General features: G+C 38.8%; 5 protein-coding genes and 1 non-coding gene across 20 annotated transcripts; 1 reads left to right on the top strand and 5 right to left on the bottom strand.

Moving 5' to 3' along the window:
* Positions 1 to 261: 261 nt before the first annotated feature.
* On the bottom strand, positions 262 to 5,970 carry TCF24 (transcription factor 24). The gene is made up of 3 exons (XM_049853766.1): positions 5,718 to 5,970; positions 4,694 to 5,085; positions 262 to 628 (listed from the first exon to the last, which is right to left on the bottom strand). The coding sequence occupies exons 2-3, from the start codon at positions 5,060 to 5,062 to the stop codon at positions 515 to 517; spliced, it is 483 nt and encodes a 160-aa protein (XP_049709723.1). The 5' UTR covers positions 5,063 to 5,085; positions 5,718 to 5,970; the 3' UTR covers positions 262 to 514.
* Positions 5,971 to 7,423: 1,453 nt separating this feature from the next.
* On the bottom strand, positions 7,424 to 84,789 carry PPP1R42 (protein phosphatase 1 regulatory subunit 42). Of its 8 annotated transcripts, XR_007513253.1 has the most exons (12): positions 84,343 to 84,779; positions 83,047 to 83,156; positions 73,548 to 73,665; positions 72,512 to 72,728; positions 70,446 to 70,612; positions 68,194 to 68,332; positions 64,751 to 64,867; positions 32,786 to 32,903; positions 23,366 to 23,497; positions 16,901 to 17,016; positions 16,414 to 16,541; positions 7,424 to 7,681 (listed from the first exon to the last, which is right to left on the bottom strand). XR_007513253.1 is itself a non-coding variant. In XM_049853765.1 (11 exons), the coding sequence occupies exons 4-11, from the start codon at positions 72,638 to 72,640 to the stop codon at positions 7,576 to 7,578; spliced, it is 1,071 nt and encodes a 356-aa protein (XP_049709722.1). In that variant the 5' UTR covers positions 72,641 to 72,728; positions 73,548 to 73,665; positions 83,047 to 83,156; positions 84,343 to 84,779; the 3' UTR covers positions 7,424 to 7,575. The 8 variants fall into 8 exon arrangements, 5 of the variants coding, with proteins under 5 accessions (XP_049709722.1, XP_049709718.1, XP_049709719.1 ...); XR_007513252.1 differs by having other exon boundaries at positions 16,414 to 17,016; XR_007513254.1 differs by lacking the exon at positions 16,414 to 16,541.
* LOC126059099 (U6 spliceosomal RNA) lies at positions 12,333 to 12,436 on the bottom strand. The gene has a single exon (XR_007513363.1). It is a non-coding gene; the product is annotated as a U6 spliceosomal RNA (small nuclear RNA).
* An 18,731-nt stretch (positions 84,790 to 103,520) lies between the features above and the next one.
* COPS5 (COP9 signalosome subunit 5) lies at positions 103,521 to 124,269 on the bottom strand. Its single transcript, XM_049853760.1, has 8 exons — positions 123,845 to 124,269; positions 120,857 to 121,091; positions 119,911 to 120,039; positions 118,955 to 119,020; positions 116,763 to 116,848; positions 109,186 to 109,297; positions 105,543 to 105,691; positions 103,521 to 103,755 (listed from the first exon to the last, which is right to left on the bottom strand). Exons 1-8 carry the CDS (start codon positions 123,985 to 123,987, stop codon positions 103,671 to 103,673), a joined length of 1,005 nt encoding a protein of 334 aa, XP_049709717.1. The 5' UTR covers positions 123,988 to 124,269; the 3' UTR covers positions 103,521 to 103,670.
* A 3,266-nt stretch (positions 124,270 to 127,535) lies between these two features.
* CSPP1 (centrosome and spindle pole associated protein 1) lies at positions 127,536 to 255,948 on the top strand. Of its 8 annotated transcripts, none has more exons than XM_049853519.1 (31): positions 127,536 to 127,750; positions 138,090 to 138,212; positions 139,985 to 140,084; positions 155,115 to 155,218; positions 155,981 to 156,004; positions 163,110 to 163,190; positions 164,567 to 164,662; positions 165,360 to 165,799; positions 173,003 to 173,101; positions 174,149 to 174,231; positions 180,256 to 180,349; positions 181,419 to 181,476; positions 183,519 to 183,721; positions 185,852 to 185,973; positions 186,347 to 186,425; positions 196,804 to 196,933; positions 199,019 to 199,166; positions 204,927 to 205,079; positions 208,140 to 208,252; positions 211,029 to 211,178; positions 212,019 to 212,165; positions 215,645 to 215,749; positions 217,712 to 217,778; positions 218,397 to 218,514; positions 225,933 to 226,072; positions 229,918 to 230,058; positions 238,723 to 238,769; positions 242,409 to 242,472; positions 249,897 to 250,006; positions 253,075 to 253,213; positions 255,093 to 255,947. In XM_049853519.1, the coding sequence occupies exons 2-31, from the start codon at positions 138,114 to 138,116 to the stop codon at positions 255,302 to 255,304; spliced, it is 3,666 nt and encodes a 1,221-aa protein (XP_049709476.1). In that variant the 5' UTR covers positions 127,536 to 127,750; positions 138,090 to 138,113; the 3' UTR covers positions 255,305 to 255,947. The 8 variants fall into 8 exon arrangements, with proteins under 8 accessions (XP_049709476.1, XP_049709479.1, XP_049709481.1 ...); XM_049853520.1 differs by lacking the exon at positions 127,536 to 127,750 and adding an exon at positions 127,896 to 127,967 and having other exon boundaries at positions 255,093 to 255,948; XM_049853522.1 differs by lacking the exon at positions 163,110 to 163,190 and having other exon boundaries at positions 255,093 to 255,948.
* Positions 255,949 to 257,051: 1,103 nt separating this feature from the next.
* On the bottom strand, positions 257,052 to 427,361 carry ARFGEF1 (ADP ribosylation factor guanine nucleotide exchange factor 1). Its single transcript, XM_049853515.1, has 39 exons — positions 427,033 to 427,361; positions 376,028 to 376,058; positions 375,188 to 375,344; positions 373,904 to 374,050; positions 370,555 to 370,734; positions 353,884 to 354,160; positions 350,547 to 350,657; positions 330,876 to 331,051; positions 329,789 to 329,922; positions 323,269 to 323,503; positions 320,536 to 320,635; positions 320,281 to 320,420; positions 320,069 to 320,177; positions 319,153 to 319,354; positions 315,281 to 315,392; positions 314,753 to 314,958; positions 314,395 to 314,479; positions 310,455 to 310,626; positions 309,427 to 309,578; positions 303,409 to 303,537; positions 302,352 to 302,510; positions 300,938 to 301,088; positions 296,202 to 296,292; positions 290,920 to 290,960; positions 290,546 to 290,715; positions 289,817 to 289,968; positions 289,513 to 289,685; positions 288,458 to 288,618; positions 287,006 to 287,136; positions 283,965 to 284,094; positions 282,884 to 283,019; positions 282,665 to 282,803; positions 281,002 to 281,074; positions 277,377 to 277,509; positions 264,304 to 264,443; positions 262,653 to 262,821; positions 261,055 to 261,193; positions 259,920 to 260,037; positions 257,052 to 258,465 (listed from the first exon to the last, which is right to left on the bottom strand). The coding sequence occupies exons 1-39, from the start codon at positions 427,154 to 427,156 to the stop codon at positions 258,301 to 258,303; spliced, it is 5,550 nt and encodes a 1,849-aa protein (XP_049709472.1). The 5' UTR covers positions 427,157 to 427,361; the 3' UTR covers positions 257,052 to 258,300.
* Between the last annotated feature and the right edge of the window lie 110,680 nt (positions 427,362 to 538,041).

The raw sequence follows: 538,041 nt of genomic DNA, 5'->3' as shown, positions 1-538,041 counted from the left end.
TCTTTTCACACATATTCAGCTAAAACTGAATAAATGATATCATGCCTTCCAAATGAAATATCTTCTTGGAGCAACTATAAACACAGACTCTTTCACAAATACGGAAACTGGTGTATTACAAACACACCTTTTTATTTATTTTTTTTGACTAAGGAAGACTGTACTGATAGATATCAGCTTTTCAGCTTGTAACAGATACACTACAGAAAATCTATGAATTCTTTGGATACATATATAATTCTAAGCTTTTGTGTATCTCTTTTTTTCCCAATAGTTTATTTTGCTATATATAGTGGTGACTACTTCTCATATTGGATAAGCTATGCGTTTTATGTAAGACTGAATATTTCATTCCACAATTATTTAGACTGGACAGACAAATCTGAACATCCAACTATGCATTCACATATAAACTTTGAGAAATGATGTTATGTCTGATATAATAAATATAGAATTACTTCATTACTATGTAAAAACAATCACCACCATTCCTACCAGCCCCCACCAGGAGAGTCTAAGGCTGTGAGTCAGTTGAAGTATCGCCATGACTTGCTTTTTCTCCAGAGACAGAATGCTTCAGAAACTGACCAGTAGCACCAATGTATAATCTTGATCGCATGGGCCATTTCTGAAAAAGAAAATTGAAATGAGAATGCAGAAGTTAGTATCTCGGACATATATTCCAAACACCCCAATGCAAATGCAGTGAACAATATTACATAGTTAGTAACAATTATGAAGTCTAAAGTACATTAAAAATGTTTATTAATGCTAACAATAAAAGTAAAAATGTATCCAGACTTTGATTATAACAGTATTCATGTAGGAAATCATGGAAAAGGAATATTATTGAAGCGTAAAAATGTACCCACCCATGATGTTTTTATTTCAAACTAACCATAAAACAAAATTAACCCTAAAACTAGATTCCTGAATGTAAAGATATTTTTAAAAGTTATTTCTTCTTCTCTGGGTGGACTTGAACCCCTACCTTTTAGATTACCAGAGTATGCATTAACTGTTCACATTACCCAGAGTCTCCATACATAGTTAGTATTACGTGTCTACACTTATCAAAGAACCACAACGTAAAGTAGATAATTCAACCATCTAGGTGTTTTATTAGAGCCCTGCTGGTGCACTGGTTAAGAGAGACGGCCGCTAACCAAAAGGTCAGCAGTTCAAATCTACCAAACGCTCCTTGGAAATGCTATGGGGGCACTTCTGCTGTGTCCTATAGGGTTGTTATGAGATGTTTTATTAGCTAAGAGCAAATATCTGGATAGCTGCAAAGATCAGAGTGTTGGGTGTTATACAGACAGGATACTCAGAGTAAATATCAAAATGTATTGGCATAATGCAGCTCTAACCTTTTGCTCATCATCACATTTGTATTTCTGATCATGACTTTTCTAAGTTCACCTTTATGATGGACAACCTCTCAAATAATTTATTGCCAGACAGGCATAATGATGAGAAAACATACCACATAAGTAGTACTTTCAACCCTGCCCTGTTTTCATGAGCATAAAAAACTCATGCTCAAATCTCCAGTGTAATTTGAGGAACTCAATGTGGATTAAATACATCTAAAAACAAATAAAAGCAAAATATTACTGAATGCTCCCTGGGTGATTTGGATATGTGCCACTCTAAATCACACAACCGTGTGTGGAAACAAACGAAGGCTTCTCTTCCTTATATCCTTGGTAAAACGTAAGTAATGAAGCAAACCTAACCTAAAAATGTGTATGTGGATTTTTGTTTCTTTTTTCATGGATTGAATCAAAAAATAAAAGTGTCTTTTTAAAGAACTTTGTGTCTTTGGATTTTCAAAAAAGCTTGTAATGATTTTATTCTGCTAAATTTAATATAGACACATTGTTTAAAGAGTTAGAAATTAAGATATAAATAAAGTATGGGCTAGGTTGCATGCCAGCACGATGCTGGAAAAAAACAGTTGACTGATTTACATTTCACTTTTCAATGATTTGTTTTAGCATTGTGTAGATTAACACAATCCTGAGCTCTACTCTCCCTAATAAGGTATACTTAAAACCATGTACATTCAGTAAGCTACAAAATCTAGTAAAGTCATACAATTAACCAGAACTGAACCTGAAACTGAAGACTTTAAAAATGCACTCTGTTTTAGGAGTTAAATGACCCAAAAGTAACAAAACCCTATGATTAATTTAAAAATTACCTGTATTATCAATAATCACTCTCAAGGGATGAAGCAATTAATAAAGTCACCTGTGCTTTTCCCCCACTATAAGAATCTGAAATATACTTCTGTTTTCTCGGAAAATCACTGCCTTTGGGCCACTGGTGCTGATAGGAGTCAGTTGTATCCCAAAGGGATAAAAACCCCTGTTTAGTCTATGCCCCAAGATCCTAGTCTCTTAAACCTTCCAGTTTCATCTGAGATACTCTTAACATAAATCCCCCACAATGCTAACATAGTAACAATGATGACAATGAGAACTGATGGTTCAAAAGGGTGGCCTTGAGATATTTGTTAAAAGACCTTTGATCATCAGAGTAAGACTGTAGTAACAGTATGCTGTAAGGCAGAAAAATAAAGCCATTTTAAAACACTTTTTACTAAGGGTTACAATAGTTTATAATGGACCTTCAGTTGGTCAAAAACATCAAAACTCAAAATATTTTTATTCCGTTTGCATTAATGAAATGTAAACATTTCATTAAACATTTTGAGAGTGTCTATAATATAATAATGAGTTACAGACCATTTCAATTATGTGTATATAATATCTCTTTCCTCTGAACCACCACAGCACATGGTTACTGCTCTTTGAAGGCACATAGAACATTCTGCTTTATAGTTACTATTATTTGTACTTTTGTCTCAGCCTTTACTATATTTTCATTTAGGGCAGGGACTAAGTCTTCCTCGTGATTACAGTCCCTCTCTTACCGCAGTGCTTTGCATAGCACACAGTAGGCACTCAGTAAATGTTTGATTTTTTAAAACATCTTAGTTACTTGTCCAAACACCATCAATCTCGTTTTTAAGAGGTAACCTTTGGCCTTGTATCATTATCTCTAGAGTTGTCTTCTAAAACCAAAGTAACTGATTCAGAGGACAAGAGATTTTTTTTCTCAAAATAGTTAACAAAAAAAAAAAATAGTTAGAACCACAAAAATGTGAATCAAGGACATGATGTGGTACATGAATCCAGTACAAAAAAACTCCTCGTGGTTACATGAAAATGATTCTCTAACATCACTCATTCAAAAAGCACTGCAAGAAACCAAGGTAAATAAAAACTTGATTTCTCATTCTGCTTAAAAATCTCCCATAAAGTGACATTTAAAAGATGTCTTTTGTATTAAAATCTACCTAACGTTAAAATAAACTTTTTTAGAGTATGTGAAAAATGTCAAGTCCAAAGAAATATAACATTAATGGTATATTTGAATAGCAATCTAATGTACACTATAGTACAAGAGCCCTTAATTAATGACGGACTTTTCAACTGAGATGATGTAATAAAGTTTGTGAAAGGCATAAGATCTACCATCATTGTAAAATAAAGGATAGTTCAAATTTTTATATGTAATATTTAAAATGGTTTGAGTCTATTATCATCTTAGTTATACTTACAAAGTACATTATGTTAAAGCTCACTGCAGAAGTGTGACCAGTTAATATTAAAGGGTGTAGTTTACTGTATTTGAATAATAATTATTCAATAACTTATTGACTCTAATATTATACTTAAGGCTTAGTTTTATGTGTGTGCATATACATGTGGCAAAATCGTTCAGAAGAGTGAGACCAAAAATTTGAAAATTTAGGTTTAGAGAATTATAGGGAAAATGATGCCTTTTGAACAGAAAGCTAGATCAATGTAGAGTTTAAAAGAAATTTCCTAGGAGAAAAAAATGACAGTCTAAATACTGCAATAGAGGTAATGAATTTTAATAATTTGCAGCATATTAAATGAAAACCCTGGCCATTCTACCAATAAGTAATGTAAACAAATTATACAAAATGGATTCTCCTGTATGATTTTGCACATCACAAAGTCTGAAAACAATATTTGATCAATTCACCCAACATACTTCCCATTCTATTATCAAAATTACATGAAGGAACCCATTATAGTTTTTATTGGTAGTTGTTCAGTCTATGATATTTAGTCTTTATTTAAACATACTGAAATTTTACTTCATGGGAATGCAGAACGATCTCATTTTGTTCTTACCAGTTGTACTAAAAAATTGTCAACAGTGGTTTCCTATGATTACTTACAGGCAGATCGTTTTATCACCCCATTTATTTCGTGAACCTGAAAAACCTTTCAAACATATGGTAAGAACCATGTTAGAAATGTTAGTCAAAAACATTTTTAGAAATTTCAAAAGTTATGACTATAACTGATATTAAAAAATTATTAGGACTTGCAACCAAGCACCTACCAGGCTAGTCCTGAAAAACTTGTCATTCTGGAAGACATATCCTGCAGGCTGCTGATAAAGGGGCGTGAGAGACCCCTACCCAAGCTACCCCGGGTTTAAACTCCTCAGCCACTACCTGCGCACGGCTAAGGAGCTGCCTGTTGCAGTGTGGACCACTCACCGAGGGGCCGAGGTCAGATCGGTGGCAGACAGGATGGGTCTCGGTGCCCTGTTCCCTGCCCCGCAGTGCTCCCTGAGCGCCTACCTTGACCGGGTGCAGGTAGCCGTCGCCGCTAAGGGCGCCCAGCCCGGGGTCCACGGGCGTCTCGGCATCGTCCTGCAGGCTCCGGGTGAGGTGCGCGATGTAGGTGGTGGCCAGCAGCAGCACGTCCAGCTTGGACAGCTTGGTGTCGGGCGGCACCGACGGCAGCGTGCGCTGCAGCTCCAGGAAGGCGTGCCTCAGGGTCTGCACTCGGCTGCGCTCCCGCGCCGCGTTCGCCGCCGCCGGCCGCCCGCCCCCCGGACGCGCGCCGACGCCAGACCCAGTCCCGCCCGGGCTCGAGTCGCCTGCGGCGGCAGCGGCGGCCGGCGGTGTAGGTTCGGCGCGGGCGTTGAAGGGGCCGTCCCCATCCATGGCGGCTTCCCGCGCCGCGCGCGCTGCAAAGGACAGAGGGCGCGGTGAGGCGGGACGCCGGCCGGGCAGACACGGCGACGGCTGAGACCCTTTCACTCTCCCTGCGCGCGGAATCCCCGCCGCCATCCGTGGCTCAGGGAGCGTCTTTCCGAGGCAACTTGGGTGAGTTTTGCCTCCCGGAGTTTGGGGAGAGTTCAGGGGCCCGGGAGTTCCGGGCTCCTTAGAAGGGTCGGGAGAGGCGAGGTAGTGGCTTTCCACTTTTCACGGACAAATTTGCTAAAGCGCTCTTTCTACTGGGAAAACTGTCGGAAACACAGCTCCGGGTCGGCGCTTGCTCGGCTTCGGAAATATCCGAAAGATGGTGCGGTTCGTCCCGCGGAGCGCGGCGGGGCGGCCGGGAGCGGCCCGGGGTGACTTGGGACAGCCCTGACCTCGCCACAGCCCACGGTGCCCGCCGTCCTCGCGCCCCTCGCTCCAGAGAGCGGCGCCTGCTTTGCGCGCGAGGCCTGGGTCCCAGGGTCGGCAGGAGGTTGGGGGAATCTCTCCGGAAAGAGTGGGGCTCCACCTCGGACTAGGGCACCCACTACTCCTCCGGGCGGGGGCCGCGCGGCGCCGCGGGGGCCGGGCCGGGGCGGTGGCTCTGCCGGGCGCTTACCTCTCCTGGAGCGGCCGTGCGGGGCTCGGTTCCGTTGCGCGAGCGGGCCAGGGGCGTCGGGCCGGGTTTGCGTGGCCAGGGCCGCACCGCTCACTCCATCCTCGTCTAGCCGAAGTCGGAGGCCGCTCTAGCCGGCTGGCTGCGCCTTTTATGCTGGCGCTTCGCGGCTGGGCTTGTTTGCGGCGGCCTCCACGTCGCGCCACGACCGCTGGAGGGGCTGAGGTCCGCGCCCACCTGAGGGGCCACGCAGGGGCTGCGGCCTCACGGAGCCGCCCCTCAGCGGAGAGGGAGTCATTAATCAAACAGCCTGGCGGGGCGGGGCGTCTGAAAGGCCCCTCCTGAGCCCCCCCACCCGTGAGGTGGAGTCGGTTTGGGTCTTAGCGACCCGGGTTGCCCAGGCCGTAATCTTTATGGAAGCCGACTGCCACATCTTTCTCCCCCAGAGCAGCTGGGGGGTTCCAACCAACCACCTTTCGGTCGGCAGCCGAGCGCTTAACCACTGCGCCACCCACCCCATATCCCTCGTATCCCCCATTCTTGGGGAGGCGGAATGCCCAGGGCGCCCTCCGTGTTGGGGCGCCGGTTGCGGAGCCGGGAATGGGGTCTGGACTCGAGGCCGCGAGCCATCTCGCCGCCACCCTCTTCTTCGGGACTCCGACTGGGGCCCAGTCTCATCTCAGGCCCCTCCTAGCGCTGGCCGAGCTGAGGCGGGAACGCTGCAGTTTTGTTAAGCATGACTTTTCTGTGAGGAAACGTCGATGTGGCAAATCGTTGAGCTAACCTTTGAAGTCTACCACCGGGCAGATGTTTCAAGTTGTCCTGATTACTTACAACAGTAGCCCCTCTACCTCAGTACTCGGGGGCCACATTAGACAACCGCGCAGGGATAAAGTGCACTTGTCTATGCTACTTTCGGGAGCTCCTGAAACAGGAGTGAACCGCCCTGGGGTCGGGGGCGCTGCTTCCCGGTGCGCTGGCCTTGCAGACCTCGAGCCTCCCGCCCCTACGCTGTCTCCGCAGGGCCACCGCTTTTTTGGCTTCATTGTTCAGACCTGAGTCTTTCCTGTTGGCGGGAAACTTGTCTGAGGCGTTTTGCTTGTGAGCCCACGGGAAGAGCGGCGTTCACGTACCGGGTGGAGGAAGCCAATCCATGGCGCCTTTGCAAAACGGGCAGAGCGCCCCGAGGCAGGTCCAGAGCCTGCCGGCCGGCTCCAACCAAATACAGCTTAGTCCACTTATTTCCCCATCGCATTCATAGGGGACGCACAATATTTTCTAGCGACTTGACTATAACTAGTACGTACTCGAAACAATGCCTACAATTCGAAATGCAGGGCGTTTATTATCTTCTTTGGGGTCAAAACGGAATATTAAAATTAAAATGCCATTAATGAAACTGCTTGTGTATATGCGACATAGTCTCATGCTTTCCAATAGATTTTTCAATGAGAAACGCCAAGCAGTAGATAGTAATCATGGCACTTGTTACTTTGGATGTACCGGTCCACATATTAGTGAATCAGAACAGTCTTCAGGTTTTCATTCTCAATTCCCATCCAATAGCTAATTACAAGAAAGGAGCACACCATAATTTCATTGGCTCAAAAAGTGTTGCTTTCCTTTTGTGAAAGAGAAAACATCTTTATTTGCCAAATAGGTTGTATGTAATGAGGAATAATGCAGATAAATCCTTGAATTCACACGTGGAAAGCAATGTTTCAGATAATATAAAAAAGCAAAATCAAACGAAGTTTTTCTTATATGAGATTCTATAAAACTACAAACCCACAAAAGATGTTGTTGTGTAGTACTACTCTGAAGTTAAAAATGAAACATTTCAGATCACTTTAGGCTGAATTTACTCATTTTCCATAAATGAATTTTCTATTGATTTTTGGAGAAGGTGAGGTTCATGTACATCACTTTTTGTCAGCAAGCTTTGAGATTCCTTCAAAGAGAGATTCCTGTGTTAACAGAGAAAAAACAGTTAAATTTCAAATGTGAACGTTACCCCCAAAAGGTAGCTAACATATAGAATCTGGAATACAGTAACTTTAGTAAAGTCTAGTGATTCGTCACCAAACTCCATGAATCTTTTCAGGCTTTAAACGAAACCACATCTTAAAGATTTTCTCCCTAGAGCAGGAAGGGAATGCAGAGAATCCTGAAGAAGCAAATAAGAACACTGGGGAGAAGGTGGCTCAGGACTATGCCATTGAGTCGATTCCCACTCATAGTGACCTTATAGGACAGAGGAGAGCTGCCCCATAGGGTTTCCAAGGCTGTAATCATTTAGGGAAGCAGACTGCCACATCTTCCTCCCGAGTGGCTGGTGGGTTGGAACCGCCAACCGTTTGGTTGGCAGCTGAGCGCTTTAACCGCTGTACAACCTGGACTCCATATGAAGCGCCTAAAACAACCTGTTGCCATGGAGTCGATCCCAACTCATATGAGAGTATAACTGCCCCATAGGGTCTCCAAGGAGTGCCTGGTGGATTTGAAATGCCATCCTTCTGGCTGGCAGCTGAGCTCTTAACCACTGCACCACCAAGGCTCCATGAGATACCTATGGCTTCTTAAATTTTATGCACCTGGCACCTCACTTGCCTCACTCTAGCCCAACCTGCTAGCATCTCTTGTTACTGCAGGAGGGGAGGAGGGGCACCGATGCTTTTCACTGTTAACAGCCAATAGTAAGTTATGAAAGGTAACAAGACCAACCACTTCCTGGCAGTCCCTTGTCCTATCTGCTGCATCTCCTAAGGCTCTGATGGCATGGTGCTGCTATTTGCTATTCACAATATAAAAATCTTAACATTTCTAACATTACATAAACAATCAGTAACAGCTATCGTTTATTTAGCATTTTATATGTAAAAGTATTTAGAAAACACTGAAGTGGTCTTATTATTATGACCTGCTTGCTACAGCTGCTAACCAAAAGGTTGGCAGTTCAAATCTACCAGGCGCTCCTTGGAAACCCTATGGGGCAGTTCTGCTGTCTCCTGTAGTGTTTCTATGAGTTGGAATTGACTCCATGTCAATGGGTTTTTCGTTTGGGGTATATAAGAGTTAGGAGCCCTGGTGGTACAGTGATTAAGAGCTTGGCTGCAAACCAAAAGATCAGCAGTTCAAATCCACCAGCCCCTCCTTGGAAACTCTATGGGGCAGTCCTACTCTGTCCTATAGGTTGCTATGAGTTGGAATCGACTTGATGGCAACAGATTTAATGCTGTACAGGTATTTTCTCATTTAGTCTATGAGGGTTTTATATTTTACAGTTTGGAAAATAAAACTCAGAGGGATTAAGTAACTTCCTCAAGGTCACATTGCTAATAAGTGGCAGAGACAGGATTCAAGCCAGGCAGATTGACTGTAAAGCATGTGCTCTTTATTCTATTTGTAGAGAGTTTTATAATTTGCAACACATTTTTGTATTATCTCAATTAAGAGCATACTTTACATAGCTTGATTCCCTGTTAACAATCCAAATAGTGTTCTCATAGAATATCATTCTTAGGAATTCTTAATTGTTCCAGAAAGTACATGGCTTTAGAACACTATAGATTTTATTTCACCGTGTGTGAAGTAGATCTTAAAATTATACTGGTGTGTTTTTTCTAAAGATGTCAAATTGTTTGTAATCTTAACTCATTAAGATTGTCTTTATATGTAAAATAATCATACTTATCAGTGAACAAAATATATTGCTTTGTGATATATGTGTGTGTATCAAACAATAGGTGTTTGATGTTTTTTTTACTCTTCAACTATTTTTCTTTTTTATTCAGGTATAATTTACACACAAAAAACCCACCCTTTATGGTTCTGCAGCTTTGACAAACATGTAGTCATGTAACCACTACCACTACAATAAAGATGCAGAAAATTTCTGTCACTCCCCCAAATTTCCTCATGCTGACCCTGAGTGGTCAACCCTCTCACACCCCAGTTCCTGGCAACTACTGATGTGTTTTGTCTCTATAGATTTTCCTTTACCAGAATATCATGTAATATAGAATTATACAGTGTGTACCCTTTTGAGTCTGGCTTATTTCACATAGCAAAATGCTTTTGAGATCCTTCCTTGTTATTACAAGTATTTCTAGTTCATTTCTTTTTATTGCTGAGGAGTATTCCATTGTATGAATGGGCCACAGTTTATCCATTCCACAGTGAAGAGACATTTGGGCTGTTTCCGGTTTTTGGTAATTATAAATAGGCCACTATAAACATTCAGGTACGGGGTTTTGAATGAGTATAGGTTTTATTTAATTTAGGAATACTAGGAGTGGGATTGATGGACATGGTAAGTATATGTTTAACTTTTTAAGACATTGTCAAAGTATTTTCCAGAGTGACTGTACTATGAGAGTTCTAGCTGCTCCATATGCCTGCTAGTATTATCAAGCACTGTGATTTTTTTTAAAAATTTTATCTATCCTAATAAAGATAAAAAATTTTTTTTAAATTGAACTGATATTTTTAAGTCAGATGATTTCACAATCTAGATAGCCCACTTGCCAGCTATTCTGATTTCTGAAGTGTAGCATATTCACCTGGCCACACTGGTCTGCAACCCAGTAGTTGCCTTTAATTGGGCATTTCCTCTCCAGTTCACTTTAGTCCCCACTTGGCCTGTTTCCGTCACTTGCTCAACCTACCTATTCCCAAGGGTGTTTGAATCTGAGACCGCTGGCAGCGTAGCTGAGAACAGGGCTTTTGGAGTCAATGACATGGTACAAGTCCCAGCTCTGCTTCCTGGTAACTGTTTGGCCTTGGACCCCTCTGACGGCACCTCTGCAAGCCTCTTTGCCCTCTATAGAATGGGGACCCCTCTGACGGCACCTCTGCAAGCCTCTTTGCCCTCTATAGAATGGGGACCCCTCTGACGGCACCTCTGCAAGCCTCTTTGCCCTCTATAGAATGGGGACCCCTCTGACGGCACCTCTGCAAGCCTCTTTGCCCTCTATAGAATGCGGACCCTTCTGACGGCACCTCTGCAAGCCTCTTTGCCGTCTATAGAATGGGGACCCCTCTGACAGCAACTCTGCAAGCCCTTGTATAAAATGGGGACCACTCTGCCCCCTGCAAGCTTCTTTTCACCTCTATAAATGGGGGCCCCTCTGACTGCTACTCTGCAAGCTTTTTTTCCCTCTACATGGGGAGTTGCTCTCTGACTGCTCCTCTGCAAGCTTCTTTTCCCCTCTATAAATGGGGACCCCTCTGACTGCTCCTCTGCAAGCTTCTTTTCCCCTCTATAAAATGGGGACCCCTCTGACTGCACCTCTGCAAGCTTCTTTTCCCCTCTATTACATGGGGAGTTGCTCTCTGACTGCTCCTCTGCAAGCTTCTTTTCCCCTCTATAAAACGGGGAGCTCTCTGACTGCTCCTCTGTAAGCCTCTTTGTCCCTTCTGTAATATTCTTACTTCAAAGGGTTTGACTATTTTACATTTTGTTTGGGTAGTGAAAATTTAGCTTTCAAAATATAGACATATTCTTAAATTGGAAACAGCTAATACGGCTCTTTTGAGTTAGGTCTTATATAACTTTTTTAACTATATTTTTGTTGTTAAGAATATACACTGCAGAACATCTACATGTATAATTCAGTGACAGTGATTACATTCTTTGAGTTGTACAACCATTCTCACCTTCCTTTTTTGAGTTGTTTCTCTCCGCATTTACATGAACTCACTGCCCACTAAGTTTCCTATCTAATCTTTCCAGTTGCTCTTGTCAATCTGATCCCATATAGATAAATCTTAAAAAAGCACAATGCTCAAGGCAAACATACTTTACTAGTTAAGCTAAACTATTGTTTGGTTTTAAGAAGACTTCAAGGGATATTTTGGTTTAAGGTTTAAAGATAATTTCAGGGCAATAGTGTCAGGGATTCATCCAGCTTCTAGGGCTCCAGAAAGCCTGGATTCCGTAGAATTTGAAATTCTATTCTGAATTTTCTCACTTTTAAGGATTCTTCTATGGAATCTTTAACCAAAACGTTCAGTAATGGTAGTCGTGCACCATCCAGATCTTCTGGTCTCATGGAAAAGGAGCAATTGTTCGTGGAGGCAATTAGCCACATATTCCTTATCCTCCTCCTATTCCTGGCTCTCCTTCCTCTGTTGCTCCAGGTGAAGAGACCAGCTGTTGTGCCTTGGATGGCTGCTTGCAAGCTTTTACACTATACAATGAACTAGGAGGTAGAACAGAAGCACTAAACACTTTGGGCCAATGAACTGGGATGTCCCATGAAACCATGACCCTAAACCTCCAAACCAAGGAACCAAATTCCATGAGGCATTTGGTTGTACATAAGCAGCCTCAGCAGCTACTCTTTTTTTTTTTTTTTATCATTGTAAATATATCTATCACACACCTTCTTACCCACTCAACTTTTTACAGGTGTGTAACTTACCTATAGCAATTACATTAATTGGATGTGCGACCTTAAAAAAATCTGTTGCCATCGAATCAATTCAGACTCATAGCAACCCTAAAGGACAGAGTAGAAATGCCCCGTAGGGTTTCCAAGGAGCGGCTGGTTGATTCAAACTGCCGACCTTTCGGTTAGCAGCCGAGCTCTTAACCACTGCGCCACCAGAGTTCCAAAAAATATGGAACGCTTCACAAATTTGTGTGTCATCCTTGTGCAGGGGGTATGCTAATCTTCTCTGTATCGTTCCAATTTTAGTGTATGTGCTGCCCTTAACGAGTGTGATTTTTCCATCGCCATAAACCACAACTCAGTAGGTCTGACGTAACGCTTGTTCACAGAGTAAGCCATTGACAGAGTTGAGACTAGAAGTCACAAAAACTCGTAGTATCTTTTAACTTTAAAAATGCTTTATATTGCTTTCTACTACTGCTTTTTTTTTTGTGGGGGAGGTCTTAATTTCAAAAGGGTTGAAAACTGCAAATAAAAATCTCAACAGTCTATCTATATTACTGATACATACAATTTTATTTTGCATGTAAAATTAAATATACCAGGATTAGGTTTAATGAAGGAAAATTAAAGGGATTTCAGGATTTATGAGTGAGGTTATATAAGGTCATCCTGAAGTTGTGGGACTAACAATATTATCTGAGTTTTTGGAATTCTTCTTGAAGTACATAGGATATTTGCTATTTTTACAACTGTTAAACATAACCTTGACAGCAGCAAAGGTAAGTTATTTTTACTGTTAAAATGCCTTCTTTAATTCAAAGAAACTTAATGATTCCATGTTCTAACAACAAAAACAAAAACATCTGCCATCATGTCAGTTCCAACTCATGACGACCCCATGCGCGTCACAGTAGGACTGGGCTCCATAGTTTTCAATGACTGGTGTTTCTTAAGGAGCTTGCCAGGACTTTCTTCTGAGGTACCTCTGAGTGGAGTTCAAACCTCCAGCCTTTTAGTTAGCAGCCACGCACACTAACCATATGCGCCACCCAGGGACTCCATTTTAACAAAAGGTGTTTTAGAAATAGCTAAATAGTGTACAGTGAACATTCCCTGTGAATTATGGGTTTCAGAGATTCACGTCCCATAAGGGTATCTGAAACTAGGGCATTCTAACCCAGCTAGAACGTTATTATTTTTCTATTAACAAAAGAGATGGATCAACTTGATTAGCATTGCTTGGGCTTGAAAGATAATTAAATAATCAAGTAAGAATTTGCTTTTTTCATTGTACAGTGGTGTACAGTATTCTCAATGGATCTTGTATGTAATATATGAATGTATTTAATGCCTATTTTTAAATTACTAAGGCTCATGCACCTCCTAGCATGTTTAAAAGAGAGGAAACATCTGTCAGAAGTATTTACTGTGACAAACACAGAAAAAAGCAATAACGTGTACCTTTTTTTGTTTGTTTAATACCACATATGATTTTTAATTAAACAGTGAAGGCATTTGTTCAGAATCAGTGCTTAAATAAAAAATACTTTCGACCTAATCTTTAATTAAAGTGTACATTGATAGTATCAAGTTCAGTTTGAGGGTCAAAAACAACGTCAATGAGTCTGACTTTTTCCTCCCTGAAGGGAAAGCAGGCTTGTGTAAATATACATGAGCACAGACTGCACGCATTTATAAAGGAGGTGGAAAATATCCCCCTGTCTTTGGACAGATGTTGCTTCACAGTTCCCAGTGTGTAGAGCCCGAAAGCAGTGTAGGGCACATACTTCTAGCATTTGGGAAGATGTACTCTGAGCTACTTTCCACCTCTGAGCAGGCACACCGTGTAGACTGCAGGGGACATCCCTGCTAGCTGCAGTTCATGCCTGTGACGTAATTAAGGAAGGAGCTGCTTTAATCCAGTTTCTGGAAACTTAAAATCTATTGTGTTTCAGCTGGGTATTTTGCTTTTAGCACTTGGTGTACCTTCCAACTTTATTCTCGTTATCTCTCAGCTTTATGTTAAATTAGTAAAATATTAGCAATGGTACACCTTAAAAATCTTTATCAAGATTATAATGTATTTGGCCACTTTTAATTAAAGAGAGGTAAAACTCATGTTCCCCTCTAATAGATTTAACTCTTGAGATACCAAAACAATATTTTAACATACCTGTAGTGAAAATGTTACCTGAAGAAATGAAAACATTTAAAAGACAATATTTATGTAATTTTTTTTTCAGAGGATAAAACTGAAAACTCAGGATTAAGCATAACTGAGTTCACTGACAGAACATTCTGTATGTTTTTACATGAACTCCCCTATCTTGTTGGCTTCGTTTAGGGTGATCTGTCTTGTAGTACATAGAATTTTTTTTTTTTTTTTTTTTTTGCTTTTAAGGGAATATATGCTTTATTAACAAGAATAGCATAGTATCATATACATGTAAGTAGATGCGTTTAGCTCTGAATTTAGTGTTCCTAGTTAGGAAAATTAGGGCAGAGTGATTGATTTGCTGTTTCAGCAGCTCAGTCTTAGTGACTGGAGCTTTGCTCGGGGCTATAGAATATACGGTATGTAGCACAGCTCAAAACTGATCAAAATCAATTGTGTGGCAATGTATAGAATTCTGTGTACATTTTTATTGTTTTCTTTTCCACCTTGATGATATATTAGCAAGACCTTTCAAAGAGACAAAACTCAAGAACTCCGTTGTGGAGCTGACACCAGTTGTGTTCATCTTTAAGAAGTTTTCGGGATGCTGTGGACAAGCTGGCTACGGGTTTGACAATGGACATAAGCAAAAAAGCAAGTTTTCACACAAGCCCCGCTTTATTGTGCCTGGTGGGGAGACAGGACCCAAACCAGGACTCCCTATGCATCCTTTCTCCTTTCCCCTAGTAAAGCATTTTCCAGATTCACAGAACCCTCTTTCCCCTAAGCCTCCATCCCAGCAAGCCTGAGCCATTCTGCAGGGAAAGGGGTTAAAAAGAGCAGCAGTGTTGTTCACGGGGCTTCTTCAGATGGGCGCCGTCCTTGACTGGGCCCTGCAAAGAGGGTCAACCCATCTGACCTCCAGCAGGCAGTTCTGGGAAAAGGAAGCTATTCCAAGTATATCCAGTGGCTCTGATTACTTTCTCAATGAAATATGTTATTGCCCTTCATCATATTGTAATGATTAGTATGGTATGACTGGAAAGATCGATAGAGCAATCATTGTATTGACTATCAATGAGAAAATAAATTGAATGAAAAATTTATAGAATGTATTAGGATCTGGTTTATAATTCCCACAGTATTATCACACTATACAGTACTCTCTTATCACATTTGATCCCAACTAGCTTGTTGCAAAGGAGCCTGGTGGTACAGTGGTTGGAGCACTCAGCCACCAACCAAACAGTTGGTAGTTTGAACCCACCAGCCACTCCTGGGGTGAAAGATGTGGCAGTCTGCTTCCGTAAAAGATTACATACAGCCTTGGAAACCCTATGGGGCAGTTCTACTCTGTCCTGTAGAGTCTCTGTGAGGCAGGAATTGACTTGATGGCAACAGCTTAGTTAGCTTATTACAAGATCTTTGAGATCAGGGCTGTCTTATTTGACTTTTTATTTTCCATGTTGCCTGGCATATAGCCGGTGCGTAATGTTTTTATAAAGAGCCTTTGGATGGGGCAAATGGTGAAGTGCTTGGCTGCTAACTGAAAAGCTGGAGGTTTGAACCCACTCAGAGTTGTCTTGGAAGAAAGACCTGGAGATGAGCTTCTGAAAAGTCACAGCCTTGAATACGCTATAGAGTACAGTTCTACTTTGCAACACACGGTGTCGCCATGAGTTGGGATTGACTTGACAACAATTGGTTTATTTTGGGTTTTAATGTTTTATAGGTAAATCAAGTTATTTTCTGGTATGGTTTGTCTTTTAATCTTGAGTAATATCATCCTTCAAAATCAAAAGGCAATTTTCTTCTCATTAGGTGGTTTAGAACTGATTCATATGGAACTATATTATTTATCTACTCAAAGTTTAGGATGTTGTTATTAATTGCCGTCCAATTGGTTCTGACTCATGGCAACCCCTTGTGTGTAGAGTAGAACTGCTCCACAGGGTTTTTAAAAGTGTGACCTTTCAGAACCAGATGGCCACGCTTGTCTTCTGAGGCACCTCTGGGTGGATTCGAACTGCCAACCTTTTGGCTAGCTTAGGGTAGTGATTCTTGAAACTTTTTGGATGATAAATCCCTTTGAGAATCTAATGAAAATATGGATCTCTTTCAGGGATACCAAGTTAAGAATCCTTACCTTGGAGAAGAGGTGAGAATGTCTCTCTTTGTGGTCCACCAGGCTTCCCCTCCTATCTGTCCCCAGATGTACTTGCTGCAGTAGTCCACCCATCAGCTGGGGCATCAGCTGGGGCATCAGCTGGGCCTCTTAGGCAAAGACCACCGGACTTTCAGAACTTTTATTCATTGTCTGCTGCTAAGCTCCTTTGCTATGCTCCCTGATTACCCAGACATCTTTACCTGCTGCTCGTGGGATTTTCCATAGTCACCTCCCCTACCTCAGTGGGCTTATCTCGTCTGACCCTTCCCACTGCAACTCTATGACTGCTCAAACCAACCCACAATGCAGCTCCGTCCTTTTTTTTTTTTCCTGGCTTGGTCAAGAAGAAATGATAACAGAGGACTTGGAGGCAGATCAGATACTGGGCCTCTTCCCCTTGTTGATAGTGAGGGTGTCTCCTCTCTCCAAAAAGAGATAAAATGCATGAATAATTGAAAGAACTTACCCCATCTCTTCAGTAACTTTGGTCTTTGTATCTTCTTGGGATGTTTCTGGAGAAGCATTTCCATTTGGAAAGGATCTTTGTATTTCAGAGAAAAAGACTAATTTTGGCTTACCCACCTGTGGGTAGTAAACAGGAACTATGTGATGCATTGTTTCAAAGTTACCTGTAGCATACAAAGAATTAAGAGCATTCTGCTTTGAAACTAATAACTAAATTGTGAAAATGGCATATCATAGTACTAGAATATCTAAAATATATTTTATGAAATGAATTAAATAACAGCTAAGTAAATCTTCAGTAAAACCAATGCTGAAATTATAATCTAAGGTAAATATCAAACTTTTATACCTAAAAACCTATATAGGAAAGTTTGTGGCCACATCTCACAAACAAAATGGGTATGCCAACACTGATGTAAATAACTGCCCTGGCACTTTGCTGTTCTGAGTTCATTTATTTTTTCAAAGTGTTTAATTTAGGAGGCAGATTAATCATCTATAGTTTATGAAGTATGCTCTTACTTTTATTTTGGCACTTAACTTTCCATATCATTTACCTGTTTACAGATCCTCCTCCCTTTCCAGCAGTGATCCTTTTGAGCAGGCTTTATTCACCTCTAATCCCCAGAGCCTAGCACAGACTTGGGCACATCCACGGTGCAATAAATGTTTATCAAATGACTGTTGCCATAAAAGCACTAAAAAAGTTAAATGCTAAGAGATACGCATTTATCGTGAATTTTATTTAAATGTTTGATTATGTTTCCAAATTTTAGTTATATAGTTACATGGCTACATTTAAGACAAGATTTTTTTTGTAAGATCCTTGATGTCAGAAGTCACAATCCCCATGCTTTTACCGTAATCCCCACTATGGAGCTCCAAACCAACAAGGCTATCAAAAACATGTAAAAAGTTTGCAAGTGTAAAACATTACTATCTTGCTAAGAATTCCTGTATTTGGTTGTACAGAGGTGTCTTTAAAATGTTCATTTTAGTGTTTTGAAAGACCTGAAAGGTATATTGTAGATTTTAAAAACAGATAATATATCGCTAGATTTTAATTCATGCTTTCCTTTTCAGTTAAAGCAGTAATAAGAGCCTTGGCATAAAGATCATATAGTATGTTATTGGCCACCTATGGATAGAGTTTTTGAGCATTACATATATGTATCAGGAATGGCACTAGTTGTAAGCCTGAGAGGCCCTGATCTGTAACTTTTGTTGGATGGAAATGGCAAATGTAGTCAGGTAGTACCCACAGCTGTCCAAAGGAGAATAAATAGTGTCTTAGTTATCAAGTGCTGCTGTAACAGAAATACCACAAGTGGGTGACTTTAACAAACAGAAACTTATTTTCTCAGTTTAGGAGGCTAGAAGTCTGAATTCAGGGCTTTCTCTGTCTGTCAGCTCTGAGGGAAGGTGTTTTCCATTTCTGGTTCCTCGTTCCTTGGAGATCTCCTTGTGGGCTGGCATCTATCTTCCCTGTCTCTGCTTGCTTCATCTGTCTGCTTCTTTTATGTTTTGTTAGAGATTGACTCAAAGAGACATCCTACACTAATCCTGCCTCATTAACATAACAAAGACCATCCTTTCCCAAATGGGCTTATAATAACAGACATGTTTGTTGTTGTTAGGTGCTGTCCAGTTGGTTCCGACTCATAGCGACCCTATGTACAACAGAACGAAACATAGTTCTGTGCCATTTTCACAGTCGTTGCTGTTTGAGCCCATTATTGCAGCCACTGTGTCAATCCACCTTGTTAGGGGTCTTCTTCTTTTTCGCTGACCCTCTACTCTACCAAGCATGATGTCCTTCTCCAGGGACTGGTCCCTCCTGATAACATGTCCAAAGTACATGAGATGAAGTCTTGCCATCCTTGCTTCCAAGGAGCACTCTGGCTGTCCTTCTTCCACAACAGACTTGCTTATTCAACAGGCATAAAGGTTAGGATTTACAACACATACATATATATATTTTAAATTTATTTATTGTGCTTTAGGTGAAAGTTTACAAATCTAGTCAGTCTCTCAAACAAAAAGCCACACTCACCCTGCCGTACACTCCTAGCTGCTCTCCCCTTAATGAGACAGCGCATTCCTCTTCTCTACCCTGTATTCCCTGTGTCCTTCCAACTAGCTCCTGTTCCCCTCTTCCTTCTTATCTCGCCACCAGACAGGAGTCGCCCACATAGCCTCATGTGTCTACTTGAGCCATGAAGTTCACTCCTCACCCACATCATTGTCTATCTTACAGTCCAGGCCAATCCCTGACTGTAGAGTTGGTTTTGGGAATGGTTCCAATTTTGGGCTATCAAAGGGTCTGGGGACCATAACCATCAGGGTCCCTCCGGTCTCAGTCAGACCATTAAGTCTGGTCTTTTTACTAGAATTTAAGATCTGCATCCCACTGTTCTCCTGCTCCATCAGGGATTCTCTGTTGTGTTCCCTGCCAGGGCAGTGATCAGTGGTAGCCGGGCACCATGTAGTTCTTTTGGTCTCAGGCCGATGGAGTCTCTGGTTTATGTGTCCCTCTCTGTCTCTTGGGCTCATATTTACCTTGTGTCTTTGGTGTTCTTCTTTCTTCTTTGCTCCGGGTGGGTTGAGACCAATTTATGCATCTTAGATGGCCACTTGCTAGCATTTAAGACACCAGACACCTCTCACCAAAGTGAAATGCAGAATATTTTCTTAATACATTTTGTTATGCCAGTTGACCTAGATGTCCCCTGAAACCATGGTCCCCAGACCCCTGTCCCTGCTACTCTGGACTTCAAATTGTTTGGCACAACACATATTTTTGAGGGATACAATTCAGTCCATAACAACCAGGTATTTCTGAGAAAAGCTCAGATAATTTTCTGCTGCAGCTAGTCAATCTTCAATTTAAATTTTATTTTAATTAACTCATCTTAGGTTACAGATGGCATAGAACCAGGCAGTGCTTCATTCTGTCATACACAGGGTCGCTATGAGTCGGAACCAACTCGACAGCACCTAACAACAACAACCTTAGAGTTCATCTTTCATTATACAGCGAAACCTGTGAGAGTGAGAGCCAGAACTTGACTGGACTGCCTTGTTTTTCCAGGTCTCGCAAGTTTTCTTCCTTTGACAGGGTGCAGTCTTACCACTTTTCTATCGCTCGTTTTAGTGGAAAATGTTTGAGTTTTCCTTCTCTGACAGGTTTCTGCCTTACACAGCTTCCAGCTTTCTCAGGTTTTACTTTAATAATTTATGTCATCTTTTACATTTGAGTTGTTGTTGCTAGGTGCCATCAAGCCAGCTCCAACTCATAACAATCTTATGTATAACAGAACAAAATGTTACCTGGTCCCGTGCCATCTTCACAATCATTGCTGTTTGAGCCCATTGTTGCAGCCACTGTGTCGTCCGTGTTGTTGAGGGTCTTCCTCTGTTTCGCTGACCCTCTACTTTCCCAAGCGTGATGTCCTTCTCCAGGGACTGATCCCTGCTGATAACATGTCCGAAGTACATGATTATCCTCCCTTCTAAGGAACATTCTGGCTGTACTTCTTCAAAGACAGATTTGTTCATTCTTTTGGCAGTCCATGGTATATTCAGTATTCTTCGACAATACCACAGTTTGAATGAGTCAATTCTTCTTCAGTCTTCCTTTCTCATTGTCCAGCTTTCATATGCATATGAGGCAAGTGAAAATACCATGGCTTAGGTTAGGTGCACCTTAGTCATCCAAGTGACATCTTTGCTTTTTAACACTTTAAAAAGGTCTTTTGTGGCAGATTTGCCCAATGCAATATGTTTGATTTCTTGACTGCTGCTTCCATGGGCATTGATTTTTGATCTAAGAAGAATGAAATCCTTGACCACTTCAATCTTTTCTCCATTATCATGATGTTGTTCACGGGTCCTGTCCTAAAGAGTTTAATTTTCTTTATGTTGAGGTGTAATCTGTACTGAAGGCTCTAGTCTTTTACCTTCATCAGTAAGCGCTTCAAGTCCTTTTCACTTTGGGCAAGCAAATTTGTGTGACAGGCATATCTCAGGTTGTTAACGAGTCTTCCTCCAATACTGATGCCTCTTTCTTCTTCATATAGCCCATGATTATTTGCTCAGCATGCAGATTGAGTAAGTGAGGTGAAAGACTACAACTCTGTTGCATTCCTTTTAAAATTTCAATGTTCTTTCATAATGTATTATCCTATATTTTTCTCCCTAGGTCTTTTTTATTTACAAAAAATATTTATTTACATATCATAGTTTTACACATCTGTAGAGTTTCCTACATTCTTACCAAACTGAAGTGGATTTCTGAGTAAAGCAGACTTTATTGTCCTTATTTTAAAAAAAAAACCGGTTACTGTCACGTGGATTCTGACTCATGTCAGTGTAGAACCGTGCTCTGCAGGGTTTTCAATGGCTGATTTTTCAGAAATAGGCCTTTCTTCCAAGGCACTTCTGGGTGGACTCACAACGACCACCTTTCTGCTTGCAGCCAAGTCCTTCAAAAGTTTGTACCATGTCCTTATATTCCAGCATAATTCAGTTAGTTTAAAGTGGTGACTAGAGGTCAAAGCTGTAGCTTTGTGACCTTATACAAGTTACTTCATCTTTTCAAACTCAGCTTTCTCATAAAAAATGGATATAATAATTATGCCCCTTCCTAAACAGGCTGAAAGGATTAAATGCAATAATGTGTATAAATATCTGAAATATTCGTCACAGGAAATGCTAGCTTTCATTTCTTCCTTCACCCCCTCCTCTTTGCCTCCTAGACCCAAGTGCTCTCTGTTTTAAGTGACTGACTAGTGTAATAGCAACTACAATAAGGTGTGGCATGACACTTCTGTATGTGATATTCTTCATGGCTTTAAAGATCGTTTGAATCTTGAATTGGGGGTCAAACTATATTATAAAGAGATTAATAAATATTTAATTAAGAAAATGAAATGACAGTGTACTTTTAAAAATTGTAAACTGTAAGGCACAAGTTATAATTATTATTTTGTTGAACTGCATTTATGAAGTTAAAAATTAATTAATTAATTAATTACTGTCCCTGAATTAGGAAGAATATTTGAAAGCTCTTTGAGATGAAGGAAGCTATGTTACTTTTAGACTAGGCCCAAGTTTCCATGCGAATTGGTGTCAAATTCTCCAAGTACTCCAATATTAATAAGGTGCTTTGTCATCTTTAAGGAGCCTTGGTGGCATAGTGGTTAAGTGCTTGGCTGCTAACTGTAAAGTCAGCGGTTTGAACCCACCAGCCGCTCCGTGGAAGAAAGATGTGGCAGTCTGGTTCTGTAAAAATTTACGGCCTTGGAAACCCTATGAGGCAGCTCTATTCTGTCCTACGGGGTCTCCACGAGTCGGAATTGACTCAATAGCAGTGGGCTTTGGGTTTGGTTGGCATCTTTGGTGTAATACTGAAAATATTTAAAATACTGGAATCCTTTCCCTAGGTTGGGTTCTGCCATCCAAAGCCAGGGATAAACAGAGGAGGAGAAACTCTTCCTATCTATTTTATAAGTTTCAGACCTGAATTGATGTTGCCAACACAGCATCATGCATGGATACATTGCCAGGTAGGGAAGTCTCATTCTACTAAATGATTTTACATAGCTCACGTTCCATGGACACGAGGTGGCAAAATCATCAGAGTTCCAGGCCTTTCCATCTCTGCTCCTCCTCACCTCAGCCTCCTTGTCTTGGAGTGACCCAGCTTCTGGGCTCTGCTGTGCCTATAAAAAGCTGCACTACACTGTTCTAGTTTCCCTTTCCCTATTCCCTTTACCTAACCCCATTCAGACACTATCATGGAAGGGAGGAAGGGGCTCATTCCCGTGTTGTAGACAACAGAATCTCTGAAAGGTCAATTCCAGGATGCTCGTCAGTGTGATAATTATTACACATCACTCTTAGCTACATTGAGTTGCATTAATAGGCCAGGGAGGTTGGTGAGGCCTTTGTGATATAACCGCAGATATATTGTAATCAGAGTGTTCTGATGTCTGGGTGTGTATAAGGGGACAGGCCACAGAATGCTTGGATGTGGGTGTGGTACATTTTCACTTTTATCCTGATGAAAGATGTGACTTTAGTACTGTTTCTAAACACTAGTATGTGACTTAGGTTTCACAGTTTGCACTACTAATATTGTATACTTTAGCCAGATATACAATTAACATTTCCCCCCTTTCTCACAGCTCTATGCTTAAGATACATGTCTGACAGAGTCATACCCAACATGAATGAAACAAGGCTTTCGTTGATCATGATGGCCATTTTCATATATAAATGTCAGGTAAAATATCAGAGAAGTTATATTTATAGACGATTATGTAAATAAGTAAAAAAGCAAAACAAAAACTTAAGAAAACTAAATAAAAACTCCTTATTTCTCGGCATTTTTGTTGTTGTTGTTGGGGAGAATGTTCCCTCGTCCTAGCAGAAATGGTCAGCTAATGAGTGCCAGCGTGCTTACTTATGTATGAGTTGCTTGCATCCTCACTTTTAGTGTTCCTTTTCTTGCTGATTTTTTTGGCATCTTTGGATGCTTTCCAGTTCATTAGGAATTGTCTTTCCATTTTTTTAATTTCTCTTCCATCAAGAAATTCTAGAGAAAAACACATATTAAAAAATATAAATAAATGTATAGATAAAAATATTCATTTTTGTTTTAGGGCACCATACAGTGAAATAAATTTCTTTTCTAAATGTCTTATTTACACAACTAATGGATTTCTGTTGAGGTTTTATTGATTTTTTTAGACATCTCTTTTTTTCTGATTTCAAAAAGGATAGTGTTTATAATAAGCAACTGAAACATGGTTTTTTAAAAAAACATAAAAAGTGAAAGCCTCTGTAATTACTATCCACACCCCTCCTTCCTGTCCCTGCCAAAGATAATCACCGAAAACAATTCAGTATATGGGCCTCTTATAGGGTCATATGAAAGTTATATTGTTATTTAAAAAACAAAAACTTATCCTACTCAGCAGAAATGAAATCATATAATCTATTAATTTGAATAATACTGTGATTATTTTTCTTAGGAAAAAAGAAAATATAGTTTATGTTAAGACGAATAAGAAGTTTTATATGTGTAACATGGTATTTTTAAAGCACATACAGCATTATTAATACACATTATATCCTAGGACATAAGACACAACAGAAGCAACACAGATAGCAAGCCTGCTGGTTCTGTGAAGTAAGATTTCAGCTGTGTCCACATTTTGCTCCTTTAAAAAAGTTTTAAAAATTGAGCTTTTTAAATTAGACAAATAATTTTTCTATGTTACAAGACATTTGGAAAATACAAAAAGAAAAATTAAAATTGCCTGTGTTCCACCAACCAGAAGTAATCACTGAAAACCAGTGATAACACTTTGGTATACTTCTGTTTTCTATGTGTGTGTATATGTACGGTTTTCTCCATTATCTGAAAGCAGAGCAGTCCTATGAAACTTGTTGTAAGCGAAAATGACATAAAGTGAAGAAGCAATTACTGTTAATCTATATGGGAAAAAATTTTGAGCATTCCCAGACCCAAAAAATAACGTACCAAATCATACCAAATAATACGTTAAACCCTTAGGAGCTCTCTTAGGCTTTTCTGCTACCTTGGGACACATCTTGCACAAAGTAAATCGAGATAAAGCACAGATGCTCACAGACACAGTCCAAAGCTATAGTGGCTTGATGCTGAAATGCTGAGTGTAGTTCCTCGGGGAAGGAGCTTGGTGCTGCCACTATCACTGCTTGGGATGCCCTGTACCTCTTTAACGGCTTGGTGCAAAACAAACGCTGAACGCTATTCCTGCTTTTCACCTTTTTTTCGTAAAAGTGAAAATCCTCTTTGGATTTCTTTCAGTTAGTGAAAACAGGTATTAATGTAGGTCGTTCATAAAAGCAAAGTGCTGTAAAGTAAACTTTCAAAAAGCGGAGGATACCTGTGTATATGTGTGTATTATAAAATTGGAACTCTCTATTTATACAGTTTTACAGTCTACTTTTTAATACTGTAATGTGAATATTTCACCTTGTCTTACCTTGAACATAATTTCTAATGGTTGACAGTGTTCCATTACATATAGATATACCCTAAAGTATTTAACTATTCCCTTCTTATACTGCATTTTTGTTCTTTTTAATCACATGATACAGATGGCCGTCATTTAATAAAAAGACTAGCAAAGTTTGCAGTATAGCAATTTTTTAATAAATATTTTGTCTCATCAGCCATGTACTGTCTTCCCCTGGATCCCAGAATATAAAAAAAAGATGTAGTAAAATTTATTAGATCATAGTCTTGCGGGGAAAATGACAATATTCTGATAAAATACTGGTTGTAATACTGAAAGTATTAACATCACCACTTAAATAAGAGCCATAATATTGTGTTATACCCAAGGTACAAAATAAAATGAGGAAGCCCAAAATATAAACTAGAATTATAAACTCTATAATTGTCTCCATATCTTGTCTTTTTTTAGCTGAATAATAGCACTCTCCAAAGTGCAATTTAAGATATTGGGTAAATGTTTTATTATCATCAGACATCTTAGTACTTACAAGTTTACATTAAAGGTAATTCTTTTATGCCCAATTTTCCCAGCCACTTGTATTTATTGGTGTCTTTCTAAATACCTTTGTATTAATAATTGTATAATTTGTTAGTATGACTTAGGATGGGATTTCGGAATTGGTACATATATTTTTAAACACCTTTTATAAAGAAATTAAAATCCAAGTCTTTTACCAAGGTCCTGTCTTCCTCATGTAAATCTCTCAGAGAGAACTGAGAAATAACCTAGAGACCTGTGCCTCAGTTAACATGATTCCATCTAATTTTTAGCAACTGACCTTATTTGAGGTTATTAAAGCATTGAACCTGGCCTGATGTAGAAGTAGTTCAGGAGGGAAAGCCTGGGAATGGACACAAGATCAGAGACTCATGAAATGTATCTTGTTGCTCTCAACACAAAACTTGGTTCCACTCATGCTCAGTAAACCAAATATGTAGATTGTCATTCTAGCTGGTGAAGGCTGGGTGATGTATAAAACATAAAATGACTGCCAAACATCCACATAGTCCTTCTTACTGGAACACATCAAGCCAGGCTCTCAATTAACTTTGTTTTTTTTTTGGTTTTACGTTTAAGGAAAAGTAGGAAATGAGAATAAGACAAGCTAAAATCAAATAGAAATGGTTATAGGTGTATAAAAAACAAACAAACAACCCGCTTCTGTTCTGACTCATGACAACCCATTGTTACAAAGCAGAACTGCACCATAGGGTTTTTTTGGCTGTAATTTTTTTTTTAAATAATTTTTATTGTGCTTTAAGTGGAAGTTTACAAATCAAGTCAGGTCTCTCACACAAAAACCCATATACACCTTGCTAAAAAAAAAACACACTCCTAATTACTCTCCCCCTAATGAGAGAGCCTGCTCTCTCCCTCCACTCTCTCTTTTCGTGTCCATTTCGCGAGCTTCTAACCCCCTCCACCCTCTCATCTCCCCTCCAGGCAGGAGATGCCAACATAGTCTCAAGTGTCCACCTGATCCAAGAAGCTCACTCCTCACCAGCATCCCTCTCCAACCCATTGTCCAGTCCAATCCATGTCTGAAGTGTTGGCTTCGGGAATGGTTCCTGTCCTGGGCCAACAGAAGGTCTGGGGGCCATGACCACCGGGGTCCTTCTAGTCTTAGTCAGACCATTAAGTGTGGTCTTATGAGAATTTGGGGTCTGCATCCCACTGCTCTCCTGCTCCCTCAGGGGCTCTCTGTTGTGTTCTCTGTCAGGGCAGTCATTGGTTGTAGCTGGGCACCATCTAGTTCTTCTGGTCTCAGGATGATGTAGTTGGTGGTTCACGAGGCCCTTTCTGTGTCTTGGGCTCGTAATCGTCTTGTGTCCTTGGTGTTCTTCATTCTCCTTTGATCCAGGTGGGTTGAGACCAATTGATGCATCTTAGATGGCTGCTTGCTAGCGTTTAAGACCCCAGATGCCACTCTTCAAAGTGGGATGCAGAATATTTTCTTAATAGATTTTATTATGCCAATTGACTTGGATGTCCCCTGAAACCATGGCCCCCAGACCCCTGCCCGTGCTATGCTGGCCTTCGAAGCATTCAGTTTATTCAGGAAACTTCTTTGCTTTTGGTTTAGTCCAATTGTGCTGACCTCCCCTGTATTGTGTGCTGTCTTTCCCTTCATCTAAAGTAGTTCTTATCTACTATCTAGTTAGTTAATTGCCCTTCCCATCTTCCCTCCCTCGCCCCTCTTGTAACCACAAAAGAATGTTTTCTTCTCAGTTTAAACTATTTCTCAAGTTCTTATAATAGTGGTCTTATACAATATTTGTCCTTTTGCAACTGACTAATTTCACTCAGCATAATGCCTTCCAGGTTCTTCCATGTTAGGAAATATTTCACAGATTCCTCACTGTTCTTTATTGATGCGTTGTATTCCATTGTGTGAATATACCATAATTTATTTATTCATTCATCTGTTGATGGGCACCTTGGTTGCCTCCATCTTTTTGCTATTGTAAACAGTGCTGCAATAAACATGGGTGTGCATATATCTGTTTGTGTAAAGGCTCTTATTTCTCTAGGATGTATTCCAAGGAATGGGATTGCTGGATCATATGGTAGTTCTATTTCTAGCTTTTTAAGGAAGTGCCAAATCAATTTCCAAAGTGGTTGTACCATTTGACGTTTCCACCAGCAGTGTAGAAGTGTTCCAATCTCTCCACAGCCTCTCCGACATTTATTATTTTGTGTTTTTTGGATTAATGCCAGCCTTGTTGGAATGAGATGAAATCTCACTGTAGTTTTGATCTGCATTTCTCTAATGGCTAATGATCGTGGACATTTCCTCACGTATCTGTTAGCTACCTGAATGTCTTCTTTAGTGAAGTGTCTATTCATATCTTTTGCCCATTTTTTAATTGGGTTATTTGTCTTTTTGCAGTTGAGTTTTTGCAGTATTATGTAGATTTTAGAGATCAGGCCCTGATCAGAAATGTCATAGCTAAAAACTTTTTCCCAGTCTGTAGGTAGTCTTTGTACTCTTTTGGTGAAGTCTTTGGATGAGCATAGGTGTTTGATTTTTAGGAGCTCCCAGTTATCTAGTTTTTCTTCTGCATTCTTAATAATGTTTTGTATACTGTTTATGCCATGTGTTAGGGCTCCTAACGTTGTCCCTATTTTTTCTTCCATGACCTTTATCGTTTTAGATTTTCTATTTAGGTCTTTGATCCATTTTGAGTTAGTTTTTGTGCATGGAGTGAGGTATGGGCCTTGTTTCATTTTTTTGCAGGTGGATACCCAGTTATGCCAGCACCATTTGTTAAAAAGACTGTCTTTTCCCCATTTAACAGTTTTGGGACCTTTGTGAAATATCTATGTGGATGCATTTATGTCTGGATTCTCAGTTCTGTTCCATTGGTCCGTGTATCTGTTGTTGTACCAGTACCAGGCTGTTTTGACTACTGTGGCAGTATTAATAGGTTCTAAAATCAGGTAAAGTAAGGCCTCCCACTTTGTTCTTCTTTTTCAATAATGCCTTATTTATCCGGGGCCTCTTTCCCTTCCATATGAAATTGGTGATTTGTTTCTCCATCTTGTTAAAGAATGTCCTTGGGATTTGGATCAGAATTGCATTAAATGTATAGATTGCTTTTGGTAGAACAGACATTTTTATAATATTAAGTCTTCCTATCCACGAGCAAGGTATGTTCTTCCACTTATGTAAGTCTCTTGGTTTCTTGCAGAAGTGTACTGTAGTTTTCTTTGTATAAGTCTTTTACATCTCTGGTAAGATTTATTCCTAAGTATTTTATCTTCTTGGGGGCTATTGTAAATGACATTGATTTGGCGATTTCCTCTTCAATGTTCTCTTTGTTGGTGTAGAGGAATCCAGCTGATTTTTGTATGTTTCTCTTGTATCCCGATACTTGGCTGTAATTTTTAAGGAGGCAGATCACCAGGCTTTTCTTCCAGCTTATACAGAAAAAAGACTGGAAGTGTTAACAGCAGATTTATGATGACATTATAGGTTTTATTTATTTTCTTTTTTATATTTTCCACATTGTCTATAAAAAAAAAATACATGACCGCGCTCCCTATGTACTCACTGTTCTCTACTGTTGTCCAGGGGTGAGCAGGGACTGGCCTTCCAATATATATTTTGAAAAAATGCCTTGGATTATTCTGATATGCCCTCCCCCTCCCCCAGAGAATTTCTGCACTGGCATTATGATTTAAGTGATTTTTCAATACATTAGTTTTTATACCCGAATACAGGATGCCATAGAATTGGTATATAAGAAACCATCTCACTGGTCTCTCTGATGCTGGATAACCTGGTACCTATTGAAGTGCTTTTGCCCATTTTCCTGAGCATACTGCATGTTCAGGAATGTTATTATTTTTAAGGGTTTCATTAAGGGACTCCTCATTCTGCTTCCCTTTCATATGAGAGGGAATTCTGGATGTTCTTAGGTGTCAAGCAATGTGTCTTAGTTATCCAGTGCTGTTAGAAATACCACAAGTGGATGGCTTTAACAAACAAATTTATTTTCTCATAGTTTAGGGGGCTAGATGTCCAAATTCAGGGCACTGGCTCTAGCGCAAGAATTTTTCTCTGTGTTGGCTCTGGAGGAAGGTCATTGTCTCTTTTGAGTCTCTGATCCTGGGTGATCTTCATGTGGCTTGTCATCTCTCTTCCCCCATCTTTCCTGGTGCAAAAAAAAAAAAAAAAATCCTGGTAGCTTGTGTTTAATCTGTTTTTATATCTCAAAAGAGATTGATTCAAGATACACCCTACACTAATCCTACCTCATTAACATAACAAAGACAGTGCACTACCAAATGGGATTATAACTACAGGCATAGAGGTTAGGATTTACAACACATATTTTGGGGGAACATAATTCATTCCGTAACATTCTACCCTTTGGCCCTCCAAAATTTATGTCCTTACCACATGCAAAACACAGTCACCCCATCACATCATCCCAAAAGTCTTACATCAACCTCTAGTCCAAAATATCATCTTCTGAATCATCTAAATCAAATATAAGTGAGACTGTAGGTGTATTCCAACCTGGGGCAAAATTCCTCTTCATCTGTGAACCTGTGAAATCTAGACTGCAAGTTATCTGTTTCCAAAGTATAATGATAGAACAGGCACAAGGTGGGCATTTTCATTATAAAGGGGAGGAATTGGAGGGAAAGAAGGGATAACAAGCGCCAAGCCGGTCTAAAACCCAGCAGAACAACTTACATTAGCTCTCAAGCATTGAAAATAATCCTCTGTTCTCTGAGACCATCTGGGCAATAGCCCCATTTCCAGATTCTGGGTATTGGCCACACCCTATGGATTCTGGGAGGGAAGCCCTTCCCTTAGCCCTGGGCTTCAGATCCACCTTGTAGGCCTACTGGGATGGCAACTCTGCTCCCTTGGCTTTGGGCGGCCCCATTCTCCTAGTCCATCTGAGTGGCAGTCTCACCCCCTTGGCCCTTGCAGGCCCCATTTTTCTGCCCCTTGAGCATGGCAGCCCACCCCATCAGCTTTGGGTGGTGGCCCCATCTCCCTGGCACACCTTAATGGCAGACCCTCATTCCAGTACTCAGCTGGTGAAGGAAGATCTGACTCTTTGAAACCTAGGAGGCTAGGGGTCCACGCTTTGAGATCCAGAAGACCATGGCCCCACCCTATGAAACTAGAAGGCCTGCTTCTCATGCTCCTTCCAACAGTTCTGCTGATCTCTGAGCTGCTCCAGGAAATGTGGTTTCTTTTCTTGAAGGGCCACAGATGCAGCTCCGTTGGTCTTCTTCCCGCTGGTAGAATTCCAAAAGGCAGACAGTGTCCTCCCCTTTTGTTTTATCCCTGTCCCCTTCAGTCTAAGCTTATAGGTTTTCTGCCTGGTTAGATCCATCAGTCACAGGCTTAATCTCTTTAACAAAAGATTATGTAGCCACATCCTTGGTGGAAATTTTTCTAAATCATTAAGTTGTGTTTTCATTTTGCACAGTTCATCTTTAAGTCCATCTCTTTCCTCTCATATTTTACTATAAGCAGCAAGGAGAAACCACACGGCTCCTTTAAGATCTTGCTTATAAATCTCCTCAGGTAAATATCTAAGTTCATCACTTACAAGTTCTACCTTCCACCAAATATTTGAACAGAACTCAGACAAGTTCTTTGCCACTACATAAAAAGCATCACCCTTTGTCTTATTCATCTGATGCTGCTATATTAGAAATACCACAAGTGGATGGCTTTAACAGAGAGAAATTTGTTTTCTCACAGTCTAGGAGGCTAGAAGTCTAAATTCAGGGTGCCAGCTCCAGGGGAAGGTTTTCTCTCTCTGTTGGCTCTGGGGAAAGGTCCGCGTCATCAGTCTTCCCTGCTGGAGGAGTTTCTCAGTGCAAAGACCCTGGGTCCAAGGGACGCACTATTCTCCTGGCTCTTGTTTCTTGGTGGTATGAGGTCCCCCTGGCTCTCTGCTGGCTTCTCTCTTTTATATCTCAAAAGAGACTGACTTAAGACACAACCTAATCTTGTAGATTGAGTCCTGCCTCATTAATATAACTGCCACTAATCTGCCTCATTAACATCATAGAGGGAGGATTTACAACACATAGGAAAATCACATCAGATGACAAAATAGTGGACAATCACACAATACTGGGAATCATGGCCTAGCCAAGTTGATACATATTTTTGGGGGACACAATTCAATCCATGACACCCTTCTTCCATTGTCCAACCACAGGTTCATCATTTTCTTTTAAAGTCTCACCAGAAGCACATTTAATTTCCACATTTCCAGCAACATTCTGTTGCTGGCATCATATGTATTCTCTAAGACAATACTTTATCGCTTTCCTCACTTCCTTCTGAGCCCTCACCAGAATTGCCTTTGATGTCCATAATTCTACCAACATTCCCTTCGAGCAAATCTAGGCTTTTACTATTAGGTACCTTAAAAGGTACCGGAAAACTCTTCCAGCCTCTACCTATTGCCCAATTCCAAAACTGCTTCCATAGGTATCTGTTAGGTCAGCACCCCACCCTTCCAGTACAAAACTCTGTCGTAGTTATCTAGTGCTGGTGTAATAGAAACACTACAGGTGGATCGCTTTAACAAACATTTATTTCCTCACAGTTTAGGAGGCTAGATGTCCAAATTCAGGGCGCTGGCTCCTGGGGAAGAATTTTTCTCTGTGTTGGCTCTGGAGGAAGGTCCTTTTCTCTTCTGAGTTTCTGTTCCTGGATGATCTTTATGGGGCTTGGCATCTCTCTTCCCCTTATCTCTGCTTGCTAAATTTCATTTAATCTCTTTTATATCTCAAAAGAGATTGAACTCAGGATACACCCTACACTAATCCTGCCTCAATAACATAACAAAGACAACCCATTCCCAAATGGCATTAATAACTATAGGCATAGAAATTAGGATTTACAACACATTTTTGGGGGGGGGGGACATAATTCAATCCATAACATCATGAAAAACTCGATCAATTTTAGCTACATGACCAAGAGCTAAGGAGTCTCTTGGAATCTTCAAAGGATTTGTACCAATGAAAGTTTGGAAAAATGTCAGCAAGTTCTACACATTTATAACTAGTGATTTTTAGTGGTAACAGCCACAATTTTCTTTTGAAAGACTATTTGGTGCTTTAACTATTTCTGAAAAGTGGCCTTTTTTATGCTTTATTTCTCAATTTTAACTTTTATTCAAAATATCAAATTTAAAGTTGACCATTTTTATAGAGGCAGATATCATATTAATAATTTCTGGAGGCTAGCTGATAAATTAATCAAAAAGTCAATCAGGCTGCTTTCTCTAAGAGAATGATAGTAATATAATGTAAATGTGTACCCAGTGATTTGGACACCAAGATCAGTCTGTCCCTGTATTTTGGCTTGAGACAAACAGGATTTCCATTTAGATCCATTTTCCACAGCTTCATCAACTTGCTCAGTAAAAATTCCAAATCCTATAATTACAGAAGAAAAAACAAGATATAAGTACTTCATAATTATCAGTATTTCTAGCATGCCAGTTAACTGTATTTAAGTGTTATTACTGCTTTTCATTGAGTTGTACCTCAGCATCAGGTACTTAGAAGGTACGCAATAATTTTTTTTTACATAAAATGGTTTAAACTGCAGATTTTCCAGTTGCCATGGAGTCGACTCTGACTCACCTGATCTCGTGTGTCAGAGTAGAACTGCGTTCCATACAGTTTTCAATGGCTGGTTTTTCAGAAGTCACCAGGCCTTTCTTCCGAGGTGCCTCTGGGTGGACTTGAACCTCCAACCTTTTGGTTAGCAGGTGAGTTAACCATTTGCACCACTCAGGGACTATACTGATAATTGTTGTATGCCGTCCAATTGATTCCAACTCATAGCGATCTTATATGATAGCTTAGAGCCACCCCATAGGGTTTCCTAGGCTCTACTCTTTACGGAAACAGATTGCCAAGTCTTTCTTCTTCAGAGTGGATGGTGGGTTCGAACCGCCAGCCTTTTGATTAGCAGCCCAGCGCTTAACCATCACAACACCAGGGGTCCTAATATAGATAATAGTAATAAATTAAAAAGAAAACCCAAACCCATTGCTGTTGGGTTGATTCTGACTCATAGCGACCCTATAGGACAGAGTAGAACTGCCCCATAGGGTTTCCAAGGCTGTAATCTTTATGGAAGCAGACTGCCCCATCTTTTTCCCGTGGGCTTTTACCACCTTCCTTTTAATTAGCAGATAAGTACTTGACCACTGTGCCACCAGGGTTTCTGTACTGATAATAAAAAAAAATTTTTTTTTTTTTTTGGGGGGGACTAAAGATGAGGTAAAAAGTGAGGTCCTGAGCTGGCAGCAACAAAATTGTCTTCTGTCACACTTCCTTAAATGGACCCAACCTGTAACTCAGGAGACACTTCTGCCCCCCAACCGCCCTCTACCCCCCACGCCCCACTCTGTAGAGGATGCCCTGTTCTCAGTGGAGCTTCTGGAAATTCACAGATGAAGGATATTAAGGAGGAGTAAGTGGCCCACTGGCCTTGCAAATAGTATATACTGTTGCTTTTTATTTTACACAGAATGCATATTCATTTTTAAAATCTATAAGAAATATATCAAAGGGAAAATAGAAGAAAGGAGAAGAAAAATCACTAATGCTTATCACTCAAAGGTTACTATTAATATGTTGTTACATATCCTTTTACTCTTCTTTTTTGAGCATCATCATACTGTGAGTACAATTTCTTTTTGTTCTATCATAAAGGTGCATGATTTCATGGAATAGTTAGTCATTCCAGAATCTAAAATCCCAGAGAACGTGAGGAAAACAGATAAATGGCACTGAAGAACCAGCTCTCTGTCTGCCCTCTTACCTCCCCTTTTCCCAGTTTGGGCTTCTCTTTCCCATCTGATGTCACCATTTCTCTTCCCTATTCCTTGTCTTTCTGTTGTTCTTTTCTTTGCTTTCTCTCCTTCCTCTTTCCACCTTCCTTCCCTAATTCGTGTTTTAACTACTGTTAAATGGGAAGTGAAATATACTTCACGTCTTTTTTTATATTTGTAAAAAAAAAAAGTTAAAAAAAAAATAAAACCAAGTAGATTTAATCTGTAAGGAAGTACTAAAAAAAGCCACAAGAAAAAATGTTTTTCTCCTCTGTAGCCTTCAGCTGATTCTCTGGCACAGTGGCATGGCCGTTAACCAAAGGTTGGCAGTTCAAATCTACCCGCTGCTCCTTGGAAACCCTGTGTGGCAGTTCTACTTTGTCCTGTAGGGTTGCTATGAGTCGGAGTCTACTCGATATACAGTACTCGGGTACGCTATAGGCAAAACAAAAAATAAAGAGTGAAAACTCCCTTCACTAAGGCAAAAGCATTCTTTTAAAGCACATGTTTTGCTGCTGATAAACTAAGTCTTGTGGCGAGCTCTGTGGTTTTCAGAGCACTGTTCTCCATGTGATCTTGTATATTTCTGCTGCTCTGGAAAATGGAGGCAAGGATTGTAAACTTAATGAAGATTCCAGAGGATGGCACCAGGCAAACATCTATCATTCTTCCATTCGTTTTCCACAAGTCAAATTTTAGATCAAAATTATCACGGAAACTGTCAAACTGGTGTATGTTTTGCTGTGTATATTCTCAAGAACAACAAGAACATCAAAATAAAATTTAGAAAGAAAAGATTATCATGGGATAAAGGGGGAAATTAGGAAATACGTATTATAGATAAATTCGTACGTGTTCTTAATTGCAAAACTGAAAGCCAATTGACTGTACCTAATCTGGTATTTTTATTCCCCAGATTGTTTCCTCACCTTCAAAGCTTGATATCCTTTCAGCCTTATATATCTATTTAACCTATCTGTGCCCCCATCTTATTCTTTGCTCTAGACACGTTTATTACTTAGATATTTCATTTTTTGAAAAATTTTCTGATAGGATTGCATTAGAAAACCATCTTTTACTATGAAGCTTTGACAGTGGCTCCCTTCTGCACATTAAAAATCTCCGCAAAACTGTCATGAACACCGAGGTCACAAAATCGGAACCCCAGCCGTGCATGTGCATCCACCTGATGGAACTCTACCTCTGGGGGGATAGTTTCAAGGACAGCTGGGTGTCTAGGACCCCCTGCAGGGCACCTGATAGGTCCCTTTGCCTTCCTGAGACCAAACTCTTGCTCCGTAAAGTGGTCAAAGTATTTTCATTTTTGCCTACCCCGTTGTTCAGCAAAATGCTTATTGAATCACAAGTATGTTCGGGGCTCTGGGAGATCTGAGGAAACAATTTAAGTGAAAATGTAAGGAATTATTTTAAAAACTACAGGCAACCCAAAGTTCCTGGTACTGCCCGCTGCTTACTGTGGGCCCCTGGGCCAGTCACTTAAGCTTTCTGAGTCTCCCTGTCCTCATTTACAAAGTGAGGATAATTAGGGTTGGATGCCTTGGTGTAGAAAATGCCTGGAACAAAGCAGATAAGTAACAAATGTATTCTCTGCCTCTTTGCCTACCCTGCCACCACTTAGCTAACTCCCCTTCTCTTAATTTTGGTTAATAAAGAACAAATATTTTTGTAAATAGGAAGAATAAGCTTCTGACCCACTGAAAAACAAGTAGTTGACTTCTTACAAGAAAACTCTCTTCAAAATTACAAACTTCAGCCCTCATCCCTGGGCCTTGGATCATGCCTTCTTCTTAGCATTTGTGCAACGGTGGTTAACACAGGCATGCTTATTTATGTGAGAATTCCACTGTATTTTTTCTTACTCTAAAAACATTTAAGGAAGGGATCGTGTATTACATTCTTGAACCGTACTGGATGCAATGCTTGTCAATAATAACAATAAGAGAACTCTAAAGTTACATAGATAAAGAGTCCTGTAGAGTTCTGTTAATTGTTCCTCACTTGATAAATGACCCTCAGCATACTCCCTCCAGTGTATGTTTATTTAAGACTAAAGTAATCCTGTGCTGAAATACGATTACCCTTTGGATACGCTCTGGTTGTTCATTGCTTTCCTGTCTTTAATAAAATGCTTTCACTTCCCTGCCCTTCAATAAGTTACACTAAAGGGACCAGACACTTTTCTGGAGAGTCTCTGTTTGATAAATGATCATGTCACGCTATCACTTGGAGGAGTGCTGCAGAATACTGAGGAGCCGATGCGCCTTCCCACGCAGGGCTGGTGCCCAGGTGCCTTCGCAGGCGTCTGCTGCACTGGCAGTGCCTTCTCCGCAATTAATGATGGCCGCTGATGGACCTGTATTTGACCCGCATGCTCCAATCTTTATTGGAAACGTCTGGCCCAACTGTCCTAACTACATCTAAAGACAGCCATTTGTCATCCCCCTGACTGCCTGTCATCATCTGCCTGGGAAAATCTATAATTTTTGGCTTGTTCCTGACTAAACTGTGGAGTGAATAAATTTATCTCTGGGACACTCTGCTTGTCACGGTCAATACTGAGCAGAGGCTGAATAAATTAGAAACTCGGGAAACATGACAGGCCATAGTGCTTTGTTCATTTGTGTCTTAGAGGCAAGCCCATCAAGTGTTTGATTCCACCGTTCATTCTGAAAATGCTATATACCTCATGATAAATGGTCATCAAAAAACCAATGAAGCAAATCACTAATAAATCTGACTATGAGATGAACTTTTCAGATCACTTTATTGATTTCCCAAACTTTGCAGACATCGAAACTATAGGTAGTGACTTAAAAATTGTTTTTTGTTCTTTCAAGTTTTAATACATTTTTTGCATCTCTATTTATTTGACTTAATAGTGTCAGCAAGTTATTAAGGTTGCCTCAGTGAAGTTCATGGCTCAAATTAGTACGCTTATTGAGTTACCTGCAAAAATGCAGAAGTTTTCTTGTAAATGGTTATTAGATTATTCAGCATTTTAATATATTTGTTGATATGTACTTGTTTAAAGAACTTACAGGAAAAAAAAATACAAAGAAATATTAACCAAAGGTAAATGTCATTTAAAGTAGAGCCCTATGAGTTAAAGAAAGGAATTTCTAAACCATGGAGTATTTGATGGCCTAAAACCTCTCTTTCTCCTTCCCATTGGTTGACCTCAACATAAATTTTATTGAGAAGTGGGTCATCTTCTTCAAAGATTTCTCAGTTATCAGCCTCAGGTCTCACACTTCCTCTTCCATTCTTCTTTCCCATCTTTTTGAACAAAGGAAGAGTCCCATCTCTTTTCCCAGGTTAATCGGTTCTCTTGACCTTCCCCTCTCCATCAGGCCTTTTCCCCTTAGGATCTTCTGTCTGTTACATTTCCAATCTCTTACTGTCCTCTAGCTTTCATCCTCTCTCTTACCTACCATTGCCAAACTCCTTGAAACAGTAGTCCATACCAGTGTTCCTCAAACTTGAATGTGCCTGGGAATCACCTAGGGACCTGTTTAAACGCAGATTCTGATTTGTTAGATCCAGGAAAGAAGCTGAGATTCTGCATTTCTGATGCCAACGCTACTGGTCTAAGGACCACATTTGGAGTTAAAACGCTCTAGGCCACAACCTCACTTCCTTAACCATTGCGCAGTCCTGCAGCCTGGCGCTACTGAAGACAGTGCTCACCGTATTACTGACCCCACATTGCCTAACGTGGACTTTCTCAGCCTCATCTTCTTTGAAGCATCTGATCCTTGTGACCACTTCCTTCATGACTTTGTGATTCTACACTCTTCCACGTTCCATGGATCCTTCGTGAGTCTCTGACCCCACAAGGAACAAACCTCTGACCACAAACATCGCAATTTATGAACAGGCTGTTTTCTAAAAGTTGCTTTTGAGAACTTAGGACACACCTCATAAAAACAATGTTATACCTGGAAGACTGTTGCTTGGGTCAGCCCATAAAAACCTATTAATGAGAAAAAGTCTAAAGACTAGCTGTCAGTGTCAGTACTATAAAAACCTTCCCATAGTGCATCGCCATGTTTCTAGAGTGCTTGAGCCCCCTTTGAGTCACAGGAGCAGCCATCCTCTGTGCCAGACGCTCAGGACTCAATTTATTTGCTTCCTTTTCTATAATCTGCAATCTACTATAATCTACTCCTTTGTTGCCCCTTCCTTGGACCACAGCAGAATGTTAAATTGTGTCACAGCTAGAAAAATTTTTCCTCCTGTAACCCACCACCTTCTCCATTTCTATTTAGACCCTCTGCAGAAAAGGAGAGGCCATGTTGATGATACTAGTAAAGCTTCTATTACACCAAGGAAGGGAGAGTCATCTGTATGCCCAAGGAACAACCAGATTTTGTGTTAGGACACCTTGAGCACTTCATCATATATTCTCTTCTTGCTCTATGCTCCTCTCTCTATGCAATCTTATCCAGGATGGAAGTTACAGTGATCACTTACCTATATGCTGAAGACTTCCATATTTACCTCTCCTCTGAGCTTTGGCCTCATACATCCAATTGTCTACTTGGTATTTCCTCTGGAACATTTCAAAGGCACCTCAGACTATACATGACCAACACGCATGATCTTCTCTCGCTTCCTCAAACCCTACTCCTGAGCTCTCTATTTCCCATTGTGCCTGGGAATCATTCCTAATATTTCTCTCTCCCTCACTCCCTGTATCTGAGTCACCATTATGCCCTGTCCACTTGACTTCCTGAACATCTCTCCAGTCTATCTATTCTTTTCATTTTCACCCTTGTAGTATTCAAGTTGTCACTCTCTCTCACTTCCAAACTAGGCTGGTGTCTTTCAGTCTGTTCTCTACACTGTAGCCACACTGATCTTTTAAAAATGCTGATCTCTAATTACTTCACCTCTGGCTTAAACACCATCAGTGGCTCCCATTGTTTTTGGACAAAATTCTTTACTGTGACCTATGAGGCCTGGCATCAGTTTGCACCATGCTCCACCTTCACTCCCTCCCATTCCAATCCTTCATATTTGTCATGTTCTCTCCTGCCCCAGGGCCTTTGCACATGCTATTCTCTTTGCCTGGTTAAGTTCTTTTCGTCTCTCAGAACTCAGCTCAGCAGTTTCTTCCTCTGGAAAGCCTTCACTGACCTCTTTAACTAGGGAAAGTCCTCCTGTTACAGAATTCTCAGAGCAACATACTTCTCCTTTGTAGTACTTGCCACAGGTGCAATTTTACATTTGTTTTTGGGTGATTATGTGTTTAATGTCTCTCTTCCCCTTAATGCTGAAAACTCCATGAAGCCAGGGATCATATCAGTTTTGTGTTCACTATTGTCTCCCCCAATGTCTAGCAAATGCTGCCACATAGTAGGTGTGCTAAATGGATAAGAAGAAATGAATGAATGCATGAATGAAGGAACAAATGAACAGGAGAGAGCCAGAGGGTCCAAGGTTAGGAAAGATGGGAATTATAAAGGGGAAATAAGATGGAACTATTTTGAAGATTTTGCTGATTAAACAAACAAAACAAAAAGCCAAACCCTTTGCTATCGAGTTGATTCTGACTCAAAGCAACTCTATAGGACAGAGTAGAACTGCCCCACAGGGCTTCCAAGGAGTGGCTGGTGGATTCGAACTGCTGATTTTTGGGTTAGCAGCCTGAAATCTTAACGACTGCGCCATCAGAGCTCCTTTCACTGATTAATGGGAGCAAAAATATGGAAAGACGGAGGAAAGACATGATTTGCCTTCTCTTTTCATCTTTCTGTATGGTCTTACATTGAACTCCTTTGGACTGGGGAATAGCAGAAATGGGGGCAGGGCTGAGGAGTGTTGGGGGAAGGAGTCCTTGGCAGCTGTGGACCTGTAGAGGTGAAGAGAGAAAGGGAATGAAATCCCAAGCTGTAGGAAGGACCAAACGTGTTCCAGCAGCCACTTGGCTACTCGGCTTCTTACAGGCCCATATCCTGTGCCTCTACCTCAATGCAGCCACTCTCCGGTGGCTCTAGGACCCTCAGTGAGCGAGAAGGTGGACATCATTTGCGGATGCCTGTTTTTCCCAGTGACTCCATTCTCTTCTTCCTTTTCTATTCCTTCTGCAGAGCTCAAGGATTTGTCACCTGGTTGTACTTTTCCTTGCTATATGTATTTCTTTAAATTGTCGTGAAATATCTTTCTCTTCTTCATTGCTCAAACCAGAATCTTGATTGGGAGATTGAAAGTTACTTAACCATCCTTAAAAAAAAAAAAAAAAAGCTACCATATTTTTACGCAAATAACACGTGTCTTCTATATTTGTTTGCCATCCATGCCCTCCCCTCACAGGTATTTTTATAAGCAACACTTGGTCAGTTTTTTTTACATGTTGCTGTAAAAGAAAATACCATAGCGAGCTTATGAAAATACCAGGCAGGGGGAGGGCACGGTTGGCAAACAGATTTGCCTAAAAATACGGTAGTTGCTACTGAGTCAACTATGTCTCATGGTGACCGAGACACCCTGCTGACCTCGTGTGTGTCAGAGGAGAGCTGTGCTCCACAGGGTTTCCAATGGCTGATTTTTTGGAACTAGATCACCAGGCCTTTCTTCTGACACACCTTTGGGTGGACTTGAACTGCCACCCTTTCAGTTAGCAGCCTAGTATGTTAACCATTTGTACCACCCAGGGACTCCTTTAACCACCCTAGGACCCATTATATTTTCATTTTTTTCTTAAATCAGGTTCTTAAAAATGAATCTTCTGTGGAAAAAATATGTGAATTCAGTTCTATGGGCTAGGACTACAGGAAGACAAATTGTTGTAAATATATGCAAATCACTAACATATTTTAGTTTATAACACTTCACAAAAATCCATGTATAGCATTGATTGACAGGACTTTCAAGTGCTCGAAAATCCATTGCAATATTTATAATATTTAATACAATGAATGTGAAAAGGCCATTTTTAATACACATCTGAATAATGATTTTAAATTTTGAATTAATTTTAGAGACAGTGATAAATTATCAGGAAAAGTGATCATTTTTAAAACTGTACTTTCCTTGTATGGTTGCTAGCAAGAAAACATCACTATGTAAGAACTACACTCAATTATTTCATGTGTTTTCTGTGGGCGTGTTTGAAGAACCTACCAGTGTCCATGTAAAAGCAGCTGCTCTAAGTGCTAAAACCCCCCAAGTAAATATAGGGGTCTCATTCAAATTCTCTAATGATGGCCACTCCTTTTTCTCCATGGCCCAAAGCTGTCTGTTGTTGACTCTTAGGATGGATGTCAGCAACCTTATGTATGGCATGTTGAGATTTCTCCCTCGTGGCACAGGGCTTGATGTCAGTAGCTTCTGGGCAACTTTAATGAGCATAAAGAATAGGGAAAAACTAAAGCCAAAAAATAGAGACACTGACCCCAAGAAAATACGGAGGAACAAGAGGGTTAGTATTCTGATGCTGGACTTGAACATGTCCTTTAACTAAGTGGTCAGTGGACCACAAAAGCCCATTTCAAGTGTACCCTGGGCAATGTTTGTGTTCACAGCTCCCCTGAAGCTGTGTCTAGGCATTTTTATGCGCTGGTGTCGTCTGGCTGGAAGTAAAAGAGCTTGAGATTTCATCCTACTCCCTGGATATCATCTCTCTGTGGAGGTGTTACAGATTGAATAGTGTCCCCCCAAAATGTGTGTCAACGTGGCTAGGCCATGATTCCCAGTATTGTGTGACTGTCCTCCATTTTGTCATCTGCTGTGATTTTCCTGTGTGTTATAAATCCTACCTCTGTGATGTTAATGAGGCAGGATTAGAGGCAGTTATATTAATGAGGCATGACTCAATGTATAAGATTAGGTTGTATCTTGGGTCAATCTCTTTTGACGTGTAAAAGAGAGAAAGGAGCAGAGAGACGGGGGACCTCATACCACCAAGAAAGCAGAGCGTATCCTTTGGATCTGGGGGTTCCCGCACTGGGAAGCTCCTATACCAGGGGGAGATGGATGGCAAGGACCCAGGACCGACAGAGAAAGCCTTCCCCTAGAGTGGCACCCTGAATTTGGACTTCTAGCCTCTTGAACTGTGAGAGAATAAACTTCTCTTTGTTAAAGACATCAACTTGTGGTATTTCTGTTATGGCAGCACTAGATGGCTAAGACAGGAGGGAAAAGCAACTTCTGGCATATCCCAGCTCCTTGAACTTGTGCAGTGGTTTACATCTCCTGCTTAGGTGGTCAAATGTCTTTTATTTTCTTATTTATTCGTTCTATAAAGATTTCCACCACTCACTGGTCAGTTTATCGTACTGTGGTGGCTTGCATGTTGCTATGATGCTGAAGCTATGCCACGGATATTTCAAATACAACTAGCATCACCCATAGTGTACAGGTTTCAGCGGAGCCTCTAGACTAAGGCTAGGAAGAAAGGCCTGGTGATCTACATCCAGAAATTAGCCAGTGAAAACACTACAGATCACGACAGAATATTGTCTGATATACTGCTGGGTGATGAGCCCTCTAGGTTGGAAGGCACTAAAAATATACAGCAGCTGCAACAGTGAACTCAAGCGCACCAACGATCATGAAGATAGTGCAGGCAGGATTGGACACGTTTGGATCTGTTGTACATGGAATCATTAGTTGGAATTGACTCAATGGCAGCTAACAACAACAACAAACATTTAGTGGGTGCCTTTTATTATGTGCCAGGCACTGGGCTGGGCTCCGGGAATGCTGAAGTCAATAAATCAAAATACTTTGCTCTCAGGGGCTCTGTCTCATGCGGTATGTTAACATACAAGATAACAGTTATGTTAACCAGATGTTCCTTACCGCCTTCTTACGTCTGATTTTTCTTTTTATCAAAGTAATGCAATCAATAGTTAAAAATTCATAATTTCATGTTATGTGAATTTGACCTTAATTATTTAAAAAAAAAACTCAATAACAGCATTCATAACCAAATTTAAAGAGTACCTAGGGCTTATGGGAAACCCTGGTGGTGTAGTGGTTAAGTGCTACAGCTGCTAACCAAAGGGCTGGCGGTTCGAAACTGCCAGGCGCTCCTTGGAAACTCTATAGGGCAGTTCTACTCTGTCCTATAGAGTCGCTATGAGTCAGAATCGACTCGATGGCACTGGGGTTAGGGCTTATAACAGAACCACTTTGAACTTCATCAGCTATTTCTATACAACTTTACGTCCACATTTCTAAATAACAACTGTTCTTTCTTGATTTTTCAATCTTAGATATTTTATCTACTGAATTCCTGCTATGGAAGATGATGATTTAATTCTTTTAAATACTACCCCCACTTCCAATACAGTTCCATTCCCTATCCTGTCAATATGTTTACACTAAAATGTTGGTTAAATTAATATTTAGTTATTACATTATTAAGATTGATGTTGTTAGGTGCTATTGAGTCAATTCCAACTCATAGCGAATCCATGCAACAGAGTAGAACTGGTTACTTAAATGTTATTCACAGCTAAGCCAGATAGCGTACTGTGATTGCTTCTTACTTTCTCTAGAGTTAAAAACTGCTAGATTATTTATTTGGTTAGTTTTCTGTGTACTTAACTTGACGGCAGCTAACAACAACATCACCAATTTAGCCTACTACAACCTGGCTAGTTTGCCCTCTAGCCTGCTGTACAGCATGTCCTAAGACTTCCCTTCACCTTCATTCTGGGAATTACTTTTGCCTTTCCCTATTTCCAATATCCCTTGTCTTGCCTTTTACTGGTTTATGCTCCTGCTTGGGTGGAACACATCTTCCAAGAGCTGCCTGAGAAAGAGCATGAGTGATGTAAATTTTCAGAGAACTGGTCTTTTTAAAAATGTTTTACACTTCATAATTGATTGAAAAATTGATCATATAATTCTAGATTGAGAATAATTTTCCCTCAAATTTTTTTTCAAATAATTTTTATTGTGCTTTAAGTGCAAGTTTACAAATCAAGTCAGTCTGTCACATATAAGCTTATATACACCTTACTCCATACTCCCACTTACTCTCCCCCTAATGAGTCAGCCCACTCCTTCCTTCCAGTCTCTCCTTTCGTGATGATTTTGCCAGTTTTTTTTTGAACCCTCTCTACCCTCCTATCTCCCCTCCAGACAGGAGATGTCAATACAGTCTCAAGTGTCCACCTGATACAAGTAGCTCACTCTTCGTCAGCATCTCTCTCCAACCCATTGTCCAGTCCCTTCCATGTCTGATGAGTTGTCTTCGGGAATGGTTCCTGTCCCGGGCCAACAGAAGGTTTGGGGACCATGACCGCCGGGATTCCTCTAGTCTCAGTCAGACCATTAAGTCTGGTCTTTTTATGAGAATTTGGGGTCTGCATCCCACTGTTCGCCTACTCCCTCAGGGGTTCTCTGTTGTGCTCCCTGTCAGGGCAGTCATCGGTTGTGGCCGGGCACCAACTAGTTCTTCTCGTCTCAGGATGATGTAAGTCTCTGGTTCATGTGGCCCTTTCTGTTTCTTGGGCTCATAGTTATCATGTGACCTTGGTGTTCTTCATTCTCCTTTGATCCAGGTGGGTTGAGACCAGTTGATGCATCTTAGATGGCTGCTTGTTAGCATTTAAGACCCCAGACGCCACATTTCAAAGTGGGATGCAGAATGTTTTCATAATAGAATTGTTTTGCCAATTGACTTAGAAGTCCCCTTAAGCCATAGTCCCCAAACCCCCGCCCTTGCTCCGCTGACCTTTGAAGCGTTCAGTTTATCCCAGAAACTTCTTTGCTTTTGGTCCAGTCCAGTTGAGCTGACCTTCCGTGTATTTGGTATTGTCCTTGCCTTCACCTAAAGTAGTTCTTATCTACTAACTAATCTGTAAATAGCCCTCTTCCACCCTCCCTCCCCCGCCTCGTAACCACAAAAGCATGTGTTCTTCGCAGTTTATGCTATTTCTCAAGATCTTATAATAGTGGTCTTATACAATATTTGTCCTTTTGCCTCTGACTCATTTCACTCAGCATAATGCCTTCCAGGTTCCTCCATGTTATGAAATGTTTGACAGATTCGTCACTGTTCTTTATCGATGCGTAGTATTCCATTGTGTGAATCTACCATAATTTATTTAACCATTCATCCGTTAATGGATACCTTGGTTGCTTCCAGCTTTTTGCTATTGTAAACAGAGCTGCAATAAACATGGGTGTGCATATATCTGTTCGTGTAAAGGCTCTTATTTCTCTAGGGTATATTCCGAGGAGTGGGATTTCTGGGTTGTAGGGTAGTTCTAGTTCTAGCTTTTTAAGAAAACACCAGATAGATTTTCAAAGTGGTTGTACCATTTTACATTCCCACCAGCAGTGTATAAGAGTTCCAATCTCTCCACAGCCTCTCCAACATTTATTATTTTGTGTTTTTTGGGTTAATGCCAGCCTTGTTGGAGTGAGATGGAATCTCATCGTAGTTTTAATTTGCATTTCCCTAATGGCTAATGATCGAGAGCATTTTCTCATGTATCTGTTAGCTGCCTGAATATCTTTTTTAGTGAAGTGTGTATTCATATCCTTGGCCCACGTTTTGATTGGGTTGTTTGTCTTTTTGTGGTTGAGTTTTAACAGAATCATATAGATTTTAGAGATCAGGCGCTGGTTGGAGATGTCATAGCTGAAAATTCTTTCCCAATCTGTAGGTGGTATTTTTACTCTTTTGGTGAAGTCTTTAGATGAGCATAGGTGTTTGATTTTTAGGAGCCCTCAGTTACCTGGTTTCTCTTCATCATTTTTGGTAATGTTTTGTATTCTGTTCATGCCTTGTATTAGGGCTGCTAAGGTTGTCCCTATTTTTTCTTCCATGATCTTTATCGTTTTAGTCTTTATGTTTAGGTCTTTGATCCACTTGGAGTTAGTTTTTGTGCATGGTGTGAGGTATGAGTCCTGTTTCATTTTTTTGCAAATGGATATCCCGTTATGCCAGCACCATTTGTTAAAAAGACTATCTTTTCCCCAATTAACTGACACTGGTCCTTTGTCAAATATCAGCTGCTCATATGTGGATGGATTTATATCTGGGTTCTCAATTCTGTTCCATTGGTCTGTATGCCTGTTGTTGTACCAGTACCAGGCTGTTATGACTACTGTGGCTGTATAATATGTTCTAAAATCAGGTAGAGTGAGGCCTCCCATTTTTTTCTTCTTTTTCAGTAATGCTTTACTTATCCGGAGCTTCTTTCCCTTCCATGTGAAGTTGGTGATTTGTTTCTCCATCACATTAAAAAATGTCATTGGAATTTGGATCAGAAGTGCATTGTATGTATAGATGGCTTTTGGTAGAATAGACATTTTTACTATGTTAAGTCTTCCTATCCACAAGCAAGGTATGTTTTTCCACTTATGTAGGTCCTTTTTAGTTTCTTGCACTAGGACTTTGTAGTTTTCTTTGTATAGGTCTTTTACATCTTTGGTAAGATTTATTCCTAAGTATTCTTCTTGGGGGCTACTGTGAATGGTATTGATTTGGTTATTTCCTCTTCGATGTTCTTTTTGTTGATGTAGAGGAATCCAAGTGATTTTTGTATGTTTATCTTATAACCTGAGACTCTGCCAAACTCTTCTATTAGTTTCAGTAGTTTTCTGGAGGATTCCTTAGGGTTTTCTGTGTATAAGATCATGTCATCTGCAAATAGAGATAATTTTACTTCCTCCTTGCCAATCCTGACGCCCTTTATTTCTTTGTCTAGCCTAATTGCTCTGGCTAGGACCTCTAGCACAATGTTGAATAAGAGCGGTGATAAAGGGCATCCTTGTCTGGTTCCCGTTCTCAAGGGAAATGCTTTCAGGCTCTCTCCATTTAGAGTGATGTTGGTTGTTGTCTTTGTATAGATGCCCTGTATTATGCTGAGGAATTTTCCTTCAATTCCTATTTTGGTAAGAGTTTTGATCATAAATGGGTGTTGGACTTTGTCAAATGCCTTATCTGCATCAATTGATAAGATCATGTGGTTTTTGTCTTTTGTTTTATTTATATGGTGGATTACATTAATGGTTTTTCTAATATTAAACCAGCCTTGCATACCTGGTCTAAATCCCACTTGGTCGTGGTGGATTATTTTTTTGATATGTTGTTGAATTCTACTGGCTAGAATTTTGTTGAGGATTTTTACATCTATGTTCATGAGGGATATAGGTCTGTAATTTTCTTTTTTTGTGGTGTCTTTACCTGGTTTTGGTATCAGGGATATGGTGGCTTCATAGAATGAGTTAGGTAGCATTCCGTCATTTTCTATGCTTTGAAATACCTTTAGTAGTAGTGGTGTTAACTCTTCTCTGAAAGTTGGTAGGACTGTGTAGTAAAGCCGTCCGGGCCAAGGCTTTTTTTTTTGTTGCAAGTTTTTTGATTACCTTTTCAATCTCTTTTTTTGTTATGGGTCTATTTAGTTGTTCTACTTCTGATTACGTTAGTTTAGGTAGGTAGTATTTTTCTAGGAATTCGTCCATTTCTTCTAGGTTTGCAAATTTGTTATAGTACAATTTTTTGAAATAATCTGATGTGTTTCTTTTTATTTCAGTTGAGTCTGTTATGATGTGGCCCATCTCATTTCTTATTTGGGTTATTTGTTCCCTTTCCTGTATTTCTTTAGTCAGTCTGGCCAATGGTTTATCAATTTTGTTAATTTTTCAAAGAACCAGCTTTTGGCTTTGTTAATTCTTTGAATTGTTTTCCTGTTCTCTAATTCATTTAGTTCAGCTCTAATTTTTATTATTTGTTTTCTTCTGGCGCCTGATAGATTCTTTTGTTGCTCACTTCCTATTTGTTCAAGTTGTAGGGACAGTTCTCTGATTTTGGCTTTTTCTTCTTTATGTATTTGTGCATTTATCGATATAAATTGGCCTCTGAGCACTGCTTTTGCTGTGTCCCAGAGGTTTTGATACGAAGTGTTTTCATTCTCATTGCATTCTTTGAATTTCTTTATTCCCTCCTTAATGTCTTCTGTAACCCAGTCTTTTTTCAGCAGGGTATTGTTCAGTTCCCAAGTATTTGGTTTCTTTTCCTAATTTTTCTGTTATTGATTTCCACTTTTGTGGCTTTGTGGTCTGAGAAGATGCTTCGTAATATTTCTATGTTTTGGATCCTGCAAAGGTTTGTTTTATGACCTAATATGTGGTCTATTCTAGAGAATGTTCCATGTGCACTAGAAAAAAAAGTATAATTTGCAGCTGTTGGGTGGAGTGTTCTGTATAAGTCTATGAGGTCAAGTTGGTTGATTATAGCAATTAGGTCTTCTGTGTCTCTATTGAGCTTCTTACTGGAAGTCCTGTCCTTCTCTGAAAGTGGTGTGTTGAAGTCTCCTACTATAATTGTGGAGGTGTCTAGCTCACTTTTCAGTTCTGTTAAAGTTTGTTTTATGCATCTTGCAGCCCTGTCATTGGGTGCATAAATATTTAATATGGTTATATCTTCCTGGTCTATTGTCCCTTTTATCATTATGTAGTGTCCTTCTTTATCCTTTGTGGTGGATTTAACTTTAAAGTCTATTTTGTCAGAAATTAACATTGCTACTCCTGCTCTTTTTTGCTTGTTGTTTGCTTGATATATTTTTTTCCATCCTTTCAGTTTTAGTTTATTTGTATCTCTAAGTCTAAAGTGTGTCTCTTGTAGGCAGGATATAGACGGATCGTGTTTCTTTATCCCATCTGAGACTCTCTGTCTTTTTATTGGTGCATTTAGTCCATTTACATTCAGCTTAATTATAGATAAGTATGTGTTTAGTGCTGTCATTTTGATGCCTTTTTATGTGTGTTGTTGACAATTTCATTTTTCCACTTACTTTTTTGTGCTGAGACATTTTTCTTTGTAAATTGTGTGTTCCTCATTTTCATAGTAGTTGACTTTATGTTTGCTGAATCGTTATGTTTTTCTTGGTTTTTATTTTGAGTTATGGAGTTGTTATACCTCTTTGTGGTTACCTTAATATTTACCCCTATTTTTCTAAGTAAAAACCTAACTTGTATCGTTCTATATCGCCTTGTATCACTCTCCATCTGGCAGTTCAATGCCTCCTGTATTTAGTCCCTCTTTTTGATTATTGTGATCTTTTACATATTGACTTCAATGATTCCCTGTTTTGAGCGTTTTTTTCTTTTTAAAATTAATCTGTTTTTGTGATTTCCCTATTTGAGTTGATATCAGGATGTTCTGTTTTGTGACCTTGTGTTGTGCTGGTACCTGATATTATTGGTTTTCTGACCAATTTCCTGTAGTATTCTTGTAGCTTTGGTTTGGTTTTTGCAAATTCTCTAAGGTTGTGTTTATCTGTAAATGTTTAATTTTGCCTTCATATTTGAGAGAGAGTTTTGCTGGATATATGATCCTTGGCTGGCAGTTTTTCTCCTTCAGTGCTCTATATATGTCATCCCATTGCCTTCTTGACTGCATGGTTTCTGCTGAGTAGTCTGAACTTATTGATTCTCCTTTGTAGGAGACCTTTCTTTGATCCCTGGCTACTTTTAAAATTTTCTCTTTATCTTTGGTTTTGGCAAGTTTGATGATAATATGTCTTGTTGATTTTCTTTTTGGATCAATCTTATATGGGGTTCGATGAGCATCTTCGATAGATATCCTTTCGTCTTTCATGATGTCAGGGAAGTTTTCTGCCAGCAGATCTTCAACTATTCTCTCTGTGTTTCTGTTATCCCTCCCTGTTCTGGGACTCCAATCACACGCAAGTTATTCTTCTTGATAGAGTCCCACATGATTCTTAGGGTTTCTTCATTTTTTTAAATTCTTTTATCTGATTTTTTTTCAGCTATATTGGTGTCAATTCCCTTGTTGTCCAGATCCCCCACCTTGTCTTCCAATTGCTCGAGTCTGCTCCTCTGACTTCCTATTGAGTTGTCTAATTCTGTAATTTTTCTGTTAATCTTTTGGATTTATGAATGCTGTCTCTATGGATTCTTGCAGCTTATTAGTTTTTCCACCATATTTTTGAATAATCTTTTTGATTTCTTCAACTGCTTTGTCAGTGTGTTCCTTGGCTTTTTCTGTAGATTGCCTTATTTCATTTCTGAGGTCATCCCTGATGTCTTGAAGCATTCTGTAAATTTGTTTTTTTATATTCTGCATCTGGCAATTCCAGGATTGTATCTTCATTTGGGAAAGATTTTGATTCTTTAGTTTGGGGAGTTGTAGAAGCAATCATGGTCTGCTTCTTTATGTGGTTTGATATTGACTGCTGTCTCCGAGCCATCTCTAAGATATTGTAGTGATTTTTTCTATATTTGCTCACTGAGTCTTATCTTGTTTTGTTTTCTTTCAATATATGTAGATGGGCTACTAGATTGTGCTGTCTTGATTGTTGTAGCCCTTGAGTCACTTATGTCCTATTACCAGCTGGTTTGGGCTGTTGCCAGATATATAAGCCTAAGAGTCCATTCACTATTCTTGAGTAGAATCTGATTTTGGGTCACCAAGTGTGTGGTGCAGACTGTCACCTATCCACCTAGAGAAGTAGTGGTGATAGTTGTGTGCACCAGATTCTAGTAGCAGCAGTGGTTCACACTCCGGGGGTGGGGCGCAGGATGCTTACAAGCTTCCCCCAAGTGCCAGTGAGGTAAGTGTGTCTCTATTCCTAAAGCACTTTGTTGGGTGGGCTCCACAGCTGTATCTTAGGCCCCCAATGCAAGTACCTCTACAGATTGGTAGGTGTCACCCTCCTTAGACCCCTAAGGCAGGAGGCTAGGTGGTCTGGGAGGAGCTTCAGCCCTCAGTTCCCTGTTGTGGGTTAGTGAGGGCTCTGTTGAATACGCAGAGATATCAGACCTGGGAAACTTGTCTTTCCTACTGGATATATGATCCTTGGCTGGCAGTTTTTCTGCTTCAGTGCTCTATATATGTCATCCCATTGCCTTCTGTAATTGCTAAAACAATTACAGTCAGATCCCTATCAGAATTGCTTTTGCATTATAATAGCCACCTTGTTCCCTGTAGGGATGAAAGCCCAAGACTGGGGATCACATATGTTTGGCTGGAGCTGGTTCTGTATTTTTAGTCCAATTAGGGAAGGATTTTTGGTCCCTGGGTTTTTTGTAGCTGCTTCTCTCAGGCCAGGAGAATGGGTTAGGAAAAGACCAAAAAAAAAAAAGAAAAGAAAAACCGCAGCGCACTTCACTCTCGGGCTCAGGAAATTCCAATGTTAATGAAGCCACCTGGGAAGGGGAGGGGAGGGTTCAGATAAATAGGAGAGAGTAGCACCCCGGAATATAGACAAAGTTACTTATCTTGTTTGGTGATGATTGTTTTATCTGAGATTCCTGAGGGTTGTGCAGCCTGTGTGCGTTGGCTGGGTCAAGATTGCCCCTGAGGGTCAGGCTCACGTCCCGTGCTTGTACTGTCTCAGAAGCCGTGGTCAGTTCCTCCGCTCCCAGTCCAAAGCCCAGTGGCAAATTTCCCCGGCTGGGACGCCGCACTCCAGGCTCCAAAACCAATCGCTGCTTCCCGGTGACTTCTCCTGTCAGCTGCATTGCTGCGCGGCCTGTGTGCACTGGCTGGGCTTCCCCTGAGGTCACTTCTGGGGGCTAGGGCTGCGTCCCGTGTTTGCACTGTCTCAGGATGCCGTGCTCAGCTCCCCTGCGCCCAGTCCAAAGCCCGGTGCCAAGGTTTTCTAACTGGGACGCTGGCTCCAGGCTCTGAAAACAGTTGCTGGTTCCCCGTGGTTGTTCGTTCTCAGTCTCTGTCACTCAGGTCAACTCTTTAGATCTGTGTTTGATGGCCAGGGTTCATAGATTGTCATGTATGTGATCGATTCACTTATTTTTCCGAGTCTTTGTTGCAAGAGGGATCCGAGGTAGCTTCTACCTAGTCAGCCATCTTGGCCCCCTTCCCTCAAATTTTTTTGTTTTTTTAATAACTTTTATTAAGCTTCAAGTGAACGTTTACAAATCCAATCAGTCTGTCACATATAAGTTTACATACATCTCACTCCCTACTCCCACTTGCTCTCCCCCTCTTGAGTCAGCCCTTTCAGTCTCTCCTTTCTTGACAATTTTGCCGGCTTCCCTCTCTCTCTATCCTCCCATCCCCCCTCCAGACAAGAGTTGCCAACACAATCTCAAGTGTCCACCTGATATAATTAGCTCACTCTTCATCAGCGTCTTTCTCCCACCCGCTGACCAGTCCCTTTCATGTCTGATGAGTTGTCTTCGGGGATGGTTCCTGTCCTGTGCCAACAGAAGGTCTGGGGAGCATGGCCACCGGAATTCCTCTAGTCTCAGTCAGACCATTAAGTTTGGTCTTTTTATGAGAATTTGGGGTCTGTATCCCACTGATCTCCTGCTCCCTCAGGGGTCCTCTGCTGTGCTCCCTGTCAGGGCAGTCATCGATTGTGGCCAGGCACCAACTAGTTCTTCTGGTCTCAGGATGATGTAAGTCTCTGGTTCATGTGGCCCTTTCTGTCTCTTGGGCTCTTAGTTGTTGTGTGGCCTTGGTGTTCTTCATTTTCCTTTGCTCCAGGGGGGTTGAGACCAATTGATGCATCTTAGATGGCCGCTTGTTAGCATTTAAGACCCCAGACGCCACATTTCAAAGTGGGATGCAGAATGATTTCATAATAGAATTATTTTGCCAATTGACTTAGAAGTCTCCGCAAACCATGTTCCCCAGACCCCCGCGCTTGCTCCGCTGACCTTTGAAGCATTCATTTTATCCCGGAAACTTCTTTGCTTTTGGTCCAGTCCAATTGAGCTGACCTTCCATGTATTGAGTGTTGTCTTTCCCTTCACCTAAAGCAGTTCTTATCTACTAATTAATCAATAAAAAACCCTCTCCCTCCCTCCCTCCCTCCCCGCCTCGTAACCACAAAAGTATGTGTTCTTCTCAGGTTTACTATTTCTCAAGATCTTATAATAGTGGTCTTATACAATATTTGTCCTTTTGCCTCTGACTAATTTCGCTCAGCATAATGCCTTCCAGGTTCCTCCATGTTATGAAATGTTTCAGAGATTCGTCACTGTTCTTTATCAATGCGTAGTATTCCATTGTGTGAATATACCACAATTTATTTACCCATTCATCCATTGATGGACACCTTGGTTGCTTCCAACTTTTTGCTATTGTAAACAGCTGCAATAAACATGGGTGTGCATATATCTGTTTGTATGAAGGCTCTTGTATCTCTAGGGTATATTCCCAGGAGTGGGATTTCTGGGTTGTATGGTAGTTCTATTTCTAACTGTTTAAGATAACGCCAGATGGATTTCCAAAGTGGTTGTACCATTTTACATTCCCACCAGCAGTGTATGAGAGTTCCAATCTCTCCGCAGCCTCTCCAACATTTATTATTTTGTGTTTTTTGGATTAATGCCAGTCTTGCTGGTGTGAGATGGAATCTTCATCGTAGATTTAATTTGCATTTCTCTAATGGCTAATGATGGAGAGCATTTTCTCATGTATCTGTTGGCTGCCTGAATATCTTCTTTAGTGAAATGTGTGTTCATATCCTTTGCCCACTTCTTGATTGGGTTGTTTGTCTTTTTGTGGTTGAGTTTTGACAGAATCATGTAGATTTTAGAGATCAGGCGCTGGTCGGAGATGTCATAGCTAAAATTCTTTCCCAATCTGTAGGTGGTCTTTTTACTCTTTTGGAGAAGTCTTTAGATGAGCATAGGTGTTTGATTTTTAGGAGCTCCCAGTTATCGGGTTTCTCTTCATCATTTTTGGTAATGTTTTGTATTCTGTTTATACCTTGTATTAGGGCTCCTAGGGTTGTCCCTATTTTTTCTTCCATGATCTTTATCGTTTTAGTCTTTATGTTTAGGTCTTTGATCCACTTGGAGTTAGTTTTTGTGCATGGTGTGAGGTATGGGTCCTGTTTCATTCGTTTGCAAATGGATATCCAGTTATGCCAGCACCATTTGTTAAAAAGGCTATCTTTTCCCCAATTAATTGACACTGGTCTTTTGTCAAATATCAGCTGCTCATACGTGGATGGATCTATGTCTGGGGTCTCAATTCTGTTCCATTGGTCTATGTGCCTGTTGTTGTACCAGTACCAGGCTGTTTTGACTACTGTGGCTGTATAATAGGTTCTGAAGTCAGGTAAAGTGAGGCCTCCCACTTTCTTCTTCTTTTTCAGTAGTGCTTTGCTTATCCGGGGCTTCTTTCCCTTCCATATGAAATTGGTGATTTGTTTCTCTATCCCCTTAAAATATGACATTGGAATTTGGATCGGAAGTGCATTAAATGTATAGATGGCTTTTGGTAGAATAGACATGTTTACTATGTTAAGTCTTCCTATCCATGACAAGGTATGTTTTTCCACTTAAGTATGTCCTTTTGAATTTCTTATAGTAGAGCTTTGTAGTTTTCTTTGTATAGGTCTTTTACATCCTTGGTAAGATTTATTCCTAAGTATCTTATCTTCTTGGGGGCTACTGTGAATGGTATTGATTTGGTTATTTCCTCTTCGATGTTCTTTTTGTTGATGTAGAGGAATCCAAGTGATTTTTGTATGTTTATCTTATAACCTGAGACTCTGCCAAACTCTTCTATTAGTTTCAGTAGTTTTCTGGAGGATTCCTTAGGGTTTTCTGTGTATAAGATCATGTCATCTGCAAATAGAGATAATTTTACTTCCTCCTTGCCAATCCTGACGCCCTTTATTTCTTTGTCTAGCCTAATTGCTCTGGCTAGGACCTCTAGCACAATGTTGAATAAGAGCGGTGATAAAGGGCATCCTTGTCTGGTTCCCGTTCTCAAGGGAAATGCTTTCAGGCTCTCTCCATTTAGAGTGATGTTGGCTGTTGTCTTTGCATAGATGCCCTGTATTATGCTGAGGAATTTTCCTTCAATTCCTATTTTGGTAAGAGTTTTGATCATAAATGGGTGTTGGACTTTGTCAAATGCCTTATCTGCATCAATTGATAAGATCATGTGGTTTTTGTCTTTTGTTTTATTTATGTGATGGATTACATTAATGGTTTTTCTGATATTAAACCAGCCTTGCATACCTGGTATAAATCCCACTTGATCAGGGTGAATTATTTTTTTGATGTGTTGTTGGATTCTATTGGCTAGAATTTTGTTGAGGATTTTTGCATCTATGTTCATGAGGGATATAGGTGTATAATTTTCTTTTTTTGTAGTATCTTTACCTGGTTTTGGTATCAGGGAGATGGTGGCTTCATAGAATGAGTTGGGTAGTATTCCGTCATTTTCTATGCTTTGGAATACCTTCAGAAGTAGTGGTGTTAACTCTTCTCTGAAAGTTTGGTAGAACTCTGCAGTGAAGCCGTCCGGGCCAGGACTTTTTTTTGTTGGGAGTTTTTTGATTACCGTTTCAATCTCTTTTTTTGTTATGGGTCTATTTAGTTGTTCTACTTCTGAATGTGGTAGTGTTTTTCCAGGAGTTCATCCATTTCTTCTAGGTTTTCAAATTTGTTAGAGTACAATTTTTCATAATAATCTGAAATGATTCTTTTAATTTCATTTGGTTCTGTTGTGATGTGGTCCTTCTCGTTTTTTATTCGGGTTATTTGTTTCCTTTCCTGTATTTCTTTAGTCAGTCTAGCCAATGGTTTATCAATTTTGTTAATTTTTTCAAAGAACCAGCTTTTGGCTTTGTTAATTCTTTCAATTGTTTTTCTGTTCTCTACTCATTTAGTTCAGCTCTAATTTTTATTATTTGTTTTCTTCTGTTGCTCCCTTTCTATTTGTTCAAGTTGTAGGGCCAGTTCTCTGCTTTTGGCTCTTTCTTCTTTTTGTATGTGTGCATTTATCGATATAAATTGGCCTCTGAGCACTGCTTTTGCTGTGTCCCAGAGGTTTTGATAGGATGTATTTTCATTCTTGTTGCTTTCTATGAATTTCCTTATTCCCTCCTTGATGTCTTCTATAACTCAGTCTTTTTTCAGGAGGGTATTGTTCATTTTCCAAGTATTTGATTTCTTTTCCCTAGTTTTTCTGTTATTGACCTCTAGTTTTATTGCCTTGTGGTCTGAGAAGATGCTTTGTAATATTTCGATGTTTTGGACTCTGCAAAGGTTTGTTTTATGACCTAATATGTGGTCTATTCTAGAGAATGTTCCATGTGCGCTAGAAAAAAAAGTATATTTTGCAGCAGTTGGGTGGAGAGTTCTGTATAAGTCAATGAGGTCAAGTTGGTTGATTGTTGTAATTAGATCTTCCGTGTCTCTATTGAGCTTCTTACTGGATGTCCTGTCCTCCGAAAGTGGTGTGTTGAAGTCTCCTACTATAATTGTGAAGGTATCCATCTCACTTTCCAATTCTGTTAAAATTTGATTTATGTATCTTGCAGCCCTGTCATTGGGTGCATAAATATTTAATATGGTTATGTCTTCCTGATCAATTGTCCCTTTTGTCATTATATAGTGTCCTTCTTTATCCTTTGTGGTGGATTTAAGTCTAAAGTCTATTTTGTCAGAAATTAATATTGCTACTCCTCTTCTTTTTTGCTTATTGTTTGCTTGATATACTTTTTTCCATCCTTTGAGTTTTAGTTTGTTTGTGTCTCTAAGTCTAAGGTGTGTCTCTTGTAGGCAGCATATAGATGGATCGTGTTTCTTTATCCAGTCCGTGACTCTCTGTCTCTTTATTGGTGCATTTAGTCCATTTACATTCAGGGTAATTATAGATAAATAAGTTTTTAGTGCTGTCATTTTGATGCCTTTTTATGTGTGTTGTTGACAATTTCATTTTTCCACATACTTTTTTGTGCTGAGGCGTTTTTCTTAGTAAATTGTGAGATCCTCATTTTCATAGTGTTTGACCTTATGTTAGTTGAGTCGTTACGTTTTTCTTGGCTTTTATCTTGAGTTATAGAGTTGTTATACCTTTTTGTGGTTACCTTATTATTTACCCCTATTTTTCTAAGTAAAAACCTAACTTGTATTGTTCTATATCGCCTTGTATCACTCTCCATATGGCAGTTCAATGCCTCCTGTATTTAGTCCCTCTTTTTGATTATTGTGATCTTTTACCTATTGACTTCCATGATTCCCTGTTATGTGTATTTTTTTTTTTTATTAATCTTAATTTGTTTTTGTGATTTCTCTATTTGAGTTGATATCAGGACGTTCTGTTTTGTGACCTTGTGTTGTGCTGGTATCTGATATTATTGGTTCTCTGACCAAACAATATCCTTTAGTATTTCTTGTAGCTTTGGTTTGGTTTTTGCAAATTCTCTAAACTTGTGTTTATCTGTAAATATCTTAATTTTGCCTTCATATTTCAGAGAGAGTTTTGCTGGATATATGATCCTTGGCTGGCAGTTTTTCTCCTTCAGTGTTCTGTATATGTCGTCCCATTCCTTTCTTGCCTGCATGGTTTCTGCTGAGTAGTCTGAACTTATTCTTATTGATTCTCCCTTGAAGGAAACCTTTCTTTTCTCCCTGGCTGCTTTTAAGATTTTCTGTTTATCTTTGGTTTTGGCGAGTTTGATGATAATATGTCTTGGTGTTTTCCTTTTTGGATCAATCTTAAATGGGGTTCGATGAGCATCTTGGATAGATATCCTTTCGTCTTTCATGATGTCAGGGAAGTTTTGTGTCAGGAGTTCTTCAACTATTTTCTCTGTGTTTTCTGTCCCCCCTCCCTGTTCTGGGACTCCAGTCACCCGCAGGTTATCCTTCTTGATAGAGTCCCACATAATTCTTAGGGTTTCTTCATTTTTTTAAATTCTTTTATCTGATTTTTTTTCAGCAATGTTGGTGTTGATTCCCTGGTCCTCCAGATGTCCCAGTCTGCATTCTAATTGCTCGAGTCTGCTCCTCTGACTTCCTAGTGCGTTGTCTAATTCTGTTATTTTATTGTTAATCTTTTGGATTTCTACATGTTGTCTCTCTATGGATTCTTGCAACTTATTAATTTTTCCACTATGTTCTTGAATAATCTTTTTGAGTTCTTCAACAGTTTTATCGGTGTGTTCCTTGGCTTTTTCTGCAGTTATCCTAATTTCATTTGTGATATCATTAAGCATTCTGTAAATTAGTTTTTCATATTCTGTATCTGATAATTCCAAGATTGTATCTTCATTTGGGAAAGATTTTGATTCTTTTGTTTGGGGGGTTTGAGAAGCTGTCATGGTCTGCTTCTTTATGTGGTTTGATATGGATTGTTGTCTCCGAGCCATCACTGGGAAACTAGTTTTTCCAGAAAATCCGCTAAAAAAAAAAATGCAGTCAGACCCCTATCAGAGTTCTCCCTCTGGCTCAGGCTATTCGGATGTTAATGAAGCCGCCTGGGGAGGGTGGGGGAGGGAACAGAGAGATAGGAGAGTAGCACCTCAGAATATAGCCAGAGTTGCTTGTCTTGCTTGGAATGACTATTATATCTGAGATTCCCGCGGGCACGTCGCCTATGTGTGCTGGCTGTGTGGAGATTGCCCCCGGGGGGTCTGGCCCGCTGGAGTCACGGTCAGATCCTCCGCTTCCAGTCCCACGCCGAGCATCAAGGCTCCCCTACTGGGACGGTGCACTCTCGACTCCAAAATCAGTCGCTGCCTCCCCGGGGACTTCTCGTCCCTCCAGCCGCGTGGCCGTGCCGCCCCCGCGAACCAGGTGGGCCCCCTCCCGGGGTTAGTTCAGATGGGTGGAGCAGCTCCCCGTGCTTGTGCCGTGACCGAGTGTCCCGGCTGGGACGCTGTTCTCCCCGCTCCAATACCAGTCGCTGCCTCCCGGGGACATCTCCTACTGGCTGCGTCCCACGCCGCCCGCGAGACCCGGCTGGGCCCCTTCCCGGGGTTAGTTCAGGGCGGTGGAGCAGCTCTCCGTGTTTATGCCGTACCTGCGTCCAGTCCAAATCCCGGCGAGACAGTTCCCCGGCTGGGACGCTGCTCTTCCTGCTCCAAGACCAGTCACTGCCTCCCAGGGACTTCTCCTACCGGCTGCGTCCCACGCCGCTGGCGGAACCGGCTGGTCTCCCTCCCAGGGTTAGTTCAGGGGGGTGGAGCAGCTCTCTGTGCTTGTGCCGTACCTGACTGGTACGCTGGCTCCAGGCTCTGGAAACAATCGCTGCTTCCCCGTATTAGTTCTTTCTCTGTCTCTAAATCTGTGTTTGTTGTTCAGGGTTCGTAGATTGTTACGTATGTGATCGATTCACTTGTTTTTCCGTGTCTTTGTTGTAAGAGGGATCCGAGGTAGCGTCTGCCTAGTCCGCCATCTTGGCTCCGCCCCTTCCCTCAAATTTTTGAAGGCATTATTCTACTGTCTTCCAGATTGAAGAGTCTGATGACTCTGATTACATTTTGATTCCCTATCCTTTGTATTATGATCTCTTTTTCTCTGTAGGAGCCCTTAGGATATTCTCTTTGTACTTGGTGTTCTAAAATTTTTAAGGATAGACCTTCGTGTGGGTCATTTTTCATCCAGTGTGCTTGGTACTTGGGAGACCATTTCAATCTGGAAACTTGTCCTTCAGTTCTGAAAATTTTTCTCATATTATTTTAAAATCATCTTTTTTGAGGTATAATTGACACATAAGGAAATACAGCCATTTAAATGACCAAACATATACATTCATGTCACAACCACCATAATCAAGATATGGAATATTTCCATAATTCCAAAAGATTCACCCACGCTCCTTTCCAGTCAGTCTCTCCGCATCCCCTGGACCAGGCAACCATTGATCTGCTATCTATTAACATATGCATTCAGTTTTACTTTCTAAGAGTTTCATACAAATGGAATCATATAGTATGTACATTTTTGTGTCTGAGTTATTTCACTCAGCATAATGTTTTTGAAGTTGTCCAAGTTTTTGTGTGCATCAGTAGTTTGTTCCTTTTTATTGCTGAGTAGTATTCCACTATATGGATTATCACAGTTTACTTAGCCATTCTCCAGTTGCGGGAAACTTGATTGGTTCCCAAATTACAGATAAAGCCACCATATACATTTGTGTGCAGGTTTTTGTATGAACATACATTTTCATTTCACTTGGGTAGATACGTAGGGCTGAAATGGCTGTGTCATATGGTGAGTGCATGTTAAGTTCACAAGAAACTGTCAAACTGTTTTCCAAAGAGGTTGTATTATTTCACATTTCCCTCAGCAATGGATGGAAGTTCCAGTTCCTCCACATCCTCATCAACAATAGTTATTGTCAGTCTCTTTAATTCTAACCATTCTAGTGGGTGCGTAATGGTATCACGTTTGGTTTTATTTGCATTTCCCTGATGAATAATGAGCATCTTTTCCTGTGCTTATTGACCATTCATATGTTCTCTGTAAAGTCTCTGTTGAAATCGTTTGCCCATTTTTAAATGGGGTTGTTTGTCTTATTATAGATTTGTAAAAGTTCTTTATATATTCTGAATACAAATTGCTTTTCAGATACATGTATTGCTAGTATTTTTTCTCTGTCTCTGGCTTACCTTTTTATTTTCTTTTGTTGCACTTTAGATGAAGGTTTACAGAACTAGTTTCTCATTAAACAGTACACATGTTGGTTTATGACATTGGTTAATGACCCCACAACATGTCAACACTCTCCCTTCTCAACTTTGGGTCCCCTATTACCAGCTTTCCTGTTTCCTCCTGCCTTCTAGTCCCTGTCCCAGGGCTGGTGTGCCCCCTTAGTCTTGTTTTATGGGCCTGTCCAATTTTTGACTGAAGGGTGAACCTCAGGAGTGACCTCATTACTGAGCTGAAAGGGTGTCTGGGGGCCATACTCTCAGGGTCCAGTCTCTATCAGGCCGGCAAGTCTGGTATTTCTTTTTGAGTTGGAATTTGGTTCTACATTTTTTCTCCAGCTCTGTCCAGGACCCTCTATTGTGATCCCTATCAGAGCAGTCAGTGGTGGTAGCTGGGCACCATCTAGTTGTACCAGACTCAGTCTGGTGGAGGCTGTAGTAGATGTGGTCCATTAGTCCTTTACTAATCTTTCCCTTTTATCTTTAGTTTTCTTCATTCTTCCTTGCTCCCAAAGGGGTGAGTCCAGTGGAGTATCCTAGATAGCTGCTCACAGGCTTTTAAGACCCCAGATGCTACTCACCACAGTAGAATGTAGAACATTTTCTTTATAAACTATGTTATGTCTGGCTTTTCATTAATGATATCTTTCAAAGAGCAAAAGTTTTAAATTTTGATGAAGTACAGTTTATCAAATTTTTATAGATCATGCTTTTTGTGTTCTTTTAAAGAAAACTTTTCCAATCTGTTCTTTTTCCTAAAAGTTTTATATTTTAGCATTTAAATTTACACATAACACATTTTGAGTAATTTTTTGTGTATGAGGTGAAGGATCAAGGTTTGCTTTTTTAATTTAGATATCCAGTTGTTCTACCACCATGTTTTGAAAGGCTGTCCTTTCCTCATTGAATTATCTTAGAACTTTTGTCAAAAATCAATTGACCATATATGTATGTAAAGTTACAATAATCAAGAAATGAACAACACTGTTTTGATTATTGTAACTTTAAAGTTGTAAAATCAGGTAGGGTAATTTCTCCAACTTTATTCTTCTTTATCAATATTTTTTGGGTATTCTAGGCCATTTGTATTCCCATATAAATTTTAGAATCACCTTGTCAGTTAAAAAATTCTGCTGGGATTTTGATTGGGATTGTGTTGAATTTATAGCTCAATTTGGAGGGAATAAACACCTAACAATATAGAGTCCTTTGATCCATGAACATGGTATAGCTCTCCATTTCTTTAGGTCTTTTTTAATTTCTTTCAACAATTTTGTAGTTTTTCACTGTACAGCTCTTGCACATATTTTCTTAAAATTATCTATTAAGTATTTCATGTTTCTTGATGAAATTGTAAACAGTATTTTTAAAAATCTCATTTTCCAGCTGTTCATTTGCTAGTGTGAGAATACAATTGATCCTTGTCCTCGGGACTCTACCACAATGAACCAGCCTGTTTTTGTTTCTTGGACACTCCAAGCTCCCTTCAGCCTCTGAACTTTTGTATCTGCTGTTCCTCTTGCCTGGCATGTTCTTTACCTAGCTCTTTTCACAGCTTGCTTCTTTCTTGTCCTTCAGATCTCAGTGTAAATGCCATCTTTTCACAGCCCTTTTTTGATAACCTGATCTAAAATATTCACTGACCCTTCTACATTATGTCATTCTATTTATTTCCTTCACAACACTTTTCATAATGTTCCTTATTTATTTTCTGACCTTTTCCTCTCCTTTCCCACTGTAATATAAGTTCCTTGAGGGCAGAAGTCCTGTCTGTCTTATTTATTGTGGCATCCCCAATGCCTACAACTTGTATCTTCAAGGGCCTAGAACAGTTCCTGGCACACAGAATATAATAAATGTACTTATTATATTTTTTAATAGACTAACTTGATGGGGAGGTGTCAAGAAATGCTTCTCAAAGGAGGTGACACCAAGTTCAGTCTTAAAAAATGAAGAAGATTTGGTTATTTAGGCATCAATTCCTAGACTGAATAATCAGCAGTAATCAGGGTTATTTATCCTAGTTGTCTATATACCTGGTTAGGTATTTATAATGGTTATGCAGCACTACAGTGACCTAAGAAGTTATCACTGTAGACAAAATAGCTTGATCTTAAAATCACAGAGAAAAAACTTCCTTTGGGATCATTAGGAGGCTAGCAGTTTTGTCCTGCTATCAAACTCCCTTTTTCTGTTCAAAGTATAATGAAAAAAGATATTCAAAGTAATAGCAGTAAACTGAAATAAATCTTGGTAGTTATAATAATTAACAACTAACCAAATTTTTCAAGATATATTCATATATTCACCACTCATTACTGAATATCTGTTTTCCAAATATATTGCTTAGAAGCTAGGCTCACAAAAACACTTAGGAAAAATACTTATCTTACACTTGGATAATTGATCGAAACTGATTCCAATTTGGGAGACGGGAAATCTTCACCATTCTCTCCCCAGGGAATGTACACTTATGTGCTTGGCTACTCCATTCCCAGGTCCTAGGCGTTCTCTACTCAGAGCAAAGACCTATACTCCAGGCTTTGTCATTTTGAAGAGGATCACATATACAGTATTTCTGATACAAGACCCTCTATTCTATCACAAAATCATATCGTGGTTACAAATACTACAAAATTTCAGGACAATTAAATATTCTGATATTGAATACATAATGTACAGTGATAAAAATCTAGAACACTCTAAAAATTTAAATATGTTTGAATTGAGAATTTATCTCTTGAACTCCTTACATGCTTCATGTTGTAAGTTGAAACAACTAATCGACTTGAGCTTTCTTATGGTTTTTATTTTAAACATATGCCTTGTTTGTTTAATTGCATTTTGAATATTTTGAGGAATTCATCATACTAGAATATGTATACCAAAAAAACCAAAACCAAACCCGTTGCTGTTGAGTCAACTCTGACTGATAGCAACTCTATAAGACAGAGTGTAACTGCCTCATAGGGTTTCCAAAGAGTGGCTGGTAGATTTGAACTGTCGACCTTTAGGGTTAGCAGCCAAACTCTTAACCATTGTGCCACTAGGGCTCCGGAATATGTATATATTTATTTAATTATATTAATAAATATAATTTATATTTACTTATTTGTATAATTATCTATTGCTTACAGCAGTCATAGGTCTGAATTTGGAAAGAAGGCCAGGGATAGCATTTTTTTAGGATCAGTGGAAGATTGTCTGGAAGTACTTCTGAAAACAAGAGCTCTGTTTATGGGGAAAGGGAGCCCATTTTTCCTCCCCTATCCCCCACCTAAAGAAATTATAGCACAGTCCATCCCATTGCTAAACCAGAAACTACAAGACCATGGCAAGATTCAGCTCACAGATGACTGTCTCCAGGAAGCCTTCCTTATCTCCAGCTGAGTTAGGGCTATCACCAATCCTAAAAACCAAACCCGTTGCTGTCGAGTTATAGCACTTAAGAAAACAGAATCACATTGTAGCCTCATTACTTGTTGACTGTGGGTTCCTTGAGGCCAAGGACTATCTTTCCCTCCTCTGTTCTATATCACATAGTATAATACCTGACAAATATATAGGTATCCAGTGCATATTTGAATGCATAAATAATTGAATGAATATGGCGTGATATAATATAGGTAGTGAAAATTAGGATAAGTTCAAGATCCAGAGTACTTCTCAAATAGTAGCAGCCAGGAGAGAGTTCAGTGCTAGTCACAGTTATTAGAAACTCATTCATTGGGAGATAAGAGTTAAGGGGCAAGAAATTTAATCTCTAGAGAAAATGTTTGATGCAAAAATCATACAGAAAGGAAAAAAGCATGTGTTTCCTCTCAGAGGAACTTTTTTCTGTTGATGAGGAATGGATGCATTGGGGTATGGAGGAGAAAGCCAGGCAAGAGGGCGAAATACTCAAATAAATATACTCAGAAGTGGAGATTCGTAAGGTAGTTACAGAACAAATCCAGAGTAGTTTTTAAGGTGATACATTTTATAGATACTTTAAAACATAAGTTTATATCCATGAAAATTTTATGTAAATATTATAAAATTAATTTTTTTACAGTACCTTCACATGCAAAAGTTGGTTGTCAACTGCTATGAGCTGATTAAGATTCTCCAGCATTTCTAAGTCTCTTATGTCATCAATATTATTATTGCTGATATTCAATATAGAGAGGGATTTCTGTAAGAAAAATAACTAAATTAGCATATTAAAGTGTCTTTTTAAATATTTTTTTTTTAATAGAACTAAACTCATTGCAGTCAAGTTGATTTAGACCCATGGTGACCCTATGTGCATTGTTATCGTTGTTGTTAGGTGCCGTTGAGTTGGTCCAACTCATAGCGACCCTGTGTACAGCAGAGTGAAACACTGCCTGATCCTGTACCATCCTCACAAATTGTTGTTATGTTTGAGTCCATTGTTGCAGTGACTGTGTCAATCCATCTCACTGAGGGTCTCCCTTTTTTTCGCTGACCTTCTACCTTACCACACATGGTGTCCTTCTCCAGGGACTGGTCCTTCCTCATAACATGTCCAAAGTGCATGAGACAAAATCTCGCCATCCTCGCTTCCAAGGAGCACTCTGTACTTCTTCCAGGACAGACCTGTTCATTCTTCTAGCAGTCCATGGGATATTTAGTAGTCTTCAACAACACCATTATTCAAAGGCATCAGTTCTTCAATCTTCCTTATTCATTGTCTGCTTTCCCATGCACAGGAGGCAACTGAAAATGTCTTGGCTTGGATCATGTACACCTTAGTCTTCAAAGTGATATCTTTGCTTTTCAACCCTTTAAAGAGGTATTTTGCAGCATATTTGCCCAATGTAATATGTCGTTTAGTTTCTTGACTGCTGCTACCATTGGCATTGATTGCTAATCCAAGTAAAATGAAATCCTTGACAACTTCAATATTTTCTCTGTGTGTCATGATGTTGCTTACTGGTCCAGGTATTAGGATTTTTGTTTTCTTTATGTTGAGGTGTAATTCATACTGAAGGCTGTGGTCTTTGATCTTCATCAGTAAGTACTTCAAGTTCTCTTCATTTTCAGCAAGCAAGGTTGTATCATCCGCATATTGCAGGTTGTTAATGAGTCTTCCTCCAATCCTGATGCCAAGTTCTTCTTCATATAGTCGAGGTTCTCAGAGTGTTTGCTCAGCATACACATTTAATAAGTATGGTGAATGAATACAACCCTGATGTACACCTTTTCTGGTATTAAACCAGATGGTATCCCCTTGTTCTGTTTGAATGACTGCCTCTTTGTTTATGTACAAGCTCCGCATGTGCATAATTAAGTGTTCTACAATTCCCATTCTTTGCAATGTTATCTATAATTTGTTATGATCCACACAGTTCCTGACAAATTGATTCTGACTCATGGTATCCCCCTGTGTGTCAGAGTAGAAGTGTGCTCCATAGGGTTTTCAGTGGCTGATTTTTTGGAAGCAGATTGCCAGGCCTTTCTTCCAAGGTGCCTCTGGGCATACTTGGACTTCCAACCTTTTGGTTAGCAGCTGAGTGCTTTTAGTGCTTGCACCACCTACGGCATTTATTTCTACTGCCCCCAAATTGAAGCCAGCCTATCTGTTGTGCACTGAATTACTTAATATGGCCATTTTACCCATGCATGCTCTTGTACCTCCCATACAGTGATTGGGTGGGACTAAGCAGATAAGGTGCTTGTGGCCCACCAAGGGGATTGAACAGCATTACTCATAATGCAAATAAGGTGCATGGAACCCCTGTGCGGGTGAGAACCCTAACAAGGGGATTGGTTAGTTTTGCCATCCTGCTAGGCTTAAAAAGAGAGCCAATCCCAGAGTGAGGAGTGGACCTCACTACCATCAAGAAAGAAGAGCCAGGAGTGGAGCATATCTTTTGGACCCAGGGTCCCTGCTTTGAGACCCTCCTAGACCCAGGAGACAGAGAGAGAGAGCTGTAACACCAGAGATGGCACAAGATGAGGAGAAGCAGTGGCAGAGAAATGGTAGCAGCAGAACCAGAAGCCTGGCTCGAGACAGTGTGGTGGACTTTCTAGCCCATGGACTGAAGTGGTTACAGTGGGCATGCCAACCCATGGAGTGAGAGAGCTGAGGGCCTTCAGGCAGGAAGTTTGCTGGCAGAGTGGGGTGGCCTCTGGGTGCTTACCCCTGGAGCTGAGGAGGTTTCTAACACCTGCCTGAGTAGGGCAGAGGCCAGGCCTGAATAGGACCAAGGGTCCAGGGACAGAAGAGGAGGCCTGTCCTGGGGGTCCAAGAGGACCCTGTCCTCAGGGGCCTGAGAGGAGCCTGTCTTCAGGGGGATGAGAGGAGCCCTGCATTACTAAGAGTAGCTGAGAAGGCTGTCCTGCACTGAAGAAGGGAGACTTTGCCTACATGCTTCCGGATCCTGATCCCAAGTTGTAGTCTGTTGATCTTGATCCCAAGTTGTAACCTGTTACTTCCCTAATAAACCCCATAATCATATTGTCTGTGAGTTCTGTGTGGCCATTGCAATGAATTATCAAACCCAGCAAAAACGTAGAGTGCCATGAGAGGGATGGCTGGTGTCAGAACTGGTAAAAAGGTTGGAGGGTGGAGGTATGTTTGACCTCCACCTCATAGGAATCAGTGCTGGGCTGATGTTGATCTTGATTCTCTCTCCTGCCTCTTGTGAAGTTAGTCAAGGTCAAATGCTGCTGCACCATTTTTACAATATCCCAACAAATCCCCTATCTTGAGGATTAGCAAGTACCTCAGTGGTACCCTCTAACTTCTCAAGTCATTGTGGGACCTCTGTATGAGGTGACTGGTTGTCAGATGACACAGTTACTTATGTCACTCTTGAACCCAGTGCTCTCAGACCTACGTGGTTCTGATGAGGCAGAGTCCTTTGTAGCATAACCTACAATCCAATCAGAATCCAGGAAGAAAGTGTCTTATTATATTAATGGCTCTCTGTTATTGTGTGCCCTTGAGTCATAGCAACCCAATCTGACAGAGTAGAACTGCCCCATAGGGTTTTCTAGGCTGTGATCTTTATGGAAGCAGATCATCAGGCCTTTCTTCCCTCGGGGTGGCTGGTAGGTTTGAATTGCTCACCTTTAGGTTAGCAGCCAAGCGCTTAACCATTTTGCCATCAGGGCTCCTTTGATGGCTGTCTAGGTGGTTTAAAAGTCATCAGATAATTGGGCGCTCCTCTTTCCTTAGGCTTTTCCCTACAATTTTAAATTGATAACCATCAAGGCCCAAATTGTGAATGAATTAACATCTGTATTAGAACTTCATAGTTTATGTAACCTTTTCACATCCTTCATTTGATCCTTCAGTTATCCCGACTTTATAGATGCTGAGTCTCTGAAAAATTATGTGGGAAAAGTTAGCTTTATCCCTTAAATAAATTCTCATCTGGCCATATACACATGCAGAGTATTTATAATGTCCAAATACACTTCACCATTTTCCTTTTCCATTATAGCATGTTATCACTATATTCCTTGTCAAAATACTTAAATGGTCCTTACTGCCAGAGAATAGAGAGTCCTTGGATCAAACAGAAGTTTTTCTCCTAGTGGAAGCCTCTGACTCTCAACATGAAGCTCTCTTAGTTCTTCTAATCCTTCTAAACCTTCTATGACAGCAATGTAATTGCCACCCAGATACCTGCAAAACAAAGACGTAATTCTAAATAAACATTTTTGAGGACGTAAACATGATAAAAACGTAATGATAAAAGCCATTGTGCTATGCTAAATTTATACATGCAGAATGTTGTTTAACTGAATTCATGAGAAGTTCATCTAAATGACCAATTTATTCTTACACGCTATTTAATCTAAGAAACAAGTTTTAAATTTTTTTTTTAAGTAAGAGAATTGAAATGGTCCTTATTAAACTCCGTATTGCTGTTAGGTGCCGTTGAGTCGGTTCCCACTCGTAGCGACCCTGTGCACAACAGAACGAAACACTGCCCGGTCCTGCGGCATCCTTATAATCCTTGTTATCCTTGTTATGCTTGAGCTCATTGTTGCAGCCACTGTGTCTGTCCATCTCGTTAAGGGTCTTCCTCTTTTCCACTGACCCTGTACTTTACCAAGCATGATGTCCTTCTCCAGGGACTGATCCCTCCTGACAACACGTCCAAAGTATGTAAGACGCAGTCTCGCCATCCTTGCTTCTAAGGAGCATTCTGGTTGTACTTCGTCCAAGACAGATTTGTTCGTTCTTTTGGCAGTCCATGGTATATTCAATATTCTTCGCCAACACCACAATTCAAAGGCGTCAGTTCTTCTTATAGTCCTCCTTATTCATTGTCCAGTTTTCACATGCATATGATGTGATTGAAAACACCATGGCCTGAGTCAGGCGCACCTTAGTCTTCAGGGTGACATCTTTGCTTTTCAACACTTTAGAGAAGTCCTTTGCAGTGGATTTGCCCAATGCAATGCACCTTTTGATTTCTTGACTGCTGGTTCCATGGGTTTTGATTCTGAATCCAAGTAAAATGAAATCCTTGACAACTTCAGTCTTTTCTCCATTTATCACAATGTGGCTTATTGGTCCAGTTGTGAGGATTTTTTAAACTCTGTATCAAACCAGAAAACCAAACCCATTGCTTTTGAGTCAATTCCTACTCATAGTGACCCTGTTGGACAGAATAGAACTGCCCCATAGGGTTTCCAAGGAGTGCCTGGTGGACTCAACCTACTGACCTTTTGGTTAGCAGCTGAACTCTTAACCCCTGTGCCACCAAGGTTTCCATAAGTCTTTTTCAGTGATTCCCAAATGCTGGGATGCATAAGAATCACCTGGGTTGTAGGTTTAAAAATGCATATTTCCGAACTTAACCCACAGAGATTCCAACTTGCAGGTCAAGGTTGGAATGTAGTAATCTGCATTTTGAATAAGCTTTGCCAACCCTACTCTCATCTCCCCATTCTGAGGCCTTTGACCTACTTTTTTAAAGAAGCACTGATAGTTCTTCCAATTTGGGGAAATTGGATCCAGCAGTTTTCATTGTCTAGTAACAATCATTAAAAACAAAAACAAAAAACCCATTGCTGTCGAGTCAATTCTGACTCACGGTGACCCTATAGGACAGAGTAGAACTGCCCCATAGGATTTCCAAGGTTGTAATCTTTATGGAAGCAGACTGTCATATCTCTCCAGTGGGGTAGCTGGTGGGTTCGAACTGCTGATCTTTCACTGCAGCATCAGGGCTCCTCAATAGGGAGTAAATGCCTTTTAAAATAAAATCTACATCAACATTATTACCTCTACAACCCTGTCCTTTGAGACATTACCTCCTGAAAGGCACAGAACTCATCTAGGTTCCACAGGACTTTTTCACCAGGTGAGCCTAAGTGAGAATATTTTATGTGTCCTTGAAGGGTCACTCTGAGTTGGAATCAATTCCACAGCAACGGGTTCGTGGGTTTTTTTATGAGTAGAAATTAACTCAACAGCACCTAACAATTACAACAACAAGCCCTTAAGACAACTCACCTACCAGCAAAAGAAAGTTATCAGGCTTAATAAAACTATTGAGTACTAAGTGTGAAACAATTTATTTTGTACTGGTAATAGTTTTTAATAGTACAAGAGAATAAATAAAAACTGAGGACTGTCCCACAAAACCCATGTGAGAATCAGACTCTATTTTATACTCAGTTTATGTTTGGAACTTAATGCACATAATAGAAATGCTTGTGTGCATAAAATATAAGTACTGTAATGACGGCAAACATTTACATCACTTAAAAATAAAAGCACTTACAGTTTTTCCAGTTTCTTTAATGATCTGAGGTTCTCTAAACATGAAATACAGTTGTTTTGTAGGTACAGATGAGTCAGATTTGTGGCAAAATTCAAGTTAGTGATTTGACTAATCCGGTTATCATATAAATATAAAACGCTAAGATTTTTGCAAAGAGAGAGATCTTCCTAAAAGGAAAACAGAAACAAGTCACATTTAATTTCCCCCGAAAACGTTTGTTTTTAAGAAAGTTTTTCACTTGATCATTCTGCAGATATATAAAAGAACAGCATTTCTCTGTACTTAGCACAGTCAAAACAAAACTATAGAATGATAACAAAATAGCTCTAAGACTTTGTGTTATGTAATTATACTTAAAAAATGTATTTGTTAAAAATGATTTTCGCAGTGCAAACTATTCTCCTTAGAAGCAATCAGGGTCTTCTGGAAGTTGTAGCATTTAGCAAATTATTGCTCCAGTGTTATGAATCTAGGCTTAATCTTTCTGTAGAATTGGAAAAAACTGTCTTGGTTTATAATACTGAAAAATTGGAAGTCATCTAAATGTTCAAGAATAATGGATTGACAAAGAAACTATGATATTGCTATAGAAGGGAATACCACACTACCATTAAATATTTAGTTTCTTTAGTAATATCTTATGGACTCCATAATACATAATTACGTGGAAACAGTACACTATGACCCACTATTGTAAAATTATGTGCAAACATGCCTTGAAAAAAGACTGGAAGGACATCACTTAAATTTTAATAACGATTATCTCTGCATGGTAGGATTACAGGTTAATTTCTTTTTATTTGTTTTATACAAATGCACACCACTTACTTTTAAAGTAAGAAAATAAAGGCATTTTAAAAAGGCTGTCACTTCTAGTGTGGTGGTAGAGTAAGCCTAGAGTAGTAGGCAGGAGGTAGAGTGGAGTGCTGCTCAGAAATACTCAGCCTTCATTAAGCTAACATGATCTTTTAAAATACAGTCACAGCTTGGGAAATTTAAGTTTACAAGTTTTTCGTTCTTTGATGTGAATTACTTTAGCCAGTTTGCTTTCTTCCTAGCAAACGTCATCCACACTGAAGGAGGACTGATTAACTGAGGCATTAAATGGGGCTCTTGGCATAAAGAAGTCTATTTGGTATGATGAGGTGGAGAGCTCTGAATAACAAGACAGACACTAGAGTTTGGGCATCTGGATTCACAGGGAGAAGGATCACCAGGAAATTGAGGAGGTACATAGAATGGCAGTTGGGTAGGCTGTCTGCAAAAACCAAACATTCTGTAATGGTCAATTTTACCTGGTGCTTTGGTGTTACATTCATTCATTGAATAAGTATCTATTCAGCTCTTAACATGAGTCAGGCACTGTATTGGATGGGGGATTTAGAGTGACATGAATGAAACAGGCATGATACCTGCTCTCAAGCAGCCTACAGTCATCCCTGTTTCCAAGAAAATTTCTCTCATTGATAGACTTTAAATTTTAACGTAGTCACTGGATACAAGTACGAAGGGTTATTGCAGCCTTTAAAATTTTCCAAATTAAAGCCAAGGATTAGTTTAGCACTGAGAAAACATAGTTTCGGAGTATATCCAAATAATCGGATATAGCTAATCCATATAATATGTATGTATATAACCAGTTAAATTATGTGTGAAAAAGCTATCACTGTTAAACTTTGAAATATAGTACTCACATAGATTAATTCTTAACATTTTGATATGTAAAAAATACATTCATATTCCAAGGTTTTGGAATAATACAAAAGTAATTATCTTTGAAATTATTTTACAAAGTATAATTTCAAATTTAGTATTTTAGGGGAACAGTAATGTATATTTTTAACATAGATATTTAAAAATTTCAATGGTATATTTTCTAGACTAAATTTTAATAATAGTTTAATATCACAAAAAGGAAATTAAAATGAAAATACAAATCCAAACTTACTAGTTAAAATGTAGCTATAAGTAAAATCAAAATGTAGTTAATAAGGTATGCCTTCACATCAATTTCTAAATTTTACATTGCTAATTATATGAAAATGGGAGATATTTAGAATTCTTACAATTGCATCTATATTTTTATCTGAAAAATTTATATGAGTTATTTTCTTCAGGTACTGTGAAATAGTTTCTTCTTTTCGGGGCTTAAAATTGCTGGTTTTGGCAATTAGATCCACGGTCAGTCGAACCATGATTCTCCTATAAATCAAAACCTCAGCAATGGATCTGTTCTGACACCATGTCAAGAAGCGGGTTTAGGTATGGTTTATCCCCAACTTTCTAGAAATTAAAGAAAAAAAGGAGTATTATGATATCACATAGTAATTTAGGAAAAATTATTTTGACTTTTAAATTTTCTTATATAAAACTACTTATAACTAGTTTACAGACTTTTTAGGAACATTTAAATATTGTCATGGATTGAACTGTGTCCCCCAGAAATATGTATCAATTTGGTTAGGCCATGATTCCCAGTATTGTGTGGTCATCCTCCATTTTGTGATTGATGTAATTGTGCTATGTGTTGTAAATCCTAATCTCTGCATGTGTTCCATGAGGCATTATTAGATTGTGTTAAAGAGGATTAGGGTGGGATGTAACACCCTTAGGACACATTCCTGATCTGAAGTAAAAGAAGTTTCCCTGGGGTGTGGTCTGCATCACCTTTCAAGAGATAAAAGGAAAGGGAAGTGAGCAGAGAGTGGGGGACCTCATGCCACCAAGAAAGCCATGCTGAGAGCAGAATATCCTTTAGACCCAAAGTTCCTGTGCAGAGAAGCTCCTAGACCAGGGGAAGATTGATGACAAGGACCTTCCTCCAGAACCAACAGAGGAAGCCCTCCGCTAAAGCTTCTGCCCTGAATTTGGACTTGTAGCCTACTAGACTGTGAGAGAATAAACTTCTGTTTGTTAAAGCCATCCACTTGTGGTATTTCTGTTATGGCAGCACTAGATGACTAAGGTTTTTTCTAAGTCTATAGACTTAACATCCTTTATAAAAAGATTTAAAAACACCAAAATTAATTAATTTACACAACTTATTCCCTTTATTTTTTACAATTCTTTTTTTTTAATTGTGGTGAAAACCCATTCACTTACTTTTTAAATGTTTTCCTCTCCCTGGGTAGTATTGAGCTGTTATTGTAGGACATCTTTTAAAAGAATTATCCTTCTGTAAGTCGAAAAATTCCTCAAGGAATATTGTTCACTGTTCTCACTGCATAGGTAAAGAAACGAAGGCCCAGAGATTTGTCTCAAACCATTCAGCTAGTGGCACTTGAGAATAGAACCAGGCTTCCTGGCTCCTCTTTCCATAATATCCATGGTGACCATATTTCCTAAACCCCAGAGTCAGAACACAGTGTGAAGACCCTGAGTATATATATAGGGCAGTGGTATAAACTATTTGAAAATGGAGGTGGCCTAGAAATTTTGTGATATATAGTTACCACAATTATTAATCCACAAAGAGGCAACATTACATAGTATTTCTCAGTCCAGACTGCCTCAGTTCAAATTTTGGTTCTACCAATACTTATGAGGCAATTGTAGGCATGTTACCTCAGTTTCTTATAAAATAAGGATAATATTGGTACCTACTTTCCAAGGGATATTGTGAGGATTATACAAGATAATTATGTCTAGAGCATTCTGCACTGGTACATAGCCAAAGTATGACCTTGAGTATATCCTACCTAAATTTAGAGACCATCTCTAGATATGAAGAACTGAACGTTAATGAACGAAGATCAGACAAGTTGTGGAATGACATCAAAGACCTCATTCATAAGAAAGCAAGAAGTCATTATAAAGATAGGAAAGAAAAGACCAAAATGGATGTCAGAAGAGACTCTGAAGCTTGCTCTTGAATGTCAAGTAGCTAAAGCTAATGGAAGAAATGAAATAAAAAAGCTGAACAGAAGATTTCACAGGGTGACTCAAGAAGAAAAAGTAAAGTATTATAATGATATGTGCAGAGACCTGGAGTTAGGAAACCAAAAGGGAAGAACATGCTCAGCACTTCTAAAGCTGAAAGAACTGAAGAAAAATTCAAGTCTCCAGCTGCAATATTGAAGGATTCCATGGGCAAAATATTGAATGATGCAGGAGGCATCCAAAGAAGATGGAAGAAATACAAAGAGTAACGGTACCAAAGAGAATTGGTCAATGTTCAAACATTTCAGGAGGTAGCATATGATCAAGAACCAATGGTACTGAAGAAAGAAGTCCAAGCTGCACTGAAGACTTCAGTGAAAAACAAGGCTCCAGGAATTGATGGAACACCAACTGAGGTGTTTCAACAAATGGATGCAGCGCTGGAAGTGCTCACTTGTCTATGCCAAGAAATTTGAAAGACAGTTATCTGACCAGCCAGCTGTAAGAGATCCATATTTATGCCTATTCCAAAGAAAGGCAATCCAACAGAAATTATTGAACAATATCATTAATATCATACACAAGTAAAATTTTGCTGAAGATCATTTCAAAAGCGGTTGCAGCAGTACATTGACAGGGAACTGGCAGTAATTCAAGCCAGATTCAGAAGAAGATGTGGAATGAGGGGTATATCATTGCTGATGTCAGATGGATACTGGCTGAATGCAGGGAATACCAGAAAGATGTTTACCTGTGTTTTACTGATTATGCAAAGGCAATCAGCTATGTGGATCATAACAAATTATGGATAACATTGCAAAGAATGTGAATTCCAGAACACTTAATTGTGCTCATGAGGAACCTTTACATAGATCAAGAGGCAGTTGTTCGGAGAGAACAAGGAGATACTGTGTAGTTTAAAATCAGGAAAGGTATGAGTCAAGGTTGTGTCCTTTCATCATACTTATTCTATCTGTTGCTGAGCAAATAATCCGAGAACCTGGACTATATGAAGAAGAATGGGGTATCAGGATTGGAGGAAGACTCATTAACAACTTGCATTATGCAGATGACACAGCCTTGCTTGTTCAAAGTGAAGAGGACTTGAAGCACTTACTGATGAAGATCAAAGATAACAGCCTGCAGTATGGATTACACCTCAACATAAAGAAAACAAAAATCCTCAGAACTGGACCAGTAAGCAACATCATGGTAAACAGAGAAAATATTGACGTTGTAAAGGATTTCATTTTACTTGGATCCACAATCAATGCCCATGAAAGCAGCAGTCAAGAAATCAAATGCATTGCATTGGGCAAATCTGCTGCAAAAGACTTCTTTAAGTGTTAAAAAGCAAAGCTGTCACTTTAAGGACTAAGGTGTGCCTGATCCAAGCCATGGTATTTTCAGTCACCTCATAATGCATGTGAGAGCTGGACAATGAGTAAGGAAGACAGAAGAAGAGTTGACACCTTTGAATTATGGTGTCGGTGAAAAATATTGAATATACCACAGACTGTCAGAAGAATGAACAAATTTGTCTTGGAAGAAGTACAGCCAGAAGGCTCCTTAGAAGCAAGGATGAGGAGACTTTTTCTCTTGTATTTTGGACATGTTATCAGGAGGGACCAGTCCCTGGAGAAAGACATCATGCTTCGTAAAGTGAGCAAAAGAGAGGAAGATCCTTGAGGAGATGGATTGACACAGTGGCTGCAATAGTGGGTTCCAGCATAGCAGCAATTGTGGGGGTGACGCAAGACCAGGCAGTGCTTCATTCTGTTGTACATAGGGTTGCTATGAGTTGGAACTGACTTGAAGGCACCTAACAATAATGACAACAACATTCCTGACTCTCCTTCTTCCTCTGTTGTTCCTGGTAAAGAGAGACAAATTGTGCCTTGGATGGCTTGCAAGCTTGCAAGATTTTAAGACCCCAGACACTATGAAAAGAACTAGAAGGTAGAACAGAAGCATTATACACGTTATTAGGGCAATTAATTGGGATGTCTCATGAAACCATGACCCTAAACCTCCAAACCAAGGAACCTAATCCCATGAGGTGTTTTGTTGTAAACAGTCTCAGCAGCTACTGTTTTTTTTTTGTCATTGTTGTAAATATATCTATCACACAACTGATGCCAATTCAACTTATTGACAGCAATTATATCAATTGGCTGTGTAACCCTACCCTTAATCAGTGTGATTTTTCCATCACTGTTAACCCTCCCTTTCCTCCTACCTTCTGCCCTTTTAAAAAAAAAAAAAATTTTTTTTTTCTGCCCTTGGTAACCGTTAATAAACTTTAATCTCTGTACATGTACCTTTTCTTATCTTTTTATATAAGTGAGATCATACAATATTTGTCCTTTTGTGACTGACTTGTTTTACTCAGCATAATGTCTTCAAACTCCATCCATACCATAGCATGTATCAAGACTTCGTTTCTTCTACTGGCTGAGTACTATTCCATTGTATATATGTACCACATTTTGTTTATCTATTCATCTGTTAATGGACATTTAGGTTGTTTCTACTTTTTGGCTATTGTGAATAGTGCTGCAGTGAACATTGGTGTACAAGTCTGTTTGAGTCTCCGCTTTCTAGTCTTTTGGGTATATACCTAGGAGTGGAATTGTGAGGTCATATGGTAATTCTATTTTTAGTTTTTTGAGGACCCACCACCAGAAGCCTTATTTTTTAAACGTAGTCAGATGTATCAATTTTTCTGTTCATGTTTTGTTCTTTTTGTGGCTATCTTAGTAACTCCTTGCCTACTCTAATTTCAATAGAAAGACAAATTTTCTTCTAAAAGTGTTAAAATTTTGTTTTGCACATTTTGGTCTTTAATCTGTTTAGAATTGATTAATATGTAATTAGTGAGATAGGATTGTTTACGGAGAGCCAATTAGCTCAGCACCATATGCATGGTTCTTTTCCATTTATTTATGAACCCATTCCTAGGTCTACACACTGTCTTAATTACTATAGCTTAATAATGTGTTTCCACCTTGGTTATTCTTGGTCCTTAACTATTTTATATAAATTTTAAAATCAATTTATGTTCCATGGAAAATCTTGTTAGAATTTTGTTAGAAATTCCATTGATTTGATAAAGAATTTGTGAAACACTGACATCTCTCTAACATTGAGCCTTCTCTTCCATGAACATGGTACATCTCTTCACTATGGGAGTGCTTCCTTTATATATATATATATATATATATGTGTGTGTGTGTGTGTGTATATAACATAATTATAACCTTATGTATATTTTATATATATAAAGTATTATTGTGGTAAAATATATAACACAAAATTTGCTATTTTTAAGTGTACAATTTAGTGACATTAATTACATTCATCATGTTGTACAACCGTCACCACTGTCTATTTCCAAAAGTTTTTCATCATCCCAGACAGGAACTCAATATCCCTTCAGCAATAACTCTCTGTTCTTCCTTGCTCTGCCCCCTGGTAGCCACTAATAAGCTTTGATCTCTATGCATTTGCCTATTCTAATATTTTATATGTATGAGATCATATTTGTCCTTTTGTGTCTGGCTTATCTCACTTAGCAGAATGTTTTCAAAGTAATTACCGATAAAGAAGGATTACTTCTGCCATTTTACTATTTGTTTTCTGTGTGCCCTATACCTTTTTTGTCCCGCATTTCCTCCAATACTGCCTACCTTTGTGTTCAGTTGATTTTTTGTTTTTTTGTAGTGAACCATCGTGATTCCCTTGTTTCCTTCTGTGTATATTTTTAAGATGCATGTGTGTGTCTGTGTCTGTGTCTGTGTGTGGTTATCATGGTAATCATGTAATTACCAAACCAAGATGAGCACCTTGCTTCAGTCCTTCAGGTAGCCCCTAGACTGGTTAGAACAGACACATAAAATAATTTACAATAATTTGCAAATAAAGTCTGCTCTGCTCCCTCTAGATCCATGCCCCCTCTCTGCAAGTGCAGGCTGCCTTTAATGTGGCTGTGCCAAGGTGGGGAGAGAGTGGGTGCAGGTGAGTAGCAAACCAAAGCTTTCCTACCAATTATATGTTGCCTTTTTCTTGACTCTGTTCACTTAGTTGCTGTAACCCTTTGACTGTTTTCCAGAGTTCTGACAAAGTTGGTTCTGTAAGTTTCTACCTTTGTTTTTTTTTTTGGTGTTTTTGTGGGAGGACAAGAGCTTGCAGCTGCTTACGCCACCATCTTGCTCCAAACTTCTCTCAATAGCTCTATAATTTTCTTCATTAAGGCCATGAATAAGTTTTTTTTTCATAGTTATTCTTGAGGATCAGATACTTTTGTTGATATTGCAAATATATCCTTTTAGAAATTAATTTTTCTGTTTGTAGCTAATATATAGAAATGTATTTAAAAATATTGATCTTATATCCAGTAACTTGCTAATGACTTATTAATTCTAATAACTTGCAGTTTCTTGGATTTTCTGTGTAGACAATCATAGCATATAGAAATGACACTTAATTACTTTCCAATTCTTATACACCTTTTTTTTTTCTTCTTTTAATTGTATTACTGCACTAGCTAGGACCTTAGTACAAAGTTGAAGAAGTAATGAGAGCTATACACTTGTCTTATTGCTGGTTTCAAAGGGAATGCTTGCAACATTTCACTACTGGATCTCTGCAGTGAATTTTTTTTTTTTTAATTAGATAGTCATTCTCAGGCTAAGAAAGTTCTTTTCTAGTCCTAGTTTGTAAAATATATATATTTTTTGTAATAAATGGGTGTTTACTGTTATGATGTGCTTTTTTGTGCATTAGAACATGTGGTAAAACACATTAATAGATTTTTGAGTGCTAAAATTTTTACATTCCAGGGATAAACCAAGTGTAATCAGGATCTCATTGCTGTGAAGTCAATTCCGACTCATGACAACACCATGTGTTACAAAGTAGAACTGCTCCATAGGGTGTTCTTGGCTATAATCTTTATGGAAGCAGATCACCAGGCCTTTCTTCCATAGCACTGCTGGGTCAGTTCAAACTACTAACCTTTAAGTTAGTAGCTGAGAGCAAACCACTTGTGCCACCCAAGGACCTTTTAGTCAGGATAGCATATATATAAATGAATTAAGTTTCTAATATATACATATATAATTGTACTTTAGATGATTTACAGAACTAACTTCTCATTAAACAGTACACATATTGTTTATGACATTGGTTAACAACCCATGACATGTCAACACTCTCCCTTCTTGACCTTGGGTTTCCTAATGCCCAGTTTTCCTGTCCTCTTCTGCCTTCTAATTCTTGCCCCTGGACTGGTGTGCCCATTTAGTCTCATTTTGTTTTATGGGCCTGTCTAATCTTTGGCTGGAGGGTGAACCTCAGGAGTGACTTCAGTACTGAGCTAAGAGGGTGTCAGGGGGCCATACTCTTGGGATTTCTCCAGTCTGTCAGGCCAGTAAGTCTGGTCTTTTTTTGTGAGTTAGAATTTTGTTCCACATTTTTCTCTAGGTCTCTCTGGGACCCTCTATTGTGATCCCTGTCAGAGCAGTCAGTGGAGGTAGCTGGGCACCATCTGGTTGTACTGGACTCAGTCTGATGGAGGCAGTGGTAATTTTGATCCATTAGTCCCTTGAACTAAGCTTTTCCTTTGTCTTTCCTTCCTCCTGAAGGGATGAGACCAATGGAATATCTTAGATGGCCGCTCACAGGCTTTTAAGACCCCAGAAGTTTCTAATATTTTATTTAGGATTTTTGTACCTAGTTTAGGAGAGAGATTGACCACTGATTTTCTTTCTTATACCATCTGGGCTTGGTTTGGTATCCAGGTTATATTCACCTCATAAAATCAGCTGGGGAATTTTCTGCTTTTTCTGCCTTGAATGTATGGTTGAACTCTCCTGCAGAACCACCTAGACCTGATATGTTCTTTTTTCAGAAGGAAGTAGTTTCAGGAGATAAATGTTAAACTACTGTTTTGGTTTATTTAATAACTATAGGTCCATGCAGATTTTCTATTTCATCTAGAATCAGGGGAAATTTATTTTTGGGAAGCTATTTTTTTTTTCAATAGGAAATTAACTTTTCTAAGTTTTGTTGGCATAGAGTTCTTCTATTATATAACATTCTTATTTTTCCAGTTTCTCTGCTGCTCTTCCCCTTTTCATTTCTAATATAGCTTATGTTGTATTTCTTTTATTTTCTTGATTAACTTGTCAGTTTTATATTGAATAAGCTTGTCTGTTTTATTAGTACATTCAAAGAGAACCAGTTTCAGCCTTGTTGGTCGTCTTATTTTATATTTGATTCGATTTCACTAATTTCTGTTTTTTTCTTTTTAAAATTTCATTCCTCCTAACTTTTAGTTTGTTCTTTTTCTAAAGTCTAAATGTAGATGTTTGCCTCGTTACTTTCTAGTCTTTCTCCTTTTCTAATACAAATATTTGAGGTTATAATCCTCTAAGTACTACTTTAGCTGATTCTGCAAGATGTGATATTTTCACTATAGATCAGTTATTATTTTCTAATATCCATTTGTGACGTTTTTGGCCCATATTTTAAAATTTTAGTACTTTTCCTGGAAATTCCAAATATTTTTATTATGCTGATAGGTGAAAACGCATATATACTTACTCTCATGGAACATCTCCACCAGTTGGCACCATGAAATTCACGTTTTGCATCCTAGTGAGGTAAATAGCATCTGGGGTCTTAAAAGCTTGCAAGCATCCATCTAAGATACAAATATTGGTCTCTACTCATTTTTTTTTTTCTTTTACTCATTAGGAGCAAGAGAGAAAGAAGAAAACCAAGTCTCAGAGAAGAAACTAGTCTACAGGGCTAATGGCCTACATGAGCCACAGTCTCATCTGCCTTCAGAAGAACTAGATGGTGCCCGGCTACCACTACTGACCCTTCTGATCAGGGCCACAATAGATGGGCAAGGATAGAACAGGAGAAAAATGTGGAACTGAAATAAAATTCTGAAAAAGTCCAGACTTACTGGACCAGTTGAGACTGGAGGACTCCCTGAGACTATTGCCCTGAGGTACTCTTTAAACTTTGAACTGAAATTATTCCAAGGTCACCTTTTAGCAAAATAACATATTGGCACACAAAATAAAGGATATTACCTGTGAGTATGGGGCTCCATTAAAAAACCAACTATATGAGACCAAAAGGTCAACAGTTATTCCAAAGCAAAGATGAGAAGACAAGGGGGGGCAGGGAAACTAAAACAAACAAACAAACAAAAAACCCATTGCTGTCAAGTTGATTCCGACTGATAGAGACCCTATAGGACAGAGTAGAACTGCCCCATAGAATTTCCAAGGAGCACCTGGTGGATTCAAACTGCCAACCCTTTGCAGTTAACCACTGCACCACCGGAGTTTCCAGTACTGGAAACAGAACAGCCAGAACACAGCTAAAGAGAATGTTGACAGACTGTGAAGACTGTAAGTACTGTCACTGAGCAACTTGTGTAGAAACTGTCAAATGGGAACCTGATTTGGTGTGTAAACTTTCACTAAAAGCACAACGAAATATTTAAAAAAAAAAAGTTATACAGTGATTTCCAAAGTGCTGTTTTGTTGAGGCATAATTTGACACTAATCATAAACTATACTGTATCAATATTTCTTAAACTGGGGTCTTCAGAACTAATCAAGGTGGTCCTCAAGTTCCCTCAGAAACGTTAAAAATTTTGTATTTTTAGAGTCTGAAGCATATTTTACTTTATTAGTACAAGTCAGTGAGCTTGTGCTGGATTTGGTTAATGTGTTTACCATGCCTGCACTTGCCTGGCTTTCTGGCTGCAGTGGCCTTAGCAATGGATTGGCTGTTCAGTCATTGGTGGAACCAGGTGGCTGCTGCCTCCCCTGATGCTACAGACTAAGGTTTCTGGGGCATTTGAGCTCCCCACACATGCAGCTCACCTCTCTCCTCCCTCCCCATGGCCTCACTCTTGCAGCTCAGGCAGAAGACTTTGCTGCACAGGTGTCCATGCATGAGCAACCCTGTACTATGAGGGAAGTGATGCCCTAAGGAGGTAACTGACCAAAGGAAAACAGGGACCACAAATGATTTATTCTCCCTTCTTTACCTCACTGACTTTTTGGAGACAGTAATTTCAAAAGGCTTCTCTAAAATATGCTGTGGCCTTCCGGGTTACATACTGTCTTAGGCTGGGTTCTCTAGAGAAGCAAAGCCAGTGAATCGTATATGCATATAAATATATGTTTGTCTGTGTGTCTGTGTGTATGTGTGTGTGTGTATATATATATATATATATGTATGTATGTATGTATAACCAAAACCCATTGCCATCAAATTGATTCTGACTCATAGCTACTATAGGATAGAGTATAATAGCCCCATAGGGTTTCCAAGGAGTAGCTGGTGGATTTGAACTGCCGACCTTTTAGTTAGCACCGAAACCCTTAATCACTGTGCCACCAGAGCTCCATAAACCAACCAAAAACCCACTGCTGTCGAGTTGATTCTGACTCATGACAACCCTATAGGACAGAGTAGAACTGCTCCATCGGGTTTCCAAGGAGCCAACCTTTTGGTTAGCAGCTGAGCTCTTAAACACTGAGCCACCAGGGCTCCATATGTATCTATCTATAGATAGATAGATAGATATGTGTATATATATAGATACATGTATATGTCTGTATATATACATACATATGTGTGTGTGTATATATATATGCAAAAATAGATTTATATCAATGAAATGGCTCACATGGTTGTAGAGGCTGGAAAGTGGGTCAGGCATCAGGCTAGGGGCTTCTCCTGACTCACGTAACTGCAGGGGCTGACGAATCCAAGATTGGCAGCCTCGATGGCAGGCTGCTGGCTCAAATTCCAATAACCAGAGTTCAGATGATGACAAGCCGGATGTGGGATCCAGAACAGAGCAAAAGCCAGAGAGTTTTGCCAGGAATTCCAACATATGTTGGATGTAGGCCCTATCCCCAAGGAAACCCCCTTTCAACTGACTGGCTGCTCACAGCAGATCTCATCATGGAGGAAATTAGATTATATCACATCTCATCATAGAAGTGATTACATTATTACATAATTACCAAACTACATCATAACTGCCAAACCACTGAGAATCATGGCCCAGCCAAGATGACATACAACCTTAACCATCATACATACTCTATTTCTCTCCCTCCACCCTATCTCATTCCCTTTTCCCTCTCCTGCTTCCTTTTGGGATCGCAACCCAAAAAGTGTTAACATGTGCGTTTTTACTTCAGGCTCTGTTTTCTAACCTGGGATAAAACATAAATTTTGGATCATCCGAATACTCATGAATGATCACACTATAAATGAATCCTGTCTCTAGCTTTCAGTGTACAGATTTGTGTTTGTAGGAAAAAAAATTGAAGTATCTCAGATAATGAGAAAGGGAAAGAGGCAGACTTAACATGTAAATGATATATTTATTAAATCAAGGGACCTCATCTGCAAGCTATAGGAAAGTTTTTCAGGCGCTTGAGTATAGAGCGGGAGAGAATTTAATCAACCCACTACACACAGCAATAGGGAATTGCTAAATAAAAGAACCTGCATTAAGCAGTCTAATCCATGAAAGGATTTTGTTTCATCAAAACACCAGTCATCTTGTTATAATAATATTAATTTAAACTTTTTTGGTGTTGTAGTTTTAGAGAAACTATAAACTCCAGGAGTTTAAACCGAACCTAATTTAGATATGGTTACGTTTTAAAATCTTGTAATGTCAACACTTGGGAGGGGAGGTCCTTGATTTTCTTTTCAAAGAGTTTCGTTCTTTCTTAAAGTTTGAGAAACTGCTTTTCCGTCATTTTTTCCCACTAGATCTCTCTCTCATCTCCGGGCTCCGCTTGCCAGAACATCGCTATCTCCCTAGATCGGTCAGTGGGAATAGTTTATAGAGCTGCTTTTACACGCACGCTGGAGTCCATTTTAACGGACCCCTTGGCTTTTATCTTTTGGAGATCCCTCAGGCTAGCTGTGGTGATTAAAGTTTCCCGAATTAATTTTCTACCTTCATTTCCCCTTAGAGAGCTTCCAGGCGCTCTAAACGCCTCCTCTCTTAAATCCCGGCTCCCGCCAGGCTTTCCTCCTTTCTAACTCAGCTCCGCGTCCTCCGACCCAGCTCACCACTCCTTCGGCTCAGCGGTCTCCCCTACACCATGTCTCCCTTCTCTAGAGCTGTTTCCCAACCTTGCCTGATCTTAGCCATTTGTTAAAAATGCACATTTCCAGACTGTCCTCCTGGAAATTCTTTTTTTATGTCTAGAGGTAAGGTCCAGGCATCTGCATTTTAACAACTGACTCAGGAAAAGTCTTACTACCAGGCAAGTTTGAGAATCATGGCTCTAGGGTGTCCTCGGCCTCCACGCTTCTTCCCTGAGGGCGCCTCACCACTCACAGGACTAGTCGGGTCAGTAGCTCAGGTCTGGGAAGTTTCGCCAGTGCCTAGATCCTCGGCGGCTAGGGTGCGGTTGCCAGGCAACCAGACGCTGCCTCCAGGGCTCACGAGAAATCTCGCGATGTTTCGGGAAGCATTACCCCGCCCCCCGCCCCTCCCCCCACCTACCCCTCCCCCTGCGCTTTCGCAGCCAGCGAGGCACTTTTGTGACGCGGCGGCCAGGGGCTCGTAGGGTGCACGTAGGCAGGCTCCGAGTGGAGGCCGTTAGCTTGAAGACGCCTTAAGGCGTTGGTCGCTTTGCGTGGACCAAGCTGTGGCCAGAACAATATTTAACAGGCCACTGTTTTCTCCTACTGCATTAACCTGTCAAAGTTTTGGCCTTTTTCAGTGCTCAACAACCACCTTTTCCCAAAAGCACACCAGGAAAGGAATAGCCGGAATCAAAGTACAGCCCGTACTACGCCCTTTCCTCGGATAAAATCCAAACTCCTTGGGGTGACATTCAAAGCTTTTCATCATGACCAACCTCACTGCTTGCCACTTGCCCTCTACACGTCTGTGTTTCAGTCTCCTGGCACTTTGCTCAGTATGCCACGTTTGTTTTTAAATTTTCCCTCCCCTCAAGATAGCAATAGCACACACTTTTTACAATTCTTATTTTCCGTTTTAATATTCCATATCCCAGCTCAGAGCATCCTTTCTGAAGCCTTCCACTGGCCCCCAGTTTGTTAAGTAATGCTGCTTCCTGCCCCCAACCAACTGCTTCTAGTAAGTTATTTAGCATAGCGCCTAACACACTGCTACACACTTGTGTACCACAAATATCTGTCATACAATGGTAAATTCTTTGAGAACAAGGATTACGTCTTTTACTTCTCAGGTCCTTACCAAAGTGCTTTTGTGACATAAATATAATTTATTAATGAAGGAGTGCAGAAGAATAGTACAAGGAACTGACATAGTGGAAACACTCGGGCTCATTAGAGGCAAGAGTGGAGTGAGCAGTCTGGACAAAGGGACAATAAAAGCTGGAGAACAGTGAGCTGTGATCCTGTGGGGAAATGTCATTGCCTTTTCTTGAGCAAACAAGGGTCAGAGAAGATTGTTAAAGTTACAAGACAGCTTAGAGCCCACGTACACAGCCTAACTTCCCATTTTGCAAATAAGGAAATTCCCAGGCCGGGAGAGGAAAACGACATGCTCGAGGTCACACCCTGGTGGCAGAGAGGGAACTTATCCTAGGCTCAGTTTTCCTTTCCATAATATCTCCCTGAATTTGATGACGAGAGTAGTCTAGAAAGGTAGGTGGGGAAATGGGAGAAAGATTAACCCTAACCCTATTCAGGAGATTGTTGCTAAAGTCCAGTCGTGAGACAATCTTTGCCTGGATTGGGTGAAGGCAAAGAATGTGGAAAGAAATAAAATGGAAATGAGATATCTTGCATGATAAGTTAAGAGAAACATTGAATAAAGGGCATGAGAGTTCAAAGATATTTCCCAGGTGTTAGGATAAAGGACCACCACCTGTCTGCCAGGTTGTTGTACTGTGGTGGCTTGCATGTTGCTGTGATGCTGGAAGCTATGCTACTGGTACCCATGGTGGCTAGGTTTCAGCTGAAATTCCAGACTAAGATAGACTAGGAAGAAGGACCTGGTGGTCTACTTCTGAAAAATTGGCCAGTGAAAACCTTATGAATAGCAGCAGAACATTGTCTGATACAGTGCTGGAAGATGAGCCACTCAGGTTGGAAGGCACTCAAAATATGACTGGAGAAGAGCCGCCTCCTCAAAGTAGAGTTGACCTTAATGATGTGGATGGAGTCAAGCTTTCAGGACCTTCATTTACTGATGTGGCACAACTCAAAATGAGAAGAAACAGCTATAAACATCCACTAATAATCAGAACATGGAATGTACAAAGTATGAATCTAAGAAAATTAGAAGTTGTCAAAAATGAAATGGAATGCATAAAAATTGATATCCTAGGCATTAGTGAGCTGAAATGGACTAAAACAAAAACAAACCAAACCCATTTCTGTCGAGTTGATTCCAACTCATAGTGACCCTATGGGGCAGAGTATAACTGCCCCATAGGGTTTCCAAGGATTTGGTGGATTTGAGCTGCCAGCCTTTTGGTTAGCAACCTAAGCTCTTAATCACTGCACCACCAGGGCTCCAAAATGGACTGGTATTGGCCATTTTGAATCAGACAATCATATGATCTATTATGCCAGGAATGACAAATTGAAGAGGAGTGGTGTTGCATTCGTTGTCAAAAAAAAATGTCAATATCTAGCTTGATGTACAGCGCTGTCCGTGATAGGCTAATATCCATACGTCCACAAGGAAGACCAGTTAAGATGACCATTATTCAAATTTACACACCAATCACTAATGCCAAAGATAAAGAAACTGAAGATTTTTACCAACTTTTGTGGTCTGAACTTGATTAAACATGCAAATTAGGATACATTGGTAATTCATGGTGATTGGAATGCAAAAGCTGGAAACAAAGAAGATGGATCAGTAGCTGAAAAAGTGGCTTTGGTGGTAGAAAGAACTCTGGAGATCACGTGATAGAATTTTGCGAGACCAACGACTTACTCATTGCAAATACCATTTTCAACAACATAAATGACAGCTATATATGTAGACATGGCTGAATGGAATATAAAGAAATCAAATCTACTACATCTATGGAAAGAGATGATGTAGAAGCATAATATCATCAGTCAGAACAAGGCTGGGGCTGACTGCTGAACAAACCATCAGTTGCTCATATGCAAGTTCAAGTCGAAGCTGAAGAAAATTAAAACAAGTGCACAAGAGCCAAAATATGACCTTGAGTGTATCCCTCCTGAATTTAGAGACCATCTCAAGAATAGATTTGAGGCATTGAACACAAATGACTGAAAAATTGAGTAGTAGAATGATATCAAGGACATCATACATGAAGAAGGGAAAAGGTCATTAAAAAGACAGGAAGGAAAGAAAGAAAAGACCAAAATCAATGTCAGAAGAGACTCTGAAACTTGCTCTTGAATGTAGAATAGCTAAAGAGAATGAAAGAAATGAAGTAAAAGAAGAATTGAACAGAATAATTCAAAGGGCAGCTTGAGAAGAAAAAGTAAAGTATTATAATGACATGTGCAAAGGCCTGGAGTTAGAAAACCAAAAGGCAAGAACATGTTCAGCATTTCTCAAGCTGAGAGAACTGAAGAAAAAATTCAAGCCTTGAGTTGCAATATTGAAGGATTCTATGGGCAAAATGTTGAAGGATGTAGGAAGCATCAAAAGAAGGTGGAAAGGATATACCAAAAAGAATTGGTTGATGTTCAACCATTTCAGGAGGTCGCATATGATCAAGAACCGATGATACTACAGGAAGAAATCCAAGCTGCACTGTAGGCACTGGTGAAAAACAAAGCTTCTGGAATTGATGGAACACCAATTGAGAAGTTTCAATAAACAGGTGTAGCACTGGAGGCACTCACTTGTCTATTCCAAGAAATTTGGAAGACAACTGTCTTGCCAGCTGACTGGAAGAGATCCATAGTTGAGCCCATCCCAAAGAAAAATGATCCAACAGAATCTGGAAATTATCAAAGAATATCATTAATATCACACACAAGTAAAATTTTGCTGAAGATCATTCAAAAATGGTTGCAGCAGTACATCGACAGGGAACTGCCAGAAATTCAAGCCATATTCAGAGGAAGATGTAGAATGGGATATTATTGCTGATGTTAGATGGATCTTGGCTGAAAGTAGAGAATACCAGAAAGATGTTTACCTGTGTTTTACTAACTATGCAAAGGCATTTGACTGTGTGGATCATAACAAATTATGGATAACATTGCAAAGAATGGGAATTCCAGAACACTTAATTGTGCTCATGAGGAATCTGTATGTAGACCAAGAAGAGGCAGTCATTTGAATAGAACAAGTGGATAATACATGGTTTAAAATCAGGAAAGGTGTGTGTCAGGTTTGTATCTTTTCACCATGATCATTCAATCTGTATGTTGAGTAAATAATCCGAGAAGCTGGACTATATGAAGAAGAACTGGGCATCAGGATTGGAGGAATACTCATTAACAACTTGCAATACGCAGATGACACAGCCTTGTTGAAAGTGAAGAGGACTGGAAGAGAGTGAAGGTGAAGAGCACTTACTGATGAAGATCAAAGACCACAGCCTTCAGTATGGGTTGCACGTCAACATAAAGGAAACAAACATTCTCATAACTGGACCAATAAGCAACATCATGATAAATGGAGAAAAGATTGAATTTGTAAAGGATTTCATTTTACTTGGATCCACAGTCAATGGGCATGGAAGCAGCGGTCAAGTAATCAAACAACATATTGCATCTGGCAGATCTGCTGCAAAAGACCTCCTTAACATGTTAAAAAGCAAAGATGCCCCTTGGAAGACTAAGGTGAGCCTGACCCAAGCCATGATATTTTCAGTTGCCTCATATGCTTGCGAAAGCTGGACAATGAATACACAAGATCGAAAAAGAATTGATGCATTTCAATTATGGTGTTGGCAAGGAATATTGAATATACCATGGACTGCCAGAAAAGCTAACATATGTATCTTGGAATAAGTACAGCCAGAATGCTCCTTAGAAGTGAGGATGGCGAAGACTTCTTCTCATGTACTTGGGACAGGTAAGAAGGAGAGACCAGTCCCTGGCAAACTACTTTATGCTTGGTAAAAGAGAGGGTCAGCGGAAAAGAGGAAGTCCCTCAGTGAGATGGATTGACACATGGGCTGCAACGATGGGCTCATGGATAGCAACGATTGTGAGAATGGCACAAGACCAGGCAGTAATTTGTTCTGTTGTACGTAAGGTCCCCATGAGTCGGAACTGACTTGATGGCACCTAACACAACAGTGTAAAGAACAATGTTGGAGAAGAGGGATAGGTGGCAAGTTATTTGAATGGAAGTGGATGAGTTTAGTTTGTACATGTTAAATGTGAGTGGAGATGGGTTTGGTAGTCTCCAGAATAGAAATACAGTAATCACTGAAATCTTGAGACCATAAGTGGTGGTGAGGGAGAGAATAAGCAAAGTGAAATAGCAGATCAAAAATTGTACTGTCACCTGGTTTGGATGGAAGAGGGAGAGGAAGCTGGTAAAAATGGCAGAGAAAGATTCATCAGCAGAGAAGTTTGTTCTGAGGTGATTCAGAAACTAATAATTCAGATTTAGTGTCAGATTTAGACACTGGGAGAAAGAATTTTAAGAAGGTGCCTTAGTTATTTAGTGGGTGGCTTTAATGAACTGAAATTTATTTTCTCACAGTTTAGGAGACTGGGTTTTTGGGTTAGGAGCCTAGTAGTCTGCATCCAGGGTGCTGACTCTGAGATGCTTTCTCTATGTTTTCTTTAAAGGAAGGTCCTCCTCTCTTTTGAGCTTGTGCTTCTCGGCAATCTTTGTGTGGCTTGGCACCTATTTTCCCTTATCTCCGCTTGCTGGGTTGCTTGCTTAATGTCTTTTACATCTCAAAGAGATTGACTGAAAACACACCCTGCACTAATACTGTCTCATTAACATAACAAAGTTTAAAAATGGCACTGACTATAAAAATGGTGTGGGAGCAGCGTCCCCAACCTCCTTGTCTAACTTCACAAAGGGGAGTACAGAGAATCAAGATCATCAGCATCAGCCCAAGGCTGACTCCTAGAAGGCAAAGGCCAAATCTACGTCCACCCTCCAACCTTTTTACCGATTCTGATGCTTGTCTCCCCATGGCACTCTCTACCTTCCACTGGCTTCAACAATTCCTTGCAATGGCCACATAGAACTCACAGACACTATTCATGATTATGGGGCTTATTAGGGAAGTAACAGGGTACAATTCAGGTTCAGGGACAACTCGTGATACAGTTCTTGAACAGGACAGCTTTTCGACTGTTCCTGCAGGCAGAAATCTCCCTTGGTCTCTGGGCGCCTAGGCCTGGCCACTGCCCTATTTGGTCAAGTGTTAGCTCCACTGATAAGCGCCCAGAAGCATGCCACTCTGCCATGAAGCCTCCGGCCTGAATGCATTCAGCTCTGTCACTCCGTGGGTCGGCACACCCACTGTAACCACCTTGCTCTGCGGGCCTGGGAATCCCACAACGCTGTCTTAATCAGTCCCCTGGTTCTGCTGCCTCTGTTTCTGCTGCTGCTTCTCGCTGTCTAGTACTGTTTCTGGTGTTACAACTCTCTCTCTCTGACTTCTGGGTCTAGGAGGTTCTCAGTGCAGGGGTCCAAAGACCATGCTTCACTCCTGGATCTTCTTTCTTGGTGGTGGTGAGGTCCTCTCTACTCTGGGATTGGTTGTCTTTTAAGCATTGTGGGATGGCAAAACTGCTCAATCGCTTGTTAGGGTTCCATGTACCTTATTTGCATTCTTTGCAGATCTGTCCAATACTCTTGGTGGGCCATAAGCACTGTATTTGTATAGTACCACCCAATCATTTGGTGGGAGTTAAAAGACCATGGCAAGAAAGGCCATATAAATGTGATTCATTGCACTGCACAAAGAAAACCCATTTCCAAATTGGGTTATAACCACAGGTATAGGGGTTAGGATTTACATCTTGGGGAGACACAATTCAATCCATAACGTTCTACCTATTGACCCCCCCCAAAATTTATATCCTTCCTGTATGCAAAACACACTCACCCATTCCCATCATTCCAGAAGTCTTAAATTAATTCGAAGCCCAAAATCTCATCTTCTGAATCATCTAAATCAAATGTGGGTGAGACTTTAGGCGCATTCCATCCTGAGGAAAAATTCATCTCCGTGAACCTATGAAATCTAAATCACAAGTTATCTGCTTCCAAAGTACAATGGTAGAATAGGCACAAGGTAGAAATTTCCATTACCAACGGAAGAAATTGGAGGGAAAGAAGGCATAACAAATGCCAAGCAAGTCCAAAACCCAGAACGCATTACATTAACTCTCAAGGCTTCAAAATATTCCTCTGTTCTCTGAGACCATCTGGGCAATGGCCTTGCCCTCCAGACTCTGGGAGTTGGTCGCGCTTTCTGGATTCTGAGCAGAGACAGCTTGGCCCTGGGTTTCTGCCCTGCCTTCTGGGCCCACTGGGATGAGAACCCTGCTCCCTCAGCTTTGGGTGGTCCCTATCTTCTAGTTCATCTGAAGGGTGACCTCATCTCCTCAGCCCCTGCAGGCCCTGTTCTTCTGCCCCTTGGGCATGGCAGCCCTACTCCCTCAGCTTTGAGCTGTGGCCCCATCCTCTCGGTCAAACCGAATGGCAGCTCCACACTCTGGAATCGAGATGGAGAAGACTTGACTCTTTGAAACCTAGGAAGCTGTGGCCTCACCTTTGAAACCTAGGAGGCCATGGCTCCACCCTGTGAGATCAAGACAGCCCTGCCTCCCATGCTCCTTCCAACAGTTCTCCTGATCTCCAGACCTCTTCACTGATGGTCCTTTTCTTTTCTTGGAAGACGATAGATGTAGCTCCTTTGGCCTGTTTCCTGCCTGTATAATTTGAAGAGGCAGACAGCTTTCTTTCTTTTTGTCCTATCTCTGTCTTCTTTGGTCTAAGTTGATGGGTTTTCTGCTGTGATAGTTGGTTAGATTCATCAGTCACAGGCTTAATGCTTTTAACAAAAGATTGTGTAGCCATGTCCTTGGTGGAGATTCTATGTACAACAGAATTTTCCAAATTTTTTAGTTTTTAGTTCTGTTTTCATTTTGCACAGTTCATTTTTAAGTCCAGCTGTTTCCTCTTGCATTTTACTAAAAGTGGCAAGGAGAAACCACATGGTCCCTTTAAGACCTTGCTTAGGAATCTCCTCAACCAAATATCCAAGTTCATTACTTATAAGTTCTACCTTCCACCAAACATTTGAACATAATTCAGACAAGTTCTTTGCCACTCTATAAGAAGCATCACCCCTTTCCCATTGTCCACACACATGTTCATCATTTTCTTTTAAAGCCTCACCAGAAGCACATTTAATTTTCACATTTCTAGCAACATCCTATTGATGGCACCATATGTATTCTCTAAGACAATAAGAGACTTTCTCTATGGCTTTCCTCACTTCCTTCTGAGCCCTCACCAGAATTACCTTTGACGTTCAAAATTCTACCAACAGTCTCTTCAAGGCAATCTAGGCTTTTACTATCAGGTACCTTAAAACTCTTCCAGCCTCTACCCATTACCCAGTTTGAAAACCACTTCTGCATTTTAGGTGTTTGTTAAAACAGCACCTCATTCTTCGGATACCAGATTCTGTCTTAGTTATCTAGTGCTGCTACAATAGAAATTACCACAAATGGGTGGCTTTAAAAAACAGAAATTTATTTTTTCGCTGTTTAGGGGGCTGTAAGTCTGAATTTAGGGCTCTGGCTCCAGGGGAAGGCTTTCTCTCTCTGCTGTATCTGGAGGGAAGTCTTTGTGTCTTTTTAGCTTCATCCTGTTGCTTGGCACCTATCTTCCCTCATCTCTGCTTGCTCTTACCTCAGTAGAGATTGACTTAAAACACATCCTATACTAATTCTTTCTCATTAACATAACAAAGGAAACCCATTCCCAAATGGGATTATAACCACAGGCATGGGGTTAGGATTACATTCAATCTGTAACAGAAGGGAATATCTAACAGAATAAAAAGCTACAGAAAAGATAGGAAGAAGTAAAAGAGTGATCAAAATACTATGGTTAAAATACTGTGGCATGAATCAGATGTCCCTGTTTATAGGTCGTTCATTTGGGAACAACAGCTTCAGCAATGTGTGCAGGGCAGCCTGGCGCTCTGTGTAGCACTCCCTTCCTTTTCTTGCTCCTAACGTCACTGTGCTAGAACCCTTTTTTAGCAAAGCCTCACTGAAAATCAGTTGCTCTGGAAATCTTCATTTTGGAACAATTTCATATGTTCTTAGAAAAAGGAGTATGATCTCATTTGTGGTAAAATTTATACATTTAAAAGTCTAAAAAGGTATATATATGTACCAAATTATTTAACAGTGGTTATTTCTGGGTGCTAGTTTTTTTTTTTGTTGTTTTTATTTCTGGGTGCTAGGATTAGACTGATTTTCTCTCTCTTCCTCTGTCTCGTTTTTGTAATCAAGTTTTTAAAAATTGATAAAATTATGTTCTGAAAGTTCAATTTGGATCTTGTTCTCTGTGAAATTGTAGATCTTTCTGACTACTTTCTGACTGCTTTATTTAAAATCATTTAAATTACTAATTAGTTTTTTTATAAAACAATATAAGTTTAAGAGAAAGTATTTTTTCGTTAAGATGTGAAACATAATTCCTGCCTAGTGGCACACGGTGTTAAAAAATCATCTGTGTATTTTCTAATGTGGCAGAAATTTGGCAGACTACAAGAAATACTTGTCTTCATTACCATATTTTTAAGTTCAACGTAAAATACTCTAGATTTACATTTTGACAGATGTTGGGAAATTTGTATTTGTAAAAAAAAATGTGTGAAGTCTTGAGAATCATTTTTAAAGGTACTCTGGGAAGACGGATTTAACAAGTACATTTTTTTAAGTTTCAACTAAAATTTCCAACATACCTTATGATATTTTTTATGTTGTTCTGTTTATCCTTGTCATGGCCCTATGTGAAACACTAAGCACAATATGAGTGATGTTACCTTTCACTGAGAACCCAACAAATTAAAGGGCCCAGGTGTGTGTATCATCACGTAACTCCATACAGAAAATTTTTAGCATTTATTGGAGTTAATGCCCATTTTCATCTTAATCTTTTATCTTGATCCTAATATTGGTAAATACATAAATATTAGGGAGTATGGTAGCCATACTCTAAGGTGACTTCAGTGATCTCACCTCCTGAATTCATATCCTGGGTAATCCCCAGACCTGGAGTGTGGATTGGACCTAGTGACTTGTTCTAACCAATAGAATAAGGCAAAGTTGATGGGATATCATTTCTGTGATGAGGTTACAAAAGATGTGACTTCTGTTTGGCTAGCAAACTCTATTGCCCTTCTGGCTTGCACACCTTAATAAAACAAACTGTCGGGTAGGAGAGGCCCACGTGGCAAGGAACTGAGGGTGGCCTCTTTCTGACAACCAGGAAGGACTGAGGCCTTGTAGCCCAAGAACCACAAGAAGCTGAGTGCTGCCAACAACCATGTGTAAGCTTGGAAGCAGATCCTTCCCTAGTCCAGCCTTCAGATTACCCTGCAGCCCTGGCCGAGATCTTGATTGGAGCCTGTGAGAGATCCTGAGGTAGAAGACCTAGTCCTGATCCACAAAAACTGTGAGATAATAAATACATGCCATTTTCAGCCACTTGTTTTGGGGTAATTTCTTATGTGGCAACAAACAGTTAATACAGGGAGTGACAGAATATTCTCCTGAGAAGTTTTATTCAGAAGATTGGGATATGATTCTCATTTTTATAGGACATTCTGAATGGAAACTCAAAAGAGAGGGATAAAAGTAACCACAAGAGGCAGTAGCTTGATTGGAACAAAAAGATGCCTAATCGACAAGTATCCATTTACAGAAGCTGTAAATTATAGACTCAATACAGAAGAAGTCCTTCTTATTATGGAGGAAGCAGTTTCCATTCAAGATAGTACTCCTGATTTCTGTAATCTGGAGATGACTATTTAATTGCGAACTTCTGTAGAAGATATTAGAAGACTTCTAATACTACAATATGGGCACCGACGATGTTTTAAAACGTAACAGTAACTGATTTATGCCATTTATTATATAAACAAATATAATTATAACATAAGATGTACCTTAAAAAAAAATCCAAGGTATTTCTTCTTTTGAGTTCCAAACTTATGTATCCAACTGCCTGATAGACATTCATTCCATCTGAATATGAATAAGTCATAGAGGCATTGAAAGCTCGACCTGTCAAAAACTGAACTCATTTCTGTCCTGCACAAGCCTGATCTGCTTTCTCTAGTTCCTGTCCTGCCCACAGTCCACCTTGCTACTCAGAGACCTGAGAGCCACCTTCAGTGCTCTCTCACATACTAGTATCCCCTACACCCCAACATTCAGTGACCAGATGAATGCACTTCAGAAATGACTTTGAAACCCACTGCCTCTTTCTATTTTCTCCATCCTTACCTAAGGATAGATATCAAAGGACTTTGTCAAATTCTACCATATTTGATATGCAAAAATGCTTTTCTAAAATGGTTCACTTCTACCCTCTATGAGAAGGTCAAATTATAATAAATTATTATAGCATGTATGAGATGTGGCTGTAAATTAAGGAGTCTCAGCTGAAAATCTATTTCATTGTTTAAAAGTCACATTTATATCATGTTGCTAATGTGTCTTATAATAAAAAGATGTTTTCTGGAAAGGATTTTTGTAAACACTGCCATTGATGTTCTAATTTAAGTAATGATTTGTCTTTATTTCTGAAATATTTGTTGTCAGTAGAGTTTAGCACTTTAGTTTAAATCTTCAGGAAGCATTTGCAAGAATTACATAAAATTTCTGTGAAAACTAAGACTAGATATTATGTAACTCAAATCGTGAGGATGGAGAAGTCTAGGAGCTTATAATTTTAGAAAAAGTTTAGGGTAGGTTTTAGGAACAGCTTATTGCTTATGTTTTAAAATTAAAATCTTTGTCTTTCGAATCAGGGAGGGGAACCTCTGTCTTGCAACAGACATCCAAGTCTTTGCTTAAGTTTATCAGGCCAATAATAAGTTCAGCAAGAGTTTAATTACTTGGTGATGGATTGAGGCTAAGAGCAAAACTCGGCAATGTAATATACTCTACCCTTGTGTCTTTCAAAATATTTTGTTAAAATCAGAGAACACATCATGTGTCTGTACACCTGTATTTAATTGCTTTATATTTTGAGTCCTGTCTGTTTTTTTAGTCAGCTTGTTTGAAAAGAGTTCCAATCCTTCAGGCTTATTTTTCAAAATGGCTGGTGCTTTTTAGGCTAGTATGCAGCCTTTTGGATATTTCTGCAATAGTGACTTGTAATTTTTTTAAAAAAAGCTTTTTTTACCCTTGCTTTAAATCTACTAAGAAGTTTTGGGCAAGGGTATTCATTTTGTAATGATCTTACAGTGCAACAAAGATCAGTTGCCCATAAAAATGTTCTAAAAACATATGATACTGTTGATGCTTCTTAAAAGAAAAGTAAAAATGTCCAGTGTAAAAACCGCTTAATGGGTAAAGGGTTTTACTTTGGAGGGATGGAAATGTTTTGGAACTAGATAGAGGTGGTGGTTGCACAATATCATGAATTTACTAAATGCCACTGAATTGTACATTTTAAAATGGCTAATATTATGTCATGCAAATTTCACCTCAATAAATTTTTTTAAAGTAAAAAAAATTAAATTCATTTATTTTTCCATTGTACAAAGGTTTACTGAGTACCTACCATGCGCTAGGTTTTACTGGGACCATGTACCACCATTCAAGGTGCTGGGGATTCAGATGTGGGTTAGACCAAGTCCCTGCTCCCTGCAACTTACATTCTAGTAAGGAGAGAAACACATTAAACAGGTAAATAAATAAACGGCTAGGATAATTTCAGATCGTGGTAAGTTCCGGGAAGGAAATAAGCAGGGTGAGAAGACAGCGTGTAACTGGGGTGTAGAAGTGGGGAGGAAGGCGGGGAGGGAGAGGTGGTTGCGTTTAGATGAGGGAGATGTGAAAGGGGTCTCTGAGAAGGAGCTGAGGAGTGTTCCTGTGAAGAGCCTGTGAGGAACAGTGCACCAGGCCCAGGAAGTCATGAGTTGGAAGGTCTGGAGGTAAGATAGAGCTAGGTGAGCATAAGAACCCAGAAGACATTGTGGCTGGAGGATAGTGAGCTAGGGGGAGAACAGAATGAAAAGAAAGCAGAAACCTGATCATAAAGGGCCTTTAGCCCAGTGGGAAATTTGGATTTTGATATTTAGTAGTATTTAACTCATAAGGCAGAATAGAAATTTTCCTTTTGTTAATTGTTGTTGTGAAGTGCCATCGAGTTGGTTTTCACTCATAGCGACCCCATGCAGGACAGAAGGAAACACTGCCTGGTCCTGCGCCATCCTCACAATCCTTGCTGTGTTTGAGCCCATTGTTGCAGCCACAGTGTCAATCCATCTTGTTGAGGGTCTTCCTCTTTTTTACTGACCCTATACTTTACCAAGCAGGATGTCCTTCTCCGGGAAATGGTCTTGCCTGATAACATGTCTGTAGCGGATTGAATAGTGTCTCCCAAAAATGTGTATCAACTTTGTTAGACCATGATTCCCAGTATTGTGTGATTGTCCACCATTTTGTGATCTGATGTGATTTTCCTAAGTATTGAAGTCCTACCACTATTATGCTAATAAGGCAGGATTGCAGGCAGTTATATTAATGAGGCAGGACTTAATCTACAAAGTTAGGTTGTATATTGAGTCAATCTCTTTTGAGATATAAAAGAGAGAAGGGAACAGAGAGACAGGGGGAACTCATGCCACCAAGAAATGAAGAACCAGGAAGGGAGTGTGTCCTTTGCACAGAAGTCCCTGCACTGAGAAGTTCCTAGACCAGGGGAAGATTGATGACAAGGACCTTCCCCCAGAGCTAACACAGAGAGAAAGCCTTCCCCTGGAGTTGGCATCCTGAATTTGGACTTCTAGCCTCCTAAACTGTGAGAGAATAAACTTCTCTTTGTTAAAGCCATCCACTTGTGTTAGTTCTGTTATAGCAGCTCTAGATAACTAAGACAATGTCCAAAGTATTTGAGAAGTCTCACCATCCTTGCTTTTAAGGGGCATTCTGGCTGTACTTCTTCCAAGACAGATTTGTTTGTTCTTCTGGCAGTCCACGGTATATTCGGTATTCTTCGCCAACACCATAATTCAAAGGCATTAATTCTTCTTCAGTCTTCCTTATTCATTGTCCAGTTTAACAGGACAAACCGAATTTATTATATTTAGAGTTTGAAGGAGAGAGCAGTTGACACTTTCTTGTAAATTGAAATTCAAAACCTTGATTGAAATATTATGTTCTAGTAGTGTGACGATGGCATTGGTTTTTTTTTTTTTAGTAGTGTGATATTAATGTAATAGGTAATATTATGAAGGATGTTCTCAGAAATCTGGTCGCAGGAGACTGAGAATTAGAAAACATAATTTCAAGTGTGCTCCAAATATCATGTTCAATATAGCTTTTGTTTCAGTTTTGCTCCTTAGTGAAATAGGCAAGGCACTTCCTAATAAATTATTTGTAGGTCTTGGTATAATGACAAGTCCACAATGTTGATGTCTGCCTGAATGAATTGTCATTTAAATAGTTCAAGTTCCTTGGTTTTAAGGGATGTCATGTTTACCTTGAATATTAAGACTGGTTAGAAATTTTAAAAATAATCTCTCCTAAAAGTGGTGTTCATGTATAATTCTAACATCATGGTATCTCTGAAGTTACAGAACATTACAGATGGTTGCAATTATTCAACATGGTATGTCACCATATATAAGATCAGAAATTAATTTCTAATTTAGTCTAATTTGTGTTACTTTATCTAAGCCCAGAATCTTATGATAATAGCCTCAAGTATACTGGAAAGATATGTATGAAATGATAGATGGATTACATAGAACTTGAAGTAAAAAATTAAACACATGCATATTTTAAAGGACTTAATCATTTAATAGCATCAATAATATAAATAGTAAATGAAACTGTGTATGAGTGAGGATGGAGTATGAAGTTGTAAGTTCTAGTTACAAAAATCAATCCTTTAAATCAAGCATTTATTTGGAGATAGGCTTGTACCAACTAATTTTTCAAGAAATAAATAGTTTAAAGTAATGACTACTAATAGTAAAGCATATTCATCGTTGACGATAGATATTTATAATTCTCTGAAATCTAACATAATCAAGGTCAAAACAGAGCTCTGTTCTAGACAATATACTTCCTTAGGCATATGGCTTTTAAGTTATGAAAAGTACAACTGTAGTTCATCAAAATGTGCCCCAAGGCATAATACCATTTTACTCAGTCATTAGAAAGTTTAGCATAATTGCTTAGTATAATCCAAAGAAAATATGAGTGCTGACATCGGGGACTCTCCGATTTGTTAGGCAATCGTTCCACAAATTTTGGCACCAGAATAATCCACATGTTGAAAAAGCAATTAATCACTGGTGTTAGTTATCAAGCTATGGCTTTAGTGGTTTCCTCCTAAATTTGACCTGAAATGACGGAGTTCCTTATTTTTTTTCTGTAATATTCTGATTTCTGAGATCCAAAGTTTAAATAATGTCAGTCTGGTCACAGTTGACCTCGGTTCCTTGTTATTAGTTTTCTAAAATAAGTAGATCATAACTTTGTATTTACAAAGATGAATGATATTGCTTCCACTAACTATCTGGGTATCTGTAGAAACTTATGAACTGGTTACCTCAGAAGAAGATACTTGAAGTCCTTAAATTAGCATTTTGGTCCCAACTAGGTAAATTTATTTGCTTTTGCAACTTACTTTGAAAATAGGCCAAGAGAACATACAATTAGATTTTCAATTTTCTAACTAATATTTTGCAAACACATTGACATAGACACATCAATTATTATTATTCAGTGAATGGCACAGTCATTGTAATTTGAACATAATTATCATTTACGTGAATTATTTTAGATCATAAGGATGAGCAAAAACATGAGCTGTGGCGTTGTACAGCGTATTTTCCTATCTTCGAGAAAAACACATTGCTCCTCTATGTATGTGTCTTTGGAGTTTATCGTTAAAACAATCCAGGGATATAGAAAGAACTGTTGTAAACGTAAGTCTGGGTTCAGTTCAGTTTATTCAGCTATGTGTGGATATAGTGCAGGCTTAGTAATATAAATGAACTCTTCTCTGCACACATGACTTACGCATCTGTACCTCATCACTCACAGGACGGTTTTTGGAAACTCTGAACCTCTGCAATATGTAGCCCTCCAACTCCCAAGCAGTTTTCCTGGTTCATTGTAAAGTTATTTATGCTCCTGCTCTTCTGTGTTTATTTTCAAGTGGCTGCACTATTGGACAGTTTATTATTATATTGTGCCATGCAGTGATTTTTCAAAATCCAAAATACCAGGTAGTCATACTAATTTGTGAAAACAATCTTCAGACTTGTTCCCTCAAATGGAGCACTTGATGTTTGGTCTCAGAGCTTATTTTCCCAATTCAGAAATTACAGGACACAAATGGCTTCACTTTGTTGGATCATGTTCTTGGCAGTACTGTTGATTCAAAACAGCAACTTGTGTGTGTGTGATTGTTAATTAATAAACAGAACATGGAGAATGAGATACTCATATAACTGGACAATGTAACCTGGAAATGGGACTAAATGCATAAATTCTCCACCATATACATAGACGTATTTTCCCATGTTAGTGAATTGGTTGCAACTAGGACCTCAGGATATTAAAACCTGGAAAATTTGCAACATCTCTGAGTCTGGGACCTCACTGTACCCCTTAGCTTGCCCCAATCTCCACTTCAGATTCATTTCTACCCCTCACACTTACTTCTCTCTCCATCCCTGCTCCAGTCTGGGCTCCTGTTCCTGCGCTGGCTACAGTTTTATTACTTGGACATTGGAAATACGTTTTTGATGACGATTGACATTTCCTGTATATTATCACTAAAGAGCTTGAGAAATTATTTCTGGAAAAACTTAAAACTGAACAAAAAACAGACTTCATTTAGGAAAATGGCCTTTCCAGCTCCTGAATAGCTTGAGGCTGTAAGATAATACTTTGCAGGAAAAGGCAATCCCCAGTTTACAACTTAATTTCTGAATGGTGGCTGCAAATTGAACCGTGGTTTCCTAAAAGCTCAGTGTTATAAACTGGAACACTTATACCAAAAGCGATCATGAAAATTTAAAGATATACTTTAAAAGGATTTGTAACGGATCTTACTTTTTAATAAAAGTAATTACATTTGAAATAAAAAGCAGATAACCCCTTTCTGGGGGCTGTTTTTGCATGGGCTGGATGGTTGAATAGAGGGGATGTTGTTGGTTATCTCTGTGGTATCCATTTCACTCCCTGTCCCCCCATAATTGCATGTAGTCATGCATTTGGGGTGTTATTTACCCCACTGCCAGCTCCAGGACTGGGCCTTCATTGCTCTAAGTCAGTCACTATACATAATTCCAGGGTGATGGCCTCATGACCCGCATTGGACAGGGTGAAGTCAAAATCTTATTTTGACAATCGTGAGGTTGCTGCCCTCTATCTGGACGGTATGGCGTGCACCCAGCTTGAGGGAATCCAGCTTTGTCTCTGTTCACATGTGGAGGAGGGGAGAGCTGAGAATTGTAACGGGAAGCTTCACTGTGCCTAACCTAAACTCACTGCTATTCTGGCCCCTTAAGTTAGGTGAACCAACAAATTCTCTCTCTTAGTGACTTTGTTGGTTTGTTATTTCCAACTGAGGCACCCTAACTGAAATATTGAGATGTCTCAAAATGAGTGCAGTAAGTTAGGACTGAAAATCTCTTTTCCTGGCAAACCTGTCGTATACATAGGCATTTTCCATCACACTGAGAGGTCTTAATTGACCAGGTCACTAACGTCAAATGAAGTGAGGATAACTGTATGCAAGTCTCTGAATGAGAACTGCTAGGACAGTATGTTTTCATGGTCACTTCACTTACTCCTTACTCCTTCAGGTCAAAACCTTTACCAGTGATGTCTGTCAGAGAAACCTCACCAGTTTCTTGCTGTTCCTAACCGACTGATTCAGCATGGTGTTGGGGTCTGTGAAGGCTGTGGTCATAAATACAGATTTTGACTGTTCACTGGGGGCATTCATTATTTTTAAAAGGATGTAAAAATGGATGGTTGAACCATCTGAAATTGGGGGTTGCCTGATTTTCCTTACAGGCATATAAAATGAATAATATCAACTGTCTCCAAGAAAGTATCTGGATATTAATATTAAATGGCTTTCTAATCTTACTGAAGACCTCATTGCTAAATCTAATGGACTTTTAGGCTTTGTTTTCTGCTCTTTAAAACTCTTTAATTCCCCATTGCTGTTAGGATACAGTTCAAAAGGACCCCTGTGGAATCTATTCTCTTTTTACCTCTTAAGTCATTTCTCACAATGCCCCACTTCCTACTAGACACTCTAAAGTCAAATTGAATCTCAGTTCCTTGTATGTTCTCGCTTCTTGCTCTCTACCTCTGGCTTTCTACACATTGCTGTGTTCTCTGCTTGTAACTGTAACTGCCTCATTACCCTTTTTCTGGCTAGCTCTTAAACCTTTCTCATTTCAGCTTAATGATCAGGTCACTTCCTTCAGGAAGCCTACCTTGCTAACTCCTTTCTGGGATAAGTGCCCCTCCTGAGAGTTCCCCAGCACGCTTTATTTCTCCCTTCATAGCAGTATACTTAAGTACTTGTTAACTCATCTGTAGCCTCCATGGAAGGTCTCTGAGGACGGTGGCCATGTCTAACTTGTTCAACATATCTCCACAGAGAAACACCGGGCCTGGTTCAGTAAGAGCACCTGGTGAAAATCTGAATGACTAGATATACTGTGTTAGGCTCTACCGCTAATAAGTGATTTGATTTTCAGGAAAATAATTCATGGTATGACTTGATTAGAGTTTCACAGTACATAAAAGCATTATGTTAAATGTTGAAATTCTTTGACTAATTTAGATAGGCAAGATTTTAAAAAAACAAAGATTCTAATAAATACTCCTTTGTCTCACGTTCAAGAATGTTAAAGGATGCTAGAAAAATAATGCAATTGCTCCCATAAAACAATGAAAGGACACTTTCATTTTAAAGCGCTTTATTACAGGTTGTTAATATTCACGACACTTCAGAGCACCTTATACTTCTAATCAGATTTCTGGTAACTGGTTTAAAAGTTCTACTTGAGTATTTTTCTCCTACTGGCTTTCAGGCAAAAAGTATTACTCAGTGATTGCTTAAGAGATGTTAATTTGATTAAACAGTTTATCCTTAATAACCTGAGACATCAATCCATGGATAGCTTCTATGGTAGTTTTACAGCTGGAAAGGAAAAACACAGCATTACATAATGTTACAAATCGAAAACTTTTAAACGTGTACATTCCATCCCTCCCACTGTCCATCCTTGCATCCCACCCCAATGATTTTCGTTTCTATTCATACTCCCCAAATCATACTAATCTCAAGCTTTCCTTTGTGATTTTTTCAGTCTTCTGCATATCTCCTGACCATTTCACTACTTACTAAAACTTTAACAGCAGAATGTCAATATAAAATTTGATATTAAACCCATGGCTGTCGAGTCAATTTCAACTCATAGCAACACTATGGGACAGAGCAGTACTGCCCTATAGGGTTTCTAAGGCTGTAGTCTTTATGGAAAAGGCTGCCACATCTTTTTTCTGCAGAGCAGCTGGTTGGTGAGCAGCTGAGCACTTAACCAGTGTGCCACCAGGGCTCCTTAAAATTTGATATAGTTTGCAACAATTACTTTTGTTACTTGTCAGCAGCTTTGGGAAAAATTTTAAAAGTGACAGAAATTATACGTAATTCAAGATAGATCCCAATATTGCATTAAAATCTGTTATTCCTTGTTATTACTTAGAATAACTGAAAAAAAATTAAAGAACCTATGCTGTTTTTCTGTCAAAGCTAGGTTGATGGGCAAAGGATTTACATTTTTGAATGGACAAAAAGTAAAAAGCATAGAAAAAAAATGTCCATCACCAATATTAAGAAGAGATGTAAGTTTTGTAAAGTTACCCATAAAAGGAAAATTCTCTATGAAGTATTTGCCTTACTACTTTTCCTTCTACATATTAGAGACACTCCCGTAATGAAAATTTTTGCTATATAAAAAATTGAGATGTAAATGTAGATAAAATCATAAATCACAGACATAAAGATAGATGGGCAAAAACACACTCCAAAATATCATTTTTATCTGGAACACAAGCTCTCCCTTTAAAAGACCCAAGAAGAAAGGGATGAGATTAGTTCCAACTCAAGATACCCTCCACTCCTAGAATACATGTCCCTTCTCTCTTCTCTTTCCTATGGACCAATCCAGTTTTTCTTAAAATGGATACCAATGTATCAGTTTATATACATGTCAGCATGCTTTTTCCTTCCTCTCTGCCCTTAATTATCACATTAAAACTCTAATTTTTGTCAAAGTAAACACTATTTTTTTTTTAGTCTTCTGAACCCTGTATAGACTCTGCATCTGAAGGGCCACAAAAGTATTTTATAAGTTATTATATAACATACTCCAAATTTGTTCTGAACAAATTCGTCGGTAGTGAACTTTGATACTAAATTACTGTACAAAAGATAATTTCAGAAGACTAAGAGAGACACAATCATTTGTGTTAGCTAGGGATTTAAAACTTTATAAAAATATGAAATTTGGTAAATTTAAGAAATCTTAATATCACCTGTCAGAATAATTAGGTTAGAAGAGGTCAGGGCATCTTTTTGCAAAGGATTTTTTTTTTTTTTCAAATCCAGTGGTGGACTTGTTTTCTCTGTTAAACTTCCTGGCTGAACCTAGAAAAGGCAACTAGGAATGTTTCATTAGACTACCTATTTCTTTGATCTCTGATTTAAGTCTTCAATATTCTGACCTAATGTCTCCCAAATTTTCAAAGTTAAAGTCTGTGTCTGACAATTCTTAAAGGCCCCAAGAAGTTAATATTCAGGCACCATTCTTCATAAGTCATAACTAAGCTGGACCATAAGGAATTTGATTCCTTACTGTTATTTGCAAATTTTGAAAGCAAAAAGGAAAAGCATTAGGGGCAGGAATCTGATAGGTTTACTCTCACCTATCTCGTGTTGCTTTGGCAAGTTTATCTTCTGACTTTCGGTCATGTGTTTCTAAACCCAGCATGAAACTCCCTCGTCCCAGCTGGGCTTCTGATTGCTCCAACTTTTCAGACAAATCAAAGACCTGACCAGTGGTGTAGTCTGCATTCTGTGGAAAAAATGGTATCGTGTCAATATTTACTTATCCACTGTAATACAGGCCTACCATTCAAAAAAAAAAGGAAATCCATTTATTTTTATATAAATTAATTTTCTTAGAACACTTCATTTTCAAGTAATTCTACTGTACAATCTGAATGGACCGTGAGGTAAAAAGTCAAATTCCACCTGCCAAAATGGCTTCAAAAGTTCAAGCAGTTCACGTATAGATTTTTTCCCCTTTTATAACTTCAAGATAAAATTTGGAATCTTTCTTTTTGACTGCTTAAATCTAATACTTGTATCCTGGGAGGCTTTGGCTCTGCCGTAGATTAGTGGTGAGGCTCTTTACTGCTTTGGACCTCCAAGTTCTCTCTGGAAAAAGGGCGATCATTTCTACCTTAAGTCTATTGTGACCATTAGATACTTTACCGTACCCATTGCCGTCTGGTTGATTCCGACTCATAGTGACCCTCTAGGACAGAGTAGAGCTACCCCACAGGGTTTCCAAGGAGCGAATGGTGGATTTAAACTGCTGGCTTTTTGGTTAGCAGCCAAACTCTTAACCACTGAGCCACCAGGGCTCCATTAATAAGGTAATAGATATCAGCTCTTAGGACTGTCCATGGCACCTAGTAAATGCTTAACGATTGTTAGCTAATTTTGTTATTATTCTTGTTGAACTTTTAGAATCAGCACATAAAACAGTATTTTAAAAAGTAACATTTGTTTTAGCTTTTCTGATTATAAAATTTATTGTAGAAAATTTGGAAAATATACAGCAATAAGGAGCCCTGGTGGTGCAGTATGTAAGAGCTCAGGTTGCTAACCAAAAGGTCAGCAGTTCGAATCTATCAGATGCTCCTTGGAAACCCTATGGGGCAGTTCTACTCTGTCCTATAGGGTCCTCTATGGGTCAGAACTGACTTGAGGTTTTTTTTTAATAATAGAGCAATAAAGAAGAAAATAAATACAACTACAATCTTCCACCCAACTGATACCATGATTATATTTTAGTGTATTGCTATATGCCCATGTACAGCCTACATTTGGTGAACTGGAATCATAGATACTGTTTTTATAATTTGCCCTTTTAACAATGCATTGTAAGCATTTTTCTATATTATTACATACTTTTGAAAAGGAAAATTTTAACAGTTACATAAGCACATTTAACTGGTATTTTAAAAAAGATTTTTATGGAGTATTGTTTTCTTAAACGTTGTAGTCTAAAATTTAAAAAGAAAAAAAATTTTTTTTTTTTTTGCAAAGATAACTATGAAGTACATATTGCACTTCTTTCCCAAATATTCACTAGAAGAGAGTGAAGATTCAATAAACAAACTGGCAAAAATTAGCATGGTATTCTATTTCCTCAGCTTTTAAGACAGTATACAGGAAAAGCAATTCCAGCAGCAAACATGAAAGGTGTTTGCAGTCACCACAGCCACTACGAGGGCCCTTGAAAACGCTATCAGCTTTTCCAATGTTTTACACACTTACAACACTTTTAAAAGAAGCACATTCATGTCGCCTGAATCTAATTAGGGCACCAAAAAACTTTATTCCCATATACTTGGAAAAACCTTAAGGTTTATAGACCACTTCATAATCATTAGATTTAAGCCATAAAACTGCAGGTTAGCAGAAACAGTTATATTATTAGAATGAATATACAATACATCCAGTTACATTTCAAATACACAGAAAAGAGAAGAGAAAGAACTAATTTTCTGGTAGCCTTAAGTTAACGCTGTAATTAACTGCTTTTGCTAAGGAAAGAGATAAGCTGGACATATATTTACATATTTTTTCTTAAAATGTGGCAAAGTACAATATATATATCCACAAAAAAGGGAAAAATGTAATTTAACCTTTTGATTACTAATGTCCTCACTATATGCAATGCTGGAATACAGGGGAACCACAGGGCTAAGTAGGTAGCACTGTCTGCCTCTGTATTAAGGTTCAGACTACTGTGGTCTTACCCTGTTTTTCTCCCCTTGCCATCAGGTGTCATTTCTTGCTGCTATTAGTATATGTGCTTCTAAGGAAATAACATATAATATCAAGTGGCAAAAAGCATTTCGCAGTGTCTGGCACATGGGAAGCACTTAATATATGTTAGCTGTTGTGATCACTCTCCTCCCTGCTAATCTGTTACTTCTGTCTCTTGTGGATATGAAGTATGTAAAGAAAGCTAGTCAGACTTGTGTTTAAAATCAGAGTGAACAGGCTCTAGTGGGAGCCTTTCTCCATGAGTAAACTGCACCAAATTAAAAAGAATAATAATTTATTGACACTTTAGGATATGCCAGGCACTTTGCTCACTGCAAAGTATCTCATTTAATAGTCTCAGTGAACTTAACAACGAATGTAGTATTATCACCATTTTATACCCAGGAAAGCCTCAGTCACATTAAACAACTTTCTAAAAGTCACTCACAACTAGTGACGTGACAGAGGTGTTTTCAAACCCAGTTTTATTCCAAACACCATGGTTCTAACCATTATGCTACACCGCAGTATATGAAACAGGATTTTTTTTTTTTTAATGGTTCCTGACTAAACTCTAGATAGAGAAGTTTGTTAAATAAATATCCTTCCAAGTATGTTATATTCAGTTGATACCATTTTCTCTTTCGGGGGACGCTCAACATGCGCTGCTTTTGGGAATTAAAATTCTTATTTCCACATGGGGACCACCCTTTTCCATTCTCAGTTCGAATCCTTCATTCCAGCCCAGGGGTGGAGCACTTGCCCTGGGTCCAGCTACTCATCAAGTTTATTCCCTTGGCCCACAGAAGGTGGATGGGCATGTGATCTAGGCAAGGCCAGTCTGACACAAAATGAGGCTTTGCTTGGGAATATGTGGGGGTGTGGGGTGTGGGGATGCGGGTGTGTGCTTGGGGTGGGGGGGTTGATCGTCTCTTTTGAACATGAAACTGAGACGATGGGAAGTATAAGGCTAACGCTGCCATCTTGCTTTCATATGAAGCCTGAAGCTGAAGCCAACCAAGATAAAAGCAAAGCTGAGAGAGGAAAACGAAGACTTCTTAATATTGTTTCAGTGAAAATTTAGCTGTGCTTGAAGTAAGGCCTACTCCTGGACTTTGTATCCTACACAATTCCCTTTTGTGTTTAAGCTAGTTCGGTTGGGTGTTCTGTCACTTATAACCAGAGTCCTACCTGAGATACCTGATACAACAAAACACAGTATTTGTATTTCATTTCTCTGTAAGTCTTTTTAAGGCAGTGGCAGATCTTACCCTGATCCTGCCACTATATCTGCCATTTAGACTTGGTCTCTGTGGTACATGAAACAGACATGGCTTAGTCTAGCACCCAGTGCAGCTCTGGTCCTAGAGAATCCAACCCCAGCCCTTGTATCTTGGCCAAGTCAGGTATAGCTTTTCCATGAAAATGGTTTCAGATATCAAACAACTTATACAAAAAATAGCTTTGATAAAACTCAAATAAATCCCTTGAAAGTGTAGTACTCACAGTAAGCAAACTAGAAGAACTCAGTGTATTCACCCAGTATTTATTCCAGAGAAGTTCAAGCAATTTGCGATCCAAAGAGGATTTGAAATACGAAACTTCCAAGGCATAGTATCTATTGAATGAAAGCACAAATTTAGTAAGTGAAAAAAATATCCAACTACATAATATAAATTATAGCCAAATTGAAGTGAATTACATTTTACATCCAATAGTCATACTTTAGTTTTTAGTCCAATAGAACAATCGCGTAATCATGGCTTCCTCATTATTCTTCAGGGGTTGTGGTCTCAAATCTTGTGTCAACCAGGCATCCTTGTTTTGTATTTCTTCCCTTCATAGAGCCCATAAATTTCTAACACGGTATCAACAACCAATCAGAACTTTAAACAACATCTTTACCCATATTACTGAGTTCACAAATTCCAGCCAGGTATGCTAACTTCATGAGCTGCCTCTCCAGGGTCAGTGTAGTTTTCATCTGGCTTTTTGAAACACTGAAAATGACATGCGGATTTCTCATTCCTTCCGTTCTAATCCCCTCATGAGGACCTACTGTTTTTTTAGAAAAACAGATTTTAAAGTAGGTCCTTAAGGCACATGAAAGAATTACTACTGCTTCCAAAGGTACTAATGCCTCTTTATAGATAGCTAGGAAAATCTGCTTAAATGTCTTAAAAAACTGTATTTTTAAAAAGTAACAAATATTTAAATATTTCACTAGGTTTTGTACATCAGTGGATACAAAAAAGCACAAGAGACTTCTTTATCTTGAGGAATTTATAGGGCCGATATGGCACGAACCCACAAAAATTAAATATAAGAGTATATGTTAATAAGGGATATTACAGTGCACATATAAAACCAACCACATACCACATAAATGATAAAGATAATGAGTACTCTTAGTGTAGAGGAGCTGAAGTGGGCTAGAACTGAAGTGGGCTAGAGCTGTCTGTGAAGCCCCACAGAAAAGGCAGGATTTTAAGTAATCCTCACATTAGTCTACGGCATGGATATTGAGGGCAAGGAGAACGTCAAGCAGAGAGCATTGGGTAAAATGGGTAAAATGTCTAAGGGAGAATAAATCAGTTTGGTTGGACAATTTATCAAAAGCAGAAGAATTACATGAAGTAAATTTAGAAAGCTATGCTGGGGTCTAGTTGGTGGAAGACGTTACCGTGTAAGGCTGAGAAATTTAAACTTTATCCTCTACCTGGGACTCACGGAAGGCATTCAAGGAGAGGAGCAGTGTTTCAAAAAGCTGGTTGTGGCAGTACCACCCAGGATGTGTCAGAGAAGGGGAGAAACTGGAGGCAGGGATGCCACAAAGGAAGCCACTGCAGCAGAGGGGACCTGAAAAGATAAAGGCTCATGCTCGGGGGGCAGTGGTGCAAATGATACAGACATGGGCAAAACAACAAGGCTTGCTGATTAAGGAAACTTGAAGTGAAGACATGAAAAAGAGTAAGAGTTTAAAGACACTGGAATTAAGTGAAGTCCTTTTCAAGATTAAGACACCTGTGCATGTTTAAAGCTGGAAAAGACTGAAAGGAAGCAGCTAGTGAAACATGGAAGTGGAACAGTCTGTTTCTTGAACATCTTCTCTGATCTGGGTGCTTTACATACCTTCTCATTTAATCTTCCTTCTAACAATATGAGGGAGGATATGTTACCCCCATTTTACAGACAAGGAAACAGATTCAGAGAGATTAAAGAACTTGCTCAAAGCCACATAACTAGTAGGTGGCAGAGCAAAGATACGAAAACAGTTATGTCTACTACTCAAAATGCAGTCTTTATTTTTATACAGAGAGTGTAGACATTTAGGAGAGGGTTTAAGAAGTGAGGTCCCAGGAGTGAGGGAACAGGGATGGGGAGGGGAGGCAGGGATGCAGCACCCAAGTAGGAAGTCCAGGTTATACCTCTGAGGGGAGAGAGAAGAGAGGATGAGTATAGCAACAGAGATATGCAGATGTATAAAGGATAGACTATAAGGGAACTCAAATTTGAAGGTCTGGAATAGACTATTATTTTTTAACAATTTATAGATCACCTTAATGCAATCACTGTTTTAATTCTGTAGGCTGACACAATGAATTTTTTTGTCTAATAAGTAGTGATTAGGTACAAATCTCAGTAGAAGAGTTGAAAACAAGAAGAGTATTCAAAAACACTTGTGGAGCTAAATTTTCATCTTCTGTACTGGAAGTCAATAATAGATACTTCTTAGAACTGAAAATCAAGAAGTAGCACCATAAGCATACTGTTTGACAATATGGGGGTAAATACTTAAAGAACAACCACAACAGTTTAAGTACTGCTTCTGGGAGACAGGAACGGGAAAAATACAAGATCATTATTTTTCATAAGCCTCAGAGAACCACTGAACTCTTTTAAAAAAAATACGGTGTCCTATTTTTTACTTGACGGCAATGGGTGTTTTACTGGGATTTTTTACTTAGGTTCTTTAAAGTTAAAAATAGCTAACACTTACATTAGACTAATTCTATGTTTAAAACAGACTTTTGGTGTGCATTATGATCTAGGATTTACGGTAAAAAAAAAAAAAAAAAAAGACGTGCCAATAGAAGCTGCAAATAGCTCATCATCAAATAATTTAGGAAATTGATTTCGGTCTTAGATATCTAGTGCCCCTATAACAGAAATACCACAAGTGGATGGCTTGAAGAAACAGAAATTTATTTTCTCATAGTTTAGGAGGCTAGAAGTCCGAATTCAGAGTGCCGGCTCTAGGGGAAGGCTTTCTTTCTCTGTTGGCTCTGGGGGAAGGTTCTTGTCTCTTCAGTTTCTGCTTCCTGGTTCCTTGGAGATCTCCATATGGCTTGCCATCTATCTTACCCCATCTCTGTTCTGCTGGCTTGTTTAATCTCTTTTATATCTCAAAAGAGATTGACTGAAAATACTAATCCTGCCTTATTAACATAACAAAGACAACCCATTGCCAAATGGGATTATAACCACAGGCATAGAGGTTAGGATTTATAACACATATTTTTGAACATAATTCAATCCATAACAACCACCATCCTATAAAATGCTGTTTTTCAACTTAGTACTTTGTCTTTAAAGATCTGAAGTAAAAATAAGTTAAGCCATCCAATTTCCCTATTAAAAAATTTATTCTTTCTGATTTAGGAGTTAACACTTCTGAATATTGTTGGGGGCTATAGCAATACAAGCAGCTAGGAAAGCAACTACTACTTTCTGGTAGGCTCATTTCAGAGAAGCAATGAGCCTACTGAGTACTTGTCAAAAAAAAGTCATTTAGGAAGACAAAAGGATAACCAATGGAATAGAAAAGCAGGGAAGTAGGTCTACTGGAATACAAAAAACACAGATTACCAGTCTTCTTTTTTGTTTGTTTTTGAAAGCTGCTGCTGATAGTGAAAAAAACAGTAGTCCCCCCTTACCTGCGAAGGATAAGTTCCAAGGCCTCCCATGGATGCCTGAAACTGTGGACAGTACCAAACCCTATATATACTATGATTTAGCCTACTCATACTTATGATAAAGTTTAATTTACAAATCAGGCACAGTAAGAGATTAACAACAATAACTAATAGTAAAATAGAACAATTACACAATATACCGTAATACAAGTTACATGAATGAAGAAGCAGGATGGCGTGAGATTTCATCATGCTACATACTCTTTTAACATTTTCAAACCTCAGTTGACCGTGGGTAACTGAAATTGCAGGAAGTGAAACCTCAGATAAGTGGAGATCACTGTAGATATTAAAGATATTAACCTTTTATACCACCACAACCTGAGAAAGAACACCCTAAAATTAAACTCTGTGGGTGTTTTACACGACTAAAAGAAGGCTGCCTCTAGGCCTGAACTCAAACTTCATTTTGGAAAGCCTACTCCACTAAGAAGTTAACCTTTGCACTGGCTTAATCTTGTATCTAAGGAACTGTTTGCTCTATAACCAAGTTAAAAAAGAATGTTATCAGTATGTTCCCAGAGAAACCAATCAACTAAACCCACATCTAACCTTTGAACAAATCACAGAAGATTCCTTGCTTCCAGATATCCCGCCTCTCAACTATCTTACCTCACCAAGCACCAATCAGAATGTTGTTAGCTTGTTCCCAAGGAGCTTTAAAACAAACAGCTCATCTGCAGCTTGTTCCCAAGGAGCCTTAAAACAAACAGCTTAACTGTAAGCCACCAATCCAGAATGCCCACATACTGCTGATAACCCAATCCTGGACGAGCTCCTGCTTCAAGGAATCTCACCTTAGTCTGATCTAAATTTGTAACTTCCAATCAGAATAAAAAAAATAACTAGCCCATTGCCGTTGAGTTGATGCCGACTCATAAAGACCCTACAGGACTGAGTAGAACTGCCCCATAGAGTTTCCAAGGTGCGCCCGGTGGATTTGAACTACTGACCTTTTGGTTAGCAGCCGTAGCTCTTAACCACTACACCACCAGGGTTTTCAATCAGAATTGTGTACCTAAAGTTTTTTGTTCCCACTTTATAAAAATGTCCTTGCACCTTCACCACCTTGGAGCTCTGACTTTCACTTTGTGAGAGTCAATGTTTTCCCCAGCTAAAGCTGTCTTTTCCCTTAATAAATCTCTTGATTTAATTCTAAACAGAGTACATGTCGTGACTACAACAATGCAAAACAAATAGAAAAAAATGACTATTCTGAAAATGAAATTATTACAGCAAAGGTGTTTCCATGTGTAGGAGTAATTCTCTCAAACAGGAATGATTTATTCTTTTCAAAAAGCAAATAAAATGATTTGATCTCGAATTTTTAACTGAAAAATAGAATCTTCTGTTTTTTTAGAAATATGTCAGGGATGATTGAAAACCAGATATATTTTTTAAAAAGTGTACTGGGTTGAATAGTGTTTCCCAAAAACTTATGTCCACCCAGAACCTGTGAATGTGACTTTATTTGGAAATAGGGTGATTGAAGACGTAATCAAATTAAGATGAGATCATACTAGATTAGTTGTTGTGTGCTGTCAAGTCAATTCCGACTCATAGTGACCCCACTGGATGGAGCAGAGCTGCCACATAGGGTTTCCTATCCTGTATTCTTTACAGGAGCAAATAGCCAGGTCTTGCCTCCCTCAGAGCTGCTGGTGGGTTAGAATTGCTGACTTCTCAGTTAGCATCCAAGTGTTTAACCATTGTACCACTAGGGCTCCTTTAGTAGATTAAACCTGTTGCTATCGAGTCAATTCTGACTCATAGTGAGTAGAATTGCCCCACAGAGTTTCCAAGGAGTGGCTGCTGAATTCAAACTGTCAACCTTTGGGTTAGCAGCCGAACGCTTAACCACTGCCCCACCAAATTTGACTGGTTTCCCTATATGCATGGAGAAATTTGGACACAGAAAAGCAGGCATACAGAGGGAAGACAACCATGTAAAGATGGAGGCAGAGAATGGGATTATACTGCCACAAGCCAAGGAATGTTTAAGGTTTGCCAGCAACCACCAGAAGTTAGAAGGGGCAAGGAAGAATTCTTCCCTAAAGCCTTTGGAGAGAGCATGGTCCTGTCAACACCCTGATTTGGGACTTCTAGACTCCAGAACTGTGAGAAAATGAATGTTTGTTGTTTTAAGCCACCCATTTGTGGTACTTTGTTATAGCAGCCCTAAGAAACTAATACACTTAGTTTTAGATACTCAAGAATTTTCTAGACATTTCTAAAACAACAATAAGAGCAAAAGGAACACTAACACATACGTAGTCAAAATATTCCTTGAAGTTATGGTAGGGGGGTTATGGAGAAAAGGAGATACTAGTGTAATAGGTTGAATAGTGTTCTCCCAAATTCACATCCACTTGAAACCTTATTAGAAAATATGGTCTTTGCAGATGTACTCATCAATTAAATTACAATGAAGTCTGTCTTAGTTATCTAGTGCTGCTATAACAGAAATACAAGTGAATGGCTTTAACAAACTGAAATTTATTTTCTCAGTTTAGGAGGCTAGAAGTCCGAATTCAGGGAGCCAGCTCTAGGGGGAAGGCTTTCTCTCTCTGTAGGCTCTGGGGGAAGGTCCTTGTTTTCTTTCAACATCAGTGGGCCCAGCATTCCTTGGCGATCTCCATGTGTCTCGGCATCAATCTTCCTCTGGATCTAGGAGGTTCTCAGCACAGGGAAGCCAGGTCCAAAGGATATGCTCTGCTCCTGGCTCTTCTTTCTTGGTGGTAGGAAGTCCCTCCCTCTCTGCTCACTTCTTTGTCCTTCTATCTCTTAAAAGATACAAGATGATGCAGGCCACACTCCAGGGAACCTCCCGGTACATTGATCAAGGCTGTGACCTGAGTAAGGGTGCTGCATCCCACCCTAATCCTCTTTAACATAACTTAATCTTGCCTCATTAAACACAGGCAGAGATTAGCATTTACAACATAGAGGACAATTACATCAGATCACAAAATGGAGGACAACCACACAATACTGGGAATCACGGCCTAGTCAAGTGAACAGATATTTTGGGGGGAAACTATTCAATCCATGACAAGGTCATACAGGATTAGGATGGGCCCTAATTCAATGAGTGGTATCCTCATAAGAAAACAAAGACTCACAGAGAGAAGAGTCAGAGGAACAGATTGGAGTGTTGTATGTTGCCACAAGCCAAGGAATGACAACGATTTCCAGCAACCATCAGAGGCTAGAAGAGAGGCATGAAACAGATTCTCCCTCAGAGCTCCATAAGGAGACAACTCGCCAACATCTTGATTTTGGACTTCTGGCCTCGAGAACTGTGAGATAATAAATTTTTGTTTTAAGCTGTCTGATTTGTGGTACTTTTTTACGGTTTTTACCAACTGGCCATGTAGACCATGGGAAAAACTATGGATTTTGTTTCTAATGAGATAGGAAGTAATTCTGAGAAAAGGATTAATGTGTTTATTATATTTTAACAGAATCAGTCTGACTGAGCAAAGACCTTTAAAGGGTAAAGGGTAGAAGCAGGAAGAGTAGTTGAAGGTTAGTGCTATGGTCCAGGCACCAGATGGCAGTGGGCTGGGTCAAGGTGACAGTAGTAGAGGTGGCAACATAAATTTAGAAGGTAGAGAAAATTGTTCCCATTGGCTTAACTCTCTTAACTGAGATATAATTCACATACCATAAAGTATCATATACCATTGTAAAATATATAATTTTACAGTGTCTACTATTGACTTCCTTAGCTTTTGGAGTTCTAATGCTTAGTACGAACCTTTGCTAAGTAGAACATGGGTTCTTTGAGGGTAGCAGACATGCTAGTATCAGGGTGGACCAACACAACTTCTCTCAGTTATTAATTTTGTTATGTATCAAGTATGTTGTACATTGATAAATTGTTTATGGTTGTGTAAAAGGTAAGTAACATGCCATGATAACATATTAATAAAAAATAAAAATATTACTCTCAATTTGTATATTCTCACTATTATTTAAAAGGTTTTATGAAATGCATTTCACCTGAGTCTTTTTTCTCATCTGTAAAATAAGAACTTAGACTGGATAATCTCTTCAGGTTTCTTATGGTGATCTCTGAGTCAGATATGTTTTAAGATTACTTACTGTTTGCAGTGTACACCAAAGTCTTCTATTTTATTAAGTGGGATAGTCTGGTACTCAGAAGGTCCTTCATCAGGTGGTTTATAGCCCTAAACCAAAACCAAAAAAAAAAAAAAAACCCAGAAGATGAAAAAAATTTTTTTCTATGTAGTTTTCTATATATAAACCAACCAAAACCAAACCTATGGCTGTTGAGTCAATTCCAACTCATAGTGACCCTGTAGGACAGAGCAGACTGCCTCATAGTTTCCAAGGCCATTAATCTTTATGGAAGCAGGTTGCCACATCTTTCACCCGCTGAGCAGCTGGTAGATTCTAACTACCAAGCTTTTGGTTAGCAGCCAAGCACTTTAACCACTGTGCCACCAGGGCTCCTGTTTTCTACATAAAAAAAAAAAAAAACCAAACCAGACCCAGTGCTGTCGAGTCGATTCCGACTCATAACGACCTACATACAGGAATACTACTTTTGGAAGCCAAATAGTGAACATAAACATCCTAATGAGAAAAAAAAAGTGCATTGCTCTCACTGAGGGGCATCTAGGCCTCTCCTGAAGTTCCAGACTACCTGGAAAAGAACCAAGGGAGGAAAGGTGTTATGGATTAAATTGTGTGTCCCTAAAACATGTATTGAAATCCTTACCCCTGTACCTGGGGGTATAATCCTGTTTGGAAACAGGGTTTTTTTTTATGTCCCGGCCATATCAAGGTAGGGTGTGTAATAAATCTAATCACGTCTGAGTTATAAAGGGAGCAGACTAGACACTGAAAGAAACTTTAAGACTATCCTAAACCCTGGTGGCAAGTCGTTAAAAGCAGTTCGAATCTACCAGATGCTCCTTGAATACTCTATGGGGCAGTTCTACTCTGTCCTATAGGGTCACTGTGAGTCGGAATCAACTAGATGACATAGGGTTTAGGTTTTTTTTTTTAATCTTAAACGTTGGAAAATATTATTTGGGATTTATTTAATTTACAGAAAGGAAAGGACTACTCCAAAAAAAGGTTAGAAAGACTAATTTTTTAAATTAAATTTTAATACATGTGATACACGTAAACTAAAACCAAACCAAACCCACTGCCATCAATCCGATTTCGACTCATAGCAACCCTACAGGACAGAGTAGAACTGCTTCGTAGGGCTTCCAAGAAGCGGCTGATAGATTCGAACTGTTGACCTTTTGGTAAGCAGCGGAACTCTTAACCACTGTGCCACCAGGGCTTCAATACAGGTAAGAGGATATGAAAATCTGTATATGCTTTATCAAGGATAGTTTTCAGCTTCTCAACCTTTAAATTATATCATTATGCTGCTGAATTTATAAGTTCTCTGTTAAAAGATACTATCTTTTTGTGATCAAAGTGAACTAAATACAGGTAGACCCCCATGAGCCATGTATGTTAATTAGTCTAAATTTCTGGTATGAAATTCGTATCTTATCGATTCAAATTCGTACTGCCAGACCAGTGCGAAAATAAAGGATGTTTAAAGAGATTGAATAACATATTAAAATTCTATTATCTTGCTCATGAAGTTGGAATACACACTCAGTTGCTGTGTCTGGATGGCACAGTTAAGTGCTCGACTACTAACCAAAAGGTTGGTAGTTCGAACCCACCCATAGGTACCTCAAAAGAAAGGCCTGATGATCTACTTCCAAAATGTCACAGCCTTGAAAACCCCGTGGAGCGGTTCTACTCAGCACACGTGGGATCGCATGAGTCAGAATTGACTCGATGGCAACTAACAACATGTAAATGCAAATCAGTCTACAAAGGAAACAGCTGAAGTCAGTTAATTAAAAAAGAAGAATACTGCTCTCTACTCTCCTCCAAGTCCCTGCGGCGGCTGTGGCTGGATTTGGCTTATAGATTGCTTCTGTCCTCTGGCGATGTAATCTGGGCTAATATCTATGTCAGACTGCATGCTTCCTCCAGGGAAGGAAATAAATCCACTTAGGTTGTTGTTTCTCTAGTACCTGTCGTAATTCCATGGGCGCACAGGTACGTGTTAGTAAAATTAACAGAATACAACACAAATGTGTTGTCGCCTACTAAGAACAATATGTGGTAGTTTGATATTTTGTAAATATTGTTTAAGGACAAAAAGAATTATAAATTATGACATACCTTCAAAATGAGTCAAATATTTCGGATTTTGAAAAATTGTAAGGACTTATAATTTTAAAAATTACCTTTGGGTATGTCCTAAAGGCGCCAAGGTTCACTTTTCCTGCAGATATTGTTCTAGTTGGATCGATCTATGATAAAGATGTATTTAGTATATGTTGATTATAAAGTCATGATACATCTCAATTTCTTTAATTATAAACCTGGAGATGAATATGTACCTATAGCACTATATACCGACACAGAATTTTTGTTTTTAACGGTAGTTACGTTCTATAATCTAGAACAATCAATTAAAGCTAATACCAAACCAGCCTTGTTCAAGCTCAGCTGGAAACTTACACATCTGGTGACTTCAGATTTTTACTACTCTGCACACGTCCACGAACGATCCTGAAAGCACTCTGAGTGCTGATTTTGATGATACAAATAAATTTAGTCGATAGTTGAACTGGCAATACGGAATGTGCGAATAATCATCTACTGTACTGTGTGTAACACATACACACACACAGTAACTTAATAATCAAATGATAAGAACAAAGTAACTAAACAAAACCACAAAAACAAAAGTTCAACAAGATGCGTAAAAACAGAAATGCCTTACAGTTAATTGATATTAAACTTATAGTTATTGTACCACATAAGACTGCTATTAAGATCTCCTCATCGCTTTTTCAAAAGTTTTCTCTTTTTCTTTTAATAGACGAACAATTTCTACCTTCCTCATAGAAACGTGGATTGTATCTGAAATACTATGAGTGTAACAAGAGCTGATCTAGCAATTCCTATAATGTGCTAGGCTCTGAGCGGTAGGTGCTCTTACTACCCTCGTCTAAGACTTAGATAGGTTAAGGACTTGCTCAATGTCCCAAGTTCTAAGAGGCAGAGTTTGGATTCAGATGTAGGCAGACTGATGCCACAGCCTTGCTCTTTATCACACTGTTGTTATTTCTCAAAATATTTGTTTTAATAAATCTTCATAAAGAACTTGATTAAAACTAGTTGTAGAAATACTTACTACGACTGCTACGAATGGTTCCTGGAACTGCTGATTGAGCATCTGAGTACTAACATCTATCCCAGAGAGCCAGCAGCCATAGCCAGGGTGGCTATGATACCAACCAATTGCATTTTCAAGGCGGCCAACCTAACAAATGAAGAGGGCAAAGGAGCCTGAAGTTCCTGTTTAATCTTAGAGACACTTGTCATTTGTCTGTTTACATGGCATTATGGTAAAGTAATAGTATGCATTGCTTTAGAATGTATAAAATATGCATTTGATAATGCATACAAAATAATAGCATAACGTGGTGCTTTCAAGTTAAAAATATTTTTTCTTCTTGAATAGGTAATACAGAAGCAAGGTACAAAATTAACAAGGTACAAACTACCCGATTTCCGAGTCCAGATGTCACCACTATAGCCAGTTGCTTACATAATGTTTAAGAAACAGTCTTTGCTTATATGTAGATTAAAAAAAAAAACAACATAAACAATAAATACCACAAAAGCATACCACAGATAATATTCTACACTTTGCTTTTTCACTCAACAAAATATTCTGGAGTCTTTTCCATATAACTAAATATATAAATAGATACCTTATTTTTTTAATTTTTTTTTCTTATCAGCCCATTGTATGAATGTATCATAATTTATATAACCCATTTTATACACAGGAACATTTAGGTTGTTTCCAAACTTTTGATTTTAAACACCCATCTGGAAATTTATTAGGGAAAAATTTTATTCATAAAAATATTAAAATTTATTAGAAAAGAAAAACCCAACAATTCATGCTATAAATCTTATCAAGCTCTCTCTCGTATACATTTTACATATAGGTCCCTAAAAATAACTTAAAAAATTAAACTCTAAGGAGAATAGTTTTAAATTTAGAAACTCAAAAGTCACCTGGAGACTCCAACTTGAAGTTACTAAATTTTGAGAAATGACATTTTTACCTGCTTGGCGTTTTCGATGTATGCGGCCATGTATTCATATGCAGCAGCCTGGGCATTTACCCGGGTTTCAGTGCCCTCTACAGGCAAAGCAAAACTGTCCATGATGATCATAGTCTCACCATCCACCTTTCCCAGCATCAAACCCATCACTTCCAAGTTGCCTCCTGACCTGGCATGCATCACCATTTTCAGGAGAGCCAATGCTGAGATTTTGCAGTACTTAAAGTAATGGTGACTACAAAAGAAAGAAGGAAAGAGAAAAGCATGGTGTAACTTACATATCAAAAGTACAATTTCAAAGGACATTTATTATTTGAAGATAATATTGAAGGAATGTACAGGGATGGAAGGGGAGACAGACTGCAGATTGTAGGAAAGAAAAAAACAGCAGAAAAGGACAGAGTTCCTGCAGACAGCTGGAAATAATAAACATGTTATAATCTGAAATGCATTTATTTCCCCTTGGAAGAAAGGAAAAGTCTGAAAATTTTTAAATATGCTATCCAAGTAGAAAGGAGAGAATTATATGACTGGTTCAAAAGACTTTTTCTCCATTAATTTTGGAGTCACTGATTATCTGATTCTGACTCTGGCTGGATGGTTAGGCCTAACTGTTCTCAGGTCCAACCTTCTGGCTTAATAATTAAAACTATGGGCTCTGTTATCTATCTGCCTAGGTCTGAATCCTGGCACTGCCACTAGTGGTGGCCTTAAGCCAATCACTTAATGTCTTTGCCTCAGTTTCCCACCTGCAAGCAGGGTTAAAGTAAATGGAATAATGTATATAAAGTACATAGCACAGTGCCTGACACATACTGAAACTTTAGTGTTACTTAACTCTTATTAGAATTATCAACCTCTCTGTGGCACTACCAGGAGCCCTGGTGGTACAGTGGCTAAGAGCTCGGCTGCTAACCAAGAGGTCGGCAGTTTGAATCCACCAGCTGCTCCTTGGAAACCCTATGGGGCAGTTCTACTCCGTCCTATAGGGTTGCTATGAGTCCAAACTGGCTCGATGGCAATGTATTTTTTTTTTTTTATGGCACTACCAAAGAACACTGTATTGAAAGGTATGTTTCCCTCTGTGCTATAAGCCTCAAAATTAAAAATGTAGCCCTAATATTCCTAGTTTCCTTATGATCGTTATTCTAGAATTTGTCATCTGTGGATGGAGCTAAACAACTCTTGAATAAAATTACATTTCTGGTCTCATTGATGAATCCCAAGATGTTAGGCTGAATTTAATTAGAAATATAATCAGTGAGGCAAACCAATACAGTTTCCAAATGGACTACATCAACCTTAAATGCACAGCCTGCTACAGAAGTAAGCAGACAACAGGCAACGTAAGAAGTCTGAATAGAGCAGTCAAAGTCTCTGAGAAGGCTTTTTAGATGACCTCCCACAGAAAATATTCAAGTTTAATTCTCAAACTTTGCCAGATTTCAATCACAAGCTGAAAAATATGGAGACCTAGTCTTAGGAATCAGAGACATGAATTAAAATCTTGGCTCCTCTGTTTACTGGGGGGAAAAAAAAAGAAGGCACAGTTAATGTGCTCCTGTTACATACATTCTAGACCCTTTTTATACATTACATGATATAATCTTTATTAAACCAACAAGAGGTAAGTCTTATCTCTGTTTTATAGAAAAAAATTGAAGACTCAAAGAGAATAAGTAATTTTCCCAAGGTCAATCAACTAGTCACTGCCAACTCTGAGATGTGACCTTGAGTTGTGTTCACTGCTCAGTGTCATTGTGAGGTAAGTTACTGAATATATTTACTTGTATTCTTATTTACAAAAAAAGAATATATAGCACTAGGTTGTCAGGAAGATTAAATGACATATGGAAATTCCTACCTAGCTCAGTGCTCGGCTCTTATTAGGTACTCAGTAAACACTGCTGAATCTAGATACTGTCAATTAAAGCCAGCCTTGTACAAAACTGGGGAAAAAAACCCAGTGCCATGGAGTCACTGATGGAAATATAGTTTCTGTGGGTGACCACAGCTCTCCTTCTTATCTGTCCATTGTTAGCTGCTATGGAGTAGGCCCAGACTCAGTCACATCATGCACAATGGGATCTGACCATTGTGATCCATAGGGGTTTCTAGTGGTTGGTTTTTCAGTAGTAGATCTGCCAGGCCTTTCTTTCTAGTCCATCTTAGTCTGGAAGCTCCACTGAAACCTACTGAGCATCATACCAATATGCAAGCCTTCCCTGACAGATGGGTGGTGGCTTTGCTTGAGGTGCATTGGTGCGAATCGACACAGGTCTCCTGTGTGGAAGGTGAGAATTCAACCGCTGCCTAGATAGTAACTTTCTGTGTTCTTTTTACTGTCTATCAAAATCTTCCCTCAGGAAAGTATAAATGCTATGATGTGATGAACACTCGACTTGTCTTTATTCCCAGGGATACATCTACTTTGTAAGAGGCAAAGTGGCTTAAGCTCTTATTGATATAATTTCTGGTTTATGGTAAGTGGTGCCTGGAGTAATATTTGGGGAGATTGGGTGCCTCTGACATTACTACCAGCAAACAAAAACTATTACACCTCTCTAAAAGACAGCTCATAGCTATTTTAGAGACGGCTCCAGTCACCAGCTGGCATCAGCCGAAGGCCCCACCTTGGTAAATGTCCACACAGGTTTCATGGCAGAGTGTGTGGCATATATGATAATATGGATGCTGAGACGTGTCAGCCCAAATCACCGCTTCTCATTCCCCACCTCCATCCCCCGGAGGTAAATGGGTCAAAGAGACAGAAGGGGGAGTCGCGGCAGGCCTCAGCGGAGGAACTTAGGCTCTAGCAGCAGAGATAAAGGTAAACCGAAATCTCTCAGGTGCACAGTCCCTCCCCTCCCAGACCATGAAAACACAAGGCAAAGCTCTCCACCCCCTTCAACTCCCACTCCCCCTGGGCCTCCTCTTAAATCCCCGCCGCCCCTTCCCTTCCCAGCGTCTCGCCAGGGACTTCCTCACTCCTTAGTCCAGGGCTTCGCCGCCAGGATTTCCTGCTGCTGTTTCTTGTCGTATTTGTAGATTTCATCGATACTCTGAGCTTCTTGCATGTTGTTGGCCAATTCCCAGGTTTTCTGGGCCATACCACTCCCAGACGCCGCCATGGCCAAGGAGTCGGAGTTGTTGCCTCCACAACCAAGACGCAACTTTACCCCACTAGGTCTCGGGGCGAGGGCTTCCAACCCTCCCCCCTCACCGGTCTTACACTCTTACAAGACTCTCGAGGCTGCCATGACACCTAGAACCGGAGGTGAAGGTGGTACAGACCATTCGGGGATGGCGGGGGCCCTTCGGGGAAGCGACGGTATAAACAGCAGTTACAATAATAGGGAAAGAGAAATATCCTTGTGGCTGAAATGAGAACATATCCACTCGAAATTAGAGGTGTGAGTTAGAACAAACACAATAATCGGGCTTGGGAATGGTACAGCCTTCCACACCGGAAGAAGGTCATGCACGCGTTATGCCAGCACTTGGAATTAGCCTTCTTTGTTGGTACTGCGCAGGCTCGATCTCCGCCATATTAAAAATGGGTAGGGCCTCAGCCATAATAGGGGGAAAAAGTGTCTTTGTGAGGTTGTAGGTTATCTTAAATAAGATAGGTTCCCTGAATAACTAAAAAATAAGGATGTCTGTGGAAGGCTGAGATGTACCTAGTTCCGGATGCTGGTTGAAAGGAAGATAAAGTCATCCTGTTTTACTTCAAGATGACTAACTGCACATGCGTAAAATGAAGTGGGCGGCTTGGCGCACCGTTTTCAGATGCACGTCCTCTAGTGTTGGGAGTAGGTATGGAACCATGTGGACTTCAGTGGTTGTCCCTCTTGGCTTGTTTGTAAAAATTAGCATCTGTATTCAATGTATTATGAGCTAGTTACTGTCCTGAAAATGTCCAATACTGTTTTTATAATAGATACAGTTATATCTTCAATACCATTCTGTGAAACCTCTTCTGACCCTGAGTCCGAATAAAATTTTAGCAACCTGTTTTCTTCCAACAGTTAATAATAAAAAAAAAAAAAACCAGGTCTAATTATTCCGTTTATTAGTTTACTCGTTTTAGGTCAACCCCACCCTCCACCCCAACCCCGATTCTAAGTTCCAAAACGGGGGACCGGGTCTGTCTTATTCCTTGTTTTATCTCTAACACCTAACATACTGTTTTGTGTCTTGGAGTGGATTCCAACTCTAGCGACCCTGTATGACAGAATAGAATCGTCCCATAGGGTTTCCTGGACTGTAATCTTTGTGGGAGCGGATCGCCATACCTTTTCTTCTGCAGAGCGGCCGGTGGGTTCAAAGTGATGACCTTTTTGGTTAGCAGTTGAGTCTTCAACCACTGTGTCATCTTGGCTCCTTCCTAGCATATTAGATGTTCAGTAAATTTTTGTTTAAAAAAAAAATATTGTTAAAGCTGTTCACCTGGTTCCTCTGCTCCTCTTTAGCTTCATCTCTCTTTAGTCTCCCCCCCAAAAACTTCTCGTTCTTAAAATACCAATGCATTTATTTTGGGTTTGCACATGCGATCACCACCGCTTGAAATTCTCTTCCCTGACATTTCTGCCTGGAAACTCGTGGTAATCTTTAAAAACACAAATCAGAGATTGCTACCATGAAACCTTTCTTGACTTCCTCCTCCAGTGATCATTGCTTCCACCGTGTATTTTATTAATTTTTAAAATGCATTTGTTTACTTGGAAGTTTTCATTTTCATTGTAAGACTCAGTGCAGGACACTCTGCATTGCCTCCTTCACTCTTAGTATAATAAAAAAACAAAAACCCATTGCCATTCAGTCAATTTTGGCTCATGACAACCCTATAGTATAGTGCCTGGCATATGGTTAAAAAAAAAAAATTAGAGTTATTGAATCCACACCCTGGCTTGCAGGTTTCACATTGACTTCCAGCTGAAGAAAATTTGCCTTTAAAGGTCTCCTTACAAAGTACTTTAGGATAAAGGACCCTTAGTTCCACTCTCCTGGGAAGTTAGAGATCTCTTTTCTTGTGGTAACATTGGAACATTCAATATTGGGGTGAAGTGAATAACATTGAGAATAGTAATAAAAGCCCAGGACATAACATTGACTAGACTCTTGGATGAGGAGTAATTCCCCGTAAAAGCATGCCAACAGTTTTCTTCTCACTTTCTCCCCTCCTCTTTTTTCTTTCCAGGCTCAAATGGATCCAGGGGGAATGCAGAAATTATTGAACAATATAATTAATATCACACACAATTAAAATTTTGCTGAAGATCATTCAAAAACGGTTGCAGCAGTACATCGACAGGGAACTGTCAGAAATTTAAGCTGGACTCAGGAGGGTGTGACAAGGGATATCATTGTTGATGTCAGGTGGATCTTGTCTGAAAGCAGAGAATATGAGAAAGATGTTTATTTCTGTTTTATTGACTAAGCAAAGGCATTTGACTGTGTGGATCATAACATATTATGGATAACATTGCAAAGAATGGGAATTCCTGAACACTTAATTGTGCTCATGCAGAACCTGTACATAGACCAAGAGGCAGTCGTTCAAACAGAACAAGGAGATACTGCATGGTTTAAAGTCAGGAAAGGTGTGCGTCAGGGTTGTATCCTTTCACCATAGTTATTCAGTCTGTATGCTGAGCAAATAATCTGAGAGGCCAGACCATGTGAAGAACTCCACATCAGGATTGGAGGAAAACTCATTAACAACCTGCCATATGCAGATGACACAACCTTGCTTGCTGAAAGCAAAGAGGACTTGAAGCTTTTACTGATGATCAAAGACACAGCCTTCACTATGGATTACACCTCAACATAAAGAAAAATCCTTGCAACTGGACCAATAAGCAACATCATGATAAATGGAGAAAAGAGTGAGGTTTCATTTTATTTGGATCCACAATGAACGCCCATGGAAGCAGCAGTCAGAAAATCAGATGACACATTGCATTGGGCAAATCTGCTTCAAAAGACCTCTTTGAAGTGTTAAAAAGCAAAGACGTCACTTTGAGGACTAAAGTGTGCTTGACCCAAGCCATCGTGTTTTCGGTTGCCTCCTGTGCAAAAAAAAAAAAAATTTTTTCCCTATGCATGGGAAAGCTGGACAATGAATAAGGAAGGCCGAAGAAGAACTGACATCTTTGAATTATGGCGTTGGTGAAGAATATTGAATATTCCGTGGACTTGCAGAAGAATGAACAGCTGTCTTGGAAGAAATACAGTCAGAATGCTCCTTAGAAGGGAGGGTGGTGAGACTTTGTCTCACGTACTTTGGACATTTTATCAGGAGGGACCAGTCCCTGAAGACAGACATTATTCTTGGAAAAGTAGAAGGTCAGGGAAAGAGAGATCCTCAGGGAGATGGTTTGACACAGTGGTTTCAACAATGGGCTCACACACAGCAACATTGTGAGGATGGTGAAGAACCGTGTTTCATTCTGTTGTACACAGTAGGGTCACTTTGAGTCAGAACCCCAAGGCACTTAACGACCACCACCCTGTTCCCAGCCGGTGCCTAGGGGCGGGAGTAGCTCTGGAAGGACTCAGCCTGGGAAGTGGCTCCCACAGAGGTTTAAGAGTCCCAGGAAGGAACCCATGAACCAGGAGACAAAGCCTTACGTGCAGCGGGCGGCCGTGCGGCCTCCCGGGCGGCAGGGGGCGCCCCAGGCCTCGAGGCCTCCCCGCAGGGCGGCAGTGGGGGCGGGTCCGCGCCCGGCCGTTGGCAAAGGGTGGGCAGAGGGCTCGGCCTGAGAGGCGGAGCCCGGCGGGGTGGCCTGTCACACTGTTCCCGCGCCGGGCGGCCGCCGCCACTTCTCTGGACAGTGAAGGCGCCTCACCGGAGCGCTCTGCGGCTCCCCGGGTGAAAACCGGCCCTCCTGAGTAAGAGTCCGCCGGCTGGGGCTGGAGAGCGGGCTCTGCGGGTGTGGCCCTGTGGGAAGGATCCCTCCGGGGCTGGGTTCTCGGCCCTGCGGCGGGGGCGGGAGCGGTGGGTCCCTGCGCACAGGGTTCTTGCGGCTGGCCGGCCGGGGCCAATGCCCGGGTGATGGAGTCGTGGACGGAATCTAGCGGCTGCCGAGCTGGCGCGGGCGGTGTCCAGGTAACGGGGGACCGGCGCTCGCTGAAGGGCGGAGGTCTTACGGCTGCCGCGCGGAGCGAGGGTTCGCTGGGAACGGGGGTCTCGCGGCGCCCGGGCCGGGGGAGGTGCCCGTGCTACGAGGCAGGGTGCGGGGATCTCACGACTGCTGGGCAGAGCGGGGGCGGTGTCCGGGTTTGGGGGTTGGCGGTTCCTTACGGGCGGCAGTCTAGGGGATGCCGGGCAGGCGCGGGCGGTGCCCGGGTCACCGGGCCGGGGTCCCCGAGGGAACGGGAGTCTCTTGTCTGCCCGGCGGAGCAGGGGCTCCTTGGTGGCGGAGGTCGTGGGGCGGGGGCGGTGTCCGGGTGGCTGGGCCTGCGGGCGGGGGTCTCGCGGTGGCGGGGTGGAACGGGGGAGGTGCCTAGATTACGCAGCCCTGACACGGGGGTTGTAGCCCTGCGTCTTGTTGTGACCCGGTTGCCTGACTACGCGTTGACGCTTCCTAAAAAGGCATTCACCCCCAGCCACCTGGGACGGTCCATGTCCTCCCTTTCGGGCGTCTTCGCTCCGCATTCGCCCGGCTCCGTAGCTCGGCGAAGCCCCCCGGAGCGCCTGGGTGCTGGTTAGTGGTTAACGTTTGTTGAGTGCTGGTGCGCCAGGCGCTGTTCCCAGAGCTTTCCTTTGCAAGTAATTACTTAATCTTCACTACGGCCCTATGAGATAGGTGCTATTATTATCCAGTTTTACTTCTGTGATTGCTTGGCTTCTTGAGCTAGAATTTCTTTTTTCTAAATGCCTTCATTTTAGTGTTATCTGTGACTTAAGTCCAGTTTTTGTAAAGGTAGCAATAGGACTCATCTTTTGGAAGAGGCTGGCTCTCAAAATTACAGGATCGAGGAGCTTAACTTGGATGTCTGGAAAAACTAAATTCTAAGTAAATCGCCTAGTTTCCAAACACTTGGAAAATGCAAGGGTCCAGTAACAACCAGTGAGTTTGTAAAAAGCCAATTATCCTCAGAGAGGTTCTATTTTAGATGAGAGAATGGCTTTGCATGTCGACAAGCAAAAAGGAATCGTGTGGAAACCAGTAAAATGTTGCTTTCTTTTCTGCATATCATCCTCGGGGCTAGGAGAACACTGACTTTCAGTGGTTAAATATCAGCTGAGATACTCTCCAGGGATGAAGTTTTGGGTCTCCTGCAGCAAGATGACCTCCTGGGAGGGAGCGAGTGGGTTCAGCCAGGGTAAACTGAAACAGCCTACTTTCAGTACAGTTTTTCTCAAATGTTTTCAGACAAATGTGATTTATAATAAATCTGATTAAATTTCAGATTTTATTTTGACATCACTCTGATTTACATTCTGATGAATTTTCCTGAATGGAAGAAAAAGGTGTTTGTGCAAGTGTTCTGGCAGTTTGGCATAACCCAAAAGCTGTCTAATTTATCTTCTGCCTGCAGTCATAATTAATGATGTTTTAGTAATTGCTTACAGACTTCAGAATGCTTATATGTAGTTATTCACTCACTGTCCTCTCCTCCAACCTTCCCCTATCCCTTCAGCAGCACAATGTTTACTTCTTAGCAACTTTTAGGGGGGATCTGTCAAAATCTGGGTGTGCCTATGTGGGTATGATCTGCTAGGAGAAAAAGATTGAGAGTCTTTGATTTGGTGGAAAGATCACTGGATGGATGAGAAGTGAGAAACATTGTACTAGTTCACCTTATTCTTCCTTGGCTTTCTTCCACTGCTCTTTCACAGGCTCCTCCACTCTACTCCACCCACCCCCATCCTGAGATTCTGTCCTTAGTCCTGTCCCTTTTGTACTCTTTTGCCAGGCACCTTCTTCTCCTACAGTTTTAATGATCACCTTAAACACTGTAAAGTCTTTATTTTCACGCTGGGTTCTATTCCGAGTTCCAGGTATATTCAGATTGTTTTCTTGATATCTCCACTGGATCCTTTTTGGATACCTTACGTTCAACCCCTAAGCCCGAGTCTAGCTAAACTGTGAGCTACTGTAGCAGGAGGCGTTATCTTGTCTAAGTTTGAAGGCAAGGATCATGTCTTTTTCTTTTTATATCCCTTGCATCTAGCACAGTGTCCTGTTTTAGGAGGTATCTTAGTTACCTACCTAGTGCTGCTGTAACAAAAATACCACAAGTAGGTGGCTTTAAAGAACAGAAATTTGTTGTTTCAGACTTTTGGAGACACGAAGTCCAAATCAGGGCATTGCCTTATGGATTTCTTGGTGCTAAGTGGCTTGTAGATGGGTCCTCACAAGGTCTTCCCTGTGCTTCTCTCAGTGTCTGTTTTCCCTTTTTATAATACCTTACTTACAGGGACCCACCGTATGCTGGCATGGCTTCATTAACAAAAGAAAAACCCTATTTCCAAACAGGGTCACACTCATAGGTGCAGCAGTTAGGACTTCAACTTATTTTTTTGGAGATTACAGCTCAGGCCATAGGAGGAGGGGAGTGATTTTCCCTTCCTCATGTGTTTATAGTCAAGGGAATTTGCATTCCACTGTTTGAGAGGGAAAAGGATAGGAGCAACATTTTCCCATCTCTCTGTGATCAATGAAATTGGGAGGAGTCTGGCATACTCAGCTCTTTCTGGGTCCTCTTTGTTTTTTGGATTTGTCTAGATTTAGCAGATAGTTGTGTTCTGGACTGCTTATCTATCTATATAATAAGCATAAAGAGGCTCAGTTTAAGATTTAGAAATGTTGATAACCAAGCAACAATTTTTGGTGATTTAAATCTCAAGTGTGCTTTAAATTTAGAGATTTTAAGGTGAATACTTATATATATAAAATATATATACTAATAATATATATAAGCATTATGAAAATATAATAAAAATAAATAATAATAGCTATGATTTATTGATTTCTGAGTGTCAGGTTCTGTGCCGTAATTTTATCTGTATTATTTCATTTTATCTTCATAACAACTCTAGAGTTGGTAGTATCTCTACAGATGAGAAAACTTAGGCATAGAGAGTTAAGGAACTTATCAGAGGTCAATAGTCAAGTAATAGTGATGAAGTTGGCTTTCAAATCCAGGACTAAACTGATTTTCCTGAAAATTGTTTATTATATACATATGAAGTACCTAAACCAAACCAGTTATGGGTCAGTTCAGTTCTGATTCGTGGTGACCCTGTGTGTGTCAGAATAGAACTGTGCTTCACAGGGCTTTTATGGCTGTGACCTTTTGAAAGCAGATTGTCAGGCCTCTGGGTGAGTTTAGACCACCAGCCTTTTGGTTAGTAGTCTAGTGTTTAACCGTTTGTGCCACCCAGGGACTCCTGTACTAAGTTATACCTAGCTATACTGCGGGAGCCCTGGTGGCTCAGTGATAAAGAGCTCGGCTACTAGCCAAAAGGTCAGCAGTTCAAGTCCACCATTTGCTCCTTGAAAACCCTATGGGACAGTTCCACTCTGTCTTATAGGGCCACTATGAGTCGGAATTGACTCGATGGCGACAGGTTTAGTTTTCTGGTGTACTGTGTATAGCTTAGTGTAAACTATACTCCTATACTAAGCTATACATAAAAAAAAAAAAAAAAATTTTATAGCTACTAAAAATTAGAAAACAAAAGCAACCTGGTAATACTATCCTGAGGTAAGTTGTGAGTGATTTTATATTGTTGAGTATCAGGAACATAAAGAATCCTCCTTTAGGTTTCTTTTGCTAGTCTTTCTTGTAGCTTAATCCTTAAGTTATAAACACTCTTTCTGTTACTTTGTACATAGGTTGTACCCATCAACCCAGTCTTTGATATGCTGAATAACTCTTGAATTCAATTTTGTAGTTGGAATATGCTTTATGTAAGTTATGGACAGAGAAAAGTGACCACGGCGGCTGGAAGCTGGCCTGGTATTATCACCTGGGCCATGGTGTTGCTAGGAGCTACCATGGCATGCACAGCCTAGGCCTTAGTATCTTCTATTGAACAAAAACAGTTGCATAGAATATCAGCATCAGACAGGCCATTTTGTGTCCATGATGGATCAAAACAAAAAACAAGACCACTCCATAATCACATTGAAACAGAGATAACACATGCACTTTGTCTAAGCTGGAAAATACCAAACAACCGCCTCCCCCAGCCAATTTGAGAGACTGCTGCTTCACTACCACTTACAGCTTTAACCCCATTCCAGCCTGTCCTCCCTATTAAAAAAATACAGATCAGCTTTATTAAGAGGTCCAATCATAGAATTACCCTTACTTACTAACAGCAGCCAGTCCTGAGCTAAGCTCTACTTCTTTAACCAAAACCCAAACCCATTGCCGACAAGTTGATTCTGACTCGTAATGATCCTGTAGGACAGAGTAGAACTGCCCCACAGGCTTCCCCAGGCTATAAATCTTTACAGAAGCAGACTGTCACGTCTTTCTCCCATGGAATGGCTGGTGGGTTCGAACCACTGGTCTTTTCGAAGATTAGCAGCCAAGTGCTTAACCACTGCACCACCAGGCTCCTTCACTTCCTTAAACTCTCCTCCAGATCACTCCAGATCACCTAACACAAACCAAAATTTTGTGATAAATCATTTCTGACACCCTTGCTGGCGAGACAGTGGTGATGCAGTGGTGGAATTCTCATCTTCCATGAGGGGACCTGGGTTCAGTTACCAGCCAGTGGTCGTCAGGCACTGTCAGTGGAAACTTGCATGTTGCTGTGATACTGAACAGATTTCAGTGGTGCTTCCAGACTAAAGCAGACTAGGAAAACAAGGCCTGGTGATCTGCTTCTGAAAAGTCAGCCAGCGAAAACTGTGAATCACAGCAGTTCGATCCTGCCGTGCGTGGGGTTTCCACGAGTCGCCTACTCCACAGCAGCTAACATCCCCCCACCACCACCACCTCCCTTGCTAACATGCCCTAAAGTTCTCCATGTTGTTTATTCTCTACCTCCATGTGATGAGTAATAAACCCAACTTGTTTAACTATAGTTGTGTTTCTAGTGGTATTTGGCTGAAGGATATTTGTGTCTTTGACTATTTAATTGATATTAGAAATGTTATAACTGATTAGACAGTAGAACAAAGTAAGGAATGATTGAAAATGTGTATACTTATATTTCTGATAAATCTCATACTTTAGTTATGGCGTATACCAAGTACCATTGCTTAAAAGTATGTATTTTACGTGAAAAGATGCTCAGAGTCATTAGCCATTAAAAAAAAAAAAAAATCCATTGCCATCAAGTCGTTTCTGACTCTTGGCCACCCCATAGCACAGAGTAGAACTGCCGCGTACGGTTTCAAAGAGTGCCTGGTAGATTTGAACTGCCGACCTTTTTGGTTAGCAGCCAAGTTCTTAACCACTGCACCATTAGCCATTAGGGAGATGCAGATCAAAACAGCAACGAGGTGCTGCTTCAGTCCCACTAGGATGGCTAAGATTAAAAAATCAGAAAATAGCAAATACTGATAAGGATGTGGAGAAGTCAGATACCATAAATGCAAAAGATAGTCTTTCAAGGCCTGATTAGAACGTCATTTAAATGAATACGTTGTTAATTATTAATGAGATTGTATGGAAACCTTAGGGATAGTTCAGTGTGAAAGAGATTTAGTACTTTTTTTTTAGATTGATGACATTTCTTCTTGAATTCTGACAGAATCCTATAACAAAGTATGTACATTATCCTGTCACTTTCATTTCTATCAGAAATAAAAAAATTAGGAGAATTAGGTGGCTTTAAGAAATGATTTTTTTAACATGAAAACTATTGCTTGCTGTTGAGCTGTTCTAAATTTTTCCTAGGAAAAACCCTTTGTGACAATTAGCGCATTAAAAATGGCTGAAATATACTAACTTTTGTCAGTTTGGAATTTATTTTGCTAAAGGCATGTTTTAAAACCAAGGTTCTTTTTGGAAGTAAATAATGGAATGAAGTTTATGTATTGCTTAACTGATCTATGTTTCAGCATATTTCTTTTAGATAAAGCATGCTTTTCTACATTTTTACAAATTATCGTTGTTCCCCAAACATTACATTCAGTACATGCTTTTTCCTTTAATTCTCCCTTGCATTTGATATTGTTGACCAGCTCTTTCACATATCTCTTTCCCTTTCTCCTCCACAGATTATGTCAACTGGATTCTCTTTATATCTTTTTAATTATTTCTTCTTTATGTATTATTTCCAGTTTTATAGTTTCTTCTCTTCTCCTCTGCCCCCAAGTAAACATTGCACTGGGAATAGTTCTGGGTTGTCTTTTTCCCTGTCTGTGCTCATTTCCCAAGGCTTCAACTGTCATCTTAAAATAGGTAACCCTTAAATAAATATCTCTAATGCGGTGCTCTTCCTTGAATTTGAGTCTTGAAATTCTAACCATCTGCTGAGAATTTCTACTAGGGTGTCTTACCACCTTCAACTTATCTAAACTAAACCTTTTCCAAACCAGCCAACTTCTATCCACATACAGTCTCTAGGCCTTAAAAGTTTGGTCATTTGTGCCTCTTCCTTCTCTCAGCACATATCCAATCGATCACTAAGTTTTATGGGTTTTTGAAAAACTTATTTCAAAAAATTCAAGGTTCAATGGGGAAAGAATAGTCTTTTCAAAAAATGGTGATGGAATAATTTTATATCCATATGAAAACAAACAAACAAATGAAAGCCCTGACCCTTGCCTCACACCATCTGCAAAACTTAACTCCAAATGGATCATAGACTTAAATATAACAGGGAAAATAATAGCACTTCTAAAATAAAGCACAAAAGAAAATATTCATGACCTTGGGCTACGCAAAGATTTCTTATTTCAACGAAAAAAAAGTGCAACAATAAAATGATGAAAAAATGGATAAATTGGACTTAATAAAAATTAAAAATTTTGTTCTAAAAAAGACATCAATAAAGTTAAAAAATTACAGATGGAGAAAGTATTTGCGAAACATTTGATAAAGAACTTGTATCCAGTACGTATAAAGAAATCTTATCAATAATAATAAAACAATCTAATTTTAAAATGGGCAGAAGATTTAAGGATACACTTTGCCAATGGTTGTATATGTGGATATATGAATGACAAATAAGCACATGGAAATATAGTCAACGTCAGCCTTTAGAGAAATGCAAATTAAAACCATAGTAAGATGCCACTACACACCCAATCGGGTAACAAAAATAAAAAAGACTGACAATACCAAGGATTGGTGAGAATGTGTAGGCTTTGGAACCCTTATACACTGCTGGTTAGAACGTAAAGTGGTTTAGCCACTTTGGAGAACAGCTTAACAGTTCCTCAAAACATTAGAGTTACTTATGACCCAGCATTTCCATTCCTAAGTATATATTCTAGAGAATTGAAAACATGTCACAATAACCAAAAAATGGAAACAACCCACATGTCCATCAGCAGGTGAATAGATGAACAACATGTGGTATTTCTGGACAATGAAATACTACTTAGCAAAAAAATAAATAAATAACGAACTACTTACCGATAGATGTAACAACAAGGATGAATCTCAGAAGCATTATGCTAAGTGAAAGAAGTCAGCCACAAAAGACTATATTATGTGACTCCATTTATATGAAGTTTCTAGAACAGGCAAGACTATAGAGACAGAAAGCCTCAGTTGGAGTGGGAGCAGGGATTGACTGAAAAGGGGGCACAAAGGTACTTCTTGAGGTGGTGGAAGCTTTATAAAACATGATTGTGATGATAATTGCATAACTGTGAATTTACTAAAATCCATGAATTGTACACTTACGAATTTTATGGTATGTAAATTTCAATAAAAACAATGAATTTAAAAACAATTCCAAATCTTACTAAAAAATGGAATTACAAGATTCCGTACTGATAATCTGTTGAATGGGGAAGACAGAAGGGTTCTTGTTTACAATAGAATGGTACGTGCTGACTGGTAAACGTGTAGGGAGTGATGGAATTGGAAAATAAACAGTTTGCAATCATTCTAATAAAGATTGAATCAGTCAAGAATCACCAATCAGTGCTAAATCTAGGAGGAAATTTTGATGAGGAGCAGGATATTTGCATGGTCTGAAAATATCTCCCCACAGACTATTTATTAGTTACAAGGAAAAAAGAGTGGAGAAATGAGGCACCACCTTGACCAGGTAATCGAAAACAATGTCACTAATGAGGGGTAGATGGACATCATATGTCTCTGTTGGTGACACCCCAAGAAGCACACAACATAACCTAACTAGTATTCCTGATGAGACTGCGTAACCTGACTTTAGTCATGAAGAAACCCCAAATGAGGAATGTTCTAGTAAGAATTGTGTGTGTGGGGGGGGGACGTATTAAAAAATGCCACTGTCATAAAAGACAAAGGGAGGTTGTGGCAGTGTTCCAAGTTTAAAGGAGGCTAAAGAGACAATGGAACCCCGATGGCACAGTAAGGAGCCCTGGTGATACCGTAGTTAAAAGTGCTGGGCTGCTAACCGAAAGATGAGTCGAACCCACCAGCTGGTCTTCAGGAGAAGTATGTGGCAGTTGGCTTCTGTAAAGGTTGTTGTTATTAGGTGCCGTCCAGTTGATTCCGACACACAGTGACCCCGTAGGACAGAGTAGAACTGCCCCAGAGGGTTTCCGAGGCTGTAATCTTTATTGAAGCAGACTGCCACATCTTTCTCCTGTGGAGCTGCTGGTGTGTTCGAACTGCAGGCCTTTTGGTTAGCAGCTGAGCACTTAACCACTGTGCCACCAGGGCTCTTTCCCTGTAAAGATTGCAGCCTTGGAAGCCGTATCGGGTAGTTCTATTCTGTCTTACAGGGTCATTATGAGTTGGAATCCACGACAATGGGTTTTTTTTTTTTTGAGTTGCTCAATGATTAAGTGCTCAGCTGCAAACAGAAAGGTTGACAGTTCAAAGCTACCAGCCAGCTCCTTAAGAGAAAAGACCTGGCGATCTGCTTTTGTAGAGATTATAGCGTAAGAAACCCTACTGGGCAGTTCTACTTTGTCATATAGGTTTGCTCAGAGAATCAACTCCAAGGCACACAACAATAACAACAAAAAAAGACATGACAATGAAATGAAATACGTATTTAGACTGGATCCTGTACTGGAGACAGAGTGAAAAAATGCTATGAAGGACTTAAATTGACAAACCTGGAATATGGACAGGAGATTAGATTAAAAAATCCATGTTACTGAAATTGATAATTATATTGAGATACTGTGTAAGAGAATTACTGAATTCTTAAATACACACTGAAGTAAAGACCATCATATATGTAATCTGTCCTCTGAATAGTTTTAGAAAAAACTGTGTGTGTGTGTGTGCGCGCCCATGTGTACATGTAGAGAGAGTGAACTTGTGTGTCCAAATGGTAGTGCAAATGGGGCAAACTGTTAGCAATAGGTGAAGTGGTAAAGAGTGCACAGGTGTTTTTTGTAGTATTCTTATTACAACTTTTCTGTAAGTTTGAAGTTACCTCCAAATAGTTAAAATCTTTTTTTGTTATTGGTGTTTTAAGTGCTTTGACTTAAAAATCAAACTTTTTTTTTCTTTTCTTTTTTGCTTTTTGGGGTGTGTGTGGGGATGGTGGAAACCCTGGTGGCATAGTGGTTAAGAGGTATGGCTACTAACCAAAAGGTCAGTGGTTCAAATCCACCAGGTGCTCCTTGGAAACCCTATGGGGCAGTTCTACTCTGTCCTTTAGGGTCACTATGAGTAAGAATTGAGTAGACGGCAACAAGTAAGGGGTGGGTATGGTAAGGAGCCCCAGTAGCACAGTGGTTAAAGCGATCTACTGCTAACCAAAAGGTTGGCGGTTCGAAACAACCAGCGGCTCCACGGGAGAAAGATGTGGCAGTCTGATTGTATAGACATTTACAGCTCTGGAAACCCTATGGGGTTGCTATAGGTTGGAATCAGCTTGAGGGCAGTGGGTTTGGTTTTTTTGGTGGGGATGGTGGTGGTGGTGGTTTGTTTTCTTTTTTACATACTTTAAAATATGTTTTAGGTTTTTTGGGAGGAGTTGGGAGAGGAAGGCCGGCATTTTTATAGTCAAGCATAAGTTTGAAGTTCTCAATTTGTTAAGTGAATTTGAATACCAAGTGTAGATTGACCCTGCATGTTTATAGTTAGACTACAAATACTGTGATATAGCTGCACTCATTGAAGCATCGGTTTGCAGTTTTTTGTTTTTAGATTCTGAAAAATGGCTGATAATTTAGATGAATTTATCGAAGAGCGAAAAGCCAAATTGGCCAAAGACAGAGCAGAGTTGGAAAGTGATCCACCTTACATGGAAATGAAGGTAAAGATACTAATTTTCTTCCAACTTGTTCATTAATATTAAAGGTTAGATCTGTATAAAAATGTGAAGTTATATTCTCATATAACTGCTCTTATATGAGAATCTTCTGTTTCATACCTGTTTGGATTTGCTACCCTTCCAACTCTGAGAACCTGACTTTGGACAAGATTTCAGAGATTTTGAATGCTGTTTTTCCTTTGTGGTGTTCTCTGTCTTATACTGTTTCTGCCTTCTTAGTAGAGTTTTAATTTGTGTACTTTGTAAAATGATTAATAGACTGGTTCTAGTACAAAGAACTTGCAAAAATATAAACAGAATAGATACAAAAGCAAGTTCTCATATTCTGTGTGAAAAAGCTCAAAGTGAATTTCTTAGGATAGTTTCTTTTATTTTGTAATGTTTGCTCCTCATAGTATACATCTGTTAAAATGATTGTTTCTCAAAGTAGTGCCTGAAATAAGTTTTCTTAAAGCTGTCCTAGTTTTGGCGAGACAGTGATTCATCCATTTCGCAAACATTTATTGAGTCTGTGCTAGGTACTGTGCTGGGCTCTGAGAATACAGCACTAACCTAGACAGATGTGGCACCTGGTCTCATGGGTTCAGTGTATGTAATAAGAAACAGGCTGTAGATTAATCTGTGCAGTGTGGTCCATCATAACTAGAGTAACTGTATGTACTAATTTGCCCAAGGCAATCATGATTTGCTGTGCCGGTGTCTCATCTGTTTTAGCAGATGTCTTGGACAAAGGTATTGTTGTTCAGATGTTAAATAATAATTGTTTTAATTATAAGGCTAGCATTTATTGTTAAACAAAAAAATTTTTTTTTTTTTTTTTACTTATGGATCAGATATTATTTTAAGAGATTTCACTTATATTTCACAGTAAAATAAGTGCTGTTATTGTCATTTTCCAGATGAGTAAACTGAGGCATGGAGAAGTAATGAGACTAAGGTTATAGAATTAGTAAGTGGTGAAACTAGGATTTGGTCTCTGGCAGCCTGACTCCAGTGCATTTTCGTTTTGACCACTCTGTTAGGTTGCCTTCCTTCAAAAATAGCTGCTATGTACTTTGCATGTATTGTCTCATTTAGTCATAATATCTCTGTAAATTTGGCAGAATATTTTTATTTTACAGATCAAGAAACTGAAGCTTAAAGGGGTTAAGTAATGTGGTGGATTCAGGATTTGAACAGGCTCCAAAGTCACCCTGCATTACTTAGGACCTGCTTACAATTTTTGGACAGACTTATGATGTAGCTTCAAATACAGCTTTATTATAATCTCTAATATTAAAAAGTGCATAAATAATTATCTTTAAGTCTTAAGTATCACCTGCACATGAGGCCTAGTAGTTCATCCTTAGCCTGCTGTATTGTTTTTCCAGAACCCCTCCCTAGCACTCTGTATATACCACATGATCTAACTGTGTGTTACGTTTATTGTGTGTTTCCCCAGTAGCTTATAAGCTCCATGAGGGTAGAGATGCTTGCACATCTTGTTTACTCAGGTATTTCCAATGCTTGGGACAGTGCCTGACACATAGTAGGGGCTCACTGAATATTTGTTGGTAAATGAATGAGTTAAATATTAGGATATTTATTATATTATTTAAATATCTTTGGTTAATTTTTCAAATTTCACACTTAACTTTTTTTTATGGTATACTGTGTAATTTTGTCAAGCTATTTTTTAATAAAAACAATGAGACGAATTGTCTATTTTGTGGTTTTTTTCTCCCTTCCTTTTGTAAATATTATGTCTTCTTCAGGGAAAAGCACCAGAGAAGCTTTCTGAAAACAGTAAAATATTGATCTCCATGGCTAAGGAAAACATACCACCAAACAGTCAACAGACCAGGGGTTCCTTAGGTAGGTCATTAGTTGTGCTGCACATTCTTAGCAGGCTGTTTGTTGTGAAAGAGGTTTGTCTTGTCATAAAAAAAAATATTTCTTTGGAATCTCAGTAACTCTTTCCTTTCTGGAGTCTTACATATTACAGTATGGTCTACATATGAAATATACTGAGAACCTTGTACCTGTTTTATAAGACACTTGCTTGGTTATGATTTATAGAAATGATAGCAGTAATTATAACATAACTAAAAATTAATTGAGAAATTTGAATGGAATTTTTATATGTGTGTGTGAGAGAGTATAAGCTGTATTTGTTGAATAAAAACAGTAGACTAAGACAAAAGAAAAATGCTTGAAGGACATAAAATGCTATTAGGTAAAAGACCATTTTATTATTGATAACCATATTGGAATTTTAAAGAAGTTAATACTGGAGCCATACTGACTCTTTAATTATGGTTTCTTATGAAAACATTTGGAACTTTACCACATTTTTTTTTTGTAAGTATACATTTTTTTCTAAGAAAACATGTATATTTTTAATATACATCTTGTGAATAACTGATGATGACTGAAACTTTTTCAAAAAAGGTCAAATGATGAGAGGTTGCAAGGAGATTGGAACTCTTATGCACTGCTGGTAGGAATGTAAAATGGTACAACCACCGTGGAAAATGAGAAATAGAAATACCATACGATCCAGCCATCTAGGATATATTCTCTAGGAATACATCATAGAGAAATAAGAGCTGTCACACGAATTGACACACCCATGTTCACTGCAGCATCATTCACAATAGCAAAGAGATAGAAACAACCTAAGTGCCCATCATCAGATGAATGGATAAACAAATTATGTACATACACACAATAGAATATTACACAACAATAAAGAACCATGATGAATCTGCAAAATATCTCACAACATGGATGAATCTGGAGGGCATTATGCTGAGTGAAATAAGTCAATCACAAAAGAACAAATATTGTGTGAGACTACTATTATAGAAACCCAAGAAAAAGTTTATACACAGAGAAGGAAAAATCTGATGGTTACAAGGGAGGGGAGGGGTGAAAGGGGAAATCACTAACTAGATAGTAGACATGTGTCAACTTTGGTGAAGGGAAAGACAACCCATATTATAGGAAAAGTCAGCACAGCTTCACCAAGGCAAAATCATAGAAGCTCTAGACACATCCAAACACCTTGAGGGACTGAGTTGCTAGGGCTTAGGGCTGGGGACCATAGTCTCGGGGGACATCTAGGTCAATTGGCGTAATGTAGCTCATAAAGAAAATGTTCTACATCCTACTTCGGTGAGTAGCGTCTGGGGTCTTAGAAGCTTGTGAGCGCCCCTCTAAGATACGTCTATTTGTCCCAGCCCATCTGGAGCAAAGGAAAATGAAGAAAACCAAAGATACAAGAAAAATACTAGTACAAAGGACTAGTGGACCACATGAACCATAGCCTCCACCTCCTGAACCCAGAAGGAGTAGATGGTGCTCGGCTACCACCAGCAACCGCTCTGACAGGGATGACAATAGTGGGTCCTGCACAGAGTGGGAGAAAATATAGAACAAAATTCATATTCACCAAAAAAAGGCCAGACTTACTGGTCTGACAGAGACTGGAGGAACCCTGAGACTGTGGCCCCTGGGTACCCTGCTAACTCAGAACTGAAGCCACTCCCAAAGTCTACTTTTCAGCCAAAGAATAGACAGACCTATAAAACAAACAATGACACACGTGAGGGACGTGCTACAAGACCAAATAGGCAACACCTGTCCAAAATCAAAGATGAGAAGGCAGGAAGGACAGGAAAACTGGACTAATAGACCCAGGGAACCTGGGGTGGAAAGGGAGAGAGTACTGACACATTGCAGGAATTGCAACCAATGTCACAAAACAATTTTTGTATAAATATTTGAATGAGAAACTAATTTGCACAGTAAACTTTCACCTAAAGCACAATAAAATAAAACTCAAAAAAAAAAAATTACCAAGGGTTGGGGAAGGAGGTTAAAGTGTCCCCATATGGGCTGCTTTTCATGGCAACAGGTATAGTCTTGAACTGTTAGCTGTTTTGCATTTGTATGTCACTGGATACAAGGGTATGCTGGCCAAGAGACTGGAGAGTTAGTGGACTCTTTGTCATTACCAGAAAAACAGCTCAGAGCAAATACCCTTCTTTGAGTATCTCATTTATAAATAACCTTTTCAGTTTTGTTTCTCTTACAAATAAGTGGGTAATATACGGCTTTAGTGAATTTAAGCCTGGTGGCGTAGTGGTTAAGTGCTACGGCTGCTAACCTAACGGTAGGCAGTTTGAACCTACCAGGCACTCCTTGGAAACTGTACGGGGCAGTTTTACTCTGTCTTTTAGGGTTGCTATGAATCAGAATTGACTCGATGGCAATGGGTTTTTTTTTTTTTTTTATTGTGGTTAAGTTCCTTAATCTCTAAGGCTCTGAGTTTCTTTATATATAATACAATGAAATTAGATGATATTCCAGCCCTCAATTTTTATGAGTACAAACTTTGATTATTTTTTAAGTTCAAAAATTTTTTTGTTTGTTTGTTCATCCTTTTTAAGTTTAGTGATAGGTTCTTTCAAGCAGCAAGGTCAGACAATCTATTTGAAATTCTGGAGTTGGAACTTTCTTTGGCTTGAGACTATCATGTGTTTGTGACTTGGAATGTTATTTAGCTTCTTTGTCTTCTCATTTTAAGACTTGGCATCTGTCTTAGAAGTTTGTTGTGGGCAATAATTGAATACATATGCAAATATGACTGACATGTAATGGGTACACAATTAATATTAATTTCCCTTCTTTTTTTTAACCTGTTTTTAAAATTGCATTTTTGCTTTTTGAGAATTTAATTAATTAAGAATTAAAAAAAATTTTTTTTGATCATTACACTGACAAATGGCGGGTAGTTTAGAAGTCTATTTAAAGACAATAACCTCTCCCTGTTCCCTGCTCTTCCTTAGGGCTCTGTTCTAGGCCCTCCTCTTTTCACTCTTTGAGTGACCTCATACACTCACGTGGCTTTATTAATTAAACGTACTCATGACTCGTGGACCTCTGTCCTGATCCCAACCTCTTCTCTGAACTCTGGTTTCCTGCTGGCCATCTGTACTTGAATGTCATGAGCTCAGAATCAAAATGTGCAAAATTAACTTATCATACTCCTCTCAAAGTTTCTGGTGCTCCCCATCTCTGTGAGCTGCCTGCCTAGTCGTGCTTGACTCCTCTCTTCCACTTACCTCCCACATCCAAGCAATTACACAAGTCCAGTTGTTTCTAACGCTTAAATCTCAAATAGGTTCACTTTTCTCTAATCTCAGTGACGTTTTATGCAGGCTTCCATCTGTCTCTCACTTAGATTTTTGCAAACAGCTTCTTAGTTGTTCTTTCTGTTTTACAGTCTAGCCCCCTCTAATAAGTTTCTACCCTGTCCTTGATATCCTTCTAAAAAAAAATCTGATCCTGTTAGTCTCTGCTTCATACCTTTCAATAGCTTCTTGTTTCCTGTGTGATAAAAGTCCAGCGTTTCATACTGTGTTTACTCTTTTATTTAGCTTTCCCAGACTGGGTTGGCCACTCCTGCCATGTGCTCCTATGGCATTGGTTCTTGCCTTGAAGAGCAGTTTCGAACTTGCTTGCTCAACTCTCTCTTGTACTGCAGTGTCATGCCAGCTTGCCTGTCATTGTATCTCCACTGCCTAGCACAGTGCCTGACACTTTGGTGCTTAGAAAAGATGTTCTAAATGAATACATGTCTCCATTAAAAAATAAAATAATTTCTCTCATGTTTGTAGAATTTAATTTTCATGGAATGGTACATTTATTGCTAATTGAGGCAATATTTATTTTTTAGGCACATTGAATCTTACTAAAGAATCATAGGTAAATAGACTAATTTTATACCTTAGTATTCAGTTCCTGACCTCTTGTCTGAGTAATTGTGGCCTTAAACTTAGGCCAAATATCTAGTGTTTGACACTGGGAAAGTATAAAATAACTTGACAGCTGAGAGTTTTTCCTAAGTTGCCTCATCTAGGAATTATAAAACAAATTGGTCTAATAAAGGACAAGTTTTGGAAGTTATGTACTGACTTAAAGCTCTTTGACACTAGTTAGAATGAGTAAGTGAGCATAGTAGCAACCAGTAGTATATATTACATTGAAACAACCTAATGATAGCTCAGTACAACTATTGTATAACACTAAATTTTCTGGTATTGTAAATTCATTTCTGTTAGATACTGATGATATTCTAGGTAATGCTTATCTGTGTGGCTCATTCTTCCACCATTTATATCTTCCATAGAAGTATTTGTGGTAGCATGTACATGGTTTAGACCATATAAGCCAAAGAGACAATGTCCTTGGTAAAGAGTTTGTCAGAGTAAGTCACATGTAATGTAATGAAGAGAGAGGCAACTGAATGTGATCTGTAAAAGCTTGTATCTTCTAGCTCCCTATACAGTTTCTAGGCATCATATTTGTGATCATTTCATTAAAAGAAATTCCTTAACTTTTCTTTCTAACTTATTATTGTGTTTAATAATTATTACTAATAAGAAGATCTTCTGTTTATCTTTTAATAGGTCTACTATACATCAGTTAACTTCCTAATCCTTTTTCTTGCTTAGAGAAGTTGAGCATTATCACTTGGATTTTGGTGTTTTGTATCCTGGAAAAAGGGTGTGTGTGTGTGTATGTGTATGTATATAATTTATTTTCTTTTTTGTTGTTGGAAATATACACAGCAAAACATACACCAATTTAACCATTTCTATAGGTACAATTCAGTGACACTGATTACATTCTTCAAGTTGTGCAACCATTCTCACCTTCCTTTTCCAAATTTATTCCTCCATCATTAACATAAACTCACTGCCCTATAAACTTCTATCTAACCTTACGAGTTCCTGTTGCCAATTTGATCACATATAGATAGTTATTTAAAAGAGTACAATGCTCAACACATTCTTTAGAAATTAAGCTAAACTGTTGTTTAGCTTAAAGAAGACTACCCTGGAAGGTATTTTTAATAGATAAAATAACTCAGCCATACTTTTAACATTTCTTTATATATACGTATGTTTTGACCCCAAAGATTTTCTGCGTTGCTTTTGAAATGTAGTTCCTGGTTCAGTGATGAGGATGAAGGCGTAAAAGCATTGCTTTGTTTTTATTGTTGTATTTTTCTTTAAAAAAATAAAAACTAGCCTTTCTTGTTGGCAGTTCATTGTATAATTTTATAATTAGACTGTGCACACATGCATACAGCTTTTTCTTCTTTTTCAACACATAGAATATGTTTCTAAGGCATAGCTCCTAATCTGCATCTAAAGGCATTATTTTATGACTTATAGTATGAGGATATGACCAGGACCTCTTTAGAATAAAAAGCAACCTAGACCTGGCATGAATCCCTTAGTAACCAGACTTTATCCCTGAATGAAAGAAAAGTGTATTGCATATCAAACTGATTGGTATTTGTAGTAGGTTATAAAAAAAAAAGGTGGTGTCAAATAGTACTTACTATGTTATGTTGAGAATCCTTGAGTGCAGCAAATGGTTAATGTGCTTGGCTGCTAACTGAAAGGTGGGAGGTTTGAGTCCACCCAAAGGTGCCTCAGAAGAAAGGCCTGGCCATCTACTTCCAGAAATTCAGCCACTGAAAACCCTGTGGAGCACAGTTCTACTGTGACACACATGGGGTTGCCATGAGTCGGAATTCACTCGACAGCAACTGGTTTATGTTATATTGAAATCGTTTGCTTACTTCTTTGCTGCCCAGATACTGTTCCTTTGGACAGGGAGTTATACATCTTCATCTTCCCAAGGCCTAGCAAAGTACCTGGCACATGGGGGGCACTCTACTACCACCAGTTGCACACATAAAAATTCATTGAAATACTTAAGACTAAATTTAACAAAAAAAGCATAAAACTTACATGTGGAAAACTACAAAACATGGCTAAGAGAAATTAAAGACTATCTTAGTAAATGGAGAGACAGTCTATGTTCATGGATAAAAAAAATCTCTCAATATAGCTAGGATCACCAAGGCATACTGTAATCATACTACAAGAAGGAAGAGGCAAGCACTGTTCAAACAACTTGATACTTTTTTTTTTTAATGTTTTTAGTTCTGTTGTTTCTAATGTTTTAAATTGCAGTGTACTAAATATATATATATATAAATATATATTAGTTTTACTATTTTTTAACATTTTCCTATACATTAATAACTGACAATAAGAGAGTTTTTAATGTTTCAACAAACATTTGTAAAGGTCACAAAATAATTGTAATTTTCCCATTAATTTGTAAGATTGCTTTGCACACAGTTTTTTGGAGCCCTGGTGGTACAGTGGTTAAGTGATATGGCTGCTAACCAAAAGATGGGCAGTTTGAATCCACCAGCTGCTCCTTGGAAACCCTATGAGGCAGTTCTTCTCTATCCTGTAGGGTCACTATGAATTGGAATCTACTCGATGGCAATGGATTTGGTTCTGGTTATTGCAGTTTTAGCTTACATGGTCATTTTTATGATCTCTCAGTACAATGCAAAGCAAGGAGTACCTATACATCATGACCAAAGGAAGTTTATTCCAGGAAAGGAAAATTGTTTTAATATTTGAAAATCAAGCAGCGTAATTCATCATATTAACAGAATAAAGGAAAAAAAGCATGTTTATCAGAAGATGTAGAAAAAACATTTGATAAAATTCAGCACCGTCATGATTAAAATTGTTAGCAGTCTAAGAATAGAAGAAAAGTTCCTTAATCTCATAAAGTATAGCTACAAAAAGCCCTGCATCTAACGTCATACTTAATGATAAAATATTGATTACTTTTTCCCTTGAGTTCGGAAACAATACAAGGTTGTTTTCTATCACTACTTTTCTCCAGCTTTGTACTTGAGAAGCTGTTCAGTGCAATAAAAATGGTGTAAAGTTTAGAAAGGGAAAAGTAAAATTGCCATCATTCACAGATAACATGATCGTTTAAGGAGAAAATCCAAAAGAATATACGGACTAGTACAATAAAAAATAAATAAATAAAAAGAGTATACAGACTATTAGAATTAGTAATGAATTTCACAAGGTCACCAGATAAAAGGGTATTTTTATATTCTAGTAGCAGACAGTTGAAAAATGAAGAGAAAAACTGTCATTTACAATTTTATCAAAAGCATCAAATACTTAGGAATAAATCTAACAAAGTATGTATGAGACCTGTATAGTAAAAACTGTAAAACTTTGCTCAGAAGATTTAAAGAAACCTAAGTAAATGAAAAAAAAAAAAAATTTTTTTTTAAGTAAATGGAGAGAGATACCATTTTCTTGGGTTGTAAGATTCAGTATCATTAGTTGTCAGTTTTCTTCAAATATATAGATTCAGTGCTGTTTATCAGCTGGTTTCTTGGTAAGCTGATTTATACGGAAATAAAACAACCTTAAAAAAAACTGAGCTCCATAGGCACATCCAGACTCCCTGATGGACCGAATCGCTGGGCTGAGACCTGCGGGGACCGTGACCTTGAGGAACATCTAGCTTAATTGGTGTAACATAGTTCATTAAAAAAAATGTTCTACATTCTACTTTGGTGAGTAGCTTCTGGGGTCTTAAATTCTTGTGAGTGGCCATCTAAGATACTCCACTGGTCTCACTCCTTCTGGAGCAAGGGAGAAAGAAGGAAACCAAAGACACAAGGGAAAGATTAGTCCAAATGACTAAATGACCACAAGCACTACAGCCTCCACCAGATTGAGTCCAGCACAACTAGATGATGCCTGGCTACCACCACCGACTGCTCTGACAGGGAGCAAAGTAAAGGGTCCTGGATAAGCTGGAGAGAAATGTAGAACAAAATTCTAGCTCACACACACACAAAAAAAAGCAGACTTAGTGGTCTGTCAGAGACGGGAGAAATCCCGAGAGTATGGCCCCTGTACACACTTTTTGCTCAGTAATGAAGTCATTCCTGAGATTCACCCTTCAGTCAAAGATTAGATGGGCCCATGAAACAAATGGGTCTAAATGGGCATACCAGCCCATGGGCAAGGATGAAGAGGCAGGAGGGGACAGGAAAGCTAAGGCTGAGAAGGGGAGAGTGTTGACATGTCGTGGGGTTGGCAACCAATGTCACGGGACAATATGTGTATTAATTTTTTAATGAGAAGCTAGTTCTGTAAACCTTCATCTAAAGTACAATTAAAAAAGTTGCAGGTTAAATCCAGAGCATAAAGAAAAAAAAAAAAAGATGACTTACTGAATGCTGAGACTAAAAATAAGTAGATAATCTGAATAGCCATAATAGCCCTAAAGAGAAGGAGCAGAGTTGGAGGGATTAAAGTGTTAGATATAGTAATCAAGAGAGGTTAGACTCTTGGAACAGAGTAGACAGCACAGAAACAGACTCATTTATATACAGTGTTTTGATAGATGACATAAACATAGGTGCCTGGAATTAAGTGGGAAAAGAGTGGTCATAAATAAATGATGCTGGATCAATTAGATATCCATACCAAAAAAAACCCCCAAACAAAAAATTTGAAACCTTAACCATATCTCATACAGCACTAATTCAGAGGGCTCATATCCTTAAATGTAAAGCCTAGCGCTATAAAGCTTTTAGAGAAAACATAGGAGAATGCCTTCAAGACATTGGGTAGACAAAAGATTTCTTAAACAGAGCATGAAAAATACTCTTTGACAACCACTTTTTATGTTCCAGCCAATTTCTTCTTGTACCTTGTCTTCAATAACTATTTGATTCCAAATAATTGACCCTACCAGAATCAATAGTCCATTGATTTTTATTCACTTATGTCATTGACCTTCCATCCTCTTATGTCATCATTTCGTTTCTTAGGTCAACTGGATTATGTGGTCCTATATTATAACTAGGGGGTGTAGTTATAATTTCACAGTGGTTCAGTGGTAGAATTTTTACCTTCCAGGCAGGAGACACAGGTTCGATTCCCAGCCAGTGCACCTCATGTGCAGCCACTACCTGAGGCTGTGTGTTGCTGTGATACTGGAGGTTTCAGCAGAGCTTTCAGACTAAGATGGACTAGGAAGAAAGGACTGGAGTTCTGCTTCTGAAAATCAGCCAATGAAACCCCCATGGATCATAATGGTCCGATCCATAACTGATCTTGGAAATGGTGCAGGACCAGGCACTGTTTGGTTCTGTTGTGCATGCGGTCACCATGAGTGAGGGGGCAACTCAATGGCAGCCAAGAACAACAGCATATTTACTCCCTTGCACATCCTCATTTTTCTTTCCTCTCTTTTCCTTTGTCTTATTTTTTTGGCAACATCTTAACTGTTGTTAAATCCAATTCTGTATTTGTTGTTTGCCTGCCTGTATGTAGCTGAAATTCGGTGGCAAAAACACACAACTGTGTAACTGGTCTTTAAAGTAGTGACTGCCAATCTCAAGTGGGCTTTTAGTCCTGTTGGTGATTCTACTACATTTCCCTAGTCCACTGCCTTCTTAGGCAACTTTTCATCTTTACTTTCTCCTCAAACTTACCATACCCCACTTCAGGTGATGTTCTTACTTATCTCACTGAAAATAGAAGCCATTAGAATTTGTCGTATCTCCCACCCTCACATCTTCCAGCCAACCTACATCTGAACCTATATATTCCGCCTTGCCTTCTGTTACCACAGGTGAATTGTCCTTGAGCCTTAGACAATAGATCCCATCCCCCTTTTACTCAAAACATCACTTAATCAGTTCTCATCTGAATCATAAGTTTTCCCTTTCTACTAGATTAGTTACATTAGAATACAAACATTGCTATAATGCATCCCATTTTATGAAAATAAAAATCAACCTTTTATGTTCCTTCAGCTGCTGCCAATTTCTTGGTGCTCCTTTATGACAAAACTTCAGAAGACTTATCTATATTCACTGTCTTCAATTCCTTTCACTTCAGTCTCTCTTAAACTTATCTCAGGCTTTCTTTTATACTGCAACACTCAACACCTCTTGTCAAGGTCAGCATTAGCCCCTAACGTAGCTACATTTATTGGTCAGTTCTCAAATTCATCTTTTTCAACTTACCTGCTCATTTAATGTCTCAATCAATCCCTTCTTGAAATATCTTCTTCACTACTTTTTTCAGTTTTCTCCTGCCTTACTTGTTCTCTTTGTGCAGAAAAGAGCTAACATTGTACACCTGAGACTGCCTATCTGTCTTAGTTATCTAGTGCTGCTATAACAGAAATACCAAAATTGGATGGTTTAACAAACATAAGTTTATTTTCTCATGGTTCAGGAGGCTAGACGTTCAAATTCAGGGAACCATCTCCAGAGGAAGGCTTTCTCTGTCGACTCTAGGGAAAGGTTCTTGTCATCAATCTTCCCCTAGTCTAGGAACTTCTCAGCATAGGGATCCCGGGTCCAAAGGATGTGCTCCACCCTTGGCTCTTCTTTCTTGTTGGTGGGAGTTTCCTGTCCTCTCTGTTTGATTCTTTCTTTTATATCCCAAGAGATTAGCTCAAAATACAACCTAATCCTATAGGTTGAGTCCTGTCTCATTAACGTAACTGCCTTTAAACTTGCCTCATTAACATCTTAGAGGTTAGGATTTACAACACATAGGATAGTCATATCAGATCACAGAACTAGCCAACTTGACACATTTTTGGGGGCACAATTTAATCCATAACACTATCCTTTTTTTTATCCTTAGAAAGGCCTATTTGCAATGTTGGCCCTTGTCTGACATCTAGGAACTTGGCTAGTAAACAGTTCCCTACCCTGATGTAAAACTTTCCCTAAATGAGAAGAGTGACCTGACTTATTATGCCTAAGCTGTTTGTACAAACAAAGTGGGTTATGCTGAACACCTGCTTTCCTTCTGGGAATCTGGAATCTTGGTGCATGCTAGGCAGAGGGCACCTGTGTGACCAGCCCCCAATAAAAAACTCTGGACACTGAGTCTCTACTCAGCTTCCTTGGTAGACACTTTACACATGCTGTCACAACTCCTTGCTCGAGGAATTATGTAAATGTGTCTTGTGTGACTCCAATGGGGAAGGCGTCTTGAAAGCCTGTTCTTGGTTTCCTCCGGACTTTGCTCCATGTGCCTTTTCCCTTTGGCGATTTTGTGTTGTATCCTTTTGCTGTAATAAGCCTGAATCATGAATATAATAACTCCTGTGTCCAGTGAGTCCTTGTGTTGACCACCAAGCCTGGGAATGGTCTTGGGAACCCTGATACATTCCTCTGTGTTTTTTTCTGGTTCTTTTTCAGTTTCCTCACCTGTAAACTTTGGGTATTCCAGGAATCTATCTTCTGTATCTACAGTCTCTTGGTATTCTTATCCATCATTTCTGGGCTATTCCCTCTCACTCTTATGTTAATAATATTAATTATAATGTTAATATATATTAATAGTGCCAGTGATCAGCATTTCAGGCTGCAAGGTTCACTAGATTTATTTTATCTTTTATGCTCTGAATCCATTACTTTGGAAATCTGCAAGCAGGAAGATTACAGATTACCAAAGTAAGGTAAAGAGATGTTACTCTTATTACTAGAAATTATGTGGTATAGTTTTTAAAAGTTCATTGTTTTTCATGCTGGTTCTGGAAATTTGGAAGAGAAAGAATTATAAAGAAAAAATTATATTGTTGTAATTAAAAAATAATAATCATAAAGGAATCAACATCAGAATTTTATATTACAGAAAAGCTCTAGAGTTTAGACAAAGGTAAAAATTTCTGTTAATGTAAAAGTTTTGGAAAACAGACAAAATGAAATTATTGATATTTTACTAATTTTTAGTCATACTTTTAATTATCATTTTCAAAGCATATTTAGTCTCAAGTTAATCTTGTTAGAAGCCAAATCCTAGACACTCTTCTACTTCTGCTGTTCAGTGTGTGCAAGATGAATGAGTCTTTTGTACAAATACTTTTACATAGCTGAAATTTGAGGACAGTGTTCTCTCCTCAAAGTGGTCACATTTTTTTGTATGTCACCTGCTTATATAAAGGCCTGTTATTATTTCCTATAACTTGATTATTTTTACATAATTCCTGCTTATGATAATATAAGCAGTGTCCACTATGAGTGCTGTGTTAAAAGATAAATGAATTAAAAAATGATATACTTTAGTTTTCAATATTTTATTTAACCTACAACTACTATAGAAACCAAATAGTTCTCTTTGTTGTAGTTCTGAAGCATCGTGTTAACGATCTTAGAGTCACTGTTGCACTTGAAGTGACATCACTTTAAGTGACCCTAAAATGAGACTAATGCTTTACTTGCCACTGGAGCCATCAAAAGATAACTGCTAAGTAAGTCAGTCTCCCCATGTTTCTTAGCTTATTAAGTCAATTGAGATGCCGTTGTTAATACATAGTTTAAAATGAATAAAATATTTAAATTGTTTCATACAGCTCTTAATTTCATTTCTATGACCTGGCTCTAATCCCTAAAATATTGGTACTGGATGACAAAAACAAGAATGAAAAAGTTAGTGTTTTCTGTTAACTAAACCTTAAATTAATAAAATTTTAAATAATTCTGAAAACATTATATATTGCTACTTGTCTGCTAAGGGAATTATTAGAAACAATCCACAGTAAAAAGCAAACACTCTTGATAAATAAGATTGATCTTAGTATGTATGAGAAGTAGTTTATGAATGTAATGAATCACGTTTTCCTTCCTATTGTTCCACATAAACTCACCATACAGAATTGAAGAGCAGTAGTAAAAATCACTTTAAACACATGACTTTTCTGAGAGCTGTGAACTGCTTGTTCCCTGTATGGGAAGCAGAGTTTAGAGGGGAGGCTTCATCCTTGCAGCCCTGTTCTTTTCTCTTTGACACAACAGAGCATCCATTGTGACCCTGTGTAACTAGAGATAAGAAACTTTGGCTACTAGTTATTATGCTTCCTCGCTATGCAATCAGACCACTAACAGAGGAAGTGAGATACTAAGAACGGTATATTCTTTTCTCCTTTTCTTTCTCTTATTCCTTCCTCTTGCTCAGACACTCAGCCATATATATTCATTCACTCTTGTGATCAGTGAACACTTCTTGGATATAAATTGTGTGCCAGGCATTGTAAAATTGCATAAAGCATAGACCTTCATGGATTTTATAGTTTAATTTCATAAGCAATACTCCATTCTGAATGTGAGAATGAAAACTATTTCTCTCCTTAGGCTTAAATTCTGTGACTTTAAACAAAGTTTAGACTCCTTTTTGAGGAAATAGTAACTTTTTCTAGGATGATTTAAAATTCTAAGCATATGTAATGTTTTGGATTCTTTTGGAAGAGTGTTGGGAGCATTAGCGAGAAGAGTCCCTAAGCAATTGTCCCTTATCTTCCATTATCAGAGTTAAGTAGGTCAGAAGTATTTATCAAGAGAATTCTGCAGTGCTTGTGGTGGGAAAAGAAGCCCTGGTTGGACAGTGGTTAAAGCTAAGTCTGGGGTTGGCAGTTTGAACCCACCAGCTACTCTTTAAGAGAAAGATGTGGCAGTCTGTTTCCCTAAAGATTTACAACCTTGGAAACCTTATGGGGCAGTTCTGCTCTGCCTTGTAGGCTCGTTATAAGTCAGAATTGACTCGATGGCAGTGCATTTTTGGTGGGAAGGGGAGTCTGTTGGCGCAGTGGTTAAATGCTTGGCCAAGTGGTTAAGTGCTTGGCAGTTCTGTAGGGTCACTATGAGTCAAAATTGACTCGATGACAGTGCGTTTGGTTTGGGTTTTTTTGGTTATGGTGGAATTGAGTATTCCAGAAAAATCAGTAGACATTTATTTATTTTTATACTACTTTGGCCTTTTCCCTCTGCAATATTTTGGTGATATAATAAAGCAGTGGTGTGTCACATTCATGATAAGTTACCATCATTTGCGAGCAATGGGGCACGAAAATGGTGATATACCGGTACATGGCAATTCATAAACTGTATTCAGTTATTGTAGCTATAGTCTTTTTAGCAGGATCTCTAAAGAAAATTTTATTTAGAAATGATAATTTCTTATACTGTACTATTATATAGTAAAACAAAAACCAAAACTAAACAAAGGGAGGAGAGGGGCTTCAGAAATCTACAAAGAATACTCATGTGATATCTGTGCTTCTTGACATAGTATTTTGCTATTAAAACTATTTGAAAAGTATGTAATTTGATTGAAAAGTATGTAATTTGATTCTTAAAAGCTTTATTGAGATATAATTTAAATACTATAAAGTTTACCCACTTAAAGTGTATATGCCATTGATTATTAGTATATTTACAAGTTATGCAGCCATCATCATTATCTAGTTTTAAGACATTTTCATCACCCCAAAATGCAGTTTGACTTTTGAACTTTATATTAGGAAATGCTACTTAAAATTGAAGTTTTCTTTGAAAATTAACATTCATTTATATGAAATCAGAATTGATAGTTTAAAGATTTTTGGAAACTCCAGTCTGAGCCACTCATGGCCCTAATAATTTATCCTCAGAAACATATTACAGCAAAGATATGTTTGTATTCTAAAAAGTCTTGTTAACTAATTTACTGAAAAAACAGACACATTAAAATTGTTGTAGGCATTGGCTTTTATAGAAATTACAGTAGAATTAAGTGAAGACGTAAAGGTAATCAGCTTTTCTTTGCTTTAATTTTGCTGTTCTTGAAAAAGCAAGATGCAGAACAATGTAGAATAATTTATCTAAGGGGGAAAAAGTAAATATATTTAAGTATTTGTTTATAAATTCATAAAATATCTCCAGAAAGAAACATAAACAGTAATATTGGTTGTCCCTGGTTAGGAGAACTGGATGGCTGGGGTCCATGGGTGGTAGAGATATTTTCCATTACTGTATTACCTATGGAAGCATTTTAAATAAAAAACCTATCCAGATCTCAGTCTCAGAATCAACATTACTGAGTTCCTTCTTACTGTGCTTTGTTCAAGGAAGTAGAACTCTATTGAGGTTGGTTTGAAATGAACTGTATTACTTAAAAGGTTGTTTTCTTTTAGGAATTGATTATGGATTAAGTTTACCACTTGGGGAAGACTATGAACAGAAGAAACATAAACTAAAAGAAGAATTGAGGCAAGATTATAGACGCTATCTTACTCAGGTAATGAGTTCTGTTTATTAGTTGGGTTTTATGCCTCTGAACTCATTGCCTAAATTTGTTTTCCTAAGGTTTTATGCACTAATTTTCAGGTTTTCAGTGGTGTCTAGCAAAGGGGTTGCAACTTTGAGTGTTATAGTAAAAATTATGTAACATAAATATATATGACATAAATGACATTGATAGAGATTACTGGTACTGTGAACTGGTGCCATGGAATAACCAAGACTCGACCTTTGGGTTAGGGCAGTGGATTCTGATTTCAAATGAGATTGTAAATTCTGGTTGTTCATATTTTCTGTAAAGTTATCATGGCTTAAAGAAGCCAAGTTACAATTCATTTTCCTTCCACCCCACCCCTAAGCCATAGATTAAAATGATACGTGGAATTACTATTATTTTCCTACAAGCTAAGCTTACAGAATTTCATTTAACATGTTCATTTCAATTACCAAAGTATTTGCTTAGTGATTTAATCTGTTTTTCTTAGCAGAACTCTTGTTTTAAGTATATTTTGTTAAATTATGTAATAGCTAAAGGTTTATTGTAAATTTTAAAGTGTACTTTTTATTTTATAAAATTATTGTAAACAATTGAGATGTTTCTAGTCATTCCAAGATAGTCTTTAGTTTATCGCTACTTTAAACTCTTTGTTCCGAATATATAAATGGTCTCTTATTTATTGTGATTTGCACATGGGGAGAAAGGTCTTTGACTGAATATATTTTATCAGTGATTTGTTTTTTTTTCCCCCCTTGAATTTAGGGTTTCACACAAGCAAAAAGAAAGGTAGGGTTGCCTGTGAAATGTTGTCCTTTAGTTTTGTTTTAGATCTACTAGCTTGCAATTTTTTGCATTTATGAGATTGCTGCTCTCAAACCAATTAGAAAACTAGCTTCATTTGTGATTTTGAGATTTTTGAATGGTTTCATTTCCTCTTTTTGCTTTTAGCAATATGATAGCCTATGTATTATGATTTTCCATTAATATAGTCAAGCATCCTTTCTGAATCTTGCTTTGCTTTTGTTTTTGTTACTTTCTTATACATTCTTTAAATATTCTGCATCTATTTAAATTAACTCATTTTCAGCATGCTAGTTTTTCTTTTTCAAATTAGGGTAATCACATTAAGATTAATAGAATAATAGAATGTTCAAGATACTCTAAGATGTTTTGAACTGTGTGTTGTCAGGATTTGGATTATTTGATGTTTTTGCACTAAAACCTGTGGAATGCATTTGTAAATTTATATTGGGAACCAAAGAGAAACATTTTTATAGTTTTATAAAACTGTTCTTAAAAAAAATCTCCCACATCCATGATTCAGCCAACACTTTTTAAATACTTATAAAGATGAATCAGATATGGATTCTGCCTTTAGGGGGCCTAGAATCTAGTTGTAGAGATAAGATTCATACAATTTAGAAAGTGATAACTACAAGAAGGATATAATGACCAGGAAAGACCTCACAGTGGGAGTTATTATTTTGCAAGGTATTGTTGGATAGGTAGAATTTGGATATTCTAGTGGGAGGGGCAAGGTGAGAAAGCTTTTAGATGGAGAATATAGAATGACGGAAGTATTTGGAGGTGGGTTCTAGCTGTGTGTGAATGAGACATGTTAGGTTTACTGACTTGACTGGGTTGAGTAGGCTTCTTTTTAGGAGTAATAAGAAATAATGATGTAGATAGAAAGGATAAGATCAGATTAACTTGATATTTGTGGCTCAACGGTTAAGCACTCGGCTTCTTCCTGAAAAGTGGGAAGTTTGAACCTACCCAGCAGCTCCACAGGAGAAAGACATGGTGATCTGCTCCTGTAAAGATTATAGTCTAGAAAACCCTATGAAGCAGTTCTAGTCTGTCACATGGAGTCACTAGGAGTTGAAATTGACTTGATGGCACCCAGCAACAACATGTGTGACCGGCAGTGGTGAAACATTATACCTGCTTAAGCAGCCTGTGAAGAGCTTGATAACTATGTTTTAGGACAGTTCCACAACATTGAAATTCTCATCTTACTATCTTAGATTACTGCTACACCTTTTAACTGATCTCGACACTATTTCTCAGTCTGTTCTCCGCGATACTTTCCGGAATGATCATGCAGCATAGCACATGAAGTCTGTCCTGTCCCAGCCTGCCTCCCTGGTCTTCTTTGCGCTATTAAGCTCTAACCATTCTGAACTACTTGTGGTTCCCTGAAGAGCCAGGCTTCCTCTGCTTAAATTCTCCTCTTTTCCATTTTCCTTTCCTATTTTTAACCGAGGTAAAATTTAACTTAGATGTCATCACCTCTGGAGGAATTCTTAATCTGACTCCACCAATTTAGGTTAAGTGCATGCCTTTGTCCACCTGAGTTGGTAGCACTCTGGGTTGAAATCTGTCCTATGGTCTCATGTATAGTTGACTTTTCTTACTAGTCAGGGCAGGAATGTAGTTGGCACTCAGTAAAAGTTAGCTTAGTATGAATGTCCTTTTTTGCATATTTGTTATCCTACTTTCATCCCAGAGTCCTTTTTCATTCCTTCAGAATGCTGATGGGATCCACTGAAGAAATTGTTTTTATGAAAGAGAAAGAGATCAAGGAGCACTAGTCTTGAAATCCAAAGAGATGTAAAGGAGTTTTTTTTGTGTTGGGTTGTCAAGAATGTAGTTGCAGTAGAGGAACTAAGAAATGTCAGAGACGTTTACAGTACAGTGAATACTGTGAAAAACTTTCATCTTGAGATTTTTTCAGACTTCTCAAAACTTTGCAGTTATTTTTTTAAATTAAAAAATATTGTAGTTTTTATGCAGTAAAATTCACTAAAATTACTGCAAGTCCTGTATTTAGGATAATAGGGAGGAAACTTCAGTAGGTCAGTGTTACAGATTGAATTGTGTCCCCCAAGAATATGTGTTGTAAATCCTGACATCTTTGCCTGTGGTTATAATCCAGTTTGGAAATATTTTGCATTTTTTATGTTAATGAGACAGGATTAGTGTAGGGTATATTTGAGTCAATCTCTTTTGAGATATAAAGGAGATTAAACGCAAGCTAGCAGAGAGAGATGGGGAAAGAGAGATGCCAGGCACATAAAGGCTGCCCAGGAGCAGAAGCTCAGAAGAGACTGGGACTTTTCTTCAGAGCTAACAGAGAGAAAGCCTTCCCCTAGAGCGGATGCCCTGAATTCAGACATCTAGCCTCCTAAACTGTAAGAAAATAAATTTCTGTTTGTTAAAGCCATACACTTGTGGTATTTCTGTTACAGCACCACTGGATAACTAAGACAGAATTTGGTAATGGAGGAGTAGGGTGCTGCTCTAACAGATACCTAAAATGTGGAAGTGGTTTTGGAATTGGATAATGGGTAGAGGCTGGAAAAATTTTAAGGTGCCTGATAGTAAAAGTCTAGATTTTCTTGAAAAGACTGCTGGTAGGCTTATGGACGACAAAGGCAATTCTGGTAAGGCCTCAGAAGGAAGTGAGGAGAGCCATTGAGGAAGTCTCTATCATCTTAGAGAATACATATGGCGCTGGCAGTAGAATGTTGCTAGAAATGTGGATGCTACTGATGAGGCTTTAAAAGGAAATGTTGGACATGAGATCAGCCAATGGAGGAAGGGCGGTGCTTTTTATGCAGTGGCAAAGAGTTTGTCTGAATTATGTTGAAATGTTTGGTGGAAGGTGGAACTTGTAAGTGATGAACTTGGATACCTGGCTGATGAGATTTCTAAGCAAGATCTTAAAGGGGTCTCGTGGTTTCTTCTTGCAGCTTATGGTAAAATGTGAGAGGAAGGAGATGACTTAAAAATGAACTGTCCAAAATGAAAATGGAACTTAAAGATTTGGAAAATTCTGTTGTACAAATGAAGGACACGTGTCCTAGAATGTTCACCAAGGACATGGTGACAGAATCTTTTGTGAAAGAGCTTAAACCTGTAACTGATGGATCTAACCAACTACCACAGCAGAAAACCCATCAGTTTAGACTGAAGGGAACAGAGAATAAAATTAAAGAATGCCGCCTGCCTCTTGGAATTCTGCAGGCAGGAAACAGGCCAAAGGAACTATATGTTGCCTTCCAAGAAAAGAAAAGGACAATCCCTGGAGCAAACTGGAGATTAGGAGAACTGTTAGAAAGAGCACAGGAAGCAGTGCCTTCTCGGTTTCAAAGGGTGGGGCCATAGCCTCCTAGGTTTCAAATAGTCGAGAATCTTCACCAACTCTTATCTGGAGTGTGGGGCTGCCATTAAGGTGTGCCGGGGAGATGGGGCCGCCACCTAAAGCTGAGGGGGTGGGGCTGCCATGCTCAAGGAGCAGAAGATCCAGGCCTGCCAGGGCCAAGAGGGTGGGGTCACCACACAGATGGACTAGGAGAATGGGGCTGCCTAAACCTGAGGGAGCAGGGTTGCCATCTCAGAGGGGCAGAAAGACAAAGCTGAAGCCCAGGGCCAAGGGATCTGTACCCAGAATCCAGAGGGTGTGGCCAACACCCAGAATCTGGAGGGCAGGGCCATTGCCCAGATGATCTCAGAGAACAGAGGATTATTTTCAAACCTTGAGAGCTAATGTAGATTGTTCTTCCTGGTTTTGGATTTGCTTGGTGCCTGTTATCCCTTCTTTCCCTCTAATTTCTCCCATTTTTAATGGAAACATCTGCCTTGTACCTGTGCCACCACTGTACTTTTGAAACAGATAACTTATAATCTAGATTTCAGAGGTGTTACAGATAAAAAGGAATTTTGCCCCAGGGTGGAATATACCTAATGTCACACCCATATTTAATTTAGATGCTTCAGAAGATGAGATTTTTGGACTTGGAGTTGTTTTAGACTTTTGGGATGATGTGGTAGGGTGAATGTGTTTTGCATGTGGCAAGAACATGGATTTTGGGTGGCCAAAGAGTGGAATGTCATGGATTGAATTGTGTCCACCAGAAATACGTGTTGTAAATCCTAACCTCTATGCTTGTGACTATAATCCCATTTGGTTATGCATTGTCATATGTTAATGGGGCAGGGTTAGTATACAGTATATCTTGAGTCAATATCTTTTGAGATATAAGAGAGATCAAATGCAAACTAGCAGAGAAAGACAGGTGAAGAGAAGCTCAGAAGGGACAAGGACCTTCCTGCAGAACCAACAGAGAGAGAAAGCCTTCCCCAAGAACCAGCACCCTGAATTCAGACTTCTAGCCTCCTAAAACTGTGAGAAAATAAATTTGTTTGTTAAAGCCATCCATGTGTGGTATTTCTGTTATAGTAGCACTAGGTAACTAAGACAATCAGGGACAGAGACAACAGGGAAAAAGAAAATGACATAGGGTATGGGGAGATGGTTGCAGTGGCTTCCTCGATCTCTGGGATGTATATGGTTTCTAAGGCCTATTCTTTCTGGATCTATTATGGTTTCCAGACTTATGGATTACATGGATATTTAAATTAAAAAAAAAAATCCAGTCTTTCAGTTTTACCAAGAGTAGCTATTAAAACAAACAACTACCATATTCTCTCTAGTTTTTGGAATAAAGGACACTTGACCATTTAAAAACACAGGAAAGACATATTCTCACAAGAACAGTTTTTAAATTGAATCATTAACTTTATATCTGCAGCCCAGATCTCTCTTCTGAACTTCAAACTTTTCTATCCAGTTGACATCTTCACTTGGTAATCTAATGTACATCTTAAATTGAACATGTCCAAAAGGGAACTCCTGGTTTCCATTCTTCTTACCCCATCCCCTAGAAACCTGCACTAACTGTGGTCTGTTCTGCTTATTGTTTTGTGACAGCACTTAACATGTTTTAACATAACATATAATTCCTATTCATTATGTTTATTGTTTGTTGTCAGTTTCCTCCTGCTTGAATGTAAGCTTTATGAGGGCAAGGCTCTTTGTTTTCTTCACTGATGAGTCTCAAGTATATTGAACAGTTGGGGCACATGACAGGTACTCAAAAATATTTATTGATGAATGAGTGAATGGTTAAATTAAAAAAAAACTCACTATGTTGTTTTCTTATTTATTTGTTTCATTTCATTGAACATTTCAAACATCATCTTGGATCTGTGTTGATGGTGGGGGAATTGCCCAGTGAAGGAGTGCGGATGTTGTATCTCTGTCCTCGCAGGGATGGAACTCTCCATGTGTGTGTAATACTACACAATGATTAGGTTTATAGTGTACTTCAGGTACCTAGGCAGTGAAGTCTTTTTTCATTGGCAAATACAGTTAGAGTTCCATACAACCACCTTTCAAGTTAGCGTTTGACACACAACTCCTTTGTAGATTCAGATTTGATGAAATTTATTAAGCAATTAGTTTTATTAATCACTTTGTTCCCATAATATTTTGAAAGTAAGTCTGTTGTAGCAATTAGTACATTATATATACCACTACACTATTATAGTTATTTATTTACATGTTTGTTTCCCCAACTGAATTGTAAATCTCTTGAATATAGAGGTCACATGCTTATCTTTGTCTCTCTACCACCGAAAAATAGTACGTTGATGGTCAGTAATTGCCTATATGGGGCAGCGGTAGTTCAGTGATAGAATTCTCACCTTCCATGTGGGGGACCTGGGTTTGATTCCTGGCCAGTACACCTCAAGTATGGTCACCATCCATCTATCAGTGGAGGCTTGTTTGTTGCTGATACTGAACAGGTTTCAGCAGAGCTTCTAGACTAAAATAGACTAGGAAGAAAGGCCTGGCCAAAAAAAATCAGCCAGTGAAATTCTGTGTATCACAGCAATCTGGTCCTGTTGTTTGTGGGGTTGCCATGAGGTGGGTGCTCACTTGATGACAGCTAACAACAATTGCTTGTTTAATGAATAAATAAATAAAAGACGTGGAGCAGGACAGTTTAACAGGTAATGTTTGGTTTAATTCTTATCAGCTAGTAATGTAGATGGCATTATCCCTGTTTTACAGATGAAGAAACTCAGGCAGAAAAGTGAAATAATCTATGCCAGGTTATGTGACTACTGAGTAGTGGTGCCAGAAAGTTGAGGAGTGTGTGTATTTTTTCACTAATCCCTCGTGTTTGCTCTAGAGTGTTCAAGAGATTTTACATTTTTTATCTTCCTTGATCCTTGTACCTAAGGAGCCCTGGTGGTGCAATGGTTAAAGTGATTGACTGCTAACAGAAAGGTCAGCAGTTTGAAAGTACCAGCGGCTCTGGGGAAGAAAGATGCAGCGGTCTGCTTCCGTAAAGATTTACAGCCTTGGAAACCCTCTTGGGTTGCTGTGAGTCGTAATTGACTCCACGGCAGTGGGTTTGGTTTGTTGATTCTTACACCAGCTGTGGTAGGTAGGCAGAAGAGGAAACTCTGTGTCAGAGAGGTTAAGTGACTTACACAAGTGATAAGCGCTGGGGCTAGGAGTAGGGTCTACATCTTCTGATTCCTGGTCTAATACTGTGTAGTAACACTCTGTTTCCTAAATGTCTAATGGACAAGAATGGAGAGACAGAAACAACATTCGTAGTTTGTACCTTTTGGTATTTGAGCAAGTATCTACTCATGTAATTGCAGGTAAAATAGAAAAAAAAAACCCATCATTATAGCATACATAAAGAGGAAGTTTAAATTTGTTTTAAAAATTAGGGCACTGAGAATAAAATAGAATATTTGCTTAGAAGAGGAATATAAGCTAGGAAGCAGGTTCTTTTTTTCCCATGCATTTGATCATCTTGAATCAGTAGGTGTATCTGTATTGGCCTGATTCTCCCCTTCAGGGTTTGGTCTCTATAGATGAGTAGTTTCTGTCTTCATCTCCATCCCATTCTTTTGCTCTGTATAATATAATAGTGTGGAATATATAAAGAGAGACATTTATGAAACCCATTTTATGAAGGCAATTAGATAATATCTTTTTTTTTTTTAATGTGTATATATACAGAAAAATTTTCTCTCTACGGGTGAAACAGATCCATCTACTCTGGGAGTTTCTCTTCCTATTGGTGAGAGGTTATCTGCCAAGGTAGGTGGATAGGAGTAGCTTTTGTGGGTAGCAGTTTTCTGAGGCATCAAAATCATAAGAGAACATATTCCTGATTAAAATGCAAATGGAAAAAAAAATTTTTTTTTTAAAAGATATCATTTCCTCATACTTGAATATTACTTCTTTTTTAAAAATCTGGGGTCTCTAGTTATGCTGTTTGAAAAAGAAATTGAACATTATATTTATAACCGTGTAATTTTTTAATATTACAAACATTAAATATATTGAGTCTTTTGCTATATTCTGTTATACTTAATTGAATATCGAGAGTTCGTTTTTTTCAACATTGGTTTCTGAACTGTAAGGTTTGTGCTGTGACACGTTTATCAGTGAAATGAGTGGAACTGAGAATATACTGAGCTTTTACGTAGAGTGAGGGCCTGGAACTATTTGAATGTGTGCTTCTTTCACCCACAATGCACGTACACGCCCTCCAGAGCACTGTGCACCTCTTGGAGAGACCCAATTCCCAGGGGAGATCAGAGATCAAGAAATAGTATTTAAGACATAATGGACAGTTAATAAGTTTCAAAAGATGGAAAATAATTAACTTCTTTAGATTGTGTTGTTTCAGTAACATTGGTGGCATTAGGGTTTAAGACCATTTCCTAACGTAATATATTTGTATTTCAGCAGAGCGTTTCCATCATGCTATTTTTTTATTTTTATTTTAGTGTCTGTGATGATTTTACCTTTTCATGTTTAAAATATAACCAGGATCCTTCTTTAACATTGGGAAGGAAATGGTTAGCAGCAAGCCTGCAGTCTATTCTCTCCTTTTCAGGAGTGTGGTGGGAGATTGAGTCCAGGGTATGCCCTTGAGAAAGCAGGAAGGTGGCAGGATCAAATCTCCTTGTAAACATGCTAATGACAGCCTCCTGCCCAACACATCGATTGTATTTGCTTTCGGGAGATATTTACCTATGGAATACCATTTGTAGGATGTGCCTGCTTTGTCTAGAATTATTTATGGTAACCAAATCTGGAATCCATGGATTTATGGGGTGTGGCTCCTTGGAAAACATCATCTAAGCTATGTAACTGTTGGAGTATAAAATAGAGATACTTCACAACCAAAGCAGCTCCCTTCTCTTAGAGACCTCTGGACCCAAATGTGTGCTAGTAATGTGTGTTCTAATGTGGCAGGAAAGGCCTGGGCATCTGCATGGGTGGTTTCAGACCTCTTTCTGATATTCTTGTGCCTTGTAATTACTTCTGTCCTGGAAATTATTACCAAAGCTTGATACTGGATAAGATCTCTGATTTGTATGTGTCTGATTTGACGTTCTGATTTGACTATAAGGTTCTTTTTTCTGAAGTCGAAGGTAACATTGCCTTTTAATTTTTATTTTAAGGAAAGATTGAAACTTGAACGCAACAAAGAATACAATCAGTTTCTCAGGGATAAGGAAGAATCCAGTGAAAAGTTCGGACAGGTAGAAAAGACTGAGGTGGGTTTGTTCTTAAAGTAAAAATTTTAATGCCATAAGCTTAATATCTTGTACTTACTTGAAGTTTTTTTTTTTTTGTATTTTAGATGTTTCCTTTGGTTTTTATGTAAATATAAAAAAATTATGCTAAATTAAATCAAACTCAGCACACTTAAATATTTAATTTCAGAAACTGTTTTATCTCGTATTGAAGAACTTACTCTACTTTTTTTTTAATTTTGCAGGGGAGATTTAATTTTAGAGATTGGTTTGATTAATTGATTTTTATTTATTTTAATTGACAATTTCTAGCTATACATGTTCCCCTAATTTAAGGGTGATTTTTTTTTAATGTTACTAAAACCAAAAAATTTTACTATGTTCTGTATCCTTTTTGTTATAAAGAATCTACTTTGAAATATTTTGTAGCAATATATAACTACCAAAAATATGCCTAATATCTCCTGGGATAGGAATTTGCATTTAGTTTATCCTGTCTTTTTATAGCTATTTATTGATATTACTGTTGTCTATTTGATATTTGTTAAGTTTTACTGAAGAATGTAATTTCCTCAGAAGTTTTCTAAAAATAAAATTTTTCTTATGGATGATTAAGTACCAAGAGTGGAAATGATAAAGAGACTAATCATCATTTGAGGGTAACATTATCTCTTAAAGAATAGTATCTCATTCTGATCTGGTTTTTTTAATCGAACAGCCCAAGAGTGAAAGAAATAAAAAATCTATTTGTCCAGTTAAGTCTGATCTACCTTCACAAATACAAGCATCCTGCAAAAATTCAGAAGGTCCTAGGAGAGAAGTCTTAACTTCTTCAGAGGCATATGAAGAGCTTCTAAACCAAAGGCGACTAGAGGAGGACAGATACCGACAACTAGATGATGAAATTGAGTTAAGGAATAGAAGAATTATTAAAAACACTAATGAAGAAGTGGACATTTCCAGTAAAAAACATCAGAGGCTTGCCAACAAGGCTGACCTTCCAGATAGTAGATTTCGCAGATTTAATGAGGATCGTGGTTTTGATAGATGGTATTATAGACGAGACCGTGATCCTGAAGTAAGTGAAGAAATGGACGAGAGGTTTAGATATGAAAGTGATTTTGATAGAAGACCTTTGAGAGTGTATGCAAATGACAGGTATTTTCTTCATTTTTATTTTCCTTGTTTAATATTGCTGTTACTTTCTATAGTTATATCAGGGAGGGGCAGTTCCATTTGATGTACCATGTTCGATTAATTCTAAGATGCTATCAATTTTAAGATGCACCATTATTTTATGTGCCACTGAGGGGAATAAAAACACCCAAGGTGGTAGTCTAAAAGCAACGCTGTTATAAAGCTGGGCACTGAAGGTCTATACCTTTTGTGTAAAAGTAAATGAGAAACAAACCTTCCTACAGAAAGGGACAGAGAGGAAACTTCCATGTCTCAACCTTGGCACTGAGTTGAGGCAATTAAAAAAAAACTTCCCTGAATATTTGAACGTAAGCCAGTATTGACTCAGGTTCACAGTCTGAGTTCATGCTGCCAGTGGTATTGCGAGAAACCTCGAGGTGAGAATTCAGTTATGACAAATTTATAGTGCCCCGGCAGGAAAAAAATAAACCCTCTCTGCATGAACTCCACTTAAACCCTGGTCGACAGTCATCCATCCTAATTTCAGAGAAACTGGAAAAAAGGACATCTTGGGATAGGTGAAATACAGTTTATTCTTTTAATGTCCACCTGTTCAAAGTACCTTTAAAAGTATCTTTGTTAATTTTTCAGTTACGTATTGAAAGTCTTATATAACTGGAATGGCATTAAGTTGTTTTGATCAGATTTGCAGATGCTTTTCAGTTTCTCTGGGTGATTATTTTTGTGATGCTATTTGTAATTTCTTAACTGGTACAATTGGGTCTTATTAAGTCATGTTTGCTGTATTTTTAAGCTAACATAATTTGGAGCTGGCAATATAGCAGGGTCCTATTTTTATTTCTGACTTGTTAACTTGAAAGGTTTAAATCTAAATTTTGAGCAGACTTGTTTCATTTATTGGCCCAAATGAATTAATTACTTTCTTAGTACTTCAGAAAATTTTTTGAGGAGTAATACTGCACATTCAGTATTCTGGTTATTAATATTGGTTATTAATACCAATTTTAATGCCAATTTTATTAAAATTGGTATTAATACCAATTAATACCAATACAGAGCCTTTACAGTTCTTTGTCTACTTCTCTTTATGCTGCGGCTATTCAGTCCTGCTTACCCAACCTTTTTAATAATCACCATGATTTAGGTAATTTGAGTAAAGGGTTAGAATTTTAGAATATGAATTCTAGTTCCTCTGATCAAATCTAACTGTACTTCAGAAAATGCTGCAAATCCTAGATGTGTTGTATTTGAAAATGATTTTATATGTGAAGGTAGTCAAAGGCTGCCTAATTAAAAGAACTCTCAATTGGGAAACTGCAGGTGCACTTGGACTCTTGGTGATGTCTTCTTTGTGTACAACTTTTTTTTCATTACACTGTTTAGAGTATAAAGTAATGCATACCTTTCAAGTGTGAAATTTTAAGAAACATGGTGATTGTTGCTTTTTAAAATATATATTAATCTATAATTTTTGTAATTATACCTTGTGATAATTTTTTACATGAACTAGCAAATGAATTTCATCCTCATTTGAGAACTATCTTATTTTCTTATGTATCCTATAATAAGTGGAATGAATTCTTTCTATATAATCTTCTCAAAGTAGTATTTTTTTTTTTTTTTTTTTAGTTTTTTGCCCATTTAGTTGCTTGTATTCAAACTGTTCCATGACATTTTTTGCAATCCTTGCAATGTATTAGCGGTCTCCCCATTACCCCTCTGAATTCTCCATTTCCATTTGTCCAATTTTCTTGCCCCTTCCTGCCATCTAATCTTTGCTTTTGGGCAGATATTGCCCTTTTGATTTCATATAGATGATTGTTCTAAGAAGCACTTTTTTCAGAGGTGCTATTGCCCTGGCGGCACAGTGGTTAAGAGATTGGCTGCTAACCAAAAGGTCAACCGTTTGAATCCACCAGTCACTCCTGGGAAACCATATAGGGCGGTTCTGCTCTGTCCTGTGGGGTTACTATGAGTCAGAATCAACTTGATGGCAATGGGGTGGTGGCAAAGGCTTATAATTTCGCTGAAAGGTGATCTCTGGGAATGGCTTCACGTCCAAGTTAGAAGGGTGTCTAAGGGCCGTAGTCTTGGGGGCTCCTCCCGTCTCTCTTGGTCCAATAAATCTGGTCTTTTTTTTATGAATTTGAATTTTTTTCTACATTTTTTTCCCCACTCTACCCGGACCTTCTATTGTGATCCTGGCCAGAGCGGTTGGTAGTGGTAGCTTGGGCACCATCTAGTTCTTCTGGTCTCAGGCTAGTGGAGGCTGTGGTTTTTGTGGTCCAGTAGACCTTTGGGCTAATTGTTTCCTTGAGTCTTTGGTTTTCTTCACTGTCCTTTGTTCTGGCTAGAAAGAGACCAGTAGTTGTATCTTACCTTTTAAGACTCCAAATGCTACTCATCAAAGTAGTATGTCGGATGTTGTCTTTATAAACTGTTACGCCAGTTAGCCTAGATGTCCTCCAACCAAGTGGTATTTTAAAAATAAACATGAGGATGAGTCAGAATAATCCTTGTTAGACATTTAAAAGTTTTTAGAAGTATTTCTTCAAAATGTACATCATTATTATATATTACTTCCATTTTGTTAATGCATAAATTCTTAAATTGTTTTACGTTCGTCTCTTTTCTGTGGCAGTTAAGCTTAAAATTGAATTTCTAGATTTCAGATTGTGGATTGCTTGTTTCTAGCAAAGAAACAAAAGATTTTATACAGATGATTTGAGATTTTAGAATTTCATAGGTAGTATGATTTTTTTTTTTTTTAATGATTGGTGGGGGAAAATGACTGTACTTGTTAGTGAGATTTTTGAGCTTAAAGAAATGTGCAACTGTAGTTGGCCTCTAGCTCCAGGTGTTTCTTATTATTAATATACTTTAGTCTTAACCAGAAGTTCTCGAAAATTAAAAAAAAAAAAAAAAAAGATATACCTGATTAATTTTCCTTCATTATCTTAAGCTTCCCTGTTCTCCATTTCTTTTTGCCCCTTAAAAGTCAGGGTCTGATAAATTCTAGTTTTGGCTTATAATTTTTAATTTTCATATTTTTTATATTGATTCCACTCTAATTACTTTATAAACTTTTTCATGTACCCTAGCTGACTTATTAATGAAATATTTTCCCCACTTTAAAGATGGGAAAGCTGAAACCCAGAAATGATGAGTGATGTTACTTCCCTAAACTCATGTTGGATCACTGGCAATGTTCTTTAGTAGGTAACAAGGGGTTAGCACTGTGCTTGGCAGTTGTATTCTGTGTGTATGTATGTATATATGTATTTATTTATATATACATATTTACCATCTTGAGTAAAATTTATAATGCTTTAAGAGCTTTCTAAAGTGGAATGTAATAGTGTGTCTTACAATACTTTGAAATTTATAGGCTCTTTTTTAAATGTAGTTGCCCTGGGTCTTTATTATTTATTAACTTGAGCTGTAGAAGTTAATATGTTATCTTACTATGTTTTACTTCAACTAATGTTAATCAGTAAAAGAAATTCTTTAGCTTTCAAAAGGCTGTTTTTTAGTTTCTGTGAGATTAGTATAGTTAGCACTTCCCATTCTACTTAACTGTTCATACTTGCTAGCTTATGATCTTAGTGGTCATTTAATAAAATCTGAAATAACACTCCATCTGAAATCAGAATCTATGTTAGCCACATAGAGTGAGTGCTTACTTCATGTAGGATACTCTTCTAAAGACTGTGCATGCTTAATCCGTAAGATGTAAATGGGAAATGGGGAGAAATGTCTTATCAGAACGTAAGTTACTTGGTTTGGTATTTCTTTTTTCTGCTAGTAGTTAATCAATTTTTATTTATCTTTGGAAGAGCCATTTTAATATTAACCATTTCCCCACTTTAAAAATGGCATTGATAAGAGAAAAATATCATAATTGAATTAAAGTAAATTTTAAAAAATTGGGAAAGAACTGAAAACAGTGAGAGAAAATGGTTACCAATAGTTAAGAGCTCAGTGTTTTTTTTTTTTTTTTTTTTTTAACATCTGTAGTGAGGGTACCTTTAATAGCAGAATTCATTTACAGTTGAGAAATTCTTGATATGTAAACAAGGCAATGTAACTACCATCATTATAAGTTAGTTTCTTTTAAGTAACAAGAAATTTGATTCTTCCTCCCTATGAGCTGTATTAATAGAGAACTAACATATGATAAATATTAAAATTTAAATTTTATTTTTAGGATATGTTATTATTGATAGCATAAACATTTTATAAATTTATTTCTGAAGTTTGAATCTGTGGTTTATTAAGGAAAAAGGAGATGTTACTTATTATCATTTAGGAGTTTTTCGCTCACATTTAAATTAGCTCACTGAAAATACCTGTGGTTTTAAACAATTTACTTTCTTCTTTAATTGAGTAATTTTTAAAAAACATTTTCACATGTGCCAATTTTTTAGGGTTAACTTGTCCTCTAGTCTGTACCTGGTTTCTTTGGGCGTTGAGAATTTTACCTAATCAACTGGAGTTTTTGACCCGTATCTTCAAGGAAATAGAGAATGAGAAAAGGCTTTTTCCATTCAATATACCTTTAACTTTTTTTTTTTTTTACAATAAGATGGTGACTTCATTTTGGCCTCTTAGGCATCTCTCCAGTCTTGATTTTGTTGGGATCATTAGCGACAGCAGACTTAGAATTTCATTAATGAAATTTTTTTTCTTCAGTGAAAGAGTACACCTTAGATCATCTTTCATATGGGCTGTTCATTAGAAAATCTTTGTATTTTTCCTATAGATTTGAGCAAAGAGAATACCTTAAACTTCCTTGATTTAGAATGAACTTTGAAAATGACCTCTTGTGGTGCTTGCTTTGTTAAGGTGTCTATATATTGAAGAGCCTATAAACCATTTTTTAGCATACTTAAAATACTAAGTAAAAATCTTGTATTTTGCGTACAGCTGCATAAAAATAACCAAGAATCACAAATCCATATACCGTCTTCAGACAACACAACTGAAAATACAGGAAGCAACAAACTCCTGGGTAAATTTTAGAGTAAATTTTTATATGTCTAAATGGCCTTTAATTCTAGAGTCCCAAATTATGTTTTTAAAAATTTGTAACTTTAAGTTTCTCTGTATTTAAAAAACCTTCATTAGTAAAGACATCTTTTTACCACATTAAGAATTTACTTTTGTGTGATGTCATGGCTTCCTAAGACCACTGCCATGTTCAATAAATAATTCACCATAAGGACTTACAGAACTCAGCAGATAGTTGTATTCATGGCTATGATTTGTTACAGTAAAAAGGTGTAAAGCAAAATTAGCAAAGGAAAAAATGTGCATGAGGCAAAGTCCAGAGGAAACCAAGCACAAACTTCCAAGGGCCGTTTCCCAGTGGAGTCACAAAACACTTGATTCCTCTAACATCGAATTGCGAGTGAAATATTGTCTCCTAGGGAAGGTCATTAGAGACTCAGTGCCCACGGTTTCAGTTGGGGGCTGGTCACATAGCCACCACTGCCAAGCATGTGGCAAAATTCCTGACTCCTAGAAGGAAAGTAGGTGTTCAGCATAAACAACATTGTTTACACAAACAGTTGAGTCACAGTGAACACTTGTACCCGTTCAGTAATGGTGGGAGCCCCTCTCCCCTACCCCATCCAATTTTTTTTTTTTTTTTTAGTTTTTATTGTGCTTTAGGTGAAGGTTTTCCAAGTTCCAGGGTACCAGCCAAGGGCTTGCCTTGCCAAGCAGGCCTTTCTAAGGACAGGCAGTCTCAGACCTGCTCTGTTAACTTTTTTCTGCACGTGTATATATAAATCTAGCACCACTAAATCTGGTTGCCAGGCATGGTGAATGGCGAATTTGAATTAGAGCTTATATTTACCTGTTCTTTGAGTGGTAGAAATAAGAAATGACACTAAACTAATGTTAAAAGAGAGATGTGAGCATGTAGGCTTTAGCTACAAAACCAGCTGCAATTTGAAAAACAGAAATAAATTTGAAATTCTTTTTTGAAAGGGCTCACGGAGAGTTCTGTTGCTTAGATATAGATGAAAGAAGGAAGCCATTCATATGTCATACCAAGTCATAAATTAAGGTTAAAATTCCAGATAGCCGTTTTTCTTCACAGATGATCTTTACAGTGCCTTGTATGATGGAGACAAGCCAAGAGAGAATTTTATACGCTGGTCATGTGGAGGATGAGAAAATCCTTTTCTTCTAAAAATTGCTGTTTTTCTTAATCTGATAATGAAATTCACCTGAAATACTGAATAATACTTTAACAATCATATTTTTTTCTTCTAGTCCTCTTGAGAAGGACAATATAGACTTTGTTATCTCAACAGCTACATAAAGGACTATGATTTACAAGTGCTGGTTTTCATGGATGCTGATAGATGTAAGAAGTTCATGTTGATTTCTCTTATATGAGAAATTAAGTTAAATCAATGTTTGCCAAATGGAAAAGAAAAAATCCTGACCAGTCAATTGAAAACAGTTTTTTCATTATTATTTTCTATAAAGGATTTTTAAGAAGAAAATTAAAAATACTGTAATCTTGGTTTTCCTTGAGTAAAATGAATTAATCATTTTCCACCCATGTATCAGCCTATTTGTTTATAATGGTTTTCATTAATTTCTTGCCCATATTTATTTTCTTTCATATGATTTACAGTGTTACAAATGTAGTTTACTAAATTTGATTCAACTTAATGCTATATTTTTAAGTCAAAAGCCTTGCATATATAGTGAAATAATTCCCAGTATCTATGAATTTTGATTTCAAACAGTGATCTCATTTTGAAATTTGACTGTAATCTTCATGAGGGTAGGCACCATGTCTGCTGTGCTGTGCTGTACACCCAGTGTTTAGAATAGTATTTGGCACGTAGTAGATTCTCAATAAATATTCTTTAAATAAATTAATATGGATGTCTCAGTACATTCATAGTTTTGAAATGATAAATTTCTAGAATTTATAGGGAAATTATAACAAGCTCCTTAGTTTCAAGACTTCAGTCTAAACTTATAGTGTCTCTCATTAACTAGCAGACCATTCTTCAATCAAATCTCATTTGAATCAATTTCAAAATGTTTTTGTAATAAAACTTTATTATAACACTTTGTTCTCTTTAATGTTTCCAATGTCAAATATAAAAACACCAAAGAGGCAAATGAAGGTCCATTGTATGTGTAGCGTGCTGTATAAGCTAATGTGTTTTTAAGGATATACGGGAACAGACGAGGGAATATGCCTCCTATCGAGTATGATGGTGATTTCACAGAACGGTCAAACATACGAATTTCATCTGCTGGAAATAACAGGTATAGTATGGAATATAAATTTTGCCCTTCAGTCATTATACTGTGAAAACTGCCTGTAAATGTGTTACTGAAAAATGGAATGGTATAGTATACTAACAGCTTTCCTTATTAGCGAGAAAGGAAGAAAAAAGCAGGGGGTTGTTTAAATGAAAATTTATAGTATTTCACTGCATTCATTTGAAAAGTAAGTTTTGGCTAACAAGCATACTAGGGTGTTCTGAATGAGTCCTTATTGTAAGTATATAAAATTGAGGTAATGAAAAGAGAATTAAGCATACATTTAATGGACTATCTTGGAGTTATGAGGGTGATGCACCTTTTGACTGGAAATAAATTGAAAATGTTTCTGCAGTGTGAATTTTCCTTTCAAAACTTTGTTTTTGATTTTTAGCCCATCAAAGAGATAACTTTTTGCTTACCGTAAAAAATTAGTGTTCATATGTATATTTGTCATGTTGGAAAGAAAAATATTACTCATATTTTATATTTGTGTTCTCTTTCTACTTATAGTTTTTAGTCATTAGTGGTTCTGAATCTACATGTGTAATTAAGATAATATTGTTATATGTCAGGAAATGCGTCTATTTTCTTTGAAGAAAAGTAATATATAAGCAGTGCTTAAGAGAATTTGCTTTTTAGGTTTAATTTTGTTTTCTTTGAAGGAGTTGTCTTTTCTTCCTAGTTCCTATCTTTAAAGGAAGGAATCTTTTAGAGATGGAGTCTTTTCCAAGTGTGTGCATAGGAACTGCCTTTCCCTTCTTTTTAGGATTTATTTATGTATACTTACATTCATTTTCCTTGCTGGGCAACTGCTCTCATGAAAAAGGATTTTATTTGAGAACCTGTAGAGCCAGTGAAGCAGACTGAAGAAAAAGGTTGTATTTGTACAGAATCTGAATACATTGAGGTCCCACTGTATAAAGAGCTAAAATGCCATGATTTTACCTTAATTTTAAAAATATGTAATGGTTTTACATTTTACTCTAAATTTTTGCTTCCTGAAAAATTATTTGGGTTCCAATTCTTTTTTGTTTTGTTTTGTTTTAGCGCTCGAGACAATGTTCCCAATGAACGATCCAAATCTGCTAATACTCGAGATATCTGTAGTCCTTTTGCGGGGATGGTCTTCGGTATGTACAAAACTCCAGTTGACTAGGCATTTATCGAGTTTTGTAAAAGGACTTTAGTGAGAACTCAGTGTTGTAATTAATACTACTTTTACTACTAATAGAAAACAATTATCGAGTGCTTACTTTATGCTAGGTACCATACTAAGCATTTAACATATGTTACAGTTCTATGTACAATTTTAAAGCTAAGTCACTTTTATTTAGTGATGAGCTTTCTATAGATGATCAGTGAAATACTAGCTTCGGTAATAGGCTTTTGAGCTTATATTTTACCAACACTTTGTTGTAGTGTGATTATTTCTTATATTCTGTTTTATAGATCATAGTTTTTCTTCTTCATTCTTAGTGTGGATTCTTTAGCTTGCCCCAAACTCCCTTATATTTCAATTTACTTTGCCTGCACTGAACCTTCTTCTTTTCCTTCTTAACTGACTTTTTATGGTGGCTACCCCTTTCTGTGTACTCTGCTAAAGGTAAAACAGTTGGATTTTCCTGTCTCTCCTTGATTTTTTCCACCCCGTGGAATTTAGTTCACCTGGTTGCTTAGGAAACCCTGGTGGCATAGTGGTTAAGTGCTACAGCTGCTGACCAAGAGGTAAAAAATAAATAAATAAATAAACCAAGAGGTAGGTAGTTCAGATCCACCAGATTCTCCTTGGTAACTCTATGCAGCAGCTCTACTCTGTCCTATACAGTCACTATGAGTAGGAATGGACTGGATGGCAATGGGTTGGTTGCTTATAACTTCAGCTGTCTGAGGGGCTTTTAGAAAGTTATGATTTTGTAAATGATGCATCTTTTTGTAGGGCCAGAGCATGTTCTCTTGTGGCTTTCTATTTTCTAAGCAGAAGAACTCAATTCAGTTCTTTATAATAGCTTCCATTTTCCTCATTATGTTCCCATTTTCATTTAATTTCTTTTTCATAGTTATAATAGCTACTTTAACATCTTTATTTGTTTGTTCCATCATCTCTGTCATTTATGTGCTCAGCTGAGCTCTTAACCACTGTACTGTCAGGACTCCATGTAACTTTTCTACTAGTTATGGGTCTTATATTAGTTTTCTATTTCTGCATAACAAATTACCATGAACTTGGTGGATCAGAACAACCCACATAAATTATTTCACAGTTTCTTTGGGTGAGTAGCCTGGGCATGGCTTAGTTGGGTCCTATGCCCAGGTTTTCACAAGATTGCAAGCAAAGTGTTAGCTAGGCTATGTTTTCACCTGGAGGCTTAACTAGGGAAGACCTGCTTCCAAGCTCATTCAGGTTGTTAGCAGAATTCATTTTCTTGTGGCTGTATGACTGAAGGTTCTGGCTTCTTACTGACTGTTGGCTGCCCGAAGTTTCTGGAGGCTACCTGTTGTTCCTAGAAGCTGCCCACTGTTCCTTGCCATGTGGATTTCTTCAGTGTGGATGCTCACTTCATCAAGCCAGCAAGGAGAATCTCTGAACTCAGGGAGAGCCCAGTCCCTCTTTTAAGGCCCTTCATCTGATTACATCAGGCCCACACAAGATAATCTCTGTTTTGATTAATTCAAAATCATTTAATTTTTGCACCTTAATTACATTTGCAATTTCCCTTCACCTTTGGTATATTCTGTTGGCTGAGACCAAATCACAGGTCCCACTCACACTCAAGGAAGGGAGGGTATAGAAGAAGTCAACACTAAGGGACAGGGAGCATAGGGACCATCTTAGAATATTGCCTGCCACAGTCAAATTTTCTGTTACTTAAGGATTGATTTCCCTACATGTCTGTCAGTTTGTCGTACTGTGGGGGCTTGCATATTGTCAGGGGCCGACTGTGCAACAGACCATCAATTGCTCATATGCAAATTCAAGCTGAAACTGAAGAAAATCAGAGCAAGTCCACGAGAGCCAAAATATGTCCTTGAGTACATCCCACCTGTATTTAGAGACCATCTGAAGAATAGATTTGATGCATTTAACACTAGTGACCAAAGACTAGACGAGTTGTGGGATAACATCAAGGACATCATAGGTGAAGAAAGCAAGAGGTCACTGAAAAGACAGGAAAAAAAGAAAAGACCAAGATGGATGTCAGAGGAGACTCTGGAACTTGCTCTTGAGCATCGAGCAGCTAAAGTAAAAGGAAGAATTGATGAAGTAAAAGAACTGAATAGAAGATTTCAAAGGGCATCTCAAGAAGACAAAGTAAAGTATTATCATGACGTGTGCAAAGAACTGGAGATGGAAAACCAAAAGGGGAGAACACACTCGGCATTTCTCAAGCCGAAAGAACTGAAGAAAAAATTTAAGCCTTGAGTTGCGAAAGTGAAGGATTCCATGGAGAAAAGATTAAATGATGCAGGAAGCATCAAAAGAAGATGGAAGGAATACACATTTATACCAAAAAGAATTAGTCGATATTCAACCATTTCAAGAGGTGGCATATGATCAGGAACCGATGGTACCGAAGGAAGAAGTCCAAGCTGCTTTGAAGGCTTTGGCGAAAAACAAGGCTCCATGAATTGATGGAATATCAATTGAGATGTTTCAACAAACAGATGCAGCACTGGAGGTGCTCACTCGTCTATGCCAAGAAATATGGAAGACAGTTTTCTGGCCAACTGAGTGGAAGAGATCCATATTTATGCCTATTCCCAAGAAAGATGATCCAACCGAGTGTGGAAATTATAGAACAATATCATTAATATCACACGTAAGCAAAATTTTGCTGAAGATCATTCAAAAACAGCTGCAGCAGTATATCGACAGGGAACTGCCAGAAATTCAGGCTGGTTTCAGAAGAGAACATGGAACCAGGGATATCATTGCTGATGTCAGATGGATCCTGGCTGAAAGCAGAGAATACCAGAAGGATGTTTACCTGTGTTTTATTGACTATGTAAAGGCATTCTACTGTGTGGATCATAACAAACTATGGATAACATTGTGAAGACTGGGAATTCCAGAACACTTACTTGTGTCCCTAAGGAGCCTTTACATAGATCAAGAGCCAGTTGTTCGGACAGAACAAGGGGATACTGATTGGTTCAAAGTCAGGAAAGGTGTGCATCAGGGTTGTATTCTTTCACCATACCTATTTAATCTGTATGCTGAGCAAATAATCCGAGAAGCTGGACTATATGAAGAAGAACGGAGCATCAGGATTGGAGGAAGACTCATTAACAACCTGTGTTATGCAGATGACACAACCTTGCTTGCTGAAAGTCAAGAGGACTTAAAGCACTTAATAATGAAGATCAAAGACCACAGCCTTCAGTATGGATTGCACCTCAACATAAAACAAAAATCCTCACAACTGGACCAATGAGCAACATCATGTTAAACAGAGAAAAGATTGAAGTTGTCAAAGATTTCATTTTACTTGGGTCCACAATCAACAGCCATTGAAGCAGCAGTCAAGAAATCAAAAGAGGCATTGCATTGCGGAAATCTGCTGCAAAGGACCTCTTCAAAGTGTTAAAGAACAAGGATGTCACCTTGAAGACTAAGGTGCGCCTGACCCAAGCCATGGTATTTTCAATTGCATCATATGCATGTGTGTGCTGGACAATGAATAGGGAAGACCGAAGAAGAGTTGATGCCTTTGAATTGTGGTGTTGCCGAAGAATACAGATTATAGAATATACCATGGACTGCCAAAAGAACAAACAAATCTGTCTTGGAAGAAGTGCAGCCAGAATGCTCCTTAGAGGCAAGGATGGCGAAACTGCGTCTTACATGCTTTGGACATGTTGTCAGGAGGGATCAGTTCCTGGAGAAGGACATCATGCTTGGCAGAGTACAGGGTCAGTGGAAAAGAGGAAGACCCTCAATGAGGTGGATTGACACAGTGGCTGCAACAATGAGCTGAAGCATAACAATGATCTTAAGGATGGCGCAGAACCGGGCAGTCTTTCGTTCTGTTGTGCATAGGGTCACTATGAGTCGGAACTGACTCGATGGCACCTAACAACAGGGGCATCTAAAGTAGCCTGTACTCAGGAATAGTTCAACCCTACTACTGTGGAGTGATCTTTCTGGAGTCTTCGTGAATACCCCGGGGATCACCAAGAACTATCTATTCTGGCTGGTTTGAACTTCAGTTTTTCTCCGCTTTGTTTGAGGTCTGAGAATTGTTCAGGTTACATGCCTGCCTTAGTTTTTTTGCTTAGCCTAATGTTTTTTTGGTTAATGGAATTTTTGGAAGCCCTGGTGGTGTAGTGGTTAAGTGCTACAGCTCCTAACCAAGAGGTCAGCAGTTTAAATCCACCAGGTGCTCCTTGGAAACTCTATGCGGCAGTTCTACTCTGTCCTATAGGGTCGCTATGAGTCGGAATCAACTCGACAGCAGTGGGTTTGGTTTGGGTTTTAATGGAATTTTATTCTATGAATGAGCACATTGAAAAAAAAAAACCCTGTGCCATCGAGTCCATTCCAACTCACACAGTAAAGTCTGAAGGGATCCCTCTGGAAGTTTCTGGATCTTTTTTATTCTTAGCTCTCTTCTTTTTGTATCTTTGCCCCACAGCTTCCAGCCACTTTAGCCTTCCTGAACTTTGATCTTTATCTACTCAGTTTAGCTCGGTTACCCAGCTCCATTTGGGTTTTTTCTCCGTGTACCTGTGGTCTGAAATTGCATTAAGGCAGAAACCAGAGGTGATTGTAGGGCCAACCTCCTTTCTTTAGGTGTTACAGTCATGTAGTGCCTATTGTCCAGTGCCTGGAAAACAGTTATTATTTTTTTTTTCCAGTTTTCTAGTTTTTTTATGGTGGGAAGTTAAGTCGTATGCTTTCTTCATGGTCAGAAGTAAAATGGGTATGTCTACGTTAATTGTAAAACACTATTCTTAGTCTTAATATAATTCATGTTACCCTTACTGGGGCTTTACTGTTGCTGCCATCTGTTCTTAGTGGACAAACTTAGAAGATTCTGAATGCCCCCTAATGGTTGGGAGCCCGATAATTAAGGCAGTAGAAAATTGCTGGTTTGGTTGCATTTTTGATATCCTATGATTTGTGTAGTGTTCCATATCACGCATATCAAGATTATGAAGTTATTTTGTGGTATTAACATATGCAATAATAGTAATCTTCTGTGGATCCAGAATTTTTTGCTCAACTGGTATACCTGAAAGTGATATCAGAGTGAGGGATTTGTATTTTTTTTCTTTTCCCCATAGAATTGAGGTAGCCATTGAAGTTTTTTGAGCAGGCTGCCAGTACAATTAGTGTTATATTTTAAGAGTTAATCTTACCTAAGTGTGTGAGATGTATTGGAGCAGGGAGAAGAGGAGTTAAGGGGACTAGTTAGGAGGTGATTTTTGTAGCCTAGGTAAAAATGTAGAGAGGACCTATCCAAGGTTAATGGCCATGAGACCAGAAAGGCAGGACCTCATATGAAGTAAGAGAGAATGAGAAATCAAGTGATAGTGAAACTTTGGGGCTCAATTCTCAGGCTACTAACAGAAAAGGGAGAGGAGGCGGTTGGTTTGAGATGTTAGTTTGGGACCAAACCAAAAAAACAAACCCTTACCGTTGAGTTGGTTCCGACTCATAACGACCCCATAGGACAGAGTAGAGCTGGCCCATAGGGATTCCAAGGAGTGCTTGGTGGATTTTACTGCTGACCTTTTGGTTAGCAGCTGAGCGCTTAACCACTGTGCCACCAGGGCTCCATAGTTTTGGACAGATTTGTTAAATTTAAGGGCTTGTGGGATATATTAGTGGAGATATTATCAAATTATTGGAAAAATGAAGATGGGAGTTTGAATATTATGGTATTTAGGAAGATTTTTGACTAAGGTAGAAGAGTGTGATTAATGTATCTTGTGCCTGACACATAGTGAGTACTCATAAATTTTGAAATTAATTGAAGAGGTACTGATACAAATGATTTTTCTTTCTTCAGTATTTCCTGCATATTCAGTAATTACCCTTTTATATAATTAAAAATGGAACTTTTTTTACTGGGGCTGTTTTTCAGTTGCATATGCTGCTCCAGAGTTAAGACTGCATTTTTTTTTTTTACTATTTTTTTTTTTTTTAAAAGGAGGTGAAGATAGAGAACTCGTTCAGAGGAGGAAAGAGAAATATCGACTAGAGCTGTTGGAACAAATGGCTGAGCAACAGAGGAACAAGAGACGGTAATGAAAGGTTTGCATTTTAAAAGAATGTTTTGAATTTAAATAACGTCTTATTCATTTGTGTAAAATATGTTGTGGTGACTATTATGTAGTAAAATAAGGGCTGTTGTTCCTAATACCATTTTGGATTTGTAAATAATTTATATTTCAATCTCTACATTGTCATTCAGCCAGATTATAAAATAAATACTACGTTAGTGTTCATTTTCTTTGTCATGGGTAGCAAATAGGACTATGTATGTATTTGATAACAGGACTTTTACAGTGTTTCATTAGCTCCCTCAGTTTTTGATTGAGGGTAGAATTTAGTGTTACCTGCGTACCCACTGCATTATGCCATATATAGTAACAAATATAAAAGTATTTTATCTTTTACCATCTGAAATTATAAGCACACATATATTCCAATATAAAAATAATTATATGGTAACTTTATAGGTATTTATATTGTATATAAATTTCAGTGTAACTTTTTTCTTTTTTTTTTAAGTGTAGTCTGTCTTGTAGGAATATTTGTTAAAATAGTAACTATAGTTTAAAATTAGTAATAGAAATCTTGGTTCTAGAGAATTTGAACCTATCATCTTTTGGTTTTGCCTTTTTTTCCTTTATCTTAGAGCAAGACAATGTCTGCTGCTGGCTATTAACCATCTTTAACATCATTTTCTTAAAAACTCTTATTAGAAAGTATGGTATTCATATTTAAGTTTTTAGCCTTTCTGCCAGCTGAAAATATACATGTACCCTAAGGAAGTTTTTTTGTTTGTTTCACAAAGTAAAGATTTTGTTTTATTTCCGTTCTTGGTTCTGGGTGAATGGCTTAGTCTCTGAAGTATCCCAGACACTGGTTTAGAAATACATATTTTAAGTCAGTCCCACCTGAATTCCAGTTTACTTTGCACAAAGCCAGAAAAATTATTTAAGAATTATTTAAGGTTTTATTGTCAATTAAAAGAATTATCTGTAGTTGAAGAGGTTATATTATAGTTTATTTCAATAATTATTACTAGTAGTAGTGTTTACTATACTTTTTTTTTTTTTTAATGTATAAAACTTTGATTTTGTTTAGAGAAAAAGATTTGGAACTCAGTGTTGCGGCTTCTGGTGCACAAGACCCTGAGAAATCGGTGAGGGTTTATGGCATCTTTTAATGTTTAATCTTTTATTCACATAACCCTCAAATGTGGTGGTGAGGTGGAGATAGAGGGTTTTGGAGGAAATGTGGTGGTGAGGTGGAGATAGAGGGTTTTGGAGGAAATGTGGTGGTGAGGTGGAGATAGAGGGTTTTGGAGGAAATGTGGTGGTGAGGTGGAGATAGAGGGTTTTGGAGAAACTGTTAAGGGTGGGCCAATCTGAACAGTAATAATGTAAATGAAATGCAGCTCTCATAAAAGGTAAATGCTAACTCTTACCTGTTCTTTGCTTCTGTAAGATTTTTTCATTTGTGCATTGTTTTAGTTTGTTTTAAATTAGTCCTTTATAATTTGTTCCAAGTGTACTATTCCATGGGAAAGTTATCTCAGTTTAATTTACAGTAAAAGTTAATGTTTTTCTTGAATAGAAATTAATGTTTTTCTTGAGTATATCTGGAATCTGGTGGCACAGTGGTTAAAGCACTTGGCAGATAACCGTGAGATCAGCAGTTTGAACCCACCAGTTGCTCCACAGGAGAAAGATGTGGTAGTCTGTTCCCATAAAGATGACAGCCTTGGAAACCCTGTGGGCCAGTTCTACTCTGTCCTAGAGCATCACCATGAGTCAGAGTTGTCTCGATGGCAGTGAGTTTGGTTGAGTTATTTTTACTGCTTCTCTTTTATCAGAGCAATTTCCAAGGAAACTGAAAGCTTTAATTCTAGTGTTTAAGCATTTTTCCTAATTTTCATTTCATGTAAAACTGAAAAGATAATAACCTATTTTTACTTTAATTTTGCAATTCTCGTCATTAAGTGGAATGAATTACTCACAGCATTGCAGTTAAGTAAGGAGGAGGTAATAATTTATTGCTGTTATCGAAATGTAGTTTTTCTGTAGTTGGATATATAGTATTTGTTTGCTAAGTCAGGTTTTTGCTCGATGTTTGAACGATGATTAAGAATGTTTAATTTCATTAAAGAGTTCATTTTAAAAAAGAATACAGCAAGTTAAAATTATTGAACTCTAGGCAACTCTTGATTTTCTTTTACGTGTACTGTGTGTGTGTCCTGTGCATTATCTGTTAGAAGGGTTTACTGCTGTGCTGCACCAGCATCACTGCCGAGGAGCTTTTGGCTGCTCATAGAATAAAACTTTTAGATGAACCTGAGAAATTATTCCTGGGAATGGTAGGAAAAAATGATAAATTCCATCAATAAATACTTTTGGATTAGATTCAACAATCAGAAACTTCCCTTTAAAATCTTGAACTTTCTACTGTAATATGGTGGTGTGTTAAATCTTGGAGTTACAGAAACTTTAGTTTTTGACAGACCTTCTTATTTGTCTTTGAACGAAACCCCTGTGAGTTTCAAGCTGCTTTACGAGGATGAATCAATGAACATTAGAGACTTAATAGTTAGGTCATGACTTTTGGGTTTACTTTGATGTACAAATCTTAGAAAAGGACACATAAATGATATTCTGGAGCAGGAGTCAGCAAACTGGCCTGCAGTCCAATCTAACTGCCGCCTGTTTTTGTAAATAAGGTTTTGTTATAACACAGCCCCGTTCATTCATTTACATGTTGTCTGTGGTGGCTTTCCAACTACAGAAGAGTTGAGTAGTTGTGAAGAGACTTTATGGCCCACAAACCCTAATATGTTTACTCTCTGGCTCTTTACAGAAAAAGTTTCCTGAGATGTGTTCTAGAGACTACTTTGATACCAGAAATGGCAATTGAATAGAGAAGTAGCATAACATTATAGCTATAATAGAAAGATTTAGAATTAATATATCCTTACTTGATTATTTAGGTTACCTTAGATGGTTTATGTACTTCTTGGGGGGCCTCAATTACCTCATTTATAAAGTAAGGATTAGATTTTCAAAACCTTTTCTAGCTGTAAAATTCTGTTATTCTATGACCAACTTAAGTACCTGCTGGCAGTCTGGGATAGAGGATCTTTTGAGATCTCTTCCACCTTTAAATTTCTGATTTTATGTAACAGACAGATTTTTTTTTCCTTTATTTTAGCCTGATAGACTAAAGCAGCTTAGTGTGACAACAAGACACTTTGAAGAGACGATACCACCTGAAAGACCCAGAGTAGCTTTCCAGACACCTCTCCCTCCTGCCCCATCTGCCCCACTCATTCCATCAGTTCACTCCGTCCCATCTCAAAATGAAGATATATATAATGGACTCAACAGCACTCTTGGTGAAATGGTGCCTCCCAGGTGCTTGTTTATAATGTTCTGTGTTTGGGATCTAGGTAAGGTATTGTTCTGTATTTCGAAGAATGTGCTGAAGCAGGTAACATCATTCTTCAGAGCTTTTATCAAATAATTTATCTTATTTTCATTGTTGTCGTTTTTTCTCTACTAATATAAAACCAATGGAAATTCTTATGACATTCTTGTATTGTTAAAAGATGCTTTATTATTTTCAGAATGAATAACTAAATACATTTTAGTTTTAGGTTGTATTTTGGAACGTCTATTTTTAGTATCTTTTAACACATAAAAGTTATGCATTTTCTCCGATTTTGTAATTTCCACTTGGCAAACATTGAATTCTTCCTTTACTTTGTACAGAAAGTTTCTAATGTGGCCCTTGTGTATGTATGATTTTGTTTTAGCTTCTGTTTCGTTTGATTCTTTCTCAGTGATTACTTAGGGGCTACACAGCTTAAATGCCCAAAATAAAAAAGTGTTGAGATTATAAACCTGTAACTTTAGGATTATGGGAAAGATCAAATTTTGTAAGTGAAAATGATAAGGCTTCCTATTAATGGTACTGTCTATGCTGTCACTAGATTATACATATAAAAAAAAACTGTCGTTAACATTGATATTTTCTGGGCTGTACTTTCTTCTCTTAGAAGTGGTGTTGTTGTTACTTGTTGTAGTACTTGGACTTATTCTCTGCTTAATATTAATGTATTATAGGAATACATTTAAAATTTATTCATTTTTTTCCCTAAAAATTTTGAACATTATATTTTCTGGGGTATACTTTCTTCATTGTGTAGGACTTGGTCTGATCTTTTTACTACTAACAAATTATTGGTCTGTATTTACTGTATTCATCAGATCTTTTGCTTGTTTCATCTAATAGCTTCCCAAATGAAAATACTAGGAGAGATTGGAATTACAGAGCATGGTATGGCAATTTTAGCTTTGGATTAGGGATTGAAACACTTGGCTTCATTGTCTGGATTTTGGTCAAGTCACATCTTTGTGGAATTTCAATTCTCTCATTTGTAAAAGTGGGACAGTAATATTTTTTCCTTGACTACTATTACAGGGTTTTGTGAGGATTAAATTATATATATATATAAAATCTGTATAAAAGGTTAAAGTTTAATGATGATGACTGTTTACTTTCATAGCAGTTATTCACCTACTTTGTTGATGTGTCTTTGGGGTTAGGTTAGGATAAGGCTAGAAACGTTAAGTAGCTAGTTAATGTGAAAAATATTCACTACTGAAGAGAACTTTAATGTCTTTGTAGCCCTTCAGAATTATTTTGAAGTCTACGTGAGGAAAGAATCTGTTAAGATACCTCAAAAGTGAAAATATTCTAGAGTGCCCCCTTTGTCTTTCTGCTCAGCTAAAGGAATTTGCCTTTTGCCATTTTTGCTATTGGAAAATACTGCATTAGTGGAAATACAGATATATTTTCCTCATCAGTAATGAAGTGCTAAAGTTAGTAGTTTTCAGAAGTTTTAGATTTATGAATACTAAAGTTAATGTCGAGACATTACTTACTTTGAAAGAACAATACATTTTATACTTTAAAAATATGTCTTTTTCCTAGTCAGACTAAACCATTCATAATCATGCTGTGTTGTAGCTCTTCGCCTTTTCTTCAGGGACCGTTCTTCTCCTCTAGCTGTGACAAGCTCACTGTAGTAACTTGGCTTGAGCAGTGTTTTTTTTTTTTTTTTCCAGGAACCATTTCTCTCCATGTGGTTTAAATGTCTCTGCTCTGTGTTCCTATAGGAACCTGCATCTAATTCTATTATTTCATTTACTATACTTTGCTATAATTGCTGTTTATTTCTGTATTATTCCTGAGGGACAGGGACTGTGTCTGTCTTTATTTGATACTGGCACATATTGACTATTGGATATTAACTTAAGGTTTTGTCTTACATAAATGTTGTATCTGCAGTTCTGAAATTTCATACTATGCTTTTTGCGTTTTGAGTCATGATTTTTGGTGAAGACGGAAGCAAAAAGGTAGCTTTTTCTAAAGTAGCTATTAAATTTTCAGTAACATTTTGCCAACTAATAATAACTTGATTTTAAAAAAAGATTTGCTATGAAATATGAGAAGAAATTTCCACTTTTCTTTTGTTATAGAATTGCACCTCTGCCTCCACCTCCCCTACTACCACCTCTGGCTGCTAACTATCGAACTCCTTACGATGATGCATACTATTTTTATGGGGCCAGGAATCCTTTGGATCCCAGTCTTGCTTATTGTAAGTTATCTAAAGAGTGGTATTTTTTTCTAGTAGTTCAATGTGGAAAATTGGTTTTTGTGCAACCAAAAATATATAAATTTGAAAAACACAACTTATTTCAAATATTATATATTTATGACTTAGTAAATGCCCTGTTTTAAAACCTAGTTGTATTTCATACTCAATTCCTGTTCATCTAGATTTAAAAAATAACTATTTTTTTGTTCTTGAGTTGTTCTTTGTTAATTCCTAACTCAGAAAGAAATATTGATGCTTTTCCCTAGGTAACATTTTCATACATGCTTTTTACTACAGGGATAAATAAAGTGTTTATTAAATTAAAAAAAAAAAAAATATGGGTACCCTGAAATATTTTTTTTTTTCTTTTAAGATGGTTCAGGAATGATGGGAATACAGCCTGCAGCTTACGTCAATGCTCCTGTCACTCACCAGCCAGCACAATCTGTTGTGTGAGTTATTAGTTTAAATAATCATTTACGTAAAGAATCATTTGTCTTTTATAGAACCTGTATTACTCATTTTTTTCTTCAAAACAGATGTAACTTATTTTAACTTCTAATGATTATATAACCAGCATGTTCAAAGCGTTGCTTTTAAGTCAATATTTTATAGAAAGTACATTTTATAAATTAAGAATAATCTTATTTTTTTCATTACAAAAGTCATGCATACAATTGCTAAAAAATAAGAATATGAACGAGCAAAAAAAAAAATCTCATTAACCCTGAGGTAGCCATATTTATATATATATTCAAGAAGTCTTTCTGTGAACATAAACATGTACACACACTCAATGAAAATATATCTGTAACACACACACACACCAAATTAGTATCATATCATACATATTGTTCTGTAACCTGCTTAAAAATTAATAGCATATTATAAACATTTTTTCATTGTCAGTAAATATACTTATGTAGCATCAGTTTTTAAGTTAAACTTTTTGTTTTGTGATAATTGTGATTTACATGCAGTTGTAAGAAATAATACAAAGAGATCCTATGTACCCTTTAGCTAGTTTACCCCAAGGATAACGTCTTACATAACTGTAGCACAATATCGCAACCAGGATATTGACATTGATATACTCAAGATACAGAAAGAACATTACATCTCCACGAAGATTCCTCATGGTGTCCTTTTATGGCCACACTTAGTTCCCTTCTTAATCACTGACAAACACTAATCTGTTCTCTATCCCTATAATGCTGTTGTTTTAAGAATGTTAAATAAATGGCATTATATAGTGTATAACATTTTGGGATTGGCTTTTTTTCTCAGCGTAGTTCTCTGGAGGTTTATCCAGGTTGTTGCACATATTAATAGCTTGTTCCTTCTTATTGCTGAGTAGTAGTCACTGTATTGCTGTACCACGGTTTGTTTAACCATTTACCTGTTGCAGGATATTTGGGTTGTTCCCAGTTTGGGGCTATTTTGAACATTTGAGTACAGTTTTTTTTAATGTGTGAAGACAAGTCTTTGTTTCTTTAGGAAAATGCCTGGGAGTGTAATTGTTGGGTTGTACAGTATTTGCATGTTTAGTTTTTTAAGAAACTGCCAATTATGGAAACTTTTGTATCTTCTCAGCAATTATGGAAATTTGAGTATCTTCACAACCTTGCCAGCGTTTGATGTTGTCACCAAATGAAGTGTGTTTAGTTTGCAAATATTTGGAAATTTTCCCGTTTTTTTTTTTTTTTTAGGTGTGTTTTATGTCTCAGAATATGGCCTATCTTGGTATGTGTTCGTTGGGCACTTGAAAATAATGTGTTTTCTGTTGTTCGGTGGAATGTTCTATGAGTATTGAGTAGAACCTTGTTGGTTGATGGTGGTGTTGAGTTCTTCAGTGTCTTTGCTGATTTTCTGTCTAGTTGTTCTATCAGTTATTGAGAGAGGGGTGTTGAAGTCTCTAACTATATTTGTGGATTTGTCCATTTCTCCTTTTTTGATCCATTTCTCCTTCAGTTCCATCAGGTTTTGCTTTACATGTCTGGAAGCTCTGTTGTTTGGTTCATACACATTTAGGATTGCTATGTCTTCTTGGTGTATTGACCCATTTATCATTGTATAATGTCCTTCCTTTTCTCTGACAATTTTCTTTGTTTGTACTTTACTTTGTCTGATATTAATATAGCCATTCCTGCTTTTCTTTAATTAATGTTTTTGCTTTCAACCAGCCCATATCGTTATATTTGAAGAGAGTTTTTGTAAACAGCATATAATGAGGTCATGTTTTTAAATCCAGTCTGCCAATTGCTGTCTTTTAATTGGTGTATTTAGACCATTTATATTTAATACAATTATGGATATGTCAGAACTTAGATTTGCCATTTTATTTTTGTTTTTAATTTTTTATCTCTTTTCTTTTTTCTGCCTTCTAGTGAGTGACTTGAACATTTTCTGTAATTTCAATTTGCCTTAGTGTTTTGGGAAGTCCCTGGGTGGTGTAAGTGGTTAACACGGTTGGGTGCTAACCCAAAGATTAGAGGTTTGAGTCTACCCAGAGGTGTCTTAGAAGGAAGTCCTGGTGATCTGCTTCTGAAAAATCGGCCATTGAAAACCCTATGGAGCACAATTCTACCCTGATAAACATGAGGTTGCCATAAGTTAGAATTGACTTGATAGCAACTGGTTTTTATAATGTTTTTTGAGGGTATCTCTTTTTATAGCTTTTTTAGTCATTGTTCAAGGTATTACATTATATATAACTTATCACTGCTGTCATTTTATCGGTTTTGAGTGAATATAGAAATGTTTTTTGTCCCTTTACTCTCCCCTGTTTATTATATAATTGTCATAAATGTGATTTAGAACCACATAAGACAGTATTGGGAAACTCTGGTGACATAGTGGTTAGGTGCTACAGCTGTCAACCAAAAGGTTGGCAGTTTGAATCTACCAGGCACTCCTTGGAAACTCTATAGGGCCATTCTGCTCTGTCCTATAGGGTCGCTACGAGTTGGTATCGACTCAATGGCAACGGGCTTGGTTTGGTTTTTTTTTTTTAAGACAGAATTGAAGCTTTTGCTTCAACTGTCAAAACAATTTAGAAAATTCGAGAAGGAAACTCTGTTTTACTTACTCATATTGTTGCTTAACGTGTCTTTTCTCCCTTCTTGATGTCCCAAGGTTCTTTCTTTTATCACTTTATTTCTCTTTTGAGAATTTTATTTAACCATTTTATTAGGGTAGTCTCCTGATCATGAGGGGGTGTTGATTTTTTTTTAAATGTTTTATTGTGTTTTAGGTGAAAGTTTACCCAGCAAATTAGATTCCCATTCAACAATTCATACACAAATTGTTCTGTGACATGGGTTACAATCCCTGCAATGTGTCGGCACTCTCATCATTTCTACCCTTCTGCCCTGTTTCCATCCATCCAGTTTCCCTGTCCCTCCTTGCCTTCTCATCATTGCTTTTTGGGTAAATATTTACTGTTTGATCTTGTATAGGAGCATATTCCTCATGGGTGTTATTGTTTATCTTATAGACCAACCTATTATTTGGCTGAAAAGTGACCTTTGGGAGTGGCCTTAGTTCCAGGTTAAAAGGGTATCTTAGAGTGATAGTCTCAGGGATTCCTCTAGTCTTTATCTGTCTAGGAAGTCTAGTCTTTTTTATGAATTTGAGTTTTGATCTACATTTTTCTCCCATTCTTACCAGGACCTTCTATTGTGTCCCCAGTCAGAACAGTCAGTGGTGGTAGCAGGACACCATCTAATTCTTTCGGTTTCAGGCTAGAAGAGGCTGTGGTTTGCCTGGGCCATTAGTCCTGTGGACTAATTTCTTCCTTGAGTCCTTGGTTTCCTTCACTCTCCTTTGCTCCAGATGAGAAGAAACCAATAGTTGTATCTTAGATGGCCACTTGCAAGCTTTTAAGACCCCAGATGCTACTTACCAAACTAGCATGTAGAACATTGTCTTTATTAACTAAGTTATGCCAATTGACCTAGTTGTCCCACGAGACTATGGTCCTGAGCCTTCAAACCCAGTAAATCAGTCCCATGAGGTGTTTGAGTATGTCTACTAAGTATCCCTAACTGTGCCCCATTTGTGCTTTATTATATATATGAATATATACACAGTACATATAAACAGTTAAAAAATGGCTGCAGCAGTATATTGACAGGGAACTGCCAGAAATTAAGGTTGGTTTCAGAAGAGGACATGGAACCAGGGATATCATTGCTGATGTCAGATAGATCCTGGCTGAAAGCAGAGAATACCAGAAGGATGTTTACCTGTGTTTTATTGACTATGCAAAGGCATTCATCTGTGTGGATCATAACAAATTATGGATAACATTGTGAAGAATGGGAATTCCAGAACACTTAGTTGTGCTCATGAGGAACCTTTACATAAACCAAGAGGCAGTTTGGACAGAACAAGGGGATACTGAATGGTTTAAAGACAGGAAAGGTGTGCGTCAGGGTTGGATCCTTTCACCATACCTATTCAATCTGTTGGAAACCCTGGTGGTGTAGTGAGTGGTTAAGTGCTATGGCTGCTAACCAAAGGGTCAGCAGTTTGAATCCGTCAGGCACTCCTTGGGAACTTTATGGGGCAGTTCTACTCTGTCCTGTAGGGTCGCTATGAGTCAGAATCAACTCGACGGCACTGGTTTTTTTTTTTTCATTCAATCTGTATGCTGAGCAAATAATTCAAGAAGCTGGACTATATGAAGAAGAACGGGGCATCAGGATTGGAGGAAGACTCGTTAACAACCTGCGTTGTGCAGATGACACAACCTTGCTTGCTGAAAGTGAAAAGGACTTGAAGCACTTACTGATGAAGATCAAAGACCACAGCCTTCAGTATAGATTGCACCTCAACATCATGAAAACAAAAATCCTCACAACTGGACCAGTGAGCAGCATCATGATAAATGGAGAAAAGATTGAGTTGTCAAGGATTTCATTTTACTTGGATCTACAATCAACAGCCATGGAAGGAGCAGTCAAGAAATCAAATGATGCATTGCATTGGGTAAATCTGCTGCAAAGGACCTCTTCTAATGTGTTGAAAAGCAGGAATGTCACCTTGAAGACTAAGGTGCACCTGACCCAAGCCATGGTATTTTCAATCGCATCACATGCGTATGAAAGCTGGACAATGAATAAGGAAGACAGAAGAAGAATTGACGCCTTTGAATTGTGGTGTTGGGGAAGAATATTGAATATACCATGGACTGCCAAAAGAGCAAACAAGTCTGTCTTGGAAGAAGTACAACCAGAATGCTCCTTAGAGGCAAGGGTGGCGAGAATGTGTTTTACATACTTTGGACATGTTGTCAGGAGGGATCAGTCCCTGGAGAAGGACATCATGCTTGGTAGAGTACAGGGTCAGCAGGAGAGAGGAAGACCCTCAACAGGGTGGATTGACACAGTGGCTGCAACAATGAGCTCAAGTATAGCAACAGTTGTAAGGGTGGCACAGGACCGGGCACTGTTCGTCCTCTTGTGGATAGGGCCACTGTGAGTCAGAACCGACTCGATGGCACCTAACAACAACATGTAAACACATACATAGATGTGATCACAAATGTACCAATATATGCACATGCATGTACTCCCATATACCTTCCTGCACCTTTATATCATACATTCTACCCATGTAACCATTCATATATATTTTGCTTGTTATTACTGTTGTTGCAAGATTGTATATGTTATAGCATTTACTTTAGTTGTCCTTTATTCTTGTGTACCTCTCAGTGTCTCCATTTACCTTGGTCAAGTTGTACTGCCTTCCCCTGTATTGTGTATTGTCCTTTTCATCACCAGAATCATCTCAAGTCTACTATCTAATAGGAAACCTTGGTGGAGTAGTGCTGAAGCGTTACGGCTGCTAACCAGAAGGTTGGTAGTTTGAATCCACCAGGCACTCCTTGGAAACTCTATGGGGCAGTTCTACTCTGTCCTGCAGGGTCCCTACGAGTTGGAATCGGCTTGACAGCAGTGGGATTGTTTTTTTGACTCTCTAATAAGTGATTCCCCCTCCTCGCCTCTCCTATCCCCAGTAACCATTAAAGAACATTGCTTTCTGTGTGTATACCTATTGTTGACTTTTTATTAAAGTGGTATCATGCAATACTTATCCTTTTGTGTTTGACATTTCATTTAACATAATGTCTTCTAGATTCATCCATGTTATGTTTAGCAGACTCATCATTATTCTTTATAGTATTCCATTGTTTATATGTACCACAATTTGTTTATCCATTCATCAACTTAAGTTGTTACCATCTTTTTGCTATTGTGAATAATGCTGCAGTGAGCATGGGTGTGCACATGTCTATTTGTGTCACAGCTCTTATATCTCTAGGATGTATATCTAGGAGTGGGATTGCAGAATCATAAGGTATTTCTCTTTCTAGCTTTTTGAGGAGGCATCATGCCATTTTCCATAGCAGTTATAGCATTTTACAATCCCACCAGCAGTGTATAAGAGTTCCAAACCCCCCACAATCTGGCCAGCATTTGTTCTTTTCTGTTTTTTTTTTTTTTTTTGATCAGTGCCATTTTTGCAGGGGTAAGATGGAAAAAAAAAATTTTTTTTTTTTTAAGATGGTGTCTCATCGTAGTTTTGATTTGCATCTCTTTTTTAATGGCTAAGGAAACCCTGGTGGCGTAGTGGTTAAGAGCTATGTCTGTTAACCGAAAGATTGGCAGTTCAAATCCACCAGGCACTCCTTGGAAACTCTATGGGCAGTTCTTCTCTGCCCTGTAGGGTCACTATGAGTCAAAATTGACTCAACGGTAGTAGGTTTGGTTTTTTTGGGTTTAATGGCTGGTGAGCCCTGGTGGTCTAATGGTTAAGAGCTTAGCTGCTAACCAAAATTCGGCAATTTGAATCTACCAGCTGCTCCTTGGAAAACCTATGGGGCAGTTCTACTCTATCCTATAGGGTCACTATGAGCTGGAAATGACTTAAAGGCACTGAGTTTTTTTTTTGTCCCCACACCTCTGTCAGTTTGTTGTACTGTGGTGGCTTGCATGTTGCTGTGATGCTGGGAGCTATGCTACTGGTATTTCAAATACCAGCAGAGCTATCCATGGTAGACTGGTTTTAGCTGAGCTTCCAGACTAAGACAAACTAGGAAGAAGGACCTGGCAGTCTACTTCTGAAAAAATTAGCCAGCGGAAACCCTATGAATAGCAGTGAAACACTGTCTGAAAAATTGTCGGGAAATTCATTTTACTTGGATCCATTATCAACACCCATGGAAGCAACGGTTAAGAAACCAAATGATGCATTGCACAGGCAAATCGGCTGCAAACGACCTCTTTAAAGTGTTAAAAAGCAAAGATATCACTTTAAGGAGTACACCTGACTGAAGTCATGATGTTTTTAATCACCTCATGTGCATTCAAAAGCTGAACAATGAATGAATAAGGAAAACAGAAGAATTATTGATGCCTTTGAATGTTGGTGTTGGTGAAGAATATTGAATATACCATGGACTGCCAAAACAATGAACAAATCTGTCTTAGAAGAAGTGTAGCCAGAATGTTCCTTAGAGGCAAGGATGGCAAGACTTTGTCTCACATACTTTGGACATGTTATTAGGAAGGACCAGTCTCTGCAGAAGGACATCATGCTTGGTAAAGTAGAGGGTCAGTGAAAAAGAGGAAGACCTTCAGCGAGATGGATTGACACAGTGGCTACAACAGTGGGCTCAAACATAGCAACGATTGTGAGGATGGCACAGGACCAGGCAGTGTTTCGTTCTGTTATTATACATAGGGTTGCTGTGAGTTGAAATCAACTCGATGGCACCTAACAACAAAAACACAAGATTGGCTAATGATTGCGAGCATCTCCTCATGTGTTTGTTAGCCTCCTGAATGTCCTCTTTGGTGAAGTGTCCGTTTCTGTCCTTTGCTCATGTTTTGATTGGATTGTCTTTTTGTTATTGAGTTGTTGGAGTTTTTAAAAATATATTTTAGAGATTATACCCTTGTCAGATATGCCGTTACCAATTTTTTTTTCCCAGTTTGTAGGTTCTGTTTTTACTCTTTTAGTGAAGTCTTTTGATAAGCATAAGAATTTAATTTTTAGGAGGTCCCAGTTACCTGGTTTATCTTCTGTTGTTCATACATTTTTACTTGTGTTTGATAGTGTATTTATGCCAAAAGTTAGGACCCTTAACTTTGTCCCTATGTTATCTTCCAGGAACTTTATAGTTTTAGCTTTAACATTAGGTCTTTGATTCATTTTGAGTTAATTTTGTGTATGCTATGAGGTATTGGTCCTGTTTTATTTTTCTGCAAATGGATATCCAGTTTTGCAAGCATCATTTGTTAAAGAGATGTCTCTTTCCCATTGAATGAGCTTTGACCCTTTGTTGGGTTCTCAGTTCTGTTCCATTGGTCTATGTGTCTGTCATTATGTGAGTACCAAGCTGTTTTGATTACTGTGGTGATACAGTAAGTTCTGAGATTGAGAAGTGTCTTAGTTATCTAGTGCTGCTATAACAGAAATACCATAAGTGGATAGCTTTAACCAAGAGAAATTTATTTTCTCACAGTCTAATAGATTACAAGTCCAAATTCAGGGCGTCGGCTCCAGGGGAAGGCATTCTGTTTCTGTCGGCTCTGGAGGAAGGTCCTTGTGCCCAATCTTCCTCTGATTGAGGAGCTTCTCAAGCACAGGCACTCCGAGTCCAAAGGACATGCTCTGTTCCTGGTGCCGCTTTCTTGGCGGTATGAGGTCCTCCACTCTCTGCTTGCTTCTCTTTCCTTTTATCTCTTGAGAGATAAAAGGTGGTGTAGGCCACCCCAGGGAAACTCCCTTTGCACTGGATCAGGGAGGTGACCTGAGTAAGGGTGGTGTTACAATCCCACCTTAACCCTCTCAACATAAAATTACAATCACAAAATGGAGGACAACCACACAATACTGGGAATCTTGGCCTAACCAAGTTGATACACATATTTTTGGGGGGGACATAATTCAATCCATGACAAAGTATGAGGCCTCCTACTTTGTTCTTCTTCCTTAATATTGCTTTAGCTATTTGGGGCCTCTTTCCTTTCCATATAAAAAGGGGTGGGTGTTGAATTTTGTCAGATGTTTATTTCTGTGTCTATTGAGGTGATTGTGTGTTTTTTGTCCTTTATTCTATTAATATGGCATATTACTTTGATTGATTTCAGATATTAAATCGGCCTTGAATACCTGGGATAAATCCCACTTTGTCAGGAAATTGAATTTTTTAAATATTTTGTTAGATTATGTTTGTTAATTTTTTTGTTTAGGATTTTTGTGTCTGTGTTCGTAAGTGATACTGGTTTGTAGGTTTTTTTTTTTTCTTCTGATGTCTTTTTCTGGTTTTGGTATAATATTAGCCTAATAGGATGAGGTGAAATGAGGTGGAAATTTCTTCATTTTGGGGAAGAGTTTGTAAAGGATTGTTGTTAATTCTTTAAATGTTGGGTAGAATTCATCAGCGAAGCCAACTGCCCTGAGCTTTTCTTTGTAGGACATTTTTTTGAATACTAATTCAGTCTCTTCTTATATTTCCTATTTTTTCCTTCAGTCAGTTTTGGTTGTTTGTGTCTTTCTAGAAATTTGCCCATTTCATTCAGATTATCTTAATTTGTTGGCATACAATTGTTCATGGATTGAATTGTACCCCTCAGAAATACGCGTATCAATTTGGCTAGGCCACGATTCCCAGTATTATGTGATTATCTACCATTTTGTCATCTGATCTGATTTTCCTGTGTGTTGTAAATCCTATCTCTACGACATTAACGAGATAGGATTAGCATCAGTTATGTTACTGAGGCAGGACTCAATCTACAAGATTGGATTGTGTCTTGAGCCCATCTTTTTAGAGATATAAAAGACAGAAGTGAACAGAGAGACATGGGGGCCTCATACTATCAAGAAACGAGACCTGGGAGTAAGCGTGTCCTTTGGACTCAGGGTCCCTGTGTTGAGAAGCTCCTCAACTAGGGGAGGATTGATGACAAAGACCTTCTCACAGAGCCGACAGAGAGAGAAAGACTTCCCCTGGAGCTGACACCCTGAATTCAGACTTTAAGCCTCCTAGACTGTGAGAGAATAAAATTCTCTTTGTTAAAGCCATCCATTTGTGGTATTTCTGTTATAGCAGCACTAAATGACTAAGACACCTTATAATCTTTTTAATTTTTCTAAGGTCAATAGTGATGTTCCCACTTTTACTCCTAATTTTAGGAATTTGAGCCTTCTCTCTTTCTCGGTCAGTCTAGGGAAGTGCTTGTAAATCTTGCGGATATTTTCAAAGAAACAATTATTGGTTTCATTGATCTGTGTTGTGTTTCTAGTCTCTGTTTCATTTATTTCTTCTCTAATCTCTTTTATTTCCTTTTTTCTGCTTACTTTTAACAACAATAGTTTTGAAGTGGGTAGGAAGCAATTACTTTATATTGTAGCACATGTATTAACTAGATCATTATTAGTAACTAGATAGTTATTATCGTATTACTTGAGGAACTTCTAGTTTGTTATGATTTCTGTGGATTCAGAAAAGTGCATAAGTCATGTGTGTACTGCTTGATGATTTATCACAAAACATCCACCCCATGTAACTGCGACCTAGGTGAAAAAACAGATCCAGGAAATTTGAAAGTTCCATGAATGATCAGAGCAGAGGCAGGAGGGAAATTTTAGGAAAGGTCCACTTACATAAGGATCCCTTTTTGACCTATGGAGAGACATCCTTCCTGTTCTTAAGTCTATTTATATGCCATGCTATTTCAAAGGAGTGTTGTATTTTCGTCTTTGGGCATGGTCATAGATAGTTTCAAATTATGAATTGTGTATTTGATGTAGGAATATGGTTGGACAGAATGAAATGAAAACTACAAGTGATCGAGCAGTAAATTCAGGATTGTTGTTTGAAGACAAACCAAAGCCTTCAAAACAGTCACTTCAGTCTTACCAAGAAGCTTTGCAGCAACAGGTATCCATTCATTCATTTAATTTTGAATACCTTATGTGTTATTACGGTGGTCCCTTAGAACTCAGAATATGGCAGGGGAGAAAGAGAACAGTTAACTATAATTCAATATGATATGTTTTGAAGTAGATGGACTGGGATGATGTTGGAAGCATAGGAAAGGGAGGACAATTGCTTGGGGCAGTTGGAGAGGGCTTCACATAGTCCATGATATTTGAGCTGAGTATTTCTCAATGAATTGGCTTAAAATTCTTGGTATTTTCAGGGAATAGAATTGGTGTGTGTATAAAAGAATGGTCGGAGATATGACTGGAGAGTTAGATTGTGCTGTGTATTGTGAAGTCATATTAAGGGGTTTTCAATTTTATCTGTAGGTAGTGGACAGCGAAAGGAATGATACTTGAAATCCAAAAGTGAAAGGATTAGTTGACATGAGCAGATTTGCCTTTTCGGGAGGTATCTGGTTGAGGTGTAGACAGTTGGGAAAGAGATGTGGCAAGGAAACCTTTTAATAAGCTACTGAGGTGATCTAGGCAGGAGGAGATGAGGCCCCAAGCCAGACAGGGAAGATAGGGAGGACATCCAAGATACAATTCTGAAGTTTCATTGGCAGGACTTGAATACAGGGAATGAGGAAAAACAGAGGGCTTGAAGATGATTCCCAGTGTTCTGATCTAGGAGAATAACGAGGATGTGAACTAAGATAGGGAGTATGGGAAGTAGAACATGATAATGGGTTCTGTTATAGTTTGTAGTGTTTGAAGAGAGTTTGCTTTAGAGCAATTATCAAATGTATGGAGTTTGGGTGGGGAGGGGGATACCCTTATCTCTGAGGAGACCCTGTGACTCTTGGTAGATGCATTGTTCAACTGAGATACTTTTTTTCAAGTTCCACTTGAATTCTTTTAAAAGTCTTTTTGTTCAACATTTACATGGTCAACGATCTGAAAGATAAATTTTCTTTTTAAATTATAGAATTATCAACATTATTTTGTGTGTTTAAGATTCTACAAATAAAAGTCTGATGTCAATTTTTGAATGAGTGTATTAAAAATGCCACTGACAAAACTACATTTTTCCAACTGTAGAAGTCTTTTTTATATATATGATGACTTCTTTGGCCTTGCTAGAGTGAGAGTTCGCTTAAATTTTCTGTGTATATGGTTATATTTTTTACAGTGACTTTTCAAAATTTAGATACTTGTTTGTTACTTATCCACATGTCTCTAGAGAATAACCCTTTGCTTATACTTGGTGACGATAGGAATGTTTTTGTTTTGTATGCTTTCATAAATTTGTACCTAAAGTAGCTCAGCATTCCTCAAAAAGCTTTGAACCTTCAGTTTCTCTAAAGTCTGGGAGTAGAGTTTGTCCAGGGTAGAGTAGGCCTGGAGTCCCTGAGTGGTGCAAATAGTTAACACACTTGGCTGCCAACTTAAAGTTGGAGGTTCACATTCACCCAGATGTGCCTTGGAAGAAAGATCTGATGATCTACTTCTAAAAAATCAGCCATTGAAAACTCTATGTAGCACAGTTCTACTTTGATACACATGGGGTTGCCATGAGTTGGCATCAACTGTCCAACAACTGTTCTGTCTGTGTGTGTGTTGTGTTTTAAAAATAGGTCTGGTGCGGTGGGAGTAGAGTTTGTGACTAGACAGTTCCCATGACAGGTTATGTGAAAAAGGAAAGTAGGGAGATCCTAAAGGTCCCCATGACACTGCTTAGGTTTAGGGAGGGAAACCTCAGGTTTCCCTAAATAATGGTTCAGGGAGAAGTTAGGGGTGGGAGGGAGTTGGTTTATTTCAAAGTGGTATCAGTAACTGGAAAGGTCTCTTGTGGCATGATACAGGGGAGTAGCAGCTGTGTATTTCAGCCACTGAAGTATTTTTAAATTGCATATTTACATGTATTTGTGATTTTAAAATTGTCTACTTAAGTATACTGGAAAAAAAAGTATCTCCATTTTTTTCTAACAAAAATAAAATAAAATCTGGTATTATTACTAATACCAGAATACTGTATCAGAATACTTGTATCAGAATACTTTCTAGCACTTAAATAATGAATGTTTCTTGTGTTGCCAAGATTCTGGAAAGAGAAAAAAGAAGGAAGAAAGAACGTGAAGAAAAAGAAGAATATGAAGCTAAATTAGAAGCTGAAATGAGAAGCTATAACCCCTGGGGGAAAGGTGGAGGTGGTGCGCCTCTCAGGGATGCAAAAGGAAATTTGATAAGTATGTTATTTCCACTGAGTTGTTGGTTTTTAAAATAAAGTCAATTATTTTTAACTTTTAAAAAAGAGTGAAGAGTAGGAAGAAACAGGAACCATAGCCTGTAAAAGGAGGTCTCTTGATATGTAGCTTAATGGAAAATAAGTATTTTGATAATATAACAGAGGTTAGAAAGCTTTTCTTCTTCAGATACTATTTATGTGTTTTTCTTACAAATTTTACATACTCTGATGATGATAACCCAACTGTAGAGAAAAGCTCATGCTAGTTGTCAAGTTTTTACCTATACTAGTAGTTAGACTGTTTCCTAGTATAATAAGTAGTTGCTGTTTTTAACTGATAAGAGATCTTAAAATTAAGTGTGATCTAGAATGGTTGCTAAGATGTGCTTAATTCAGATACGTGATATACCTACTCAGTACAGGGACTCCTTACAAAACCTTTTTAGCAGGTTGCAGAATTATATTGATTTACCTTTCAACCGTGTACTCCAATTTTGGTCTGTTTATCACACAACAAATACTTTGAAAGACAGGCTTTCATATATGATGTTATATGTATTAGAATGGTCTCTGATTAGTTTTTAGCTGAGCAGAATAAAAGTAGAGCAAACATAATGGGTTTTTGAAAATTATTTGATTAGAAATGAGAAATGAAAGGATAATAGAAACAACAAAAACAAACTCACAACTCACAGCAAAACAAACCACTCATAGCAGCCCTGTAGGACAGAACAGAACTGCCCCATAGGATTTCCAAGGCTGTAATCTTTTTTTCTCTCTTTTTTGTACCTACCTAAATTAAAGCAAGCCTCTGGGCTTGTTTTGGTGGGGTGGTTTCAAGCAATGCTGCTGGAGTTATAGAACTTATAGTAGTTAAGGAGATAGAGTTGGGGAGGTGAGTGAGTTGGGAAGGTGGGAGGGTGAGGATTAATGGAGGGAGCAGCCCTTTCACAATGGGATTTTATGGGAGGAGGCATTGAAGGCTTCAAGAACCTCATTTCCCTGAGTCATCATTTCACTAACCAACACACTTCACTGAGATCTTTTCAGTGACTTTTGAATCTACCCAACCTCTGTAGAGCACAGGTTCCCATTCTAAGGCTACAGAATTTGTGAGACCACAAATTCCAACTCCCGTGTGATGCTTTCACAGTCACTGCCTACCAATTGATTTGATAGCAGTGGGTTTGGTTTTACTATTCTGTGTGGGTCCTCAAAAAGTTTTTTTAACTAATTTGAACACAATGGGGCCCAAACCCAAGTCTGAGTATGGTGTTTCATTAGACTCAGCTAGGGAGATGTTTTAAAATCCGCATTCCTAGGTCTTACCACCACCAAGTCTTAGTCTTGATTTTTTATTTTTAGATTTAATAAACAAATTTATTCTCTTACAGTTTAGGAGGCTAGAAGTCCCAATTCAGGGCACCAGCTCCCAAGGAAGGCTTTCTCTCTCTGTCAGTTCTGGGGCTATGTCCTTTTCATTGATCTTCCTCTGATCTAGGAGCTTCTCAACACAGGGACCCTAGGTCCAAAAAATAGACTCCGCTCCCAGCTCTTCTTTCTTTAGTGGTAGGAAGTCCCTCTCCTTTCTGCTCGATTCTCTCTCTTATATCTCAAAAGAGATTGACTCAAGGTACAGCCTAATGCTGTAGATTGAGTCCTGCCTCATTAACATAACCGCCTCTGATCCTGCCTCATTAACATCGTAGAGGTTAGGGTTTACAGCACATAGGATAATCACATCAGATCACAAAATTCAAAACTGTAATCTTTATGGAAGCAGACTGCCACATCATTTGCCTGCAGAACAGCTGGTGGGTTGGAACCACTGACCTTTCGGTTAGCAGCAGAGCACCTTAACCACTGTACCATCAGGGCTCTGATAATAGAAAAGTACGTATTAAAATTGTAAAACTTTAATTTCATGTTGATCTTTAGGTGTTGTATGTTATTGTAGGGATAGCTGGATGATGGAATCAGAAGATTGTTTGGATATTGAGCTACTAGGGTTCTTATGAGTTATACCTGTTATAAATTTTTGTTGTATATGACCCTTTAAAAAAGGGTATATTTGAGGTCTACTTATATTAATATGATAACACTGTTTTCCACAAAGGATTTGTTCCTTTCCTGTCTACCTCATGAGTGCTTTCCTCATATTCTAAAAGACAGAAACTCTTGTTAATTTCTTTATAGATGATTTTAGGTGATACGTAGATGAACATTTCTTATTTTAATAGTTAAGTGTTTGTTTAAATGTATATTAGAAAAATACTGGATCTATTTCCATTATGGGCAGTGCTATACCATTTCCTTTTAAAGTAAGGTATCAGTCCAGATAATTAATGAAAAGTGTTGTAACAAACAACTCGAAATTCTTAGAGGCTTAAAGCGGTATAAGTTTATTTCTCACTTATGTCGTGTTCTGATGCTATGTGGGTCGCTCTTCTCCAAGAGGTGGTGACTCAGGGATCCAGGCCTCTCCCGTTGTGTCACTCCTCCATCTTGGAGTTTTTCAATTCTAGCTGCACAAACAAGGTCCAATGGTCAGGGAGAACAAATTGGATCTTGTTGGGGCCTGGCCTAGGAGTGAAGGAATATCACTTTTGCCTTCTGTGACAGTCTGGGAAGTTTAGGTTTCTTTATGCCCAGAAGGATTTTTCTTTGAACGGCGAGTTATTTAGAAGTGTGTTTTTAAAATTTCCAAATATTAGGGCATTTTCCAAATAACTTTTATTTTTTTAGTTTATATTCCATTTTGTTTAGAAAAATGATTTTTATGATCTCACTGTTTTTAAGTTTGTGAGATTTATTTTATGGACTACTCATTAGATTTTTACTCATCCTAAAGACTCTGATTTCTGTAAGTGTGTATATTTTAAATGTGATTAATTTTGAAATACATGTTGCTAGTAGTGCCAGAGTTGAAAATTTGGCATACCTCTCTGAACTAACTCATAACGTAGTTTGTATGTTGGCCTTGGATTGCTGAATAATCCTGGGCCTCTATGGTCCTCAGAACTGCTCGAGTGTTGGCTATGATGCTGGGCAGGTTTCAGTGATGCTTCTGGAATATGACCAACTAGAACGAAGGCCCTGCAGTCTATTCCCAAGCATCAGCCAATGAAAACTCTACGGATCACAATGATCTGATCCACAACTAACTGTGGGGATGGTGTAGGACTGGCCAGCATTTCATTCATTGTGCCTTAGGTTGCCATGAGTCGAGGACCGACTCAACCGCAATAAAAAGAGCAATATTTAATATATCTCAGCCATTTTCTTTAAAATATTTTGGACCATATTTTCTACCCAAGTACAAAGAGCAGCTAACTTGTGAAGTCAATGTTAATTTTGAAGTGTTCATTTAAGTTTATAAAAAGATAAAGATTATAAAATAAGGAATGAAAAAATTAAGTACTTTTGATGTATTGTTTACTTATCACTATCATACAAGTTAACCCTGGTCTAATAAACTATTCAGAGAGTAGAATTATTTTCCCACTCATTAATCTGTGACATTTTCTTTTGTTATTCTTTTGGGTGCAGAAGTATTCTTAAAATGCTGATAATTTTATGTGATGTGATTTACATTTGAAATAAAGGCCCTTTTTCAGTGTCATTTTGCAGTTGGCAAATTACATTCTTGACCCAAACCAGTTGCCGTTGAGTTGATACTGACTCATAGTGACCCTATAGGACAAAGTAGAACTGCCCCATAGGGTTTCCAAGGAGTGGCTAGTGGATTCAAACTGCCAACCTTTTGGTTAGCAACTGAGCTCTAAACCACTACACCACCAGGGCTGCCTTTTTTTTTTTTTTTTTAGCTTATTTCAAACATTTTACCCTACTGCTTTACAGAAATGGAAAAAGTGTGATTACTTGATTGACAAACACATTTTTTCCAGTAAAAGCAATATGAATTTTTTTTTGATTGCATGTGTTAGTTTTAAATAATAAATATGCCCTCTAATAAAATTAACTTTCCTTTAATATGAATACCTCGAATATTACTTTGAGAGGATCATGTGTAATCACGATAATAAATTATAACATGGTTATGATTTTGAAAGGAGCCCTGGTGATACAACAGCTAAGCGCTCAGCTGCTAACCAAAAGCTTGGCTGTTTGAACCCACCCAGGAACTCGGAGGGAGAAAACCCTATGGGGCAGTTCTGCTCTGTTATATGGGGTCACTATGAGTTGAAATTGACTCCATGGCACCTAACAACTACAAAATTATTTTTGAAGTTTATTATAGTATTTGTTTACTTATAGGATATTTATCTTTTGATTTATGGTTTTTGCCGCTGAATATCAAAATGAGATTGTATTCCCTAAGTACTCACTAGTTTGTCTGCAGAGCTCTGGGTGTTGTCTGGAAGGCAGGAGTGAGCTTGATATATTGCAGTCTAGTAATAGAATATAAAAGACTGGTGTATGTGTTATTATTCAGAGTGACTTCTTATTTATATTGACCAGTCTTCTTAATACTGTTGCAGCAAATTGGATGACAAAGAGATACAGGTTTCCCGTCATCTTCCTGTGTCATTCACCTTCCGTATCCGGATAGAGCCCAGGATTTAGTGGCGATTTCCCTGCCTGCCTTGCTAATCCTTGGCACTTGGTAGTTTTCTTGAAATCAGCTTTCCTCTGTGATTTTAGTAGGCTTCCTGATAAATACTTCTTATATCCAAATTTAAGTTCACTTTCATTGCTGCCATAGTGTCCCAGGTGTGTTATTTTTTTGTGCAAAACTACTTTTATTTTGTTAAATCCCTGACTTCTGCAATCAATCAGGTTTGTTTTTGAGATTAACTGCTTGTTTGACCCAGTTGTATGTATATAGATTTTTGCCAAGTTACCCCAAAACTTAAAGGTACCTTAAAATAAACATCTACTATCTTGCAGTTCTGTGGATCAGTGATTTGGGAGCGATGTAGCTGGGTGGTTCTGTCTCAGGGTTTCTCATGAGGTTGCAGTCAGGATGCCATCCAGAGCTGCAGTCATCTGAAGGCTCGACTGGAGCTGGAGGAATTGTTCCAATACGGTTCCCTCCCATGGCTAAGGAGGCCTCAGTTCCTCGCCACGTGGACCTTTCCTTAGGGTTCGTTGAGTGTCTTCACGATATGGTAGCTGGCTTTAACCTTATTGTCTTTTATGAAGCAGCTTTGGAAGTCATCTATCATTTCCACAATATCCTATTAATAAGAAGTAATTTAATAATTCTGCCCACACTCAGGAGGAGTGGAATTGAATGTCACATTTTGAGGGAGGACTGTCAAGGAATTTGTAGATATATTTTAAAACTCTTATACTACATGATTATGTTTTTTCATTAGGAGAGCTAATGATGTTGGATAAATTGCTACTACGACTTATTTTGAATTATTGCTATTTTTTTCTGTATTAAAGAAATTCCAAGTTCTGAAGTAACTTAAATACTGCTGTGGTTTTTATGGGTTATCAAAGATTTACATATCCTTAATTTCTCAACTAAATTTAAGTTTATTTAAAGTTATTTTGCAGGGTTGTTATTATTATTTTTATTTCTTATATGTTTTGATAATTTTCTGTTTTCAGGACAACAAGATGTCATTGAATTATTCCTAGCTCTGTTCTATTGTTTTTTCTCTGATTCCAAGGTTTTTATTTCAAAAGCCAGCACTGGGTAATTATTCCCTATTTTAAGAAAATGTGTTAAACACAATAATTATAGAAATGTGTCTCTTGAAATAAATGGCTTATTTTTCCCTCTCAGCTGATTTGAATAGGATGCACAGACAAAATGTAGATGCCTACCATAACCCAGATGCAAGAACCTATGAAGATAAAAGGGCTGTTGTATCTCTAGAGCAAAATTTAGCGACTTCAAATGCTGAGAACCTAGAAGATTCTGCAAATAAAAACTCAGGTGTTTAATCACATTCTGTTTTTTTACAATTCTGAAGTTGTTCAGTAACATTTCTCTTCTGTTATCTGACAAAGTTCTTATTGTGGTTTTGAAAATTTGGTTACTCTGAGTTCGGAAGCAGTTATTCATGCTGTTTGTGATACCTTTTGTTTATAGGTCTTTTGAAAAAATGTGAATAGGGAAATATAGGTTGCTTTTTAGTGCTGTGTATTTCTTCTTAGCTTTGTAACTTGCTTTAGCTGCTGCTAACATTTTTATTTTGCTGGTAAAAAATCTGTTGCTGCTGAGTAAATTCTAACTCATAGCGACCCCGTAGGATGGAGTAGAACTGCCCCAGAGGGTTTGCAAGGAGCACCTGGTGGATTTGAATTGCTGACCTTTTGGTTTACATCCAACCTCTTAACCAGTGCACCACCAGGGCTCCTATTTTGCTGGTAGGGGGTGATATTTCTTAAAACCAAATACTGTTTTTGCACATACGGTTTGTTTTTTATACCTATAACAGTTTGAATTAGTGAAAAGGTATCAGGTGTGGTATAATAAATTGTACAATGAAATTCATTTTTCACTTGTTTTAGTAATCGTTTGTCTTGTGAAACCACAGTGTACAAAGGAATTAATTAGAAATCTAATACCTGGCCACATCTCCTTTTCTCAACCAAATATTTTGGATTTGCAATTAAATAATATCCTTTAATTAAAGGTTCTGTCAGTTGAAACTTATTTGTTGTCTTTCTTTATGACTTGCCAGGAATAATTGTCATCACCTTTATCAAGTATATGTCAAAATGTGAAATATATTTAAAAGTTAAAGGAAGTTGAAAGACTATGCCACCCAGCACTATATTTCAATGCTTATTAATTTATTCAAAATTCAACTTTTGTACTTTACAAAAATTTTAATTTTAGACTAGAAAAGAAACTAACATTAGGAAGCCCTTCTAAAATATCCCGGACTGATTATGTAGCCTGTTGAGTTTTTTTTTTTTGGCCAAACAGGCCGGTTAGATGGAGAGCTGTGATAGGAATCTCTAGGCCTGCATCTTTTAAGCCTCTGCACCCTTTATTGAACACTTCTGGAGGTGGGTTGCTTGCTGTTTTCCTGGGCAGCCTATTCTGCTTTTTGATCTCTAATTATGAGATAATCCTTTCTTTCTTTAATCCACAGTGATTTCTACCCAGTGGGTCCAGTTTTGATTTTTGCAACACTAAAATTGGCACCTTTGACTTTGATGAAATTATTAATGTAGCTTTCACTCTGAATCTGTAGTAATTTAATGAGCAGTTAGGAGTATCAAAAGAAGCTCTGGTGGCGCAGTGGTTAGGCGCTCGGCTACTAACTGAGAGGTTGTTGGTTCGAACCCATCAGCTGCTCTGCAGGAGAAAGATGTGGCAGTCTGCTTCCATAAAGATTACAGCCTTGGAAACCGTGTAGGGCAGTTCTACTCTGTCCCGTAGGGTCACTGTGAATCAGAATCGACTTGACGGCCCACAGCAACAAAAATAGGAGCATCAAAACCCCTTTTCATATCATTGCTGCTAAGAGAAAGTTCCAGCTTCTTTCTATCATTATTTTTTTCTTCCTCATTTGCTTGTTTTTCCAGTAGTCTGTTTGGGGATCTCAGTGCTATAGAATAAATCGAATGTAATAGTGTGTGCTTAAGGTTCGTTATCCTCTTGCGTTTAGTCCTTTTTAGGCCTGTTTTTGAGGCCCTTTATCATTTCCATTCTTCTTTTACTTCATGGTTCTTAGGTGAGCTGCAGTCTATGAAGTCCAGTATTCATTTCACTTAAATTTATTATTCGGCACATTATGACGCCTAGATACATTTCCGTGTTCTTTGTATAGAACAGGTACTTCCAATGGTTTTATTTTTGTAGCGTACTTACTGCTAAAAGGACGGAACTTTTCTGTCTTTAATGATATTCCTTCTCTAATTGCCCCCAAATCATTCAAATGTTTAGCATGAGTGTTCATCAAAGTGAAACATGCCCACGCAATTCTGTTTTGTTAATCAGCTTTAAAGAACCGTTAAGGTGTATATTTATGGTAGTTTGTTTTCAGAAGAATAATTTTCAAGTGAAAGAAAGTATTCATAATGTTTAAGTATTGATTTTGGTGTTTTCCTGATCAGAGAAGCATCAATAAACTTAAGTACAAAGGCAAAATAGACCTGAAAGGCAGCTGAATTCCAAAGTAGTCAGCCTACGTAAAACTACACAAGTGAGAGAAATATGTATTTTACATGTATACCATAAGGAATGAGTCAGTAACTCAGAAATAATACAAAAAGGTATATGAGGCTTAAATTTAAATAGCAAGTTTTTTCTTTCTGCATTCAAAGAGACTCCTAGAGTACATGTTTCGAGTTACTATTATGAAATAATTTTTTAACTCCTTCAAGCATATCTACTTGTAGGGAATATGTAATAAAACATTTTTTGTTCATGTTGATATCCCATTAATTGATGGAATCTTTAAGCAAAAACTGTTGCAATGCTTAGAAGACTCATTGTAATTTGTTAAAAATGAAATGTTTTTAGAACTAGCTTGCTAATTTCTCACTATTGTTTATACTATTGACAGGAAGACTATTTTGGGATTACTGGTATTTAAAACAGTTTTAGAAATTATATATATATGCATATGTAAAAACCCATATATACACACATGTTAATGCATTTTAACATACAATTAAGCATTATTTTTGAGAGAAGGATATTCAAATACATAGAATTTAAATGTGTACTTTTTTCTGTCCAAAAATTCTACTTTAAAGCCTTCGTTGGAACGAGAGTTGTTTAGGCTCTTAGCTTTCACACGTTTCTTTGGCATCTTTTCAATTACTAAGTTTATTTAAGTCTCACTGGTTTTTTTCCTCTGGTTACTTTTAATCTGGTCTTCAAATTCTAATCTCAGTCTTCCTCTTCTGATCTTCTAGACTTTCTTACTTAGCACAGTTTTTCAAAATATTAATTTATTAGCAAACTCTTTATTCTTTAATCTTTGCATTTTCTAAGCACTGGCTAATGTTATGTTTCTGCAAAATGTCTCTCAAGGTTATATGCAGACACAGAGCTCTCCTTTTGCTCGGGGAAACATATTTGGTGAGCCTGCAACTGAACTCCAGGTCAAACAGCAAGAATTATACAAGAATTTTCTTCGTTTTCAGGTAAAAAGCTTATTTGATCTTTATTTAAAAGTTTCATAGGAATTTTAATAAACTTGCATAAACTAAACTTGTAAAATTATCTACAGGATAAAAGCTAAATTCTAAAATGCAATGTAGTTATCTAAAATACCTAATTTTTATCAGATATAAAAAAAATAGGTACTACTAAAATTATATTACTGTCTCAGTTATATCTGAAAAAAGAAATGAGACATGTTAAGTATAGCAGTTGATTTTATCTTTTCTGAGCTTCATTAAATTATTAATCAGTTAAAACAGAAAATACTAAAAAATTTTAAAACAGACTTACTGAAATATTCACCTGTTAGGAATAGAATGAATCTAGATGCTTATAAGTTAGTAGAATATCAGTAACTTTTTTTCAAATGATTTGATATTCTTGACTCAGTACTTCAGATTGTAAATAAATAAAAATTAGGTATAAGATAGTCACATTTTGCAGTCATTTTCCCATTTGTCTATATAGTATAAGCAAATAGCATTTAGAGTAAAGGAAATGCCCAAAGCAAAGACACTTGAGTAGCCAGTAGTTTATTAAGCACATGGACTTACTGTCTACCCTTGTGCTGAATACTAGGGTTGGAGCCAGAGATGAATGAGATCCTTGCCCATAAAGGACTCACAGTTTCTTCTCTTCTTGCCCCCTTCTCCTACACAACCATACTTATATCCTAGTGTCAGGTTAATCCTGTGGCCTGGTTAATCTTCTTTGATAGGACTTTTCACATGCAATTATTCTTACACAAAACGTGGGTGTAGTTTTTCTTTGCCTATAGAATAATGTCCACTCTTTAGCCTGACATTTAAGAATACCCAGTCTGCAGTGGTTAAGAGCTATGGCTGCTAACCAAAGCACTGGCAGTTTGAATCCACCAGCTGCTCCTTGGAAACCCTATGGGGTAGTTTTACTCTGTACTGTGGGGTTGTCATGAGTCAGAATCAACTTGATGGCAACGGGTTTGGGCTTGGTTTGGTTTTAATCTAATCCCAGTCTCTTAAACAGATTCCTTTTAAACAAATTTCCCTCAAACATACATGCTTTCTAATCCTCATTATTGTGGACTCTTAAATAAGGAAGAAATATAAAGTATATAGTCTTTAAGGATGATTGATCTGGCATTAATGTTTAGGATGTATTTTTGGAGGATTGTAAAGACAGGATATTTTACTAGAGTGGTAACACTGGATATGGTAGAAAGGCCTTTCTTAAGAATCGATAGAATGAATATAGGGTACTGGATGTTAGGGAGTGCCATCAGAGATCTCAAGAGCCACTGAAGTCACATAGCAGCACGTTGAGGTGTCATAGAGTCACCTGTTGAACTTGAAGGATCCTGTGATATACCTTCCATAATGGCAGCAAGTCAAATCTTTAAGTAGCTACTATTAAACTTAGAAAGTCTTATCAAAGCTTAGGGTAGAATTCAGGAGGAAAAAATCTGAGAGTCGTACAACCTTTTATTGTTAATAAGATACTTTTATATGTAGTAGTTCTTTGAACCTCAAAAGTTCCTGCTGAGGAAGGTATTATTATCTCTATTTTATGCCATGTAACTAAAGTGCAGACTAAGAGGCTTGCCCATGGTGGGAGAGCTAGCAGATTGTGAGGCCAGTGCTTGAACCCAAGTCTCCTGACTTCAGGAATCATATCTGTAGATACCATATTGATATTTCTAGGGATCGCTAGGGAATTGTTCTCTCTGGAAAAAACTACTAGCATTGGAAGAAACTCCATGGGGTAGGAAGGAGGGGGAACTGAGAGTTAAATGTGAGATTTTGTTGTATGGGTCATAAATGGTGTTTTCTCTAGGTACGTTGTACTTGAAGAAGTGGTTACATGCACACTGTGTAGTCCTAAATATGCAAATTAGGACTGTGTGCATATCATAGTGTTGCGAGAAAGAAGTGTTGGACAAAGCCCCAGAATATAAAATCATGCAAATGTGAGAATAGTAGAGAAGATTAAAAATAGCTTAAAAGATTGATAGCACTAGATAGAACAACCTCTAGATAGAGCTAGAGGAAACGCAGATGAGAACAATAAATATATAAATAGCCATGTTTAACCAGTTGCCATTTAGTTGGTTACCACTCATAGTGACCCTATAGGACGGGGTAGAACTGCCTCATAGGGTTTCCAAAGCTGTAGTCTTTATGTAAGCAGACTGCCACATCTTTCTCCTGCGGAGTGGCTTGTGGGTTCTAATATGCAGCCTTTTGGTTTGCAGCTGAGCACATAACCACTGCGCCACCAGGGATCCTGCTGCCCTATGTAAGTAAGGGTTACTAAAATCGATCAATAGCCCTAAACCAGTATCACAGATACTTAGTCCCCAAGCTGCCAGTCTTCCCTATTGCTCATGGAGGATGTGGACCATCTCTCAGGGTCCTCTTCACTTCAGGTCTTAGACTGTACCTTCAGATACTCCCCTAGAGTCCTCTGCACTACAGGCCAAGGTGCATTCCAGATTAATCCTTGCTGCCTAAATCCTCTTACAACTCATAGTTTTAGTTCTTTTCCCATCAGCCTGCCAGCAGATAGGAAAGACGGCCTTTTGGGGAAGTGACTGTGTAGCTTTTAACATTATATCATGTAGCCTCCCCAATAAAATGTAGGAAACTGACAGATTTCAGAACTCATTTTTACTTGCAAAAAGGGTTCGGTGCAAATGTTGGATGCACGGGATACCAGGAAACAATAGTGTTCTAACTTTTCAGTAGTTTTACAAAATAATAACTAGGTTTAATTCTCTAGATTGAGGAAAAAAAACAAAGAGAGGAAGCAGAGCGAGAGAGACTGAGAATTGCGGAAGAAAAAGAAGAAAAACGACTTGCAGAACAGAGGGCACGAATTCAGCAGGAGTATGAAGAGGAACAGGAAAAAAAAAGAGAGAAAGAGGAGGAGGTGCATTTTTTTCTGGCTGTATTTTACGACTGAGTCTAAAAGTGAAACCTTGATTTTTTTTTTCTAATTTTGTGCTTTAAGTGAAAGTTTACAAATTATAAAGTTACAAGTCAGCCTCTCATACAAAAATTTATAATACACCTTGCTGTATACTCCTAGTTGTTCTCCCCCAATGAGACAGCACACTCCTCCTCTCCATGCTGTATTCTCCATGTCCATTCAGCCAGCTTCTGACCCCCTCTGCCTTCTCATCTCACCTCCAAACAGGAGCTGCCCACATAGTCGCATGTGTCTACTTGATCCAAGATGCTCACTCCTCACCGGTATCATTTTGTCTCTTATAGTCCAGACCAATCCCTGTCTGAAGAGTTGGCTTTGGGAATGGTTCCTGTCTTGAGCTAATAGAAGGTCTGGGGACCATGACCTCTGGGATCCTTCTAGTCTCAGTCAGAGAAACCTTGATTTTGACTTGGAAGATATTTGTTATTTATAAAGGAGAACAATCTTGGAGTATATTTAGAAAATACCAGATATCTATTCATTAGATATTAATCTCTTAAGGTGAAAAGCTCTTTTAAGAAAAGAGATAAATGATGATTTTTTAAGCCAAAAAATAGTTATAGGCTGACTAATATTGTTATAAAAGATGCCTAATATTGTAGTATTAAACATAATTTCCTTTATTATATATATGTATATATATTATATGTATATGTACATATATGTATGTGTGTGTGACTTGTCTATTTCAGACAAGACAAAATTTTTTAGTGGACTGTAGAATGTACGTATGGAGTGAATATTTTTTTCTTTATTTTGCTACCATTGTTTTCTCTGTAGCAAAGGCTAAAAAATGAAGAGCTAATTCGGTTAGCTGAAGAAAGACGAAAAGAAGCAGAAAGAAAAAAGAAAGAAGAAGAAGAAAAACATAACCTGCAACTTCAGCACTACTATGAAAGAGAAAATATGATTGGGGAAGAGACGAAGGTAAGTTTCTGGTGAAAGTGTCCATCAAACCTATAGTTATATCGCTGTTACTGTGAGAGTTGTGAAGGTGTTAGACATTCCCCCCATTCTACCTTACTACCTAGTCTGGGTGCAATATACTGAACTCCTATATGAGTTGATGTCACTGTGTGTCTTAGGGTTCTCTGGCGAAACAGAACCAGCGATATATATAGAAGAGGAGGGGAGATACCAATTGATTTTTAAGGAATTGACTCAAGCAATTGTGGGAGACTGGCAAGTCCCAAATCCGTAGGTTGGGCAATGGACTGGAGATTCCTGCAGTCTTGTGTCCCCAAATCCGTAGGTCAGGTAACGGAAGAGTGAAGAGTGAGGGAGTTCTGACAAAATGTCTATTTATAGTCTGGAGGCAGAAAACTCCTTTTTCGCTCTTAAGGCCTTCAACCGATTGGATGAGGCCTACCTTCATTATGAAGGGTAATCTGCTTTACCTAAGTCCAGCTGGTTTACTCACATATAACTACTTCATAACAGAGTCTAGACTAGTGTTTTAACCAGACAACTGAGCGTCATAGTCTAGCGAAGTTGACACAGAAAATCAACACCATGCCTTGCTGGTATTTTCTCCCTAGTGAACATGATGATTTAGTCCTTCATAGTCTTGTTCCCGTGGGCCATGGTGGTGCTACTCAAGAGTATGGTCTAGGGACCAGTACCCCACAAATTATTTGTTAACTGGTTCTTGACAAGATAAGTAAAAAAATTTAGTGTTCAGAAATTTGTAGCAATTTGTAAAAGTAATTTTGTGTCTATTGAATCTAGTAATAAAAACATCAGGTTTGATTTTTATATGCCTTTTAAGAAAATTTCACATATCTAGTAATTCATTGTTATTCTATTTTACAAGTCTGCCCACTATGGATTGGAAATTAAAAAAGAAACTTGCAGTTCACTACAAACTGATTTGAAGTCTTTATCTCTGAGTAAGGGGATGGATGTTTAAGGTTAGGTGCATGAATCAAAATTATTAGAGATTTTTTTTCTCTATAATATTAATTGGCCCTTGTGAGTATCCGTTCACACTTTTGCTCATACTTCACAGTTATACTTAAAATTTTGTGTACGTAAGTATCATTGAGGGTCTTTTAAAAATGCAAGTTCCTAGGTTTCACCTACAGAGTGTTTACTAAATCGGGGGGAGGCTTAGGACTCTGCATATTACACGCATTCTTCGGGGTTCAGGTACAGTTGGTGTGTGGATCACGCTTTGAGAAACCCTGTCTGCCTTTAGGTTTAGCCCAATCTAAGAAAATTGTTATCAGGAATTTAGATTTATACAAACATCTTTATTCTAAGCAGAATTCACAAAAAGAGTACGTTTAACTGGCAGGCTCCTTTGTTGTGTTTATAATGTGATTTGGTATGCTTTTCAGCATTTATACCTACTGCCTATAACATAAGCCATTTCTCAGTGGCTCAGAATGCATTATTTGATTTCTTATCCCAGGGTTTTGTGGTCATAGAAATGATGAGTATTTACAATTAGAATTGGCTGAAAGATTGTTTAAAAGAGAGTTTATAAATGATATTGATCTCCAGTTTTTAGTTTTAGTTTATTTTCATTGTTCTAGGATTGTTAGACAAGAAAGGGTCTTTCTGTAGGATATAGTTTGATATATATTTATTCAGCCTTTATAAGTGTATTATTCAAATTTCATATTATTTTTTTAAAATTCATCATTTAAAAATAATACTTGTTAGTTTTCCATAATTGTGTTTCTGCCAATTTCTTAAATTATGTGTTTTTAAAAATGCAATTTCTTATGAATATGTGACTGTTAAACTGGAGCCCTGGTGACATACTGATTAAGAGCTCTTCTGCTAACCAAAAGGTTTATTTTTAAATTTTTATATATATATAGCTTAATTATGAGGTACTACAGTAACCAGCTTTGTCCCATTGAATGCATTTTGCCTTGAATTCTGAAATTAACATTACTGTTATTTTTTTCACTTATATATGCCTGAGATATATTTTTGTGTACCCATTTAGTTTTTACACTGGTGTTATCTTATTTTGGGGTGGTTATGTATTGATTTAGTTAACTGGATTTGGTTTTTTATCCTAATCTGAGAGTTATAATCTAATAAATATCTAAATCCACCTATATTTACTATAATTGGTATACTTGATCTTATATAATTGAATTTCTGACTTTTTGTGTTCATTTTTGCTCTCTTGGTAGTTCATTTTTCTCATTATGTAGACTTTGTTTTCATTCTACCCAGTGCTTTAGATGATTTATATTTTCTTTATAATTCTCCTTGTCATCATCTTGGGGTTTTAAAAAAACATTTTTTTAGCATATATTTCTAATTTCATCAAAGTCAGCAGTGGAACTAATGTTTGATTTTCCACAGTGTAAAATGAAGAATTTAACATATGCATGTATACTCTGGCCTGGATTTTTTTATCCAGCTAATTATTATTATGTTTTATTGGGTGTTTTTCATCTTTTCAGCATTTTGATTTTAGGATGAACTTGGGGACTGTTAGCCTTAGTATACTGTAAACTGAAACCTCATCTTATTGGGGAGAAATAGGACCTAGTTGTGACCTGGAAGGCCTCCCCCCCGCCCCCGCCATCCAGGATGCTCTGGGTAACCGGGATCTAAGATCTAGATTTTACAAGTTGATCTGTATTGTTTTCCAGAAAAGGATTTTAGTTCTGTCCCAGTCCTTTTTGTTATTGACAGTTTTTTACTTTGGCTTATGTCTTTTCTTTTTTATTGACATTTGGATATGCAGTTACATTACTTAGTTGTTGAATTTTTTTAGTCCTCATCTAAGAATCATATTTTTTAATTCGGTTGCAATCGACTTGATTCTGACTAATGGCAGCCCCGTGTGTGTTAGAGTAGAATTGTACTCCACAGGGCTATCAATGGCTGATTTTTTGGAAGTAGCTCTCCAGGCCTTTCTTCTGAGGTACCTCTAGGTAAATTTGAACCTCCAAGCTTTTGGTTAACTGCCAAGCTTATTAACCACTTACATCATCCAAGGACTTATTTTTAGTAGAGATATCTAAATCCAGTTACATTTATCATAACTGATATAGTGAAACCTGTGAAAACTGGAGCTTAATGGGACTGCCTTGTTTTTCTGGGTCTCACAAGTTTTCCGCCTTTGACAGGGTACAGTCTTACCACTTTTCTATCATTCTCTATAAGTGGGGAATAGTTTTCCTTCTCTGACAGTTTTCTGCCTTACACAGGTTCCGGCTTTTGCAGATTTTACTGTATGCTTGAATTTATGTAATTGAATTTTCTGACTCTTTTGTATTTTATTAAATAAAAACAATAACAGCCTGAACTTCTTACATGGTCTTATATAAATATTAGGTGTAGATTGTGTTTGTGTTTGTGTATGTATGCGCATACACATATATCCATCTATCTGTATATATACATACTTTTTTTTTTTTTTTTTAACTTTTCAGCACTTGAGACAGCCTTCTCCTGTAGTTCCAGCTCTTCAGAACAAAATTGCAAGCAAACTGCGAAGACCTCCTTCGGTTGACAGCATCATTAGTTCCTTTATTCATGTATATACATTTTGTTTGAATTTGTTGATCTTAGATACTAGCTCAGTTATTTTGGATTGGGGGGGTGTTGAATGAGATTTTTTCATTCATCCTACTTGGCTAGGTTAAATTTTTTCAGATCTAAAATATAGGTGGTTGTTGTTGGGTGCCATTGAGCCAATTCCAACTCATAGCGACCTCATGTGGTAATGTCTCCATTAATTTGCCTGCTGCTTCAGCTGTAGCTGCTAGTACTTAGTGCTCTAAAGTTTAAATTCTTCTCCCAAACCATAATTCAGCAAATGGTTCTTGTCCAGGCCCCTCAAGAAGGCCCTTTCTTTGATGACCTGTCCCTTTTAGCTAGCTGTGGTTGTACTAACAATGTAGTTATAGTAATTATGGTCCTTTATACTTTGCACTGAGCTACAATTAAAAGGAAAACAGGAAATGTTTCAGAGGGGTTCATCCTTGAGTTGAGTCTTGAAGAATGAGTAGGAATTTGCCATGAAGAGAAAGAGGATGTTGGACTTAAGGCTTGTGCAGAGGGACAGAGGGAAGCATGGCACCCATGAAGCATACCCTGTGCTTTGACGTGGACTGATTATGCGTGTAAACTAAGGCAGCAAAGAGGTGGAGTGTCAGGGCATACGCAGGGTGTCGTACAGAGTGCTGAGGAGTTTAACAGTATTCCATAGGCTGCTGGGTTCCGAACAGGCTAATTACCACAATAGGCAAAGAAACTTGTTAGACAAACATCTTCCTGAGTCCCACCCTCTGAGATTCTGACTTAGTAGGTTGATGGTAGATAAATGCTTGGAATACATTGTAGTATTTTAAGGTGAGAACGACATGGCCACTTACGTCTTGTATGATGTTCTCACTGGCAGTGGTGTGGATATAAGTTGGAGGTGGGATGAGACTGTAAACATGGAGACAAGTTAAGATGCTTTTGCTGAAGTCCAGAAACAAGACTTTGAGTGTCTTAGCAGAGGAAGTGACACTAAGAACTAAGAGAAGTGACAGATTTAAGACATATTTAAGAGAGACATATTTAATAGTGGTCTCTATTGACTGAGTGTGTGGTGGCTAGGAGTCAATGATAATTTTCAAGTTCCTGGTGAGGGTTATATAGAGTAGGGTGTTGAAAATATGGGTGGTAGCTGAGGAAGGAATTCTGGGCTGGATTTGTAGTTTTGCAAGCCATTAGCATATCAATGCTAGCCTAATTCGTGTGGTTATCTAGGGTGCCGTTGAGTCAATTCCGACTCATGGCATTATCTAGGAGAAGTGTATAAAGGGAAAAGTGCAAAGGGCTGAGTTAAGCACACGGGTGAATTACCAACATTTAGGAAGCAGGGAAAGGAAATGGAAACACAGAAGGTGACAGTCAAGCTATCGGTTGCTACCAGCCAAGTAAAATAAGGACTTATAAATGCCCATTACAGCTGTCACTTGGGGATTCATTTGGTGACTTTGGTGAGGACAAAGTTAGTAGAGTGATGGGACAGAAGCACAGGTCGTAGCTGTGTGTTGATTAGTGAATGGGAACAAGGACGTAGACAGCGTATGTGCCGCCTTTACTATTCTTTAAAGAAGCTTGGCTGGGAAGGGAAGGAGAGGATGGACAGTAGATGGTGAGTATAGAAGGGGAAGGTCAGTTTTTTGTTGTTTTTTTTTTTAAGAAGGGAGAGATTTTTAAGCATAGGCTGAGAGGAATGTGCTTGAGAAAAGGAAGAGATTGGAGAAAAAGTAATTGATGGAGGAAGAAGAAGTCACTTGTCTGATAGAGTACAGGTGAAGGGCTTATCTTTGGATAGGAGCAAGGACTACTCCTTTGAGATGAGAAAGAAGAATAGTTATAGATGTAGGTAAGTTTACAGGTAGGATAGTGGGGAGTTGGTTTCCTTTACATATAGGTTCTTAAAAAAATTACTCCTCTCTGGAAGACATTTTGAGTGTATCTTTGTTATGATTGTTAAATAGGAAAGTTCCATGTCCAGGGCACAGTCTCCTCCCGTACCTGCCAGGAAAAATCAGCTCCGTGCAGAAGGTATTGTTAACTGTTAAATCTACAATCTAGAATATTTCTTTCTTTTTCTTAACTTTTACAGACTTTTTATATAATTTTATTTTGGATCTGAAATATAAAAATAGAAAGTTGCAAAAATAGTAAAGAGAGGGCCCATATACTGTTCCTCTAGCTTTCCCCAGTGGTACATCTTACGTATCACAACCAGAAAATGACATTGGTACACTCTCTTCAGACCTTTTTCAGGTTTCACAAGTTGTTACATGCACTCATGTGTGCATTTGTGTGTAGTTCTGCACAGTTTTATTGCATGTATAATTCATGTAACTACCACCGTAATTAAGATAGAGCTATTCTGTGACGACAAAGGTACTCCCATATGTTATCTGTCTGTAGTTGCGTTCCACCCCAGAATATTTCTTAACTTTAGAAATTCTGGTGTAACCAGGAATGTGTCTTGTAGGTCTCAGTGATGTTCATAAATACGATCTGTGCACATGTGCACATATAGCAGACATTATAATAACTTTCATGAAAATGTCTCTCTGAGCATTTCAGCTTTACGATAAGGTTAGGTTATATTTTGATCTTTTATTCTTATACCTGTCTTGTTTTTTACTTATCAATGGGAATTCAAAGAGGAGAAAAAAAATGTAATTATGGAGTTATCAGAAATGAGAAAACAGCTTCGTAGTGAAGAGAGGCGTCTCCAAGGCCAGTTGCTACACATGGACAGTGATGATGACATTCATATAAGGCAAGTTTTAAATCACATTTCTCACTTTTTCTTGAATTCTTTTATCTTGTGTTGAGGATAAGGAGTCCTGTCAGTCATTCAGAAGTTATCAGCAATTTGACAGTTCTGTTGGTAAAGCGACCTTTATTAGAATGGATAGTTTGCATGCTTAAAGATGTTTTCAGAAGATTGTTGATGAAAGTGTAATGACTAAAATAGCCTTGCCCCCCCCAAAAAAGTATAGCTAGATATCGTATAAATATTCTACTGGAGTCACTCAGCACAACTAATCCAAAATAGTATATGATTTTGATTTGAGTCTTTGCATTTATAATATGTGGTTGGTTTTCTTCTTTTATAAAAACAGCTCTTTCTTTAATTAACTAATAAAGACATTTTTGTATTCACATTCTTCAGTTTTATGTAGGTAAAGTTGCTTGTATAAGACATTTATCCACATTTATTTAATTCATTCACACAAATATATGGCATATATAACTGAGTATTGACTTAATCTACTATAAAATATTTAAATACTGAACACTCTAATTTCCTTTCCATACTGCCAACAATGTGTTTATGGTAATGATGATGATGATGATGGTCGTGGTGGTGGTGACAGGGATTCTGGAGGAGGCAGAAAAAGAAAGAAGTAGTACTTCCTTGAAGGAAAACAAAAATTATCCTTAACCATGAAATATTTAACAGAATTAGACTTAGTGAAGAATCAATATTGGCAGCAGGTGAATTCTTTGTGACATCCCTGGTGATGTTAACCTTTAGCACTTTACGGTAGCGTTTGCCAGGTTTCTCCACAGTAAAGTTAGTATTCCTTGGAAGTGAATCACTATGTCTAGTATACCCTAGTATACTTTTAAGAGTGAGAAAGGGGTGAGTTTAAGCTCCGTATCCTAGAGGGCAGGCATCTACATTTATTATTTGGAATTTTTCTGTAAGAAACATTTGTGTCTTCTTCCCCATTTATTTATTTATTTATTTAATCACTTATTTATATCAGTATTGTCTCCTGTATACTTATTTCCTACTTCAAGATTTATTCCAATACTGTGTTTTGTTGCTTACATTTTCCCAGCTTTGGCCTTTGGGAGCTCTTTCAAGTTGACTACTGTGTCCCTTTAACATGTTCCCCTCCCTTTGCTTTTTGAGCACTTCCTTACTTGCTCCAAAATCATCTTGTATTTTCCCTGCCCCAGCCCTAGAATCAAGGGGCCCTGATTCCTTTTACTGGAGAAAGGTATATTTAGAAACCAAGATCTGAGTACTGGGTGTGCTTGTTGCTGTTGGGTGTCATTACTTCTAGGCCTTCACAGTGGACAGAGCTAGGTAATCTGTGTATGTATACTAACCCATGTATCCACATGTCTATAATTATTCCTGTGCATATCCATTTGAATCTATATTTAGTCATAGTGATGTCTCCAACTCTAATCTGGTATGTGAAGCATTAGAGAGAGCCATTGCTGTCGAGTCGACTCCAACTCATAGCGACCCTATAGAACAGAGTAGAACTGCCCCATAGAGTTTCCAAGGAGCACCTGGTGGATTCAAACTGCTGACCTTTTGGTTAGCAGCCATAGCTCGTAACCACTCTACCACCAGGGTTTCCATCTGGTATGTAGTAGGATTATAATGTACACTTTAACTTACCTAGTTATGCTTTGCTTAGATTTTTGTTTGTATTCTCTAAGCATTTCTGGCTAGGTATATAAGGGGAAGAAATTTCAAGATGTAGACAGGCTAGATACTGAAATATGAACCCAAGATGGTAATTTTCAATGAATAATTCTCCCATAGTAGGTCAGCTGCTTATAAGTAACTGAGAAGTCAGTGTGTTTTTTTCTGTATTTACTTTTATAATGTTATAAATGCCTCAACTATTACAGCTTTGCATTTTCCAAACCTACATATTTAATTCAGTATAATGGATTGTCATGTCTGTCAGTTTGTCGTACTATGGGGGCTTGTGTGTTGCTATTATGCTGGAAGCTATGCCACTGGTATTCAGATACCAGCAGGGTCACCCATGGAGGACAGGTTTCAGCTGAGCTTCCAGACTAAGGCAGACTAGGAAGAAGGACCCGGCAGTCTACTTCTGAAAAGCATTAACCAGTGAAAATCTTATGAATAGCAGTGGAACATTGTCTGATATAGTGCTGGGAGATGAGCCCCCCAGGTTGGAAGGCACTCAAAAGATGACTGGGGAAGAGCTGCCTCCTCAAAGTAGAGTTGACCTTAATGACGTGGATGGAGTAAAGCTTCCAGGACCTTCATTTGCTGATGTGTCATGACTCAAAATGAGAAGAAACAGCTGCAAACATCTGTTAATAATCAGAACCTGGAATGTATGAAGTATGAATCTAGGAAAATTGGAAATCGTCAAAAATGAAATGGAACGCATAAACATCGATATCCTAGGCATTAGTGAACTGAAATGGACTGGTATTGGCCATTTTGAATCAGACAATCATATAGTCTACTATGCTGGGAATGACAACTCGAAGAGGAATGGTGTTGAATTTATCGTCAAAAAGAACGTTTCAAGATCTATCCTGAAGTACAACCCTATCAGTAATAGGATAATATCCATACACCTACAAGGAAGACCAGTTAATACAACTATTATTCAAATTTATGCACCAACTACTAGGGCCAAAGATGAAGAAATAGAAGGTTTTTATCAGCTGCTACAGTCTGAAATTTATTGAACATGCAATCAAGATGCATTGATAATTACTGGTGATTGGAATGCAAAAGTTGGAAACAAAGAAGAAGGATCAGTAGTTGGAAAATATGGCCTTGGTGATAGAAACAATGCCAGAGATTGAATGATAGAATTTTGCAAGACCAATGACTTCTTCATTACAAATACCTTCTTTCACCAACATAAACAGCGACTGTACACATGGACCTCTCCAGATGGAACACACAGAAATCAAATTGACTACATCTGTGGAAAGAGACGATGGAAAAGCTCAATATCATCAGTCAGAACAAGGCCAGGAGCCGACTGTGGGACAGACCATCAATTGCTCATATGCAAGTTCAAGCTGAAACTGAAGAAAATCAGAGCAAGTCCACGAGAGCCAAAATATGACCTTGAGTATATCCCACCTGAATTTAGAGACCATCCGAAGAATAGATTCGATGCATTGAACACTAGTGACCGAAGACCAGACGAGTTGTGGAATGACATCAAGGACATCATCCATGAAGAAAGCAAGAGGTCACTGAAAAGACGGGAAAGAAAGAAAAGACCAAGGTGGATGTCAGAGGAGACTCTGAAACTTCCTGTTGAGCGTCGAGCAGCTAAAGCAAAAGGAAGAATTGATGAAGTAAAAGAAATGAACAGAAGATTTCAAAGGGCCTCTCGAGAAGACAAAGTAAAGCATTATAATGACATGTGCAAAGAGCTGGAGATGGAAAAGCAAAAGGGAAGAACACGCTCGGCATTTCTCAAGCTAAAAGAAATGAAGAAAAAATTCAAGCCTCGAGTTGCAATAGTGAAGGATTCCATGGGGAAAATATTAAATGACGCAGGAAGCATCAAAAGAAGATGGAAGGAATACACAAGGTCATTATACCAAAAAGAATTAGTCGATATTCAGCCATTTCAAGAGGTGGCATATGGTCAGGAACCAATGGTACTGAAGGAAGAAGTCCAACCTGCTCTGAAGACATTGGCGAAAAACGAGGCTTCGGGAATTGATGGAATATCAATTGAGATGTTTCAACAAACAGATGCAGTGCTGGAGGTGCTCACTCGTCTATGCCAAGAAATATGGAAGACAGTTTTCTGGCTAACTGACTGGAAGAGATCCATATTTATGCCTATTCCCAAGAAAGATGATCCAACCAAATGTAGAAATTATAGAACAATATCGTTAATATCACACGCAAGCAAAATTCTGCTGAAGATCATTCAAAAACGGCTGCAGCAGTATATCGACAGGGAACTGCCAGAAATTCAGGCTGGTCTCAGAAGAGGACGTGGAACCAGGGATATCATTGCTGATGTCAGATGGATCCTGGCTGAAAGCAGAGAATACCAGAAGGATGTTTACCTGTGTTTTATTGACTATGCAAAGGCATTCGACTGTGTGGATCATAACAAACTATGGATAACACTGTGAAGAATAGGAATTCCAGAACACTTAATTGTGCTCATGAGGAACCTTTACACGGATCAAGAGGCAGTTGTTCGGATAGAACAAGGGGATACCGATTGGTTTAAAGGCAGGGATGGTATGTGTCAGGGTTGTATTCTTTCACCAAACCTATTTAATCTGTATGCTGAACAAATAATACGAGAAGCTGGACTATATGAAGAAGAACGGGGCATCAGGATTGGAGGAAGACTCATTAACAACCTGCGTTATACAGATGACACAACCTTGCTTGCTGAAAGTGAAGAGAACTCGAAGCACTTACTAATGAAGATCAATGACCACAGTCTTCAGTATGGATTACACTTCAACATAAAGAAAACAAAAATCCTCACAACTGGACCAATGAGCAACATCGTGAGAAATGGAGAAAAGATGGAAGTTGTCAAAGATTTCATGTTACTTGGATCCACAATCAACACTTATGGAAGCAGCAGCCAAGAAATCAAAGACGCATCGCACTGGGGAAATCTGCTGCAAAGGACCTCTTCAAAGTGTTGAAGAGCAAAGATGTCACCCTCAAGACTAAGGTGCGCCTGACCCAAGCCTTGGTATTTTCAGTCGCATCATATGCATGTGAAAGCTGGACAATGAATAAGGAAGACCGAAGAAGAGTTGACGCCTTTGAATTGTGGTGTTGGTGAAGAATATTGAATATACCGTGGACTGCCAAAAGAACGAACAAATCTGTCTTGGAAAAAGTGCAGCTAGAATGCTCCTTAGAGGCAAGGTTGGTGAGACTGTGTCTTCCATACTTTGGACTTGTTGTCAGGAGGGATCAGTCCCTGGGGAAGGACATCAAGCTTGGCAGAGTACAGGGTCAGCGGAAAAGAGGAAGTCCCTCAATGAGGTGGATTGACACAGTGACTGCAACAATGAGCTCAAGCATAACAACGATTGTAAGGATGGTGCAGGCCCGGGCAGTGTTTCATTCTGTTGTGCATAGGGTCTCTATGAGTCGGAATCGACTCGACGGCACCTAACAACAACAACAACAGCATTATAATGGATTGTTGACATTTTATTCATTTTCATTCATAAATTGAAGACTGTGCTCTGTTTTCACAAACCAATGTGATTTAAGGAAGAGAAACCAAGCAGCTTCTCAATTTTTTCATTTGAAAACCGCATATGATAATTTCTACCATGTGAGATTTTAGTGAGGAATAAATTATGTATTGGAAGGTACTTTGTAAACTCTAAATTCTAACACAAGTTAGATAACATGGTAGAATTACCATCATTTAACAAAGATTGGTTAAATAACATTTACTTTGGTATAGTTTTTAATATGTATTATGATTAGAGGCATCTCAAGGCTTGTTCTTTATTCTAATTTCATAAATATTTTCACAAAAATAACCTTCTAGTCATTAATTCATTCACCACATTATTGAGCTCCTACTATGTGCTAGGCACGATGCATACCTTGGTTAATGAGATGGACGTAGCTCAGCTCACATGCAATATCTAATAACCGAATTTCTAAATTATCTATCTCTTTAACTATTAGCTTTAGTGGAAACCAGACAGGAGTCTGATATAATGGCCTCCAGGGAGACTTTTGGGTATTTCTTTTGCATTTTAATGAATCTCCACTGCTGTTTCCATCACCCTCCGTGATTAATAGAGGTTGGTGTCGCCGTCATAGAGTAGTTTTATGGCCCTGGAGAATCCTCACAGAAAGGAAACTCCCTGAGAGCAGGGCATTGCCTGACAGAAGGAGAGACTGAACAGTCCTTGTAATACTGCAGTTACATATTCACAAAAAGAGGGAGCCCACTTAGTGCTGAGGGAAGCAGCAGTAGATACTTGGTTTTATTTTATTTTCAGGGCTAGAAAAACCAGCCCCTATCCCTGTTCTAGGAGCCGTAGTGGCACAGTGGTTAAAGTACTTGGCTACTAACTAAAAGGTAGGCAGTTTAGATACACCAGCCGTTCCTTGGAAACCCTATAGGGCTGTTCTACTCTGTCGCTATAAGTTGGAATCAACTCGATGGCAGTGAGTTTTGAGATCCCTGTCCTCTTTGATCACCACTCCCTCAAAGTCTGAGCAGAAAACTCCCTCACTGAGCTGTTTGCCATTTATGTTAATTTCCTAGATACTATAGGAATAGAGTATTATTAAATAACTAGTTAGGTATCAAGCTCTCTGAAAGCCCGTTATAAAATTAATGTTAGGGCTGTCATTAATATTCATTATTTGGGCCAACACATTTTCTCCATGTGAATTCTGTTTTTAGGGTGAGGACCTAGTATGAGTCAGAGCAGACTCCATGGCATCTAACAGCAACAACAACATAATATGTGCCGGGTGGAAACCCTGGCGGCTTAGTGCTTAAGGGCTACGGCCGCTAACCTAAAGGTCGGCAGTTTGAGTCCACCAGCCGCTCCTTGGAAGCTTTATGGGGCAGTTCTACCCTGTCCTATATGGTTGCTAAGAGTTGGAATCGACCAGATGGCCGTGGGTTTTGGTTTATGCTGGGCAGAGCCCTGGTGGCACAGTAGCTAACTAGAAGGTTGGCAGTTCTAGTCCAGCAGCCACTCCTTGGAAACCCTATGGGGCAGTTCTACTCTGTCTTGGAGGGTCGACTATGAGGTGGAATTAACTTGAGGGCAGCGGGTTTGGGGTTTTTTTGGTATACTAGGTACATTAACATTTATAATTTTACTTAATTGTCATGTTCACAAAATACTATAAGGAATAAACATTATCTGTATTTTACAGATGATGAAACCAAGGCCAAACAGCTAGTAAGTAGTAGAGCTGGTATTTGAATCTAGGTTTTTCTGGTCTCAAAGATTATGATCTTTCTACTTCATGAACATTTTAAGGTAAATCTGAATCATTCTGCTCTTCTGATAAGGTACTTTCCATCTGAGCATTTTGAAAGTTTATAAATAATTACCTTTATATATAATTATTATAAATACCCTATTTTTAATATAAGGAATTGAAATAACAGGGCTCTTAGAGTGATTTTCTGTAATATATTGTGGGTAAAAGATACCAAACCAAAAAAACCAAACCCAGTGCCGATGAGTCGGTTCCGACTCATAGCGACCCTATAGGACAGAGTGGAACTGCCCCATAGAGTTTCCAAGGAGCGCCTGGCGGATTTGAACCGCCAACCCTTTGGTTAGCAGGCATAGTACTTAACCACTACGCCACCAAAAGATACCAGATCAATTAAATGTGAACTCAGACTTTCTTCCCATAAGACACATTTATCACAGTTTGTCGTTTATCTGTAGGAAAAAAGAAAGGAATCCCATGGATATATTTGACATGGCCAGACATCGGTTGCAAGCTCCTGTTAGAAGAGCATCTCCTAAGGACTTAGATCCCGCCACTTTTCAGAATATTCATGACTTTAATGAGCTGAAAGATAGAGGTGAGTAGAGTGCTGCTATTTTAAGGATACATCAGGAATGTTCTGCGCACATTCAAATATCTTTAAAGATGTTTACCAAAAAAAACCCACTGCCGTCGAGTCGATTCTGACTCATAGTGACCCTTTTAAAGTAAAATTTCATTTATGATGTATATTTTAATTATGGTTAATAAAACTTTGAAAAAATTTAATTTATTGTACTTTAGATGATGGTTTGCAGAGCAAATTAGTTTCTCATTAAACAATTGATACACATATTGTTTTGTGACATTGGTTGCCAACCCCACGACATGTCAACACTCTCCCCTTCTCGACCTTGGGCTCACCGTTACCAGCTTTCCTGTCCCCTCCTGCCTTCTCATCCTTGCCCCTGGACTGGTGTGCCCATTTAGTCTCTTTTTGTTTTATGGGCCTGTCTAATCTTTGGCTGAAGGGTTTGAAGCTCAGGGGTGACTTCAGAACTGAGTTAAAAGTGTGTCTGGGGGCCATGCTCTTGGGGTTTCTCCAGTCTCTGTCAGACCAGTAAGTCTAGTCTCTTTTTGTGAGTTAGAATTTTGTTCTACATATTTCTCTAGCTCTATCTGGGACCTTTTATTGTGATCCCTGTCAGAGCAGTCAGTGATGGTAGCCAGGCACCATCTAGTTGTGCTGGACTCAGTCTGGACTGAGTCTGGTGGATGCTATGGTAGTTGTGGTCCATTAGTCCCTTGGATTAATCTTTCCCTTGTATTTTTGTTTTTTTTTTCATTCTCCGTTGATCCAGATGGGAAATAGACTTGTTTATGCTCTAGTTCTTCAATTTACCAATCTGGTAAATGAAACCTTAGTTTGGCGAAATATTTTGTTTTGGAGAGCATATAGCTGTTAAAGCCTAAGGGGTGGATGAGGTCAAGTAGAACAGTGCGAAGATTGGACCAAAATCAAAACAGTTGTCTTGGACTCATTGTCACCCCATGTCTTGCATAGCAGAACTGCGTGCCATAGGATTTTCTTGATTGTGACCTTTCAGAAGCAGATCACCAGGACTTTTCTTCCAAGGTGCCTCTGGGTGGGTTTGAACCTCCAACCTTTTGGTTAGCAGTCAAGTGGTGAATCATTTGCACCACCCAGGGACTCCTAAGAAGAGTGGAACTTGGCATTTAATGGAGGATGAACAAAAGAAGCTGAGCTCATGAAAAAAACTGAGAAGGAGGAGCCAGGGCAACGAGGAGAAACAGGAGAATGCGATATCTTGAAAGCCCAGAAAGGGAGTGTGAGGTGAATACTGGAAAATGTCAGTTGGATCAGAGGTCATTGGTGACCTCACTAGATCTTTTTAAGTGAAATTATGGAATCAGAAGTCGGTTAAATTTGGGAGTAAAGATTGGATAGGAGGCAAGGTGTTGGAGGCAATAAACATAACACAGGAGACAGAGGAGAGGGGAGATGATTACTGTTGAAGAGCTCATGGGGCCTGAGTAGGTAGGAGGAAATCTAGGTGATTTGAGGGACAGAGTAAAGAAGATATGATGTAATTACTTCAAGGGAGTATTGAGAAAGCTTATTAGGGAAATACGGGATTACCAAGGTACACTGAGGCCTGGGAGACCTAGAAAAGGTTGTTGTTGTCTTACTGGTCTAGTCTTTAGAAGCGTGCAGCACAGCAGGTGTCGGAGCAGAGGAGGCAGTGTCCGATGTTTGGGCGTATGACCCTATAACGTATGCATTTTTCTTGTTTTTGAAAGGAAGAGTCCTTGGATGCTGCAAACGTAATACATATTTATTACAGCAAACTTGAAATATGGAAAGATAGAAAGAGGAGAAAATGTCATTTTAGTCAAACCTCCTAAATATAAACACCATTAATATATTAGATTTTTTCCAATCTTCTTTCTGAGCATAATTAAGAAAAACAAAACAAAACAAGATATATTTATTATTTATTCAATTTTCTATCTTGTTTTTTTATGTAGATTTACAACTACCATCAATTACATGTACTATAGTTATTTTTTTATACTATAGTTTATTGATTACTTACTATATGCCAGACACTGTACTAAAAGTCAGTTCTCAGAATTTGGTCCAGGGACCTGTGGGGGTCGTTTCAGGGGTCTCTGAGGTCAGAACTATTTTTATAGTAAACTATGGCATTATCTGCCTTTTCCACTCTCATTCTCTCATGAGTATTCAGTGGAGTTGTCCAGAGACTATATGACGTGTGATGACTTCATCACTATGAAGTTTGTAAATGTGTGCTTGCGTATTCTTAGGTCTTAAAGTATTCTCGGTTTTAATTTCTAACATAGTATGTGTGTGTGTGAGAGAGAGAGAGATGCATAATTGAAAACTCTTTGAGGTCCTCAGGTTTTTGGGAGGAGGGAATAATTTTGGATTTATAGGAAAGTTGCAAGGATAATACAGAGTTCCCATAAACTTATCACCTATTTTTCCCTAATGCTTGTTGTTGTTGTTGTTTTGTTAGCTGCTGTAGGGGTTGATTCCAACTCCTGGTGACCAGAGTAGAACTGCTGTGTATAGGGTTTTCAGAAGCAGATTGCCAGGACTTTCCTCCGAGGTGCCTCTGGGTAGGTTCGAAGTGACAACTTTTAGGCCAGTAGTTGAGGACTTAGCCATTTCCGTCACCCAGGGACTCCAGAGGTCCTCAGTTTTTAAGAGTGTAAAGAAGTCTTGAGACCAAAAAGATTTAAACCATAAAACTGAGCCATTTGTTTCCCTGTGTTACCACATTTAGTCTTTATTCAGCATATGACTTAGTTGCTGGCGTCTCTTGGTTTTAAAGATAAGGAAACTGAGTCTGGAAGTGGTGAAGCCAGAATCCAATCCAAATTTGTGTGTCCAGATCCACTTCTCTTTAGCCAATATATGTTGCTGTTAACCATTCTCTAATTCTTAAATTATTCAAGATGTTTCCCATTTTTCACTATTACATTTTGATTATTCTTGGCCATAAAGCCTTTTACATATTTAGGATCATAATGGGTCAAAGGTGATAATATTTTCAAGGCCTTTTACATGTATGAACTATATTTTTATTCTTAACATTTGAAAATTAACGTTTAACATTTTCATTCTCATAAGTTGATATTCTCGAACTTGTGGCAAAATTGAGTTCTTAGACCATCATTTCTTTCCTCAAGTAATGACATCTCTGCTAAGATTCCAGCCAGTCTGCATTTGTCTTGCTTTCTGCATGATATTATTTTGAAATGAACATGATATAAATGATCAATAGCATTTTTCAATTTTTTGAGGCTGTTTTAGGAATCAGCTGTAATTACTATGTTTCCTGGCATGCCTGAGTTGTAGGCATGTGCTCAACCACTTGGAATATATAGTTTTTCTTTATAGACTAGGCGTATGGACATAGTTGTCCTGCTGTGTGTCCTGGGTGGTGCCTTGGGGGAATAAGGAGCTGAGGATAGAGAATGCCTGCCTGCTTGTTCTGGGGACTTCCATAGCCTAAGTTTGTGAAAAGGCATTTATTTAAAGAAAATTAATTTGATGTTCTTTAGTTTTATGGCTGTTTTAAAGTCCATGATTTATATTGTTCCTTGATTTTGAAATTAGATTACTCTTATTATTTATGGGAGCCCTGGTAGCACCGTAGTTAAGAGCTACAGCGAGTTATGGCTGCTAACCAAAAGGTCAGCAGTTCGAATCCACCAACCACTCCTTGAAAACCCTACAGGGCAGTTCTCCTCTGTCCTCTAGGGTCACTATGAGTTGGAATTAACTTGACAACAATGAGTTTGGTTTTTGGTGTATTATTTATAGTGGGGTTGTTTAAAATCTCATCTGGAAACAAGATTTAATTTAGCTAAATAACTTATTTCTTGCACCAGATTCAGAAACACGAGTTGATCTGAAAGTTATGTACCCGGATCCTCCAAGAGATCATCATACCCTGGAGATCCAACAGCAAGCCCTGCTAAGAGAGCAGCAGCGGAGGCTGAATAGAATAAGGATGCAGGGAGGCGCTGAAGGTAAGAGAGAATCATTATTTAATAGGTTACAGCATATAAGATAAAACCCGTTGTCATCGAGTCAATTCTGACTCATAGCAACCCTATAGGACAGAGAAGAACTGCCCCATAGAATTTTCAAGTCTGTAATCTTTATGGAAGAAGCCCTGGTGGTGCAGTTGTTAAGCACTCAGCTGATAACTGAATGATTGGCTTTTCGAACCCACCAGCTGCTCCACAGGGGAAAGATGTGGCAGTCTCCTTCCATAAAGATTGACAGCATTGGAAGCACTGTGGGGCAGTTCTACCCTGTCCTATTAGGATCACTATGAGTTGGAATCTACTCAACATCAGTGGATTTTTCTTTTTTTTTTTTTGATTTTGGAATCTTTATGGAAGCAGATTGCCACATTTTTCTCCTGTGGAGCAGTTGGAGGGTTTGAACTTGCAGACCTTTTGGTTAGCAGCCGAGTGCTTAACTACTGTGTCACCAAACCCAAAACCAAACCAAACCCGTTGCCGTTGACCGACTCTTAGTGACCCTATGGGTCAGAGTAGAACTGCTCTTAGTGACCCTATAGGTCAGAGTAGAACTGCCTGATAGAGTTTCCAAGGAGTGCCTGGTGGATCTGAACCGCTGACCTTTTGGTTAGCAGCTGTAGCACTTAACCACGACACCACCAGGGTTTCCACTGTGTCACCAGGACTCCTTATATAGGACACCTTATGTTTTATGTAGGGTAAGGTATACAATTTAACAGTTTATAGCGACCTCTGCTGTCTGTCACTTGACTCTCAGAACAACTATGTGTTCTTTAAAAAAAAAAAAATTTTTTTTTTGGAATAATCTGTCTTTTATGATATTTCTGATAAATACAAAATCAAATACTGACTCGATTTTTATTTCTGTATTCTCTTTTATATATATTATGGGATTTTGTACTTTGAAGAACATTTATAATTTTCCTCTGTCATGCATTTTGCAAGAGGAAAAATAGTTGTATTTTTTCCTCACTATAAAACAACGCTTGCCTACTACAAATTGAAAGAATGTAGGAATTATTAAGAAGAAATTTTAAAAATTCTGAATTCTTCTGAGATAACCTCTGTAAACACTGTGATCATCATATAAGACATTATTCTGTGCATATAAATGGTTATATTTACATACATATATGTAGCTTTATGTAAATGTAATAAAAAGGTACTGTTTCTGTAACCCACTTCATTCATCCAGTATGTTGTAGACATTTTTCTATGCCTGTAGGTGTAAGCACGTTGCTGTTAGCTGCTGTTACGTTGGCCCCTGGCTCATGGTGACCCCATGCATAACATGATCGGTGGACCATTGTGATCCATAGGGTTTTTATTGGCTGATTTTTGAAAAGTAGATCACTAGGGCTTTCTTCATAGTCTGTCAGTTCCAGCGAAACCTGTTCAGCATTGTAACAACACACAAGCCTCCGCTGACAGATGGGCGGAGGCTGCGCATGAGGTACATGGGCCGGGAATGAACCCCAGTGTCCCCGCACAAAAGGCAGGAGTTCTGCCACTGAACCACCACTGCCACCATCAAATATAAATATAGCTCTGTACTTTTTCTTGTTAACTGGAATTTACTTTTTAAAAAGACTTTTATTTAAGTACACCATAAATACATGAAGTACACAGATATTAAGTATACAGCTTAAAGAGTCTTTACAAAGTGAGCGCTCATGTAAGTAGCACCCAGATCGAGAAAGAGAACATGACCAGCACTCCAGGAACTCCCTGTGTCACTCCCCAGTGAGCTACCTGCCTCCAGAGGGAACCACTACTCTGACTTCTAACAGATTAGTTTTGCCTGTCTTTGAAAACATCATTCTTTTTTTTTTTTTTTTTTAATTGTGCTTTAGGTGAAAGTTTACCACTTAAGTTTCTCATTTCAAAATTTAATACACATATTGTTTTGTTTTTGTGACATTGGTGCAGTCCCCACAATGTGACAGCATACTCTCCCTTTCCACTCCAGGCTCCCTGTGTCCATTTGTCTAGTTCTTTTTCTTTCCTGCCTTCTTGTCTTGCTTTTGGACAGGAGTTGCGTACTTGGTCTCGTATATTTGATTGAACTAAGAGAGCACGGTCCTCACCTGTGTAATTTTTTTTGTTTTGTTTTGTAGGCCTGTCTAATCTTTGTCTGAAAAGTGGGCTTCAGGAACGGTTTCAGTTCTGAGTTAGAAGAGTGTCCAGGGCCATAGTCTCAGGGGGTTCATCTGGTCTCTGTCAGACCAGTAAGCCTGGTCTTTTTTCATCAATTTGAATTCTGTTCTACATTTTTCTTCTGTTCTGTCCAGGACTGTCTGTCGTGATGCCTGTCAGAGCTTTTATTGGTGGTAGCTGGACACCATCTAGTTCTGCTGGTCTCAGGCTGATGGAGTCTCTGGTTTATGTGGTCCTTTAGTCCTCTGGGTTAATATTTTCCTTGTGTCTTTGGCTTTCTTCATTCTCCTTTGCTCTGGATGGGATGGAACCAATAGATGTACCTTAGATGGCCGCTTACAGGCTTTTAAGACCCCAGATGCTACTCACCAAAGTGGGATGTAGAACATTTTCTTTATGAGCTACATTATGCAATTGACCTGGGTGTCCCCCAAGACCATGGTCCTAAGCCCTTAGCTACTCGGTCCCTCAAAGTGTTTGGATTTGTCTAGGAAACTTCTATGCTTTTGCTTTCGTCCAGTTGTGCTGACTTCCCCTGTATTGTGTGTTGTCCTTCCCTTCACTGAAGTTGATACTTGTCTACTATCTAGTTAATGATTTCCCCTCCCTCCACCCTTGTAACCATCAAAGAATGTTTTTTTCTTTGTATAAACCTTTTCTTGAGTTCTTATAATAGTGCTCTCATACAATATTTGTCCTTTTGTGACTGACTTATCTCACTCAGCATAAGGCCCTCCAGATTCATCCATGTTGTGAAATGTTTTGTGAATTCATCATTGTTCTTAATCGTTGCGTAGTAGTCCATTGTGTGTATGAACCATAATTTGTTTACCATTCATCTGTTGATGGACATTTAGGTTGTTTCCATCTTTCTGCTTTTGTGATAGTGCTGCAGTGAACATGGGTGTCCATGTGTCTATTCATGTGACGGCTCTTCTTTCTCTAGGCTATATTCCTAGGAGTGGGATTGCTGGATTGCATGGTATTTCTATTTCCAGCTTTTTAAGAAGCACCATATTATTTTCCAAAGTGGTCGTATCATTTAACATTCCCACCAGCAGCGCATAAGAGTTCCAATCTCCCTACAACCTCTTCAACATTTGTGTTATTTTTGGTTTTTTGGATTAATGCCAGTATTGTTGGGGTAAGATGGTATCTCATTGTGGTTTTGATTTGCATTTCTCTAACGGCTAATGATCGCGAGCATTTCCTCGTATGTCGTTGGCTGCCTGAATGTCTTCTTTGGTGAAGTGTCTGTTCATATCCTTTGCCCATTTTTTAATTGGATTATTTGTCTTTTTGTTACTGAGGTGTTGAAGTATTTTTTACATTTTAGAGATTAGACCCTTGTTGGATGTTGTAGCCAAAAGTTTTTTCCCTGTCTGGAGGTTCTCTTTTTACTCTTTTGTTGAGCATAAGTTTATAGTCTAGTTTCACTTCTAGTGTTTGTGCATTGTTAGGTTCGTATACTATTTATGCCATGTTTTAGGGCCCCAGCATTGTCCTTATTTTTTCTTCCATTGTTTTAGATTTTATATTTAGGTCTTTGATCCATTTTTGATTAGTTTTTATGTATGGTGTGAGGTATGAATCTTGTTTCATTTTTTTACGGATAGGCATCTGGTTATGTCAAACACCATTCTTTTTAAAGCAGGGCTTCAAACTGGTTCGTTCTGGTTCGAACCCTTGCTGATAACTTGCGTTTCCACCCCAGATATACTGAACCAAATTTCTACAGTTTAATAACCTCCCCAGGTGATTCTTATGTGGAATAAACTTTGAGAGCCACTGCTGTGCTAGTGATTCTCAGAATTGGTCCCTAACCAGCGACATTAGCTGTGAACTTGTTAGAAGTACAAATTACCAGCAGGGGTTCAAACCAGAATGAATAGGGAGGAAGCCCTGTTTTAAAGGCTCTATGATATTTCGTTACATGAATGTACCATCATTTCATCAACCTTGTATTGATGGAAGTTTAAATAATTCCTAGACTTTTGTTGGCATTAGTACTGACAGAAATTCAGTGGACATGCTTGTACACGAATCTTTGTTCCCAGGTACAAGCAGATCTATAGGATAAACACCTAGAGGTGTAATTGCTGCCTTAAAGGTTGTATGCATTTAAACTTTGATAGATATTGCTAAATTACTTTCCAAAGAAGTTGCTCCTGTTTACTTCCTGTCAACAAGTTTGAGATTACTTTTCCCTCCAAAACCAAACCCGTTGCCATGGAATTGATTCTGACTCATTGTGACCCTATAGGACAGAGTAGAACTGCCCCATAGGGCTTCCTAGGCTGGAAATCTTAATGGAAGCAGACTGCCACATCTTTCTCTTGAGGCGTGGCTGGTGGCTTCGCACCCCTGACCTTTTGGTTAGCAGCCGAGCACTTAACCACTGCCCCACCAGGGCTCCTAACCTGTTCTCCCACACCCTCACAAATGCTTATTTTAATATTTCTTGATGTTTACCAGTCTGACAGGTAAAACTCAATGATGAATATGTAAATTTTATGACAAAATGATGATGTTGATAATAGCTGTCAGTTTTTGAGTACCCACTATGGGTTCCCACCATGCCAGGATTGTCTCTTATCCTATCCAAAGTAAATTCCCCTGTTGGTTTCCAACACACTAGCACTTTTTTTTTTTTTTATATATCTGATGTAATCTGTAATTGCCTATTTATTTGTTTACTTTTTATTGTCTGCTTCTCCTCTAGTCTTAATAAGTGTCTTTTGTTTACCATTACATGCCCAGCACTTAGCATAGAATATAGTAGTATTCAGTAAATATTTTCTTTGTAAGGAATGAATCCTCTCAACAGCTGTATAAGTAGCTATAATCACCATTTTGTTGTGGAGGAACATATGACCCAGAGAGGTTAATTTGTAGAGTTACTTCCATAGCTAGTAAGTGGCAGGACCAGGATCTGTCTGATCTTTAAGCTTGCGCTCTTTGTAGTATACCACCATATGTATCTGTTTGGCTACTTATTAGACTTGTACTTCCTCATTCTCAGCTGTATAGTTAGATTTCCAGATAAATGGAGTATTTTTGTACTTGCTCATGTATGTGGTTATGAAATCAGAATACTTTAGGATAAAGCCAGTAAGCCCTCTAATGCACACATACATTGTGAGTATTGAGTTATTATCTAAGTTTCAAATTCTGCTCACTTTAATTTGCATTATTTTGTTTAACCCTTAACAACAACCATGTGAGGTAGATAATAGTGAAGTGAGAGAAAAGAAAAATAGAAATGCTGCAGAGAGTACTGGGCTAGCTGCCCAAGCAGGGCATCTGAGTGCTGGCGCCTCCTGAGATAATGGAGTCTATAACCAGCTTCTTAGGTAATTCTCGTGTATACCACTGAAGTTTGAGAACCACTAGTCTCATTTTGTTGGTGCATGTGTTATTTCTCAAGCTTAAGAAGTTGACTCCTGCAAACCAAGCTCATGATAAATAAATGATAATTTTTAAGTTCATAAAGGAGAGTCTATATTTCCAGTCACCTAGATGTCCTTTCTGTTGTCTAGTCCACCATTTATTAGTGTCAGGTTACTAGACAGTCAGAGATGGAGGTTTGGTGAGGGCACTAGCCAGTCAAAGAATACTTCATCTAGGCCATAGAGGATACTTGCTGCATGGAGTCCACCCCTCTTACTGTAATTCAGGCACACCTCTTGAAGGTTCTTCCCCCTTTGACGGGGTGAGACAAGCACTGCCGATTAAGTACTGCCGATTCTTGCCCTCGGGCTGATCTTTTCCCTGATCTTTATTATGTTAACACATTCATTTTTAGGTCTCAGCTTTCTTTCATGTGAAGTCTACCTTGTTGAACTTATCCTTTGGCCACTATTTGGAGGTGCTGGTCTCTCAGGTCTTCTCAGTCACAGTTGTTTATGCTCTATTTTATACAGTTGTTACAATTACAGAGGCTAACCTTGCTCATCCTTTGTCGATTTTTGAATAGTTTTCCCATCAGAGGGTAAGTTTCTCTTCAAGGTTACCTAGGGGCATACATAGTACAAGACTCTTTCATTTGGAGGTGACAAACACCCAAATCAAACTAGCTTAAACAGAAAAGGAATTCTTGGCAAAGTTGGATTTGATATTCAAATATTATCAGTGGGTTGTTCTTTTGTTGGCTTTCTTCATCTCCTATATTGATATTAGTCCCAGGCACCCTCCCTCCACTGGTAGCTCCATGTTCATATGACCCATCGGGCCTATAATCCCAGAAAAGAACAAATCTTAGAGAGAGCCGTGATTGGCTTCGCTGGGATCATGTGTCCCATGAATGAGAAGGACCCAACCATTCACTGTAGTTTGGAGAATTGAGTACTTTGACCAGGCTAAAGGACATCTGCACCAGGAACTGAGAACCAAAGGAAGAACACCTACAGGGCATTTCTCTACAGTGTGTGCCTTTGTAAGTTTTGATATGATATGTTATCTGTAAAGCATCAGGCTATGAATATGTTTTTGTACAATTAGTCATTCGTCAGATACTTACTGAGTGCCTGTGGAGCGCAAGCCCTGAACTAAATCCAGGGAATGTGCTGATGAGTGAAATAGGTGACTACTCTCATGGAGCTTATACTCCATCAGAAAGGCTAGATACTAAGTGTAAGTGTGATGAATGCTGCAAAGGAGAAACCTAGGGTCCCGTGTGTAGCTGGGTGGGGGTAGGTGGGCGTCCAGAGGCCGAGTGTCGCTGGTTGTCTCAGAGTGCGTCAGTGTGCCCTGTTGATATCCAGGTGTACTGCATGACCCTCAGACTTTTATTTCACCAACTACTGAAGTTGGCCATGGAAAGTGGGTTATAAAAACACAACTAACCAGTAATGAGAATAGGAGTGGATGGTCCTATCAGTTATATTTAGAAAAATTCAAGACCCTATCTTGGTATACTGGTGTGGCATACAAAATCTGAGGAAACCCTTTTGACCTCATGAATTAGCATCACAGGAGTAAGTGATGTAAGACTTTGGCCCAAAGGTAAAGTCTGTTTTCCATCTTATGCACAATTTTTAATAATAGTCTCATAGGTCACCTTCTCCTGGCACCTTAGTAACCCAGATTCTGCGGTGAATGTTGTTGTTAGGCGCTGTCGAGTTAGTTCTGACTCATAACGACCTTATGTGTTGCAGAATGAAGCATTGCCCTGTCATGTTCCATCCTCACAATCATTGCTATGTTTGAGCCCATTGTTGCAGCCACTGTGTCACACCATCTTGTTGAGGGTCTTCCTCTTTTTTGCTGACCCCCTACTTTAGGCATGTAATCAAGAGAGAGGAGAGAAGCAATTGCATTCTTCAACCTTTCCACCTAGTTTGGTGAAGTTTTTCCTTAGGAGGTCCCAACTGATGATCTGATCATGTGGGATCTTGGCAACTTTGGCTCATTAGCCCAAAAGTAGTCCGCAGGTGGGTACAGGTGCATTTTGGCACCAAAGGTATCCACCTCCCGCAGTAACCACTCCTAGTTCCAGCAAACGCTATGATGACTTAATTCATAAGAATATGGTCTAACTGTACAACAATCACAAACATGGCTGTAAAATAGCCTGAGAAGGAATACGAGTCCTTGGGTGGTGCAGGTGATTACGTGCTGGACTACTGACTGAAAGGTTGGGAGTTCAAACCCACCCAGGGTGCCTTGGAAGACAGACCTGGTGATCTGCTTCCTAAAGGTCACAGCCTTGAAAACCCTATGCAGCAGTTCTACTCTGCACACGTGTTTGCCATGAGTTGGAATCAACTTGATGGTAACAACAACAACAAGAAGGAATACAGGTTATCACCGGCAGCCTATTTATTCCCAAAGGCAATGTTGAAAAGGAGAAAATGCACTATTCAGAGGAACACATGGGAAGGCAGGTCAAATTGGGGAAGGAGTTTGGGGTACCTAGTGTAAGGTCTTTGTCCCTGAAATGAGGTGCCTAGAATTTAGCTTACTTCAGTTTCACATGAGGGAGCCCCTGTTTAGCTCCACTCAGTAACTTCCAGCACAGATAGGAGAAATAAGACAGAAGATGCTGAAGAATCCTGAATTATTTTCCCTTTCTGTAGGTATCAGTTTTAGGTTCATAATGATTTTTCTTATTAATGTGAACAGGAGAATTTTACCCAGCTAGAATGGATGGATGCCCTGGTGGTGTAATGGTTAAGTGCTATGGCTGCTAACCAAAAAGTCAGCAGTTCAAATCCACCAGGCCCTCCTTGGAAACTCTATGGGGCAGTTCCACTCTCTCCTGTAGGGTCGCTATGAGTCAGAATTGCTTTAACGGCAATGGGTTTGGTTTTGGTTTAGAATGGATGCAGGGTGATAAGTCGTATCTTAAAAATATCCTGAAATAGTAATTGAATAAGAAGTAATTTCCAGTAGAGAGCTAGTCACAAAAGGTGTTTTAAAATTCATTTTTATTCACTAAAACATTTTCTAACCTTTTAATTTGTATTTGTTCTCCACTGACAACAGTTGACTTGGATGCCACACCAAACACTAAAACACGAGACCACAGAATGGTAAGAAATCAATTTTAATTTTTTGAGTTAGTTTTAAGAGAATAATATTTTTGAGGACTATTATAAGGAAGAATTGCAGTTTGGAATTCTTCAGGAATACTGAGTTAAGAATGGATGTAAACCTTATCTCATGAGTGTAGTGGATAGCTGGAGAACTCCTAGTGTAATATGTAGAGAAAGCCTAGTGTAATGGTGAAGAACTGCAATCTGTAAAGTGGGGAGAACACTGCATACCTCAGAGGCTGGTTATAAGAATTAAAGTAATTAATACTTACAAAGCATTTAGGACTGGCCTGGCATATAGTAAGTGCTGTACAAATGTTTGTTAAATAAATAAAAGTAGCTCAAGGGTTGTTGTGAGGATTAAAAGATATAGTAAAAGCCCTGGAATAAAGCCTGACCCATAACGAGTGAAATACAAGTGTTTGCTGTCCTTAATATTAGCAGTGGTAGTAGAAGTTGTTATTGTTAGGTGCCATCAAGTTGATTTTTACTAATAGCATGTGACAGAGTAAAACTGCCCCATAGGGTTTTCTGGGATACAATCTTTACGGGAACAGATGGCCAGGTCTTTCTCCTGCGGAGCTGCTGGGTGGGTTCGAGCCACCAACCTTTCCATTAGCAGATGAATGTTTAACTGTTGTCCACCAGGGCTCCTTAGTGGTATGAGAAAACCCAAAGCCAAACCCGTTGCCGTTGAGTCGATTCCGACTCGTAGGACTCTGTAATGTAAGCAGTGGTGTGGGCTGTGAAGAAAATAACCAAGATAAAGATAACCCTGCCACTCTGATCCTGAAGAGGTGACGTTTGTGCAAAGATTAAATAAAGGGAGCAGATGAGCCATTTTCATTCGATGGATATTTAGCAAATGCTTACAATGTGCCAGATACTTTTGTAGGGCTGGGGCTATAGGAGCGAACAAAAGGGACAAACATTACTGCCCTGAAGACTTTCATTCTGGTAGGAAGGATAGGCAATAAATGAACAAATGTATAGAATAATTACATCAGGATGCTATGGAGAAGGTGATAGCAGGGAGGGGGGTTGGGAGTGCTGGGATGGGAGGGCTTACATACTGAAATACAGTGGACTGAGAAGGTAACATCTGAATAAGGACACCAGGAGCTGGCCATACAAAATATCAGGCTGGGGGGGTAGATATCTGGAGGAAGAACAGTCCAGGTAGAAGCCCCAGCAGGAATTGACCTGGTGCATTCAAGGAGCAGTGAGAATACCACGGTGGCTCAAGGGCTGTGAGCAAGGGTGGGCAATAGGAAACAAGGTAGAGAGGGGACGGGGTGGACCACAGAGCCTCGGAGACCATTATAGGGTTTTCCCTTTTACTCTGTGAATGTGATGAAAACCTTTCAGAGTTTCTGAACAGAGGAGTGACGTGATCTGTCTTGTTTTAATACAATCACTAACTACTGTTTGTTGAGAATAGATTGAGGGGACAGGAGGCTGTGGCAATCATCCAGGTAAGAGATAAGGTGGCTTGGAGCAGGGTGGTAGCAGTAGAAGTAGTGAGAAGTGATTGATTTTGAAAGGAAACCTGATTGGAGTTTTGAGATACTGGAAGTGTGGTATGAGAGGAATCAAGGATGGACTTCAAGGTCTTTGGCTTGGGGTTGCCATTTACAGAGGTGAGATGCAGGAGAGACAAATTTAGGGGCTGGAGAGAGGATTAGGAATTTAGTTTTAGACATGGTAAGTTGGAGCTGGTGAATAGACAGATGTGAGACAGAGTTCAGGGAAAAAAATCAAGGTTAAAAATATAAATTTAGTCTTCACAACATCCCTATTATATAGACAGCATTGGCTCAGCTAGGGTGTTTCTTGCCCAGGGTTGCTAGTTAGTAGTTGTTGGTGCCTGGGTTTGAAATGATGATGATGATGATGGTGATGAACACTGTATTGCTGATTGTCGTTGTTAATTGCCGTTGAGTCAATTCTGACTCATGGTGACCCAAGTGTGCAGTGTGGACCTGCTCCACAGGGTTTTCATGGCTGTGATTTTAGGAAGCAGATCATCAGGCTGTCTTCTGAGGTGCCTCTGGGTGGTTCGATCTGCCAGCCTTTCAGCGAGCAGGCAAGTGCTTCACCGTTTGTGCCACCCAGGGACTCCTGGTGTTGCTGATAGCCCCACTCTGGACCTGTGCTAGGTACTTTACCTCTATTTGCTTTAAATTCACAGCAAGGCAAGATTAATCCTATTTTACATAAAAGGAAACTCATATAAAGACCCATGGTCACACAGTAATAGGGAGAACTCAGATTTGAAGCCAGGCCCAACTCCAGGGCTCCTACTTGCCCCTGTACCATGTGGCCTGAGGTGTTTTGATGTGATTTGTGAAGACTCTGCAGGTTGGTGGGTTTCTTCACAAGTGGCAGTCACATTTCTCAGTGAAAAGATCCTGATATTCAGTAAGGGAAATTTAATATCTAGGATTTGGGTTATATTATAATCCTAGATTAATAATAGGCTTTGCCAAATAGAAAGTCAACCAGCATAAGTCAGCAGTTTATCATGACTGATAAAAAAAAAAAAAAGCTAATAAATCTTGGGCTGCTTATCTTCCTAGAAACTGGATAATTATATGGAAAACACAGGATGCAGTTGGGGGTGATTTCCATGGAGAAGAGAAGACTGAGGTGGACTTTGATAGCTCTTCCAGTTAGGTGAAGGACTGTGAGGTAGAAGAGAGGGTAGGCAGTACGTGTGAAGTGCTCAGCACAGCTTGATAAATATTAGCTGCTCTTATTACCATCACAATTATTATTATATGAGAAAGCAGAAGTAGAATCATTGGGTGGTAAATTACAAAGAAGATTTAAATTCAGTGTCTATAAGAATCCAGTGTCAGAGAAGAACTTCCTGACAATGCTGTGCATCTGTGGAATGCATTACCTTAAACATTAATGAACAGCTCTTCCCTGGAATGTTCTAGCAAAGCCCAGAAATCTGGTGGGGAGGCCTTGGCAGATGGGTAGGATGACTTTAGGTTCCTTCCAACAGATAAGGTGATAGGATTCTCTACTGTGAAATTTATATATGTAAATTTAAGTTCTCATTTGAAAGCTCATTTTAATAAACCCGACCCTAGCATATTTTTTCTCCACAATATGCCTTCGTTACAACTGAGTCACGTAAGGCTGTGATTTTTGATCCCATGACTTTCTCTCCCGTGGGACTATGAGAATTGTATCCATAGCAGAATTGTATCTCCAGTTCCTAGGATGGAGGAGATAGTAAGTGTGCTGCACGAATTATTGAAAGAATGAGTAAATCTTGGCCGTGGCTTAAAGCCTTTTATGTTTAATTGGGTTCCTTGATTCACACTCTTATATCTTCATCAGCAATGTAACCCTTTTATTTGGCTTCAACCACAAGGGGGCAGGAAGGAGTGGAGTAGGAGTCTGCCTGGCAGACCTCTGTTGTCTCTCTTGTATGGAGCCTGTGCTGCATTTCCCGGGAGTCAGCACGTCGAGGAGGAGGCAGGCAGCCAGTCCTGCCTCTCCCCATCCTCTTGGTTTCTTAGGTGACAGTGTGGGAACTTGTGCCTCCTCTTGATAAAAAGTTGTTGTTTTTTTTCACACAAAACTAATAAAATAGTCATGAATATATGATGTTTCTTTTAGCCCAGAAATGACCCTCCTGATTTCTTGAAAAATTCACTACTGGAATCTGACAGTGCTTTTATTGGTGAGTATATTTATTTTAATTTATTGATCCTGTTTAAGTATTAAACTATATATTTCTTTTAAGTGCCTTTTTTCATATTGCAAAATCAGTACTACACTCTTACAAACTGGTAAAAAAGGGAAGATTCGGTTTTTATTGTTTTAATGAATCATTATCAAAGATACTTTACAAAGTTATTTTCAAACTCAAAATGACTAAAAAGAGCTTTAAAAGGCTAGGAATAGTTCACACAAAAACCTGTACACAAATGTTCATAGCAGTTTTATTTATAATAGCCAAAAGCTGGAGTCAAACTAGATGTCCTTCCCCAGGTGGATGTTTAGACAATCTGTGGTATGTCTGTGCCATGGAATACTACTCAGCAATAAAAAGGAACACTGTTGATACCCACCATAACCTGGATGATTCTCCAGGGAAATATGCTGAGCAAAGATACCTAATCACAAAAAGTTATATACTGTATGATTCTATTTATATAACATTTTTGAAATGACAAGATTTTAGAAATTGAGGGCAAATTAATGGTTGCTAGGACTTGGGAGTAAGGATAGGTGGGTGTAGTTATAACAGGGCTTTGAACTGGTTCGTTCTGGTTTGAGCCTCTGCTGAGAATTTGCATTTCTAACAAGTTCCCTGCTGAGAGTTTACATTTCTACCCCAGATATACTGACTCAGAATCTATATTTTGATAAGATCCCTAGGTGATTCTTGTGTATAACTTCTGGGAACTAGTTAGAAATGCAAATTCTCAGCAGGAATTCAGACTGGAAAGAACTGGTTCAAAGCTCTGGACCGTAAAAGGGCATCATGAAGGGGTCCTTGTGGTTTTGGAACTGTTCTCTATTTGAGTGTGGATATAAGAATGTACACAGGTGATGAAGCTATAGCACTGAACACACACACACAGATGAGTACAAGCAGAACTGGGAAATCTGAATAAGCTTGATGGATTATATCAGTATTAGTATCCTGGTTGTGATACTGTGCTGTAGTTCTGTAAAATGTTAACTGAGGGGAGGCACTGGGCAAAGTGTACAAGGGATCTCTATTGTTACCTACAACTGCATGTGAATCTATAATTATCTCAATAAAAATTTCAATTAAAAGAGTAGGAGTATAATCTTCAGAAGATATGTAAAGGTACCATGGGATCTTTTTTCTCTCTTATAATTATGTACTCTGATCATAAGCTTTCTGCTATTCTAGGGGCATTAGGGTATTAGCTCTTCTGTATACTATCTAGAGCCCTGGTGGAGCACTGGTTAAGAGCTTCGCTGCTAGCCGAAAGATCAGCAGCTTGAATCTACCACCCGTTCCTTGGAAGCCCTATAGGGTCACTATGAGTCAGAATGACTCGACAGCAACAGGTGTGGGTCTTTGGTTCATATACTAACTGGGTTTCACATCAGTTACTTTAGAGTTTTATGTTTGGAGTTTCAGACTAATCTATATTTCTATATTAGTCCCCCTCCCCACCACACCCCCCAAATGTGTTTTTCCTGTCCTGGAAAATAAGGAAGTTATATTGGGGAGAATGAGTAAAGATAGAAAAAAAAAAAAATAGCAGGAAATAGGGATGGGAAGATAGCTCTTCTATGGAGGCATCAGGGCAATATGACCTATTCCTCCTAACAATGAAGACAGTCTAGGGCACCTGAGATGGTGTCTTGGAGTATTACATTACACGAGACTTTATACTAGACCCCAGGTACAGCATCTGTCTGTTGGGTTAATGGTCATTGTAAATATCCCATAGTCACGACTGTGTACCACTCCTGTAGTAAATGTGGATAAGACCAGTGGCTTCTGCTGAGTTCCCGAATTTTGTAAGAATTTGTAACAAGAGGAAAAGACCATTTATTGGATGCCTAGTATCTTCTGGCATTGTGTTAGATGCTTTTAAAATGCATTATTTGGTATTTTCCTTTTGAGATATGTAAATTGACAATAAATGGTAAAATTGAGTTTGATCCCTGGTCAGGAAAGTCAGGGATCATTAGCTCTAACCTTAAACACACAGATCTCTCCCCTTTATTTGAGAAAGACCACATGTAATCTTTCCTGGCCAGACTCTACAACCTGTTAGAATTGTAGTGAATAAACTCTATCCCCAGAAGGCTTTAGAGACTTGAGATGAAGAGTTTTCGGAACTTAAGACGTTCATGTTTTGACTCCAAGGATAATAAACAGATTATTTAGTCTCAAACAGAGCTATTTAATCCATTTTCTTTCTTGGTCTCAGTATGAGAAGCTTGCCCTTATTTTGTCAATTTATGAATTTTTAAAGGTGACTCTTCTCAAGATAAACTTTGTCATTCTATTCATAAGGAACATAATGTGTCTGAAGTCTGATTATTTCCTATGGTCAGTTACAGCCTGTTGACAATTAGACAATTCTAAACTGAGATATTCTGCAGCTGAGCTGGATCCTCCAAAACTCACCAATGCCATGAAAGACAAAACAAGTTTAGAGAATTGTTCCAGATTACAACAGAGTAAAAAGACATGGTAAGGAAATTGCTGGGAAGATGACAGGGTGAGCAGATCTAAAATGCTGACCTTCCCACAGGAACACCAAGAAAAGCAACTAGAAGTCTGTACTCAACCCTGTGAAAACTTTGAAAAGGTGGGTAAATGACCACAGCAAGGAGCCACAACCTGGATCAAGACAAGGATTATTCGCAACCAGGAGGAATCTCAACCTGCTCCTCCCTCTCCTGGCATGGCAGACAGATGGCTGGGGCTCCGCCACAGCTGCATCCCCAGCCAACGCATGGCTCTCTTGTATGCTCCGAAGGGTCCCCATCTCTGTCCCTGAAGTTAATAGGACAGGTCTTGCTAGCAGATTGTTCAGAGTCTGGAGGCAGCCTGAAAGACTTCAGCCTTGGTCTGGCTGGAATTGGAGTCCTCACAGAGCAGGGAGGGAGCTATGGCCAAGGGCTGAGGGCTATACTCGACTTAAAAAAAAAAAAAAAATTTTTTTTTTTTTTTTTTGTGGATTAATCAGTGTGTGTTTTCTGATTGCTTTGGGGGCCGCTAAAAGACTGAAACCTTGGTCTAGCTGGAACTGGAGGCCTCACAGAACAGGAGAGGGAGTGGTAACCAAAGACTGAAGGTTGTGACCTTTGAGGGCAGATTGATTAGTGTGTGTTTTCTGATCTGTCTGGGAGCTGCTGAAGGACTGAAACCTTGGTCTGGCCTAACCTGGTGATTTCACAAGAAAGGAGAGGGAGCAGTAAAAAAGTCTGAAGGTTGTGCCTGCCTAAGAGTTTTTCACAGAAATTAGTGCTCTCAAAAGCACCGTGTATTCAGGGGAGTTGAGGAAGCTAAAACCTTGTAAAATTCTAACATCCTGGTTTAAGCATACACACACACACACAGACACACACACACACACACTCACGCACAGCACAAAAAGAACCTGGAAATGACAGCCCATTCAAATGAACAAGATGAAATCATCTCTATGGAAGCCCAAATAATGAACAGATTGAAAGAGTATAATACAACAATGTTAAACAAGCTAAAAGAATTAAAGGAAAACACAGACAACTAAAGGAAATCAAGAAAATGATGTATGAACAAAGCAAGAATATAAATAAGGATATAGACACTATATATATACACACAAAAAAAAAAACTAAACCGAAATACTGGAACCTAAAGACAATAACTGAAATAAAATTACAGTTATTCCCTGATTTACAAGGTATTTGAGTTACAACAAACCATACTTAAAACTGTCTGTGTTTTTCTTTTTTTGGTCCATCTTACCATTAGTAATGTACTGCATGAGTGTTGCAGCAGATAATATGCTGATGTTCTCATTCTCAGACTGATGCAATGTTAGAAGTGCTCACTCGCCTATGCCAAAAAATTTGGAAGACAGCTACCTGGCCAACTGACTGGAGGAGATCCATATTAGTATGCATTCCAAAGAAAGGTGATCCAACAGAATGCAGAAATTATTGAACAATGTCATTAATATCACATGCAAGTAAAATTATGCTGAAGATAATTAAAAAATGGTTGCAGCAATTCATTGACAGGAAACTGCCAGAAATTCAGGCTGGAGTCAGCAGAGAATGTGGAAATAGGGATATCATTGCTGATTTCAGATGGCTCTCGGCTGAAAGCAGAGAATACCAGAAAGATGTTTACCTGTGTTTTATTGACTATGCAAAGATATTCGACTGCATGGATCGTAACAAATTATGGACAACATTGCGAAGAAAGGGAATTCCAGAATAGTTCATTGTACTCATGCAGAACCTGTACATAGACCAAGAGGCCGTTGTTGAACAGAACAAGGGAATACTGCATGGTTTAAAATCAGGAAAGGTGTGCATCAGGGTTCGATCCTTTCACCATACTTAATCTATATACTGAGCAAATAATCTGGGACGCTGGACTGTATGAAGAAGAACACAGCATCAAGATTACAGGAAGAGTTATTAACAACCTGTGATATGCAGATGACACAACCTTGCTTGCTGGAAGTGAAGAGGACTTGAAGCACTTACAGATAAAGATCAAAGACTATAGCCTTTAGTATGGATTAAACTTCAACAGAAAACAAAAATCCTTACAACTGGACCAATGAGCAACATCATGATAAATGGAGGAAATATTGAAGTTGTCAAGGATTTCATTCTACTTGGATTCACAATTAATGCCCAAGGAAGCAGCAGTCAAGAAATCAAAGAACATACTGCACTGGGCAAATCTGCTACAAAAGACCTCTTTAAAATGATAAAGAGCAAAGATATCATGCTGAGGACTGAGGTGCCCCTGACCCAAGCCATGGTATTTTCAGTTGCCTTATATGCATGTGAAAGCTGGGCAGTGAACAAGGAAGACCAAAGAATTGGTGTCTTTGAATTACGGTGTTGACAAAGAATATTGAATATACTATGGACTGCCACAAGAACAAACAAATCTGTTGTGTTATCAGGAGGGACCAGTCCCTGGAGAAGGACATCAGATTTGGCCAAGGGTCAGTGTCAAAGAGGAAGACCCTCAACGAGATGGATTGACACAGTGGCTGCAACAGGCTGAAATACAGCAACAATAGGAGGTTGTGGGACCGGACAGTGTTTGGTTCTGTTGTACACAGGGTCACTATGAGTCGGAAAGGACTCAACAGCACTTAAGAACAACTATTTAAAAAAAAAAAGTTGCCATTGAATGGATCCCAACTCATGGTGACCCCAATTCTACTTTTAGGTATAAACCTAAAAGAGTTAAAAGCAGAAATGCAAACAGACACTTGTATACCAGTGTTGATTCCATCTCTATTCACAGTAGCCCAAGGATGGAAGCAACAGCAATGTCTATCAACAGATGAATGAATAAACAAAATGTGGTATATATATATATTTATATTTATATCTATATTTATATTTATATTTATATTTATATTTATATTTATATATACAACAGGATATTACCCAGCCATAAAGAGAAATGAAGCTCTGATACATGGTATAACATGGATGAGCCTTGAAAACACGTTGAGTGAAATAAGTCAGTCAAAAAAGGACAAATATTGTATGATCCCACTTATATGAAATATCTGGAATAGGCAAATGTATAGAGACCAAAGTTTATTAGTGATTACCAGGGGTGGGAGGGAAAAATGGGGAATTATTGCTTAGGGTGTATACTGAACTTCTGTTAAGAATGATGGAAAAAATTTGGAAACGGATAATGGTAATGTTTGCACAACATGAATGTAATTAATATCACTGAATTGTACATGTAAAAATGTTTAAATGGCAAGTCTTTTGTTATATATGTATTTACCACAGTTTAAAAAAACATATGGTAACTAAATGTAGTGTGTGGTTCTTGACGGGATTCTGGATCAAAAACGAACAAACAAAAAACCAACAAATCACAATAGCAGTTATAAAAGAAACAACCTGTCGTGAGGTGCTGTCAAGTCGATTCCAACTCATAGCGACGCTGTGCACAACAGAATGGGACACTGTGCGGTCCTGCGCGATCCTCACAATCGTTGTTATGCTTGAGCCCGTTGTTGCAGCCATTGTGTTAATCCATCATATACTATAAATTGGGGAAATCTGAATATTAAATATATGTTAAAAAAACGAGTTGCTGTGGAATTGATTCTGACTGATGGCACCCCCATGTGTGTCAAAGTGGAATTGCACTCCATAGGGTTTTCAGGGCTGTGACCTTTTGGAAGTAGATTGCCTTTTGAGGCACCTCTGGGTGGATTTGAGCTGCCAACCTTTCGATAAGTAGTCGAGCACTTCACCATTTGAGCTACCCAGCAACTCCTAAAAATATGTTAAATAGTATTGTATCAATGTTAAATTTTCCCCAGTGTGATGTTAGATTGTGGTGATGTAGGAAATAGTCCTTGTTCTTAGACAGTATGTCCTGAAATATTCAGGGATGAGGTGTCATGATGTTACCAACTGTAAGGTGGTTCAGCAAAAACAAAGAATGACAAAAAATCATATATATATGTGTGTGTGTGTGCGTGCGCACGCGTGTGTGCATGTGTGTGTATTATCTCAAATGTGGCAAAATACATGGTGATTGTAGAGGTTCACTGTATTATCATTACAACTTTTCTGTAGATTTAAATTTTTTTTTAATGTTGGGAAAAAAATTCTTAAATGTTGTAGGGTATTCATCTCCATGGTGAAAAGGCTGTTGGCTCACTAGAATGGCTGTAACAAAAAGACTGACAATACTAAATGTTGATGAGGATGTGGAGAAACTGGAACTCTAATGCAGTGTAAAATGGTATAACCATATTGGAAAACAGTTTGGAAGTTCCTCACAATGCTGTATGTAGAGTTATCCTATGACCAGCTATTTCACTCCTAGGTATATGCCCCAAAGAAATGAAAACATGTCCACACAAAAACTTGGACATGAGTTTTCATAATAGCATTATTTACAATTACCAACAACGAGAAAGAGTTCAAATAACTGGTGAATGCATAGACAAAATATGATGTTATCTACACAGTGGAATACTATTCAGTAGTAAAACAGAGTGAACTACTGATTCATGGTACAACACAGATGAATCTCAAACACATTATGCTAAGTGAAAGACACAAAAGATTACATTGCCTGGTTGCATTTATGTGAATTGTTGAGAAAATTTGAATCTATTGAGACAGAAAGCAGATCAGTGTTTTCCTGGGGCTTGGGGGATGGGAGCAGGGAGTAACTGCCGGTGGGCATAAGGGAACTCTCTGAGATGAATTGTAGTGATGATTCCACAACTCTAAATCTACTGGGCTGTACTTGTACAGTGGGTGAATTTTATGGTATGCAAATAATAGTAAAGCTGTTAAAAACAAGCTTTTGGTTTAGCTCTGGGTAAAAAATTTGAAGTGGTGGAAGCTTAAGACTTCTCCATTGTGTGATCTTCCCAGGTGCTTACGGAGAGACGTATCCTGCCATTGAATATGATCCTCTACCTCCACCGTCTCAGTTGCCCTCTGCGAGGGAGCGCAGGAGGAACAAACTGAAAGGACTGGACTTTGTGCGTATGAAGTTTCTTCTTCTTTCCCCTCTTTTCTGGTTTAAGAGAATGAGGTCTGGGTTCCAACCCATGCTAGATTGGGTGGTCCAATAAAGAAAGAGCACCGGCTTTGGAATGAGGTGTACGTGGGTCTGAGTCTAGGCTCTATCCCCAGGTAAGTGGATGACCTTGGGCACATCATTGAACCTGTCCCCTGGGGTGGTTCTAAGTATACAGGCAGTACCTGGCACAGAACCTCTGCCCTATAAATGTTAATTCCTCAGCCGGTTCTCCTTCCCCTCCACAGACTTATATGGATTTCAGAGAAGGAGCAAAAAGCAACTGAAAGCCATTTCTGGAAAGCTTGCTATGTCCTCATAATAACCTTACACGATTATATAGGTGTCATCTCCATTTTGCTCAGATAACCTTCCCAAGGTCACATAGTCAAGAAGGCTGAGATTCAGACCCATTTTTTCAGTATACTCCACAGCTTTTTAACACAGCCAGCAAATAGTGTGGGCTTTGGGCCTTTAGTACACATCCTTGTCATTGCGTAGTGAGTGACCTCTGGGCAGTTTCTTAAACTCTGTGTCTGTCTTCTTATATATGACATGGAGATACAGTTAGACAATATATGTGAAGCATTTAGCATTGAGCCAAGTATGCAGGGAACTCTCAACAAATGACAAGTGCTGTGCTTATTGGCATTACCATCTATCCAGTCTTACCAGCCAGCAGCAACTTGATAAACGAGCTTGGCAAAGGGTAGGCAACCTCCACTTTAGCTTAACCCTGATACCCTGAAACAGTAATGATTGACTCAATGAATTAACTTTTACCTGTTTCTTTATGCCATAAGAAGAAAAACAAAGTGTGCTTGAAGACAATGATGATGAAAGAAGTGGGTTTGTAATGGCTCTTGAGGGCCCTTGGTGGAATGTTGTTTTCCTAAGGTCCATATACTCATTTCTAATTTGGAGTGTATCTAACGTTGCAGTCCTATAATTCTTGCAATGAGTTATACTTTAGATTTGGGGCTTAAATAAATTTCAACAATTGAGTTAGTATTAAAAAATTAACTGGCCAACTGAAAGAGCTCTTAATGGCCAGAACTGGAACAATTTGAGTAAAACAATATAGTAATATTGGATTATAACCCAAAGAATAAAATAAATAGCCATGAGTCCATACTGACGTAAGAACATGATTGAATAAGTAAATAAATGGAGAATAGACAAATCTCCTCTGCAGACCAATTCCAAATAATTTATGTAGATCTAACCCTCGAGGTCGAGCCTAACTCCCCCATCCTGAAGTGTGGGCTACATACACATAGTGCTTTTTTTCCCAGGTGTACAGCGTAGAAAGGGAGAAAAACAGTAAATTTACAGTGGAGAAAGCTGATACACTACAAAAAAAAATTAACTGTAGGTATCTGTGGAGGAGGGATGTGAAGGTGCTAAGATAGTTAAGAGGATAAACTAGGCCTCCAGCTTATCCAGAGATCCTATCTTGACCCTGAGTTAATCTCTGCTCTGGTTTCCTGCTCACCTCCCCACTCCAACCCTGTCTGTCACATGTTCTAGAAGAAGGTGCTCTAGGTTGCCTTTAGGGACCCTTAGTCAGAGTCCAGGCTTAAAATCTTGCCATCTAGACACTGACAGTTTGCTTTTTAATTGTTGATCTACCATTTTGAGAACATTGATCTTTAAAGATGACATAAATACATAGTTAAGTTTATACAAGTATTGAGCTAGCTTTCCTAGACCAGTCCTACACAGAAATCATCTTTTTTAATAATCATATTTTGGTCAAAGTTTTCTTTATATCCTTGTTTTTCTTCTATTACTCTATCCATTAAGGAACAGATGACTTCAATTTTTTTTTTTACTTCTCTGAATTTAGAAATGTATAGATGGGTACTAGTACTCGGCCGTTCATTGCCTTCATCTGTTAATATGCATCCCCAGCCATGCTGGAATCTCTCTGAGAGGAGCCGCCACATACATTTCCCTAGTGATGAGTTGGAAACCCTGGTGGCGTAATGGTTAAGTGCTATGGCCGCTAACCAAAAGGTTGGCAGTTCGAATCCACCAGGCACTCCTTGGAAACCTGATGAGGCAGTTCTACCCTGTCCTATAGGGTCACTATGACAGAACTGACGACAGTGGGGTTTTTTTTAATGATGAATAATATTGAACATTATTTTCATGTGCTTGTTAGCTACACATATATCTTCTGTGGAAAAATGTCTACTTAAATCCTTTGCACATTTTTAAATTGGGTTAATTTGTCTTTTTATTGTTTAGTTGTAAGAGCTCTTTATATATTCTGGATACAAGTCCCTTATCAGATATATGATTTGCAAATATTTTCTCCTATTCTGTGGGTTGTCTTTTTACTTTCTTGTTGTCCTTTGAAGCACGAACATTTTTTCATTTTGATAAGGCCCAACTCGTCAATCCTTTTCTCTCTTGTGCTTTTGGTGTCTTATCTAAGAAACCATTGCCAAGATCACAAAAATTTACCTGTGTTTTCTTCTAGGAGTTTTGTAGTTTTGGCTCTTAAATTTAGGTCTCTGATCCACTCTGAGTTAGTGTTTGTGTATGGCATGAGGTAGGTGTCCAGATTCATTTTTGAATGCAGATAACCAGTTGTTCTAGTACCATGTATTAAAAAGTCTTATTTTTTCCTCCACTGAATTTTGTTGGCCCTTCTTTTCAGAAATGTAAGGTTTTTTCCCTGGGTTCTCAATTCTTTTCCATTGAGCTATATGTCATGATTCTATAGTTGGATTGATTTTGAGCCCCTGTAGTTTTTTCTTTTGCATCTTACATTTCTCAAACTTTCCCAAATGGCAGCAGTTCTGTGTTACCACAAATCCTATTGCTTATCCTTGACTGAAGGTCATCTGAGCCTGCATGGGGAAACAAACGTCAGGAGTCAGAATTAAGGGGTACATATTTTCATCTGTTTTATTTTGTTCACCACATTGTACATTTATCAAGGGCAAGAACGTTTTGATGCACTGATTCGTTCTGAGTGTATTTTGTTAATGTTTCTGAAGTTCTGTTTTCTACCCACAGGATAATGTTCATCCTGATGTACCGCCAGATGGTCTCTCTTTAAAATCTGTATCCAGCATAAATGTTGATGAGCTTAGAATGAGAAATGAGGAACGAATGCGAAGACTGAATGAACTTCAGACTAAACCTGTTAATACAGGTAAATGACCAAGTCTATAGGGTCTCTCTGAGTCAGAATCGACTCAACGGCACTGGGTTTGGTTTGGGTTTTTTGTTTTTTTTTTAGTACTTAACAGCAGATTCTCTAAGGACTCTTAAGCCAGCGTACTGGGAAGTTTTCACTGAAGGCTGGGGGATAGATGGAATGAGTTGTAAAGTCCTTTGAGTTGTGGGAGAACACAGTAACTACCCAACAAAGACAAGCCTTAGGTTTGGTTTTGTATCAGATTTTCTGCCAGAGAGGGTGTACCCCCTTCTGGTGGAATCTAAACAGATACATGCAGGTTTTGCCTATTAAATATATATCCAGGCTTTGCTTTCATTCGAGTGAGTGCTGATTAGTCTGGCAGAGTGATCACAGAAGTGAACGATTGTCAGGAAGTAAGTAACTTTAATACATTTAATTCTTTACATAACACAGCTATTGTAAATCTGGAGTGCTAGAAAAAGTCAGTTATTTTTACCTTTTACTTGGCTATCTGGACCTTGGACAAAGCAGAATAGCCTCAGGTTAATACTGTCTCTGAGAGTTAGTCTTCTCACTACAGGTAGGCTCCTTTGACTGTGGTTTGAGGAGCAGCCCGTGACAGCAGGACGCCACAGACTGCTGAGAGCGTGGGCAGGGGCTGGCAGCGCCTCAGGCGGTGAGCAAGCTCCTCTGCCGGCCCTGTTACTGCAACACAGGACAGTTTTATATTAATTAATAAGTGCTACTGATTGGTAATTAGTAAAGTGGTCTTATTTGTACAAGAGACTCTCAAGCTACATTACAGTAATTTTCTAATAGCAATTTCCCTAAGATCCTACTTATAAATACTGTGTCAGTTTAAAACCGTGCTCACATAATCCCTAGCAGTCAGTGTCTTGGCAGATCGAACACAGTACTTCACGTAACAAACATAGAAAAACATGCAACAGGGGGAACGTGCCTTTTTCTTTCTTGTTAAAAGGCCTTTTCCATCTGCCCTCTGTATTACCTGTTCTTCAATTTCTTTTATAAACAGTAAATTAATATTTAACAGATATGTTTAACTTGAGAGGAGAGAGCATTTTAAGAATCTACTCTTTCAGAAGGTTTTCAATTTCTAAACTGTTTTTAACATTGTCCTTTTAAACAGGAGCTTTTTGGTCCGATGTGCATTGATTGCTCATTAAGTTGATTGCACATGTCCCCTTGCTGGGCTGATCCTTCACAGACCGGGAGATGTCATTTTTTTAAAAAGAAATTGACATCACAGGGTAGGACGACAGATTTTCCTATTATTGTATCTAATAATAAGTAAAATACAAGATATAGAAGTTGAGTATGATCAAGTCAATTAAATAATGAAACATAAGAGCTACTTGTAAGAGTGGAGAATGGGTGAGATACAACCTTCTCAGGTTAGGAGAGAATAGACGTAGTTTAATCCCATGACTCCTGCTTTCACAAAATGACTTTTAATTTCCCTCCAGCAGTATTATAGGTTGGGATTATCCCCCAAACTTTGTCAATTAAAAAAATTTTTTTGTGGAATCCATTAAGTTTCTCTGGAAGGCAACAGTAACACTGCCTGTGCTTCCACGGGCCCGAGTGTCTGGTGACGTGTCCTCTCAGACGTAGAATTTCCAGGCCTAGCCCTGTAGGCAATGGCAGTATGGAGCCACATTATTCACCGTTTTTTGTTTCCACAAAACTGGCCCGCCCTGGGCCTGCTTTCCCACCTCTAAAGTGGAGAGGTGGACAAAGTAGGACAGTTTGGAACCTGACACTTTGGGGAAGGCGGAACTGTAATGGGTTGGAACACGAAAGCCTTGCGTTCTAGCCACCTGTGTGCACCTACGCTGCCTGAGCTGTGGCTCTTTTTGGGGTCCTTTAGATGATGACAGCTCACTGGTTGACCTCGATGACATCATGAAGCAAGTGGGTGATGATGGAACAAGCTCCGTAGCGACCGAGCCCTGGCTGCGCCCTGGCACCTCAGAAACCCTGAAGCGATTTATGGAAGAGCAGATGAGTCAAGAGCAGCAGCAGGTTCCTGGAAAACCAGGCCCTATTCATTGGCAGGGCCTGTCCACTGCACACGGTTAAAATAAATGTGTACTGGACCCCACAGTGCCTTTACGGTGAAAGGAACGTTAAATCTGAACCTTTAATATGTTCTACTTTGGCCCCTACCTGGACGTTACTTACTCATGTTCCATCTGTATATAAGGTATTTTTTCCATGATGGTGTATATTATGTACATAAATAAAAGGCCATGATTATTGATTTATTTAATGTAGAATCGTAGAGGATTATTTTTGCACAATTTTGCCATAAATTAGGGTGGTAACAAACTCTTGGAATCAACTACCATATGTGCATTATTTTAAATTTTGCGTGTCTAAAAGATAAGGCGAATAAGATGTGTCTTAACGGTACTTTAAAACCAGGATACTCTGTTATATGCACATTTGCCATTTATTTCTATTCAAAAGGAATTCATTTAGTAAATCCGTCTGTTGTGGCTGTGATCGTTTGCTGTGTAATTACGGGATCAAATGTGCTAGGCGTGTTCACGTCATTAATAGCCACTGACTGAGTATAAATGATGGGCGCCATAACTGATTTCATTCCTGTGAGCCGTACGCTAAATGTTCCATCTTTCTGCCTCTATTTTGTTTTTGTGTCAATGAAGGCATTGTTTTAAGTAACTAATTTATATGATTTAACTATTTCTTAATAGAAATAAATTTTTATTTTCATTACCAATGTTGAGTTCTTATTTTAACTGGAGTTGAGGTTTCTAGACTAGGTGTTATGGAAGTTGAAGAGCCAGTAACACCCAGGTGTCAGACCATGGTCACCTGGAAAAGGACTTAACCTTTGGAATCACTCAGTAAGTGACTCAAATTCTAGAAAATAATTTTCATGGGGATTAGAGTCTTCCGCACCATGACAGCAGAAACATGGCTGGACGCTGCTACTTACCTCTTCCTCTGACGTAACTCATGGCAGAGAAGATGGGGTGAGTTTGCAGCAAGTATGAAATTCCTCTGACATTTCAAATTTTAGCTACATGTAAATTTTGTACTCAAGTCTCTAACCACAGGCTTATCTTATTATTAAAGGTTCTTCTGCTGACAACATCTTAAAGTAAGGTGAAACCTTTGTTTCCTTTAGGGAGCATCTTCGTACTATACCATCAAATAATAAACCGCCAGGTCATCTGGAGCACGCATACCTCAGACAGACCTAAAGGTCATGGTGGCCAACAGGGACAACCCAAGTTGGCTCCCAGCTCTAGCATCTAGCTGGGCTTGAACAGCATTGTGTCTTAGGGGTAATAAATACAGTGTCTTAGTTCTGTCGTACTCATCTTTCTGCTCTTATGAATGCATTGAATAACTGCTCATTAAGCTAAGAGAAGCAGGGAGTAAAGACTGAACAATTCTGCTTTTTACAGAACCCCCTTAAGGTAATTTATTGACATGTTCCACTTTCCTGTTTAGCGCTGTCGTCCCCTACAACTTTAACTGCACCCTAAGACACGCAGTATGACCCCGCACACTGCTCCAGAGAGAACTTGAGCTCCTTCAGCATTCTGGGTTAATGAATATACAAAACATTTAAAAATTACAAACATGGTTTAGAAAGAAACTGTGGGGTACAGGAAGGGGGGAGGAGGAGAACAGCCTCATATCAGAAGTTGGAAAGAAAACACCGGAACCAAATAAAATTGAATTTGTAGTTTTGGCTGAAAGTAACCTTTCCATGTTTGGCTTTAAATGAAAAATCAAAAAGAAACGAATCAATGAAACATGGGGCTGTGGGTTACACAGGTTTTGACCACACTGATGAAATAATTCAAAAACTTTATTGACCTATAACCTGATTAGAATATGCCAGATGAGAATCAGTATTGTACAGAAAGTTGTACAGAATTTTTTTTACATAGAAAACTTTACATCTGTACCATATACATTTTATCCATCTGAAAAATTTTCTACACCCACCGTTCATACGGACTGCTCGACAAGCTTGGCTTTGTAACCATCAGAGCACAATTCACAGTACGAGCACATTTCCAGGAGGCCTGACCACCCCGACCATGCCAGACCTGTTATTTTAATATAGTCAACGTTAAACTCTGTACACAGAGTAAAATCTACATCAAGCCCCGCCCCCCAAAAGAAAAGCAAAAAGTTACAGCAACCTAGATTCATTTTGCAGTGATTCAAGTTTCAGTCCATGAAAGATCATTACATTTTAATGGCTCATCTTTAAAAGCCCTAAGAGAAGGATATTACAGGTAGGAAGGTCAGTAGTGATATTTTCTACCTTTGTTTTTTCCTGCTGTTCATCTTGACAAGTGTCAGCCACAACAGCTTCTGGGCATGTTAAACCCTCAAAATTATCACTCCCCAAAAGGGGAAAACCAAAAAATCCCCATGAAATAAAAAAAGTTCAACCCAAACGTTTAGTGCATTTGACAAAATATTATGGGTATTTAGCAAAGGAATAAGAAAATAAAGAAAGAAAATAAAACAGTGCAGGATGAGCTACAGAATGTTCAAGATTGTATGTTACAAACCTGCATCTCTGTACATTTTTTCACAGAAGGTTGATTACCAGTATCTCAGGTAGCCTGAGTGTGCAAAAATCTTCAGAATAAGAATACCATAGTTGCTAAATATCTTTTACCATGAACAATATTTTTTTCTTCACCCCCCACCCCCCCAATTAACTATAAACATTTTTATCCTTCAAAATACAGCTCTCCTGAGGTGTACTTCTTGCAGAAGCTGAAATCTTTACATCTGTAGTTCTTTGGGTAAGTTTCACTTCCACACCTGCCATAGGTACCTGGGGCCTTCCCTGCCACCGAGGACAGAGGACACTGTTGAGGCAGGCCTCCTGCTCAACATGAGCCCGTCAGTCTCTAAAGGGAACCCGAGTGCTGAGTGGGACCTACAGTTCGAAGCCTCTGTACCGGCAACCCTCAGACACGCAATTCAGGGAAACCATTTTCAGGTAGGAAATCTCAGCTCCAGGGTCCTTTTCAAGAGCGGAGTGATGTAAACGCCAACAAAAATAGTTCCCATCATTGCTTATTTATTCCAAGGTCCTGTTCGAGTGGTTGTGAGATCTGAAAAACGACTCCAATTCGCAGAAAAAATCTTCTGAGCACAGCGCGAAGTTCAGGGATCAGGTCAAATTGCATAATTTCACATAAGAGAGGGTAGTAGAACGATGCATGAGCTTTAAACTGGGGGAATGAACGTCTCCTTTTAGTAGTGCTGACACACCAAACGACAGAGCCTAAAACTGCCTTTAGAGTCAAAGCGCTTTGGGGCATACACTGACCAGCGTCATCCGCATCAAGCAGTGACGATTCTGATTAGGACACTAGAAGACTAAGAGTATTCAAAAGACCCACTTAATACAAACATGACTCAAACGGGTATCTGGCTTACTTTGAAAAACAGCTTCGATCACGTTGCCCTAACAAACATTTGGTAAATTGGCTTTTGTTTTTTAATCCTGGTAATAAGCAGAAGTAAAAAGCCAAGCAGGAGCTAGAGCTGAGTTTTTATATGATCTGGGTCATTACACCGTAGCTTTTGTTAAATAAAAGTTTAAGTTTTAGGGAAAATGGTATCTCAGGTTGCAATACAAAATACCTGTAGAGTCTCCAGGCAAAGATAGATACATCCCATATTCACAGTTCATTTGCACACTTCACCTACACTTTTGCTATAGTTCCTTCAGTTCTGACACTAGTCTGCTGCCTGCTGTCTTTCCTGCTTCCTCACGCCCGGCACACAGGGAGGCAGTGTGCCAGCTTGTGGTGAGAACACGAGACAGACTGGTTGTGGAGTCAGACAGACTGGGTCTAGAGGCCTCTGCCATGTAGTTGGTTGCTGGGGGCCTCAGGTCACTTCTCTGAACTCTACTGGGCCCCGCGGTCAGATGGAAACAGCTGAACGCTAGGCCTTGCCGTGGGATCAGCACTGCCCTGCCTCTGCAGGGCATGAGTGCCTTATGTGTTCAGTTACCAGGCCACCTGAGTAGGCATTTTAAGACCACTTCAGGGGTCACAGCAACCCCCTTCCATTTAGGTGAGCTACCAGTTGTTATATTTTTTAGAGAGTAAAACGTTATGTATTTGAAAACCTGAAAGTAAGTATGCATTTATATTTACAGTTATATGTTTTTTACCTTCATCTCTACTGGTGTAAAATTGTTAAATGATTTCATGGGCTATTCACGAGGGGCTCTGTTTGACACAGAGCCACTAAATCTGCTGAAGGTATGGCAGAGCCTGGTGCAAAGGCCTAGGGACCTGGGGAACGCAGCTGAGGGGCCGGAGTGCAAGCCTTGCAGGTGGGCTGTACAGTTTTCAATGTGGGCATGGGGAGAGACTCTAAGGGTCCTAACGGATTCTGATTCCAACCTGCTGAAGAGAATCAGTGATAAGACAACAAAGCTGGGTAAGGAGGGAGAAAATCAAGGACAGGGAGACTGAATTACAGCATCTGTGCCACTGCACAAAGCAGCCCGGGTTCGTTTCATCTGCCTCTGAGAGCTCTCAGGCAAGGGGTCTGCAACCCAGCATTCCTGCCTCAAACTCAAGTTCCCAGTGCTGGTCAGTCTAGGGAAATGCTAGGCTGAATAAGCTTAGTGATGGGGCGAAGGGGTTTGTAGATGTCTCGTACTTACCCTACTATCGCTTATCTTTAGAACTTTAGTTAGGAACAAAAGCAGTAAGTTAGTCCAGGCCTCCCGGTGACTTTCTGATGTTAGAGTCAGGAAGTAACTTAGTGCTTCACTGCAGACACTGCAGAAGAAAAAATTTCCTTTTCAGTGCGCCTGCATACCTGATGGAATGCTTGTTCACTATTAACTACTAACTATTCAAGAACATGCTAGACTCCATCTGTTTATATTAACTGGAGTTTCAACATAACACATGTCTCTAAGTCAGGAAGAAAACCAAAGATACTAAAATAAGCCATCACACTTTATTAGAAAAAACATGTTTTCTTAATTTTATAAGTTTCCTCGACTTCAAAGCCACCATGTAGCAGCAAGGACACAAGCTTGGTGTCAAAAGGCCCGGGCTCAAGTCTGGGGTGGCTCTTCGCTCCTCTAACTGTGTGGCCTTAGACTCCTCTGGGCCACAACAGTCTCATCAATAACATGGGAAAACTGAGACTAAGTGGTCTCTTAAAATCCTAAAATGGACTTAACCCAAGTAGACACAGAAATCCAATGCAGATGACAGGATTCTTTCTGAAGGCCATGCTTCATTCTTAGCATGGGTGTAAATTTAAAGGACAAAATACTCATTTGTTATGAAGTGAGAAAAAAAAAAACACACACCAACAAAAACTGCAGATTTTTTTCAAATTGAATGCAGGTATTCCCTTTACAAATATCATTCTGTAAAAACGGGGTCACCTTATGGCATTAAAAAACCCTATAAAGTATAACAAAATTTTAAGTTTTAAGAGAGAAATCTCCTCTGTTCTATAACAGCAGCAACAGACAGGATTTGTTTACGTCATCACTTGACAAGCAGGTTCATTTATAACACTGCATTTAATTTTCAAAATCACTCTACATCTCAGAGACAACACAGGCCCTGCAGCTCCCTGCCACGGGGGGAGAGGCCTCTGCCTGAGCCCACACCTTGCGCCCCCGTTGGGCTGAGCCCACGCTCTCGCGCCCCCGTGGGGCTGAGCCCACGCCTCCCGCGCCCCCATTGGGCTGAGCCCACACCTCCCGCGCCCCGTCGGGCTGAAGGGCCTGCAGAGGCATGTGTCTGAGGCTGACACGACGCTGAGATGCTTACTTTAACAGTCGGTGCTGGACCTCCTCCCAGGCGCTCGCCCGGCCCTCGTCCGTGTACATCCGGAAGAGGATGCGCAGCCCGCAGGCCAGGCTGCTCGTCTCCTGCTTCAGAAGGTTGGGTTTGGACTTGCCTTTGAAGCCTGCAGAAAGAGCAAGTTTCTGTGATGAGCTGGGAAGGCATGTTAAATGGCAGCCTGTACAAGACCACTGTGTGATGTAGTCACTGGCCTCTACTGCGTACAAAGCAGAAACACCATGTAGGCACCTGGGGAGCAGGGGTCATACAGCAGACGGAACGGTGTCAGTGCACGGCTGGAGACCACCCTGGCTTAAATTCCTCCCTTTGCACACAGGGTATAAAACTACTTTTGGACTTGAAAGCTCCATGTACACAGCTGTTCAGGGTGCAGTGTGCTGCCTGCCCTGCCTGTGGTGCTCCTGGGAGAACAGGTGGGGCAAACCACCCAGCAGGTGAGCTGTGTCAAAGGCAGGGCATGAAGGCACAGTGCAGTGAAAACAGGGAGGCTCTGGTGAGCCCAGCAGAAGCCCCAGGGGAACGGTGGTGGGACTGTGGGCTGGAGAAAGGGGAAACTAAGCACAGACCACCCCTCTCCCTGCAGAAGCTAGGCTGTAAGAGCCAGGGGCTCTGTTTCCATGGACCCACTAACTATGCCAAATGAATGCCGGGAGCCTGGTGTAAAGGCCCAGGTTGTGAGAGGATGAGCAAAGCCACCGGCTTTGTAAAAAAGACAGTGGATTGAACAGAATGAGCAATGTAAAGCAGCTACATTCTATCTGGTATAGAGGCAATGTTGCAAAAACAGCTCCTTCCTTCCTGCGGAAACCCTGCTGGTGCAGCAGTTAAGTGTTCGGCTGTTAACCAAAAAGCCAGCAGTTCAAGTCCACCAGGAGCTCCTTGGAAACCCTATATGGGGCACTTCTACTCTGTCCTATAGTGTCGCTATGAGTCGGAATCAAGTCGACAAGAACGGTTTGGTTTGTTTGGTTGTCCTCTCTGCACCTGCTGGATTCTGCTACCCGCCCCTCCCCCCGCCCCAAATGTGCTGCACCTAACGGGCAAGGGCAACTCTCTGATGACGGCATTAACAACGTCAGTTACTTCATTACTATAAAGCTCATCCTTTATTTAAACTTTCTAACTTGTTCCAATATAAATACACCAGAGACCTCGCCTCCAACACTCACTCCTGTTCTCAGGATGACTACTGCAGGTAAACACTCAGGAGCCATTGAAATACAACCTTCACCACACCGCCTTTCTCTTTAAAAAAGGCAGCTTTAAGTACGCCAACAATTACCAACAGGCAGGCCCCAGCTGGGCAAACAGTGAAAGAACACTGGCAAATCAGCCACAGAGCAGGCTGAATAAACAAAGAGGACCCTGCTCCGGGCAGCCATCTGACTCAGCGTAGAGCAGAAGGCCTGGCTGGTAGGCTGACATTAGTCAGGGTGAAAGCTGCGCTCGGTGAAGTCAATGCATGGCCTGGAAACACACTGATCAGTGAACCTGGGTGACGGGACAGCTCTGCCGCACACACACGGAGAGTGAACACAAAAGGTGAGACCCGCACAGCTTACCTGCTTTCCAGAGAGCAGTCCTCTGTTCATTGTTTGAATTAAAGGCTTTAGCAAATCTATGTGACTCTAATAAGCAGTCCAGTAACTTAAAAAGTTGTTGTGATGTTAAAAAGCGGTACATTCCTTGGTCTTGGGTATCAACGCGAACATCGAAGTCCACTGCATCTCTCTGTGGGAAAACAAACCACCACACATGCACGCACACGCACGCACACAAGCATCTGAGTAAATTTAGGACTCAGTGTTCACCAGAGACCAATTTTACAAGCAAGCACATTACAAGAAACAATCTGCTCTATTCCAATAGAAACCAGGAAAAGGCCCACCTTTAGTTATTCTTAAATCCCCATCATCTTCACTCCGTGCACTCTGCAGTCACCAGCCCATCACCTCCCACCCCTCCAGTCCCGGCCTTCTAACTCCAGCCTCCCGTGACTCTTCAGCCCCACCAGGTCCAGTAGGACATTTCTCCCCCTGCCACCTCTCCTCACTCCCACAGGTCTGCCCTTCTCTTCTTAACCTGTTTGGAGGCCATGGAGTGCAACAGGATTATATTTTTGCATAACTCTGCCCCACTTCTTAGTAATTGTCTGGCAAAACTCAAGCCTGGTTCAATTCCTCGCTGACTACACCATATCTGCACCCAAACAAGAAGCCTGCCTGGCAAAAAACTGCCTGGCTTCTCATTAAGTCCAGAAGGCTCTGGGTGCGGTGCAGCAATCCTACATTTCTCTAGTCCACTCCCCTGACCACCAACTGTGCTTTCACTTCTCTCCTCAGACAGCTAACACTTTCTTCCCAAGCTGACTTGGTAGGCGACTTTTCTTCTGATATCCTTAATAGGAGCTATCAGAAGAGACCTCCCACAAGCTCCCAGCACCAGATGTACCAACATTCCTGTACCCACCCACTGTGCCCGCCTCCTCCTGCAGTGTGTGAACTGTCTGCGCCTCCACCCGGGACAGCCCCAGGTGCACCAGGGACCTTTCCCAGTCACTCAACAAGGCCACCCAGCAGCCAGCCCTCTCCTGCACTCAGTGTCTCCTGCTGGAAAACCCTCATCAGCAAATGCACTGCAATACTGCCCATCTTCACACACAGCTCTCCTGACCCCTATCCTCCTCCAGCTATAACCCCACTTCTGTACCCCTTCACAGCAAAACTCTTGAGTTATCAAAGCTGTCTCCAGCTCCTCTCCTACACCCATCATAGCCAGGCTTCTGTCTCCAGTGTTGCACTGACACATCTTGTCTAGGTCACCAAAGTCAAAGTCCTCCAGATTGCTAGGTCCAGTGGTCAGGTCACAGACGCCATTGGACCTGAGCGTACAGTGTGTCTGATGGGTGGGTCAGACCCTCCTTTAAGCACTGGCCTCACCTGACCTCCAGGAAACATCTACTTCCCTGACTTGTTCTCAGTCTCTCTTGCCTCATCACTGGGCACGCAAAATGATGGCAAGTCCCGGGGATCTGTTCCTGGCCCTCTGCCCTGCTCTAGCCACACTCACCGCCTCAGTGATGGCTCCGGTTTCATGGTCTAAAATTACATCTACATGATGAAGGTCCTCCAACCTCCCAAAATTAAACCTTAGCCTGGCCTCTGCTCTGAACCCCAGATTGTTCTGTCTTATTTCCTACTTATACCTCCTTACCTGTGCGGCAGCTAAGTTTTCTGCATCTTCCTTCTTACTTGTGGCTGGGAAGAAGACAATGTTGTCGATAGTCTGGATGAGTTCCAGCTGCACAACACATTTAATCAACAGGGCAGCAAACAATTTTTGTTCTGGAAATTCTGTGAGGAAACCCCCCAATGCACATGCAAACAAAAAATTACTTTGAATCCTCTATAATTTCTCCGACAGTACAATGCTAGGTAATAGCAGTACGTATGAAGGTAACTGGTACATACCCACCACACTGAGGACATGCTGCTTTGCACATCGGTGCTGTTCAGTAAAAGTCTCATCAGTATTTACAAAAACCTTCAATTTTTAAAATAAACAATCCGAACCTAAATGATTTATAAGAATGAATATGATCAAGAGGCTCCACTATAAAATTTTAAATAAGATTCAGATGATTCTTGAAAAAACTGAACAAGAGGATAAAAAAACTTTAATAGGAATTATCAAAACCTCAAATTTGACCATTGAAAATAAGTATATAAAAACATATACTGTGCCCTGAGATAATCTTTAAACTTTAAACCACATATATTCCCTGAAGTCATCTTAAAACCAAACAACAGTTTAGCTTAACTAGTGGAAAAAAGTCTACCTTGAGCATTACGCTTTTTAAGAACTACCTATATCGCAACAAACTGACAACAGCAACTCTAAAAATTCGATAGGAACCTTGGGGGGCAGTGAGTTTATGTCAATAAGGAGGAACAACTCAGAAAAGGTGGGTGAGAACGACTGCACAACTTGAAGAATGTAGTCAGTGTCGCTAAATGGTACATGCAGAAACTGCTGAACTGGTGTATATTTTGCTATGTATATCCTGTATACTCTCAACAACAAGAAGATAAATAAAATTTAGGGGGGAAAAACATACTGTAGGAAAATCATAGGAACCAGATCTACGTGGGACAGAAAGTTGAGGGCTAGCCAAGAATTCGGACCAAACCGGGCAATGTCATGAGTTAACAATTGCACGCATACTACTTGGATCCAGATTAGCTATTGTAGCTAAAATTATCTCATATTTGCAAATGGACCCATCAGCAAAGAAGTCTATACAAGTTATGCTAAACGCATTACTACAAAAGTAACCTGAGTGTCCCCTCACAGTCCCCGGCTGGTTGTCACAAGGTATGTATATTCCTCCAGCCTGAACAAACTTGCTCTGCAGGGCATTTGTGGCAATCCACCTGCCTGAAAGGACGTACTCCAAGAACGTTCCACTGCACTAACCACCCCAGGTGGAGTGGCTGAGCAGACGCAGAAGTGCGAGATTAGGAAAGACTCAAGTACTGCGATGGTGAAGGAGCTGGGAGCAGAGATACTCCCCCCGGGGGCAACCTCGACCCCAGAGGCCACGCCTAGACCTGGGTTCCTGGGCAGCTTCCCCAGGAGGGTCTCCTGGAGGCAGACTGTTGCCCAAGGGGAGATGTTTATTAATCGGTCTCTGGCAAAATGGTCTCCAGCAATGGCTCCAGCACCAATGACCTACAACCTCTCAGTTTCTTTCTACTACTACAAGTGTTTTACTAAAAATTCTTTTTTTAGGCACCCATTTGTGGAATTAAATTCATGTCTGGAGGATTCTGGAGGTAGCAAAATAACTTGTTTAGTTAAATTTATTATTATTTAGGTCATTAATAAAGGCACCTTTGCAGGTATTTTTCGAAAATGCTGTTCTATTCAATACGTGGTTCTTGGTACAAGATCTGAAGTCAAAAAATAAAACAAAATAAGACAAAGAAACCAACAAGTCTCACGGCTGTCTCTTAAATGTCTTTTCTATAGTCCTTTACTATAGTCACACTCTGACACATACCATTCATTCATTCACTCATTCATTCAAATCATAAAAACATTCTCTATCACTGGAGCAAGGGACTCCTGTCAACACACCTGGGACCCCAGAAGGGACTCAGCAGGTGCACTGATGTCTACCGACATCCAACAACACTCAGGGTGCTTAGAGGTTCTCAGTGGGGCCAGACATTTTTAATCACGCTGATAGTTTGGCAGATGAGGCTCTGCTCTGTCTAAGCTAGGGAAGCTGGGCCTTTCCACACCCTCTGGTGTCCACTGAGAAGCAGACAGGGATCCTAACTCCAATCTCACTAGCAAGGACTAGCAGCACATTTGGGGACAATACCTATTTAGACAAAGTTTGCTCATGATAAGGGTTGGCACTGCCAGAGTGACCAGTTCACTGGGTCATGTGGACCTGTAGGTACTAAATTAAGACCAGGTCAAGCAGTGGTGTTTTCTGAGCGTGTAGAAAGAGCGGAGCAGCCCTTTCAGGCAGGTGAAGGACTCGGGGCTGTGCTGGGATCTTTTCTCCAAGCAGACCTCCAAATAAAAAACACCAGAAGCACAGCCTATGTGCCAAGTGAAAGGGCTCTTGGGAACAGCCCATAGGATGGACACCAAATGTCCTGAAGAATGGCTGATGCCCTGGTTACTCTTCATGTTCTCTAGGGAAAAGCATCAAAGGATCTCTGAAACATGAGGGCAGAGCAACTCAAAGGGATTAGGTGGCTGATGCGACACTATCTTGGGATGTTAGGTGGAGGCATCGCTGAGGCTTTCATTTTTCTCACCACACGTAAGAGCTTTGAACCGGATCATCATCTGGCCAGTGACACACGCCGCAGAGTGCTGAACAGAGGGAGGTGTGTGTGCCTGGCCTAACGAACACAGTCTGGGAGGGAGTTTCAACAGATAGCTTCATCAGCAAGTAAAATACCTGGTGGGCCTAACTGCTGGATCTCTGCACTTCAGGGCAGAAGGCAGCAGGGATGGCAACAGGCCCGTGGGCTAATGGGTCCTGGAGCGTTAGGAATACAACCCCCAAAAGGCATGAAGCCCCCATGTCAGTCAGTCCAACCCCCGCAGCTGTCATCCACTTATAGATTAGGCAGCCAGGAAGATGGAAGGTTGGCAGAAGGGAGACATCCTCCTTCCTCTCTCTCTCAATTCAGGAATCAGATGCCAGGGACAAAGTCTTAAGGTATGACAGGGTAAGAAAACACAAGCTGGTCTCTAGGTACTCAGGACTGGGAAAGAGATACAATTAAAAGCCTATGAGCGTTAAGTATACATGTGGTGTTTGCTGTCTCTGAAGGACATCTTAAGTCAGAACACCAAATGCAGGTGACAGCTGCCCAACAAGCTAAAAGTTTAACCAGATCTCTGGAACGCACCATGAGCCAATGCTGTCAGCCACACTCACATGTACTGTTTCTGTGGGTCTGAGATCAAATCACTGAGAAAGTCTGCTGTCTCACCACCCAACCCTGCATGCCTGATGGTCAATAGAGTAAAATCTTGACTCTCAGTGGTGCTGATGTGGAAGGAGAGGCAACCAAATGCCTCTTGCTTATGGAATGCTGACCTCATCCTGCCCCTAGCTTTCTGAGGTCAGGAAAGATCCCTTTTTTGTCAGTCTTTAAGGACCTCTGGGGATTACCTGTTTCTTATAGAAAAAAATATATTTTTTTTATTAACTTTTATTAAGCTTCAAGTGAACGTATACAAATCCAATCAGTCTGTCACATATAAGTTTACATACATCTTACTCCCTACTCCCACTTGCTCTCCCCCTATTGAGTCAACCCTTTCAGTCTCTCCTTTTGTGACAATTTTGCCAGCTTCCCTCTCTCTCTATCCACCCATCCCCCCTCCAGACAAGAGCTGCCAACACAATCCCAAGTGTCCACCTGATATAATTAGCTCACTCTTTATCAGCATCTCTCTCCCACCCGCCGACCAGTCCCTTTCATGTCTGATGAGTTGTCTTCGGGGATGGTTCCCGTCCTGTGCCAACAGAAGGTCTGGGGACCATGGCCGCCGGGATTCCTCTAGTCTCAGTCAGACCATTAAGTATGGTCTTTTTATAAGAATTTGGGGTCTGCATCCCACTGATCTCCTGCTCCCTCAGGAGTTCTCTGTTGTGCTCCCTGTCAGGGCAGTCATCGATTGTGGCCGGGCACCAACTAGTTCTTCTGGTCTCAGGATGATGTAGGTCTCTGGTTCATGTGGCCCTTTCTGTCTCTTGGGCTCTTAGTTGTCGTGTGACCTTGGTGTTCTTCATTCTCCTTTGCTCCAGGTGGGTTGACACCAATTGATGCATCTTAGATGGCCGCTTGTTAGCATTTAAGACCCCAGACGCCACATTTCAAAGTGGGATGCAGAATGTTTTCATAATAGAATTATTTTGCCAATTGACTTAGAAGTCGCCTCAAACCATGTTCCCCAGACCCCCGCCCCTGCTCCGCTGACCTTTAAAGCATTCATTTTATCCCGGAAACTTCTTTGCTTTTGATCCAGTCCAATTGAGCTGACCTTCCATGTATTGAGTGTTGCCTTTCTCTTCACCTAAAGCAGTTCTTATCTACTGATTAATCAATAAAAAACCCTCTCCCTCCCTCCCTCCCTCCCCCCTTCGTAACCACAAAAGTATGTGTTCTCAGTTTTTACTATTTCTCAAGATCTTATAATAGTGGTCTTATACAGTATTTGTCCTTTTGCCTCTGACTCATTTCGCTCAGCATAATGCCTTCCAGGTTCCTCCATGTTATGAAATGTTTCACAGATTTGTCACTGTTCTTTATCGATGCGTAGTATTCCATTGTGTGAATATACCACAATTTATTTACCCATTCATCCGTTGACGGACACCTTGGTTGCTTCCAGCTTTTTGCTATTGTAAACAGAGCTGCAATAAACATGGGTGTGCATATATCTGTTTGTGTGAAGGCTCTTGTATCTCTAGGGTATATTCCAAGGAGTGGGATTTCTGGGTTGTATGGTAGTTCTATTTCTAACTGTTTAAGATAACGCCAGATAGATTTCCAAAGTGGTTGTACCATTTTAGATTCCCACCAGCAGTGTATAAGACTTCCAATCTCTCCGCAGCCTCTCCAACATTTATTATTTTGTGTTTTTTGGATTAATGCCAGCCTTGTTGGTGTGAGATGGAATCTCATCGTAGTTTTAATTTGCATTTCTCTAATGGCTAATGATCGAGAGCATTTTCTCATGTATCTGTTGGCTGCCTGAATATCTTCTTTAGTGAAATGTGTGTTCATATCCTTTGCCCACTTCTTGATTGGGTTGTTTGTCTTTTTGTCGTTGAGTTTTGACAGAATCATGTAGATTTTAGAGATCAGGCGCTGGTCTGAGATGTCATAGCTGAAAATTCTTTCCCAGTCTGTAGGTGGTCTTTTTACTCTTTTGGTGAAGTCTTTGGATGAGCATAGGTGTTTGATTTTTAGGAGCTCCCAGTTATCGGGTTTCTCTTCATCATTTTTGGTAATGTTTTGTATTCTGTTTATGCCTTGTATTAGGGCTCCTAGGGTTGTCCCTATTTTTTCTTCCATGATCTTTATCGTTTTAGTCTTTATGCTTAGGTCTTTGATCCACTTGGAGTTAGTTTTTACGCATGGTGTGAGGTATGGGTCCTGTTTCATTCTTTGCAAATGGATATCCACTTATGCCAGCACTATTTGTTAAAAAGACTATCTTTTCCCCAATTAACTGACACTGGTCCTTTGTCAAATATCAGCTGCTCATACGTGGATGGATTTATATCTGGGTTCTCAATTCTGTTCCACTGGTCTATGTGCCTGTTGTTGTACCAGTACCAGGCTGTTTTGACTACTGTGGCTGTATAATAGCTTCTGAAATCAGGTAGAGTGAGGCCTCCCACTTTCTTCTTCTTTTTCAGTAATGCTTTGCTTATCCGGGGCTTCTTTCCCTTGCATATGAAATTGGTGATTTGTTTCTCTATCCCCTTAAAATATGACATTGGAATTTGGATCGGAAGTGCGTTATATGTATAGATGGCTTTTGGTAGAATAGACATTTTTACTATGTTAAGTCTTCCTATCCATAAGCAAGGTATGTTTTTCCACTTAAGTATGTCCTTTTGAATTTCTTGTAGTAGAGCTTTGTAGTTTTCTTTGCATAGGTCTTTTACATCCTTGGTAAGATTTAGTCCTAAGTATTTTATCTTCTTGGGGGCTACTGTGAATGGTATTGATTTGGTTATTTCCTCTTCGGTGTTCTTTTTGTTGATGTAGAGGAATCCAAGTGATTTTTGTATGTTTATTTTATAACCTGAGACTCTGCCAAACTCTTCTATTAGTTTCAGTAGTTTTCTGGAGGATTCCTTAGGGTTTTCTGTGTATAAGATCATGTCATCTGCAAATAGTGATAACTTTACTTCCTCCTTGCCAATCCGGATACCCTTTATTTCTTTGTCTAGCCTAATTGCCCTGGCTAGGACTTCAAGTACGATGTTGAGTAAGAGCGGTGATAAAGGGCATCCTTGTCTGGTTCCCGTTCTCAAGGGAAATGCCTTCAGGTTCTCTCCATTTAGAGTGATATTGGCTGTTGGCTTTGCATAGATGCCCTTTATTATGTTGAGGAATTTTCCTTCAATTCCTATTTTGGTAAGAGTTTTTATCATAAACGGGTATTGGACTTTGTCAAATGCCTTTTCCGCATCAATTGATAAGATCATGTGGTTTTTATCTTTTGTTTTATTTATGTGATGGATTACATTAATGGTTTTTCTGATATTAAACCAGCCTTGCCTTGCATACCTGGTATAAATCCCACTTGATCATGGTGAATTATTTTTTTGATGTGTTGTTGGATTCTATTGGCTAGAATTTTGTTGAGGATTTTTGCATCTATGTTCATGAGGGATATAGGTCTATAATTTTCTTTTTTTGTAATGTCTTTACCTGGTTTTGGTATCAGGGAGATGGTGGCTTCATAGAATGAGTTGGGTAGTATTCCATCATTTTCTATGCTTTGAAATACCTTCAGTAGTAGTGGTGTTAAGTCTTCTCTGAAAGTTTGGTAGAACTCTGCAGTGAAGCTGTCCGGGCCAGGGCTTTTTTTGTTGGCAGTTTTTGGATTACTGTTTCAATCTCTTTTTTTGTTATGGGTCTATTTAGTTGTTCTACTTCTGAATGTGTTAGTTTAGGTAGGTAGTGTTTTTCCAGGAATTCATCCATTTCTTCTAGGTTTGCAAATTTGTTAGAGTACAATTTTTCATAGTAATCTGAAATGATTCTTTTAATTTCATTTGGTTCTGTTGTGATGTGGTCCTTCTCGTTTCTTATTCGGGTTATTTGTTTCCTGTATTTCTTTAGTCAGTCTAGCCAATGGTTTATCAATTTTGTTAATTTTTTCAAAGAACCAGCTTTTGGCTTTGTTAATTCTTTCAATTGTTTTTCTGTTCTCTAATTCATTTAGTTCAGCTCTAATTTTTATTATTTGTTTTCTTCTGGTGCCTGATGGATTCTTTTGTTGTTCCCTTTCTATTTGTTCAAGTTGTAGGGCCAGTTCTCTGCTTTTGGCTCTTTCTTCTTTTTGTATGTGTGCATTTATTGATATAAATTGGCCTCTGAGCACTGCTTTTGCTGTGTCCCAGAGGTTTTGATAGGAAGTATTTTCATTCTCGTTGCATTCTATGAATTTCCTTATTCCCTCCTTGATGTCTTCTATCACCCAGTCTTTTTTCAGGAGGGTATTGTTCAGTTTCCAAGTATTTGATTTCTTTTCCCTCGTTTTTCTGTTATTGATCTCTAGTTTTATTGCCTTGTGGTCTGAGAAGATGCTTTGTAATATTTCGATGTTTTGGACTCTGCAAAGGTTTGTTTTATGACCTAATATGTGGTCTATTCTAGAGAATGTTCCATGTGCGCTAGAAAAGAAAGTATACTTTGCAGAGGTCAAGTTGGTTGATTGTTGTAAGCAGGTCTTCCGTGTCTCTGTTGAGCTTCTTACTGGATGTCCTGTCCTTCTCCGAAAGTGGTGTGTTGAAGTCTCCTACTATAATTGTGGAGGTGTCTATCTCACTTTTCAATTCTGTTAAAATTTGATTTATGTATCTTGCAGCCCTGTCATTGGGTGCATAAATATTTAATATGGTTATGTCTTCCTGATCAATTGTCCCTTTTATCATTATATAGTGTCCTTCTTTATCCTTTGTGGTGGATTTAAGTCTAAAGTCTATTTTGTCAGAAATTAATATTGCTACTCCTCTTCTTTTTTGCTTATTGTTTGCTTGATATACTTTTTTCCATCCTTTGAGTTTTAGTTTGTTTGTGTCTCTAAGTCTAAGGTGTGTCTCTTGTAGGCAGCATATAGATGGATCGTGTTTCTTTATCCAGTCCATGACTCTCTGTCTCTTTATTGGTGCATTTAGTCCATTTACATTCAGCCTAATTATAGATAAATAAGTTTTTAGTGCTGTCATTTTGATGCCTTTTCATGTGTGTTGTTGGCAATTTCATTTTTCCACATACTTTTTTGTGCTGAGATGTTTTTCTTAGTAAATTGTGAGATCCTCATTTTCATAGTGTTTGACTTTATGTTAGTTGAGTCGTTATGTTTTTCTTGGCTTTTATCTTGAGTTATGGAGTTGTTATACCTTTTTGTGGTTACCTTATTATTTACCCCTATTTTTCTAAGTAAAAACCTAACTTGTATCATTCTATATCGCCTTGTATCACTCTCCATATGGCAGTTCAATGCCTCCTGTATTTAGTCCCTCTTTTTGATTATTGTGATCTTTTACCTATTGACTTCCATGATTCCCTGTTATGTGTATTATTATTATTTTTTTAATTAATCTTAATTTGTTTGTTTTTGTGATTTCCCTATTCGAGTTGATATCAGGACGTTCTGTTTTGTGACCTTGTGTTGTGCTGGTATCTGATATTATTGGTTTTCTGACCAAACAATATCCTTTAGTATTTCTTGTAGCTTTGGTTTGGTTTTTGCAAATTCTCTAAACTTGTGTTTATCTGTAAATATCTTAATTTCTCCTTCATATTTCAGAGAGAGTTTTGCTGGATATATGATCCTTGGCTGGCAGTTTTTCTCCTTCAGTGCTCTGTATATGTCGTCCCATTCCCTTCTTGCCTGCATGGTTTCTGCTGAGTAGTCTGAACTTATTCTTATTGATTCTCCCTTGAAGGAAACCTTTCTTTTCTCCCTGGCTGCTTTGAAAATTTTCTCTTTATCTTTGGTTTTGGCAAGTTTGATGATGATATGTCTTGGTGTTTTTCTTTTTGGATCAATCTTAAATGGGGTTCGATGAGCATCTTGGATAGATATCCTTTCGTCTTTCATGATGTCAGGGAGGTTTTGTGTCAGGAGTTCTTCAACTATTTTCTCTGTGTTTTCTGTCCCCGCTCCCTGTTCTGGGACTCCAATCAGCCGCAAGTTATCCTTCTTGATAGAGTGCCACATGATTCTTAGGGTTTCTTCATTTTTTTTAATTCTTTTATCTGATTTTTTTTTCAGCTATGTTGGTGTTGATTCCCTGGTCCTCCAGAAGTCCCAGTCTACATTCTAATTGCTCGAGTCTGCTCCCCTGACTTCCTATTGCGTTGTCTAATTCTGTAATTTTATTGTTAATCTTTTGGATTTCTACATGCTGTCTCTCTATAGATTCTTGCAACTTATTAATTTTTCCACTATGTTCTTGAATAATCTTTTTGAGTTCTTCAACAGTTTTATCAGTGTGTTCCTTGGCTTTTTCTGCAGTCTGCCTTATTTTGTTTGTGATGTCTTGAAGCATTCTGTAAATTAGTTTTTTATATTCTGTATCTGATAATTCCAGGATTGTATCTTCATTTGGGAAAGATTTTGATTCTTTTGTTTGGGGGGTTGGAGAAGCTGTCATGGTCTGCTTCTTTATGTGGTTTGATATGGACTGCTGTCTCCGAGCCATCACTGGGAAACTAGTTTTAGAAAAATATTTTAAGGTTCTCCTAGAATCAGGGTCCCTGCAGAGAAAGGTCATCAGGGTACGCATCTCAGTTTACAGGGAAGAATTAGCTCCCTTAGAATGTTCTAGTTACGGAGAACAGACTTACGCTGGGCCTGAGTTGTCCTGAGACAGCAGTTACAAGGGTTCCCTGCCCCAGGTGAGCAGTGAGGAGATGAGGGCATGGGAAATAGGCTAGTCTAGGGGGACTGTGATGAAGGAACAGCACAGACAGAGGTAGCAGAAGCCAGGAATGGAGACAGGCAGCTATGGCCATTAACATATTTCTAGTTGGTTCTCAGAGTCTATCATGGCTTTTAGAAAGGGAAAAACCACCTGTACTTTCTGAATGTTTTGGGCAAAGCCTACTGAGAATTTAGTGGCCTCTGAATTGCATGCGGAACCACGTAACTCTCTGTTATTGAATCATGTAGAAGGGTTAATACAAGGAGCTGAAGTGCCTCAGGAGAATATGCAGTTACGGTAATCTACATGTTCGGAATCAACTGAAAGGATACCTCTCACTAACTGCTCTGCTAACACAAGTCCCATGTCTATGACTCTGGCTGTGAAGGGATAAGAGATGCCAGCTGAACCAGAGACCCACGTCTGCTGTAAGGATGGTCAGAATTTGGGGAGAAGGCCCAGGAAGATCTGTTCTTCCTCTAGCTCCACCTATTCTGAGTCAACAATTCCAGGGTGAACCTTTCCTGAAGGACTCGCAGAGGCGCAAGAGCAGGATGGCTGCTCTTGGGGAGATAGCCAGCTGAGCCCTCAGCTCAGGGTGCAGGGGAGCAGCATCCTCTGCATCCAGGAAAAGATACATTCCCAAAGCAGCCAGGTGAAAACTTTCTAATGTGTTGACGACCAAGTTCTCTCTTCACAAAACTAAGCATTAATTTAAGGCCGAGACAGAGAAAAGTCACTATCCTGCCCTTATGGCATTTTCCAGTCAGCAAGGGCGTCCTACACAAGCCACTCTGTTCTCAGAAGAACAGGAATGAAAATGAAAATGGGCCACTTCCCAATACAATGAACTTCCTTTTAAGAAGTTGGCAAGACACAGAGACTGAAGCTAGAAGCTCCCTTGAAGGAGGATACCAAAGCCTGTCTTCTTTCAAGAACAACTATAAGCATCTAGGATTAATAAAAAAAACTTCTGAAAAAGGAAAATGCCTTTCTCTTTAACGCTGCCTTCTTTGAAGGAGTATTATACTCTTGCACATAAGAGGCCAAAACTGTAGTAGCGGTAGCAATGTTAAAGGCTAGTTAAAAGAAGATTTTAATTAAAAGTGCTTAAATGGGCCCCTACCTCATGCCATATATAAAATTTAACTCAAAATGGATCAAAGACCCAAAATGTAAGAACAAAAACTGTAAAACTCTTACAAGAAAACATAGCGGTAAATCTTCATGATCTTAAATTTGATAAAGAAATCTTAGATACGACATCAAAAGGAAGAGCTACAGAAGAAAAAATAAACTGAACTTCGTCAAAATTAAAAATTTTTGTGCTTCAAAGAATATTACCAAGAAAGTGAAAAAACAACCTACAGATGGGAGAAAATATTTGCAAATTATATATCTGGTAAGGGTCTAGTCTCCAGAATATATCAAGAACTCTTAAAACAATAACAAAAAGACAAACAACCTAATTAAAAATGGGCAAAGGACTGGAACAGACAATACTCCAAAGAAAATAAACAAATGGTCAACAAGCACATGAAAAGATGATCAAAACATCGGCATTAGGGAAATGCAACCCAAAAGCCACAATGACATACCACTTCATATTCACTAGGATGGTGATAATTTAAACAAACAAGCAAAAAAGAAAATAACAAGTGTTGGCATGGATATGGAGAAACTGGGATCCTCATCCTTTGCTGATGACAATGTAAAATGGTACAGCCACTGTGGAAAACAGCTTGGTGGTTGCTCAAAAAGTAAAACATAAAATTACCAGATGACCTAGCGATTCCGCTCCTTGGCATATGCCCAAAAGAATACAAAACAGGTACTCAAACAAACACGTGTATGTGAACATTCACAGGAGCACTATTTACAATAGCCAAAAGGAGGGAACAGCTGAAATGTCCGTCTTCAAGAAGAGGTGAGATAAATGGATAAGTAAAACAGGATGGATACATACATACAATGGAATGTTATCTAGGCATAAAGAGAAATGAAGTTCTGATACATGCTACAACATGAAAGAACCTTGAAATCATGCAAAGTATAAGGAGGCAGACACAAAGGGTCACATACTGCATGATTCCATTTACATGAAATACTCAGAATACAGACAGGAAGCAGATTGGTGGTTGCCAGGCGCTGGGGGTGGGGGAAGTGGGAGTGACTGCTTAAAGAGCACGGGGTTTTCTCTTGGGGTGATGAAAAGTCTTGGAACCAGATAGAGGTGGTAGTTGCACAACACTGTAAATGGACTAAATACCATGAATTGTTCACTTTAAAATGGTTAATTTTATGTTATGTGAATTTCACCTTAATTAAAAGTCCTAAAAGCATCTTGTTCCCCTTTAGGAAGGAGGTAGTCTTTCCTAAGTGCCTTAATTCTCCTTCAGCAAACAAAATTGACAAAGTTTAGTCAAAAAGCAAAGTGTTTCCCCTTTTTGTGATGAGAACCAGGAGGGTGAGGATGGAGGAAAGGTGGCCCATGGATTGCTATGTAGATATTGGGTGGTGGGTGGGGGAGGCGGGGCAGCAGTGGGGATGGGGAGGAAATGAGCTTGGTGAACTGAGAGCGTGGGAGGGATGTGGGGGATGGGTGTAGTATGTAAAGAAGCCTTGCTGTGAAGCTGGGAACTCCTCCTTAGAAAACTGTGGCCCATCACCAGCTCCCCTTGCAGACAGGGAGAGGAAGGAGCTAGGCCCCACCTGGGCAGAGAGAAGATGTGGCTGGCATGTAGAAGGCGAAGGAGAGGGAAGAAGCATGTGTTCTGCACAAACGCTAGCTAGATGCATTGTAGAAAAGCTGGTATCCCAGGTGTTAGCTGAGCAAGAGAGCCTCTGTCTCTCAGAGGACGTCCCAGTTGAGGCAAATGCAGTGAAGAAGTGACTAGTGACTAACAATCGTTACAAGTATATGTTTGTTAAGAATAAAAGTAAAACCAAATATCTCATCCCTTTCCTACACTGAATAAAATATAGGAGAAATATCAGCACTAGCAGCAGAGAAAATTCCATTTTCTTAATTAAAATACACAGTTTATTTTTATTTAGAGAAATAACTCACTTGCTGTAGGTTTAACTTTGCTGACATCTTCATTCACAGTAGCGACCGAAGCCAATGGGACCTGCTGTCTATTATCTGCAGATCTTGGTTGAATAGAATCATGAATATCTACAGATTTCTGTGATATTGTATCCTAAAAAATTAAAAAAAAAAAATTCATTATATGCTATTTTCTATTATCGCTTATTTTTTAAAAAGAATTATATTCCTATGAAAATTGATGTTCTACACACTGCAATTATACACATGATGAGAAAACTATTTAAAACTTCCTATATATGGATACTTCAACTTGAATTTGCACATGAGCAACTGATGGTCTGTTTTCATAGGGCCTCTGGATTCTGCTATACATAAGGATGCTATGAATTGGAGGGTAAATAACAACAACAACAATATTCCCAGATAAGAGCTTTTAAGAGAAAAGCTTCCTTTCTGACTCTCACTGATTCAGGTCTAATACCATCTAAGAGCAAGAGATAAAAATACTACGTGACAGAACTATTCACAAAACTCACGAGTGGTTATGAAAACTAAACAAAACACACATTTGGAAGAGAGGAGGGAGATTTCTCAAGTTTTGTGTAGGCTAAGCCTAGGGAAGCTTTGTGGAGTGAGTTCAGGGGAAGATTTCTGTCACCCAAGGAACAGAGACCAGAAAGGTCATTGCCAGGGTCTGGATGGCTGAGGCCACAGGTACAGAGTCACTGAAGATGAGTGTGGCATCACAAAGGGAAGCCAACTTTGGAGTCCAGCAGAGCCACACTAGAATTTGGCTCCAGAACTTAACTAGCAGTGTGACCTTGGAAAAGTTTAATCCTGAGCTGTGGATTTCTGATCATGAAAACAGAGATGCCATTTTCATTGTGGGTTATTACGGATAAAGAGAATGAATGCAAAACAACAGCACAGAGTCAGACAACAATGGTGGCTGAAACTCCTCCTATCCTAGCTGTATTCTGCTATAACACGACAACACAGTCAGAGAGAAGACACGGGCTTCAGGAGGAACTGAGATTTCTGGTATAGCAGTCCCATCCTGAGGCAACCCTGGCTGGAGACAGAGGCCTGTGTTCCCCAGGAACAATGCTGATCAAAGAAAGATTGCAATTTAGGCTTACAATATCACAGTTTATGATCTTTCAATTCCTGGTCTGCATAAAATGCAGGTAACATATACCAAACTTGGTCCACAAAACTGCTGGAGGGATCAAGTGAGAAAATCTCTTTTTAAACAGTGCAATGCTACACAAATCTAAAGCCATATTATTATGATGATTATTCTTGTTCATCTTTGTATTTTACTAAGTGTGTAAACACTTTCAGTAAAAACTGTACGGGTCCAACAGAGTATTTGGGTAATTTATTTGACTGTGATGAAATAAAATATACTTTCAAATGCACATTTAAATGTAGGAGTCACATAGCAACACTTATAAAATTATAAATCCTTTAAAAGAATGTTTATTGTTTAAAAATAATTACAAAGCAAATGTCTTTTTTAATTTAATAACTATATTTTAAGGGAGAAATTAATCGGTTTCTAAGTCTAAACATCTATTGTCCTACTGGAGTAAATGGAAGCTTTGGTTTTAATACCTTTTTGTCACCAGCTGCTGTGAACATTCTAATGGCTTCTAAGAAGCTTCTCCCAAGAAAACTACTCAACCACAAAATTTAAGTTGCAATATTGGGACTTCCCCCCTCTACATTAGAGGTATTTTTAAATATTAAGTGTATCTCTTTCTTAGTTTTCCTAAATAATCATTTTTTGGAATCCTTACATTTTCTAGAACAGCTCTGAACCAGAAATAGTGTGCCATCACCTCCCCCTTAAAAAGGACTCTATAGAAAACAACAAGCCCCCATGAAAGGAAAGAAATCTCTATGTACTGATGTGGAAACATCTAGATAGTCTAAGTAAAAGTCTCCAAGTAAGATTTTGTTTAGTATCACTGATATTCAATATACACGTGAATGCACAGAAAACAGGTGGCAAGACACAGACCACAGCATTAAATGCTGGAGCTGGGGTTGAAGGCATAGAATAAGAAGGGACTGCATTTTTTACCCTATGTACTTCTGTACTATTCAAAAACTGTTTTTTTTTTTAGAGCAATCGGATAAATTTTCGATTTCTAATTTCAAAAAAATCCTTGAGTGCAGAGCAACAAATAGTCTAGCTGAGAAAAGCAGCAAAGAAAATTCCACGATTTGTTGGCAAAAGCCAAGTAGTACAGGGGAGGAGAAAAAAGGAGACAGAAGAAGAAATGGTAGATACATCAGAAGTGGTGTGAGCAGCAACAAGAGGCAGATATTAAGAGACCAGGAGCAGAGGCAGGGGGATGGAGCTCTCAGAGGGGGGCCAAGGCAGTCAAGAGGAGGCGTCTGTGAGCTGGCATGCTAAAAGCCTAGAAGGGCATCACTGTGCCCACCACACCAGAACCAGCAGCAGAGTCACTGAGCGCTCACCGGGGTGATGCAGGTTCCCACTCTTTGCAAGCATTACCTGACTTAACTGTCATCACAAGCTGCGTTGACATATGTGGGAAGTGGTTTACTGAGGGCCAGAGAGCCAGTAAGTGGCAGAGCCGGGCTGTGATTCTGGATCTGATGCCAAAGCCAACAGTGAAAACTATTAAACCGCACAGCAAAAGGAGTGGACAAAAGCCCACAAGGCAAGCAGGGAGCGGGCCAAACTTAAGAAAAGCAAAAACAAGCATCCACTCATTCTGAACTTGCAACAGGATGTAGTAAGAGACAGTGGAATCTGCGATGAACTGAACTCCAGCAGATAGGGCTCATGGAGCAATGCAGGCCCACCCAGTAACACCAGACTTCACAGCTCTTTCAAGAGAAATTCAAGATGGTATTTTTCTGTGAATCTGAGTTTTAAACATTGACAATTGGTTAAAATTTAAAAGTTGTAGAGGCCAAATCAGGTCATTAGCTCCTGGTTTAAAATTCACAGACATCAGGTACAGTGGTAGAGACATGATAAGGCCTGTAGACTAGACAACAGTACTGAATGAACGTTAATGTCCTGGTTTTCTTTATTACCCTGTGGTTCTGTACGGTATCCTTTTGCTTTGTTTTTGAAGAAAATACTAAAATTTTCAGGGATAAAAGTGTATCATGTTTACAAATTACCTTGAAAGAATTCAGAAAAATGTGTTGCTGTGTATGTGTGCAAAGAATGATAAAGTAATGTAGTAAAATAACATTTGGGGAAATGGGTAGAGAGTACATGAGGGTTTTTGTACTATTCTTCTAATTTAAAGTAAAATTATATAGAAACAAAAAGTTAATATAATCCAATAATGTCGTTAGCTTGGCCCAGAAATCCCTACGCGTAATCTGGTCTCTGCCTGCTGCAACTCTTGAAATCATTGTCTTCTAAGGCTCAGACCATTTATATTAAAAAATAATTTAAAATAGTCCTTCATGGCACTGAGAGTTAATTTTTTGCTGCATGAATATTTACTACCAGTAACTTTAACATGAGAATACCAGACAGCAAACTTGCACCATCTTTTCAAAAGAGTTGGGCTTGCATAACAGAATTTGACAAAACTGCTTAACGTAAGTAATTAAATAATTTAAAATAGGATTTATTAAAACTTACCAACTGTTTTTCACTCACAGGAGATGGAGGTGGGGGAGCAATTTCTCCAGAGGTGGGGCGCCAGGTCAACAGCCTTTAAAACAACAAAATCATACCAATCACTGGGGGGCATGCCACATGGCACTGCCAATATGTTTTGAAGGGGAAATCTGGTCATTAGTTTTATGGTTAAAAAAAAACTCTCTGAAAAGTTTCAAAAACTTAAAACCAATTTGTCTAAGCATTAATGTCATCAAGTATGTTCCAAAATGAGATTTTAAAAAAGGTAGAGACTTTTCGAAAAAGTGATAGAACTCTTCAGATTCTATTTTAAAATAAAATGCATAAAAATAAATGAAAAAAAAATTTTTTTTTTTGGCCCAAAAGAGGAAGCTAACTTGCCAACCCCAGACTGGGTGCCCACAGTATAAAGATGATTAAAGCCCAAGTTCTTGTTTCTGGGGAAGTAGGAGCCTCGAAGAGTGGGGCAGACAGATTTAAACAGACCATTTCAGTTCAATGTGAAAAGTGCTCTGTCTGGTACAGATGTTTTCTGTTAAGAAAAACTTACTAGATGAACTTTAAGGTCTTGTATCTTATTCTGAGTAATTTAATTCAAAAAATTAAAACAGAATCAGTTTTTGAACACACCCAAAAAATAGAGCCCAATCAATTTTTGGAAAGACTTCTTAGGGACAACAGCCAGGCAGGAATTCATACAAACATTGACCTAAGGCCACAGATAAACTCTGATAGACAGAGATAATTTTAGGGTCATTTGTGAGCTTGTTACACTGCCCCAAATGAAAAATGCCCCCCAAAATAAGAAAGATTGTCCAATATTTAGAAATAAGCCAAAGTGATTACTGTGTGTCCTTGGAGTGTAGTCCTGCCTACAGACTTCTTTTTAGGGGCGTGCACCTTCTATTGTACTTTCTATTTACTATTCTTATCTACAAGGGAATTAGTTACATGTAACTCGTGTCAAGAAAAAGTTTATGAAGCTTAAAAATCTGGACTAATCGGTAGTTTTTACATATAATTTTGTGCCAGTGCATACCCATGTGACTACTTAAGACATTTTAATGAACAATCTACCCGTGATTTAGAAATTGTAACTCTAAGGTCAAACTATGTGCAGGCATAGAGCCCCCAGGCCTGAAATGGGAAGTAAGTTCCAGTCTGTCCTGTAAGAACCCAGGTGCTGTCAGTCAGTCAGGCTGACTACGTTTGCTTCCCCACTGATACCAACTACCTCGCTGCGCTGCAATTCAATTCCAAACAGCCCTTAGGGAAAGTGACAATTAATTACAAATTCTAATATTTGCAAATAGATTTTAACTTGATTATTAAATCTACATTACTGAAACATACACTAAAGGTTTTTTTGTTTAATTAAAAACCACGGCTTGGTTTGCTCCAGACAAGTAAAATCTTATAAAAGTCAGTGGACTCACTTCATAATGACCTGGATTTGGGTGATCAGAATAAGGGATTTTGGTTTACAAAGAATTAATTCATGTACTTGCTATGGTTTATAGGTGTCTGATTTGTAACAAATCTGAATACATGAAGCATTGGGACATGTTTAAAAGGGTTTCTGTTATGAGAACTCACTAGGTGCCATCAAACTTACATATAAAATATACATATATAAAAATAAGGTTGTATAAAATCTTCTTACGCATGTGGGATTGTGGTTTTGAAGATATCCAATGTGCAGTTACAAGTTTTATCCCAGATTTCTAGGGTAAATTTTTCACCATTCAGAATAACAACATTCTCTAAGCAGTTTGTACCAGATCGTGCTAACTGCTCATTGTCTGGAAAAGAAAAGAGCAATTCATTTATCTATCACCATGGTTGCATGTGACACTTTCTAACGCACGTGGTAGAGACCTACCCTGCTGCACACACCAGTAGAGCTGCGCAAAAATGTCATCCAGAAGCACGTCACTGAGGACTTCTAAATACTGGGTGAACACATCGCAGATGGCATAAAGTGCGTGGTTGCAGGTAGTTGTCATCCATTCCGCTTTCTGGGGGGGGGGGGAGGGAAGGGTTAAATCAAAGTCATACCATTCATCGACATCTAGAATTAAAAAAATGTTTTCATATTTAAAATGTATGCCTGTCAGTGTTTCTCTTAATAGAGCTCCTCACTTTCTCTACAACATTATATCCATCTTAACTGAATATCTGGTTTCCACTTCTCTTCATTATCCCCAACAACCCCTAACCACCTACATATAAAATGATTTAGGTATTTTCTGTATTTGCCTTGGTTATAAAAAGAATATCACTGCATCACCTTGATATTCACATTATGACTTTTCAAATACTATGCATGAAAACAACAGCTGGCCTTCCTCCAGAATAGGAGCGAAATGAAAGAGAAATAAAAAGGAAGGAGAAGGCTGGAGTTTATCCTGGTAAGGTTAGCAGAGGTTGAAAATAAAACTGGCTTTCCTGAACTCTGCTTACTTGAAAACACCACCAAAGATCAAAAGAGCCATACAAAATAAGGACAAATAATTTCTTTACCCTTTTCAAATACAAACAGGATAACTGCAGAAGTCTGCATTTAATACAATTATATGGACAAAATAGAAAAATCTGAAGCTTTCTACCCACACTTCCTGAAATGCACACTACAACTGGTCTGTGGTAAAATACACTGAAATAAATAAAATTTAAATTTTACTTTGTATTCTTTACTCAAATCAGAATGAGAAGTCACTATGCAACGCTATTGAAAGTTACTGGTTTTTTACAGTTGTGACAGGATTAAAATGAGAAAAGAAACTAGAAGTTTAACAAAAACACGGAAAACAAAAAGCAAATTTATTAACTCGGTTCTATTCCAAACTTGGGTTTTTGTTTATAAAGATACACTATTATAATTTGAAATACTAAATTGCATTAGGAAAAGTATCAAAAACCTTTTAACTTGACTATGCTAAATGAAGTTTTTTGTTTTTTACCTCTGTCTGCTGTTCTGGCAACTTCATGTTGTCAAAGATTCTGAAAACGATTCGAAACAAATCCTGCCACCAGTGCTTTTCGTAAGTGTGGCCATATGTTTTCATTATTTCAAACATTACTGTTAAGCCCCTAAAATAACAAAACATAATTAGGAGAGATATACTATAAAACAGGGTGCCACATGAAAACCCCATCTCCTGAGGCAGATGTCAGTAGTTCCCAAAGCTACTAAAACAGTAGGCTTCAGGCCAGCTTCCGACTGACCCCGACCCTGAGCTGTGAGTGACTGAAGCTGTCAAACAACTGATTTCTTTGGGACATGTCAGTTAGGAAAAAACTCCAAAGCCCTTTGCCTTTTTTTTTTCTTTGTTTTACTTTTCCCTCACTCTCACCCCACCAATCCAACATTTAAAAACAGTAAATGGAATTGCAGATTAAGAAAAACCACCATTTGGGTGAATATTAACTTTTTAGCCCTCTGGCCCTGGGAGCACGCACACCCGCGTGAACACGAGCATTTCCCTGCTCTCCTGCACGAAAGCAGTCTACGCGGAAACCAAAACCAGATTTTAAGATCTTTTTTAAAAAGCTAGAGAGGTTTTTAACAAACACTATGAACCCCGTTCATATGCTACTGCCAAACGGAAGGATTTATAACGGATCCTCTAAAATCTTAGGAGGAAACGAGCGAGGTGAGGGAACCCCGTTCATATGCTACTGCCAAACGGAAGGATTTATAACGGATCCTCTAAAATCTTAGGAGGAAACGAGCGAGGTGAGGGCGGTATGGCTGTCTTGTTCCCTGCTGTACACAGGCAGCCGGGCAGAGCCGGTGGCTGAGGAGGGGCCCAGGGAGCACGTGCTGAATGAACGAACTGCTGTAGGATTACCTTCCTTGTCTTTTGAATAAGTGTTAAACCTTAAACTTGAACTTGTTTTCCTGATGCCTTATTATTATCTTTCGTGAAATAATACCTTTATGTCAAAGTTAGCTTGACATAAAGCTTGATCTTTTTATCTAGCTTCCTTCTAGCAAATTATAGACATCCTTGAATTTACAACTGTGTTACATTCCCAAGTCTGACGGTAAGCCAGGACACATTTTTCTTTGATAGACTCCATAAGGACTGGTACCTGGTCTAGTTCATTTGCTGCTATGCACAGATTTAGCAGAATACCCTGTCAGATCTGCCGTGAGATGCTAGACCCAGAGTTTTCCTCCTACAATGGAACAAGACTCTTCCTCCATCTGCTCAGCTCAGAGTCCACTCCCATACTCTCTGTGTAACTGCTCCCGTGGCTGGGGCTAAGGAGATGTGGGGAATCCTGTTTTCCAGGTTCCAAAGCAAATGCTGAGATCTACAGAGGCCTCCAAGGATGGTTACTGCTGGAGAAGTCTGTTTTTCAAGCAATTCTTAAGTAGCTGGTGTGTAGGAAAAAAAAAAAAACTATTTGGGATCCTAGGTTAATTATTTAACCCTAACTCTTCAGTTTCCTCCCCTACAGAATTTTGGGAAAATCAAATGAACACGTATATGAAAGTACTTCATAATTTAGGGTGTTATATAAATGAAAGTGCTATATTTTTTAATGTAATCTAAATAATAACTCATACAAATCCTGGGGTGAGGTGGGGAAATAAAAAACCCTCACCAAACAAAATTTAATCTCATTTTTCTTCCCCTTTACGAATAAGACACACCCATAATTTGAACACGGGATATGGTAAAAAGAAAGCAAGGTAGCATATGGCTCCGGACAAGGCCAGGCTAAGAACACAGGCAGGTGTCCCCTCAAATAGATCTCCACAGATAAACAAGGGCGAGGTGGGGTGTGTGCTCGGTTACGTGCCTTCTTAGTCATGTTAGTCATGACAGGTCAGTCACTTACCTGAGGTGGCAGGACGTTTGAAAGTTGGAACTCTAAGGAATTTAGATTTACATGAACTAGGGACTGTGGAAAATTGAATTTTATCATGTTCCTAACAGGTCTATTGATAAACAATCCACCATGCCTAAATGCAAAACGAAATGCTCTATAATGTTCTTATGGTATTAAATTCTGTGACAAATTCCCTAGGCCTGAGTCCTATTTTGGATTATTTATCTATTTTATAAAAGTTTCTGTTATAACAAATAGTGCTATAAAAACGAGAAGTTTCTCAGGATATAAATCAAGCTTAACCTTGGCTGGGGATAGGTGTGGTTCTGCCATGAAGAGAGATTAATTCTTTAATTATCATTTGATCTGTTACAAGTCTGTATTACTTTTACGATTTAAAAAAAATCCAATATAGGTAAATCTCCAAATAACTAATGTTTCTTTCCAAAACCAAGGTAGGATCCTTAAAGGAAGGATTTTGTTTAATGCAGCTTTGGAACATCCTCTCCTGCCAACAAAACAAACAAAACTAATATAAAACTGAACTCACGATGGGCTCCAACGCTTGCTGACAGGTATCAGGATAGAGAAGTTGGCCATTTCAATTTGGCAGTCAAAAATACAGGGTGAGAAAAACTGTACTAAGGGACTGATACAAACTGTGACCTAAAAATGTACACTGAGCATTTGTATGGTTACATAATATCCGTAACAGTTCCTTTACAAATTGACTATATATAGCTCTCATAATTGAAAACATATTTTTTAAAGAGTTCAATTCTTTTGGAATAAAGCTATAGCTATTCAAGATTATTTTACTGTCCAGACTTAAACTCCACCAAGGTTGTACAATTTAAAATTCTATCATTCATCTAGAAATAAAATTAATTTTGCCACTAACTTCAATTTCTGATTGGAAATAAACAAATTAACTTTGAAGCTAATACTCAAAGTATGCTATAATGAAATTTTAAGGAAAAGTAATGTATTTCCATTTTTATTGTTGCTCTATTTAACACATGTTAAAATATTAAATTGCTCACACATATATGATAACATGCACGATTTAACTGTAGAACCTGTGTTCACATAAGAAAAGTTAACTTGATTAAAGTCAAAAGAAATCCTTCAAAATTTAATTACAAATACTGACTGTTACCTGGTTCTTACATCTAATTTGCATCTATTGATGATACAGGATAACTCAAAGAGAATTGGGAACCATCCTCTCACCCACACCCTGTCTTCAGGAGCCACATTCATATCATCGCTTGTGTATTCCTTAAAAGCCTTCAGAAGAAAGGTAGGATTATTAAAGGCAAAACACATTAAAACCTGTCTGTTAAGCTTATAACATATGTCTCCAAAAATGTTTACATGCTTTACAAATGAAAAGTGACCAATTTCATAAATAATTTATAAAACATAGAGATTCTAACTGCCTACTAAGAGCACTGGACTAGAACCCAAAAGTTGGTTGTTTCTCAGCTTCAACTCTGACACCAGCTTTCTGCATTATTAAAAACAAACAAACCCCACTGCTGTCTACTCTGACTCATGGAGACCCCATGGGTTATGGAGAACTGCTCCATAGGGTTTTCTTGGGTGCAATCTCTACGGAGGTAGTTCATCAAGCCTTTCTCCCGCAAAGCCGCTGGGTGAGTCTGAACCGCCATCTTTAGGTCAGTGGTCGAATGCAAACGTTTGTGCCACCCATGGGTCTTTCTGCATTATTGGCCAGGTTAAATCAGGCTCTCTTTGTCATTTCAAATGATGAGGACACCACGAAGCCAAACCAACCATACTGGGGAGTTGTAAAGATCAAATGAGTTGATGTTTGTAAAAAGTACTAAACACCCCATATACAGGTCCATGTTAGTATGTAGTAAAACTCCTATTACCAAATCTATGATGTATCATTTCTCCTCACAACAGTTACAAAGATAGATTCAGATATGGATTGCTAATTCAACCTTTCACCCTCAATGCTGAAGCCCACACTCGCCCACAGCTTTGGTGCTGCAGGGTGCTAGCAGACACAAAGCAGTACCGGGTGATGGCTGGAAACACAGGCCTGGTGGGTTCAGACCCTAGCTCCCCTCTGCCAGACAGCCCTGCAACTATGGGCAAGTTTTTAGCTGTTCTGCGCCTCAGTTTGGAAACGATGGTAGCATAGTGGTTAAGAGCTACGGCTGCTAACCAAAAGGTCGGCAGTTCGAATCCACCAGGCGCTCCTTGGTAACCATATGGGGCAGTTCTCCTCTGTCCTATAGGGTTGCTATAAGTCAAAATTGACTCGACGGCAATGGGTTTGGTTTTTTTTTTTGGTGCCTCAGTTTCCTCATCTGAGGAACTATATGGGGCTAGTAACATTACCTAGTCTAGAAAATCATTAAGAAGATTAAACAAGTTAATACATTTGAAACACCCAGAAAAATACCTGACACCTTCAATAAATGTTAGCTATTCTTATTAACTATTGTAACTCAGAATTCAAGCTCAGATTCTTTTCTGTTCACTTAAAAAAGATTCATATCACAATTTCCAAATAAACTAAATTTCAGACCACAAACAAATAACTCATCAAAAAGTTTAATAAACTGCACTATACCTGAGGTCTATCGGACACATATTTTGCACAATGGCGAATAAGCCGAATTGCTTCCATGCTTGTGTCTGGGAAAGCTGCGTTGCACGCAAATTCAGACAAACATTTCACTGCATCCTGAAAAGAATCAATGGTTGCTGGAAAGTGTTTTTCAAACACAAGGGCTAAAAGAGAGAAAACATATCAAAATAATTATGATTTTTAAATTATTTTTAACTGTACCAAAAACATATCTACCCCTATGTTCAACGCCTGATTCTTAAAGGTGTTAAGGACTCTGACAGCCAACAGATCTGGGGCTCAAGATTGTGTCTACCACTTACTTGATCACCCTGAGAAGGGAGGATAGAGAAACATGTCTGTTTTATTTACACCATAAACCCAGCACTTAATACACAGTATTACAGTACTGCAGTAGGCACTGATTACACGTTTGTTGAATGAATACGTGAAATTACTTAATCTCTGTATCTCAGTTTCTTGATCTATAAAATGGGGATAATAGTACCCATAGGATAGTTGTAAGCACCACATAAATAATGTAGATGAAGTGCAAACACTTAGTAAGAGACAGCTCTGATGATGTCGTTATTCTTGATGGTGACGGTGATCATCATTATCATCTTCTGTACACAGGCTTCTTTTACCTCCTCGGTAGTTCACTCCCTTTAAAGTCAAAGGAGGCTGTGTAATACAGTGAAACGCAAAGGGTTTGTCTTAAGTTCCCTTACTAGCTCTGTGACCTTGTGTAAATTACTTAACCTCTCTGTGCCGGGGTTGCCTTATGTGTAAAAAAAGAGATAATACAGGGATTTATCTCATAAAGTTGTTAAGAAGATTTATAAAAAAAGACATAAGTGCTTGGCATATAATAAATAAATGTTAACTATAATAACATTATTATTATTCACTCTGATTCTCCAGACAAAACTTGGTAAAATTAAAGACCATAAGAAAAGAGGTCCATAATATTATCATACTTGAGCTCATCTTTCTGAACACATTCAATTTTGTGTGTGTGCGTTTTATGGCTTGAACACAGCTAAAGCAATACTCACTGACAATGTGCCCTGTTGTTTGGAATGCAAGTTCCACTATGCTTTCATCTTGATCAGATGCAGCTAGATGAAATACAGAGAAAATGTTCTTCCATCCAGAACGAATATTAGCAGCTTGAGAATTAACCATCTGTGCTATACACCGTACAACCATGTCTCGAATTGTGGGAGACCTAAAATATTAATATAATTGCTTGGATATGCATACAGATAAAATGCATCAGATTTTTCTTTTGTTTTTCCCCCTGCTGTGGAAAATAATAAGGTACTTTTCTGATTTTAAGCAATTCAATAAATATAATACCTGTTCCGTTTCATTATGTGTTCAAAAGGTCTTAAGAAATCCTTCTGGAATCTGAAATTAGCAAGCTCCCCCTTTTCTAAGAATTTCATAGACAATTGCCTCAAGGAGTCTACTGCAAAAATAGCTACATCTTCATTGGGGTTACAGCCAACCTGTAATGGCAACAAAAATATAGGATGCTAACATTAGCTGTGAACCCACCATTTTTTATTTTTGTTTTAGAAAAAGTATAAATCAGAAAATACAATGGATAGATAAATCCTAAGGCTCTCTATAAGGGTACTAGGAGTATGTTAACAATATCTCTCAACAAGAAAAACAGATAATTTAACTAAATTAAAAAATTTTTTTTATTATGCTTTAGGTCAAAGTTTATAGAGCATACTAGTTTCCCACTCAAAAAATTTATACACGGATTGGTTCGTGACGCTGGCTGCAGTCCCTGCCGTGTGTCAGCGCTCTCCCCATTACCCTTCCCCACCCAGTTCCATTTGTCCAGCTGTCCTGTCTCTCTGTGGCTATTTTGCCTTAGTCAAATTTTACTAAATTCTTAAAACCTATAGCAATCATTTCTAAAAGAAAAGAGGATTCAAAGGATTTTCTAAATTTAATTACAAAAAAACAATAAACAGGTGCTCAGAAGGGGGAAAAAAGCCTTAATTAGATACCGATATAGAAGTTTCAAACAAACTATTACAAATGCAACAAATACTGTAATTATTGAAATACCTTATTAAAATGATCTCCAATAACTTCCCAAATTCGAGACCACTGCAACCTTATTCTTCCCATATTGTAATAAGATATTTCTACTATTTTTTGCAGACTAAACATTCTTGGATGTGTAGTGGAAAGTAACTCATCCATAGACACAGCACAGAGCCAACGGACAAAATCCACTATAAAACAAAGAGATTTACATTAAAAATCTATAAATTCCAGAACTGTCAATCACATTCAAAATCATTTTGTTAAAATAAATTATACTGGTCTGTTTAAAAAAAAAAAAAAAACTATAAAAATCTACATTAGCTTAACTTTAAAGTTTTTTTTTTTGGTAGCACAAAAGCCAGTGCGTAAAGGGAGTAAATGTACATACTTACCAATAGCATTTCCATCTAGCCTCGTAGACCCTGTAAATATTCTAGGGGAAAAAAAGACCACAATTCAAAAATACATAATATGTCAATTCAAAAGCGGCCTGAGTTACTAGCTATTTTTAAAAATCTATTTTAAAGAAAGAAAGAAAACAAACCCAGGTAATCAAATGAGTGTTTTTTTTACCATATAGTTTAGGAACAACTGAAGTTTAAATGGTTCTTTCACCACCAGCCCATGCATATCACTGAGCATTCAATAATATTATTAGAGTGAGATGATATTTCTGCAATTTTACTAGCAGATTTATAAACACCTCATGTGTATCTCATGAGACTCTAAGAAAAACATTAACTTGATAACCAATAACTGGCACAATACAAGAGAAAACATTTTGCATTTTTTCCTATCAGCATTAAACAAGTTCATTTTTACAAAAACAAGTTCATTTTTACAAGTAACGTAAGCTTCATTAGAAAATTCATTGACGGCAACTTACAGTTTAATGTAACCTTGCAAACAACTTCACCCAGTTTAACCAAGAAGTGGCTAGGCCACTTAGAACATTCAAATGCCTGGATTTAAGCCACACAGTGTAGCTCTGCTGAGCCTTCTACACTGAGCTCTTTTTGTATGTTTCATATTTTTCATGGAAGACTTCAACATAAACTTATTAGTACACTTTTTTTAAAAGCTGCGTTTCTACCCACCTTCTGGGTTTGGAACCCAGGGTCTGATGTAACTCTCAGGATGGAGTGACATTCCTCAGTTTAAAATGTACACAGCAGGATTTGCATGATAAAAAGTTGCAGGAGCAATTCCAATATTAAACTTTGAAATAACAGTAAAACTACCAATAGCTACCAATCTCAAGGCTGGTACTGTCCTAAGTGCTTTATATATATTCACTCATTTAATATTCATAAATACCCTGTGAGGTATGTACCATTTATCATCAATTTTAAAACAAAGAAATTGAGGTATAAAAACATTTAATAATTTCTTCAAAGTCACAGAACAAATAAAGCACCAGAGCCAAAATTCAAACCAGGACAGTCTGACTCCAGAGTCCCTCCTCTAAACAACCACATTACACTACCTCACACCCACCTGAGCAAACACATATTAAAAAACTTAAATATACTCTAGTTTCCTTTCCAACTGTTGTTTTTGGCACTGAGTCAACGCCAACTCATAGTGACCCTTATATGACACAGCAGAACTGCCCCATTGGGTTTTCTAGGCTGAAATCTTTACAGGAGCAGACTGCCAGGTCTTTTTTCCCACTGAGTGGCTGGTGGGTTTGAACTGCTGACCTTTCGGGTAGCAGGCAAGCACTTAACCATTTCGCCCCCAGGGCTCTTCCCCCTACCCTGATGGTGCAGTGGTTAAGAGTTCAGCTGCTAACCAAAGGCTGGCAGTTCAAATCTACCAGCTGCTCCTTGGAAACCCTATAAAACCAAAACCAAACCCATGGCTGTCAAGTTGATTTCGACTACCCTATAGGGAAGTTCTACTCTGACCCATAATGTCACTATGGGTTGGACTCAACTCAACAGCAACAGGTTTAATGTGTTTACTACTATCTGAATGTTTCTGAATATACCATGATTTTTTTAACCTCAGTGCCTTTGAACGTCTACGTGTCCTGGCAATGAGTAACAAAATTAAGACAGAAAAACTTAAAAACTGACAACATGATAACCCAGAATCTAAGTTCCTGCTAAAGAAATGTCTTAAGATTCCCTATATTGCTCTTTCCAGTACAATAAAAAATCTGGCTAAAATCACAAACTGGGAGGAAAAAAAGCAAAAATAATAATCTCCCATTTATCCAATGGCTAGACTGAAACCAGGAACTAAAAACATACAAAACCTAAAAAACTCTTACATGAACAAAAAGGAAAATTGCTAGAATATATATTTCAAATGTGCTTAGCTGATTTATTGAACTAGAGATAATTCTCATGGAAGGCAATGGCTATAAAGAAAACACACCACAGCTAGAGTCAAAAGTAAGTATTATAGGAAAAAAAAAATTGGAAAAGTAACTAAATAATCAAGAAAGGAGTTTATGACATTAAGAAGGAAATAAATGGTAAAGACTAAAGGGGTAAATAACAGAAGCAGAGATGGAGATTATATGCAACCATAGGGGAAGGACGCTGAAGGTGGTGAAACGATGGAGCACAAGGCGACATGAACAAAGAGCTACCATGAGCAATCAGACAGGCTCTCAACACTCGGGGTATGGTGGAGGGTAAGGGGAGCACGTATCCTGGCTAAGGGCATTCAAATTCCTACTCACTCTGGCAGCCTCTCAGGGCCACTCTATTTCTAGTAATGCTCCCCTAAAGACAAGCCAAGTGGCAGAGCACAGCAGTCTGTGGAGGCACTGAAAGTTACGCCTTAATACACTAAGGGAACAGAGCTACGTTTCACAAAACCAGTCTGTGAAATGGATTCTGTATTCCCTGTATGAAAAGCAAAGGACAGAAGCATGAAAATCTTGTGTGCTAATATTAAAAGATGCCCTAAAAAGTGGGGGGTGTGGGGGGAGGGAGGAGCTAGATCTCTGCTTCATCCACATTATACTAATGCACACACAAAAAAGCTGGCAAACTAAGATTCTGGATCAAATAAACTTTTAAACTGTATGCAACACACAAGCAGCCTAAATTACTATACCTGTTAAAGGTTTTTCAGAGAGAAAATATCAAAGTAACCTATTTTTCTTAGACCTATGCTAACTGAAAGACAGGTTAGAGAAAATCCAGTTGGATGAGCTACATGTATTTTCTGATAGGTACAGAGTGTTCCAAGGAGTAAGATGGGTCAGTATGAATAGAAATTCAAAGGAAATAGTATTAATAACTGGTGTATTTAAATAGGAAGAAAGGCCTGGCGATCGACTTCTGAAGAGTCAGCCGATGAAAACCCTGCGGAGCACGACAATCCACTCCCACTGTGCACAGTCGCCGTGGGCGGGGACCGCGTCAACGGCAGCTAGGAACAAGTGTGTTTAACACACAGTAATAAAAGCTGTGATTCTGAAGAACTGCTTTTTAAAGTTTAGAGACGAATCATTCCTGGACATAGTCTACTCCCTGCATAGTTTCATAATACTTTTGAAATTGGTCTAGTTCAGTGATGCCCAGCAAATTCTGCCCTAGCAAATGCACAGGATTAGGTACTCCAGATTCAGGTGCCCAATATTCTCCTAAATTCTAATGGGACAAGATTCCTAATACAAAAAGAAAGGTAACTAGAAAATTTTATTATCTTAAGGCTTGTAATCACATAATTTTTTGTTGTTGTTGATAAAGAAACAGATGCTAAGGAATTAAAAATAATTGTTTCTGTTTAGTTCCCATACTAATAGTAACAGATTAGTCTGAACAACAGACCACAAAAGACAAGGAAATGTCTTTTTTTGCTGGACAATTATAGAACTCTCCAGGCTGATACCTGACAATATTCTCACGGCTGTTTTGATTACCAATGTCACCACTGAATTAGCTTATGTACCAGAGAGTTGGAATGTAGCATACGAAAACAGAATTTCAGAGGAAATTAAATACATCACACAAGAATATGATGTTACAATAAATCAACAAATAAAAGATATACTTTTTAATGTCTTCACTATATGCTAAAATTTAAATATTGAGGCTTTGAATAAAATTGGACAAAGGATTTATGTCTGTACAAGTGCACGATGACGATGAGCTTAAGACAATGGACTACTAATAGAATTTGGGCTTAGATGCCTCTGAAAGTGCATAAATTCTTAAAACAGAGTGGCATATAATTTGTTCAAATGAGTGACATGCCCCCTGTAATAAGCAGTGGATAGAGGATAAATTAGAACTGGATGTGGTCACGATAAAGTAAATTATGGAAATAGCAACAGTATCTAAAATGTTGAACCTGGCCTGAAAAGATTCTCATAATGACAGTGAAGATGATTTTCTGCAAGGGAAGAAAATCATTTATCAGAAAGCAGAAGGGTAGATCACATGCTCTGGACTTGTGCACACAGGGTGCACACGGGCAGGAGGCTGCAGACCTGCCGCCTGAGTGTACATCCTGGCTCCGCCCCTCAAATTCTTTATGAATGAGAGAAAATGGTTACGGCAATAATGAAGGCCAGGAGAGCCTGGCTGTGTAAATGATCAAGTTTCTCAACCCCGCTCTGTCTCAGTTTCCTTATCTGTAAACTGAGGGCAACAGTCCACCTCTCTTGAGGCTACGAAAAGGATTAAATGAAGTAATGCACGTAAGGCACTTTGAAAAGTGCCCAGCAAGGGGAGTTCTCACATTACACCATAGGTATAAAATGGTACACAACCTTTCTTCAACCTGTGCAAGGCAATGGCAAATGGCCCTCCCAACTCACCCCACTCCCAAAAGGGGGAGCAAATGACATTAAGAACTTTAAAGGAAAAAGTTTTAGGGAGTATGTCCAGGGTCCGTAGCCACTGAACACTCTAGTTCTGTTTGTACTTAGAGCAACAAGTGTCATCCAAAGCAAAATAATGAATCGGCATGAATCTCCAGGCCATCAAGAAAACATAAGAGAACTTATGTTGTACAGCTTCCATCACCGGTGGTTAAAAAAAAAAACAACTAAACGTCAGTGTTGGAAAATGCTTAAGTTTCAGTTATGTAGGCATTTATCTGGAAAACACTCATCTTCAAAAGAACACTAGATGTTGTTCTACATGCTGGGCATTTTACATCTGAAATAAATTACATGTTCCAGAGTAAAATAAACCATAGTGTGGGTGGGTGTTCTTTTAGAAAACAAACTAAAACTTAGAAACACCTAGTAATACATAAATTCAAAAGTCCTTTCCAAAGAAGCTTATAATGAGACTTGCCAGAAAAACCCTTTCATTTCACCAATAATGCAGTTCCACATCAAGGACCCAGAAAGACAAATTACATTGCATTTTAAAATAGGGATAATAAGGGGAATATGCTTTCTTTGAAGAAAATATTTGTGTTTTTTTCTTCAAGGTAGCCATCTCCCTAATGCCCGCTAGTACTTATTTGTAACTTAAAATTTTGCACTGTTTATCTCCTTCCTATATTCTATTATTTAAAAAGAAAAATTACAAGTACTTCATCATCTAAATCACAGCATATCACAATATAGTCTTATATTACTTAAGATAAATTATTTTGGCAGTTTTTTTTTCTTTTTACTAATGGCAAAATACGTCTAAGTGCTACAGAATTGAAATAGTACGCACCTGAAAAGGGAATAAGAGGTGTACCTTACCTGTCAACAGCAACGACAACACTCTGAGAACTGGTTTCTCCAATGGATTCCTGAATGCTCGCTATCTGCTTCCAGTCCACATTTCCTCCAACTACCACACATAAAAGAGAGTCCTTTCAGTTCGAAAATAATTCAGTGGAAGAATATACTTAACAGTCCTACAACACATTTCTGAAGTCAATTATTTTCATATTAAAAGAAACAAGCCTTTGAGTAAGCAATTCTTTTGGCATCAGGGACATTTACCAAGGCCAAATATGTTTAATGAGCTACACTAAGTAGTATATAAAGATACGGTTACAAAGACACAAATTGTGTTTGCAAAGACGACAGAAATCCAGAGAACTGAGAATTCAGATCACAATATTAATGATATCAGGCATAATGCTTAAGAAACACAGCAGTGACCCCAGTTCCAACTATCCTTCTGAGGATGATTCCCAATCGCATACAGCTAGACTCCCCAGTCATTTAACCTCCGTCCCTTTACAACTGCTTATTGGCAATGTCTACCTGTATGCTCTAACATCCTCTAATTCAAAGGAATCACTATCTTTTCCCTAAAACTGGCTCCACATTTTTTAGAGAGTAGTACAACAATTTCCCTAATTTTTAAACTTTGAAACTTGGAATTATCTCTGATTTCTTTCCCCTTCTCCACCCTCAACATTCAATTAGTCCCTAAACCTGAGGGATTTTCTTTTGACCTACTTTTTGTATAATCCATTCATTTCACCACCTACTTAGCTAAAAAAAAAAAAAAAAAAAAATTTTTTTTTTTTTTTTTTACGCCCTCCTAATTTCATGTCTGGATTACTGAAAGAGTTTCCATCGAATTTCTCTGCTGCTAATTTTTCCCACCTCCTGTCAGATTAATTTTCCTAAATCATCATCTTCATTTTGCTACTGCTACCTACAGGATAAAGCACAAGCTTTCTAGCCTAGCAATTAAAGTACTTCCCTTCAACATTCTAGCCAGTATGTACCTGACCAACGAGATTATCTACCAAGACCCAGTTTGAGCTCTCTCCCTTGTTATCACCTTCTTCTGAACTAAGTACTACTCAAATCAGAATTTCTTCCTTACAGTTCCATATACATTGTTTTGTGTATGTCGATGTTGCCTTCTCAACCAGATAAAAAGCTACTAAGGTTATGAATCATGTCGTATACATTTTTTGTACTTCCCCATCTTACTCAATATTGAGTGCAAAGCAGGTGTTCACCAAATACTTGTTGACTGATTGACCAGACACTCCATAAAAGCCAGATAATGTCATTTAAACCAGTTGGACTCTAATTCTATCCCAGGAACTGAACAATGTGAAAAGGATGACAGACGTGTTCACAACTAACTGTAATACAATGTAATGATTACTTCAGGGTTGAAAGAAACTAATTACTAAAATACTGGTTTGCTATATAGAACTAATTCTGATGGGGGAGGAGACAAGGAGGTGTTGCCTCATGGGAGGGCATCACATAGGATGAAATATTTATTCAAGTTGGACCTAGAAAGATGAGCATGTGAAAAGGGAAGCATAAGGAAAAGCTTTTCAGGCAGAGGGGGCGGCATATATGATAATGGAAGCATGCAAGTGCAAAGCATGCTTTAACATACTTCGGTGTGTCCACGATGGAGGATTTGGTGAGCGACAGTGAAAAAGGGAGAGAACGGTAGTAGGAGATGAAGCTGGAAAGGCAGACTAGAAACAGAATGTGAAGAGCCTTGAATGCCATGTTAAATATACTGCTTTGGAAAACAGAAAACCATAAGAACTTTTAGAAGATTGACATGATCCAATTTATCTTCAGAAAAATAAAGTTTGGGAGTCTGGAGAACGTATTCAAAGAAGAAGAGATATTACAGTCAGAGATACAAATTAAGAGTCTACTTCTAACACAAGTGAGAAATGATGAACGCCTGAAATCTGTGACAGAAAACTGGGTGGTAGGGCAAATAGTGCCAAGAAATTTCAAATGTGCAGCATGTCACAGGAATTTAATGAAGAGAAATCAATGAGAAAAAATAGCGCCAATCACCACATAACTTCTTTTATGTATCAACTAAATGTCCTTTTTACAGAGCTTTCTATACATTTTATACTTAAATATAATAATCTGTAATCATTAATAATAAATACTTAATGGAATCAAAGAATAGATACAATGTTCAGAAATCCAAAGAACCTATTTCACAAATACGTGAATTCTTTCAAAGATCTGTGGCTGTAAAAATCTGCTAATAGTTTACTAACAGTCTGCTCTGAAGCACAAATATTTATGGTTAACCAATATACACAGAGAACAAAGAATATATGTTATAATTACTCATTTATATGACCAAACCAGTATGGACACAATTCAAATCTAATATTTATATACACTGCATTCTTAATAATTCAAAATTTCCTTTTTCTAAAAAGTACGAGTACAGGTTTTTAACATATCCAGAAAGCCAGATAAATATATCAATGCTGTTAACTTGATTTCACAAAATATTTGGTCCACTGATACTCGTAATTAAGGAGGACGTTAGTTTAAAAAAATTAAAAAAGAAAAAAAATACATAGAATAAACTGGCTTGATTATCCACCTGTACCTTATCCTCTTCTAGCTTAAACTCTCCCTACAGTGTCTGGCTCAGGAAAGCAGCTATTGTCTGAGCAGATGAGCGCAGGTGGACCAGGGGTGGGCATCTATGACGTGGGCTGGCTGGTGACCAACGAGATGGCCTGAAGTAAGGACTCTGCTCAACAGAGGCCAACTCAATAAGACCAGCTCCGTCTAGGCTATGCACTTGAAAATGAGACCTAAGCAATCCATATTGAGTTGAGAATGGAGCAGACCCAAAAAGAGAAGTAGATGACATAAGAGAAAGCCTAAATAAAGCATGAAAGAGAGTGACTGGTCCCTGGAGTGGCTTGGATGTCTGAACTATCTTTCATTTCCAGGTCCAAAATGTGTGTATCTTTATGTGAATTCCCTTTTCCTGAAAGAAGAGGCAGGTCATCCCATATCTTTGCAACCTAAGTAGCACAATGGCACAGTTATTAAATTAATTTTAATTTGTATTCAAGTATACTAGTAAACATTTTAAGTATCATTATTTCTTATTAGACTAAAATTTTCAGAATGTTAACTATTCCACTGATTTGTATTTTTAGTGTAATGTACTTGTATAGTTCTACTTGCTAATATTCAGCCCCAGAAGCAATCTGCACCTTTTTCATTATTTTGACCTTCTCACACTTCCCTAAGCCTTTCAAAGCTATTGAATCAATCAATGCACATTCATTTCACTTGCCTGTAAATATCTTTCACTGTGCCTCCTGCTACCTCCTGCAGCAGAAGTTAGACTTCCGAGTTACAGAAGTCACCCTGCAGGTGGTCAAGCAGTTCTAAATCCTGCTGCTGGGTCACCAGGCTATCAGGCCTACGCCTGCACTGGCAGAACTCCAGACCTCACAGTACCACAGCATCCATGGTTTAAACGCACTGCTGGCTGCTACAAGCCCTAACACGGTCCTGGTCTTTACTTCTTTCCCTGTGGATCTTTTTTCAGGCTTGATATTTTTTTGGATTGTCTAAAAATTTTTATTGCTAGCAACAGAAAAATCACTGAAAGATACAAAGACAGAAAATGTCCAGAAATGTGAAGTTACAATACAAAGCCTTAACTTTAAAGTATATATTCCTGGATGTTAGGTGTGTTCCTTCCTGCCCTCCTTAAGTCATGTCTCTAGATTCCTTGGTTGGAGATGGGGTGGGAGGTTGGACATAAAATAATCCAGAAATGTCTAATATTCCAGCCATTGTGCTAAATCCATTTATACACATTCTGAGTTAATCCTAACAACCTTCTGAGTAGTATTACCTTTAGTTTGCAAAAGAGCTCAGAGAGTTAAAGTAACTTGCACATAACAAGGAAGAGATATAAAAGAATTCAAATCCTTTAACTCGCTGTTGAGTCGTTTCCAACTCATAGTGACCCTATCGGACAGAGTAGAACTGCCCCATAGGGTTCCCAAGGCTGAAATCCCTGTGAAAGCAGACTGCCACATAGTTCTCCTGTGGAGTGGTTGGTGGGTTTGAACCACCGACCTTATGGTTAGGAGCTGAGATTTAACCACTGTGCAACCAGGACTCCTTAATTCAAGCCCTGAAGTACTTTATTAAGATAAAAAATAGTCTAAACTTTATGCTTCCCTGGCCAGACTCCTTCCTTTTATAACTAAAAATGTATTATCTTTGATTCTTCTACAGTCATTTTTGCTAATATTGACCACTGTTCTATTGAGTAAGCCTGGAAGCACCTCGCCATACTGAGGCACACGACAGAAACCAGGGAGAGAGTCCATGCTGGCAGAAGTGTTTTGCTGAGCCTGCAGAGTGCCTTTAGACGTTCTGAAGGTGAATGCGTTCTTCAGTTGCCCCAACTCTCTATTATCTTATACCAGCCTTCACACCTGCTTAATCTTAAAAGTAAGTGATTTTAAGCTGCACTCTTCTCCCACCTACCCACCAACTAGAAGGTTAAGACTGTCATTTAATGTTGCATACACAAGACTAGGCAAGAAATACTCAGTTCCCTACTTAATTACTGTGCTTTTTACTTAGGAAGTTAGCCAAAGGCCATTCTATCACATCCTTATAATGCACTGCTATAATTTTTACAATGAGCAAGTTAAAAACAATTTTTGATACTTCCTAAAAATAATTTTTAAAATTCTCACCTAGCCCGAGACCCACAAATTCATCAGGAGCCTGATCTTTTGTTCCAGGAAGAGATCCTTCTCTGCCTCGCACTGTTCCAGAAATATACCGGGGTTTCACTCCAGTTCCTATCAGTTGTGCCAGCTCCAACTGACTGATGCACTTCAGAATCTTAATTGCAAAAAGGAAATTAAAAAAAAAAAAAAAAAATCCATGTAAAAAATGTCATGAAAAATATTTTTGATTTTTTTTTAATTGTGATTTAAGTGAAAATTTACAGTGCATTAGTTTCTCATACAAAAATTTATACACACATTGTTATGTGACCTAGCTGCTCTCCCTATAATGTGACACCACACTCTTTCTTTCCACCTCAGATTTCCTGTGTCCATTCATCCAGCTTCTGTCCCTTTCTGCCTTCTCATCTCACCTACGGACAGGAGCTGCCCATGTAGTCTCACGAATCTACTTGAGCTAAGAAGCACACTCTTTACCAGTTATCATTTTATGTCTCTAGTCCAGTCTAATCGTTGTCTGGAAGAGCTGGCTTCGGGAATGGTTTTAATTTGGGGCTAACAGACAGTCTGGGGGCCATGTCTTCCAGGGTCCTTCCAGTCTCAGTCAGACCATCAAGTCTAGTCTTTTTACTAGAATTTGAGTTCTCCACCCCACTTTTCTCCTGCTCTGTCTGGGACTCTCTGTTGTATTTCCTGTCAGGGCGGTCACTGGTGGTAGCCGGGCACCATCTAGTTCTTCTGGTCTCAGGCTGATGGAGTCTCTGGCTTATGTGGCCCTTTCTGTTTATGTTTTCCTTGTGTCTTTGGTGTTCTTCATTCTCCTTTGCTCCACGTGGGTTGGGACTAATTGATGCATCTTAGATGGCTGCTCACTAGCTTTTAAAACCCCACACGCAACTCACCAAAATGGGGTGCAGAACATTTTCTTAACAAACTTTGTTAAACCAATTGACCTAGATGTCCCCTGAAACCATGGTTTCCAGACCCCTGCCCCTGCTACTCTGTCCCTCAAAGTGTTTGATTTTGTTCAGCAAACTTCTTAGCTTGTGGTTTAGTCCAGTTGTGCTGACTTCCCCTGTATTGTGTCTTGCCCTTCCTTTTACCTAAGATCATTCTTATCTACTATCAAGTGAGTCAATACCCCTCTCCCTCCCTCCCCATCCTCATAACCATCAAAGAATGTTTTCTTCTGAGTTTAAACCTTATGAAAAATACGTAAATGTATGCAGCAAGGATTTAATGGTACACCAAATTATGTCAATATAAAAAGCTAAAGGCACTTATTCTAAATGCAAATTATAAATGCAAAAAGTAAATTCATTTCCTCCCCACTTAAGCATGTTACTAATAAAATATTTAGTATTAGCTCATTTTATAAACCAAATTACAAAGCTAAAAATAAAGAAAGTACTTATACCTCATGCCATGAATTTCCTAAATAATTTCCATCTGTATGAGCCACTGTGATGAGTGTTTTTATAGTGTCAATGTTCTTCTGCTTCATTTCAGTAATACCAGAACTCACTGTAAGTAAGGTAAATCTTGCTAGCGCCTGGACATATGCATCTCTTTCCAGCTATAAAAAGGAGAAAAGTGTACTTTTATGGTTGTAAATACAGTAATCTTTAATTCCCTATTGACAAGCTCTGCTTATGTGTTTAGTAAAATTTTAACTGACATTTCATGAATTACATACAGTATCACAAATAACTGCAGTTTTTAAATTTTAAGTTGATGAATGATGCAGGAAACGCAAAAAACTCTAAAATCCTAGAAAGATGTCGGTGCCAAATCAAGAAAAGATTTTAGTGATATTAAATGAATTCATGTACTTAAAAAAAACATTCATTGAACACTTAAGTTTCAAGTACTGTGTGGACCAGCAGAAACCAGATTTGCAAATTTGTTATGTTCTCTACAGCGAGACTGTGGCTTCTAAACCTTACCGTTTATAATTAAACGTGAATCGGGTTTGTAAACAAAGAAATAAAAGCTATGACCAAAACTGATTATTAGACAAAGCATATAAATTACCAGAAGGGATAGTCTCCATGAAAAACTACATAGTAGATACTTGGTTCTTTTAAAGATAACTTATTCTTATGTTTAGGTAAGATTTATAAGGTGATATAAGTATATGTAATATGATTCGGTAAGTTCGAACATGAAATAAGATATTCAAATTATCATACAGGAATTCAATGTCTTGGAAACATCTTAAACCACTAATACGCTATAGAAAACAGAACTGCAAAGTTATTACGGTGAATTTTAGATAGATCAATACACAGCTACTCCTTCCATCATGGTTTATCAGAAACTTAAACATTAAGATTCATTTAAATTCCACCATAAATTGAAAATTAATTTTTAATAAGTCAGATAAAACAAAAATTATTATAACCTAAATTACAGTAATAACCCATAAATAATTTACACTTTTCAGACTGGCTACAAAGGTGAAATTCTGTTACCTGAATGCTGAAAATGCATGCAATTCTGATTGCACATCTTATACCTTCCAGGCAAAGAGAAGCTACTTCAGTATCATCACAATCTTGTAGACCCACACTGAATGCAGCCAGAAAAGGTGTCCAAGCCAACTAGAAAAAGTAAAGATTTAAAATACATCATGGGCATCAACCAATAACTAAATCTTACGATAATACTAATTTTTCTCAGCGGTTTTAGACAATAGAAGATTTGAGGAAGTTCTGGAAAAAAGGAAGTCAAGTGCTTGGCATAGCTATCTGGAAAGCTTTCTCAGGCACGGGATAAACTACGTAAAGGCTGCCTGGGCTTAAATAAGTAGAAGAGAGAGCAAGATTACAAATTCAGCAGACGACCTCAGGCATACTTTAAGCACAGCATCTGTAAATTATTCACCATCAATAAAAAAATGGGAAGTGTCCAGATTCATAAATTAGTTTTAGCCCTGACTTGAGAATCTTCTCTCTGCACTCTTTGTCCCTTGCAATACTTCACTGGTACTTTACTTCAAATAAAATCCTCCTTTTAATCACCTTCCTACTTGGAACAATTACATTTTTCTCTTCTCTTTAACCTTGCTGCCTAAAGAACATCATTTAGTCTTAATAGTTAATTTTTTTTTTTCTACATTGAGACATTAGTAAAATCTTTGGTTCCTAGCTGGACAACACTTTAAAATATATAGTTCAATAAAATCCTTCTTCATTGCATTGTGAAAGCCAAAAAACACTTAGGTCTTACCATGAAGACTATGAACACCACCCCAAGAATATGGTCTCCGGACACCCTTTAACTCAGTACTGAAGTCAATTCTGAGGTTCACCCTTCAGCCAAAGATTACATAGGCCCATAAAACAAAATGAGACTAAACAGGCACACCAGCCCAAGGGCATGGACGAGAAGGCAGGAGGGGACAGGAAAGCTGGTAATGGGGAACCCAAGGTTGAGAAGGGAGAGTGCTGACATGTTGTGAGGTTGGCAACCAATGTCACAAAACAATATGTGTATTAACTGTTTAATGAGAAACTAGTCTGCTCTGTAAACCTTCATCTAAAGTACAAAAAAAAAAAAATTAAAAATGATCACCTAATGATAAAATAAAGATTAAAAAAAAGTCTATGACTATCTAGTGAAGTTGTAACATAAAACAAAAAAAGAGCTACTTCTTGACTAGTGAAAATCCTAATATTAAAACATATACACCCACTCCTCAGTTACTGACATGGTTCCAAAGACCAGGTCATTACGCAAAAATTGGCCTTATGTGAAAATGGAGGATATTTTCCTTCTGTTTTCAGACCACCCATTTGTCTGATTTTCTTTATTTAGAAAATATGATCATAGAAATAATAACAGCCAAGATTTACTGGTGTGCTCATCACTGTGATGAATCCAGTTATGGGTTACTGCTCTGTGGAGAAGGAGGAGGACTGGAGGAGACAAAGCTGGATAAAGCCAGCTGGGTGACTTGGGGGGGCTCAAGGTATAACCACTTCACCTTCCTCCTGTGCTTCCCTCAAGGAGCCACCTCCAGGGCTCCAGTCCCATCCCTGAAAGCCATGAGTTCGTAATCCAGGAGCCTGCTCTGCCTCTGGGTCTGGCGAGTCACCAAGGCTCAGGGCTTCCTACAAGGGTGCTCGCAGCCTGGCTGCACACCCAGCCCCACTGAGGCGGAGGCTTCAGGCCCAGTTTGACTCACTTTGGGATGTCATTAAACTCGCATACATTTCTTCCAAACACCCTCTCCAGTACTTCTTTCTTTCTTCCCTTGCTCCACCCCACAGTAATTTTTAGCTGTAGGGCCTCAGGCTGCATATGAGCTAGGAACTCAGAAGAGGCACCGGCTGGCTTGGTGCTGGCTGCACATCTGCCCAGAGGCTGTGGCCATGGAGGAGCCCTGTGGCAGCTGGACAAGGGTGCCGCTGACGGCACGAGGGAACAGAGGGTAAAGGGCAGGGAGGCCTGGCTTCCAGGAGGCCACCCAGAGACCCTCCTCAAGGGAGGAAATGCTCAGCAGCCATTGCTGCCACACCCGCTGCCTCATTAATGCGCAAAATAGTCAGATAGTAGATTTTTTACTATTGTCGTAAATGGGAAATGTCAGGTAATGAGATCATCAGTAAGTGAGGAATAGATGTATACATATATATATAAACGATGAAATGTCTGATACTGACAGCATCTCCTGCTTTGATTAAATCATGAAGCAAGACAATATAACCATAAAGCAAAAAAAAAAAAAAAAAAACCAAACCTGTTGCCGTCAAGTCCATTCCAACTCACAGATGCTCTCAGCATCAGACACTTCAATATATCCAAAGAACCATGAAAATGAAAAATGGTTATACTCGTGTGCTGTAGAAGCGACAACTGGAATTTTTAAAAGATCTATAAAGCTTTTACCAATATCAAGGAAAACAGAATTTCCAGAGCTTTGCTTCTAACTTTGAAAAGTCTAGAAGTAAATATTCATAATCTCTATACAAAGGAACTATAAGCCACACTACCTAGGTTGTAGTCCTAGCTTTGACACTTACTTCTTCTCTCTGAACCTCACATTTCTTCTTTATAATACCTGGACCGCCAGTACAGAGAGATGCTGTGAGAGACATATGAGGTGCACTACTTTTACACCATAAAGTACCAAATGAAAGTAATAAACTACACATTCTGTTGTAAGCAATGGCACATCTGTCTGGAAACCTGTGTTATATTTTATACAAGAAGAAATACAAATGGTTCTTAAGGCCAGTGAAAAAACGTTTAACTCCATTAGGAATCAAAGACAATGATTTCGCCTATCAAAACAGCAAGGATTTATACCTTAAAATAAATAAATAAATAAAACCTACTGTCTTCAAGTTAATTCCAACTCATGATGACCTCATGTGTTACAGAGTAGAAATGCTCCATAGGGTTTTCTTGGTTGTCATCTTAACCAAAGCAGATCATCAGGCCCTTCTTCCATGGAACTATCAACTTTTAGGTTAGTGGACAGGTGCAAACTGTTTGCACCACCTAGGGACCTCCTAAGTAATATCCAAAACCCACTGCCATCGAGTCAGTTCTGACCTACAGTGATCCCACAGGACAGAGACCCACCCCATAGGGTTTCCAAGGCTGTGGGAATCTTTACCAAAGCAGATTGCCACATCTTTCTCCCGTGGAGCAGCTGGTGGGGTTTGAATCACCGAACTTTTGGTTACCAGCCGAGCACTTAACCACTGTGCCACCCAAAAAACCAAACCAAACCCACTGCCGTCGAGTCGATTCTGACTCATACCAACCCTACAGGACAGAGTAAAACTGCTCCATAGAGTTTCCAAGGAGCGCCTGGCAGATTCAAACTGCCGACCTTTTGGTTACCTTGGTCAGGGCTCCTTAAATAATATCCAGGGGCTGTGAAATTGCCCACTCATAAATTGTATAAACCTTTGTGGACTATAACTTGACAATATGTAAAAAGACTCTTAAAAACATTTATAGCCCTTGATATTATAATTCACATTCTAAGAATTTATCATTCATTCCTCTACCCATTCAATGCATGCTTACTGAGCACTTACTACAAGGCAGGAATTATGCTATATACTGGAAATATAAAAATGAACAAAACCAACACAGTTCCCTTGCCTCATAGAGCTTAAAGTCTAAAGAAGAGACATTAAATTTTAAAATAAATAAATAAATGTATAAATGCAAATTGCTACATATATATTCCATGAAGGAAAAGTGTTCTAATTTAGATTACAGGGGTCAGGGCAAAACTCTCTGAGAAGGTGACATTCAAACTGAGAAATTACTCAGGCAAAGAAAGAAAATGTATTCCAATCAAAGGACACAACTTTTAAGAATGCCCTGAAGACAAAATAATTTAGGACATTCTAGAAACTGGGGGAAAAAAAAAGCCAGTATGACTGCACAATAGGAAGGGACAGAAGTAATTCAGTGACAAGGTTGTAGGGACAGGCAGAGACCCTGTGGGTGTGTTAGGGTTCATCGTTAGTATCATCTTCAACGAAGGGGTTTAAAGAAGTCGGCATTTTATTTTGCATTTTTAAAAGACCACTCTGGCCTCCATAAACAGTTAAGAAGAACATAAAAGCAGATGTAAGGTGGCCCCTTAGGAGAACGGTGCAATACTCGGAGTGATAAACGAGGGCATCTTGAATAGGACAGTGGCAGTAGAAACAGCAGTAAGGGCGCAGATTCGAAATGCTAGCTTAGAGGTTGGTGTCGAAGAGCATATGTGCGGTGGGAAGACAGAGCAGGAAAAGGGTATCAAGCATGACTCTCAGGTGTCTGCCATGAGCAACAAGGGACTAAAGAGTCAACTTTCTAAGATGGGCAACATTAGGAGACGAACAGATCAGGAGGGTAGGCGGCAGAAGGGGAGAAATCAAGAGTTCAATTTGGACAAAACTGCATGTAAGACATACATCCTTTGGAAATAATTAGAAACACAAACAAAAATTTATATATAAGGATTTCATTGCAGCATTATGTATAATACAACAAGAAAACCCACAGATAACCTAAATAGTAATAGTGAGAACCTTTAAATAAATTATAGCTAATCAAGAATAGATCATTACGGTACTATTAAAACTTTGTTTATAAAAACTTTTAAAGATATGGGGAAATATATAATTCCATACATGATCTGAAAACGGCTTTTTAATTAAAAAGATAGAAAGTAAACAAATACACATAATAACAAAAGTTTTTTTCTGAGTGGTAGAATTATGGCTTGTTCCTTATTCTTTTTAATTCCCCACCTTTTTTCCTCCCCATTAAAATATTATTTTAAAGAAAAGCAAGAGTATGCAATTAAAAAAAAAAAAGCTGCTTTATAAAATGTATTTTATAATAAAGAAAAAAGCGTTTCTTCTATTTCTACAACATCATTCTCTATGTTATCCCAGAAGATAAGGCCAGTTATACTCTACTATTCCTTCTAACATTATCTCCCCAGCTCCTTCACCTTCATCAACTTTTACAAATACCCCTATCACACAAACCCTGAAGCAGGGTTACTGTACAATTTTAAGCTGGAAGGAAGAACAGAAATCTTGTGCCAATCTTGTACTGCACATACACATATGCAGTTGTGTGAGAATGAGGACTTGAGTTGTGATCTTCAGCCTCCACAGACTGTCTCCCCATGCTGTCTCACAAACTAGAACGGACCTTACCCACCTTCCCTTTTCAAACCTGACTAGACTCCCCTCCATTGCCCTATAACCCTCAGGAAGCACCGCCTACTCATTCTGGAATTTGGAGGAAGAAACTTTCTGGGCTCCAGGTATACTCAGAACCTGCAAATTAGTTCCTGAGTCAAAACCAGTAAGAGAAAACAAAAGGCTCAGGATTACTTCAAAATGTTAGTTAACTACAAAGGTTAAAAAAAAAAAAAATCAAATCCCTTGGCCAGGATTAATGATAATTCTCCAAAATCTTTTAAATTCCTAACATGGCACACCTATTAATTCTGAATAGTGCATAACCTTCTCTTGTTCTACTTAATAAGGGAAAATTTATACCTGCTATATCCTACATAACATGGCGTCTGCTTCCACTAGCATGCTATACCACCATAAAACCAAAAAACTAAACCTGTTGCCGTCAAGTTGATTTCGACTCATAGCGACGACCCTAAAAGACAGAGTAGAACTGCTCCATAGGGTTTCCAAGGAGCGCCTGGTGGATTTGAACTGCTGACCTTCTGGTTAGCAGCCAAGCTCTTAGCCACTATGCCACCATAAAAAACAAAAACCTGTTGCCATTGAATCTACTACCGTTGAATTGATTCTGACTCATAATGACCCTACAGGACAGAGTAGAACTGCCCTGTATGGTTTCCAAGGAGAAACTGGTGGATTCAAACTGCTGACCTTTTGGTTGGCAGCTATAGCTCACCATAGCTCTTAACCACTGTACCACTTTGAATAAAATTAAGATACAAATGCATACTGCAACCAAAAGTTACTGGTAACTCTTACCTTAAACATGGGCCTCACATGCTCCAAATGTGTGGCACTTGTAAAAGGTGCCTGAACGTGGCTCACAGCCTCCATGAGTGCTTTCGCTGTCTTGGCCATCTGCTCCATTTCTAAGTTATACAGAAGTCTTCTCTGTTTTTCACTGGCTACATCTGAAACAACAAACACTATTACCATTTAAAACACAAACCCTTTAAAAATGCTATTTTGATGTTTTACCTAAAAAATAACAACCACCACCAATGCATACTAACTAAAAATGATCCTAAGAAATCAGACATAAAAGATCACATATTGCATGACTCCATTTGTATAAAACATCTAGAATAAGTAAATCCATAGAGACAGAAAGTGGGCTCGTGGCTGCCAGGGGCTAGGGACAGGGGGAATGAGGCATGACTGCTTAACAGATACGGGATTTCCTTTTGGGGTAATGAAAATGTTCTGGAACTAGATAAAGGCTGTGGTTGTACAACACTGTGAATGCACTAAATGCCACTGAACTGCACACTTTAAAATGTTAATTTTATGTTACGTGAATTTTACTTTTTTTTTTTAAATCCTGGAACAGGAGTCAGGGATATATGGAAAACCTATGAAAAGGAAACAGAGAAGATACAACTATCCCAATCAACCAAAACCAAAAACCAAACCCATTACTGTCGAGTTGATTCTGACTTGTAGCAATCGATCAAAATACTGGGGAAATGACCCAAATATGGGGTAGGTGAGCAGGGGCTAAGGGGTACGAGGCAACAGCATCTCCTAGCCAACAAGGAAGTGGTGGCCTTGACATTCCAGGGAGATTTTCCATCAAGCATTGGTCAGTGCTATTTCTCTTCAGCTTGGGGGGAAAAACCCACGTTTGGTAATCAGATCACCAAACTCTATACTATAGTACTTCTCATCAAAACACGGTTCTAATCCATATTTACACAGCTACTTTACTCTAAATCAAGTGAAAAAACTCTGAAAAATCCATATTTTCTCCTGTGAACAATCAGGATTCAACTGACGGGGATACTTACTTTGCTTACTTGATTTTGTAGGGATTGTTAATTCTTTCGTTTCTTTCATTGATATCTTTTTTCCGGCTATTTCATTATAGATGGCTGACAGATACTCTTCAGGAAGGTCTTTACTGTCATTGATACCTCTATTCATCTTAATGTACTGTTCTTTTGTCATTTTATTTTTAACCTAGATATAAAAAAACAATTATAATTCCTAAAAATTAACATAAAAATTTCACTTGCATTTTAATAATTCAAATAATCATAAAAGAGATTTTATAAATACTTTGAGGACAAAAAGTAGAAAATATTCAACAAAACTTATATAAAAATAAAGAAGGAAAGTCACAGAAACTAAAGGCAATGTAGAAAAGACCCATACTGTTAAAAAACTAGCATATACTAATTTACCTCACTCTGAATGGACATGCAATAAGAAATGAAACTGGAAAATGAAATTATATGTATTTCCCCAAGGTCAAAGAGCTCCAACCAGAGTCTCTGAAAAAAGGTTGTAACAACTACTGGTAACATAAAGGTAACAAAAAGATTCAAATCTTCGTTCAAAAGAACATACATGTATTGTTACTGATTTAAAAGCTGCTTTTATGTAACAATAACAATAGTTGAAATTTATTTAAAACAAGATCATTTCTCTGACTGATTCATTGCGGCAACTCGATGGTTTTAGGTAATTTGGGCAAAGGGTCCCTGGCATGTTCTGTCCTGTTGAAGAACACTGTGAACAGGAATGGCCTACTACAGACCTTGACAAAGCTGTGGAATACAAGTTTGGAGTCTGTAAGATGGTAGCCCTGTCACCAAACTTGGGAATTAGCACAGCCAAAATATTTATACTTTCTATCTGCAGAAACCCAAATGGACAAAAACCCATAAGTGTTATGCTGTCCCTGAAGACATATTTGCTTAATTAAATATACTTCTACTACCTTCCAAAAAGAATTTAAGGCAACTGTAAAGAAAAGCCTCCTGTTAATTACAGGAAACAACAATCAAGCAAATCATTAGAAGCTTATAAAAAATAACTGCGCAGAATTCATAATGTTCAGAGGATATAATCAGGATACATAAGATTATTTAGTTCAGGTTACTTTACAAAGAGAACTTTCCAGTGTGTCGGAAAAGTTGGAAGAGTGCTTCTCCTACAAAAACCGAAAATTACTACCATAAAAGTTTTCAAATATAATTTATTGTTATTCAAGGGAATAAAACAATCATTATAACTTTAAAATCTCACCTTGAGTCAGAGCGCTAAAAAAAAAAAAAAAAAAGCCATTTTGCTCAAAATTGAGATGCTTAAAAAAAAAAATCCTGATCCAGAAAGAGCAAAATAAAAGACTACAAATGTGCTGCCAGTAAGTGGCTAAAAGGAGATTAAAATCACCTGGAAATTTTAAGTCTGGCACAATGTTTTCGCATCATGCAATCAGAGACAGACGTGTGGGCAGACAAGCTAAAAGAGCAATCAAGTATGTTTGTAAAGCTGGGTTGGAAGGAGGAGGTGGGGGGTCCCAGAAGGTGAGAGGCAGGGAACACATTGCCTCAGGTACTCAAAATAGTGCACTGCTCAAACAGAACCGTCTGCCACAGTGGGATTCTGGACATAGTGTAGAACACAATCCTACTTTTCTTCTGACATCTCTACTTTTGACTTTTATTCTCATGTTCTCAAATTAAGCTATGTCTAGTTTTAGTCCCTTTTTTTTTTTTTAGTTTTAGTCCTTAAATCACTTTAAGCCAGTTGTTACTACTGATGAAGATTAATGTATACAAAATATTAGGCATGTTCTAAATATAGCTCATATTTAAAAAAATTTCATTGACTCAATATATATAAAAGGTAGCCTAAATATAAATAAAACCCCCTCAAAAGCAAACCTGTTGCCATCAAGTCAATTCCGACTCAGCAACCCTACAGGACAGAGCAGAACTCCCCCATAAGGTTTCCAAGGAGCACCTGGTGGATTCGAACTGCCGACCTTTTGGTTAGCAGCCAAAAAGCTCTTAACCACTATGCCACCAGGGTTTCCAAATACAAATAGTGTAGGTAAAAAAGGAACATAAGTGACTCGCTTGTTAAAATTCACCTATATGTTAATTTAAAAGACAGCTAAGAATGACAATTTGTTTTAAGGAATTCCTGTAAAGTACCTGTGTTCTTTTTAAAATGATGTTATTTAACATGCCATAGTTCTATGGTCCTTAACCATAAATCATATGGAGCCAAGATTACGGGTTCAATTTCCAAGAGGCTTCACAGAAATTCACAAGCTGTTCCACAGCTGCAGGCTGTGTATCAGCACATGATCCCAGCCAGCAGTCTGACAGGAAACATGACAACAACCAGTTCCCACTGCGGGACTAGTACTACATGTTCTATGGACAGAGTTAGTGACATGAACACAAGGCACTGTTCTCAGGAATGTAACCGGTACATGTTCAGAAACTTATAACAGACAATACTGGGTGCTTATAAAAAGATACAAAAGAAATTTATAATAATTTCTCAAATAACACAAATATCTACATACATAGAAGATATGACACAGATGCAATGTAACAGCAGTTATCAGTTTATACAACCAAATGGTTTTAACACATAACCTCCTTTAAAAACAAAGATATGTGAAGCCCAGTTTATAAATACTTTGATTTAGATAGAATAATCAGACTAACAACTCCGACATGAAGCTATCTAAATAAATCGTTATCTGTGGACTGCCTTCCAAAGCAACGGAAAAAAGTAATCATACTGGATAATGAAAACCCCGAAGGGGAGGTGCTTTTACTATACTGCCAGTAATATGCCAAAGGCAAATATGAAATTAAAAAAAAAAAAGGTCTACATAAAATAAAACAAATCCTTAGTGAATGCATAGTTGTTGAACCTTGGCATTTAAAAGTAGAACTCTGTATCTAAATCTCCCATCATATGTTTGATATATATTTTCCACATTAATCCTTCCTTAAACATCTCAAAACACACAACAAAAATCCCCCAAAGTTAAACTCAACCTTTATATAAATTTTAATTTCCAATACATCTCAGAATAATAGTAAGTATATCATTTATTTCACACTCTAAGAATAAAAAATATCATTAGATGCCTACCCCTAGGATGCACTAAAAAATTCTTGTAAATAGATTAATTTATAAAGGTAATTTTACCCAAGGACATCGCGCATGCTTTTTGAAACTAAGTATAAAATACCTAAAACTTTACAAGCAACTTTTCTTCTAGTAGCATCTGAAATCAATGGATGGTTAAGAAGAAAGTATTAATTTTATGAGGCAAAACCAAAATTTGAACACTTTTTGGATATCTGGTATTTTTAACCTAGTAGGTTGTTCATTTTTTAGGTGTGATGATACTGTGGTTGTGTTTAAATAGAGCCTTTCTCTTTTAGAGGTGCATGCTGAAATGATGAAATCATTTCACAGATGAAATAATATCTGGGATTTGCTTCAAGATGATCTAGGGGAGGGACAGCATGTGGATGGAACAAGACTGGCCATAAGCTGATTAACTGTGGAAGCTGGGTGATGGGTACATGAGGGTTTGTTATACTAATCTCTCTGCTGTTGCTTACATTTGAAATCTTAGGGGGGGAAATAGTTTATATATAGCTTTTTCTATGTTATGGTAACTATAAACAGAAGATTTATAAATATCTTCTTAAACTTTATATAACCGTCAATCATGAGACTGACAAATAGTTTTATTTTACAGATACCTAAAAGTCTAATTAGAATTACTACAGGAAATTCCAATTGTAGAATGTAAACCACCCCAAACTAAACACCTCTATTTGGTGAATCCTTTAAACTAAATTTAGATTAAAATTTCAACTATTACTTACTTATTGAATTAAAAAGAATTTAATTTATACTTTTTTTTTTTTTTTTTTTTAGCTTTCTTGGAAAAAAACATACCTGTGGACTGTGAAGATCCGTGGTCAACATGATAATTGAGTAAGCCAACACATAAGCAGTATCTGCACTAGCAAAAAGGGTTTGTCTGAAAAAAATGAATGTATCATGTTACAATCTTTTTTTTTTTTTTACAGTTTTATTTAAGTCACCTCAACCCTCGCAGCACTTTTAATTTTCTCTCACAGGATTTATGTTCTATCTCACATCAAAATTTTTTATATCTTTATCTTATCACTTCCAAATCAAGTCACATGAGGGCAGGGGTTCATGTTCTATTATCTCTGAGTCCCCAGATGCTCCCCAGCACAGTGTCTTAGATGGAGTCAACAGTCAGTACTTGAATTTGAATCTTACTTACCCTTGGTTGCATTCTAGGTATCTTGCAGCAAATTTTTCCATTAATCGATCAATTTTCTGAGCTTCTCCTGGAAGACGGAATCCTTCCAGAAACAAGCGAAGGGCTGAAACAAAGTCCTTTCCTGAAAAGTCATGTTGGTCCACATATGCATACATGACTTCTTTGTTAAACTTATCATTATCGCCCAGGAACTCACCCGCCTGAGTCTAATGTGAGAACAAAAGACAGAAATTGATGTTCTAAAAACATGCTACACTTGTCATGCAGCCATTTACAAAGCAGACAAATCAGTAAGATCCGTGAGTTCTCGACCACAGGGTTAACTATTTTAAACATGAAGCTAAAAGTTAAACATACTGAATGTGCTTATCAAAAAATTTAAGATATTCTTTTCGGTTTAGAAAATTAAAAAGCAAAATTAATAACACCTAGGTTATTCTTCAGGTTTTAACTTAAAGGGGTCATAATATGCAACCTGCAAAGCAATTTTATAGAAAAGATTAGAATAAAATCAAATGGTGTGCTTACAGAGTCTAGTCTTTCCTCCTGATGTAAGAACTGGGCAATATCTTCGGGTGTAGTGCCAAGCATCCCTTGTTCTTGGAGGTACTGTATTCCTCTCTTTGGTTTCTTATTAAACCTAGACGATGTTAAAGTTATAGGAACATTAAAAATAGAAAATCATTTGTATTACCTGAGATGATCTTAAACTAGAGTAAATTAATTTTCTAATAGCACTTAAAAACACAGGAGCTTTTTCTTCCAGGAAGGCCATCTTTATCACTGACATGGATCATTTCAAAGACTATTTTTGTTACAGTAGGGCATATTTGTTGATCACATCAACAATGGTAAACTAGACTATTAGGGACAATGTTGCATAATAGATGAATCTGAAAAGGATATGAACACTAATTATCTCATACTTTTAGTATATATTCTCCTTAATCCTCAAGGATTCTAAACTCATTTTACAAACATCCTTTGATTAATTCCATGTTTCCTGCTTTTAAAGTACAGATCTTGAATTTTGGGAACAGTTTTAACCACAATTTAATAGCATTATTCCCTCTATAAAAAAATCTCTATATAATCAATGTTTTTAGAATATACTCCAAATAGATTAGACTGGCACATCAAACAGCTCCAGTTTACCTTATGTTCGTCTGCTCCCATCTAACCTATATTGTTGTTTTGTACTGCTGGGTCAACTCTAACTCACGGCAACCCTGTAAGACAGAGTAGAACTGCCCCATAGGATTTCCTAGGCTGTCATCTTTACAGGATCAGATCACCAGGTCTTTATTCCCGCAGAGCTATCAGATGACTTCGAACCGCTGACCTTTCGGTTAGCAGCCAAGTACTTAACCACTGCACCACCAGAGCACTAGTCCATAAACAGAATGCATTTGCCTGCCCTCTCAGCTCTCTATACACTGGGAAACTGTTCCTCATGCTTAAAGATCTAGTTCAAATGTCACTTCTTTGCTTGCAAATAATTTACTTCCTACTTTTATTGCACCATTAATTACTGCAGTCCCTTATTACCTACCACCTAGACTATTTCAAGAGTTCTTCAATGTTTCCCAGTCTCTTGTTTTGTCCATCCTCTAGTCCTTCCTTGACACTGCTGGCAAAGTAATCTCTCCAAAACAGAAATTTGATGATACCACTCCTCTACTTAAAACCCTTCAACAGCATGTCAGTGCCAAGAGGAACCAGACAAAACTCCTCTACGTGGAGAATAAGGCCTTCTGTAAGCTGGATCCAACTCAGTGATCTTGTCTGACCTCCTACTATTGCCCCTCTCACCCAGCCCCTGCCATGCTCAACAACAGTCACCAAACATTCTCCCTTGCCTCTGTGCCGATACATACGCCCTTCTCCTTGTCTGGATACTCTCCCTGTCCTGTCCTAATGGTTCCGCACTCAAGTTCTAATTCAACCATCATCACGTACTCTCTCTGAGCTTTCATTCTAGTGAAAGAAACACAATTTAAAAAAATTATAATAAAATTATAATACAACAAATTGATATATTTTCAATGTAAGAAGCTAGCACAGCAGAAGAAATGATGAATTAGCTGAGATGGCATGATATATTTCCTGGAGAAGATGACTCTTGAAGTAAGCTTTGAAAAATGATTAGACCTTTTTAAAAGTAAGGGGAAAAAAAATCCCAGACAGATGAAGAGACCATGCTAACACACAAAAGTATAAAACAGCATGATATTATAATAAATAGCTCTGCAATGTAACAGCGAGGTGAGATACAGAAGTGCCAGGTGATGAAGCAGAATTCTAAATCGTGAAGAGTATTATATGCTATTATAAGACGCTTTGGCTTTGTAAGATCAAGAGGGGAGAAATATAAGCAGTTTTTCATTCAAGAAAGATTGCGCTAGGAAAGTGTGAGAAAAGAGTGGAAAGTGAACAAGACCAGAGGAAAAAAAAGAGAGGCCAATTAAAAGATTATACTAGTCAAGGCAAGAGACAGTCTGTTGTTGTTGTTAGGTGCCGTCGAGTCAGTTTCGACTCTAGTGACCCTATGCACAACAGAACGAAACACCACCCGGTCCTAAGCCATCCTTAGAATTGTTGTTATGCTTGAGCTCATTGTTGCGGCCACTGTGTCAGTCCACCTCGTTGAGGGTCTTCCTCTTTTCCGCTGACCCTGTACTCTGCCAAGCATGATGTCCTTCTCCAGGGACTCATCCCTCCTGACAACCTGTCCAAAGTACGTAAGACGCAGTCTCACCATCCTTGCCTCTAAGGAGCATTTTGGCCGCACTTCATCCAAGACAGATGTGTTCGTTCTTTTGGCAGTCCATGGTATATTCAATATTCCCGTCAACACCACAATTCAAAGGCGTCAACTCTTCTTTGGTCTTCCTTATTGTCTAGCTTTCACGTGCACGTGATGTGATTGAAAATACCATGGCTTGGGTCAGGCGCACCTTAGTCTTGAGGGTGACATCTTTGCTCTTCAACACTTTGAAGAGATCCTTTGCAGCAGATTTGCCCAATGCAATGTGTCATCTTCTGAGTGCCTTCCAACCCGGGCGGCTCATCTTCCAGCACTATATCAGACAATGTTCCGCTGCTATTCGTAAGGTTTTCACTGGCTAATGCTTTTCAGAAGTAGACTGCCGGGTCCTTCTTCCTAGTCTGTCTTAGTCTGGAAGCTCAGCTGAAACCTGTCCTCCACGGGTGACCCTGCTGGTATCTGAATACCTGTGGCATAGCTTCCAGCATCACAGCAACACACAAGCCCCCACAGTATGACAAACTGACAGACACGTGGGGGGAGACGGTCTGACTTGAGAGAAAAGCTCTGGGAGACTGAGAGAAGAAAACAGACTGCAGAGATACTTAGGAAATAGAATCTTACTAGGACACATACTAGACTGTGAGCTCTCAGAAGCAAGGACTGTTTGATTTATCTAGTTTCCCCAGGACCATGAATACTGTTTAGAACAAACGTAACTTTGATAAATATTGAATAAACAATTAGAATGAGTGAAACTGGTTACTTTCCGAAACAATTTTGTGAGATTTTATAACAAAGAATATACATAAAATTTTATCAAAAAAAATTTTTTTCCACATTAACAATGAAAAAAGGCACCCAAAGGTTGACCAAAAGGTAGTTCTGAAGTATCAGAAAGAAATGCCTCAGAGCAAATGTAGAAATCCAAGTAAGCATGTTAGGGGTTTTATAAAAGCTAGATTCATGGAGAAAGGCAAGCCATTTCATTTTTTTCTTACTGGCATTTCTCTGAAAGAAGAGATAGTGGATAATAAGAAGGAGAGCAGCATGGTGGTATTGAGACAGAAAATAGTCTAAAAGACTGATGTCACAAAATTTAGTGGGAAAACTGGATTTTACAAGATCAGAATCCGGTACGGTGTTCCAGCTGGATACGGAGGTGACCACCTTATAAAATGTAAGAACGAAATCTATAGTAATGATCAATAATGAGAACAGTAAATTTCTAACCCAACTGGAAAAAAATCTAAAGGCTATAAAGGAATAACGCTAGATAGAAGAAATATCAAATTTTAAATATCTCCTGCTTAGGAAATTTAAGATTTCATAGCTAGGCTAACAGAAGAATAAAAGAACTGTGTAACTGAAGTTCACCAACAGCAAATAATACATGTTACAAAATTAACTCATACTAGCTATGCAATACAATGACCAAGGGGAGCTGAATAAGGACCCACTAGAAGTTTAGGATTCAGGAGAACTACCCACTCATTTTACTCATTGAAAGGTGGTAATAAGAAAGGGATTAAAAAAAAATAACCAAAAGCAGTACAGAAATCTAGGGGAGGGGTGGCATAGTTCTAGCACAGGCATATTCAATAAAATTTGTCCTATAAAATCTGGTACTTACAAATCTATCCCTTGTTCTATTATTTCTTTTTGTTGCTTTAGGACCTCAAATTGTTCTGGATTATCATTGCCAGACATCTGTGTACTATAGCTGCCTATCCCTGATGACGATGTTGACTCCAGGGAATTTAAACTTCCGTATCTGTTTATTGTCTCAGGGTGTTTTATTTCACTTGTCTCTTGCTCTGAGGGTTTTTCCTGACCTGTTAGAGGAAAAACAGATAAATTATTCTGTCAAAAAAAAAAAAAATTTGTGAAAGGTAAAATTTATTTTTGAATAAGATATTTCCATGTTGCTTAGATATTTATGTAATACAAATGAAATATCAGGTGCCATAACAGACAATATCATGATTTTAAAACACGATGGGAAAACGAAACAACAAAAACACTGCAACTTGCACAAGTACAATCAGCACGATTAGAAGGAGCCCTTCTCTGCACTTGTGGTGCTGAGTATCCACCAGGTCTTCTGTGCTCAGCTCATGCCTCATGAGGAAGGTTTCCCTCCTAGCACTGTTGACTAAGGTAAGACTTGTGTAGCCCAGCAGCTATGAGTTTTTCTCTGAATGAGGCAGGTAAACAGCAAACAAAAATAACAATTCAACCTTCTTAAAACATATCAGCTTTTTATGTGTTTTCTTCTATGATTATCTTATAACAAGTTGTACATATATGCTCCCCTTTAATGTGATATTCAAAATCTTACTGCTGGGAAAATTTTAAAATACACTTCAGATAACAAAGTTAGAAAATTACTAATTTTAAAGCTAGTTATTTAACTCATAGGGAATGCTTCTTCATTAGTTAAAATGAATACATATATCATGAACCTGTTTAATAGCATCTGCAACTATCTTTGAAGTATCATTTACTTAAAATGAAAAAAAGAATTACACCTCAAAATGTCCCCTTACCAAGAGTTGTCTGCGAGTTGGGATTCACATACTGATCCTTGCTCCATTCAACCATACACTTCAAAATCGACACTAAGCATTCTAAACCTTTTTTCCTCAGGCTCAGTTCCTACAAAATAATTCATAAGTTGAATAAATGCAAAAATATATTTTAAAAAAATGTAGCTTTTCCTTGGCGAAGTTTAAATTTGAAAATATTTTTAAGTTCTTACCTGAACATTACTCATACCAAGTTCTTGACTGCCCCGTCCTTGAGCAATTTTTGATAGGTCATTTACTAATCTTTCAAATATATTTGCTGCATTTAAGTCACAGTCATAGTTTACATAAATATCCACCACACTCTGAGCATCTGTAACAGCACAATGTACTAACTTTAATAAAAGGGATCTAGCATATGAGTACAGCTGGCCACTTAAATACCTCATCGTTAGAAAGAGACAACAGTGAAAGATAATTTTAAATACCTGCACAAATCCTTGTCAGTGTCTGGATAACCATCCATTTGTGGTCAAATGAGCTGGTAGAAGTTTCCAGTATGTACAGGAAAATCTCTTTAAAGAACACCTGAGGTTAAGGGAAAACATCTGTTTAAAATATTGTTCATTAATTCATTTTAAGTATTCCAAAATTGTAGAGCAGGGATGTGGACCCAGACCCCTCTGGAGTTCAACTCATTTTGAGTTCACCTCTGAAACATAAGAACTAAAATAAACTGGGTGGGTGATTTAAAGCAGTTGTTGCAGTATCTGTACTGCACTTCAAATTGTTTTTGTTTGCCATTGCATACCCACTACGAAAGAATCTGCCAAGATTTGGAGTTCCTCAGGACAGACGAAATTACCGTGATCATTTTTTAAACATATTTACAAATCTGTTATAGCCACACTTCACTTTTTACCTCCTCAAAAAAAGGATAATTTTTACTCTGTTTATCAGCTATAGTTTTCACACATTATAGTACTGGATGAGTCTAAATGTTCCTAGACCTAAATATAACTGTTATTCTAATCAACACAATAAAAAGGATCTAATTCACATATGCTGTTCTATTTATGTAATTACTCACAAAACTAGGTATCTCTGTTGTCTGGAAAATATGAACAATTCCTCACTATTCTTTACACTAAATAATAGCAGGCACAAAGGAGTTAGTCAACTAATGATATACGTTTCAATTTAGGAGTTAGGAATTTTCAGATTTAAAATTATTTCAAAAAAGTGTCTGTGATTTAAGAGCGTGACAAACAAACAAAAAATCAACCCAACATATTGACATGTATGGGACATTATATATTATGAATCCAGAAATCATCATTTATAATGTTAAGAGGACTGATATCTTCTCCCCCAAAACTGACACAGGTACCACTATAATATGCTTCTCTTTCATAACTCATATGTTGAGGTATTTCAAGATGGGCACAACTGATCTTGCATTTGAATATGTTTATTATTTTAAAAAGCACATCTACGCTTACCTCATTTTATCCTCCTAATCTCCCCTGAGGGACAACACATAGTGAAAAAAGCCTGATCTCTTTAAAAAATTAAAACATTACAGTAATTTTGTAACAAGAATTCATCATCTATGCATAGACAAGAAATTTCTTAGAGGTATTTCCTTTTAAATTCATGTTTATAAAAATGTTGTATGTCAAATTTCCTCTATAAAATAGTAATCCCAACTGAAATGATTTTTGCGAAATCTGGCTCCATAAGGATAAATATTTCTTCCAGTCTATTAAATAGTCCTTTTACAAGTAGGATCACAGTATCCAAAAATCTATAAGTAACTGCACCAACTCTCCCAGAATTCTCCAATGTCAAGTTAAATGCATCATAATCAAACAAAAGACATGTAGCTTGTTAAAGAAAAGTTTCAAAAGTAAAAAAAAAAAAAAAAACTTTTTATTTGTACTTCCTGCAGATAATGGTGGAATATTATCTAAAAACAGCAGTTGTTTCTAGCTAAATGCTTTGTATCCTTGTACTAGAAATACGGCAAAGTTTCTCAAACTTTACAGGCACCAAAATGGTTTCTTTGAAGCCATTTCCCATCCAAAAATATAGCCCAAATAAAAAATGTTTCACTTAAAACACCAAGGCCTTATTCTTTCTTTTTTTTGAGTGAGTTAATGAATTATTAGTCTTATCTTGAGATATGATTAAGTATAAGATTAACACAAACAAAAATATAACCTGCTTTTCACATCAAACACAGTATGAAAGTGAAAACTGACCAATGTAAAAATGAGTATTTCTAAAATACACAATATCCCAACCCAAATGATATTTTCACAAATGAAAAGTTAGAAGAAGTATCCATTAAATCAGTAAAGCATAAAGTACTACTTTAAGATATTTAATTATTTGAAGGTGATAACAAAAGATAATGAACTGGGGATACCTACACTGTAGATACAGACATGGCTGGAAGATTCCTTAATTCAGTTTTGCTAAATCTCTGAAAATATTTTAGAACCTCATGACAGTTATCCTATTGCCAAAGATTATAGGGGAAAACTTTAAAAACATAATATATACTTGTAGAAAAAAGTACAAAGCAGAAATTCATATTTTCAAAAAATACATCCTCCTCAAATCACCCCTTTTATAGTGCTAAAACTCAAATGGTTTAAAACCACAGAGACGTGGTACATATTTGGAACTTTTTTTTTTTTAACTCAGTTTCCATAAAAAAAAAAAAACTGTCAAACATTGCCAAAGCCAACTATATCTCAAGTCATCACAGTTTTGGATGTTTTCAATTAATGATAATTGAGCCTCGGATAAACCTCATTTACCTACAATACTAATACTACGCAAACCTGAAGCTTTCCTTTAACGGAACCAAAGTCACTATTACCGACCATACATACAATAGCAGAGCTAATGTGAGAACCAAATTAACCCACGACACCTAGAATCATTCGGTCAACTAGGATAAATTCCTTGAAGGCAGCGGCTGTGTCTTATCTGGTTTTGCACTCTTAGTGCTTCATTTACCCAGTGCCTAGCACTTCATAGGCACATCTCAATTGAATTAATGGAAAAAAAAAAAGGAAGTATATGGAAACATTCAAATATTATTTCACACTTTGAAAAAGTTTCCAGTGTATTAAAAATCTGGTTTAACGTGAACCAGATGAAATAGTCAACAGTAATCTTACACTTTAATGACTAAATGCAAAACATACCTCAATTTGCATCTTCAGATGTGTCTTGAAGTTTGACAACAAAGTAAGAAATATTGAAAGAGAAAGCTCAAAAACCTCTGGAACAGATGAGACTCCGTTTTTTGAGAGTGCAACACATAGATACTGCTTAATAGCATTAATAAACATCTCATTAGTCCTGAAAACAGGTCCTGCATTCTGCAGAATGGATAGGAGTAACTGCAATGAAAGAATCTTGGATCGTAACTCATGAGACCTAAAATGTAAAGAAGAAGGCACAGTATATGAACAAGTTTAGCATTATGGTAATAACAGGTTGTTTCAAAGATATTTCCTGGTACCACATAATTTTACAAACATTTTAAATAGAAAGAAAATGAAAACACTAAAACATAAAAAAGAAAGTACAGTATGTAAATAAACATAGCCATAAATAATGGATAACCACAATGTTCCCTTCTACCACATAATTTTACAAACTTTTTTAAATGGTAAAAAAATCATTCACACATTAGTGTGGGGGAGGGTGGAAGTCATTGCTGAAGAGGTCCTGAGTTTCTCTTTGTGGAGATACCAAGTTTTGGAAATGAAAAGCAGTGACAGAAGCACAACATGGCGAATGTAGTTAATTTCAATGAATTGTATATATATCAATGGTTAAAATGGCAAACTTTTTGTTGTATATATTTTACCACAATAACATTTAGAAAAAACATACATGAACAAAAAAATGGAAAAAAAATGAAATAAATATATTTACTAGAAAAAAACTCATTCACAAATATTTATGGTCAACTTATTTTTCCAATGGAAAAGAAAAAATAATTTGAAGAGATATGCCTTGTTGCTTTCTTTCACAATCATACTTCTGTTTAAAAATCACCATGAACTTCTTAAATTAAGTGCCATATTCAGTGTATGATAGTTCCAATGTACTTTTTTCCTAGGTACGCTACTTCAAAATCCCAAACATCAATAAAAAGTTTTGGTTACGTTAACAAGTTACAGCACTATTTCAAGCTTACTGTTTCAGTAACCATTTTGATTATTTTTGTTGTTCTTTTTTGAACTAAACACAAAGAGGCTTTTAGAACATTTCAAAACTGTATTTCCTAATAGCTTACTCATTTATTCTAAATACTTTTGTAATGAAAAGCTGGAAAACAAAGTTTAAAGCTTAATTTAAAAGTACTATTTTTCGTGAAAAATGTACGTCTGCCGTGCTTCTGATCAATATCTAGCATTTTAATGATCAAATATCACAACTTTTTTCTCCCACAGGAACATGTCTCTGAAGATCAACAGGCGATTGATCCCAGGCAACATTTCAAATGCAGGACATACATAATTGCCCTAGCAGCTGGTGCTTTCTTTTATGTCTTTTCGTTTAAATCCTAAATGCTACATTCAGCCACGTTTACACAGTACAGTAAACTTAATTGCTACTGATTTCTACTTTAAATTTTTCAGAGTTACAAGGGTCAAGTAATTGAACGACCAGAACTCTAACAAGCAATATTTACTTTTATGTAATTGGGTATCACAAAAAACTAACTTTTTTGAAATAATATCAGAGCCAACAGCGTGGCTCATAATTTTACGGTCATGTTTTGAAGAAGACTATTCTTTTTTTTTTTATTCTTGAGTCTAAGAATATGGGCAGCAAATATATTAGAACAAAATGCTCAGATGAATCAAGTCAGAACCACCAAGAGGTAAGAATCTGAATAGCTATGGGAAAAAAAGGTGAGCCAATCGAGCCATCCAGTATCTTCCCTTCATATTCTCTTCTACCTCTATTTCCTAGTTTAGGTCACACTTATCACCCTTTTGTTCAATTTCTATGTAATTAAATCTTGCAACTTATCATCCTCTAACATACGAGTTTTTGTTAGAAAAAGTATATTTTCTTTTTATTTGTATTCCCACCATTCAAAATATGTCTTGTACATGGTATGTGCTCAAAAACAATTGAATTTATTCATGCATTCATGCAAACTTTTATGAAGTACCTGCTATTTACAAGGCACTAAGAATGAAGAAATAATCAAATGGTTTCTTATCTTAATACACAACAAATCATGCTTTTGATTGGCAAAAGAGGCTGGAAACATTAGATTTGAGGTTTTTCCTCGGGTAGTTTCAAATATAATCCAAACATAAAGAACATTTCCTAGATCGTCATGTTAGCAAGATAGCAAAATATAAAAGAGAAGCGACAAAAAAAAAAAAAAAAAAAAAACCCAAAATTACATAACTACGAAGTCTCACTGATTTTGGCAAAACCATTCAAGATAAAAAAATTTTCTTTTTTTTAAAAGGGCAGGAAATGTGATCTCTTTAAGTATTCAATTATAATGTTTAATGACCCTGATGGTCAAGGTCCTTTCTAAGTTCAAACAAAATTTCCTATTTGGTTTAAATATTTTTAAATAATTAATTAATTTGCACTTTCCAGAACACTTTTAGATTAAAAAAAAAAATAGTACTCAAAATTCATATACTACTTTTTTCCTTTTCATTCTTAGCATTTTGAGAAATTCCCTCTTTACTGTTTCTAGCATGTTTTCAAATGTCATCTTTCACAATCAGTTTCAGAAAATTAAATATTGAGGCTTTTAACATCCATAACATTTTAAAATCATGGTGAAAATGGTCTTCAGCAATAACAACAAATTCTTAAATTATTTCCTTCTTACAGCCAATTCAGAAGATGTCAAAATGATCAACTTTTGATAAGGAATTGAAAATACTAAAAACATTCTTTTAAAGTATATCAGGTATAAGGACATACATGCTGCAATTTAGACAACCCCATTCCTTTTTTGTAAAGTTTATATTGTCAAAAATAAATAAATAAATCTCTCAGGATTTGGGCCAAAAATTTTTTCTAGGATTTTAGTCTCCTGGGCCTAAAATATGTTTCTCCCCTGAATCAGTACAACGTGAAAAAACAAAACTATACAAAATCTGACAAACGTGTTTTTTATACTAACCGTCTCAGGTTTTTCCTTCTTAGTTGGCACTTAGGAACGGAAATGCTCTAGGGTTTATTTTCAACTGAAGTAGTGTTGCTTGCACTTCCTCTATTTTAATATCTCTTTCTTAAAATCAAACAGGCCTTCACCAAAGTTTCTCTCTCCAGAAAGTTCTCAAATTGTCATACTGTAATACATCATGCTACTACATTAGAGGGAAAGCCTGGTAGCGAAGTGGCTAAGTGCTACAGCTGCTAACCAAAGGGTCAGCAGTTCGAATCTGCCAGGCGCTTCTTGGAAACTCTATGGGGCAGTTCTACTCTGTCCTATAGGGTCGCTATGAGTCAGAATTGACTTAACGGCAATGGCTTTGGTTTTGGTTTTACTACATTAGAGAGGCAGGTCACTCTAATAGCCCAAACTCAATCTAAAGCAGTAACTAATTAGAGTTGAACCACATGTTAATAGAGGCAATTAGCTACAGATTTCATATCCTCCTCCTATTCCTGTCTTTCTTTCTTCCTCTGTAGTTTCAGATTAATAGAGACCAATTGTGCCTTAGATGGCCACCTGCAAGCTTTTATGACCCCAGTCACTACAAAATGAACTAGGAGGTAGAACAGAAGCAGTAAACAAGTCAATATGGCCAATTAACTGGGATGTCCCATGAAACTATGACCCTAAACCTCCAAACCAAGGAACCAAATCCCATGAAGTGTTTGGTTGTACTTTTTTTTTTTTTTCCTCTAGTTGTTATAAAAATATCTGTCTTATTTGTCTCATGGTTATAATAGAAATACTACAAGTGGATGGCTTTAACAAAGAGAAATTTATTCTCTCACAGTTTAAGAGTGCCACCTCTAGCGGAAGGCTTTCACTTTGCTGGCTCTGGAAGAAGGTCCTTGTCATTGATCTTCCCCTGGTCTAGGAGCTTCTTGGCACAGGAACCTCGGGTCTAAACAATGTTTTCTACTCCTGGTGCTGCTTTCTTGGTAGTATTAGGTCCCCCTGTCTCTCTGCTCATTTCTCTCTTTTATATCTCAAAAGAGATTAATTTAAAACACAACCTAATCTTGTAGATTGAGTCTTCCCTCATTAATATAACTGCCGCTAATCCCACCCTATTAACATCATAGAGATAGGATTTACAACACATAGGAAAATCGTATCACATGACAAAATGGTAGACAATCACACAATGCTGGGAATCATAGCCTAGCACATTTTTTTCAGGGACATAATTCATTCCATAATAATATCTATCACACAACTTCTGCCAATTCAACTTTTTACAAAAAATCCCATTGCCGCTGAGTCGATTCCAACTCACAGTGACCCTAAAGGACAGAGTATAAATGCCCCATAGAGTTTCCAAGGAGCGCCTGGTGGATCTGAACAGCCCACCTTTTGATTACCAGCCATAGCTCTTAATCACTATGCCAGCAGTGTTTCCAAACTTTTTACTGGTGAACAACTTACTGGCAGCAATTACAATAATCAGCTGTGCAACCCTACCCTTAATCAAAGCGATTTTTCCATCACCGTTTATCCCTCTTTTCACCCCTCCTTCCCACCCCTGGTAACCACTAATAAACTTTGGTCTCTATACATTTGTCTTTTCTTGTCTTTTTATATAAGTGAGGTCATACAGTATTTGTCCTTTTGTGATTGGCTTATTTTGCTCAGCATAATGTCTTCAAGTTCCATCCACACAGGTATCAAGACTTCATTTCTCCTACTGGCTGAGCAGTATTCGGTTGCATGTATGTACCACATTTTGTTTATCCATTCATCTGCTGGACATTTAGGTTGTTTCCACCTTGTGGCTACTGTGAATAGTGCTGCAATGAACATTGGTGTACAAGTCTCTTTTTCGAGTTTCTGCTTCCAAGTCTTTCGGGTATATACCTAGGAGTGGAATTGCCTGGTCATATGATATGGCTATTTTTAGTTTTTTGAGGAACCACCACACTGTTTTCCACAATGGCTGTACGATTTTGCTAAGGGTTCCAATTTACCCCAACCCTCACCAACATTTGTTATTTTCTATTTTTATCATCTCAGCCATCCTAGTGGGAGTGAAATTGTATCTCACTGCAATTTTGATTTGCACCTATAGGGTCACTATGAGTCAGAATCAACTCAATGGCACAGGTTTGGTTTTTTGGTTTTGGATGGCTAATGACACTGAGTATATTTTTATGTGTTTGGTGCCATATGAATATCCTCTTTGGTGAAATATCTATTCAAGTCCTTTGCTCATTTTATGATGGGGTTATTTGTCTTTTTTGTTGTTAATTTGTTGACGTTTTATATATATTTTGGTTATTACATTCTTTTTGGATATATGGTTTCCAAGCAGCCCTGGAGGCGCACTGGTTAAGAGCTACGGCTGCTAACCAAAAGGTCGGCAGTTTGAATCCACCAGGCGCTCCTTAGAAACCCTACGGGGCAGTTTTACTCTGTCCTACAGAGTCACTATGAGTCAGAATCGACTTAAGACAACAGGTTTTTGGTATTGTATATGGTTTCCAAAGATATTCTCCCACTTGGTAGCCTGTCTTTTTACTTTTTTGGTGAAGTCTTTTGATGAAGTTTTTAATTTTTATGGGATCTTACCTATTTTTTCTTTTGCTGCTTTTGCTTTTGTTATTATATTGCATAATCCATTGCTAAAAGCTAGAACTGACAGCATTGCCCCTGCTTATTCTAAGAATTTCACTGTTTTAGTTTGTACATTAGGTCCTTAATCCATTTTGATAAATCAATATTTTTGATGGGAATCAGTCAATGATTCCTATCCCAAAGTACTTCCTAGGGCATTTTGTAAGACCTTAACGAATACATATTATCTTATGACTGTAGGATTTCTTTTAGGTTTCATCATCTTTTGAAGCAGCTTTCAGAAGCCTAGCCTGAAGCTAGGAAGCAGAGCTACCTGAGCTCCGAAGTTCCTTATAATACTGCGATTTAAAAAAAAAAAAATTTTATTCATACACTCACTCATCAGACCCTCATTCACTCAATCATTCAGTAATATTTATTGAGCACCAACTGTGTATCAGGCACTATTCTACGATGCTGTCTGTACCCTTTGGGAAACAGTGCAAGATACCTACTCCAGCAGTTTTTGTACTCAACTGTTTCTCAATCCCTTTTTTTTTTTTTTTAAAGTTCAAGAGTAAAACAGCCCTAAAAATTTTAGTTGGGTCCTACAGGACAAGGAGAATAAAATAAAACCCAAAGATTATCTGAATACAAGTAGACACATGAGACTATATGTTGGCATCTCCTGTCTCGAGAGAAGATTAAAGGGCAGAGGAGGTCAGAAGCTGGCCGAATGGACACTAAAAGACAGAGCGGAGGGAAGGAGTGTGCTGTCTCATTAGGCGGAGAGCAATGAGGAGTATATAGCAAGGTATATATAAATTTTTGTATGACAGAGTGACTTGATTTGTAAACTTTCACTTAAAGCACAATTAAAAAAAAAGGTTATGTTAATAACTCCAACCTTTAAAAAACAAACAAACTGTATTTGTCAGTCTGAACAACTAGTGACTTACTTTGGATCTGGTGGTCCATCTGACAGGGGTTTCATTGACAATTTACATAATGACCTGAATACTAGAAAGGCATCCTTTTGTAAAATGTGGGAAAACTTAGCACCAGGTGAAGGTCCTGAAGAATTTCCAGATTCCTAAACAAGTTAACACACCATGAAAATAAAGACATTTGTGAGTACAAAGTAATTTTAGCTTTCTAATGTATTTTATATCATTCAGTAATATAGTGAGGCTTACCCCATCCAACAGAAGGGAACCAGATGAAGAATTTGCCATTCTTTAGTCTGACACACCGCCCCACCCCCAACAATAAATTAATACTTGTAAAAGAATTGCATTCTTCTTAAATATTTCCTCTTTGCCACAAAATAAACTCTTAAAATACACCCAACTCATAGAATTACTGACAAAAAAACTAGCTCACGCCCTGACAAGATACCTTATTGAAAGGCCTAAATTATGCTTTCTTCTACCTGTTATTGTGTTTTATATTTTTTTCTATTTTACTTTTTATCTACTCTTGAGCAGACATAACACAATAGAGACTGTCAAGGCAATGTTTAAAAGCTGGTATTTGCCAAAGGTCAGCAAGGCCAGAAAACCTGCCCCTGTATATGGGGCACTAACTTAGGGCAGGACTCTCTTATCTAGAAAGATAAGGATAAAAACATACATAATATATGGAGGGAATGATAAGGAGGACCTGTTACTACCATAGTAGTAAGGTCACTACAGCCTTGAGCAAAGGTAAGACAAAATTCCCCAAACTTCTGAAAGTTCTTTCTCATCCTAGGATACCAGAATTAGCCTGTAAATATATGATAAGAATATTCTTTTTCAATTGGGCAGAGGTGAAGGGAAGATGGGAACCCAGATGAGACACACCTTAAAGCTGGAAATTCAGCTGTCAACATTGGAAGGGGATAAACTGCTCTGGTTTATATCAACGAAAAAAAAAGTTTTTTGTTCTCCCAAACTGAAATCTGTCAGCATCATCAACTGGAGATATTCTCTACAAGGTGTTGGTAACTGATGTATCTGTAAGATTAATGAGATGCACCCCCAACACACACACACACACATATACCTGAGTATCATTGGAAGAGACAGACAGTCTGTCATCAGGTAAGGATGGTGTATATGCAACAGAAATTGGTGTTCCAGGAATTCCATTTGCTTGAATATTTTCACTGTCACTGCCATCCTCTAAAGTTCCAACATTGCCATCTGTACTTGCATTTACAGTAGTCCCGTCTCCCATATCTAAAATGACAAGAAAATCACACAAAATATATATGAATTCACTAAAGTGTATTTAATTAAAAAGCATACAGTATTTAAAATCAAACAGTAGCAGAAAAGCAATACGAGTAATATGTATTGACACCACTAAAGGTTACCAGAGTTACTAGTAAATACGCATTTGAAATATGTTCAAATATAATCTTTAAATTGCTCTGGCAATGAAATACATTCAGTTGATGAAAGGCTAACTGGTATGTGCCAAAACAAATTGTACTTTCAGCCCATATTAGCGTTTACTAACTGGGTTCTGATGGATGCTAACACCTTGACATGTTAACAAAAGTTCCTCAAAATAAATCCCTTATCAAATAAGCTTAGGAAATGCTGGGAAACAGGTTTCCTTATTACAGCCTGTTATCTGTTAATACGCACTGAGCTCTTCAAAGGAGATACACAATACGTAGTGTTCCCAAAATTTATTTCACTAGTTACTCTCCTCCCTTTTTTGGGAATATCTCTAAGAACGTGTGTTCGTAGGAACACAGCTTAGAAATGATGACCTGTATCACCGCACATTTTTCATTATGTTATGCTGAGTAATCATATGGGTAATTAATATAAACAGAAACAAGGAACTTCTAGTAGAACAAACATAGATGATGCAATTAATACCTAGTCCCAGAACTACTCTAGATGCAGCTGCTTAAAAAAAAGGAGCACATACATGTCTATGGCCATAACCCAGTAGTTATCCGGCAGGAAATTGTTCCTTTCATGATAACACTGAAAGAAAACTGTAAATCAGCATGAGGGGAAAATACTGTATTATAAGGAACACAGGTTTTGGAGTATGAAAGGCCTGTGTTTCAGTCATGTCTCTACCATTTAACTGGTAAGTTATTTCATCTTTCTTTGCCTCAATTTCTTCATCAGCAAAATAGAGATAATAACGTCTATGCGATTCACCATATACACACACATATATAAAAAACACAATTTGTGCTCAGTAAGTGGAACTATTATTAATTTCATTAACTGATAACACGTCTCCAACTTCTGAGTGATTCAAGCAATGAATGGAGTAGCAGCTTCTGGTGTTTTTATCCTAAAGCTGCTTTCTGTTCTCCAAATGAGAATACTCTGGGATTGATTAAGAGGGATAATTCCAAACTATGTTTTACACTTAACAAGTATGATATGAAAAACATATTCAGTGATAAAATACATCTGGGAAACTCTAAGTTACACAGAACAGTTGCTTTCCAAGCAGACCTTTTGGAGCTTTAACATGCTGGTGTTCAATATGCTAAATATTATTATAACTCTTATTATTAAATGTATATATTACATATACACATTTGTGATACTGGAAATGTGCTGTGCTTCAAAATAAGCGGCAGCATTCCTCTCTATTGTTTCTGTATTTCCCCAGGAAAGGAAGAGGTACGCACAGCCCTGGTCCTTCTTATCTCTCCGCCTGTGATGACTCAGAAGAGGGTCCGCCCAAGGCCAAGGATACAGACTTGGACTGCTCACCTTCCAGGAAAAACAGCCAAGAATGCCATGGCATCTGCTTTCAAGTCTCTATGGATTCTTACCTGGAAAGGGGACTACACTAATTCTATATACAGGTAGTCCCTAACTTACAATGTACTTTAGTTTATGACAAAGCGCACTCACGACTATCCGCCGTTTTTGGTTTTTTTTTGGTACATCTTATCCTCAATAATATGTACTACATACAATGTTGCAATGTACAATTTGCTGATGCTATCATTCTCATGTTAACCCCCAAAGACAAATAAAGATCAGATTTATAAAGACACCGATAATAAAAGGCAGTAATAATGAAAACCAAAAAAAAAAAAGGGGGGGGGGTATTCAACTTGCTGAGTTCCTATTTAAGTAAGTCAGAACCGACTTATAACAGAGTAGTAGTTGGAACAGAACCCCGTCTTAAGTCAGGAACTACCTGCATAGAGAATGCTTATATGCAAAGAATTCTCTAGATGAGAAATTTAATGCTGATTATTAGAAACTGAGTTCCTATTTAATTCTCCAAACACTTACTCCAGACGGTTTTCTCTCTGTACCCCATTACATCTCCTTCCACCTACCTTTATAGCTGGTTTCCACCTTCTCTTTAGGTAATGTAAAATGAGCTCTTTCTCCTTTCCCCCACAAAATTCCCTGGCATTTATAATAATCTTTTTTCTTCCCTCTCATTTCAGAGGAAAACATTCCTTTACATTTCTAAGGTGAGCAATTTATTTGCCCTCAAATTTCATCTCTTCTTGCCTTCAGTAGTACTCTTTTAACATTACATTTTCATTTCTGTGCACCCCACTTTTACCCAATAAATGCACTCAATCTCTTGAGTCTAAAGAAAAAAAAAAAATCAACTTTGCCACACCTCAGCTACTATTTTCCTCCCTCTTTTTATCAAGTTTCCCAAAAGAATAATCCATACTTTGATATTATTTTCCTCTCCATTCTGAGGAAATTTCTCCAAGGAAAACATTTTCTGACATCATTTTCAGACTTTGACACCATACAGCCTTGGGTTGAAATCTTGATTTTATCACTTCCTAACAAGTTAACTTAATCTCTTAGTGCTTTAATTTCCTCATTTGTGAAAAAATGATAATAGTACCAAAATCTTCCAAATTTTCCAGAGGATTAAATGAATGTTTAAAAAAAAAAAAAGCATGTGAAACAAGTTTTGGTACACAGTAACTAAAGTAAAGTATTATTATTCACTATGTTTCTCCTCTAATTTATCTTCTAATTGTCCCATAAAACATAAATGCTGACTTCTGGTTTCAAGGTGGTGAACTGGGCCTACTAATTTACCTTTTTCTCCATTGACAAATCCCACTGAAATTACTACAAAAACATAAGCAAGAGATAAAATCTGTAACAGCATTGAAAACTAAGGAGGACACTATCAACGGACCAAAAGCTTTGAGGAATTTCTAGAAAATATGAAGCAGATATTTTATATCAAGGGAAAAGTCAGTAATATTGAATTGCCTGTGACTGAACACGTGCTCAAAGACTAACAGAATCATATCAAAAAGATCCAGGAAATGGCTTGAAGGGGTTCCCACTGGCCATATCTGGAACAAAGAATAACAATGATAAAGGACTGTAACACATCAAATAATAAAAGAATTACTGAGTCCATAGTATTTTTTTAAGGAGGGAAGGAAGAGAAGCTCTGTTCTCCATGAAAATGTCAATTAGTGCTAGAATCAGATAATTGCTATATTGCTACCCAATGCAATATCTAAGTTCGGGAAGGATATCAAAGGATGCTAATACCATTGAGTAAATGAATTTTCATATGGTCTCAAAGTATCCCCCTTAGATTACTTTTTAATTACAAAGGGAAAAACGTTCTTTTACATTGGAGAGATCTGGTGGTCACCTCTTAAATCAAAAGACTGAAGAACATCACCAAAGTGGGGCAAACTGTCATCATGTACTAACTAATATGATGTAATAAGTACCAATGTCACCTATGCTGTAAAACTGCTTATTGTAAATCTAATCATAAGGAAACTATTATATCAATCCAAAATATGGAACATTCTACAAAACAGTTAACTGAGACTCTTTAAAAAAATAAATGTCATGAAAGATGTGGAAAAAAAGGCAATAGGGCTTCTTCTAGACTGAAAAGATCAAAGAGACATAACAATCAAATGCATTGAGCGTACGCAGATTGGGGCCTGGACTTAGAAAAGGGGAGGGAAGGAGGGAGGCTGTAAGAGACACAATTTGGAACTGGGAAAATTTTTTAGTATATGTTTATTAGATATTCTTCAAATAGTGTTAATTTTCCTAAATATGAAACAGAACTGGGGTCCTGTAGAACGCCCTTATTCTTAGAGGATCTACGCTGAGGTTTTTAGTGGTGAGATGTCATGATGTACACGATCACTTTAGAAATGGATCAGCAAAGACAACACACACACATATACATACATACTATTCATGTGTGTATTTGAAGACACAGAAAGTAAATGCAGCAAAACTGTTAACAAATTAATGAATCTAGATTAAAAATAAACAAACAAAAAAACCAAACTCGTTGCAACTGAGTCGATTTTAACTCATAACGACCCTATACGACACAGTAGAACTGCCCCATAGGGTTTTTCCAAGGAGTGCCTAGTGGATTCGAACTGCCGACCTTTTGGTTAGCATCCGTAGCTCTTAACCACTACACCACCAGGATTTCTGAATCTAGATAAGCAGTATACAAGTGTTCACTGTACTTTCTTTAAACTTTTTACTAGCCCTGAAAAATATCTCCAAAAAAAAAGTTGCAGAAAAATAAAAAAGGACTTTTACTTTCACTTCATACTTTGCATCATCTATAAAAAGGGCTAGAAAACTTTTTCTATAAAGGGCCAGGTAGTAAATACTTTATGGTCTCTGTCACAACTACTCAACTCTGCCTTTGTAGCACAAAAGCAGCCACAGGCAATACATAAACAGATGAGCACGGCTATGTTTCAATAAAACTTTTTTTTTTTTAAACAAAAATAGCGAAATAGATTTGGCCTCTGGTCAACCGCTGAACTATATTTTCAAAGAATCCGTGGACACAGTTCCTTTCCTGATCATAATTTGTTTTTTAAAAAATTCATACTCTGCAAGATCATGGTCTTTTCTTTATTCTCTACAGTTTCCCACTTCAAAATCTTATGGCTTCAACTCTCAATTTAAACGAAAGACTCACTTTTGATATTCTGTCTTGATATCTCTTAGGCAGAGTTCTATCTTTCTATTACATATTCCATAAACATTTCTGCATGAAAGGCTCACGTGATGATCAAAATTCAATACATCAAAATAAAAATTAGTGCCTTTTTTCCCACGCCAATTTTTGCTCCAATAGATTCCATTCTACCAACAGTACCACCGTCTGCCTACTCATTCATGCTCAAAAATTAGGAAAGCATCTGTGCAGGAAAGAACAAACAAAGAGGCGGGGCCAAGATGGCAGAGTACTCAGACACTTCCGGTGATCCCTCTTACAAAAAAGACCCGAAAAAACAAGTAAAGCAATTATACGTATGATAAGTTAGGAGCCCTGAACATCAAAGGCAAAGTTCGGAAATCGGACTAAGCGGCGGGGGGAGGGACGGTTCAGAGAGGGTGACGAGTTGCTGGACCTGACTTAGCAGGAACCGGAGCCTCTCAGGCACAATCCCGTCACGATCGCGGTGGGGCTGGCGGTGTTCAGGATGTGAGTCCCTCAGGGAGACACAGTGAGCCGCACAGTCTACTCACGCCTCTGTAATCAGAGAACAGTGCTCTTGGCAAAAGCTAAGTACTTAAGTCTATTTTATTGTGCCCCCAGCCGGCAAGCCGGCGTCAGCGGTGGTCGATTTTCCTGGTCCCGAGATATACTCTGCTGTGCGCCCTGAACCACTCTCCCACCCTTGGAGAAGGAATAAATTAACAACTGCAGAAAACATAATCTGCAGATACCCCTAAGCTAGGAACTCAGGGCACAAGCAGCTCCTGGCCAGGCACAAATGGTCCATGGACTTTGAATGCCTTTCACCCCTGCATGGACCTGTATGGGCCCATTTCAGAGATGAGACCCTTGCTGACAGACTGCAACAGTATATGTGCATGAGATCTGTCTTTAACTGTTTCAGCTGTGTGGTGGAGAGGAGCGATTTTGACATCTAACACCACTCTGCCTATTAAACAGGGTCCTCACCTACCCATATCAGGGGCCTGAGGACTGGTGGCTCCACCCATGCCACCTAGCCACCCAAGACAGGGGCCCATGGATAAATGATGTCTCCCAGTCCTTACAACTAAAAGCACTGGGTGCCCATGGTCCAGCTGCATGATCCATCCCCCTGTGCACTCTAGGAAACAGGGACGTGCTTTCCTCACAAAAACTCAGGGGATGGTTGTCAGCCTTCTGCCTTGCTCAGTGTGACTCCCTGCTGCAACCAGATACCTGTACCTACACCAGTCACCACTGCTCCTCTAAGACTGTAGGACAGAGCCTGCACTGCACACTTGGCAATCAACTACCTGGACACCTGAGCTGAATCCATACAAGAAAAGTGACAGGACTCCTAAGCTCACATGCCTGGTAACAGCTCTAGCCATCTGGTGACAGGAAGTTAGAGCTTCAAAGGTGCAAATAATCAAGTTAGCTCTCTCAAGCAGCCTATTTCGGCATATGAATACAGAACAAAGCAAGAAGCTAGGATACAGTGAATAAATATAAAATAAATTAATACAATAACTTATAGATGGCTCAGAGCCAAGAGTCACTATCAAATCACATAAACTAGCAGAAAATGATCACTTCAACAAGCTCTCAAAACAAAGAATCAAGGACTCTTCTGGACAAAGAGGTATTCCTGGAATTAGCAGAGGCAGAATACAAAAGAATAATAAACAGAATTCTTCAAGAGATTAGGCAAAACACAGAACAAGCCAAGGAACATGCAGATAAAGCAGTGGAGGAAATTTAGAAGATTATTCAAGAGAATAATAAAAATTTAATAGGCTGCAAGATTCCACAGAGAGACAGCAATCAGAACTTCAGAAGATTAACAATAAAATTTCAGAATTACACAACTGAATAGAAAGTCAGAGAAGCAGAACTCAGCAAACTGAAGGCAGAATTAGTGAGACTGACGAATAAACACTTGGCACCAAAATACTTGAAGGAAAATCAGATAAAACTTTTTTTTAAAATGAAGAAACCCTAAGAATCACATGGGACACTATCAAGAGAACTAACCTACGAGTAACTGGAACACCAGAACACGAAGGGAGAACAGAAAATACAGAGAACTGTCGAAGATTTGTTGGCAGAAAACTTCCCTGATATTGTGAAAGATGAGAAGATATCTATCCAAGATGCTCAACAAACCCTACACAAGGTAGATCCCAAAAGAAAGTCAACAAGACATATTATAATCAAACTTGCCAAGCTAAAGGTAAAGAGAATTTTAAGAGCAGCTAAGGATAAACGAAAAGTCACCTATAAAGGAGAGTCAATAAGAATAGGCTTGGACTACACAGCAAAAGCCATACAGGCAAGAAGGCAATGGGATGACAAATGTAAAGCATTGAAGTAAAAAAAAATGACAGCCAAGAATTATATATCCAGTAAAACTGTCTCTCAAATATGAAAGTGAAATTAGGACACTTCCAGATAAACAGAAGTTTAGGTAATTTGCAAAAACCAAATCAAAACTCCAAGAAATACTAAAAGGAATCCTGCAGTTAGAAAATCAATAACATCAGATATTAACCCAAGACCAGAACACGGGACAGAGCAATCAGATATCAACCCAGACAGAGAAATCACAAAAACAAATCAAGATAAAAAAAACACTCAGAATGAGGAAACAGCGATGTCATAATGTAAAAGATGACAAAATTAAATAAATGAAGAGGGACTAAAAATGCAGTCATAGATCTTTCATATGGAGAGGAAGTCAACGTGGCATAAAGAAAAGTTTGGTTTTAACACTAAAAAAACGAGGGCAAATATTAAGGTAACCATATAGGAGACTAACAATCCTACACATCAATATAAAATATAAGAAAAACATAAAGCCTCAGCAAAAACAAAATCAAGGAATAAAAAGATAATATATAAAGAAAAACTACTCAGCACAAAAAATTAAGTGGGACAAAAAAACTGTAAACAACACACAAAAAAGACTTAAAAATGACAGTACTACACTCATACCTATTCATAATTACACTGAATGTAAATGGACTAAAAGCACCAACAAGGAAAGAGAGAGAAGCAAAATGGATTAAAAAAAAAAACGCAATCCAGCTAGCTATATGCTCACAACAAGAGACACACCCTAGACTTAAAGACAGGAACTAAAACTCAAAGGATGGAAAAATATATATCAAGCAAAAAACAATCAAAAAAGAGCAGGAGTGGCAATATTAATTTCTGACAAAATAGGCTTTGAAGTTCAATTCACCATAAAGGATAAGGAAGGACACTATATAATGATTACACGGACAATATGCCAAGATGATATAAACATATAAAATATTTACGTATACAACAACAGGGCTTCAAGACACATAAAACAAACTCTAACAGCATTGAAAAGCAAGAGACAGCTCCACAATAATAGCAGGAGACTTCAACACACCACTTTCGGTAAAGGACAGAACATCCACAGAGAAGCTCAATAAAGACACCAAAACCAAACCCAGTGTTGCTGCGTTGATTCCGACTCATAGCAACCCTACAGGACAGAGTAGAACTGCCCCACAGAGTTTCCAAGGAGAGCCTGGTGGATTCAAACTGCCTACCCTTTGGTTAGCAGCCATAGCACTTAGCCACTACACCACCAGAGTTTCCCAATAAAGACACGGAAGATCTATATGCCGCAATCAACCAAATTGACCTCACAGATATATAGAGAACACTCAACCCAACCGCAGCCAAGTATACTCTTTATTCCAATGCACATGGAACATTCTCTAGAACAGATGACATAACAGTTCACAAAGCAAGCTTTAATAAAATCCAAAACACCGAAATATTATAAAGCATCTTTTCTGACCATAAAGCCATAAAAGTGGAAATCGATAACAGAAAAAGCAGGGAAGAGAAATCAAACACTTGTAAACTGAACAACACCTTGCTCAAAAACAACTGGGTTATAGAAGACATTAAGGATGGAATAAAGAAATAATTCATAGAATTCAATGAGAATGAAAACACTTCCTATCAGAACCTTTGAGATACATGTAAAGCAGTGATCAGAGGTCAACTTATAACAATAAATGCACACATCCAAAAAGAAGGGCCAAAATAAAAGAATTATCCGAACAACTTGAACAAATAGAAAGAGAGCAACAAAAGAAGCCCGCAGGCACCAGAAGAAACAAATAATAAAAATTAGAGCAGCACTAAATGAAAAAGAGAACAGAAAAACAACTGAAAAAGTTAACAAGACCAAAAGCTGGTTCTCTGAAAAAATTAACAAAGCTGATAAACCATTGGCCAAACCAACAAAAGAAAAACATAAGAGCAGACAAATAACCCGAATAAGAAATGAGATGGGAGATATCACAACAGACCCAACGGAAACTAAAAGAATCGTATCAGATTACTATGAAAAATTGTACTCTAACAAACTTGAAAACCTAGAGGAAATGGATGAATTTTTAGAAACACACTACCTACCTAAACTAACACAAACAGAGGTAGAACTACTAAATAAACCCATAACAACAGAACAGATTGAAAAGGTAATTAAACAACTCCCAACAACAACAACAAAAAAAAACCCTGGCCCTGACGGCTTCACTGGAGAACTCTACCAAACATTCAGAGAAGAGTTAACACTAATACTACTAAAGGTATTTCAGAACATAGAAAAGGATGGAATACTCCTAAACTCATTCTATGAAGCCAGCGTAAACCTGATACCAAAAACCAGGTAAAGACACTACAAAAAAAGAAAATTACTTACCTATAAAAAAAAAAATAGCCCTCATAAACTTAGGCTAAAAAATCCTCAACAAAATTCTAGCCAATAGAATTCAATGACATATCAAAAAATTAATTCACCATGACAAACCAGGTATGCAGGGATGGTTCATTATTAGAAAAACAATCAATGTAATCCATCATATAAATAAAACAAAAGACAAGAACCACATGATCTTATCAATTGATGCAGAAAAAGCATTTCACAAAGTTCAACACCCATTCATGATAAAAAACTCTCAGCAAAATGGGTATAGAAGGAAAACTCCTCAACATACCAAAGGGCATTTATACAAAGCGAACAGCCAACATCATCCTAAATGGAGAGATTCTAAAAGCATTCCCCTTGAGAAAGGGACCTAGATAGACAAGAATGCCCTTTATCACCACTCTTATTCAGCATTGTGCTGGAGGTCCTAGGCAGAGCAATTAGGCTAGATAAGGAAATAAAGGGCATCCAGATTGGTAAAGAAGAAGTAAAAGTATCTCTATTTGCAGATGACATAATCTTATACACAGAAAACCCTAAAGAATCCTCAAGAAAACTACTGAAACTAATAGAAGAATTCAACAGAGTATCAGGATACAAGATAAACATACAAAAATCAGTTGGATTCCTCTACACCAACAAACAGAACAAATAGAAGTGGAAATCACCAAATCAATACCATTTACAGTGGCCCCCAAGAAGATAAAATACTTAGGAATAAATCTTATCAGAGATGTAAAAGACCTATACAAATAAAACTACAAGAAACCAAAAAAGACCTACATTAAGTGGAAAAACATACCCTGCTCATGGATAGAAAGACTCAACATTGTAAAAATGTCTATTCTACCAAAAGCGATCTATAGATACACACAATCCCAATCCAAATTACCACGACTTTTTTTTTAATGAGATAAACAAATCACCAACGTCATACGGAAAAGGAAAGAGGTCCCAGGTTAAGTAAAGCATTACTGAAAAAGAAGAACAAAGTGGGAGACCTCACTCTACCTAATTTTAGTACCTATTACACCGTCACAGTAGTCAAAATAGCCTGGTACTGGTACGGTAACAGAAACATAGACCAATGGAACAAAATTGAGAATCCAGACATAAATCCATCCACATATGAGCATCTGATATTTGACAAAGGCCCAAAGTCCACTAACTGGGGAAAAGACAGCCTCTTTAACAAACCGTGCTGGCATAACTGGATATCCATCTGCAAAAAAATGAAACAAGACCCATACATCACACCATGCACAAAAACTAACTTGATACGGATCAAAGATCTAAATATAAAATCTAAAACGATAAAGATCATGGAAGAAAAAATAGGGACAATGCTAGGAGTTCTAATACACGGCATAAAGAGTATACAAAACATACTAACAATGCAGAAGAGAAACTAGATAACTGGGAGCTCCTAAAAACCAAACACCTACCCTCATCCAAAGGCTTCACAAAAAAAGAGAAAAAGATTACCTACAGGCTGGGAAAAAGGTTTTAGCTGTGACATTTCCGATCAGTACCTGATCGCTAACATCTACCTGATACTGAAAAAACTCAACTACAAAAAACATAAACAACCCAATTAAAAAATAGGGAAAGGATATGAACAGGCACTTCACTTAAGAGGACATTCAGATAGCTAACACATGCGTGAGAAAATGCTCACAATCATTAGCCATTAGAGAAATGCAAATCAAAATGACAATGATATTCCATCTCACTCCAACAAGACTGGCATTCATCTAAAAAACACAAAATAATAATGCTGGAGAGGTTGTGGAGAGATTGGAACACTTATACACTGCTGGTGGGAATGTAAAATGGTACAACCACTTTGGAAATCGATTTGGCTCTTCCTTAAAAAACTAGACATAGAATTACCATATGATCCAGCAATCTCACTCCCTGGAATCTATCCTAGAGAATTAAGAGCCTTCACACAAACAGATATATGCACACCCTTGTTCACCACAGCACTGTTAACAATGGCAAAAAGATGGAAGCAACCAAAGCGCCCACCAACTGATGAATGGATAAATAAATTATGGTATATTCACACAATGGAATACTACGCAACGATAAAGAACAAATGATGAACCCCTGAAACATTTCACACCATGGAGGAATCTGGAAGGGATTATTCTGAGTGAAATTAGTCAGTTGCAAAAGGGCAACTATTGTATAAGATCACAATTATAATAACTGAAGAAACAGTTTAAACAGAGAAGAAAATATTTTTTGATGATCATGAGAGGGGTGAGGGAGGGAGGAAGAGGGGTTTTCACTAATTAGATAGTAGATAAGAAATATTTTAGGTGAAGGGAAAGACAACACACAATACAGAAGAGGTCAGCACAACTGGACTAAACTAAAAGCAGTTACCTGAATAAACTGAACACTTTGAAAGCCAGCGTACCGGGGCAGGGGTTTGGGGACCATGGTTTCAGGGGACATCTAGGTCAATTGGCATAACAAAATCTATTAAGAAAACATTCTGCATCCCACCTTGGAAAGTGGCTATTAGGGTCATAAAGGCTAGCAAGTGGCCATCTAAGATGCATCAATGGGTCTTGACCCACTGGGAGCAAAGGGGAATGAAGAACACCAAAGACACAAGGTAATAATGAGCCCAAGAGACAGAAAGGACCACATAAACCAGAGACTACATGAGCCTGAGACCAGAAGAACTAGATGTTGCCCGGCTACAACTGATGACTGCCCTGACAGGGAATGCAACAGAGAGGTCCTGAGGGAGTGGGAGAGCAGTGGGATGCAGACCCCTAATTCTCATAAAATGACCAAACTTAATGGTCTGACTGAGTCTGGAAGGGCCCCGGAAGTCATGGTTCGCAAACCTTCTGTTAGCCCAAGACAAGAACCACTTCCAAACCCAACTCTTCAGACAGGGATTGGACTGGACGATGGGACAGAAAATGGTGCTGGTGAAGAATGAGCTTCTTGGATCAAGTGGACACATGAGGCTATGCAGGCATCTCCTGTCTGGAAGGGAGATGAGAGAGCAGAGGGGGTCAGAAGCTGTTCGAATGGACATGAAGATAGAGAGTGGGGTGAAGGAGTGTGCTGTCTCATTAGGGGGAGAACAATCAGGAGTATACAGCAAGGTGTACATAAGTTTTTGTATGAGAGACTTACTTGATTTGTAAACTTTCACTTAAACCACAATAAAAATAAAAAAAAAAAAAAAATTACTAACAATGTAGAAACACCAGAAGAGAAACCAGATAACGGGAAGCTCCTAAAAGTCAAACACCTATCCTCATCCGAAGACCTCACCAAAAGAATAGAAGAACTGGGAAAAAGTTTTTAGCTATGGCATTTCCAATCAGCATCTGATCTCTAAAATCTACATAATACTGCAAAAACTCAACTACAAAAACACAACCCAATTAAAAAATGGGCAAAGGATCTGAACAGGCACTTCACCAAAGAAGACATTAAGGCATCTAACAGATACATGACAAAATGCTCTTGATCATTAGCCATTAGAGAAATGCAAATCAAAACTACAATGAGATTCCACCTCACTCCAACAAGGCTGGAATTAATCCAAAACAAAACAAAATAATAAATGTGGGAGAGGTTTTGGAGAGACTGGAACACTTACACACTCCTGGTGGGAATGTAAAACGGTACAATTATTTTGGAAATCGATTTGGCGCTTCCTTTAAAAACTAGAAAGAGAACTACCATATGATCTAGCAATCCCACTTCTCTGAATATATCCTAGAAAATAAGAGCCTTCAAATGAACCTATACACGCATACGCATGTTCATTGCAGCACTGTTGACAATAGCAAAAAGATGGAAGCAACCAAGGTGCCCATCAATGGATGAATTGATAAATGTTGTTGTTGTTAGGAGCCGTGGAATTGGTTCTGACTCATAGCGATGCCGCGCACAACAGAATGAAATGCTGCCCGGTCCTGAGCCAATCTCAGAATTGTTGCTACACTTAAGCTCATTGTTGCAGCCACTGGGTCAATCCACCTCATTGAGGGTCTTCCTCTTTTCTGCTGACCCTGTACTCTGCCAAGCATGATGTCCTTCTCCAGGGACTTGTCCCTCCTGACAGCATGTCCAAAGTATGTAAGACACAGTCTCGCCATCCTTGCCTCTAAGGAGCATTCTGGCTGTACTTCTTCCAAGACAGATTTGTTCACTCTTTTGGCAGTCCATGGTATATTCAATATTCTTCTCCAACACAACTCAAAGGCATCAATTCTTCTTCAGTCTTCCTTATTCTTTGTCCAGCTTTCACATGCATATGATGTGATCGAAAATACCATGGTTTGGGTCAGGCGCACCTTCGTCTTCAAGGTGACATTTTTGCTCTTCAACACTTTAAAGACGTCCTTTGCAGCAGATTTACCCAATGCAATGCGTCTTTTGTTTTCTTGACTGCTGCTTCCATGGCTGTTGATTGTGGATCCAAGGAAAACGAAATCCTTAACAACTTCAATCTTTTCTCCGTTTATCATGATGTTGCTCACTGGTCCAGTTGTGAGGATTTTTGTTTTCTTTATGCTGAGGTACAATCCATACTGAAGGCTGTGGTCTTTGATCTTCGTTAGTAAGTGCTTCAAGTCCTCTTCACTTTCAGCAAGTAAGGCTGTGTCATCTGCATAACACAGGTTGTTAATGAGCCTTCCTCCAATCCTGATGCCCTGTTCTGCTTCATATAGTCCAGTTTCTCGTATTATTTGCTCAGCATACAGATTGCATAGGTTTGGTGAAAGAAAACAACCCTGATGCATACCTTTCCTGACTTTAAACCAATCAGTATCCCCTTGTTCTGTCTAAACAACTGCCTCTTGATCTATAAAGGTGTTCCCCATGAGCACAACTAAGTGTTCTGGAATTCCCATTCTTTGCAATGTTATTCATAATTTGTTATGATCCACGCAGCTGAATGCCTTTGCATAGTTAATAAAACACAGATAAACATCCTTCTGGTATTCTCTGCTTTCAGCCAGGACTCATCTGACATCGGTAATGATATCCCTGGTTCCAAGTCCTCTTCTGAAACCAGACTGAATTTCTGGCAGTTCCCTGTCAATATACTGCTGCAGCCATTTTTGAATGATCTTCAGCAAAATTTTGCTTGTGTGTGATATTAATGATATTGTTCTATAATTTCCACATTCAGTTGGATCAACTTTCTTGGGAATAGGCATAAATATGGATCTCTTCCAGTCATTTGGCCAGGAAGCTATCTTCCATATTTCTTGGCATAGGCGAGTGAGCACCTCCAGTGCTGCATCTGTTTGCTGAAATATCTCAATTGATATTCCATCGATTCCTGGACCCTTGTTTTTCACCAATGCCTTTAGAGCAGCTTGGTCTTTTTCCTTCAGTACCATTGGTTCCTGATCATATGCCACCTCTTGAAATGGCTGAATATCGTGCATCGACTAATTCTTCTTGGTACAATGACTCTGTGTATTCCTTCCATCTTACTTTGATGCTTCCTGTGTCGTTTACTATTTTCCCCATAGAATCCTCCACTATTGCATTGATAATTACTGGCGACTAGAATGCAAAAGTTGGAAACAAAGAAGAAGGATCAGTAGTTGGAAAATATGGCCTTGGTGATAGAAAGAACGCTGGAGATCGAATGATAGAATTTTGCAAGACCGGTGACTTCTTTGCAAATACCTTCTTTCACCAACATAAACGGCGACTATACACATGGACCTCACCAGATGAACACACAGAAATCACTGTGGAAAGAGGAGATAGAAAAGCTCAATATCATCAGTCAGAACAAGGCCAGGAGCCGACTGTGGAACAGACCATCAACTGCTCATATGCAAGTTCAAGCTGAAACTGAAGAAAATCAAAGCAAGTCCACGAGAGCCAAAATATGACCTTGAGTATATCCCAGCTAAATTTAGAGACCATCTGAAGAATAGGTTTGATGCATCCAACGCTAGTGACTGAAGACCAGATGAGCTGTGGAATGACATCAAGGACATCATACATGAGGAACACAAGAGGTCTTTGAAAAGACAGGAACGAAAGAAAAGACCAAGATGGGTTTCAGAGGAGACTCTGAAACTTGATCTCGAATGTCAAGCAGCTAAAGCAAAACGAAGAATTGATGAAGTCAAAGAACTGAACAGAATATTTCAAAGGGTTTCTCCAGAAGACAAAGTATTATAATGACATGTGCAAACAGCTGGAGATGGAAAACCAAAAGGGAAGAACACGCTCAGTATTTCTCAAGCTGAAATAACTGAATGGATAAATTAATTATGGTATATTCACGTAATGGAATACTACGCAACGATAAAGGAAAATGATGATTCCATGAAAGATTTCATAAAGTGGAGGCATCTGGAAAGCATTATGCTGAGTGAAATTAGTCAGCTGCAAAAGGACAAATATTTATGAGACCACTATAATAAGAACTCAAGAAACAGTTTAAACACAAAAGAAAATATCCTTTGGTGGTTACAGGGTGGGGAGGGACGGAGAAGGGTATTCACCAATTAGATAGGAGAAAAGAAGTATTTTAGGTGAAGAGAAAGACAACACACAATACAGGCAACGCCAGCAAAACTGGAATAAGCCAAAAGCAAAGTTTCCTGAATACAACCGAATGCTTTGAGGCTAGAGTCGGGGGTCGGGGTCTGGAGACCATAGTTTCAGGGGACATCTAGGTCAACTGGCATAACAAAGGTTGTTAAGAAAACATTCTGCATCCCACTTTGGTGAGTGGCGTCTAGGGTCTTAAACACTAGCAGGTGGCCATCTAAGATGCATCAATTGGTCTTAACTCATCTTGGGCAAAGGAGAATGAAGAGCACCAAAGACACAAGGTAATTATGAGCCCAAGAGATAGAAAGGGTCCCATAAATCAGAGACTACATCAGCCTGAGCCCAGAACTAGACAGTGCCCAGCTACCACCAATGACTGCCCTGACAGGGGACAGAGCAGAGAATCCCTGATGGAGCAGGAGAACAGTGGGATGCAGACCTCAAATTCTCATAAAAAAGACCAGACTTAATGGTCTGGCTATGACTGAAAGGACCTCGAAGGTCATTGTCCCCAGAGCTTCTGTAAGCCCAAGACAGGAACCATTCCCAAAGCCAACTCTTCAGACAGGGATTGGACTGGACTATAAGACAGAAAATGATACTAGTAAGGAGTGAGATTCTTGGCCCAAGTAGATACATGAGACTATGTGGGCAGCTCTTGCCTGGAACGGAGATTAGAAGGCAGAGGGGGACAGAAGCTGACTGAATAGACATGGGCAATACAGGGTAGAGAGCAGGAGTGTGCTGTTCATTAGAGGGAGAGAATCTAGGAGTACATGTCAAGGTGTATTATGTAAGTTTTTGTATGAGAGACTGATTTGATTTGTAAACTTCCACTTAAAGCGCGCGCGCACACACAGACACAGAGATTATAGCCAAGAAAAAAAAAAAAAAAGAATTAACATAGCAGACCTGAGACTGTTTGGCAAGGTTACCCCTTGGCTGGTCTCCAGGAACTTGGATTTCAGGAAGGTTCCCACCATTCCCTAACTGATAAAACTGGCTCACTGTACTCAAAAAGTGTTGATGCAAATAACGTAGTTTACGTTTAACACCTGATTTTCTTCTGGGAGTCTGAAATTTTGGAACATGCCTAAATGGCCAGTTCCCAATAAAAACCTCAGGCAGTGGTTATCAATGAGCTCCCCTGCTAGACAACGCTTCTTGATACATGCTGTCACAATTCAGGGTTGGAGGAATGTCATGGATTGAATTGTTGTGCCCCCCAAAACATCTGTCAGCTTGGCTAGGTGATGATTCCCTTGTATGACTGTACGACTGCCTACCATTTTATCATCTGATGTGATTTCCCTATGTGTTATAAATCCCGCCACTATGATGTAATAAAGTGGATTAGTGGCAGTTATATTGATGAGGTCCAAGATTAGACAGTGTTTTAAGCCAATCTCTTTTGAGATATAAGAGAAGCCAGCAGAGAGACAGGGGACCTCATACCACCAAGAAAGCAGCGCTGGGAGCAGAGCATGTCCTTTGGACCTAAGGTTTCTGTGCTGAGATGTTCCCAGACCAAGGGAAGACTGATGACAAGGACCTTCCTCTAGAACTGACAGAGAAAAAGCCTTCCCCGGAACCGGTGCCCTGAATTTGTACTTCTAGCCTACTGGACAGTGAGAGAATAAACTTCTCTTTGTTAAAGCCATCCACTTGTGGTATTTCTGTTATAGCAGTACTAGGTGACTAAGACAAGGAAATAAGGGCATCCTGTGTGACTCCACTGGGAGGCGACTCTTGGAAGCTTGTGCCTGATTTCCTCCAGACTTTGCCCTACCTGCCTTTTCCTTAAATGGTTTTTCTTTTTATGCTTAAGCTGTAGTAAAACTATCATGAGTAGGACTGTATATTGAGTCATTTGGGCCCTTCTAGTGAATCACAGAATCTGTAGGTAGTCTTGGGGACCCCTGATATACCATCTTTGATTTTCCTTTCTTTACTGACATATCTAATCAGTTACAGAGTCTTAGGGAATTGGCATCCATTATCTCCTTTCTTATTCGTGTTTTCTTCTCCATTTCCACTGCTACTATCCTATTCAGGTGTAGATTACTGCACTAGTCTCCTACTCCCAAAACTCTTCTATTTAGCTTCTTAACGCATAGTTCTGTTGATTTCATTTCTTAGCTCTAAAATCTTAAACGGTAATGCATTATGTTCTGGAATGAAGTTCAAACTCCTACATCTGGAACTTACAGCCTTCCATTCATTAGCTCCAAACTACTTCTTTAGTCCTATTTTCTATTATATCACATCACATACTCTACAGTTCAGCCAAACCACCACCTGCCAATTCCTAAATACACCTAATCATTCTCTCCTCTAGACTTTTGCTGACACAGTTTCCAATACATGAAATACCATTCCGTACGTCTGTGTAAATCCACAGCCTTTGTTCAAATGTCACCTTCTATATGAAGCCCTCCTGGATCACTGTAACTAGAAACAACCACTGCTTTCTCTGAATTTTAATATGAGTATAGCTATTTCTTTCTAGGGAAACTTATCACTTTCTACTTCATGTTAGTCTTAATTACATAAATTCCATAACCATCTTCCTCAAGAGCATGGTCTTTCTTAGATTAATCTATTTATCCCCCTACAAGGTCATACAACTGTTCACACTCCGTAAGTATTTGCTCAATGAAGAGATGAATAAGATCAAAGAATGAGAAGGCAGTCAATCAGATGAATGTCTTTCTAGTGCTGCAGCAGGGAAGAAATATATTCTTAAAAAATGATGTAATAAATGGGAGTTAGGTATAGCTGAAACAGTACTATTCTTATTCAAGATCCACAGAGTTTGTTGAATCATACTTCTGGAAGAAGTATATGTACAAGGTACTATGACAGCCCTGTGCAAGATACCATGAATTAAATAAGCGCCAGTGGATTAGCCTCAAATCTAATCCTATCTATAACACTATTTATGAAAAACATGAGTGAAATTCTTAACAAACTTTAAAACATTTTGATAATGCACTGTATAAGACAGGAACTAACTCTATGACAATAAAGGTATAAGAAATTAAGTTACTGCCCAACAAAGATATGAAATACTCAAAACCAAATCAATTTAATACATATTCTAGTTTATAAAGTTTAGCATTTAAGAGGATGGAAAATATAGTCCTGCCCTCTATTACTAAAAACAAAATAGTATCAACTTGTTTCTTAATGAGTGAGGAAAAATGGGTTTTTATAAAAGATCATAACTGAAGCATAAGAAAAAGGGAGTACGCTTTTGAAATCAAAGATATTTAAATATTTTTCTCCACCAAAAAAAAAAAAAAAAAATTCTTGATAAATCACCAAGGAAATCAAATTTGAAAAAAGTTTATAATTTTGCCATTCCTGTTCAACACAACAGTCAGAAGAAATTCCGTAAGACAGAATAAACTAAAGTACAATACCTCCAACAACTATGTTCACCATTTCTTCTACAATGCTCTGTACAATGTCTTGTGGCTTTTCTTCCAGGTCATGATTTTCTCCATCATATAATATATCATTTTTGGATAAGGCTTTAAAACAGAAAAATTCAAGAGAACATTATTTTAATGTTTTTTAAACATTTATGATGAGAAACTTTCCTAACCAGCATAGAATAAAAGAAATCAAACGGATATGCAAACCAGATGTAATTATATGTTAAGGGAGAAAAAAATTCTTCAAAAATAGACCGAATAGACCGAGCTTAAAAATATTTCCCAAATATTTTCCAAATTCAACTCAGTTTCAACAATGATGTCTTTGACAAGCTATTAAATGGCTAGAGCCCTGGTGGCGCAGTGGTTAAGAGCCTGGCTGCAAATCAAAAGGTCAGCGGTTCGAATTAAATGGTTATTCAACTACATTTTTTTTACAATTTCTTTCCTTTAATGACCAAAAATTTTTAAAAGTATTCTGAATAAAACATTTCTAACATGTCCCATACACTCCCGTCCCTTAACAAACGATACGTTAGCTGTAATTAAAGTTTGTTTTGATTACTTAGGCTCATCAATAATAACAAGATCAACATTGTGCTCTGATACTGTGAGGTCCCTGAAGAAGACGACAGAGGGCTGTCTGGGCTTCCACCAGTGATGTCCAGCCCCTATTTACTATTTTTTTCCCCTCAAAATCTACATTTCCCCTGTAAAACTAAATTTAAGAACTAAAAAAGAATTCATTCCAATTTAATGTTAATCAAGAAAAGTTAACTGTCAATCAGAGGTTCTCAGCAGCTTAAGAGAAACCAATGCCACTACACAGAATTGATAATTTCCAGTAAAAGTCAATGAAACTTGACAGTCCAGGTGGCTTATATAGATTGTAGAGACCTCAAGAAGCCTCAATTAACACTTTAGGATCCTTTGGGATCTGGGACAGTGTGCTGAGAGCCACTGCCCTACACCAAAAGGCACTAGACTACTTATTAGCTGCTAGAGCTGCTCTTTCCACCTTCCTCGCCTGCCTGCCTCCCCCACCTGCCCCCGCCACCACAGACTTACTACAAGAAATCACAAATCATAATGCTGGCTTCCAGAAGCCTCTCCTCCCTGTATTTCACTGCTCTTAATCTACTGTCTACTGCATTTTACAAAATACTGAAAGCTACAAGGGGAAACCTATAAATAACCACATCTAATCAGTAACCTTATTTTATAAAAATCCAAATACAATAGCATTTAGACTTCTGTGGCATAAAACACATAAATGCCTTAACAATTTTTCCACCATTCTTAAGTTTTTTATTTCAGTGCACTAAAAAAAAAAAAAAACCAGTGCACTAGCTGGCTAAAATTACCTAGAGTCTGAAAATAAAACAGTGTCAATTTAACTAAACATACAGAGTCATTACCTAAAAGCGTGCACAAAATGACTAGCAAATTAAGACTCAGTTCTTATATAAATTATCTATTAGGAGACAGAAACAGATGAGAATAACACTGACTAACATTTATTGCATATAGCAAATGCTCAGAGAAGTTAGTTGTTATGTCCAAAGTCACACAGTTAGCAAGTGCCAGAGATGTGATTTAAACCGGGTCATTTAACTCCAGAGTGTGTACTCTTAACTAATGGTTCTTAGCCAGAATGTTCCTTTATATCAGGCTGTTAAAAGGAAAGCATTTTAAAGCCAAAATAATTACAATACCACAGAGAACTATGTTGTATTTATACTTCTGAATCTTATAAGGCACCCAGACTGGTGCCTCATACAGAGTAGACTCTCCTACTCCTTGGGGTCTTAGCTATATGTTTCCTCTGTTGGAATATTTCCCTAGATTTTCCGGCTAGCCAATGCCCACCCCTTTCCATGAAGACTCAGTTAAAACATCACCAACTTCTCTAGGAAGGTATTTCCCTACTTCCCCTGGACAGCCACCCTGTATGTGCCACTTCCAGGACACTTATGACACTCTACTTCATTTACACACACCTGACCCTCCAGGCAGACTATGCAAGGCAGACTATGCGCACACTAAGGCTGTTATCTCCGATTTCTAGCACAGTGCCAGACACAGACTGCCCAACAAATGTGTGCTGAATGCATGAATGAACAAATGAAGGAGTAATTGAAGTCCCAGCTTTACTAAAGATAAGCCTTTTCAATCAGTCCCTTTATAAGCACAAAATGGCAAGTAGAGAAAATTCTGGAAAGGCAAGCTAGAAAAATGTAGCATCCGGACTGTGTGGATTCACTACAAGCTCGAGTAGTGTGAATGCTCAGTGTATCAAAACCGTTTCTTCTAAAATACACAATAAAATATTACTAAAAAGGCAAGACAGCTTCTTTCTATTCATGCCACTGTCGCTGTTTATGCCACTATTACACAGGTCATGGAAAAGATACAGTTAAAAAAAAAGGCTAAAAATATATTAAAGAACTCTTCCCTCGAAGTGCAGTAAACACACAGACTTCAAGTGAACTGCAGCTTCGTCCTAATCATCCTAGTTCCCGAGGACAGAATTTGGACAGGCGAGAGAATTTCCGTGACTTCTTGATGACAAGCTGAGGTGCATCAAAAACAACTCAAACTTCCTGGTAGTCACACAGCCCAACTGAAGCTGAGAATAATGCTTGGAAAAGGTTGACTTTGTGTCATCATTTTTCTCAGAGAAACCAATTTGTAAAATAAAGGTATTTTAATTTTTGTAACCTTATACATTTTTCTTACAAATAAATTTACTTATATAAAAATACCCATCTCAGAACATCTCAATTTTAAAGATCACTACACATCAGGATACAAAAATTAATGAAATTTATTGTCTATGTCAGTTGGTTACTCAAAAAATTTGGTTTTATATTTAATTTCAGTACTTCTTTTGGCATAATTGCAGTATTTTCTAAACTGATAATATAATGATATCCTCAAGTTTTAAGTCACATTCCAGAAAATCTTAGTAAATTGGTCCCTGTTTGTTTTAAACTGATCTTAATACCAAAATTTCTATATAACATACTAAGAGACATTTATGACTCTCTTTAGAAACATAAACCTTCTCCAAAGCAAGTCTATAAATTACACTGCTCGTGAGACGCTAATGAATGCACAGTATCGTTTTAAGTGTCTTATGGGTTGAGGTCAAATTAACTCTGCTACCTAGAATGGAAAAAGTCCACAATCGCAATGTGTCTGGTATCAGTTAAGTCCTATTACCCTCTCCACATTTCTTCACCCAGAACTCTCACCCCTACATGGTTCCCCTAACGCACACACAAACACACACCCCACGCCCCCTGCTCAAGAAGATTACTTTCGGCTGCAGTTGCCTGATCAGCTTCAGTCTGTTCATTTTCTGCACTGGAAAGATCAGATCCATTCTCAGGCTCTGTGTCATCCTGAAGGCTTTTATCCACATCATTTGTATGGGGGTCAAGGTCCCCTTCATGTTCTTGGGATATGTGATCAACAGTCTGAGGTGGCAGGTATCTGAGCTGAGGTGATTCAGGCTCATGATGGCTTCCTGGAGATTGCAGCAGCATGTGCTGCTGCCGATGCCTTTCTTTTTCCATTTGTTTGGCTTCCTGCAACTGAAAAGAAACGATCATTTCCAGTATTAGTAAAATAAAGTGTTTAAAATGTGGAGTTATAATGTCAGATCTAACCATAAATCCTTTGAATAAAAGGTACCACCTTGTTTCTAGGTTTGGAAATTATAGTTCACCAGAAACAAAAGAACATAAAAATAATTAAAAACACACACAAAAAAAACAAGTAACAGTGGTACTTTTTAGTGGTATTGGTGAACAAGAAAAGAGATGGAAGACTTTCACTATATACCCTTTTCATTCTTTTTGGTGTGTGAAAGATGTAAATGTATTACCTAAACAAAAAATTAAAATAATTTTTTAAAAGCCTCAGTAATAACTAGATTGTTGCCAACAATGGATTTACCCAAAATCATATAAAAATTCCACTAAGTTTGAAAAAAGAACAAAACAAACCACTGTATAAAAGTGGATGGGGGGGCTGATAGACAGATATAAACATATAAAAAAAAAAATATATATATATATACACCCACCCAATATATATAGATATACATATTTCCTGGGTAGAACAAATGATTAAGTGCTCGACTACTAGCCAGAAGTTTGGAGGTTCGAACTCACCCAGAGGTGCTTTGGAACACAGACCTGGGGATCTGCTTCCAAAAGGTCACAGCCTTGAAAACCCTATGCAGTTCTATTCTGCACACGAGGTCACCATGAGTCAGAAGCGACTTGACAGCAACTAACATATATGGCTGTGTATTTTCATACATATATATAACACACATATGTATGTGTATATATTCATTTTTGCTAATATCGAAGTCTAGAAAGATACACAGGAAACTAGTAATAACAGTTACCCATGGGGGGAAAAAATTTTTTTTTTTTTTTTATGGAAGGTGGGTACCATAGTTGTTAAGAGCTAACCAAAAGATCGACAGTTTGAATCTACCAGGTGCTCCTTGGAAACCCTATGGGGCAGTTCTACCCTGCGCTATATAGCTGCTATGAGTCGGAATTGACTTGACGGCAATGGGTTCAGTTTGGTTTATGGAGGGTGGGGAGCCCTGGTGATGCAGTGGTTAAGTGATATGTCTGGTAACCAAAGGGCTGGTAGTTCAAATCCACCAGCTCCTCCCTGGAAACCCCACAGGACAGTACTACTCTGTCCTACAGGGTCGCTATGCGTCCGAATCGACTCGATGGCAATGGGTTTTTTTAATTTATGGGAGGGGCTGGAAATGATCAAATGTGAGACAAGAGTAGGAAGGAGACTTTTCAACATATATTCTCTGTAACTTGTTCTTACATTATCTAGTTAAACGTATCTTTTAACTACAAAATAATAAAATTACATATAATAAATAAAATTGTAACACAGGCTTAAATGCCTCTACGTAATCAGCCACATAATTAGTATGAAAAAACTATATCTACAAATGTTCCAATTTTATTTTAGAAGACGTATTATTACTATATATAATATTTATAAAACTGGCTCACTTATAAGATGCTAAAATGGTAACAATCAGGATCACAGGGTTTCTTTTTTTTAGAACTGTATTGCTTTCATATACTTCTCTTTGATTCTCATGACTTGATGAGAATGACAGTTTTGATGGAGAAACAAATCACCAAATTCATATGGAAGGCAAAGACGCCCCAGATAACTAAAGCATTAGTGGAAAAGAAGAACAAAGTGGCAGGTCTCACTCTACCTGATTTTAGAAGCTAGTATACCGCCACCACAGTAGTCAAAACAGCCTGGTACTGGTGCAACACATAAATAGACCAATGGAACAGAACTCAGAATCCAGACATAAATCCATCCACATATGAGCAGCTAATATTTGACAAAGGCCCAAAGTCTGCTAAATGGGGAAAAGATAGTCTGTTTAACAAATGGTGCTGGAATAACTGGATATTCATCTGCAAAAGAATGGAACGAGACCCAAACCTCACACCATGCACAAAAACGAACTCAAAATGGATCAAAAGCCTAAATATAAAATCTAAAACGACAGATTGTGGAACAAAAAATAGGGACAATGCTAGGAGCTCTAATAAATGGCATAAAGAGTATACAAAACATTACTAACAATGCAGAAGAGAAACTAGATAACTGGGAGCTCCTAAAAATCCAACACCTACGCCCATCCAAGCCTTCACCAAAAGAGTAAAATGATTACCTGCAGACTGGGAAAAAGGTTTTAGCTATGACATCTCCGATCAGTGTCTGATCTCTAAAATCTACATGATATAGCAAAAACTCAGCTACAAAAAGACACATAACCCAATTAAAAAATGAGCAAAGGATATGAACATGTACTTCACTAAAGAAGACACTCAGGTAGCTAACAGATACATGAGGAAATGCTCACGATCATTAGCCATTAGAGAAATGCAAATCAAAACTACAATGAGATTCCGTCTCACTCCAACAAGGCTGGCATTCATCCAAAAAACACAAAATAATAAATGTTGGAGAGACTGGAACACTTATACACTGCTGGTGGGAACGTAAAATCGTACAACCACTTTGGAAATCGATTTGGCGCTTCCTTATAAAACCAGAAATAGAACTACCATACGATCCAGCAATCCCACTCCTTGGAATATATCCTAGAGAATTTAAGAGCCTTCACACGAACAGATATATGCACACCCGTGATCACTGCAGCATGGTTTACAATAGCAAAAAGACAGACGCAACCGAGGTGCCCATCCACTGAAGAATGGATAAATAAATTATAGTATATTCACACAATGGAATACTATGCATCAATAAAGAACAATGTTGAATCTGTGAAAAATTTCATACCTTGGAGGAGTCTGGAAGACATAATGCTCAGTGAAATCAGTCAGTTGTAAAAGGACAAATATTGTATAAGACCACTATTAAAAGTACTGGAGAAACAGTTTAAACAGAGAAGAAAATATTCTTTGATGGTTACAAGAGCGGGGAGGGAGGGAGGGAGGAAGGGGTTTTCACTAATTAGATAGAACATAAGAATTATTTTAGGTGAAGGGAAAGAACACACAATATAGAAGAGGTCAGCACAACTGGACTAAACTAAAAACAAAGAAATTTCCCGGATAAACTGAACACTTCGAAGGCTGGCATAGCAGGGGTGGGGGTTTGGGAACCATGGTTTCAGGGGACATCTAAGTCAATTGGCATAATAAAATCTATTAAGAAAACATTCTGCATCCCACTTTGAAGAGTGGCTTCTGGGGTATTCAATGCTAGCATGCGGCCATCTAAGATGCATCAATGGCTCTCAACCCACCTGGTGCAAAGGAGAACGAAGAACACCAAAGACACAAGGTAATTATAAGCCCAAGGGACAGAAAGGACCACATAAACCAGAGACTACATCAGCCTGAGATCAGAAGAACTAGATGGTGCCTGGCTATAACTGATGACTGCCCTGACAGGGAACACTACAGAGAGCCCCTGAGGGAGCAGGAGAGCAGGGGGATGCAGACCCTAAATTCTTGTAAAAAGACCAGATTTAATGGTCTGACTGAGCCTAGAAAGACCCCGGAGGTCATGGTTCCCAGACCTTCTGTTAGCCCAAGACAGGAACCATTTCCAAAGCCAACTCTTCAGACAGGGATTGGACTGGACTATGGGAGAGAAAATGGATACTGGTGAAGAATGAGCTTCTTGGATCAAGTAGACACGTGAGACCATGTGGGCACCTCCTGTCTGGAGGGGAGATCAGAGAGCAGAGGGGGTCTGAAGCTGGCTGAATGGACACGAAAATAGAGTGGAGGGAAGGAGTGTATGGTCTTATTAGGTGGAGAGCAATTAGGAGTATATACCAGGTTGTATACAAATTTTTGTGTGAGAGACTGACTTGATTTGTAAACTTTCACTTAAAGTGCAATAAAAATTAAAAAAAAAAAAAAAGAATAACTCTTCCGGAATTAATTTTCACAAAGATAAACATTTTGCAGTATCAAATATGGATATTTAATATTCCCCAGTAATATTCCATAATATAGAACAAATTGTGTGGATTTATAAAATAAATGTGAGTAAGAAGATTTTAATGCCTGAAAAGTAGGAAGAGCCTTATGGTCCACAGCGTCCAAATTCCTCATTTTACAGATAAGGAAACTGATGGGCTCGATGTGCACGGCTGGAATCAGAATATTCATGGAAACATCAATTTCCAAACCAACAGTGAGGAGTCAGATCCCACCCTGGGCCTGATTCCAACCACTGGGCACCGCGGGGCAAGCACGTGCTGTGAAACCGCAGACGAAGCCTGGGGTCCAGCTCTAGGTGCTCCCTCACTTCCTCCGGAGGTGCAGAAATGCTCGGGACAGCCTCGAAAAATACCGGAAATGTTACTCTGTGAAATAAACCTTTAAACATTTTTCATATACCTTTGTACTTTCTAGAGTAGGATTTTTCAACCTTAGCACTAATGACACTTTGGATAAGATAATTCTTGGGGAGTCAGAAGAGAGAGACTGTCCTGTACACTGCACAACACTCAAACAGCATCCCTAGCCTCTAGCTGCCCTATGTCAGTGACAGCCCACCAGCCACGACAATCAAAAATATCTCAGATCTGCATCTAATTGAGAACCACTGTTCTAGAGGAAGAAATTAGCTTTTTTCCCCACTGAATTAATTTTAGGACTGAAACTTTCTATAATAAAAGTCTGGCAAGATTTGTTTTGTTGTTTTGTTTTGTTTTGATGGGTTACGGTTACGAGCAGTATATATAAGTGAATTAGACTTCTAGCTTGGAAGATTTTACCAAATATTGATGTTAAGTCAGTCTTTCCCCCTTTCCCATTTATCTATAATTATTCAAAGTACAGAACTAAATATCCTTCATGACATGAAACATGTTCCTACCTTTATCACAGTTCAGCTATATATTTATTTGTGTGATCATCTGTTTAAGGTTCCTATCCCCCCTTCTTCCCCACTGCTTGTAAGATCTTTAAGGGTAGTGACCAAGTGTGTTTTGTTCATCACTATGTGCCTGAGGCCTATCACAGTGCCAGGAGCATATGAAGAACTCAAGAAAAACTTGTTGAACATATAAAATGAGTAAAACTTGTATTTCTGTCATTAAAGATTAAAATGAAACTGTTTTCATCCGCTTCCTGAAATAAGCAGCAAAGTCACTATGGTTGCAAAATATTAGAAATAACCTAACACGAATACATAGGACAGTAACTGAATAGACTATGGTACACATTGCCTATAAGAAAAATGAAAAAGGAAGACCTCTAAGAAGTGATATGCAATGCTTACCATGACATAACGCTAAGTGAAAAATGCAAAAGAATACCAATGGTAAGCGTAGTAGCCAGCCTTTAAGATGGCCACCAATGATCTCTCTCTTGTATAGTCCCCAGCCACATTATACTAAGGGATAGTCTGTATGGCCACTTCTGATTATACATTATAAAAGATATTGCAGCTTCTGTCTTCTCACTCTCTCGGATCATCCATCCTAGGTAAAGCCAGCTGCTGTCTCATAAGGAGCCTTCTGAGACCCAACTGATAAAGAACTGCAGCCTCTGGTCAACAGCCAGTGAAGAACTCAGGTCTCTTTCCAACAGTCACACGGTGAGCTCAGAAGCGTATACCCTAGCCCAGTCAAGGCTTTAAATGATTGCAGTGCCAGCGAACATTGTAATTGCAACCTCATGAAAAACTCTGAGCCAGAACCACCCAGCTAAGACACTGCTGGATTCCAGGCACTCTAAAACTGTGAGAGAAAATAAACGTGTGTTGTTTTACGCAGCTAAGTTTTGGGAGTAATTTGTTACTTCGCAATAGGTAAGAAATACAGAAGGTGTAACCCTTCATGTGAGAAAGAAGGTGACACACGAAACTATACATATACCTGCTCATTTGTGCTAAAGAACTGCAGGAAGAATAAACAAAAACTAAAGACATAAGCTACATAAAAGGGGTGGAAAGAAGGGGGGAACAGAAATGGGATGGTAGAAGTGAAGAGGGAGTGGCACTACTCTGAATATACCATCGCATAGCTCGGACTTTTAAATCAGAGTAATGTTTTACATACCCCCCGAAATAAAAAACAATTAAAACCAACCAGAATGTGGGGATGGGGATACCAAAATGGAAATCAGACAGTAACAAATGAACCTAACTGTATTAAGAATAACATAAGCCCAATTAAGAGTAAAGGAAAGAAAAGAACAAACCTAAGTAACTTTGGAAAATAACATTTTCACTGGATAAATCTAAAGACAAAAATAACTGAACACAAATTCTCTAATATGCTTAGTATACTTAGTAAATTTGCTTCCGATACCAGTATGGGTTAGCACTCCTAAAAATAACTGTGAATACTAGACTTCAATAAATAATGTATCACAGAAATGAACACATGGATTTTAATATGTACACAGAGATTAGGAGGGGTGTTAGTATATGAATATATACTTCCTGGCTCTATCTGCTGAGCACCTAGAAGAAAAACACCCCAACAGAAATGAACACATCTAGCCACGTACATTTTGATTTCTAAACATCATTCTCCAATCAAAGGACCCAGGGCTCATTGGAGAACTGATGGACTCCAAGGCTGGATCAGGAAAAATTCAAGATGAGCTTGGAACATCTTGAGGTTTTAGAAAGTTAAGTAGATGTCCAAAAAAGCATGAGAATATACAAGGTTAAAGCTGGAATAATTTGTACTGGGCAAATCTGCTGCAAAGTGTTACAAAGCCAAGATTTCACTTTAAAAACTAAGGTGCACCTGACCCAAGCCATGGTGTTTTCAATTGCCTCGTATGCATGAGAAGGCAGGGGAATTAATAAGGAAGACCAAAGAAGAATCGACACCTTTGAATTATGGTGCCGGTGAAGAATAATGAATATATCATGGACTGCCAAAAGAACAAAAAAATCTGTCTTGGAAGAAGTACAGCCAGAATGAGCCTTAGAAGCAAGAATAGCAAGACTTCGTCTCACATATTTTGGATGTGTTATTAGCAGGGATCAATCCCTGGAGAAGGAAATGATGCTTGGTAAAGTAGAGGGTGAGTGAAAAAGAGGAAGACCCTCAAACATGGATTGAGGAGGTGGAGCCAAGATGGCGGAATAGACAGACATTTCTGTCCAGCCCTCTTTACAACAAAGACCTGAAAAAACAAGTGAAACGAGTATATACGAGACAACCTGGGAGCCCTGAGCATCAAAGGCAACCTTAGGCAATGAACTGAGGGGCAGGGGGAGGAAGAGGCCGTTCAGAAGCGGAGAGGAGATACCAGACCTGAATCGTGGGTAGCCCTCAGGCACCATTCCTGGAGTGGTGGCAGTGGCGGCGGCAGGCTGGCACTAGCATTCAGCCGCAGTTTCCTCAGGGAGAAGCAGCCAGCCACACAGCGGGCACACACCTCCGGAAGCTGAGAATGGCGCTCTTGGCAAAAGCTAAGTAGTTGCGTATATTTTACCGCTCCCCCCACCCGCCGGCTTCAGCGGCTGAATCCCTGGGCCTGAGATAGACCCTGGTGAGCATCTAGAGCCATCATCCCGGACTTGGGGAAGGCAAAAATTTGCAACTGGGGAGAAAAGATAATTTGCGAGCTCCATTAACTGGGGGACTTCAGGACAGAAGTGGCTCCTGTCCAGGCATAACCTGTCCAGGGACCTTGAGCACCTTTCCCTTCTGCATGGACCTGTGTGGGCCTATTTCGGGAGAATAGGCCCTTGTTGGCAAACACCGACCATTTCAGCTGTGCAGTGGAGAGGTGGGTGTTTGACGTTTGACATTGCTTTGCATTTAAACAAGGTCCTCACCTACCCACATCAGGGACCTAGGGACTGGAAGCTCCACTCAGGTCACCCAGCCACCCGCGACAGGGACCCAAAGTTAACTGGTACCTCCCAGTCCTTGCAACCAAAAACTTTGGGTGCCCATGGTCCCTCTGCAGAACCGACCCACCAGCACGCTCTAGGGAAGGGAGACACATTTTCCTCAGAGACACTTGGGGGTCAGTTCTCAGACCCCTGCCTTGTTCAGAGCATGACCCCCTACTGCAATCAGATACCGGTATATATGCCAATCACCCCTGCCCCTCTAAGACTTTAGGACAGAATGTGTATCACACACTTGGTACCAGCTACATGGAAACCTGAGCTGAATTCATACAAGAAAACTGAAGAGACTCTTAGACTGATATACCTGATAACAGCTCTAGCCAGCTGTTATCACCAGAGCTCCAAAGGCAAAAATAATCAAGCTAGCTCACTCAAGCAACCCAAAGGGGTATACCAAAACAAAACAGAGCAAGCAGCTATGACACAGTAAGCAAGCATAAACTAATACAATCACTTATGGATGGCTCGGAGACAACAGTCAGTATCAAGTCACATAAAGAAACAGACCATGATCACCTCAACAGGCTCTCAAAACAAAGAATCCAGGGATCTTTTAGATGAAAGTGCATTCCTGGAATTACCAGATGCAGAATACAGAAGTTTAATATACAGAACCCTTCAAGACATCAGGAAGGAAATGAGGCAATACGCAGAGCAAGCCAAGGAATACACAGATAAAACAACTGCTGAAGTTAGAAAGATTATTCAGGAACATAATGAAAAGTTTAATAAGCTGGAAAAATCCATAGACAAACAGCAATCAGAAATTCAGAAGATTAACAATAAAATTACAGAATTAGATAACTCAATAGAAAGTCAGAGGAGCAGAATTGAGCAAGTAGAAGCTAGAATTTCTGAACTCAAAGATATATCACTTGGCACTAATATATATTTGAAGACAAATCAAAGAATTAAAAAAAAATGAAGAAACCTGAAGAATCACGTGGGACTCTATCAAGAGAAATAACCTACGAGTGGGAATACCAGAACAGGGAGGGATAACAGAAAACACAGAGAAAATTGTTGAAGATTTGTTGGCAGAAAACTTCCTTGATATTGTGAAAGATGAGAAGATATCTATCGAAGATGCTCATCGAACTCCACATAAGGTAGATCTTAAGAGAAAGTCACCAAGACATATTAAAATCAAGCTTGCCGAAACCAAAGATAAAGAGACAATTATAAGAGCAGCGAGGGATAAAAGAAAAGTCACCTACAAAGGAGGGCCAATAAGAATAAGCTCGAACTACTCAGCAGAAACCATGCAGGTAAGAAGGCAATAGGATGACATATTTAAAAAAATTGAAGGAAAAAATTGCCTGCCAAGAATCATATATCCATCAAAGCTGTCTCTTAAATATGAAGGTGAAATGAAGACATTTCCAGATAAACACAAGTTGAGGGAATTCGTAAAAACCAAACCAAAACTACAAAAAATACTAAAGGGAGTTCTTTGGTTAGAAAATCAGTACTATCAGGTGTCAACCCAAGACTAGAACACTGGGCAGAGCAAACAGAACTCAACCCAGACAGGGGCATCCAAAAAAAAAAAAAAGCAAGATTAAAAAAAATTAAAAAGCCAAACACAAGGTAACGGCAATGTTATTATATAAAAGAAGACAACATTAAAATACATGGAGGGACAAAGAAATGTAATCATATACCTTCCATATGGAGAAGAAGATACGGCGATACAAAAAAATAAAAGTTAGTTTTAAATTTAGAAAAATAGGGGTAAATAAGGTAACCAAAAGGAGACAAACTATCCTACTCATCAAAATAAAATACAAGGGAAAAATAGAGACTCAGCAGAAACAAAATCAACAACAATGAATATGAGCAAAGGACAATATATAAAGAAAATCTACTCAGCACATAAAATCAAGTGGGAAAAAGAAACTGTCAACACACAAAAAAAGACATCAAAATGATAGCACCAAATTCATACCTATCCATAATTACCCTAAATGTAAATGGACTAAATGCACCAATAAACAGAGAGTGGCAGAATGGATTAAAAAACAAGATCCGTCTGTATGCTGCCTATAAGAGACATACCTTAGACTTAGAGACACAAACAAACTAAAACTCAAAGGATGAAAAAAGTAAATCAGGCAAACAACAATCAAAAAGAGCAGGAGTGGCAATATTAATTTCTGACAAAATAGACTTTAAAGTTGAATCCAACAAAAAGGATAAGGAAGGACACTATATAATGATTAATGGCACAATACACAAAGAAGATATAACCATATTAAATATTTATGCACCCAATGACAGGGCTGCAACATGCATAAAACAAACTCTCATCAGCACTGGAAAGTGAGATAGACAGCTCCACAATAATAGTACGAGACTTCAACACACCACTTTCGGTGAAGGACAGGACATCCAGAAAGAAGCTCAATAAAGACACAGAAGATCTAAATGTCACAATCAACTAACTTGACCTCATAGACATATACAGAACACTTCACCCAACAGCAATCAAGTATCCTTTCTTTTCTAGAGCACATGGAACATTCTCTAGAAGAGACCACATATTAGGTCATAAAGCACACCTTAGCAGAATCCAAAACAATGAAATATTACAAAGCATCTTCTCTGACCATAAGGCCATAAAAGTGGAAATCAATACAGGAAAAGAAATCAAACACTTGGAAACTGAACAATACCCTGGTCAAAAAAGACTGGATTATAGAAGACATTAAGGATGGAATAAAGAAATTCAGAGAATCCAATGAGAATGAAGACACTTCCTATCAGAACCTTTGGGACACAGCGAAAGCGGTGCTCAGGCCAATTTATATCAATAAACATACACATCCAAAAAGAAAAAAAGGGCCAAAATCAAAGAATTATCTCTAGAACCTGAATAAATAGAAAGAGAACAACAAAAGAAACCCACAGGCACCAGAAGAAAACAAATAATAAAAATTAGAGCTGTACTAAGTGAAATAGAAAACAGAAAAACAATTGAAAGAATTAACAAGACCAAAATCTGCTTTTTGGAAAAAAATCAACAAATTTGATAAACCACTGGCCAAATGGACAAAAGAAAAACAGAAGAAGCAAATAACCCAAATAAGAAATGAGATGAGCGATATTACAACAGACCCAAATGAAATTAAAAGAATCCTATCAGATTACTATGAAAAACTATACTCAAATTTGAAAACCTAGAAGAAATGGATGAATTCCTAGAAACATACTACCTACCTAAACTAACACAAACAGAGGTAGAACAACTAAATAGACCCATAACAAAAGAAGAGATTGAAAAGGTAATCAAAAAAATCCCAACAAAAAAAAGCCTTGGTCCACAGGGCTTCACTGCAGAGCTCTACCAAACTTTCACAGAAGAGTTAACACCACTAATACTAAAGGTATTTCAGAGCATAGAAAGGGACGGAATACTACCAAACTCATTCTATGAAGCCACCATATCCCTGATACCAAAACCAGGTAAAGACACCACAAGAAAATTATAGACCTATATCTCTCATGAATGTAGATGCAAAAATCCTCAACAAAATTCTAGCCGATAGAATTCAACAACATATCAAAAAAAATAGTTCACCATGACCAAGTGAGACTCATACCAGGTATGCCGGGTTGGTTCAACATTAGAAAACCAATTAATGTAATTACCACATAAATAAAACAAAAGACAAGAATCCCATAATTTTATGAATTGATGCAGAAAAGGCATTTGACAAAGTTCAACACCAATTCATGATAAAAACTCTCAGCAAAATAAGAAGAGAAGGAAAATTCCTCAACATAATAAAGGGCATGTATACAAAGCCAACAGCCAACATCATCCTAAATGGAGAGAGCCTGAAAACATTCCCATTGAGATTGGGAACCAGACAAGGATGCCCTTTATCACCACTCTTGTTCAACATTGTGCTGGAAGTCCTAGCCAGAGCAATTAGGCTAGATAAAGAAATAAAGGGCATCCAGATTGGCAAGGAAGAAGTAAAATTATCTCTATTTGCAGATGACATGATCTTATACACAGAAAACCCTAAGGAATCCTCCAGAAAACTACTGAAACTAATAGAAGAGTTCAGCAGAGTACTGGGATACAAGATAAACATACAAAAATCAGTTGGATTCCTCTACACCAACAAAAAGAACATGGAAGGGTAAATTACCAAATCAATGCCATTTACAGTAGCCCCCAAGAAGATAAAATACTTAGGAATAAATCTTACCAGAGATGTAAAAGACTTATACAAAGAAAACTACAGTACACTTCTGCAAGAAACCAAGAGAGACTTACATAAGTGGAAGAACATACCTTGCTCGTGGATAGGAAGACTTAACATTATAAAAATGTCTATTCTACCAAAAGCGATCTATACATTTAATGCAATTCCGATCCAAGTCCCAAGGACACTCTTTAATGAGATGGAGGAACAAATCACCAACTTCATATGGAAGGGAAAGAGGCCCCGGATAAATAAGGCATTACTGAAAAAGAAGAACAAGGTGGGAGGCCTTACTTTACCTGATTTTAGAACCTATTATACCGCCACAGTAGTCAAAACAGCCTGGTACTAGTACAACAACAGATACATGGACCAATGGAACAGAATTAAGAATCCAGACATAAATCCATCCACATATGAGCAGCTGACATTTGGCAAAGGCCCCAAAACCGTTAAATGTGGAATAGATGGTCTTTTTAACAAATGGTGCTGGCATAACTGGATATCCATCTGCAAAAAAATGAAACAAGACCCATACCTCACACCATGCACAAAAACTAACTCAAAATGGATCAAAGACCTAAACATAAAATCTAAAACAATAAAGATCATGGAAGAAAAAATAGGGACAACTTTAGGAGCCCTAATACATGGCATAAACAGTATACAAAACATTATTAATAATATAGAAGAAAAACTAGATAACTGGGAGTTCCTAAAAATCAAACACCTATGCTCATCCAAAGACTTCACCAAAAGAGTACAAAGACTACCTACAGTCTGGGAAAACGTTTTTAGCTATGACATTTCTGATCAGCGCCTGATCTCTAAAATCTACACAATACTGCAAAAACTCAACTGCAAAAAGACAAATAACCCAATTAAACAACGGGCAAAAGATATGAATAGACATTTCACTAAAGAAGACATTCAGGTAGCTAACAAATATATGAGGAAATGTTCATGAGCATTAGCTATTAGAGAAATGCAGATCAAATACAATGAGATTTCATCTCACTCCAATGAAAAAGGCTGGCATTAATTCAAAAAACACAAAATAATAAATGTTGGAGAGGCTGTGGAGAGACTGGAACAGTTATACACTGCTAGTGGAAATGTAAAATGGTACAACCACTTTGAAAATCGATTTAGTGCTTCCTTAAAAAGCTAGAAATAAAACCACCATACGATCCAGCAATTCCACTCCTTGGAATATATCCTAGAGAAATAAGAGCCTTTACACAAACAGATATATGCACACCCATGTTTACTGCAGCACTGTTTACAATAGCAAAAAGATGGAAGCAACCAAGGTGCCCATCAACGGATGAATGGATAAATTATGGTATATTCACACAATGGAATACTACGCATCGATAAAGAACAGTGACGAATCTGTGAAACAATTCATAACATGGAGGAACCTGGAAGGCATTATGCTGAGTGAAATTAAACCCCAACCCAGTGAAATTAGTCAGCTGCAAAAGGACAAATATTGTATAAGACCACTATTATAAGAACCTGAGAAATAGTTTAAACTGAGAAGAAAACATTCTTTTGTGGTTATGAGAGGGGGTAGGGAGGGAGGTGGGAGCGGGGTATTCACTAATTAGGTAGTAGATGTGAACTACTTTAGGTGAAGGTAAAGACAGTACACAATACAGGGGACGTCAGCACAACTGGACTAAACCAAAAGCAAAGAAGTTTCCTGAATAATCTGAATGCTTCGAAGGCCAGCGTAACAGGGACAGGGGTCTGGGGACCATGGTTTCAGGGGACATCTAAATCAATTGGTATAATAGAATCTATTAAGAAAACAATTCTGCATCCCACTTTGAAGAGTAGCGTCTGGGGTCTTAAACGCCAGCAAGCAGCCATCTAAGATGCATCAATTGGTCTCAACCCACCTGGATCAAAGGAGAATGAAGAACACCAAGGACACAAGGCGATTACGAGCCCAAGAGACAGAAAGGGCCATGTGAACCAGCGACTACATCATCCTGAGGCCAGAAGAACTAGATGGTGCCTGGCTACAACCGATGACTGCCCTGACAGGGAAAACAACAGAGAACCCCTGAAGGAGCAAGAGAGCAGTGGGATGCAGACCCCAAATTCTCATAAGAGCAGACTTAATGGTCTGACTGAGCCTAGAAGGACCCAGTGGTCATGGCCCCCAGACCTTCTGTTGGCCTAGGACAGGAACCATTCCCGAAGCCAACTCTTCAGACATGGACTGGACTGGACAATGGGTTGGAGAGGGATGCTGGTGAGGAGTGAGCTTCCTGGATCAGGTAAACACTTGAGACTATGTTGGCATCTTCTGCCTGGAGGGGAGATGAGAGGGTGGAGGGGGTTAGAAGCTGACAAAATGGACAGAAAAAGAGGGAGTGGAGGGAGAGAGCGGGTCTCATTAGGGGGAGAGTAATTGGGAGTATGTAGCAAGGTGTATATGGGTTTTTGTGTGAGAGACTGACTTGATTTGTAAACTTTCACTTAAAGCACAATAAAAATTATTAAAAAAAAAAAAAAAAAGATGGATTGACACAGTGTCTGCAACAATGGGCTCAAGCATAACTACGATCACGAGGATGGCGCAGGACCGGGTGGTATTTCGTTCTGTTGTACACAGGGTTGCTACGAGTCGGAATAGACTCAACAGCACCTAAGAACAACAATTGGAGCAACAAAATAATTAATGATAGCATTGGACTGTAACCCACAGAATAAAATAAATATGTACAGATCCATACTGATATAAATAATTGAATAAACATATAAATGGGAGAGAAGGGAGTTCAGTTAATATAGACGGATAGAAGGAAATAGAAAATCACAATTAGGCAAACACCATAGTTACAATTGTTGCCAGCAAGATCTCTCGACGGGTACTAAAATTAGTGTGTCCCCAAGACACAAGATATATTTGCATAGTCTCAAAGTATTGCCTCCAAAATATGTATTACCTACAAAAGGAAAAACAGTAAACTTACAGTGGAAAAGCCTGTACAGTGGACACCAAGTGCTGAACGTTAACATCACCAGTAATAAGACATGTCAACATCATGAACTTCTGATATCACGCACTGAAAAGTACATATTACTTCTGAGGTATTCTGCCCAAAAATGCGTAACTTAACGCTAATAATGAGAAAATAACAAAGCAAACTGAGGAACATTTTATAGAATAACTGATTAGTAATCTTCAAAAGTGTCAAGGTCTTAAAAAATGAGAAGACTGAGGAACTGTTACAGACTAGGAAGACTAAGAAGACGTAACTAAACGCACGTTAAATGAAATGCGGCATTCTCAATGACGCTGTCAACAGAAAAGGGCACTAGTGGGAAAATTGGTGAAATTCAAATAGGGTCTGTACTTTAGTTAATTGTACTGTATCACTATTAATTCTCTGCTTTTGATATCTGCCCTATGATTATATAAGATGTTAGCACTGGCCTCCATTTAGGAAGCAGTGAGTTTTTGTTATGGTGATGGGAAATTTGGCAAACATTATATGTAATCGTTGCATATGGTTAATATAACTGACATCACTAAATTGTACACCTGAAAAATGGTGAATTGGCAAATGTTGTGTTACGTATATATATATTTACAACAATAAAAAAATAAAGTAAAATAAAGACGTTAGTAGTAGAGGAAGTATGACAAAGGGTAATGGAGACCTCTAACCTCTCAGTAATATTTTTGCAACTTTTCTGTAAGTTTAAAATCAGTTCAAAATAAAGTTATAAAACAACGAAATCCCTAAATCAGGTTTTTTTTTTTTTTTTAATTACAAAGACCTATACATTTTTTAAAAAGGTTCTCTAGTTGATGGTCTCTTACAGATTCAGCCTGAAGCAGTTTAAAGTATAGGGTTTATCATGACCCTTTAACCTATGACCCCATGAGAGAAAAAAAAATATTTCAACAATACAGAAATGTACTATATTTTTAAAGGTTCAATGATTAATTTTATACAAGAATAGATTAGATAGTTTTATGTCTACATTACACTTATCTTCTGAGCTTAAGTGTATTAAAAATATCAGTTCATAAACACTTCTATGAGGAAGACAGTAAACATTATCTTTCCCGTTCTATTTGTGAAGAACTAAAAACATATTTTGTTCAACGTCAAACAAGTCATAAAGCCTCAAAACCTAACAAAATAAAACACAATACCACAAATCTCCAGTAAAAATAAAACTGTCCATGAAAAACACTCTTTTCTATAGGCACAAAGCTTTCATACAATTGCTCTAAGTTCCTTTCTGTATTTGATGCCTGTGGTAGTCTACGCAATCTCTGTATTTTTACTACTTACTGCTTGGTTTTCCATACGTGCAAAGATAACATTTAACATTTGAGTAAGAGTAGCTTTGGCTGTTGTCTGATTGATGAGATTTTTGCTTGCTAGATAGATGTTGTAACATGTCCTCACAGCTTGCAACACAGTTCCTTCATGAATTTCTATGTGTTGAGATGTTACTGCAGTAAGTAAAGCCTTAAAAAAAAAAAAAAAAAGACATTAAAGCAATTTTCTGCAGCCAGAGTTTCAGCACAAATATATATGTGTACAGTATTTTGATATTAGAACTTTCAGACACCATTACCACTTTCTGGTAGTATTTACAGAATTTCTATCTTTTTTTTCCCCCTAAATTTTATTTATTTTGCTGTTATTGCTGCTGAGAACATACACAGCAAAACACACACCAATTCAAGGTGTGATTTAGTGATTATATTTTTTGAGTTGTGCAACCATTCCCACTCTCCTTTTCTGAGTTGTTCCTCCTTCAACATAAACTCACTGCCCTCTAAGGTTCCTATTTAATCTTTCAAGTTGATATTGTCAGTTTGACCCTCTATAGATAGTTCTTAAAAGAGCATAAAGCTCAAGGCAAACCTTGAATAGTTAAACTAAACCACTGTTCAGTTTTAAGATGACTTCAGGGGTGTTTTTGGTTTAAGGTTTAAAGATTACCTCAGGGCAACAGTTTCAGGGATTTGTCTACCCTCCATGGCTCCAGAAAGTCTAGAGTCCAAGAGAAGTTGAAATTGGCTCTATCCATTGAATCTTTGATCAAAATGTTTAGTAATGGTAGGTGAGCACCATCCAGTTCTTCTGGTCTCGTAGAAAAGGAGGGAATTGTTAAGGCAATTAGCCACATATTCCATAAAAAAAAATAACCTCCTCCTACTCCTGACTCTCCTTCCTCCTCTGTTGCTCCAGATAAATAGAGACCAATTGTTGTGCCTTCGATGGCCACTTGCAAGCTTTAAAGATCCCAGGCACTACACAATAAACTAGGCGGTAGAATGGAAACACTAAACATGTTATTAGGTCACTTAACTGGGATCTCCCATGAAACCATGATCCTAAACCTCCAAACCAAAGAACTGAATCCCATGAGGTGTTTGGTTGTATATAAGTAGCCTCAGCAACTACTCTTTTTATGTGTGTCATTTCTGTAAATATTATCTATACACAGCTTTTTTCAATTCAAGTTCTTACAGGTGTACAACTTATTGACAGCAATTAAAATAATCAGCTGTGCAACCCTACCCTTAATCAATGTGATTTTTCTATCACCGTTAACTCCCACTTCCTCCCTTCCTCCCACTCCTAGTCACCACTAATAAACTTTGTCTCTATACATCTGCCTTTTCTTGTCTTTTTATATAAGTGAGATCATACAATATTTGCCCTTTTGTGATTGGCTTATTTTGCTCAGCATAATGTCTTTAAGCTCCATCCATACTATACACTTATCTTGAATATGTCATCAACTGTTAAGTTATTCGGTGTCTTCCTTATCGTGGCAGCAGTTTTAACATAATCCCCCCAATCCTCAAACGTCAGAAAATCATTTATTTAATGATTTTCTAGTGCTTTCAACCCAGGTTTCATTTTAATAGAAATGTTATTTGATTTCATTTATAAAAATGCACAGCATTCCTTGGAGAGAGGCGTCTGGGGTCTTAAACGCTAGCAAGCAGGCATCTAAAATGGATCAATTGATCTCAACCCACCTGGATCAAGGGAAAATGAAGAACACCAAGGACATAAAGTAATTACGAGCCCAAGAGACAGAAAGAGTCACATAAACCAGAGACTACATCAGCCTGAGTCCAGAAGGACTAGACGGTGCCTGGCTACAACCGATGTCTGCCCTGACAGGGAACACAACAGAGAACCCCTGAGGAAGCAGGAGAGCAGTGGGACGCAGACCCCAAATTCTCGTCAAAAGACCAGACTTAATGGTCTGACTGAGACTAGAGGGATCCCGGTGGTCACGGCCCCCAGACCTTCTGTTGGCCCAGAATAGGAACCATTTCCAAAGCCAACTCTTCAGACATGGATTGGACTGCACAAAGGGTTGGAGAGGGATGCTGGTGAGGAGTGAGCTTCTTGGATCAGGTGGACACTTGAGACAATGTTGGCATCTCCTCCTTGGAGGGGAAATGGGAGGGTAGGAGGGGTTAGAAGCTGGTGAAATGGACACGAAAAGAGAGAGTGGAGGGAGGGAGCGGGCTGTCTCATTAGGCGGAGGGCAATTGGAAGTATGTAGCAACGTATATATAAGTTTTTGTGTGAGAGACTGACTTGATTTGTAAACTTTCACTTAAAGCACGATAAAAACTAAAAAAAAAAAAAAAAGCACAGCATTAAAACTGTCACATTAAAGCACAGATATACTTCATATAACAGATCTTTTGAACTAGACTGTTAACTTGTAGGATACATATTGTATCTTATTCACCTCCACATATCTCGCAGATCCTTTTTACAGACTAGACTCAATACGTGTGTTGTTATTTTTACTACTGTTTAAGACATTTATGAAAATGTTCTAGGACAAAGCATTTAAATTTATCCCAAGTCCAAAGTTTCAATAAAGTGAACAGTTTTAATTCATAAATATGAATTTTCACACATTAGGTTACTTTCCATTTGGCAAGAGCAAGGATTCATTTATTTTGTCCTCTTTATCTTGTACAATGCTATGCAGAGTCAGCATCAGCATTAATATATCCTAAATAAACCATAAATGATATGAAACTGCAAATGACCATTTAAAGTGACTCGACAGTTTTTCTAGAATAAAGATACTATATAACTTATGAAGTAAATATAGCTACGAAATTGACAGACTCAGAACGGGCTATATTCACACATGAAGGAACATTCATGTAAAACCATGTAAACAATTTCAAAAGTACTAACAGTACATGAAAATTTAATTGATATATAAACAAACATAGTACCACTACCATTATAAGTAACATTAAGAACTCAATATTTGTGATCGACTAAAAATACAATGGAGTAATTTTTTTCTAAAGATGCTCAACCATCCAACATTATAACACAATCTCAGGGTGAGGTTTTGTTGAGCAGATTCAGCAGATGGATAGGGTGCAAAATAATCAGGGAAACCAGTCCCTAACTGGTTCCTTCAAAAAAAGAGACTTGGGAATACAGTCTTCTAATAAACTCTTGCATTTCAACAATGAAATGCCCTGATACAGGGTCTAGGAAGCACCCAAATTTTCTCAGTTATAGTAGAATGTAGGTAAAATTACCTTCCAAATATTTTCAAGGTGAAAGGTTTCTGATTTTAAAAAAATATAGATTATGAATAACAAATTAACTTTATATAATTAATTACCTTTATTATCTGCAACTGAACTCCTTCGTCTGTTTGAGGGCCTTGGAAACAACCACATATTGTTTCAATAATTCTATCAATTAATTTTTTGCCTGGTGTTGTACTATCTGGGGCATTGCCGGTCAAGTGTCCATAAGCAATAAGTTTCTGAAATGGATAAAGAAAATGAATTCCTAATTAAACCAACACATACTAATTAAGTTGAAATACCTATCAACTGAGTATATATTACATTTTTTGCATAAAAACACTATGGTTTAAACAAAGCCAAAGGCTACGACAACTTTGTCGGAAAAATTAGTTATAAACGTGTGGCCAGTAACCCAACAAAACCATCAGGCAATACCTTGAGACAGCCAGGTTTGAGAACCTGTCTCTGATGAGTTAAAACAGTTCACTGTTTTCTACTTAAATAAGGTTTTACTGACACCACTTTGTGAAAACTTAACACTTTTAAATGACTCAAACTCTCTTTCCGAATTATATCTATCAATATGCAAAAAACACAGTTTCCATACACTGTTTGCAATGTATCACAGATTTGATCATTCATCACTAACATTATAGCCCTGGAAGGAAGGCCTTAGATATTGTAATTCTAATTTTCCATGGAAAACAAGATCACAAATCAAACGAACTTATCCTTAGCCTATCTTAAGGACAAATCACATGGTTTTTTTATAGCCACTGAATTGTTAAGACAAATCACATGGTTTTTTTATAGCTACTGAATTGTTAGTTGAATAGGTAGTCTCCAAACAGTAAAAACACCTCAAAACAGAAGGACCCCTCTATCTAGAGGGTTATCTTACAAATATCTAAGAGGATCCTGTGTGTTTATGTGTGTGAAATGCAGGATGAAAGAGTCAAGCAATTTTTCTGACATAAATGAATGTTATATCTAAAGTCCAAAAGTGAATGTAAATACTAAGCAGTAAATATTAACCTATTACTTCATACAAAACAGCAGGCACTTAGTAAAACCATCTGCAAAGTCAAAAGCAAGTTCTAAGTTAAAGAGACCAAATCAACACTTTTGTTACTGGTAACCTTACTAAAGAGTTTTGTGTCTCATAAAGCTACCCGATAATTTCAGTTACCATTAAACTAGAAACCTCTTTTTGCAACTATTGTTGTCTACTTTGACTTCATGCAGTCATTTGCTTCTTACCACAAAAATGATATTCAAGGTTTTAATGGAAAAAGTCTGAATCATCAAGTGTGATTTATGTTTTAGAAACACAGTTAAGGAGCCAGTTCTCAGACAGTGCCATTTATACATACCTGTAAACAATCTAGAGATGTGCTAACTATGCGGGGACATCTGGACTGGCATGCCAACTCAAAGGGTAAGAAGTACTTGTCTGCTTCAATAAAATTTGTCTTTGATTTCACTGGTGGAAGGGTGCTTGATCCAGCTTTTGCTTCTCCGTGAGGAGGACTAAATGAAAAAGAAAAGTCTAATTAGAATTCACATCTACTATATGGATGAAAAACTCATATAGAAGCATAGAAATTTCAGTTCTAAAAGGGACCTTGTTAAAACCAGGTCCACCTTCCCATATTTCATAAGGAAACCAAGGTCTAGAGAAGTTAAGTGATGTTTCACAAGGTCAAATAAATGCTAGTGGCCAGAGCACTGACTAACCACGAGACACTGGATTCTTGTCAAATATCCTTTCCAATCATCTCAAGGTATTTCTACTATAGAAATATTTTACTGTTACTTAATAAATTTGTTATCATAGTATCTTAAAAGACAACGGGCTTTCTTTCTATTTGCCCTTAAGTAGAACTGTGCTTTTGAGTTACTCAATACTGTCTTACAGAGGTTAACACTATAACCTAATTTTTCTAAATATGGATCAAGGTCTTTGAGAAAAGACTTTAAAGCCTATCTTACGGTATTTCAGAAATAACCTTACATATTTATTTATATAAGATCTTTTTGAACTTAAAAGTATGTTTACAATTACAGCTTCTTAAAATCTATTTTTAAAAGGTCTATTTTACTACAGAGATTGCATGTAGAAAATCTGCCACACTAAAATAACTATATTATTATTCGGGTAAGGTCGACAAATTTGCAAATTATTTTTACTATAGAAAAGAAACCCCACAAACCTTTGCTTTTCTGTTTCAGCTTTTATTTCCTCTGTGGGAGAAAAAAGAAGCACATATTAAAAAGCTTGACAACAGAAAGATCATTAAGTAATCTGATTACAAGTTTTTCAAACTAATTTGTAGCTTCTTCGAAATGTTGGAAAGATTGCAAATTCAAAATAAAATCAGGTACTAAAATTCTGTTTCAGCAAAATGTATTAATCTACACAAATACTATAATTTTATAAAATCATACCACAGGATAGGTAAAAATGCAGACTGCAATTCCCAAAGCACATCCTCTTTTGTAAAGAATATTAACCAGAAGCATTAATATTAACATGAGAATATTACATGGTATTAAAGTCACAAAATATAAGGCACATGTTGATAAGGAAAAAAAAACAGAGAAGTCACTTTTGTGACTATCTCAGGGTAAATATCAGGCCAGAGCTACTACTTTTTAAATGTGTACATATGCATTTGTATCTAATCAATTTTCTTTTTATGATGATACAAAAATAATAATAAAACTAGTTGCCCTGGAGCTGATTCCAACTCATGGTGATCCCATGTGTTGTAGAGTAGAGCTGCATTCCACAAAATTTTCATGGCTGTGACCCTTCAGAAGCAGATCTCCAGGCCTTTCTTCCAAAGCACCTCTGGGTGGGTTTGAACTGCCAACTTTTTGGTAAGCAGGTGAGTACTTAACCATGTGCCACACCCAGGGGCTCCTATGATGATACAAGACATTATAAAACACGTATGCCAAATTTAATGGGAGATTACCCTTTTGCTATTTATACTGTAAGGGATGTGGTAAATTAGATAAATTCCACCTGCAATAGACAACCCTTAAATTTAATTAATTGATAGGTTGGGGAATCTGGTTAATTGACTAAACCGTTCTGAAATTTTGGGTGAAAAGCATTCAGACATAACACTAATTACTGTTATTACAGCCAACAGTCTGTATTAAGAACTATTATACTATATATGTACTAACTTTACCTGTACTTTTTTTTTTTTTTTTTATTACACTCTACCAAACCAAAAAAAACCAAACCCAGTGCCACTGGAGTCGATTCCCGATTCCGACTCATAGAGACCCTATAGGACAGAGTAGAACTGCCCCATACAGTTTCCAAGGAGCGCCTGGCGGATTCGAACTGCCGACTCTTTGGTTAGTAGCCGTAGCACTTAACCACTATGCCAATTACACTCTACATATACTCACAAATAGTCTTACAACAACCTATGAGGTATGTGCTATTGTATCTTCATTTTAAAGATTAGAAACTTGAGGGACAGAGAGCGTGAAAACTTAAGGGCTGAATGGCTTGGGTGTGTGGCTAATAAGTTTTGCCAGGTTTAAACCTAGTTAATCTTAATCTAGATCACAGTTTACTAACCACTGTTTTATCTATGTGTATCTATGAATACTGAGCAAAATATTTTAAATTTGAACACTATACCAGCTGCTAGCCTATAAATTTAATAAGTTATTATATCATAGAGCTTAATCATGGAGTTTGCTTAAAATAAAAGCAAAGAGTTTTATTGAAGCGGGAAAAACAATTCACAAATTGATTTTTTTTTTCCCTCAATAAAATTCCTTGCTTTTACTTTTAAGCAGACTCCTTCATTAAGTTCTATGACATTTCTTGGTGCCAGAAGTAGGATCTGAAGGATACTGCCTCAGATGACCCCCTGGAAGCTTGGGAATTTGGGCTCTCAGAACCAGCAGAGCCTTTTGAGCTCTTCTTGGGAGTCACCCCAGGTAATTCTTCTCAGATTCAAGCTCTGCATCCTTGCGTAGAGCTGAGTTTTATTGAGAATTCTAGTCTCTATTTTCACTTTGTCTGCTTACAGGTTTCAGGTTAAGGTTTTCTGCTTACAAGTTTGGGTTAAGGTTTGTTTGACCTAGGTGTTCTGGTGCACATTTGCTGAATTCTTGCAAGAAAATGAGCAATGCCAAATCTAAGAACAGGGATTTCCCTTCAGGGATACCTGCCTCTTACATGAACAAACATTTTGGTCCTGTAATTTGTTCAGTTTTGAATTACTGGCATGACCTTACCAGGACAACTCAGAAAATCAATGGCCGCTCTTGGGATCTTTTGATCTCACAAAATTAACCTTCTTGCATAGCAAATTAAAAAAGAAAAGCTCCCAAATTAAACAGACTCAACGGGACACATTTTTAATTGGAATTTGGAAGCTTCAAAACAACAGCAAGACAGTAAGGTTGCTTCCTTACAAAACAGTTTCTAAATTAAACAAACAAGAATCACAACACTAAAGTCCTGCCACAGCACCTTCTGCCCCCTGCCGCCGACTCCAATTCCCCTTTACCCTTTTATTCCTTCTTACGTCCCTACTATCATTTCACCTGAACTCCCTTCATAACCTTAAGAACAAGAAAGGATAAAATTTTACAAGAAATGCCCTTTAAAATCTGGCCCATGAACACCAGAGAAACTCCTAACGAGACCGGTGCAACCTTTGTGCCTTGGACCCACACTGAACTACATAATATTGTAAAGCATTTCCCAAAAGTCTGTGAGAGCCCTTTTAAATTTGCTGAGAAATTAAAAAATCTTATTGATGCTTATCAGTCTGGGCTTCCAGGCCTATACCAGTTGGTCCGTATGCTAACTGGGCCAGGGGAGGGCTAGCTATGATTAAAACATGCTGATTGGAAAAACCCTAAAGATAATCTGGCTTTCAGCATGGATAGACGGCTGCCACCCTTCTTGAAGATGCCCGAGCAGTCAGCAAAAGGTTACTTGAACCCATACCTAAAGATTTCCTCCAGTAATAGATTTTTTTTTTTTTTGGCTAAAATTCACTCTTGCATACAAGACAAGGATAAAAGTATTTACAATTATCAAATCAGAGTGTTTCAGAAGTTTGTTGACCATTCCAGGACTAATCCTTCAGCCCTGGACACTTCCGGAACCTTTAATGCTGTATTTGTGTCCAGTCTGAAACCCAAAATTTTAGCCTTAATTAAAAGGCATAATTTAGTTTGGAAAACAACTCTCACAGTGGAATTAACTAACCTAGCACATGAACTCCCTCAAGCCTAGAAATAAAACAAGCCTCAAAGGCAAATAAACTCATGGCCATGCAATTACAGCAGTTACGACACCCTGACCAAAAGAAAAGATTTGAATCAAGGCCGCCTAAGCTCCCTAACAGTGGCCTGGACTCTAAAGTATGCCATTATTGTAAAATACCTGGCCAACGAAAGGATTGCTTTAAGCTAAAATCTAAATTGAAAATCTCCTCATAGGGAACTCCCCAACCTAATTTTGAATGAAGGGGCTCCAGGGATGAAACAGGGGTTTGTTCCCATTGTGGCATTAAATTCTCAAGGAAACTACAATAATTGTTAATGGAGAAACTTGCAAAATTTTAATTTACAATGGAGCTACTTTGTCTGCCATTTAACCCCCCAGTTTGCAAAAACCGCTGCCCCGGAGTACTGAAACTGTTAAGATAGTGGGGGCCGCTAATGAAGCACAGACCTTGTATCACTCACAGCCTGTGCCATACACCTTGGGCATGTTAAGGACATACACCCTTTCATCCTCAGCCCAGATACCCCAGTTAATCTTTTAGGCAAAGATCTTTTGTCTAAATAGGGATGCCACCTGCATTTCACTGAGCAAGGAGAAATGGTTTTCAAATTTACCTGATACACCTACAATTGCACTGACAAAAATCTAAGAGAAAAAGCTGCTTGCTTTATGTTGGCCCTAGCCTTGTCTTTTTCAGATTCTACTCCATTTAACAATACCTCTCCCCCTTTTGAAATACTTTCACAAGTGCCCAAAACACTGTGGATCGGACCCAACCATAAAGTTGTTTTGCCTAAATCTTTCCATGTTCTTTTGTTACAAGCCCTGCAAATGAACACAGATGTGGGCCATGATAAATAATTGAAACATCAAGAGAATACTGGTGGTGTAAGTTTTTTTTTGGGGGGGGGGGCACAGAACGCACTGTTCCATTTGTTCCTGTCAAAACTCATGGAAACGTTTCACCTGGGCGACACTCTTTGCCTTCTGAACCTGTGTTAGAATGACAATTAGACTTTATACAACTTCCACCTTCAAATGATTATGAATATGTACTGTTATAATTTGTAGATTTTCACATCAAGTCAAGGCTTTCCCTTGTCAGCAGGCCACTGCAACTTTTATAGACAAAAAAAAAAAACTTCTTGAGAACATTATGCCAGCATGGGGAAGCCTACCTGCCCTTTGCAGTGACCAAGGGACCCATTTTACTGGACAAATTGTTAAGAAATTATGTCACATATTTACTATTTATCAGTAGCTACATTGTCCTTATCACCCCCAATCTTCTGAATTGATGGAAAGAACCCAATGGGATTTTTAAAACCCGGTTAGCAAAATTATGTGACTCTTGAGACCTACCAGGGCCAAAAGTTCTTCCTTTAGTCCTTTTAAATTTAAGATCTACTACTTTTGGTCCACATAAACTTTCTGTAACTGGGAGACCTATTCTTCTCCTTTACATTACTTTTGCTAATCCCCATACTGCTCAAGTGGAAAAAAAAAAAGATTTGTTAAAATACTATCACTAATTAATCGGACTTTAACAAAAGCACTATTTACAGATTAAAGAAGCTTTTAATGACCAAGATTTGCTAGGCCAAATCTTCCTAACACAGAGCCAGGAGTTATTTATTGGAAAAACCTGCTGCCGTTGAGTCAATTCTGACTCATACTGGCCCTATCGGACAGGGTTTCCAAGTAGCGGCTGGTGGATTCGAACTGCTGACCTTTTGGTTAGCAGCGAGCTCTTAACCACTGCTCCATCAGGGCTCCTATTGGAAAAGACATAAGCAAAAAAGATTCATTAAAGCCTTGCTGGAAGTGGCCTTATCAGGTCCTCCTTACTAATCCTTGTGCAGCTAAATTAAAAGGTGTTAAACCCTGGATTCATTTCTCTCAATTAAAGACAGCTAAATCATCTTTTTGGATTTGCTAGCTATCTGGAGACCTGAAAGTTATACTCAAATGCCCACATGGCCAGAGGCAGACAGCATCTGAAGAAAGAACAAAACTTCATGCAAATTCAAGTTGCTAAAATCTGTGGACTTTGTTTTCTACTTACTGGCTTTCTTATGCTGTTTACTGTATTATATCAAGCAGACCTCACCACCTGGTGGTTCTAGTAATACAAATTATTGCAATCATTCTGCTTTGCTTAATACTAATAGCCTATGAACTAGCTTTATTTTTTATCAACCTGGGTTTATTTCTTGGTAAACTTCATTTTAGCAGACAATAGAAGCATTTTAATTTTGTCTTATGATTTTAGCGATTTTTTTCCACACAAGTAACTAAAGGAACTTACTTTATTACTGCTATTATTTTCATGCTATTTGCTTTATTAAATCACTTTCGGATAGTTTTCCTTCATTATGAAGCTCTCAAGTTTTTCATTTCTGCTTTCAATAATTCCCACTAACACTTAGAGAATGCCTTTATTAAACTAGCTGAATCAGTAGCTAATGCTAGTAACATAACTGTTGGATATGTCATCCTTCCCCAAAGTCTATGCATCAGAATTCAGATCCATCAGTATCCGCTATATTGGATTATATCATCTTGTACCCAACGTTACTGTTAACTTCAAAGTCACCTTTAAGCAAGCCATACATGTTAGACTATGACACCCTCCTGGATTATTAGCCCAACCTGAGGTACCATCCTTTGATTCAACCCGACCCATAACACCCAACCAGACCGTGGAACACCTGAAGGCTTGCTTTTCAAGACACAGAGGTGTTCACGTTGCTTGCCAAATTTGCCATTTGCTCCAACATGCAGCATTCCCTAGATACTTTTGAATTTTATCAAGCAAAGCAATTACCTGGCTGAATCAAGAATAACTCATCCCCCTTTATACCAGACTCTGGGACCCTCAAAAGATGGGACAGTAGACTTATTTGTAACAATTCTTTAACAAAACATTGGCTTAAGCAAGTTAATCAAAACATTCCCTTTCTAACAATTATACCAGAAATACCATAATTTATGCTCCTTATGGATATGTGTTTTTATATAGAGGATTGGATTATCTTACTAAAAAGAGACCAAACCCAATGCCTGGGCATTACCCTATCTAGATGGATGGAACACGATGGGCCAACGCACCCTCAGTCTTTTAGGAGTTCCTTTAGATATCCACTCCTATAATGAAAACCACCATTAACCTAACAATCTAAAACTTTCAGAAAGAAAAAGATATAAAAGAAACTACAAAGAGCCCAGAGCACCAATCCTTTAGCAGAAAACATCAGCTAGGGCTAGACATTTCCACAGAGCTCTCATACCTACATATCGAGTAATAATCTTAAAAAAAATTCTATCTGCAATCTGTCTTCTAGTGGGAGTGAAGTGATAACTCATTGTGGTTTCAATCTGCATCTCCCTAACGACTAATGACTTTGAGCATCTTTTCATGTGCTTGTTGGCCATTTGTATATCCTCTTTGGTCAAATGTTCATTATTTTTTTCCCCTAATTTTTATTTATTTTGTTGTTGAGAATAGACACAGCAAAATGTACACCAATTCAAAGGTTTCTACATGTATGATATAGTGACACTGATTACAGCCTCACCCTCCTTTTCTGAGTTGTTCCTCCCTCATTAACATAAACTCACTGCCCCCTAAGGTTCCTATCTAATCTTTCAAGTCACTGTGGTCAATTTGGTATCCATTATTTTTTAAATGCCAATGTTTAAATAGTCTGCTTAATTGTATCCTACACAAGCTATACTGAATGTAATGATTCTCTGCTAATTCAGATAAAAAAAAAAAAAAACTGAATTCAGATGGCACCATAAAATCCTGAAGTTCTATAGAAGGGAGTTATGATTATTTTACTGTAAAGACAATAAAATTATTGATAGTGTTTTGGTTTTGTATCATCAGATTAACAGGCCATGGTTAAAGGACAAGGTATTTATTTTACTTTCCCTTAACTTGTCATGCAATGAAAGTGGGTAAGAATTAGAAGTATGGGGAAAATTATAAAGCAGACAAAAGATGAGCAAAAAAGGAAATAATTGGCAGTTTCCATCTTATTTTATAAGTTTAACCCAGAAAATATTACTCAATGATCTTTTACTAAAAGTATCACAAATAGTTTATTAACATTTGTACAGAAACAATGTACAGACTTTGCAGTTCTGACGTGCACAGATTTTAGATACCAGAGTTAATAGTAGTCCTCCAATAACAAAGTTCAAATTTACATTACCCCAGTATATTAACAATGAGTAATTACAAAAAGTACAAACTTCACTGCCAGCTCTTCAGTCCGCAAATCACTACAGAAGCAACAGATGTACACTGTGATCAGAGACCAATCACATTACTTCTTTCAAGTTCTTTAAGTGATTGGTCGCTGTGCCATGTGTTATTCAGTTCATGCACAGATGGCAATGTAGGTGTGTTACCTCCTTGTCTCACAATGATAAATCCATGTGACATTTTACCAAAGTGGATGATAAAGGAAGGAATTGGCCAACAAAGATGAAAGTGCAACAAAAAAAACAAAAGTGTGAATGCTGGCAGTGATACTGGAAAATGGTTGTGATGGAAAGGATGACGATGTCCCACAGGAAGTGATGCCAGCAAATAACTTCACATGAAAGGAACTCAGAGATATTTCATAACACTGAAAACACAAAAGATATAATGCTGGGAAGCAAATCCAAGCTTAGAAAGGAGTCTGACAATTCATCAAGGGATAGAAAAGATGCTTGCTCTGTATTATGTTATACAAGGTGGCAAGTACTGCTGAAACTACTCTTAATAAGTTTTTTTTACAAAGAAATAAAATACTTTAGCTCTCATTGTCTCTAATGTTTTAAATTACTAATTTTTTCCATTTCATCATACATTTATAACCCACAGTTAAGTGTTTAATGTTTTAACAGAAAATTTTAAAGGTCACAGAACAACAAGGTCACTTGCATGGTCATCTTTATGGTCCCATAAGAAAAAAAAATACCATATTTTCATGGTCCCGTGAGGGCTGTTTGTATTCATTTAATACATTTCCTTTCAAAAGAATTCAAGGCCACTTAGAGTGAAAGAAGTCCTTAAAACAAGATTCAAAGGACACAAGCCAGGTAAGATGGGGGAGGCAGAGGGAATAATTATTCATCAGAATACTGAAACAATATTATATATATTATATACCACAGCATTTTAAAACAAGCTGAAATTTTTAAACAATATGCAACACCACTTTATATTTGTGTAGCAATATACAGTTTAAAATACTTTTCCATACATTACTTAATTTTCTCCTCACAAGACAATTCCTCATTTTATGGATAAGGAAACACAGGATCAGATTAGTTAAATGATGGGCTTAAGGTCAGGCAGCTAGTAAGTAGTGATCCAGGAACTAGTTTTCCTAGTCTTAAACTAATTTATTACCTACTACACTGTGCTATACCTAAGCAACCTTCTATTTACTGGTGCTACTGATCTGAAAAGGTCATGCAATAATTATCAGCTTAAACTTATTATAAAGCAGTGGTTCTCAAAACATGGTCCCAGTACCAGCAGCATCAGCATCACCTGGAAGCTTGTCATAAACGCAAACTATCAGGCCCCATCCCAGACCTACCAAATCAGAAATTGAGAGAATCTGACAATGTATGTTGGAATAGCCCTTAAGGTGATTCTGACACACAAGTTTGAGAATCATTGTTATAAAGTAAATAAAAGAAATGAATGGAAGACAATCCAGTTTCATCTACTACTGGGAATATTTAACTTGCTGTACCTATAAAAGTTCTGAGACTACAGAGTTTGAGCCTAGGTTAAAAAGCAACTCCTTTTTTAGATTTTTAGCTTATAATGAATGTTTAGTTACAGTTTTAAGCAAAGTGCCTTTCTATTTTAAATAATTAGAGCTTGGAAACAGTTTGTTTCAGGTTGGTTTTCAACAGAAGAATCAAGAAATAAGCTAATTAATTCTCAATTATTAAAAAAAAAAAAAACTGAAGAAAAAACATTAAAGCATGAAATTAAGAAGCAACCCACTCCAACTGAAAGCCATATTAGTACTTAATTGTGAAACACTTTCCCATTAAAGTCAGAACCAACACAAGGATGACCACGAGCATCAAAATATTTTTAACATTAATGCAAACAGACAATACTGGATGTGTAAGAACAGGACAATCATCCCTGTAGATAAGATAAAACGAGATGCTAGATGTCTAGTGATGTTTACGTTCTTTAACTGTATAGTCATAAAAAAAACAAAAACCAAATCAGTTGCCGTCAAGTGGATTTCGACTCGTGGCGACCCCATGTATGTGCAGGGTAAAACTACATTCTGTAAGGTTTTCATGGCTGTGATCTTTTGGAAGCAGATCAATAGGGCTTTCTTCCAAGGCACCTCTGGATAAGCTTGAACTAACAACCTTAGTAGTCAACCATTTAACTATGTACACCGTCCAGGGACTTCCAATAGTTAAAAATATATATATATTATTATTGAAATTCTTGCAGAAATTATTTTCTCTCTAGTCATTTTCTCCCCTTTCCCTTCAGAAATATGTTTATAAGTTTTTTTTATAACCTTAGAAACAAAATTACTGCATTATGTATAGAAGGAAAGATTAAAATTGGAGGAAATAGGTCATTCTAAACTAGCATAAAAGGTATAGATTTTAAAATGTTTTGAAAGAAACAAAATTTCTGTTCTTTTCAGATATACTCAATAACTAGAACCAAGTCAACAATGGTGACAAGGCATAGAACGTGTTTAATGAACAGAAAAGAATGATTTATTTAAAAAAAAAAAAAAAACTGATTACATACAAGTTATACATCTGATCTCCTAAAAAAAAAAAAAAGATCTCCTAGGTAGATTAAATATTCCATTTCATTATTTTTACTATTAACTTGATTAGCAGCTCTTTTTCCCCATTGACAAAACAAATATAAACTTTACATAATTATTTATATGGATTTGACAAGCTCTATCATCTATACCCAATAAATGATTTATATTTACCCTCTCACGACATTAATTTTGTCTTATATATAATAGTTTACACAGCAACACCAGCTACCCAATGCAAACCAAGCGGATAATCTAAAGATTGTAAACTGGTTGGGGGAAAAAAAAAAAAACCACATGAGAACTTACACATCCAAAAAAGTGTTGTCTCCTTCTTTAAGGCAGTAACCGTGGGAGGCTATGCATCAATTATCATAATGCTGCCAGTATTCAAAAATATTTGTGGAATTCATCATTTACAGTTCTTTCCTGTCTGCCTCCTTCTTTTAAATGAATAACCTCACAGAAGGAAAATTCTCTAGAAAGGGAATCAGATTCTAACCACCAATTAATCCAAGTTATCTGGAGCCAAGTCTGAAAAACAGTATGTGACGATAAAACAAAAGTTCTTAACTTTAGTGGCTCTGTGAACCATCTTTAACTGTGTATGCAAGCACTGTTCTAAGAGTCCCAAAGATGTCTATATGCCAAACTATAAAGACAATATAAAACCAATGACTAAAAATGGTAATCTGGATCAACTATGATAATGTGAAAACACTATTAAATTTATAAAATATTGCATATATGTATGGGTTTTTTTAATGGATTACTTTGAAAAATAACATTACTTTGAATGTATAAATTCTGCTAGGTTTACTTTTCAAAACCAATCATGTGACTTTAGATTCACATTTCATATAGTTAAGGATTAACTAAAAATACAGGAGTTAAAAAGTAATAGAAGAGATAATGGCCTAACTAAAGCAGTGACAATGGGTACGAGTAAATGTGACTTCCATGAACATCTGGGAGGGAGAACCATCTCCATATATTTACCTGATTAGCCAGCAGGGGTGGTAGCAAGAAGGGGGAAGGTGGCTTGCATTGCTAGATAATTCAGGTATCATTAGCTTAAGATACAATGCACAGTGGAGGGCGGGGAGGAGCAGGAGGGAAGAAGAGGTAACTTTTGGTCAGGTCTCTGGGTGGTGCATATGGCTTGCACTTGACTACTAATCTAAAAGTTGGCGGTTCACAAAAAAGCTAGATGGTGCACAGCACCAATGACTGCTACCACAACAGAGAATCCTTGACGGAGTGGGAGAGAAGTGTGGAGCAGAGCTCAAATTCATGTAGAAACACCAGACTTAATGGCCTGACTGAGACTGGAGGAACACCCAAGCCACTGCCCCCAGATGCTCTGTTAACCCAGAACTAAAACCATTTCCAATGCCCACTCTTCAAAGATTAGACTGAACTATAAAACATAAAATAAAACTCGTGAAGAGCGTGCTTATTATTAGTTCAAGCAGATAGAGACCAAAGGGGTGGCTCCTGTCTGCAGACAGGATTAAAAGGCAGGAAGGGACAGGAACTGGTTGAATGGACACAATAAACCAGGGGAGGAAAGGAGTAGTAGTGTGCTGTCACATTATAGGGATTGCAACTAATGTCACATAATAATACGTGTATAAATTTTTGTATGAGAAATTAACTTCAGCTGTAAACTTTCACTTAAAGCACAAAAAAATAAGAAGTTGGTGGTTCAAACCCACCCAGTGCTACGGAAGAAAGGCCTGGTGATCTGCTTCCATTTAGTCACATTTTCTTTTAAGTGACTATGGGATAGCCTAGTGAAGGTATTCAGTAGGAAACAATACATATGAATTTGAACATGAGGAGACAGCATGGCAGACTGTATTTTCTAAGATGACACTGTAGCATCTCCCATCCCACATGCTCTTTTGCAAAGTGACCTTGCCATAGCCCCATCAAGAGACAGGGTATACGTCCCCGCTGGCCTTAGAGATTCATTTACAACCAAAAGAATGCTGTGGAAGTGGTGCTGGATGACTTCTGAAGTTAGGTCAGAAAAAGCCAAGAAGTTCCTGCCTAATTCATTTAGAATTCTTGCTCTCTAGACACCCCTTCTTAGAACCCAGCTGTCCTGATGTGAGAAGCCCAAGCCTCATGGAGGCCACATCTAAGTGGTCCAGTCAATAGTCCCAGCTGAGCCCAGCTTTCAAGTTACCACAGCCCAGGCGCCAGGCATGTTAGCGAAAAAGCCTCCAGAGGACGCCAGCTCCATCTTTCAAGTCTCCCCACCACCGCCCTACCATCTGAGTCTTCCCAGCTGAGGCCCCAGACAATGTGGAGCAGCAATATGCCTATCTGAATTCCTGAAACACAGAATTTTCTAAGCATAATAAAACAGCTGTTGTTTTACATCATCAAGTCTTGGGGTGGTTTATTACATAACAATAGATAACCAGAAAAGACAAGTTAAGGAGGGTTAAGGAGATTGGGGTTTGAAGTAATTCCTTGGCAAAGGGAAGAAAGCACTATTTGAGGGGCACGGAAAGACTCTCAGGAAGCATGGGAAATCCTTCTAATGTGTTCTGAGGATTCGGATAAGGAAATCAGATGGTTAAGAGGTACAGAGCTGGGATTTTGTCCCTTAAACCAAGCCCCTTGTAACAAACTACTTATCAGCCTCCTCAGAATCTTGATAACCTAGAGATGACCATCCAAACTCTGACTCCTCCTTCAAGACTGAGGTTAAACTTTATCATCTAGGTAACCAGCCCTAGTCTCCCACCCACCCCCACACTCACTCAACATTGCTGCTTGTGTGCTCCCTGAGAACCAAGGATGCATCTCTATGAAGCTGCAGTGTCCTGTGACCATTTGCTTACCCTTGACTCTCAGTTGCTTGAAGGCAAGAAATATTATTCATTCTTCTCTGCATTCTAGCACCTAGCACAGCGTCAGTCACATAGTAAGAAGGCATTCAAAACATGTTCATCGTATTTATGTACCAATATGATAAATATCAATAAATGTTTATCAAACTGAACGATGAAGTAAAAGTCTCCCTGGTTTTTCTTTACTGTTTGCTTCCCTTTTCCTTCTCATACCTTTCCTGCTTATGGTTCTTCAATCTAACATCAGGGGCAGAAAGCAGTACTGTTTCTATAGCTATCTGCTTTGACCTAAGCTTAACTTCTACTAAATTGATGAGTTTTTAAATAATTTATTTGGTTAGAAAAGCAAGCTATAAAACCTAGGTGTTTTAGAGGAAAAAAAAAAAATGTTTTTTACTCAATCAGCTTCAGAGTCTCATATCCAGGGGTGCTATTTAGCCATTCTCTTCAAACAAATAAAACAAAACCTTGTGAATGCTTTCAATCAATGGTTTTCAAACTTCTCTGAATACAAACCACAGTAAGAAATGTTTTATATTGGAACCCAGTACATACCTACATATATATAATACGGAAAATTTTAATTAATAATTACCATTGCTATTGGGAATATATTCTCATTTTCTATTCTATTCCATTAAAAACAACAATACTAGCTATGACCCACAAAAATGAAATTCACAATCTAGCAGTAGTCTGCGACCACTAGTGCTAACTATTCTGGTTTTAAAAAAAAAAAAAAAGCTTTATGGTTTTAAAAAAAAAAAAAGCTTTAGAATATAAGAAACAAACCGTGTCTTTACTTCTGGATCAACTGATCCTTGTGATCCTGGCAATTAAGTGTTTGGAGGAGTGCTAGCAACCCACAGAGCAGTCAAGATCAAGTGAGGAAAATTTGACATTCACATTGGTCTTGCTGTCAAAGAACTCCAAAGAGGAGAATCATAAGGAACCAAGAAAAATCAGATGAGTGGGTCTAACTGAAGAAGTTATAAAAGATGAAGTTTCCAAGCAGAGTAGTACACGGCAGACAGCTCCCTGCAGAGACAACTGCATTTGCCTGTAATTTTATGCCAGATAAGCACGGGTCCCAAATAATTATAAGGAAATACTCTTTCTTTACCCCAGCAACTAAAGAACAATTTATTATGTCTTGAATATGCACAGAAAATTAAAAATTGATGAGAATTCTCTGATAAAAAGGGAGGCATGAGAAAGGATCTAGTATAGGAGGGTTCCTTAGTGTGGCCACCTCAATCTGAAAACAATGGTAGAGACGTACTAACTATGCCTATTGACCACCATCTGGTCCCACTGAAGACTGTGCTTCTCTCCAAACCTCTGTGCTAATCAGAAGGGAGCGCAGATTATCTGTTCTGGGCTCTGGGCCTCATGTTCTCCCCAGTGGATGCTGCTTCATGAAGAAATTTTCAAAATTATATTTTAAGGAAAAAAAATCTATTTTTAATTCATTCCCACTGAAGAAATAAAGTCTTTAACTTTGCAGTTTCTCTATGGCTGTGAAACAGAAATAACAATGATTCTTTCAAAATAAAGTTAATTTTAGTGGGAGTTATAAAGGAGACATGGAGCTAGGTTTCCTTCTTCTGCTTCATATATCTCCTTTCCAGAAATGGCCCTTTCCAGAAAACTGATGAAGTTAGAAGCTCCTCCTTCCACAATGTGCATGGAAACAAGTATTCAGTGGGGATCAACTCTAAGTTCCTTGTACAGTGAATATTCACTAATGCAAATACACAGATGTTCGTAGGTACTAAAATGATGGTGACAGAGCTGACAAAACTATTTAAGTTCTGATTCTTTTTAAAACATCTTCAAAATTTTTGGAAGAGGATGGTACAATGTACAGTAACGTATTTCTGTGCTAGGGTGAAGGTTAAGTGAATATATGTATAAGGTTTTACATCTCTCCCCAGTTTACAGTAAAAAATGTCACACATATGCACACCCATGTTCACTCCAGCACTGTCCACAATGGCAAAAAGATGGAAACAACCTAGATCCCCATCAACAGAAGAATGGATTAACAAACTGTGGTACACAGGCACAATGGATAATGCAATAATAAAGAACAATGCATGATCTCGGGAGAACATTTAGCTCAACTGGTGTAACATAATTTATAAAGAAAATGTTCTACATTCTACTTTGTTGGGTAGCATCTGGGGTCTTAAAAGTCTGTGAGCAACCATCTAAGATACTCCACTGGTCTTATGCCTTCAGAAGCAACAGAGAATGAAGAAAACTAAAGATACAAAGGAAAGATTAGTCCAAAGGACTAACGGATCATAACAACCACAGCCTCACCAGGCTGAGGCCAGTATAACTAGATGGTGCCTGGCTACCACCACTGACTGCTTGGACAGGGATCACAATAGAGGGTCCCAGGCGGAGATGGAGAAAAATGTACAACAAAATTCTAACTCACAAAAAAAAGACCGGACTTACTGGCCTGACAGAAACTGGAGAAACCCTGAGAGTATTATTGCCCCTGGACACTTTTTTAGCTCAGTAATGAAGTTACTCCTGAGGTTCACCTTTTAGCCAAAGATTAAATAGGCCCATAAAACAAAATGAAGCTAAAGGGGCACACCAGCCCAGGGGCAAGGACTAGAAGGTAGGAAGGGGCAGGAAAGCTGCCGATAGGGAATCCGAGGTCGAAAAGGGAGAGTGTTGACATGTCGTGGGTTCATTAACAAATAAGAAGCTAGTTTGTTCTGTAAACTTTCATCTAAAGTACAATAAAAAATAAAAACGTCACAGTTACTAATGCAATACTTAGTGACACATATTTTACATACTTAAAATGTACATTATGAATTTATAACATTTTTTCCTGAGCGAAGCTAAATTTTACCTTACAGTACTCTATAAAAGGAAACAAGCACCATAAACCAGATTATAGATTTTCCCTTAAGAGAACCTGCTTTGCATGCACTTTCAGTAGAATCCAATACTTCAAAAATTACTAGCAAACATTATACAAATTAATTTTTTACTGAGTCTCCCTCCCCCCAAAAAAAGAAAGCATATATAATGCAAGAAATTGAGCAGTCCCTTAGGTTACCAAATTTCCTGCTGAATTTCAAAGAAATGTTCTTCTGTCATAAACCAAGCCAAGCCCGTTGCAGTCAAGTCAATTGCAACTCATTGCGACCCTATGGTCAGGGTTAAATTGGCCTGGTTATTTTCTGAAATATGTAAGCAATTAGAATAGATGTTCATTCGAAAGCCAGCATTGCCCCACCAAAAAAGCCTACAGACCCTCATTTTAGAATATGCTCCCGGAGGATGAGTCAGAGTGGACTGAAAACTTCTGACTGCATATCATCGTATTGTTATTGCCCTCGATAGTTTGAATATCAGTGGAAATTTCGGAATACAAGGTGAAAAGTGACGGTTCCACTGTAAAAAAGCAAAAGCCAACTAAGGGGGAATGAGTTGATTAAAACTGAAACGAGGTATATGAGCCACAGATCATTTACAAATGACTCAAACCTAAAATTTCCTAATTTTATGTTTCTTCTCTTTATTTTAAATTACATGCAACAGAAAGTCATGGTACAACTTTTTAATTTAGATCTTGATCTCTGGCCAAAGTGTGTCATTTAAGTTCTCTAGTACTTTTAAGGAGCCCTGGTTGAGCGGTGGTTAAGAGCTTGGCTGCTAATGAAAAGGTCAAGCAATTCGAATCCACCAGCCACTCCTTGGAAACCCTATGGGGCAGTTCTACTCTGTCCTATACGGTCGTTTTGCGTCAGAATCAACCCGATGGCAACAGGTTTGTTTATTGGTTCAGTATATTTAAATAATTTTTCCATGATAAATAATTTTAAAACTAGGAATAAAAAATTATAATGGACTAAAACTGTCCCTGGGGAAATGCCTGCCAAGATGATGAAAACTGTTAAATAGATCATCAAAATCACAGGGGTAAAACACCAATAAACAACAAAAAATATCTCCTATTTGTATAGCATCTGATAGCTTAAGAGCAGTTTTACATACATCTTATTAATTCTTAGAATAGCAGATAGCATTATCAGCACACCCATTTTAGAGATTAAAAAACTGAAGTAATTTAACCAAGATGACAAGAAGGGTATGAAATGAGTCTTATCAAGTGTGATTTTGATAAGAAACGAGCCTAAATCAAATGACTGAATTTCAATGACTTCTCTGTTAAGAGTTATGAACCCAATTAAAAAATGGGCAAAAGATATGAACAGGCACTTCACTAAAGAAGACACTCAGGTAGCTAACAGATACATGAGGAAATGTTCACCATCATTAGCCTTTCCAAAAACCAAAACCAAACCCAGTGCCATCAAGTCGATTCCAACTCATAGTGACCCTATAGGACAGAGTAGAACTGCCCAACAGAGTTTCCAAGGAGTGCCTGGCAGATTCGAACTGCCGACCCTTTGGTTAGCAGCTGTAGCACTTAACCACTATACCACCAGGGTTTCCTCATTAGCGATTAGAGAAATGCAAGTCAAAACTACAATGAGATTCCATCTCACTCCAACAAGGCTGGCATTCATCCAAAAAACACAAAATAATAAATGTTGGAGAGACTGGAACACTTATACACTGCTGATGGTAATGTAAAATGGTACAACCACTTTGGAAATCAATATGGCGCTTCCTTAAAAAGCTAGAAATAGAACTACCATACAATCCAGCAGTCCCACTCCTTGGAATATATCCTAGAGAAATATGAGCCTTTACATGAACAGACATACGCACACCCATGTTCACTGCAGCACTGTTTACTACAGCAAAAGGATGGAAGCAACCAAGGCACCCAGCAACGGATGAATGGATAAATTATGGTATATTCACACAATGGACTACTTCGCATCGATCAAGTACAATGATGAATCCGTGAATCATTTCATAACATGGAGGAATCTGGAAGGCATTATGCTGAGTGAACTTAGTCAGCTGCAAAAGGGCAAATATAAGACCACTATTATAAGAACTCAAGAAATAGTTCATGCAGAGAAGAAAACATTCTTTGATGGTTACGAGATGGGGAGGGAGGGAGAAGGGTTTTCACTAATTAGATAGTAGATAAGAACTACTTTAAGTGAAGGAAAAGACAATAGACAATACAGGAGAGGTCCGCACAACTGGACTAAACCAAAAGCAAAGAAGTTTCCTGAATAAACTGAACGCATTGAAGGCCAAAAAAATGAGAAAGTTATGAACATTAATTTTAGAACGATTTTTATCATAATTAGTTTTCCAAAGTGCTCATAAAAGTTCAAACAAAAAAGAAAACAGCTGTGTTGGCTATTAGCTCAGAAATAGAAAGAATCCTTAGGAATCCTGCTGTTTTGAAAACCAAAAATAGAAATGTGGCTTGAATAGTAAATATTTCAATTCAATTATTTTCTTTCCCATTCTAAACTCTGTGCAAATAAAAGTATTTTAAATAAAATACAAAAACCTCAATAGAATTTAAACTAAGAACCTGCCTAAAACATTAAGTATTAAAAGTGTTGTTGTTAGGTGCCACCGAGTCAGTCCCTACTCATAGCAAGCCTACTAGACAGAGTAGAATTGCCCCATAGGGTATCCAAAGAGGGGCTAATGGATTTGAACTGCCAACCTTTTGGTTAGCAGCCCAGCTCTTAACCACTATGTCACCAGGGCTTTAAACAGGTGAACCAAATTTAAAGAAAACTTGCTAGTGGAAAATAAATATTTAGAGAAATCATAAATTATAAAAATGATCATTTAAATAATGGTACTTATAGTATTTTACTGTAGAAAAGGATGTAGTAGCTGTTCACTATCAACAACATGCAGCAACTGCAGTGAAAATCTACAAGAACGCAATCATTGTTCCAAGTGCTAAAACCCTACGGGAAAATAAACAACCAGACATTTCACAGATTCTGCTCAATATAAGTTATGCAGCAGCTACAGGATAACGGAAAGAATGGTGCACTATTAAGTCAGGGCCTGGGTTCTATTCAGACTTGGCTGCACAAGGAGGATACAGTGGAAAGTGGTAGGCTGACAGTCTAAACAGACTCAGGGTCAAATCCCAGATCTGCCACTGTATAACACCGGGAACGTGATGAACTTTCTAGGCCTCAGTTTACAGATTTTTTGCAAGGGGGATGATAACATCTAGTTGCCTATCTCACAGGGGTATTAGGAGAGTGAAAAAGACATGAAAGTGCTTTGCTTGGGGCTGAGTTCATCATTTTCTGTTTTGTTTTTTACAGAAAAATCATAAATATGAAAAAGTACAAAGAACAATATGAAAAATACCCATATAAACCAAACATTCAAGTTTGACTTTATGACACTATCTCATAAAATATTTAGTTCTTCCCAATTGCACGTAAAACCTTTTAGAACAAATTTCTAAAAGTCTGGGATAGAGATATAGTCAAAGCCTCAATTTAAAGTAGGCAAAAGAGGAAAATTTGAAAGTAATAACATGCATATATACTTATAAGTGCATGAATCCCCTATGGAAAAACTTGCTAGAAATAAGTGTTTGCCGGAAGAGGGAAAATCAAGTGTCTAGGTGATAAGGAAGGTCCCTGGGTGGCACTAATGGTTTGTGCTGTACTACTAACCTGGCAGTTAGAACCCACCAGGCAATGTCACAGTAGAAAAGCCTGGCGATCTGCTTCCTTAAAGATTACAGTCAAGGTCATGGAAGCTTCATAGGCACATCCAAACTTCCTGAGGGACTGAATTACTGGGCTGAAGGCTGGGAACCAAGGTCTCGGAAACATCTAGCTCAACTGGTTTACAAAGAAAATGTCCCACATCCCACTTTGGTGCATAGCGTCTGGGGTCTTAAAAGCTTTTGAGTCGCCATGAAGGATACTCCACTGGCCCCAACCAGTCGGGAGCAATGGAGAATGAAGAAAACAAAAGACACAAGGCAAAGATTAGTCCAAAGGACTAGCAGACCACAACTACCACCGCCTCCACCAGACTAAGTCCTGCATAATTAGATGATGCCCAGTGACCACCACTGACTGCTCTGACAGGGATCAGAGAGAGCGGGAGAAAAATATACACCAAAATTAAAACTCACACACACACACAAAAAAGACCAGACTTACTGGTCTGACAGAGGCTGGAGAAACCCTGAGAGTATGGCCCCCAGATACCCTTTTATACCCTTTTAACTCAGTACTGAAGTCACTCCTGAGGTTCTCCCATCAGCCAAAGACTAGACAGGCCCATAAAACAATAAATAATACACATCGTTTAACCACATAAAAAAAAAAAAAAATTTTTTTTTTTTATGAGACTAAATGGGCACACCAGCCCAGGCGCAAGGACGAGAAGGCAGGAGGGGACAAAGGTGGACAAACGGAAGTGGGGAATTCAGGGACAAGAAGGGGAGAGTGTTGACATATCGCGAGACTGGCAACTACTGTCACAAAACAGTATACATGTTAATTGGTTAATGAGAAACTAATTTTCTCTGTAAACCTTTAAAGCACAATAAACACACACACACACACATACAGCCAAGAAAACCCTATGGCTCTACTCTGTCACACATGGGGCCGCCATGAGTGGAATTGACTCAAAAGCAATGGATTTGTTTATTTGCGTGTTTGTTTGCTTTTTTAGGTGATAAGGAAAAACTTATTTTTCATCCTACATCTTTTTTAACTTTTTTTGAATTTCATATGATGTGCACATTTTAACAAATTAAATTTAAAAATTAAGCGAAAAAGACAATAAAGATTCTGGTGAATATTTCCAGGTTGTGTCCAATATTAAGGAAACCCTGGTGGCATAGTGGTTAAGTGCTATGGCTGTTAACCCAAGGGTCAGCAGTTCGAATCTGCCAGGCGCCCCTTGGAAACTCTACGGGGCAGTTCTACTCTGTCCTATAGGGTCGCTATGAGTCAGAATCAACTCGATGGCACTGGGTTTCGTTTTTGGTTTAGTCCAATATTAAATCCTGAGATGTACTTATCTATTTTTAAATCCACAAATTTTCAAATTTTAGTGTTACTTAAAATGTTACTTTTTTAGGATTTAAGGTGCGGCCAAGATGATGGAATAGTCAAGATGCTTCCTGTGGTTCCTCTTATAACAAAGATCTGAAAAAACAAGTGAATCGATTATATATGACAATCTAAGAGCCCTGAACATCAAAGACAAAGTTGAGGAGTTGGACTGAGCAGCAGGGGGAGGGAGAGCCAGGTTCACAAGCAGTGAAGATTTGCCAGACCTGATCTGGCCAGCACCCTGCAGGCTGGATAGGCTGGCATGCTGGGCTGAGGCAAGCAGTAGCATTCAGGACATGTTCTCCACACTGGGAGAAACTGAGCAGCATAGAGTCTGCATGAACCTGCGGAACCAGGGGAAATCAGCACTAAATCTGCAAAAGTTAGGTGCATGTGTCTAACCTACCATGCAGGATCCAAAAAACCCTTTCCCTTCTGGGAAGTATCTCTCTCCCACTTACCTGCCCCCTCTCCACTATGCTCTGGTCCCAGTCTGGCTTCAGCAATTACTACGGCCCGTGGGCTGGAACTGGGATCTGCTGCACACCCTGAACCATTCTCCCGGCGCGGAAGAGGGAACAAATTAACATGCAAATAACAAGCAGGAAAACATAATTTGCCAGCTCCCCTAAACTGGGACCTCAGAGCAGACATAGCCCCTTTGCCTAGACAGATACAAGGAGTCCATGGACTTTGAATGCCTTTCACATTCACATTCCTTTGAACGCCTGCCTAGACCTGTGTGGGCCCATTTCAACAGCACAGGCCCTCGTTAGCATAGTACAACAGGGTACATACCTGAAGTTTACTTTCAACTGTAACAACCAAAGGGGAGTGGCAGATTCATGACATTTGAGCATGTGACATTTAAGCAGGTTCCGTACCTACCCACATCAGGGGCCTGAGGATTGGTGGCTCCACCCACTGCACCTAGCCACCTAGGACAGAGATCCAAGAATAAGTGGTGTCTCCCAGTTCTCACGGCCAAGAGCACTGATTGCTCAGTCTGGCTGCAAAATCCAGGATACACTCTAGGATACAGGGATACGCCTTCTACCCAGGCACTCAGGGGCAGCCATCAGCCCCCTATTTGCTTAGCACATAACCTCCTATTGCAGCCAGATACCTGTGCCTACTCCACTCACCCCTGCCCGTCTAGGACTGTAGGTGAGAGCCTGCACCACATACTTGGTGACTGATGACCTGGACACCTGAGCTGAATTCACACAAGAAAAGTAAACAGACTCTTAGGCTCACATGCCTAGGAGCAGCTTTAACCACCTGGTGACAGGACATGTGAGCTTCAAAGGCACCAATAATCAAAGTAGCTCACACAATCTGCCCATTTGGGCATATCAAAACAAAACAAGAAGCCACTAGGACACAGTAAGCAAACATAAAATAAATATAATAACTTATTGATGGCTCAGAGACAACAGTCAATATCAAATCACATAAAGAGGCAGACCGTGATGGCTTCAGCAAGCTCTCAAAACAAAGAACCAAGAAAATTCCTGGAGGAAGACAAAGTCTGGAATTACTGGAGGTAAAACTCAAAAGATTAATATATAGAGCTCTTCAAGAGATCAGGAAGAACATCAGGCAAAATGCAGAATAAGCCAAGGAACTCACAGACAAAGCAACAGAGGAACTTGAGAAGGTTATAGAAGAGCACAATGACAAATTTAATAGGCTGCAAGAATCCACAGAGAGATGGCAAACAGAAATCCAAAAGATTAAAAATAAAATTTCAGAATAAGACAACTCGATAGAAAGTCACAGGAACAGAATTGAGGCAATGGAAGTCAGAATTAGTGAGACTGAAGATAAACACTTGACACCAACATATTTGAGGAAAAATCAGATAAAAGAATTTAAAAAAATGAAGGAACCCTAAGAAGTATGTGGGACTTTATCAAGAGGAATAACCTACGAGTGATTGGAGTACCAGAATGGGCGGGGGGGGGGGGGGGGGGGGAGAAAACAGAAAATACAGAGAGAATTGTTGAAGATTTATCAGAAAACTTCCCTGATATAGTGAAAGATGAGACGATATCCATCCAAGAAGCTCACTGAACCCCACAAAGGGTAGATCCCAAAAGAAAGTCACCAAGACATATTATAATCAAACTTGCAAAAACCAAAGATAAAGAGAGAATTTTAAGGGCAGCTAGAGATAAACAAAAAGTCACCTACAAAGGAGAGTCAGTAAGACTAAGCTCTGACTACTCAGCAGAAACTACGCAGGCAAGAAGGCAACAGGATGACATATATAAAGCCTTGAGGGAAAAAAATTGCCAACCAAGAAAATATATCCAGCAAAACTGTCTCTCAAATATGATAGCAAAATTAGGGCATTTCCAGATAAACAGAAATTAAGGGAATTTGTAAAAATCAAACCAAAATTACAAGAGCTACTAAAAGGAATCCTATGGTCAGAGAACCAATAACATCGGATAACAGCCCAAGACTAGAACACAGGACAGAACCACCAGATATCAACCCAGATAGGGAAGTCACAAAAACAAGCCAAAGCTAAAACATTGAAAATAGGGCAACAGACATCAATATGTAAAAGATGACAACATTAAAACAAAAATGAGGGACAAAATGATGTAATCACAGAACTTTCATATGGAGAGGAAGTCAAGAAGGTATCAAGAAATAAAATGCTACTTTTTAAAATGTCTGCGTTTCTTGCTGACTTTTTAAAATATCTCAAAGACTTTTTTATCCCAAGAAAGATGCTCTAATTTTAAAATGAAAATGAAAGGGAATAATTTAGCCTCCAAATATCTACACTAAAAGGAAATCTTCAATAATGTATTTAGTCTATAAATATTATGCTTGTAGTAGTCATTAACCCATATTATATAATCATAATTTACAAAGTTTTATCAGAAAGCGCTTTCAATAATTATGTAATGAAATTCTTCCTAAAGAATCTCAAAAGTATCTTAGCATAAACCAGTAAGATTTTACTTAAACATATTTTTATTTATTAAAAGAAACATTAGAAATAAAAATTAAATAATTGGTACATCATTAAATGTTCTGAAGTAAACAATTTTTCTTACAATCTAGAATGCAAGTGATTAAATTACAGATCATGACAATTTACATGAAGAACCATCGCAAATACATGTGAAATACCAATTTTGCATTTCTCAAAGTTAATATGTCAAAATTTATTCAAATAAACACACAAAGACAATTTTCATCTCCAGAGGCACCACCATCAAATCCACTTCTTGCTGTGGCCTGCGATAAAGCAGCAGCAACCCTAAAGCAGAAAATCAATTGCTTTATATTTCCCTTCCAAAATACATTCTAGATCTTGAAAATATATTTTCACATACCCCTAACTGAACAAATTTACATACTAATACCACACTTCTGATAATACAATTTTCAAAAGCATGATGAAAAATAAGTTAAACACATGTATACTGTGATCTACTTCAAAAAAATCAGCCAATGAAAACCCTATGGATCACAAGGGTTTGATCCTGTTACGCATGGGGTCTTCATGAGCTGGGGGCTGACTTGACAGCCACTAAAACAATACAGCTCTACTTCCCAACAGAATGGTTTTATTGTAGGAATCTGACTTGATACTCAAGAGTTCTGATCCATGGTTCCTCAACTCTATCCCCTCGATTAATCATTTCCTCCTGTGAGGTAACACAAAGAAATACAGGCACATAATAGATAGTCCCTGCCATCCTTAACAATCCGGCCATACACACACACACCAGTCATACCCTGCTGCACACTTCCATAGCATGTTGTATTTCTCCTTAGCAGTGCTCTTTACTTACCTCATTACTTGTTCTGAGTCTGTACTTCCCACTAGGTTATAAACTACAGTAAGAAAACGAACCCTGTCAGCCTTACTCATCACCTTGTCTTCGGTTCTTATCAGAAGTTGCACAGAATAATAATAACTAACATCTGTTGAGTAGTTACCAAGTGCCTGACACTTTAGCTGTTATTATGCTCCTATAATAACATCTACAGGGGTCCCTGCGTGATGTAAACTGCACCTGACTACTTGTCAAAAGTTTGGTGGTATGAACTCACCCAGCTGCTCTGCAAGAGAAATACCTGGTAATCTACTCCCTCAAACACCAGGCAAGAAAACCCTACGGAGTGATTCTACTAAGTCACATGGGGTAACTATGATTTGGAATTGACTTAATGTCACCCAGCAACAGCCAATGTAAAGATTTGAACCCAGCCAATAGCACCACTTAAGAAAGGCCTGACAGTCTGCTTCCATAAAAATTACAGCCAAAAAAACCCAATGGAGTAGTTCTGGGTGGCATAAATGATTAAGTACTTGACTAGTCAAAAGGGTGGTGGTTCGAACACACCCAGGAGTCTCAGAAGACAGATCTGGAGATCTGCTTCGAAAAGGCCTTGAAAACCCTATGGAGCAGTACTACTCTTCATACATAGGGTCACCGTGACTCAGAACAGATTTGATGGCAATTAACAACATGAGAATATAGACACAGATGCCCAAGATTACATACTTAGTGACAGGGTCAAAATTCTGAACTGCATTACTAAACTGATAGTGGCCACTCCATAAATGCTGGCTGAATGAATAAATGAATGATCTTAAAATCTAGTAAAGGATTCAAGTTATATATGGAACACTAAAAATATTCAAGATAAATTCAGGTCACTGATATTGATAAAAGATGTTGATAACAAACCCTAAAATTTGTAAATGTATAAATTTGCAAATAATTTGCCCATAAGGGGAAAATAAAGCTGCTATATTCCTTGACGTGGCTAAACTCAGTTACTAGTTAAGCGACTTCTCACATCAGCCAGGAAAAGTAGTAAATACCTGATTCGAATTTGTGCCTCCAAAAAATTACTATATCAGAAAGCTTGAAAGTCCAAACTCTAAATTTTAAGTCCACAAATGCCAAAAACTTTTTTTTTTTTTTCAGTAAACACTAAAAAAAAAAAAAAAGACTAAACACTATAATTCAAGGAATAAAACGTAAATAATACAAGAGATTATGAGAGGAGGAAATAGTGGGTAATGCATAATCAAAAAAGCCCTCACAAAGCAGGTTGTATTCGAGCTATACAAAGAACTGAAGAAGAAAGGGATAACAAGAACAACAAAATTAGCATGGGGTTTTGTTCAGTCAGTAAAGTTTATATACTCCTCAATAATAAGATAAACAGCCCAATCAAAAAACAGGCAAAAAATCTAAATAGACATTAAACCAAAGAGCATATATGAATGGCTAACAAGTTTACATAAAGATGCTCAACATTGTTAGTCAGTGCAAAAAAAAAAAAAAAAAAAACCAAACCCATGGCCATCGAGTTGATTCCGACTCATAGCGACCCTACAAGACAGAGTAGAACTGCTCCACAGGGTTTCCAAGGAGTAGCTGGTGGATTCGAACTGCCATCTTTTGGTTAACAAAAGTATCTCTTAACCACTGTGCCACCAGAGCTCCATTAGGGAAATGCACATCAAAACCACAAGATGCCATTTCACATACACTTAGAATGGCTATAATAAAAAAGGTGTAATAACAAATAGTGATGAGAATAGGGAGAAATGGCAACTCTCAAACACCACTGAAGGGAATGTAAGATGCTGAGCCACTCTGGAAAACAATTTAGCAATTTCTTAAAAAGTTAAATACAAATTTGCCATATATGACCCAGCAATTTCACTCTCAGGTACATATCCAAGAGAAATGAACACATATATTCACACAAAAACTCGTGCCAAAATGTTGTCAGCATTATTCACAACAAAAATTGGAAAAACCTAAATGTCTACCAACTGGTGAACGGACACAATGTGGTACATCAACTCCATACAAAGGAATACTATTCAGCAATAAAAAGGAACTAACTACTGATATATGCCAGCATATGTATGAATCTCAAAAACTTTATGCAAGTTACTGGGCTGAGGGTTGGGGCCATGGTCTTGGGGAACATCTAGCTCAATTGGCATAACGTAGTTTACAAAGAAAAGGTTATACATCCTACTTTGTGAGTGGCATCTGGCGTCTTAAAATCTTCTGAGAGGCCATCTAAGATACTCCACTGGTCCCACCCCATCTGGAGCAAGGCAGAATGAAGAAAACCAAAGACACAAAGGAAAGATTAGTCCAAATGACTAATGGACCACAAGTACTCACACTGCATCAGACTGAGTCCTGCACAACTAAAATGGTGCCTGGCTACGACCACTAACCACTATGACAGGGATCACAATAGAGGGTCCCGGACAGAGCTGAAGAAAAATGTAGAACAAAATTCTAACTCACAAAAAAAGGACCAGACTCACTGGCCTGATAGAAACTGGAGAAACATCGAGAGTATGGTCCCTGGACACTCTTTTAACTTAGTACTGAAGTCACTCCTGAGGTTCACCCTTCAGCCAAAGATTAGACAGGCCTGTAAAACGAACAGTCTCACATGTAGTTCGACTATGTATACAAGACTAAACAGGCATACTAGCCCAGGGCAAGGACGAGAAGGCAGGACAGGACAGGAAACCTGGATGGATGGATAGATGTAGGGAACCTGAGGTCAAGAAGGGAAGACAAAGGAGACTAACAATCGTACTCATCAAAATAAAACAACAAGAAAAAAATAGAGACTCAGCAGAAACAAAAACAACAGGTAAGAGGAAAAGACAATATATAAACAACTCAGCACAAAAAATTAAGTGGGAAGAAGAAACTGTCAACAACATGCAAAAAAAGACAACAAAATAATAGCCCTAAACTCATACCTATCCATAATTACACTGAATGTAAATGGACTAAATGCACCAATAAAGAGACAGGGATTGGCGGAATGGATAGAAAAACACGATCCATCTATATGCTGCCTACAAGAGCTAAACAAAACCTGCTGCCGTTGAGTCAATTCCGACTCATAGCAACCCTGTAGACAGAACTTAAACTTAGAGACACAAACAAACTAAAACTCAAAGAATGGAAAAAAATGTATTAAGCAAACAACAATCAAAAAAGAGCAGGAGTGGCAATATTAATTTCTGATAAAACAGACTTTAAAAAGTTAAACCCACCACAAAGGATAAGGAAGGACACTATATAGTGATTAAAGGGACAATATACCAGGGGGATATAACATATTCAATATTTATACACCCAATGACAGGGCTGCAAGATACATAAAACAAACTCTAACAGCATTAAAAAGTGAGATAGACAGCTCCACAATTATATTAGAAGACTTCAACACACTGCTTTCGGCGAAGGACAGAGCATCCACAAAGAAGCTCAATAAAGACACAGAAGATCTAAATGCCACAATCAACCAACTTGACCTCAGACATAAACAGAACACTCCACCCAACAGCAGCCAAGGACACTTTCTTTTCTAGTGCACATGGAACATTCTCTAGAATAGACCACATATTAGGTCATAAAGCAAGCCTTAGCAGAATCCAAAACATAAAAATACTACAAAGCATCTTCTCTGACCATAAGGCCATAAAAGCAGAATCAATATCAGAAAAGGCACGGAAAACAAATCAAACACTTGGAAACTGAACAATACCCTGCTCAAAAAAGCCTGGGTTATAGAAGACATGAAGGATGGAATAAAGAAATTCAAACAATCCAGTGAGAATGAAAACACTTCCTATCATATCAGAACCTTTGGGACACAGGGAAAGCAGTGCTCCGATGGCAATTTATATCAATAAATACACACATCTAAAAAGAAAGGGCCAAAATCAAAGAATTAACCCTACAACTTGAACAAAAAGAAAGAGAGCAACAAAAGAAACCCTCAGGTACCAGAAGAAAGCAAATAATAAAAACTAGAACAGAATTAAATGAAATCAAAAACAAAAACAATTGAAAGAGTTAACAAGACCAAAAGCTTGTTCTTTGAAAAAATTAACAAAATTGATAAACCATTGGCCAAACTGACACAAAAAAAAAAAAAAAAAAAACAGGAGAGGAAGCAAACAACCTGAATAAGAAATAAAATGGGCAATATTACAAAAGACCCAGCTGAAATTAAAAGAATCATATCAGATTACTACAAAAAACTGTACTCTAACAAATTTGAAAACCCAGAAAAAATGGATGAATTTCTAGAAACATACTACCTACCTAATCTAACAGAAACAAAGACAGAACAACTAAATAAACCCATAACAAAAGAAAAGACTGAAAAGGTTATCAAAAAACTCCCAACAAAAAAAAGCCCTGGTCCTGACAGCTTCACTGCAGAGTTCTACCAAACATTCAGACAAAGTTAACACCACTACTACTAAAGATATTTCAGAGCACAGAGAAGGATGGAATACTCTCTAACGCATTCTATGAAGCCAGCATATCCCTGGTACCAAAACCAGGTAAAGATACCACTAAAAAAGAAAATTATACACCTATATCCCTCATGAACTTGGAGGCAAAAATCCTCAACAGAATTCAACAACATATCAAAATAATAATTCACCATGACCAAGTGAGATTCATACCAGGTATGCAGGGATGGTTCAATATTAGAAAAACAATATAATCCATCATATAAATAAAACAAAAGACAAGAATCATATGATTTTATCAATTGATGCAGAAAAGGCATTTGACAAAGTTCAACAACCATTCATGATAAAAACTCTCAGCAAAATAAGAAGAGAAGGAAAATTCCTCAATATAATAAAGGGCATGTATACCAACAGCCAACATCATCCTAAATGGAGAGAATCTAAAAAGCATTCCCCTTCAGATTGGAAACCAGACAAGGATGCCCTTTATTAGGCTAGATAAAGAAAAAAAGGGCATCAAGATTGGTAAGGAAGAAGTAAAAGTATCTCTATTTGCAGATGACATAATCTTATACACAGAAAAACCCCTGAAGAATCCTCAAGAAAATTACTGAAACTAATAGACGAGTTCAACAGAGTTTCAGGATACAAGATAAACATACAAAAATCAGTTAGATTCCTCTACACCAAAAAAAAGAACATCAAAGAGGAAATCACCAAATCAATACCATTTACAGTAGTCCCCAAGAAGATAAAATACTTAGGAATAAATCTTACCAGAGATGTAAAAGACCTATACAAAGAAAACTACGAGACACTACTGCAAGAAACCAAAAGAGACCTACATAAGTGGAAAAATGTACCTTGCTCATGGATAGGAAGACTTAACATTGTAAAAATGTCCATGCTACCAAAAGCCATCTATAGGTACAACGCAATTCTGATCCAAATTCCAATGACATTTTTTAATGAGATGGAAAAACAAATCACCAACTTCATATGGAAGGGAAAGAAGCCCCGGATAAGTAAAGCATTACTGAAAAAGAACAAAATGGGAGGCGTCTCACTCTACCCGATTTTAGAAACTATTATACCGGCCTCAGTAGACAAAACAGCCTGGTACTGGTACAACAACAGATACATAGACCAGTGGAACAGAACTGAGAATCCAGACATAAACCCATCCTCATATGAGCAGCTGATATTTGACAAAGGCCCAAAGTCATTTAAATGGGGAAAAGATAGTCCGTTTAACCAACGGTGCCAGCATAACTGGGTATCTGCAAAAAAAGGAAACAAGACCCATACCTCACACCACACACAAAAACTAACTCAAAATGAATCAAAGACCTAAATATAAAATCTAAAACGAAAAAGGTCATGGAAGAAAAAATAGGGACAACGTTAGGAGCCCTAATACATGGCATAAACAGTATACAGAACATTACTAACAATTCAGAAGTAAAACTAGGTAACCGGGAGCTCCTAAAAATCAAACACCTATGCTCATCCAAAGACTTTACCAAGAGAGTAAAATGATTACCTACAGACTAGGAAGAAGTTTTTAGCTATGACATTCCCGATCGGTGTCTCAACTCTAAAATCTACATGATACTGCAAAAACTCAACTACAAAAAGACAAATAACCCAATTAAAAAAATGGGCAAAGGATGCGCACAAGCACTTCACTAAAGAAGACATTCAGGTAGCTAACAGATACATGAGAAAATGCTCATGATCATTAGCCATTAGAGAAATGCAAATCAAAACTACAATGAAATTCCACCTCACTCCAAAAAGGCTGGCATTCAGCCAAAAAATACAAAATAATAAATGTTGGAGATTGTGGAGAGACTAGAACACTTACACACTGCTGGTGGGAATGTAAAATGGTACAACCACTTTGGAAATCAATCTGGCACTTCCTTAAGAAACTAGAAATAAACTACCACATGATTCAGCAATCCCACTCCTTGGAATACATCCCAGCGAAATAAGAGCCTTTACTCAAACAGATATATGCACACCCATGTTCACTGTAGCACTGTTTAGCAAAAAGATGGAAGCAACCAAGGTGCCCATCAACTGATGAATAAGGAAATTATGGTATATTCACACAATGGAATACTACACAGCAATGAAGAACAATGATGAATCCATGAAACATTTCATAACATGGAGGAATTTGGAAGACATGATGCTAAGTGAAATTAGTCAGCTGCAAAAGGACAAATATTGTATGAGACCACTATTATAAGAACTCGAAAAGTAGTTTAAACAGAGAAGGAAATATTCTTTGATGGTTACGAGAGGGGAGAAGGAGGGACGGAAAGGGGTTTTCACTAATTAGATAGTAGATAAGAACTATTTTAGGTGAAGGGAAAGACAACACACAATATAGGAGAGGTCAGCACAACCGGACTAAACCAAAAGCAAAGACGTTTCCTGAATAAACTGAATGCTTCAAAGGCCAGCATAGCAGGGGCGGGGGTTTCGGAACCATGGTTCCAGGGGACATCTATGTCAATTGAAATCATAAAATCTATTAAGAATACATTCTGCACCCCACTTTGGAGAGTGGCACCTGGGGTCTTAAATGATAGCAAGCAGCCATCTAAGATGCATCAATTGGTCTCAACCCACCTGGAGCAAGGAGAATGAAGAACACTAAGGACACAAGGTAATCATAAGCCCAAGAGACAGAAAGGACTACATAAACCAGAGACTCCATCAGCCTGAGATCAGAAGAACTAGATGGTGCCCAGCTACAACCGATGACTGCCCTGACAGGGAACACGACAGAGAATCCCCGAGGCAGCCGAACAGTGGGATGCAGACCCCAAATTCTCGTAAAAAGACCAGACTTAACGGTCCAACTGAGACTAGAAGGACCCTGGAGGTCATGGTCCCCAGACCTTCTGTTAGCCCAAGACAGGAACCATTCCCAAAGCAAACTCTTCAGACAGGGATTGGACTGGACTACAGGATAGAAAATGATACGGGTGAAGAGTGAGCTTCTTGGATCAAGTAGACACATGAGACTATGAGGGCAGCTCCTGTCTTGAGGGCAAATAAGAGGGCAGAGGGGTTCAGAAGCTGGCCGAATGGACAAGAAAATAGAGAGTGGAGGGAAGGAGTGTGCTATCTCATTGGGGGGAGAGCAACTAGAAGTATATAGCAAGGTGTATATAAATTGTTGTATGAGAGACTGACTTGATTCGTAAACTTTCACTTAAAGCACAATAAAAATTAAAAAATAAAAAAAAGGGGACATGCTGCAGAGTTGGCAACCAATGTCACAAAACAATGTTTATTAATTGTTTAATAAGAAGCTGATCTGCTCTGCAAACATTCACCTAAAACACAACTGAAAAAAAAAAACCTTACGCTAAGAAAAATGCTATACACAAAAGCTCACATTTTGTATGATCTCCATATTGTATGCTATTCAGAAAGGGCACATCTGTAAAGAAAGCAGATCAGTATCAACAGTTGCTTGGAGCAGGGATGGGGTTAACAGTGAATGGACAATAGGGACTTTAGTGGGGTGATCGAAATGTTCTAAAACTGATTTATGGTGATAGCTGTAAAACTCAGTAAATCTTAAAAAATTCAATGACCTGTACACTTCAAATGCATGAATTATACGGTATATAAAATATGTCTTAATAAAGTTATATTTTTAAAAAGACATACATGATTGGAATGAAGGATTTGTGGTGGCAGACAGGAACGAATGGCATTTCATGCATATTCTATAACTCAGTGGCTAAGCTAAAATGTAGACACTTGTAAGCATGGGAAAAAAAAAAAACCCCAACACTCTTTAATTGAAATACTATGTATGCACTAGTATAAGGCGATTTTTGTTTCATCCAGAAATTACTCCTCAGAAAAGAGGAAGCCAGGGACCTCATACCACCAAGAAAGCAGTGTCAGGAGCAGAACTCATCCTTTGGACCTAGGGTCCCTGTGCAGAGAAGCTCCTAGCCTAGGGGAAGATGGACGAGAAAGCCTATAGAAAGAGAAAGCCTTCTCTTGGAGCTGATGCCCTGAATTTGGACTTTCAGCTGACTTTACTGCGAAAAAATTAATTTCTCTTTGTTAAAGCCATCCACTGGTGGTATTTCTGTGATAGCAGCACTAGATGACCAAGAATCTGGTACCAAGAGAGTGGGGTGCTGCTCTAACAGATACCTGAAATGTGGAAGTGGTTTTGAAACTGTGAATGGATAGAAGACTCAGAAGGAAGTGACGAAAACTGTTAACACCGGAGAAGGCGCAGATGGTGAGGACCAGCAGCAGCAGTGAACCGACAGCAGCAGAACCAGGAGACCAGCGCTAGACAGGGCTGCAGCCGACCCACAGAGCGAGAGAGCTGAGTGCCTGTGCGCACACGGCTTCCCGACTTATCAGTGGAGCTACAGACCTTTGGAACACTTGACAGGGCAGGGCTGAGAGGCCACAGAAAGCAGAAGCTGGAGACACAAGGAACACAAGAAGCCGAGCTACCTCAGTCTCAAAAGGTATGGCCAGAACCTCTGGGGTTTCAAAGAGTGAAGCCATAGCCTATAGTGTTTCTAAGGGTGGAATCACCACGCATATGGACTAGGAGAATGGTGCCTAAAGCCAAGGGAGCAAAGCTGCTATCCCGGTGGGCCTGGAAGGCGAAGCTGAAGCTCAGGGTCAAAGGGCTTCCACTCAGAATCTGGAGAGTATGGCCAATAACCAGACTCTGGAGGGTAGGGCCACTGTGTAAAGGGTCTCAGAGAACAGAGGATTATTTCCAAGCCTTGAGGGCTAATGTAACGTGTTCTGCTGACTTGCTTGGTGCCTGTTATCACTTCTTTTCCTCCAGTTTTTCCCATTTGCAATGGAAATGTCTAACTTGTGCCTGTTCTTCCATTATGACTTTGGAAGCAGATAACTTGTGTTCTGGATTTCACAGATGAAGAGGAATTTTTGGATTTCAGACTTGGAGTTAAGACTTTTGCCAAGGAGCACCTGGCGGATTCGAACTGCTGACCCTTTGGTTAGCAGCTGTTGTGCTTAACCACTACGCCACCAGGGTTTCCTACATCCCGTTAAAGATTATGGCCTAGGAAACCCTATGAGGCATTTCTACTCTGTCATGTTAGATACCTTTACACTCCGTCTTCATACCTAGCATCTGGCCTCTTATCCTTTTAGCTTCTTCTCTTTAAGCATCAAGAGTTGACCAAGTTTGTATTCCCACACCACTAACTCTGCATTCAGTTATGCTTTTACTTCCTCTAACACTGATTTTAATCCTGTAGATGTAATAATAGTTTCCTGCTTTGTTTTATTCAGCTCCAGTTTCATCCCTTCCTACTTTTTTTTTTCTTCCTTTAACTTGTACTTTCCCACTCAGTTTCTGATCCTGTTTCAGCACCACTGCAATTACTGTCCCGGAAAATTATCTTGGGATTCTGTAGTGATCATTTTTAGTGCTACAGCCTTCTTCTGAGACCGTATTATCTTCGCCTCTCTCTGTATTTATTATTTAGTTAGTTCTACAGTAAGTTTCTTTTACTTATCTTAAAAGAAAGCAAAATGTTTTCAGGTATGGTGCTGTCAACTGAAAAAATGTGAACTTCCCCTGGCACCTCTGTCTATTTGGGTGCCAGTTGAATCTCTTTAGATCTTATACTGAAGGGCAGACTGATGTGCAAAACTCCCAGACCAATCAAGTTTCAAGCCAATAATCATCTAACAGGACCTCGTCCTTCCTCTAATGACTTATTAGCTGATATTCTGAGTGGAGGAAGAAGAACTGTACAAACTGTAATGGCCAGCATGCGCTGCTCATAGGACTCCCCCCCCCCCCCCCCCCCGCCCCATTATCCAGCCAACAGAACTTGAATTACTGGGACAGTTCCTCTCAGGAGGCAACGTGCCAGAGTCATCCCACTACCTCCACTCTTCCCCCAACCCTCCATCCTTCACTGTTGTTTTCTGGGAGAGGGAAAGAAATAAAACAAAAATGCAGTGGTGTCTTTAAAAAATAGTATCAAAGTGACAAAACAAATAGTTCCTAGGTTTTCTGACTGAGAGAAACTTCGAGCAAAGTGAGATGTGGGTAGGTAGCTGAGTGCTGGGTTTTGTTTATTTTTAACAATAATAGGCTCTATTTCATGAGGCCAAGTCTGATGTGCTATGAGGTGAAGGTTAGATAAGTTATTCTCACACAGCTTCACTCCTCCCAGGGTCTAGCAATATCAGTGACATTTTCCTCCATTTCAGCAATAGTGGTCATTTGAGAGGTCACATCAAGGGGTGTTAACCAAATGCTAATGTGTACTTGAAGTTACGAAGTGATTGTTTTTAAATTGTCTCAATTGCTTTAAAACATATCTTATGAATTGAGAATGCTTCTATATATCAGTGCTGACAGAGATTCTGAGGGTTTGAAAGCTGGGAAAAGACAGATAAATAAAATCTGGTAGGAAATAAACATAAAAAGAGTGGTTCAAAAAAAAAAAGAACTGAAATATTCTAATAAGAATTTTTTTTAATGATAAATCTAAGATAAAAATTAGAGCTAAAAAAATAAATTTAAAGAACTGAGGAAAAGCAAACATTCTGGACAACATTCAGATTTCCAAACTCCAAACGTTTTCTTATATACCTCCTGTAGAGTCAAATTATTAACAGGGGCTACGATAAGGAGCCCTGGGGACAAAGTAGTTAAGCACTCAGCTGCTAACCAAAAGGTTGGCATTTCTAGCCGCTCCTTGGAAACCCTATGGAGGCAGTTCTACTCTGTCCAATAGGTTGCTATGAGTCGATGTCAATGGGTTTGGTTTTTTTGTTTTGTTTTGTTTAGACAAAATATTTGGGGACTTTAATGAATCAATAAAACCTTTATATTATAAAGGTTCAGTCAGCCAAACTGGAGAGAGATGTCTTAATTAAACAGAACATTTCGTATGCATGAATGGCAAAAGCCAAACAAAGTTCCTTATTTGCTATTAATTAAAGATTATATAACTAATAAATGTCACAGATAGAAAAGTGTAATGAGAGTGTATTGGTAGAAACCATTTCGGGGAGCATAAAAAAATAAAAATCAGGGAATATTTAATAACAAAATTTAAAACTGCTTAGTATACATTCATAAATATAATTTTAATTTAGTGATAAAACAGAAAAGGGTAACCAGTCTTTTCTAAAGATATTTTTCACTCAAACCAAGAAAAACCAGACAAGCAAAAAGAATCATAATAGTGATGATTTTGAAGGCCTACCATCTTCTCAGGAAAACCAAAATTTTGCATATTTGCTATCCAATCAAATTTTTTTTTTTTTAATCTAAAACCAAAACCCATTGCAGTAGAGTCTATTCCAACTTATAGCAACCCTATAGAGGGAGAATATTTAAAATTAAAAAATATTTCACAAGGAAAATAACTCAATGATGAAAATATAACCACACGCAAAAGTTAAAGACAGCATACTCCCACATGTTCACTGACTCTGTAAGGGAAGCATGTACTATGTATTACTAACAGAAGTATCTTTCCTTCTAATTTGCCACTCAAGAGTCTTCAACAGTCCCAACAACTGCCTTCTGTTGGGGCTAGAAACAAGGAATAAAATACTTTCACTTCATATATACAAAACACACAGCTTCATCAGTGCATTTGGGGAAAAAAATTACATTTTCATAACCTAACTTTAATTTTTGCCCTTGTACCCTCTAGCAAAATTGCTATAGACACGGTGCTAATATTCACTGTAAAACTTCCCTTCCAAATCACTAAATAGACAATAGATAGGTGGCAACTTTGGTGAATGTTAAGACAGTGCACACTACTGTGGAAGCCAGCACAGCTTGCCCAAGGCAAGGTCATGGAAGCTCCACAGACATATCCAAACTCCCTGGGGGACCTTATTACTGGGCTGAGGGCTGTGGGGACCCTGGTCTCAGAGAACATCTAGCTCATTGGCATAACATAGTTTATAAAGAAAATGTTCCACATGCTACCTTGGTGAATAGCGTCTGGGGTCTTAAAAGCTTGTGGGCGGCCACCTAAGACACTCCACTGGTCTCACCCCATCTCAAGCAGCGGAGAATGAAGAAACCCAAAGACACAAGGGAAATATTAGTCCAAAGGACTAATGGACCACAACTACCACAGCCTCCACCAGACTGAATCCTGCCCAACTAAAATGGTGCCTGGCTAGGACCACTAACCGCTCTAACAGGGATCACGATAGAGGGTCTTGGAGAGAGCTGGAGAAAAATGTAGAACAAAATTCTAACTCACAAAAAAAAAGATCAGACTCACTGTCCTGACAAAGACTGGAGAAACCCAGAGAGTACAGCCTCCGGACACCCTTTAGCTCAGGACTGATGTCACTCCTGAGGTTCACCCTTCATCCAAAGATTTGACAGGCACAGAAAACAAAACGACACTAAAGGGACATACCAGCCCAGGGCACACCAGCCCAATGACTAGAAGAAAGGAGCGGACAGGAAAGCTGGTAGTAGGGAACCGAAGGTAGAGAAGGGGGGAGTGTTGACATGTCATGGGGTTGGTAACCAATGTTACAGAACAACATGCATACTAATTGGTTAATGAGAAGTTAGTTTGTTCTGTAAACATTCTTCTAAAGTACCATAATTAAAAAAAGAAATACACACTAATCATGTTAAAAAAACACACTAGATGATGTAAAAAAACAAAACAAAAAACTTTCCCTCTAGTAACTAAGAAAACACAAAAATGATGTTTACTACTGGTGTGTATCTTTTAAAGCTTAATTATTAACTATTCATAATTATCACACAATCTACATCACATTTCTATTCCTCTCACTATTACCAGAAGATGCACAGTTTCATTCTCGTTTCTAAAAATGTACCACACTGGAATTTACATATAGGCTTTTGCTTGTTTGTCATTATACTAAACATATTTTCAATTATCAGGTTAAGAATAAAACTGAGGCAATGGAAGCGTGAGGACCCAACAAAATACGTGAGGAAAAAAACAGCCAACTTCTTCTCAAAAATAACTTTTCCTCTAATACCTAAGAATTAAAGATAATATTTTTAATAAAGATAAACACAGATTAAGCATTACGTTAATAAGATAGTAAGAGGTAACAATAGAGAATTTAAAAGAAAATCCTAAAATTACCTGGAAAAACAAGTAACATCATAAAAAAATAAACGGCAGTAAGAAATGACTAATCATGCCTACCAGATACCACGAGGTACTATGCTAATAAAAAATGAAAATAACTGATGGAATGAGATATGATACATTTTTTAAAAAACAGGAAAAGGAGCGATTATTTAGAAACTGCTGCTAAAACACCTGGCTATCAATTGAGAAGCAGGAAATGAACTGATTAAATACATAACTCATATATACTCTAATAAACCTCAAGAATAAAACTACAGGAAAAAAAACAAAATTTGTAAGAAAGCAAAAGTATACCTATCCTTTTGTTTTTCTTTGCTTTTTACTTTTAAAACAGGAAAAATAAACTGCAAAGAAAAGATGAAAAGGAACAGTTGCATTTAAAAAAAAAAAAAACCCAACCCCAATAAAGCTAAAGAGAAGAACATCTTTTTCCTCAGAGCCAGGCTGTCTGCTGGCATTTACAGCAGGCACCGTACAGTTTATGGCACTACTCCCATAAGGAATAAGGGTCATAAATGACCACACTCTAACCCAGAGATATGGGTTTCTTTTAAAGAATCCTGCATAGGTAGTGCGCACTCGGAGCCCTGGTGGTGCAGCGGTTAAGTGTTCAACTGCTAATTAAAAGGTCAGTAGTTTGATTCCACCAGCCGTTCCCTGGCAACCCTATGGGACGGTTCTATTTTGTCCTGTAGGGTCACTATGAGTCAGAATCAACTCAATGGCAATGAGTTTTTTTTATGAGAGCAGACACTCAGTGAACTCAGCAGAATAAGAAAAAGAAAAAAATCTCTATAGCAAAATTTAAATGTAAATGCGCCCCAACCGGAAACCATTTAAACAAATGACACGTTTATTAAAATGCTAAATAGGGAGATAACATAGATACAGGTAGTCTCCGACTTAGGATATATTCAAGTTACAAAGAATGAAGGGCACTTAGAACTGTCCGGGTTTTTTTTTCACATCATATCAACAGTAATATGTACTACATACAATGTTGCAGCACTGTAATTTGCTGATGTTATCATTCTCGGGTGTTCACCTGCAGATGTTCAAAGACCAGATTTATAAAGATACTAAATAAAAGGCAGTAACAATAAAAACTAAAAAAAAAAAAAAATTAATGAAAACGACAACAAAAATACCAAGGTATTAGACTTAGGTCAGAACCGACTTACGACAAAGTCATTGGAACAGAACCTCAACACTGAACAGGTCTACCTGTATATAAAAAATGCAGATGAAATAATGAGAGAACATAAAATTGAAAATTGACAATTATACTCTAATTACATTTATACACTTACAGAAGCCACTGAGATGCACAACGAGTTATTTTTACAAAACAAAGTTATCTGGAATTTCCCATAAGAAATAATTTCAGTAAGATTTTGTTTTTATTTCAAGTTTTAGTGATTTGAAAATGATATAAAATATTAAGATAAAAGCAAGTGAGGGTATTTCTAGACATCTCGCCAAAGAAGAAATACAAATGGCCAACAAGCACATGAAAAAATGTTCAACATCATAAGCAATTACAGCAAATCAAAACCACAACAGGATACCACTTCACCCGGACTAGGTCGCTATGAGTCGGAATCGACTCGATGGCCCTGGGTGAGGATGCCTAAAACAGAAAACAAATGCTGGCAAGGATGTGGAGATACTGGAACTCTCATACAGATGATGCAGAAAACAGTTTGGTGGTCTTCAAAAAGATAAACACAGTAACTAGTACCATATGATCCAGCAACTCCATTCCTGGCTATATGCTCAAGAGACTTAAAAGCAACAACACAGACACAAGTACACCAATGTTCACTGCAGTGCTATTAACAATGCCAAAAGGTGGCAACAGCCTGAAACATCAACACATGAGTAGATAAATAAAACGTGGCACATATATGCCCTGGTGGCACAGCAGTTAAAGTGCTCAGCTGCTAATCAAAAGGTCAGTGGTTGGAACCTACCAGCCACTCCACAGGAGAAAGGTGTGGCAGTCTGCTTCTGTAAAGATTTACAACCGTGGAAACCATATGGGGCAGTTCAACTCTGTACCACAGGGTCACTATGAGTCGGAATGGACTCGGCAGTGGGTCTGGTTTTGGGTTTATGTACATACGATGGAGAATTATTCAGCCATAAGGAGAAATGAAGTCCTGATACATACTTCAACATGGATAAACCATGAAAACATTATGCTGCATGAAGTAAATCAATTATAAAAGGACAAATATTGTATGATCTCACTCATACGGAACAGCTAAACTGGGCAAACGTTAAGAGACCAACGTTTATTAGGGGTTACCAGTGGCGGGAGGAAGGGGAAAGGTGGATACTCTTTAGGAAACACTGAGTTTCTATTTATGGTTACATCCTCCTGGTATATTGTCATTTAATCATTATATAGTGTCCTTCCTTATCCTTTGTAGTGGATTTAACTTTTTAAAGTCTGTTTTATCGGAAATTAATATTACCACTCCTGCTCTTTTTTTGATTGTTGTTTGCTTAATACATTTTTTTCCATTCTTTAAGTTTTTGTTTGTTTGTGTCTCTAAGTTTAAGTTGTGTCTCTTGTAGGCAGCATATAGATGGATCGTGTTTTTCTATCCATTCTGCCACTCCCTGTCTCTTTATCGGTGCATTTAGTCCAGTTACATTCAGCGTAATTATGGATAGGTGTTTATTTTGGTGTTTTTTTTTTTTTTTTTGCATGTTGTTGACAGTTTCTTCTTCCCACTTAATTTTTTTGTTCTGAGTTGTTTATATATTGTCTTTTCCTCTTACCTGTTGTTTTTGTTTCTGCTGAGTCTCTATTTTTTTCTTGTTATTTTATTTTGATAAGTACGACTGTTAGTCTCCTTTGTCTTCCCTTCTTGACCTCAGGTTCCCTACATCTATCCATCCAGGATTCCTGTCCTGTCCTGCCTTCTCATCCTTGCCCTGGGCTAGTATGCCTGTTTAGTCTTATATACATAGTTGAACTACATGTGAGACTGTTTGTTTTACAGGCCTGTCTAATCTTTGGCTGAAGGGTGAACCTCAGGAGTGACTTCAGTACTAAGTTAAAAGAGTGTCCAGGGGCCATACTGGAAACCTCAGTTTCTTCCTTTGCAAAATGCAGATAAAAAAAGAGCTCCAAAGTTCAAACGGTTGTTTTGAGGATTAACTGAGATAAAGTCAATAAAATTATTTAATCGGCACAGAACCTGGCACACGGTAAATACTCAATACATGTTATTTCTTGTCCTCCTACTATTGCCTTAGAAATTAAATAGCCTAATTTTTTGAAGAACACATCTGTTCGTGTGTGTGTGTGTGTGTGTGTGTGTGTGTGTGTGTGTGTATGTATGTAGAACATAGTCTGGAAAAAATACTTCAAAAAGTTAACAGTGGTTCAATGAGAAACCACTTCACACCCACTAGGATGGTTAAAATAAAAAAGACAGAGAGTAGCAAATGCTGACCAGGATATAGCTACACTAACCATCATACATTGCTGGTGGGATTGAAAAATGGTACAGCCACTTTGGAAAAGAGTTTAGCAGTTTCTTAATAAGCTAAACAATTTTATCTTATGAGCCAGCAATTCCACTCCTAGGTATTTGCCTAAGAGAAAAATATAAGACCACACAAAGACTTATATGCAAATATTCATACCACCACTATTCATTCAACCCAAATGTCCATCAACTGATGAACAGACAAACAAAACGTTGTATATCCACACAACGGAATACTATTCAGCAATGAAAAGAAATGAAGTAATGGTACACACGCTACAATATGGATGAACCTCAAAAACATAGTAAGTGAAAGAAGCCAAACATAGAAGAGCACATTTGTGTGATTCCATTTATATGAAATGTCCAGAAAAGGCAATCTAGAGACTGAAAGTAGATTAGTAGTTGCCTGGGGCTAGGGGTAGGAATAGGGATTAACTGTAAATGAGTTCTAACAAACTCAATGAGGGATGAAAATGTTCTAAAATTGGATTATGGAGATGACTGCACAACTCAGTAAATTTACCAAAAAAAAAAAAGTAATAATTGTATATATTTAAAATGTGTAAATTTTACAGTATGTAAATTATACCTCAATAAAGTTGTTTTAAAAAGTTAACAACGGTTATAGCATTGTAGGTGATTTTATTCCCTGTTTTGCTTTTGAAAATGGTTTATCTGAGAAAAAAGATTTATATAAAAACTAAATTGCCAAATTTATTGGAATTATGTGTAATTAAAAGTAAGCAAACATTCAAAAGGCCATAGGGACTCAATAAAGGACTTGGCCTTCATAATACTTACTTTGGCTATTTATATTTTTTATTGATTATCTCCTGTTAGTGAAATCCTAGATAGATAAAACGTTGTTAAGCAGATGATTAAGTATAGCTTCTCTGTATGTGTTTTTGAACACAAAGTTGAAACTGAAAAATTAAATGCCTCAATTTTTGCTTTAAACACAAAAAAAAATCATTAAAAAAAATTAACTGCCTCACAGAGTTTTCTAAGAAGATAATAGACGAATTTATTTATGTCAAGCCTAGATCTCAGGAAAACAAAAATATCAAAAGTAGAACACCAACTTTTAAATACTTGGGTCCAGGCTTCTATTTTTTTTTTTTTTAAGAAGTTTTTCAAGAGACTCTAATGTACACTAAAGCCTGAGAATAACTGCTTTCCAGATTTATGAAATAACCAGAGAGGAGCACTGTGTAAACATAAATATGATTAAAAAAAAAAAAAATGGAAGCTCAAATAAAGAAAACAAAGTCCATCTGAAAAATCAGGATAAAAGGAACTCAAACTGGGTTTGAATAATGGACAAGAAATGACAATGGGATGACATCTGTCCGTGTGTGTGTGTGTGTGTGTGTGTGTGTGTGTGTGTGTGTTAGAGCAAAGCCTAGAAAAAAATGAACGTTACTGAGAAGAAGGAAGACAGGGATGTAACCTTGACTTTAACGGTGACTCTTTCTTAAACAAAACAAAATCAAACCCTTTGTCACTGAGCTGATTCAGATTCACAGCAACCCTACAGGTCAGAGCAGAACTGCCCCACAGGGTTTCCAAAGCTGTAATCTTTAAGAGGATTGCCTCAAACTGCTGACCTTTTAGTAGCAGCTGAGCACTTAACCACCGCACCACCAGGGTTCCTCTGCTCTTTCTTGCTGCAATATAAAATAAGGTCCCTTTGATTAGGTACAGATCTAAAATACATATCAGAACTACTTACACATAAAGAGATGGGTGCCTGGGTGGCGCAAGCAGTTTGCAATCAGCTGATAACCTAAAGGTTGGTGGTTCAAATGTACCCAGCGGTGCCGTGAAAGAAAGGCCTAGTGATCTGCTTCCATAAAGATTATAGCCAAGAAAACTCTCCAGAGCAGTTCTACTCTGTAACACATGGGGTTGCCATGCATTGGAACTGACTTTACAGCAACAGGTTTTTACAGATAATTAGAAAGCAAATCACAAGTAACATACTTGTAAAGATATCAGAACTATGGGTTTTATGTTATAAGTACTCAAAATACAGCCTGAGAAAGAGAAAAAATATCAGAAAACAAAAAACAAAAAACCCCGAACCCACTGCCATTAAGTCAATTCTGACTCATAGCAACCCCTATAGGACAGGGTAGAACTATCCCACTGGGTTTCCAAGGAGCAGCTGATGGATTCAAAATGCTGACCTTTTGGCCAGAAATATTTTCAGTAGAAAATATTCTATCATTAGGCAAGTGCTAAAGTACATCTAAACGGTAGGACTAAAATTATTTCAATAAATAAATCTGTTTCCCAAAGGTTGCTTCCTCCAGGTATGCCCCATCACAGTGAATGCAATGTACAACCATCTCGAAGCTCTGGCTAAAAAAGATAGGAGGTCATCCTCTTTGTCATACAACCAATCCATCAGCCAATCCGGTGGACTCCTTCAGAATGTATTTCGAATACAACCAATTCTCAACCCCTCCACCACCACCAGCCTAGTCTAAGTCACCATCATCGCTGGCCAAAGCAAGCTTTTTAAAATGTAAACCTGCTTATGTCACTCCCCTGCTCAAAAATCTCCAGTGCCTTCCATCACACTTAAAAAAAAATCCCAATCTGCTCTCCTCTCCTCCCATCCCTCCTCTGACTCTGGTCCAGCCACATAAGCCTCTCTACAACAAGCACACACCTGTTTTGCTCTTCCCTCTTCCATCTAGGTATTTAAAAGGTTGAATCTCTCACTTGTCACTTCTCTGCTCAAATTCCACCTCAACAGCGAAGGCTTTGCTGAGAACCCTATCTAAAGTAACACTCCCGTCATTCTCTATTCCTTTACCCTTCATAAGTATTTCTTCAGATAATAACAACCTGATAATATGAAATATATTAGTTTTTTACTGCCCACCTTATCCCACTAGCATGTAAGCTCCATGAAAGCAAAGACGTGCTTGGTTCACTGCTGCATGCCCAGTACTGGTACAGCACAAAAACTGGGCATTCAACAAATATCTCAATGTAGAATGTACCCTAGTTTTTCACGGCAACAGTAATTTATTCATGTATTTTTTGTGTTTCAAATAGTCCTCTTTCATTTTGTGAACGGTTTTATGACAAATATTTCCCCAAATCATTTCCCGCTCACAATGCATTTTTATTCTGCTTTGAAAAAAATCAATTACCAACAGAGGTTTTGCTACAAGTTCAATTTTACCAAGAGAGCAAACTAGTTGCCTGCCACTAGGTGGGTAGGAAAGAGCTAGTCAGCAAATAGTCCTTCCATCTTGATACCACTCATTCCAACTATTCCTATTTCTGATTTTCCTCTCTTTTCCTACACTGTCAACAGGACTCCTGTTTTTCCAAAACATGAGTCTTATGGAGAAAAAGCCCACCAGTGAGTTAGGGCTATTGGATCTATTTTGTCCTTCTTTCCAAGTTCCAAGGAACAACGTTCCCTAGTAGTATTAACTGCACTAACAGAAAAAAGGTCAAATAAATTTAGGAAAAATGTCATGAAATAAAATTAAGCAGGTTTCTTTCCTAAAGGACTTTTCTGAATCTCAACTCTGTTAATGTGCACTGTAAATCTCCCAAATAGAGATACACAGATTCCCAAAACTTTTTTTTAAGCACTTCTCTAAGAACTTGTACTCTGTGTAGAGTTGATTCCTTCCCTGGAGTAGAGGTTCTTAAACCTAACTTGAAACCTGAGAGAAAAGAACAAACACAAACATAATCTTTCCTTCCATCATTTCATTCATCACACTCTTCTCTCCCAGCCATCGCAAAAATTCAAGGAAACTGTCTGACTGGAAACACCTTTTACCTTAGGCATTAAGGAAGGCTGAAAAAGAGACTTGCAATGGATTTAAATTATAACTAAAATGTTTACTGTCTGCAGGGCATTTGGAGGTAAGTCATTTTCCATAAGTAAAGAAAATGGTAGAGAAAGTGACAAAAATTAATGAAGTTTGCCACAAGTAGTATTAAACCAGGGCCAAATGCAATCAAGTAATTTCATCCCTGGTTTTACAACACCAACCAGGTAGGGCCAGGGAGCCAGAAGGGGGCAGTGGTGGTTGGTTGAGTGGTAGAATTTTCGTCTTCATTTGAGGAGACTGGGGTTCAGTTCCAGACCAACGCAGCTCAAACACAGCCACCACTAGTCCATCAGTAGAGGCTTTGCATGTTGCTATGATGCTGAACAGGTTTCAAGGAAGCTTCCAGACTAAAACAGACCAGTAAGAAAAGTCTAATGATTTACATACAAAAAACCGGCCAATGAAAACCATTTGGGGGAGTAACCTTATAGATCACAACTGTAAGATCCTGTTGTGTATGGGGTCACCATGAATCAGGGGTGATTCAAAAGCAGCTAACACCAACCATGGAGGATCAGAAGGAGGCAAGCTGTGCAAATTCAGAGTTGAAATACTATATTGACACTTCTGGGGGAGACTATAATTACAGGTAACAAACTCTTACAGTAGAAGGAAACTAAATCAGCAGAATTGTTTTAGAACATGATTACCAACATAAATTCACACCCTGTCTCAGGCAGAAATTACTTCCCTAACAATTCCTCCCTTTCTCTGTCATTCTCCCAAACCATTGCAGGGAACCCACTGCCTCCATATGCTTCCCTGGTCTCTAAAACATTCTGGTTATCCTTTTCATTCCTATTCTATACCCATGCCAGTTTTCAACCTTGAACTCTCTCATCCTAACATTTAACAGAGTATCTTCATTGACATCTGGTGTCAGAAACAGGGAAGTAGAACTAGTCATAGCCCTAACATCAAAGAAACTCCTGAAACTTAAGAGGTCTGATTAGAATATGGCCCAATTGCACCCTCCGCAAGAGGCAAACAATGCTACCTTTAAGCCCAATCCCGAAACAATCCTAAATTCTTTTGAAACTAAAAATAGCTCAGCTGTTGTCTCATCTGCCAGCAGATGGCCAAACTATTTTTAATTCAGGATTCTAGAGAGCAGGAGTGGATCAGACTAAGCTAGGGTAGCCGAGGCTCCCCCGCTCTGCAAAGCTCAATGTTCACTGTAAAGCTGTAGCTGGGCAGGTACCATGAGAGGGCAACCTGGAGCTGTTCTGTGGGTGTCACATGCAGGAACAAGGTAGATATGTAGGTGTCTTTAAGAAAACAAACAAACCATTCTTTACTTCAAAATATAAGGTAATTTAATAAAAGTTTTAAATAACTGTACATCCCCTAAAGGTTTCATTACTTTTTTCTTTTTAGGAAAATAAAGATCCTTTATATAATGTCTTTGAGAAAGGATTTTGTTTTAATAAAGTAAAATCTCCCCAATCTAGTTTCCTAAAAGTTATACTTTAATAAAAAATATAGTTCATAGTTTTATCATTAATACTGGATGAACTGTAACATCACAAGTATTTATAAAACCTATTCCTAACTGGCCATTATGTTAAAAGATGGCTGAATTAATTTTAAATACCAATGTTCTGACTTCTACTCACACACCAGCAAGATGATTTAAAAATAAAAACAAAAGTCTGACATACCAGATGTTTTCTCGTTTACTGTCCATCTCCCTTCAGCTCCATGGAAGGTGCTCAATAAATATTTGAGGGGGGAATGAACGCAGGCTGGTATATATACCACCACCATCCAACCGTCATCCACTCACAACCAATAAAATAGGGATGAACAAAACCAGGCTATTCCAGTTCACTTTCCCATCCTGCTTGATGACCACACAGGTTTATCAAGAGACCAAAGGAGGCCTAGCTCAGGTCTCAAGAGTGAAGAGTAAGTCTGTAACAGTTTCTGTAAACACTGGTGGCTTAGTGGTTAAGAGCTACGTCTGCTAACCAAAAAGTCAGCAGTTCAGATCCACCAGGAGCTCCTTGGAAACTCTATGGAGTAGTTCTACTTTGTCCTGTAGGGTGGCTATGAGTCAAAATTGGCTCTACAGCAATGGGTTTTTTATAATAGTTTCCAGAGACAACACATATTTGGGGATATGAGCTTACTGTTTACCGTAAGACAATATACTTTCTGCAAAGATGAATTAATTTATCTCCATCAACCTATGTTTGAGTGATAACATAGATGGATTACTGTAAAGGAGGAATTAAAGTTCACCATGGATTAGCTACTGCGAGGCTCGTCAATTAAGTTTTGCTTTATAGGAAGCTAAATGTAATGATTTTTATGAAATTACAAGAGAAAACACCTTATGCATCTCAAAGAAAGAGAGTATGCTAGTGCTGGGTAGGCCACATTCCTCAAATTAACTATACGAGAGTGGCAAAAAAGCAAAAACTGGTAAAATGTGAAAGATTATCCTGGTATAGCTGGCACACACACTACCAAGTGGTTCCTATGTTTAGGGCCGGCACGGACCAAGCTACAGGCCTTCTAAATGTGCCAAGAAGAAGCGGCAGGAATATTTGTAATGCAACAGTTAGCAGTGCATTCACATTTGTGGCACATCAGACGGAATGTGACCTTACGATCATTAAATTCAATCCTCATTACACAGAGGAAGAATTGCCCAGAGAACTGTCAATATTGCAATGCATTGAAACTGGGATTAAAACTCAAGATCCCAGGTTCTCAATCCAGGGAGCTCTCTCTTCAAACACACTTACTTACATTATCATTTCAGGGAGGGGAAAAAAATACATATATATACACACACACACAACATACTATGGTAATTTAGTCAGATACTTACAATTTAGTATATGAAGAGTATTTTCTAACATGGAAAAAATAAACTCACAAACTAAAACTTTAGTTTTAACCTCAAGTTTTTAAACCTGCAAGTTATTCATAAACCTACACTGTATAGCAATATTTTTAAAAATCCTAAAATCACTCCCTCCCTCAGCTCACCCCAATTTAATAATTAATAATTTAATAATTACCCCTTTCAGGACCCAGATATAAATTCAATTTTTACCACTGTACAACTGTTTTCTCGCACATCTGGAACCACCTTTTGTTAGCTACAAAACAAGTCAAAGGTGAACTTCCGATCCATGATGGGGCGGAAAGCTAAACTTAAGGCCACTATACTACAGAGTCAAAAATTTGAAGATGAAAGGTCTTCAACAATATTTTTTAATATCACCAATTTTAGGGATCTAAAAAAGAAGAAAACAAACAATATAGTATATTATAGCAAGTTAACTTGTAGTCTTCAATTTATTCTTATAATTAAAAGGAAAAACTGCTTTTAAACAATCCTGACTCTCTACTTTAGCATAAATTGAAATTATTCTGGATGCCACCCTGCCCCACCCTTAAGAATGCTGTTTTCCACTCTGAGGGACAGAGTGGCAGGGGCGGGGTCTGGGGACCATGGTTTCAAGGGACATCTAGGTCAACTGGCATAACAAAGATTATTAAGAAAATGTTCTGCATCCCACTTTGGTGGGTGGCGTCTGAGGTCTTAAAAGCTAGCAAGCAGCCATCTAAGGTTCATCAATTGGTCCCAACCCACCTGGAGCAAGGAAAATGAAGAACATCAAGGGCATGAGGAAAATATGTGCCCAAGAGACAGAAAGGGCCACATAAACTAGAGACTCCATAAACCACCTGACACTCTAAGAACTAGATGGTGCCCGGCTACCACCAAATGACCGCCCTGACAGAGAACACAACAGAGAGTCCCTGATAGAGCAAAAGAAAAGTGGGGTGCAAAACTCAAATTCCAGTAAAAAGACCTGACTTGATGGTCTGAGACTGGAGAGATCCCTGAAGATGCGGCCCCCAGACTCTCTGTTAAGCCAGAGCTAAAACCATTCCAGAAGCCAGGGATCCCTGAGGACGTGGCCCCCGGACTCTCTGTTGGCCCAGGACTAAAACCATTCCGTAAGCCAACTTTTCAGGCAAAGATTAGACTGGACTGTAAGACATAAAATGATACTGGTAAAGAGTGTGCTTCTTGCTTGGCTCAAGTAGATACAGGAGACTAAATGGGCAGCTCTTGTCAGGAGGAGAGATGAGAAGGCAGAAGGGGACAGGAGTGGACTCAATGGACAGGGGAAATAGAGAGTGGAGAGGAGGAGTGTGCCATCATATCCTAGGGAGAGCAACTAGGGTCACATAACAACACGTGTGTAAGTTTTTGTATGAGAAACTGACTTAAATTGTAAACTTTCACTTAAAGCACAATTGGAAGAAAAAAAAAAAAAAAAACGCTGTTTTCCAAAGCCTGTCATCCCATTTAAGAAGCTTCATTTTCTCATTAATTTGACCTAGTCTATTTCCAGCGCTATAAAATAATGTCTAAGCATTAGAATTCATCTCTGCTAACTGTCCTGGTGTCTCCTTAAACGATTTCATCTTTGATGGATGCAACAGATCTATAAGTGTTCCGCCTTTTAACAGTGCCTTATCTGCATGTCCTCCCTATAGGTATTGTTTAGATTTACCCTGTTACAGGCTTTATTACACTAGATCTCTTCCGTTTGAACTATAAATTACAATTCAAGCTTGAAAGCAGCTGCCACTGTCCAGACATGTGGCTGGTGTGTGTCATTGTCTTTTTCATTTTTCTCATTTCAACCCCTCCCTTCTCTTGTCACCTAAAGTCAGCTTATCTAAAGGTCCTTTCACTCCCTGCTCTTACACCGCCACCCCCACCCCTTAACCTCTGGTCTTGTTCTTCCAGGTCAGCCCAGTCATATACAACATTACTGTTTTTCCTGTGGCGGAGGCGGAGAGATGTCAGAACGAGCTGCACCTCTTGCAAAACCCCTTCTCAGGCTGTCAGCAAGGGAACAACTTCAGTCTATCTTCCCAAAGTAACACGCTGAACGATAAAGTTATCGTAATTACGATGCAGAATCCTTCCCACGTACCCGATCTTAACATATCAGCTCCACTTCAATTTCCAAGCTAATCAACAACAGCTCATCTGTGCTCCATCACAAAGGGCGGCATTCCGTCCGCACCGCACCGTTCACCAACAAAATCCTGTCATACACTCGAGCGGCTCCCTGGAACCCGGGCGCCTGAACCTGCCGCGTCCCCCGAGCCCAGCCACCCTGCCTCTGCCCCACATCCAGCCGAGTTACTGTCAACTCCAACCAGGCAGCAGAGAGCTTCGCGAGGGCTCCCTGATGTCAGCGCGGGCCCCGGCCGAGCTCCCGGGTCGACTCCACCTTCTGCGGGGGTCGCCACGCCAGCCGCCCCACCCGCCCCCCCCCCGCCCCCAGTCCCGGGGCCTCCTCGCCGCTCACCTAAGGCCACCTCGCACGCTTTGCGCAGTTGGGAGTGATGCGCCTTCTTCACTTCCTTGTCGGCCAAAATCTTCTCCAGCGCCCGGGTCAGGAACATGTTCTTCGTCTTCTTCCCCTCATACATGGACGCAGAGAAGGCGGCGGCGGCTAGTCCGACCCGCGGCTCCCAGCGGCCGGAGAGGAGGAGAAGGAGAACGAGGAGGAGGAAGGGAAGAGAGAAAGGAGGGCGGAGGTGGGGGAGAGGCGTGGAGGGCAGAGACAGGATCAGGAAGGGGCGGGGGAGCGGGGCCAGCCGCCGTGCGGGCCAAGTCTGCGCCGTCCCCCGAGAGGCCCGCGCCCCGAGGGGACTCCGCTTCTCCCGGCCCGGTGGGCGCTTCCCAGCCGCCCCCCTCACACGTCCCACGGCCCGGCAGCGGCAAGGGACCCGGACCCGGCGGCTGTCAGCCGGGGACCGAGGGCCGAGGCGGTGACAGTGGCGAGGGCTCAGAGGCCCGGCGACGGCAGGGCTGCCGTGGCTACTGTGGGGATCAGCACCCGCCGCGGCCGCGGACTGGCCTCCATCACCGCCGACCTGCCCCGGCCGCCATGTTGGGAGGAAACGACGCGTCACGCAGCGGCCGAACGGCTACAGAGGAGGAAGCGACAGCGGCGGTGGCGCTGCCAGGCCAGAGCTGCCGCGGCGCCGGGAGGCTGGGGGCGGAGGACGGCGCGGAGGAGCGGCCCGAGCCTCAGCGCTACGGCGGCCCAATGGGGCCGCGCCGTCTCCCGCGTTCGCCCGCAGGGCGGCGTGGGGCGTGGCGGGTGTCCTGCGGCGCCGCGGCGGGCGATTCGGGCTCCTCCCAGCGACTCTGCGGGGATGGGAACCCCCCGCACCTCTGCTTTTGCGGAGTTAGCAGAGCTGCTTTCCCTGCTGCACCGGCGTCGCTGACTCTGGAGTTGGTCGGAGTGCAGCCCCTTTCCCTACGGGAGTCACAGAAACGCCAGTTTCGTCCGTTCTGAGCCCCACTGTGTTTCCAAATGCTCGACTCTAAATTCCGTTTGCAAGTGCGTGAAACTGCTGTCCAGGACAATGCCCCTCCGACTGCCTTAGGGCGGATTCTCTCTTAGAGTAAACTAAAACCAATTCGCAAAGATTCAGGACTGTTTCACTTTTCTATCTTGTAGAATAAACCTTTAAACTCCAGATTTCAGGTCCTTCTGAATTGCGTCTGAAGTTAAGCAAACGTAAATGATTGATAAGGTCCCTTAGAGTGTTTCTGTACCTTTAATACTGAGATTCAGTCCAAGAAATCAAAAGCATTTTCAGAATGGAAGAGATTTAAATACAAACAGATATACAAATAAAGATTTATGTCTTTCTTTAGTTGTATACATACACGCACACACAAATGTGCCCATTGGTATGCTTGGTACCAAAAAGGAATTCAAATTTCTACCGTGTTTCGTGTTTCTTCCTGAGGTGAAAATTATAAAGAATACCATAAAAATGTATGCAGACGACTTACATGGTGATTTAGGGGCAAGTCTTCGATGAGAAGCTGAAATCTGTTCTTACCAAGTTCCAGGTTGCTGTGTGACTTCATCCACACAGGGTTCCTTATTCGGTTGGTTTGATTGCCTTGACTATGGACTTGCTCCTGATGCAACCATCCAAACCCAAGAATGGAGAGGCTGTGAAATGACAAGAGTTGGGACAGGCTAAAAACCATGGGACATAAAAAAGAAAACTTGAAGGTGACCCCGAATTAGATGAAGTGGACAAATCGGTTTTTAAAACTTGCCTGTCCTGAAAAGCAAATCCATGGATTGATTAGTTTTGTTAAGGAATAACACATATAAATATATTTACAAATAGCAAATCAACAGAAAGCAAAATGGAGCTAATATTTATATCAATTAGAAAACACGTATAAAAGCCAATTCCAATTGTACCATCAAGTTAGGAGGGAAGCACAGTGGAAAAAGCAATGATTTTAGCCCTGAATCTACCACATCCTAGCAGCGTGATTTTGAGCATATCAGTTAGCCTGCCAGCTTCATCTGTAGAATAGGAGAGATGATCATGAAAAGCATAAAATCAGAAAGCATAAAATCGTGATTTCTTTACTGATTTGACATTAAATATAAGTAAAAGAGGACCAATAAATAGCTATGCAAGTAATACCAATATGTGAAATGTATTTTAGAAGTTTGGAAGTAAATTACAATATTTATATTTAAATGTCTTCCAAAAGAGGTTTATACAGACCTTGACAACTATGGACGTTTAAAGATGAAACATGAAAAACAACAAGCCACGAATAATTTTTTTTTTTTTTTGGCTTTAACGAAGAGAAGTTTAAGGTAGGCTAAATTCAGGGTGTCAGCATCAGGGAATGCTTTTTCTCTCTGTCAGCCTTCTCAACAATCTTCCCCTGGACTAGGAGCTTCTCTGCACACGGACCCCGGATCCAAAGGACAAGCTCTGCTCCAGGCACTGGTTTCATGATGTTATGAGGTCCCCCGCTCTCTGCTTGTTTGCCTTTCCTTTTATCTCTTGTAAGATAAAAGCTACAAGCGACACCACAGGGAAACTCCTTCTACGTTGGATCAGGGATGCAACCTGGTGAGGGTGTTACCATCCCATCCTAGTCCTCTTTTTTTTTTTTTTAAATAATTTTTATTCTGCTTTAAGTGAAAGTTTACAAATCAAGTCAGTCTCTCACACAAAAACCCATATACGCCTTGCTAGAAAAAAAATTTTTTTTTTTTTTTAAATGAGACAGCCCGCTCTCTCCCTCCACTCTCTCTTTTCCTGTCTATTTCGCCAGCTTCTAACCCCCTCCACCCTCTCATCTCCCCTCCAGGCAGAAGATGCCAACATAGTCTCAAGTGTTTACCTGATCCAGGAAGCTCACTCCGCACCAGCATCCCTCTCCAACCCATTGTCCAGTCCAATCCATGTCTGAAGAGTTGGATTTGGGAACGGTTCCTGTCCTGGGCCAACAGAAGATCTGGGGGCCATGACCACCGGGGCCCTTCCAGTCTCAGACCGTTTAGTCTGATCTTATGAGAATTTGGGGTCTGCATCACACTGCTCTCTTGCTCCCTCAGGGGTTCTCTGTTGTTTTCCCTGTCAGGGCAGTCATCGGTTGTAGCCAGGCACCATCTAGTTCTTCTGGCCTCAGGATGATGTAGTCGCTGGTTCATGTGGCCCTTTCTGTCTGTTGGGCTCATAATCACCTTGTGTCCTTGGTGTTCTTCATTCTCCTTTGATCCAGGTGGGTTGAGACCAATTGATACATCTTAGATGGCTGCTTGCTGGCGTTTAGGACCCCAGATGCCACTCTTCAAAGTGGGATGCAGAATGTTTTCTTAATAGATTCTATTATACCAATTGACTTAGATGTCCCCTGAAACCGTGGTCCCCAGACCCCTGCCCCTGCTACGCTGGCCTTCGAAGCATTCAGATTATTCAGGAAACTTCTTTGCTTTTGGTTTAGTCCGATTGTGCTGACCTCCCCTGTATTGCGTGCTGCCTTTCCCTTCACCTGAAGTAGTTCTTATCTACTATCTAGTTAGTGAGTACCCCTGTCCCACCCTCCCTCCCTCCCCCATCTCGTAACCACAAAAGAATGTTTTCTTCTCAGTTTAAACTATTTCTCAAGTTCTTATAATAGTGGTCTTATACAATATTTGTCCTTTTGCAACTGACTAATTTCACTCAGCATAAAGCCTTCCAGATTCCTCCACGTTATGAAATGTTTCACAGATTCCTTACTGTTCTTTATAGATGCATAGTATTCCATTAGGTGGCGTAGTGGTTAAGTGCTATGGCTGCCAACCAAAGAGTCGGCAGTTCGAATCCACCAGGCGCTCTTTGGAAACTCTATGGGGAGTTCTACTCTGTCCTATAGGGTCGCTATAAGTCAGAATTGACTTGACGGCACTGGGTTTTTTGGGGGGGGTAGTATTTCATTGTGTGAATATACCATAATTTATTTATCCATTCATCCATTGATGGGCACCGTGGTTGCTTCCATGTTTTTGCTGCTGTAAACAGTGCTGCAATAAACATGGGTGTGCATGTATCTGTTCGTGTAAAGGCTCTTATTTCTCTAGGATGTATTAGAAGGAGTGGGATTGCTGGATCGTATGGCAGTTCTATTTCTAATTTTTTAAGGAAGTGCCAAATCAATTTCCAAAGTGGTTGTACCATTTGACATTCCCACCAGCCGTGTAGAAGTGTTCCAGTCTCTCCACAGCCTCTCCAACTTTATTATTTCGGGTTTTTTGGATGAATGCCAGCCTTGTTGGAGTGAGATGAAATCTCATTGTAGTTTTGATTTGTATTTCTCTAATGGCTAATGATCGTGAACATTTCCTCATATATCTGTTAGCTATCTGAATGTCTTCTTCAGTGAAGTGTCTATTCATATCTTTTGCCCATTTTTTAATTGGGTTATCTGTCTTTTTGCAGTTGAGTTTTTGCAGTATCATGTAGATTTTAGAGATCAGGCGCTGATCTGAAATGTCATAGCTAAAAACTTTTTCCCAGTCTGTAGGTAGTCTTTGTACTCTTTTGGTGAAGTCTTTGGATGAACATAGGTGTTTGATTTTTAGGAGCTCCCAGTTATCTAGTTTTTCTTCTGTGTTCTTTTTGATGTTTTGTATACTGTTTATGCCATGTATTAGGGCTCCTAACGTTGTCCCTATTTTTTCTTCCATGATCTTTATCGTTTTAGATTTTCTATTTAGGTCTTTGATCCATTTTGAGCTCGTTTTTGTACATGGAGTGAGGTATGGGTCTTTTTTCATTTTTTTGCAGATGCATATCCAGTTATGCCAGCACCATTTGTTCAAAAGACTGTCTTTTCCCCATTTAACTGTTTTGGGGCCTTTGTCAAATATCAACTGCTCATATGTGGATGCATTTATGTCTGGATTCTTAATTCTGTTCCATTGGTCCATGTATCTGTTGTTGTACCACTACCACGCTGTTTTGACTACTGTGGCGGTATAATAGGTTCTAAAATCAGGTAAAGTAAGGCCTCCCACTTTGTTCTTCTTTTTCAGTAGTGCCTTATTTATCCTGGGCCTCTTTCGCTTCCATATGAAATTGGTGAATTGTTTCTCCATCTCATTAAAGAATGTCCTTGGGATATGGATCAGAATTGCATTAAATGTATAGATTGCTTTTGGTAGAATACACATTTTGATAATGTTAAGTCTTTGTATCCATGAGCAAGGTATGTTCTTCCACTTATGTAAGTCTCTCTTGGTTTCTTGCAGAAGTGTACTGTAGTTTTCTTTGTATAAGTCTTCTCCATCGCTGGTAAGATTTATTCCTAAATATTTTATTTGCTTGGGGGCTTCTGTAAATGGCATTGATTTGGTGATTTCCTCTTCGATGTTCTTTTTGTTGGTATAGAGGAATCCAACTGATTTTTGTATATTTATCTTGTATCCCAATACTCTGCTGAACTCTTCTATTAGTTTCAGTAGTTTTCTGGAGGATTCCTTAGGGTTTTCTGTGTATAAGATCATGTCATCTGCAAATAGAGATGGTTTTACTTCTTCCTTGCCAATCTGGATGCCCTTTATTTCTTTATCTAGCCCAATTGCTCTGGCTAGGGCTTCCAGCACAATGTTGAAAAGAGTGGTGATAAAGGGCATCCTTGTCTGGTTCCTGGTCTCAATGGGAATGTTTTCAGGCTCTCTCCATTTAGGGTGATGTTGGCTGTTGGCTTGTGTAAATGCCCTTTATTATGTTGAGGAATTTTCCTTCTATTCCTATTTTGCTGAGAGTTTTTATCATGAATTGGTGTTGAACTTTGTCAAATGCCTTTTCTGCATCAATTCATAAAATCATGTGATTCTTGTCTTTTGTTTTATTTATGTGGTGCATTACATTAATTGTTTTTCTAATGTTGAAACATCCCTGCATACCTGGTATGAATCCCACTTGGTCATGGTGAACTATTTTTTTGATATGTTGTTGAATTCTATGGGCTAGAATTTTGTTGAGGATTTTTGCATCTACATTCATGAGGGATGTAGGTCTATGATTTTCTTTTCTTGTGGTGTCTTTACTTGGTTTTGGTATCAGGGATATGGTGGCTTCGTAGAATGAGTTTGGTAGTATTCTGTCCTTTTTTATGCTCTGAAATACCTTTACTAGTAGTGGTGTTAACTCTTCTCTGAAAGTTTGGTAGGATTCTGCAGTGAAGCCATATGGACCAGGGCTTTTTTTTGTTGGGAGTTTTTTGATAACCTTTTCAATGTCTTCTTTTGTTATGGGTCTATTTAGTTGTTCTACCTCTGTTTGTGTTAGTTTACGTAGGTAGTGTATTTCTAGGAATTCATCCATTTCTTCTAGGTTTTCAAATTTGAGTATAGTTTTTCAGAGTAATCTATCTGATATGATTCTTTTAATTTCAGTTGGGTCTGTTGTAATATCACCCATCTTTTTTTTTTTTTTTTTAATTTCTTATTCAGGTTATTTGCTTCCTCTCCTGTTTTTCTATTGTCAGTTTGGCCAATGGTTTATCGATTTTGGTGAGCTTTTCAAAACACCAGCCTTTGGTCTTGTTAATTCTTTCAATTGCTTTTCTGTTTTCTATTTGATTCATTTATTATTATTTTTTTTTTAGTTCAGCTCTAATTTTTATTATTTGTTTTCTTCTGGTGCCTGTGGGTTTCTTTTGTTTCTCTCTTTCTATTTGTTCAAGTTGTAGGGATAGTTCTTTGATTTTGGCCCTTTCTTCTTTTTGGATGTGTCCATTTATTGATATAATTGGCCTCTGAGCACCACTTTTGCTGTGTCCCAAAGGTTCTGATAGGGAAGGTTTTCATTTCCATTGGAGTCTATGAATTTCTTTATTCCATCCTTAATGTCTTCTATAATCCAGTCTTTTTTGAGCAGGGCATTGTTCAGTTTCCAAGTGTTTGATTTCTTTTCCCTGCTTTTCCTGTTATTGATTTCCACTTTTCTGGCCTTATGGTCAGAGAAGATGCTTTGAAATATTTCAATGTTTTGGATTCTGCTAAGGCTTGCTTTATGACCTAATATGTGGTCTATTCTACAGAATGTTCAATGTGCACTAGAAAAGAAAGGATACTTGATTGCTGTTGGGTGAAGTGTTCTGTATATGTCTACGAGGTCAAGTTGGTTGATTGTGGCATTTAGGTCTTCCGTGTCTATTGAGCTTCTTTCTGGATTTCGTGTCCTTCACCAAAAGTGGTGTGTTGAAGTCTCCTACTATTATTGTGGAGCTGTCTATCTCACTTTTCAATGCTGGTAGAGTTTGTTTTATGTATCTTGCAGCCCTGTCATTGGGTGCATAAATATTTAATATGGCTATATCTTCTTGGTTTATTGTCCCTTTGATCATTATATAGTGTCCTTCCTTATCCTTTCTGATGGATTTAACTTGAAAGTCTATTTTGTCAGAAATTAATATTGCCACTCCTGCACTTTTTTGATTGTTGTTTGCTTGATATATTTTTTTTCCATCCTTTGAGTTTTAGTTTGTTTGTGTCTCTAAGTCTAAGGTGTGTCTCTTGTAGGCAGCATATAGAAGGATCTTATTTGTTAATCCTTTCTGCCACTGTCTGTCTGTTTATTGGTGCATTTAGTACATTTACATTCAGAGTAATTATGGATAGGTATGAATTTAGTGCTATCATTTTGATGTTTTTTTCTTGTGTGTTGGCAGTTTCTTTTTCCCACTTAATTTTATGTGCTGAGTAGATTTTCTTTATATATTGTCCTTTCCTCATATATGTTGTTGTTGATTTTGTTTCTGCTGAGTCTGTACTTTTCCCTTGTATTTTATTTTGATGAGTAGGATAGTTCGTCTCCTTTGTGGTTACCTTATTATTTACCCCTATTTTTCTAAATTCATAACTAATATTTATTTCTTTGTATCACTGTATCTTCCTCTCCATATGGAAGGTGTATGATTACATTTCTTAGTCCCTCTTTATTATTTTAATGTTGTCTTCTTTTACATAATAACATCGCTGTTACCCTGTGTTGGGCTTTTTTTTTTCAAATCTTGCTTTGTCTTTTTTTTTTTTTGGATTTCCCTGCCTGGGTTGAGTTCTGGTTGCTCTGCCCAGTGTTCTAGTCTTGGGTCAATACCTGATATTATTGATTTTCTAACCGAAGAACTCCCTTTAGTATTTCTTGTAGTTTTGGTTTGGTTTTTACGAATTCCCTCAACTTGTGTTTATCTGGAAATGTCTTCATTTCACCTTCATATTTAAGAGACAGTTTTGATGGATATATGATTCTTGGCAGGCAATTTTTTCCTTCAATTTTTTTGAATATGTCATCCCATTGCCTTCTTGCCTGCATGGTTTCTGCTGAGTAGTTTGAGCTTATTCTTATTGGCTCTCCCTTGTAGGTGACTTTTCTTTTATCCCTCGCTGCTCTTATAATTGTCTCTTTATCTTTGGTTTTGGCAAGCTTGATTATAATATGTCTGGGGACTTTCTCTTAAGATCTACCTTATGTGGAGTTTGATGAAAGTCTTGGATAGATATCTTCTCATCTTTCACAATATCAGGGAAGTTTTCTGCCAACAAATCCTCAACAATTTTCTCTGTATTTTCTGTTTTCCCTCCGTTCTGGTACACCAATCACTCGTAGGTTATTTCTCTTGATAGAGTCCCACATGATTCTTAAGGTTTCTTCATTTTTTAAAAATCTTTTATCTGATTTTTCTTCAAATATATTAGTGCCAAGTGATTTGTGTTTGAGTTCAGAAATTCTAGCTTCTAGTTGCTCAATTCTGCTCCTCTGACTTTCTACTGAGTTATCTAATTCTGTAATTTTATTGTTAATCTTCTGAATTTCTGATTGCTGTTTGTCTATGGATTTTTCCAGCTTATTAAACTTTTCATTATGTTCCTGAATAATCTTTCTGATTTCTTCAGTTGCTCTATCTGTGTGTTCCTTGGTTTGCTCTGCGTATTGCCTTGTTTCCTTCCTGATGTCTTGAAGGGTTCTGTATATTAAACTTTTGTATTCTGCATCTGGTAATTCCAGGAATGCACTTTCATCTAAAAGATCCCTGGATTCTTTGTTTTGAGAGCCTGTTGAGGTGATCATGGTCTGTTTCTTTATGTGACTTGATATTGACTGTTGTCTCCGAGCCATCTATAAGTGATTGTATTAGTTTATGCTTGCTTACTGTGTCGTAGCTGCTTGCTTTGTTTTGTTTTGTTATACCCCTTTGGGTTGCTTGAGTGAGCTAGCTTGATTATTTTTGCCTTTGGAGCTCTGGTGTCCTGTCCCCAGCTGGCTAGAGCTGTTATCACGTATATCAGTCTAAGAGTCCATTCAGTTTTCTTGTATGAATTCAGCTCAGGTTTCCAGGTAGCTGATATCCAGTGTGTGGTACAGGCTCTGTCCTACAGTCTTAGAGGGGCAGGGGTGATTGGCGTATATGCCCATATCTGATTGCAGCAGAGGGTCATGCTCTGAACAAGGCAGGGGGCTGAGAACCGACCCCCAAGTGTCTCTGAGGAAAACACGTCTCTGTTCCCTAGATCGTGCTGGTGGGTGGGCTCTGCAGAGGGACCATGGGCACCCAAAGTTTTTGGTTGTAAGGACTGGGAGGTACCAGTTATCCCTGGACCCCTGTCGTGGGTGACTGGGCAACCCAAGTGGAGCCACCAGTCCTTAGGTCCCTGATGTGGGTAGGTGAGGGCCTTGTTTAATAGGCAAAGCGATGTCAAACGTCAAACACCCACCTCTCTACCGCACAGCTGAAATGGTTGGAGCTGAAATGAAATAGGCCCACACAGGTCCATGCAGAAGGGAAATGTGCTCGAGGTCCATGGACAGTTTATGCCTGGACAGGAGCCGCTTCCATCCTGAGCTCCCCCAGTTAATGGAGCTAGCAAATTATCTTTTCCCCCTAGTTGCAAATTTTTTCCTTCCCCAAGTCTGGGAGGATGGCTCCAGGTGCTCACCAGGGTCTATCTCAGGCCTAGGGATTCAGCCACTGAAGCTGGCTTGGTGGTGGGGGGGGGGGGAAGCGTGGTAAAATAAACACAAGTACTTAGCTTTTGCCGAGATCGCCCTTCTCCTCAGGTTCCAGATGTGTGAGTGGCCTGTGGGGCTAGCTGCCTCTCCCTGAGGAAACTGCGGCCAAACGCTAGTACCAGCCGGCTGTTGCCACTGTGGCAGCCGCTCTGGGAATGGTGCCTGAGAGCTCCCCGCGATTCAGGTCTGGTAACTCCTCTCTGCTTCTGAACAGTCTCTTCCTTCCCCTGCCCCTCAGTTCATTATCTAAGCTTGCCTTTGATGCTTAGGGCTCCCAGCTTGTCACAAATATATTCATTTCACTTGTCTTTTTGGGTCTTTGTTGTAAAGCGGGCTCGATGGAAGCGTCTGTCTATTCCGCCATCTTGGCCTCACCTCCACAAATAATTTTTAAAGTCTATCTCTAGATTTCTGAAAATTAGAACTTCAATATACTAGATCAGACATAATATTGATTATTATGGTCTGATAGCCTTTTGAGAACAAGCTCCATTTCTAATTTATCTTTGTTACTTCATAATGTCAGTATTGTGCCAGGAACTGCTGAAGATGCTAGCTGATAACCAAATCTGTTTACTCTTCTTCGTCAGCACAGAAATGCATTTCATTCCTCAGTCTCTCTTGCTACTAAACCAGTTGCCCCTGAGTCAATTCCGAGTCATGGAGACCCCCATGTGTGTCATAGTAGAACTGTGCTCCAGAAGGTTTTCATTGGCTGATTTTTCAGAAGTAGATCTCAGTCTTTTCTTCTGAGGCTCCTCTGGAGGAACTCAAACCTCCAACTTTTTAATTAACACCCAAGCACAGTACCGTTGGTACCACACAGGGACTACTCTCCTATCTGTGGTCATTCAGGCTTAGGCCATCTAAAAATAAATCTCCCACAATCTTCCATGTTCTTTCCCCTGCTGTGGCTATAGCTGAAGATGGCAGAGTCACAAGTTAGAAGGAGCCTAAGTTACCACTTGGAGAAGAGCCAGCCAGCCATTAGAAATACCTGTTTTAGACTTCATGTGAGCAAAATAGACTCTTTGGTTATGTTTAGCAATTACATTTATCCCAAAAATACACGTGAGAGTCATTAATGAAAAATGCGGACAGACATCCCTGCTCTTGAGAAGCTACAGTTACTATCTGAAATCATCTTGCCCATTCATTCATTGTTTATCTCCTCCATAAGAGCAGAGACCTTATCCACCTTATTTACTTCTATATACCCAGCACCTACTATGTTGTTAGTTGCTGTGAGTTGGCTCCAACTCATGGTGACCCTATAAACAACATAAAGAAACATTGCCCCATCCTGAACAATATTGATGATCATTTGTACACTCAAGTTCTTTGTTCAGCCACTGTGTTTTTTGAGTGTCTTCCAGCCTAGGGGGCTCATCTTCCTGCACTATATTGGACAATATTCTGTTGAGATCCATAGGGCTTTCAGAAGTAGATCACCAGGCCTTTCTTCCTAGACTATCTTAGTCTAGACTAAGAAGAGCTCTAGAAGCCCCACTGAAACCTGTCTACCATGGTGACCCTGCTGGTATTTAAAATACTGGTGACAACAGCTTCCGGCATCATTGTAACACACAACCCACTACAGTATGACAAACTGACAGACTGGTAATGGGCACCTAGAGTAGTCCCTGGCATATACAAGCCTTTTTTTTTTTTTTTTATAAACTTGTTGAATAGTAACTCAGATGAATGAAAGACATTGGGCTAAGTCAGTCATGATTCCTACCCTTGTGAGTCTCACACGACATATTAGAGGTAAAGATATTTAGAACACAGCATCAGGATTTGTGGGAGCCTCATTAACAACCTGTTATATGTAGATGACACAACTTTGCTGGCTGAAAGTGAAGAGGACTTGAAACACTTATTGATGAAGATCAAAGACTACAACCTTTGGTATAGATTACACTTCAACATAAAGAAAATAAAAATCCTCACATTGGACCAATAAGCAACATCATGATAAATGTAGAGAAGATTGAAATTGTCCAGGATTTCATTTTACTTGGATCCACGACCCACTCACATGGAAGCAGCAGTCAGGAAATCAAATGACGTATCTCGTTGAGCAAATCTATTGCAGAAGACCTCTTTAAAATCTTAAAAATCAAAGTGTCAAGGGAAGGACATCATGTTTGGTAAAGGAGATGATCAGTGAAAATATGGGAAACCCTCAATGAAGTTGAGTGGCTCAATAGCCACAACAATTGACCCAAACATCCTCACAATCATGAAGGTGGCATGGGACCAGGCAACATTTCCTTCTGTTATATATAAAGTTGCCATGAGTCGAAGCCTACTCGACAGCAACAAACAATAGCAAGTCAGGGAAGAGTTTTGCAGGAAAAGTCTCTTGGGCTGGGGGAAGTTTGGCAAGTTTCAGGAACCAAAAGAAGGCCAGTGTGGCTAAAAGGATCCAGAGGAAAATGGTGCCAATGAGGATGAAGAGGGAACTAGAAACCAGATCCTACAAAATCTTGCAGGCTAGGTAAGAATTTATGATTTCATCCCAATACCACTAAAAATCCATGGAAGAGTTTTACGTAGGGGGTAAAGTGATCAAATTAGTAATTTAAATGTAATCACTACAATAATAATAATAATCACTCTGTTTTATTGAGAACGTGTTGGAGAGAACATGGACGTGATTACAATCGTGCAGGAAGACTTGGGCTAGAATCCAGGGTCAGCAAGCCAGGTTGTGAAGATTGTGCTGTCCACCAGCAACCAAGTGGGGCTCAAGTCCACCCCCAGAATCTGCTCAGGGAAAAGGGCTCCTTTTTCTAATTCACACAAAGGTTAAATTGGCCTGTGGTGCCTTAGTGGTGCCAGTGGAGATGTAGTGAAGTGAACAGATTTAAGATATGCTTTGGTGGCAGAATGGACAGGACTTAATGATTAATTGGGGTGAAGGCAAGAGAGAGAAGAGGTAAAAGGTGAACGCCAGGTTTCTGATGGAATAAGTCAATGGCTAGAAATGCCTTTTATGGAGATGGGCTAGGCTGGTAGAGGAGCCTATTGAGAGCTGGGGTTACCATTTCCAGTTTGAGAAGAATCAATTCCTCTGATACATGACCAAACCCTCTCAGAAACAATGACCTCCATCACTTTTCTCCCAATGACCTCCACCTCTTCTTTTTCCAGAGGACAATTCATCTCCCTCCCTTGACAGGTCTAGGACTTCACTCAAAGAAGGTGGTGGGGATTGTGGGGTGAGCACTGTTGGTGGGAGGACACTCCTACCCAACTTGAAACTCGAAATAGTAATTCTGATTAGGAGCAAGAACTGGGTAAGACTCTAGCATAAAGCCGATGTTCTTGGAAGACAAAGGGAAACATAGTATTTGTAGTCTTTTGTTGACAAGTATACAGGGGGTCTCCAGGTGGTGCAAACAGTTAAGCACTTGGCTACTAACCAGAAGCCTGATGGTTGAACCCACCCAGAGGCTCCTTGGAAGAAAGATCTGGCAGTCTGCTTGCAAAAGGTCACAGCCACAAAAACCCTATCTATGGAGCCCAGTTCTACTCTGAAACACATGGGGTCTCCATGAGTCAGAATCAATTCCACAGCAACTGTTTTTTTTTTTTTTTTAGGTTCACAGAGGGGATAGGGACGAGGCGTGCCAGGCTGAGGTAATTTTTACATGAAATGATGAATATATTGTGCTGTACATGTGTTTGCTTTTGCCTTTTATTATTATTGTTGTTTGGTGCTTACCCTATCTGTTTGAACAAGAAATCCAATCTCATTATTCACTTGCATTTGATACCTTGATGTTTTCAAACATTCAAATTCTTTATTTCTGAAATGCCTATCATCCTCTAAATTTTAAAACATGCTTTTCTTATGCATGATTGCTTTCCTGAATTCATTCTGTCTCTCAGTCTGTAATCTCACCTTTCTATAGCCTGATTGTCTCTCATCATTTTCCCTTCATCTATAACTTTGGTATATATTGGCTGTCTTGGCTTTTCTCTTTGGACAATTTTCCCACTTTGATTCCAAAGAGTCAAGTAGTATTAAACAATAAAAGACTCTGATCTGGTTTATAGAGTCTTCGTTGGTGTGCTTTGTCATGGCCCTTTTAAATATAGAAATAATGTCAGTATAACATGAAAATTAAGCAAAATCTGAATAAAATTTTAATTAACGCTCAGCATATCTGATTGGTGTTAAAAGTCAATATTTGTTAACATAAAAAACAATAGCACGTTCGCTTGACTAAAAAAGCTACAACCACCTCCAGTAGCCTTTCACATAGTCTCGAAATTCTATTAGCTTTTAGAACATTCCATAATCTCACCCTTCCCTGACTTTCCAACTAATTTTTCAATAGTAATGAAAGTAATCATAGACATTTATATAGAGATTATGATGAGCCAGGCACAACAACCCAAATGAAATTGGTTGAGTTATTATCTCCATTTTATAGATGTAACTATTATTATTCCTCTTTTTTAAATAAGAGTAGAAAGTGTGTGGGTCTTTTGTGCTGTGTTTTATGATTTGTTTATGTGAAAGTTTTCCTAAAAGATGTTTTCCAAGATTGTCCTAGCTATCAGGTGGACGCTTGAGACTATGTTGGCATCTCCTGCCTGGAGGGGAGGTGAGAGGATAGAGGGGTTAGAAGCTGGTGAAATGGACACAAAAAGAGAGAGTGGAGGGAGAGAGCGGGCTGTTTCATTAGGGGGAGAGCACTTGTGTTTGTTTGATTGGGAGTATGTAGCAAGGTGTATGTAAGTTTTTATGTGACAGACTGACTTGATTTGTGAACTTTCACTAAAAGCACAATAAAAATTATTAAAAAAAAAAAAAAATTGTCCTAGCTATTGTCTTTATGCCTCAGGGCCCAGTCCGTTAGAGAATACATGATTAGCAAGATAATACAGGATGGACCTCTCCTGTTGGAGGTCTTTGGTTAATCTCCTGAAAATATACTAAATGTTTTTCCCGAGGGCAGGCTGCCCCTCCTTGATTTACCTATTAATAGTCATGGATCACTTTCTCAGCAGCAGAAGTGGAAACTAAGACAAAACGGAGCCTGAGCCATGAGGTCAGCCTCCTCTGAAAACCTGGTTTCTTTGAGATACACCATTTTCTGCATAGCAAGGAGGTAACGGTTTGATTACAAATATTAGACAGACGTTTCATACGACATTGTCTTGCAGACTGATTACGCTAGTTATTGATTTACCTTAACATAACACTCAGTCTAATTTTTGAAGTCAGTTTCCCAAAACAAACTGAATTCTTAAAAAAAAAAAAAAAAGCACAACATCCAGAGCAAAATGGTCTTAACCGTTGTTTGACTCAAAAGTGGCTTCAGGAACCAGTTTTTTTTTTCCCCCTTAAAACTCGAAGTTCAAAAGGAAACCCAACACAAAGGTGATGTCATCTGTGAGTTAACATAACCTCCATGAAAGCCAGAAATCTGGATTCCAGGAGAATTACAACTCTTTTGTCATTCCTTCCTTTGGATCGTAATCTTGCTACAGAATCTTTGATCAAAAATGTTCAATAAATGGTAGCTGGGAACCATCTGGTTTTTAACCTCCCAGGCATCATACAGCGAACTAGGAAGTAGAAGAGAAACACTACTAATAATATTAGGTCAATTCTCTGAAATAACCAATGAAACCATGACCCTAAGCTCTTTGAACCAAGGAAACAAATCTCATGAGGTGTTCGTTTATACATAAGCGGTATCAGTAATTGCTTTTTATCTGCCTCAACAGCAAGTACATTCTGCAAAACCTCAGATTCCATATTAATACAAACACAGCAACATGTATCTATTAAGGGAAAAACTGTTCTGTTAGATACTAACAGGAAATCCAATGCTATTCTATTTTGTCAAATCATAGCTCGAATGTTAGACCTTTTTCTGGTTATGATATCTACAGCTTTGCTAAGTTTACTGACAGGGACTTCTAATTCAACAGTGACAATATATAAACCCATTAACAAGATAATTTGGGAGAAAGGAAGAAATACGGTTTTTTCTATCCAGAAAGTAGGGCCTTAAAGCATCAGCAATATTCCCATATAAAACCCATAGTAATCTTTTAGTTTACTCAGTCTTATGTAGTTAATTTCTGTTCCACATAATTCTGGATCAACTGCAGTCTGTGAACCTATCGGCTTTTACATAGAGTTCTGGAAGTTTTGTTCAGTGTAGTCACAGTACTTTTCCCAAATCCTATATAGTCCATCTTTTTGTTGAGATATTTTGGTCAAACATTTTCAGCAAATCAGCAAAGTAAAACTTATCTGCAGATGACAAAACTTAACATGGCCACAGTTAATTTATAAAAATGTCCTTGTTGTTGTTAGGTGCCATTGGACTGGTTCCAACTCATAGCGACCCCATGTACAACAGAATGAAACACTGCCCAGTCCTGTGCCATCCTCACAATCATTGTTAGCTTAAGGCCATTGTTGCAACCACTGTGTCAATCGATTTCATTGAGGGTCCTCCTCTTTTTCACTGACCCTCTACTTTACCAAGCATGATGTCCTTCTCCAGGGACTGATTTCTCCTGATGACATGTCCAAAGTATTTGAGATGTAGTCTCGCCATCCTTGCTTCTAAGGAGCATTCTGGTTGTACTCCTTCCAAGACAGATTTGTTCGTTCTTTTGGCAGTCCATGGTATATTCAATATTCTTCTCCAAAACCGCAATCCAAAGGCGTCAATTCTTCTTAGGTCTTCTTTATTCATTGTCCAGCTTTCACATGCATATGAGGCGATTGAAAACACCATAGCTTGGGTCAGGCATACCTTAGTCCTTAAGGTGACATCTTTGCTTTTCAACACTTTAAAGAGGTCCTTTGCAGCAGATTTGCCAATACAATGAGTCTTTCGATTTCTTGACTGCTGCTTCCATGGGTGTTGATTGTGGATCCAAGTAAAATGAAATCCTTGACAACCTCAATCTTTTCTCCGTTATTATCATGAAGTTGTTTATTGGTCCAGTTGTGAGGATTTTTGTTTTCTTTATGCTGAGGTGTAATCCACACTGAAGGCTGTGGTCTTTGATCTTCATCAGTGTTTCAAGTACTCTCCACTTTCAGCAAGCAAGGCTGTGTCATCTGCATAACGCAGGTTGTTAGTGAGTCATCCTCCAATCCTGATGTCCTGTTCTTCATATCGTACAGCTTCTTGGATTATTGCTCAGCATACAGATTGAATAGGTATGGTGAAAGGATACAACCCTGACACACACCTGTTCTGGAATTCCCATTATTCACAATGTTATCCATGATTTGTTATGATCCACACAGTCGAATGCCTTTGCATAATCAATAAAGCAAACATCAGTCTGGTAGTCTCTGCTTTCAGCCAGGATCTGTCTGACATCAGCAATGATATCCTTGGTACCTCTTCTGAATACAGCTTGCATTGCTGGAAGTCTCCTGTTTATATACTGCTGCAGCCACTTTTGAATGATCTTCAGCTAAATTTTACTTGTGTGTGACATTAATGATATTATTTGATAATTTCCACATTTGGTGGGATCACCTTTCTTGGGAATAGGCATAAAAACAGATTTCTTCAAGTTGGTTGGTCAGGTACCTATCTTCCAAATTTCTCGATATAGATGAGTGAGTGCTTTCAGTGCTGCATCTGTTTGTTGAAACAGCTCAATTGGTATTCTGTCAATTCCAGGAGACTTATTTTTGCCAGTGCCTTCAGTGCAGGTTGCACTTCTTCCTTCAGTACCATTGGTTTCTGCTCATATGGTACCTCCTGAAATGGTTGAACATCGACCAGTTCTTTTTGGTATACTGACTCTGCGTATTCCTACCATCTTCTTTTGATGCTTCCCGAGTCATTTAATATTTTCCCCGTAGAATCCTTCAATATTGCAACTCAAGGCTTGAATTTTTTCTTCAGTTCTTTCAGCCTGAAAAATGCTGAGCGTGTTCTTCCCTTTTGGTTTTCCATCTCCAGGTCTTTGCACTTGTCATTACAATGCTTTGTCTTCTCGAGCTGCCCTTTGAAATCTTCTGTTCAACTCTTTTACTTCATCATTTCTTCCTTTTGCTTTAGCTACTCTGTGTTCAAAAGCAAGTTTCAGAGTCTCTCCTGACATCCATTTTGGTCTTTTCTTTCTTTCCTGTCTTTTTAATAACCTCTTGCTTTCTTCATGTATGATATCCTTGATGTCATTCCACAATTCATCTAGTCTTCAATCATTAGTGTTCAACGTGTCAAATCTATTCTTGAGACGGTCTCTAAATTCAGGTAGAACATACTCAAAGTTGTACTTTGGCTCTTGTTGACTTGCTCTGATGTTTTTCAGTTTTAACTTGAACTTGCATTTGAGCAATTGATGCTCTATTCCGCAGTTGGCCCCCGGCCTTGTTCTGACTGATGATATTGAGCTTTTCCATCATCTCTTTCCACAGATGTAGTCAATTTGATTCCTGTGTATTCCGTCTGGCACGGGCTATGTGTTTAGTCATCATTTATTTTGGTGAAAAAGGCATTTGCAGTGAAGTTTTGGTCTTGCAAAATTCTATCATTTGATCTCTGGCATTGTTTCTATCACCAAGGCCATGTTTTTCCAACTACCTATCCTTCTTCTTTGTTTCCAGCTTTTGCATTCCAATCACTGGTAATTATCAATGCATACTGATTGCATATTAGATCAATTTCAGACTGCAGAAGTTGGGAAAAATCTTCAATTTCTTCATCTATGGCCTTAGTGGTTGGTGCGTAAATTTGAATAATAGTCGTATTAACTGGTCTTCCTTGTAGGCATATGGATATTATCCTATCACGGACAGTGTTGTACTTCAGGATAGATCTTGAAATGTTCTTTTTGACGATGAATGTGATGCCATTCCTCTACATGTTGTCGTTCCTGGCATAGTAGACCATACGATTGTCTGATTCAAAATGGCCAATATCAGTCCATTTCTGCTCACTAAAACCCAAAAAAACCAAACCTGTTGCTGTCAAGTCAATTCTGATTCATAGTGACCCTATAGGACAGAGTAGAATTGCCCCATAGAATTTCCAAGGAGCACTTGGTGGATTTGAACTGCTGACCTTTTGGTTACCAGCCATAGCTCTTATCCACTATGCTACCAGGGTTTCCTTCAGCTCGCTAATGCCTAGGATATCAATGTTTATGCATTCCATTTCATCTTTGATGACTTCCAATTTCATCTTTGATGACTTCCAATTTTCCTAGATTCATACTTCGTACATTCCATATTCCAATTATTAATGGATTTTTGCAGCTGTTTCTTCTCAATTTGAGTCATGACACATCAGCAGATGAAGGTCCTGACAGCTTGACTCCATCCACATAATTAAGGTTGACTCTGCTTTGAGGTGGCAACTCTTTCCCAGTCATCTTTTGAGTGCTTTCCAACCTGAGGGGCTCATCTTCTGGCACAATGTTCTGTTGCTAATCATAATGTTTTCACTGGCTAAATCTTTTCAGAAGTAGACTGCCGGGTCCTTCTTCCTAGTCTGTCTTTGTCTGGAAGCTCAGCTGAAGCCTATCTGCCACGGGTGACCCTGCTGGTATTTGAATACCAGTGGCATAGCTTCCAGCATCACAGCAACACACAAGCCCATACAGTAGGACAAATTGACAGACACGTGGGGGAATTTATAAAAATGATACTCTTAAAAGTGAAAGACCTGATATAAATTAATCACAAGCATAACCTAAAGGCCAAATTAGTTAAAAAAAAAAAAAAATTTAGACAAAAAATATTTCTAAATATAGTGTTTAACCTCATTTGCAAAGAGCTTCAGATATAATACATAATAATCTTGAAACATAATATCACACAGTCAGGATATACCAAGAATATACAAGTCTCTAAATACCTGAATAGTAATAAAAAAAAGCTTCATAGTGTTGTAGGGGAAAAAAACATCACGAAGTTTAGTAAAGCAAAAAGAGAGTTTTATTTGGCATGTTTTTTTTTTTATTCAAAAAGACAAAAGTGGGAAGCAGACAAGCAGGCTGCCAGAGCTAATATCTACCCAAGTCCAGAGAATATTACAGAATAGGCTAGAATGGGAAAACGGACAAGCATGTTGCCACAACCATGTCTGTCCAAGTCCAAGGAACGTTACAGAATAAACAGGAATGAGAAAATGGACAGGTATGCTGCCACAGCCATGTCTGTCTAAGTCCAGAAACTATTACAGAATAGACAAGAATGGGAAAACAGACAAGTACGCTGCCACAGCCATATCTGTCCGAGTCCAAGGAACGTTACAGAATAAACAGGAGTGGGAAAATGGACAAGTATGCTGCCACAGCTATGTCTGCCTGAGGCCAAGGAATGTTACAGAGTCATCAGTACAGATGATCAGGCAGATTGGCTAGGAACTGTGAGCCTACGTTTTGAATCACCTTTCTTAACAATCATTGGTACAGTTTTCAGTAACCAACAGTCAAGAGGGTCTTCATTGGTCCAACAAATTTTCTATTCACTAAATGCTAATAGAAAAAGATAAGAGTGGGAAGTCTTTTGTGTTCTGGCTTATGTGAAAAAAAAAATGTGAAAGGTTCCCTAAAAGATATTTTCCAAGATTATTTTAGCAATTGTCTTTATACCTCAGGGATCAGTTGATGTGTCCTTGTGAGCCCTTGTGAGTCACAGTCTCTATGCTCAAGGACAGGGAATAATGACTCTGATATTATTTCCTAAATCAATAGCTAAATGATGTGTAGTCCCCAGCCAAACCACTGGCTTTGATGATGCTAGATTAAAAAAAAATGACGTTGTGGCCTAACTAAAAATAATAAAATTATGACGTAATGTTATACGTTTGTCTAATATTAGGCAAAAACATAAGAGGCAATACTAACGTATAAATTTTAACCCAAAGAGAATCAGGTGCTTCTCCTGATTTTGACAACACGTTCTATGTAATTTGTAACATATTAAATGAACCTTTTTAGAATTTCCTTCAAAAAAATTTTTTTTTTGTGGCTTTCCATGAAGTTTCAAGGTTGTGAGAAGTTTATTACACATTACCAAGAAACAAGGCTTAAGTTATTTAACCAAAGATCTTACAGGTAAAAACCTTACTTTTTTTCTTTTCTAAAGCCATGTGGCTTGACTTTCAACTCGGTAATCTTATTCTAATGAGAGGCCAAACCTTTGCCTTGGAGACAGATTACACAAAGAATAAATTAACCCTTCAACTCAAAAATCAAAGGAAATTTTGTTACTTTAACAGCAAGAAACCCAATTTTTTGTTTTATATGCTATTTAACATTAAAAAAAAAAAGCTCCTAAAAATTTCCTAAATTAAACAATTAAACTTCAGTCATACAGATAAAACTTTTGACCTTTATCAAATAATTTTTTTAAATAAACCTCTTAAATGTTGTCTTTGTTGTGTATCTCTTATAGTGCATCCCTTTAAATGGCAAAAATGAATACACTCATTAAAAAAAAAAAAACATTAGCAGACCCAAATATATATATATATGTATATATTCTTTGTCTTGTGGCATAAAAAGCAAAAATATATAAACTTAAATCATGACAAATATCTATGTACTCAATTTAATATCTGTAAGGTACCTAAAAAGTCTTGGAAATTATTTTAAGCCTGTGTACCCTAAAACATAACTGTTGAAATAAAGTTTGTTTAAATAGTCTAAGTTTTTTACTCAAATTTTAGTATTTCTCATATTTTCCCCAATCTAATTTTAGCCCTTAAAGATTTTATCAGCTGGCCTTGGAAATTGCAAAGTCTTTGCTCAACTGATCAATTCATTGATATGGACGCTAAGTTTCTGACTAGGAGTGAAAACATTTTTCCAGGCTATTTCAGATGTGTCTCATTGTGATTCCATTTTTTTTGGCTTCTTAGAGTTCCCCTACAATAGAAAAAAACTTGTAAACTTCTTCCATGATTGAGATCCACCCAATTTCTGATAACTAAGGGAAAGCAGCAATTTTTCTTACTTTGTCTTAAAAGGATCTCTGCCTAGTTGGAAAGGGTCTTTCAGAAGCTTCCCTGGAGCTGTTTGACCTCAGAGACTGGGCGCTGAGGAGGCCTGATTCTTCTCCACCCTCCCTATTTTTGACTCATGGTAGAAGACAAGATTAGGTCGTTCCAATTCATTTATTTATATTTACGTTCACCTAGGCATTTTGAAGCACAAATGATAACTAATTTCTTTCCCTTTTACTGTTCTCTGGGTAAGCACTTTTGCTTTCTCTTTATCCACCCAGTAAAATCCAAAGCTCTTTAGCAATTTTTTTTTAGGCTTGTCGTATGCCTCCATTTTCATACTCTGGAACTGCTAGTTTTACTTTAAGACAAAATTACTTTTCCCTAAATAAAATACCAAACCAAAAAACCAAACCCACTGCTGTCGAGTCGATTCCGACTCATAGAGACCCTATAGGACAGAGTAGAACAGCATCATAGAGTTTCCAAGGAGCATCCAGTAGATTCGAACTGCTAACCTCTTGGTTAGCAGCCATTGCACTTAACCACTACACCACCACGGTTTCCAAAATAAAATACATTTCACGTAATATCTAGCTTAAATTACTGAGAAAATTTCGCTTTCAAGATTGACATAAAAAAAATACAGAACATAAAAATCTTAGTGTACGTTACAAAAATTTTTCGTAAAATCGACTCAATTCAGTAGAAAAACAGGTTCTAGATAAAACTTATTAACTTGCCAGAGCCCCACATGGAGGAATATTAGGCTTTTTGACAAAACCTGAACATCAAGCAAAAGTTCCCCAAAGAGGAAAGAAAGGACAACACAAACGAGAGCTCATTTTCCCAAAGTGGTCCCTGAAATTCCAAATTACTTCTAGGATACTCAGCTTATAGTGTTTTTAAATATAAACCCCAAACCAGTGCCTGGAAAGCAGGGGGGTGGGGAATCAGGCTCATTTATCAAAGATGTTAAGCTCTAAAATTTTTTGATTTCCTTCTTTTTGAACTTAATTCATTCTGCTAGCTAAAGACCTTGTCTCTTATTTTAGAACTTAAATACACTAGCTTCTCCAATCGGAAAGTACTTTAAAGTAAATACTCATGACTTTAATTTTAATGCTGTGATTCTTTACTGAGAAACTATATCATAAAACCAGGACAGAGCTACCACTTCTTCCCTCGAATTTCATAAAACAGATCAGGAGCTATCACCTCTCCCTGCAGGCAAGGATGTCCATTCTCACCACTCCTGTTCAATATTTTACTGGAAGTCCTATCCAGTACAATAAGACAAGGAAAAGAAATAAAAGACATACAAACTGGAATGGAAGAAATAAACTGTCCTAATTAAAAAAAAAAAAAAAAAAAAATTATTATTTTTTTTAATTCATAGTCAACATAATTGCTTATGTAGAAATCTCAAGGAATTTATAAAAAACGAACACCTAGAAGTTATAATTGAGTTTAGTAAGATCACAGGATACAAGGTCAATGTACAGAAATTGTGTTTTTATATATTATCAATGGAAAAGTAGAAACCAAAACTTAAAAAACAGTACCATTTACAATAAATCCCCAAAATGAAATACTTGTTTATAAGTTTAATAACACATGTATAAGCTCTGCTCAACATGCTGATGAAAGGGATCAAGGAAGAAGCAAATAAATGGAGAGACACATGTTCATGGTTTGGAAGACATTGTAAAGAAGCCAAACGATATAAAGTTTTAATGTAATTCCAATTTGCAAGTTATAGGCTAAAATTTATAGTTACAGACTAAAATATAGATTCTGAAATTTATATGGAAAGGCAACATAACTAGGATAGCCATAACAGTTTTTAAAAGGAATAAAAATGGAGGAATCTTAACACTCAATATTAAGATTTACTATAAAGTTATGATAATCAAGACCATGTGGTTGGTGTTGGCTAAGGGACATATACATACGTCAAGTGGAACAGAATACTCCAGATATGTTGTCGTTGGTCTTTTTCAATAAAGAGTACCTACCTGTATATTTTTTAAATTAATTGCTCAGGAAAAGAAGAAACAATAAGTGAGTTTTCCTTCTTGGGGCCCAACATCCTCACTCATTAGAAATGCACTGAAGAATAAATTTCTCGTTGTACATATTTACCTGATTTTTTTTTTCCCCTCCACAAAAAGAATGCCAAAAGAATGTAGGATCCTTTGAGTACTCTTAATACCTTGCTACTCAAAGTGTTGTCAGAAGACAAGTAGCATTGGGAAATCAAAATAAAACCCATTGTCTAAGAGTCAATTCCAACTCACAGTGACCCCATAGGGTTTCCAAGTCTGTAAATCTTTACAGAAGCAGACTGCCATATCTTTCTCCCAGGGAGTGGCTAGTGGGTTCAAACCACTGACCTTTTGGTTAGAAGCTGAGTGCATAACCATTGCACCACCAGGGCTTTTTGTAGCATTGCGAGCTGGCTAGAAATGCAGAATCTTCATGTTCCACCCCAGACCTACTGAATCAGAATCTTCATTTTAATAGCAACTCCCCAGGAGATTCATATGCACCTTGAAATTTGAGAAACACTACTTCAATAGGCAGGTTGGAATTGGATGAAGACAGTGGTATGTAGCACTCTTTGGTGCCACCTGCTATTCCTTCCTCCCTGACTTGCTCAGCTCCAGCCACTCTGGCCTCCTTGTTATTCCCTGAAGTTGTCAACCAGGTTCCACCACAGGTCTTTGCACTTGTTCCCTCTGCCAAGGACCACCTTCCTCCAGAGAACCCCATGGCTCATTTCCTTCAGGTCTTTGCTCAGCATCTTCTTACTGGTGGAGCCTTCCTTGTCGTCCCTTTACATAACATAGCAACTCTCCCACTCTCTGTCCTCTTTATCTTGCCATATTTTTTTCCCCCGATAGCACTATATCATCATTTCTCACACTATTTTGATGATGATGTTTATCATTTTTGGCCCGCTTTTCCCCTCTTTAGAGTTTAAACTCCTCAAAGGCTGGGGCTTTGTTTTGATTGTTGCCCTATCTCCATTATCTAAAAGAAGGATAGCTGTTGAATGAATGAATGAAAAAATGAAAGAACAAATGATCTCATAACCAGTTCACCCCCCCTTAATCACCAATGAAATTGTCCCTTCAGACTGCATTTCTTTTTTAGTTCTTATCCCTTTAAGGTTATAGTTGGTATTTATTTTAACATAATTTTCCCTAAACAAATGTGTTGTACTGCATTGCAAGGGGTCATTTGATATGGTGTGTATGGGGGTGACTCTGCCAAGGACTCTCACAGCCAAAAGTCAGATGTCCTTGAATACATATTTTTTAATATTGTAAAAAAAGAATTCAGGGTGTTTGTTGCCGTTACTACTCAATCCCTTATCTTCCTTGACATGTAACTTGAATGCAAGGTTACTTCATAAAATAGAAGACAAGTCCAGCTGCTCCGAAATACTACGTGTCCACATTATACAGAAGTGTAGAAATCTTTCCTGTTTGCCAATTGCTTTTGCAGTTGTGTAAGTATTAGTAGCAACTTATCAAAGAAATACATTTAAGCAAACTTTATCCCCATTCTAGTACTGTAAGTCTCCTCACCTTAGTACATTGCTTTGTCAGCCCTGGCATTAGAAACATCCACTGACCTGTGTCAAGATACAGATGCCCAGGCCCTACCCCAGAGACTCTGTCTCAGTGGATCTGCGGTAGGGCCTAGATATCAGGGTTTATAAAAGCCCCTAAGAAGAGCCTTCTGATGCAGAGCCAGGAGTGAGAATAACTGATAGAGGACCCCAAACCAAAAACCAAGTCCACTGCTGTTGAGTTGATTCCTACTCATAGTGGCCTTATAGGACAGAGCAGAACTGCCCCATAGAGTTTCCAAGGAGCAGCTGGTAGATTCAAACTGCTGACCTTTTGGTTAGTAGCCATAGCTCTTAAGAACTGAGCCACTAGGGCTCAAGCTATAGGATAGTGTTTCTCAAGGTGGAGCACCAGCACGGTCAGCATCACCTGGGAACTCTGATCAGCAAAGCAGCATCAGCTCACCTGGCACCTTGGAAATGCAAATCCTTGGGCTCCACCCCAGGCCGACTGATTCAGAGACTCTGGGGGGTGGGGCTCAGGAATCTGTGTTTTAACAAGCCCTTGTGGCGATACTGATGCACAAAAGTTTGAGAACCATTGCCGTAAGGGGTTAAATTTACTCCATATTATTAGGGCTTGGTTAGTTAGCTGTGACAAGGAGTCTCGTTCTGTCAATAAATATTAACCTGAAGAATGTGTCTGCAAAATTAACCACTCCCTTTCCACTCCCTCCCCCTGCTCTTATTCCACTCACAGTATTTTCTCTAAAATGAGAGCTAGAAGATTCCTGGTCTACTAGCACTCTTGGACATCTTCAATTAATCTTTGAAATTGGAACGCAGTTGTTAAACAGCAGTGACAAAGTTAGCCATTGAAAAGTGTACGTGAAATCTTCAGCTTATAAAATGGATCCTCATCTGCTACCCCCTTTGAAAAAAAAATCCCTAAATATCCCAAAACAATGTTTTTAGGCTAACATTTTTGTAAGTGGATATACATTTCAGAGAGAAAGGCTGGAAAAGAGAAATGATGGCATTTATTTTTGATAGCCTTTCCTTCCCACTTTGAAGCGGAAGATTAAGTGTGTTTAGTTCCAGAAAAAGCAGCACCAGGTGTTATTTCAGCCTCTTCTTTCTCACTGCCAGGGAGCAGGAGGCATACTGAAGAAGTTGGTCATCCTTACCTCCCTGTGTGGAGAAAAGACGAGGGCCTCGAGAGGGTAGGGGAAAGCCATTGTACTTTCCTACTTTCTCCTGCAACCACTACGGTTCTTTTAATTTGTCCCTTCATCTCATTTGCAATAATAATAATAATAATAAAAACACACTCCACAAAAAGAAGTTTCTGCTAATGGAAACTCTTGTTTCAGGAAAAAAAAAAAAAAGGTATGAAGAAGCTTTATTTTGGGGGAAATATATTCTCTTGTTTTTCTTTGTTAAGTATTATGTTGTTTTGCAAAATACATGATATGGTAAAATATGTGAAAAAATACACACGTGTGTTTTCAAAGCATAGAGGCATAAAAACAATTCTGAATTTTGGAAACAAAGAGATTGAGGCAAAACATATCTCCGTGTATTTCTTAAGTTAGAATTTTTATTTTATAAAAATTTTGTAAGTTTCTACAGTCTTGTCTCATTTAGGAGCAAATTAGCAACGTAATTTGGGGGAGATTCCATTCCTCAAAGCGTGTCAACATTTTACTTCCTTTAAGAATTATACAGACTCGATTGCTGTTCACATGATTGAAAGTGTTTCAGTGAAATTCACCTCGCTTTCATTTATATCAATGCTTCTTTTAATTGGCTTTAATCTCTTCATTAACTGGTTGCAAAGAGTCTCAAATCTGCCTTAAACTTCCATTGCCTTATTAGTCTGGGCATTAAAGCCAACAGGTTAAACCAGTCTCCCAGAGCCTCCCCGCCCGCCCGCCCGCCACCCACATGTTTTATAAGGCAAAGGTGAGTTCACTTGGGAGGGGCAGGGGTGGTCTCTGCCCCTTTGTTGGAGTTAATTATTTCCCTGTACTTTCTCAGACAGTGGTATTATCCACCGACCCCACCTTGAAATCCTAGAGTCATTTCTACAAGGTTCATTACTCCACTTCATTAAGTAACAGGTCTGCTAGCAAAAAGCTTAAAAAAAATAGCGGCGGTAAGCAACAGTTTTAGGAGCATTTCCTAACTCCAGTCAGCTACATGCCTCTGAACTCCACACATTAAGGAGAAGGGGAGGATCTAAACTTTTCAAAATTTGGTGACGTTGTCAAAACTCATGGGTAAAGGAAGAAGCTAGGGAAGAAATCCTTGATCTGTCATATATATATATATATATATATCCATATATATTATGTAGTTTATGTTGTGGTATAATCCATACTGAAGACTGTAGTCTTTGATCTTCATAAGTAAGTGCTTCAAGTCCTCTTCACGTTGTGCAAGCAAGGTTGTGTCATCTGCATATCATAGGTTGTTAAAGAGTCTTTCTTCAGTCCTGATGCCTGTTCTTCATATAGTCCAGCTTTTCGGATTATTGGAAACCCTGGCGCATAGTGGTTAAACGCTACGGCTGCTAACCAAAAAGGTCAGCAGTTCGAGTCCACCTGGGTGCTCCTTGGAAAACCTAGGGGGCAGTTCGACTCTGTCCTATGGGGTTGTTATGAGTCGGAATCAACTCGATGGCAATGTGGTTTTTTTTTTCCCCCTCTAATTATTTGCTCAGCTTCAGATTGAATAAGTATGGTGGAAGAATACAACCCTGATGCACACCTTTTGTGATTTTAAACTATGCAGTATCCCCTTGTTCTGTATGAATGACTTACTCTTGGTGTATATACAGGTTCCACATGAGCACAATGAAGTGTCCTGGAATTCCCATTCTTTGCAATGTTATACATAATTTGGTATGATCCACACAGTCGAATGCCTTTGTGTCGTCAATAAAATACAGGTAAACATGTTTCTGGAATTCTCTGCTTTCAGCCAAGGTCCATTTGACATCAGCAATGATATCCCTCATTCCACGTCCTCTTCTGAATCCAGCTTGAACTTCTGGGAGTTCCCTCATGACATGCTGCTGCAACCACTTTTGAATGATCTTCAGCAAAATTTTACTTGTGTACGATATTAATGATATTGTTCGATAATTTCTGCATTCTGTTGGATCACCTTTCTTTGGAATGGGCACAAATAGGAGCTCTTCCAGTTGGTTGGCCAGAAGCTATCTTCCAAATTTCTTGGCATAGTTGAGTGAACACCTCCAGCATGCACCCATTTATTGAAACATTTCAACTCATAGTGACCCTATGCACAACAGAATGAAACATTGCCTGGTCCTGTGCCATTCTCACAGTCAAACCTATTGTTGCAGTCATTGTGTCAATCTGTCTTGTTGAGGGTCTTCCTCTTTTTTGCTGACCTTCTACTTTGCCAGGCATGATGTCCTTCTCCAGGGACTGGTCCCTCCTGATAACTTCTCCAAAATACATGAGACCAAGTCTTGCCACCCTCCCTTCTAAGGAGCATTCCAGCTGCCCTTATTCCAAAATAGATTTGTTTTTTCTTCTGGCAGTCCATGGTATATTCAATTAAACAAACAACATCAACAAAAAAACCAAACCCACTGTCATCAAGTTGATTCCGACTCATGGTAACCCTATAGGACAGCGTAGAACTGCCCTGTAGGGTTTCCAAGGAGCACCTGGTGGATTCAAACTGCCCACCTCTTGGTTAGCAGCTGTAGCACTTAACCACTACACCACCAGGGGTTCTGGTATATTCAATATTCTTCCCCAAAACCATAACGCAAAGGTATCAATTCTTCTTTGGTCTTCCTTATTCATCGTCCAGCTATTGCATGCATATGAGGTGACTGAAAATATCATGGCTTAGGTCAGGTGCACCTTAGTCCTCAAAGTGACATCTTTGCTTCTTAACACTTTAAAGAGGTTTTTTTGCAGCAGATTTGCCCAATGCAATGCATCATTTGATTTCTTGACTTCTGCTTCCATGGTTGTTAATTGTGGATCTAAGTAAAATTAAATCGTTGACAACTTCAATGTTTTCTGTTTATCATGATGTTGCTTATTGAAACCATTTGTGAGGATTTTTGTTTTATATTGAGGTGTAATCCATAATGAAGGGTGTAGTCTTTGATCTTCAGTAAGTGCTTGAAGCTTTCTTCCTCTCCATATGAAAGGTCTATGACTACATTTTTAGTCCCTCTTTATTGTTTTAACGTTGTCATCTTCTACATAGTGACATTACTGTTTCCCTTTTTTGAGCTTTTTTTAAATCTTGATTTATTTTTGTGATTTCCATATCTGGGTTGATAACTGGTTGCTCTGTCCTGTGTTCTAGTCTTGGGTTGATATCTGATATTATTGATTTTCTAACCAGAGAACTTCGTTTAGTATTTCTTGTAGTTTTGGTTTGGTTTTTACAAATTCCCTAAACTTCCGTTTATCTGGAAATGTCCTAATTTTACCTTCATATTTGAGAGACAGTTTTGCTGGATATATGATTCTTGGATGGCAATTTTTGTCCTTCAGTACTTTATATAAGTCATCCCATTGCCTTCTTTTCCTGCATGGCTTCTGCTGAGTAGTCCGAGCTTATTTTTATTGACTTTCCTTTGTAGGTGACTTTTTGTTTATCCTAGCTGCTCTTAAAATTCTCTATCTTTGGTTTTGGTAAGTTTGATTATAATATGTCTTGGTGACTTTCTTTTGAGATCTACCTTATATGGGGTTCTATGAACATCTTGGATAGATATCTTCTCATCTTTCATGGTATTAAGGAAGTTTTTTGCCAACAAATCTTCAACAATTCTCTCTGTATTTTCTGTTATTCCTCCCTGTTCTGGTACTGCAATCACTCGTAAGTTATTTCTCTTGACAAGAGTCCCACATGATTCTTAGGGTTTCTTCATTTTTTAAAATTCTTTTATCTGATTTTTCTTTAAATTTATTGGTGCCAAGTGTTTTGTCTTCAGTCTAGCTAATTCTGCCTTCCATTTCCTCAATTCTGCTCCTCTGACTTGCTATTGAGTTGTCTAATTCTGTAATTTTATTGTTACAGTCTTCTGAATTTCTGATTGCTGTTTCTGTATGGATTCTTGCAGCCTATTAAATTTTTCATTATGTTCTTGAATAACTTTTTTAATTTCTTCAACTGTTTTATCTGTGTGTTCTTTGGCTTATTCTGTGTTTTCCCTGATCTCCTTCCTGATGTCTTGAAGAGTTCTGTATATTAATCTTTTGTATTCTGCATCTGTTAATTCCAGGAAGATGACTTCATCTGGAAGATTACTTGGTTCTTTGTTTTGAGAGCTTGTTGAAGCAATCATGGTCTGCTTTTTTATGTGATTTGATGTTGACTGTTGTCTCTGAGCCATCTATAAGTTATTGTATTAATTTATTGTATGTTTGCTTACTGTGTCCTAGCTTCTTGCTTTGTCTTATTTTGATATGCCCAAATAGGCTGCTTGAGTGAGCTGGCTTGTGCCTTGGAAGCTCTAACGTCCTGTCACCAGATGGCTAGATCTGTTACCAAGTATATGAGACTAGGAGTCAGTTCACTTTTTTTTGTATGGATTCAGCTCAGGTGTCCAGGTAGTTGGTTGTCAAGTGTGTGGTATAGGCTCTGTCCTATGCCTATACCAATCACCCCTGCCCTTAGAGGGGCAGGGGTGATTGGTATAGGCATAGGTATCTGGTTGCAGCAGGGGGTCACACTCTGAACAAAGGGAGGGGGCTGCCAACCACCCCATGAGTGTCTGTGAGGAAAGAGTGTCCCTGTTCCCTACAGTGCACAGGTAGGCGGGTTCTATGGCCAGAGCGTCCCTGTTCCCTAGAGTGCACAGGTGGGCGGGTTCTATGGCCAGTCCATGGGTACCCAATGCTTTTGGTTGTAAGGACTGGCAGGTACCACTTATCCTTGGACCCCTGTCACGGGTGACTAGGTGATGTGGGTGGAGCCACCAGTCCTCAGGCTCCTGATGTGGGTAGATGAGGACCCTGTTTAATAGGCAAGGCGGTGTCAAACATCAAAAACCCAACTCTCTACCGCAGAGCTGAAACAATTGAAGTCAGATCTCAAGCACATACACTATTGCAGTAACAAAGGCCTAATCTGAAATGGGCCCACACAGGTCCATGCAGGGGTGAAAGGTATTCAAAGTCCACAGACTGTTTGTGCCTGGACAGGAGCCACTTCTCTCCTGAGCTCCCCAGCTTAGTGGAGCTTGCAGATTATCTTTTCCGCCAGTTGTTAATTTATTCCTTTTCCAAGGCTGGGAGAATGGCTCAGAGTGCGCGGTAGGACCTATCTCAGGCCCAGGGAAATTGACAGCCACTGAAGCTGGCTTGGGAGCTGGGGGCACAGTAACATAAACACTAAGGGCTGTTCTTCTCTGGTTCTGGAGACTGTGTGGCTCACTGTCTCTCCCTGAGGAAACTGTGTCCTGAACTGCTAACTGCCAGTCCCACCCTGGTTGCTCCAGGGGAATGTGCCTGAGGGGGACCAGTTCCTGCAGAGTCAGGTCCAGCAATTCCTTCCTGCTTCTGAAAGTCTCTCCATCCTCCTGCAGCTCAGTCTGATTTCCTAACTTTGCCTTTGATGTTCAGGGTTCCTAGCTTGTCATATATATAATCATTTCACTTGTTTTTTCCGGTCTTTGTTTTAAAAGGTATCACTGAAAGTGTCAGACTACTCCGCCATCTTGGCCCCACCTTTCAATGCTTGGAGTTTTCTTCACTTTCAGCAAGCAAAGTTGTGTCATCTGCATATCGCAGGCTGTCAATGAATTTTCCTCCAATCCTGTTGCCGTATTTTTCTTCACAGAGTCCAGCTTTTTAGATGATGCAAATGTTTAACTCACTCTGCTGCTAACCAAAAAGTTTGAGATTAATGTTTACCCAGAGGTTCTTGGAAGAAAGACCTAGCAAACTCCTTCTGAAAAATCAGTCATTGGCAATCCTATGGTGCACAGTTCTACTCTGACACACACGGAGTCACCATGAGTCAGAACTGACTTGATGGCAACCGGTTTACATACTACATGCTATGAGTCTACATTTCATATGAGGATAAGGGTAAGTAGACAAGGTGCTAGTCCTCAAAAAGCTAACTGTGGAGTCAGGAGAGTAGTAAGCAAACATGTAAAACAGTAACTAATTGTGAGGTAGGATGAAATAGTGAAAGAATGGAGATTTGTGCATAGAGCTGAGGGAGCAAAAAGGAGCCCTGGTGGTGCAACCTACCCAGCTGCTCTGTGGGAGAAAGACCTAGTGTTCTGTCTATAAAGATTCCAGCCTAGAAAGATCTATGGGGCAGTTCTACTCTGTTGTATGGGGTGGCTATGAGTTGAAAATCAACTCTACGGCACCCAATAACAACAACAAAGGAAGAGGCCGAAGTGATGGTTGGTCCCAACCGAGGGAAGGTTTTCTGCAGCAGCACAAGGGAGTGGACAAGTTCCAGGTTCACATACATGACAGAAAGATGAGAAAAGCAAGACTCAAAATGATATGGATGAAGTAATTGAATGTAGATGAAAATTCCTGGCACTTGGTTTTGTTTATCATTGCAAGAAGCAGGTGGCATTTGAATTGAGCTTTGAAAGCTAAAACCATTTTAAAATGGGGAGAAGGGTATTCCAGGCTAAAGGAACAACGTGAGACAAAGACTTGACAGTTTGATGCTTGGGAGTGAGGTGGGGACTGATGGGTTGGTGGTGTACTTCCCAGCGAATGGTGCTTGCAGATAGAACTTAGGAGGTGGAAAGCTATGCTAGAGAGAAAGCACAGGGAGCTTTGCATAACATGACAAGGAGTTGGAAGGAAATGAAGAAAAAGTGGTTATTTCACCTCCCTTAGACATATTGTCAGCTTTTCTCTGGTCCAGCTGACCTGGTTAAAAATTACCAAAGAAGAATAAGGAAATCTACACGTTGCAACAAACAGGGACATCTCTGTGGTGTTTCAGTGTCCTAATTAACTGACTGTGACATAGACCATCACTCTACTTGCCAGAGTCCTCTTCTACCAGTGCCACCACCTCTTTCACAGATTCCCCACACCATTACCTCCACCTCCACCTCCATCAAGTCCTACATCACCACCCCTCCCCCAGCTTTGCCACTTAAACCACCATCAGCCCCCACTGCCAACATCACCATCATGACCACCAATCACAAGGGAGTAAGCTCCTGCCGAGGAAATGTGTCAGAAAGTATCTGCATACTTTCCTGCCAGAGAATGCCATCACTGTCCTTTAAGGAATTCTGTAGAAAAATCAGTGGTGTCAGTAGGGGGACCTGGGGGGTGCAGACTGCACCGGGTGACACCAAGATGACTGTCTATGAAATTTTTGTACAGTGTTTCAGTAGTAATTTATTATTTTTTATAAAAGTATTCCAGTAGTTAGTGATAAGTACACATTTTTTTTTCATAAGCCCAGCTTACATGTGTTAGTATATCTAAATATCTACAAGGCTAAAACTCTATGCTTGTTTATTTTTTGAAACTTCTAATGTGACGCCTTCGAATTGCGGTGTTGGTGAAGAATATTGAATATATACCACGGACTGGCAAAAGAACGAACAAACCTGTCTTGGAGGAAGTACAACCAAAATGCTCCTTAGAAGCAAGGGTGGCGAGACTACGTCTCACATACTTTGGACATGTTATCAGGAAGGATCAGTCCCTGGAGAAGGACATCATGCTTGGTAAAGTAGGGGGTCAGCAAGGAAGAGGAAGACCCTCAAGGAGATGGATTGACACAGTGGCTCAACAATAGGCTTGAGGTTGGAAACAATTGTGAGGGTGGCGCAGGACTGGACAGTGTTTCGTTCTGTTGTGCGTGGGGTCGCTATAAGTTGGAACCCAGTGGAGGGCACCTAACAACAGCAACAACAACAATGTGCTGCGGTCAGGGCTGTCATTATCCAATTACAAAGATGCTTTGAGTCACATGGTTTGATCGGCCTGCACTACAAGCACATGCTGTTGTTGTTGTCAGTGTTTTTACAGTTGCTGATTATGTCAAATTTTCCAGCGCTTTAGCTGCAATATTGTGGTAATTAGAATTTGTGAACCTATATCAATAACTTTCTTGAGAGTGAAGTATGGTGGTAATTAAAGGAAAAGGAGAGAATTTTAAAAAGGCGGCTTCTTGGTTACTAATAATGTTGTAACTAATAATGTAATTCAATGTAGAAAGATTTTACGGAACAATTTTGTTGTAAGTATTCATATAATCTAAAAAATATTACATTTAAGCATTTATGATATATTTATCACATATTATCCTATGATTAAAATTGATAATAAACTTATATGTATAACAATTATTGATTATATAGTTCTTTGATAACTAAATAGAGAAATTGACAGTTTAAAACATGAAGTAGCGGAAATGCTGTTTCCTGATACATGTTTAGAAATATAGCTTGAATCTTGAAATTTTCTTTAAAAACATGACTGCCTTGAAAATATATATCCGACTTTAATGAAATCTTCAGGGTTTAATTTTGAATTACGGTTTAAAAACATAGTGACACATTAAAACGTGAGTTGGTGAAAGGCATGGATTTCGATGAACTCGTTCACAAGTTCGCAGCTTTGAAGGCCAGGAAAGTTTTGATTTAGTCGAGATGTTCACTAAGTGCTGAAATGCTTGTATATTTGTTCCTGTTTATTTTTATGGTATTATTTCATTTACATATATATTTCCATATGCATTTGTCAACAACTTCTACATTATTTGGACCATTATTGATTACGAAAACCTAACATATTAATGTATCTTGTGTAATGGTAAAGTGTAATGTTAAACATAATTTTGATGTAGCTCTTAAACGTTTTTACTTTGAATTCTATTGTTTTCTTTCCGAATTTCACTTTAACCACGTGAAACTATGTAAATGTAAATACTGTAATTTAGAGGTGTAATTTTAATTTCACTGGTTGTTTATGTCATTTCTATTGCCATTACATTCAGTGATATACAGGAATTACGATTTGCGAGTAACATTAGCACAAAAAATATTACTAAGGATTCTGTATGGTCTGGTATAGGCGGAGGTCCAGGAAGAGGAGAGGGTGACACCATGAGATACTTACTGGGTGACACAAACCTTAGTGACGCCACTGGAAAAAACACATGCTAGTCGATGGATTCAGACAGTGCCTGGTTCTCTGTGTCCTCAATAAATAGCTTTTAATTTTTTTAAGGTATTATTTAATTAAAATAATTTTTATTGTAGTAAAACACTTGCAATCTTAATAATTTTTAAGTGTAGAATTCAGTGACATTCATTACATATTCCTTAAGTAGAACTCTCCATTTCCCCCCTCCCAAGCCCCTGGTAACCACTAATCTATAGTCTGTCTCTATGTATTTGCCTAATCTAAGTATATTTTGCCCAATGTAAGTGGGGTCATATAGTATTTGCCCTTTTGTGTCTGACTTATTTCACCCAGTATGACGTTTTCAAGGTTCATTTATGTTGTAGCATGTATGAGAACATCATTTCTCTTTATGGCTGAATAATATTCAATTATATGGATAAATCACGTGTTGTTTATCAATTCTAAACTGGGTTTTAATTTTTTAGGGGCTCTCGATTAAAATAAACTCTGCCATTCTTTGTTGTGTGAATCTTCACAAGTTACTTTTCTCAGTAAATGAACTTAAGAACTTCAAGAAAAGAAAAGACAAGAAGGCATGAAGGGACAGGAACTGGACAAATGGACACAGGGAATCTGGGTTGGAGAGGGGGAAAGTATTGACACACTGTGGGGATTGCAACCAACGTCACAAAGCAATTTATGTACAAATTTTTGAATGAGAAACTAATTTGCACTGTAAACTTCCACCTAAAGAAAAAGAAAGAAAGAAATGCAAGATTAGCTATCGGTCTTTATTCATCTGGAAGTCCAAGAACCAGATGAGGAACTGGACTACAGGAACCACCACCTTCTCTACCTTGACACCAGAAGATCTAGATGGCTACCACTACTGAACATTCTGATCAGGAGCATAATAGGAGAATCCTGATAAAATGTGGAACAGAATTTCAAATTCTTAAAAAATCCAGACTTACTGGACTATTGAGTCTGGAGGGGTCCCTGGGACGAAGGCTTTTCAAACCTTGAACTGAAACTAAGTTGCTCTTCAAACCTTGAATTGAAACTATGCCCTGAAGTCACCTTTAAACTAAGTAACACTTTATAGCAAAGAGTAAAGATTGTCATCCCTGAGTATTGCTTTTACTTAAAAAAAAAAAAGTATGTAAGATCAAAAGGCCAACAGCTGTTTTAAACCATACATGGGAAGGTTGTGGGGCAAGGAAATTAAGTGAATGCAAGTGAAACAGCTAGAACAGAAAAAATAAGAGAATGTTGACACAAAGTGAAGAATGCAACAAATCTCGTTGATCACTATGTCTAGAAACTGTGGAACGGGAATGGATTTTGCTGTGTATATTTTCACAAGGAAACCCCTGGTGGTGTAGTGGCTAAGAGCTATGGCTACTAACCAAAAGATGGGCAGTTGAAATCCACCAGGCTCTCCCTGGAAACCATATGGTGTAGTTCTCCTCCGTCCTGTAGGGTCGCTATAAGTCGAAATCGACTCGATGGCAACGGGTTTGGTTTGAGCATGTAGGTTATATAAAATTTGGAAAATAACCAACTCTCTTCCCTTCCAAATCTGTAGAAAAACAAAAACTGAAATCATCCATTGTATTAGTTTTCTATGGCTACAATTACAAATTACCACAAACTTAGTAGCTGAAACCACATAAATTTGTTATCTTTACATCTTTGGAGGTCAGAAGTCTTACATGTGTCTTGCTAGGTAAAAATCAAGGTGTAGGCAGGGCTGTTTCTTTTCTGGAGGCTTGAGGGGATAACCCATTTCCTTGCCTTTCCCTGTCTCTAGAAGCTGCCCACATTCTTTTGCTTGTGGCTCTCTTCCTCCATTTTCAAAGTCAGCCATGCTGATGCTGCATCTCTGCCCATTCTTCTGTAGCCACATCTCCCGCTGATGCTCTCCTTCCACTTTTAATGACCTTTGTGGTTACATTGGGCCTACAAGAATATTCCAAAATAATGTCTCTATCTGCTGATCAGCAGCCTTAATTCCAACTGTAACCTTAGTTCGTCTTTGTCATGTAAGGTAACATATTCACAGGTTCTGGAGATTAGAATGTGGACATCTTTCAGGGGAGCGGAAGGCCATTATTTAGTTTCCTACACCCATAATCATGGTACTTGGAAATAATCACGGTACTTGGAAATAATCACCTAAACATTTTATTATACCATTTTCTAATCTTTTTAAAGTTTGTGTGTGTGTGTGTGTATATATATACATATGTATATATGCTGTTCCCCACTTTAAAGTATACATGGTGAATAGAGTTTTCTGAATAACCGTAGACGAGTAGGTTGTGCTCTACTTTTAACTCAGTTAATAATCAATAAAACAAACAAACAAAAAAAGAACAAACCTGTTGCTATTGAGTTGATTCCTACTCGTAGTGACCCTCCAGGGCAAGGTAGAAAAGCTGTAATCTTTTACTGAAGCTGACTGCCACACCTTTCTCCCTCGGAGTGGCTGGTGGGTTCAAACTGCTGACCTTTCAGTTAGCAGCCAAGCACTTTTAACCAGTGCACCACCAGGGCTCCTTAATCAACAAAATTCCTCTGAATACAGTAAGTGGAAAGTGAAGAGTCAGTTAAGGTGCAACCGCTCATTTCCTCTTTCCACGCAGAAACCAGTGGAAGTGAAGTGGGTATATTAGCGTGTGTTGACTCCTGAGTTGACAGAACTTGGCCAGAAAGTTTGAAAACCTTCTTTCTGGGAAATATCAGGAGGGTTTCAGTGAAAGCAAGAGCCATGGCAGAGGTGAAGCACAGATATATCCACACTTGTAGCACAACGTTATATTAATCATGCTTCTGCCCACTCAGTTGTATAAAAAAGAAGAGAACTTGTTTGTATGTTAGGACATTATATTCGCTAATAATTTGTGTCTTACGGGGCACTACTTCCTCCTGCAGCGTTCTAAGATTTCGCAAATGTAAAGAATAGTATACTTGATATCAGATATTTTTTCTCCTGACAGGTCACTCATGAGTCACCATGAAAGATTTTTCTAGGATTGTGTTCAGGGACTATTCTCTAGGTAGAGCCTTGAAAGCTCAGAAGAAATTTCAAAATGGCAAAATCTGTTTGAGTAATCAAGTACAATAAAGTAAGCCATTTGGAGTTTACTCTGGGCAACTTAATTATAACTGCAAAAGATATGCTGTTTATTTATAGAGAGTTGTTCCATCAAATACTTCAAATCACTAAACTATCATATTATCTCCTAAAAGACAGGAAGAGACATTTTGAGAAGTTTCAGTTATCTGGATAAGGGGAAATGCTCTCTAATCCCAACTTTCTTCATGTTTCTTCTCTGTTTTTCTCATCACTTTATACCCCAAATTCTAAACTGGTGAGAAGAGGAGCAGCATTATTGTAAGGCCAAAGACAGGGTGAGGAGCAAGAGGAGTCACTCACTACTAACTCCAGAATCTTCTTCAGAGGCAAAAGCTTGCAGATGTTTAAATCTGGCATGACCTGAGCCTTCCTGTCTCTTGAGATCTAGATAAAATAAAGCGAACCCCACAACGCCAAGGCCTATGGATGATTTCTATAAACTTCTAGGCAGTCTACATTCTCAAGGTCATCTCTGGCTCCAAACTTTGGTTTTCTCAGTTTATGTGTTATTTTAGTGTCTCATGCATTTTGCTTGTGTTTGGCTGTTCATTGACTCAAATATCACATTCAGGCTCTTTTCCAGTTTTTACACACCCCACCAGCACCACTTCCAGGAGATAGTTTTCATGGTAAGTGGACTTTGCTACAGATTTGAGGTAGATGGAAGGGACCGTCTTATTGTGTTAATAGGACTATATTAGGCCCAAGAGTCTACGGCCATACCACCCTGAACATGCCTAATCTCGTAAGCTAAGCAGGGTCGTGGCTGGTTAGTATTTGGTTGGGAGATGACCTGGGAATACCGGGTGCTGTAGGCTTTTATGCCCCCTCCCAAGAGCCTCCTTTGGGAAACCCTGGTGGCGTAGTGGTTAAGTGACACAGCTGCTAACCAAGGGGTCAGCAGTTTGAATCTACCAGGCGCTCCTTGGAAACCCTATGGAACAGTTCTACTCTGTCCTGTAGGGTCACTATGAGTAGGAATCGACTTGACAGTGACTTTTTTTTTTTTAATTAGGCCCAAGATGGAGTCACTTATGCTAAGCTCCATGTCAGTAAACTGAAACATTCCTGTGTTAAAACAAAAATCATATTAAGACAGTAATAGAAATTGATGGAAATTTATTTAACATAAGATTTGCAAATCAGAGTAACAACAACAACAACAAAAACCCAAAGCCCATTGCCATTGTGTCAATTCCAACTCATAGTGACCCTACAGGACAGAGTGGAACTGCCCCACAGCGTTTCCAAGGAGCAGCTGGTGGATTTACACTGACAACCTTTTTGTTAGCAGCTAAGCTCTTAACAACTGCACCACCAGGGCTCCACATTCTGACTAGGCAGTCAAAAATGTTCCAAAGAAGAGAGAATTCCAAAGATTCTTAAAGCCCATGTTATCCACATTGCCATGGAAAGGGGGTCAGAACAATGTTTATTTACTAACAATTTACCCTAAAATGAGCTTCTAGTGTGAACTTGGAGTTTCTGTTTCTCCAAAGGGAAGTCTTCAAAAGAACACAATGCCTAAAGCAAAGGAGTCTTTACTGATTGTTTGACTTAAAGGTGACTTTAGGAGATCAATATTCTTTTTTTTTTTTTTTTAAATTTTATTGTGTTTTAGGTGGAAGTTTATAGCACAAGTTTGTTTCTCGTTCAAAATTTTATACACAAATTGTTTTGTGACATTGGTTGCAATTCCTGCATTTTGTCAGCACTCTTCCCCTTCCCTTTCCACCCCAGGTTCTCTGTGTCCATTTGTCCGGTTTTCCTGTCTCTTCCTGCCTTCTTGTCTTTGCTTTTGGACAGATGTTGCCTGTTTAGTCTCATATACTTGATTGAACTAAGAAGTACATTCCTCACGTGTTATTGTTTATTTTATAAAATAGGTCTGTCTAATCCTTGGCTGAAAAGTGGGCTTTGGGAGTGGCTTCAGTTCTGAGTTAGCGGGATGTCTGGGGACCATAGCTTTGGGTGTTCTAATCTCTGTCAGACCAGTATATCTCATCTTTTTTTTTTTTTTGGTAAATTTGAATTTTGTTCTACATTTTTCTCCTGCTCTGTCTGGAACCCTTTATTGTGATCCCTGTCTGAATGGTCAGTGGTGGTAGCTGGCCACCATCTAGTTCTTCTGGGCTCAAGCTGGTAGAGGCTGTGGTTCATGTGGTCTGTTAGTCCTTTGGACTAACCCTTCCCTCTGTCTTTGGTTTTCTTCATTCTCCTTTGCTTCAGACAGGATGGGACCAATAGATGAATTTTAGATGGCCACTAGCAAGCTTTTAGGGCCCTCATGCTACTTACCAAAGTAGGATGGAGAACATTTTCTTTATGAATATATGTTATGCCAATTGACCTAGATGTCCCCCAAGACCATGGTCCCTACCCTCAGCCCCAGTAACTCAGTCCCTCAAGGTGTTCAGATGTGTCTGAGAAGCTTCTCGTACTTTGCCTTGTTCAAGTTATGCTGACTTCCCTTATGTTGTATGTCGTCTTTCCCTTCATCAAAGTTAATGCTTGTCTACTATTTAGTTAGTGATTTCCCCTCCCAACCCTCCCCACCAGATTGTTTTTTCTATCCGTTATTGTTCATCATTGCGTAGTATTCCATTGTGTGTATATACCATAATTTGTTTATCCATTCATCTGTTGATGGCCACTTAGGTTGTTTTCATCATTTTGTTATTGTGAATAGTGCTGCAATGAACATGGGTGTGCATACGTCTATTCATGTGATGGCTCTTACTTCTCTAGGGTATATTCCTAGGAGTGGGATTGCTGCATCTTACGGTATTTCTTTTTCTAGCTTTTTAAGGAAGCGCCATATCGTTTTCCAAAATGGTTATACCATTTTGCATTCCCACCAGCAGTGCATAAGAATTCCTCTCCCTGCACTCTCTCCAACATTTATTATTTTCTGTTTTTTTGATGTAGTGCCAGTAATGTCGGAGTGAGATGGTATCTCATTGTAGTTTTGATTCGCATTTCTCTAGTAGCTAATGATTGGGAGTATTTCCTCATGTGTCTGTTTAACCTCCCGAATATCTCCTTTGGTGATGTGTCTGTTCACATCGTTTGCCATTTTTAAATTGAATTATTTGTCTTTTTGCTGTTGAGGTGTTGAAGTATTCTATGGATTTTAGAGATTAGGCCATTGTCGGATATGTTATAGAGAAAATTTTTTTCCCAATCTGTAGGTTCTCTTTTTATTCTTTTGGTGAAGACCTTTTTTTTTTTTTTTATTGTGCTTTAAGTGAAAGTTTACAATTCAATTTCTCATACAAAAACTTATGCAACATTGTTTTGTAACCCTAGTTGCTCTCCATATAATGTGACAGCACACTCCTTCTCTTCACCCTGTATTTCCCGTGTCCATTCAATCAGCTCTTATCCCTTTTTGCCTTCTCATCTTGCCTCTGGACAGGAGCTGTCCACTTAGTCTCACGTGTCTACTTGAGCTAAGAAGCACTCCTTACCACTAGCGTTTTATGTCTTATGGTCCAGTGTAATCTTTGTCTGCAGAGTTGACTTCAGGAATGGTTTCAGTTCTGGGCTAACAGAGAGTCCAGGGGCCCTGTCCTCTGGGGTCTCTCCAGTCTCAGTCAGACCATTACATCTGGTCTTTTTTATAAGAATTTGAGTTCTGCACCCCACTTTTCTCTTGCTCAATCAGGGGCTCTGCTGTGTTCCCAGTTAGGGTGGTAATTGATGGTAGCCAGGCACCATCTAGTTCTTTTGGTCTCAGGTCGCTGGAATCTCTGGTTTACGTGGCCCTTTCTGTCTCTTGGGCTCATATTTTCCTTGTATCTTTGGTGTTCTTCATTTGCCTTTGCTCCAGGTGGGTTGAGACCAATTGATGCACCTTAGATGGCCACTTGTTAGCTTTTGAGATTCCAGACTCACCAAAGTGGGATGCAGAACGTTCTTAATAAAATTTGTTATGCCAATTGACCTAGATGTCCCCTGAAACCACGGTCCTCAGACCCCTGCCCCTGTTACTCTGCCCCTTGAAGTGTTTGGTTGTATTCAGGAAACTTCTTAGCTTTGTTTAGTCCAGTTGTGCTGACTTGCCCTGTATTGTATGCAGTCCTTCCCTTCACCTAAAATAATTCTTGTCTACTACCTAGTTAGTTTTTTTACTACCTAGTTAGTGAATACTGTCTCCCTCCCTCGTAACCATTAAAGAATGTTTTCTTTTGTGTTTAAGCCTTTTCTTGACTTCTTATAATAGTGGTTTCATATATTATTTGTCCTTTTACAACTGACTAATTTCACTCAGCATAATGCCTTCTAGATTCCTCCATGTCATTGTTTTTTATCTTTGCATAGTATTACATTGTGTGAATATACCATAATTTGTTTATCTATTCACCTGTTGATAGGCACCTTGGTTGTTTCCATCTTTTTTGCGATTGTAAACAGTGCCGCCATGAACATGTGTGTGCATATATCTATTTGTGTGAGGGCTCTAGGATATATTCCAAGTAGTGGGATTGTTGATTGTATGGTACTTCTATTTCTAGCTTTTTAAGGAAGTGCCAAATGGATTTCCAAAGTGGTTGTACCATTTTACATTCCCATCAGCAGTGTATAAGTGTTCCAGTCTCTCCACGTCTCCAGCATTTATTATTTTGTGTTTTTTAGATTAATGCTAGCCTTATTGGGGTGAGATGGTATCTTCTTGTAGTTTTGATTTGCATTTCTCTAATGGCTAATGATCGTGAGCATGTTTTCATGTATCTGTTAGCTGACTGAATGTCTTCTTTGGTGAAGTGCTTGTTCATATCCCTTACCCTTTTTTAAAATTTAATTTACTGTGCTTTATGAAAATTTACAAATCAAATCAGTCTCTCATACAAAAACTTATGTACACCTTGCTATGTACTCCTAGGTGTTCTCCCCCTAATGAGACAGCACACTCCTCATCCCCACTCTGTATTTCTCATGTCCATTCAACCACCTCCTGTCCCCCTCTGCCTTCTCATCTCACCTCCAGACAGAAGCTGCCCACTCAGTCTCATGTGTTCTCATCAGTATCATTTTCTGTCTTATTGTCCAGTCCAATCCCTGTCTGAAGAGTTCCTTTGCCCATTTTTTAATTGGGTTATTCGTCTTTTTGTTCTTGAGGTTGTGTGGTATCTCATAGATTTTAGACATTAGATGCTGATTGGATTTGTCGTAGCCGAAAATTTTTTCCCAGTCTGTAGGTTATCTTTTTACTCTTTTTGTGAAGTCTTTGGATGAGCATGTTTGATTTTTAGGAGCAAGTTTTTTTTTTTTTTTTTTTTTCCCCAGCTATCTTATTTCTCTTCTGATGTTTGTGCATTGTTAGTAATGTTTTGTATACTGTTTATGCCATGTATTATGGCTCCTAGTTTGTCCCTATTTTTTCTTCCATGATCTTTATTGTTTTGGATTTTATATTTAGCTTTTTGATCCATTTTGAGTTAGTTTTTGTGCATGGTGTGAGGTATGGGTCTTGTTTCATTTTTTTGCAGATGAATATCCAGTTATGCCAGCATGATTTGTTAAAGAGGCTGTCTTTTCCCCAATTAATGGACTTTGGGCCTTTGTCAAATATCAGATGCTCATAAGTGGATGAATTTATGTCTGGATTCTCAATTCTGTTCCATTGGTCTATGTGTCTGTTGTTGTACCAGTACCAGGCTGTTTTGACTACCATAGCGGTATAAAAAAGTTTTAAATCAGGTAGTGTGAGGCCTTCCACTTTGTTTTTCTTCTTCAGCAATGCTTTGCTTATCTGGGGCCTCTTCCCTTTCCATATGAAGTTGGTGATTTGTTTCTCCATCTCATTAAAAGATGCCATTGGAATTTGGGTCAGGACTGCATTGTATCTATAGATCGCTTTAGGTTAAATAGACATTTTCTTAATGTTGAGACTTCCTATCCTTGAGCAAGGTATGTTTTTCCACTTACGTAGGTCTCTTTTTGTTTCTTGCAGTAGTGTCTTGTAGTGTTCTTTGTATAGGTCTTTTACTCCTCTGGTTAGATTTATTCCTAAATATTTTATCTTCTTGGGGGTTATTGTAAATGGTATTGATTTGGTGATTTCCTCTTCCAAGTTCTGTTTGTTGGTGTAGAGGAATCCAACTGATTTTTGTGTGTTTATCTTGTATCCTGATACTTTGCCGAATTCTATTAGTTCCAGTAGTTTTTTTGTGGATTCTTTCAGGTTTTCTAAAAAATCATATCATCTGCAAATAAAGATACTTTTACTTCATCCTTACCGATCTGGATGCCCTTTATTTCTTTTTCTAGCCTAACTGGCTAGGACGTCCAGCACAACGTTGAACAAGAGTGGTGACGAAGGGTGTGCTTGTCTGATTCCCATTCTTAAGGCAAATGCTTTCAGACTCTCTCCATTTAGGATGATGTTGGCTGTTGGCTTTGCATAAATGCCCTTTATTATGTTGACGAATTTCCCTTCTATTTTGCTGAGAGTTTTTATCATGAGTGAGTGTTGGATTTTGTCAAATGCCTTTTCTTCAACAAATGTGGTTCTTTGGTTTTATTTATGTGATAGATTACATTGATTATTTTTCTAATGTTAAACCATCCCTGCATACCTGGCATAAATCCCACTTGGTCATGGTGAATTATTTTTTTGATATATTGTTGAATTCTTTTGGCTAGAATTTTGTTGAGAATTTTTGTGTCTAAAGTCATAAGGGATATTGGTCTGTAATTTTCTTTTTTTGTGGTGTCTTTTCCTGATTTTGGATCAAGGTTGTGATGGCTTCACGGAATGAGTTTGGGAGTATTCCATCCTTTTCTATGCTCTGAAATACTTTTAGTAATAGTAGTGTTAACTCTTCTCTGAAAGTTTGGTAGAATTTTCCAGTGAAAACTTCAGGGCCAGGGCTTTTTTTTTTTTTTTTTGCGGGGCGGGGGGAGTTTTTTGATTACCTTTTCAATCTCTTCTTTTGTTATGGGTTTATTTAGTTGTTCCACCTCTGTGTTAGTTTAGGTAGGTAGTGTGTTTCTAGAAATTTGTCCATTTCCTTTAGGTTTTCAAATTGGTTAGAGTATGATTTTTCGTAGTATTCTATTATGATTCATTTAATTTCTGTTGGGTCTGTTGTGATATCGCCCATCTCATTTCTCGTTCAGGCTGTTTGCTTCTTCTCCTGTTTTTCTTTTGTCTGTTTGGCCAATGGTTTATCGATCTTGTTGGTCTTTTCAAAGAACCAGCTTTTGGTCTTGTTAACTCTTTCAATTGTTTTTCTATTCTCTATGTCATTTGATTCTGGTCTAATTTTTATTATTTGCTTTCTTCTGGTGCCCGAGGACTTCTTTTGCTGCTTTCTATTTGTTCAAGTTGTAGGAATAATTCTTTGATTTTGGCCCTTTCTACTTATTGGATGTGTGCATTTATTGCTATAAATTGACCTCTGAGCGCCGCTTTTACTGTATCCCAAAAGTTCTGGTAGGGCGTGTCTTCTTTCTCATTTGATTCTATGAATTTTTTAATTTTGTCCTTAATTTCTTCTATAACCCAGTAGTTTTTGAGCAAGGTGTTGTTCAGTTTCCAATGTTTGATTTTTTTCCCTTGCTTTTACTGTTAGGAATTTCTACTTTTATGGCTTTATGGTCAGAAAAGATGGTTTGTAATATTTCAATGTTTTACATTCTGTTAAGGCTTGCTTTATGGCCTAATATATGGTCTATTCTGGAGTATGTTCCATGTGTATTGGAAAAGAAAGTATACTTGGCTGCAGTTGGTTAGAGTGTTCTGTATATGTCTTGAGGTCAGGCTGATTAATTTGGCATTTAGATCTTCTGTGTCTTTGTTGAGCTTCTTTCTGGATGTTCTGTCCTTCACTGAAAATGGTGTGGTGGAGTCTCCTTCTAATGTTGTGGATCTCTCTCTCTTTTTTAGTGCTGTTAGAGTTGTTTTATGTATTTTGGAGCCCTGTCGTTTGGTGTGTACATATTTATGGTTTTGTCCTCCTGGTGTATTGACCCTTTAATCTTTATATAGTGTTCTTCCTTATCCTTTGTGGTGGATTTTACTTTAAAGTCTATTTTGACAGAAATTAATATTGCCACTCTTTCTCTTTTTTGACTGTTGTTTGCTTGAAATATTTTTTTCCATTCTTTGAGTTTTAGTTTGCTTGTGTCTTTCAGTCTAAGGTGTGTCTCTTATAGGCAGCATATAGGCAGATCGTGTTTTTTTTTAATCCATTCTGCCACTGTCTGTCTTTTTATTGGTATACTTAGTCCATTTACATTCAGCATAATTATTGATAGGTATGAGTTTTTTTTTTATGAGTTTAGTGCTGCCATTTTGATGTCTTTTTTTGTGTGTTGTTGACAGTTCTTTGTTCCACTTAATTTTCTGTGCTGAGTCGTTTTTCTTTATATATTTTCTTTTCCTCTTTTTCATTGTCGTTGGCTTTGTTCTGGTGAGTCTTTATGTTTTTCTTGTTTTTTTATTTTGATGTGTAGAATTGTTAGTGTCCTCTGTGGTTATCTTAATATTTACCCCTATTTTTCTAAGTTTAAACCAATCTTTTATTTCTTTATATCCCCTTGACTTCTTCTCCATATGAAATATCTATGACTACATTTTTAATCCCTCTTTTTTGTTTTAATCTTGTCATCTTTTACATAATGACGTCTCTGTTTCCCTGTTTTGAGCGTTTTAGCTTTGATTTATTTTTTTGATTTCCCTATCTGGGTTGATATCTGGTTGCTCTGTCCTTTGTTCTAGTCTTGTATTGTTATCTGATGTTATTGATTTTCTAACCAGAGGACTCCTTTTGGTATTTCCTGTAATTTTGGTTTGGTTTTTGCAAATTCCCCATACTTCTGTTTATCTGGAAATATCCTAATTTTGCCATCTGATTTGAAAGATAGTTTTACTGGATATATAGTTCTTGGCTGGCAATTTTTTTCCCTCAAGGTTTTATATGAAACATCTCATTGCCTTCTTGCCTGCATGGTTTCTGCTGAGTAGTCTGGGCTTAGTCTTATTGACTCTCCTTTGTAGTTGACTTTTTGCTTACCCCTAGCCACTCTTAAAATTCTCTCTTTATCTTTGGTTTTGGCAAGTTTAATTATGATATGTCTTGGTGACTTTCTTTTGGGATCTACCTTGTGTGGATTTCGATGAGCTTTTTGGATAGTTATTTTCTCATCTTTCATGATATCAGGGAAGTTTTCTGCCAACAAATCTCCAACAATTATCTCCGTATTTTCTGTTATCCACCCCTGTTCTGGTACTGCAATAACTTGTAGGTTATTCCTCTTAATAGAGTCTCACATCATTCCTACAGTTTCTTCACTTTAAAACGTTCTTTTATCTGATTTTTCCTCAAATATGTTGGTGTCAAGTGCTTTATCTTCAATCTCACTAATTCCAACTTTTGTTGCCTTGGTTCTGCTCCTATGACTTTCTCTTGAGTTGTCTAACTGTGTAATTTTATTGTTAATCTTCTGAATTTCTGTTTTCTGTCTCTCTATGGATTCTTGCTGCCTATTAAATTTGTCATTATGCTCTTTCCTAATCCCCTTAATTTCCTCTATTGCTGTATCTGTTTTTTCCTTGGCTTGTTCTGGGTTTTGCCTGATCTCCTTCCTGATCTCTTCAAGAGTTCTGTATATTAGTCTTTTGTATTCTACCTCTGGTAATACCAGGATATCCTCTTCATCCAGAAGATTTCTTTCTCTTTTTTTTTTTAAATAATTTTTATTGTGCTTTAAGTGAAAGTTTACAAATCAAGTCAGTCTCTCACACAAAAACCCATGTACACCTTGCTATACACTCCCAAATACTCTCCCCCTAATGAGACAGCCTACTCTCTCCCTCCACTCTCTCTTTTCCTGTCTATTTCGCCAGCTTCTAACCCCCTCCACCCTCTCATCTCCCCTCCAGGCAGAAGATGCCAACATAGTCTCAAGTGTCCACCTGATCCAAGAAGCTCACTCCTCACCAGCATCCCTCTCCAACCCATTGTCCAGTCCAATCCATGTCTGAACAGTTGGCTTCAGGAATGGTTCCTGTACTGGGCCAACAGAAGGTCTGGGGGCCATGACCATGGGGGTCCTTCCAGTCTCAGTCAGACCATTAAGTCTGGTCTTATGAGAATTTGGGGTCTGCATTCCACTGCTCTCCTGCTCCCTCAGGGGTTCTCTGTTGTTTTCCCTGTCAGGACAGTCATCGATTGTAGCCAGGCACCATCTAGTTCCAGAAGATTTCTTGATTCTTTGTTTTGGGAGCCTGCTGAAGCCATCATGTCTCCCTCTTCATGTGATTTGATATTGATTGTTGTCTCCAAGCCATCAATAAGTTATTATATTTATTTATTTTATGTTTGCTTACTGTGTCCTAGCTTCTTGTTTTGTTTTGTTTTGATATGCCCAAATAGGCTACTCGAGTGAGGTAGTTTGATTACTGGTGCCTTTGAAGGTCTAACATCCTGTCACCAGATATTACTAGGTATGTGAGCACAGGAGCACAGGAGTCCATTTACTTTTCTTTTACGGATTCTGCTCAGGTGTCCAGGTAGTTGGTCTCCAAGTGTGTGGTACAGGCTCTTGCCTACAGTCTTGGATGACCAGGGGTGATTGTTGTAGGCACAGGTGTCTGGCTGTTGTAGGCACAGGTATCTGGCTGCAGTAGGGCGTCATGCACTGAGCAAGGCAGGGGGCTGACAACCACCCCTGAGTGTCCATGAGGAAAGCATTTCCTTGTTCCCTAAAGTGTATAGGAGGGTTGGTTTTGCAGCCGGACTATGGGCACCCAGTGCTGTTGGCTATAAGGACTGGGAGGCACCTTGGACCCCCGTCGTGGGTGGCTAGGTGGCATGGGTGGAGCCACTAGTCCTCACGCCCCTGATGTGGGTAGGTGAGGATACTGGTTAATAGGCAGAGCAGTATCAAACATCAGGAACCTACCTCTCCACCATATAGCTGAAACAGTTGAACTTAGACTTCAGGTATATACTCTGTTGTACTGTGCCAATGAGGGCCTATACTGTTGAAATGGGCCCACATAGGTCTATGCAGGGGTAAAAGGCATCCAAAGTCCATCAACCCCTTATGCCTGTGCCTAGGCAAAGAGCTGTTCTTGGCTTAGGGAGGAGCCAGATTGTTTTTTCCCTGTTTGTTAACTTATTCACTCTCCAAGTGCAGGAGAGTTGCTCAGGATGAGAGATGGGTCCTATTTCCAGCCCAGGGAATGTGGCTGTCATTGAAGCTGGCTTGGGACTGGTGCTGAGTGGGGAGGGGTCAGGTAAATAGGAGAGAGTTTTTTCCCAAAGGGATTTTTTTTTTTTTTTTATCTGTGTGGTAGGTTAGATGCGTGTACTTATATTTTGCTAATTGAGTACCACCTTCCACTGATTCTGGAGGCATGAGTAGACTCTCCGCCACTCAGTCTCTCCTGATGTAGAAAATGTGTCCCGAACGCCACTGCTTGCCTTACCGCTAGCACAACCTGATCCAGCCTGTAGGGTACCAGTTCCCTCTGAGTCAGGTCTGGCAATTCCTTGCTGCTTCTGAACTGTCTGTCCCTCTGCCTGCCACTCAGTTCAATTCCTCAACCTTGCCTTTAATGTTCAGGGCTCCTAGACTGTCATATGTAATTGATTCACTTGTTTTTTTCAGGTAATTCTTGTAAGAGGGACCACAGGAAGCATTTGACTACTCCGCCATCTTGGCTCCACTTCCAAATTTTCTAGTGAAGTCTTTTGATGAGCCTAAGCATTTAATTTTTAGAATATCCCAGTTATCTAACTTATCTTCTAGTGTTTATGCATCGTTAGTTATGGTTTGTACTGCATTTATGCCATATATTAGGGACCCTAGTGTTGTTTCTATTTTTTCTCCCATGATCTTCATTGTTTTAGGTTTTATATTTAGGTATTTGACCCATTTTAAGTTCATTTTTGTGTATGATGTGAGGTGTGGGTCCTATTTCACATTTTTACTGATGGACATCAGTTTTGCCAGCACCATTTGTTAAAGAAACTGTCTTATTCCCATTTAATGGACTTTGGTCCTTTGTTAAAGATCAGCTGACCATAGGTGGATGAATTTACTTCTGGTTCTCAGTTCTGTTGCATTGGTCTATGTGTCTGTCATTGTGTCAATACCAGTTTTGACTATCATGGCTGTATAGTTGGTTCTGAGATCAGGTAGTGTGAGGCCTCCTACTTTGTTCTTTTTCTTTAATAATTCTTTGATTATACCAGGTAGGGAACCAGTATTCTTAAAGTTCAAGGTCCAAAGATCATCTCAGGGTGATAGCTTGAGTGGGTCACATCAACCTCCATGGAACCCAGAAATCTGGATTTTATGAGAATGAAAACTCCGCTTTTCACCTATAAATGCCTGACCTTCTCAGGAGCCAAAACCCAAATCAATTAGATGATTCTCCCAGAAATGGAAACCTAAGCTAATCAATTAGGACTTGCCTGCTCGGTTTAACCTACTTTCAAAATTTACCCTTGATCTCAAATTAGGAAAGAAAATGCCTACCAGTGAATCCAAAAATTGCCTGATACAGCTTCTTTGTCCTTGTGTGTCTGTGTACCAACCTTGGTAAGAAACTCTTGTCTGACTTCCAGACCAGATCTTCCTTAATTCATGAATTGGAAAAATAAAGTTTGTGAGTTCTTATACAAATTTACTATTATGGACATTTTAATTTTTAACAAAGGGAATTTTCATTTGATGGTTTATCTCACCTGGTGCCCTAGTTTCACATCATCAACTGGGCTCTTCTCCTTTTCGAAGCAAAACAAATCCTCCTGTTCTGCCCCGCAGACTGGCCAGCCATTTCTTTTGTTGCCTTAGTGCCTTCCGGTAATCCTCTGGTGCTTGCCCTACTCCAAATAGCTTATCAAGGCACTTCCCTGAAAAAGAATTCAGGTGCCAACTGTTAATCTCATAAATTTTTTGACCCTGTGTAAGTTATTTTTAAATTCCAGTGGTTTTGACAGCCAAGGTAGCCAGTAGCTGCTTAGCCATTAACAAACAAAACCTTAAGAGATAGCACTGGGTGTGGCTCAATTAGCAGCTGCTCAGACTAAGCAGAACCTGCCCCCTCCAGTCCTTTGTCCTCAGAGTACTGTGTGTGGCTCAACCCAGTCAAAGCTAGTTTGCTAGCCTATATGCCAACAAAAAATATGTGATTTTTCTTACTGTGTCTGAGTGCCATGATAGCCTGTGTAGTCCATATTGTTTGTATGTACTTCCTTGTGAGAGACAGTATAAAAGGTTCTGCCTCCTCTTGTTTGGGGAGCTTGATTTGAGGTATCACCTCCTTGCTGCTTGCCTGCACACTTGCAATAAACACTGTTCCTCCCTCCTCACTATGGTGTGTCTTTATTGATGAGAAGCTGCAAGGAGTAGGACCTGCTTTGGGTAATTTTCATGCAAAGAAGACTAGTAATTTTTTTTTTTTTTGGACAAATATTTATTGTGTGCTTATTTTGTATCAGATGTTATTGCCTGAGCTGGGAACTCTCCAGCAAGTTAGATACAATCCTGGCCCATATGGAGCTTGAGCCTCCTGGAGGAGAAATTTTTTAAACAAATAATGATGTGAATAATTTATTAACAACTGTGATAAATGTCCCAGTAGTATCTGGATGGGTGTGGTACTGGTAGAAATGGGTGAGGCGTGAAGGAAGGTTTCCATTATGTCATTTGCTTGCAATTAGAAAAGGCTGGTTTACTTCTAGGCAGATGTTCTTTACTCTGCAAAGGCTTCTACTCAAGGGAGAACTAAAATATGAAGCGCAGCTCCAGGCTGTGGGCTTGGAGAAGGTTTAGGTACAACTTTCTTTGGTAGTCCACATCTAGTTTCATCCAACACAAACCTCCCATGCCATGCCACCCAAGTTCCACCCCAACGAGATCAAAGTTGTCTTCCTTGAGGTGCACCTGTATGGAAGTTGATGCCATGTGAACCCTGGCCCCCAAGATCAGTCCCTTGGGTTTGTCCCCACAAAAGATTGGTGATGACATTGCCAAGGCAAACAGCGACTGGAAGGTTCTAAGGACTGCAGTAAGTGAAAGTGACCATTTAGAACAGACAGGCCCAGACTGAGGTTCTACCTTCTGCCTATGCCCTGATCATCAAAGCCTCAAGGAACCTCCCAGAGACAGAAAGAAGCAGAAAAGCATTAAGCATAGTGGAAATATCACTTTTGATGAGGTTTTCAATATTGCCTAATGGATGTGGCACTGATCTTTAGCCAGAGAACTCTCTGGAACTATTAAAAGAGACCCTAGAGACCGCCTTCATGACATCCACAGTGAGTAGAATGCCCAACTAGCTAAGAACTATAAAGAAAGATTGGATCATTTGATAAAAATAGAAGGAGTAACATTTGCTGAGTTTTTGTCCTGTACGAATTAGTTTCAACAAATATTTGTTGAAGGGCTTCTAAGTGCCTGGCAATGTGCTAAGATCTCCTGGAGTTTGTATGGAGCTTAGTGGGGGTAACAAAACAAGTACAAAAAACAAGGACATCTGATGTTTTCAGACAGTGAGAAGTGCTCTGATGTAACTGAAAAAGAGTGAAGTCATAGAGAGTGGCAGGGATTTTTCAGAAGAGCAAAATGAAGTTTTCAGTATGGCAAGGACTTATGTTTTAAGATTATTCTGGGTACAGGGTAGAGAATAGATTGTTTATCACAGTGTTTTATAAAAACCACCTAAACATCTGTCTTAGGCTGGGTTCTTTAGATAAGCAAAAGCAGTAAAGTGTATAAATACATATATAGATTTATATTAAGGAAACGGCTCATGCAATTGTAGAGGCTAAAACATCCCAAGTTTGTGTATCAGGATAAAAGCTTCTTTCAATTCATGTAGCTGCAGGGGCTGGTGAATCCAAGATTGACAGGTTGGAGAGCTGGGCTCCCACTCGCAGGCTATGAAGATTAGCGAATTCCAAGATTTGCAGATAAACTGGCAGCTCAAGTCCCAAGAGTTGGAGGTCAGACAAACAGGAGGCAGCACAGGATCCAGAGTGAGCAAAAAAGCCAGAATGTCTGCTTATATTTGGATATAGGGAACACCCTCAAGGAAACTGCCTTTCAACTGGTTGGGTACTCACAGCAGATTCAGTCGTTGGAGTGATCACCTATAAACACTGAGAATCATGGCCCAGCCAAGCTGACGCACAATCTTAACCATCACAACATCCATGGATGCAAAATTGCTTAAGTAAACTACGGTATATCCATGCAACAGAATACCATGAAGCCATTAAAAATGATGTCAGCAGCTGAGTTTTTAACTATTGCTCCACCAGGACCCCATATCAATACATATACATGACATCATTTTTAATGGCTTCATGGTATTCTGTTGCATGGATATACCGTAGTTTACTTAAGCAATTTTGCATCCATGGATGTTGTGATGGTTAAGATTGTGCGTCAGCTTGGCTGGGCCATGATTCTCAGTGTTTATAGGTGATCACTCCAACGACTGAATCTGCTGTGAGTACCCAACCAGTTGAAAGGCAGTTTCCTTGAGGGTGTTCCCTATATCCAAATATAAGCAGACATTCTGGCTTTTGGCAGTTGGAATCCACCAGCTGCTTCTTGGAAACTCTATGGGGCAGTTCTACTCTGTCCTATAGGGTAGTTATGAGTCGGAATCAACTCTACAGCAAAGTTTCTTTTTTTTTTTTTTTTAATATGTATTGATATGGAATAATGTCCACATAGTTAAAGAAAAATCAGGTTACAATATAATGTATGTATTTTGCTTTTAAAGTCTGGAAGGACACAAGGAAAATTATTTACAGTGTTTATCTCTGGGTGATGGCTCTATAGAAAATTTTCTTTTTTTTTTTGCTTACCTACATTTCCTAATTTTTCTTCTTGAGTAATAAAAAGCATATAAAAATAAGTTCGTTAGCCAATTAGAACATGGCCTGACAGAGAAAAGCATTTAAATACAGTAATGTGGCATTTTCATTTACCAAGTGTTATATTTATAGCTTGCTTCAAAACATGAATACTTTTGCGGCACATTTCAGATGTTATTCCATAAAATTTAGAATGAAAAAATTGAAAGTGTGGTCACATTAGTGACAATTAGTTGAATTTTGTTGTATTTTACCTGAGCCCTGGGATCTTGGGAAAAAACAATGGTTAAAGGGATCCTTCCTGCCACCCCCGCCCTTTGTTCCTGCTTACTGCAGAGAACCACTCTTCCCAATATGACTGAGATAAGACTCAAGGATGCTCCCTTTGTTTACTTATGACAAGACCAGGCTCAGACACTCCAAATTTCCATCCTTTGCCTCATAAACAATTAGCTTATGAGCTTTGTCCTCACTGATCAATTGGGAATAAAATGCTGCTTCTTAACCAGCTTTGGTTAATATTTTCTACTTCCCTCAGGCCCCTGATCTTTGGCCCACCCTCAGCCTGAATCAGCATACCCAAACCCAGAACCCATTGCCCATGAATCAATTCCAACTCATAGTGACCCTATAGGGCAGAGTAGAACTGCCCCATCGAGTTTCCTAGGATGTAATCCTTTTTTAAATTGAACTTTAGATGAAGGTTTACAGAACAAAGTAGCTTCTCATTAAACAGTTAGTACACATATTGTTTTATGACATTGTTTAACAACCCCAAAATATGTCAACACTCTCCCTTCTCGAACTTGGGTTCCCTATTACCAGCTTTTCTGCCCCTCCTGCAACCTAGTCCTTGCCCCTGGGCTGGTGTGCCCCTCTAGTCTCATTTTGTTTTATGGGCCTGTCTAATCTTTTGATGAAGGGTGAACCTAAGGAGTGACTTCATTACTGAGCTAAAAGTGTGTCTGAGGGCCATATTTTTAGGGTTTCTCCAGTCTCTGTCAGGCCAGTAAGTCTGGCCTTTTTGTGTGTGTGTGTGAGTTAGAATTTTGTTCTACATTTATCTCCAGCTCTGGCCGGGACCCTTTCTTGTGATCCCTGTCAGAGCAGTCAGTGGTGGTAGCCAAGCACCATCTAATCGTACTGGACTTGGTCTGGTGGAAGCCGTGGTAGTTGTGGTCCAAAGTTAGTCTTTTGGACAAATCTTTCCCTTGTGTCTTTAGTTTTCTTCATTCTCCCTTGCTCCAGAAGGGGTGAGACCAGTAGCATATCTTAGATGGCAACTCACAAGCTTTTAAGACTCCAGCTGCTACTTACCAAGTAGAATGTAGAACACTTTCTTTATAAATGATCTTAGGCAAATTGAGCTAGATGCTCCCTGAGACCATGGTCCCCAGAGCCTTCACCCAAGCAATTCAGTCCCTCTGGGAGTCTGGGTGTGTCTATGGAGCTTCCATGACCTTTCCCAAGGCTGTAAGCTTTATGGAAGCAGACTGCTACATCTTTCTCCTGGGAGCAGCTGGTGGGTTTGAACTGCTGACCTTTCGTTTAGCAGCTTAACCACTGCACCACCAGAACTCCTATGAATCATCATACAACCTCTCCTTAAGGACTGTTCCTGAAAAATAGGCTGGCCTCAGGGCAAAACGTTTCCTGATCTATTTTCCCATGAAGCCACCCTTTCAGCCCACTTTCCCACACCCTGTTCTTTCTAGCCTTGTTTCCAAAACCCAAACCAAATCTTCCACTCAAGGCATCCCTATGCCTTACAGAGTAGAACTGCTGCATAGAGTTTTCTTGGCTCATGGAATCTTTACAGAAGCAGAGCCCCAGGCCTTTCGTCCATGGTATCACTGGGTGGGTTCAAACTGCCAACCTTTAGATTAATAGTCCAGCACAAACCTTTTGTGCCAGCTAGGCACCTTCCTCCCTTGTTTACTCCTCACTGTTAAAGCTGTTGTTGCGTGCTGCTGTTGAATCAATTCCAACTCATTGTGACCCAATAGGACAGGGTATAATTGCCATTTAGGGTTTCCAAGGCTGTAATCTTTGCAGAAGCGGACTGCCTCATCTTTCTCTCACGGAGCAGCTGGTGGGTTCAAACCAGCTCAAACCATCGACGTTTTGGTTAGCAGCTTAACCACTGCACCACCAGGGCTCCTTCCCTGTAAAAGAAAAACTTTCTGTCTAACTCTTGAGACACTTGCAGATCTTATAGTCAAAGCATTGTCCCTATTGCAACAGTCCCTTCCCCACCCCCTTGCAATAATCTTTTTGAATAAAGTCTCTCCTTACTAAATCCAGATTTGCTTTTTATTTAACATTAGGATCATTCCTTAAATTAAAGTTGACGGTATGTTCGTTTTCTCTGCATGTATGTATGCCCTTGTTCAGACATTTGCTAGGACCCAATATGAAGTTCTCTTCCTCTCGAGTGCTGACTTTTGGAAGTGGTTCTGAGTGTGTTGCCTTCCCTTTCTTATTGAAATAGGATTAGAAACTATCTCCATGGTCATTCCATTTAAAAAGTCCCAATATATACAATCTGAAGAATGGGAAACCAAGACTTAACGGACTATATCTGCAATTCAGATATCTTTTTATGAGTCGTTTCTCTATTTTTGCTCTGAAGGCATTGCATAATTCTGCATTTACATTTAATTATTTTTGTTCAAGATTTTCACCAGTGGGTTAAGTCCCTAAGATAAAACCACCCAGTGCTGTCGAGTCGATTCTGACTCATAGCGACCCTATAGGACAGAGTAGAACTGCCCCATAGAGTTTCCAAGGAGCACCTGGTGGATTTGAACTGCCGACCCTTTGGTTAGCAGCCGTAGCCCTTAACCACTACGCCACCCGGGTTTCCGTCCCTAAGATTAAAAAAAAATACTAGCTATTAAATAATAGCAGCAAATTTGATCAAATGTCCATAGACCAGTGTATTCATGATTTTCTGACTGTAGCAGTGTGGGTTTGAGTTCCCTGTAATCTTGGTCTTCCTGAACTCCCTTTGTTAATTTCTTAGGATGCCTTTGAATTTTAAATTTCATGTCATGTTTTACAACAGTAGATTGCTGCAAATATACTCAGTGCTTTGATTTGTATGCTTGCAAAAACTGAATTTGGTTCTTGTTGTTCTTGTTCCTTACTGTCATTTTAAATGATTCTGTCATTATCGTATAAAATAACTTGAATTTCCCAGATCCTCCTTTGATCTGTGTGCATAACAATTTAAAATAAACTATATAGAGGATAAGTACTTTACTAATTATGCTAAAGAAAATGTGTGAATAAACAGCTATTTTTAAAGCTATGCAGCTTTTATAGTTTCAGACACAGTAGCTATAGAGACGCCCCTCCGTTTGGCCAAGGTGTTGGCAAGTAGAGGTGCTTAGTACCTGCCTTCATGAAAAAAGAATTTTTTACAACGCTGATATTGCTTTGAAGACAACTTGCTTTCTTGGTATTCTCTTGTTTAGCAAAACTATTTGTCATTGGTAGAGCAAAGGATTATATGATTCTAACAGTGAATTATGATTTTAATACAGTGTGAATTAATCACAGCAATGAAGTTTTTTTGTGAACATTTTATTGTGTTTTAGGTGAAGATTTACAGAGCAAATTAGTTTCCCATTCAGTGATTCATATACAAAGTGCTCTGTGACATTGGTTGCAATCCCTACAGTGTGTCAGCTCTTACTGCATTACCACCCTGAGTTCTCTGTTTCCATTTGCCCAGTTTTCCTGCCCCTTCCTGCTTTCTCATCTTTGCTTTTGGGCAGATGTTGCCCTTTTGGCCTCATACAGATGATCATTCCAAAAAGCACCCTTCTCATGGGTACCACTGTTCATTTTACAGGCCTATTATTTGGGTGAAATGTTATCTCCAGGATTGGCTTTAGTTCCAAGTTAGAAGGGTATCTAAGGGCCATAGGCTCAGGCGTTCTTGCAGTCTCTATTGGACCAGTAAGTCTGGTCTTTGTTTTTTTTTTTTTTACAAATTTGAGTTTTGTTCTACAGTTTTTTTCCCACTCCAGCCGGGACCTTCTATTGTGATCACAGCCAAATCAGTCTGTAGTGGTAGCTGGGCACCATCTAGTTCTTCTAGTCTCAGGCTAGTGGAGGCTGTGGTTCCTGTGGTCCATTAGTCCTTTGGTCTAATTGCTTCCTTGAGTCTTCAGTTTTCTTCATTCTTCTTTGCTCCAGATGGAAAGAGGCCAACAGTTGTATCTCAGATGGCTGCTCACAAGCTTTTAAAACTCCAGACTCTCGTCACCCACCAAAGTAAGATGTACAACATTGTCTTTATGAACTGTGTTTTGTCAATTGACGTAGATGTCCCCCAAGACTGTGGTCCCTCGCGTTCAAGCCCAGTAACTCAGTCCTGTGAGATGCTTCATTAGGTCTAGGAAGTTTCCATGACTGTGCCCCCTGTGTGCTCTATTATATACATGAATACACATGCAGCAATACAAATATATATATATTTGGAAATATCCATAACCAAACCTATATACGTAAGCACATAGATGTACTCCCCTATGTCCTCCCACACCTTGTAGGACTATATACGTTATAGCATTTCCCATAAAACCAAACCCAGTGCCATCGAGTCGATTCCAACTCATAGCGACCCTATAGGACAGAATGGAACTGCCCCATAGAGTTTCCAAGGAGCGCCTGGCGGATGTGAACTGCTGACCCTTTGGTTAGCAGCCATAGCACTTAACCACTACGCCACCAGGGTTTCCGCACTTCCCATAAAAAAAAATTCCCATAAAAAAAAAAAAATTCCCATAGTTGCCTTTTATTCCTGCATACCTCTCAGTTTCTTCTCTTGCATTGACCCCGCTGTTCTGACTTCCCCCTTATTTCCCTTTACCAAAGTAAACAAGTATCTACTATCTAATTAGTGATTTTCCTTCCCTCCCCCTCCCATTCCTGGTAAGCGTCAAGGAATGTTTACTTCTGTGTATAAACCTTTTCCTGACTTTTTATAATAGTGGTCTCATACAGCATTTATTCTTTTGTGATTGGCTTATTTCACTCAGCATTATGTCCTCCAGATTCATCCATATCGTGAGATGTTTTGTGGATTCATCGTTATTGTCATTGCTGAATGAATAATTTCTTTTATAAGAATCAGCACAAAGCTGGTTCCTATGAGGCAGAGGTTAAAAATGTTCCAAATGTCCAGCTTTTCCAAACAGCTACCCCACTCCATCATCTGTAACATCATTTACTCCTCCTCCCCTCAGTACTCTCCCTCCCATCTTTGGGTTCCGTAATTCCCTGCAACATCTCACAGAACTGTATGTCAAGGAAATGGTTCATGTGGTTGTGGAGGCTGACAAGTCCCAAATCCGTGAGTTGGGCATCAGGCTGGAGGCTTCTCCTGACCCATGTAGTTGCAGGGGCGGAAGAACCCAAACTATAGGCTCAAGAGGTTGCAGAAGCTGGGGAATATCAGAATCAAAGATCAGATGGTAGGCTGCTGGCTCCAGCTCCAAGAACTGGAGGTCAGATCTGCACAAATCGGGTGCAGGACCCAGAGTGATAGTGAGAGCAAGTGAGTGAGAAAGAGAGAGAGAAAGAACTTCCCTAGAGGACTCATATGCATTTGATGCAGAACACACCCTCAAGGAAACTCCCCCTACTGGAGAAGGCAGAGAATTGAGGTACGCCCTTTAGAAGGGTAGTGGGGTAAGAGTGGTGACTTGAGTCACACTCTGGGAAGGTAGTGACTCAAAATACCCTAATCCTGCCTCATTAACACAACCATAGGCATAGAGGCTAGAATTCACAACACGTCACAAAATGGAGGATAATTACATTGGATCACAAAATGGAGGACAATCATATAATACTGGGAATCATGTCCTAGTAAAGTCTACACAGTCCCAACCACCACAGATTCCATACACCTTATTTGCATAAAACCAAACCAAACCACTGCCTTCGAGTCGATTTCGACTCATAGCAACCCTAAAGGACAGAGTAGAACTGCCCCATAGAGTTTCCAAGGAGCGCCTGGAGGATTTGAACTGCCGACCTCTTGGTTAGCAGCTGTAGCACTTAACCACTATGCCACCAGGTTTTCCTCTCAATCATTGCATGTGAGTCACAAAGACTATGGCTAGAAGGGCCATATTAAGTAATTCATTGCACCACAGTTGCATGGCATTTCATTGTATGTACCAGTTTGTTTACCCATTCATCCACTGAGGGACTTTTAGGTTGTTTCCATCTTTCTACTATTGTGAATAATGCTGCAGTGAACATGGGAGTGCATATGTCTATTCATGTCCTAGCTCTTATTTCTCTAGGATATATTCCTAGGAGTGGGATTGTTGAATCATATGGCATTTCTATTTCTAGCTTTTTAATGAAGCGCCATATCATTTTCCATAGTGGTTGTACCAAGTATATAAGAATTCCAATCTCCCCACAACCTCACCAGCATATGTTGTCTTCTGTTTTTTTGATTAGTGTCATTATTGCTGGGGTGAGATAGTATCTTGTTGTGGTTTCGATTTGCATCTCTAACGCCTAACAATTGTGAGCATCTCTTCATGTGTTTGTTAGCCACTTGAATGTCTTCTTTGGTGAAGTGTCTATTCGTGTCCTTTGACCATTTTTAAATTGGATTGCTTGTCTTTTTGTTGTTGAAGTGTTGAAGTTTTCTATAAATTTTAGAGATTAGACCCTTGTCAGGTATGTCGTAGCCATTTTTTTTCCCAGTCTGTAAGTTCTCTTTTTACTCTTTTGATGAAGTTTTTTGGTGAACTTAAGTGTTTAATTTTTAGGAAGTTCCAGTTATCTAGTTTATCTTCTGTGGTTTGTGCATTTTTAGTTATGTTTGATATTCTATTTATGCCATATATTAGTCCCCCATCATTGTCCCTATTTTTTCTTTCATAATCTTCATTGTTTTAGGTTTTTCATTTAGGTCTCTTCTCCCTTTGGATCAGCTGTCCATATGTGGATGGATTTACTTCTGGGTTCTCAATTCTGTTCTATGTGTTTGTCATTGTATCAGTATCAGGCTATTTGACTACCATGGCTGTACAGTGGGTTCTGAGATCGGAGAGTGTGAGGCCTCCTACTTTGTTCTTCTTCGATAATGCTTTGCTTTTCCTGGGCCTCTTCCCTTTCCATATGAAGTTGGTGATTAGTTTTTCCATCTCATTAAAGAATGTTGCTGGAATTTGAATCAGGATTATATTATAGCAATTAAGTTTTATTATACTACATTTTATTTTTAAATAACCACATTTAACAAATAATAAATTTCTATGCTACCTAGCCACAGAAACACTCTACCCTTTGTTCTTCTTAGAAACTAACAGTAACCGTTAGCAGGTGTATAGTGTTTTAGAGTTTGCAAGTTGCTTTAACTCACTTTATGGGGAAAAGGTTTCTAAAGATTTTCTAAAAGCTTAAGTGGTAGATGTGTAAAAGTTTGTTATGTGGCTGTGTATTACCTCATGAAAGTCTGCCTTCTCAGTTGCTATAAACCCATTGCCATCAAGTTGATTCCCACTTACAGCAACCCTGTAGGACAGAGTAGAACAGCCCCCACAGGGTTTCCAAGAAGCAGCTGGTAGATTCAAACTGCAGACATCTTGGTTGGCAGCCATACCTCTTAACCACTGCCCTTCAGTTGCCATAGCTAGCTTTAAAGGCTATGTGACATAGACTCACAACCCTTGTAACTGTGAATGGCCAAAATAACAATTTTAGCTGATTTTTTGTCCAATCAACAAACATGCATTGAATATCTGTTATTTGTAGGCACCAGCACAGGCCTTGAGGGAATACAAACATAATCAAGTTAATTGCAGCTTTCAAAAGGCTCACAGTATTATAATTTCTAAACAACAAATCATAATACGAAGTGGAATTAAAAGTATTTGAAAGAGGTGTATTTATGATAATAAAGAGAGAACAAGGAAATCTTGACAAGATAGAGGAAGGAAAGCTTTACAAAGAGATAGTTTTTTGATCTAAAAAAATCCAAAACCTAAACCAAACCAGTTGCAGTCGAGGTGATTCCAACTCACGGCTGTAGCAGTATGGGCTTAAAGCAGTATACTCCATAGGATTTTCAAAGACTGATTTTTCGAAAATAGATTTCCGGGCCTGTCTTCTAAGGTGCCTTTGCGCGGGTTCGAGCTGCCACCTTTTGATGAACAGCCAATAGCCTAACTGTTTGTGTCAGTTAAGGACTCTATATGTGATCTAAGTCTTATTGAAAAGAATCTTTTAGAAAAAGAAACAGACTACTAGAACCTTCCTTCAGAGAGATCTGCTAGTAGTGTTTTTGTTGCCGTACAGTGGCTTCTGACTCGTGGCAACCCTATGTGGAGAGTAGAGTTGCTCCATGGGGTTTTCAAGACTGTGAACTTTCAGAAGCAGATCGCCAGGCCTGTCTTCTGAGGAACCTCTGAGTGCATCTGAACTGCCAACGTTTTGGCTAGTAGTGGAATGCCTAACCATTTTTGCCACCAGGGACTCCTTAGAGATCTGCTTAACCCCCCCCAAAAAAAAGAAAACAAAAAAAAAAAAACAACCAAGCCTGTTGCTGTGGAGTTGATTCCGACTCATAGTGACCCTCCAGGACAGAGAAGAACTTCCCCCTAGGGTTTCTAAGGAGCAAGTGGTGGTTTCGAACTGTAGACTGTTTGGTTAGCAGGCAATGCTTAACCACTGTGCCATCAGGGCTCCAGAGATCTGCTTAGGAGGTTATAATTTTCATTTCAGTGATGTGGCTGGTAACCAAAATATTTTAGGAATTGCCTCTAGGTACTGTTCCAAGTCACAGGATAATCAACCCCGTTTCATTGTTGTCACACTTTGCTTTTATAGTATATTGCTCACCAGTCAGCTCAAGTTGATAGCATTTTTCCCTTCTGCCTTAGGGTGGGTTCTCTAGAGAAGCAAAACCACTGAAGCATATAAGTATATAGAGATTTATATCAAGGAAATAGCTTACTTGGTTGTAGAGCCTGGATCGTCCCTAGTCTGTGGGTCAGGCTGGATGGAGGCTTTGCCTGATTCATGTAGCCACAGGTGCTTTCAAGCCAAAGATTGGCAGGTCAGACAGCAGGGCTCTTGCTCATAGGCTGTGAAGATTGGCAGGCAAGATGGTGGGTAAGCTGCTAGCTCCAGCCCCAAGAACCAGAGGTCAAGACGAACAGGAGCCAGCTTCAGGGTCCAGAGTGAGCAAAAGCCCAAGAGCCTTGCCAGAAAGTCCACTTATATTTGATGGAGGCCACACCCCCAAGGAACCTCCTTTTCAATTGATTGGGTACTCTATTCACAACAGATACCATCATGGAAGTGATCACATTATATCAAATCTTATAATGGAAGGTATCACATCATGATACAACTGCCAAACTACATCATAACTGCCAAACTACTGAGAATCCTGGGCCAGACAAATTGACGCACAAACTTGACGATCACATCTTCAGAGGATAAAGTGTTTGTCTGGATCCTAGGACACCCTAACCTCCTCTCCCATTTCTCCGTGATTTGTGGAGAGATGAGGGATATTTCTGGGAATTTGCAGGCCCTTTTTTATGTAAGGGAGAAAACCATGGTGGCATAGTGGTTAAGAGCTATGGCTGCTGACCAAGAGGTTGGCAGTTCAAATCCGCCAGGTGCTCCTTGGAAACTCTATGGGGCAGTTCTACTCTGTCCTTTAGGGTCACTATGAGTCGGAATCGACTCAACGGCAGTGGGTTTTGGTTTTTTATCTAAGGGAGGGAAACCCTGGTGGTGTAGTGGTTAAGAGCTGTGGCTGCTAACCAAGAGATTAGCAGTTTGAATCTACCAGGCACTCCTTGGAAACCCTACAAGGTAGTTCTATTCTGTCCTATAGGGTCACTATATGTCGGAATCGTCTGGATGGCAACGGGGAGGTTTTTTTGGGTATCTAAGGGAGTTTATCTATTTATGCCTACCACTGAGCCTAGATTACTACCAGCACGGCAGCTGGTGGGTTCTATTTGGACTGCCAACCTTTCAGTTAGCAGCCAAGCGCTTACTTACCCACTGTACACCTGTAGAAGTGCAGAAACAATTGTTGATGTGAAGAAGGCAGATCAGGCTTAAGTGGAAATATTTGTCCTGGAAGTTGACCTCTAGGCCTTTCTTTCCAGGTGTATCTGGGTGGACTCGAACCTTCAACCTTTCAGTTAGCACCGAGCACGTTATCCGTTTGTACCTCCCAAGGACTCCTATCACAGAATACTCCCAAGTGATTTTGTGACAGTGATTGCTCTGTATTCACTATCGGGTAGATGTAAAATAGCACTTGTTACTCGAATTCTCATGGGCTAATGATATTTTAATGATAAAAGAGCAGTGGTTAGCTTAATAAATGATGCATTTGTGCCAAGTAAAGGCCAAATTATATCATTGTTTGCTTGTAGGAAGGCTGTAATGCTTGAATAGCAAATAAAGAAAGTGGGATGATGAAGTCATCCCTGAGGCCAAGACACGCTTAGATAGTGGGGCACGAGGAACCCGAGGGAGTCTGTGCCTTAGACATGGGCCTCATCCTCTCGTTGAAAGTGCCAATTTAGTTTCAGCGTGATCCATCACATTAAATTAATGCCGCTAATTTGTATTTTATTCATTTTCTATTTTTGTTTGAATTTAATTTGTAAATTTATTTTGGATTTATAGTTCTTTGAGGGCTATAAGCATAAGAAGTTTGTAACTTGTTTTAAGTTTGGACATATTTAATAACTATAATAAATACTATTTATTTAATAACTGTAATAAATACCATTTAAGACAAATATGAACAACTCTTTTAAGAAGCTTTGTTGTGAAGAAGAGAAGATAAATGAGGTTATAACTCAAATAGGGAGTGGGATCAAGAATTTCTTTGTATGATGGGGGAATAATAGCATGTTCGTATGTTGATGAAGGAGCCCTGGTGGCACAGTGGTTAACAGCTTGGCTGCTAACCAAAAGGTTGGCAGTTTGAACCCACCACCAGCCACTCTGCGGGAGAAATATGTGGAAGTCTGCTTTCATAAAAATTAGAGCCTTGGAAACCCTATGGGGGCTTCTACTCTTATATAGGGCCTCTATGAGTTGAAATTGACTTGATGGCAATGGATTTGGTTTGGTTTATGGGGGTCTGAGAGGATTTTTATATTTTAAAAAGTTCATTACTCAAGTTTGAGAAACAGTATGCTAAACTGCAGTAGAAGATCAGCGTTACCCCAGCAACTAAATAATATCACAGTATGGGCCAAAATATCAAGCTAGAACGCTCTGAGAAAACTGAATCATGTTTGGCTTTTGTTATTACTTCATAGATGTTTTATATTTATTTTTAATTACTCTTTTGGGGGGGCAATGGCTCTTAATTTTTTCTGTCTTCTAGTTGTTTTGAAAATAAATTTTAGTAATAAAAGTATTAACCACTTAAAATGTCCATTCATCCTTTCAATAATATTAATTGAATGGGTAATAATGCTATACCCCTCCCTTCAAAAAAATATTATGACAGATAGATAATGGGTGGATATAAATTTAGATACATAAGCCTAGAGAAGCTCAAAATCACACATTTCAAAATAATTGTGAAAACATGTAATTACAAAGCAATAGAAATAGTTGCTATAATAGATATGTGAACTGAAGCAAATAGGAGATAGAAACTAACTTTGCCTGGGGAAGGAAAAAAGAAATTCTTTTGTATTAGGACTTACCATTACTCTATCTGTTTTATAAATTTAGTATTTTCACCTTCAAGAGTAAGAGGAGAACATCTGTGTAGAATTTTTTTTTTTTCCTTTTTCTTTTTTTATCTCATCAAGCAAACAGGCCTGCAATAGTGTTGACAGTGTGATACAAGAATTTGCTACACCCAATAGCAATTGTAAAATGTACCAAGGAAGTGTTGAAATGACCTCCATTAATAAACCATTTAATTTAATTGTAGGATAGCATATGTAAATAGATTACAGTGACTATTACGATACACTATATATATGCAAGAAGCCCTGGTGGTGCAGCGGTTAAAGTGTTTGGCTGCTAACCTAAAGATCAGCAGTTCAAACCCACCCGTCACTCCAAGGGGGAAAGATGTGGCAGTCTGTTTCTGTAAAGATTACAGCCTTGGAAACCCTATGGGGGCAGTTCTACTCTGTCCTATAAAGTTGCTGTCATGGATTAGGTTGTATCCCCCAAAATATTTGTCAACTTGGCTAGGTCAGGATTCCCAGTATTGTATGATTGTCTACCATTTTGTCATCTGATGCAATTTCCCTGTGTTGTAAATCTTATCATTATGATGTAATGAGTTGGATTAGTGGCAGTTTTTTTTTTTTTCTACATGATTAGATAGCGCCTTAAGCCAATCTCTTTTGAGATGTAAAAGAGAGAAGTGAGCAAAGAGAAGTGGGGACCTCATACCACCAAGAAAACAGTACCGGGAGCAGAGTGCATCCTTTGGACCTGGGGTGTGTGCGCAGAGAAGTTCCTAGTTGAGGGGAAGATTGATGACAAGGACCTACCTCCAGAGTCGACAGAGAGAAGAGAGCCTTCCTCTGGAGCTGGCATCCTGAATTTGGACTTCTAGCCTACTGGACTGTGAGAGAACGTCTGTTAAAACCATTCACTTGTGGTATTTCTGTTACAGCAGCACTAGATGACTAAGAGAATCACCATGAGTTGGAATCATCTCAACAGCAATGGGTTGCTAGGTTTCATTCATTCATGCACTTGTAAAACTGTACCTACTATGTGCAAGATATTGTGCAGGTACTAGTGAGAAAACAAAGATTAATAAGGCATCATTCCTGGCACAAGGCTATAGCCGGCTATATAACCAAAATATGAAAGAACTCAGAGAAACTGCTTGGTCTGGGAGTGAAGGATAACTTCTTGTTATATGGATTTGTGATGGACCAGAAGATATAGGTAGGGTTTTCACAGGTGGCTATCATGGAGGCTCTTCAGATAGCGACCCTATAGGACACAGTAGGACTGCCCCATAGAGTTTCCAAGGAGCGCCTGGCAGATTCGAACTGCTGACCCTTTGGTTAGCAGATGTAGCACTTAACCACTATGCCACCAGGGTTTCCCATGAGTCGAAATCAACTCAACGGCACTGGGTTTGGCCTCTGGTTTATCACGGAGAGAAGGAGTCCTGGTGGTGCAATGGTTAAGCACTCAGCTGCTAACCAAAAGGTGAGCAGCTTGAACCCATCAGCTGCTCGGGGGAGAGAAGACCTGGAAATCTTCTCCCTTAAAGCCTAGGAAACTCTATGGTACGGCTCTACTCTGTCATATAGGGTTGCTATGAGTCGGAATTGACTTCATGGCATGCAACAACAACATCATAGAGAGAGGGTGAGTGTCCTAAACAATAAACAAATCCTTTGAATCATGTGCGTACATTTGTGGATTTGGGAAAGGGTAAGTCATATTGGAGAAATGGCAAGTATTGCTGTTTGAGTATGAGGTACATGTAGTAGAGCTGTGGGAAACAATTTCGAAAAGCTTGATTAGCAATAGATCATAGTTGGTGTTATGAATTGAATTTTGTCCTGCAAAAACATGTGTTGGAATCCTAATCCCTATACCTGTCCATGTAATACCATTTGGGAATAGGGTTGTCCTTGTTATGTTAATAAGGTCATATCAATGTACAGTGTGTCTTAAACTTAATCACTTTTGAGTTATAAAAACAGCACAAACCCAGGAAAGATAGATGCCACATGGAGATTGCCAAAGAACCAAGGAACCCTGGGGCTAAAGAAGCTAAGATAAGGATTTTCTGCCAGAGCAGAAAGATTTTCTTTCCCTAGAGCCAGTGCCCTGAATTTGGGCTTCTAGTCTCATAAACCTTGAGAAAATAAATTTGTTCACTAAAGCCACCTACTTGTGGTATTTCTGTTAAAAATAGCACTAATAAACTGAGACAGGTGACATGAACCTTAGGAACAACAAATAATTTTACATTTATTGAGGGCTTATAATATCTCAGGAAATGGGAATTCAAAGATGAATGAAGTGAACCTCCTACCCTTGGGAACTTTGACATACAATCCTTGGTGCCTTGGAGATGGGTGCAGTACAATGATCACCAAATGTGAGGGTATATGCTAAATGAAGATACATGCAAAGGACTATGGGAACTATCACCTCTGCCTGGGGGAGTCAGGAAAAAGACCAGGGAGGAGATGAAAGTATAGATAAGTGCAGAAAAAATAAGAACATAATATTTCTTCTGCATACAAAGTCCCAGAGATGTAGGCCAAACCAAACTCACTGCTGCTGAGTTCATTCTGACTCATAGCGACCCTATAGGACAGAGTAGAACTGCCCCATAGGGTTTCAGAGGCTGTAATCTTTACGAAAGCTGACTGCCACTTTTTTCTCCTGGGAGTGGCTGGTGGATTTGAACCACTGACCTTTCAGCTAGCAGCCTAGCTCTTTAACCACCGCAGCACCAGGGCTCCTCAGAGACATAGAAGAGCTGGCTTAATCAAAGAACAAAGTATAGTCCAAAGTGACTCAAGGGGGGAAGTATTGGAAGTTGAGACTAGAAAGGAAGGTTGGGGTCAAAATGAAAAGGGTCTCATAGGTTGTGCTAAGGAATTTGGACTTAAGTCTTATTGGCCAGTGATTTTCAGTCTTTAGGATTTGTGGCACACCTTCAAATGCTAAAATTATTGGCGGTACAGTTGAAAGGATTAGAAGTCTGGAAACAATAAACATGCCAGCAGTAATTACAGCACAAGCAATAGTACAGTATCGTACAGTCTCACAGTGTCTCTAAAACCATCCATAGTTACCACGCTATTCACTTGGTTGACCTTCAGTAGATGTTTCTGTCGGAGTAGAGCTATTTTTTCCCAGACAGTGAACTTGGAGGCAATGTCCTCACAAGTTCCAGTAAGCACAAGATAGTTCCCTTGGCATAGACCTGATGTTACTTTAAGCCTTTTAGCTCTTCCTTGTAGCAAGTCGTACTCTAATTAACACCTCATAAGTTCCTCAGATCAGCATTCTGTTTGACGGGGATTGCTCTTAATAGTTTGAACGCTGGCAAAGATGAACTTTACCTGTTGATCAAGATTTGGTATTATGTTTGCAAAGCATGCAAGGTATGGGTACCAAGTGCTGTATTTTACCAGATGACCATCATCGCTGTAGGCAATAGGTTCTGGGACGACTTTTAAACAGGTGAATACTATAACCAAAGTGATGATATGGGCAGATTAACCAAGCTGCTGTGTGCAAAGTGGGTTGGAGGAAGCTAGAAGACCACTTAAGGGAAGATTTGGAGTCAGAACTAGGGTTCCAGTAGAAAGTGAGTTTGGGGCCCACTTTACTAAGGAAGTATAGGATTTGGCAATTGATTGGATGGGAAAGGGGTGTCCTGAAAATGAGTCAAAGATGGATCTGACATTTTATGCCTAGGTGAATAGAAGAATATTGGTGCCATTAACAGAAATAGGATAGTCAGGAATAGCAGCCATTTGGGATTCTATGAGAAATGTGGGTCAAGGGTAGTTGAATTTTTATTGTTGATTTGTGGCTTATGGCAACCCCACACGTTACAGAGTAGAACTGCTCCATAGGGCTTTCTTGGCTGTAATCTTTGCAGAAGCAGATCACCAGGACTGTTTCTTCTGCTGTGCCGGTGGGTGGGTTCCAACCACAACCTCTTTGTTACCACCTGACGAAAACCATTTGCACCACCCAAATGTTAGTTACAAATTAGCGAAGATTAGTGATGTCTTTATTTTTTACATTTTTTTTTTTTTTTTTTTTTATAATGACTTTTATTAAGCTTCAAGTGAACGTTTACAAATCCAATCAGTCTGTCACATATAAGTTTACATACATCTCACTCCCTACTCCCACTTACTCTCCCCGTCTTGAGTCAGCCCTTTCAGTCTCTCCTTTCTTGACAATTTTGCCGGCTTCCCTCTCTCTCTATCCTCCCATCCCCCCTCCAGACAAGAGTTGCCAACACAATCTCAAGTGTACACCTGATATAATTAGCTCACTCTTCATCAGCGTCTCTCTCCCACCCGCTGACCAGTCCCTTTCATGTCTGATGAGTTGTCTTCAGGGATGGTTCCTGTCCTGTGTCAACAGAAGGTCTGGAGAGCATGACCGCCGGGATTCCTCCAGTCTCAGTCAGACCATTAAGTTTGGTCTTCTTATGAGAATTTGGGGTCTGCATCCCACTGCTCTCCTGCTCCCTCAGGGGTCCTCTGCTGAGCTCCCTGTCAGGGCAGTCATCGATTGTGGCCGGGCACCAACTAGTTCTTCTGGTCTCAGGATGATGTAGGTCTCTGGTTCATGTGGCCCTTTCTGTCTCTTGGGCTCTTAGTTGTCATGTGGGCTTGGTGTTCTTCATTTTCCTTTGCTCCAGGTGGGTTGAGACCAATTGCTGCATCTTAGATGGCTGCTTGTTAGCATTTAAGACCCCAGACGCCACATTTCAAAGTGGGATGCAGAATGATTTCATAATAGAATTATTTTGCCAATTGACTTAGAAGTCCCCGCAAACCATGTTCCCCAGACCCCCGCGCTTGCTCCGCTGAGCTTTGAAGCATTCATTTTATCCCGGAAACTTCTTTGCTTTTGGTCCAGTCCAATTGAGCTGACCTTCCATGTATTGAGTGTTGTCTTTCCCTTCACCTAAAGCAGTTCTTATCTACTGATTAATCAATAAAAAAACCCTCTCCCACCCTCCCTCCCTCCCCCCCTCGTAACCACAAAAGTATGTGTTCTTCTCAGGTTTACTATTTCTCAAGATCTTATAATAGTGGTCTTATACTGTATTTGTCCTTTTGCCTCTGACTCATTTCGCTCAGCATAATGCCTTCCAGGTTCCTCCATGTTATGAAATGTTTCAGAGATTCGTCACTGTTCTTTATCGATGCGTAGTATTCCATTGTGTGAATATACCACAATTTATTTACCCATTCATCCGTTGATGGACACCTTGGTTGCTTCCAACTTTTTGCTATTGTAAACAGAGCTGCAATAAACATGGGTGTGCATGTATCTGTTTGTATGAAGGCTCTTGTATCTCTAGGGTATATTCCGAGGAGTGGGATTTCTGGGTTGTATGGTAGTTCTATTTCTAACTGTTTAAGATAACGCCAGATAGATTTCCAAAGTGGTTGTACCATTTTACATTCCCACCAGCAGTGTATGAGAGTTCCAATCTCTCCGCAGCCTCTCCAACATTTATTATTTTGTGTTTTTTGGATTAATGCCAGCCTTGCTGGTGTGAGATGGAATCTCATCGTAGTTTTAATTTGCATTTCTCTAATGGCTAATGATCGAGAGCATTTTCTCATGTATCTGTTGGCTGCCTGAATATCTTCTTTAGAGAAATGTGTGTTCATATCCTTTGCCCACTTCTTGATTGGGTTGTTTGTCTTTTTGTGGTTAAGTTTTGACAGAATCATGTAGATTTTAGAGATCAGGCGCTGGTCGGAGATGTCATAGCTGAAAATTCTTTCCCAATCTGTAGGTGGTCTTTTTACTCTTTTGGTGAAGTCTTTAGATGAGCATAGGTGTTTGATTTTTAGGAGCTCCCAGTTATCGGGTTTCTCTTCATCATTTTTGGTAATGTTTTGTATTCTGTTTATACCTTGTATTAGGGCTCCTAGGGTTGTCCCAATTTTTTCTTCCATGATCTTTATCGTTTTAGTCTTTATGTTTAGGTCTTTGATCCACTTGGAGTTAGTTTTTGTGCATGGTGTGAGGTATGGGTCCTGTTTCATTTTTTTGCAAATGGATATCCAGTTATGCCAGCACCATTTGTTAAAAAGGCTGTCTTTTCCCCAGTTAATTGACACTGGTCCTTTGTCAAATATCAGCTGCTCATACGTGGATGGATCTATGTCTGGGTTCTCAATTCTGTTCCATTGGTCTATGTGTCTGTTGTTGTACCAATACCAGGCTGTTTTGACTACTGTGGCTGTATAATAGGTTCTGAAGTCAGGTAAGGTGAGGCCTCCCACTTTCTTCTTCTTTTTCAGTAGTGCTTTGCTTATCCGGGGCTTTTTTCCCTTCCATATGAAATTGGTGATTTGTTTCTCTATCCCCTTAAAATATGACATTGGAATTTGGATCGGAAGTGCGTTAAATGTATAGATGGCTTTTGGTAGAATAGACATTTTTACTATGTTAAGTCTTCCTATCCATGAGCAAGGTATGTTTTTCCACTTAAGTATGTCCTTTTGAATTTCTTGTAGTAGAGCTTTGTAGTTTTCTTTGTATAGGTCTTTTACATCCTTGGTAAGATTTATTCCTAAGTATCTTATCTTCTTGGGGGCTACCGTGAATGGTATTGATTTGGTTATTTCCTCTTCGGTGTTCTTTTTGTTGATGTAGAGGAATCCAAGTGATTTTTGTATGTTTATTTTATAACCTGAGACTCTGCCAAACTCTTCTATTAGTTTCAGTAGTTTTCTGGAGGATTCCTTAGGGTTTTCTGTGTATATAATCATGTCATCTGCAAATAATGATAACTTTACTTCTTCCTTGCCAATCCGGATACCTTTTATTTCTTTGTCTAGCCTGATTGCCCTGGCTAAGACTTCCAACACGATGTTGAATAAGAGCGGTGATAAAGGGCATCCTTGTCTGGTTCCCGTTCTCAAGGGAAATGCTTTCAGGTTCTCTCCATTTAGAGTGATATTGGCTGTTGGCTTTGCATAGATGCCCTTTATTATGTTGAGGAATTTTCCTTCAATTCCTATTTTGGTAAGAGTTTTTATCATAAATGGGTGTTGGACTTTGTCAAATGCCTTTTCTGCATCAATTGATAAGATCATGTGGTTTTTGTCTTTTGTTTTATTTATGTGATGGATTACATTAATGGTTTTTCTGATATTAAACCAGCCTTGCATACCTGGTATAAATCCCACTTGATCAGGGTGAATTATTTTTTTGATGTGTTGTTGGATTCTATTGGCTAGAATTTTGTTGAGGATTTTTGCATCAATGTTCATGAGGGATATAGGTCTATAATTTTCTTTTTTTGTAATGTCTTTACCTGGTTTTGGTATCAGGGAGATGGTGGCTTCATAGAATGAGTTGGGTAGTATTCCGTCATTTTCTATGCTTTGGAATACCTTTAGTAGTAGTGGTGTTAACTCTTCTCTGAAAATTTGGTAGAACTCTGCAGTGAAGCCGTCCGGGCCAGGACTTTTTTTTGTTGGGAGTTTTTTGATTACCGTTTCAATCTCTTTTTTTGTTATGGGTCTATTTAGTTGTTCTGCTTCTGAATGTGTTAGTTTAGGTAGGTAGTGTTTTTCCAGGAATTCATCGATTTCTTCTAGGTTTGCAAATTTGTTAGAGTACAATTTTTCATAATAATCTGAAATGATTCTTTTAATTTCATTTGGTTCTGTTGTGATGTGGTCCTTCTCATTTCTTATTCGGGTTATTTGTTTCCTTTCCTGTATTTCTTTAGTCAGTCTAGCCAATGGTTTATCAATTTTGTTAATTTTTTCAAAGAACCAGCTTTTGGCTTTGTTAATTCTTTCAATTGTTTTTCTGTTCTCTAATTCATTTAGTTCAGCTCTAATTTTTATTATTTGTTTTCTTCTGGTGCCTGATGGATTCTTTTGTTGCTCACTTTCTATTTGTTCAAGTTGTAGGGACAGTTCTCTGATTTTGGCTCTTTCTTCTTTTTGTATGTGTGCATTTATTGATATAAATTGACCTCTGAGCACTGCTTTTGCTGTGTCCCAGAGGTTTTGATAGGAAGTATTTTCATTCTCGTTGCTGTCTATGAATTTCCTTATTCCCTCCTTGATGTCTTCTATAACCCAGTCTTTTTTCAGGAGGGTATTGTTCATTTTCCAAGTATTTGATTTCTTTTCCCTCGTTCTTCTGTTATTGATCTCTAGTTTTATTGCCTTGTGGTCTGAGAAGATGCTTTGTAATATTTCGATGTTTTGGACTCTGCAAAGGTTTGTTTTATGACCTAATATGTGGTCTATTCTAGAGAATGTTCCATGTGCGCTAGAAAAAAAAGTATATTTTGCAGCAGTTGGGTGGAGAGTTCTGTATAAGTCAATGAGGTCAAGTTGGTTGATTGTTGTAATTAGATCTTCCGTGTCTCTGTTGAGCTTCTTACTGGATGTCCTGTCCTTCTCCGAAAGGGGTGTGTTGAAGTCTCCTACTATAATTGTGGAGGTATCTATCTCGCTTTTCAGTTCTGTTAAAATTTGATTTATATATCTTGCAGCCCTGTCATTGGGTGCGTAAATATTTAATATGGTTATGTCTTCCTGATCAATTGTCCCTTTTATCATTATATAGTGTCCTTCTTTATCCTTTGTGGTGGATTTAAGTCTAAAGTCTATTTTGTCAGAAATTAATATTGCTACTCCTCTTCTTTTTTGCTTATTGTTTGCTTGATATACTTTTTTCCATCCTTTGAGTTTTAGTTTGTTTGTGTCTCTAAGTCTAAGGTGTGTCTCTTGTAGGCAGCATATAGATGGATCGTGTTTCTTTATCCAGTCTGTGACTCTCTGTCTCTTTATTGGTGCATTTAGTCCATTTACATTCAGGGTAATTATAGATAAATAAGTTTTTAGTGCTGTCATTTTGATGCCTTTTTATGTGTGTTGTTGACAATTTCATTTTTCCACATACTTTTTTGTGCTGAGGCGTTTTTCTTAGTAAATTGTGAGATCCTCACTTTCATAGTGTTTGACTTTATGTTAGTTGAGTCGTTACGTTTTTCTTGGTTTTTGTCTTGAGTTATAGAGTTGTTATACCTTTTTGTGGTTACCTCATTATATACCCCTATTTTTCTAAGTAAAAACCTAACTTGTATTGTTCTATATCGCCTTGTATCACTCTCCATATGGCAGTTCAATGCCTCCTGTATTTAGTCCCTCTTTTTGATTATTGTGATCTTTTACCTATTGACTTCCATGATTCCCTGTTATGTGTATTTTTTTTTAATTAATCTTAATTTGTTTGTTTTTGTGATTTCCCTATTTGAGTTGATATCAGGACGTTCTGTTTTGTGACCTTGTGTTGTGCTGATATCTGATATTATTGGTTCTCTGACCAAACAATATCCTTTAGTATTTCTTGTAGCTTTGGTTTGGTTTTTGCAAATTCTCTAAACTTGTGTTTGTCTGTAAATATCTTAATTTCGCCTTCATATTTCAGAGAGAGTTTTGCTGGATATATGATCCTTGGTTGGCAGTTCTTCTCCTTCAGTGTTCTGTATGTGTCGTCCCATTCCCTTCTTGCCTGCATGGTTTCTGCTGAGTAGTCAGAACATATTCTTATTGATTCTCCCTTGAAGGAAACCTTTCTTTTCTCCCTGGCTGCTTTTAAAATTTTCTGTTTATCTTTGGTTTTGGTGAGTTTGATGATAATATGTCTTGGTGTTTTTCTTTTTGGATCAATCTTAAATGGGGTTCGATGAGCATCTTGGATAGATATCCTTTCGTCTTTCATGATGTCAGGGAAGTTTTCTGTCAGAAGTTCTTCAACTATTTTCTCTGTGTTTTCTGTCCCCCCTCCCTGTTCTGGGACTCCAATCACCCGCAGGTTATCCTTCTTGATAGAGTCCCACATAATTCTTAGGGTTTCTTCATTTTTTTTAATTCTTTTATCTGATTTTTTTTCAGCTATGTTGGTGTTGATTCTCTGGTCCTCCAGATGTCCCAGTCTGCATTCTAATTGCTCGAGTCTGCTCCTCTGACTTCCTAGTGTGTTGTCTAATTCTGTTATTTTATTGTTAATCTTTTGGATTTCTACATGTTGTCTCTCTATGGATTCTTGCAACTTATTAATTTTTCCAGTATGTTCTTGAATAATCTTTTTGAGTTCTTCAACAGTTTTATCAGTGTGTTCCTTGGCTTTTTCTGCAGATATCCTAATTTCATTTGTGATATCATTAAGCATTCTGTAAATTAGTTTTTTATATTCTGTATCTGATAATTCCAAAATTGTATCTTCATTTGGGAAAGATTTTGATTCTTTTGTTTGGGGAGTTGGAGAAGCTGTCACGGTCTGCTTCTTTAAGTGGTTTGATATGGATTGTTGTCTCCGAGCCATCACTGGGAAACTAGTTTTTCCAGAAAATCCGCTAAAAAAAAACTGCAGTCAGATCCCTATCAGAGTTCTCCCTCTGGCTCAGGCTATTCAGATGTTAATGAAGCCGCCTGGGGAGGGTGGGGGAGGGAACAGAGAGATAGGAGAGTAGCAACTCAGAATATAGCCAGAGTTGCTTGTCTTGCTTGGAAAGACTATTATATCTGAGATTCCCGCGGGCGCGTCGCCTATGTGTGCTGTCTGTGTGGAGATTGCCCCCGGGGGGTCTGGCCCGCTGGAGTCACGGTCAGATCCTCCGCTTCCAGCCCCACGCCCAGCGTCAAGGCTCCCCTACTGGGACGGTGCACTCTCGACTCCAAAATCAGTCGCTGCCTCCCGGGGACTTCTCGTCCCTCCAGCCGCGTGGCCGTGCCGCCCCCGTGAACCAGGTGGGCCCCCTCCCGGGGTTAGTTCAGATGGGTGGAGTAGCTCCCCGTGCTTGTGCCGCGACCGAGTGTCCCGGCTGGAACGCTGTTCTCCCTGCTCCAATACCAGTCGCTGCCTCCCGGGGACTTCTCCTACCGGCTGCGTCCCACGCCGCCCGCGCGACCCGGATGGTCACCTTCCCGGGGTTAGTTCAGGGGGTGGAGCAACTCTCCGTGTTTATGGCGTACCTGCGTGCAGTCCAAATCCCTGTGGGACGGTTCCCCGGCTCGGGTGCTGCTCTTTCTGCTCCAAGATCAGTCACTGCCTCCCGGGGACTTCTCCTAACGGCTGCGTCCCACGCCGCCCGTGGAACCGGCTAGTCCCCCTCCCGGGGTTAGTTCAGGGGGGTGGAGCAGGTCTCTGTGCTTGTGCCGTACCTGACTGGTATGCTGGCTCCAGGCTCTGGAAACAATCGCTGCTTCCCCGTATTAGTTCGTTCTCCGTCTCTAAATCTGTGTTTGTTGTTCAGGGTTCGTAGATTGTTATGTATGTGATCGATTCACTTGTTTTTCCGTGTCTTTGTTGTAAGAGGGATCCGAGGTAGCGTCTGCCTAGTCCGCCATCTTGGCTCCGCCTCTCTACATTTTTTTAAATTGTAGTAAATACAGAAATAACTAAACATTTGCCATTTCAACAGTCGTCACATGTGCAGTTCAGTGACATTAAATAAGTTCATCTTGTTCAACCATCACCATTAAATGATGTCTTTTTAGAATATTCTTATTGCGAAAGAGAGTATTGCCCAACATAGCATATTTTATTGAGAAAGAGAGTATTGCCCAACATCAGTGTATTTTAATTCTTAGTATTTCATGGTATTCATAGTATTTCTTAGCATTTCATACAGAATTCTCTTTAAACACAGCTTTGTTTTTTAAAAACGGATTTACTTTTGTGGAACTTATGAATATAAAACATGCCCTCAACCCTTATGAACTTTAAGCAAGAGAGTTCTGGGGCTAAAACTTCTGGGAACTGGGATGTTGCCAGGCAGGTTAGTGGCCCTGAAGTACTTGCCAGTCTAGGAATTCTGTTGAGTCTACTTCTCCCAAGAAGCATATCTGTAAGGCTGTTTCTGTGGCCCCTACCTCTCCACCCTGGGAAAATGCAGATACCCTCCAGAACAGAACACGGAGAAGCAGCACTTCTAGTAGGCAATGTTTAAGTAGAATGTAACTAGGTTACTCTAATTTTTGAGCCCTATTATTTCTCCGGATCCCTGGTGGCACAGGGGTTAAGAGCTAGAGCTGCAAACCAAAAGGTCAGCAGTTCGTACCAGCGGCTCCTTGGAAACCCTACGGGGCTGTTCTACTCTGTCCTGTGGGGTCACCATGAGTCGTCATCCACCGGATGGCAACAGGTTTTTATTTAATTCTTTTACTACAAATGAGGAAGTTAAAAACAACTTTCACTTGTTAGTTATTTCCCCAATGTGAAAAGACAGAAACAAAACCACCAACATAACCCAAACCCACAGTTCAGTGAGTGAACACAACACAGACTTAAGTGATCGGGTTGAAAAAAAAAAAGGCTTTTCTTATGAGGCTGAAATGAGGGTCAGGAGTTCAAGATTTGCTGGTCACTCCGGGGTGCCTCTGATGATGTTTTTCCCTCCTTGTTTGTCAACAGTCCTCATCTTACTGCCCAGGGACCCAAGATGACAAAGGAGATAATTCATTGGCATTAAATCACTAGATCAGTTTGCAGCAGAAAATATATCCAAACATGTACCTTATGGAACTATAGCCATATTCCCTGTAGGAGCTGTGAATGGGAACCTGCAAGTGAAAGAGGTCTGGAATCTGAGGAAAGGATCCTGCCTTGCAGGAGAGGGAAGGTAGATGGGCGAGGAGGACCCATCCAGTTGAGACTGGAGAGTTTCTTCTCCTTTTCTTGAGACTTGAGTTTCCCTCAACGTAACCGCTAAGTTTTTCTGCTTTCAACAGCGTTGATTCCCCTTTATCCACTGCTGAACCCAAAGTGCTCTGGATGAGCTAATTATCAAGGGCTAAAAAAAATTTTTTTTTTTTTTTTTTAATGATTCAACCCAACATCCCTCTGTCAGTTTGTGGTACTGTGATTGCTTGTGTGTTGCTGTGATCCTGGAAGCTAGGCCACTGGTATTTCAAATACCAGCAGGGTCACCCATGGTGGACAGGTTTCAGTGGAGCTTGCAGACTGAGATAGACTAGGAAGAAAGGCCTGGCAATCTACTTCTAAAAATTAGCCCATGAAAAGCTTATACATCACAGCAGAACATTTCTGACTCCCTCACTTTGGATGCGTCATCAGGAGGGATCAATCTCTGGAGGAGGACATCATGTTTGGTGAAGCAGACGGCCAACGAGGGCATGGGATGCTCTTGGTGAGATGGATTGGCACAATAGCTGAATGATGGACTCGAACATGCTGCCAACTGTGAAGATGATGCAGGACTGGACATTTTTTTCTGTTGCACACAGGGCTTGGAATTGGTTCATTCTTATTCAAACCCCTGCCGAGAATCTGCATTTCCACCCCAGATATGCTGAATCAGAATCTGCTTTTTACTTGTTTTTTTCGTGCATTAGGTGAAAGTTTAGAGAGCAAATTAGTTTCCCATTTGATAGTTTGTACATAAAACGTTTCATGACCTTGGTTTCATTCCCTACAATGTGTCAGCACTCTCCCCATTTCTACCCTAGGTTCTCCATTTTCTTTCATCCTAATTTTCTACACTCTCCTGCCTTCTCATTTTTGCTTTTGCCCTTTCGATCTCATATAATTGATTGTTCTAAGGAGTACGTTCTTCACATGTGTTATTGTTTATCTTATGTGCTTGTCTATTGTTTGGCTGGGGGGTGGTCTCTGGGAATGGCTTCAGTTTCAGGTCAGATAGACATCTTAGGGCCATAGTCTGGGGGCAGAATCTACATTTTAACAAGATCCCCAGGTGCTCCTTACGTATAAGAAATTTCAAGAACCTCTGCTCTACTGGTGGTTCTCAGAAATGGTTCCTAGCTAGCAGCATTAGCATAGCCTGGGAATTTGTTAGAAATGCAAATTCTCAGCAGGGGGTCGATCTAGAACTAACCTGTTTGAAGGCCTGGTTGTACATGAAGTTGCCATGAGTCATACAATGGCTCAGCACAATTTCACTTTTTCTGGCCCCTGAGCTATTGTGAGGGTTTTGGTGGAAGTTATTATAATTGGCACATGAAACTTAGACTACTCTAAAGTAGAGGGGGTATCATGCCATTCCAGCTTTGCAGGTGAAAAGGCAGATGAGTGCCATAGTTGTGCCATTTGCAATGGCCAAAGTAAGAAGTGAACCCTGACCATTTTCTGCATTTCCCACTCTTCTGTGGTAGTGGTAGAGACGTCGAGTTGATTCTGACTCACGGCAACACTATAAGACAGAGTAGAACTGCCCCACAGGGTTTCTAAGGAGCGGCTGGTGGATTCAAACTGCTGACTTTTTGGTTAGCAGCCAAGCTCTTAACCACAGAGCCACCAGGGCTCCAGTAGTAGCAGAAGCAGCACTAAACTCCTGGGTAACATTCATAGGGAGTATCTTCCTTCCTCTTAGAACCTCAAGGCACAGATCAAACATTGAGTCTGAGGCACAATAAGGGCAGTATAACATAGCTGAGCTGACAAAATTATGAAGACATGTCAAATACTTTTCTCCAAATGTTAGGAGGCTACTTTCCATTCTACCCCTGGTGCTTTGATTAGTGGTGTTTCCACGGGGCCAGTTTCTCATTTTCAAATGTAGGATAAAATTAAGGAAAGCAGATAAAGATTGAATGAAATGTGCAAAGTTCTTTCAGGCCATTCCAAATATAGGAATGCTGTAGCAAAACATCTGGCTGGCTTTTTTACTTTGCACACAGAGCACCAGAGCCAGGTGTGAGGTGAATGGCACCACATGCCCATAACCTTGGTGTGGCTTCACAGGTCACTGTGCCAGCACGGATAGAGGGTGGATCTGCCTGCCTCCTTGCTTTAACAAGGGTCCATTTGCAGGAGGAACTCAGCCTTGCCTACAAGATGCAAATGAAAAATATGATGCACATTTCATCAATATAAATCCAATTTCAAGTATTAGAGCCTTTGAGTTCAGTCCTTACTTGAAATTAAAAAAAAAAAAAAATTGACCAGTTTTGAATTTAATAAAATAAGTTATTCCTTCTTTCCCTACCACATGTGCAGGAAGAAATGTTTCTTTAGTGGCTTGTTAGTGAGATAACCCTGGCTTCCGTCTTGTACAGCCAACCTGTTGCTTTTGGCTAGAGAGAGAGATATTTGTTATTTTATAATGCCTCACTTCTGGGGCTTTCTAACAGCTGCTTCTGTTTGCTGCTTTGCATTTTCTGAATTTCTCTTCATCTCTTCGTGATCATGTGACCAAGTGAGACTTTTTTTATTTATTTAGCTTATTAATGTGTTGTCATGCCTCTTGGCTGCAAACATGTGATAAAATCATTGGAAAAAGAATTCAATAATTAATGAGAACTTTCCCCGGCAGCTTAAAATATTCAGAAAAAAATCTTATTTAAAATGTCTCAAAATGTAGACTTAACCTTCTACCCTTAAGGTCAGGAAATGTACATATTTCTGGACTAGAGAAAGAATGCTTTAAAACTGGAATTATTAACAAGTCTAGGAATTATTAACAAGATCATGCTGGCCCAATTTAACTGACATGAGGAAAGACTGAAAGAGACTAATACTGTCACTCTTAGATTCTCCGAGGTCTTCAGAGTATTAGTCATTTCAGGAATGATGACAATGAAAGGTAGGTCTTATTTTGTCTGTTTTATTTAAATGGGCCCAGTTTTAGTATCAGAGCAGAGACCTTTACTAGTTGAAAAATATTTTCATTTATTTAGTTGACAGACATTTTTTTGAACACCTCCTATGTGTCATTATTGTTGTTAGCTGTCATCGGGTCAGCCCATAACTCACGGTAACCCCACGCACAATGAAATGAAAAGCTACCTGGTCCTACACCATCTTCACAATCAGTTGCAGATTGGGCTATTGGAGCTGTAGGGTTTTCATTGGCTGATTTTTGGATGCAGATCACCAGGTTTTTCCTCCTAGTTTTTCTTAATATGGAAGTTCCACTGAAACCTGTTCAGCATCATAGAAATAAGCAATCCACCACTGACAGACTGCTGGTGGCTATACATGAGTTGCAATGGCTAGGAAGTGAATGTGGGTCTCCTCTATGGAAGGCAAGAATTCTACTACTGAATCACCAATGCCTCCCTATGTGCCATAACTTGTGGCATATAATAACATAACTTATTTAAGCAAATTTTGTAGGATCACAGATAAAAGCAACCACATATCCTGTCTGAGGAGATGAGGGATTGTCAAGGTCAAGAAGAATCTGGGATATTACCTTACTTACTTGTTACTGTTTCATGGATGCTGGGAGAAGACATGAGACTCCTGGGTCAGAGACAAAGGACTTTATTACTCATGGCACAACAAGCAGCATGAACATGATGTCCGCACTAGTTCCCTATAACCTCTAAGTTCCATGGGGCTTGAGCTTGGGCCTAGATGAATGTCTGCACATGCCACGGGTTGCATTACAGGACAGAAATACTGAGTTTGGGGAATTTACCACTCTTACAGTGAGCAGGAAAAGAAAGGCCTGGCAATCTACTTCTGAAAAATCAACCAGTGAAAACCCTATGGGTAACAACAGTCTGATCCCGTTGTGCATGGGGTCACCATGAGTTGGGGCTGACTCAATGGTGGCTAACAACAACAACAATGAGCAGCAAGCAAGATGCTACTTCAGCCCTCGAGATTGTTCTCTGCAAGTACAATACTGATAAATAGCCAGAGTAAAGAGAATTCAGGGTCTTGCATTCTTGGCATACCTGGAAAGAGTATGCAGGTATGATCAGGGCCCTTGATGGATTGCTTCTCCCAGCAGAAACTTTGCTGAAAAGATGATACTTAGGCTGGGGTGAATAGATATTTGTTGAGGGCAAGAAGGACTCATTCCAGTCAGAGGGAGCAGCATTTGCAAAGGGCTTAATGCATGAGAGAGTACTGGGATGTTTCAGGCACCATTGGGATAGTGGTGGTAAGGCAAAACAAGTAGGCTGGCCACCAGTCATCCATGGCTTTGCATGCCATGCATATTATGGAGTGTGGCTTTGTGATTTATTATAACTGAACCAATTTCAGAGCATTTTAAGCAGGTGAATAACATGATTGAATTTCATTTTCTATTATCTTTTTTTTTTATTATCTGGTGGTAATGTGGAGAATAGACCGGAATCAGAGAAAAGCTACCTTGGCCTTTGACTGGGTGTCCATGGAACACCTCACCTTTTTATGTCCTTTAAATCCTCTGCATTTTTTTTTTTTTCTTCCTATTTCTAAGACTTCACTACCTTATCCTACCCGATGCCTCATTCTTACCTTTAGGGAAGTTCATGTACTCACCTTTGTGCCTGGCAATCTTTCCCCTTCAACCTACATTGAATATGCTCAGATAATTGCTGATGTGTAGTAGAAATACTGTTTCATTTATTGAATTTCTCAGTATTTTTAGAGTTGCAAACATGTTGTTTTCTGGAAATTTATTTGCTTTTTTTTAATATGTCAATATTATAAGAATTTTTACTTGGCACAACATAATTTATAAATCCCAAGTCTAAAAGGTAAATTGTAACATTCAATTTCTTGAAATGAAAAACACACACACACACAAAATATTCTCTATTTCAAATACGATTTGTTTAATTATTCTAAAACGGAACCATGTGAAGACAGGTATAAATATGATATTTTCAGAGATTAAAAAATAGAAATTAACAACAGAGAACCTAAGAAAGCCAAGGTGCAAAATGTTTTTCTTTCTTTCTAAGTGACTTTAAGATCCTTACAAATTTTGCAGTATATTCTGGGGCAGAAATGATGATTATAAAGTTAAGCCACATCCTGGGAAAGCGCTCTCAGGTAGGCCCTGTGTTCATTTCCTATTGCTGCTATAGTAACTTAATACAAATGTAAGACAACACAAATTTATTCTCCTACAATTCTGGAGATCAGAAGTCCCAAACGAGTTTCACTGGGCTAAAGTCAAGGCGTTGGCAGAGCTCGTTCCTTCTGGAGGGCCTGAGGGGATCTGTTTCACCTTCTAGTGGGTGCCCGTTTTCCTTAGCTTGTGGCCCCTCCCACCATCTTCAAAGCCCCTCACTCCAGTCTCAGCTTCTGTCATCACAATGCCTTCTCCTCTGACTTCTGCATCCCTCTGATTAGGACCTGTGTGATTACATGAGGTCTGTCCCAGATAATTAAAGGTCCCTTGGTGGCACAAATGATTTGTGCTGGACTGCTAACCTATAGGTTGGTGATTTGAACCCACCCAGTGGTACTGTGGAAGAAAAGGTCTGACAATCTGCTTCCATTAAGATTATACAAAGAAAGTCCTATGGAACAGTTCTACTGGGTAACAGGGGGTCACCATGAGTGGGAATCAACAGCAATTAATAATAACAACAACAGCCCAGATAATCCAGGATAATCTCCCATCTCAAGAGCCTTAATTTAACCATACCTGCAAAGCTCCCCTGGCCATATAATGTAACATTCACAGGTTCTGGGGATAAGGACGTGGACATGTTTGGAAGGCCATTACTCATCCTACCACGGTTTCACTTTCCAATGAAAGCACTGTTCTCCTCTTCCACAGCTTTACTTGATTTTGGGTTACATCTGAGGTAACTGGACTCCCTAAACATGTCTTCCATGTATTGATCTGTTTTAGAATAAGTTTAGAGCAGTTAGGTCTTGTAGCTGGAGGCATTGTTTCCTGAGTGAATTCTCCTTTCCCACAGAATGGTTCATCTTGGAACATGCCAGGTGGGTTCGCTATCTCCATCCCTCACCCACTAAGTGTAGAGACCCTGTCTGGCCCTTTTTGTATCCCCTCTCCCTCCCCCTTTTAGTGATTATGCCTCAGACTTCCAACTGCTGGTCTCTGGAGACTGCTCTGCCTGTGCCCAAGACGGTCTGGAAATGCTGGGGAAATTAACACCCAGCCTTTAGTACCCCTGATGAATGAATGGAGTTAGTGTATAAATATCCCAGTTCCTCTTCCCCTAAAAGACAAGAACCTTCCCCCCAAAACAAAACAAAACAAAACAAAACAAAGCAGACCAGTTCCCTTCTTTGCTATTGGGGGCGGGGGATATAATTCACACAGAAACCTTGGTGGTGTAGTGGTTAAGAGCTATGGCTGCTAAACAAAAGGTCAGCAGTTGGAATCCATCAGGCCCTCCTTGGAAACCCTATGGGGCAGTTCTACTCTGTCCTGTAGGGTCACTATGAGTTGGAATTGACTTGATGGCAATGGGTTTTTTTTTATTTTAATCTCTACAGGAGCAGACTGCCACATCTTTCTTCCATGAAGCAGCCAGTGGGTGCTGGTGGGTTCAAACTGACAACTTTTCAGTAAGCAGCTGAGCACTTAATCACTGTGCAGCCAGGATACCTACCCTAGCAACCAATAATCTACTTTCTTTCTGAATTGGTCTATTTTGGACATTTCATATAAAAGAGTCATGCACTATGTCTTCCCTTTTTTTTTTGAACATTTTATTGGGATTTGAGTGAAAGTTTACAGAGCAAATTAGTTTCTCATTCAACAACTTAAACACATTTTGTTTTGTGACATTAGTTGCAATCCCCTCAGTCTGACAGTACTCTACCCCCCTTCCTCCCTGAGTTCCCTGTTTCCATTCACCCGTCTTTCCTGCCTTCTGAATTTTGTTTTTGGGCAAATTCTGCCTGTTTGGTCTAGTATGGTTAACTATTCTGAGCAGCACGTTCCTCACAGGTGTCACTGGTCACTTTATAGGGTTGTTATTGTTTGCCTGAAAGATGGTTTCCAGGGGTGGGTTCACTTCCAGGGTTGAAGGGTGTCTAAGTGCCATAGTCCTGCGGGTTCCACCAGTCTCTATCAGACCAGTAAGTCTGTTCTTTTTTATGAATTTGAATTTTGTTCTATATTTTTCTTCCATTTTGTCCAGGGCCTTCTACGGTGATCGTGGTCAGAGAAGTCTGTAGTGGTAGCCAGGCACCATCTAGTTCTTCTGGTCTTAGGCCAGTGGAGGCTGTGGTTTGGTTGGTCCATTAAACTTTTGGACTACTTGTTTCCTTGAGACCTTGATTTTGTTCATTCTTCTTTGCCCCAGAGGGGAAGAGACCAATAGTTTTATCTTAGATGGCACTCACAAGCTTTTAAGACTCCAGATGCTACTCACCAAAGTAGGATATAGTACCTTGTATTTATGGACTATGTTATGCCAATTGATTTAGATGTCCCTTGAGACTATGGTCCTAAGCCCTCCAAGCCCAGTGATCCAGTCCCTCAACGTGTTTGGTTATGGCTAAGAAGTTTTCATAACTTTGCCCCCTGTTTGCTCTACTATATACATGGATATATTTGCAGCACATACAAATATGTAGGTAGAAATATCTTCTGCCAAACCTACATATGCTTATGGATGTATTCCCATATGCCAGCCCACACCTGTCAGCTTCCATATCTACTTATGTATCCACTTGTAAATTATTGTTTGTTATTACTGTTATTGCCAAATTGTGTATGTAATAGTATTCACCATTGTTTCTCTTTACCCTTGGATTCCTCCCAGTGTCTTCCTTTGCCTTGGTCATGTTGTGCTGACATCTCTTTTATTGTGTACTGTCTTTCCCTTCACCCAAGTTAATAAATGTCTACTATCTAGTTGGTGATTTTCCCTCCCTAACTTCCCATCCCTGGTAGCCATCAAATAAATGTTTCTTTCTCTGTGTAAACTTTCTCTTGACTTTTTATAATAGTGGTCTTATATAATATTTGTCCTTTTTTGGTTGACTTTTTTCACTCAGCATAATATCCTCCAGGTTCATCCATGTTGTGAGGTGTTTCACAGATTCATTGTTTTTCTTTAATGTTGCATAGTGTTCCACTGTGTGTGTGTATCATAGTTTATCCATTTATCTATTGATGGGCACTTGTTTCCGTCTTTTTGCTAATGTGAATAATGCTACAATGAACATGGGTGTGCATATATCCATGTCATGGCTCTTATTTGTCTAGGGTATATATCTAGTAGTAGGATTGCTTGATCACAAGATATCTCTAAATTTTTAATTTTCTAACAGTGGTTTTATCATTTTACAATCCTACCAGCATGTATAAGAGTTTCAGTCTCCCCACACCCTGGCCAACATTTGTTTTCTCTGTTTTTTGATTATCGCCATCATTGCTGGGCTGAAATGATATCTCGTTGTTTTGATTTGCATTTCTGTAATGGCTAATGATTGGGATAGTCTCTTCCTGTATTTGTTGGCTGCCTTTTTCCCTCTTTTCTTGAAGGGATAATTTCAAGGCACATGTTCTTCTTTGGTTCCTCGGAGTTCTTCAGAAGGATGAGGCTGTAGCCCACAGTGCTAATGGGCTTCCTTTCCTTTCCTATCTCACTGCCTCACTTTCCCACCAGTTTTTCCTGGAATTATCTTTCAAGATGCTTGCACTAGAATCCTCGCTTTAGGGTCTGCTTCTGGGGGAACCCAAAGTAAGATACCAAGTATATCAAATGTAATCAACCCATTCTTCAAATACACATGGAATATTTGCTCTGTATTTGGCACATTGATAGATGGAGGATATAGCACAAACAAGTCAGACGTTGTCACTGCTCTCATGAAGGTATTTAATAAGGAAGAAAGGCATTAAGCAGATCACAAGTGAGATGAGTGTCACAAAGGAGTGGGCTAGCGAAGGCCTTTCTAAGGAAGAGAATAGGAGTTAGCTAGATGAGAGGGTTGAGGAAAATGTTCCAAGCACACGTAAAACCTCCAAAATAAGGGTGAGGATACTGAGACTTTGAGGGACTGAAAGAAATCCAAACGGCACTTGCAGAAAAGAGTGAGGGGAGAGTAGCTGTGCCAAGTCCTGAAATCTCCCTTCTAGGAAGGACTTGGTGCCCAGCTGTGAAGTGTTTGGTTAGCAACAGCCTACAGCTCTCAGCTCCTTTAGGTAGGCCTCAGCTGCTGAGATCCTCCTCCCTTGTCCAAGGTCATGTCCTTCCTGCAGGAGCTGGGATCCTGTGACTGAAAGGAATGTGGAGGCCCAGTCATTCCAGCCTGGTGGAGGACATTCTGACAGGCAGTACTTGCCCCAGAGCTCCCAGCTGGGTGGCTGAGGCATTGTTGGGTCTGTATCCTGCTTTAATTGCTTCCTCAGGCCAATTTGGCTCCCTCCCCGTTCCCCTCGCAAGTGTTGATCCTTAATAGACATCTTGCCCCCCCCAAACCCTCTGCCTGCATCTGCTTCCAGAAAAACTAACTTCCAGCAGAAGTTAAACAGGAAGGCTTTGTATTATTTGTGATGATATTACCAGGTTTCTCCTAAAACTAGTAGGAAGTGAGGGTCCCTGTGACCCGATTTGGGTAGACAGACCCTACATACGGGAGCTAAAGCAAGTTTGGAGTCTTCATCAAAGGATCTACATGTAAGTTTGCCTTTGAGAGATTCTGGAAGTCAGAGAAAAACTCAGGGGAAGTGAGGATTTGCGATGAGTATCAGCATTTTTTGGGGTGCATTTAAAAATACATGTTATCCATTGTACATATTTTTCTAAATCTGTTTCAGATAATAACATTTGTATGTGCCTAAATTAACCATATAAGTAATACGTCCATTTGGATTTACATGATCCCGGTGGCGTAGTGGTTAAGAGCTATGGCTACTAACCGAAAGGTGGGTGGTTTGAATCCACCAGGCGCTCCTTGGAAACTCTATGGGGCAGTTCTACTCTGTCCTATAGGGTCACTATGAGTCAGAATTGACTCAGTGGCAGTTGGTTTTTTTTTTTTTTTGGTAGTCTCTGGGATTCCCCAGGAATGTGAGCAAAAGGGAACTTCATAGAATTTTGTTTTTTCATAGAGGGTATTACATTGCATACTGTTGGCATTTTAAATGTTATGTCCTTGTCTCAGTAGCAGACTTTTAAAATGATAATTAGATGCTACTCCAGTGGGTACTTCGAAAAGCATTAAAATATTAAATAACTTAATGAATTTTTAACTAACATTCACTGGAGCAGAGGTATCTATACTCCTCTGTTCTTATTTTAGGTTGTATCACCAAGGTCCAGTCCGCCCCCAAAATGTGGATACAAGATCTCCTTCCTACCCTAAGGGTCCTGGGTGTGACAGAATCCTGTTCTCATTACCCGGTATCTTGAAACGCATGAGGGTTGGTGGGACTCCAATCACTAGATGACTGGAGGCTTCGTGAATGCTGTTGCTATGAGGGCATTGGAGTTGTTACCCAATTGAGGGGCTAGTTACTCCCCATCAGCAGAGCGCCCTCTAGTGACGCTCCTCACGGCCATCCCGTCCTTGGTCTCAGGTGTAAGTGCTTCCTGATTTGGGGACCCATCTCAGGATGAAGTCCAGGGATCCCCAACCTATACCCCTTTTTCTTGTCCCTTCTCTAGTCACTTCCTCAGGTTCTGAAACCTCCTCTAAGACTAGAAAAATATTCCAGTAAGTACCCTCTTCTACACTTGAGCGTGAGGGATAGCATACTATCTTTCAGGGCCTTACGGGTGATTTCAGAGGAAAATGTAAATAAAAATAAGGTTTAATTTCACTGGTGGTGTAGTGGTTAAGAGCTACAGCTGCTAACCAAAAGGTCAACAGTTGGAATCCACCAGGCACTTATTGGAAACCCTATGGGGCAGTTCTACTCCGTTCTATAGGGTTGCTACGAGTTGGAATTGACTCCAGGGCAGTGGGTTTATAGCAAAATAGGCAGAATTTTGAATGCATAAAAACAAAAGCAAGGTCATTTACATGAAGTTCTAGAACAAACAAAACTAATCTATGGTGATTAAAATCAGGAGAGTGGTTGACTCTGGAGGGGGGTTGACTGGAAAGGAACATGAGGCTCTTTTCTAGAGGAAAGGGAATGTTCTTTTTTTAATATTTATTTTGTTGTTGAGAAAATACACAGCAAAACAGACACCAATTTAAAAGTATCTACATGTACAGTTCAGTGACATTGATTGCATTCAAGTTGTGCAACTGTTCTCGTCCTCCATTTCTGAGTTGTTCCTCCTCCATTAACATAAACTCACTGCCCCCCTAAGGTTCCTAGCTCATCTTTCAAGTTGCTGTTGTTGCTTTGATCCTGTATAGATATGCTTTTAGTGCTCTATGCTTAATGCTTAAAAGAGTATAATGCTTAAGGCAGAAAATTTTGACTAGTTTAGCTGAACTAGTGTTTGCTTCAGGTGATATTTTGGTTTAAGTTTTAAAGGTTACATCAGGGCAATAGTTTTGGGGGCCACTCTCATGGCCCCAGAAAGTCTAGAGAAGGAAATGTTCTTGATGAACCAAAAAACAAACCCCCCCCCCAAACAAAAAAACAAACCTATTGCCATTGAGTTGATTCCGACTCACAGTGACCCTATAAGGCAGGGTTGAACTGCCCCACAGGGCTTCCAAGGAGCACCTAGTGGATTCGAACTAACCACTATATCACCAGGGTTACCATTCTTGATGAAGATGGGCATATATGTCAAAACTCTTTGAATTACATGCTTAAAATTTATACATTTTATGTTATATAAATGAAAAAAATAAAATGGAACGACAAAGAGCTCAGAAATGAAAGGGAGATGTCTATACAAATTATAGCAAGATTCAGATTTTAAAACTGGTTTTAATTTTCAGACTTAAATCGGGGCAGTGATATGAAAGAATCTCTCAGCATGCAGCCCTAAAAAGCATTTTTAGCCATAGTTAATTATTTCTTATTAGAAATCTAGAACTTTGTGTAATACAAAGTTTTTCTGAGCAGAGAAAAAAATTGTTTTCACATTTCATAATTTTAAAGTCACTAAATTCATAAATTAAGTTAGATGAAATTTGGTACAAATTTCTTTAGCTTTCATCTTTAGCTGACACTCAGCGTTTCCACTTAGAGAATGGCCACAAAGTTTGGGAATATAGGTGACTCTGCCCGATTTGATCATGTTAAGTGAAGACCAATTTACCTGGACAGGTGAGGGGAGATTACCAGACAGCGCTACCTCATGACCTGGAATGTTGGGGGACTGGTTGGGTGACAGGGCCCTGTGGAGTGTCCTGCATGCTGGCCAGATCCAAGCACTCTTGGGTAGGGTTGCTGGATAAAACCAGGATACAGGACACAAAGTTAAATTTGAATGTAAGGTAAGCAACAGATCATTTTTTAGTGTAAGCGTGCAAGGGTCCCTGGGTGGTGTAAATGGTGAAGTGCTGGACTACTAGCCAAAAGTTTGGTGGTTCGAACCCACCCAGAGGTGCCTTGGAAGACAGACCTGGCAATCAGCTTTCTAAAAGTCACAGTTCTACTCTGCACTCATAGGGTTGACATGAGTCGGAACTGGCTTGACAGCAACTAGCAATAACAACATGCTCATACAATTGCCTGTGTTGTTTATATAACCATGAGACACACTTGCATGAGATATAATTAAGCTAAAAATATATTTGCTGTTTATCTGAAATTCCAGTTTCACTGGTTTTCCTCCTATATTTTTATGTGCTAAATCTGGCAACCCTACCCCAGGGGTATGCTAAAAGGGCAGTTTTTTTTTTCCAGTGAAAATCAGAGAAACAAACTGAGGCCATGGTTTTCAAGAGTTATTGTGCATCAGAATCACCTGGTTGTTGTTAGCTGCTGCCCAGTCAGCTCTGATTGACCGCAAACTCATGTATAACAGCACTGAATAGTGCTCGCTCCTGTGCCGTCTGCATGAACTTTGATATGTCTGCGCCCAGGTGAGGCTAGCGTGTCAATCCATCTCATCAAGCATTTTGGGAATCAGCTGAAGGGCTTGTTAAAACACAGATGATTGGGTCCAGAGTTTGATTCAGTACATCCTGGGTTAAAATTTGCATTTTTAACATTCCCAGGGGTTGCTGATATTGTTAATTCCAGGGCTCACATTTTCAGAACTACTGGTTTGAGGCGAGGCATTACGGATGCATGTACAGGAGTTGCTAAAAATGCTGTGTTAATGTGTCATGTTCGTTGCATTTCTGGCCAGCACATTAAACTGTGCATTGCTATGGGGGACGACACATCAAACGTGTATACTGTAATACAACATTGCTGAATCATTTATTATGAATAGTTGCCTACGTTTTCCTGTCTTTATGGCTACTCTATAGGTAAATTGTTTGCCTCTGTAGTGAACAGATTGGTTTTTAAGGTGTGAAATTAAAATTCCATATTAAAATTAGAATGGAATTATAATTTTGATAAACTCAAAATACTAATATCAGAGACACTTTCTTGTATACTAAATATGTAAGACCTTTATTTATATTTTATTAAACATCAGCACAATTTCCATAGCAAATTATGGGTGCATACAGCCTTCATATGATGTCAGGGTTTTGGGAGTATCCAGAATAAAGTTTCCGCATTTGATTTTTTTCCTGGGATTCCGTGTGGAGGAAGGTAAAAGAGGCATTTGCTTTTGCTATTCATAGGATTGGTAATATTCATAGGAAATTTAAATGTTTGAATATTTAAATTAACTTAAAGTTTGACATTTTATATTTCTACCATCAAGATTATTATTATTTTTTTACTTTTGTATTTACAGTCTTATTAAAATTGATTTAGAGTTCCTCTTTTGAGGAAAGGGTATACACACAACAGAAATACATAGTCAGGGAAAGAATTTAAGAAGGGTGCTAGAAATTTTTGCTGGGTTTCTGAGCTTCTCTGGCCACTGTTTGGAGATGGCTGATCTACAGCCCTCCGCCCTACCCCATCCCAATCCCACCCCATCCCACCCCACCGCCATCAAGTCCACTCGACTCAACTCATAGCAACCTTACAGGACAGAGTAGAACTGCCTATAGGGTTTCCAAGGCTGCAAATCTTTATGGAAGCAAAGCTCTTGTGGAGCTGCTGGTGGATTAGAACCGCTGACTGTTTAAATTAGCTGCCAAGCGCTTTAACTACTGTGCCTCCAGGGCTGCTTTTGGTCTACCACAAATACATGTAAAGTCAAAGGACTAACTTATGGGTGAAATGATATGATGTGTAGAATTTGCTTTAAAGTATAGCAACGAGAAAAGAAAAGAACAAAGTTGGAGGAGAAGAGATAAATAAGTTTGGCAAAATAAAATGTTGATTATTGTTGAAACCGGTGATGGGAACATGGGGGTTTATTATACTATTCTACTTTTGTGTATGTTTAAAAATTCCTATAATTAAGAAGTTAAAAAAACTAAAGACTTGGTTTGTATTCTCTGCTTTGCTGCTAACTGAACAAGAAACCATACTTAAATCACTTAAATATCCTGTGCCTCAATTTTTACAAATGATCTTTTAGCAATTAATCAAGCAGCAAGTAATTATTGAACTCGGCCTACTGTGTTTTTTTTTTTTTTTTTTTTACTGTGTAGGTAGCATTCTGATGTCACTATCTAAATTCTCAGCAATGTTGTTAGGTTACTTAAAACTATAACGCACTTTAAGAAATAAAAACCACTTTAATATTTTATCACAAGACCCATTGTCGTAATTCTTGGAGTGTAAATGCTTGGAGCACAGATCTTTCAGAAAATGAAGGTTCCTAAAGACATCTCTTTTTGTCATGTTTAAAGAATAATTATTTAGGTTAGATATCCACTGAGATAGCAGCTGCTCGACTCCTACGTTGAGAATAGGACAGAAAAAAAAAAGTAATATGTTACACATCTTGGCTCAGTTTATATTTCTGCAGAAAAAGCAAAGCAACCTTCAAGATTTCTAAATACCATCTGTATCTACTACAGGGTAAGATAATTTAACATGGACACATTTGTGTTTAATTCCCAGGAGGCAGGTAAATAAAGAAGGAAAGAGGTAAAGGGTACAAATATGCAAGTTTGTTTCTGTGTGTGCATGTGCATAAATAGTTCTAAAATTTTGGATTATAGTCCTGGGGGTGGCTGTGGCATTCTGCCAGAATAGGGAAGATGAGGTCACCTTTCTTATTTGTGGATTTAAAGCCATAGGCACTGTTCAGGTGCCGAAATGGCCCATAGTTTGAAGCCCTGGGGAACAGAATGTGACCACAATGCCAGGTCATCAGTGGAATGGCGATCTATCTGCACATCTCTGACTGGAGATGAAGAAGTGGGGACAAAAATGAAAAGGCTACAAATTAGGGTAAGAAACTGCCTTGAATACCAGTGGAGCAGGGGTGGACATGAGTACCATACGATAAGTGATGTTGTTGTTGCCACGCATTCAGTTCCAATTCATGGCAACTTCACGTACTGTTGTTGTTAGGTGCCGTCGGTGGGTTCCGACTCATAGCGACCCTGTGTGCAACAGAACAAAATGCTGTCCAGTCCTGCACCGTCCTCACAACTGTTGTTATGCTTGAGCCTGTTGTTGCGAGGGCCTCCCTCTTTTTTGCTGACCTTCTACTTTACCAAGCATGATGCCCTTCTCCAGGGACTGGTCCTTCCTGACGTCAAAAGTATGTAAGACATAGTCTCTGCCATCTTTGCTTCTAAGGAACGTTCTGGCTGTACTTCTTCCAAGGCAGATTTATTTGTTCTTCTGGCAGTCCATGGTATATTCCATATTCTTCACCAACACCACAATTCAAAGGCATCAATTCTTCTTCAGTCTTCCTTATTCATTGTTCAGCTTTCGCATGCGTATGAGATGACTGAAAACACCATGGCTTGGGTCAGGCACACCTTAGTCCTCCAAGTGACATTTTTGCTTTTCAACAACTTTAATGAGGTCTTTTGCAGCCTATTTACCCAATGAAGTACATCATTTGATTTCTGGACTGCTGCTTCCACGGGTGTTGATTATGGATCCAAGTAAAACGAAATTCTTGACAAGTTCAACCTTTTCTCCACTTATCGTGATGTTGTTTATTGGTCCAGTTGTAAGGATTTTTTGTTTTCTTTATTTTGAGGTGTAATGCATAGGGGCAGCCCTGTTGGTACAGTAGTTAAGTGTTCAGTTGCTAATCACAATGTTGGCAGTTCAAATCCACCAGCCCTCCTTGGTAACCTTATGGGGCAGTTCTGTTCTGTCCTATAGAGTTGCTATGAGTTAGATTCGGCTCGATGGCAAAGGGTTTGTTTGTTTTTAAATCCACATGGAGGGCTGTAGTCTTTGATCTTCATCACTAAGTGCTTCAAGTTCTCTTCACTTTCAGCAAGCAAGGTTGTGGCATCTGCATATCGCAGGCAATTAATGAGTCTTCCTCCAATCCTGATAGCATGTTCTTCATATAGTCCAGCAGATTTGACCAACACAGTATGTCATTTGATTTCTTGATTGCTGCTTCTATGGACATTGTTGATCCAAGTAGAGTGAAACTTCAATTTTTTCTCCATTCATTATAATATCGTTTATTGGTTCAGTTATGAGGACTTTTGTTTTCTTCATGTTCAAATGTAATTGATACTGAAGGTTGTAGTCTTTGACCTTCATCAATAAGTGCTTCAAGTCAGCTTCATTTTTGGCAAGAAAGTTTTGTGTCATTTGCATATTGCATGCTGTTAATGAGTCTCCCTTCAATCCTGACGCTGTGTTCTTCTTCATATCGGTCATTTTCTCGGATTACTTGTTCAGCATACGTATTGAATAAAGTGAAAGAACACAACCCTGCTGCACACCTTTTCCAATTTCGAGCCATGCAGTATCTCCTTGTTCTGTTTGAGTGACTACCTCTTGACTTCCTGAATCATTAGAAACTCTTTCCTCTAGTTATTAAGCTATTATTCCTTGCTAGAATGTGCATTCCATACAAAGAGGGCTAGAATCTTTTCATAATGTAATGTGTTTGAGCTGTTTCCCCTGAACAGATGATGAGAGTGCTTCTATTAAGGGCACACCACAGAAGTTGGCTTTGGTAGGAAGAAGAGCAGAGAGAAGTGTGGTGTATCTAGGACAGCAGGCCAGAGATGGCTGCTTCGGCTGGGGATGGGAATGGAGGTAGGGTTTTTCTGGGCAGCAAGAAGCAACAGAAAGTGCTGGTCATACAGAGGGAACAGGGAGGCTGATAAGACAGAAGTGCTGATGTGGACTTTACAGTTTTCCTGATGAATCGCCTTAGCAGGAGGCAGTATCAATCACACAGTAGTTGCTCAGTTAGTTGAATAAATGTATAAATTCCCCTGAAACAGATTTTCTCTGGCAGCTTTCTTGTTTGCCATAGACGCTAAATGGTAAATGTATCAAACTATTTTAGTCTTGTTAGTTTAGGCTTTTTTTTTTTTTTAATTGATGAGATTTTTCTCCAGTTAATACTTTTTTAAAAAAAAATTAACTCCCCAATCCTCTTCCTTCCCTCTTCTGCTAGTAAGCACTAATCGACTGAAACAAAAGAAGATTAGTGCTTACTGGGGGATGGGAGATAGAGCCCTGGTGGCACAGTGATTAAGAGCTCAGCTGCTTAACCAAAATGTCAGCAGTTTGAATCCACCAGTTTGCTCCTTGGAAACCCTATGGGGGCATTTCTACTCTGTCCTGTAGGGTCGCTAGGAGTTGTAATTGACTCGATGGCAAGGTTTATTTTTTTTTTTTTCCAGGAGTCCCTGGTTGGCCAAATGATTAAGTGCTCAGCTATTAATTGAAAGGTTGGCAGTTTAAGTACACCCAGCAGCTCTCCAAAAGAAAGGTCTGGCAATTTACTTCCAAAAGATCACCAAAAAGCAAACCCACTGCCAGTGAGTCGATTCCGACTCATGGTGACCCTACAGGACAGGGTAGAACTGCCTCATAGGGTTTCCAAGGCTGTAAATAGAAGCAGGCCGCTGCATCTTTCTCCCACAGAGTGGCTGGTGGGTTCAAACCGCTGACCTTTTGATTAGCAGTCCAGCGCTTTAACCACTGTGTCACCAGGGCTCCCCAAAACATCACAGCCATTGAAAACTCTATGTAACACAGTTCTACTCTGACACACATGGGGTTGCTATGAGTCAGAGTCACCACGAGTCGGAATCAACTCAACGGCAACTAGTTTAGTTTTGTGTTTTTTGTGTCTGGCTTATTTCATTCAGCATAATGTTTTCCAGGTTCATCCATGTGATTGCATGTATCAGAACTCAGTTTAGGTTTTTAAGGATAAAATCCTTAAACCACCCCCCAAAAAACCAAAAAAAAAAAAAATCAAACCCAGTGCCCTCGAGTCGATTCTGACTCACAGTGACCCTACAGGACAGAGTAGAACTGCCTCATAGAGTAAACCACCCCAGAGTGGGATAATACCCCAAATAGGGTTATCTCTTCTCATTTAAATATTCTTTTATTTCTTCTTTTAGATGAAACGTTTAATGAGACATTTTTCTCCCAAGTTTGACTGACTTTGTCAACAATCCACTGTAGAAAAAAAAAGAATTTCCTTTTGTTAAACAAGGTATCGAGTAGCTTCAGTGTGAGAAAAATGGATAAAGGTTGAATCGCAATGATCATTTAGCCATAATCAGTGAAGATTTCTGCACGCATCGATTATAATATTTGTTCCCCAGTAAAAGAAAAGATTCATCTGCATCCTCTGCCGGATGTTAGTATTTGTAAAACTTAGAAAACCCTCATTGGTATGAACTCCTCGAGCTCAGGTCCTCCGCTGTTGTTTTCCACGTGTTACCTCATTTACTTCTCACAATGTTGTTAGCTGCCATCGAGTTGGCCCCTGACCCGTGGTGACCGTGTGCATGATGGAAGGAAATATGAATGAAATGCTGCTGTGTCCTGCACCTTCCCCGTGATCCATTGTGAATTGAATTTAGCATCGTAGCAACATGCAAGCCCCCACTGACAGACAAGGGGTAGCTGCGCACGAGGTGCATTGACTGGGAGTTGACCTCGGGTATCCCCCGTGGAAGACTAGAATTCTACCTCTGAACCACCATTGTCTCTCACTCCTCATAGTACACGTGTAATACAGGTCTCCTTACCACCATTTTACAGACAGACTAGAGGAGAACACCTCTGGAGTATGACTTAGAGATCTAGGTAGGACCAAGGGCTCATCAGAATCTTTTCTCTCTTAAAAATAAAAGTCCAAATGTACTTCCCATCCCTGTACCTCTCTTTACAAGAACAGTCACATTTGGAATTTTGAAATCACCTTATCCTATGGTTTATTCTTGCCATTTTCATTAATAAATGGAAACTCAGCCTTCCATTTTTTTCCCCTGGTGGTCTAGAACTAAAAGCCACAGATAAAAATCTACAAGTAAAATTATTCAGCAAATAATGTCTAGACTAAATATAAAATAAGAGTAGGTATGGGAAACTGGTCCATGGTTCTCATAGTCAGCCCAGTAAATGTTTTAATAAAATCTATTGTATGGCAGGAAACTCTGGTGGTGTAATGGTTAAATGCTACAGCTGCTAACCAAAGGGTCGGCAGTTTGAATCTGCCAGGCGCTCCTTGGAAACTCTATGGGGCAGTTCTAATCTGTCCTATAGGGTCGCTATAAGTTGGAATTGACTCGACGGCACTGGGTTTGGTTTTGGTTTTTATTGTATAGCAACAGAAATTGATGCTGACTGATTAAGCAGAAAAGGAGTTTATTATATGGATATTTACTAGGGAACCAGATCAAGGCTAAGAGTCTAGGAATGATGTCCAACTGTAGGCTGCATGATGGTTTTGATGAGTTTAACCATTGCCACTACCACTGCCTACAAGCACCAAAGAACATTCTGCTCTGGCGAACCCACCATTGTCATTTTACAGCAGGAACTCTGCTGCCATTCTTATCATCAATTGGATTCTGTGTGACCCCTCCTTTCTCAGTTTGCTCCCATCTGAACTGAAGGATTGTATTGATGACTCTCATCGGAGGAGTCTGAGTCACATGCTTGTACTCTGCAGAAAAGAGATTGAAAAATGATGTTTTCTGGGTGCTGTCTTAGGAAGATGAGGGACATGGTGGTTCAGTGCTAGAATTCTTGCCTTCAGTGCGGGAGACCTGGGTTCAATTCTCAGCCAATGCACCTCAAGTGCAGCCATGACTTGTCTGTCAGTGGAGGCTTGAGTGTTGCTTTGATACTTGAACAGGTTTCAGCAGAGCTTCCAGATTAAGATGGACTAGGAAGAAAGGCCTGGTGATCTTCTGAAAATCAGCCATTGAAAACCCAGTGGATCACGATGGTCCAATCCTGAGTTGGGGGCCAACTAGTTCGCAGCTAACAACAACAATATCTTGGGAAGGCAGTGTTTTTTTTTTTTTTTAATTTTATTTTTGTTTTTGAAAGTATACACAGCAAAACATATACCATTTCAACAATTTCTACATGTATAATTCAGTGACAGTGATTCTTCAAGTTGTAAAATCATTCTAACCCTCCTTTTCTGAATTGCTCCTCCTCCGTTAACATAAACTCACTGCCGCCTAAGTTTCATATCTATCCTTTGCAAGTTGTTGTCATTTTGATTGTAGATAGGTATAAGTATTTCTTTAAAAGAGCTCAATGCTCAAGGCAGACATTTCTTTGCTAATTTTGTTTGGTTAAGGAGCACAGTTCGTTAAGCACTAGGCTGCTAACCAAAAGGTTGGTGGTTCAAAGTCCCAGCTGTTCCATGGGAGAAAGACTCGGCAATCTCCTTCTGCAAAGATTTACAGCATTGTGAAAAGATAAACTACTGACTGGGAGACTATCTTCGGAAACAATATATCCAAATAGAATCTAATAAAATATATATAAAAATTTGACTAGTTAACAAAAAGGCAAATAACCCGATCATAAAATAGGCAAAGGCCTTGAATAGACATTTCACCAAAGAGGCCATTTAAATGGCCACCAAACATATGAAAAGATGCTGGGTGTCATTAGCTATTAGAAAGATGTAAATCAAAATCACAATGAGATACCTTGTCACTCCCGCTAGGATGGCTAAGATAAAAACAACAACAACAAATCCCAGAAAATAACAAACATTGGTGAGGATGTGGGGAAATTGGAAGCCTTACTCAATGCTAGTGGGAATGCAAAACCCTTATCCACTGCTGGTTGTGGAAAACGGTGTGTTAGTTTCTCAAAAAACTAAAAATAGACCTACTATATGACCCAATTATATGACCCAACAATTCTACTCCTAGGTATATACCTGAAAGGCTTGAAAGCAGAAACTCAGAGACTTGTACATCAATGTTCATTGCAGCAGTATTTACAATAACCAAAAGTGGAAACAACTTGAACCCCCATTAACAGATGAATGGATAAACAAAGTGTGGTACATACATACAATGGAATACTGTCAGTCTGCAGGAGAAATGAAGTCTTGAAACATGCTACAGTATGGATAGAGCTGGAAGTCATTATGCTGAATGAAATAAATCAATCACAAAAGGACAAACACTGTATGACCTCACTTACATAAAAAGACAAGAAAAGGCAAATGTATAGAGTACAAAGCTTATTATACTGGTTACCAGGGATGGGAAGGGGGGAAGTGGGGGCTGACAGTGATGGAGATATCACATTGAATAAGGGTAGGGTTACACAGTTGATTATTGTAATTGCTATAGTAAAAATGGCATGGTAGCAGCATCTGACCTACTCTAACTTCACAAGGGGGAACGAGAATCAAGATCAACAGCCCTAGGCTGATTCCTAGTTCCAGGAGCTTCTCAGTGCAGGGATCCTGGGTCCAAAAGGACTTGCTCTCTGCTCCAGGCTGGTCTTCCTTGGTGGTGGTGGGATCCTCTCTCTGCTCTGAAATTGGTTCTTTTAAGCCTATTAGGATGCCAAACTGACCAATGCCCTTGGTGGGCCACAATTACCTTATTTGCATAGTCCTACCCAATCACTTGGGTGGCAGTTACAAGACCATGGTGAGAAAGGCCACACAAAAGCAATCCTTTGAATCACAGCTGTGAATAAGTTGTACACTTGTAAAAAGCTGAATTGGCAAAAGTTGTATGATAGATACATTTATAACAATGACAAAAAAAAAAAAAAAGAGTAGCTGCTAAGCCTGCTTATGTACAGCCAAATACTTTATGGGATTTGATTCCTTGATTTGGAGATTTAGGATCATAGTTTCATGGGATGACCCAGTTAATTGGCCTAATAATGTGTTTCGCGCTTCTGTTTTACCTCCTAGTTTGTTGTGTGGAGCCTGGGGTCTTAAAAGCTTGCAAGCAGCCATGTAAGGCACAACAATTGGGCTCTCTTCACCTGGAGCATCAGAGGAAGAGGGAGAGTCAGGAATAGGAAGAGGATATGGCATGTGTGGCTAATTGCCTTCATGAATGACTGCCTCCTTTGCATTGAGACCAGAAGAACTGGATGATGCCCAGCTACCATTACTGAGCATTTTGAGCAAAGATTCCATAGAAGAATCCTGATCAAAAGAGGGAAAAGGCAGACAGAATTTCAAATTCTCATGGGCTCTAGACTTTCTGGAGCCATGAAGGGTGGATGAACCCCTAAAACTATTGCCCTGAGATAATCTTCAAATCTTAAACCAAAAATATCCCCTGAAGTAATCTTAAAACTGAAAAATAATTTAGCTTAACTAGTTTTAAAAAAAAAAAAGGTCTGCCTTGAGCATTATGCTCTTTTAAGAACTATATACGGGATCAAAATAACAACAGAAACTTCGAAGATTAGATAGGAACTTCAGGGGGCAGTGAGTTTATGTTAACAAGGGAGGAACAACTCAGTCATCCATGCATGCGAAAACTGGACAATGAGTAAGGAAGACCAAAGAAGAGTTGATGCCTTTGCACTGTGGTGTTGGTAAAGAACATTGAATATACCATGGGCTGTCAGCAGAATGAATACATCTGTCTTTGAAGGAGTACAGCCAGAATGCTCCTTGGAGACTTTGTCTCACTTACTTCGGACATGTTATTGGAAGGATTCAGGCACTGGAGAAAGACATCATGCTTGGTAAAGAGACAGCAAATAAGAATACCCTCAAGGAGATGGATTGACACAGTGGCTGCAACAATGGGTTCAAACATAGCAACCACTGTGAGGATGGCATAGGAATGGACAGTGTTTCCTTGTGTTGTATATATATATATAAAGTTGCTATGAGTTGGAACTGACTTGACAACACCTAACCACATTCTTGACCCTATGTTATCTTCCAGGAACTTTATAGTTTTAGCTCTGATCCATTTTGAGTTAGTTTTTGTGTATGGTGTGAGGTATGGATCTGGATTCATTTTTCTGCACCTGGATATTCAGTTTTGCCAGCACCATTTGTTAAAGAGACCATTTCTTCCCAGTTGAATGCACTTTGACCCTTTCTTGAAGATCTGCTATCCATAGATGGATGGATTGACTTCTGAGTTCTCAATTTTATTCCGCTGGAGGTTTATGTGTCCGTCACTGAACCGCTACCCATCTGGCCTCCTAAACTTTGCTGTTCTTCAGTTTTGCTTTAGCTCCTTGGGGCTTCCTTCCTTTTCCACATAAAGTTAGAGATTAGTTTTTCCATTTCATTGAAGAATGTTGTTGGGATTTGGATCAGGATTGCATTATATCTGTAGATGGCTTTTGGTAATGTTTACTAAGTATTTTTAAGGAAGAAAAGGCTCAGTTTACATTTACTAATCTAAAAGGAACGTTACTTTGATTTCAAGTCCTCAATACAGAATTAATTTTGGGGAGATAAATCCTACTGAGAGTTACTATTATTGTCATGAATAATTAGTTGATTCTTTAGCACTCCTGGTTAGCTCAGTCTTACTTCTTATATCTCTCCCAGGTCAGTTTGTGACAGGTGCAGTGACACTTCAAATATTCATTCTTTTATGAAATTTTCTTGACACAAAGCCATTAAACTGTCTATTCACCTTTAATGCACCACCAAATGAAAACTTTACACAATATTTCAGACTGATATTTTTTGAGAGAGACAGCTGGCTGGATCTTAAACACATCCAGTGACACAATTTCTGCTTGCCAGATACCAGATAGTTTCCCTTAGAATATTGAATACAGCTTTAAATTGCTGAAGATATTCTATCTAGGATTGCAGGAATCCACACTTGCACCAAAAGCAGAGCTATAACAGGAATTCAATAACTGAACCTCAACACAGGTCATTTTATTATTGTAAATTATTTCTTCCAGAGCAGGTACACAGGATTGCTGACTCACTGTTTCCGCGGGGCTGGTTGTTCCTGGCATCTTTTAATTCTTCTCAACCTGAGAAAAGTTTACTCCTAAGTTAGTCTGAAATTTAGAGCACAATGTTTCATTGTTACTTAGATAGGTCATGAAGCTAGTCTTAGTTTTTTAAAAATTTTATTACGGTAAGATATATGTAACATAATTTGCCATTTCAACCATTTTTAAGTGTATAATTCAGTGACATTAATTACACTCATCATGCTTTGCAATTATCACCATTATCTATTGCCAAAACTTTTTTATCATCCCAAATAGAAACTCAGGACCCATTAAGCAGTAACTCTCCATTCCTCCCTTCCTCCAGCCCCTGGTAACCACTAATGTCTTTTCTTTATTTACACATTTACCTACTCTAGATATTTTACGTAAGTGGGATCATACAGGAAACCCTGGTAGCATAGTGGTTAAGGATTATGGCTGCTAACCAAAAGGTCGGCAGTTCAAATCTACCAGGCGCTCCTTGGAAACCCTATGTGGCAGTTCTACTCTGTTCTATAGGGTCACTATGAGTCGGCATCAACTCGAAGGCAGCAGGTTTTTTTTTTATTTCACTCAATATAATGTTTTCAAAGTTCATCCATGTTGTAGTATGTATTAGAACTCTTTTTCTTTATGGCTGAATAATATTCCATTGTGTTTATTTAGGAGCCCTGGTGGTACAGTGGTTAAAATGCTAGACTGCTCAACAAAAGGTTAACTGTTCGAAATCACCAGTGGCTCCACAGGAGAAAGATGTGATAGTCTGCTTCCAGGGAGATTTATTTACAGCCTTGGAAAACCTATGGGGTCACTATAAGTCAGAATCAACTCGATGGCAGCAGGTTGGGTTTGTTTTTCTTTGTGTTTATATGGCACATTTTGTTCATTCATTCATCTGCTGGTGGACGTTTGGGTTATTTCCACCTATTTACTATTGTGACTAACGCTGTTATGAACATTGTTGTAGAAGGATCTGAGTCCCTACTTTCAAGTCTTTCAGATATATACCTAAGAGTGGAATTGCTGGGTCTTAAGGTAGTTCTGGAAACCCTGGTGGCGTAGTGGTTAAGAGCTATGGTTCCTAACCAAAAGAGAGTCTACCAGGTGCTCCTTGGAAACCTTATGGGGCAGTTCTACTCTGTCCTATCGGGGTGCTATGAGTTGGAATCAACTCGAGAGCAATGGTTTTTTTTTTAAGGTTTCTATGTTTAACTTTTTAAGGAACTGCCAAACTGTTTTCCACAACAGCTGCTAGTCTGTTAGTTTAACTCAGAACTAAATTGTAATACTAATAGTCCTCTAGAGCCTATACACTACAGTATCCTGAATTACAATTTGATGTGCTTACCTTGCCTAGCCTGGGCTGGTGGAACAAAGATGGTTGCCTTGGCAGAGGATCCCATTGGGCATCCAGTAGGTAAAGAGAAAGTGGTTCTGTAAACAATTGACTGCAGAAACAGAGATGAGGGAATGGCGACTTATTTGGAAATGAGGTGTTCACTAGGGTCTGCCTTAGAGGAGCTCCAAATCGCCTTTATCCTCATGTGTAGTATTCAGATATCTCAGCAAACCTGAGTGCAATGTGTTTTGTGAAATATATTTGGTATTCAGTGTAGCTACTTTCAGTTTATTATACATTATTCTGACTCATGAAAATATTCCATTAAATACAATCAGTCATGTAATTACTGTGCTTAATCTATAGCCTGCTTTAATTAACATTGCACAGAATTCTGATTCAATCATTAGATTTGATCTAGTATAACTTAACTGTAAATACTTTTTATGATGCAGCAGCCCAAACTAATTATCGAAAGCTAAGGTAATATAAACTGTAAAACTAATGAATTTCCTATGTTAAGGAAAATAAATCATAATTTGAACTATGATTTTATTATTTAAGGTGAACTATAAAGAGTAGATCGTCCTCTTTCCACTAATAGCTTTTTAAAAAAATTTTTTTTCTCTTCATATCTTACTGGCTGTGTGACCTTGGTGGAATAGTCCATTTTTTAGGAGAAAAACCTCGTTGGGAATATTAGGACTTAAAAAAAATGCTTTAGTTTTGCATCTATTCCCCAACAGAGTCCTGGTGGCATGGTGGTTAAGTGTTTGGCTGCTAACCAAAAGGTGCTCCTTGGAAACCCTATGGGGCAGTTCTACTCTGTTCTACAGGGTTGCTATGAGTTGGAATCGACTCAGTGGCAATGAGTTTGGTATGGATTTATTCCCCAAAAGTTATCCTTACGAACAAAAGATTAAACTCAAGCAAGATCCACTACTTTCTGGCTTTGGGAATAGACTTATATATATTTTTTAAAATAATTTTTATTGTGCTTTAAGTGAAAGTTTACAAATCAAGTCAGTCTCTCACATATAAACTTATATACTCCCATTTACTCTCCCCCTAATGAGTCAGCCCGCTACTTCCTTCCAGTCTCCCCTTTCATGACCGTTTTGCCAGTTTTTAACCCTCTGTACCCTCCCATCTCCCCTCCAGACAGGAGATGCCAACACAGTCTCAAGTGTCTGCCTGATACAAGTAGCTCACTCCTCATCAGCATCTCTCTCCAACCCATTGTCCAGTCCATTCCATGTCGATGAGTTGTCTTCAGGAATGGTTCCTGTCCTGGGCCAACAGAAGGTTTGGGGACCATGACCACTGGGATTCTTCTAGTCTCAGTCAGACCATTAAGTCTGGTCTTTTTATGAGAATTTGGAGTCTGCATCCCACTGTTCTCCTGCTCACTCAGGGGTTCTCTGTTGTGCTCCCTGTCAGGGCAGTCATCTGTTGTGGCCAGGCACCATTTAGTTCTTCTGGTCTCAGGGTGATGTAAGTCTCTAGTTCATGTGGCCCTTTCTGCCTCTTGGGCTCATAATTATCTTGTGACCTTGGTGTTCTTCATTCTCCTTTGATCCAGGTGGGTTGAGACCAATTGATGCATCTTAGATGGCCACTTGCTAGCATTTAAGGCCCCAGACACCACACTTCAAAGTGAGATGCAGAATGTTTTCTTAATAGAATTTATTTTGCCAGTTGACTTAGCTATCCCCTGAAGCCATAGTCCCCAAACCCCCCACCCTTGCTCTCCTGACCTTCGAAGCATTCAGTTTATCCAGGAAACTTCTTTGCTTTTTGTCCAGTCCAGTTGAGCTGACCTTCCCTGGATTGAGTATTGTCCTTCCCTTCACCTAAAGTAGTTCTTTTCTTCTGTGTAATCAGTATGAATAGACTTATCTAACATCAAAACCATGATGTTTGCTCACTACGAATGATTAAACAGAGAACTAAAACTCAGCATAACCAGAATCTACAAAATTACTTTTTATAATAGTGGGATTTTAAAAAACAAGTCTTGTTAAACTATTTACAAAACACATGTGCTGTGTTTAGTAGAAGTTAACTTCTCTTCTAAATAAGCATTGACATAACAGTTCTCTGTTGCCAACACCTCCCTTATACCCAGACCTAGCAGAGCGCCTTAACATAAACCACTCAACAATACATTTTGCGGCTTGGTTTAAAAATTTTTAAATGAAAATAGCCTATAAATATTAAAATACCCATTTATAGAACCTGAACCATAAAGTATACACAGTGCTACTGTAACGTGAGAGTAATTGTTGAAAGGAATTTGCATATGATTCATCGAGGCAATATTTCGTCTTGAATCTATATGTGGATAATAAAGAAATGACATACATTGCTAGTTTGTGGATTAGTCAGATTCTGTGGTTTCTGTTGCCCTTATTTTGGCTTTGAAAATACTACTATCTCTCAGTACCTATGTGAGAGACAGGGAAAAATAAAATAACAATGAACTTCAGGTCTTGGCAGTTGTTTACTAACAAATCTTACTACATAGAATATGGTAAGAATGAAAAAAAAAGAAACCCAAGAATGAATTTTGAAAGTTATTTGTAACTTTGTTTTCTTTTCCCTGACTATCCAAGAGTTGATTATTGTTTGGTTGTCACGGGTGATAATGTTTGTCCAACAGACACAAGCAAAGGATCTAGACACAGTTGAGTGAGCAAGGACAGCAGCAGCATGCTACCAATCAAAGGGACCTGCTTCCTGGCTTTAACCGGTCATGAAGGCCCCCAGATAGTATTAGCTGATCATCAGGTGTACATCTTGTCAGACCCTTGAGACCTTCCCATTCTTGGGCGTCTTCATAAGCCTCTGGCCCTCCTGATTGTTCTAGATACTTTGGCTATTGCCTGTTCTACTGGTAGAAGTAATTAGTACAAAACAAGTGTGCTTACTGCTAGATGGGATGAACTGAAACTTCAGTTCTCAGGTGTACTACTCCTTAGCAGGGTCAAGCATCAAAACTGCCTCAGGTCCATTCCTGCAAATGTATAGTTAGGACTCCAAGATAAAAATGTAAATTAGATTATTAAAAAAATGGACAAAACTGTGATATTTCCTGATTGTCTACCTTATTTTAGGTCCTTTGCTAGGCACTCCACATATTATTTTGTATTTCTTTTAAATTTAATTTTGATTTTTATTGAAATAATGCAGATACATTTTATAAGCATCAAAAAGACCAGGTAGTGAGTAATGGGGAGTTTGTTTTTAAAAGTATTATTTTCCTTTAAAATGAGTATGTTCTTTGGTATATATGATGTATTTCATAATTAAAAAAAAAAGTTAAATAACGTGACCAGGCTTATATTAAAAACAGCAGTCCTCTGCCCTATCTCTCCCTATTCCTAATTCTCTCTCATTAGTGCAACGATTTATAATCTTTTAGCTATTTCTTCTAGTATTTAATTTCTTATTTCTAGATAACATGTACATACTGGTATTTGCTGAAAGTGAAGAGGACTTGAAGTACTTATTGATGAAGATCAAAGACTACAGCCTTCTGTATGGATTACACCTCAAGATAAAGAAAACAGAAATCCTCACAACTGAACCAATAAACAACATCCTGATAAATGGAGAAAAGTTTGAAGTTGTTAAGGATTTCATTTCACTTGGATCCCCAATCAACGCTCATGGAAGCAGCAGTTGAGAAATCAACAGACACATTGCATTAGGCAAATCTGCTGCAAAAGACCTCCTTAAAGTGTTAAAAAGCAAAGATGTCACTTTGAGGACTAAGGTGTGCTTGACCCAAGCCATGGTATTTTCAACTGCCTCATATGTGTGAAAGCTGGGCAATGAATAAGAAAGATAGAAGAAGAATCTATGCCTTTGAAGTATGGTGATGGCAAAGAATATTGAACATACCATGGACTGCCAGAAGAATGAACAAGTCTGTCTTGGAAGAAGTACAACCAGAATGGTCTTTACAAGTGAAGATGGCAAGGCTTCCTCTTACTTTGGACATGTTATCAGAAGGGACCAGTCCCTGGAGAAGGACACCATGCTTGGTAAGGTAGAGGATCAGTGAAAAAGAGGAATACCCTCAAGGAGATGGATTGACACAGTGGCTGCAACAATGGCTCAAATATAGCAACAATTGTGAGAGTGGTGCAGGACTGGGCAGTGTTTTGTTCTGTTGTACATAGGGTTATTTATGAGTCAGAACCAACTCGATGGCACCTAACAACAATAACAACTGGAATTTTCAGTTTAATATCTATCTCTGGGTGGTGCAAATGGTTAAGTGTAGCTACTAACCAAAAGGTAAGTGGTTTGAACTCAACTAGAGGTGCCTTGGAAGAAGGTTCTGGTGATCTGCTTCTGAAAGGTCACAGCCACGAAAACGCTATGAAGCAGTTCTATTCTGCACACATGGGGTTGCCATGAGCCAGAACCCACTTGCTGGCAACTGGAAAAAACTTCTTACCGTGAAAGAGAAGGAGTTAGCTTTCCTATATCCACTCCTCTCACACATATTTCACTTCTTCCCATCCTTCTATTTATAATCACAATTTTTGGTTAAATCAATATTTAGGGCTAATATTAATTTGACTATGTAAATATTTATAGCTAAGTTGCATAGTATACTACAATTTTCACAAGAATGACTTTTTGTTTTCACCAGAGCTAACAATTGCTTTTTTTGTTTGCTTGGTTTTCTGTACTTTTATTACTAAATCATCCCTAGGTTCTCTGACTTGTGTAAAAATTGCCTCTGAACATGCTTAACAGGTAATCTGTTTCATATTTTTCTTGGAGATATTTCATCTTAAATCTTTAGTTCTTCTCCTAGTTCAATTTAGTTCTCTAAGCTGATACCTGGGAGTTATACCTTCATCATTATCTTGAGATTTTTCCAGTCTTTTCTCCTATGTTGGTTTCCCTATTTTCTTGGATCCTACATCTTTCTCTTGGTTTATTCCTTCATTTTGGTAGCGTACATTCCCTAAGAGTTTTTTGAGGAAGATAAATAATTTAGGGTCTGACTTTTATTAGATGTCTGTAATTCTACCCTCAAATTTGATTGAGTTTTGCTAGGCATAAAAGTTTTCTTTTTTTTTTTTGTAAACCTTTTCATGAGTTTTTTTTTTTTTTTTTTAATTGCACTTTAGGTGAAAGATTACAGCTCAAGTTAATTTCTCATATAAAAATTTATACACATATTGTTATGTGACATTAGTTGCAATCTCTATAACATGATGACACACTCCCCCTTTTCCACCCAGGGTTTCTTATGTCTAAGCATGGATTTTTAAGACATAATTTTCCCCAAACATTTGAAGGCATTTCTCCACTGTCTTCAAGCTTTCAGTGGTGCTGTTGAGAAGTTTGGTGGTACTCTAGTCCTTATTCCTTTGTCTGTGGTCTTCTTCTTTTTTTTTTTTTTTCCTCTCTGGAACCGTTAAGTTTATTTCTTTAGCCTAGTGTTTTATGATGTCACTTGGTGACAGTCTTTTTACTTTCATTGAACTGGGAACCTGGTGGGCCTTTTCAACAATCTGGAACTGAGGCCCTTCCATTTTGAGATATGTGCCGGAACAATTTCTGTTATATTTTCTCTCCTACCACTTTTCTCTATACTCCTTTTATGGAACTCCATAAAATGATCATTTTTATCTTTTTTCTAATTTTTCATCTCTTTGTCTTTTTGTACTACCTTCTAAGCATTTTCCTCAACTTTATCTTTCAATGTTTCTAGTGATTTAAAAAAATTTTATATTTATATTTTTATTCTTAGAGTTCTTTCTTGTTTTCTGAGTATTATTTTTTTTAATAGCATCCAGTTATCCAGTTCTCTTTTTTCTTCCATGTGTAAAATACTCTTTCTGATTTCTTCAAGGATATTTATTACAGTTTTTAAAAGTTTTCCTCTGCTTCTTATGATTTCTGTTCTGAGTTTGCTTTTTTATTCTATTTGGTTTCTGTTTTTTATGTTAGAGGCTTTCCTCAAATACCTGGTGATGCTTAGTTGTCCAGTTAAGAATGATGCCCTATAATATAGTCCACAAAGTTCAAGTTCTACATCCCAGTGAAGTGAGTAGCCTCTGGGGTCTTAAAAGATTTTGAGCGGCCATCTAAGATACAACTATTGGTCTGTACTTGTCAGGAGCAAAGGAGTGAGAAGGTAACCAAAATCTCAGAGAAGCCTACAAGGCTGATG

The sequence above is a fragment of the Elephas maximus genome, chromosome 15 (assembly GCF_024166365.1).
Source record: "Elephas maximus indicus isolate mEleMax1 chromosome 15, mEleMax1 primary haplotype, whole genome shotgun sequence".
NCBI classification, from domain to species: domain Eukaryota; kingdom Metazoa; phylum Chordata; class Mammalia; order Proboscidea; family Elephantidae; genus Elephas; species Elephas maximus.
This window is presented reverse-complemented; position numbering and strand designations above follow the sequence as displayed.

Bases quoted from the DNA above. Each gene is read 5' to 3' on its own strand.
- TCF24 (XM_049853766.1), bottom strand. From the start codon at position 5,062: ATGGATGGGGACGGCCCCTTCAACGCCCGCGCCGAACCTACACCGCCG. The intron at 629-4,693 runs GTAGGCGCTCAG...TTTCTTTTTCAG, and splicing joins GCTACCTGCACCCGGTCAAG to AAATGGCCCATGCGATCAAG.
- PPP1R42 (XM_049853765.1), bottom strand. From the start codon at position 72,640: ATGGTTCGACTGACCGTGGATCTAATTGCCAAAACCAGCAATTTTAAG. The intron at 32,904-64,750 runs GTACTGTAAAAA...CTGTAATTATAG, and splicing joins ACCAACTTTTGCATGTGAAG to GATTTGGAATTTTTACTGAG. The intron at 17,064-23,365 runs GTAAGCACGCTG...TGTATGCTACAG, and splicing joins TGCAAGCAACTCATACATAA to GTAACTTTGAAACAATGCAT.
- COPS5 (XM_049853760.1), bottom strand. From the start codon at position 123,987: ATGGCGGCGTCTGGGAGTGGTATGGCCCAGAAAACCTGGGAATTGGCC. The intron at 121,092-123,844 runs GTGAGGAAGTCC...TTTCTTTTGTAG, and splicing joins GCGAAGCCCTGGACTAAGGA to TCACCATTACTTTAAGTACT. The intron at 109,298-116,762 runs GTAAGTAATCTT...TTCATTCAATAG, and splicing joins TTTGGTGTACACTGCAAACA to ATACTATGCCTTGGAAGTTT.
- CSPP1 (XM_049853520.1), top strand. From the start codon at position 138,114: ATGGCTGATAATTTAGATGAATTTATCGAAGAGCGAAAAGCCAAATTG. The intron at 140,085-155,114 runs GTAGGTCATTAG...GTTTTCTTTTAG, and splicing joins ACAGACCAGGGGTTCCTTAG to GAATTGATTATGGATTAAGT. The intron at 185,974-186,346 runs GTAAGTTATCTA...TTTTCTTTTAAG, and splicing joins GGATCCCAGTCTTGCTTATT to ATGGTTCAGGAATGATGGGA.
- ARFGEF1 (XM_049853515.1), bottom strand. From the start codon at position 427,156: ATGTATGAGGGGAAGAAGACGAAGAACATGTTCCTGACCCGGGCGCTG. The intron at 374,051-375,187 runs GTATGTATAAAT...TATCCATTTCAG, and splicing joins CATCTCTAGATTGTTTACAG to AAACTTATTGCTTATGGACA. The intron at 350,658-353,883 runs GTAATCTTCTTG...TCTGTTTTAAAG, and splicing joins TCAGGCAACTGCAGCCGAAA to CCTTATCCAAAAATGATATA.